Genomic DNA, 519072 nt, shown 5'->3' on the forward strand with positions numbered 1-519072 from the left:
TTTCATTTATTTATTTTTGTGGTGCTCGGGACTGAGCCCAGGGCTTTGTGCATGCTGGACAAATGTTACCACTGACCTTCATCCCCAACCTCATAATGCATTTCTCAGAATGTGTCCCTGTCATTAAGCAATGCATGACTGTTTTTGTTTATCCCTCTGTACCTGCTCCTGAATGGAGGGACACTTCAAGCCACCATGAGTCATTTTCTACGTAGCATAAATGAAGGCTCAGAAATGAGATTAGTTCAAGAATTCAGAGAAAGAGAGAGAGAGAAACAGGATATGTGGGTATGCATGTCCTCACCCACTCCAGGGTGAGGAGGGGAAGGCCATGGTAGAAAGAGTAAAGGAACGGAAATACCATGTGATTCCATTCATTCATTAAATAACACACACACACACACACACACGCACACACACACGAGAAAACTTACACGGCACTAACTGGAAACAAGGATAAAAGGCGCAACCCCGGATCCCCGAAGTCTTTGGGTTACTCTGTGCGTGCAGGGGCACAGGGGACAGAGACATGTGGGCAGATAGCTCTGAAACAATGGGACAATTGTTACAATGGAGGTAAAAACAGGATAATGGATGGTTTCTAAAAGGAACTGGGGATTGGGCAATGGTATTTGTCTCCATATTAAATATCCTCACTTTGACAACTGTACTGTGGTTTAGACAAGAATGTCCCCATTTTAGCAAATATACGCTGAACTATTTCAGGGTTTAAAAAGAGGTTATTATTATTATTGTCCTTGAAGGCATGTCTACAACATCTGGAGAGCACAGACAGGGGATAGACTGACCGCAAGGGAGTGAGGGAGGCTGGGTAAGCCAGGGAGGCTTCACGGAGGAGTTGACATTTGAGTTAAATACAAGAGACAGAGAAGGAGCTCGGAGAAGCAGGGTAGGGAGAAGGCAGAGTTCACCAGATGAGCCAAGGTCTGGCGGGAACCGAGGAATGGCCATGACCTGCCTTCCCAGAGCCTCCAGGGTGCGAGGACAAGTGTGTGAAAACAGCAATAGCAGAGAAGTCTGAAGGGACTTGGGGTCTGTGTAGGGCAGGCCTTGACATTCGAGAGTCAAAAGAAATGCCTCGGTACTCACAATTCTTATCTGCAAGCAACCGCTGCCTGTCTTGTGAGGCAGAGCATATGCGTGTCATGCGTGTAAAAAAAAAGCTCAAGAACATTTTGGAAAAGAATTTGAAAAATCAGTTTGACGGAGCCAAGAAGAGCTTAGAGTTGGGTTGCGCAAACTTGGTTCCACAGATGTTTCTGAACAGGGCCCTGGGCACAGCAAGACCAAAGAATGTGGTCGTCCTCAAGGTGGATCACAGGCTGGCAATTGTGAAGAGTTTCTTAGACAAAGCGGGTTTTGAGCAAGAGAGGAGAGATATGTATCAACCACCAGCCAGGCCTCCGGGGACTAGGTTTCTGCAGGCCTGCTGTTGACATCTAGGGGCTGTGTTGGGCCTCCATGAGCCTGGTACTCATGCATCAGGGCACTGATGTCAGAAAGGAAGGCCAGAACGGAAAGGCTATTTGGTGGCCATTTTGGTAGCTATGAGTGAGCAAGGACCTTCTACGTTAGAGATTACTGGCCTGCGCTTAGCATCAGTGCCATATCTGCTAGAGGAATATAAAGACATGAAATTGGTCAAGAAAATCAGAGACCAGTCTCATTCATACACATAGATGTAAAAACCCTGGAAATTGAATTAAGTCGTGTCTAAAAAAAGATAATACATCATGATCAAGCTGGGTTGAGCCCAGAAATGTCAGGGTGATTTAACAACAAAAAAGCTATTAATATAACTCACCACATTCATAGATAAAGGAGAAAAACATATTATTAAACGGCTGCAAAAAAAAAGGCATTGGCTTTTTCACCATCAATTCATAATGAAACTTCCTACCTGAGTTTATACCCCAAACACAGCAACCATCATTCTTCAAGGTCATATGTTAGACGCCTCCTTTTAAACACAGGAACAAGACAAAAAATATCCCCATCGACTCTTCTTTCCAGCATTGTGCTTGAGGACCTATCCAGTGCGATAAGAAAAGAAAATGTGTAAGTTTTAGAGAGGAAGATGTGAGACGGATACTATTACAGAGAAAATAAGTGTTTACGTAAAGCCTTTACAGATAAGACCTTGGAATTAATTTTTTGAAAGTTCAGCAAGGTGTGTAATAATAGAAATCAATTGCACTTCAATACTCCAGGAATAAACAGAAGGGATAATTTTAAAAGTTATCAATTATTAAAGGAACAAAAATCAAGGTACTTAAGAATAACATGAGGACTGGGGTCGTGCCTTAGCGGTAGAGCGCTCACCTAGCACGAGTGAGGCGCTGGGTTCAATCCCCAGCACCACATAAAAATAAATAAATAAAATAAAGGTATTGTGTCCATCTACAACTAAATAATAATAATAATAATAATAACAATAATAATAAAGAATTAAATGATGTAAAATGTAGAAGTCTTTATAAAGAAAAGAAATGAACTTTGTTGAAAAGCATGAAATAAGATTGAAGTTAATGCATAGAGGAGCCACATTTGTGGACAGAAAGTCATACTATGAACACCTTCCCTGGGGTGCTGTGGCACACGCCTATAATCCCAGGCTCGGGAGGCTGAGGCAGGAGGATGGGTTCAAAGCCAGACTCAGCAAAAGTGATGCACTGAGCAACTCAGTGACACCTGTTTGTAAATAAAATACAAAATACAGCTGGAGATGTGGCTCAGAGGTCGAGTGCCCCTGAGTTCAACCCCTGGTGGCCCTTCCCAAAAAAGAAAATGTTGTCAGTTCTCCTCAAATTTATCTATTGAGTCAATTCAGCTTTACTCATTTATCTCAAGAGGGATTTTCAGGTAACAAACAAGCTAATTCTAAAATTTAAGTGGAAGTATGGGGTCCTAAGAGTAACCAGTACATTATTGATAAAAAGGTAAAAGATCAATCAAAACTGCAATGAAACAGAACCTCCTCCTAAGGAAAACAGAACAAAAAAACAACCAATATTGGCTGTAAGAAAAGGCTCTTATACATTTTTTGGCGGGAATGTAAATTAATATAGCCATTATGGAGGACAGATGGAGGTTCCTTGAAAAATTAAAAGAAGGTGAAGCCATAAGCAACTTAGTGAGAACCTGAATCAAAATAAAAAAGTAAAAAGGACTAGAGATGGAGCTCTGTGATAAAGCATCCCTAGGATCAATTCCCAGGACCAAAAATTAAAGTAAAGTAAAAATAGACCTATCCTGTGATCCAGCTCTCCCACTCCTGGGTATATATCCAAAGAAAATGAAATCAGCATACCAAAGAGATACCTGTGTGCACACATTTATTCACAGTGGCTAGGATCTGGGATCAGCCTAGGTGCTGGATAGAAGATGCATAACAGATAAAGAAAATGTGGTATATATACACAGTGGAGTATTATTCAGCCACAAAAAGAATGAAATCCTGTCATCTATGGGAACATTTATGGAACTGGAGGACATAAAGTGAAATAAGCCAGACACAGAAAGACAAGTCCATGTTTTCTTTCATATGTTGAAACCAAGAGAAGTTGACCTGAAAGCAGATTAGTAATTCCTAGGGATTGGGAAGTTTGCAGGGGGGCAGGGTGGTGGAAAGGAGGCTGGGTTTGATCAGTGCACATGTATTTATGTATGGAAATATCACACTGAACCCATTAATGTGTACAATTAATAATGTAATAAAAGAAGGAAAAAGTGGTTTTATTTTTTTTTAATATTTATTTTTTAGTTTTAGGTGGACACAACGTCTTTATTTTTTTATTTTTACGTGGTGCTGAGAATCGAACCCAGTGCCTCACACATGCTAGGTGAGTACACTACCACTTGAGCCACGTCCCCAGCCCAAAAATAGTGGTTTTAGATTGAAAAAAAAAAAAGAATAAGGCAGAAGGACCTACTTTATTGTACATAAAAATAATATGAAGCCATAGTAATATAGTGTGATGTGGGTACAAGGACAGACAAATGGACCAATGGAACTAAACAAAATGCCCCAAAGCAGAACTACACACACACACACAGAAACCTGATTTATGATGGATGGCTTAGAAGACCTCAAGAAAAAGAACAGATTAGCCAATAAATGGTGCACACGATTTTTTATTCACTTGGGGGGAAAAGAAGATAGATCTCTATGTCACACTATATCCAAAAAAAGTAAATTCTGTGGGAATTAAAGAAAAACGTACAAGGAAAAACTTTAAAACTTTTTGGAAGAAAATATAAATGTTGTTTATGATGTCAAGAGAGAGGATTCCCAACAAGGTACAAAATGTGCTCATTACAAATTAATAGACCAATATGTTAGAACTTCTTTTATCAGAATGTATCTTCAAGAAAGAGAAAAGGCAAGGCCACAGAGTGGGAGAAGGTAACTGACAAATGAATATGTCAGGGACTTCTTGCCAGACACGGTGGCACACACCTGTAATGACAGCTACTCAGGAGGCAGAGGCAGGAGGATCACAAGTTCCAGGCCAGCCTGGGCAACTTAGCAAGGCCTCGTGTGTATGTGTGTGTGTGTGTGTGTGTGTGTGTGTGCGTGTGTGTGTCTGGTGCTGGGGATGGAGGCAAGCTCTCTACCAACTGAACTCTATCCCCAGCCCAAGGTCCTGTCTTGAAATTAAAAGTCTTAAAAAGGGCTGGGAACATAGATCAGTTGGAGAGCACTTGTCTAATGTGTTTGAGGCCCTGTGTTCAATCACCAGCACCACAGGGGGAAAAAAGAGTAAAAGAAAAGACTTCTACAAGCTCATTTCCTCGTCTCTTTCAGGACTTTGGCTCAAGTGCTATCTTTTTAGAAAACCTTCCCTGACCACTGTCTCAAAAAATTGTAAGCCTACCACTCTTCACCCCTATTATCTTTTCCCGTCTTATTTTTAGCCATAACATTTATGGTTACCATATATACTATCTATATCTACCTACATAAAACAATATATACATTTATAGTTACCATATGTCATATATTTTTTCTTTATATATATATATATATATATATATATATATATAAAGAAAAAAGTAGTTTTAGATAAAAATAGGACAATGTGGAAGAATCTACCCAAGTATATATGAAAACCATAATATAAAGCCATAGTAAATAGTGTAGTGTCATATAGGTACAGGAACATATAAATGGACCAATCTATCCATCTGGAAAGACCTTTAAATTCACCACAGCTAGTGTCAGAAACACCACCCTAGAGCAAGGACTTTCAAACTTCTCTAAGAACCATTGCAAGAAAAAACTCTCCATTCCATAAGCCAGACACATGAACACAACAGAAACAAGTTTCATGGAGCAACACTTGATCATTTCTATGTGACCATTTCTACTTGGTGTCTTTCTTTAAAAAAAGAAAAAAAAGAACAGGGTGCGGTGGCTGATACCTATGATCCCAGCAGCTCAGGAGGCTGAGGCAGGAGGATAGTGACTTCAAAGCCAGCCTCAGCAAAAGTGAGGCACTAAGCAACTCAGTGAGACCCTGTCTCTAAATAAAATACAAAAAAAAAAAAAAAGGTGGGGGGGGGGGGCTGGGGATGTGGTTCATGGTTAAGTGCCCCTGGTTTCAATCCACAGTACCAAAAAAAGAAAAAAGAAAAACATCCTGAACCAAATGTGCCTGTAGTCCCAGCTACTCTAGAGGCTGAGACAGGAGGATCACTTGAGTTCAAGACCAGCCTGGGCAACATAGCAAGAACTGTCCCCAAAAGCAAAGCAAAACAAATAAGCATAACAACTTTCAGAATCAATTAAATTGATTTTGTGACCTGCTCAAGATCATGATTCCAGTTGGAAAACCAGTGTGCTCTAGAAATTTTTGCACAGGTGTGTCAGGAGCCATGTAAAAGAATCGTTTCAGTCACATTATTTATGAAAGGAAAAACGAAACAACCCAAACACCACCAATAGGAGACTAAATAAGTGGTGCTATATTCACCTAATCGAATATCATGAGGAGCCAGTGAATGTTCCCTGAATGAATTAACACATAGTCATGAAAATGAAGTCCAGCCACACAGGACAATCTGGGTGAAACTTAGAAATGCAACACAAACTGCAAAAAAAGCAAGTCACAGTTGGCACCACAACGAATGGACCCATTTTTAATAAATCTAAAAGAGCAAACAAAAATAAACACTACGGGGTAAAAATGGGAGTACATAACCCACTTGAATCAAAGTGTGAAATATGATATATCAAGAACTATGTAATATTTTGAACAACCAACAATAAAAAAATAAAAAAAATTTCAATATACTGACAAAAACATGCAAATAAATTTAATAATGGAAAAATAAATAAATAAATAAAATAAAGGTATAAAAAAAATAAACACTATGGGTTGGGGCTGGGGCTCAGTGGTAGAGCACTCACCTAGCACGCATGAGGCACTGGGTTCGATCCTCAGCACCACATAAAAATAAATAAAGGTATTGTGCCCATCTACAACAAATATTTTTTAAAACCCACTATATTATTTAGGGGGCACATACATGGATAAAACTATCCCAAGAAGCAAGGGCATTAAATACACAAAATTCAGGCCAGTAGTTACCTTGGGGAGGTGGGCAGCAGGTGGGACGAGGCAGGAGTTCATGGGTTGCTAACAACGGGAAATGTCAAGCTTATAAATGTTCATTTTATTGTTATCCTCAGTATTTAGATATATTTTGTATATGTTCTTTTAACTATCCGGCACTTTTTTCTTTTCTTTCCTTTTTCTTTTTTCTTTTCTTGATACCAGGGATTGAACCCAGAGACACTTAACCCAGGGCCACATCCTCAGCCCATTTATTTATTTATTTATTTAAAATTTTGAGACAAGAGTCTTGCTAAGTTGCTTAGGACCACACTGAGTTGCTAAGGCTGGCCTTGAACTTGCCATCCTTGTGTGTCAGCCTCCTGAGTCGCTGGCATTACAGGTATGCACCTCTGCACCCAGATCGAGCACTTTTTTAAAGATAGAAATGAGACCAGGTGTAAGGGTGCATGCCTGTAATCCTAGCAACTCAGGAGGCTGAGGCAGGAGGATGGCAAGTTGGAGGCCAGCCTGGGAATTTTAGCAAGATCTTGTCTCAAAATAAAATAAAAAGAGCTGGAGGTTTAGCTCAGTGGGAGAATACCCCTGGGGTTTAATCCCCAATACCAGGAGAAAATGAAAGGAAAGAAGTTGGTGAAATCAAAAGAGAGAATTCTACACACATTAAGCAAGTTACTTAATTCTTTCATTGATACACCAAAATATCAATAAAATAAGACCCCTGAGCTTTTTCCAAGATGGCAAGAAAATAGCTGATAAGTGTTTGAAGGTCAGGTTGAGAAGAAAGGTGTGGAGACAAGATTTTAGGTTGGGAATCATTCTCTCTTACAGAATAACTGACCTGCTTCTCTCCCTATAAGGCTCTGGCAACCCCAGCCCCTCCCTACTGCTTCCGACATTGGGGAATATTCCTCTGATTCCCTGCTGTCAGCTGCTCTTAGAGGTTTAGGTTTGGGGACCTGGGGTAGGCAATAGAAGAAGTGACAAGAGATAAGGGAGAGAGTCCCTCAGATTACATGCCTCTCAAGACAGGGACCAAGTCTTTCTCATCTTTGTGTTCCCAGTTTTAGCCCAGTATCTGCCCAGAGTAGGGACTGGGTAGTTGTTCTTGTGTGGATAAATGACATACTCAAAAAAAGAATAAGTGACTATTGCCAAAGGCTAAAGATGCTGTAGCATTTCGGGCAATGTGGAGACAAGTGATTATTTCCAGCTGTTCTGAATGACAGCCAAACCTGGGAACCCGTGATGGGCTTGCCAAAAGGTATTTATGAATTGAAGATCTCCCAGAGAACATTGAGATCAGGTTAGGGGATAAAAGCGGGGAAGTAACCAAGCTTTAAAATAAAAATGAGGAGTCTCGGGAATTTGTAAAATTCCACTGGGCTTCAAGGAAGTTGGTGATTCTTATCTTTTGTGCCCCACCTCACTTTTTATCCTGGTTAATCCCAGCTTTTGGTGAGCAGAGCGCAGTGGTTAACAGTGTAGACTGTGGAAGCTCTGGGTTTGAACCCTGATTCCTTCATTTACTGGGTGTTGTGGACAGGATGTTTGTGTTCCCTCAAAATTCATGTTTTGAAACCTAACCTCCAATATGATGGTATTAGAAGGTGGGGCTTCAGTTATCCATCAGGGAGGACTCTGCGACGGGATTCTCATAGAAAATCAAGTCAATGGGGTAGGGACCCCAGAGACCTCTTTTGCTCTTTTTCTGCCATATAAGGCTACAACCAGAGGCCTGTCACCTACACAGCCCAGAAGAGGTCTCCCACCAGAACCTGACCCAGCTGGCATCCTGATTTGGAATCCGTAGCCTCCACAACTTAAGCTGTAAAATTCTGTTGTTGATAAGCCACTCATGCTATGGCTTCCATGGTTTGAATATGACATGTCCTTCCAAAGTTCAGGAGACAATGTAGCAATGTTCAGAAGTGAAATGATTAGATTGTGAGAGCTGTAACCTAATAACTGGATTCATTCATTTGATGGCTTTTAATTTGAAAGAACTACTGTATAGGGTAATGGTAGGCAGGTAAGTTGTGGCTGGAGGGAGAAGGTCATGGGGGCATGTCTTCAGGGTTTATATTTTGTCCTCATATGCAGGCATGCACGCTCCCCCTCCCCCTCCCCCTCCCCCTCCCCCTCCCCTCCCCCTCCCCCTCCCCTCCCCTCCCCTCCCCTCCCCCTCCCCCTTTCTTTCCTGGCTGTCATGAGCTGAGCAGTTTTCTTCTGCCAGCCCCTTCCGCGGTGATGTTGAGCAACAGGGCTAACTGACCATGCACTGAACCTCTGAAAATGTGAGCCCCAAACGAACTCTTCCTCCTCTAAGTTGTTTTTATCAGGTATTTTGGGGACAGCAATGAAAAGCTGACTTACCACAGCAGCCCAAGCTGACAAAGAGTCTGGATAGACTAAATTACTTCTCTGTATTACGGTTTTCCCATCTGTAAAATGGAGTTGGTAATAGCACCTATCTTGTAATAATGATCGAGCTGACATTCTTAGAGATGACAACTTTGGGAACAGAGCTAGTGCCACATCTGTGCTGTTAAATACAATTCTTACCAAAATGGGCCCCTATAGACTGTGCCCACGTGCTTTCCTGTCCTCATGGTGTAAGTTGTCTTGTGGGTACTCAGAAGCCCACTGTGGAGGGGCAACTGCTCTGCCTTCTCCATGGGAATCCCTCAAGAGCTTTCATCTTTAGGAAATTTGCTGTGTTGGCTCTTTGGTCTTAGCACACTTGAAGTCCTGTTGTCCCTTTTGGTATCTTCCGAGATGACTACTGACAATGTGGATGGATTCCTGACTTCCTCTTTCCTGATGTCTAACCCCTGGTTTTCCTTTTCCATTCTTAGGATCTCTGCCTACTTTACCCTCCTGGGCTTGCGGCAGCAGAGTTCCCTGCCCCAGGCTCAGCCTCTACCCCCTCACCCTTGCCCTGGAAACACATTAAATCTTTCTCAAGCCACCCTTTGGACATCCTTCCCACCTACCCCTCTGCTCAGAACCCCCTGTGCCTTGCCACTGTGTACAAAGCAGAGTTCACATTCCTGAGCCTCAGCTAAAGAACAGAGAAATAAGTAGAAGGAAGAGCATTAGAGGAGAGGAAGGGGACCAGGGGAGGGAGGAGGAGAGGGGAGAGGGTGTTACTAGAGACTGAAATGGAGAAAACAATGTTCTGTGCATCCCCACTATTATGTATAACTATAATGCACTAAAAAAATTAAAAATAAATTTTAAAATATGTCATTATAGTAAAAATTCCACAGAAACGTAAAACAACAACAACAACAATTCCTTGGCCTATTTAAGACCTCCAGGGGCTGGGCCTGTGGCTCAGTGGTAGAACGCATGCCTAGCATGTGTGAGGCACTAGGTTTGATTCTCAGCACTGCATAAAAATAAAATAAAAGTTAATCAACAACTAAAAAAAAGAAGAAGAAGACCCTTAGAGTTGACCTTGGCCTTGCTCTTCACTTGATCCTCCTCTACTTGTCTTTACAAACTTTTTTGTTTTTTAAATAAAATATTTTTAATTTACTTATTTATTTTTATATGGTGCTGAGGATCGAACCCAGAGCCTCACACTTGCTAGGCGAGTGCTCTACCACTGAGCCACAACCCCAGCCCACAAACTTGGTTATTTTTTAACAGCCAAAACAGTCTGTTCATTGCCTTAACACTGGTCATACCTACACCCACCCAGGAAATGGTCTTCTCCACTCCCAAGCCTGGAATGCTCTCCCAGTGCCTTCAAGGTCTGGGAAGGAGTCTCTACAAAGTGAGAAAAGGACACCAAAATTAAGACTGGCGAATATCAGAAACAGACTTTGCATTTCTAAATTGTTCTTGGACTTGGCCGAGATCCCAGGAATGGGGGAAGGATTCTCGGCCTCTTCCTCCTCCTCCTTCTGAAGAGGCATCAGAGTATGGCAGTTAGGAATCTGGGCTCTGGCCCTTCCTGTAAGTAACCTGAGGTGAGCTGTGAAAATGGTTGGCTACTCTCTTGACCCAGAACACTGCACAAAACCATGCAAATCAAGAAGTTCAAATGTTTGCGTTCGCCTTAAGAAAACCCATGAAACGGCCCTGGCCATGGAGGGTATGCATATCTGAAAAGACCAAGTATCTGAAAGATGTCACCTCAAAGAAGCAATGTGTGAGCTGGGCATCGTGGCGCATGCCTGTAACCGCAGCGACTCAGGAGGCTGGGGCAGGAGGGTCTCAAGTTCAAGGCCAGCCTTGGCAACCTAGCAAGACCTTCAGCAATTTAGTGAGAACCTCTCACCAAAATTAAAAATGAAAAAGGACTGAGGATGTTCATCCTTAAAGTGCCCCTGAGTTCAATCCCAAGTGCCAAAAAAGAAGAAGAAGAGGAAGGAGGAGGAGGAGAAGGAGGAGGATGAAGAAGAAGCATGTGTCATTCCTTCATTAAGATGGTGCCTAGGCCAAACAATGGGGCTTAACACAGACAGGGTCAATAGCCCAAAATGAGTGCTGAATTACTGCACATGATCATGAGAGCAAGGCTGAACTTAAGGGTCTAAGATGTAGTTTCTCTGGTCACTGAACATATCCAGATGACCAAAGCACTCAAGATGAGCCGCCATACTCACAGAGCTCATGGTCTGGTTAACCTGTACAATACTGTGTCCCTGATGCACTGAGATGATAGTCACTGAAAAGGAACAAAATTATCTCTAAACTGAAGAGAAAAGAAAGATAGCCCCAAAGAAATGAAAACTATGGCAAGAGAATAAATTTAGCATAAAATAAATACAAATAAAAGTAAAAAAAAAAAAATAGAATATGGGCTCTGGCTCTGTTAGTTCCTGGCTGAGAAAGTTCCTTATCTCCTCAGTGTCTCAGTTTTACTCTGTGAAAGGGGATTATAACACACTGGCGTGGGTGTGGAGGTATTCCACGCAGATCCCCTTTCGGGGCTGAAACCCTCCTGCCCCCAGCTTCCACGAGTGCTGGCTGCTGACTGCACACAGCAAGGCCCTTCCAGAACTGCCTTCTACCAACATGATGTCCCCTCCCTGGGCCAGCCTACTTCTAAGAGTGGGTCAATGCGGGGAGCATACTGGCCTCCTTGCCTTGATTGGACAGTCTACAGGGCCATCCCGGCTTCTGTCCTCCCTGTGAGCCCCCTTGGGTCTGTGTGGTGACTATTCAACTTCTCTCTCCTCCCAGCTCAGCTTTCTTTCCTTCCCCTCACAGGTATTGTTCCCCAAACAACTCCTCAATAGTCTGCCTGCATGCAAATCTCTGCCTTGAGTCTGTTTCCCAGGAAACCTGACCTACTGCCGTTGGGTGGCCTCAGAAAGCAGGCTCAAAAACGGAATTGGGGAGCTTTACCGCTCACTGGCCGCCTGGTTTTGAGAATCCCATTACTATGGTAGGTGGGACACTGAGAGCCCCTGGCCTGAGGTCAGGGTGTAATCGCTAAAACTTTTATTGGTGACGTTCGGGGATGGGACACGGGTGGATGCTGATGTACTTGGGGAGGCAGCCCATCCAGCATGTGCCTGGTTCAGCATTAGTAGTATTGTAGAGTGAGGTGGCTAAGGCTGGGGGACGGCAGGGCATTGATCCATTGGAGAATGACAATGAAAGGCCAAGAATGATTAATCACCAATGTAAGGCCAAGTGTATAAGCTTGAACTGGTGTATTTGGCAGCATATAAAGAGACTCTCGTTGGTACCAGAGGGCAGAGAAAACTAAGGACCAGAACTTAATTATAAGAGGAACTGGACTCCAGGGGAAGATTGGATTCTCAACTCCCGCAGTCTGCTATGCCGAGGTCAGGGACCTGGTGGAAAGAATGGGACCTTGAGACTCTCAGGAGACTTCAGCCAGGGTATCAGTCAGGTCAGCTGTCACCTCAAAGCTCAGCTAAGATCAGAGCATCCTCCTTCCAAGATCAGTCTCATGGCTGCTGCAGACCTTAGAAAATCTGCTTCCCAGCTCTTCGTGCAGATGTGGAGACCTTGGTGCCTCACCATGAGTGTCCTTGTAACATAGCAACTGGTTATGACAGAGAGGGAGAGAGAGTCCCAAGAGGGAAGCCACGGTCTTTCTGTACCCTATCGAAGCACCATCCCAGCACATTGGCAATTTCTGTTCATTAGAAACAAGTACCAGGCTCATCCAGGCCATGTTCAAGGGAAGCAGAAAACACAGGAAAGTGAGTGTCAGAAGCAGGGATCTTTGGGGACCACCTTAGAGCCTGCCTGGTGGATGTTTCCATGTTCAGGAGACACCAAGCTCAACACTTGAAGATATTTTTCCAACCTGTTTATATATATACTGATTTGTTAGTCAGATCATATTAATTGTAGACAGACACAATACCTTTATTTTATTTATTTATTTTTATGTGGTGCTGAGGATCGAACCCAGTGCCTCACACATGCTAGGCAAGTGCTCTACCACTGAGCCACAACCCCAGTGCCCAACCTGTTTTCTTAATGACAAGGAAGGTTTTCATCTCCCGTGGGTCTAGAGCAAGAAAGAGCCCTGCAGCAGATGTAGACTGTGGTACAATTGGCCTTGTGGTATTAGAGGTATCCAGGGTGGGAGAAGATATTGTAGAGCCAGAAAAAAAATCACAACATAGACCCCTATAGAGCCAGGTCATGCCATCTACAACCATTCAAAGAACAGCAGCCAGCGTTCCTAGGAGCCCTGATAGACGCAGAGTGCCTGATTATGGGACATCAAGTGACTGTACAGCCAGAGCTGCCTACCACAAGTTAGTTCGGTGAGACCTATTAGGTCCTAAAGCCATTTGGGCTCAAAGTACTGTATCATAAGAAGGAAGTGGTCGGGGCTGGGGATGTGGCTCAAACTATGTTCAGCAAATGGATCTGATTACAAGGGGTAGACAGTAGTGGACACTGTGGTGCGCTACACACATGCCCTTTCCCCCTTCAGAGCTGGGGCTTTCCAGAAGTGTCGATTGCTAACAATTCAGTTCACTTCCTCTCCAGGCATTGCTCTCAGCCCAAGGAAGCTGTCCTCTCCCTGAAGCCAGCCTGTATTAATGACCTGTCATTGAGGAGGTAAAAGAGCTCATACCTCAACTTTCTTGGGACATCTCTGAAGGAACATCCCAGATCCAGCCCTCCTCTTAGAATTGGCAGACCTCTGCTGTAACTGCTTAATCTCGGGTCCCTCACCCTTCACAGATGCTCCTGAGGGCACCCTCACTTCCTGCATGCAAATCTCTGCCTCATTATCTATCTCTAGTGGAATCCAATGCTTCCATATGGACTTGGTATAAAAATTAAATGAATGTGTATCTGGAAAACATTTGGAGCAGTACACACAGTAAGCATTGTGTAAGTGCTTCTTTGTATCTGTCCCTCTGCAGTACTGTGTGGTGTTCCACCCTCATTCCTGAAAACTATTACTGCCATACATTGGAATCTTCCACTGTGTAACACTGATGATCATTGAAGTGATTTTAGGTATTTTGGGAAGTGGGCTGAGGCTGACAAACATCTTTTATTTTAATTGTTCTAATTTCTTTAAACTTTTCATTTTGAAATAATTTAAGATTTGTAGGAGGTTGCAAAGAAATGTACTGGAGAGAGCCATGCACCCTACTCCAAGTCTCCCCAATATTAACATCTTGCACAATAATATCACATCAAAACCACTTAGATCGCTTTAATTTTATATGTACTTGTGTGTACATGTGTGAGTGCACGTGGGTGTGGTTCTATCCAACTTATGTGCAGCATTGCATGACTATCACCACCATCGAGATTCTCAACTGTACCATCAGCTCACAACTGCCTTATCTTGCCCTTTCATAGCCAGCTCATCCTCTCTCTGTCATCCTTAATCTATTCTCTATTTCTAAAATTTTTTGTTTTATAAAATGTATCCAGGATGGCTGGGGTTGTGGCTCAGTGGTAGAGTGCTCGCCTAGCAAGCACAAGGCACCCGGTTCCATCCTCAGCGCCACAAAAATGTAAAATAAAGATATTGTATCCACCTAAAGCTTGAGAATAAATATTTTTTTAAATGTATCAATTAAGTCATATACTATGTAACCTTTTGGAATTGCCTTTTTTCACTCAGCATAATTTGATTCAGAATCATTCAAGTTGTAGTGCATTATCAATAGTTACTTTCTTTTTATTACTGACTAATATTCCATGGTATGCATTAACTTATCCATTCACGTATTAAAGGACATTTGGGTAGTTTCCAGTTTTCTGGCTATTATGGATAATACTGCTATGAATATTCATGTATAAATTCCTGCAAGAAAATAGGGTCTTATTTTTTTCTGGAATAAATGCCCAAGAGTGTAATTGCTGAGTTGTACAGTAAGTATGTTTTTTGTTTTGCAAATGAACTGTTGAAACCATTTTCCAGAATAGTCATGCCATTTTACATTTCCAACAGCAACCCATGAGTGATCCAGTGATCCATGGTGAGCATCCTCACCAGCAATTGATGTTATCACTATTTTTCATTTGAGTTGAATTTACAGTTATGGCTATCTTATGTTTATGGCAAATGATACTGGTTTTGCTTTTATAGCAATGATATAAAACTTTATTTTAAAATAAAATTATTTAAGTGTTAAAAAGTAAGTTAAATCAAAGGAGAATATTAAATAACAGTTCCAGTGTATGTGTTGATGGCAAAAATTGTAAACTCAGTACATAAACATGTGACATTTAGGAAGCCTTATCATATGTTATCGAGATTATGGATTAAATAGGATTTTGTGACCCAACCACTTTGTTTATGTAAAAAATAGTCCAAACAATTGATCCACAGTGAAATTTTGGAAAATATAAACTGTATGATGGAATCTGCTTCCACTAACTTGTGTCGCTTCATTCTTTCAGAGTATGTTCTGTTATCCACTGTACTGGAACTGCCATAAAGACAGGGATCTGGTCTCATATCTCTTATAAGATGATATAAATGTTTCATGATCACACATATGTGTGGTCAGAGTCCCTGAGAATACATGAAATTGATTGTTACGATAGATTATCACATCAGTAGTCTCTAGTGAACTATGCACGCTGGTATGTAAGCCCTTGTGTGTGGAACCTTCCCACACTGACTTGACATTTACCCAGTCTTTGGACATTAGGAAGTGAGGCACAGGTGAGAGCATACTTCAGGAGAAAGACCACTTGGAGATGTACTAGAGACACTGCAGGAGACAGAGGCTCCATGGTGAAGAACCAAGGTGTCCCTCTCAAGTTCTCAGCTGAACACAAGCACATGTGCAACCCCAGCTGATGTGGAACAGAGCTCACCCGTCAGCCCATGGCATCATGAGAAAGAACTCATTTTGTTTTAAACCACAGGTAGGTGACATAGCAATAGATAACAGACACACTTAGGCCACCCAGGCTAGGACAAGAAGCTCCTTCAGCTACTGGATCAATTAGCCCATGATGATGGATTTTGAATAGGTGTCAAAAACTGAGAAGATCTAACCAGAGGAAGAGCAGAGAACCAGAAAGAATATAATATAATGAGGATGGGCTTCTTTGTTATTAAAAATTCAAGGTGTTTAAAATCAAGAGATCATGATACTTAAAGACATAAAATACTTCATGATCACAGGGATGGCTAATGCGTGGCCTTTCCTCACTTCCTGGCCCATGCAGACATCACTAAATGATGGCAGAACTCTTTCCTAACAAACCCAGCATAGCCTTCCAGATGGCCCCTGACAGATAATAGCACAGAACATGAAACCAATCTTCACCTCCAATCTCTGACATTATTCTTACCAATAAATGAACCCAGGATCTAAGAAGTTTATTTGCAGAGCTGATCTCAGTAGTAAGTAGCAAAGTTAGGGTTAAATCCCAGGACTCCCAAGGAGCTTTAGAGTGGGTCCAAGTTGGGTTCTTGGCCTGGTCCTGCCATCCGTCAGCTGTGTGATCCGGTTTAGACAAGTTATTTAACCTCTCAGGGGCTCGATTTCCTCATCTGGCAAACAGGGATACTACTGCTACCTCTCAAAGTCGCTGCGGAATTCAAAGGTCGTCCCATTCTACGGGAAAGTCTGTCCGCCACATCCAAGCGCAGGAGCTCCCCTCGCAGCACCCTGATTTCCTGACCAACAGCCAGGAGTGCCTGGAAGGGAGAGTGGGGCTTCAGGAGACACAGGAGAGGGAGCCGAGGGAGACCTGTGGTGCTTTGTCCCCGGCAGAGAACATGCGTGGTCAGCACTGCAGCCCTCAGGGACTGCGGGAAGTGGAGGCGGACCAAGTTAGGAGGGGGCACCTGGGAGAAAGACTCTGTTCTCTGTGTGTTGGAGTGGGGAGGTCGGCAATGAATGGCCCTTTAATCTGTCACTGCCGCTCCGCATTCCATTATAATCGTCTAATAATTTTGCCATTTGTCTAAAATATGAGAATTGAAGTCTGAGAACATGACATGAAAGCCCTGGCCTCCACAAAATGTTCTCTGCAGAGCAAAAGGTTGTCTTCCTAGTTTGGGTCTCATTCGTCCTGGCTGGGCCACTCCTACAGCCCTGAGTCTTCTTGTTGTCCCCTCCCCAAGTCCTTGAGGAACTCCCCCAAAGCCCCATTTCACTCCTGGCCCTTCTCAACTTGAACCTCTTTTGGACTGGCTCAAGTGTTTGCCAGCCACATGTCCATGCCAGGCCAGAAGGTCCCAGGGGAGAAGCCAGCAGGCTGGTACACTAACTCACCGGCCACCGAGGATACTCCAACACACTCACTGCAGCTGGTCTTGGCAGAAGAGGATCCCAATCTTGTCCAAGGAGACCAACCTTCTCCTGCCTTCTACTCCAAGCAGGGTTCTTTGGTTGCAAGCAACAGAAGTGAACCTTGGCTAACATAAGCAAGTGGATGGATTGGAAGGATGAACCCCAAATCAAGAGACAGTTGAGAATGAGGCTGGAAAAGTTGGACCAATGGCAATTAAGATGTCCTGGAACAGGAGCCAATCAGCCTTCCTTTTAGAATATTTCTTCTTACACATTTACTCATCCCTCCAGCACTCTAGTTGAGATCCTTCATCTCATTGTTTTCGTGTATTGGTACCAGGGATTGAACTCAGGGGCACTTAATCACTGAGCCACATCCCTAGCTCTTTTTCATATTTTATTTAGAGCCAGGGTCTCACTGAGTTGCTTAGGGCCTCGCTAAATTGCTGAGGCTGGCTTTGAACTCACAATCCTCCTGCCTCAGCCTCTGAGCCACTGGGATTACAGGCATGTGCCACTGTACCTGGCTATCTCATTGGTTTTGACTTGAGTGAAATGCCTTCTCCTTTGCCACCTTGACTGACATCCCAACCAATTCTGCAACCAATAGGGTGGAAGTAATTGTCCAAAACAGAAATTAGAGCTATTACCAAAAAGAAGAGAGCATGGATGTTGGGCAGCCAGAAACTACACAGAGTTAAAATGTACCTCATCTTTCCATACTTACACAATGCGTATTAATCATCAAGATTCAAGGTGATGCTGGATGTGGTGGCACACATCTGTAATCCCAGCGGCTCCGGAGGCTGAGACAGGAGGATCGCAAGTTCAAAGCCAGCCTCAGCAAAAGCAAGGTGCTAAGCAACTGAGTGAGACCCTGTCTCTAAAATAAAATACAAAACAAGGCTGGGGGTGTGGCTCAGTGGTCGAGTGCCCCAAGTTCAATCCCCAGTACCGCCTCCCCTCAAAAAGGTTCAAGGTAATGTGTCTGTATAAAAGTTGGTAAAACTATAAACTAAATTGGTAACAAACAGTACTGAAATCAGCGGACAGACTCAGTTTGAGGAGCAATTGGTCTTAGTTCTGAAGACCTGAGTTCTTCTAGTTCACCACTGCCACTGTGACCGCTGTTCATTTGTGTAAGCAATAGAGTAAGCAGCAACCTACCGGGCAGGTCATTACAAGCATCAAAGTAGAAAACATCCTTGGAGCATGCGAAAGTCTGTAAAACATGCAACTGGAGGAATATTATTGGTCTTTTGGGGTTTTGTAATTTTTTTAAAGATCACCTGTATTGACTACTTAACCTGACATTGAGTTTGGCCAGAAGCTGTGTAGTTCTGACTTTCGCTGGCAGACAGGCTGCAGTGAAGCTCAATGAAGGAGAGAGAGCCCTGCAGGTAATTCAGTGGGCAGCCTGATTCCAGCCTATTTTGCAATGCAATGATCTTGAGGAACTATTAGGATGCAGTTCATAGAGAGTTCTTCCTAACTCAGAAAAATCAACTCCAGCGAGAGCCAAGAAATAGAAAACTGCCAGCGAGGAGGAAATAGCCGTTTGGAAGAATGTATCAGAGATTCAATATTCCACGCGAAATTGAGCGGCAATGCAGCAGAGTCATTGCGAGCACGGGCTCTGAGTCAGGAAGGCCCGAGTTTGAACTGTAACCACATCCCTTGCTCATCTGTGTAAGTATGATCATCAGCCACTCAAGACACAGTCATCAAGGACTCGCCCTCCGCGCTGATGGTACCATAATACGCATTGACACTCCGGCCCTCGTGGGCCTTACATTCTGGTGGGGAAAGAAAGTGATTTTTTTTTTAAATGAAAATACATGATGTGTCAGATAGTGATAAGTTTTAGGAGAAAACAGAGCAGAAAAGGGAACCAGTGAGATGACTAGGGAAGAATCACTATAACCTATAGGGGTAGGGAAAGCTGAAAGAAGCAGAGGACCGGGCTGGGCCAAGGTCTGGGGCGAGGCTTCCAGGCAGAGGGGAGGGCCAGGGCAGAGGCCTTGTGGGAAGAGCAAACCCGGGAAGCTGAAGGAAGAAAAGAGCAGGCAAGGCTGGAGGGGACCTTGCCATCAGAGAAGCAACCAGGGCAGAGCGCTGGAGACGGGGCAGATACTGAGGACCCTGGCTTTTACTCTGAGGGACATGTGGAGCCCCCGGAAGATTCTGAGCAGAGAAGTAACAAAATCTAACTATTCAAAAGGTTTATTTGGGCTACTGTGTTGTGGACAAAGACAGAAGAGGGAAACAGAAGCTATAACAAGATCCAGGTGAGGCTTCCGATTTCTGCTCCAACCTGCAAGAAGTTTGGAAGTTGAAAATAAACTGGAAAATCAACAACTCTTCTTAGATCTGTTAAGAAAAGTGAGATATTGGGACAAATTGCTGTCCCTGAAATTTGCAGTGGCAAACAAGAGGGTACGGAGAGTCACAACTTACCAATGCAGACACCTAAAAAAAAAAAGAATAAAGAACTAAGTGTTCTATGGATAAAGTAGATAACATGCAAAAAGAGAGAATGTAATCAGAGAGAAATTCTAAGAAAGAATTATTAAAGAAATGCTAGAGACCAAAACACTAACATAAATGAAAAATGCATGATAGGCTCATTCAAGCCAAGGCATGGCCAGGTGTAGTGGTGCATGCCTATAATCCCAGCAGCTTGGGAGGCTGAGGCAGGAGGATCCCAAGTTGACGGTCAACCTCAGCAATTTAGTGAAGCCCTAAGCAACTTATCAAGACCCTGTCTCAAAAACAAACAAACAAACAAACAGCTGAGGGCTGGAGATGAAGCTCAGTTGTTAAGCGCCCCTGGGTTCAATCCCTGATGCCAAAAAAAAAAAAAAAAAAAGACTGGACATGGCTAAGGAAAGAATCACTAGGCTTGAGAATATCTCAGTAAAAATATCCAAGTTGAAAAGCACAGAGAGCAAGTGCTGAAACAGACAGAACAGATACTCAGGAACTGTGGGACAACTACAAAAGGTGGAACCTGGGAATAATGGAAATGCCAAAAGGAAAAGAAAGAGAAAAGGGAATAGAAGAAATATTAGAAGTGATAATGAACGAGGATTTCCTCCTGAATTTTTTTTTCCTAAAAATTAATGTCAGATGTCAAACCACAAATCCAGGAAGCTCCGAGAACACCAATAGGATGAATGTTAAAACAAAAAACAAACAACAAAAATATTGTGCATTGAGGCACATTATTTTCAAAATACAGAAAATTTTAAAATGTAGGGAAAAGCCCTCAAATGAAGTCAAAGGGGAAGCATCATAACATTAGAAAAGCAATGCTAAGAATTACATCTACCTTCTCCTCAGAGACTCTGCAGGCAAAAAATGGCTGGAGTGAAATATTTAGGTTTTTTTTTTTTTGAGAGAGAGAAAGAAAGGGAGAATTTTTAATATTTATTTTTTAATTTTTGGTGGACACAACATCTTTATTTTTATTTGTATGTGGTGCTGAGGATAGAACCCAGCGCCCTGAGCATGCCAGGCAAGAGTGTTAGCCACATCCCCAGCCAAATATTTAGTATTGAGAGAGAAAAAAACTATAAACTATAATTCTGTACCCTGCAAGATTATCCTTTAAAAGTGAAGAGGAGGGGCTGAAGATATAGCTCAGTCGGTAAAGTGCTTGTCTAGCACGCACAAGGTCCTGGGTTCAAAAAAAAAAGTAAAGAGGAAGCCAGGCACAAGGGCACACACCTGTAATCCCAGAGGCTCGGGAGGCTGAGGCAGGAGGATTGCAAGTTCAAAGCCAGCCTCAGCAAAATCGAGGTGCTAAGCAATTCAGTGAGACCCTGTCTCTAAATAAAGTACAAAATAGGGATGAGGATGAGGCTCAGTGGTTGAGTGTCCCTGAGTTCAATCCCTAGTACCCCCTGCCCCCAAAAAACTTAGATCTAAGTAAAGAAAGGAAGAACATCGAGAAACAATAGGTGAAAGTGAAATAAAAATAAAAACTACTGTTTTTCTCATTCTTAATTGATCTAAAAGATATCAGTTGACTCAAAATAATAATGCCAATAGTACCTTTGCTTATACCCTCATACTTATATATAAGTGAAGGGGATGATAGTAATGATACAAGGGATGGGAGGAAGGAACGAAGAATATTTTCTCATTTTGAGATACTTGCAATACCTCTGGAGTGAGGTAGTTTTATTTGAAAATGAACTTGGATGCTGAGCATGATGGTGCATGCCTGTAATCCCAGTGATTGAAGAGGCTGAGGCAGGAGGATCTTAAGTTTGAGGCCAGCTTGGGCAATTTAGTGAGACACTCAGCAATTTCGCAAGAACTTGTCTCAAATTTTTAAAGATTTTAAAAAGGACAGGGGATGTGGCTCTGTGGTAAAGTATTTCTGGGTCCAAACCTTAGTAGCCCTTCCCCCTGCCAAAAAAAAAAAAAAAGAAGATAAGAAATAAAGAAAAAGAAGATACGAAAATAAACAAATGAACTTGGATTAACTCTAAGTGTATACTGCAAACTCGAGGGAAACCACTAAAAAAGTTGAAAAAGAAGTCTGATATGCTAAGAAAGGAAATAAAATGGAATGACATAAATGCTCAATTAAAAGCACAAAAGGCAGAAAAGGGGTAAAGACAAAAATTTAAATAAATAAAAAAGTAACAAATATAGCAATATTATCCAACTATATCAATAATCACTTTATTTTTTAAAAGATTTTTAAATTTTTTTTAGTTATAATGGGCACAATACCTTTATTTTGTTTATTTATTTTTATGTGGTACTGAGGATCGAACCCAGGGTCTCACACGTGCGAGGCGGGTGCTTACCACTGAGCCACAACTCCAGCCCTCAATAATCACTTTAAACATCAATTGTCCAAATACATAATTAAAAGACAAATATTGTCAAAGCCAATCAAAAAAAAAATAGCCAACAACATGTCATCTACAACAAACCTAATTTATATGTGAAGGTACATTTATATTAAAGGGACATGGGTGGGAAAATGTAGACCATGGTAACACTAGTCAATAAATCAATAAAAGCAGGAATAGCTATATTAATTGCAAATAAAGACTTCAGAGCAAGAAAAATTATCAAGAATGAAGAGAGGCATTTATAATGATAAAAGGGTCAGTTTTCCAAGAAGACATATCAGTCCTTAATGTGTATGCACCTAATAACTGAATGACAAAATATGTAAAGCAAAAGTTGATAGAACTGAAGAAGAAATATATGAATCCACTATTATTGTGGGAGATTTCAATATCCTTCTATCAGAAATGGATGGACCCAGCAGCAGAATGTCAATAAGGACATCATTGAACTCAACAACACCATCAATAGACTGAACATTATTGGTATTATCAACTACTTCATCCAACAGCTGCAGCAAATACATTCTTTTCAAGGTCATATGGAACAGGAACTCAGATCACTTTCTTGGTCATAAAACATACTTCACCCAACTTAAATACATGGATTATAGATAGATACAGATATAGACATATCAATATAGGTATAGATATTATACATAAAAAACTATATATATAGAAAACCATACAATATCTATCTACTCTCAGAACTCAATGGAATTAATCCAGAAATCAAAACAGATTGCTGGAAAAATATCTCAATACTTGGATATTAAACAACATATTTCTAAGTAGCATATGGGTCAAAGGAATAGTCTCAAAATAAATTTTTGAAATTTTGTGAACTAAATAACAGTGAAAATTTAACTTGTCAAAATTTGTGGGATGCTGAGCTGGGGATATAGCTCAGTGGTAGAGTGTTTGCCTAGATGTATGAGGTTCTTTCTTCCCTTCCCAGTACTGAATAAGCAAATTGTGGGATGCAGTGAAAGTAGTAATTACAGAGAAATTTATAGCATTGGGTGTATATATTAGAAAAGAAAAAGATCTAAAATCAATCATCTAATCTTCCACCTTAGGAGACAAGAAAAAGAAGAAGAATTTAAATTGAAAGGAAGCAGAAGAAATGAAGTTATAAAAACTACAGCAGAAATTTAAAAATTGAAAAGGGGACAATCAATAGAGAAAATCAACAACAACAAAAACTGGTTCGTAGGAAACACAAACAAAATCAGTAAGTCTCTAGCTGGATGATGAAGAAACAGATGACACAGATTACTAGTAGCAAAAATAAAATAGGGGACCACATTACAGATCCCATGGTCATTAAAAGGATAATTAAAGTCATACTGGGCAATAAAGGTATTTTGAGCAAGTCTATGCCCATAACTTTGATAACCAAAGTGAAAATTACCAATTCCTTGAAAGACAACATCTGCTAAAACTCAAACAAGAAGAAATAAATCATCTGAATAGGTTTATATAATTAAATTGAATATATAATTAATAACTTTCCACTACAAAAAGCACCAGGCCTAGATGGTTTCACTGGTGAATTCTACCAAACATTTAAGGAAAAAAAAAAAAAAGACCAATTCTCTTTCAGAATTTAGAAGCATAGGGAATACTTCCTAACTCATTCTATGAGGCCACAATTGCCCCAATTACTAAAACCATTTAAGCTTAAAACAAAAACAAACAAACAAAACACCTATGGATCAATATCTCTATGAGCATAGATGCAAAAAAATCCTGAACAATATATTAGCAAGTTGGATCCAACAAAAGATAAAAAAGAGTAATACACCTGCCAAAGTGAGATTTTTGTCAGGTATGCTAGGCTGGTATAACATTTGCAAATTAATGTAATCTGTTACATCAACAGGCCAAAGAAAGATCACATGATCAAATAGATAAAGATAAACCACAAAGTCTGCAATGCACTTATTGTTTTTTAAAAAAAAAATCTTAGAAAACTGGAAATATAAGGAACTTCCTCAACTTGATAAAGAATATTTATAGGGGCTGGGGTTGTGGCTCCATGGTAGAGTGCTTGCCTAGCATGTGTGGGGCACTGGGTTCGATTCTCAGCACCACATATAAATAAATAAAGGTCCATCAACAACTAAAAAAATGTTGTTGTTTTTTAAAAAAGAACAGCTACAAAAAAATATACAACTAACATCATACTTAATGGTGAGAAACTAGAAACTCTTTTGCAAAGCCAGGAGCAAGGCAAGGATGACCCATCTCACCACTCTTTTTTAACATCGTGCTGAAGTCCTATCTAATGCAATAAGATGATAAAAGAAAATAAAAGGAATACATATTGGAAATGGAGAAATAAAACTCTATTTACAAATGACTTGCTCGTCTATGTAGAGAATTGTTATGGTTCAGATCTATAATGTTCCCTAAGTGTTCATGTCTTAAAGACTTTGTCCCCAGTGCAGCAATGTCCAGAGGTGAGGTTTTTGAGGAGGTGATTGGATGATGAGGGCTCTAACCTCATCAGTAGATTAATCCACATGATGGATTAATAATTCAAATGAGCTACTGGAAGGTGGTGGAAACGGTAGGCAGACAGGGCGTGGTGGAGGAAGTAGGTCACTGGGGCATACTCTTGGGGACTATATCTTGGTCCCTGGCCAACCTAAGAAGTTTTCTCCATCATGCCCTCCCACCTCAGTGTTCTATCTCACTTCAGGCTCAGAGCAATGGAGCTGGTCGACCTTGAACTGAAACCTCTGAAACTGTGAGCCAAAATAAAGCTGCATTAGTCAGTTTTTCATTGCTTGACCAAAATACTCAACAAGAATAACTTGGAGGAGGAAAAATTTATTTTGGCTCACTGTTTCAGAGGATTAGCCCATGGTGGACTGACTCCATTATGCTGGGCTCATGATGAGGCAGGATATCATGACAGAAAGGCATGGAAGAGGACTACTGCTCACCTCATGGCAGCCAGGAAGCAGAGAGAGAGAAAGAGAGAAAGAGAGAGAGAGAGAGAGAGAGAGAGAGAACATGCAGAAGGTCACTGGGCACACTCCCAGTGACCCACTTGTTCCAGCTATGCCCCATCTGCCTATAGTTAACATCCAACTGGTCCATTCAAACTAGGATGTACTGGGCTGGGGACATAGCTCAGTTGGTAGAGTGCTTGCCTTGCATGCACAAGGCCCTGGGTTCAATCCCCAGCACTAAAAAAAAAAAAAAAAACCTGCCAAACTAGGAGGTACTGATTAGGTGACAGCTCTCATAATCTTATCTTTTCACCTCTGAATATTCATGCACTAACACAGGAGTTTGAGGGGACACTTTATTTCCAAACCATAATAAAAGCCTTCCTCCTTTAAATCGTTATTATCAGATATTTTGGTCTCAGCAAAGAAAAACTAACACAAGATCCAAAATAACGAACAATAATCTCTCAGAATTAATAAGCAATCACAGCAAAGTTGTAGAATGCAAAGTTAATACACAAAAGTCAATCACTTTCTTATGTTCAAACAAAAAACTAGTAAAATCAGAAATAAAAATATAATTAGCATTTATAATAGCACCCCCCAAAAGGAAATACTCCGATACAAATCTAACAGAATATATTCAAGACTTATTTGAGAAAAGCTACAAAATACTGTTGAAAAAAATCAAAGAACTAAAATAAGTGGAGAGATAGTCCATGTTCATGAATAGGAAAACTCAATATTGTCAAGTTGTCAGTCTCCCCATCTTGATCTGTAGATTCAATGCAATCCAAATAAGTTATTTGGTGGATACCAACAAACTGATTCTGAGGCAAAATTCCCAGAATAGCCTACATAATATTAAAGGAGAATAACAAAGTTAGAGGACTGATATTACCAGACTTCAAGATCGAAGCTCTAGTGATACAGATCATGCAGTCCTGGCAAAAGAATAGATGATATATCAATGGAACAGAACCAGGGAGCTAGAAATAGACCCACATCTACACAGTCAACTGACCTCTGACCAAGGAACAAAAGCAATAGTTGAAGAAAAGCAAGTTTTCAACAAGTGATATCATAACTAGTGGACATCCATGTACAAAAATGTGAATGCAACACTGACCTTACAATCTTCACAAAAAATAACTCAAAGTGGATCATAGACCTAGATGTGAAAAGAGAAATGTAAACTCCATGGCTCAGAAGAAGACCTAGATGACCTAGATGTGACAACGCTTTTTATAGATACAACACTAAGAAAGAAATAATTGATAATCTGGGCTTCAATAAAACTAAAATACTTCCACTCTTCAAAATGCATTGTCAAGAGAATGAGAAGACAAGCCACAGATTGGGAGAAATTATTTGTAGACGGTATCTGATAAAGAGTTGTTATCCCAAATACACAAAGAATATATAAACCATATTAAAAAGCCCCCAATAAAAAAATAAACAACCCTATTTAAAAATGGATCAAAGACTTGAATAGACATCTCGCCAAAGACATACAGATAGCAAATAAGCCTATTTGCTCCCTATCCTATGTCATTAGGGTAATGAAAATTAAAACAATGGATACCACTACCCACTTATTGGAAGGGCCAAAGCTCAGAACACTGACAACACTCAGTCCTGGCCAAGAACTCTGATTCCTTCCTGGTAGGAATGAAAAATGGCAGCACCACACTGGAAGACAATTGGACCATTTCTTACCAAACCAAACATACTCTTACCATACAATCTAGCAGTTTCACCCCTGATATTTACCCAATGAGTTGAAAACATATTTACATAAAAACCTGCACAGAGGGCTGGGGCTGTAGCTCCATGGTAGCTAGCCCATGTGTGAGCCCTGGGTTTCGTTCATCAGCAATGCAAACCAACCAACCAACCAACCAACCAACCAACCAACAAAACAACCTACCCAGAGATGTTTGTAGCAACTTTATATATAATTGTCAAATCTTGGAAGCTACCAAGGTGTCCTTAAGTATGTGATAGCATAAATAAATTGTGGTCTATCCAGGCAATGGAATAGTATTCAATATTAAAGAGAAAGGCACCAACAAGCCATGAAAAAATATGGAGGAAACAAGTGTTATTACTAAATGAATGAAGCCAACGTGAAGGGGCTACATACAATATGATTCCAACTATATGACATTAAAAGAAGGCAATACTACAGTAAAATGACTAGTAGTTTCCAGGAAATAGCGGGTGGGAGGGATGAACAGGCAGAGCAGAGGATTTCTAGGGCAGTGAGATATTTCATACGATGCTATAATGGTGGTACGTGTTATTACACATTTGTCACACCCATAGAATGTAAGATATCAAGACTGACCTTAATGTAAACATGGCGTCTGGGGGATAATGATGTGTCAAGGTAGGTTCATGGGTTGTAACAAATGAACCACTCTGGAGGGGAATGTTAATAGTAAGGGAAGTCATGCATGCTCAGGAGGGTGGGGTTTGTGGGAAATCTCTGTATTTTCTGTCAAGTTTTGCCATGGAGCTGGCACAGTGGTGTGCACCTGAAATCCCAGCTACTCAGGAGGCTGAGGCAAGAGGATCACATAAGCCCAAGAGTTCAAGACCAACCTAGGCAACAAAGAGAGACTATGTCTCAAAATGCAAATATGTTGCTGTGTAGCTAATATTGTTTCCCCCAAATGATCTGTTTTTCAAAAAATCCAGGCAAGGCATGTTGGTGGCTTGGGCAAGGGTGGTTTTTGTGGAAGTAGGCAAAAGTGATTTCATTGTGGATATATTTTGAAGGAAGAGCCAAGAGAAAGGACTAGTGTATTGTATGCTGACTATAAGGACAAAAGAACATTCAGTTTAGAGCACAGATGATGTGAGATAAAGATTTTGCACAGTAGGATTGTAGGTGTAGCTCAGTGGTGGAGCTTCTGCCTAGCATGTACAAGGCCCTGGGTTTGATCCCAGCAAGACACACACACACACACACACAGCTTTACACAGTGCCAAGCACATAGTAGACATTCAGCAAACACCAAAATTTCATAAAATTTTAGAATAGTCAAGTCCATATGCAAATGAGACAACTCAGGGAACAAGAAGAGGGTGACCAAGCTCTAACCATTTCCTGTAAAGACCTCTTTTATCTGTTACATTCTCTCAGTGTCAGCAGCTCAGTTCTGGAAAGAGGAGATAAATTGGAGGAGGTACAGAGAAAAACAAGAATGATTCATTCCAGCACCGGTACATAATAATAAAGCCATAGGTAACACTTAGTAATCATGGCGGCAATATTGCTAGATATGTGGAATGTTGTCATTTTGGAAGCCCTTTGTTAGACCAGCCTCTTCATTACATTGCTTTCAGCTTGAGGGAAATGAGGAGATTTATGATATGATATGGGAAACAAACAACAAAAAAAAAGCAGAAGGATTAATTCTCTAAGCATTCATTTCCAGTTCCCAAAGGATGCAACTCTTCCCTGATTGGAGAATTCCTATCATTTTTGAGCCCCTACTGTACACAAGGCACATGTGTTTTTTTCTAGCGCTAAAAGATACATGTTTTCTTTACCTTGCTAAAGCAACACAGATAACAGATTATTAGCTAGTGATCATGAACCAAGGTTGTGTGTTTCCATAGTCAGGCCCCGTCTGCTCTACCAGCCTGCCTCACTGAGGAAGGAGGTTCATGAGTTTGAGGCCAGTGTCAGAAACTCCACAAGACCACAGCAACTTAGGGAGACCCTGTCTCAAAGAATAAAAAGGTCAGTGGTGTACCCCTGTAATCCTAGAGACTTGGGAGGCTCAGGAGGATTACAAGTTCAAAGCCAGCCTCAGCAACTTAGTGAGACTCTGACTCAAAAATAAAAAATAAAAGGGGCTGGGGATGAGGCTCAGTGGTCAAGCACCCCTGGATTCAATCCCCAGTAACCTCCCCCCCAAAAAAAAAGAATAAAAAGGGTTGGGGAAAACCAAAAGCCGAATGTTTTCTCTGATAAGTGGATGCTGATCCATAGTAGGGCGGGGAATAGGGAAAAATGAAGCAACTTTGGTTTGTGTAGAGGGGAGTGAGGGGAGGAGTGGGGTTGCAGGGGTGGAAAAGATGGTAGAAAGAAACAGATGTCATTACCCTGTATACATGTATGATTACACTGTTGGACTGACTCAGAACCATGGACAGCCAGAGGAATAAGAAGTTGTGCTCCATTTGTGTACATATGTCAAATTGCATTCTACTGTAAAATAAATAAATAAATTTTTAAAAGTCTGGTAGTTCATGGTGCCAATTATATTATTTTCTGTATATACAGAATGTTTCATAATTAAAAATATTTATTTTAAAAAAGGGTTGGAGTACAAGGGTAGAGCACCCCTGGGTTCAATCCCCAATAACTAAAAAAAAAAGTATTTTTTCACCCTAATAGTAATATGTGTTCATAGTAATAATTTCAGAAAAATACAACAAAGAAAAAATCATCTATAATCCCACTTTTTAAAAATAACCATGATTACCATTTTGGTGGGTAACCTTTAATATTTTCCTACACACACACATGCATGCATATACATTTTTTACAAAAATGAGATCATATTATATTTACTTTGCTTTTAACCTATCCTTCCCACTCTCTCATTTAATAATACGTTGTCAACATCTCTCTGCTCTGAATGTTTTCTACAACAGTGATTATTTTACTCTCTTGGATCATGTACCTACTTGAGAATTCATAAAAATCCTCCCTTCAGAAGTGTGCACACATAAACATACACAAATATGACTTTGCATATAATTTCAGAAATTTTCTGATCCGTGGGCCCTAAGTGAGGGCCCTGATTCTACAATACCATTTCTAATGCCTGAATAATATTCTATCATAGGAAGGAATGCTTGATAAGTTATTAGATCAACCTTAATCAGTCCCCTCTGGTTGGACATTTAGGTTATTTCCAATTTTTTACTACTGTAAACAATGTTGCAATGACTATTCCTATGGATAAATCTTTGAGTTTAGCTCTATTTATGTCCTTGGGATCAATTTCAAGAGTACGATCATTTTTAAGACTTTTGATAGTGTTAGCAAATTGCCCTCCAGAAAGAGATCAATCTCCGCTCCTGCCAGCAGCGGGTAGGAGAGCCCGTTTCTCCACATCATTGCGCACATCGGGTCTTAGAAAACGCTATATTTTGTACCTTTTTAACCCTGGCTCAGAACTTTGCTTGTTCTTTTCTGTTTTTGAAGGCAGTGATTTCTGGCTCAAAGAACTGGAAACAGCAGTCTTAAGGGAAGGGTCCAGACTGGGAATTGCTGTCTTCCCTGCTTCAGCAAAGCCCCCAAGGAACGGGTTTCCCATCTTCTCAGATCTCTTTGCCCTTGTAAGAAAAGCATCACTGGGTAAGAAGGAACAGACAGGCTGGCATATATATATATATTTGTTGATTTTTTTACATTTGTATTATGAAATGCTTTTCCCCAAAGGAATTGGAAGGTTTCTTTTTCTAGATCTTAGAATTCATAGACAAGTAATTCTATGATGTAAGTGCTCCTTCTCTCCCACTTTAGACAGCCAAGTCTGACTCCTGGTATGCAGAATTGACTGGGGGGAAACCCCTCAAGTTGGGTATGAGCACTCCATGAGATTGGTCGTAAGGAGGAATTTCCTGCATTCAGTAGGCGCTTCATAAATGGTGAATTGCCCCAGAAAACTTTTGGACACGCAGCCTGGAGTAAGAGAGGAGGTGGTGTGCATGCTTAACTACTGAAGCTTTCATTAACTGTGGCAGTGTTAAATACAATCGGCTCTAATGGGGGGGGGGGGTGACCTGAATACACCAAAACAGAGGGAAATCCCAGATCGACTCTATTTAGTCTTAAAATACAGTCCATGATTTTTTTTCTCTCTCTGTAACAGATGTATCTTTCCAATTCTGTTTGACTTAGGCAAATATGACCATGAGCTCATCTTCCACCAGCCCACGGGGAGAACCTGCCGGGCAAGGCAATCTCCTGGCTGGATTTAAAAGTCACCAAGGAAATTTGAATATGGACAAATGATGTGTGTGTGTGTGTGTGTGTGTGTGTGTTGCTGGGGACTGAACCCAGGGGCACCCTTTTACGTTTCTGAGACAGGGACTTTCTAAATTTTGCAATCCTCCTGCCTCAGCCTTTTGAGCTGCTGGCATTACAGGTGTGAGCCACTGCACCAGGCTTCAAAAATGCTCGATGATGTTAAGAAATTATTATTAATTGGTCTGGGGGTGTAGCTCAGTGGTAGAGTGTTTGCCTACCATGGGTGAGGGCCTAGGTTCAATCCCCAACACTGAAAAAAAGAAAAAAAGTAAGGAATTATTATTAATGATATTAAAAGAGACATTGATATTATCTTAGCCATATGGGAAGAGTTCTTTTTTTTTCTTTCAAATCTGCACACTGGAATGGATAAATTAATAAATAAAAGTTATTATGGTCCATCTGCAAAAGGGATATTAAATATTAGACTACATTGTAGCAATAACTACTATTTACTGAAAGTTTTTTGGGCAAACCAGTTCAGATACAACAGCTTGAACCTTTAGAAAAATCTCCATGTGGCAAGTACCATTCTGTCCATTTTACAGATGAATGAGCTGAGGCTCGGAGGTAGTCGTGAACCCCTGCTCCTTCACTGGGTACTGTCATGAAGAAACCTACAGTGACAGCATTCTGCCCTCCTCCCCAGAGGGCCATGTGTGGCCCAGGCCTCTGCTGTGAGTAATCATGAGACCAGCATTAGTGGGAGCTCTGAAGAGCTCATCTATCAGCTCCAGAGTCTGAGCTTCTCCCACCCAAGGCAGCACGGTTGGTTTCTGTTGTGCATAACCAGAGTGCTGGGTGAGGGAGCAGTGTTATCTGACATCCATACACAGTCAGGGCTGTCTGATAGCTAAGTCCCATGCCACTTCTCCAAGGACATGTATAAGGGGTCGGGTTCATGAGACTTCCAATTCCTGCCTTTCATTTTGCCTGCCTCCTTTTTCCCCTATGAAATTCTTCCAGAATTCCTTCCACGTCTCTCCACCCACAGGGCAGAGCAATTCATCAGTGTGCTAATGGAACTACACCTCCACTTTGGGAACCCAGCGTTTAATTCAATGATTGCTTTAATCCACATTTCCCCTGACTCACAAGCTATGGAGGATACAATTTACTGCTACTCACACCGTCTCTCGGTAAATAGGGGCATGAACAGGTCCAGCCTCCTGCCTCTACCAAAGGCCCCTCCATGATCAAGAGAGCTCAGTCATAAGACTGCAGTCACTTTTGCCATCGCTGTTATGACGAATCTACTAATGGATGTCAGCCTTGTGGAGCGCCATGTGCTGTTCTAATCTAGAACATGCTAAGTCCTAAAAAAGACAGGCTACAAGAGGAATCCTCAAGAGCCTCAGAGGACTGCGAAGGCCGCAAGATCTCCAGTCAGAGGCTTTGGACAGTTCCCTTCCTTGTCTCTGCCTCAGTTTCCTCACCTGAAAAATGGGGTTAACGGTGAGAACGGCAACCTCAGAGTCAACAGTTAGACAGCAGTTAAAGTGTCGACAGGAGCTAAAATGTCAGTGCTTCCCTTCCTAAATAATGTAGGACAGTTGAATGCTTCTGCCTATTTTTAAAGATCTCCAAGGAAGGAGAAACCATAGCATCCCTTGGTAGCTAGTGCCTGTGTTTAACAACCCACTTAGATGATGTGTGAATATAGCACAGAGGCCCACATCCAGGGAGGCTGACGAAGGCTGGGAGGCGTGCCAAGCAGCCTGCTGGACCGCCACCCATCCCATGCCTTCCCCCGCCATTGCCTCCTAAATATATAAATCAGCTTAGCCATCCTCACGGGCCAGCCTCCTCTTGGAAACCCTCTCTGACAGTCCCCTGGTTTGGAAGCTCTGTGATCATTTCACCACCCTAACACCTGTTGTCTGTAGCATTCTCCGGGCCTTCACCCCCAACGAGCTGGCACCATAACTAATTAGTTAATTGCTTGGTTAGTTCAGTAAATGTATATCGAATGACTTGCACATCGCCAGACAGTGTCCTGGGTACCGGGCACCCAGCAATGGACAAAACACACGAGGTCCCTGTCCTCGTGAAGTTCACATCCTAATGGGGGCGGGGGCAGTCAGAAAATAAATATATATTAAGTCGATAAAAATAAAATACTATGGGGAGAATTAGAGCCGGTTTAGAGAGGGTAGAGGGAGGGCCTTGCTGGTGAGGTGACACGTGAGCAGAGACTCCAGGGGAGAGAGGACCGCTGTGTGTTCTTGGCTCCTCTGGGATCTCTGGGCTCCCGGAGGGTCCAAGAAAGCAGGGTCAGAGAGAGGTTAAAGATGCAGCTCTGGAGCCAGAAAGATCTGGAGTACACCCCTGCCCCTCGCACCCTCGCTGCGTGATGAGTTCCCAGCCTCCAGGTTCTCAGCAATTCTCCTGGAGATGGGGAAGGAGCAGGATGTATCTCACAGGACGATTGTGAAGAGTCCACAGAATCATGAACGTACAGTGTTCAGCACCAAAGGTGGATTTGCCTGGAGTAGATACACACACACACACACACACACACACACAACAATCAGTGGAGGGTACCACCTCGCCCCACCTTGACTTCCCTCCCGCCCTCCATCTCACCTCAGAGGGCACTGGGAGGACTTGGGCTTTTCTTTTCAAAACTCTGTGATCTTCCTAAAGAGGGTCCTCCAAATCCTAGAAGCCTCAGGCCCTCAGAGAACTCAGTCTACTCCTCCCGGTGCCTGCAGCAGCTGCTGTGGTCATAACTGGGCATCTCGCCTCCCTCACAGTGTCCAACCAGGTGACCAGATCAGAGTAGGTGCCCAGTACTCACATGACGAGTAACGAAGGGTGGCGATCGATGGCCTCAGAGAGCCAGGGGCTTAAGATGCCAACCACCCCCTTTCACCCCCTTTGCTTCCGTTCCTTCCCCCCAAATTGTTGGAGAACTGTCAGGACGACTGAGAATTTTCTAGAAAGTACCCGTATTAGGCAAAAGAGCACAGTAAGCACTTGTCCAGAAGGCCAACTCCCACCTACCCTTTTGGGGTACAGTGGTCACTATTTACCATCTGAGAATTTTTTTTTTGGTGCTGGAGATTGAACCCAAGGACACTTTACCACTGAGCTATATTCCCTGTCTCCCCCATCTTTTTTTAAAAATTATTTTGATAAAAAGTCTTGATACATTGCTGAGAGTTGCTGAGGCTGGCCTTGAACTTGTGATCCTCCTGCCTCAGTCTCTCAAGTTACAGGGATTACAGGCGTGGGACGTCAGGTCCGGCCATCTGAAGATCTTGTTAGAATGCTGTGGGCCATTGGCAAGTGCTCCCCAAAAACTAGAGGAAGAGCTCTGTGGAGCAGGACGACACACCTCAGGTGTGATCCTCAACCCCAAAGTCTCGATCTCTACCTGAGAACACCTGGGCTTCCTGGGTCACGGAGAGAGCCAGCCTCGTGTGTGGTCAGGCAGGTTTGGTGTTTACGTTGAAAAGCTCTTGAAATCTCTACCCAGGGTGGACGGCTCTCCTCTTGTGAGGGTTCATGATGGTCTTCAGGAGGAAACCTTCTCCCCAGTTACAAAACCACCTAATCTCCGCCTTGTCCTCCCCGACCCCATGATGCCCATCACTAATCCCCAAGAGAAGAACAGGCCTCCTGGGGTCAGGAGTTCACTCAGCTTTCTCCTTTCTTATTCTTCTCCACACTCATGCCAGTCACCCCCCCTCACTGATTTTCTCCAGGAAAGTTCCAGAAAGACTCTCAAGGTCCACAAGTCCATTAGCAAGGTCACACCAAGTCCTTTTGCCCACATCCCTGCCAGACTCAGAGGAGGACTTGATTTAAATGTCCTTGTGTGTATACAGCACTTTTATTTCTCTCATCCATTAAACAGAGAATCCGTGGCTGCCCTTGAACTCCCGCTTCCTCCTGCCTTCCCAGGGGTGTGTTTCTCCTTTACATACCAGGTGGGTTCTCTGGCTCTTTCATCATTCAAAGGACACAACAGAAAACTGCGGATTAGCTGGGGATATCCTGCTAAAGGAACATTCTACTCAGAAAAAGCTGCCCCCAGGCCCTGGGCCCCCCCCAAATAGCAGCCTCAACCTCGCCCTGGGGCCTGGCCTCCTCCCCCATGCTCAAGTGCACTCACCCGAGTGTTGGAGGGAACAGAATGACTTTGCCTTTTAAATCATTGTTATAATATTGAACCTGTGGCCCAATAATGTTGGGACACGTATTCCTCCAAAAGGATGATGGGGTCTTGGTGCAGTGCTGCCTTTCAGAAATATCCGTTCCCTTATGTCCTAGGGCAGTCTCCACGGCTGGGCATGTTGTGTGGTCTTAACCAAGACCACTTGCTAAATGCATAACTAAATGAGAAGTTTTGTATGTACTAGGGGGGAAAAATCCTTTTTGTGACCATGTGACCTGGTTTCAGGATCCAGAAAACAGAATCCCTGTAACGGAGACATCGCATCTTCAAATTAGACAGATTTTGTTGGTGGATTCAAGAAACAGGCTGGCATGAAGGATGTGAAATACTTCTTCATACTCTACGATGAGAGCATTTATCATCATCACTAGCCGTAATAATTGCATGGGGGATTCTTACAAATGCAAATTGAGTCACACCCTGCCTTGTATCCAAGGCTCTGAGGCTCTTAGGGCGGAGGCTGTGGCCCTTCAAGCCCTGCAGGTCCTGGCTTCTGCCTCCCTTGAACCAGTTCCCTCTCCTCCCTGGTGCCCCTCTGCTGGCCTTCCCTCAGCTTGTCAAGTTCAACACAGTCCTCCCAGGCCCAGGACACACTCCTTGGGTCTGGAACACGGGTCCCTCTCCACCTCACCCAGTCAACCCCCTCTTTTTGTTCAGATATCTGCATCATCACTTCCTCTGGGGAACTTTCTCCGCCTCTGCTGACAGGGTAAATCTATTCCTGAGATGTTCTCACAGAATCATGAACAGTCATCCATTCTACAAGTTAACTACCACCCTTTGCTTTCTCATCCACTTTGGAAGTGGTTTAAAGAAGGACCCTAAAGTGATTTAAAGGACCCTTGTGACCTTGCCTGCAGTTCACTGCTCATTGCTACTACTACCTACCTTTCATCCTGACTCTGTGTCACCATGTGATGGACAGGATCTTGTAACCTGGGAATACAGGTGAACAAAAGAAAGCCCTGGGCCCAGCGAGCCTCCATTCAAACACAAGAAGAAACAAAAAAGTAAACACATGTTAGATAATAGAACGTCAGGCAGTGATAAGTGACGGGAAAACAAAGCTGGTATTCCACTTCCGGGTATATATCAAAAAGAAACAAAATCGCACACCAAAGAGACACCTGCACACCGAAGCGTACTGTAGCAGTACTCATAATAACTGAGACATGGAATCAGCCTAGGTGTCAGCAACAGATGAGTGGATAAAGAAAATGTGCTATATACACATACTGGAGTATTATTCAGTCATAAAAAAGAATAAAATCCTGTCATCTATACCAAAGTGGATGGAACCGGAGGACATGATGTTAAGTGAAATAAACCGGATGCATAAAAACAAGCACAGTATGTTTTTTTCTCACATGTGGAAGCCACACGAAGTTGACCTGAAAGTAGAATAGTGACTTGGGGTTGGGAAGGGTCAGGGAAGGTGGATTTGATTAGTGCCTGCTGTATGTATGTATGGAATGTGTGGAAACATCACACTGAATCCCATTAATTTTCTCATTATGTGTTTTTAAAAAGTCAAAAAGAAAAAGAAAGCTGGAGGAGGGTTAATATGGCATCAGGAGTGATGTCAGCAGTGACAGTTCTAGATAGGGGCAGCAAGAAAGTCCTACTGAGCAGGTGCCATTAAACAGAAACCTCAGTGAAATGGGAGAGCAAACATGCAATGATGTGTGGAAAGACTATTCCAGAAAAGTAACAGCAAGGGCAAAGTCCCTGGGGCAGGCATGAACTTGGCCAGGCAGGCGAATTGGGAAAGTATGCGGGTGAGGTCGGATGACATGGGGACAAGTCATCCGAGGAATTTTGCTACAAGGAGCAGAGAGATGGGGGAGGAGCCAAAAGAGCGTATAAACTCTACGGAGAGTGTCTCTGCTTTGTTCAGAGACAGGAAGTGTTCACTGCATGTCTGTACTCCACTGAGAGGCAATCTCCAGCAGAGAGGGAGGCACCAGTGAGTCATGGGAGATGATCTCAACGTGTCCATAGGAGACTGGGACCCCGCAGAGGGTGGGCACTATCCGTGCACAAGGGGTGGTTTTCCATCCGCCACAGAAGGGAGGATGGGGGCATCTGCGTTTGATGCTGCAGGTTGGTAGGTCCAGTGGCAGGTGATGAACCTTCTGATGGCCTCAGGGTCTTGGTGAATGGGAAGGTAAGAAGCAGGCAGGACCCTGGAGGGGGACAGAAGCGCAGGCGCAGCACAGCCTCAAGGCTGCAGGGTGCCCAGGGGCTGGAGTGGGGCTGTGGGCAGCTGGAGTGAGCACCTGAGTGTGCACCTGATTGTGCACCTGAGTGAACACCTGATTGTGCACCTGAGTGTGCACCTGAGTGAGCACCTGAGTGTGCACTGAGTGAGCACCTGAGTGAGCACCTGAGTGTGCACTGAGTGAGCACCTGAGTGTAAGCCGCCGGGGCAGCTGGGGTGTCCTCCACGCCTGGTCCTGAGCCCGGGTAGGTGCCACATGGGGCTCCACTGGGCTTACCCAGCTTGGGGCAGGGACGGGCAGTGAAGTGGAGCAAGGGTGTCAGGCAGTCACGACACTGTGCCATGGAGCTGGGCTGGGTGAGGAGGAAGGTCAGCGTCCGAGTCCAGGGCGGCAAGACACCCTCTGGAATGGAAGTCCTGGGCCGGCGAGTTGGGCAGGTATGTAGTGACCACGTGACTAGGACGGCTGAACAGGACCCGGAGGTGCTCTAGTCATGACATGTCTGTGTGTGACTCCATGGCCTGGGTGACATGGGGCGGAGGCTGGGGGTGGATGGGGCATCAAAGCATCCGAAAACTTGAGGCAGGGCCACATCTACCTGGACTTCAGAGTCATCGTGGACAATGGCAGGAACAGGGAAAGCAGTGAACCGGTGGCCAAATTGTCAATCAACCCTGCACAGGAGCTGGGGAGACGCCAGGCAGCGGGGCGACACGGGCTCACCGAGGGCCGTCCTAATGTCTATCTCACCATCTGCGCTCTCCACACCATTAAGGGCAGGGCCCGGTCTGCTTGATAAAAACGTGTTGGACAAATGAATGAATGCACACTCTTTTTTGAAACTGGAAGGAGCGGGCAGAAATTCAATCATTCATCCTACTGTCTTCCCGTTAACGTCCTTAGCATGTTCTTCAATTTTCAGAAATTCCGTCCATGGTCATTCAACTCACTCTCATGAAATGCCTCTTCAGGCCCCGTGCAGTGGCGTACACTGTAATCCCAACAGCTGGGGAGGCTGAGACAGGAGGATCTCAAGTTCAAAACCAGCCTCAGGGGACTGGGGCTATAACTTAGTTGGTAGAGTGCCTGCCTCCTACCTAAGGCCCTGGGTTCAATCCCCAGCACCAGGAAAAAGAAAGAAAGAAAGAAAAAAAAAACAGCCTCAGCAATTTATCAAGGCCCTAAGCAGCCCAGCAACACCCTGTCTCCAAATGAAAAATCTAAAAAGCTGAGGATGTGATTCAGTGGTTAAGTGCCTCTGGGTTCAATCCCCAGTACCAGAAAAGAAAAAAAAAAGCCAGAAATGAAACTAAAAAATGCCACCTGGTCCCTATATTTATAGTCAATTAGTTTGCAACAGGGTGTCAAGGTAACTCAGTGGGGAAAGAACAGCCTTTTAAACTAACGATTATTGTTTAGCAACTGAATATCCACAGGGGAAAAAATAAAGCTGGACCCCTACCTCACACCATACACAAAAATTAACTCAGGATGGACCAAAGACAAACATGAAAGCTAAACCTCACAAAACCCTTAGAAGAAATTATAGGTGTAAATCCTCATGACCTTGGATTAGGCGATGGTTTACTATGCGTGACACCAAGAGCACACACTAAAAAGAAAAAAAATAGGGGAATTGGATTTCATCACATTTAAACTTACATGCTTCAAAGGAGGCCATCAGGAACGTGAAAAAGAGCCAGGTGCTGCAGTGGTGCACCCTGTTATCCCAGCTACTCAGGAGGCTGAGGCAGGTGGATGGCAAGTTCAAGACCAGCCTGGGCAATTAGGGAGACCCTGTCTCCAAATGAAAAATAAAGGGATATAGCTAAGTGGTAGAGCCCTCCTAGGTTTAATCCCCAGTACAAAATAAATACATAAAATAAAATAAAAACCAACCAACCCAGGGCTTCACATATGCCAGGCAAGTGCTCTACCACTGAGCTAAAGCCCCAGCCCCATAATACATCCCTCAGATGTGTCTGTGCCATTAAGCCCTTGCCTACCATATGTGACCACCTGGGTTCAGTCCCCAGTTGCACACACACAAAAAAAAAAGAAAAGAAAAGAAAAGAAAAAGAAAAAGAGAAGAAGGAAGAGAGGGAGGGAGGAAAGGAAGGAAGAAACGAAGGAAAGAAAACACGATGCAGGGAGACTGCCATCCTCGTGCACTGCTGGTGGGAATGCAAAATTCTGTGGTTGCTTTGTAAAACCATCCCTCAAAAAGCTAAACCTAGAGTTCCCATATGACACATCAATTCACTCCTAAGTATACACCCAAGAGAAATGACAACAAATGTCTACACCAAAAATTTGGACACCAATGATCATAGAAGCATGGATCAAAATAGCCAAAAAATAGAAACAAACCCAACTGTCCATCGATTGATAAGTGAATAAACAAAATGTAACACATCCACACAATGGAATATTACTCAGCAATGAAGAACAGTGCATGCTATCACATGAATGGACCTTGAAAACATCATGCTAAGTGAAAGAAGCTAACATAAAACACCACTTATTGTATGATTCCATTTTATGAAAAGTTCAAAATAAGCAAATCCATAATAAATTGAAAGTAACTTAGTGACTAGCAAGCTGGGGAAAAAGAGGAAGGGGAAGTGACTGCTAATTAGTACCAGCTTTCTTTAGGGGGTGATGAAAATGTTCTAGACTTAGATAGTAGTGGTGGTTACACAACTTTGTGAATATACTAAACACTAGTGAGTTGTACCCATAGAAAGAGTGAAGTGTATCTCAAACTTTTTTTTTTGTACTGGGGATTGAACCCAGGGGTGCGTAACCACTGAGCCACATCCCCTAGGCCCTTTCTTTAATATCTTGTTTTGTGAGAGGGTCTTGCTGAGTTGCTTAGGGCCTCACTAAGTTGCTGAGGCTGGCTTTGAACTCATGATCCTCCTGCCTCAGCCTCCTGAGCCACTGGGATGACAGGTGTACGCCACTGTGCCTGGCTCAATTTTTTAAAGTGTCATCTGGGGGTCACTGTAGCATGCAAAGAGCTATGAATTAAATCATGGGAGCAATGGAAAATTTCTTAGTAGTGTGTGTGTGTGTGTGTGTGTCCACATTCTTCTTCCAATATAGTTGGAAAATCAGGAAAATGAAATTTAAAAGTTCCCCTTGGTGCCATCACATAGAGGAATTCACTATGAACAATCTGGTTTATTTACCCCACTGTTGTTTGTGTGTATATTGAGGTTATGTCGTATATACAATTTGTTAGACTGCTCTTTTTTTCCACTTTACCATGAACTTATTCTAAACATCACTTTGAAATGAATTTCTTATCTAATTACAATAGTAATTTGTGGTAGAAATTCTGGAAAATATAGGAAATTACAAAGAAGAAAATTAAAATCATCCATAATCCCACTAGTTAGAAGTGATCACTACGAACATTTTAGTGTGTTCTATTTGGCCTCTTTTTTCTATGGAAAAATATTTTTAATAGGCATACAGTATCATAGATCACTTCTATTGTAATGCAATTAGGTGATTTCCAATATTTCTCTATACCAATAATGATGTAATAAATAAACTTTTACATAAATATGAAGCTTTTTCATAGATGGCTTTTTTTCCCCCCTTAGCTTCTAAGAAATGAAACTACTGGGTCAAAAGCTGAATATATTTAAGTTCTTTCTATGTAACCTTAAACTGAATTCTAAAAGATTTCAACAAATTGTGCTCCCATTAGCAATAAAGGAAATTGTGTGTTTCACATCATCTTCATGAGCATCAAGGATTATACTTTTAAAATGCTCCTTGTTTTCATTTTCATTCTGGTGAAAATAAGGGGAGGGGCATAACTGGGTTTGTTTTGTGCAGGACAGAGGCCAACTGTAGAGGTTGAGTGATGGTTTGGAAAACCAATTAGGAGAATGTTGTACGAGGCCACAAATGAGATGCCGTAACCAGGCAGTGAAGGTGAAGGTAGGTGTAAGACATGGAGCTAATCCCAAGAAAGGGTGGGGCAAATCTGTGACTTCTTTGGAGGCAGGATGCAGGGTAATAGCGTTAACCGAGGCTAGGGTGGGGGGTGGACAGAGAGGGGATTTAGACAGAAAATAAAGCCTCTGTCTGTAGCACAGTACTTTGGATACCTCCTGGAGCTCCACATGGAGATGTCAAAACAACCATTCACAGCTAGGCCTCGTGGCACACCTGGAATCCCAGCCACTCAGGAGGCTGAGGCAGGAGGATCCCAAGTTCAAGGCCAGCCTCAGTCATTTAGCAAGACCCTGTCTCAAAATAAAAAATAAAAAGGACTGGGAATGTAAGTCAGTGGTAGAGCACAACAGGGTTCAATCCGCAGTGCCCAAATAAAAAACAGAAACAGACCAACCAACCAACCATCCATTATGGAGAGAAGAGGACACCGGGGACCACAGGGTGGGGATCTGCAGGCGATCATGAATGAGATGGTTGGAGGAACCGGTGAGGAGTCAGCCTGGGAGACAGCCGGGTCTGAGGACAGGAGGGGGGTGAAGGAAGGAGGCAGAGCCACCTCGGCCCAGCAGCAGGGAAACAGATCCTGACTCCAGAGCCCAGGGGGTAGGGAGGCTGGAGGAGGGGACCAGTCAACAGAGGTCAACCGAGGAGGGCAAAGGCCAGACTGGGCAGGGTCTCTTGAGGATCCCCCGGGAAGGGATCCCAGGGAGAGGCCGTGAAGGACGCAGAGGGGACACTAAACCCAGTGAGTGTTGGGAAGACACGGAGGACCCTGGCCTCGGGGGAGCAGTTGTGCTTAAGTTCTCCTCTTGCCTGTCTCCACACAGAGAAAGAACTAGCAGGGTCCTATTCACCGCTGTGACCAAAAGCTGAGAAAGACCCTGCTCGAGGCCGACACCTGTTTAGGCCGGCCTCCGAGCTCTTTGTGAGGTGAAGGGGCTGGGGAGGAAAACAGCCAGGTGTGGGCCATGTCTTGTGCTGGTCTGCACACGAGTGTCACATGACCGAAGTAAAATGTGAAAAGTAAGGTCCCAGTGGTGCCATTTCCATGAACGAAGTTGAATGTATGCAAATTAAATTCTGGCCCAGTGGCACACCCCTGTGATCCCAGTGACTTGGGAAGGAGGATCACAAGTTGGAGGCCAACCTGGGCAATTTACTGAGTTCATCACAAAATAAAAAAAAAAAATTAAAAAGGCTGGAGACACAGTCAATGTAAAGTGCTCCTGGGTTCAACCTCCAGTGCCAAATATTTTTTTTTTTTAATTTTAATTTTTAAGATTTTTCTTGGTTAAGTTGCTGAAGCTGGTCTCCAACTTGTGATCCTCCCCCATTAGCCTCCTGAATCGCTGGGATTACAGCCATGCATTGTAGCGAAATTTATGGATTTATAGTCTAAGATTACATATCCCCTACATTCTTAATGGTAAGGCCTGTGTGTGTGTGTGTGTGTGTGTGCGCGCGCAAAATGACGGTAGTTGGTAACCAAGGTTTTTTGCTGGAAGTTTCTTTTTCATATCTTCACATAGCAAATAAGAAGGTATTATCTCCGTTGACTCACTAAGTTGGTTCGGGCATGTTACTGACTTATGAATTGCAGAAGTGGAGGAACGAGTGGCCCAGATGTATTTTTAGGATCTTCACCTCTAAAACCCTAAACTCTCAGCCCTCTAAGAATTGTCCTCAGAAAGAGGATATCATGGGATGACTCAACCAGTGCAGGGTGAAGTGGGCGCCACTGACCCACCCCCAGGATGGGCTGGGCCCAGGGCTTTGAGTTTGGGGTTTTGCTGCATGGTGATGAGTTCCAGTTTCCCCCCCCCCAATCCTCTGTGTGCTCCGCCTGTCTGGCCACCTTGAACCCAAGCCTCTGTCACTCCTGCAACTTCCCAGCAGCTAGACTGTTCCAGCATTTTTAAAAAAGTTTTTTAGTTATCAATGGACCTTTATTTTATTTATTTGTTTGTTTATTTATATGCAGTGCTGAGAATTGAACCCAGTGCCTCACACATGCTATGCAAGTGCTCTACCACTGAGCCACAGCCCCAGCCCAGTCCCAGCATTTTATTCCAGCTTCATACCAGGCTCCTGCACAGAGTAGGTGCTCAGTAAATAACTACTGAATCAGTGAATAAATGAATGCCTAATTTATCAATGAGGAAACGAACTCACCTCCCTCTTTAAACTCCTCAGAGACATGGGGCTATATTCCTGGTGTCTAACATCACCCTGGTGGATGCCCAGGGAATATTTGAGATCTGTTATTTTCCTAACATGGCTTGGCTAATATGTGGCAGAAATGAAATTTGAACCTAAATCCTTTAACCCCAACCCATTGCGCTCTCTCCCCTCCGTTACTAATGAAGAGCAGGACATAGTCAATGGCAGGAGTTGGAGGCAGGACAACTTCCCAGGCCCCCAGATCCAACCCAGGGCGCTGTATTGGTGTGAGCCGGGTCTCAGTTCCCAGCAGTGGTTTTATTCTGGTTCAGGCTGACGGATGATGGCACGCTCCTGAACTGTCCATCATTTAGATGCAGTTTTTCCAACTTGGATTTTCTTTTTCTCAAAATGATGATTGCATTTAGTTTTAAAAAGTCAAGGAATACTCAATACACCTTGAATGAAAAACCTCCACACCTCATTCCACCTTCTCTTTCCCCAGAGATGACCACAATGGCTCTTCTGTATGTACTTCCTGGTACTTATCTTCATATGTCTAAGGACAGGATTAGACACGATCTCAGTCTGTTAGATTTATCCTTCATCTGTGAGCCAGCCTGATGAGGAGGAGTTGTCTTTATAAAAGAACCACCTAAGCCAGGTGCGTTGGCACAAGCCTGTAACCCCAGTGGCTCCGGAGGCTGAGGCAGGAGGATCACGAGTTCAAAGCCAGCCCATGCAAAAGTGAGGCGCTAAGCAACTCAGTGAGACCCTGTCTCTAAATAAAATACAAAATAGGGCTGGGGATGGGGCTCAGTGCTTGAGTGCCCCTGAGTTCAATCTCTGGTACCAAAAACAACAACAACAAAAGAACTACCTGCTTCCCCTTTCCACTCAATATGGTCAGAACTCGAATAAGTTGACACCAAATGTTTACCTTATGGTGACTCTGATTTTCACTCACTCAAGCCTGGGCAGCAAGACACATTTCTTCTTTCTTTTTTGCTGTGCTGGGCATTGAGCCCAGGGCCTCCTGCGTGACAAGCTAGTGCTCTACCCCTGGCCTCCACCCCTGGCCTTGTACAACTCTTTGCTTTTCCTGAAGTTAACCATTGGTCCTATTTTTTTTTCCCATTTGCTTACTATTCTAGATGCCAAACAAGAACTCTTCTTAGACCTTCTAACAGCTTTTTAATACTTCCACATACCAAGCTATTCGGATAACCTACCCATTCCTTTTTTTTTTCTTGAGAGATTTTCCTTCCAGAACCATCTGTCCTTCTCCTTCAATCTGGACGGGTTGCTTCCATTTCCCACTATCCCGGGAGTTCCCTTTGCCATCTCCTGCTTTTGAATCCCCAGGGTCCCATGTAGCCCTGTCTCTTGGTTTCTTCCAAAGAGTGGGAAGTGTGCCTTCTGAGAAACGGAACGGCTAAAAATGTCTTCAATACTTAATTGATAACTGAGCTGAACATACAATGATAGGCTGGGATCTTTTCCCTTGGGATCTTTGATACCTTGCTCTATTTCTCTATTTTCTTGTAGCTTCTGAGGTTTTCATTGAGCATTTCATTTCCAAGACAATTTTGATTGCTGATTCTTTTTTTTTTTAAGCCTACTATTCTATCTCTTAGGGAGCTTTTAGAATTTTTTTTAATCCCTGGGATCTGAGATCCCACAGTGATATAGATGCCTTGGTGGGGTCTTTTTTCCTCCATTGTGTCCGGTACTCAATGGACCCTTTCAAACTGGAAGCTCAGATCCTTCAGTTCTAGGGAAAGTCTTCTTATTATTTATTTTAATGGTTCTCTCCCCTCTGTTCCTCTGTTCTTTCTTTCTGAACTGAGGTGGAGTAATAAGAGAGACTATTTTAGATAGAGTGGCCAGGAGAAATCTTTCAGATGAAGTGACATTTGAGCAAAAAACCTGAATGAGTTTCTGCTCATCTCTGAGAAAAATTATTATACTTTTATTTTGTTTCCTTGCATGGTCTCCTTTTCTTATTTCTTTCTTTATTTTTTTAAAATTAATTAATTTATTTTTTACATCTTTTGGGGTCTCTTGGCTGAGCATTTAGGTGGAAAGGGAGATAATAGAGGCTGATGGAAACAGGCTTTGCAGGGCGTGGGGTGGGGGTTGTCCCCTGCTGGACTTTCCAGTTAGGTGACCTGGTGGCATGCTGACTTTCTTCACTGAAGAATTCCTTCCTATATGATTGCTTAGTTTCTCCAGAGAGGGACCGGCCATTCTCCTGCCAGGGGTGGTGAAGGAGAGAGGAAGCCTGGGGCAGGGGGACATCACATCGACTCATCTGGACTTTGCTTCATTGTGCTCACTTGGCCTTCAGAGATGCCCTGAAATTCTGGGGTCTTTCTGGGACTGGAGGAGGCTTGCTGGATTCTTCATCTGCCAGCCCCTCAGTCTCCACTCCTTCCATCTCTTTTCTGTGGATGGATGTCCCTTGCCCATGCTCTTTGTCCTCACCATTTAAATAGGATTTGCAGGTGAACATACGTTCAACCCACTGTTTAGCGGGCACATAAAATTCTCTGTAAACTGAGGGGGTGGGTACACCACTGTAATCCCAGTGACTAGGGAAGCCGAGAAGGGAGGACCTCAAGTTCGAGACCAGCCTCAGCAATTTAGGGAGAAGCTGAACCCTGTCTCAAAATAAGAAATAGAAAGGGCTGGGGATGTAGCTCGGTGATAAAGCACCCCTAGGTAAAAATACCAGTATTAAAAATGGGAGGGGGCTTTGTAGGATTTCGTCCTATAGTGAAACCCTGTACTTGACAATCACGGGATTGTAGGGATGAAGTGAACTCAAACAACATCCACGCCTACCACCTCATTTTGCAGAGAGAGAAACCGAAACCCAGATGGCAGAGGTAACTTGCTCAAGTAACTTGCTCAGGGAGCCAGAGAGCGGCAGAAACGCCAGGAGTCCCTTTCCCACTTGTAATCCTGTGCCTTTCCTGCGATCTCTCGGCCTTCCCACAAAAGCCCCTCAGGCAGGAAAAAGATTTTCCTCTTGACGGGGTTTCCAAAGCAAATGCTTTTTTGCCCTCTGGGCCAGTCTGACCCCGATTGGTCCCATCTGGAGAAGAACCGTGACAGTGAACTAGACGTAGTTTCTCAGCAAGACCAGGAGTGCTCACAGCACAGGAAGCAGAGATCATTTCTTAAAGGACACCTTCAAGAGAACCAACCCACCTCAAAATAAACCTCCAGTCAGATCACCAATTAACACCTAAATGTACTTAAGCAGAAATAAGTTTAATTGTCTAATTAATTTTTCACCAATTAAAGTCCATTTTTTTCCTTCATGTGGCGTTTTAAGCTGCCTTGGCAATGAAAGTAATTGGATCCCTTTATAACCGTTTTCCACTTCCTGGTTTGCTAAGTAGCTCGATGCCGTTGTCTATAGAAGATATAAATCGCCCCAAACCGGCCACATTGCAACTTTATGAAGTTCATAAAATACTTCTTCTAGGGGGAGTAGGAGGTGGAAAGAGGTGGCAGAGGTGGAAATGACAGGCAGGATGAGCCAGTAGAGAGGGTGCCTTGGTGAGGGTGCCATGCTGAGATGTTCCCCAAGGAACCTGCCTGCTGGCATGTAAAGTCCCCTCCCGTAGAGCGCAGGCTGCACCTAACGACTCGCTTCTAATGAGAAGACCGCGAAATTGATGGGCTAGTTCTTCCAAGACTAGGTCATAAAAAGACTTTCATCCCACTGCCTTTCTCCCTCTTCCTGTCTTCTCCCCTCCCCCACCCTCCCCCTCCCCCACCCCTTCCCCTCCCCCTCTATCCCTCCAATGGCTCTGTCTGGACAGAGTCCTGTCCTGAGCCCCTAAAAGGAACTGGAGCTTTCCCCCAAAAGCCTTCATTAAGTGCAGCCTAATAAGCATTTACTCATTTAAGCTGCTGCACTTGGGGACAGTTGATCATACAGCCACCGTGGAGGAACCTAGGTATGAGTCCTGAGTCTTTTACTTCCTTGCAAAATCTCTTCATATGTGTCCCGTAGCCTCTCAAATTATTCCCGTTTCTTCATCTGGATACAGGACCGTAGCTACCCCACAAGAGTTGCCATGGGGTTTAGGGAGATGGGAACTAAATTAAAGGATCATTAGGTATTAGGCCTTTTGAACTACCCTATCTCATTTTATCATGTTTCAAATGAAATACAGCAGTATATTCCAGTGAACTTATCCAATACATTGGAACCCCATGCTAGTATTATTAAAGTCAATTTATTTTATGATTTATTAAAAACATTGCTTAACTAAACATCGATCTTGGATCAACTTTAAACAAACCATATGTCTTTAAGAACCGATGGGTTTTAATTAGTTTCTTAATTAGCATGTGAGAAGTTTGCAAACCTGTTCGTTTTGCTATGGAAATCAGAAGAAGTTTTATATGATTCTCAGATGAGGAGCTGGGCTGAGACTGAGGTACTCTCAAGAGAGGTTAACGTGATCCAAGCCTGACGCTCCCAGCAACCTCTTCTCACCGAGCTGAGCCTGTCACTGAGACCCCCCTTCCTCCTGCTCCATCCACCTGGCACCTCCAAGCCTTCCCCCTGAATCCTCCTCTTCCCCTCTTCCCCCTCACTTCCTGTCTCCAAATCCTGCCATGCTAACTCAGAAACATTGCTTCACTTCTACGTGACACTAGTTCAGTTCAGATTCACCTCTTTCACATTTATTCATTCATCACCTACCTATGGACAGTGCACCATGCTCCCAAGGCGAGCTCTGTGCAGCAATGCAGGGGTTAATCAGGCCCAGGCCCCTCACTTCATGGATCTCACAGGCTGTTTTATTCAGCCTCGAAAAATTCAGCTAAGCCAGACTGGCGGTTAAAAGCAGGCTGTCTACGTCTAAATCTGGACTTTTCCATTTGCAGTGTACCCTTGGACAAGTTACACTCTATGCTTCTGTTTTCTCATAAAACCAGGTGAATTCCTACTTCCTAAGGATTAAGACAGTTAAAATGTTTTAAAATGTTTTAACTGGTATCTGGCAATTGAAAAATTTTAGCTATTGTTATATTTAGTCCTTGACCTGTTGTCTCCAACACTTATTTCTCTCTAGAGGCCAAATCATGTCTTTTCCAGAGCTTCCTGACTCTTCCTCAGGAACCACTTGGCCACACCATTCCCCTGACAGATGTCACTCACCTGTGCCTGAGCATGGCCCACCCATCTCCTGGCCACCTCTTTGTCTCTCACCCTCCATTCTTCCTCACTCTCTCCCCCATGCTCCCAATCCCCTGAAATCTCACTATTCTCACTACTCTGAGCCTAACTCCATGCCTCTGCCAAGACAAATGAGCTATAGCAGAGAGGGCCCAGGCTCCTTCACAAGGTGGCAAAAGACAGATCCAAGATGGCAGCAGGGTGCTCCTCTCTTCCTAGTGCTGTAAATAATGGCTATTGAAAGAGACAAACAGTGCTGGGACTCTCCTCTTCCTTGATGATGGCGGGTAGAAGAGGCCTTAATGTGGCTGACTGCCAAAGGGTTCATTACCAAGTCGTATCAGTCAAGAATAAAAAGAGTTAGACCTTGTTTTGCCTTCCCTACTGTTTTCAGAAAAAAAAAAAAAGAAGAAGAAGAAGAAGAAAAAGAGTTTGGAGGAAGAAAAAGAGAGTTCTGTGTCCAAATCCTAGCTCTACTTCTGGCTAAATAAGCTCTGTAACCTCAGTTTCTTTGACTGGAAAATGGAAATAAGAATGGTCACTCTGAACCGGGTGCAAGGGATGTGCTTGTAATCCAGCAGCTCAGGAAGCCGAGGCAGGAGAATCATGAGTTCAAAGCCAGCCTCAGCAACTTAGCAAAGTCCTATGCAACTTAGCAAAACCCTGTCATATATATATATTTTTTTAAGGTCTAGGGGTGTGGCTCAGTGGTTGAGTACCCTTGGGTTTGATCCTGGTGCCAAAGAATGGCTACTTTAAGGAGTTAGTGATGAGGATACGATGAGATCATTTCTATGAAGGTATCCAGCACACCACAGGCTTTAGATAAAATGCCACCTTTCCCGCTCACCCAACCCTCAAGAACTCCTACTCAATCCTCAGGAGCCAATTCAAAGTCAACTCCCAGAGGACTTTCCCTGGCTGCCTCAGGCAGAGCTCATCACACCTGCCTCTGTCTCCCGGCTGAGCTGGGAACTCCTCCAGAGCAGGAATCACAATCCACATACCTTCAGATCCTCAGAGCCTGGCATCATTCAGAAATAAATGTCTGTTGGGTACCACTCCATGATCTTGTGAAAGGGAAGCATTTGTAGGCACTTTTCATTGTGGTGTAATAGAGAAAAATTAGAAACAACATAAATGCTTAATATTAGGGGTTAAGTAAAATATGGTTTATCCTCGAACTGTGGTGGTATGCTGCCATTAAAATCATCTTGCAGAAATGTGCTGTTGACATTTTTTTTAAAGTTCTCGATATACATTCTGAAGAAAAAAAGCAGGTTTCAAAACAGTACTATGTACAGAATGATCCTGTTTTGTGATAAAAATATAAATGTTTATGTATGCATAAAAAGGTCTGGAAGGGCCCCGAGCTTGTCTCGGGTGGGTGGAATTTGCATGTTTCTTTTCCTTCCTTATGCTTATATGTATTTTGTGATTTTTCTATAATGAGCATAAATTACTTTTGTAGTAAGAAAAAAAAAATTTTTTTCTTTAACTACCAAAATTGTTTTTCTGATTGTCATGCATTTTCATTGTAGAAAATTTGCAAAGTCTGAAAACTATAAAAAAATAAAGGATAATTATGCATCTTGTTCTACCTAGAGAGTCTGTTAACATTTTCATGTAATCCTTTCTAGTCTTTTTTTTAAAATGCATTTTGATTTTTTTTTAAACTACTTGAGATTGAACTGATCTATAGTTGAGTATCCTGCAATTTTTTTTATCACACTGGGAATATTTTCAGAAGTTATTACAAATTCTGAATATTAGGTATCTCACAAAGAGCTAGGAAAATCAGTTGTCACTGGGAAAAAAAAATAGAAGAAACCAAAAGAAGGTTAACGGCCTCCCAACCACAGCACAAAGCATTTTAAAGACTTTCTAAGCCCTAGAGAGGCCTTATATTATGTAAAACACTTTTAAATATTCCATATTAACAATTTTAACTGTAAAATTTTTGAAAGGGCTCTTTATAATTTTGCTATTGAGTTTGGCTACACGCACTCATTTAATTTACAAGTGGCAAACAACTTACTTAATTTACAATTGGCTATAAATTTCTCTGTAATTATTGTGCATATCGGGGGACTTTTGCAAACGGAGAGAAATCCAACCTACAAATTGTTTTCAAATACAAAGAAAACACTAAATTTAACAATTAATGGAGTTAACCCAATGTCATATTTTATCGACTTTTCATTAAACATTTCTGAATTTTTACAATGTTCTTTCCATATTTTGGAGGCAACAAATTTTTTCAGATCTCAAACTTTGCCCTCAGCCCTTGGAAAATACGCAGGCCCTGGGCTCTGGGTCGACCCTGTCTGCTTCCTCCAGGAGGAAGAAAATGACCCACTTGAGCCCATTTGGCTACTTTGGCAGAAAACGCCACAAAATCCATCAAGGGCAGGAGCCACTGCAAAGGCCAGCGATGGGGGAAGCCAATTGATTCAGCAGAATTGATTTTTCTGTGCCAATCTCCCAAAAGAAAGTGGGAAGGTGTGGACAGGGAATTCTTACCCCAGGAAGTTTCTGCAGTAAGTAAAACTGGGAAGAAGAAGGGAAAGGAGGGAGAGGCAGAAGAGGAAGAAAATAAAGATGGAAGGAAGGAAGGGAGGGAGGAAGGAAGGAAGGAAGGAGGAAGGTGGGAGAGATGGAGAAGGTGGGAGGGAGGAAACTCCCATTCATTGATTGCTTCTTATATACCCTGTGCTGAGCTAAGGGCTTCCCAAGGCTTAATTAATTCAACATTCACAGCATCCTGACAAAGTGACTGTTGTCATGCCCATTTTACAGATGGCCGCAGGTCACACAGCTAGAAAGTGGCAGAGCTGTCCTAAGACCATCTGATCCCAGGGCCCATATTATATGGCCTCCCCAAACATACCTGCCCTGTCTCTCCCTCCTCCCAGTCCCAGGCAGAAATTGAAGCTGGAAGGGACCCTCAGGATCAGCTGGTGCTCAGGTTCCCAAGGTCAGTCTTTGCCCCCTGCTGAGAGGCACACCTGCCTCACATCTTCACCACAGTGCCGCCCTGGAAAACATGCTCAGAAGACTCTTGCTAAATTAATGAACTAAATACATCTTTCATTTTATATATTCGTGTATATATAGTATATTTATGATATTAATTATATATATAGTGTGTGTGTGTGTTTTACTTGTACATGGACATAATACCTTTATTTTTATTTATTTCTTTCTATGTGGTGCAGAGGATCAAACCCAGTGCCTCACACGTGCTTGACAAGTGCTCTACCACTGAGCTACAGCCTCAGCCCTACATCTCTCCTTTTACTAAAGAGGAAGGCCAGAGAAGAAAATTTGGGGGATCAAACCATGAGAGTAACTTGCCCATGGTCACCAACCAGGTAGTGATGACAGTCTAGATTAGAATCCTGGCCAAGAGTTCTTGCAGTGTTTCACCTGAATCTGTACCAGGCTCTTATAAGATTTCATTTTATTCTCCTAACAACCTTGTGATTATCACATGTCAACAAACCTAAGGCCAAGCTGGGTGTGGTGGCACACACCTGTAATCCCAGCAACTCAGGAGGCTGAGGCAGGAGGATCCCAAATTTAAGGCCAGCCTCAGTAATTTAGAAGGCCTGAAGCAACTTGGCAAGATTTTGTCTCAAAATAAAATGTAAAAAGGGCTGGGATGAGGCTCAGTGGTGAAACACCTCTAGGTTCAATCCCCAGTACCAGAAAAAAGAAGGAGAAGACCTAAAGCCATACTATTTTATGCAACAATAAAAAAAGAGAAAAACACAATCAAGTATCCTTGTGAGACATCATCAAATGTAAGATGCATCCCTATCATGTGGATCAAACGTGTGGCATTGTCCACATTTTATAGACACAGGGACAAAGGTTCAGAGGGACGAAGCAGTGTGTCCCAGGCTATGGCTGTTGAGGGTCAGATATGCATCATGCAAACTAGCCTTGGGCTCTCCACAACTGCACCTCCAGGCACTATGATTTGATGAGGGATTTTTTGTCATTCTGCTGTTTAAATGAGAATCTTAATTTAGCCTGTGAAATAGCTTCTTCCTCCTGGATTATAAACACTATGTCGAAGAGCCAGGCCTACGGTCCCTGCTTCACAGTTGCTATCTCAGTAGCCCCAAGGCTGCATTAGACACAACAGCAAGCCTCAAAAGATCATCAAATGGACCTAAGAGGTCACAAGGTCACAGGAGAAGGCACCTCAGAAGTCCAGAAACACAGACAGGAGTTAGAAGTCCACCAACTGGGCGGGGGATACAGCTCAGTTGGTAGAGTGCTTGCCTCGTAGGCACAAGGCCCTGGGTTCAATCCCCAGCACCACAAAAAAAGAAATTAAAAAGGAAGTCCACCAACTGAATCTGTATCTGTACCAGGCTGTGGATGCTTCTGGGTCGCGGACATCAGGGGAGGGCAGGGGGAGTGTGGGCAGGAAGGATGCTATGTACCTAGAAGGGCCCGAGGCAGGCAGACTGGTCCAGCTGGAATCTCCACTTCGCCGCTACCAGCTGTGTGACCCCCGGCAAGTGAGTTTAATTCTCTGAGTCTCTGCTTCCTCTTCAGTAAAACGTGGGCAGCGCAATGCCACCTACCTCCTGGGATCTTGTGAAGATGAAATGAGAGAATAAAAGTGAAGGGGTGGGCACGTGGTGAGCCATCACAGCTGAAGTCACTGCACAGTATAGGAGGAGAGTCACTCTTGTGTCATGGCAAACAAAACCCTCCTGGAAGGCCCTGGGGGACTCCAGCAGAAGACCACCGCCCACACAGCTTCTTAGATCAGATACAAAAATGAACTAAGAAGGGAGAGTTGGAAGATGACCACGTACACCCACGGCTCATTAGCACAGGCATTGGCCTCCGTCGACCTAGGCAGAAAGGGTTAAAACCTTGGAGAGGACAGCTTTCTAGGAAAATAGAAAATATTACAATTAATTCCAGAAGAGTTTTAAAAACACACACACACAGAGAAAAAAGAAGCATACTAACTACGGTAGAATAAATTGAGAATGTTTTTGAAGAGCTACACCCAAAAAAAGTGTCGGGTCCAGATGGTACCATGGGTGAATTCTACCTGCTATTTAAATTGTTCCAGAGCAATGAGAAAGCGGGAACACTTCCAAATTCTTTTTATGAAGCCAGAACAACATCATATGAGACCTGACAGAGAAGAGCACAGTAAAAAGGAAGACTCCAAAAGAGGCATGGGAAGCTGCCAGAGGCATTTCTCATACAGGCAAGAACACAGCAAGGACTTCCACTGACACCACTGAACATTGTTCTGGAAGCACTGGCCTGTGCAGTTACACCCCAGGAGGAAACAAGACATAAAAACAGGAAAGGAGGAAGTCAGAGGATCACCTCTAGATGATATCACCAGAAACCTCTAACTCAAAGATGATTGGCGGAGCAGTTATCAATAAAAGAATTCAATACCAATTGACAAGGAACTAGAACTCCTGGTTGGGTGGTTGATATACACAAGTGGGCAGTTATCTTCTATCCAATCAGCAATCAGTCAAAAAGTGGGAGATAAGACTCCATGCATCTGAACACCACCCCAAAACAGAACCGTTACAAACAGTGGAGTCTGTGATAAGGATCCTTCAGAATGAACTTGGTTGTCTGCATAAATGTAAAGACTTATCCCCGGTTTTGAATAGGAAGATGTACTGTTATAAAGATGTCAGTTTTCACAAATCATGATATTCGCAGCGATTCCAATTTTTAGAATTGCTTTTTGGACAGTTGGGCTGATTCTAAAGTTCACATGGAAAAATAAGCAGACAAGAAAAGAAATGGGTGGGGGAGGGGTGCGGGGTAGTGGGAATCAACTCTCTCCCAGACATTGAAACATAATGTAGTTTCCTAGCTGTGACATCGAAACCACAAACAAAAGAAAAAAATAGATAGTGGGCTTCATTAAAATTTTAAAAACTCTTGGGCTTCGAAGGACATCATCTAGAAAGTGAACGCAAACAGAGAGTACTGTTCAGAATATACAGAGACTGCTTGTAATTCAGCAATAAAGACAAGTAACTATTTTCAAAAATGGTCAAAGGGTTTGAACAGAGAACAATCCAAACAAGATGTACAAATGACCAATAAGCACCAGAAAAAATGCTGATCATCATTAATCATTGGGGAAATGCCAATCAAAACTAAAATGAGATACCTATAAGGATAACAAACAAACAAAAAAAAGGCAAACATTAACAAAGGTTGGGGAGGATATGAAGGAACTGAAACCCTGGTGTTTATGCTAAGAACATAGAACAGTGCGGCCACTTTGGAAAACGTGTGGCAGTTCTTTGAAATGTTTAGCCAGGTGCCACAGAACACGCCTGTCATCCCAGTGACTTGGGAAGCTGAGGCAGGAGGATCACAAGTTTGAGTCCAGCCTCAGCAACTTAGCAAAGCCCTCAGCAATTTAGTGAGAACCTGTCTCAAAGTAAAAACTAAAAAGGGCTGGGGATATGACTCAGTGGTAGAGCACTCCTGGGTTCAATCCCCAGTATAAAAAAAAATGGTTAAAATCATGAGCCAGCAATTCCACTTGAGAATGTGTGTGTGCACGCTTGTGCACAGGTTTATTCCCACAAGTACTGACTAGTAACATGGATTACGCAAAAACTTGTACATTAGTGTTCATAGTAGCATAAATTACAATGGCCAAAAGGCAAGAACAACCTAAATGTAATGGACAAGCGAATGTATACTTGTATCCAATATTTTATAGAGAAATAAAAATGTAATGCTATATATATATATATATATATATATATATATATATATATATATACACACACACACACACACACACACACATACATACACACTACCACATAGATGAAACTTGAAAATATTATACTGGAGAAGCCAGTTATAAAAGGCCACATATTGTATGATTCTATTTATATGAAATGTCCAGAATAGGCAAATCCATAGAAACCAAAAGTAGGTTAGTGATTTCCAGGGGCTGAGGACCAGGAATGAAGTACGGCTGCTGATGGTGACCAGGGTTCGTGGAGGGATGAAAATGTTGGGAAAGTCGACAGTAGTGATGGTCACACAGCTGTGATTATACTAAAAACACTGACTCATAGAACTTAAAGGTGTGAACTTTATAGTATGTGAATAATATCTCACTAAATCCATTATTTTCTAAAATACAACATGAAACTCTAGTAAACAAAACAACATAAAAAACCAGAATAAATACAGTTCTTGGGGCTGGGGTTGTGGCTCAGAGGTAGAGCACTCGCCCAGGATGCGTGAGGCGCCCGGTTCCATCCTCAGCACCACATAAATGTAAGATAAAGATATTGTGTCCACCTTTAACTAGAAAAATAAATACTTTAAAAAATTAAAAATAAATAAATACAGTTCTTGATCAGAATTTTGTATATAATGAGGGTGATATTTCAAATACAAAAAGAGATGGATTTTTCTGAAAATTATACTGATATATTCCTTGCTAGGGTAATAATGGGGGGGCGTGGCATGTGGAATCTCACCTCTCTCTTTTCACCTGAATGTATCCAGATGCATCAAAGACTTAAATGTAAAGGGTAAAAAATCAGAAAAATGCTAGGCTAAAACAGGAATTTTGTAAAATCTCAGAATGGAGAAAAAAAAAACATGGAGTCCCCAAGGGGGGAAAAAATATATATATATATATATATATATATATATATATATATAGAGAGAGAGAGAGAGAGAGAGAGAGAGAGAGAGAGAGAGACTTGACTGACAAATGTTTTCAATTTCTAAATTTCTATGTGGCAAAAAAAATCAAAAGACAAATAAACTAGATAAAATAAATGTGACTCAGATTTCCTGTTTTGTAAAAATATTATATGTATCACTAAGAAAGAGCAAACCAATAGAAAAATAAACATGAATAGACCATTTCCATCAATAAAAATATAAGTATGAAAGATATTCAACTTCACTCACAATTAAAGAAATGTATATTAAAATAACAGCTATAATCTGGGCATGGTGGTGCATGCCTGTAGTCCCAGAAGCATGGGAGGCTGAGGCAGGAGGATTGTAAGTTCAAAGCCAGCCTCAACAATTTAGTGAGCATTTAGCAACTCAGAAAGACCTTGTCTCTAAATAAAACGTTAAAAAGGGCTGATGATGTGGCTTGATGGTTAAGCACCCCTGGGTTCAATCCTCAGTACCAAAAAAATAACAGCTACATATCATTTTTCATCTTGTCAAATTACCAAGATGAAAAAGTTTGCTAAAATACTGCATGTTCAAAGGTGTGAAAAGAAAAGAAAAAATTGGCATAATTGGAAACTTAGGTCCACAAAAAACGGTTAAAATAGATGTTTTTAGTGATTGTGTACATAATTGCCAAATCGTGAAAGCAACCAAGATATCCTTAGTAGTTGACTAGACAAACAAACTGGTATATACCGCCTGTGGGATATTATTCAAATTTTAAAAACAAAGAACTGTCAAGCCACAGAAAGCCACGAGGGAAAGTTAACTGTAAGTGAAAGACTCCAATCTGAAGAAGCCACTCATCAGTATGAGTCCAGCTACCTGACTTTCTCAAAAAAGCAAAGAGTGACATTATTGGTGCTCACCAGGGGTCCATGTGGGGGGAGAGGGAGGGATACTGTTAGGGTGGACACGTACCACTACGTTGTCAAAACCCATAGGATGTACGATATGAAAGGTGACCCTCACTATAAGTTCTGAGTGTTAGTTAATGATGTGTAAACACTAGTTCATGAGTTGTAGCCAGGGTACCACTTTAATATGGAAATCATTGGGGAAACCTTAGTGGGGAGAGAGGACATATATGGGATCTCATTACACTTTCTGATCAATTTCTCTGTTACTAAGACTACTCTTAAAAAAATAAATAAATAAAGACTATGCAGGGTGTAGTGGTGCACACTGGAATCCCAGATCTCAGGAGACAAGTTCAAGGTTAACCTGGGCAACTTAGTGAAATCCTGTCTCAAAATAAAAAATAAAGGTCTAGGGATGTAGCAAAGTGGTAAAGTACCCCTAAGTTCAATCCTTAGTAAGAAAGAGAGAAAGAGAGAGGGAGGGAGGGAGGGAGGGAGGGAGGGAGAAAGGAAGACAGAAATTAAGTTTAAGGAGGTGAGATGTGCTCAGTCTTAAATGAGTTCTTAGTGTTAATAAGTTCCTAAGTATCGATGGAGCCTCTTCCATGTGTGACACACTGGCCCATTCCTTGTCTCCTTTAATCTTCCTGACAACCCAACAGGTCAGTGTTAGTATCCCTTCCCATAACAGAGGCACTGAGGCTCAGAGAGGTTTAGTGACCAGAGTGCACAGCAAGTAAGGTTTTTATTGTTTGTTTGGTTTGGTTTGCTTGTTTGGTTGGTGATTGGGTTTTTGTTGTTGTTGTTGTTTGTTTGTTTATTTTGTTTGTTTGTTTTTGTTTTTGTTTGGTACTGGGAAGGAACCCAGGGCCTTAGCACATGCTAGGCAAATACTCTACCACTGAGCTATATCCCCAGCCCCTTTTAAATTTTATTTTGAAACAGGGTCTCACTAAATTGCCCAGGCTGGCTTCCAATCTGTGATCCTCCTGCCTCAGCCTCTGGAGTAGTTGGGATTCCAGGTGTGGGCCACTAAACCCAGCCATATTTTGTGACTTTGGGGGAGTTATTAGTGTTGATTGGTTTGGTTTGTTTGTTTCGTGGTGCTGGGGATTGAACCCAGGGCCTCCTGCATGCTAAGCAGGTGCTTTACCACTGCAGTTGGATTTTAAAGTGTGATCTTCAGGCTCAAGGTCACTGTCCCCACCACACAGTGTGTCCGGTTCCCATGGCCACAGTGGGGGCCAGATCAATGCTAGGGTGCTGTGGCACAGGGTCATCAAGCTGCTTTTAAAGCCCCCCTCCTAGGCTCTTGGAGAAAGAAACTCAGCCTCCAGAAGGGCTTTCTGGGGTCTGCCACCTTCTCCAGCCAAGTTTCTTTCGGCCCTTTTGGCGAGAGCCGCTTCCAGCAGTGGCCATGCTAATTATTCTCTCTGGTGGACTCACATCACAGTGGGTCCCGAGGAGCCACCTGCTTCCCTCATGCAGAGATGAAACCCGGGAGACGACAGGCCTCTGCACAGGATTACATCTTGATCAAATAAGGCTGCCCTGAGAGTTATCATTCCTGCAAACACCGGGCCACAGAGGAAGGGGGTTTGTGCACCCAACAAGGACCGCCCTCCTGGGCTTTCCTCTTGTCTGATGGTAACTTACAACTCAAGGAACAGACTCACCTTCGGGGCCTCACTTTGGGCAACACAGAGATTGCATTCTCATGTTTGTGGGGACAGATGCTGCTGCAGGCCCATTTACCTTTGGGGAGCTCTGTCTAAATAAACTCAAACTGCCTTTCATGACAAGGATCTCAAAGCATTTTTAAATGAGTCATTAATGAATTTCAACCTCCAGAAAGAGCAAGAATTATTATCTTCATTTTATAAATAGATCAAAGGTCACACAATCAATGGCAGATGTGGGAAACAGATGTAAGTGTTCTGCTTTTGTCCCCGGCTGCTGGCGTCAAGCCGCCCCCACCCCCCAACTCTAGGATCACAAACAGACCTCCTTTTGCTCTCTGACTTCTGGCCAAAGATGTAGAATTGGCCTTTATATGTTTCCACTTAGAGGTTTGAAATCTATGTATGGTTCATATGCCTTTGATATGTCTGGAATTTATAAAAGAAAAGGAGAAGAATGATATTTGATGCTTTTCAGAGATTGCATTGGGACTGAGCCTTATATTGTGGGTCAAATGCCAATAAAAGGAAGAGAAAAAAAAACTCGGTCACCAGATCTTCAGGAGGTTCACTTTTATTCTCTCTTTGAAAGAACTTTCTGTTAAAATTAAGCAGAATGTATCTTTAGTGACCAAAATGATTACTGTGAGAACGCTGAAAGTCACCACTTATTGAGAGCCAGAGATGTGCTTACACATCTATCATGTTATGTGATTCTCACAGATACCTGAGGTTTTTAGTATTCATTTGCTTATAGGCAATCTTTTTTTTTTCTTTCTCTTAGTACCAGGGATTGAACGCAGGGGCATTTTATCACTGAGTCATGCCCGCCCTCCATCCTTTTTATCTTTTTATTTTGAGACAAGGTCTCACTAAGTTGCTAAGGATCTCACTAAGTTGCTGAGGTTGGCCTCAAACTTGCAATCCTTGCCTCCAGGGTTGCTAAAATTACAGGCCTGGGCCACCAGACAGGTCATCTTACAGGTAATCTAACTGAGCATGAAGATAGAAGATAGGTTGAGAAGGATTTGGGGTGGAGGGAGGGGCACAAAAAATTAATTAATTAGACTGATAGTATAATCCATGCCAAAGGCATTGTGTTGTGACAGGTGTTGGAGATACAAAGATGAGCAAAATTTGATCAGAGTCCCGCTCTCAAGGGGTTGATAGCTTTGTAGGATGCTGAGGGTGACAGTCAGGGAGGCAGACATGTTTAGAAAATGAATGATGTCAATTGTCAATACATTTCAGTCTGCAAGTATTTAATGAGTCCCTGGTATGGGTTAGACACTGCACTTGGTCCCAGGGGCAGGTCCCTCTCCTCATGGTGCTTAAAGAGTAGTAGAAAAGCCAGATATTAACTCAAATAATTACACCAGTTTAAAATTGCAATGGAGTGGAAGAAAAGACAGCAGACGGGCCACAGCCTGACAAAGGAGTAGTATCCAGAATGTATAAAGAACTCCTGCACATAGTAAGAGATGGTCCAATAGAAACACCGTCAAATAAGCCAATGGGCAACTTAAGAGGAGAGGCAAATGGCCAATAAACAAAGAAAGTATGATCTGTCTCTCTCACTTGTAAACAGGGAATTGCAAATTAAAACACTGAAATGTCATTTCACACCCATCAGCTTGGCAAAAAACTTGAGGTTTGACATTACCAAGTGTTGTTGAGGCTGCGGAGCACGGGAACTCTCATGTCTTGCTTTCGAACTGTGAATCAGTACAACCACTTTGAAAAACCATTTAGCCATGACTACAAAGCTGCCAGTTCCCAAGTCCTGAACCCAGCAATTGCACACCCAAGCACCTCCCCGGAAGACTCACTTTCACACACGGGGATAGGTATAAAAAATAGCAATAGTAGCATCAGTTTTAATAAAAAAAAATTATTTAAAGCAGAATATCTTCCAGAGGCAGCTGGTAAACACAGTATGCTGAACTTGTATAATGGAACCTAAAATGTATGTGAAAATGTATGTATTGAACTCATGTATCAATGTGGATACATTTAAAAATCCTACAGCTGAATAAAAAAAAGCAAGATGCACAATTATATATTCAGTATAATGCCATTTCTTCAAAGTTTAGAAACATGCCAAACAATTCCATAAAGTACTTACAGGCACAAAGATATATAGTAAAAAAACAAAAGCAAGCATTTGCCTAGCATACATAAGGCCCAGGGTTATATCCCTAGCACTGCAAGATGATGATGATGATGATGATGATGATAATAATAATAATAATAATAATAATAATAATAATAACAATGCCCACAAAAGCATACATAGGAATGATGAGCCCCAAATGCAGGAAACTGGTTACCATAGGAAACAGAAATGAATTCAGAGGACTCCACCTAGATCTGGAAGGTTTTATGACCTTTGAAAAAGACCTACATTTGCCAGGTGTGGTACCGTATGCTTGCCTGTAATCCCAGCTACTCAGGAGGCTGTTAAGGCAGGAAGGATGGCAAGGTCAAGGCCAGCCTGGGCAACTTGGCAAGACCTTGTCTGAAATTTAAAAAAAAAAAAAAAAAAAAAAGGATGGATGGATTGCTGAAGATGTAGCTCAGAGGCAAAATAAATAAATTTGAATTAAGCAGGGCAACTGTTAAACTTTGACAAAGGGAAAGGAGGAGAAGGCGAGAAGGATAAACAGATGTTTATATTACTCCCTGGAGGTTTAATGGTTTAATTTTTAAAATTTCCACTTTGAGCTACCAGAGGAGGATTTGATGAGTTGGGGATGGGCTGGAGCAGATGAATCGGAAAGAGTGGAATGAAAGAAGAGCAGATAGAAAGATCCTGTGTGGCCATGGCAGAGGGAGAAAGGGGCTGGATTTGACCCTGTACAGACCACAGGCCATCCTGAAGGATCAGGCCTCTCTCCCCAGAACCTGACAAATAACAGGAAGCCCAGAGACACTACACTCAGCCACAAGGCAGAACAGGAGGTGGGGGCGTCCTTGTAAAGGTGACTCACATCTTGAGTTCAGGAGTGAGTAAGAGGAAGCCCACTGGGGGAGGGAAGGAGATGTGAATTCCCTGGATATGACCTAACAACAACGAAGACACTGAAGATCTCAAATAGTGTGACGCTCCAGATCATAAAGTGTTAGAAAATGGCAGACGTAAGTGTCCGTGAAGACAAGGAGGATCGGAGTCCCAGGCTGGTCTGCCTTAAGAGAGTCGTGGCCAGAGATAGGTTACAGGTAGCGCACTCCGGCCCCGCCCCGCATGTGCGGTGGATGTGGAGGAGGCAGCAGTGCTGACACGGAAACCTTTGAGAAGCAAATGTTACCAGCCCACGGGGGAGGGACGCTTTACAAGGTCTGAATGAGGATAGCTGGAATGCGGCTGGAGGAAGCCTGGAGAGGGATTTAGGAGGGAATGCGAGGCGTCTAGGACGATGGGGAGGGTGGGAACGCCATCACTGAGGTGGACAATACTAGGGCAAGGCACAGAGAGTTGGAGGTGCGTGCGGGGCAAGCCAAGTGGAACTCTCCCGCAAGCAATGAGATGGGCGTTCCGGGGACCGCAGGCGCAGAGGAGTGGGAGGCGCCTCCTGTGGGTGGATACGAACCACTGACAGCAAAGGAGCTGGTCCACCGGGCCGAGGGAGAAGGAAATGAGCGGACCACCTGGGGACAAGGAAGAGTGGGATTGGGGCGGGTAGGGGAAGGAGAGGGCAGGGAGGAGAAGGACCATGCAGACTCCAAGCGGCCTCCGGGCGGTCTGCCCGCTGCGTGCTGGGAGGGCCCCGGGCTTCGGAGCCGGTGTTGTCACCTCGGGTCTCCAGGCGGGGTTGCAGGCGGAGCCCCGAGTGGCACCCGGCGCAGGCAGGCGCGGAAGAGCCCACCGAAGTAGGGCCTTCCGCCTACCCTCTAGCAGCATTGGAGAGCCCTGCACCCGCTCGGCTGGAGTATGGCCCCGGGCGCCTCCTGCGCGCGGCAGGACAGCCTGAGCCATCGTCACCACCCCAGGTTCCCCGCGCATCCAGGCCGCGCCTCCCCTCGCTGCGCCTCCCGGCCCGAGGGCCCGGCTACGTCACTGCGGCTCTGACGCGCGCTAATGGAGGCACGGGCGGAGGCGGCGGGGCGCGGGCTTCCTCCCGGGAGGTCCCGGTTCTTGCAACCCACCGCCGCGTCCTTGGCCCTCCTCCAGGGGAACCTCGATTTTCCAAATTCGGGAAGGCTGGCTGTCCTTCGACTACTGATAAGGACGCGAGCGCATGGTAAAAGATTTTAACAATGCCCGGAAAGAAATAGCTGGACCCGAAAAAGAGACTAATAATAGCCACAAGCTAGAGCTCTGCTCGTGTGCTCAGCGCCCTTAAGAACAATAATGACGACAACAACCATAATAGCTACCATTTATTGAGCGCTTACTCTGTGCCAGGCACTGGGTTAAGCGCTTTGCAAGCAACAACCCTCGGAGGTAAGTACCGTTATTATCCCTATTTTGCAGGAAACCGGGGCAGAGAGGTTAAATAACTTGCCCCAGGGCACACAGCTAGCTGATGCCAGTGCCAGAATTCCAACCCAGGTTGTCTGATCCCATGTAATTCTCATGTCCACCCATTATGGTCGGGATCATCCTCTCCATCTTAAAGATGAGGAAACTAAGGCACATGGGAATGTAAGTACCTTGCCCAAGGTCACCTAGCTGGAAAATGGATGAGGCAGAAAGCGAACCCAGGGCTCCTCTCTGTCCGCAGAACCCGCGGTCTTGGCCATAGGCGATGCCACTTCCAAACCACCTCCGATAGCCCAGCAGGCTTTGGCCCCTGGTCCCAAGAGGCGCAGCCCCTGATAGGTTTGGGTGAGTTCCTGTGGCCTCCGATCCCCTGGTGCATCGAGTGTTTCCGAGCATCGTCCCTGCTTGGCCCTCTGGTTTAGAAAAGGAACGCATCTGCGGGAATCTCGTCTTGGACCCGGCGCGCGGTCCTGGGAAGGGATGGAGCGGGGGCGGATGCAGAGGGAGGGATCCAGAGTCCCACTTGCGGAGCCGCGGAGCCTGGCCCAGGGTTTGCCCCGCGCAGCCGGCAGAGGGCGCTGCCGCACGCGCCTAGAGTCCCACGGTCACCAGACCTAGGGGCAGGCAGACCTCCACCTCCGGATGCCTGGACTCAACCCTGGATCAAGAAGCTTTCTTCCCGGGGGCTGGCACGCCTCAGAGCCCTCCCGACAGTACTGAATCTGCTTTACCTGACTTCGCTTCCCCATCTTTTGCGCTTTTGTCACCCCACCATCTGCCTCCAAGGCTTCCCCACGCCCTACACCACGGATTGATTCACCTCCTGCTGAGAGGCGAGATACTGATCCCATTCCATTAAAAGGCCCTGGAGTTCGCAAATCCAACTCGACCTTGTCTTCCCTTCCGGTGGGACCTTGGGTGATTTAAAATGGGGACGAATCGAATCATCCTCTTGGAATAGATAACGAATTTTCTTTCTTTCTCAAAAATTAGAGGGGTGGTGGTGGTTAAGAAGGAGTAGACAGATGAAAGGTTCTATTTTCATAATAGCTACCGCCTATTGAAGGCTTCTTTTGGGCCAAGCCCTTTATATGTCTTAACTCATTGATTCTCACTACAGCTCTGAGAGTTCTGGGTTTCGTTCCTACCTGATGGGTGACTGTGTCAGGAAACTGGTAAGTAGCAAAGCTGGGATTCCACCAGGAATATTTACATTTTAAGTCATGTCCCCGTCACCAGGATGTACAAGGAGACACACTGATCAAAAGAGGTAGGATATACAACCTTAAACTAACTAGAGTGCCCCATTGAACTGAGGACTGACTAGCTTTCTGGGCTCCACTTTGCGACTCAAATATCTGAAACAGAAAAACAAACCCTAAAGGTGCTATTAGAGACTAGGACCAAGGTTTTTCGCTTCTACTTGGAAGAGCACCCGAAGAGGCCCACTCACTTTCTATGTCTGGGCTCTAAGGAAATAAAGGTGGTTCTAGGAAAATCTGAAAAATATGGGAGGAAAAAAAAATCCCTTCTGTGGTTTTTGCTTTAACCAAGTCTCATTTTGCTATTTGCGTTTCATTTTAAAATTAATGTGGCTCTCCCCACCCTTTAAATTGGCACATAAATAGCAAAAACAGAAGGAAAGCCAGCTACAAACTTAAAATGTGGTGGGTTCTCAGGAAGGAGGGACATGACTTGAAGTGGAAATGAGGATTAAATGAGGTGCTTTAAACATTTCAAAGACAGATTTTCCACAAGGAATTTAGAGCATAAGCCCTTAGAATAAGAGCTCTGTCTGGGCCAGGCTGGGTATAGTGTCTAGAATTTGCACTTGCTGAATAGATGTGGGAGCACAATCGCACTTGTAGTGAATGCCTACACCCTCTAACCATCTGGGCCACCACTGTGCTTATGGTCTTAAAATGCAATCTAGGGGGATTTTCCTGTCCTCTGAGTCTGTCACTCTGTCAGACTCCTACTTTTCCAGATGTTTGGTCTGGAAATTCAGTCAAGGTAAGGCAACTGTTGATGATGTCACATTACTTGGTTACCATAGAATAATGCTTAGCTCTGAAATCACCAACTGGTGGCTTTTTCAGACAAAGAAATCAAGGCAGCAAGGACCTCATGAGACTTGTCACTTAATAGTTCTGGCTCTATTTCTCTGTTTTTAAACAAGAAGAATTTTCCTCATCACCCAATTCAAGAGAGCTTGGGCAGTCCCAGGCTGCTTCCTGCTAAATTCTTGGACTTTTTTTTGTCCTTCCTGACACCTTCTGCCATGTTTTCAGTGCCTTCACTCCACAAACACGTCTTGAGATCCCACTCTATAAAGGTACTGGGGGTATCCAGCAGTGAGGAACCCAACATGAATTCATCAGAGGTCACCTTCTCCCACTCTCACCTGGATCCTCACCTCCTGACTCCAACTTCCATACCAGGTCCTACAATAGTAAATGGCTTGCTTCTCCAGCCAGAGACCATTGCTCAGACACTTCTGACATCCTGGCAGCTCCTGACAGCTCCCTGACATCATGTCCTCGGACCCCAGATCCCTGTCCTGGTGATATCAATTTGACAGCAGTTCTGGGCCCTCGGAAGCAGGGCTTGGGAATGTTCTAGGTCCAACACTTGCATTCTTTCCTGTCCTTTCTAGTTGTCATTCCTTCAGCTCATAAGAGCGCTGCTAATGATGACTGAGCTAGCTAGGCCATACTTAGGAAGCATCTCTTACAATGAAAATCCCATAGTGACATAATTCTCCACTGTTCACAGGAAAATGCTGGATTAAACAAACGACAGTGACTGTCTGGCAACGGACCCACTGGATAATGCTTACCAGTTTTCCAGGTCATTTTTGTTTTTTAAATTGAATCTTGGGATCAAGTGATTCACAATAATGAGGGGAAGAAAGAACTCTGGGCTTGCTGTAGCTGTCAGGATTATCCAATTGGAAGGGACTTTCGCTCTTCACACCCCCAAAAAGACAAAATGTTTAAGGTAAATTGCCAGTTTTTGTTTATCTGGAAAATCCATTACTACTGGATAATGTTGGACTTGACCCATTCCCAAACAATAAAAAGAGGATTGAATGTTAAGATTCAGATTTTGTCCCTGAAAATCCCTTTAGAAAGGGATTTCCAAATCAGTATTCTTACAATTCTTGACTTTCTCACCCCCAAGTCTGTCCCATCCCTTCTAGATAAGAGCATTATTTTCTGTCCCTTTGAGGAAGGCAGTGGCCCAGAGGCTGGAGGAATAAGGGACAATAAGGAGGTCAGCTTTTGCGCCGACCTATTTGAATGAAGGGAAATTCTTTGCGCGCCGCCTGGGCAAGAGTCTGTGGTTGTGCATTCACTGGCTGAGGTCCAAAATCTCCCTAATATGGAAGACTGAAATATGCCAGAAGAAAGACCTGTCTGGGAAGGACCTGGGTCCTCCCACCAAGGGGTCAGGGATGGCCAAAGGGGTCTCCTAACGCAGCAGTCTACGTGTGCAGCTGCTGGGTTAAAGAGATTTGGAAACCGCTGAACATTCCTGCTGGGATCTTGCCAAGCCCTGTTGGGAACCGGCTACAGTGCTTGTCTGGGGAAATTAGTTTTGCACTTTCACAGAGTGTGAAATTCCTCAGGGGCATTCTTATACTCGGGAAGAGAAATCAAACCCAGCTCATTCCTTCAGGGTCTTTGCCATTAATAAAGCAGACGGAATCCAGTTCGCTGGGTCCAGCCTGGGGCCTGCGCTGGGCGGGGGCAGAAGCAGTCGAGTTTCACCTGTGGCAGAAGCCCTCCCCGAACCCGCGCAAGCTTGAGATTTTAGGGGATCCTGTTACCGGCTTATAAACACCGTGAGTGACAGCCAGCGCTCCCAAGCGACCATAGAGGAGCTCAAACCCTTCCTATCTTCCTAGAAACCCTGGCTGCCCTGCCGGCTGCTTGCTGTCTGATGCAACAGTTTGCAACGCAGCTCTGGGAGTCGAGCCCTGCCGTGGGGCGCCTGGCGCCGGACCGAAGCGCATGCGCGGGCTGCAGCCCTGCCCCCGCCTGGCTGATGGAGGTGGGGAAGCTTTTCTCCAGATGTGCTGGAGGCGGGGCCCGGAGGGCGGGGAGACCTTTGGCAGCTCGCGCCAGCGATCTGAGCTTAATTAAACTTCTCCCGAGGCATTGGCTGACTGATTGACCCAGTGATCCAAAAAAAATCAGAGAGGCCCGAATCGCCCCCAAACGCACTGGGAGAATGAAGTGGAGGAGTTGGCTTTTGGTTTCCAGAGCTGGGCCTTTGGATTCAACTTCCCTTCCCGAGCCTCCCAATCTCAGATGCAGTCGGGGTTCTAAAGCTCCTCAGTCAGGCCTCATTGGCCTGTGGTTTAATTTGAAGGAGGGAACATGGCATCATAGGTTGTTTTTCAAAATTATCAACCATTCAGGTATTGTCTTTATGATTTTCTCCTACCCACATTCCATCAATATTATATCTTTAATTTACTTTTTTATTTTATTAACTTTTTTTCTAAATTAACTTTAAATCGATTCCCCTTTTTTAATGTATTCTTGACCTAAGCAATAATATTAGCAAAACCACAGCTTGAAAAATAAATTCAGAATTTTTAAAAATGTATATATGTTAGCTAACATTGTCTTGAAACTCTGGAGGTAATAATAGCTATTGGGTTCTAAGCATTGAATGCATTCTAATTCCTCATGACCACCTTAGGAGGTGGATGTTGTCTATATCTCACAGGAAAAGAAAGTGAGGCACAGAGAGGTTAAGCAACTACCCTAAGATCACATAGCCAGGAGACAAATTCCACTACGTACATAGCTGTCCTAGGCAAGGAGGACCAGGAGTAGGATTATCCAAATCCTAGTCCTTTTTCCAGAGCAAGTCTCTGGAAAATGTCAGGGCCTGGATGAAGGCCGATAGGGAACTGGACAGCACAGGGATATTGGCATAAGGAGAGGGAGAATCACGACAAGCAGGGTTCAAATACCAGTTCTGCTGTCACTGTGGGACCTGAACCTTTTAGGTTCCTTATCTATCAATAAGGAAATAGTTTCTTCCCATACCTCCTGTCTGGCCAACTCAGGACTTCTCTCTCAATCTAGAAGTCTCTCCTCGGGGGATTCTTCCTTCCTACCAAGGCGGGATGGGTGTGGGCCCCTCCAGTGTGTCCTCTGGGCTTTTTTTCTTACCTGGATTGTGGCATTTACCACCACTGTGTGTAATAATTCCCTGCTTCCCCTCCCCTCGCTGAACCTGGAGATCCTTGAGCACTGAGCCTCGACCTTGCTGGCAGGTGTGTCTGCAGCGCCTAACTCAGTGCTGATGCACCGTGGGCACCCATTACAACTAGGCAGGCCCTCTCCTTCCAGCTCCACAGGGGTGGCGACGTCCACAGAGGAGGCAGAAGGACCCTCTGGCCTCCCCAGGTCACCTGCCCTGGGCACCATGGCTCTGAAAGGTCCCCATAGGGCAAACCCAACTGGTGACATATAATGGGCAGAAATAACTAGGGTAAGGAACAGGGCTCCAGAATCTGTCTCTTGCAGGATGGACCCACTCAGTCCCACCCAGCGTCCAGGCGTTCTTTCCAAGGGCAGCACCCCTGAGCTCCAGCCTGTTTAGTGTGTGTCAAATGCACGTGTGTCACCTCTGATCATCTCACAGTAGCCGCAGGCGGTAGGTTCTGTCCCTACTGCCATCTTAGCAGATGACAAAATAAAGGCTCAGAGAGCCTCAGCTGCTGCTGCTGGAGGTCCCTGGGGGTTAGTACTATCTGAAACTGAACCCAAGTCCAGTGACTCCATAGCTAAGCTTAGTTCCGCCTTTTGTTGAAGCCAAAAGGTGCTTCTAGATATTTCTCTCTTCACCCCTACATCCTGGGGAGGAGAAGGTTTCCTATTTCTGGTGTTTCATTTCTCTTCCCTAAAGTAACCCATATGGGTCTCTGGTGTCCCGGAGAATCCTGGTGCGAGTCCTATCTGCTCTTCTCCGCGGACCATGGAACTGCTCAGAAGTTCCACCTATCAGCATTGAAACTACATTTCCCAGAATGCCATTTTTTTCAGGACAGAGAACAAAATACCCTATGTGAAACCATGTGTCTCCTATTTTGGGGTTGGAAAATTTGGTCACTAGCTTGGATAAAGATTGGCATGCCCATAGGCTAATTCTTCTGGCCCCAGGCAGACATGAGTTTCCCAGGCTTCAAAGATGGGGGAGGGGTGGGGCTATTGCAGCCAACAAAACCTTCAATTAGAGGCGTACAGGAACCTGGCGTATGGCTTGACCCCTGCACAGTAGGTATATTTTCGCTCCGCAACAGCCCTCACCACCACCACCGCTTCCCTCTCATCACTTCCCTTCCTTTTCCCTTCTTCCAGATTCTTTTAATTGTACCACTGGGCCACTCCCTTGTTCCCACCCCCACCCCATGCCCACACCCACGGCTTTAACCGTTTCATATAAAATCCAGCCCACCAGACTGAGGTTTTCTTCGACCCAAATGTTATTTTCAGAAGGAGCCATTGAGGTTGGGGAGTAATTGCAGCGTTGGGCCTCTGCGAGCCGAGCTGAAAATAATCAGCGAGGCAGATGGGGCGGGAAGAGAGTGCGGTGCCCTTACACCAGAGAGCCAAGAAACCCAGGAGAGTGAGTCAGAGGGAGGCAAGCGCCAGGCTGGGCCTGCCGGGCTTATGGCTGGGAGTTCAGTTAAGGGGAAACCGCCCAAGGTGTTGGGGCCTTTCACTGAAGCCCAGTCCAAGGTGGTTCCTGGCTGGACATCACAAGTCCATATTTCTTGTGACAGCCGCTAAACTTCTCCTGCTCTTACTCAATTGGGCCATAGCAGCCACTGGGCCACATTGGAACTTGGCCTTGCCAGCTGGCTCCCTGATCTTCACAGCAGGGTTTCTCAGCTTAGGCACTATTGACAAGTTGGGCTGGATAGTTCTTTGTTGTGGGAAGCTGTCCTGTGCATTGTGGGATATTCAGCAGTGTGCCTGGTCTCTACCCTCTTGATGCCAGTAGCACACACACTCTGTCATGGTAGTCAAAAATGCCCCAGACCTACCACATGGGAAAGTCACCCCTGGTTGAGAGCTGCTGGCCTAGAGTAATCTACAGAGGGGTCACATCATCTATCCCCATGGAGGCCTCATGGGCTTCCGTCACATCTGAGTAGGTCCAGATCCAAAGTATTGACCAAATGTTATTGCCAGTGGCAGTTGTTGGATGCCAGGACAAGTGCCCACTGGGTACCAAGCACTGTACTCAGGATTAATAACAAAGCAGAGAATGAGGCAGATGTGGCTCTTGTCCTCATGGAATGACCAGCTTGTTGGGTATGTCAGGCATTCCAAAACCACCTGCGAGAGGCGTGGAAAGGGAACGATGTGGGACTACAGAATATAAAAGAGAATTTCTGACCCAGATTAGGTATTCAAAAAAGGCTCTTGGAATCCAGGCATGGCGGCATATGCCTCTAATCCATCAACTAGGGAGACTGCACGTTCAAGGCCCGCCTCAGCAGTTTAGCAAGGCCCTAAGCCACTTAGTGAGACTCTGCCTCAAAATAAAAAGAACTGGGATGTAGCTCAGTGGTTAAGGGCCTGTGGGTTCAATCCCCTGTTAGTGCCCCCCACCCAAAAAAAGAGGCTCTTGGAGGAAATGAGAAATTAGTCAATGGATACTCAAGGGTGGGGAGTGTTCTGCAGACCAGGGACAGTGTTCAGACACCTTGAATGAAGTGTGCCATATTTTAAGTATCCCAAAGAAGTTTGTTATGGACCAGGGTTAGGACAATGGAGAAGCATTTTCTCCCCTCATCCCCAAAATTTGCATTTCCTGTCCTCCTCCTCCGGTTCCTAGCACAGCATGTAAACTTAGGATCATATTTAACCATATTTAAACCACCAATCGCCTCGTCCTCACTCAACCCTCCTCCGTCAACCAGTTACCAAGTTCTGTCCTCCTTCCACGAAATCTCCTTGCAAACTGTCTCCTGGCCTTGGTTCCCACCACCAAAACCCTGATCTGATGCAGACTCTCTTCATTACTCAACCAAATTAGAGACATAACTTCCAAACGAGTCATTCTCCAGAGAAAGACATACATCTAACTGTGTCTCCCTTGGCTTAAAAATCCTGCACGGCTTCCAGAGGTCTGTCAGCCTATGTCCTGCGCTTGGCCTTCAGGTGCCCTTCATAAACTGAGCCCCGCCTACCTCCCAGAGTCCCACCCCTCCCCCACCATACCACCAGCCTCCCTGGGTGGGGGTGTGCACACCTCCATCCCTTTGCTGTTCTCTGTCGGAAGTGCTCTTCCCAACCAAAACCGTTAGGGAAAGTCCCACATGTCCCTTAAGGGGCCAAAGTGAACTCATTGTTCTCTTCTCCCTCTTCTTTTTTCCTCCCAGTACTGGGGATTGAACCCCCGGGGTACTGATGGGGTTTCATTAAGTCACCAAGCCTGGCCTCAAATTTGCAATCTTCCTGCCTCCTCCTTCCAGGTAGCTGGGGTTACAGGTACGTGCCAACTGTACCCCATCCTTACTGGCTCTAAGATGCTTATTCTTAATTCTTCCCTTTGTTTTATTTGGGCTTTATATAACACTGCTAGTTTACCAAATGTCACGTTGACCCATAATTATATGCTTAAATCTGTCATTCCCCTTAGAATCTGAGGACTTCATGGGCAGGTTAATGAAGTAGACCTTGCTGGTCGACTATCAAATATCCATTCTCTCCTTTCAGCTTCCTAAGAGAAGCCAAGGAAACACAAGGCACAGGGTATAATTAAATGTACCAGCTAAACTGTTATAGCAAGCAGATTCAGGATACAGAGGCTTATGCAAGCCTATGGGCCTTAGTGGGACCTGACCCCTTCTTAGGCCCCAAGGATGGGCCCACCACCCTTCCCAAGAATTGATTCTGGTCCTAAATTAGTCAGTGTGAAGCAAAGATGTTCCTGGTTCACTAATATCCACTCTCCTTTAAGAATGGAACTGATTTTCCACTGAGCCAATGGCTGCCTCCCTGAAGACTACATTTCCCAGCCTGCTTTGTGGCCATGTGTCCAAGTTCTCACCAATAGACCATGAGCAGAAATGACTGTACCATTTCCAAGCTGTGCCCTCAAAGGAATGTGCATGTGCTTCCCCAACCCTTCTCCTGTCCTTTTCCCTCTGGCTTGGAGATGATAGAAATTGAAGCAGTCTCCTTGCATCTAGAGAAGAAAAACATGTGAAGGATGGCCAAGCCTTCCCAGCAGTCTCGGACTGCTTTCCTCTTATGTGAAAGAGACATAAATTTCTTTCTTTCTTTCTTTCTTTCTTTTTAAACACATATATTTTCAGCTTTTACCTTTATTTATTTATTTATTTTTTTTTTGGTACCTGGGATTGAACCCAAGGACACTCAAACACTGAGCCATATCCCCATCCCTTTTTATATTTTATTTTGAGCCAGGGTCTCATTTAGTTGTTTAGGACTTCACTAAGTTGCTGAGGCTGGCCTTGAACTTTTGATCCTTCTGCCTCAGCCTCCAGAGCCGCTGGGATTATAGGCACGCATCACTATGTCCAGTGAGACATAAATTTCTATTATTTACAATTCAGTATTACAGCAACTTCTCCCACACTCTACAAAATGCATAGGGCCTGGCCTTTCCAGGTCTCAGGAATTGTTTCAGGACTGAGCATGTGACCTGCTTAGGGCAAAAGATAGAAGGAAAGTTGGATGAGAGATTTCCCGAAAAAGTGCTCCTGTTTTCATAAGAGAGTGTCGTGGAATAACCTCTTTTTTTGTCCTTCTGAACACTGCTGAGCTGCAGACCCCTTGCTACCAGCCTAGGGAGGCTATGCATAGAGAAGAGCAGGGTCAAGAGAACCACCCAGAAAGGAATCAGTTTCTAGACAGACCAATTTAGAAGCTCACAGCAGTCATCTGCTTGGGCTGCTGTGACAAAATTCCACCAAAGTTCAAGATCAGGGTGTCATCAGAAACAGTTCCTGGTGAGGCCTCGCTTCCTGGCTGGTACATGGCAGCCATCTTTCTCACTGTGGCCTCACATGATCTCTTCTCTGTGTGTGCATGCAGAAGGAGATCTCTGGAGTCTTATCCCCTTCTTATAAGGACACCGGTCCTATCTGATTAGGACTTCACCTTTATGACCTCATTTAACCTTAATCACCTCCTTAAAGGGCCCTTTCTCCAGCTATAGTCACACTGGGGATTAGGGCTTCAATATAAAAGAAAAAAAGTGGAGGATAATAATTCAGTCCATAAAATCCACCCTACCTCTTATCTTCCAGCTAAGTGAGCCAATGGACATCCTTTGGTTGAAGCCAGTTTGGGTTGGATTTTTGTTTCTGTTGTTTGGTTACTTTACAGGGTTTTACTCTGCTTCACAGCCCTGTGTGCCTAGCACAGAGCCCAAGTCACAGCTGTCAATAACTGTAGAGGGAACACACATTTGCCAATGTTCTTGTACTTGCAATGACAACCTCTCAGATGAGCTGCAAGCCTTCCTTTTTCCGTCTGCCCAACTTGAACTTCTAACGCCATCGCATGGAATTCATCTTCAGAAAATTCTCAGGCTCACCCCCCCAGCTTCCTACACATTTTGTGAGTCAGCTCTCCATCATGGTGAGAAAATTTCCTGAGAGGAAAGGTTTATTTGGGTTCGTGATTTCAGGGGTTTCGGTCCACGGTCACTTGGCCCTCTTGCTTTGGGCTGGTGGCAACCCAGCACATCGTGGTGGGAGTGTGTGAGGAGGAGATCTGTTCACTTTGCAGCAGCCAGGAAGCAAGCACAGATTGGGAGTGGGTGGATCCTAGTATGTCCTTCAAGGGCACACCCCCAGTGACCTAACCTCCCCACTCCAGGCCCTAACTCCTAAAGGGTCTACCACATCCTGATAGTGCTACAGGTGGGGGACCAAGCCTTTAACACTTGGCCTTTGGAGGCCTCTTATCCAAACCATAGCATTCAGGGAACTGAGGCTTCAGCTATAAAATAAGGGGATTGTTCTGGACACAGTCTGGCACACCTTCCAGCAAGAACAGCTAGGACCACCCAACTCCAAATCCCATGGCTCCATCTGAGGCCTCTTCCAAAGAAGCCCATCTGCCATTCAGAGTGAAGACCCCTCTAGAGCTAACCATGCACAGCCTCATGGGAGATCCCCCTGGGCTCCTCTTCTAAGTCCTGTGGCTCTGCAAAATCCCAAGATTCTATACTACTATGCTACATGAAAGGCTTTTTCTTGCGGCGGGGGTGGGGGGGTCTACTAGATCTCCTGCTTTAAGCACAGAGGAGAAAACCCTAGGAGAGCCTACACTGTCATGCTGTTGTTCTTCCAGATAAGACCAGAGGCTGGCCCTGCTGGGAAACAGACATACAGGGCCACTGTAAGGCTCAGACATCAGTCAGAGCCTACATCTGGGACACTCAGATTTCTGGTGCCCAGTGCTCAGCCATTCAGACTGCCATCACTAGGGACCAAGATGGCGGCATGCCAGTTCCACACACAATATTTCCTTCTTCTATCCATAAGGGCTCCACTTCCCTGCTCCCTTGTGCAGCCTGGGGAAGCATAGGAGGAAAGTCTGCCTCATCTTTTGAATGTGAAAGAATTAGCTCTCAAGGAGGCCACTAGTTAGTGGATGAGTTGCTCAGCCAGGGCTGCGGGAGTCCGGAGATGCTTCCTCTCGAGTCTGAATTGATTCCAAGCTCTCTTTTAGAGTTAATGCTTCCAGAAGAATTACTATGTGCTGAGCACTGTGCTCAGCACTCAACCTGTATTAGCTTATTTTATCTTCACAACACACTGTGGGTATGTATTATCACTGTTCCATTTTTTTTGTCGGGGAGGGTACCAGGGATTGAACTCAGGGGCACCCGATCACTGAGCCACATCTCAGCCCTATTTTGTATGTATTTAGAGTCAAGGTCTCACTGAGTTGCTTAGTGCCTTGCTTTTGCTGAGACTGGCTTTGAACTTGTGATCCTCCTGCCTCAGCCTTCCAAGCTGTTGGGATTACAGGCATGTGCCACTGTATCCTGCGCTATTCCCTTTTAAAGATGAGAAAATTGAGGCTTGGAGAAGTAAAACCGCTTGCTCAGAATTAGTGACAGAGCTGAACTGACCTCAGGCCTGAGAGCCACACCAGCCTGGATTCTTAACCAGAGCACTTGGTGTGAGGTCTTTGGAATTTGGTGGCTGCTCCTTGGGTTTTGTAACTTGGACAGGCATGGTGAGGCCCCAGCTCTGGGAAGTCAGTGCTGACAGGAAAAAGGACCAGAGAGAAACAGGCACTGAAGGACAAGGCCGGTGGAGACCAACAGGTAGTCCAGGTCAAGTTTATAAAGGGCAGTCAAGGTCTACTGAACCCAACCAGGGCTGGGTCAGGAAAGAGGCTTGGCCTAGGGCTAGGAGGAGGTCTTCTTCCTGAGGGAAGAGTGCTTTTCCACATTGGGAACCTTTTTACCTGCCCTCTACTCACCAGGAGCCCTGCAGCAGATGAGGGGTGGCCGTGGAAGCAGGAGGTGGCCTTGGGGAGGTGTGGGTCCCGATCGTTTGTCACTTCTGTTTCCTGCCTTTCTCTTTTCTGTTCGGCATTGTAGAGGGCAAATGACAAACGTCAGGCCCCCTTGCCAACTGGCTTTTGACTAGATTGACCCAGGAAGAGGTGCTAGAGGAAGATGGGGGCAGGAGAAAAGAGGTCTGGATATTTCTCCCCTTCCCCAGCCTTGGTGGCGTCTCTGGCTCTGGCTCCCACTGGGAAGCCCTACTCCAGAGCTTTTGACCCACCACCTCCTCCCTTTGTTTTTCCAGACATGGGGGTAGTGACAGTTTTCACTGCTGCGATCTCTGGATGCCAAGTGCCCAAGTGCCCTCTCAACATTCCCTCCATGGATCCTGGGCTCAGGTCTCCCAACGGCACCCTGCCTACCCCAGGCCAGCTGGGAATTGGGGCAGAGTCTCTCTGGGAAAGTGGCCTGAAACTCCCAAATGTGAGGGTGACCAGAAGCCCCATTCTAGTCACCAGTATGCGCCTAGGGTGCTAGGTTAGGTGACCATGAACAGAACTCTGCAGCCCAATGGATCTCAGACCAGGAGCCTTGGTGACAGGCAGGTCTGAGGCAGTAGAATGCCTTCCTGTCCGTCAGGATTCATCTGTCACTCACATTCTCCCAGCTTCCATAAGAATCCCGACTGGGCGGGGCACGGTGACACATGCCTGTAGTCCCAGCGGCTTGGGAGCCTGAGACAGGAGGATCTCAAATTCAAAGCCAAGCTCAGCAACTTAGCAAGGCCCTAAGTAACTCAAAGTAACCCGGTCTCTAAATACAATATAAAAAGGGCTAGGGACGTGGCTCGATGGCACCTCTGGGTTCAATCCCCGGTACCAAAAAAAGGATAAAAAGAATCCCAACTGAGCCACCACCTATCTATATGACCTCAGCAAGTTACTAAACCTTTCTGGATCTCAGTGTCCCCACCTGTGCTATAGGTAAAATAATGGTCACCCTCCCATGGTTGCTGGGTGGATGGAAGGAGACAGAGCTTGGCGCGTCCCCTGGAGAGCCAGTCAGTGGTGTCATTATTAACAACAATAGACTGGACAGCACCTGGGTCAAATGGTCTGCCTCTGAGGACCTTCAGAAAGCAGGGGCAGGGGACCAAAGGGGGTTCCCAGTGTGGGGCAGTCAAACTGGGATGTGCCAAGATTTGAGGGTCTGTGAATTGGGGGGCCATATGTTGGCTCCACTCCAAAGACTGGTGCCCATTTCCCTGGCACCTCAGACTCAGGTACATCCTCTTTTTGCTCAGTGTCAGCTGGGAGTCCCAGCTGCGAAATCTTCAGCCCCTGAGGAGGAGACGGAGGCTTTGCATCTCTCCTGCCATTTTAGTCTGAGACGGGGAGCAGGTGAAGGGGGCGGAGGAGCCCCACAAACCTCAGGCACTCTCCCAGGTGTTTCTATTTGTCAAGGGATCACTGTGTATTATTAGGCTTTGTCTTCCACCTGCTGAAGAGGTATGATATGTTGTCATCATCAATGATATCCCCATTTTATAAAGGCATTGAACCTCAGAGAGGTTAAAGAACCAGCCTAAGGTCACACAGCCAGAATGAGGAAGGGCCAGTATCCCAATCAGTTGTGGTGTCTCTGCCTAGGGCTTCTCACCAAGCAGGCACTGGGGCTGGCATTTGAGTGCAGGAGGGGACCGTCCTAGTCCCACACTTGGGATGTATGACAGATATTGAAAGCAAGGGGAAGGCTTGAAAAGGATGGTCTCCTAGGAGGCTGGCCTCTGCTGAGGCTGTGTGTGTGTGTGCGCATGCATGTGTGTGGCTGGCAGTATTTGCTGTCTGGGTGGGAAGGGCTGGGTGGTTGCCGCTCTCATCCATGTCTCGATTCCTAGGAAATGCTCAGCTGTTTTCCTGGAGAGTTGACTCTGGTCCCTTGTTCTCTACAAAGTCAAAACGAGAGGCTACCAGGGCACTCATCAATTCAGACTTGACCAACCTCTCTGAGACTCCAAGCCAGAAGGTGACTGGTACCTTGGTGGCCCACCAGGTGAGGATAGGCTGCTGCAGAATATCTCGTCCCTAGACCCACTACCCTCGGAGGTCAACCTCCAGTGACCTTCCAGCCATGCTCCAGTCCCTCACTTCAGCCCCACAGGGTACAGCCTGTGTGAATCAGGAGTGGGAGCCCGGGAGTCAGTCTGAATCTCAGCCTGGACTCACAGGAACTGTGACTCTTGGGCAAATGCCTTCATTACTCCTTCTGAGACTTGGTTTCCTCATCTGTTCATTGGGCATGATGCCTTTCCATGGGCAGGTGAATGTGACAGCTTCCGCCTCTTCCCTTCTTTCATCCTTCCTTCCGCATCCCCACCCTCTCCCCCGGCCACTTGGCCACCTAGCTGCTGGGCCCTCCTTTCCCAGAACCCTGCCAGCTGCGGCCTCTGGGCCTCGAAGGAGACAGTGGTTTCCCCATCCTTTCCTGTGGCTTGCCCCAGGGCCAGCTCCCCTGAGAGCAAAGGCCCCAGAGCGGGAGCCTCAGGCCCCACCCTTTACGTAAACACTAGTTGGGCACCAGCGGAGCTCAGGAGGGAAGCGCTCCCAGCTCCTCACCTCCTCCAGCCCCTGCCACTGTAGATTCCACGGGAAGCGCCAGGCAAATCTGGCGCCCTGGCACCCAGGCCGACTCGCTGCTGGAAACAGTCACTTGGAGCCAAACCTCAGGCTGAAGGTAGACGGGACTTAAAAGTCCCTGAGCTGGCCTGTTGGCCTCCCTGCACAGCACCCGGGGCTGCCCCAGAAAGGATGTTTAAATCTCTCATTCAAACACTTCCAATGGTCATGAGAGACATTCATAAGTGCGACCTGTTCGTTTCTTAAAAATAAAGGCAGGAATTCAGTATAACAAAGCAGTGTCAACTTTTGGGGCAGGAGAAATGTGTGTGTTTTATTATGCTTTGCAATGTGCTCTTCTGTATTATTAAAACACCGCTAAATGACACTTTTAAATAGATAAGACTAGGGTCTGGGGTGTAGCTTTGTGGTAGAATGCACGTTGGGCATAAGTGGGACCCTGAGTTCTATCCCCAGCACCAAAATAAAGCAAAATAAATAAGAATATCCTTGTTTCATTGGGAAATTTTAGCAAACACTCAATATAATGGAGAAAATAAGAATCACCAGAATCTCTCCTCTAGAACCAGATCATTGATATGTTGGTTTGTTTCCTTTCAGTTCTTTTTCTAGCATTTATTTTATCATTTTATTCTTTTTACAAAAAATGGAATCATATCGTTGAATAACTTTTCCCCCTTAGCAATATATTTGAACAGTTCTCGGGTCCTTATTTACATTAGCACACATCTTTTCAGGGCTTTTTTTTTTTCCATATAATCATGAAAAAGGTATTTCTAAAAAAACCTTTTTTGTAGTTGTAGAGGGACAGAATACCTTTATTTTATTTGTTTATTTTTATGTGGTGCTGAGGATGGAACCCAGTGCCTCACGAATGCTAGGCAAGCGCTCTGCCACTGGGCCACCACCCCAGACTCAAAAAAGGTATTTTTTAATGGTTAAGATCCATATCAATCTCACTAGGATCATTCCATTTATGTCTTAGTATTTTTTCTTACTTAAAAAGTAATACTGGGGCTGGGGCTGTAGCTCAGTGGTAAAGCACTGGGTTTGATCCTCAGCACCACATAGAAATAAATAAATAAAGATTAAAAAAAAGCAATACACTCTTGGAGAAAACAGATACACAAACAAAAGAACATGAAAAATCCCCGTAGCCTCCCCACTGTGAATTAATTCTGCTAATATTTTAGTTTTTAACATTCTGTCTGCTTTTTCTGTTTATATGTCAATGTGTAAAAATGTCTTGATTTAGAACTTCCAGGTCTACAGAACTGTGAGCGATGAATGTTGTTGTTCATAAATCACCCAGTCTAATTTAAAGTAAAATTGGAAACATACAGTTCATCCTTTTTAATTTAGTTTTCATTATTATTTTGAACCCCACTGGGTTCAATCCTAGTACCAAAAAGAAAAAAAAAATAGAGAGGGAAAGGGAGAGAGAGAGAGAGAGAATAAAGAAAGGAAAGGGGGGGGGGTGGAGCCTTGCCAGTGTATATAATTAATATCTTGTTTTTTTTCTCCTCTTATTTGTCAGTGAATATTTCTCATTAAATATTTTGGCAATTCTAAATTTTTAGTGACTGATATTCCATAATATACATTATAGATTCATCACCTTATAGATTCATTACCTTATTTGGGTATTTTGTTCTGATAAATAAGTCACCTTTAGCTGGGCACAATGGCACATGCCTGTAAATCTCAGTGGCTCTGGAGGCTGAGACAGGAGGATCGCAAGTTCAAAGCCAGCCTCGGCAACAGCAAGGCTGCTAAGCAACTCAGTGAGCCCCTGTCTCTAAATAAAATACAAAATAGGGCTGGGGATGGGGCTCAGTGGTCGAGTACCCCTGGGTTCAATCCCCAGTACCAAAAATAAAATCCACTTTTATGTTCAAAACTTGTCAGAGGAGGAGACCCCACGCTTTCCTCTCTAAGCTGTGGGTGCCACTGAAGCCACCATATTCAGGAGCCGGGATGGTCTGTAGCTTGAAAGCCAGCTCAGGGGCCGAGTTGGTTCTTGCTAACAGAATGCAGCTTTTGTTTTGGCAGCAGGTGTCCCCTGCTTCTCCCACTGTAGGGAAAGTCACAGGTGTGGGTGGGCAGTTCCGGGGGAGGAGTGAAGGTCCTGGTGGAGTGAAGGAAGTGCCGGAGGAGATGGCTAACCCTCAGGAGCCAAGGGAACGCTCGCCCTGGAGAGGCAGGGGCAACTTGTTGGGGCCCATTCATTCCTCCCTCAGGTTCAACCAATGCTTATGAGCCAAGCCACTACCCTGGGCCACATGGTGGGCCAGGCCCTGGCCATGTCTCAGTGTCAACGTGGTCCCTGTTTTTCCAGACCTAAGTCAGCTCTAAATTCTCAAATATCAAGCTTAACCCGGAAAGTTGCCGACAATGGATGATCCTGCAGCCCACACCCCCCAAGATCTCATGCAACAGATATTGAGAGCCTAGAACCCTTCAGTCTCTCCAGGGACTCTGATGAGAGTCCCCAGAGACCATTTGGGGAGGAGAAATATCAGCTGAGGCTCCTGGAGAATGTTTCCTAAGCCAGGCAAGCCTGGAGCCTCTGTCTGCTTAGCATGTGGCTTGAACCTCAGTTGAGACTTAGGCTATGATAATGGGGACACCCGTCAGGCAGACCTGAACCCAAATCTCAACTCCACCCTTCCATAAAGGAAATGAGCTAAACTCTTTTATCCTCAATTTCCTCATCTGTAAAATAGGGGTAATCATATGCTTTCTATATGAAATTAAGTTTTAAAAAATTTGTTCTTTTTAAATATACATGACCTTAGAATGTATTTTGATGTATTATGCATACATGGAGTATAACTTATTCTAAGTAGGAACCCATTCTTGTGGTTGTATGTGATGTGGAATGCCAAAGGCCGTGTATTTTCTATGTTCATATATGAACATAGGAAAGTTATGTCATGGCCGATTCATTCCACTGTCTTTCCTATTCCCATTCCCCCCGCTCCTCTTCATTCCCCTTTGTCTAATCCAATAAACTTCTATTCCACCCACCCTTATTGTGTGTCAGCATCCACATATCAGAACATTCGGTCTTTGGTTTCTTGGGACTGGCTTATTTCACTTCGCCTTATGTCCCCAGATCCATCTATTTACCAGCAAATTTTATAATTTCATTCTTCTTCATGGTCGACTAATATTCCACTGTGTATATATACCACATTTTATTAACCCATTTATCTATCTGAGAAATTAAGTTTTACAGAGCTTAGCAGACAGTTTAGCACTCAATAAATGGTAGATATTGTTATTAATTAAAATTTATTTATCCATTTACATTGCCTCCAGGTACATAATTCCAGCAAGAGACCCGAAACAAGATGTACAAAATGTCTCCCACTCCATGAGGCTCCTGGTGGTGAACGTCCAGTCCTGGTCATCCTCATGCTCGCCACCCTCACATGACTTGACTTCTGACTCATGAGCTCTGCATCTGCACCCTCCCACAACTTTAGAAGTACAATCATAGAATCCAGGGCTCCAAAGTGTGGACCCTTATCCACCCTTAGCACCTGCCCCCGCATGGGAGAGCTCTTCTCAGCTCCTTTGAGATGGAGATGCAGGTGGCATGCAGGTAAGATGAGGAGAAGGAGGACCTGAGGTCCCTACTTTCTGCTCCATGCTTCTGGGGGAGTCCAGGCCTGGCCATCCACCGTCTCCATGCTCAGGGCCAAGCAGCTGCAGAGGCTGCAGGTTGCTCTGAGGTGGGACAGACTATGCAGGGTCACTGTTGGTAATGATGTTTTCAAGTGCTCATGGATGGTGTGGTTGCCATGGTGATGCCCTTGGTTCTGAACAGGCAGTAGCCTCTCTTGAGTTGTGAGTCAGGTTCTGTTTTATTTTTTTAAAAACAAAACCAGGCGCCCTGACCTACGGGAGACAAAGCGGAGCTGCAGGTGGAGGCCACGGCGTCACTGCGGGGGTGTGAATCAGGGGTGCTATGTGCAGTCCTGGGGTCCCCTGATGTCAGCTGGCCCCGCTTGCTGTGGGCCTGGGAGCATCCACAGAGGTAAGCGGGGAGGCCAGACCTCAATCTGTGGCCCAGGAAGTGAACACAATCAGAACCCACTCTCCTGGTTGGAAGCCACTTACTAGAAGGCAGGTCCCATTCCTTAGCTGCAGTCCCAGGACCAAAATGGAACCTCCAGGGACTCTGCCCTGCTCCTCAGACACCGGAGTCTTCAGGGCCCACAGAGGTGGAGCATGCGCTGGCCAGCCTCAGCCAAATGAAGGACAGGGCCTGGCCCAGAGATGACCAGTGCTGAGCTGGCCCACCCACGAGTGTGACACACAGGAGCACCCGCCCCGACGTCCAGGCTGAACCCAGTCATCCCTTTGAGAGGGGCAGGGTCCTGGAAAGACCAGGGAGGCCACAAAAATGTTCTCCCAGGGCCTGAACTTCTGGGGTGGGGCTCCCTTTCCCAGCACTCCACAGGGGAGGGGTAAAGGCAGTAATGACTCGGGCCTCAATGCCGGGCCTTGTGTCACCCTCCAGGGGAATGATACAGGAACCCTCTTCCTTGGCTTGGACACTGTCCCAGCACCTTAGACCTATAGGTGTAGGGGCCAGGAAGCCTGCTCATGTGTCTGGGCTCCCAGAGATTGAGTAGGAGGGATTGATTCCTCCCTCTCCCACAGTCTGATGGCCAGAAGACTTGCCCCCTAACCAACCCTGGACTCCCAGTCCTGCTCCACGTCGGCCTTCGTTATTTCGCGTTATTGATTATAGTGGATAGGTCAGTAGGTGCCGAGCTCTATGTGACTGAGCTCCCACCCCCATCGTAGTGTGGGGTGTGATGTAGTCATAGCACCTTCTCCCAGGGCAGCTGGAGGGTGAAATGCAATCGTATTTGCAGATGTTTCACACAGAACCTGGCCGGCGCAGACAAGCAGAAGTGACTCTTACCAGTGCTGGCTTTTGTTCAGGCCCTTAGCCCATCTTGCCTGGCTAACGGCTACAGTCTCTTGACGTCACTGGTCAATTGCAGTCTTGCTCCTCTCCAATCCATTGTCCATGCCACAGCGGAGTGATTTATCTCAATGCAGTCCCAACCATGTGATTTTCCTCCGTAAAATCTACCGATGGCTCTCATTTGCCTTCAGGGTAACGCTTAGATGGTCAACAAGGTCCCTCAACGTCTAGCCATTGGCTGCCCTCTCCTGCCCCGTATTTCCTCACACGTTCCTGGCCAGAAGCAAGTGTGAGAAGTGTTCTCCAGACACTTCTGATTCTAGCCTCATCTGTACCTTCAGAATTTTTGCCGCATTCTTCCCTTGGTCCAGAGCACCCTTTCTCTTTCTGGGCACCTAGCAAACACCAGCCCCTCCCCTTCAAGAACACATCCTGAAAATTCCCACCATCCTGAAACCTCTCTTCAAGCACAGAGTCCACCACTTCCTCCTCTGAGCCACTTTGGTGCCTTCCATAAAGACAATTACCCATGACACTGCAATGATTGCTGTCCATGCCTGAGACCCTTTCCAGTTTCATGAGGAAGCATGGATTCTAATTTCCATATCCCTGGAACACACGGGATCATCACATCTAGAGATGAGCGTCCCTAGATGAATGAATGAAGACATAGAAGAGGCAACTGAGGCCCAGACAGGAGTAGTGACGTGGCTGACGTGGAGTCGGGAATCCTGGAACTCCAGCGGCTCTGACTCCAGGGACTCTGGACCATTCATTTGTTCCTCAGTCACTTCCAAAGCACCAGTGAGACTCCAGACACTGTGTTGTACCCTGATACAAAGATCCAGGAGCCACCTGGCCCTCAGGAGCCCACAGGCAGATGGAACAGAATGACCATGTCCTTGATTACAAACTGTGACGGAGGGTGTAGAAGGAGCTGCAGGAAATCCAGGGACATGGTGGTGAGAGGAAGCCACTAGCTCGGGCTGAATGTTTGTTTCCCCGTCAAAATTCGTACATTGAGGGGCTGGGATTGTGGTGCAGTGGTAGAGTGCTCGCCTTGTATGCGTGAGACACTGGGTTTGATCCTCAGCATCACATAAATATAAAATAAAGATATTGTGTCCATCTAAAACTAAAATAAATAAATATATATATTTTAAAAAAAATTCGTACATTGAGGTCGGGCACGGTGGCACATACCGTAATCCTAGCCGGCTTGGGAGGCTGAGGCAGGAGGATGGAGAGTTCAAAGCCAGCCTCAGAAATTTTGCAAGGCCCTAAGCAACTCAGTGAGATCCTATCTCTAAATAAAACATAAAAAAGGGCTGGGGATGTGGCTCCATGGTTAAGTACCCCTGGGTTCAAAGACCTGTATGTAAAAATATGTGTGTGTGTGTGCGTGTGTGTGTATCTCATATGTTGAAATCCTTGCCCTCAAGGTGAGGGTATCAAGCGTGGTCTTTGGGAGGTGAGTAGGTTCTGATGGTATTAGGAAGGGGTGGAGCCCTCATGAATGGGATTAGTGCTCTTATGAAAGAGGCTGGAGGGAGACTCCCTTACCCCCTTTGCATATGAAGGCACAGCAAAAATATGGCCATCTATGAACCAGAAAGCAGGCTGTCCTTAGACAGAAGCTGCTGGCACTTGATCTTGGACTTCCAGCCTCCAGAACAGTGAGAAATACCTCTCTGTTGTTTCTAAGCCATCCAGCCTCCAGTAGTTTGTTATAGCAGCTCAGATGGACTGTTCCTGTCTCCAGTCTCCCTCCCCAAGCCCTAGAGGTCAAGTTCCCAAAAGCCACCGAGCCAGGGCAGCGATGCTGTAGGTGCTGTCAACACAGGTGAACAGGGGCGCGCGCACATACACACACACACACACAACAGGTGACCTGAGTATGCTTTGCCCCGTGGAGCAGGGCAGGTGCCACATGACACTGCTGAGCCTCTAAGCAGTCAGGCATAAGGTTGTGAGAGCAGACAGCAGAGTCCTGGCCAACACCTATCCCACATAGGCCCTGCGCATAGTGGGTGTCTTGAGCCTCTCCAGGCAGGGCCCACAGACAAGGTGGATATGGTTTCCTTCCCCATTTTCAGATGGAAAAAAAAAATGACACCTAGATTTCAATGACTTTCCCAAACCCTCTGCCGGGTCAGGGGAGGTACCGGAAGCTGAGTCTGCCACTCCTGAGCGCAATCGGGCCTGGAGTCTGTGCCAGGCCTTCTGCTGAGCACCAGGGATGCCAAGGTCCCTGCCTCTCGTGGGAGACGGATGACTACCTAGGGACAAGAGCACAGTTTGGCCCTTCAGACTGAATCAGGATGGAGCCGCCATCCCCGTGGGCTCTAGAGCTGGCTCCTCAGTGCCACACCTTCTGTTGGATCCCAAACGTCAGCTATGTCAAGTCAGCCTCCCGCTCAGACCCTCCCAACACATCCACCCATCAAGTCCAGACCCTGCGCAGAACCCCAGGGACCACACCTCCTCCTTATCCAGCCCTTTCCTTATCTCCTTCCTCTGAGTCCCACCCTCCTCGGGCGGGCCTCCCTGCTATGCCTGGAGCGAGACAAGGTCCTCCAATGGCGACCTTTGCTCTTCCCTTCCCTCTCTCCAGGACACTATCTCCAGATGGGCCCATGGCCAACTCCCTCTCTCCGCTCAGGTCCTGCCTCTTCGTAGAGGCCATGTCTGTCCACGGTGCCCAAAGAGTGGCCCTGTCAGGCCTGGCGACATTGCTTCAAGGCGCTGTCTCTGTAGTAGGCCCGGCGACATCCAGCGCCTAGTTGACCACTCGCCCATGACCCACCCTCCTCCCAGCACCTACAAGTAGAAACCTGCCCAGTTGTTTCACGACTGCATCCTAGGAGCCAAGGGTAGTGCCTGGCGCACAGTAGGAACGCAGTCCTTTTTGGTGACATATTGGATGGATGACCCCTCCGTTTCCTCCCCTTTATAATGATCCTACAGCCAGGTGTTGAGAGTGGAAGCCGCTCAGCCTGGAGGCTTGGTTGGTGCATAACTAGATCCTGCTGTGGTTGTTGTCGCATGGTTGTTACTTTGTTTCCACTGTCCCATGGGGGAGACAAGGTGGGAATAAATCCCTCTGCTCCAGCCTGGGGCCCAGCAGCAGCCTTTCCACGAGCAGAGCCCACAGCTCTTGCGGGCCCCATCTGCCAAGGTCATCGTCAAAGTCTGGGTCTGATGGTCAGGAGCCCCCCAGTCCCCCCTGGGCTGAGGGCCTTGGGCAGAGCCCAGATCAGGCTACAGAAACCTGTGATTACCCCCAGCAGCAGGCCCCACATCAAAGCCAATCTCAGAGGGGCGAGGCCTCAAGATAAATGGAAGATTAAAGAAGGCTTGGTCCCCACAGGCCACAGGGAGCGGCGGCCGGCTGCCGGCCACAGACGGGAGGCCCCAACACAGCCCTGGCTGCCGCCATCTTGGGGGGCAAGATGAGGAGGTGTCCAAGCCCGAGCAAGGGGAGCGAGGAAGGGTACCCTTCGGGGACCCTGGTTGGGTCTGGGTTCCCATGACTATATTTTAGCCAGCCCTCCAATCCCTGCCTCCTTCTTAACCCTTTCCCCTCCAGGCGGCCTCCAAGAGGCTCAGCCCAGGAACCTGGGCCTCTCTTCAAGAGACTTTGTTTGGTCATTGGGTTTGGTCATTGGGGTTTGCTCCCCCCAGCAAGGGAGCCTGTAATGACGACCTCCTGGCCTCAGCCTTCCTCCCCAGGGAAGGTCTGTAATTAGTGCAGAAGGCGAGGTTGGTGAAGCTCAGACAATGTCATTTGAACCAGGATGAGACAGGGCTCAATTGCTAGTCTGCACATTTTTTTTTTCTGGTACCATTTCATATACAAAATTCTGGCAAGCTTAACCCTTTCCTGGTTGGGCCCTGAGCTGGGGCTTCAGCCTGGCATCCTATCTGCCCCTGGGCCCCATCTGCGTCATTCTTGATTCCCCCAAACCCCAATTCAGGTGAGTCATAGATTTGGACTTACCTAACATCTGCCAATCAATCATCCAGGGAGCTTTGGCTTGGTGCCAAGCACCAAAGGGAAGGGACCCAAGGGACTGTCTCCCTTCCTGTCAGCAAGAAGATTCCAGTCCTCTGGGCAGTGAAGGAATGCACACTAGACACAGGAGCAGGGCAGGAAGAATCAGATGATGAGGATCAGTGTAAGGCAGAGAAGGGAGCTAGGTGAGGATGGGCATGTGGAAGACTGGCATAAATGTGTCCAGGGAGCCATCTTTCTGGAGCAGGGTTTTTCTGTAGTCAGGGCTTGAGGCTGAACTCACAGGGAAAGGATAGGCAGGAAAAGCCAGCCCCAGGAGGGGACTGACATCAGAGCAATTGTGACAGGCAGAGGTTGTCCCTTTCTCCCTCATATTCTGAATCACTTATTCTGAATCCCAGAACTACTGTTCATCTCACACTGAGCTACAACCTGTTGGATAACAGAGCTGAGTTCCCCCACTGGGCTGGGTACAGCAGCCCTGAGCAGGTACACAAAAGATACTCAATAAATAAACAGTTGACCTGAAATGACAATATGGAAGGAATGGAGAATATACACAGACACACACACACACACACACACACACACACACAGAGTTTCCCAGAGGGATGCAAATTCTAACCCCAGATCCCTTGCAAATCATATCACAATCTCCCTAATATATAAAGAGTTTCTAGAAATCAACAACACCAACCACCAATTTTAAAAGGATCAAAGAATATGAATAGAGTCTACAGAAAAGGAAACATAAATTGTTTAGCTGTAAAAAGGTACTCACTCCTAATGAAGGAAAAAGCAAATTAAAAATACACTGGAGGCGCTGGGGCTATGGCTCAGTGATAGAGCGCTTCCCTTGTACGTGTGAGGCACTGGATTCGATCCTCGGCACCACATAAAAACAAATAAATAAAAAAATACACTGGAAACTATTTCTTATCCAGCAGAGTAGAAAAATGTAAAAGTTCAATAATATCCTCAGTTTGAGAGAGTACAGAATCCGCCCATTTCTGGTAGGGCTATAAATTGGTACAAGCTATTTGAGCATATTTTTTTATCATATATATATATATATATATATATATATATATATATATATATATATTTACTTGAGCATATCTTTCAGCATTACAAAAGCATGTTTCCTTTGGCTCAGCAGTCCTTCCTCTGAGAATTCATCCTACAGCTACACAGCATTTGGACAAGACCATCACTGTGGCATTGTTCTTCATAGTAAAGAACCAGAAACCATTCAAGTGTCCATCAACAGGAGACAGGTAAATAAATTACAGAGCATTCATACAATGGGTGGCTATGCAGGTATTGAGAAAAGAAAAAAAAAGAATGAGGAAGTTCTATATGTACTAATACCAGATGATCTCCAAGATAAATTAAGTGAAAACAAAACCATGCAGAACAGTGTGTATAATACCCTCCTTTTCAGTTAAAAAGAGAGAGAAGAAATATTACATGTTTAAATATTAAACGAGCGTGCACACACACACACACAGCAAAGAAGGATACCCAAGAAAGTAATAAAATTGATTATATGTTGGTGGAAGGGTGGGAGCTTAGTGGTTAGGATATAAGATGTAGAGAGGAAAGGATCACTTCTCATTATATTTCCTTGCTATTTTTTGAGTCAGTGAATGCATTATCTATTTTTAAAATATTTTAAAAAATAGACTACCTCTACTCAGGACTGGGAATACTGGGGTCTTCCCAAGTAGCTGGGTCAAGGTGATTCTACCTTGGTTCACTACCTCTCTGTCACTTTTCCTTCTTTTTCTTGTCAAGTTTTCCTGAGACCCTAGATTCCCATGAAGTACATACTTTTCCAAATCATGCCTGCAGAGTATGGACTAGGAAATCAGACCAATATGCTGTGTGACCTTGGGCAAGTTACTTCATCTTTCTGAGCCTTAGGTAAATGGTAATCTTAGTACCAGGATTGTGGTGAGGCATAACAGAAAACTCATAGAAAGTGCTTAACACAGATTCCACGACATGATAAGCGCCGCATTGAATAGATGCACCCGACTCACGGCTCATATTATTTACCACTGTTTTTATTGGATTGCTAGTTGTTGTCTTACTGATTTATTGGAGCTCTTTATAGATTCAGAGGATCGAGTTAAGCATTGCGAGCTGGCAACAGGGCCACAGTAAATGGCAGTTTGTGAAAGTCATTATGTTTCTTTGGTCATTTCCCTTCCACACCATGCATGCTGCTATCTGAAGGCACCTCACGTCCAACACCCCAGGGCTCACAGGGCGGCTCCAAGAATGGCTCCTTGTCTCCGCATCTTTCCCTATGTCTGCCCTGGATGGGAGATTGCCATTCTCCAAGGTACCTCCGGCGGCAGTTCCCAGAATAAAACTCCCTTCCAGCCCAGGTTAGGCTCATTCTTTTTTTTTTTTGGGGGGGGGGGTACAGGTACTGTGGATTGAACTCGGGGGCACTCAAGCCCTGAGCCCCATCCCCAGCCCTATTTTGTATTTTATTTAGAGACAGGGTCTCACTGAGTTGCTTAGCAGCCTCGCTGTTGCTGAGGCTGGCTTTGAACTTGCGATCCTCCTGCCTCAGCCTCCTGAGCTGCTGGGATCACAGGCGTGCACTACCATGCCTTCCCCAGGGGCCCCCATCTTGTGGAGCACCTATATGGTGTCAGCTCCTGTAAGAAATAAATTCATCCTCGAGGGTGTGGAAGGCCTTCCTGGGAAGCCCAGGTTGTCCTCCCAGGGGAGAGAGGCCCCTGGGGGTAGGCTGATGGGTGTGGGAGGCACAAGAACATCAAGAGGCCCCTTTCCTGGTCCCTGGACCTCCATGTTTGCTTGTCATCCTGTGTCTTCCTCTGGTGAATTGGTCCAGAGGCTCCAGAAACGCTCCTTGGAGCATCTGGAACATATATTTGCTGTAAGGGTGATTTCCAAGGCTGGGCCCGCTGGTTTTCTGTTTCTTCTGCTCAGCCATGGAGGCTGGGGCTGGTCCCTGGGGATGGAGATGCCCAGGGCTCCCAGGGCCCTCTCAAGGCCGGGGATGACATCCCCATCTGGACATGCTCCTCAGAGGAACCTTGGTGACAGGCAAAGGCTGAGTCTGCAAAGGCCTCCAACTTCTCGAGCTTTCCAGAAAGCCCCCTGATTACCATGCGATCTGTCCAAACCCAGAGTCTGGGGCAGCAGAAAGATCAAGTCAAATAGATACAAGATCAAATTTCTAACTCTCCTTATTGAATAACTGTGTGACCTTGGCCAAATAACACAACCTCTCTGGGCCTCACTTTCTTCAATCTGTCTCACTTCTAAGGTATTTGAGAAGCCCTAAGGACAATGGAATCTGATGGTTTTTAAAAGAGGAAAAAGAATATGGAGAAAGGGGATAAAAACATAAAATGAAGGCAGGTTGCAGTTAGTCTGTGACATGATCATGAGATCCTGTTGCAAGAGGGGGACCTCAGCCACTTCTTTTCTGTGCTTGCTCCCAGCCTGAGTAAAGAAGGAAATGCAAAGAGCTACAAAATTCAGAGTTAGGCTCAGGTGAAGGTCAGTGATAGAGTGTTAGAGTCTGTAAACAAGTCAAAAATAACACCTGGCATTTTGCCAGGGGAATGTTAGAGTTCGTAAACAAGTCTGAATGGTGCCTGGCAAAATGCCAGAGGGAGTGGTTTGAGAAGTAACAAAAGCGAGCTATTAAGTGTGGAGATTCCTTATTGGTTGACTGATGTATCTAGTTTATGCTAATTAGATAAGCTGTGTGGAATGTATAAATACTGCTCCTGTCCTGCAATAAACGGCTCCTACTCCTGCTGTATCAACGTACACAAGTTATTCGTCACCCCCCGGTTATTTTGCTGCAGCCAGACAGACTGCGGCAATAGAGCACTTGCCTGGCACTTTTGAGGCAATGGGCTCCATCCCAGTATTGCAAAAAAAGAAAAAAATCCAAAAGGTCTATTAGATTAATAATTGTCTCAAAAAAAAAAAGTCAGTTTGGGGCTCTTTTAAAAAGATATTTATTTATTTATTTTAGTTTTAAGTGGACACAATATCTTTATTTTACATTTATGTGGTGCTGAGGATTGAACTCAGTGCCTCAAGCATGCTAAGCGAGCACTCCACCACTGAGCCACAACTCCAGCCTCGGTTTTGGGCTCTTAAATCAAAGAAACTATTCTTCCCTGGGTCTCCCTAAAGTGGCAAGTTACAGGGTTGGGGTGATAAATGTGCAGTGGGCCTCTCTCCTAGATGGGAGTAATGCTACCTCCTAAGATCATTGTGAGTTTGAAATAGAATAAAATGCTTTAGTAGACAGACTTGGTGAAACAGACCTATAATCCCAGTGACTTGGGAGGATGAGGCATTGAGGATCAAAAGTTCAAGGCCAGCCTGGGCAATTTATCTAGACTCTGTCTCAAAATGATAAATAAAAAGGGCTGGAGAAGTCACTCAGTAGAGTTTGCCTAGCGTGTGCAAAGCCCTGGGCTCAATCCCCAGAAAAAAATATATATGCTATAAATAAATAAATAAATAAATATCTTGACAGTAACACGCAGAGTGGCTGGCACATGGTAGGTGCTTAATACATGCTCATTTCCTTCCTTCCTCTACTCTGCCTGCTCCCCAGAAGGGGATCTGTGAGATCCTGCGGGCGTTCAGCATTTATTGAATACCTACTACCTGCCAGATTCGGGGTGAGTCAAACCTGGCTGGGGTCTGCCTGGCTGTCCCCAGCTCCCTGCTCTCAAAAGAGAACACACCGACCCACACCGCTCACTGCCAGCAACCCCATTGGGTCTCGGGGCTCAGCCTCCTCCCCAGCGCAGCCATAAACCCCAGCAGCCATGCTGCTGTGGCTTCCCCTTCATTCCCCACATAGCTCCAGGCTGCTCCCTCCGACCACCACATTCATGGAGCCTGGCCACGTGCAAAAGCACAATTAATATTCCACTCAGTCTCCCCCAGCCCTGCTGCCTATTGGGAGAAGATGGAAACCAGATTTGCAGCTGCACGCGCTGGCATGGACGTGCAGAGGCGGCCCGCCCTTAGGTGTGAGCTGGCGGTTTCGCCACCCGAGGCGCGCACATGCGCAGATGGCGCAAGGCCCCAGTGGGGTCCACACCTTGTGTGCTGGTTATGTTGCGGGGTGCGCGCACAGGGTCACCGCTATGGGATGTATGCTCAGTTCCTGCTGAAAGCAGCCTGGAGGACTCCTGGGCGTATCACCCGGAGGGTCACATTTGCATTCTGGGCCCAGGGAAACCAAGTCCCACAGTTTGAGGTGGTAGGACAGAATCTGAGAGCCTGTCCTGCCTAGAATGCTCACTTGACAGGGGAAACTCTGAGACCCTGGCTTAACCTTGCCTATTAACATTCCCCACTGAACTGAATTGGGATTGTTGTGTTTTAGCAAAGTCTCTGATTTGGAGGCCCTATGCTGCTGCCTCTCAGTTTCTTGGTGTCAAGCCACCTCGGCCTCATAGCCTTGGAGGTTGGGGAAACCGAGGCCTGGGGAGACAGGAACATAGCACCAGACTAGGGCCTCCAATTTTCCATGCCCCTGCCCTTCCTCTTAGGTTCATAGTTTTTGCTTTGCCAGCCCTAGGTGGAGCAGGATTTGCAGGGAGTGTCCCCAACATGAGGACTTCTCAAGGCAGGAGGAAAAAAAAAAAAACTGGCTTTGTTGATTTTTCCCTCATTACTTTAGGCTGAACAAGCAAAGGAGATGGGGGACTCAAGAATCATGAGTGTATGTCTTTAAGGGATGGAGCCAGGTGGCCTGGGCTGTGGAAGCATCTAGAAGCAAAGTTGGTGCAGGTGATTCAAGCGGGAGGAGAGAAGGGTGAATTCAGAGCAGGAGAGCAAAGCAGGAAGCGGGTGGAGCTGTTCCCCAGGCAGCCGGCAGACAGAGGGCCAAGGGGCGGGCCTGCCTCCAGTCCAAAGATGGGACAGTAGAGCAGAAATTCAGGGAAAAAGACGCTAAACCAATTACCAGGAAAAGGAGCTGGAAAGGAGGCAAGTGTTTTCTTAGTCCTTAAGGAACTTCAGTCTTCAGAGAATTTAAAGAGGAAAAAAATCTATCTTTAAGGCCTTTCTCTAAGGCAGGGTGGCCAATGAATCACTCATTGCTGAGGAAGGTCCTGGAAGGCTCTCCCCTCAGCTCCTGCCTCTCCCCAGTGAGCAAACCCAGTTCATCTGGGGTGAGTGGAAAGGGCCCTTGGTTGGAAGCCTGGAGGCCCAGCTCTCAGTCCTAACTCTGTCTCATGCAGTGGGGACCCAGGATAAGCCAGCCATAGTCCCAGGCCTGGTTTCCTGTGGAAGAAAGGAGTGCAAGTTCCCTGAGCCTTAGTATTCTCATCTGCAGATTGGGGTTGCTAATGACATCATCTTCTCCTGAATCTTATATGTCATTAATGTATGGTGCATCCATTATTTTCTGTATATTAAGGGGAAAAAATCCACTAAACTGTGACATACCATCAATTATAAGACACAGTCTGACTTCAGAGATATTAAAATGTACAAAAAGTGCATCTCACAATTGATCACTATGATACTTATCTTACAAACTTGTTCCGAGAATTAAAAGAGATAATGTATTTAGTGCCTGGCACAAAGCAAGTTCTCGATAAATGTCATGTATTTTTATGGTTCAGGGTGGAGAGAGAAAAGAACACCAAGATGAGTGACAGCTGTGGTCTGAAGGTCCCCACCACCACCACCCTGCTGTTTCCTGGACTCCAACTGCAGCCCAGGCTGGGGGCACAGGGAGAGCAGTCATGCAGCCCATTTTAGGGAGCCACAAGAGAACAAAGAGCTCCGTCTGCACCCCGGAAGTCAGCCTAATCTCCAGGATGAATATGTTTTCATTTCTCAGAAGTTCCTGTTGGAGTGTGCCAAAGTGTTTTTCCTTTACGATCCAGGCAAACAAGGCAGGTTTACTTTGGGCGACCTTCTCACTACCACCCCAGGCCTGCCTTCCCCATGTAAACACCCACCTCGCACCCTCCTGGAGGCTCCAAGAAGACCTGGAAACCCAATGCCAGGCTTTTCCCCAGCTCCCCAGGCCCTGCTTGGTGAGGGAACATTTAGAAGATCCTTGGCAAGGCAGGACCCTAAGGGGCATGAGCACTTCCCCATCATATAGCTGTGAAAACTAAGACCCAGAGAAAGTCAGAGACTCCCCCAGGATGTAAGTGTGTGACAGTCCCCTGCCAAGAACCCAACTCCTCTAAACATGGACACACACACACACACCCACACGCACAGACACACACCATTCCTGCCGTTGCTCATAGATCAGCCTGGCAGGACCCTTTCTCTGCCCCCTCCTCCAGTGTGTGTGTCACTGATGTCACTGACAGTGTCAGGATGCCTTTATGCATGAGGCTTTTGCTTCACAACTGGAGCAGCTGCCAAGAGCATTAACCAGGTGTTCCTAAGTCCTTAACGGGAGGGGCTGCCACCCATGCTTTCCCTGCTCTGAAGTACCTGGGGATATGGAGGTGGTGTTCACAGACCCAAGCCTGGCCTGGGGGTGGGGGGATGGGGGTGGGACCAGGTCCAGGGACCAGGAGGGAGGAAACAAACCCTTTCTATTGGGTCAGAACTCAGACTTCAGACCCAGTGAGCCATGTCATTCTATCTCCTGGAAAATGTTGAAGAGATAAGATAGGGTGGGTGTGTTGCTCAGTGGGAGAGCACTTGCCTCCAATGCATAGGCCCTGGGTTCAATCCCCAGCTTAGGAGGAAAATGGAACAGATGCATTGCTGACCACACCCTACAGAGGGCTGCAGGGGCAGCTGGCACAATACTTGTCAGTGCTTGCCCAGAATAGAGCCTCAATGTGACCATCAGTACCTATTGTGTAGGGTGTTGGAGTTTCATAGGCCTCGTGTTACTCTTAGGTGCCGGCTGCCCTACTGTGCAAGCCTTTCCCTCTCCTCTACGTACTGTTCCCTCTGTCCAGAATGCCTTTCCTCCATTTTGCCCTACGGTGACCCCAGTTCATGATTCAGCTCTCAGCTTACCCGTGACTTGCCTTACCCACAGTCACATCACACTTTGTATTTCCTCACAGTCCTGACCACTATCGGAAATTATCATCTTTAAATTTTTTCCCATATTTTCTTCCACCCACCTCTGAAGTCCCTCATTCGCTTAGGGATATAAGTTCTGAGTCACAACACCTCCAGTGAGTGCCTGGTCTAGGGACCATTCATAGTAGATGCCCAATAATACGTAGAATGTATGAATCAGTCCTCCGGCATCCTCATCTCAGCCAGACTTTGCCATCCCCTTCATTCCAGGAAAGAAAATGATCACGTTCTTACTTTACGCCAGGCTCTGCCCTGCCTCTTCCCTCTCTGTCCCTGCCACCCTCCTCCCTGTCACCGGGATTTCTCTGGGGAGATCCTGTCTCTCAGACTCCAGGAGTGCCGGAACCAGAATGTCTCCCCAGGATTATTTTCAATGGTTTCCTGGGGTGTTCACCTGGGTAAGAAAAAGGAAAGACAGGACACTCTAATCCTACTTATCTAAAACTATATAATCTTCCCCAATCATTTAAATGGTACCTGTGTCTCTAATTACAGAGCAGGCTGGGGGGAACACTGGCACAACTTCCAGCCAGCCTCAGGCAGAGGGACTCCAGCTCAGGAGCCAGGACTCCAGACACCTGCTGCCACAAGCTCATCCACAATAGACTGGCTTGTCATCCAGCCAGTCACCGCTCCCCTTGCCCTGAGAAGGATCAGGCACATTCTCAGTATTTTAATGGGCCCCCGGTTAGCCAGATACAATGCATTTGGGGAAAATACCCATAGCCCCAGCACCCCAATTCTACTAGCCATTGTTTTTGTTTTTTACAGTGCTGGGGATTGAACCCGGGGCCTCCACACCCTACCCCTGTTCTGAAAGTGAACTGATGTCTTTTGGGCCCAGCCTAAACTTCTCAGAGTGCATTGCTGGAAAACCAATCCCCAGAGCATGGGCTGCAATCCCAACTTCTCAGGAGCAAACTCTGCAGGAGGCCTGGGAGTTAATAGTCATGTGACAGCCTGAAGGGTCAGAACTTCACTGTCCAGAACTGTGTCAACTGGGTCATGAGATGAAGGAAAAGCCACCTGCCCACCTGCCCGCCCCAGGCTAGCAAACAACTGCTGTCACAGGTCATTGTGAGCCCTTCTCCTGTTTTGGCACCGAGAGAATGATTTTTGTGATACCCAGTGGCTTAGCTGTGATGACATCTCTGCGTAAAAGCCTTTTGGTTCCTGAGTTCTTTACCCAAACAAGAAGGACACACTTAATCCTATTAATGACTTCTGGGCAGGAAACTGTATCCAGGCCTCCAAGGGAGCCCCTGTCTGAAATACTTCCATTTGTTCAGGTGCTTGGTGGTTGTTTATCAGCCCTTTCAAGAGATTAAGTTGTATGCAGGGGCAGGCCACTTAGGTAATGGATCCAAGGGGACCTGGGAATGTCAGGTGCCTGTGGAATGTGCGGCCAGCCAGCACCTCACCACACAGCAGCTGTTCCCCAACTTCCTGCCTTTCAGAACCACTGGTGATTGACAAGAGGGGCACTCACCTCATTTCTTGCTTTTCACGCATCCCTTCCACTCACAGGAAGTACAGTTCTTGCCCTAAGGAGTGTCCTATGTATGTTGGGGATCAGTGGTGGCAGGGTTCATAGACATGTGAGCAAACGACTTCTCTATCATGGAAACAAGGGGGTAAGTACATCCCGTCCTGAGTGCACAGGGGTGGTAATTGCTCCACCCTGAGACTTCAGGGAAGGCTTCCTGGAGGAGGAGAACTGAGAGCTAAGAAGCTGAACTCTTCCCCACTGAGGGAAGGTCTCTGGAGGAGCCTGTGAGATGGAGTTGCCTGACTTTGGGTTTGGTTCCGGCTTTAGCAAGAAGGCTGGGAGAATAAAAATAATAGCTTCCTCATCGAGTTACAGGAACACGGCTGGTAAAGCCTCCACAAGATGCTGGTGTTCCAGGAACGCCATTAACGGTTCTAGGACGCTGTTGCTCTAAGCCCCTTCCTTGAGCGGTCAGAGAACAGAGACTGGCCAAGAAGCCTGGCTCGCAGATGTCTCTTTAAAAGGGGAGGGACGGTTCCTCAAGCCACGCCCTCCTCTCATTAATATTGAGTTATCGTGAATATTGATGTGGGGGCGTGGCGCCTCGGCCAGCTGGGCTTACCAGCCAGGGGTTCCCGGTTTCACTGAGAGGAAAGTGACAGAAGCTGTGCAGAGGGAGACGCAGAGAAAGCGCAGCGGCCGGCAGCCACACAGTCTCGGGGGAGCGCTCAGCTCCCCCACCCCCGGCTCCCACCCGGTCCGGGGGGCTCCTCCAGTCGGCAGCCCCACCCCTGGGCTCCCCATGGAAGGCAGCTTTGCCCCGGGAGGAGCAGGAGGAGGAGTCGGCTAAATGCCCACGGTGCGCCCAGGGCCCCTGAGCCCAGCCCGCTCTGCGCCGCAGCCCTAAGGCCCCCGCGCCCCCGACCCGGGACTGCGCCGCCTCCGCCTGCCCCTCCCCCGGGGCTTCGCCCGGGACCTGCCCCCCGCCCGCTCGCCCGCGCTCAGGCAGGAGCTCGGTGCTGGGCTCGCCGCCGCCCTGGAGTGAGGGAGCCCCGCCAAGGGGGTCCCGGAGCCGGCCGCGATGGACGCTGTCTTGGAACCCTTCCCGGCCGACAGGCTGTTCCCCGGATCCAGCTTCCTGGACTTGGGGGATCTGAACGAATCGGATTTCCTCAACAATGCGGTAAGCGAAGGGTCTCCTTCCCCACTGCACAACTCGCGGCCCTCGTCGCGGCGCGCTTGGGCCCCCAGAAAGACCGGACTACACCTCATTTGGGCAGGAGCCGGGGAGGGGGCTGGGTGCAGGGTGTCCTGGAGGAACACGTGCTGAGAGCTCTGAGATTTGGCGAGTAGGTCCCTCGACACCTCCCTTAACCCGGATCCTGGACAGGAGGCTCGAGGCTTGGGCCAGGGCGCGCCGCTCCTGGGGGTTCAGTTCGTGCAAACATTGACCTCTGCCTTCTAAGAGAAGGAGATTTCGAGGAGCCGGGGCCACCGGATTCTGCGATATGAGCTTGAGAAACACCAATTCTGCCCCCACCCATGTCTCCTAGCTGTCCCTTACCCGCCCCAGGGTTCTGGGACCTGGTCCGGCGCAAAGTGGCGGCGCCCTTTCTTGCGCCCCCTTTAGGGCCTTGGTGGCTCGGCTTCTGTATCTCCGCTGGGGGGCGCAGAGGGGAGCTTCAGAGGCCCAGAGACCCGACGATGCTCTTAGCGGGTCGCAGCCAGACCCAGGTTCGAAACCAGGCCCAGAAACTTAGGGGTGATTCCTTGACTACCCCGGAGAGTCAGGACCAAGACCTCCCAGAGAGGGATCTGAGGCTCAGGGCAACACAGGATGATTGTTCTGCTGGAGGACTTCTCTCCATCTCTGTCTCTAGTACACCGTGCTGTGTCTCTTTCCTCATGTCTCTTCTGAGTTTCTCTCTGTCTCTGAGTCTCTGTCCCTCTCCCCCGCCCCTCCTCCCGTGATTTCATGACCGTTTCTGACTTGGGCTTGTCTTTCTCCTTTCTTTCTCTTTCCCTCCCTCCCTAAGGAAACGTGGCTCTCTCTTTTCTTTCCTCCCTCCCTCCCTCTCAGGCTCAGCCTTAGGCCTAGATGGGGGAGGGGCACGGGCTCAGTAAAGGAGGAAATATCTGGGTTCAGAAGGGCTTGCCCTGATCTCAAGAATCTGGGAGATTTGGGGAGTCTAATGAAGTACCCTCACACACACAGCAGTGACCACCAGTTGCACCAAATTCATAAATGCGCTCCTGCATTTATGCACACACACTCACACACACACTCAACCCCTGGTCAAACACATAAAGGCCTCTCTACCTGCTGGCTTCTACCTTCTTTAAGATAAACTTGGCCACACAAGAGTCAAGTCCTTGGCAGACTGGGCATCTTGCACTTCCTTCTAAACTCCCTGGTGAAGAGATTGATGGGGGCATACATTTCTAAGAGACAGGAACCTGAACTGGGGAGACATGGGGTCTGAGGTCTCTCTGGTTTCCCTTATATAGCACATCTGTGTTACCTGCTCTCTTAGGAAGGCCCCTGGTCCCAGTTAGACAAACAGGCTAAGAGGACAAAGAGAGCTTACACTGGGCAGAGAGGACTGGAATCTAGTCCTGGATCTGCTTCCTCTGTGAGCTTGAGCCATGTCTCCCACTTGCCCCCATCCAGGCCTCAGTTTCCTTGTCTGTAAAATGGGGAAAGGTTGGGTCAGGTCTTTCTAAGGATGGTTCTGGAATAGCTCCTAGGAATCAAGCAGTGGATTTCTGCAGCTCCACACACCCCCTTGGTACTGACAAAAAATCTGGTGAGAGAGAAGAGGGCTTGCTGGAACTCGGCCCATCTGATCCAGGGGTGCCCTTGAGCCCCCTGCGAGCTTCCCTCAGCCCTTGGCAGCGCTGGTGAGGTTTTGAATGGACTGTGCTCCACCCGCAGCTCCTCAGCTCAGCATCCCCAGCTGCTCCTTTGGTCCAGCACAGGGAAGGAGCTCTGATTGGATCAGACAGTGGTGACCAGCACAGGGACACGGGGGAGGGAAAGTCCTGCTGGGCACACTCCTGCCCTGATGCCTGGGAAAGGCCAGGTGAGACAGGAGAGAGGGAAAGGTATCTAAAGGCACCGAGAAAGATCTCCCCAGCTAGGAATCGGGAGATTGTGCCTGCTATGCTTCTGCCGCTGGCCAGCTGGGCGGTTCAGACAAGTGGTTTTTCTTTTGGGCCTTGGTTCCCTCATCCAAAAAATTAGGGTATCAGAACCTTCCCCATGACATAATTTATTGGTGCATGATAATTTTACATAATAATGGGACTCATTATGCCGTATTCATACATGCACATAATTTGCTCAACTCATGGCATTATGGTAAAGATTCAGTGAAAAAATCAATGTAGCCTAAATAAAGCCTGGCATATAAGAGTCCACAGCCGAATTGTTCCAGAGACTGGATGGGGTGGTAGTGGGAGCTACTCAGCCAGGGGTGCCTTCTCTGGGGCTTCCATTTCCATGCTAGGGTCCTTTCTGGCAGGGATCCCAAAGCAACACTGTCCTGACTCTCTCTTCATTGTGCAAGAGGACAGGAAAATGTTTCCAGGGGTGAGGACAAAAAAAAAAAAAAAGCAGTATATGTACAAAAGATGAAAAAAAGTGTTTTCAATCTCCCTAAAAATCCAGATCTAGGCCTTTAAGTCATGTGGAAAACCTAGAGCTCTGTTGCTCTAAAAATAAGAAGCCAAGTGTATGCTCACCTTGACTCAGTCCGTGAGAAACGCCAGCACACACACAGGAGCCTGAGGACACACAGTCAAGGCCTACGGGTTTGCAGGTGGCTAAGGTGCTTTTTCTTCTGTGAGACCTTCGTGTGGCTACAGTCCTGTTCTCGTGATTCTCAGAGACCGCCCTCCCAAGTGCTTCCTTCCTGCCAGATGTGGGGGCTTCTCCTCCCTGCCCAGTTTCTGATGTACTCCCCCTTCCATTGTACCCTGAGATCAACCCTTAGCCCCTGGGTATGCATAAAAAAAAGGTCTGGATTGAGAGTTGGAGCAGAGGACCGGAGGGAGAGCAGGCCGTGGCACCAGGAGGTGGAGACACTAAGTCTGTGCGTGTCTTACCCTCATCTTGCTAAGGGGAAGGAATGGCTGTTTCTCCAGAGGGAGCTGGCTATGGATCCCAGAGAGCACCAGCTGGGAGGGGGTGGGGATGTCGAGGAGGAAGAGGAGGAGGAAGAGTTCTGTTGTCTCAGAGGGGAGCAGCAGGAAGCTGCAGGGATGTTTGCCCAGTACACTCATTCACCTCGAGCAGCTGGGGAGGCCAGGTGTGGGAATGGCGGGGACCCAGGGACCAACCCCAGGAGAAGGCAGCTGGGGGAGCTGCGGCTGATTGCTGCTCCCCAGATCCCCAGCCTGGCTTCTCCTGAGAGAACTGGGGAAAGCAGAGAACCACCCCCATCCCCAGCCTTTGGAGGATTTAGGGAGATTAGAGAAGTATGCGTGTTTGGATGTGTCTGTGTGGGTGGGCCTTTTACGGTCCTCAAAGGGGGCGGCACAGAGCAGAGTAGAATCCACTAGAAAAGAATGGACGAAGAAAAGCTAATGGAGGAGCCCAAGTCTTAGGGCTTCTATTCAAAAAGCAAGACTTCCTCACACACCCTCTCACCCAGACCCTGAGTTTCAGGTAGGGTTTCTTCTGTTTTGTTTTTGCCTCCACTGTTGAGGGACCAAGTTCCTCAAAGGCAGGGGCCTTGCTCTCTGTCCCCAGGACCTAGCATGGTGCTTTGCACGGGGTAGGCCGCAACCAGCTGTTGATAGCTGGATGGCTGGATGAATGAATGAAGGAGGTCCAGGCCAGACTCCACATTTTTCAGGGATAAGAGAAAAGAGTGCTTAAGCCTATCTGCTCCCAGTCATCAGTGTCCAGCAGCTCCCACTGTCTCTGAGATTCAGGAAGTGCTCTTCATAGTTTCCAATGAGTTGTCATTGCTACACAGGCTTTTGCAGCCCCTGCTTAAGGACAGACTAGAACTGGCTGCCCCGTGAAGATTTGAAGTTGTGGCTCAGACCTTATCTTTGAATATGGCTCTGGGGAGTCTGTCTTCCTCAGTCTGGTCTTCTTTGACTTGCTCTAGGATTCTCAGATCAATGCTCACCCAGCTTAAAACTAAGCCTGGTCCAGCCCTGCCCCAGGGCCTTTGCATATGTGGTTCCTGCCATCTGAAATGTTTTCCCCCTCTGTCTACTCCATCGCAGCCTCCCAATCTCAACTCAAATATCACCTCTTTCACAGATACCTCCCCAACCACCTAAAGTGGGACCCCCCCAATTATTTTCTGTCAATTCTTTGATTTATTCATAGTTCTGATCCAAGTGTTTTCATTGACTTATTATCCTTTTCCTCCATGAGAAAGTAACTTTCAAACTTGTCAGTTTCACACATTGCCCAAAACCTAGCACAGTATCCTGATGCCAGATATAATAAAACTCACCGTAATGCAATAAGTCAAGTCTACAGTTTCCAAATCATGTAAAATATGGAGTTGTGTTCCTGTAGGATTAAAAGCAGTGTGTTTCAGCTGCTCTGCGCTGTCACTGAAAACACAAAAGTAAACACTGTAGCTTCCTGTGCACCACGGGCCAATCGGAGAGCTAGCCCCTCGGAGCAGGAGGAGGCCTGCCTTCCCAGGACCACAAAATAAGAGATTTGCCCACTTTTTTTTTTTTTTTTTTTTTTTTTGAGATGGGTCTGGGCACAGAGCAGGGACCAAGTTTCAGACACATTGTAGAGGACACTTCTCTTTATAAGGAATTACTGTATTTGTAGAGAAAATTACTCTAGGCTGGGTCAGCCCTGGTAGTGGAAGTAAAAACTGATAAAACTACAGCAGAAGAGGCCTGAGGGTTTAAGAAGTGCCCTGAAGTTCCAGAAGGGGCTGAGGGTCCTCAGGGTCTTGGCCTGGCCTACCCTGAGTGGTGGGGATGCGGGTCCCCACAGGATGCTGGCTGCTCCCCAATCTGTGTGAGCCCACCCCACCGCACCTCCACCTTCCTGGACCAGCCAGGATCCCTCGTTCATTCACTAAAACACATGGCCATCCCTTCAACAACTGGACACCAAAAGGACATTTTTGCAGGTGCCAGGGGTACATGGATGAAGAAGACACATCTGTCCCTCCAGACACTCACACCTGTATGAGAAAGACAGAGGGGGAAACAAAGACTATGGTCACCATGGGGGGTGCCATAATTGAGCAGACCCTGCTGGGGAGCCTGAGCCAAGAGAGGGGTCATGGGAAGACCCTCCCCAGTTACTCCTATCCTTGATGGCAAAGGAGTTATTGGTCTTTTTTGTTGTCATTGTTCCCGGGGATTGAACTCAGGGGCACTCCACCACTGAGCCGCATCCCAGCCCTATTTTGTACTTTATTTAGAGACAAGGTCTCACTGAGTTGCTTAGCGCCTCACTTTTGCTGAGGCTGGCTTTGAACTCGCGATCCTCCTGCCTCAGCCTCCCAAGCCGCTGGGAGTTGTGCATCACTGGCGTAAGGAAGTTATTGGAAGACATTTTAGCAGGAAGAATGGGGTTTGTGTCCTTTTCATGGAGGGTATACAGGCGTTACTGTCCCTTATGCAGATGAGAACACTGAGAGTTGGAGGGACACATGTTAACTCTAAGGGCAGAAGTCTTGTGGAGGGAGCAAAGGAAGAGAGAGAGAAAAAGCTAGAAGCTAGCTCTCCCCACTCTTGTTCTAGTGTGAGCTTTGCCATCTACGGCAAGGAAAACTTGGGATCCTGGATGTCAGAGAGTCCCAGCCTTCAGCCTCACCCACTCCGATTCTTAGGGCACGGTAGAAGCCTAGAACTTTAGGGACACAGCCAGGGTTCCTGGACAGACCCCCATCCCATCCCCCTCCCTCTTCACCTATCCACCTCAGGTGCTGCTCCCCAGTCCTTCTGGGAGTTTACACATTTGCCCTCCACAGCTCCCAAGATTCCCCAGGAAGGTCTTTAAGAGGCACCTCGGTGGCAAGCCCTCCCTCCCCATGAGGCATGCCTCTTGCAAGTGCTGGTACCCAGGCCCTCCCAGAGCATCTCTCTCTGGGACCTGGCTTGCCCTTGAACCTCCCCCAAGAAACCAGCTCCAGATGCTGGAGAACAGGCTGTTCTTCTGGAAGTCTCAGCGCTCCGGGGGGCAGGATAGAGGAGGAAGATTTGGGTGGAGTTTAGTCAAGACCATGAGCATTGCTCTGGCTGGAACTCTATGTCACCCCCTTGAACAAGCCAGGGAAAGCCAAAATAAGTGGCAGGACCCTGGACCAGGATTGGGGAAAGTGTGGAAGTGGGAATATCTAGTTCAGGAGAAGCTGGAAGAGGCAGGATATGGTCCAGAATTCTGACCCTCGAAGGAAAAATGTCAAAGGCATCGATTTCCTTGGAAAGTCAAAGATCCTGATCCCCATAGCCTGGATGCACCATGTCATAATGAGGTCAACTTAACTGCTAAGAGCATGAGTGAGCTCCCTGCTGCCAGCCCAGGGCGCCGCCTTCCCCAGCCTCCAAGGACAGCTGAGCCCTCACTGCTGCCTCCTGGGCCCTTGGCTCTTGGTCCAGAAACCATGTCACCCATCAGAGAGAGGCTGACACATCTGGGCTGGGATGTGTGGACCCACATAACAGCTGGACAGCAGCAGCCACTCCCTCCCTACCCCATCCAAAAGAAAAACAAAAAATGAAAGCAGGAAAGGAGTGAGCAGGCCCTTCAGGCCCTCATGGAGAGCCAGGACAGGACGCAGCTCCTGGGCGGTGGCTGGGGGCTCGCCCGTGCAGGTGGGCGGGACTGAGCCCAGCCCGCAGGTCCTGCTCTCTCTGCAACACCTCACTCCTCACCTCCTGGGTTCCCCAACTCACCGTGGGGGCTTGAATGGATCCCTTCCCCTCTCCAGGGCTTGGCTTCCCCATTGCTGAATGCTTCAAGGAACCCTTGAACATAGGGAGTGTCCGTCATTACCTGTGGCTATTCCCTTGCTATGGGGCTAGTGACTGAGAGCTGGAAACGCGTATTTATTGGCTGAGTGGGTAGAAGGAGGAGCGGGTGAGGAAAGGTGGATTGAAGAGGGATGGATGGACGCATGGGCAGCTAGAAGGATGGGTGGAAGGAAGGGTGGAGCGAGTGGGGATGGGGAGGGCTGGTAGGCGGGAGGGTGAACAGTGAAACAGAGAAAGGACATTTCCACGCTTTCAGTTCTGATGGCCCCTTTTTTTTTAATAGTTTTAATGGTAGATGGACACAATACTTTCCTTTATTTTATTTATTTATTTTTATGTGGTACTGAGGATCTAAACCAGTGCCTCATGTGTGCTAGGCAACCACTGAGCCACAACCCCAGCCCCGATGGTCCTTTTTTTAAAGATACATTTTATTCATTCATTCCCTCATTCATTCAAATGGTGAATCTTAACCTAAATCCCACCTCTACCTTGCACTTGATCCTGATGGCCTTCCCTACTATGAAATATATTGTGTGCTAAAAAAATACATATCATGCATATGTCTGATCTATAAGCTCTGATAAAATGGGTACCTGTGAACTCATTGCCCAGTTTAAGAAATAGAACCAACTCTGAATATCTTGGTCTTTCAAAGCCACTTGAATTTGGGCAAGAGGTAGTGGTACACCCTGAGTCTACCCATTCTGGGCAGATTTAGAACAAGAAAGTCCTGAGACTGGCTGCCCACTTCCAGGCCCAATCTGAGCAGACTGGCAAGTGTGAGGTCAAAGGGCAAACAGCTGGATAAGCAGTGACCAGAATGTACTGAGGTGGGGTGGGGTGAGGTGCTCAGTTCTGGTACTACACGGCCCCAGGAAGGAATCCTGGCTGTCACCACCTGTCATCTGGGTGAGCTTAGCAGGTGCTTTCCCCCCTTCAAACTTAATCTTCATGCCTAAAGTTGGGAAGACGGTGAAACAGAGTTCTTACAAGGAGTCTATTAGAAATCCCCATGAGGTCCAGGTGCGGTGGCACACGCCTGTAATCTCAGCAGCTTGGGAGGCAGAGGCAGGAGGATTGTGAGTTCAAAGCCAGCCTCAGCAAAAGCGAGGAGCTAAGCAACTCAGTGAAACCCTGTCTGTAAATAAAATTTAAAAAAGGTCTGGGGGGCTGGGGATGTGGCTCAAGCGGTAGCGCGCTCGCCTGGCATGCGTGCGGCCCAGGTTCGATCCTCAGCACCACATACAAACAAAGATGTTGTGTCCGCTGAAAACTAAAAAAAAAAAAAAAATCGATAAATATTAAAAAAGGTCTGGGGATGTGGCTCAGTGGTTGAGTGCCCCTGAGTTCAATCCCTGATATCAAAAAATAAAAAAAGAAAGAAATCCTCATGAGGGTTTAGCACAGTGCCTGGTGCACAGTAAGCCCTCTGTGGACAATAGCTGCTGTTGCTGCTGCTATTTTTATTCTAATTATCACTGTCACTACCTGAAAGGAAGATCTTCAGCACTGGACAGCCCTAGAGAATGTCCCGTCTTCTCCAGCCCTACACTGAGCCCTATCACAGGGATCTTATTTTCCTCTTGGTCTGACCTCTGCAGATGACCTTTTTTTAAAGACCAAAACCCTTGGGGTCCCTTCTCGGTGCTCTGTGTTCCTGGGCATCAGGAGAAGAATGTCCAGGGAGAAGCAAAATGGGGGCCCTGGGGCATGAACCCCACGCATGGACTTGAGGAGCCCATATTTTGTACCTGGCCTTTTACTGGGTGCTGCACTAGGTGCTGAGAGGGTGGCAGGACCATTTCTTCAGCACCAGGGTTGCAACGGCTCCATAATGACCGTGGGCCTCAGCTTCCTCATCCATGGAGCAAGGCACTCATAGTACCGACTTCATCTTGTGAAGCTGAAGTGAGATCCTGCATGTGAGGAACTAGAACAGTACCTAGCATCTAGATATTAGCTATTATTATTTTCATTATCATTACTAGTAGGCATGATATATGCTAGGCCCTGTGTGAGGCCCTGCAGAGAGTTCAAGGATAGAATCTGTCCTCGATCCTATCCTCAAGAAAGTTAAAGTTAGGGGCTGGGAATGTGGCTCAAGCGGTAGCGCGCTCGCCTGGCATGCGTGCGGCCCAGGTTTGATCCTCAGCACCACATACAAACAAAGATGTTGTGTCCGCCGAAAACTAAAAATAAATATATTTTTTTAAAAAAGTTAAAGTTAAACTGGACACGGTGGCACATGCCTATAATCCTAGTGATTCAGGAGACTGATGAAGGAAGATGGCAAGTTCAAAGCCACCCTGGGCTACTTAGTAAGACCTTGTCTCAAATTAAAAACTCAAAAGGGCTGGAGAAGTAGCTCAGTGGTAAAGCACTCGCTTAACATGTGTGAAGCCCTAGGTTCAACTCCAAGTACGGGAGGCTGCGGAGTGGGGGGTGGGGGGTGGTGTTTAAAGTTTGGGAGGATAAATGGGTCGCCTTGTGTATAGAATTCAGGACATAATATCAACAAGTAACAGCAGTCTGCAAATGCTATGGTATTAATAAGAGGAAGAGGACTCTTTAAGCTGTACAATCAGGACAGGCTTCTTAGAGGAAGCGGTGTGATCTGGACCCTAAAGGATGGGAGGAGTTGGGACAAGGAGATGGGGGCAAAGCATTCCCAGCGCTGGGATGCCCGAGGCAAAGCCCCTGCAGCAGAGAGGATCCCAGCAGGGTTAAGGAGTTGGGAGTGGTCAGTCCAGCTGGGCTGGAGGGAGGAGAAGGTGAGGGGCTCTAACTGCAGGGGCAAGTCAGGATCAGGTTGTGACAGGCCTTGAATCCATGCAAGGGAGCTGGGAGGTTTTTCAGGGACAAGAGGGAGCCAGTGATAGTTCTGGAATGGTTAAGGTGGTGGTGGACCTAGCTCCTCTGGCAGGTCTAGAGTCCCTTAGGGGAATGTCAGCTGTCCGCCTGTCTAGATAACCAGGGGCTCTCCCCAGGGGAGACAGCACTGTGGGCTTTCCCAGAGCCCTGGGCCACCCGAGGCAGCGGCCGGCCGGCCCGGGCCCCTTCTCTCCTCCACTCCCACCGCATGCCCTGATGTGACTCTCACACTGGGCCAGGAGCACCCTTCCCTGTGGCTCTTCCTAGCTCTCAGAGCCAGGCTGGCCTGGGGAGGCCAAGGCAACCCCGCCCTTGCAAAAGGATGGGCTGTGCCTCTTTGGGGCTGGGATCTCTAGCCTGAACCACGTCCTGCCCCCTGCCCAATCCTAGGACACTAATAGGGTTCCCCAAGCGCCTCTAATAGCTCAGGACCTCCACTATCAGACAAAGAATGTTCCGTTAACCCCAGGGCCTAGAAGGACCTGAACCTTCTGGGGCCCAGCCCAGCCTGGCACCCTACCTCCTTGGCCCCACTAGCCCTCAGCTGGGATAAGGTGCCCAGAGCCCCTCTCAATCCTCCCAGGGAAGAGGCCCAGCCCTGCCCTCTGCCGCCCCAAAGCCTTCACCCCTTTCTTTCCAGGGCTGCAAATCAGTTCCACATTTGGGATCTGGCCTGCTCTATCAGAAGGCTCCCCTCCCCGTCAGCTTCGGCTCCCATCTCCCTCCACCCCACACAGCATTCGGGGTCTGCAGAAGGGGAAGGGCTCCTGCCTCCGACAACCCCTTCAGAGGTCTGAGAGGGAGGTGGGCTGTGGCCAGGAGCCAGAGACATGGTGGACACCAATCCCCCTCCCATGGGCAGGGGAGATGAGAGGGGAAGGGCGGGCGGGAGGAGGAGCAGAGGCAGAGTCTGAGCAAAGCAGATGAGGGACGGGGCTGGGGGTGGTGAGGGAACTCGGAGGTAGTTCCCAGCTCAGCACATTCCTGAGACATCTGGACGTGCTGGAAGGGCCCCAGCTGGCCCACAGGGCTGTGGCTCAAGCTTCTCCAGTCTGTGATGTCAGGACCCAGCACTCCCTGCTCCTCTGAGTCCCCCTGGCCTGGGGTCCACCTTGGGGCCCCGTACCAGGTGGTCTCCCCAGAACCCTCACTCTCAGTGAGCAAGGCAGAGTCCCGAGGACCACAGGGGTGGGCCTGGGTAGTGTGACAGGAGGCCAACACAGAAGATGGGGGATTTGCCCAGCTGACTGACTCAAATTCTTCTCTGGGCTGACGCCAGCCCCTCCCTTCTCCTTGGAAAGGAGATAGAGACAAATGAACCCTCTGGAAAGAGCTGCTGACCGTGAGCTGTGTGATCCTGGGCAAGTCCGCTCCCATCCCTGGCCTTCAGTTTTCCTCATCTATAATAATAATAGTAACAGTTACGATGAATGAGAGCCTTCGACGTGCCCTGCATGGTTTAAAGCATTTTACAAATGTTCTCTCAATTCATCCTCATAGTAACGCGGTAGAATAAATGAAAGTACCTCCATTTCATAGCCTAGACTAAGGCTCAGAGAGGTTAAATAGCCTGCCCAAGGCTACACAGCATGTTAGCAGAGCCAGGTTAGAACCCAGGTCTGCCGCCTTTGCCATTGGAATATATTGCTCCTGCCAATAAGAGGAGGAGGATCTCATGCTGCGCTAAAATTATAATGATTTCTTTTGGCCATCGTGGGTCTCTTCAAGAAGGACAAGGCAGGCATTAGTCACACACTGGGAGGGGGAAGGAGGCAGGGGCAGCTAGCTTTGGAGCATCTGGTGGGTCAAGAGTCTTTGGAGGCCAGCGAGGTCCAGACCCTAGGGGCTACAGTCACAGCCTGATCCCCAGCCGAGCCCAGGGGCCCCACACCTTCCCCGAAGGACTGGAGTCAATAAGGGGAGAGAATAGCACTTCTTCCAAAAATAAAACCCCAGGACAACTCAGACAGGCCGGGTCCATGAGGAAGCCAGAGGCTGAGGAGAGGGAGGAGGCCAAGGGAATTCCAGCCCGAGCCAGGCGGCAGGCTCCAGCCCAGCAGGTCTTCCAGCTGGCCAAGGCCCCAGAGCAGCTCCGCCGCTGGCCACTGGGCCCCATTTACACCCCTGGAATGGCCTCAGCCTGGGGCTCGCTCCTCAGCACTGAGTGGGGTCTGTGCTCCTCAGGTAGCTCATCTGGCTGGGGCTAGAAACAAAGAGCCTTCCTTGGGCACGAACAACCTGGAGAATGGGTACAGCAGCCACACCAGGGAGGAGCTGAGGGAAGGAGGCCAAGCCAATGGAAACTCTGCCTGGAGCAGGAGCGAGCTGGCATGGGAACGCGATTCAGGACAGTAATTCCTGGAGGCTCTGCTGCAGAAGAAAGGGCCTCAGTCCCTTAGCTCACTGACATTCCTCCATTGACCCAGTCAATCAGTTAGTCAGTCATCAAACATCTGAGAGCTATCTGAGTACTCTAGGCTTTGGGGATAAGAACAAGATTTGAACACAATAAGATAGACGCAATGTAAGCGAATTGCTTCAAGCTACACTAGGGAACTTTGTCCCTATCCTAAGGGCAGTATGAAGTCATCGATGGATGTTGGGCAGGGGAATGACATGGTCATTTCAGGGTTTTAAAAGATCCCTCTTGATGCTGCTCTTCGAAACATGGATTCACCTCCATAAGTGGGGTAGTCTCACCATTAGTTAGGAAGTCTTTTGTGAGCAGGAAATCAGGCCTGTTCATTTCTGGGTACATAGTAGGTGCTCGGTAAATACCCTATGAATGATGGATACATGAATGCAACAGATTGCCCTTATTCTCCAGAGGCGCCCCCTGCCCAGCGCCAGCCCTGGCACTCTGTTTGCAGTGTCCTGAGCTGTCCCACAAAGATCCTCTGGCCACTGTGTATGGACCAACGTCTCCAGCAGCCAGACCCAGGGCTGCTGTGCTCTCGGTGGTGCCAGTCACAGCTAATCCCAACCCCGGGGCGGCAGCACTCACTGCCATGGCTTCCTCCTGCCCAGACAGTGCCTGGCGCCCACCCCAGGGTTGGGCCACAGCACATAGGCAGCCTGGTCAAAAGATGCCAGGGGTTGGCCGAGAACCTGAGGGACCTGTGGCCTGGCCAGGACAGGGTAACTGGTGTGAGGCTTAGACTACCAGGGCTGGGGGTGCAGAGCATACACAACCTTCCAGGACTCTCCCTCTGCACCCCCAGCACAGTGGGTGCCCGCATGCCCTTTACTAATTCCGTTCTTCTTCCCAACACACACTGGCATACACACACACTAACTCGGTCCCTATGCTGGCCCCTCCTCCAGTCCCAGCCCTCACTGTCCCAGTCCCAGGCAAGCCTGAGACTCCCAAATCTCCTTCGCTGGGTCTCACATGACACAGTCATCTCAGACCCGTGGCTTGGCACAGTCAGCATTTAGCTCTGTGATTATAAGAAATGTTGCCTGTGTTTGTGTGAAACTGTGACCATAACTGTGCCTGCGTGCGCCCATGTCTGGAGTGACTGCGTGTGTGTGTGTGTGTGTGTGTGAGTGTGCATCTCTATTGTGTTTGTTTTTGTGGTGCTGGGGATGGTTCTGGTGTCTCCTGCGAGCTCAGCAAGCTCTCTGCCACGGAGCCACACCCCCAGCCTGAGTGTGCCAATTTGAATCGGTGTTATTCTGATCACATCTGATGAGTGACTTGTCGGGTTTGTATGCTCCACAGTATGCAAGCCTGGGAGGGTGTGTGTATGTGTGACAGCACCCCTGTGAGGCCGTGCATGGAACTACCTGAATGTGGCAAAGGGTGTGTTTTGTCTTTCATTGTGTGGTGTCAGAGAAATGGAGATTCCCTGTGTAAAAGGAACCTCCCAGCCCATGTCTGTATAGACTGGGCACACGTGTGTGTGCATGCACACACAGAAGCATTCCTGCTTATTTGGATTTGGGCATGCGGTGAACAGTTCAGCGGGGAGAAAATGTGAAACCTCAGCATCTGCCCTCCCTGGGCCTGTGGGGAGTGGAGGGGGAGGGGAAGGGCAAGGTGGGAGGTTGGAACAATGGACTCTCCTACACCCCCATGTCCTGTCAGGATACACAGGGAGGGTTGGCTTCACCCCTTCTAGTTCATAAGAGGCCAGGGAAGAAAGAGCCCGCTCTCCAGGGACTAATTCTCTTCACCCTGGTCCTGCTGCCCCCTTCAGTAAGGTCATGGATGATAACTCATGAGGAAACTGGGACCCAGAGAGGCAGCACCACCTGACCCTGCCAGGTCTCAGAGCAAAGCTGGGTCTTGAACTGGGACCTCCAGGGTCTGATCCCAGTGCCTCTTCCCATCATGGGATAACCTTACATTCTAAGTGTGGGAAGACAAGTCCTCTGTCTCTTGGGACCCCTAAGTACTCTATGGCAATATGACATAGAGTACTTAGGCTTAAGAACCAAGAAGGGTCTGCGACAACTGGGAACCCAGGGGCCCACCCTCCTCTCCCTGCTCTCTCTTGACCCATTCCCCCCACACAAACTCACTCTGGGCACACAGTGACTCAGAATGGTGGCCCTTCAGCTTGAAATGGGGGCAATTTTCTAGTGACCACGAAGCAAGTAACCGTCCGGGAATGTATGGGTCAGTGTGTTTGGGGGAGGGGGGATGTCTGTGGGCCCAGCCTGCGGGGGAAGAAAGGGGGAAATGTGAGAGGACTCTCCTCCCATCTCTCCCCAGAGCTCACTTTCTCGGAAGGAATGTTCGGGCTTGGGATTCCCCCCCACCCCTTATCCCACAGCTCTGCCTGGACCCACTCCGGTCTCCCCGCCTCCCCCCACAAGCACAGATGGGAGTAGCCTGCGCGGATGGGAGGGGCAGAAGCCAGGGACAGGGGTGCAAGCGCCACGGAGCTGGCGGCCTGAAGGAAGGGGGATGCTCCAGGTCGGGAAAGGCCCTTCTCCCGCACACACGCACCCCAGCAAGCATCTGCGCCCCCAGAGCTTTGCCCAGCCTGCACTGACTCCAGTGGAAGGATTAAAGGCGCGGGAGGGAGTAGGGAGAGGAACCGCAGCCAGTACTAATACCGCCCCGAGAATGTCGCCTCTCCCCCACCAAGGTCAGAGACTCCACTGTCCCATCAGTGCGCCCACAATAGGATTAATCGAGGAGGAGAGGAAGGAGCTGATCCGGAAAAGCGGCGAAGGGACTTAAGAATTGGAGCCTGGCCCGCCCCTGAGCGCGGCGAGGAGACCCGCCCTCTCCACCAGCCCCTCCTCGCGCGACAGGGGCGGGGCTTTGCAACAGATAAGGGTTTTGGGACGCTGTGGGACCGCCGTTTCTACCGCTGCCCCAGACGCGGAAGGAAATAGGAGGGTCCCAGGCCACCCTTCTCCGCTCCAGTGCCCGGCGGGCAGCTCGGGCCGGACACCCTCCTCGGGGCCAGCCAGCGTTCCTCCCGCGCCCTCCCGGCCCCGCTAGCAGAGGCTCGCAGCCTCCTCCCATTGGCCAGGAGCTCTGCGGCCCTCGCCAATGAGCAGGCCGGATTCCCGCGGGGGTGCCCCGCCCCCCTCGAGCGCGCCGGAGTTAACCATTTGTGGGCCGCGCGCAATAGACAGATCGTTCTCTAAAATGCCTAGGGGACGTGCAGCTGAGCCCGGGCGCCCAGAGAAGGTGCAGCCGAGACGGGGGATAGGTGGATCTGCGAGACGGAGAGCTCCGGACCTCTCCTGCAAGAGTGTGTGGAGCCGACGCCGGCTCCGCGTGGCAGCCGAGGAGCTTATATTGGCACGACTGTAGGAAAAAGACTTTAATGAGGAGGGAAACAAATCATAATGTTTCCTTCTCTGGCTTCCCACCCCCGTTGCCTGGAAAGGCACCCCCGTAGAACGCTCACCCCGAGTAAAACCCTATCCCCTTCAGAACGTTGATGCACAACACTCTTCCCTTTCTGGACGCTTGGCCTCTGGCCTCTCTCTACCCCGTCTGCCCACCGCCCCCAATTTCCCTGAACAATCTAAACCTGAACTTTTTGTGTGTGAACACGGAAAAGGGCTGGATGGGGAGCAGGTACAGTGGCCGGGCTGGGGCTGGGGAGGTCTGAAGTCTCTCGAGTGGGCTTTCCAGGAATTGGGGAAGGTGGTTGCAGAAGTTAACACCACACCGCCCCCAGAACGATGCTGAACCCTACCCTCAACATTACCAACTTGCTCTTTGACCCTAGATAGATGGCTTTCCCCTCTCTGACCTATTTCTCATTAACAAATGCAAGGGATGGGTGCCAGGAGTGGTGGCACATGCCTGTAATCCCAGCTACTGGGGAGGCTGAGGCAGGATTGCAAGTTCGAGGCCAATCTCAGCAATTAAGTTAGATCCTGTCTCATAAAAGAGCAAGTGGGGAGGGGCTGGGGATGTTGGCTCAGTGGCTGTGCACCTCTGGGTTCAATTGCCAGTTCCAAAATAATAATAATAAGAGGAAGAAGAAGAAGAAGAAATGTGAGGAATGGGAGGAGATTTTTCAGGTCCCTTCTGTCTCTAAATCATAACTGCTGAGCTGCTAAGAGGTCAGGCACCATATGAAAGTAGGGCTACAAAACCCTCAAAGAGGAGACCCTGGCAGCAGTGCTCCCCTGAGAAGCAGGTGGGCCTGGGGGTAAAGGACTTGTCCACCATCCACCTAACACCTAAGGAAGCCCTAAACAAGGAGGACTAAAACTGCCTGGCCCTTGGCCGCCCTTCTCTTCACTTGGCACCCACTGCTCTGGAAGCTCCGTCCTGCTGGGCTTTGGCTGCTGTTCTAGCAGGTGGGGGTGGGGGCTCCTCACAAAAACAGAGTTCCCTCAGTAAATTCCAGTGGGCACTGCAAAAGGGGTCTCTGAAGGCCTGGAGCCAAGGCCTTCAGGGACCCGTGCCCAGACTGGAGGAAACTCTGTCTTCTCTCAGGCCCCCGGGAAGGGGCTTGGCAAACCCTTATCTGCTGAGAAGCAGCTGCTGGAGAAATACCTAAGCAGCTGACTCACACTCTCCCCCTCTCACAAACCCTTCTCTCTGCCCCCCTCCCCCCAAGGCCTGTGAGAGACCCTGAGGGGAGGGCTATGAGGAAGCACCCAGCTGGGCTGGTCCTGCCTTGCCTTGGATGTGACTTGTCCCTCTCTGGCTCTGACTGACTGGGTGGTTGGAGGGCAGAGGGTTTTATCCCATAAAGGGCTTCTGTCTGGGATCACAGTTACTCTTGTTCAGCAGACCTCTGACGTCCTGGTCCTGCTGCACTCCAGGAATTGATGGACAGTTGCTATCCTGCTCTTTGGGATTCCAGGCCCTGTTCCTCCACCAGGATGTAATGAGGGTCTAAGAGGTGAACAAGACAGAGACCTGTCCAACAGGCAGTTACCAAAGAGAGGAAGAAGGGTGGTGTTTGGGGAAGGGCTGGACAGTGAGGGACTGTGGACACTTCCCTGTTCTACTTAGCTCCCTGGGCCTCTGCTCCCTGTCTGTCAAATACAAAGATGCATCTTCCGTATCTCACTGGGTAATTGTGAGGATTAAATGAAATGATGCGTATGACAGCAGCTTGGAAGGTTAAAACCACAACAGCAATGCAGGATGATGATTATGATTATGATTTCCGGCAGACTGGAAGTGGGAGGTACCTACCATTGGGGTTACTGAACCCATTTTGTCCTGGATTCTCTTAACATGCTTGTTTACAGAGTAAGACCAAATCACCTCCCAGTTTGGGTTGTAAGCTCAGCCCAGATCCAGAGTTTAAGGGCTGTAGTTCTCATAATGATAACAAATCAAATACCTGCTACATATATACAAGTTTTCTGTATATATGTAGCAGGTATTTGATTTGTTATCATTATGAGAACTATCGCCCTTATCATTCATTATTTTAAGAGATGAGAACTGAGGGGCTGGGGTTGTGGCTCAAGTGGTAGAATGCTCGCCTAGCAGGCATGAGGCACTGGGTTCAATCCTCAGCACCACATAAATGTAAAATAAAGATATTGTGTCCACTTAAAACCTAAAATAAATATTTAAAAATAAAAAAAGAGATGAGAACTGAATATTTAACAAGTATTTGGTCCTCCTGACAATGCTGTGAGGCAGGAATTATTATTTTCCCTTTAGGGGTAAGGAAATTTCTTGGTTTTGTTTTTATCCCCCCCACACACAACCCGTTTGTTTGTTTTTTAACCAGGGATTGAACTGAGGGATGCTTAACCACTGAGCCACATCCCTATTTTATTTACAGACAGGGTCTTGCTGAATTGCTTAGGGTCTCACTAAGTTACTGAGGCTGGCTTTGAATCCAAGATCCTCCTGCCTCAGTCTTTGGGATCACAGGTGTGTGCCACTGCACCGGGCTGGTTAAGAAATTCAGGCACAGAGAAATTAGGACACTTAACAAATAGAAAGCAAGACTCCTCATCCCTTGTTCCTCCCCGATGGACTCAAGTGGCCTTGAACCTTCTTCTCAGACAGAAGCCTTCTCTGCTTATCCCTGCTGGATTGGAACAGGCTTCTTATAGTCCAGGCCACAAAAAGCCAATGACTCTGTACCTTAAGCCAATCCCTTGACACCAGCCATTAATCCAGGGCCTAAGCAACCAACACCCTGCCTCTTCCAACATACCAGCAAATATTTTCGTTCAATAAATAATGAATGAACAAAAAGTACTTTTTTTTTTCATGTAGTACTTGGGACTGAATCTGGGAGTGCCCTACCACTGAGCTACATCCCCAAACCTTTTTATTTTTATTTTGGTACAGGGTCGCCCTAAGTTCCCCAGGCTGTCCTCAAACTTGTGACCCTCCTGCCTCAGTCTCCCAAAGCTCTAGGAGAGTGGCATGTGCCACTGTGTCTAGCAATAGCAACAATTCTTTACACATTTATAGTTTTTCTTTTGAGTCAGGGGTCTTGCTATGTTGCTGGGGCTGGTCTCTAACCTCTAGGTTCAAGCAAACTTCCTGCCTTAGTCTCCCAAGTTGCTGGGACTATAGGCTCTGGCCAGTGTACTTGTACTTTCCTTAGAGAGAAAAAAAGCTTATAAGCCCCTATTGTGTGTCAGTCCCTGGAATGATTTATCAGTGACACTATTTAGCATTTGTTGAGCAATTACTATGTGCCAGGAGGCTATCCTAAGGCTTTACATGTATTAACTGTTTTTATCTTCATAACAATTTTAGTGGGTAAGAACTACTATGGACCCCTCTGTACCGATAAGGAAACAAAACAGAGAGGTTAATTAACTTTCCCCAGCTCATGGAAACCAAGATTTTGTCAGATATTTTTGTTTCTAAGGAATATATTTTACATCATTATCAAGCACACACACAGAGAGATACACACACATAAATGGAGATAAAGTTGTCAACAGGTATTTAATTGTTTTGTGTGCTATGTGCTCAGATATTTTTTACTCTTTTGTTCAGTTGTATTTTTTTTCTTAAATTCTGGTTAGAAATACTCAAGGTTCTCACTTTCATGTGAAAGTTTAAAAAGTTGGTCTCATAGAAATAATGAGTCGAATAGTAGGGCACCATGTGGAGAGGGTTTGGGGAAAGAGTGGTTACCGGCTACAGGGGTGCAGTTGGAAAGGACAAGTCACTCTAATGTCCTGCACCACAATAGGGTAAGGTGTGGTTGACCACAGTTAATTGTATATTTCAAAATAGAAAAAAAAAAAAAGAGGATTCTGAATGTTCCTAACACAAAGAAATGATAAATGTTTGAGGTGATAAAGATACCGATTACCCTGATCAAGTCATTACATGCAATGATACATGTACACCGTGTACATGTACTGAAATGTCACCCTGTACCCCATAAATATGGAAAATTATTATGTGTCAAGTAAAAATCTTTAAAAATATATTTTTAAAATTCTGGTCATGACCCACTAAGTTGATTTCATAACCTATTAATGAGTCATAGCTCTGAGTCATAGCTACAAGTACCCAGGGATTCGAACCTGAGCACCAGGGCTCCAGAGCCTCATCTCTTGGTATGAAGAGTGGCTTGGGAAAGGGAGACTCTGGAGGCATGAGGACAGATGGGGAGTATGCTGATGAAGGGACTGGAGGCCTCGAGAATCCCACCAGCCTGTGTCATCCTCTCCCGACATGCCTGCAAAACACAATGCAATGTCACTAGGTTGCCTTAGAGATGCACACTTGCTCAGTTCTCCTAGAAACAGACTCAGGCAGTTTAAGTGATGTGCCAAGGTCACAGCCCGGGGTCCTGTTGTCTGGACCCATGCAGAACTCCCCCTTCAGAATGAAGCTGGTGAGGACCCCGGTGACCCAGGTGACTGGTGACAGTGGTAATGACAGTGAGAAAAATGAAAAGACCCAGTCATGGTGTGGTCCTGGGGAGGTCGGTGGCAGCGGTGGTGGTTTTCATGGTGGGGGTAGAGCATAGGGAGGTGACCACACCACAGCAAGGCCTGCACTCGGTTCCCAAGCCAAGCTGAGTCCCCTCTCCTCTCCTCTCCTCTCCTCCCTCCCAGCACTTTCCGGAGCACCTGGACCACTTTGTGGAGAACATGGAGGACTTCTCCAATGACCTGTTCAGCAGCTTCTTTGATGACCCTGTGCTGGACGAGAAGAGCCCCCTGCTGGACATGGAACTGGACTCCCCGGCACCGGGCATCCAGGCTGAGCACAGCTACTCCCTGAGTGGGGACTCGGCACCTCAGAGCCCCCTCGTGCCCATTAAGATGGAGGACACCACTCAGGGTAAGAGGTGGAGGGCCCAGGGACAGGGCAGGTCTGCCAGGCCCAGGAGGGCGCAGCCTCTGAGCAACAGGAGGGAGTGGCTATGGCCTGAGACTCCAGAGGAGCCACCCACACACACCTCAGCAGGTGCACCTCCCTGCTTTTGGGGTCTTCCTTAATCAAACCTTTATGGGTGCTTCTCAAAAGGAATTTTGCTGACTTAGTTCAAAAACCAGTTCACAAAGCTTGGTTCCTAGACCTGCAACATCACCTGAGGACCTGTTAGGAGCAAATCCTTGGCTCCCAGCCCAGCCCTGCCCAGCCACGCCAGGGCCGGGCCCAGCTTCCCAGAGTTCTGTTGGGATTGAGAATCACTGACTTAGAACAACAGTGGAAGCAATTAAATAACTCATGTAGACAATAAGTTTCTAGAACTTTTTTCGCCTCCTCCTACTGAGATGTCCCTCTGAGCTGCTACCTGGGAGGCCCTGTACCCAGCTTTTAATCCTGAAGGTGGGCTCTCCAAACTCCCCTCTCTCCTGACTTCCTGTGTTAAAGCAAAGGGCTTTGGAGTCCTTCCACTCTGGTAGTCAGTGAAGACTCGCTCTGTGTCCATCTAGAAACACAGTCCTTCAATCATCCCCTCAAGTGCAAGTGGGCCTGGCTCTGTCCATTTTGGCTGAGTGATGGCGGATACCTCCCTTAACCTAGAAGCCTCAGTAGTTTCATTTAGCAGTGGGAATAACAGTGAACATTCTGAGAGCATCCTCCAGTATATAAAGTGCCTCCATGTTAATTATCTCTTTTAAGACTCACAACGGACAAGAATGAGGCAAGAATCACTTTTATCATCATCTCTATTTGACATGCAAGAAAGATGAGACTTCATAAAAATGGATTTTTTTTGTCTAGGTCATGCACACACTAAGATGCAAATGGAGACTTACAAGTCAGCCCCCCAATTCTATGTCTCACCCACTTCCACCACTACTGCCAGCCTCAAATGCAGCAAGAGCTAATGGGTTAGGAGCCCAACAGGATTTGCTGTGCATTCCAGTACATTCACTGGCTTCTGGGTGACCTCAAGCAACTTTTTTAACCTCTCTGGGCCCCTGTTTCCTCAATTGTAAAATGAAAATAATATGTACTTGAAAGTTCTGGACAAATTAAAAAACATGCACATAAAGTACCCACTCAGGGCTCAGCATATAATATATATTAGTAATCAGGGCTATTTTCCCTGTACCTATCAAAGTCCTGTTAATACCATGAGTGGCTAAATCAATGAAAAGTGTTCTTGCTCCTCTTCCCCTTCAGAGGACATTGGCCTTGAGTGAGTTTCTTAACTGTCTCCTCTGATTCATGTACTCAGCGGGAGAACAGCAGTGCCTGCCCTGTGGAGTTTGGGGAAGAGGAGTAAGGTCATGAGCTTAGAGCTGTGCTCTTTGCAAGAAGTTTGAGCTGTGCCCGAGGGTCTTGGAGCCCCCAGGAGCACATACAGGCCTCCGTATCCCTGCCATGAGGGCAGGAGCACTTTCTAGGGGTTTACGTGGCTCTAGGGCTCATGTTGCTGAGGTCCCAGCTGGCCACTGTGCCCTGGCCTTAGGCACATCTTGGAGCCTCCGTGAGGTCTCAGGCCCCCGCCTGGGGAAGGGCAGTGGTGTGGGGTGGACCCCCTCCCTCGACAGGTTCTCTGTCCACCCCTGCTGGTCCTGCCCAACACCTCCTTGGCCACCCCAAGTCTATTTTTAAAGCAATTTGTCTGTGGGCCCTTTACGGGGACAGCTTCCCGGAGCCCAGCAGCCTGGCCCTGTAATTTGGGAAGATTGTGGGTGTTCCTGGAGCCTAGGGGCAGCCTGTGGCCTAGAGATGGGGCTCTCAGGCTCCCAGCAGGGTGGGGCCTGGCCTCTGAGGTGGTCTCCAGGAGGTGCTGACCCCTCTCCCCACCCACAGTGGGCCACAAAGTCCAGAGTCCCCTCCAGCCCTTCCCTGCATGTGGCTCCCCATCCCCCTGCCTCACACTGCTTCTCTGGCTGCCAGGCACTGGGGCCACCATCAGCAGGGCTGACTTGGGGTGGAGGACTGTGGGAAAGGGTGATGGCCACCAGCCCCAGGGCCCAAGTGAGACCAGAAGACCCACTCGATGGGCAGGAGGTAGACTCTGCCCTTCGGGAAACCTGAGTATCTCCCCCTAGACCTGTGGATTCTTTCTCCTCGATGTGTTTCTAGTAGGTTCTTCCCTCTCCATTCTCACTGCCATTGCTTTTCTTTAGCCTTCCTCCTCTCTTGCCTGGGCGATATATTTCAGCAGCTTCCCATGGGTCTCCCTGCCTCCATCTGCCTGTAGCCAGTCCTGTCCCCACACGTGGGCAGAGCAGTCCTTTTTAACATCACCAATTCTAGCACGTTTGAAACGCTTCGGTGGCTTCCTATCACCTTTGGATAAAGTCACAGGTCTGGGCCCAGTCTCAAGGGCATGCCACCCGCGGACCTCCCTGCCTCCACATCCCTGGGTATGCCAGCTACACTAAGCTGCTTGAGGCTCTTGCTAGATCCCCCGCACCTGGCACAGTGCTCAGCAAATGTTTACTGGATAACAGTAATTATTTTAATACGAGCTTCCATTTACAGATCATTTTTTTCTCATCAGGTACTGTGTTATGTTTTTGATGTGCATTATATTATTTAATCCTCAAAACCTACCTGTTAGGTGTATCCTCTTCCTTTCCCCTTTTAAAGAGGAAGCTGAAACTCAGAGAGGGTAAGCAACTTGCCTAAGGTCACAGCACAGCCAGTCAGGAGGGATCCAGGCCCCCTGCCCAAGCCCTTTCTGTCAGCTGCCAAAGACATGCTCACCTTTTCTGGCCCTGGGCCATCCTGCCCTCTCACCTCACAAGGGCCCCCACTTTTCCTGCCCACCTTCTGGTGTCCCCTGTGTCACTCCTCAGTCCAGCCCTGTGCAGCTCCCAGCAGGCAGGAGGGGGCTGGGCTCTCTACTCTGGGAGTGGCCTGAGCCTGGATCCTGCCCTCTCCCCCAGATGTGGAACATGGAGCCTGGGCGCTGGGACACAAGCTGTGCTCCATCATGGTGAAGCAGGAGCAGAGCCCGGAGCTGCCCGTGGACCCCCTGGCTGCCTCCTCAGCCATGGCCGCTGCTGCCGCCATGGCCACCACCCCGCTGCTGGGCCTCAGCCCCCTGTCCAGGCTGCCCATCCCCCACCAGGTGAGCCCAGGGACAATGGTAAGGGCTGAGGGAGGGGGGGGCTGGTGAGTCTGTGGAAGAGGTGCCAAAGCGCTATGCCCCCACCCCAGGACTCTGAATAGGCCATAGTGGGAACCTCAGGCCTGAGGGTCAGAAGTCACAGGCCCGGCTCTGCCTCCCCCTCGGGCTGCTCCTTCGCCATCCTACAATGAGTACAAATGCTTGGAGGAAGCTGAGAACGTGCAGGGAACCAGACAGGGGCGGCCAGGGAACTAGGCAGTGGACCAGGGTCTCAGAGATGGGGTCAGCCCAGGCCCCACCTTTTCTCATTGCTTCAGGATTTTTTAAAAAGAAGGCAAAACCAAATGTAAATACAAAAATGTGCTGTGTTTCTATTTCAATAGCGTATATCTATGAGATTAATAAAGCACACTCTCACGCCAAACCCCACCTCCACTTCCCTGAATCTGTAGATAAGGGCCTCCCGCGGGAAATCCAAGACCCTCCCTGGAATGTGCGGCCCAGACCACTGGCTGCTGGGAGAGGCCCTGCCTGGGTCCCGCTCTGCTCCTGACTCCGTTCTGGGCACACTGCATTCCCTCTTTCTTCCTCAGCTTCTTTCTCTGTACAATGGGTGCATGAACCCCCCTAAAGTGCTCGTGAGCTACAGTATCATGACCAGTTTCTGCTGGCTGCTGACCCAGTGGGGAGAGGTGCTCCCCAAATCTAGCACCTAACACCACGCCTTCCTCAAAGAGACCACCGCTTGCGTGTGTGTGCTGGTAGTCACATGTGTGCTGCCACGTGTGTTCCTGAAGTCCTCTGTGGAACAAGTTTGTAATAGAAATGAATAGAAGTGCATGTTTGTTAAGAACGCAAATCTGGTTCCGTCAGTTCCCTGTGTGAACCCTGAGGGGCTCTCATTGCTTCCCTTAGGTGTCACTTGGCTTTTCCCAGCAGGAGAACCTGCCTGTTTCCTCTGGTCTGTGCCTGGAACCCCAAGCCCAGCCACTTCCTGGGCTGTGCAGGGGCGACCACCAGCCTCAGGGAGGGAGGGATGGCGGTGGACACAGGGTGGGAACCACCCCAGGGACAGCTCATGGACTGGACCTGCCTCTTTCTCAGGCCCCAGGAGAGATGCCTCAGCTGCCAGTGATCAAAGCAGAGCCCCAGGAGGCAAGCCAGTTCCTCAAAGTGACACCAGGTAAGTGTGTCCAGGGACGCTTTTCTCCTCCGGCCCACTCCTGCCCCTTGAGTCCCCACTTTACCTAAATACCCTCTCCTTCCCACCTTACCTACCCCGTCCATCCATGTTCCCTCCTCTCCTTCCGGCCCTCCCTGCTCAGTTAAGGACTGCCATCACCTTCCTGCTGATCCTGCTTTCATCCGCTCACTAACCAAAGCCACTCCACAGCCACCCATCACCCTCCAGCCGACTGTCCGTCTGTCCGTCCATTCATTCATGCAACAAGAGCCACTGGGCAGCGTCTCCCAGTCCCAGTACTGGAAGAGCAGAGACTGAGGACAGTCCCTGTACTCAAGTAAACCACCGAGTTCCCAGGGTCACAGACCCAGCACCCAGCAGTGACATTGGGTGAACACATGGCACATTCCCAGGGAGCTCTGAGCGTTCATCCCCAGACCAGAATGGGGAGAGGGGACCTAGAAAAAGAGTAATGGAATCTTCCCAATCCTAGCTTATTTACAGGCCACACACTGAATTAGTTAGAATCTACCATGTAGCAGACTAAGTACCACAAGGTCAAGAAGATAAATGGCGCCCTGGAGGTGCTCACTGCCTTGGAGAGGAGAATGCAGACAAGGTGGAAAGAGCCACCTACCTTGTGAAGTGCCTCCAAGTCCTAAAACACTTCCCATACAGGAGCTTATGGCATCTGCACGACTCTGAGCACAGTCTTTTCAGCCCATTCATCAGATGAGGGTGGTGAGGCCGAGAGGCTGGGGAAACATGTCTGAGGTCGCACGGTTAGGAAGCACTACAGTCAGGACTCTCCTGACGCCAAGTCCAGTGCTCTGAGCAGCATGGCATCCATGAAGAGCAAACAAGTGTTAAAGGAGGGGGAAATCTGGAGGAGCCAGGCCTGGGCCAAGCCCTGGGGACCGCAGGTGCCTCCTCCCGGGCCTGGCCCTTCACTGCAGGGTGGGCCAGGTCTCCACGCCTGGGATCGCCGGCATTTCAGGCTGTCCCAGGGGCTCTTCCAGCATCTATCTAGGCTCTTGGTCTTACGGCTGAGATCAAGGGCCTAGCACCCCACTTCTCTCAGTGTCAGGGCTGGACCAGCCCCTGCTAAAATGAACTCAGCATGTCAGAGCAGAGCTGGGCGCAGACTGCTAACCTGGCTCGCCCTGCTCTTTCCAGAGGACCTGGTTCAGATGCCGCCGACGCCCCCCAGCAGCCACGGCAGTGACAGCGATGGCTCCCAGAGTCCCCGCTCTTTGCCCCCCTCGAGTCCTATCCGGCCCATGGCCCGCTCCTCCACAGCCATCTCCACCTCCCCCCTCCTCACCGCCCCACACGTAAGGAGCTGGGCGTGGGCTGACCCTGGAGGCCAGGAACTGAGTCCATCCACCTGGCCAGTGGGGAGGGTTGGGGAGCCTCAAGTCTGATCCTACCCCATCAGAGTTCAGAGAGGTTCCTGCCTGGCAGAAGAGAAGGAGAACCTTCCAACCTGCCTCATGGTGAATAGGAAGCAGAGGCCAGGACTAGAATTTGACATTCCTGGGCTCCAGACGACGACCTAGCCTACCTCCAAGAAGCACAGTCTGGTGACAACATGGAGCCAGGCCCTGAGTGTGGAGATTCCCAAGTTGAGACTGTGTGGAGGGAGCCTGTTGGGGGTCCTTCGAGTGCCTTGCACAAGTGAGCTTTGATTCTATGAATTCTGGGGTGGCATTCAGGAAGGCCTCCCCCACTATGTCCTGAGGGCCTGACATGCTGGGCTCCTGGCCCCATCTTAGCGCTTGATACGTACAGCTGGATTTAACTCAGGTCCACCTCCTGTTCAGATGAGGAAACTGAGGTTCTGAGTGGTGAGCCTACAGATAGGACATGGCAGATCTTGAGTTTGGATGCAGGGTCGTTTGGTTCCTAATCACCGTGTTCTACTCCCTACAGAAGCTACAGGGGACATCGGGACCACTGCTCCTGACAGAAGAGGAGAAGCGTACCCTAATTGCTGAGGGCTATCCCATTCCCACGAAACTCCCCCTCACCAAAGCGGAGGAGAAGGCCTTGAAGAGGGTCCGGAGAAAAATCAAGAACAAGGTAAAGCCTGAGCCATCCTCTGGCCCTACCCTGGGGACTTAAAGGTCTTCCCAGTGGGTGGGTGGGTGGGTGAGGGCCTCTGCTCCCCTAGTGATGTCAGCCCCCAAATTGGGGGTCCCCCAGGAAATGGATATGCAGCATTGGTAACCCCTGTTTTGGGGCCTCCCCCTCCAGATCTCGGCCCAGGAGAGCCGCCGTAAGAAGAAGGAATACGTGGAGTGTCTAGAAAAGAAGTAAGCATCCTGAAGGGATAGGCTGGGGCCCCCTCCCCAGCCTGGCCTACTCTCCCCAGTCCTCCCTCATGGGGTGCAAGAGGCAGGTGGCACCGGAGTGGCATGGTGGTGGTCAAGGCTGGGATCACTAGTGAATCTGCAGCTGTCCTGAGCCATGCCTGCTTGGTCCCTCCAGGGTGGAGACATTTACATCAGAGAACAACGAACTGTGGAAGAAGGTGGAGACCCTGGAGAATGCCAACAGGTGAGTGTTGCCACCTGCACCCATGCGGCCCCCCGAAGCCCGTGCCTGGCTTTCCGCAGCCCTGGGAGACGTAGAGGGGAGAGATAAGGCGTGAAGCCCTCAAAACAGACCCTGCCACCTGGGACCCCACATCCTGCCCCTTCCTGTTTCCCAGGCTTCTTCATCCACATATAACTAGACACCAGAGGGGCTGAGGAGCCACTGAGTGAGACCTGTAGAGCAGAAGTTTTCCAAGCAGATCCTCAGACCAGCCCCATCAGTAGTCTCAAGAAATGTGTTAGAAGTGATTATTCTTGGGCCCCAAGTCAGTTTGAGAACCTTGCTACTCAAAGCCGTTTCCCTGGACGGGCCACACGGGCGTCGCTTGGGAACTTGTAAGAAAAGCAGAATTTCAGATCTCCCCAGACTTGCTGAGCCCAAATCTGCATTTGAACAAGAACTCTGGGTGCATCTTATACTTACTGGAGTTTGAGAAACATGAGTGTCCCAAGACTACCATAGTGCCTGGCACACAGCATGAAGCCACAGGTCTGGGTTCTTGCCCCACTCTGCCATTTATGTGACTCCAGGGAAATTCTGAGACCTCTCTGGGCTTCAGTTTTTTGTCTCCAGGAGGAAGGCAGAAGCACTGTCTCATAGGATTTATGTAAGGATCCTATGAAATAATGCAGTTCCTCCCTAGCGTGGTGCCTGGCATTTAAGGATGATTGATTGATTCATGTGACTTTTCTTCTTTTATTTTAATTATTCTGAATTCTTCATAGTGCCCTGCTGCAAGCACAGGGAGATCTTAAATTATTTGGTGGGAGTAATTACCATAACAGACAATGGCCTGGTATATAGTAGGAGCTCAATACAAGACTTTTACCTCCTTTCTTCCCTTTTTCTGTCCCAGCTTGTCCTGGGGGCCCAGCCAGTCCCCTTATTGGCCTGGAGAATCACCCTCTTCTCCCAATCCCATAAGTCAGGGAAGGGGCAGGCGCCCTCAACCTCACCTCTCCACCTTGGACCCCAAATAGGGACAGGCCCTTGGTGCTATTTCGCCACCTGCTGTTCACTCTGGGGACTGCACCAGGCTGGGGGGGAGGAAGATTAACCATTTGTTCACCCTCTGTGTGTACCTAGAGGACTCCAGCTGGGTGGGAGCCCACAGTAGTAATGAGGACAAAGTGTTACAGCTGTTGTGATAACAGCAAAAAAAAAGCAATAAGAGGAGCATGAACAATAGCCATCAGGTACTGGCCACCTTCATCCGGGCACTGTGCCAAACACGTCCTCATCAGCTCAGAGTGCTGTGGGGTGCGCAGGAGGGAAGGCCCGTGTGTCTGGGGCTGTAGTAGGGTAAGAAAAAGAAGGCTGGCCACCCTCCCACTCCCACCTTAGCCAAGAGTGGCCCAGGGTAGCCCTGAGCTTCCGTAGGGTGACCCACACCACGAGGCAGACCCCAGGTGCTCAAGCCACACTACAGAGGAGTCACACAGGAGGTGACCTCCTCGTCTTCACGGACATGGGCACCTGGTGTAGAAGCCAGGACTGGAGCCAGCCCTGGCCCCTAGGAGAGCTCCAGGGGGCAGAAACGGCTGCCAGGCCCAAGCCTGCCTGGTGACCACTGTGCCCTCCTCAGGACCCTGCTCCAGCAGCTGCAGAAACTCCAGACTCTGGTCACCAGCAAGATCTCCAGACCTTACAAGATGGCCGCCACCCAGACGGGGACCTGCCTCATGGTAGGTAGTGTTTCCCCAGCACAGGGCCACGGGAGGACAACTCTTCCCTGGGACGGCGTTCTAGGAGGGTGGGCAGAGTTTCGAAGAATTCGTGGCATTGTGGGTGATTGTCACTGGGGTAAAGTGCCTTGTGCCCTGTGGGCTGGCCCCCAGCAGGCCCTGGCTGGCTTCACTGAACCCACAGAGCCAGGTGCCACGGGGAGCTCCCCTGACCCGTTCTAGCGTGGCGTGGATGTGCAGGTGACATCCAACTGAACCCCGCCAGGGGCAGGCCCGTCGGGGAGGTGGCTTCTGCAGAACCCACACAGTGAAGGTGTTAGGGAGGCGCAGGGAGTATGAAGTGGTTCTTTCTGGAAGGGATGGTGAAGAGGCAGAGAAAATTCCTAGAAACCCGAAAGGGTACCAGAGAGTGGCCCCACCTCGGCTCACCCCCTTCTATCCACTCCTTGAAACATGCAGCCTGGGGCCACCCTACTCAGCACACCAACCCGTGACAACCTGGGGGCAGTGGTTAGCTGGGGTCCTGACTCAGCTCCTCCTGATGGCATATGTCCCCCTCCCCATAGATGGAGCCATGGAGCACAGCCAACCCCACCCACCTCCACTACCCCTTCTTCCTCTCCTGACTTCTCCCCGGCTTAGTGCTGATAACCACGTTGCCACCTCCAGTCTCTTTCTCTAGTGCTGCCAGCAGTGCACCCTGCGATGGCCTGGGGTGGCCTGAGCAGCCCCACCTGCTCCAGAGAGGGTGGGAGACCCCACACCTAGGGGTTGGTCAGCTCTGGGAGCTGCTTTTGTGGGAAAACTAGTTTGGGGGAGAAGCATCAGGGGTGGCCGGCCTTGCTGCCCACCCCCGCCCCAGTCCTGAGGGCTGCTCTCTGGGTCCCCAGGTGGCGGCCCTGTGCTTCGTTCTGGTGCTGGGCTCCCTCGTGCCCTGCCTTCCTGAGTTCTCCTCCAGCTCCCAGACTGTGAAGGAGGACCCTGTGGCCACTGAGAGCGCCTACACGGCCAGTCAAAGTGAGTACCTCCCGGAGCCGGGACACCCGCCCCAACTTCTGGGCACAAGCCAGATACAAGAGAAGAGCCGTGTTTGGGACTGGCACCATCTCCCCCTAGCTCCTCATTTTGCAGATGGGGAAACTGAGGCCTAAAGAGGGCCTATGATTTGTTCAATGTGAGCCGTAGAATTGGGAGCAGAGCACAGAGTTTCTGCTCAAGGGCCATTTATAACAAGGCAGTAATGGTTGCCGGAAGCCTTGTGTTAAGAAAGGTTCTGAGGCAGCACTCGGGACCAACAGGAAGGAGAGTCGTGCTCCATCAGCACCGTCCACCCTGGGCAGAGGAGGGGTGGTGATGGCGTGGGTGCGAATACTGCCCATCCAGTGGGGGACAGTGAGGTACAGTGGTTAAAAGCATGGAGCTTTAGAGTCTAGTTATAGGTGCCACTGCCACTTGCTCACTGAGTGACCCTGGGCATGTGGCTTCAGCTCTCTAAGCTTCCATCACTTCCTCCCGCAAGTGGGAGCTGTCACTGTGTGCTTGCTGAGCACCTCTGTGGGGCAGCCTCGGTGAGGAGGTGCATCTTAATGCTGGGGTGTCCTACAAGAGCACCCTCAGCCCCTTCCGGAAGACCCGGGTGAGGAGAGGAAAGACACTGCATGAGTGGCAGGGAGAGCCTGGGCAGCCAACAATGGTGTGGCTTCCAGAGGCAAAGGGTACTTCAGCGAGACCTGTGGAAGAACTTCCAGGCTATCCTTCATATATCTGGCATATATGAGAGGAGGAAGAGGAAACAGATGGGAGGTCAGAGAGAGGGGAGATCAGGGAGGAGTGAGTTTCAGGAAGGAGGGATACTGCAAGGAGCATGAGGGGAGGAAGCTGGCGGGGGAGGGTTAGGGGAAGAGGAAGCGGGGGTGGAGAGTGAGAGCCACTCCCTGGTCAGTGGGCCTGAGAGGGAGCGAACAGGGTGGCTGCTAAGGGCCGTGGGCAGTAGGGGACACACGGCCTGTTTTTCCACGGCCAGAGAAGCCAAGGGAGAGGAAAGAATGGACACTGGGGGCTGGGGTTAGACCAAGCCTGAGCAGGAGGGGAAGAGCGAGGGATGAGCCCCTGAGAGAAAGCGCAGTGGGTCAGCCGTATCAGGGCAGAGGGCACGTCTGGGGAAGGAGGTGGTGTGCAGCAGGCTGGTTCCCCGGAACCCATGTGTTGCTCAACACCAGAGGCCGCCTTTCTCATGGACTCTTAGGTCAGGGCTGGGGCATTAGAGGGCCGATGGCAGATCTGGGTTTGCAGCCTGCCTTCATTGAGGACTAGTGTGGGACAATTTACCTGGTGGCCTGGAACTCAACACCTGCTCTGGGAAGCAGAGCTAAAATAAAATCTCCTTCCTTGCCGGGTGGGTACAGTGGCACACGCTTGTGATCCCAGAGACTTGGGAGGCCAAGACAGGAGGTTGCAAATTCAAGGTCAGCCTCAGCAAATGAGTGAGACCCTGTCTCAAAATAAAAAAACGAAAAGAATCGTGATGTAGCTCAGTGGAAAAGTGCCCCTGGGTTCCATTCCCAGCACCAAAAGAAAAAAAGTGCCCAGCCTGGAACCCTTTCCTTAGGAAGAGCTTCTTCTCAACTGTTTCACTGAGCAGTTTCAATCGTGGGCTCTGTATTGCTCATTTAAACCTCACATCTACATGAGAATGGTCCTTATACCCCCATTTTACATAAGGGCAAACTGAGTCCCAGGAAGATTAAAGCAAAGTGCGAGACTAACTAGAGGTCACACAGCCGGAGAGTGTTAGGGCTGGAATCCAGATCCACTCCTGTAGGATTCCAGAGCTTGTGCCCTTAACGACTAGGCCATGAATGGGGCCAGACTGGAGGGAGTGGGCACCTGGGGTCACCTCTTCCACCCCCGCGCTTTCTCCCCAGTGCCCTCCCGGAGCCTCCTGTTCTACGATGAGGGGGCCAGCTCGTGGGAGGACAGCCGTGCCCTGCTGCCCGTGGAACCCCCAGAAGGCTGGGAGATCAAGCCAGGGGGGCCAGTGGAGCAGCGGCCCCAGGACCACCTGCAGCACGACCATCTGGACAGCACCCACGAGACCACCAAGTACCTGAGCGAGGCCTGGCCGGGGGACGTCAGTGGCAACGGCACCAGCCCCAACTTCTCCCACCCAAAGGAGTGGTTCCACGACAGGTAGGTGGGTGGCCCTTTCCCTTCCCGGTTCCAGGACCCACCTGCCCTCCGTCCACCTTAGCCGCACCCTCCCAGGGACCCACCCCTCCCTGTCCAGATCCCGCTGGCGGAGGGTGGAGGGCTTCCCTCTGGACAGACGGGACCAACGTATCACAGCTTCTCCTCTCTCCAGGGATCTGGGCCCCAACACCACCATCAAACTCTCCTAGGCCGACCCCAGAACCAGGACACAGGACGGACCCCCTGGCACCCAGAAGAGGAGTTCTCTTGCTCACCAGCTTGGATCCAGCTCGCACCCCCGCCCATCCCAGGAGAAGGGGTTCCACCTCTCCTGGCGCTCTCCGGCCACAGCCACGCCATGGCTGGGGCCTCTCTGCACCCCCTGACATTTGGACTACCCCCTTGGGCCAACCACTCTATTGTCACTTCTTCCTCACGCAAACATCCGTCCTTCTCAGATAAACCACTCACTGGGCCACACCTCCTCCCTCCTCCCTCCTCCCACAGGACCACTGCCTCCCTGTCCCCCTGCCTCCCTGTCCCCCTGCCTCCCTGTCCCCCTACACACACACCACACGCAGACCCCCCACGCCCCACCCCTCCTCCCACTGTACAGAGACCAAGAACAGAAATTGTTTGTAAATAATGAACCTTATTTTTTATTATTACCCGTCCCCTAAGATATTGTATTTTACAAATCTCCCTCCTCCCTTCTCCCTTCCCTTGTTTTATATTTTATGAAGTTAGTGCGGGCTTTGCTACTCCCTGGCCGGGGACAGAGGGACTCCCCCACCCTCCCCCGGCCTCCCCCCGCCGCTGCCCAAGCCGCTGGGCCTTTTTAACTGCCAAACTGCTCTCCCCACCAGCTCAGCACATGCTTGAAGAAGGCAAAATTAAAAAAATAAAAAAAGATGCAGCATCAATTCCGGACTTTGTGCCTTTCTTCCTGGGGGAAGGGGAGCAGGACGGAGGGATGGGGGTGACAGGGTGTGTCATTTTATATTCAGGTGGGGAGGGTGGAAGAAGCCATTTCTATGGGGCTGCTTCTCCCAGACAGGCACCAATTCAGATGAAACAGTCAAAGAATTCCCTGTAGTTCCCCTGCCTTGTTGCTCAGTATGAAAGCGGAGGGTCTGCAAGCCACCATTTTGGTCTTTGGCAACTCTAAGTATCAAGCGCCTGGCATGGGCCAAGGACTGTGCTTGGTACTCTATGTGCTGAACCAAGCTCCATCCTCTAAGACCTCCCCACTCTTAGCTCCTCTGCCTCAATTGGATTAAAGGCACCGCTGGAGCTCGTGTGGGGGGGTGCACCTGTAGTCCCAGCTAGTCCGGAGGCTGGGGGGCAGAAGGATCACCTAGGAGTTCAAGGACACCCTGGGCAACAGAGCTATGTCAAGAAGAAGGAAAAAAAAACAAAAACCACTAGATTGGAAGCGCCACGTGCTATCCCGGTGTGGTAGGCAGAATTCTATATAGTCTCAAAGATTCCTGCTCTTGGGCACGTGATGGCGCACACCTGGAATCTCAGGGATTTGTGAGGCTAAAACAGGAGGTTGGCAAGTTGGAAGCCAGTCTTGGCCATTTAACAAGAAAAAGAAAAAGAAAAAAGAAAAATGGCTGGGGATATAACTCAATGGTAAAGCACCCCTGGGTTCCATCACCAGTAAAAAAAAAAAAAAAAAAAAAGATTCCTGCCCCCTGGTGTCCACAACGTGTTTAATTCGCGTGAATAATTAGATTGCCCTTTATGGCAAAAGTGAAAAGATTTTACAGATGTAATGAAGGTTCCAAATCAACTGATTATGAGTTCATCATAAGGGAGATGCTCTTCGGTGGGCCTGGATTAGTCAGGTGAAAGCTGGAGGAACTGGGCCCTTCCTGAACAGAGAAGGGCTCTCCCTGCAGGCATGAGGCAAACAGCCATACTGGGAAGAGGGGCAGCTTCCGGGACCTGAGTGCTAAGGCATCAAGGTCCCGAATTCTGCCAACAACTTGAACACGCTCAGGAGAGGTTCCCAAGCTCCAGGTGGAATCATAGTCTAGTGACACCTGGGCTGCAGTCTCGTCATATCCAGGGCAGAGGACCCAGGTGAGCTGGGCCGGGACTTTGAGCATAAATGAGATCGCAAAGGGTGCGGTTTTAGGCTGTCATGTTGATGGTAACTTGTCACGCTGCACAGGAGACTGACAAGCCATTCCCTGAGCCTCCGTTTCTCCCTTGGAAAACGAGGACTTAACACCCATACACGAGGCTGTGGGGTCCACGAGGTAAGCTCCAGACAGTGCTTCGGACAGACAGGGCCCAGCCCATAGTGAGTGCCAAGCAACATTAGTGCACAATTAGAGGCCATATTGACACAGAGTGCTAAGGGACAAGCCAGGGGTGCTATGAGGGTGCACAGGTAAGCACCTCACCCAGACATGAGCAGCAAAGGCTTCCAGGAGGGGGTGACAGGAAACAGGGAAGGAAGTAGGCAGGAACGAGGAAAGGGGCATTCTAGAAAGAAGGGACAGCCCGGGCCAGACTCGGAGGTGGGAGAGCAGGGAAAGTTCAAGGCAATAAAAATAGCTCATAACAGCTGGAAGACAAAGGGCAGAGACGCTGAGGAGGCATCACAGAGAAGCAAGGGCATGGTGGCAGAATGGTCCCACAGCCGCCACCCACCAGGGGAGAAGCTAGGTGAGAACCTCAGGACTGGCCTTCAAGCCCTGACTTCCATGGTCTTCCTCCCCAGGGCCTTGGTGTGACCACCTCCAGTGGTGGAGCCCTCACTGCCAGCTACTGAGCAGTTTTACCTGCTAAAAAGCACAGGCTTCCATAGCAAGGCTGTTAGAGCCTGGGCTCTGGATCCCGAGCTATTAGTATTAGGTTATTAACAATAACTTGTGTGGGAGGGTACTGGGGATTGAACCCAGAGGCTCTCTACCACTAAGCCACACTCTCAGCCCTTTATTGTTTATTTTGAGAGGGGATCTCACTAAGTTGCAGAGGCTACCCTCCATTTGCCATCGTCCTGCCTCAGCCTCCTGAGTCACTGGGATTATAGGCATGTGCCACTACTCCCAGCCTAACAATAACTTTTAAGCCACATTCCCCAGTACTAGGAAGGAAGAAGGAGCAGTGGGAGGAGAAGGAGGAGGAGAAGAAGAAAAAGAATAAGGGGAAGGAGGAGGAAAAGAAGAAGGAAGAGGAGGGAGGAGAAGGAGAAATGCGCTAATTCCAGAGGGGACCAGAAGGAATGTTACCAGGTTCTGACGCCAAATTGGTTGTGGGGTGAAAGAGCAAGAAATGATGACATTTCGGTGTCTGAGAACTGATGGGATGATGAGGACATTTTCCATGACAGGGAATATAGGAGGAAGAACAAGTTTGGAGGGAAAGAGAATTCTTTTTAGCACATCTGGCATTTGAGTTGCAGTGCGACACTCCCCACCAGCCTTCAAGTCTAAGGCTTGGGAGAAGGGGATCCCGGACGGAGATGAGGAGATGGTCACCATGCAGGTGGTGTGCTAAAGACGGGGGTCTGCATAAAAGGAAGCAAGGTCAGAAAGCCAGGATGAGAGTCAGTAGGGATGGAGGAAGACTGAGAAGACATGGCAGGGAAGGGGGGAGAAGCCCGAACTGAGCGTCCAGAAGGTGATGGAGCAGACAGCTTCCTGGAGGGGTGGCCAGTGTCAGATGCCATGTGAGTGGATGGGGAAGATGAGAAGAAGGGATAGTGGGGAGTGGCCCTTGACTTTGGTAGGAGCTGTGTCAGGGAAGAGTTGGGGCAGGAGGGAGGGAAGCCAGGGGAAGAGGAGCGACAGAAGTGAAGGAAGGAGGGAAGCCCCTTAGGGGGACTCAGCTACGAAGGAATAGAGGGCGGCAGCTGGAGGGGGGAGATGGAGGGCAGTTCAGGACTGTTTTTCAGAAGGCAGAGCGTTGACTATGGTTACTTCCAGAAGACCAAGAGCCAACAGAGAGAATGATAAAGGTATCACAAAGAGGGAGAAAGAAGGATGGCGGGGTGGGGGGGGGGAAACAGGGAGCGGGCGGAAAGGTCCACTTGGACTGGAGAGGCCTGGGCAGAAGGGGGGGACATTTTGTGGGTACAGAATGTCAGGAGACAGGAAACAGGGAGTCCTCAAAAACTTCCATGTATGGGGTGGGGCAATATGGAGGGATGATGCGGGAGTCGAGTTGGGGAGAAAGGGGACAGTTTGAAAAGAGCACTTGGAAGAATGGTGGGGGAGATGGTCTGACCCCTCATAATTAATTCACTTGTTTAACAATATTTTCTGGGTAACCCTCAGGTACACAGGACTGTGCTAACATTGGAACTCAAATAAGACAGGGCGCCTGAGGTTAAAGGACTTGAAATCTGTCACTCTCCTGTTTTTGACTAGTTGCCACGTACCAGACATTGAATGGAGAATTTACACATCCCAGGTAGGAACCCAAATCATCCTAAAGGGAGGGTATCTATCATGCAGATATTAAGTCTCATGCTGGTATCTGAACCCCGTTCTGTTTGGTTTTAGAGTGTATGCTGCCCCCACCCCTCCCCTCAGCATCCCTCTCGGTCTCTAAACTTCCCTCCCCTTCAGCTTTATATTACAGCACAAGATCCATGAGCAACTAATCCAGACAGCCCATGCCAACGTGTGGTCATCCGGGATCCCCTCTCTCTGCCAGTCCGTCCCAGGCAGCCTTCCCAGCTTGTGTTGGGATGCAGGGTTAGTGCCCTCCCCAAAGCCACCCATTGATACACTGCCTCCCCAGGCGTGCATTACAACCTCTGAGGTTGTAATGTCCCCAGTGCATTCCAGCAAAGGAATTGCAGCCCCCTCACACTATTGTCAGTCCTGCAGCCTGCTTTGCCACAGCACATGCGGTGGCTTTTACAGTGCCAGTCACCCCGCAGAGATTGCCATTACAAACCCTTTTTTATACCTGGACACCAAAGCTCTGAAAGCAGGGAGGTGGTGGGGCATGCCTGCAGCAGGGATGTACAGTGCAACCTCTGGATCCCAGAGGAGTGGTCAGCTTATTTGGGCACCTGTCAGATGTAGGTGCCGTTTGGGTCTTTCCCATAGGTGGAGGGGACAGGCTGGGATCTGAGCTATGAAGGCATCAGAGTTGCTTGGTCATCAGAGTGGCAGTTAAGGGAAGGGCTCTGAGGTCCCTGTTGCCACTTGTGTGTGGTCTCGGCAAGTATCTTACCTCTCCAAATCTCAGTGTTCTGTCTGTAAAATGGTCGCCACCCTCACAGAGCTGCTAGGAGGGTAGATGAAAGCTCGGATGGAGACATGAGCACTTATTCTCTGAGCACAGGGATAATGAATGGGCTGGAGATCAGCCGTGGGCTGCAACTGGAAGAGATTGCAGAAGGTGGTGACGCTGGTTAAGGGAGGGGACCTGCACATTTCCTCTCTTCTTGGGAGGAGGGCAGAGCCACTGCCAAAAGATAATGCAGTCAGCAGCTGGTCCTAAGTGGGGAGGTGTGAGCATGGCGAATGAAGTCTCACTTTAAAAAGGACTGAGTGGGGAGAGCTCTGCGGGAAAGAACTAAACAAAAACCCAACCTGGAAACCCAGCAGCTAGGCAGCTGGTGAGTGAATGTCAAACCCAGCCAGAACTACTATAATTCATGGTGTAGGAGGCTACCATGGGCCAGGAAATGGGAGCCAAGAATCCAAGAAGTGCGGTCCCAAGGACAGCTGGGTGGGTGCTCTCAAGTGCCCAGCCCCCACCCAGACCCCTCACAGTAGTACATCTTTCAAACTTGGCTTGAGGGCGAAAATCCTCTGTGGCTAAGAAATTTAATTCAATCTTTTTCATCCAATAGAGGTTGCTGGACCAAGAGAAGGTGAGAGACAGCAGCCTGGTCCCTGCCCATTGGGAGCTCACAGATTAGAGGAAAGCAAACACCGAGGTGGTTGCTACTGTGTGGGCAGCAATATGGCAGAGTGGAAAAGGGCATTTGTTCGGATACCAGAGGACTTGGTTTTAAATCCTGGCCTCACCACTCGCTGCCTGAGCCATCTTGAACAAATAAATCTCTTGAATGACATTTTCTTGTCTTCCTCTGTAACATGGAGGAAATGATAATATCTACCACCCAGGGTTGTGGTAAGGATCAAATGAGACACAGCTATTGTTAGAGTGTGCAGGCATGACAGAGAGAGGCCCAGGAAGTCGGCAGCATCTATACTGGAATATTAGGGAGGGGTGTTTGGAGGAGGCGGCTCTGGAGGTGGCGGTGGAAGATGGACAGGCTTTCCACAGGCAGAACAGAGAAGGGGACATACTCCAAGCAATGGGAACAATCTGAGCAAAGGCACAGGAGAGTCAGGGAACCTCAGGGCAGCCCATTCTCCTTCTCCATGAGGCTGGTGCCTCTCACCTTCCCAGCTCTGGTCAGTGGGGAAAGGTGAGACACAGAATAGACTAATAGACATCTGGGGTAGAGGCCTGGGCCCTGGGAGGAAGCCATTCTGCAGGAACTACCCAGGGAGTCTTTCTGGGAAAAAAAGAGGCCTTTAAAGGAGAATCAGAATATAAACTCCATGAGCAGATTTCTGATGCAGGGCACAACCTGGACATGCCTTACAGACCTAATGTTAGCTCCCACAATAAGGAGCACAGATGCATGGAAGGAAAAGAATGGACAGGAATGGATGACAAGATGAGGAGAGATCAAGGCAGGTCTTGTATGCCAGGCTAGAGTACAGGCAAGGGGGAGCCATTAAATACTACAGGGGGGACAATACATGCTATGGTCAAAGGCTGATTTCAGAAAGATGAATCTGGGCCATGGATAGATCTGAGAAGTTAGACAGGGTGCCACCCCAGATGGTGAACCACTCAAGGACAAGAGGAGACCAGGGCGGAGGCACCATGGGACTTGGCCTAGGAAAAAGGAAGAGCAAACCAAGATAGACCCCAAGGAGGCCTCTAGCCCTTCCCTCTGGCAGTGACTTCTCCCCTCCCCATCAGCTTCTTCTGTCCCAAAAACCTGATGCTACTTTCTGGGACACTCTGATCTTCAGCCTGAAGGACTCCCAGCCAGGGACAAGCTGAGGGCTCCAGGTTTGGGAGCTACTGGCCTTGCACACATCTCCAGCTGGGTCCCTCTTCAGCCCTGGTGCAGAGAGCTCCAGGCCTAGATAAAGGGTAACTCGCAATCTGGTCCATCCCCAAATTTGAGGCGTCCCTGGGTATACTCCCCTTCTTTTGGCCCTTCCCCAAGTCCAAATGGATCTCTAAACTCCCATGGCGCAGACGGAGTTAAAGCTGGCTCGTGTCACGCCCCTGCCCCCCCTCCACCTGCCCGTCGCTGCCACAGCGAATGCAGAAGCCGGAAAACGCGGGACGGAGGGGGGGGTGTGCATCACAGCGGCTGAGTGACGGGCAGGGAGATGATTGGCAGCTGCCGAGCAGCCGGTACAGGCTTGCGGGCGGGGGCGCCGAGGTGGGCCCCGGTAGCGCCCTGCACCCGGGCCTCGCGCCCCGGCGAGGTTCGTGCCCGCGGCCGGCTACGCCGGGCTCGCTCCCCCAGTGCCCTGAGCCGGGCTGGCTGGGCGGGGCGGCGCCCTCCCTCCAGACCCCACGGGGTGCGGGTGTCTCTAAGGTGACACTCCGGTGCGCGGCAGCGGCGGCGGCGGGAGCACGCTCGCCGGCCGGGCTCCGGCTCCGCTCGCACCAGGCTCCGGCCGTCCGGGGGGCGCCCCGACCCTCTCCGAGGACTCCCCCCGGGGCGCGGGAGGATCCCCGCCGGCCTCTCCCAGGCTTAGCGCCGCGCGGTTCCTGTCGTCTGAGCGCCGGCGTCGCGGGGGACAAGCGGGACCCTGCGCTTCCCTCGCTCCCCGCCCCGCGCCCCCGGCCCAGGCGGACCCGAGACTCTGAACTTTAGCAAGGAACCCCGCAAGGCCGCGGGAGCCTCGGGGAGAAGGCGGCCGCAGGATGGCCGAGGGCCCGGGCGGCGGAGGGCCGCGCGGGGACGGGGCCGCCGGCGGCCGGGCGGCGGCGGAGGAGGTGGTGCGGAGGCGCTGCAGGCGGGGGGAGGAGGCCGAGGTCTCACAGCCCTGGCCCGAGGGCCCCCGGGGCATGGCCGCAGCGCCCCCGATGGAGGAGCGGTTCCGCCAGATGCACCTACGAAAGCAGGTGTCCTACAGGTAAGGAGGTGGGGGCCGAGGGAGCGCCGCGCTCGGGACCACCCCTCCTGGCCCTCAACCCTGAACTAGCGCTCTGCGAGCCCGCCGCTTGCCTGGCCCTGCTGTGGGAGCTGGGGATTCCGAAGGGGTGTCGCGACCACTTCTCTGCATGAACCGTGAAAGTCCTATTCATCCAACATGTAATCATTGAGTGCCAACTGCGTACCAAGCGCTGTGCCCCTGTGCTGAGAAAGATGGCACTGACATGACTCTTACAAACTTCTGTTTGTTGGGGAGAGCAAGGAGATGCCTTGCCCTTCTTCTTGGGGATAAAGGACCCCTGTTGGTTCAGCGGGCCTTCCCTGACTGAGCATGCCTGCGGGCTGCCTCTGTACTAGGCACTGGATGACAGAGGTGAGATGCTCTCAGCCACCAGGCTGAGCTCCTGCTGCTTAGAGATGGAGAAAGGAATCCCTGTCTGGCCCCTGCGATACAGCAGGCTGTAGCAAGGCAATGTCCCTGTGCCTACGGAACATCTTAATTAAGTCATCTCTGCCGCCTAAAATTCCCAGCCTCCCTTGCCCTGCCCTCTCTGCCCAGAGGGAGGGCTGCTCCTCAGAACAAGGGGGGTGCTGGGGTAGTGGGGCAAGGCAACCAGGACTGTCCTTACCTTCCTGATGCCTTCCCAGATCACAGTCTCAACTTGGATTTGTTACCCCTCTAAAGCCCCTCCACAGAATGAGCTCCTGTGGAGGGTTCAGCAGGCCAGCAGCCTGGTTGAAGAAGTCAAATTTCCTGCTGTTGACAACCATGGGGGTAGGTAGGGGCTGAGGTGTGTCTGAGGCTGCCCTGGCTCTCCCTGGGGCTTCTGGGATGATGTATCATAAAACTGACCCAGGGAGCTTAAAGGACCCTGATGTTCTTAATGGTTATGAGACCATCAAGCTTCCATTACTTGGAGGAATCCAGAGAAGGGATTTTTCCACCATCATGAAGTGGGATGCTCAGAGCAAATGGGAAATGGGTTAGGTTCCCTTGGGCTCTACCTTCACTCTCTGGGAATCATGGGTACACTGGGCTCCATTACCAGGCTCTTCCAGAACACCATGCCGAGAGGTCTATCATCCACCCTGTGACTCACGGAGCTAGAGAAGCCTCTGAAGGTCCCCCTAGGGGAGGAAGGAGTACAGAAAGACTGACAGGGCATGGGGTAGAGAATGCAGAATCCTTGAGGAAATAGCCTGACAGCCAGGAGACCTGGTTTGTATTCTCACTTCTGCCAGTGATTTGATGCATGTCCTTAAACTGGACAGTATCTCTCTGGGCCTCAGTTCTTCACCTGTAACACAAGGAGATGACCCCAAGATTTTTCTTGGCTGTGGGTCATATTAACAGCCACTGAAGTTAGAAAGAAGTCAGAGCAAGGAAAAGGCTTAGTGAGTAGGGACCAGAATTAAAGAGCTGACACGGAAGATGTTCTGTGCATGAGAAAACACACTCACACAGTCACCCACACATACACACAGGGCTGTGATTCTCCCAGGTGGTTCCAGATAGAGGCTCCTCCACAGCCTAGACTTGGCGCCTCTAGTCACCAAGGATGCACAGTAACTAAGTTGTAGGTTTTTCTCTGACTGTGAAGAGAACAACCTGGAGAGGTCACCTGCACGAGGTTTTTTGCAGAAGACAGAGCCAGGACACATTGGGCAGGGTGCCCCCTCACACACAGGGGTCACCCTGCAAGCCCAGTCTTAGACCAGAGCTGGACAAGGCATCAAGGCAAGGAGAGCCCCCTGCAGAGAGGACAGAAGAAACCTTGGGAAATAGGTAGCAGCCCTGAGCCCTCCAAATCTTCCAGGTCCCTAGGGACCCCAGGAACAAGCAGAGCTTTCAGGCTAATCCCTCACATGTGGCTGCTGTCCTGAGAGGCCTGATGACCCAGGCTGCTGTTCCTTGTACAGGCTGCCCTGGGGCTGGCAGGCACTCAGGCCCATGGTGGCCCTTTTCACATCCTCCGCCTGCCACAGTTCCATGTAGCTCTGGCTTGAAGCTAAACCTCCCACCCCGCTGTGAGGAGTTGCTAAGAAAAGCAGCTGAAAGCCCTTCACAGAGAGAAAAGGCTTTTAGGCAGAAATGCGGGGGCACAAAACTCTGAGGGCCAGGGGCGGAAGTGGAAGCAGGATTGAGGCTTGGCTGCTTCTGACGCAAGTGAGGACCATGGGGGCTTTCAGCAGGACAGGAGAAGCTTGTAGGGGCGTGGGGGTTCCTGAGAAATAGGTTCCCTTTCCTCCCAGAGCCAGTGTGGGCTGAAAGTAGCCCAGGAAGCTGCTTCAGGCCGATGGGGAGATGGCAAGTCTGTGCCAGGAAAAACTCAGACACCTGGAAGGGCAGGCACAGGAGGAAGGGGTAGGAGGAGGGAGCAAAAAGGAAAGAAAATGACTAGCACGTGCCTGTAATCCCAGTGACTCAGGAAGCTGAGGCAGGAAGATCCAAGTTCCAGGTCAGCCTCTACAACTAGCAAGGCCCTATTTCAAATTTAAAAAGAAAAAGGGGGCTGGGATATGGCTCAGTGGTAGAGTGACCCTGGATTCAATCCCCAGTACTACATGTATGCGCGCGCGCACACACACACACACACACACACACACACACACGTTCCGCCCCCCCCCCCCCAAATAAGAAGAAGGCAAGAAAATAGGCAAGGGGACATGAGTGGGGCAGGACTCCTTTATTTTTTTTCAAACAGGGCATGGTTTGCAATTATTGAAAAAAAGTGAGGGGCAGGCTGGTAGGTGGTCTGCACAGATCAATCAGAAGATGAGCAGAACTCAGACCTCTGGAGCTAAGCTAACTAGTTCTCAAAATGGATCATTTAGGGATGTCCTTTAAAATGGATGCTTAAGCCCTATCCTTGGAGATCCCACTATAGGTAGTGTGTTGAGCCTGGACAGCTCAAGTTGACAAATCTCTCCAAGGTATTTTTTTTTTTTATATTAGGATTGAACTCATGGGCACACAACCACTGAGCCACATCCCCAGCCCTATTTTGTATTTTATTTAGAGACAGGGTCTCACTGAGTTGCTTAGTGCCTCATTTTTGCTGAGGCTGGCTTTGAACTCGAGATCCTCCTGCCTCAGCCTCACGAGCCGCTGGGATTACAGGCGTGTACCACTGCACCCAGGTCCAGGGTAATTTTGATAGTTGAGTTTTGGAAACCACTGGCTTCTCCTGTGAAGAAGCCAAAGGAGAGAGAGAGAGACTGAGAGAGGAGAAAAATGGAAGATGACTCACTGGGATGTGGCTGGCAGGGGCTTCCCTGTGCTAAGTTCCAGAAGGGTCAGTCTCCAAGGAGAACCAGCACCTCCACCTGGAGATCTGGCCCTGGGCCAGGCACTGCCTGAGATGGAAGTTTGGGACATGATCCGTTCCCTTGACAAAAATATGATCCCATACAGGGCCAGACAGTAAATATTTTAGGCTTTGCAAGTCACGTGGTCCCTGTCACAGCTACTCTGCTGTGCCACGGTAGTGCAAAAGCAGTCACAGGCCATGTGTAAACGAGTGGGTGCGCCTGGGCTCCAGGGGAACTTTATTTATAGAGCCTGAACTTTACATTTCATCTCATTTCCACTGTCACAAAATATTATTCTTTTGTTTTTTCTCCAACCGCTTCAACACGTACAAACCATTCTTAATTCACAGGCCCTACAAAAACAGGTAGCAGTCCAGAGGCGGCTCAGGGGCTGTGGTTTACCAACTCTGACCTAGTGAAAGAGACGGGGCAGACACGTGGAAAATAAGCTGTTGGGGACACGGTGGCCCCTGCCTTCCACCAAGAGAGACACCTGCATTCCACGCACGCACGTGCACGCACGTTTCCAGGTCAGAGACCTGGGTTCCGAATTCCAGCCCTGCCACTTCCTAGAGTACAACTCTGACCCCGTTTCCTCGTGTGGAAAACGGGAACAACAATACCCACCGAAGAGCGAGGCTGGGACTGGTAAAGCAGATAAGAGAGCTAAGTGGGAGTGAAACACCGTTTAGGTGTTTGCCCTGGATAGCTGGACCCCCCTCGTGTGTCGCCGAGGAGACTATCCTGAGCAATGGATGAGTAACGGGACCTGGGGGTGGCAAAGCTTAAGGAGACAGCAAGGACGGAGCACGCATGCCCCTTCCATCCAGCCTGCGGTCCTCCCTCTGCCCCCTCCACCCACGCAGAGGGCTGGTGTTGGGGAGGGCGACTGGGAACCAGCTGGGGATGGAGCGCGTGCCCCCTGCTGCGGGGCCCTTGGTGACAGGGACATAGTTCCTCATGGGAGGGGCACCTGATCCTACTCTCCCTGCTGCTATTTACCAGAAGCTAAAAATAACCCCGAGAGTGACAGGGAGATGGGCCGATTTGTAATTTAAATAGCAACAGGATAAAGCAAGGAGCTGAAGAGATCACATTCTGTCCCGAATTAAAAATGCAAAAACCGGGGGCAGAGAGCTGAGCTGGAGCAGGGGGAGGGAGGGGGCCTCTGCCAAAGGAAGCCAGAAGCCTGGGGTCCGTCCATTTTCCTTCCTTTGCAAGGGCGGGGTCAGCCCCTGCCCGGAACTCCTTCCTCCCCTCTGACAGAGGTTCTTGCTGACCAGCAAGTCAAAGGCCCGGAGGGCAGTGCCCAGAGGTGGGGCGGGGCCATCCTGGAGGCCTATGTGCAGAGATGGGGACCCCGCTTCGGCACAAGAAGCTTGGGATGTGCCCCCAGCAGCCCAGTCCTTGTACCAGAGGCAGCTGTTGGGAGCCCTAGTTCTCTGGGCGGGACTGGGGCGGGGGTCTCTTCTTTGCTTCAGTTGACAAATTTTCACAGCAGTTGTTCAGAAAGATCCCAGACAAGGGTTAGTGTCACGCCTTTGGTGACACCTGAAGGGGGTGGGGGTGGCATTGGGACTACAGTGTTCTAGGCTCTGCGGTGTTTGACAGGTGCTCATGCTCGGGGAAGGACGGCTAAGCAGAACACAGAGAGTCAGCCAGGACTGGGAGGCCACGGGGCACCAACTTAGAGATAAGGGACACCTTGGAGAAGTTAAGCAATTTGTTAAGAGGGCACTACCAGAAATCAGTAGGGCCGGATCCCTACTCAGATCTGTGTCACTCCAAAGCCCTTTTGCCCTGTCAGGCTTCCAAGGGTCCGGGCCCTCCTCCAGGAGGATCTTTTCTTTGGGCTTTGTACTAAGTGACCCTATCCTGGGAGGGGTGAAGGGACTGGTGGCAGGCGGGGGATGAGGGGACTGAAGCATGCCTGGGTCATCAGGGCTTATGAACCTGCAGTGGGGTGGGAGCTTTGAAGGGTAGGGAGCCTGATGATCCTGCCCTGGGTGCTTGGCACAGCCCAAACTGGGGACAGAAGGCAGTTCCCTACAGAAGAGTAGGTCCTTGCTGGTCCACAGTGAGAGGAGATCCACCAGGCATCTCTCACCTCCAGCCCAAGCACCTGGGAGGTGCCAAGGGAAACACCCATGGTTAGAAGGGCCACCTTTGATGACTGAGCTTCCCGTGCTGTACCCAGGGTCCTCCTGCCCCGGTGGGAGAGGGTCCCCTTGTCCCTCTTCCAGACTTCCTTTTGCTCATGATTTTGATGAGGCTGCCCAGAAGAGCCTTAATCCAGTTCCCATCTGTCACTAGCCTGCAGCATCTGCAGCTCCAACTCGGGTACCTCTGCTTCCTCCAGCAGGGGGCAGAGGCCCAGCACCTGGGCAGGGACCAGTGATCAGCAGGTTCTCTGGATTGCTCCCAAGGGCTAAAGCAGATATCTGGACCACAGGCTTAGCTTCTGGGGGAGGACTTAGACTTTCAAAACCCTCCACGACTCCCCAGAGCCACTCATCAAACCAGAAGCCAGCTTCTCTCCCTCCCTCAGCTTTTGGACATTTATAGTCAAAACCATTTCAACTTCTGTAGAAAGTCACTGAGCACATAATTTTGTACCCAGCACAGAGTGAGGAGTAACACAGGGTTCTAGACTCTTGTAAGGTGGGCTGGGGTTGTGGCTCAGGGGCAGAGCACTTGCCTGGCACATGTGGGGCAATGGGTTCTAACCTCAGCACCACATAAAAATAAATAAACAAAATAAATATATTGCATCCATCTATAACTAAAAAATATTAAAAAAAATAATCTTGTAAGGTGACAAGAATAATGTGTACAATACCAATTATACAGTATTATTGGGAACAAAAGTGAGGGTCAGAGATAAGTCAGTGAGATGGGAATGCTGACTCAGGAACAGTGTATGACACTTAGTTGATATTTATAAAATGTTTGTTATTTGAATGAATGAAAACTTGGAGATCAGGGAAGAAGATAAAAATAGATCTAGAGGAAATCTTAGAAACTATCTGGTACAACCCAAAGAGGTTAATGACTAGCCCAGAGTCACACAGCAAGGGCTATAATGTGAACTAATGAACTCTGTCTGGGGCTCTTTCTACCTTTCCAGATCTGTGGCTTGGATTGGGGTTTTAAGAATGGAGATTTTTAATCGGCCAAATATCAAAGGCACAGGCCAGCAGAGCTACATAGGCAGAATAGAACAGCAGGGGTCAGGACCACATGTTGAAGCTAATATGAAAAGAGAGGGAAGAAAGAACTGTTTATTGAGCACCTACTATGAATCATGCACAGGCACAGTGTGAGTTGAGAGAACATCTCTTTAGGGAAAGCCTGGACAAAGAAGCAAGAAAGTAAGAGGCTCGAGAGCCCAAGGAGGCCTGAAGGTCAGGCCAAGGAGGCTGGCTTGGCAGGTTTTGAGAGCAGAGGATGTCCAGGTCGTGGTTTGAGTGTGTGGTGGCCTGGTACATTTCTTTTCCCCAGCTCCCACTTGCTCATCCAGGCCACAGAAAGTAGAACACCTCACCCTCTGGGGCCTCGATAAAGCCCAGAATAATTTTCTTACCCAGATTCCTCTTCCTGTGTGTACCTGGGTGTATTCTGAGGGGTCCCCAGCTGCCCAGTGCTGGCACGTCCTAGGAACTGCCAAGGGCATCCTCCCCAGCCCTGTGCACCTGGGCCTTCAAGCCTTTCCCTCCCCAACCCACCCAGAGAGCAAAGCTGCTGTCGACCGCTTCGAGGGGTACAAGCCCAAGGTGGCCCTAGTCCCAGGGTCAGTACCACTCTGCTCCGCGGCTCAGAGCCTCCAGCCTGCCTGGCTTCCCCTCCAGGAGCCCCATTTCCTGCCTTCTGCTTCTTCAGGGCTGCCAGAGCCTCAAATGGAAAACAAGCCCAGCCCCATTTCCTCTGTTTAACTACTGGAGCTCTTTGCAGAATGCCTGGGAGAGGAAGACTGGGCCCTGCAACAGTCTCCTTCCAGAATAGACGTTGGCCTGGAGGGCAGAGTCTCTGATGGGCCCCAGCATACAGGTCCCACCTGGAGAGACTCAGAGATGATGGGCTGGAGGGAGAACCGTTGGGGAAAGAGGCTTCGAACCTGGCATTTCCCCCAAACTTAGAAGAGCAATAGGAGTCTTATTAAAGAGTCTGGGCTTAGAGTCTTAATTTCACCACTTACTAGCTGGGTGACCTTGGACTTAGTGACTCTGTGCCTCAGTTTCCCTGTGCAAGAGGAAGACAATAACAAAGTGAACCTCTTGGGTCATTAAAGGATGCAATGAGCTAATTATATATTCCGTACAGCTCCTGGCACAGAAGTATGCAAGCAATACTATTGTTTCTTATGACTATTAGTGATCCATTGCATTAAGTGCATCGGGTAAACAAGTTATTGAAAAACATTATGCTCCAGTCATGAGGGACTCGCTGATTCCAGCACCAGGCAGGGGCTTCTAAGGGTCGAGGTGGCATCGTGTGCATCCTGTGTCCACAGGTTTTGTAGTGTAAGTGTCTGCTGAACTGAGCTGACACTGTTTCTGTCCTCTAGAAATTCACAGCCTTGCTGGAGTAACACACACATGTACAATTAAAGAACTAATTATAGAGCAGTGTGATTAAAGAATGCTTGAGGAAAGCACGATTTCCTCCCCAGAACAAGCCCTAAGGATAAAGAGTAAGACGGACCACAGGTGCCAAGGCACACTCCTGTAATCCTAGCAACTCAGGATGCTGAGGCAGGAGGATCCCAGGTTGGAGACCAGCCTCAGCAACTTAGGGAGGCCCTAAGCAACTTAGGGAGACCACTTCTCAAAAAAATAAAAAGGGCTGGGGATGTAGCTCAGTGGTTAAGCACCTCTGGGTTCTATCCTGGTACCCCAGTCCCCCCCCCAAAAAATGAAGGAATAACAAGTAAGTGTACACATTACTATTTATTTGCCAAATCTTCATGATGGCTTCAAACTCCAGCACAGCCTAAGCTCGTGATCTTTCCAGTCCCTGGTCACATTCCTCTGGCTCCTGTTCTCCCAGGTCAGCACGTGAGGCACTCTCTTGATTCATTTAGGGCCGTTCTCAAATGTTGCTTCAGAGGAGTGAGGTGTTGCGTGCCCCCCTCCCCCCTCCCCCTTCATTTTAGCTCCCTTCTTTATAGCACATGTCAATACCTGACATTGTATTAGGCATGGATGGTCAGTTTCCTGGTCAATCTCCCCTGCCCCCAACCTCTGAGCCCTGTGAGGACAGAGCCCAGCTTCCTTGCTTACCATGATACTTTCCAATACAGAGCCGGGTGCTTGGAAGACAGCCAAGATGTTTTTATCAAATAAATTAATTTGCAAACCTTTTCACCTCCTAATTAACACGTCTATACTCTATGAGTCTGAGTTATTATTCCATTTTACAGATGAGAAAATTGAGGCCCATTAGTTTACCTGTTCATATCTTACCTTATTTCAAACATCTTCATTGCTGCTTTTACTACCATCACTGTCCCTGTGTTGGATGGTGTGATGTACACAGAGAGCTGCTGTGGGCTGGATGTCCCCAGCCAGGGTACCAGGGGGCATCGAGAACTGAGAGACCTCAGCAGGAGCAGGGGGTAAAAATCAGACAAGTGAAGAAGAAAGCCAGGTTGGGTCGAGATGCAGAGTCGAGTCCGGACAGGCCTGGTGATTCTGGAGTCTCCTCCTGGCTGTGGGCTGGACTTGTCCCCACCTGCCCCTTGCCCTCCCATGCAGCTCTTTGCCCAGCCAGCGTCCTGCCCCAGCCAGCGGAAGGCGCCTAAGAGCCCTGTGGTCCTCTGCTTGGGCGGCCAGCGGCCTCTAGCAGGGCCCCCCCGGTCAGGAAGTGCTGAAAGAGGAAGAGAGTCGCCGGGCAGGATGAGCGCGCTGGGGGCTGGCCACAGTGCCGGGGGAGGCTGCAATGTGGCCGCAGCTCTGGGCCCCGCTGAGGCGCTGGGGACAGAAGAAAGGGAGCTGCCGGGGACACTGAGGCAGATGTGGCGCTACCGCTCCTGGGACGTGCCACAGATCCCAGCAGAGGCCCCCCAGGCACAGTAGGTACAAGGGTGGCCTGAGAGTGGGCATGGGGACCTCCGTCTCCCGGAGGGTGGCAGGGTGGCAGAAACAAGGTGAGCTGTCTATCACCCAGCAGCTCTGTGGAGCCCAGCAGAGGGCAAAGAGGTTCTTGGCAGGGTGTTGGGAGCTCTGATGTCAAGACTGCTGGGTGGCAGCTTGGTGAGGGCCTGAGCTGCCTGGAGGCTAGGAGCTGAGGGAGCAAGGCAAGGCTGGGGAGAGGAGCGTCCACAGGGGTGTGGCATTTGGTGCTGGTGCTAAAGGTTTCTGAACAGGCTGCAGGGCTTTGTGCAGGCTCAGTGGGGTCCCCAGCTGCCCCAGGGTCTTCCCTTGGAGCTTGGTGTCAGTACCATTGGAAAACTTCCCCAAAGAAAGCACATGTACCCCAGGAGGCCAGCGTCAGGCCACTTGGGGACTTTTCTGCCAGCCTGGCACCAGTTGCTTACAGGAGGGCTGGGGCCCCACCACCCTGCTCAGAGCTTCTCCAGGCCCACAGGAAACTTGAAGGGAGCAAGGACAGGGTTTGGGTTTCAGGGTGCTGGCTATTTCTCAAAATCCCAGACTTGCTCACAGGTCACAGTACCCCCAGCCTTAGCTATTTGTGGTCGTCTCAGGCTGGAAAATGCCAGAACCCCAGAGGAACGGGTGAAAGTGAGGGTGACACAGGATGTGGCTTTGAAGAGTGAAGTGCAAACTGAAACAGTGAGCAGCTGGTGTGGGCACCAGGGTGGCAGGGTTAAAGGGGGTGGAAGGCCGGGCTCCAGCCTCCCTGTGGGGCCATCAGACACCGCCAGAGCTGTGGATCAACAAGCATGTGTGATGGTTGTGTCCCCACAGGCGACTGTTCTGGTTCCAATTGCTCATTTCTGGAGGACAAATTCTGCTGCCTTTGGGGGTGTTTGTGTGTGCCCATGAGGTCTATTTTTGGGGTTGTGTGAAGAGAGAGGGATGAAGTTCTGTAACAGTTGTCCTGGGCGGGTCATTTGTGTGTAGGAGATAAATGTGTATCTCTACTTGGGTGTGTAAGTGGATGAGCTTGTAGGCTGTAACTGTTGTCCTGATGTGTGATATTGGATGGAGAGTGTAAGAGGTGTGCAGGTGACCCTGCAGTGTAAGAGATCAAGAGGAGCCACTGGACATTGTGTGTGTGTGTGGGGGGGGGGAATTCGTGTTAGACAGAGTACAGGATTGGAGGCCACTGTGAAGAGCCGTGGAAGGATGACCTTGAGAGAAGTGGAAGTTCTTTGTTGGTGTGCAGGAGGGTCATTAAGTAACTCCCAGCTGCCCAGTGTGAGGCTGGGGTGGGAAGTCTGAGTTTGAATAATGAGTGAGCTGAATTGTGTGTGAGAGGCCTGTCTGCTCTGTGTCCATGGGGATCGTTGTGTGACTTTCATTCCGTGGGTGCGATTTGGGAGAGCCAAGGGGGTCAGGGTGGAGATCGTAGGAGTGGCTGGGTGAGCACAGAGTGTGTGAGTGTGCGAGAAAGCAATGTATTCCTTGTGGATGTGGGAAGGGAGGTGGTGACGACCGCCCTCGCGGGTGTACACTTGAGCGTGTGGGTGTTTGGGTGCGGGAGAGCTACAGGCAGAAGACGCCCGGGTGCACACAGTGCGCGCGGTGTGTCAAGCCAGGAGCTTCTGTTGAATCCAGGCTGACCGGCCCCGGGGCCGAGGAGGCGGGGCTTCTGTTGCCCCGCCCCTCAGGGCCTCCTCGCGGGCTGCGGCGCGGGCTGCGGCCAGCAGAGGGCGCCGTGGGCCCGGTGCCGCTGCGCGGCCGGGGGGGCGTGCTCGGCGGCGGGCAGGCAGCGGCCCGGCCAGCTATGCGGGGTCCTGCGGCCGCGGCTGGCGGCACTTCCTGGAGCGGCAGCGGCGGCCGCTTCCCGGGCACCTGGGCGTGGGGCGCGGGGGCGCGCGGCACGGGGCGGGCGGAGCGAGCGCGCGCCATGGCTGCGGCGGGCGGCGCGGAGCGGGCGTGCTGAGCCCCGGCCGCCGGCCCGGCATGGGCGTCTCCCGCAGGCCCGCCGCCGGCCGGGGCTAGGGCCGGATGGAGCCGCGGGACGGCAGCCCCGAGGCCCGGAGCAGCGACTCCGAGTCGGCCTCCGCCTCGTCCAGCGGCTCCGAGCGCGACGCCTGTCCTGAGCCGGACAAGGCGCCACGGCGCCACAGCAAGCGGCGCTTCCCAGGGCTGCGACTCTTCGGGCACAGGTGAGCGGGGCGGCCGCGGGACGGGCACCACGGCACTTTGCTCGGCCACTGGCGGGGCGGGCCACGTCGGAACTAACTCCCAGGGGTGTCTCCCACTGGCACGTCTGCCTTAGCGCTGGCACGGCATGGGGGTCATCCCCCAGCACCCGGCGCGGGCGGTCCGGGTCGTCCCGGCACTGGCACCTGCAGCGTGAGCCTCATCTGTAGCACCGGGCGGACTCACTCCCAAACCTCCAGCGGGGAGAAAGAATCTCCCCAGCCCCTGGGCATCAACAGGCAGGGTACCCATGACCGGTCACCCACCCCTTCTGGACACTGATAGAACAGGGCCTCCCCGAGCCTCTTGGCACAAGTGAGGCGGGGATCACACTGCCCTTTGCGCGTCCGTGGGACCCATTTGCCTGCCACCTCTGTTTGGCATCTGCTGAATGTGGCCCCGCTGATACTGTCACCACACATGGCTGTGCCCAGAGCACTGGCCACTGACTTAGTTGCTCAACATTTTTAGCTTCTCTCTGGGTTTCGGGATATCTGGCCACCTGCTCTACCTCCGCTCTTAATTAGCAGGGAAACCCCAGCGGCTTCTGGTGGGCAGTCATCTCTTCCCCTACCAGTTCCAGTCCTTGCTGGAAAAGGGATGAAGTGGGCTGTAGTCTGGAGTCTGTGCTTGCTGTTCAAGCTCTCTTAGGCTCCCTCCCCCCAGCGCACTCCAAATGTCACCATATTGTGCCTGTGACAGAGCTTTGACCAGGACGCCGGTGGGGAACTGGGGGAGGGTATGGAAAGATTGAGTGCAGGCAGTTAGTGGCTGTGTGCTGGTCCTGCCTACCCTCTGCTGCCTGCCCTGGCAGCTCTAGGGTAAGTGAGGGAAGGTGCTGCCCCTGGGGTACCCCACCTGGCTCTCTGAGTTTTTATTGTCTGACCCTGGCCCTACCCTACTGGCCAGAGAGCTTGTAGCCAATCAGCTAAGGACCCCAGTGCTACCTCAGAATGGACTCTGACCACTTGGACTCTGCCCAAACCCTACCTCTCTCTTTTCTGCAATTGCCAGGCTTCATGGTATTCAGCACCTCCTGGGCTTTGCCCTGTCTCTTCCAAGGGTAGACTATCTACCAATAACCTGGGCAGTTTTCTGTTGTGTGGGTTGGTGTAACTATGATGCTGACCAGTGCCCTCTGCCAGCTTTACTCTAGCCAAGGGCCCTGCTCTTTGCACCTAACACTTTGTCACTGAGCACACACTATGCACAGAAATCTGGATCCTTACACTGGCAGATGGAGCTCCCTGGGCTCTCCTAAAGCCATGTGGGCTTCAATGTCATGTAAAACAGGGCAAGCAGTGAGACTTCCAGTACTTCTGTTTTGTCACCCACAGCCCTGCAAGATGGAACAGTTTACACCCAGCTCTGCAGGATGTAGCCTCTAATGTTCACAGGCTCCGGAGGGGGAGGGAGGGGCTCCACCAGAGGCTTCCTGTCACTGCCCACAGGGCACCAAGTGTTAGGTGCTTCTGACCTGTAGCTGTACCCCTTTTGAAGGGCACAGGTTTGTGCATGTAGAGATGAGCCTCAGGCACATTCTGGAGGAAGAACAAGAAACCAAAGAACTGACAGGTGCCTTTATATAATTGCCTAAAATAAGCAGGATAGGTGTTATTTCTTCATTTTTTTTTAATAGATGAAAAAAACAGGGTCAGAGAGAGAGGTGCTTTGCCCAGAATCACACAGCAAGAAGAGGCAGAGACAGTGTTTGAACTCAAGTTGGTTTGATTCCAAAATCTACATCTCTCTGTGTATACCAGGATTCCAAACAGAACATCACAGGGGGATGGGGAGCTTTAAGAAATACTCGGATTCCTAGATCTTGCCCCTGGCATGTCTGGCTCATTGGATATGCAGGTAGGGCTTGGGCATTTTATTTTTTAAGAGCTTCCCAGGTGTGTTTCTCAAACTTGCTCCCAAGTTTGAGAAACACAGGTTTACATCACTCCGGGCATGGTAAGCCAGGGTACTTAATGAGAAGAAAATCAAAAAGCACCTTTGGAAGCTTGGAAGGAGTATCCATTGCTTGATAGCACTTTGCTGGGGGCAGCAGGGCCTTCAGAGACCAGAGGGATGAGGCTTTCCCCTGGGAGGCCTGGAAGCTAAGAATCAGTGCCTACAAGGGCTGACCTCCCTCCTTTCACTTGATTTGATGCAGGGGAGTGACATTTAGAATAGTGCCCCTGCTCTGGGGTCTGCCCTCTTTAATTCTTTCTGGGCCAGTTACCATTGTTGGCTGATGGATGGCCACCAGTAAAAATCCTCAGAAACCTTCCTTCCATCTTCTCCCAGGCTCCATGCTCATTCATAACGTCGTTCTTGCTTCTTAGACACCATCCTCTTTAGATTCCTATTCTGCTTCCCCATCCCACCCACATTCACATCTCAAAACCTTGGGGCTGAGGGGTCTGATAAATGAATGGGCAGCAGCTAGGAGGGGGTTCACGGGTAACAGACCCGTGGTGGCTCTTGAGCTGTGTTGGGAGCATTGTATTGGTATCTTGGCTCACCTGGGAGTTCCAGGAACAATTATTGCCTATTATGAGTTTGGCAGGGGGCTGTGATGGCACATGGGCCACAGGTTTGCCATCTCTGGTCCATTCAGAAGGAGCAGTCTTTGTGGCATCTTTCTTAAAGAGCCTTTTCCTTAAAGCCAATCTCTGTCCCCTACATGGCATCATTTTCTGGGAATCTGGGGAGCAGTTTGCCATCTCCCTTTTTTTAGCCCAGTGAGACACAAAACTGAGCTGTGATCCTCCCCAACTTATGGATTCTTCCCGCCCCCAGCTCCATCCTGCCTCACTTCTCCTTGCTGGGAACCATCAGCCCCCTCCCTGAGGAGGAGAGTGAAGAGGAGGTGTAGGCCGGTTCTAATCCCAAGGCTTCCGGTTTTCTTCTACCCTGAGTTAGGAGGGCAGGACCTTTGCATTCAGGTTCCAAGGGCCTAGAGGGTTGGTCAGTCACAAGTGGGAGGGAGGTTGACTCCTCCTCCTGCTCTAGGACCCACTGGGAGAGAGGGAAGACTTGCTTATCCTCTGGCTTGATCCCAGCAGCCTGATCCTGGGCAGGTCGCACGGTTTGTGGATTAGCTGGTTTTGCACCCCAGGGGCATCAGAAATTACCTAGCACTTTGCACATCTAGACAGAAGGAGCTTTGGCCGACAGAGCCCCTGGGAGCCTGAGCATCTGCTCTACCATCTCCTGCCCTTCATTAAGCTCAAAGTCATAAGCTCTCAGAGGGCAGGAAACACACCTGTCGAACAAGTTTGAGACAATAGGTCTCATTTATAGACAATGCCACATGGCCCCAGTGAAGACCGTCCTGAAGTCAGAGGGTGCCCGCCAGGCAGCCTAAGCAGAAGCAGACCTTGTTTGGGTTGGTTTGCAATGAATGGGGAGGGACATGTTGAGGGAGGCCTCTCATTCAGAGAGAGAACCCTGTCTGTGGTGCCAGGATGTCTGGGAGCAAAAGGGAGCCTCTGAGGGTTGTCTCAATTAGGCCAATGCTGGGAACAGCACAGGTGGCTGTGGGAGGCAGGCCCTGGAGTCCTTGGGTTCCAGCCAATTTGGGGAAGAAAATGGGGCCTCAGTGACCAAGCTGAGTCCATCTCACTGTTCACTCCCCACACAAGGCCATGTGCTGGAATATGGAGCTTGTGCAGGTGGGGAAATGAGGATAAGAATCTCCTGGTCCCCATCTGCTGCCACCTGGCCAGAGCCTCTGGCCTGATGATTGAGGGAGGAGATAGGTGATTCCTGTCTTTTTTGTCTATGCGCCATAGTCCAGAAAGGTTAAATCCCAGGAGGTGGAGCCACCAGGATTTGTAAATGGCACAAGAAAGCACAAGAGTGAGTGTCCTCTCAGGCAAGGACAGAGGAAGGACTAATGACCCCTGGTAAGAGAAAGCCTAGGTCCTGGATAGCTGGGACTGGGAGAGAGTGACAGGCCTGCCCTCCTCATCTTCCTGGAGGCCTCTCCAGAATTCTTCAATATCTTCACGGACTAGCCAAGCAGAGGAGGGGGTCAGTCAGGTTATCTGGCCTTGAGACTTGGGCTGAGCTGGTCCCTAAAGGAATCAGGAACCTGAGTCCCTTCTGCCCCCACAAAGGCAAGAGAGTTTGGAGCTGCTCTGCAGAGTTTCTGCTCTGCAGTATCACTGGAGGGACACAAGGGGGCAACAGCTGCCACTGGGGGAGGACAAGGGGTGAGGAGATTCAGTTCACTTGCTCTTGCTGTGAGTGGACTCACGGACATCTCCTGATGGTGAGTATCTGATATTCTGGCTGCCAGGGTGGAGCCAATCAGAGTGAGGCAGAAGGTGTGTGCTTCCATCGCTGACCCCATCCCTCCTGTCCCTGAAGATCAAGGCCCAGACAGGTAGCCTTGACTCAGCTGAGGTCTCACGGCTGGGTAGGGGTTGTCTGGAATCTAGCGCTGGTCTTGGGTACTGGGGGTTGAACCCCAGGCCTTGTGCATTAGGCAAAGCTCCACCCTGAGCCACACCCCCCAGCCTCCAGCATGGGTCTCTTAGCTCCCAGGGCCATGTTTATTTGTGCCACATCACAGGACGCCAGAACCTTGCCTGTCTTCTGAGAAATCCTCATCTGGCCCTTTCCAGCCTGTCTTCTGCCTCTTTTGACTGTCCTGGAGGCTGCCGCTGCTCCTGAGCAGCCCTCTTAAGTCAGCACAGGGAGGGGCTGTGTGTGTGTGTGTGTGAGGAGGGGGAGCAGCTGCACCTGCTTCCAGACCCACGCCCCCCTCCTTCCTGGAACTCTTCTGGGTGCTGCCAAGCACTTGTTTCTTGCTCTTCTCAGCCGCCTCCTCTGTTCCATCTGGGGTCCCCTGATGCCCTCAGGGTATCAGGCTGTGGTGCTGTTCCCCTATCCCCTGTGCACTCAGCATGGTGGGAGAAGGGTAGCCTGGAGCAGGGACCACATGGCTTGTGGAGCTACCATTCTCCCACCTTTCCTCTTTTCCCTTGCCTAGGCTGACAGTGTAGATAGGGGGTGGGAGAGTGGGTCTGAGTGAGGCCAAGGGTTCTTCCTGAGCAGGGAAGTTGGGAGTTGAGGGAGGAGCACCCCACACACACAGGTGAGTTCTGTCAGCTCATCTCTTTCTGGCCACTAACAGGTGCCAGAAGCTTGTAAACCCATCAGTTTCTTGAAATCTTCACAATGTACAACAGTTGGTCTTAATTCCCGTTTTACAGATGAGGAAACCAAGGCTTGGAGAGGTCAGGGGCTAGCCCAGGATCTTTTTGGGTGTGTATGCTGGGCGATGGAACCCAGAGGTGCTTGATCACTGAGCCACATCCCCAGCATCCTCAGCCCTTTTGTTTTTTATTTTGAGACAGGGTCTCTCTAAATTGTCCAATCTGGCCAGGAACTTGAAATTGTCCAGTCTCAGCCTCCTAAATCACTGGGATTACAGGCGGGCACCAATGTGCCCAGCTCTGGCCCAGGATCTTGAAGCTCACACTGGAGCCAGCCTTAGGGTCTTCCACAACACTCGGCTGCCCTACTTATTAACACTCTTCTCTTGTGTTTTCCATCCCTCAATTGGTAGAGCCTAAGAAGGAGTTTGAGTGCTTCATGGGGTTTAGTGAGAAGTAATTTGCCTCACGTGGAAGCAGTGTGAGACCCTGAGTTGATCTGTTCCTGGATTCCAGGGCAGGACTGCCACCAAGATCCCTAGCTTCAGGAGGCGGAGGATGGGCTGTAGAGATCCTAGGTAGGAGCTTGGGGCTGGAAGCCGGTTGTCCCTGGCTGGATCTGAAGTGGAGGGGCACATCTGTGACCTTTTATCCTGTTTGGTAGGTACAGAGGGCAGAAGGCCCAAAGGGTAAGTTCAGAGGCACCCCTGAAAACACCCCTGGGTCAGTGGGTGGCCAATGGTGGGGAGACACTGGGCAACATTTATACCCAGCACCTTCTCCCTCTGCTGCACCCGCTCCCCGTTGCTCCTGGCAGACACTAGTGCAAAGCTCCCCTGGAGAGGCCTCTCCTCTGCCAGGGCTGAGCCCCAGCAGCACAAGCCAAAATAGCTGTCTGGGAGCCTGGGCCTGCACCACCCACGCCCCAGCATCTTGCGGGTTAACAGCTTGCTGTCTCTCCGCCCCCCTTCCCCAACTTGCTGACATTTTACAGAGAGAGGCGGGGGTGGTTGTGAAAGGGGGCAAGCTGGTTCCTGCTCCCCCACCCACACAGACGCCCCACTGACACAACCTGCCACTGCCCACCCACCTCTGGAAGGCATCCCTTAGGGGGAGACCTGCCTTCCTGTCTGCCTGTTATGAGACAGTGACACACCATTGAAACTAGCTGGTGGGGGAGACCAAGGGCAACCCAGGGAGCTGATCTCCCTCTGAGAGTCCTTTTAAGAAATTATTTAAGAACCTTTTTTAAAGCATTAGATGTTTTGCAGTTAGAATACTGTACAGAATAATGAACTGCCCACCACTTATCTTGGTCAAATCTAACCATTCCACCCTATTAGCTTTAGGTAGAGATAGAGGCCAAGAGTCTTCCCCAGAGGAAACCAGAAGCCTCATTTGGGTGTTTGTTGTTCTGTTCCTGTTCTTAAAGTGTGACTAGTCAGTGTGCATCTCTACCAACATATAGTACTGTTTGTAATTATCAAGGTTTTCACCTTGATTTAAATAATTTCCTGGACATATTCTAAATTTGTTTCTCCCTGGCCATTGTTTTAGAGATTTGCCCATCTAAGACCCAAGCTCAAGGGAACCGGGCTTACCCTGCCGCTTACTTCCCTTGTCTTCTTCTGTTGGACATTCAGGAGGTTTGCAGTAGGCACCCCTGCGGGTAATCCTCCAGAGGCCATTCTGGCACCCTGCTCCTTATGTAGTCCGCCCACAGTGCTCGGTTACTGGTATGTGTGTCTTTAGCTTAGACAGATGTTGTCAAAGTGAGTTCCAAAGTGGTGGTCCTATGTATAGGCCTCTGGGGGCATTTAGTTCCTTTAAACTTCTGGTAAACTGAGGAAACGGTTACCATGACAACACTTTCTCTTTCAAGCATACAGCAATCCTGTGAGGAGAACAAGGTAGGCATTCACCTGGTTTATCAGAGGAGAGTGAGGCCCACACAGATGAAGAGGCTTAGCCTGAGGTGGTGCTGGTTAGCCTCAGAACCCCTCTGGATCTGTTTCCAAATCCACGTTAAAGACCTGAGTTGCCTGTGGCTCGGCGTTTAGGCACAGTTCCTAATCCAAACTCTGTGGATTGCGTGGACTCCTGGAGAGAAGGTGGACTCTGGGTGCTGATAGCTGAGCTACAATCTTCCAGGTAGTGAGGGAGGCCCCTTTGGGATGGGAGCCACTGCCCACTCCGATTCTCCACGGCTTTCTTTATGAGACCCAAACAGCAGGATTGGGTGACAGAAAGTCACAAAGCGGGGACAGCAGGGGCTGCCTTGGGTGCCTAGGGCTGGGCCTGAGGTTTCAGAAGGTTGGGGGGATGTTAAATCTTGAATGAGGGGTGAGGGGGGATGTTTTGCCTAGCAGATGGGGAATGGAGCTTGCTGCAGACACAGGAGAAGGTGAGGCGAGGGAACTAGTCACCAGAGACAGGGCGCTGTAACAAAGGGGCCCAGTTGGGAGACTCAGAGGGAGACATACTGGCCTTCCCTTGAGGGATCACTTTCAGTGCTGTCTTCAGGACACAGGACTCCACCCAGACCAGCAGCCTGTCTACCTAGTGCTAGCAGGAACACCTCAGGAGGAGGCCCTCAAGCCCTGATCCACGAGGCTGTGGGGACCGTTCACTTTCCCTCACTTCACTCTCAGGCCACACCCGGCACTTCTACACCCTGGGGATGCAATTACTAGCAGTACGATATCTCTGGGGCTCACGGTCTTGTGGGGGTGCAGACTCCCAAACCAGGACTGCTGGCCCAGAATAACTGAGAGAGGGCGTGGGAGCAGCTAACCCCCTGGGAGAGGGGGCTGGGGAGAACTTTCTGGCAGATCCAATATCTGAGCCAGCTCTTACAAGATGAGAGGGAAAGAGGCAAAGTTCAGTAAGCAGAAGAGCAGACTCATATTCCAGTATAGAGATTTCAGGTGCTAAGCGCAGAGGCATGTACCGTGTGACAAAAGCGTTTAGAGGTAGAGGTCTGGACCTTGGAGCACACTGTAGGGTTCACACCCCAGCTCTGCTGCCTCTAGCTGCGTGGCCTCTAGCAGGTCACTTAACCACCGTGTGCCTGTGCCTCAGTTTTCTTACCCATAATCGGAGGACACAGGTAATAGGGATAACCATTAATTTTATAGGATGAATAGATCAATATTTGTAGAAAATTTAGAGGCATGTAGTGACTGAGTGAGGTATGCTTTTGTCAAATAAAATAGACAACATAGGAAATAGCTGGGGGGCTATTGGCAGTGGGGAGCCAGCGATACTAATGAGTGCCTTCAAATGAGTTCTGGGGGCAGCAGGAGGACGGCTGGAGAAGAGGTGCTAAAAGGATGAGTCAGTTTCTCCTGCTCATTCCACATGCCTCTGTCCCAGACCTGGCAGGGGCCAGGCCCTGAGACAAGGCCCCAGGACATGAAGGAGAAGAGACTGGGGACATTTCCTTAAGGAGCTCAGTTAGAATCCTGGCCCAGCCCCCAAGCATCTGAGGCAGCCAGCCCTTCTTCTCCCCTCCTTGCTCACCCCCACCTTGTGACTTTGTGTCACCCAATCCTGCTGTCCAGGTTTCATAAGGGAAACCATGGAGAACATGGAGTGGGCGATGGCTCCCAGCCCAGAAAGGGGCCTTCAGCTGTCGTTCCGATCTCCTGGAAAGGCGAGGAAGGTAGCCTCGAAAACAAAGGCTGTTACCATCCCCTTGTACCCAACAAAGAGAAGTGGCCTGGGCCTGTGGCCAGCCCTTGGGTGCGGTACCCAGGGGAGGAAGCCCTTCTCTTCCCTGAAGGCTGTGGCCCCTCCTCCACGGAATTCCCTGTTCCTTCCTCCTGAGCTGAAGAGCAGTAAACACCGACTGTCCGGCCTGTGCTGGTGTGCCCAGTGGGCCAAGGCCCAGCCCCTAGGAACTTGTGGTCTGATGGAGGAAGGAGGTGTGGGCCTGGAAGAAGCAGGCTTTCCGGGGCTCCGGTGGCACAGCAGCCAAATGGCTGATGTGAAGGCCTGGGCGTGCCTCGGCTGGTGGCTGGAGCAGCTGCAAGCAGTGGAGCTTTTGAGAGCCTGTGGGGAGGGAGGCCCGGATTCAGAAAGAAGGTGTGCCGGGTATGGGGCACCATTTTTATTTGAGCACCTGACAGACAAGCTAGTCAAACTTGGGTATCTGGCAGACATTTTCTCAAAAATGAATGAAGAGAGCCTGTCACTTGGAAAATAGTGAGCCGGACAGCCAGACTGGACAGAAGATGGTTGGCTTGGTTAGAACCAAGGGCTTGTGTCATGGCCAAGGAGACTGAGTTAGTACCACATCGCACAAGCCACTTTGGCCAGGCTGGAGGATTTAGAACCCACTGTGAATCAGCAGGTAGTAAAGTATGGTCCTCGAGTGTTTTGGGGGTTGATGAGGGAACAAGGTGTACAGAACTGTTCTGGTTCGCAATTGGCTGTCCTAGGTGCACCTGACCTGATGTTGCGGAAGCCGTGGGGGTGCAGCTGCTGGAGTCTTCACACCCATCCCAACTCCCCCCCCACACACACACACACACATATCACTGCACCCACTCCATACTCTCAGGTTTTGTTTTTTTTTTAAAGTAGTAAAAATCGCCGGGTGCAATGGCACATACCTGTAATCTCAGCAACTTGGGAGGTTGAGGCAGGACAGTTGCAAATTCGAGGCCAGCCTCAGCCACTCAGTGAGACCCCGTTTCAAAATACAAGTGGCCGGGACGAAGCTCAGTGGTAAAGTACCCCTGGACTCAATCCCCAGTGCCACATAACAAAGAAGTTAAAATTACTAGCTTTATTAAGTCAAGACCCTGAGCGTTTGTCTTTTTAATATCCTGGGTGAGGAACTATGGAGCAAGCAAGACGAGGCACTTTTGCTGCTGCCGAGCCTTGGTGAGGAGGAGCGCTAGGCCGCCACGTCGCAAGCTGCACCCATCACTTTTTTTTAAGGAGCACCATTTTTACTTGAGCACCTGACAGACAAGCTAGTCAAACTTGGGTATGTGGCAGACATTTTCTCAAAAATGAATGAAGTGAGCCTGTCACTTGGAAAATAGTATCAGTATTTGTTGCCAGTGAGAAAATTTGAGCTTTTGAACAGAGATGAGGTTTTTGGAAACCTTGTATCCACCTTCTAGATACAGATAACTTCCCAGGACTTAAAACTTTATGATGAGATCAGTAGTGATAGCAAATGTGATCTTTTGATATTGTCTGATGAAATGTGTCAACATCTGGAAGACCTGCATAGCCCAGGAAATTAATATTCTCCAGTGACCACGCTTGATGTTACAAAGTTCACATTGCAAGATAGCCCAGGCCTGGTGGTGTGACCCATAGCCCCAGCCACTCTGGAGGAAGAGGCTGGAGGATAGCTTGAGCTCAGGAGTTCAAGACCAGCCTGGGCAACATTGTCTCAAACAAACAACCTGCAAGATAGTCCCAGAAAAAGTTCATTAATATGCTCTCAGATTCTACCCTTCAACAAACCTTTAGCAAACTATTACTTGTCATATTTGGTGTAGAAGCTAAGAAAAATGTTTGTAGCTACTGAAAAGGCTGGTAAACTATTCCTTCCTTTTCTAATTACACGTCAGTGTGAGTTCTCCTCTTGTGCTTCAACCAGAGCAACCTGTGGTAATAGACAGCTGCAGGAGTAGATGTTGCCCGAGAACCCAGCTGCCTTCTGGTAAGCCGACATGAGAAGAGGTTTGCAAAAACATGTAACAGTGCCACTCTTTTAGCTAATATTTTTGTTTTAGAAAGTATAGTTTATTTTCATAAGCATGTTATCAAGGTTAACATGTGATGAGATTCTTGTTTTGAAATGAGTTAATAAAATTTAAAACATTTCTCAGTTTTAACTCTGGATATGGTAAATTTTAATAGCTGCCCCCCCCCCCATCCCCGGCCCCCACAGGAAAAAAAAATTTTTTTAGAATCTTCAGTAATTTAAGAGTGGAAAGGGATCCAGAATCAGGACGTTTGCTGCCACTCTAGATCCTAGGGAGCCATAGCAGGACTGTGAACTAGAGGATGGCAGTCCAGGTAGGGTACGTGTGACACACCTGCCCTGTCCTGGGTGTTCTTTAGCTTGGCACAAGCAGGGGCGGTTCTGAAAGGCTTTCTTTGCAGTGCCAGAGGACACATGCTCTGGAATCCCCAGTCAGCCACCAGCACTTCTGGCCCCATATGTTCCTCAGGGACAGTAGGCCACCTGCAGGGAAACTGCTGTCTCCTGCATGATAATGCTGGTGAAGGAAGCTTTCCTAAGGCGTGAAACACTTCTCAGATATTTATTTTTGTGGTTGTTTTGTCTAGAGCTTAACTGCCTCGGACCCCAGAAAACCTGTGCATGGGACCCAGCACTGTTTTCTTGAAGGGGACTCTTGTTGGATCCCCACCTCTCCCTCCTTAGTTAGACCTTGTGCCTGAGCAGGCTGAGGCATGGCCTGGGCTCTGCAGGGAGGAGAGGCTATTGATGGGGCTGTCACGCAGCCTGGCTTCCAGACTTGTGGAAGAGGAGCCAGGAGGCAAGGCTCGTGCGCCTTTTGTGCCACCGGGTGCCACCCGCCTACCCACCGCCTGCCTGCTGCAGGGCCTGGAGCCGCCGCTGGGAGAGGAAGTGCAGTCGGTTACCAATTGGGCTATTTTCATAACGGCTGTCACAGGCTAGGGGGAGGAGGGTGGCGAGGGGGAGGGGGCAGAGAAGCAGCCACTGCAGCCCGAGCTCCAAACTAGGACTTGCTCAGCGGAGGCCGGTGGCCCAGAGCCGGAGCCGGAGCCAAAGCCGCCCGGAGACCCCAGCCCCCACCTGCTTGCCCACCTCCCGCCTGCCACCCTGCCTTCCAGATCAGGTCAACGGGGCTCCTCTGACCCTTCCTTGCCTTCTGATCCCTCCCTTCTGTATTATCTGGGTGGGTCTGGAAGGGGTGGATCCGCACAGGCCCAGGCACCACTGTTCCTAGAGGAGGGACTTACCCTGTCAGGTCCCCAAAGCTGATGGAGAAGGAGAAGGTCTGGTCAAGCTCACACTCCTGCCCAAGCCAGGGTGGGCCCTGGAAGGTAAACGTCCTACTGGCCTGGGCCTCTCTTACTGTCCAGCCCTGGCCCCCTGGATCCCCGTGTGCGTTTGTGTTCCTTGTTTTGTTTTCTGCAGGGTCCTTTTAGTGAATGGAGGCCTGGGGAAGTCAGGACCCTGCCTCTCCCACTCCTGGGGATGTGCGGGCTCCCTTCCAGCTCTCCCACCTCCTCCGCTCCTACCAGGGCTATGGGAGCCGAGCAGCCAGATGTGGCTTCTGGCCAGCAGCCCCCTGGGGAGGCAGCTGCAGGCCCTTTCTCTGGGGCTGCTGGAATAGGAGCATCATGCTCCATGCCTGGCTTCACTGAGCAGGGGACTAGGGGCCCTGGCCACAGCATGGAATGGCCACTTTAGCTGGATCCCACCGAGTTCCTGTGCCAGTTCCTCTGGAGGCAGAGGAGGCCCCAGGGATCAGCCTGATGCCAGAGCCAAGGGCACTCTTCACAGCACGAGCAGACGCCCAGGTGGCACAGGCTGCCAGGTTCTGTTCCTCATGTGGTGAGTGGTAGCCACCCAGGCATGCCTGCTTCCCATTCTGGGATTCCACCCCCGCTGTGGACAGGAGACCTATGAGGTGGCACAACCACAGGCTCTTGGTCTGTTTGGATGTGGGCCCCGCCATGCCCCTGCTCTGCCAGGTATCGTCTGGTACCTTATGTTCACCATTGCTTCAGAGCCACCCTGGGCCAACCTTGGGAACTAGGTGGCATGATCTCCATTTTACAGATGAGAAAATGGAGAATCAGACTAGTCAGCCACTCTAGGGTAGCAGTGGCAGATGCAGGGTTCCAATGTGCTTGGTCCTTCTCACTTGCTGCTGGCGTTAGGAGGTGGCGTTAGGAGGCCGGGATCCTCCCTGGCTGGAAGCTGAAGCACTGGGCCCCCCACCCCCGGCCCCACTGCGCCTGCCTCAGCCCCACCGTTGCAGCCTCAGTCATCTTGAGCGCATGGTCAGACACCACCGCACCTGTCCCCAGGCGTCCTTGTGTTCCCACTGGCCTCCCATCGTCAGGGCAGGGCTGGAGGTGGACAGGGGGCCCCATGAACCCTTTCCCTTCTTGTCTCCTTGGATGTGGCAGGTTTCTTCCAGGGTCCGGCAGGAAGCCAAGGGGCAGTCACTTTGCTGTGCTCTCAGTGTCAGAACCCTGTGGGGCTTCCTGCAGTGACCTTTATGTGTCCTGTGTGGTGTGTCTGAGGTGAGAAGAAGCTGCTGCTGGGGGCTGCGCCATGGGAGAGGCTCAGGCCCAGGCAGGGTTTCCAACAGGTCCAGGCTGGGCTTCTGGTGAGACCCAGAAGAAGCCTCTGCAGAGATAGGAAGTAAGGAGTCAGGCGACTGCTGACCAGAGGACAGAGGTTTCTATGGAGACCAGAGGAACAGGAAGCATGGGACCTGGGGGAGGGGAGAGTGGGAGCCCAGAGGTGTGGGTGCCTAGCAGGAGAGCTTGTCATAAACCCTGAGCCAGTCTCATGGTCTCCTCGGACAGACAGGGAAACTGAGGCTTGTGGCACGTGGTCGCGCAGTGCCGGCGCTGCCTGGCCTGCCTGGAGCCCCTCTTAGGCCTGCACCACTGGGTAGCTGAGGACTCTGCACACATGGGACCTGGCCTCCTGGCAGCATGTGGGGCTGGGTTCTTTAGGAGCACCTGTAAACTGTCTCCATGTTGTGATGGGGGTTCAGGCCACCTCTGCCTCCTGGCCCCTGTCATTAGTACAGGTCTGGGACAGCGAGCAGGGCTGGCCCTTACCACCACCCAGGGAGCACAGCAGCACCTCCCCCACCCACACTGTGGCCTTTTGTTTTCTGGGTGACACTAGCATCAGGCGGTGTGTCCGGGTGACTAATCTGCTCCAGGCTGGGCAGCTGTCACAGGGCAGCCTGGGCAGACGGGTGGGGAAAGCTGACACCCTGGGGAGTGCCGGCAAGCCAGTGTCCTGGCAGCGGTGGTGGCTAGGCCTTCAGGAGCCTTCCCAGGACACAAAGCAGACCCCAGATCAGGCAGACCTGGGCACAGGTCCCAGCTCTGCCGCTGGCTGACTGGGTGACCGTGGGCATGTTACTGCACCTCTTCAAGCCATTTCCCTCATCTTGCGAAGGAGCTGCTGGTCCTGCTTCCTTCCCGGGGCTGCAGTAGGAATCAGATGAGGCAAGGGCTTACCCAGAGCCTGTCACTGTCACAGGACCAGAGCACATAGAATAGCTAGTATATCATTCCCTTCCTAACCCCTGAGTCCCCACCTCAGGGGCCAAGAGGAAAGACCCGATGCTTGTCCATCTGGGGTGCAGGGCTCACCACCGGGTAGCGTAGGTTCCCACACTGGTGGCACGGGGATTGGCTGTGGACTTCGGGCGGCACCTCTCTGCACCTAGTTTCCTCGGCAGGAATATAGCACACAGTACCATTCCTCAGGGTTGCTGTGGTTTATAACATACGTGTGTCGAGGGCTCAGCACAGTGGGCAAGTGAGAGTTAGCTGAGATGATGCCAGTTTTAGGAAATCAGGGACACTGTGCCCAGGCCTGCTCTCCTATCCCTGGGCTCACCTCCTGCTCGGTCCATCTGGTTTGAGGGGACCGCCTTTGGGGGTGAGAGCTCTGTTTTGCACCCGCCTGTCTTGAACACTGCTTCTTCAGGCACAGCAGCCTCGCTCTCTGATGGCGCCGGAGCTCAGAGCCTTCTGCCCACTGGCCCTCTGCTATCACCCTGCATAGGTCGTGAAGCTGCCTGCGAGACCACAGGGCAGCAACAGGGCAAGGACCGGGAGGCACTAGGGGTGCAGCCATCCTCTCTGGCCCTGCTCCCTCCTGCCCACCGCTGGTCTAGGGCACACCCCCATATCCGACTTCAGCCAGACCCTCGGTGGGCAGAAGTCTTTTCTCCTGTCAGCCTAGGCAACATCATTTCATGGCTGTGACTTGCACTCTGTGGCTACTGGGGACTAGGCTGTCCTACCCCCATGGACTTCTCCCCAGGCTCAGGGCACAGGGCCCAGAAGATAGGGGTGCTCTGGAAGCATCACCACCCTGAGCTGTACCAACTTCACACCCTCCTCAAAAGTTAGGAGGCTGGGTATGGTGGTGCACACCTGTAATACAGCACCTGAGGAGGCTGAAGCAGGAGGATCACAAGTTCAAAGCTAGCCTTAGCAACTTAGGTGGACCCTGTCCCAAAATAGAAAATAAAAAGGCTGGGGATGTGGCTCTGTGGTTAAATACCCCTAGATTCAATCCTTGGTGCCCTCCCCCCCAAAAAAAAAAGAAGTGTGGGCACAAGAACCGGCTGCCAGTGGCCTGTGGAGGAGGGAAGGGCGGAGAGGAGGAGGGCTGGCAAAAGGAGCCCAGCTCAGAACAGCATGAGTGTGGCCGTGGGCTGCAGGATTGTGTCAGGAGCCTCTGCCTCCTTGCAGGAGGGAGCTCTGGGAAGCTGGTGCTTGGAATTGTGGGTCGTGGGGCTTCTAGAGCAGGCTTCCTCGGCAGCAGTACTGGCAGGGTTTCCAGGCATGGCGCATGGAGTGTCGTATCTGCCCCTTCAGAAAGGTGGAGATAGAGTCATTGGGAACAAGAAAGTTCTTAGAGACAAAGGTGTGCACACATGTTGGTCCAGGAGGCTTTTCTTTTGGCCCAAGCCTCTTACTTCCAACCCCTGAGTGAAGACAGTGTGGCTTTCCCTGAGGGGCTGACATTCCTGTTTTCTAAGGCCTCATTTCCCCAGGGTCTCTGATTCCTGAACCAGAGTCATAGGTCTGTGTTCCTAGGTGCCACCCTCACTTGGGCTGACCCCAGGGCTGGGGTTAAGAGTTCTGGGGTCTTATCAGGACTGAATTCCTTTGCGGGGTGCCTTGTGTTATAATCATTGCTTGATTTGGGCCCTGTTCCAGCAGGGGACACAGCCTGTTCCACATTCAGGGCAAAGCAAAGGCTGGCTGTGTGTGGTGGTGCGTACCTGTAGCTTCCCCAGTTCAGGAAGCTGAGGCAGGAGGATGGCAAGTTTGAGGCCAATGTGGACAACTCAGCAAGACCCTGTCTCAAAAAACGTAAAGGGCTGGGGATGTGGCTCAGTGGTCGAGCACCTCTGGTTCCGTCCCCAGTACTGGAAAAAACAGATAGAAAAGGCCAAAAAAGGCTGCTCAAGAAGGAAAGGCCCCGGGCCCCACAGCCTGCCTGTGCCCGCTCAGACTCCCAGTTTTTCTTTTCTTTTCCACCACCTTCTGGCAAAGGGATGAGGCCCTTTAGGTCCTGGGCTTTATGGATTCTGGTGCCTGGGCAGTGGAAGCCCCTTTTCCCTAGGACTTCAGAGACAGTCTGGGGTACAGCTGGGGAGAACGTCCTTGCCCCAGTAGCTGTAAACGTGGGTTCCTCTGTTACCCTCCCTGTACCCTCAAACACTCCACTCATGGAAGCCAAAGGCCAAGGTTATCCTTACCCTTAACTCCAGTGTCCCTTCTCTGTTCATGGGGCATGGGCTGTGAAAGGGCTCCTGGGCACAGACTGGCCACAGCCTGGCTGAGTTCCTGATGTTCCTGGTCTCTGTGCTCAACAGCCACCAGCCTGCCCCTCGCATGGAGACCTTCTTTAGGAGACATTTCCAGCGGAAGGCACCAGGCCCTGGAGCAGGGCAGCGGCGGCCCAGCGGTGTGGGGCTGCTCACGGGCAAGGCCCGGCGTCGCTCCCCTGCAGGGCAGGCCTCCTCCATGCTGGCCCAGCGGAGGCGCTCCAGTGCACAGCCCCAGGGCTGCCTCCTGGGCTGCGGGGTGGGCACCCAGGGAACCAGCCGCCGTCGCTCCAGCACCGCGCCCCCTGCCTGCAATCCCCGCTTTGTTGTGGAATCCGTGCCCACCCCTCCGCCTGCCACCGTTGGGGCTCAGCTTCTGGGTGCACCTCTGCTCTTGGCTGGGCTTGTGGGCATGAAAGAGGAGGAGGAGGGTGTCCAGGAGGAGAATGTGACTGCCAGGGCATCAAGTGCCACCCAGCCGGGCACCAGGACACCTCCCAACACTGCAGGCACCCGGCTGCTGCCAACCCTGCCCCGATGCCTGCGTCGAGCCTCCTCCCACCTGCTCCCTGCTGATGTGGTGTATGATCATGCCCTCTGGGGCCTGCATGGCCACTATCGTCGCCTCAGCCAACAGCGGCCCTCTGGCCAGCACCCTGGCCCTGGGGGCCGAAGAGCCTCAGGCACCATGGTGGGCGCCATGATCCCTGCCCGGGTGCGCCCGCTGACCCGCAGGCGCCAGGTAGCCCTGCGGCGCAAGTCGGCAGGACCCCAGGCCTGGAGCACCCTGCTTGTGTAGGTATAGCTGCAGCAGGGGGGCCGTGCTGCAGCCTCTGAGGGGCTGGCTAGGGGTGCAGGCCTCAGAGCTCTGCCTGGCCCCTCTGGGCAGTGCCTGAAGCCAGCTCACCCAACAAAGCTATGAAAAGGGCTGAGATGCCCACAGGGAGCCTCAGTGCCTGGGCTGCTATGGGATCCTCTCCTTTCCCTCCTGTCCCAGTCTTGGCCTTGGTGGAGGCCACATGAGGGCAGAGATCCCAGGTGGCGGGAAGGAAGTAGAATCAGCAAGTGCACAACTGGCCCTAGAGCCTCAGCTGTCCCCCTTTTTGTAGGAAAGCTATCACCAAGTCGGGCCTCCAACACCTGGCACCCCCTCCCCCAACTCCTGGGGCCCTGTGTGGCGAGGCCGAGAGGCAGATCCGGAGCACTGTGGACTGGAGTGTGAGTAGCTGGGTACTGGGAGAGGCGTGTACCTGAACACCACAGGCATCGGTCCCCCTGGGCTCTGGGACCTGGGAGCAGCCCAGGCCTAGAGATCCTCTGAGCAACTGAGAGAGGAGCCCTGGGCCAGTGGAGTTTGGCAGACTTCCTGGGGGTGGCTTCCCTTGAGCCAGACCTAAGTAGTAGTGAGTGGGAAAAACAGGAAAATAGATTGTGGTAACTGGAACAGGTTTGTCTTGTGAGATGGTGCTGCTGGTGGGCAGGGGAAGCTGCAGGTATGCACTGAGCATGTTCATCCCGTGGTCTAGGAGTCAGCAACATATGGGGAACACATCTGGTTTGAGACCAACGTGTCGGGGGACTTCTGCTATGTTGGGGAGCAGTACTGCGTAGCCAAGATGCTGGTGAGTGAGCACTGCAGGGCTTGCTGCCCCCTGGCGGTGAGGCAGGGTCTAGACGCCTGCCGGCCAACCTCTGCAGGTTCCCAAAGGTGAACACAAGCTCTCACCTGAGCAATCCTGCTTGGGCTGCCCAGGAGCGGGAGAAATGGGCTTTGCCCTGAGGCTGGATGCTGGGGCTTGAGATCCTGAAGCACAGAGAGCTGTGCTGGGGCAGGTGCAGAAAACTGCTTGCCCTGAGGCAGTGTCTGGGATGGAGTTACCTGGTGCCTCAGGGGCCCTCTCTTTCTGTCTTGCAGCAGAAATCTGTATCCAGGAGAAAATGTGCAGCCTGCAAGATTGTGGTGCACACCCCCTGCATTGAGCAGCTGGAGAAGGTGAGTGTGGCCGCTCAGCCTCCCTTTTGGGTGTGGAAGCACATACACTTGTATATCTGCATACAGATGTGTGCATTACACAAACATCACCTGGGTTACACAGCTTGTGTGGTAGTGAAGACTCAAGGACCCTGGAGCCAAAAATGCCTGTATTTGAATCCTGCCTCCCCCCATTTATTAGCTGTTGTACCCAGTGCCTTGAATACCTGGCATACAGTGGGGTTTGTTGTATATGACTCAACAGCATGAAGTGACAACGGTATTGTACCGTTCTATCTTGTCCCAGCTAACAAATAGAAGAGGCCATGGAATGTGCTAAAGCCTGCCCCTGTCCTCTACATTCTGCTTATTCAGAGACCTTTCTCCCAAGGACCATTGGACACCATGTGTCTGCCGCTGGGGGCATGTCTGGGCAGTGGTGGGGGGAAGGGAACACTGGCGAGTGGGCCCATCAAGGTAGGTGGGGTGGATGAGGCTCCCCAGCCTGCAGAAGCCAGGCCAGCATTCGGGAGAGTGTGTAGGACTAGGAGCGGCATGAGCAAGGCCCACGCGGCTGCTTCCCTTGGCCCAGGAATCGCAGAGCCTCCCTAGAGCCTCCCAAGAATTGCAGAGACTCTTCTGAGGCTGCAGCAGGGACAGTTAGGAAAAGAGGAATAGAAACAGCCCTAGGCACTGCAGCCCCATTGACAAAGGTGGAAATTGAACCTGGGTTCACCCCATTAGCTAAGGGTCTCCAGGGGCTGCTCAACAGAGCTGTGAGCAGCAGGATGGGGTTCCTGCATTCACCTAGGTCTGGAGTGCCAGAGGGTGGGAAGAGTAGAAAAATGAGTAAACCATGGTCCCAGTTTAGTAGGAGAGGGCATGAAATGCTCAGCCTCTTCATCCCAGAATCCTGGGCAGAGGAAGGAAAGATCCCTTCTGGTCAGTGGGCATGTTCCAAGGGTTACTGGGGTAATCTGGGGCTCCCGCTACCTTTGATGGTGACTCTGGATGACCATGTCGAAAGGAGATTCTGACATTTTGGTGGTCATTGCAATGTCTCACAGATAAATTTCCGCTGTAAGCCATCCTTCCGGGAATCTGGTTCCAGGAATGTCCGTGAGGTATGTGTGCACTGTGCTTAGGGTCAGGGAGGCCCCAGGTTCCTGAGGGATTTCTCTGCAGTGCTTCCAGAGTGCCACTAGGGGGCTCAGCTCCTTCTAGGCAGCTTGGGGTCTGGGCAGGTCCTGGGATGAGGCTCTGAGTCTCCCAAGGCCAGGCCTGACTGGCGCTGCCTGAGAGAGCTGGGCATCGTGTGCCTCTCTGTGCCTCCCAGCTCTCTCTTTCCCTCCTAAGAATCTCAGTCTTCCCTCCAGGCCACAGACAGAAGTCTTCACATGCAAGACTGCAGAGAGCCCCGTAGCCCCCAGCCCTCACCATGAGACATTGAGGGGCCTAGGCCGTGCTCAGGGTCAGCCCTAATGCACCCCTCCAGTGATATTTTTCTCCCCCCTCCTCCCCCAGCCAACCTTCGTACGGCACCACTGGGTGCACAGGCGACGCCAGGATGGCAAGTGTCGGCACTGTGGGAAGGTGAGGGTCCTGCCTAAGATTGCTATCTGCCTACTGCCCATGGACCCTGTGTGTTCAGCATGGCCTGGCCCCACCAGCTGTGGCCCCAGAGTGCAGACTCCCCAGCTGGCTCTAAGCCTGGCTGTGGCCACTTAGTCTGCAAACACCCTTGCCACACTCTTGGTCTCTGGGCTAAGGAAAGTTTCCTTCTAATGTGGTAGGTCTAGCCTGTTTTGAACTTGGGGGAGGGAATTCTTTGAGAACCATGTAGACTTTTTCATTCATTAACTCAGCAGATATTTATTGTGTAAATATTGCACGCCAAGCCCTGAGCTGGGCATCGGGTTCCTGCCCCCGAGGGGAACATGGCTGAAGACGGACTGCAGAGCATCTTCCCCAGCACAGCCCGCAGTTGTTTTGTTCACTTACTTTTTGCCTCTTGTCTGTCTCCTTCAGCAAGTGCAGGCTCTCAGAGGTGTAGGGGCTCGTTCCTCCATTTAGGCTTTGTTAATGTTTTGTGGAGGGGAGAGGGAGTGAATGCCGTGGGTACCGCAGGAGGCTGTGCAGCACTTCGGGGGCCCAGCCAGCTCTGGAGGCAGGAAGGAGGGGAACCCAGAGTTGGGCAGTGGTTGGCCCTTAGATCCCTAAGAACACATGTGCACCCAGACTTTGCAGTTAGCTCTAGTCATGGGCCCCTAGCTAAGCATCCCTGCCCTTGAGGCTTATTGTGTATTTGGGGCTTTTTTCTTCTGCGCTAAGTTTCCCTGTGTGGAAAGAGGTTGGCAGCAGAAGTGGGTCAGGGGCTATGCTTTAGGTCACCCTGTGCCCCAGCCTCCTTGTCCACCCTCAGGGCTTCCAGCAGAAGTTTACCTTTCACAGCAAGGAGATCGTGGCCATCAGCTGCTCCTGGTGCAAGCAAGCGGTAAGAGGTGACCCCACCCCATGGGCCTATGCCACACAGTGCTGAGCTTGGGTCCCAGGACTCAGCCTGGCCCAGCTCAGCCTGGCCCGTCACTCCCCTCCAGTACCACAGCAAGGTCTCCTGCTTCATGCTGCAACAGATCGAGGAGCCCTGCTCCCTGGGGGTCCACGCAGCCGTGGTCATCCCACCCACCTGGATCCTCCGTGCTCGGAGGCCCCAGGTGAGTCCTTCCCACACCCTTGGCATCTCCCACACTCTTGCCAGACAAGCCAACTCGCCCTCCTGGTCACCAACACCCCATTTTCCTTGCAGAATACCCTCAAGGCCAGCAAGAAGAAAAAGAGAGCATCCTTTAAGAGGAAGTCCAGCAAGAAAGGGCCTGAGGTTAGATAAGGGGCTGGTGGGAGGGACGAGTTGGGGGCCAGAAAAGGGGAGTCTGTTTCTTGGGATCTGGAGCCCCTGAGCCTGATGTTGCCAGCTCAGCCTTCAGCAGGTCAGTTAGGGCCTACAGCCTGATGAGGGCAGAAGATGGCTCCAGTTTTCCCCATGGCCAGGTTCCCCATGAAGTCTGACCTAGTTGGTACCTGAGGGTGTGGTGTGGGACGGGGTGTCATCCAGGGATCTGCTGAGGATGAGGGTAGGGTCTCCAGGGCAGGAAAGAGCCTCAGGAACTGTGTGTCTCCAAGGAGGGCCGCTGGAGACCCTTCATCATCAGGCCGACCCCTTCACCCCTCATGAAGCCCCTGCTGGTGTTTGTGAACCCCAAGAGTGGGGGCAACCAGGTGAGCACAGCTTTCCTCTAGAGAGATTTCCATGAGGGTTGGGGTCGCTCCCATCTACCAGTTGTTCCAGCGTCCATTTCAGGCTTCCAACCCTGGCCCTCTACCTCAGGGATCCTAAGAAAAGCCATCTCTGTCCCTCAGCCCTGCTGAGCCTGGTTCCACAGTCACATCCTTTTCCCTGTGCTTCTTTTCCCCACTTCACCCCGACTGCTTCCTCCTGTCCCCCTCATCCCTTCTACAACACTTGGCTCCCTGTCCCCCCAGGGCGCTAAGATCATCCAGTCCTTCCTCTGGTATCTCAATCCTCGACAAGTCTTTGACCTGAGCCAGGGAGGGCCCAAGGAGGCGTAAGTCCTTGCCCAGGTTCCATGGGGAATGGCAGGGGGCTTGCCTGGCTCTGGGGCGTGGCACATATCCTGACTCCATTCTGTCTTCCCCCGGCCCAGACTGGAAATGTACCGCAAAGTGCACAACCTGCGGATCCTGGCGTGCGGGGGCGATGGCACGGTGGGTTCAGTGTGGTGGGTTCTCCCAGGGCCTGGATGGGGCCTGCAGTGCTGTCCCCTGCCAAGCCCAGACTTTTGGTACTTTGCCCTCTCCAGGTTGGCTGGATTCTCTCCACCCTGGACCAGCTGCGCTTAAAACCTCCACCCCCTGTTGCCATCTTGCCTCTGGGTACTGGCAACGACTTGGCCCGCACCCTCAACTGGGGCGGGGTAAGCAACTCTGGGAGTGGGGAGTGGTCACGGGGGTCTCTAGCCACAGGAGAGGCTCAGTCCTTGCTTCCCTCCACCAGGGTTACACAGATGAGCCGGTATCAAAGATCCTCTCCCACGTAGAGGAGGGGAATGTGGTGCAGCTGGACCGCTGGGACCTCCGTGCAGAGCCCAACCCCGAGGCAGGGCCTGAGGAGAGAGATGAGGGGGCCACAGACCGGGTGAGTCAGCCAGGGCGGGACAGGGTCTGTGGTGTCTGAGATTCTCAGCAGATGGGGGCTGGGCCCCACTCTTCCACTTTTGCCTCTGAAAACTTAAACGAGTCTCTTCAGTTCTCCCAACTTCAACTTCTGTCTCTGTCCCAGGGGAATAATGGTCCTCAGCTCACGAGATAGCTTTTGTATTCATCCACCTGGCAAATATTTCTCAAGGCCTTGTTACGTGCCCAGCACTGTTCTAAGCAGACAAGACAGAGGCCCATGCCTGGAGCTCATGCTCTGTATGGTGTGTGGGGAGGTAGTGCTGTGGCATCCAGCAGGCGCTCATGGAAGCCTCCCGGGATCTGGGAGGGCAGGGCATGCCTTGTGACACAGTGCCAGGTGGGAAGCACTCAGAGAGGTTTCCCTGGACAGACAGCCTTTAGGAGCAGACAGAATGCTGAGCAAGTGTGAAGGCGGGACCAGGCTCGGGAAGGGGAGGCATCGGAGAGGCCCAGGTCTCTTTATGGTCCCTTGACCTTTTTCCAGCTGCCCCTGGATGTCTTCAACAACTACTTCAGCCTGGGTTTTGATGCCCACGTCACCCTGGAATTTCATGAGTCTCGAGGTTGGCAAAATTCTGAGGGCAACATGGGAGGTGGGAGCAGGGTGGGCAACAGGAGCATCTGGCTCCCCAGTAAAGCACACTCGCCCAGCCTCTCCCCACTTTAGCACCAGCAGGTTAACTGCCTGTCCCCCAATTTGTCTCTATCCAGAGGCCAATCCAGAAAAATTCAACAGTCGCTTTCGGAACAAGATGTTCTATGCCGGGGTGAGTCCAAGGTTGGCCAGCCCCCTACCTGCAATGCCCATCAGTGTCTGCCAGGCCACGGGAGCCCTGCTGCACGGAGGCAAGGGTGTTCCTTTCAGGAGATGGTGATACCCTCTGTCTCCCACAGACAGCTTTCTCTGACTTCCTGATGGGCAGCTCCAAGGACTTGGCCAAGCACATCCGAGTAGTGGTGAGCAGGGCTGAACCAGCAGGTGGAGTAGAGGGCCAAGCAGGGGAGGAGACCACCTGGGCACTCACATCCCCTGACGTTCCCCCCTGCCTCTCTACAGTGTGATGGAGTGGACCTGACCCCCAAGATCCAGGACCTGAAGCCCCAGTGCATTGTTTTCCTAAACATCCCCAGGTGAGGAGGTTGGGCTCTGGGTGGACCCTGCTCTCCTGTCCTGCAAAGACTGTGCCGAAGCCAGTCCATTGCCCTCCCTCAGGTACTGTGCTGGCACCATGCCCTGGGGCCACCCTGGGGAGCACCATGACTTCGAGCCCCAGCGGCATGACGACGGCTACCTCGAGGTCATTGGCTTCACCATGACATCACTGGTGAGTGGGCCTGGCTCTACCTGAACACTTCTCTGCCCACAGTTCCTGGGAGCATGGCCTGAAACTGGGGGTCACCCATGCTTCCCATGATTGGCCAGGGTTGAGGAGTTCACCTCACTTCCCTTACTCTGGCCCAGGGCTCACTGTCCCTTCTTCTCTCTGACTTGAGATGACTCTGAGCCTCTGTCCTCTTTCTGTCACTTGTCCTGATTGGGAAGTCACTCTCATTGCCTCCATCTCCTCCCTTCCCCTCTATTCTGCACTCTGTCTGGGGTCCCTGTCTCCTCTCTGCTCTCGTCAGAGCCTCTCTGGAAGGAGCAGAGCTCACCCCCTGCCTCCATCCCATCCTGGCACCACCTGACTGGAGCTTCCTGTACCCACAGGCAGCACTGCAGGTGGGTGGGCATGGCGAGCGGCTGACGCAGTGCCGAGAGGTGCTCCTCACCACGGCCAAGGCCATCCCGGTGCAGGTGGATGGCGAGCCCTGCAAGCTCGCAGCCTCACGCATTCGCATTGCCCTGCGCAACCAAGCCACCATGGTGCAGAAAGCCAAGCGGCGGAGTGCCACCCCTCTGCACAGCGAGTATGTCCCTGCCCTGCCACCATGCAACATGGGTCCTGAAGCCAGGCACAGGTCTTCTTTTTTTTTTTTTGTAGTTGGACACAATATGTTTATTTTATTTGCTTTTATGTGGTGCTGAGGATCGAACCCAGGGCCTCTTATGTGCTAGGCGAGTGCTCTACCGCTGGGCCACACCCCCATCCCAATGGGCCCTCTTTTGATCTTTGGTTTCCCCACCTGTAAAAGGAGCTGGGAATGAGGCTCAGTGGTGGGATGTTTGCCTACCATGTACCAGGCCCTGGGTTTGATTTCCCAAAACCCACAAAAGGGGAGATCTAATAGTCCTTCTGCCCCAGGGAGCTGGGCAGGACATCTCTCCCAGCGCTTGGTTTGGTGCCTGGACCAGGGCTGGTACCCTGGGCAGGGCCCTTGCCGAGTCCCCTCTCACCAGCCCTGCCCCACAGCCAGCAGCCAGTACCAGAACAGCTGCGGATCCAGGTGAGCAGGGTCAGCATGCATGACTACGAGGCCCTGCACTACGACAAGGAACAGCTCAAGGAGGCCTGTGAGTGCCAGCAGGGCTGGGGACAGGGAGGGGTGAGGAGCTGCCAGGTCCCCTGGGGATGGACAGTGGGGACAGCCAACTGTTGATGGGCTGTTCTGTCCTCCAGCTGTGCCACTGGGCACCGTAGTGGTCCCTGGAGACAGTGACCTAGAGCTCTGCCGTGCCCACATTGAGAGGCTCCAGCAGGTAAGGAGGTACCATCTGCCCTGCGCTCCCCTCCCTCCCTACCCCAGCTCTGTTCCACCTTGACACTTGCTTCTTTCTCAACAGGAGCCTGATGGTGCTGGAGCCAAGTCCCCAACGTGCCAGAAACTGTCCTCCAAGTGGTGTTTCCTGGATGGTGAGTATGCCCTGAAGGGTCAGCTCCTAGCAGTACCACATTTGCTCTTATCTCTTGCCTGAGGGAGCCTGGGTTGGGGCCAGAAGACCTGGAGAAGGACCTCCCTTATCCTCAACATCTGTCTCTCCACAGCCACCACTGCCAGCCGCTTCTACAGGATCGATCGGGCCCAGGTGAGCCCTGCAGGCCTGCTCCGCTGCAGCTGGTCTCTGTACCACACGCCCCTCTCTCCAGGGAAGCCTTTCCTGTCAGTTCCACAGGCATACTGGCCTCTGTTCTCATGTCCCCTAGTCCACTTTCATGAGGCCATGACCAGGTGTGGGTGGCCCTATCCTCTAGGCTAGCGTGCATTGGAATGGTGCCAACAGAGAAGGGAGCTGGTGCACACAGGAAAGGTTTGCTGACTGGCCTTGGAGCACAGAGCAGTCCAAAGAGATGGAAGAGAGTGGCCAGGGCCGGGCTACCTGGCTAGAGGATTGGCTGTGGGAAGTGGCTGTGGGCCTAGTGGGACTAGGTTTGGACGGCAGGGATGGAAAGGAGGCAGGGGGGAGATTGGCCGTCCCCAGCCTCCCTTTGCTGTTTATGCTTATATCAGAGGCTTCTCCAGGTTTGCTGCCCCTCAGCCTCCACCATCAGGTACCTGGAAGGCTAGGTGCCTTGGCCCTGACCCTGAGCTTTGACCTTCCCACCCACAGGAGCACCTCAACTATGTGACTGAGATCGCACAGGACGAGATTTATATCCTGGACCCTGAGCTGCTGGGGGCATCGGCCCGGCCTGACCTCCCAACCCCTACTTCCCCTCTCCCCAATTCCCCCTGCTCCCCTACGCCCCGGTGAGTGGCAAGGCCCCATCGCCTCCATTTCCCTTGCTTCGAATCTGTCTTCAGGCTGGCAGCTTCCAAATTCTTGCCTTCAGCCCCAGCTCCTCCAAGAGCAAGCACCAGTGCATACACCAGCTAGCTGCCTGCCCAGCCCCCTACCTGGTGACAAAATGGCATCAATCTGAACTTGGCCAGAGCCCAACTTGGAGCCCTCAGCCTCACAATTGTGGCCTCTCCCAGAGAGCAGCCTCATATCTACCCTGCTGCTCAGGCTCCCTCCTTGCTGCCTCAGCCCCTACCCATACCTGGCCTTCAGCAGGTCCCACAGTGCTCCCCCGCCACGGGAGCACTCCTTCTCGCCTCAGTGCCTGGCCCCCAGCTCTATGCCCCATGCCCTCTGGTGGCCCAGTCTCATCTCGGGCTAAGATGCAGATCGCTACAAGCACTCCCCAGCCTAGAACCTTTCTTAGCATCCCCCAGTCATGGACCCTCCTGGGCCCCACTGCCTGGCTGCCCAGCAGCCTCCCCTGTCCCCCACCACAGTCCAGCCGCACTTGCTTCTTAGTGGCCTGAGGCTGGCCCAGCTTTGGACTTTTGTCCTTGCTGCCACACACTTGCTTTCTTCCCAGAACACCTGCCCCAATTTCAGTGTCAGCTTGGCTCTTGCCCCTCAGAGAGGTCTTTCCCAGGAATGCCATCTAAAGGCACCACTGTCCCTAAGGTGCTGCGGTCCCCCTGGCCACTCAGTCACATGACCCTGTCTGTATCGTAGCACTTCAAATTTCTTATTTATTGCTCGACTCGTGTGTGTCCCTACACTAGAATGTGAGCTCCGTGAGGGCAAGTTCTCCATCTGTCTTATTCCCTGCTGTATCCCTTGTGCCCAGACTAGCGCATGACATGCAGTAGGCACTCAATAAACTGTTGAAAGAATAAAGGACGCCACCCACTGGGCTAGGGAGGGCAGCCAGTTGGGCCTGGCTGAGCTGGGTCACATTTCATCCTGCTCTGTTTGTAGGTCACTGCAAGGGGACTCTGCACCCCCTCAAGGTGAGGCCTTTTCTCCCAGGGTCCCTCCCCTCTCCCCGGTCATAAGTGTGAGGCTCTGTGGGGGTGAGGCCCATAGCACCACACAAGGACAGCCTGAGCCCTACATGGTGACGTTTTTCCACAAGCCCAGCCCTCAGCAGCCTGGTCCTAGCAGGAGTGCCATTCTGTACAGTGATGCACACACGTGTACACAGTGATGAAACACGAGTGCAGCACCAACACGAGCCTGAGCCTCAGACCTTAGAGTTTAACTGGCAGTGTTTTGTGCAGGTGAGGAGTTAATTGAGGCCGCCAAGAGGAACGACTTCTGTAAGGTACTAGCTCCGGGAAGCAGCCTATCCCCTGCAGGCCCTAGGGAGTGGGGCATCTGGATTGGGGCCAGAGCTGACCTGTTCAGGAACTGACACCTGTGACATCTGGCTTTGGTGGGTCTCTGCAGCAATTGTCCCATCCCGTCTTTCCCCATGTGTCTAGACCACAATAGATGTCTCCCAATACGGGCTTCCTTGCCCAGTCCTCCAGTCCCTGGTGCTTAGGGGCAAGTTTTAGGGGAGCAACAGGCTCCAAGGCTTGGTGGTTAATATTCCTGAGGTGAGAGAAGCCCACTGAATCTCCCCTTAACACTCCAGAGACCCCCAGGGATGCCTAGGGAGTAATGCATGTGAGCCAGTTCTGGCTTACGAACCTGTGGGCCTGTGTGAGACTGGGAGAGAAGGCCCCCAGGAGCCCCAGACCTGCTCTGCCTCCTGCCCTCAGCTGCAGGAGCTGCATCGAGCAGGAGGCGACCTCATGCACCGGGACGAGCGGAGTCGCACGCTCCTGCACCACGCGGTCAGCACTGGCAGCAAGGAAGTGGTCCGCTACCTGCTGGACCACGGTGAGCTGTGCTCCTGGGGCCAGGTGGGAGGAGGGGAGGATGCCAAGCCTCTGACCATACCCTTCCCCCTGCAGCACCTCCAGACATCCTTGATGCTGTGGAGGAGAAGTAAGTACCTGGGAGCTCAGGTCCCTGGCTGGCCTTGGAAACCAGCCTTCTCCATACCTTCCCATTTGGTCAGTCAGAGCCCATGAACCTTTGCTGACCAGCCTGTTGTCCTCTGGGCTGCCCCTTCCCTCTGGTCCCCAAACTTCCTGCCCTTTCTGATGGCACTTGGGAGAAGGCCTGAAAAAGGACTGGAGGAGGTCCACAGCCAGCCTCTGCTCCCCCAGCGGGGAGACCTGTCTGCACCAGGCAGCGGCTCTGGGCCAGCGCACCATTTGCCACTACATCGTGGAAGCTGGTGCCTCACTCATGAAGACGGACCAGCAGGTGAGCAGACCAGCAGGGCACAAAACCAGCCATCCCCAGATGTGGGGGTGGGGACTGCCCTTGTGAATTTGAAGCTGTCCTTCCCCTGACAAAGTCCAGATCCTGAGAAACCCGAGCCAGCAGGGGAGGAGGCAAGGCAGAGGAAAAGACTCTGCCCTTTCCTAAACGGGTGGGGACCTTAGCCTGTGGCCCCTGCACTGATTGCAGCTACCCCAAATCCAGGGTGACACTCCCCGGCAGCGGGCTGAGAAGGCTCAGGACACAGAGCTGGCTGCCTACCTGGAGAACCGACAGCACTACCAGATGATCCAGCGGGAGGACCAGGAGACGGCTGTGTAGTTGGGGCAGCTCGAGGGACTGTAGCCAAAGGATGAGCTCCTGCCCTGCCCACCTCACTGCCACATTCCAGTCAGATGGCCACGGGGGGACCCATGACCCAGGGAAGGAGCCCTGTGCCATCCTTGAGAAGCCACCCAGACCTAGGGCTGGACTCTGAGGAGCTGGGGCTCTTACCTGTCCCCCTGAGGTCCCCAGTCTGACCCCTAGGCTCACAGGGGATCAGGAAACCGGCTGGGCTGGACAGGCCTTTGGGAGACTGGAGCTGGGCGGCTTCACGGCAGCCCCAGCCTCACTGCAACAGATGTGCTCCGCAGCGGCTGGACAAGGGCCGGGCAGAGTGGCCGAGGCACAGTCAGGGAGGCCTTCAGGAAGAGGCTTCGCAAACCACCTGGACTTTAGGACCCGCCCCAGGTTCCTGGGAGCTTAGACCCTCTCCTGCCCTGACACCCCTCCTGGCTCGACCCGGAAACCCAGGAGCCGGCTGCACTCGCCTGCCCGCTGCCCTGCTTGGCACCTACCCCGTGACCCTCCCGTGCACCAGTCATTTCATCGAGGGCTGTGTGGCCTGGGGGGTGGGGGGTTCTCTCGGTGACATGTTTACAGCTGGGTGTGAGTAAAGTGGATTTTTTTTTCCCTTTTATGTTTTTCTCTCTTTGCTGGGGAGGCCTTCCGGAAGCCGCAGCGCCTGCTGAGTTACCCTCGGGGTGGGGGACTGGACACTGTCGACCCGGACCCTCCCTGGAGGCCCGGGCTCCCCCGGGGGTGGGCCTGCCCGGCTCCTGACCTCTGCCCGGCCTCGCTCGTCGGGCCGGGGGCGGAGTCGGTTTCTTCGGCTTCCCGCTTCCAGCTGGGGCGACAACAATGAAAGTGAAAGGGGGGGAGCTGGCCGGGGTCCGCCGGCCCGTCGCCCCGCGGCCTTGGGCTAGCACCCTCCCCAGGCCTGTTTCGGGGGTCGGGTGAGGTGAGCCCCGCGGCCCCGGCTGGAGGGGGTGGGCGTCTCCCGCCGCCGCCACGGTCTGTCTGGAACTTCTCAGACGGCTCTTGTCAGCTCCAAGTGCCACCAGACCGAGCCTGCGGGCTCCTCCGCCCGCCCCCTCCAACCAGCAACCCGGGGAGGCGCCGGCGCCCTCCGCGCCCTCCGCGCCCCAGCCCGTGCGCCCTCTCGTCCCGGCTCCGGGCTCTCCGCCGCAGGGCCGTTACCTGCCCCGGGGGTGGCGGCGCGCCCTCCCCAGGAACACGCGGGAAACCCGGGGGCTGCCTGCGGGAGGTGGAGTGCGACCTCGACGGGCTCAGCAGAGCCCGGGGCTTGTGACACACGGGTTCCGTGACCCTCCTGGGACCACGTCTAAGGCTCCAGGCGGCCCAGGTCCCGGGCGACCGGCGGGGAAGGGGGACGGGCCTCTGAGGGAGGCAGAGGGCCGGGAGGAGAGATGGGGCCAGGGGCTGGGAGTGCGAGGCCGGGACCGCGACCCAGGGCCCGGGGTGGGGGCGCGGGCGGGGAGAGGCGAGGGTGCGGGGACCCAGGCCGCGAGGCCGGGCAGGGGCGCGGGGCGGGAACGGAGGCGGGGACGCCGGGGTCGGGGGCGGCGCGGGGTTGAGGGGAGGGGGCGGGGCGGGTCCTTTCTCGGTTGGGGGGAGGCGGGGAGGGGGCGGGGGCCCATGTGACCGGCTCAGACCGGTTCTGGAGACAAAAGGGGCCGCAGCGGCCGGAGCGGGACGGGCCCGGCGCGGGAGGGAGCGAAGCAGCGCAGGCAGCGAGCGAGTGAGCGCGCGGGGCGCGGAGGGCGCGCGGCGGCCGTGGCCCGTCTCCGGCTCGGTCGCTGCCACCCCGGGGGCTGAGGCGGGATTGGGGGTCCGAGCCGCGTCCCGGGCTCTCGGCGACGCCAGGGGACAGACACATTCGGAGACGCGACCTGGCCAACGGGAGGGGCCCGCTCCAAGTCCTCCCTCTGCAGCCCTGTTAGCGGCCCGGAGAACCGAACACATGGGGTGGGAGGTCCCTGCACGCGGCCCCCAGTAGTGGGGAAGGGGACCGGCGAGGGACTCTGACCCCTGCTCTTCCACCAGGATGCAGCACCGTGGCTTCCTCCTCCTCGCCCTTCTCGCGCTGCTGGCGCTCACCTCCGCGGTGGCCAAAAAGAAAGGTGATGGCGGGGGCGGGCAGGTGAAGCCGGGACCGGCCGCCGGGTTTCCGAGCTCGGAAACCTCCGAGGAAGTCTCCGGTGACCCGCGTCCTGAACTCTGTCCCCTGCGCGTTGTAGATAAAGTGAAGAAGGGCGTCCCAGGGAGCGAGTGCGCAGAGTGGACCTGGGGACCCTGCACCCCCAGCAGCAAGGACTGCGGCGTGGGTTTCCGCGAGGGCACCTGCGGGGCCCAGACCCAGCGCATCCGGTGCAGGGTGCCTTGCAACTGGAAGAAGGAGTTTGGAGGTGAGGTGGGGCGCAGGCGGAGGGCAGGAAAGGGGGGCACAGTTTCACTGAACCCTGGGTAGGGCCGTGGAGAGAGGCCACCAGCCGCCCCAGCTCTAACCCGGGCCACTCTCGCGCCAGCCGACTGCAAATACAAGTTTGAGAGCTGGGGGGCGTGTGATGGGGGCACAGGCACCAAAGCCCGCCAAGGCACCTTGAAGAAGGCTCGGTACAATGCCCAGTGCCAGGAGACCATCCGCGTGACCAAGCCCTGTACTCCCAAGACCAAAGCCAAGGCCAAAGGTCAGTGAAGGGAGTTCGGTGAGGCTGTCGTGGGGGCTACCCTCCACCTGAAATTTTGGGCCCTGGCGCGTAGGGACAAGAGGGAGGGCCACTGAGCTGCTCAGGAGATACTAAGTGATCTCTGGCTGGAGGAGGGACCAACTCATTGTTCTGTTGAAACATTTAGTTTAGGACCCAGGGAACACTTGTCTTTGTTATCTCTCCAGCCAGAGGGATTCTTTGGTCCCCTCTGCCCCTTTCTGGTTGAGGAAGGACTTTTCAGTGGAAAGGTCTGTCTGTCTTAGCTCATTCCTGACTCACAACAGTCCAGACAGGCCAATGGGCAGAAGTAAAGCTGCGCTTCCCAGGTGAGGAGGCTGAAGCTGTTACTCAGGGCTTCTAAGACCCGGCCTGGGACAAGGGACTTGAAAGTTTTTTGTTTTTTTTTTAATATTTATTTTTAATTTTTCGGTGGACACATCTTTGTTTTATTTGTAAAACAAAGGTGCTGAGGATCGAACCCAGCGCCCCGCGCATGCCAGGCGCCGCGGGACTTGGAAGTTTTTTGATCCTGGTGAAAATATAAAGTTGAGGGAGTAGGGAACATCTGGCATCATAATGGCTGCCGTGTCCCACCTACTTCCAGGTCAGCTGGTGGAAGACCACTAGGGGGCAGGATTTTCTCTCTGATGTGGGGCGGGGGGTCTCTCCTGAGCACTGTAACTGGGCTAATGTGTTTCTTTCTTGTTTTACAGCCAAGAAAGGGAAAGGAAAAGACTGAGGCCAGGTCGGGAAGCCAAGGAGCCCCTGGCCTTACCCAGGGCCAGGCCTGCACCCTTCCCTCCCACAGGCCCAGGATGTAACCTACCAGTGCCTTTGTCTGCTTATTAGCTTTATCAATCATGCCCTGCTTTTGTCTTTGACTCCCCACCCGACTCCAAGTGCCCCAAGTGGGGAGGGACAAGATTCTGGGAAGCTTGAGCCTCTCCCCAAAGGGATTTGATTCCCAATACCCGCTTTGTTCTTCCCCACCACGATACCTGTTACTGAGAAATAAATAAAATGAATCGACTTCTTTTTTTCCCGAATAAAAGCTTTTTTTTTTTTTTTTAATATATAAAAGCCCCTTCCCAGGGAGTTTGCTGTGCAGCTTTGTTTGTGGGTGGAAAAGTGGGCGAAGACAGGCGGTAGGGATTGATGGACTGAAGGGAACTGGTGGCTTGGTGGTGAGTACTCCCCAGAGCCCATGGAAACAGCATGAAAGGGTCCCCCATCAAACCCAGTCCTCATTTGTTCCAATAACCACACCAGGGCTGGGGAAGAAAACCAGGATGACTCACTAGAAGGAAGCCTCACCAGGTCAAAGGTCTTTTGGTCCAGCCCACTACCCATCAAAGGGCTCTGCCCATTGGTCCAGCCCACTACCCATCAAAGGGGAAGGTAGAGATGGAGGGTGCTTGCCTGCTTCACCCTGCACTGACATTGAAGCCTGCGTGGGTCACCAACTATACCCCCTTTCTGTCTCCCTTGGGCCCACATCTCCTTCAAGGCAGAGGCAGAGTGGAGAAGATGGTAGGGCACTGCCCACTGCAGCCCCCCCCCCCTTTTGGTGTGTGACCCAGGATGGGCCCTCTCCTGGGGGAGGGAAGTCCATCAGCTTTAGGCTAACCTGGGGTCAACGCTGGACCACAGAAGCCTAGACTTCAGTTCCTGAGTGAATCCCTGACCTCCCAGCTGCCCTACCCTGAAGTGACAAGGACAGTGCTACAGGGGAAAGGGAGGTGCCTCAGAGCACTCAGCCTAGCCTGGCCTGCTCCCCCATGCACGTAGCCACCCAGAGCCCTGGTTGAGCAGCTGCAGGAGGGAAAATTCTGCCCCTGGAGTGGGGTTTTGGGGGGAGGAGCTGAGCCTACATGCAGGGTGCAGGGAGGCGGAAAGCACCAATTACAGCAGAATGGGGGACCCCACCCTTCTACCCTTCCAAGACTGGCCCCTTTGCACCTCTGGAGACACTCCTGGCCTCTGCCCCCTTCCGGGTGTCCATTCTCTTGTGATGCTCCTACGAGGGGGCAGCTGCTCACCCGGGCCAGTGCCCCCCAGCTCCCTGAGGAGGGCGACAGACATGGGCCAGGTGGTCCCAGTTCAGAGGCTGAGCCCCCTCGGCCTGAGCCGGGATCTGGTCTCTGAATCCAAACAGAGCCTCTTCCTCGCAGTGTGGCGGAGAGCTCAGTTCTCCTCTTCAGCAAATGCGAGCACGGAATGGGGCCTCCTAGTCTCTTCCCCACAGCAGGTGAGCCATGTGGTCCCCCAGCACACGTGCCATACCAGCACCTCCTAGGGCACGCCTACCTGCCTACCTGGCAGTTCCGATGTTCCGGTACTGGCAGAGCAACAGGTGCCGGAAGGTCTTTTTAAAGGTGGCGTTGCAGAGCGCGTAGCAGGCGGGGTTGATGGTGCTGTTGACGTAGCAGAGCCAGTAGCCGATGGACCACACTGTGTCAGGGATGCAGCTCTGGCAGAAGGTGTTCACCAGGACCATGACATTGTAGGGTGTCCAGGTGAGGATGAAGGCCAGCAGGATGGCAAAGATGGTCCTCGTCACTTTGCGCTCCCGGGCTGCCATCTGCCGCTTCTTGCGCACCTGGTTGCGAGCGATGCTGGCAAACTTGCGGGCCACGTTGGCTGCCGGACGCATGCCAGCTGGAGTGGCAGGTACAATCTCGATTGCTGTCACACACTCATTGCCTGTCTGCTTCGTCACAATCTGGATTTTGGACCATTTGGAGGTGGGGTTGAGGGTCCGTGCCTGCAGGTTAGGGGCAGGCATGGCAGGCGTGGTGGCCTCTGTGGTAGACAGCTCTGTGGGTGGTCGTTCCTTGGTGTTCTGGGTAGCACTGCCTGAGCTAGACTCATTGGAGGTGTCCTTGTCAGCCATGGGGCGTGGTGGCGGTGGCAGGGCTGGCGGAGGGGCCTCCTCTAGCTTCCCGTTTCTCAGCTCCTCCCGAGCTGCTCCTCCTGGTGGGGGTTTCTTAACACTCTGCTTCATCAGGGGGCTCTTGAGGAAGGCCAGAGTCTTGGCCTTCTTCTCCTTGGGGCCTTCAGGCCGGTGCTTGTGAACTCGGCTGCGACTGGCCAGAGAGATGTGGATGTAGAGCACCGTCATGATGACCACGGGCAGGTAGAAGGCAGCAATGGCTGTGCCAAAGGTCACTGCTGGGTTGGACAGGAACTGGATGAAGCACTGGTTGTCCGGCACTGTCCTCTTGCCCACCACGAACTGCCAGAACAAGATGGCAGGGGCCCAGAGAACGAAGGACAGGACCCAGGCAGCAGCAATCATGAGGCCCGCCATCTTGGTGGTACGACGGGCGGGGTAGGTGAGGGGCTTGGTGACGCAGAAGTATCGGTCAAAGCTGATGATGAGAAGGTTCATGACAGACGCATTGCTCACTACGTAGTCCAGAGCCAGCCACAGGTCACAGACCACAGCCCCCAGGGGCCAGTAGCCCTTGATGATGTACACGGTGTAGAGGTTCATGGAGAAGGCGCCTATGATGAGGTCGGCGCAGGCCAGGCTGAACAGGAAGTAGTTGTTGACGGTCTGCAGCTGCCTGTTGACCTTGATGGACAGCATCACCAGGATGTTGCCCACAACAGTCACCAGGCTCAGTGAGCCTGTCACTGTGGCGATGAATACCATCTCCACGGTCTCATAGCGGTTATTAGTTGATGTGACCAGGCGCACAGACTGGTTGCCCGAGCTGCCATTGACTGGTGTGAAGTTCGCCATGTTGGTTAGTAGCAGTGGGGTGGCTGGGGAAGGAAGGAAAGATAAGGGATGAACTGTTGAAGAGGCTGGGGGTGGAATGAAGAGAGAAACTGGTGTCAAGGTGATGGAGGAAAAACACCTGGCAGAACATAAGTGAGCTCTGCCATTCCTCGTGTGCTCATTCACTCAACATTTATTGTGGGCCTTCTTGGCGCCAAGCGCCATTCCAGGTGCATGACACACACGGTCCCCATCTCAGCCTGTGTAATCTATTGGGGGCAGGGAGACGTGGGCAACAGCAACAAATGCTAGAAAGGAAACAAGGCAGGGTGTCCCAGAGTGAGGGACAGGGATGGTTCCTTGCTAAGTGACCAGGAGAGGCCTCCCTCAGGAGATGAAGAGGGTGCTGACAGCCTGCAGCTACAGAAGGCGCTGTAGAGGCCAATCCTGCCAAGGACTATGGCCTGAGCACAGGCTAGAGGCAGGTGGTGAGCACAGACGGCGCCAGTGCGGCTGGTGCCCAGGGAAACCAGGGGGAGGGAGAGGATGTCCAATGAGTGGCACTAGAGGCTGTGCGTGTGGTCTGCTGAGAGGTGCTCATTCATACACGTGGTCATTTTCTTTTCATTTTTTGTTTGTGCTGGGGGTCAAACCCGGGGCCTTGGCACATTCTACACTGGAGACCAAAGCACTAATACGAGGAGAGTATACATCACCTCCCCAACCAATATTTATTGTCTACCAAACACTTTTAATAATAAAAGTATTAACTCACGACATTCTCACAATAAATGTAGGAGGCAGTTATTTTTCACTATCTACACATGGGGAAACTGGCACGGAGATGTCAAATAACCTAACCAAGACTTGGAAACCCCTTGATGTCCTGTTGTTGGAGACGTGCCTGTGAGATGAGCTGAGAGCTGTCCCATAACTCAGGATTCTAGCAGAGGGAAGCCAGAGTCACCAGAGCCGGTGATTCCAAGGGAGTGTGTGTGCGGGGTAGGGGGGATCCCAGAGGACGAGAGGAGATGAGGAGGAGCCGGGCACTTCCAGGAGGAGGAGCAGCAGCTGTGCAGAAGAGCCTCAGTATTCACTCCCTGACCCTCACCTCCAGCCCAAGGCACGGGGAGCTAGCGCAGGGGTAGCTGGCGCTCAAAGCCCCAGGAGTCAGAAGCCTAAAGGATCCATCAGCCCAGGATCAACACATGACTTCCCCAGGGCCAAGGCCAGCCCTAAGGCTGGGCCGGAAAGGCAAAATAGAAAAGGATTATCTCAGGGAGCCCCTCCCACACCCAATGCAGAGGCTGCCCCAGCTGGGGTCTCCCAAGCCCCAGGCCCCCGCCCTGAGCCTGCGCTCCCTCCCACCAGCCTCTCCTCAGCTCTCCTCCTCCTCTTCCTCTTCCATACATGTGAGGGAGGCCCACGCCCAGCTTGCTGTGCCAGGGCAGCCGCTCAGCCCAGCCTCCTTAACACCCGCCAACACACACACCATTCCACATACGCACACGGCCCCATCTCAGCCACACGCAGGTCGTATACGCAGTTCTGTGCGTCTGTGTGTGTGAAAGAGGAAGAGCGGGCGTGGCAGCCGGGTGTGGAGGAAGACGCACTCACCCTGCAGCCTGCTTGCTAGAAGCCCAGCGGGGTAGGTAGAGGGCAGCCAGAGGGATGCCACCTCGCCTTCCTGCACCTCCTTTCTCATTTGCTGAACAGGATCCTGCCCTGAGACAACCTCCTGAACAGCTTTGGGACTGGCCCCTCAACTTCCTCTCCAGCCTGGAAATGGCACTGAGGGCTGGAGCCCAGCACCAGGGTGTCCCCCAAGCCTGGCCCCAGTGCCCTACTTCACCATCACAGACACAGACCCAGCCTCATGGCCTCAGACTTCAAGTCCTCCAGTTCCAAATCCTTGGTTGACAAGAGGAAAGGCTGAGGGAGGTAATGCCACCCCCAAGGTCACTCAAGGAATCAAGGGCAAAGGGCAAAGAGGGCCTTGGCCCAAGAGTCTGACAGCTTCGTTCAGCTCTGAGAGCCTCTGAACTAGATCCTCAGGTGTCACCCTCTGAATTGGAAGGGCAGTAGCACCCAGCACATTGAGGCTGCCCAACCCAGGCACATGCCCATGAGAACAGGGTGGGCAAGAATGATCCAGTCAGCCTCCAGGAAATCCTCACACTGGCATCATAGGGTCAGGACACGGGCCAGCAGGGCGTAAGGAGTAAGGGGGCTAGATGTGCCAAATATGAAATGAAAACAGCTCTTGTTTATTGAGTGTCAACGTGACACAGGAACCCCTCTGAGCTTTTTACATAGATTATCTGGTTTATGCTTCTTACAACAGCCCAATATATCCAGGTATATTAGTAGTCTAATCTTATGGATATAAATATCCTCTTAGAGAAGGATAATAGTAAATAGCTTGCCTAAGTCACTCAATTTGTAAAGCAGGGCAGGGGCAGAATTAGAACCGAGAGCCACCTTCTCAACTCGGGGTACAAGTGCACAGTCCTCCCGTTCAAAGCCACACAACTGGGGGACCCATTAGGTCCTTGGTCCCTTCCCATTTCTGCCCTCTCCCGTACTTAACTTTCTTGGACAGGAGACCTCTTGTCCTGGTTGGGGTTAGGCTGAGCCTGAACAAATAAGTGGCAGGTGATTTAGTTTCCTTCTGGGGCCTGCCAATTGCAGACAGGGCAAACTCTGTCTCCACAACTTGATCCAAGCTGTCTTTCTGGACCCCTCTGGGTCATCCGCAGACAATCTGACCGCAGCTCCTTTCCCTGGAATCCAGGACCGCCCAGGATCTGAGGAGGCGAGCCAGATGCCGGCCGCCCGGGGCTTGCGCACCGCTAGATGGCAATGTCGGACCCTGGGTTCCAGCTCGGGGACCCCAAGCAGGCAGCCGCTCGCCACCGCCCCTAACTTCAACCCGACCTCAAACCCCGAGGAACCCCTAGGCAAGGCTTCTTAGGGAAGGGGCATAGGGTCCCATTGCTAGACCCTACTTGAGGTCGCCCACAAAACTGCCCTCAACTCTGCCAGGGGTCCAAGGGTGAGAAAGTTTAGGGCGCCCGGATTCCACCCGGCACCGGGAGAGGAACGTGTGGGCGGGAACGCGAGTGCGAGCTCTGTTTGTGTGTGATTACCAAGGAGCGAGAGTAGACGCTAGTAGCTGTCTGCATGTGCGTGTGTGCGCACAGCCACGCCTGGATACCAATGCGCCGGTAAGCGCGTGAGCATGCCCGCGCCATGTGGACACGTGCATGTACATGCATGTGCTTCCTGGAGCAGGCACACACACGGTGCAAGTGGCTGTGCTTGCGAACTTGTGTTCACGAGCAAATGCAGGGCCGACCCATTCCAACCGAGGCCGGGGGACTCAGTCTAGATTTAGCTGTCTTCCTGAAGGCCGAGAGGGTCCGCCAGGACCCAGCGCCCGGATGGTGCCTGGCTTGTAGATGGGGAAGGGCTGAGGCCAGACTACACTACGGAAAGCGACGGACCCCAGACTTTGAGACATTATTTAGTCGGACGCTTGGGGTTGTCCGCGTCCTCAAGGATGAGGCGTGGAGTCCCAGCCTTGCAATTGACTTCTGTCGAGGGCTGCAATAGTCGCCCAACTTGGCCTTGAGGGACCCCAGGCTCAGCTCAGCGTGCCCAATGGTGAGAAGGCAAGGGCAGCAGAATTACATGGAGAGACCCGGCTTGGGCTTGGGTCAGACAAGTTTCAGAGTCTTTCTCTCCTTCATTCTTCACCCCCATCCCTGCTCCCTGCTAGAGAGGCCCTGCCTAGCCCTTGGGGCCAAAGTAGGCACCGTTTTCCCAAGCCCTGGGCTCAGGGGAGACGCGAGGATCAGCTTGAGGATTACTCCTGGGCCCATCTGGGGGCTCCTCCACAGCTGGGTGGTGGTCCGTGAAGCCCTCGCTCTCCGGTGCCCCGCCCTCCGGCCAACCCTCTAGCACGCAGTTGCAACAGCCTCTGGGCGTGGGCACCAGGCTTTCCCGGGTCCTCGAGACCCCAACCCTTCCCCGTGCAAAGCAGATGGATGCTCTGGCATCCTGTGTGGTGGTTTGGGACATACGTCCTCGGTTTTGAAGCTGCCATTCCAGGGCTCTGGAAAGCTGTGGCCCCTGGATTTGTCCCTGGGGCCAGAGAGGAGACTGGAGTTCAGGGGAGGGAGAAGGGTGTAGGGGATTCGGAATGGACAAGGAACCCCACACTTCCGCTGCGAGTCCGGAGGGTGGGGTGGTGGTGGATGAGGCTGGATTTCCTCGGCTCAGAGCCTGGGCAACAGCGGGGGTTAGTCCTGGGGAGGGGGAGGGGCACTGGGAGAGGGCAGGGGTGTTTTCCGTCGGGGTTCAAGGTCGCTGATAGAGGACTCCATGGGCTGGAGTGGGCTGGCAGCTCCCGGGCAGTCAAGGGAGGAGGGGAGGGCGGGGAGACGAGCGGGAAAAAGGCTCTATTGGGCTCCAGAGCCCGGAACCCTGCAGAGCTGCCAGTAGGAGGGATGGAGTGCAGGGTCCCGACCCGACGGCTGTCGCTGGCTTGGGGGGCTGCTGTAGGCGGGCACTCCTCTGCCCCGGACCTGCTGAATGGCCATCTTTCCCTAGAGGCGCACCTGGAACAGCCTCCGAGAGACCCCGGGCCTTTCTTCCAGAGGGGTGGCCCACCCTCGGGGCCCTCTGCCGCTCCCAGCACCGCGCCAGCCTGAAGAGGTCTGGGGCCCTGTGCCAGTGGAACCCACCTCTGGAAACCCTCAGAGGGTCCCGAAGCCCTGCCACCTTCTCTTCCAACCGAGCCCCCCGCCCCCGCGCAGCAGCGGAGTCACTCACCCGCCGCCGCTGTCCCGCTTCCTTCGCGTCGGACAGACGGCGGGACAGACGGGAGGCCCCGCGGGCCGGAGGGGCGGGCGGCCTGGCCGTGGGCCGGGGGCGGGGACGGGGTGCCGAGGGGCGGCCCCTGCTCCGCCTGCAGCTCCCGGCGCTGTGGCTCCGACTCGCGCTCACGCTCGCACTTTTCCCCGAGCCGCGTGATGTCACGGGGAAGCAGCCAATCGTGGTGGGGCCGCGCCGCCCTCCCCGGGCCGGTCACCCAGCGGCGACGCGCGGGGGTCACCACTCGGGGCGTCGGGGACCCCAGGGGCTTGCGCCTTCCCTGAAGCCGGCGGGGACTCCCAGCTCGGGCACTGTGGGTACACCGCCCACAGTCGCCAGTGCGGGTTAGCAGGGGGCGCTGCCCTTCGGGGGGGTGGGGGGGTGTTAGCGTTGTCATGGGGACGCGGCGCCCCCTCGCGGGATGGGAAGGAAGCGGGCTCTGGGGTCTGACTACGCTCCCCGCCTCCGCCCTGACCACGCATCCGGGACCCCGAAGTGTTTTCGCGCCTCTCCGGGACCTCACCCGGCTACACTATCCCGCTGGCGGTTCCACCGCGGGCGCGAGTATTTGACCCCAACAGGAGGTTATGGGTGGGTGAAGTGGATTCGACCACCACGGTTCCGTCGGGGCAGAGGCCGGGAGTTTCCAGCCTTGGGGCTGCGCGTCGGCAGCCAGGCAGCCGACAGGAGGGGCGCCGTCGGGGCCTGGGAAAGAGCAGGACAGAGATGAGAGAGGGTCTGACAGGGAGAGAAGAGCGCGCCCACCGCAGGCAATGCGCCCCCAGCCCCGCCCGGTTCCCCGATTTGCGCTCCGAGCGGTGGAAGAGGCTCCTACCCGCTCTGCCAGCCCTAGGATGGGACGCACCGCCCATCCAGCCGCGGCTCCTTTACCGCTGCTTGTGAGGTAAAAAGCCAGGTGCTCAAGGTCACCTGGGACGGAGCCCGGGAAAAGACCCCAAGGGCAAGTCGCCAGTGTCCCAGATCTCCCGGGACAGCGCTGGCTGCAGCCTCAGGTCGGCGGGCCTTGCCTGCGCAGGGCCGAAAGTGGGCGCCTTCAGCACCTCGGAGAGCACCACCTCGGCCTCGGCCACGGCCACGAGGCCTCGACTCCGCCGCACCGGCCACCGCTCTTGGGTCTCCCTCTTAGCCCTTTCTGAGGCCAGGCAGGGTCGAACGCGCCCCTCCGCGTCCGGGTCCTGGGACCTGCCACCCCAACACTGAGCTTAAACAACCGGTTAACCTTAAGGCGGTTGGTTCCTTCTCTTGGATAAACAGCCCAAGTCCCGCCCTCCCGGGCCTGCGGGGGGCCGTTGGGGGAAGGAGGAGGCGCGGACGGCAGTGGAGGAGAGGCTGAGGCGGCAGGAACTTCTCCGCAGAAAAGCGGGGAGCTGAGCAAGAGCCAGTGCTGTGGGCCCTGGGTGTGAGATTCTCCATGCTACACAGGAAGTGGAGGTCGGGTCCCCTGTGCGATGGCTTGTCAGAGTTGGGAACTTCAGGGCTGGACTTGAGTTTAGGGCTAGTGTGGGAAGCCATATTCCTTCACCTGGGGGATCTGATCTCCGGCTATCCTCTTAACAGGGTGAAAGGAGCACTATTGTTCTTGCTCCACTTCACAGAAGAGGCTCAGTTGGTGACAGTCCTGCGCTTGTTCCACTTTGCTATATTCCTCCTAGGGGCGGGGGTGGGAGTGCGGGATGCTCTTAGGAGACTGGAAATGTGTGTGTGGATGGGGAGGGCAGAATCTTAGATGGGGAAACCACCAAGGCCAAGGACTGGAAGCCCCAGAAACGAGAAACGAACGTCCCAAATTGTCTTGAGCTCTTCCAGAAACTGTCAGGCAAAGCCATGCTGGTTTCCCCACAATCCCTGCTATGGGCTGGGACTTTATCCTCCCCCACCCCCTAATCCCAGAACCCATAGTGGAACCCTGGAGGGCTAATTTGGGAACCAGAGAACATGGTTTAGTCTCTCTGCTCTCCCTTTGATCCAACTGGCCCGGTAGACAGGTCACACATTTCTCCGAACGTGCCCTCACCTCCAAAGGGATTTATTGCTGATCTTTGTCCTGCTGATCCAGCAGCCTTGTGTTGTGTGAGGGGTCCTGCAAAGGTCCTCCTTGCTATCAAGGAGGCTACCGCTAGGTGAGAGCCAAGGGAAAGGGATGGTGTGGAGGCAGGCAGGTGTTGACAATAGCCTCCAACAGGGAGCATGTGGATTCATTCTTGGCCAGAGCTCACAGAGGTGGATGACGCAGGGCCAAAATTGGACCACCTCATCCACAAGGCCTCCTCATACCTTTGTTCCAAAAGCAACAGTGCAACTCCAGGTCCCATTCTGTTTTTCCTAAGCTGTCTTCCTTCTGTAGGAATTAGTGGCCAAGATGTGTGCTCTGGAATCATACACTACCGAAGTCCAAACCCATGCTCTCCGACTTAGTTATGTGGTCTGGGGCGATGGCAGTAACCATTTTAGAGAGTTTTTGCATGTGGATATAATACACACGGAGTCCTTGTCCTGTGGTTTACACTAAACAAATCCTTCAATATTTATTTCAAATCCTACTTTTTAAGGTAGGCCTGCCCTCACTATGTTCTCTGAGCAGGAATGACTCAAGATTATAAAGATAAAACTAACTTTTTAAGACTTTGCTTACGGGGCTGGGGCTGGGGCTCAGTGGTGGAGCACTTGCCTAGCTGTGTGAGGCTTTGGGTTCGGTCCTCAGCACCACATTAAGCATATAAATAAATAAATAAACAAAAAAAGAGGTTGCTTGCCCAAGGCCTCACGGCTTCTGATGGATCTTTTAGTTCAGCCTACTGATATAATTTTCTAGAAAATTTGAGAGTTTCTAACTATTTAACTTCGCATTGTTCTGGAAGTACTTGCTGCCCACGAAACACCCAGCGTTTATCATATTTTGTTACACCTCTCTTAAGTTGGGGCAAATATCCTTCTCCCACTTTCTAAAATGGCTTGGAACTTGGAAGTGGCCAAGTCCCAAGGACGATGCAGGCTTTTCAGTCACTGTCTGGGAGACACACATGAAAAAGGCAGACCTGGAGCAGAAGGCATGGCACCCTCATGGTACCTGCAAACAAGAGCAGCTCTCTGCTCACTGCAGAGACACCAAGGCAGATGGTCTCCCTGGATTGAAGGGGATCTATTGCTTTTGCCATTTACATCTTCAGGTCCATAATCCTGGGTAGGAAGCGACAAGGATGAGCAACCACTCCTTCCTGCCCACCCACCACTGAGAAGCTGCCCCAATCCACAGCAGGCACCTGAGAAGCAAGGGGTAATGGTCTAGAAAAGCTGTGTGAAGCAGAGGTGGTAGCCCTTAACCCACTGGCTCAGTCAGGGCTTTTCCACTAGAACAGCAATACCACTGAAGTACCTGGGGAACACCGGAGGCTGGCTCAGTTCCACGTGCCCCCCCACCTCCCAATTCCCACCCCTCCTCCATTTTCCATAGAATCAAACAGAGGAGCCTGGCGAGGGGCATGTCATCATTTTAATGATGTAGATCTTTGGTGTTTCCCTCATTAGCAGTAGACTATCCCCTCTCCTCCCACCACAATGTTTCTATGATGAGTGACAAACAGAAAGGAAATCACATTTTCATACTAAAAACAAAATGATCAGAGCCTTGATTTCTCCACTAGAAACTACACATACAGTTCAAGATTCCACATGCAACACCTTAAACCACAGACCAAGACCTCACATTCTGACCCGGAGTCTCATCCCCTCCCCCGCCTTGGGCGGGCTTTGGCCTAGGCTCAGATAATACTGACACCCACAGGTGCTACTCTGGGGGCCTTGGAGGAGGGAGGAGCTTGGTGGACAAGCCTGGGGGTGGGCCAGCCTACATCCCCCACTCCTGAATGAGGACCTGCCCACCGTCCCATGACCCCATTCTGTATCAGGAAAGCAGGCTGTCCCCTTCACCCCACAATTATTCCATACCAGGTGTGGAAAGTCCCTGCCCTCAGGAACCTGGGAGCCCAGCCTGACCCCTGACTGTGTCTCTGGATGGGATAAGATGATGGAGAGAGGCTGGAGCTCTGGAAGGCTCAGAGATGATGGTTTCTGGGGACAATGCCATTCCTCCTGTTTCTGGGCTCCTGGTGGCTCTGCCCACCTCACAGGTGGGCTGGGCAAAGCTGCCCCACTGGCCTCTGTCCAGGATGGTGTGGGCCAGGTCTGGAAGACTATTCATTCTTCTTGGGCTCCTGTCCAGGGCTGAGTCCCCTGAGCCCATGATCCTAGGAGAAAGGGGGGTTCATGGCAAAGACACCCACTTGCTCCTCCATTCACACTAGGCCCAGCAGCTTGGCTCTCCTGGACTCCAGATTCTGGAAGCTTCTAGTCCCCTGGCGCGAGCCTTGCCCACTACACTGCCTCTGACCCACTGACTAACTCCTCCTCATCCCCACCCTCTTGCTCCTCCTGTTCCCTGGTGCAGCCAGCAGTGCTTCTGTGTGTACAGTTCCCAGTCAGCTGTGAGGTCCGGCTTCTGCTCAGTGGCTAGAGGGAGGCACCAGTGCACACCATTGTCTCTACCTGTTCCGTGGCTCCCCGCTGGGGCCTGTAGCCTCCCCCCTGCTGCCACCACCTCCATCAGGAAGGTGGTTATTATTGGTCAGGTTGTAGTGCAGGCTTGGTCCCTCAGTGCTGGGAAGGGGGACAGGAATAGAGACAGGGGAGGAAGGGGGCAGGGTTGGCTGGGGTGGCTCCCGCCCAGAGGTACCAGGCTGGTCCCAGGAGGCTGTCCGGGGGCTTAGGCCTCGCTCTGTCAGTTGCCCAGGTTCTGGGAGCAGTCCCCGAGAGGTGGAGGGCTGGGGTGAGGAGGTGCGGGCGGCCCCAGACTCAGTGCCTGTCTGGGAGCTGCGGTGAATGCGGTGGCTGACGATGATGTTGTTGCCAAAGCCACCCATGGAGGCCATGGTGGTGCTCTGCTCCCGCTGCACCACAGCCGTCATGCCCCCCTCGGCCATCAGTCTCTGAATCCTGCTGAGGGCATCTTCCCCACTGGCACCGTACTCTGAGCCCTCACCTGGAAGGTACGAAGCAGAGGAGAGAGGGAATTAGCTGCTGGCCTGGGCCATTGAGTCAGCTGGCAACTGCTGGCAGGAGCTGGCGGGGTTCTGGGCAAAAGCAGGAATAATAGGCCCAACTCTGTTACCATGAAAACCAGACCCCTGAACATGAAACAAAAACCCCCAAATGATCACAATTCAAGACTCTGCATTACTGGTAGAGAAACTGAGGCCTAGGTGGTCAAGGATACTCAGCTGTTAAGAGACAGGACAGGAGCTGGGCATGGTGGCAGATACCTGTAATCTATCTCAGTGACTAGGGAGGCTGAAGCAGAAGGATCCCAAGTTTGAGGTCAGCCTCTGCAACTCAGCAAGGACCTAGGCAATTTAGCAAGACCCTGTCTCAAAATGAAAAATAAAAAGGGCTGGGGATGTGGCTCAGTGGTTAAGAGTCCTGGGTTCAATCCCCAGTACCAAAAAATGAAATATAAACAAACAAACAAATAAATAGAGGCAGGGCTGGACCCATGGTAAGTGTTTGCCTTTGATCAAATCTATCCTTTCAGCACTAGAGGCAGGGTAGTCTGAAAGAAGGCTGAGCAGGTGGGCCCACAGCTTGCTCTGTCTGCTCTTGGGTGATTTAGAACCAGGGGATGGGATGGGGAGAGCTGCCTGGTCTTTGGAGAAAAGAGATACCTTACAGGGTACAACCACAGGCAAACAGCCTGCTTTGCTTTATTTCAGCACTGTTTTCCTGTCCTTTAGTGTTGTTTTGTTTATGTTACTTTCTAAAAGCCCAGGAGGAAGCTTGGGGTTTTAACTGCTCCCTAGGAAGAGTGCTGCCGCCTCCCTCCCTCATCTCTTCTTCTAGTCTTCACAAGTTCCTAAGTTACTGTTCTCCTGGGGTTAAATGTCTCCTGATACCATCTATTCACAGAGAACCAACTGTTCAGCCCAGGTATGAGGCCCCAACCTGCAGCTCTAGGGAGAGAGAAAGGGATTCTGTTTCCTTTCAAGGCTTTCCCCTGTGGGGAAACAAACAAGCTTTGCTCAAATCTCAGCTCTGCCACTTATTGACCAGCTGGTCTTGGTCAAGGCCCTTATTATTCACCTTGTATAGCGCTGGTTAGAGGAAATGAGATCATACACACCAGGAACTTGGGATCTGCAGCAAGATTCCATCCTCATCCCCCAGCCCAGTTCCCAATCAGCCCTCAGTAGGGTAAGAACCAGGTCAACCCATGTACAACTATGACCAAGGCTCTCAGACTGCCAGAAATGGCTCTAGTGAACAACGAGGCTACTCACTGGACAGGTTGGGTTTTGAAGGCCTTGAGCATGAGTTTTCTTTCCTTTTTTTTTTTTTAAGGGTACTGTCAGCAACTACTTTTATTTAAGTTAATTAGCTAACTAATTTATTTATTCTGGGGTACTATGCACTGGACCCAGGGTCTGGCACATGCTAGACAAGCACTGTATCACCAAGCAATATCTTTTTTTTTTTTTTTTTAAAGAGAGAGTGTGAGAGAGAGGAGAGAGAGAGAGGGAGAGAGAATTTTTTAATATTTATTTTTTAGTTTTCAGTGGACAAAATATCATTGTTTGTATGTGGTGCTGAGGATCGAACCCGGGCCGCACGCACGCCAGGCGAGCGTGCTACCGCTTGAGCCACATCCCCAGCACCCAAGCAATATCCTTTTTAAAAATTCGTTTTTATTTAGTGAGACAGGGTCTCACTAAATCGAAGAGGCTGGCCTCAAACTTGCAGTAGACTCTTGCGATGCTGGGAGCCATTAGCCAAGTAAGTATGACAATTTCCTTGCCAGCGTACCCCATGTTGCAGTGACATTGAATGTACTTAACCTTGCTCAAGGACCAAGGCAGATTAGGGTGTTCCCGGTTTTAAGATAATCTTGTTTAGGGCGTTCCCAGTTTAGGTTCCAGGTTTAAGGTTTAAGATTATTCCTGCTGGGAATAGGGCGTATCCTGCTGCCTGAGTTCCCCTTGAGTTCTCACGGGATTCAGACAGTATATTTTGGAGATAGAAGCCCAGTGGAGGTGGATTTGGGAAGAGAACGTGGATTTCCCCAGAACGTGATTGTAGACGGCTGGTGTGAGTTCGGGAATAAAGAGTTGCTGTTTGAATCTACAAGCTGTGTGGTGGCTCGTGACTGTGTGCCCAGCCAGACTGCGGCTTTTGTGCCCAGCCAGACTGCGGCATTTGGTGGCCCGTACGGGGAACTTCTGAAGCTTGGAGGTAAGTGAAATTGCTTGCCCCTGAGGAAGAGCGAAAGAATGGGTGACCAATTCAAAAAACAATGTGTTATTGTTTTGATTTATCTTGTTTTTGTTTCAAGCTGCCTATCCCTAGAAATTTCTCAGGCAAACTGGAAAAAATGGTTGACTAAAGGTTTGAAGTTTGTCGGCCCTGAGGAAGAGAAAATTGATACAACGATTTTTTATTCCGTTTTTGTTTCATTCAGTTTCGGCTTTGTTTTGTGCTATCTTATTGGGTTGCGTTATCTTTATAGTAGATTAGAAATTAGTAAAAAACAAACCGAAAAGATGTTAAGTAAATTGTTAGAGGTTCAGACCATGGAGAAAGACATTTTAGATCAAGCAAAAGAGAAGGTCTCTCGAGCTAGTCAGACAGAGGAAGAAAATTTAAAGGAAAAGGGGTTGTTAGGAAAAAGGCCACAACAGGAGGCTGTTACTAACTCCATTTTATCACAAGAGGGCGTAATTCAACCAACAGCCCCACCGATGGAGACAGCTGAGTGGCCCTCAAACCCCGTAGTTGATAAATGGGATCCTGAGACAGGACCTCAAAGATTAGCATGCCCTGTACTTGAACAGGCAGGAGGGCAGCGAATTCACCGTGCTTTAGATTTTAAAACAGTGAAGCAGTTAAAGGAGGCTGTAACAACCTATGGCCCCCAAGCTCCCTTCACGGTAAGCATGGTTGAGTCCATTACTAACTTGGACATGACGCCAGCAGATTGGGCTAGCATGTGTAAATCTGTACTAAATGGAGGACAGTATTTGTTATGGAAGGTTGCCAATGAGGAATTTTGCGCGGAGACAGCTAGGCGAAATGCAGCAGCCGGTTACCCTCAAAGAAATCTAGATATGTTGTTAGGAAAAGGACCTTATGAGGGTCAACGGCAACAAATTGAATATGATCCTGCTATATATGCACAAATTGCTGCAGACGCAGTTAGGGCATGGAAGACTTTACAAGGACATGGAGATTTACAAGGTCAGCTATCTAAGGTAATACAGAGAGCTAATGAACCTTACGCTGACTTTATAGATAGGCTAATTCAAACGGCTGCCAAAATTTTTGGGGATACAGAACAAGCAATGCCATTAATAAAACAACTGGCTTATGACCAAGCAAATCGTTGCTGCAGAGAGGTTATTAGACCATGGAGACATGAAGATTTAAACACATATATTAAATTATGTAGAGATATTAATGAACAAGGGCAAGTCTTGGCAGCTGCAGTACAACAGGCTTTAGATGCCAGGCCAAAAACATGCTATGATTGTGAACAAACAGGACATTTTAAAAGGAATTGCCCCATAGGAGGAGGGTTTAACAAAAGTAGGTATCAAAAGAATAGAATACCAGGTATTTGCCCACGATGCCGTAGAGGGAGACATTGGGCTAATGAATGCCGTTCTCAAACCACCATAGAAGGTACTCCCTTATCAAAAAACGGACAAAGACCAGGTATTTATCCAAGATATCGTGGAGAAAGGCATCAGGCTCCATTGCCAAAAAACGGACAGGGGGGCCCAATGCTCCGGGGCCCACAACCACAAATATACGGGGCAGTGGAGGAACCCAGCAACACCATCAGGCTAGTGCCCAGGACACATTGTCCATTAAATCCCTCATCAGACAAACCCGAGGGAGCGCAGGGTTGGACATCTGCGCCTCTGCCAGAGCAGTATTAACTCCAGAGATGGGAGTTCAAATCATTCCCACAGGAGTAAAAGGACCTCTTCCCCAAGGAACAGTAGGCTTATTATTGGGACGTAGTTCATCTACATTAAAAGGACTTATGATAAGTCCTGGGGTAATTGATCCCGATTATGTAGGTGAAATAAAAATTATAGCTAGTTCTCCAAGAGGTATATCAGTAATTTCACCTGGAGATAGAATAGCACAGTTGTTAATAATACCCAGCCTACATAATAAATTTCCTAGTCATAGTGTAGAAAGAGGTTCCAGGGGATTAGGCTCCACAGGTGTAGATTGGGCTATGTTGTCTTTAAATTTAGATTCTCGCCCAATGCTAAAACTAAATATTCAAGGTCATGAGTTCAATGGGCTACTGGACACAGGAGCTGACCTTAGCATCATATCTCGTCAAGAATGGCCAAAACATTGGCCATTACAACAAGCCACTCAAACGCTTCGAGGCCTAGGAGTGGCGACTAATCCCCATAGAAGTTCTATGATATTAGATTGGAAGGATCCTGAAGGATGTGAAGGAACTATACAGCCATATGTATTGGATCATCTTCCTATAAATTTATGGGGACGAGATGTCCTAGATCAATTAGGTTTGACGTTAACAAATAATATCAATCCTAATGTGCCCACTACTAGAGCTAGACAAGGCTTTAGGAAAGAAAAAAGATTAGGAAAACAAGGGCAAGGTATAGCAGCACCAGTACAAATAGATCAAGGAACAGACAGACATGGGTTGGATTTTCAGAAAGGGCCACTGAGACAATCAAAATTACTTGGAAATCAGAAAGACCAGTGTGGGTTCCTCAGTGGCCCCTGACTAAAGAAAAGATACAAGTAGCCCATGATCTGGTCAAACAACAATTAGCGGAAGGACATATACAACCTTCCATATCTCCCCATAATACTCCCATTTTTGTCATCAAAAAGAAATCTGGTAAATGGAGATTATTGCAAGATTTAAGAGCCATTAATAATGAGATGGTTATTATGGGACCTGCTCAATCAGGGATTCCTCAATTGTCTGCTTTGCCAAAAACCTGGCATGTTTTAGCTATAGATATTAAAGATTGTTTTTTTTCAATTCCAATTCATCCCGAGGATAGTCCACGTTTTGCATTTACTATCCCTGCATTAAATCATGAAGGTCCTGATCAGAGATATGAATGGAAAGTACTCCCTCAAGGGATGGCTAACAGTCCAACTATGTGTCAAATATATGTTAACAAAGCAATCCAGCCACTTAGAAATCAAAATCCTGAACTACAAATATTTCACTATATGGATGATGTATTATTGGCACATAAAGATAAAAACATATTGCTGGAATGTTATGCCACACTTACAAACTTATTAAAAAATTATAATCTAGAGATAGCAATAGATAAAGTACAATTAAATTTTCCAATTAATTATTTAGGAGTTCTATTATCCTCAACCATGGTCCGTCCACCAAAAATTCAAATACGAGTAGATCAACTCAAATCACTTAACGACTTTCAAAAGTTATTGGGAGACATAAATTGGATAAGGCCTTATCTAGGTATACCAACAGGAGAGTTGGGACCTTTATTTGATATTCTAAAAGGTCCATCAGATCCAAATTCACCCCGCATGTTAACTCCTAAAGCAAGAAAGGCATTAAAAATTATTGAAACATATATGGAAAACATACATTTGGATAGAATTGATATAAGTTTGCCTTTATTATTTATTGTACTACCAACAAAAAATATTCCTACAGGAGTATTTTGGCAAGAAGGTTCATTATTGTGGATACATTTACCTTATTCTCCTAACACTATTCTTACTAGGTATCCTGAGGCTGTAGGACAATTAATACTCAAAGGAATAAAAGCAGCGAAGGGAGTGTTTGGAATTTCTCCCAATAAAATTATTACTCCATATACTATGGATCAAATTGATGAGTTAGCTAATGAGTTAAATACTTGGGCAATAATCATGTGTAAATCTAATGTTTCATTTGATAATCATTTACCATCTAATCCTTTGTTGTCTTTTAGGTCTAAGCATCCTGTAGTTTTTCCTAAAATGACAAGAAAAACACCTATCATGAATGCTCCAAATATATTCACTGATGGGTCAAATAATGGTACAGCAGCAGTAGTTACCCCTGATCAAACTTTTACATTTTTAGTACCCAAACAATCAGCTCAAAAGGTAGAGCTTAATGCAGTTTTACAAGCTTTTGTGATGTTTAAAGATTCTGTATTTAATTTATTTTCTGATAGTCAGTATGTAGTTAATGCTATAGTATCTCTTGAAGATGCTACTGAATGGCTGGGATTACAGGTGGGTGTCGCCAGGTTTCATTTTTTTCTTTTTGGCAGCAGTGGCGGGGAGAGGAGTGCTATCATGGGGTACTAGGAATTGAACCCAGGGGTATTTTACCACTGAGCTACATCCCTAGCCCTTTTAAAAATTATTATTTTAAAAAATTGAGACAAGAGTCTTGCTCATGGTTCTCCCTCTGGCTCTGAAACCATTCTCCCCAAAACCATTCTTCTCTGCTTGGGTTTTAAGTGATGTTCAGCTTGCTTTTCTCAAGGCCTCCTGAGAACTGCCCCCATCCCTCAAGATGGCAGCTCTCATTCACTGTCTCCTGAGCAGTCCAACTCCAGCTTCCTGGACTGAGAAAAACCCCTAAGGGCTCTCGAGTGTCTCTAGGCAAAGCATTCTAGCAATGGGGCAGAGAGTAAGGAGAAAGGCTAACCTAAGGCCTCAGTGCTAATACAGCCTCTACCATGTGAGCTGCCCACGAGGACCTCCCAGGGCTTGCAAGAGCCCCCGCTGCACTGCTTGACAAGTCGTCTCTGAAGATCTCAGCCTGGGCTGGGATGTGCAGTGGGCTGGCCTGAGGCCTGCTGGTGCTGGAGTTCACCATGCTGGGCTCTGTGCCTGCTGAACTACCAGCTCTTTTCACAAGCTCATTTCTAGGCACATGAAAGGCTGCCTTGGGACCGTAAAAGAGCTGCAGCAGGCATTCAAGTTGGGGCCCTCTACCATCTCCCACAGTTTGCCTGAAGCTCTGGCCCTGGTCATCTCTCTAGAATCGTAGTAGCTAGCGGTATTTCCTAATGATCTTCTTGCTTCCGAGCTCCTTTTTCAGCTGGTGTCTGTATATGCTGCTGCCATTAACATTCTAATTCAGCTCTAATTGGGATCCAGTTAAGTACAAATGCTGTGTGAAGCCCAGTAGCTCCATGAGCCCTCAGAGTAGTTAAAAATCTCTTAGCTTGACAGCTGAGGGCCCTGAGGTCCTCACCACTTTTTGGACCACACTCTTCTGCCCACCATCTTCATGGAACCCAAAGGTACTCTACCACTGAGCTACACCCCCAGCCCTTTTTATTTTTTAATTTTGAGACAGTTGCCTAGGCTGACTTCAAACTTGTGATCCTCCTGCCTCAGCCTCCCGAGTCACTGGGATTACAGGTGCGCAACACCACGCTCAGCTCTATCATTCTCTTTTGAGTACTTTGTACCTGGTGTTAAATCAGGTAATAACATTTACCCAACAGCTTTTACTCTACTAGAACCGGTCCTGCTTCCTGCCTATGCATGCTGGGACACAATATGCAAGTTCTATCTCCTTGGCTCTTGCCTCATCTCCTTGGTCACAATTCTTCTCAGATTCAAGTGCAAGTGGCCACACTCTTTGACCCAGATGGAAGGGATGCTCCCCTCAAAGTTGTGACAGTGCTCCACATCTCTATTAGTTATTGGTGGCTGTGGTGTTTCTCTCTGAGGCTATAAATTCCTGAAGATCTTGGACTGAGTTTTATTAGGTTCTGGGGATCATGTGTAACACACAGTCTGACATACAGCATATATTCGTTAAATACATGTACAAATGACTAAAAGGGCTCTCAGGCTACACATGGGGCTTCAGATTCATAGCAATTTTGAAAACTGGTTTGAAAGTTGGTTACTCTGCTGCTGAGGCATTTGTATGTCTGCTTCCTCCTGGGCTTGCTCTTTAAGGGCTTCCTTTCTGAGTGTGATTCCCTTTCTAACACCTTTGGGTTCACAGTACCTGATATAACACCAGATACAAAGTGTTCAAAAGGGAAAGATGGAGCTGGGTGTGGTGGTGCGCACTGTAATCCCAGTGACTCAGGAGGCTGAGGCAGGAGGATTGCAAGTTTGAAGCCAGCCTAGGCAACTGTCTCAAAGTAAAAAAGTGGGGTGGCGGGGGCTGGTACAGTACCCTTGAGTTCCATCCCCAATACCACAAGCGGGGTGAGGAGAAATAAATGTTTTTTTTTTTGGGGGGGGGTACCAGGTATTGAACCCAGGGGTGCTTAACCACCAAGTCACTTCCTCAGCCCTGGATGAGAGATTTAAAAATGTGCACAAAAGGGGTTCTTGGGGCTTGGGTGTGGACAGCTTCAGTGAGGAGCCATGAGTTGTGCTTCTCTCCTGGGAATGCTAAGCTGAGGCTAAGAGCCACTGAAGGCAGCTGGGATATTCTTCAAGAGGAAAATACACTGAGGATCAGGGAAATGGTTCCAGGAGCAATGGTGGCCATAGGGATTAATTATGATGTCTTCTTCCTTGTTGCAAAAGTATTTCTTTTATCTTTGAAAAATGGGAAATTATTTAGTTTTGATGTGAGATCATTTTCTTGGCAAGTTCTAAGGTAGATTATTTTTTGTTTTTGTTTTTAGCTGAGGACTGAACCCAGGGTCTTCCCACATGCTAGGCAAATGCTCTACCACTGAGCTACGTCCCCAGCCTCCTGAGGTACATTTCTGATAGAGAGGTGAGGGTAAGGATCAGCAACTTCCCATGATGCCCTGCAACTGCATTTAATTCTAAGTGGTTTCACTGCCTAGAAGAAAAAAGGAGGGAACCAAGATTCAGAGAGTCCAGAGAGGGGTTGCCCATCCTGATCTGAGGGATACTATCTTCCAGCTTCTCCCTTTTCACACTTGCTTTTTTCTGGCCCAGGGCTCAAGGTGCTGCAGCTGGTCTGGCCACCATCTTTATCAGTCAAGAAATAGGCCCAAGGCTCAGAGACAAAGCCTCTCTCAGCTCCATCCATTCCTCCTGCATGCCTAGTGCATGCCAGCCAGGCAATGGACCAGTACTGGGAGTGAACAGTGAGCCCAGCCAGAGAACCTTCCCTTCCTTTCTAAACTGCCTCCTACCCAGTAAGAGGGAAAACTGCTGCAGGGGCAAGTTCAAGTTCTAGAGGAATTCAAGCGCTTTTGTTAAAGCTGGACCAGTAAAAAAGCCAACACCAGTCAATGGCCCTGTAAAGAGTTCTTTCTGAAGTTCTGGGAAAAGCTTTTTATGGTTTGGATCTGGAGTGTCCCCCAAAGGCTCATATGTTGAAGGCTTGGTCCCAGCTAGTGGCTCTACTGGGAGGTAGTAAAAACTTCAGGAAGTGGGGCCTAGTTGGAGAAAGATGTCTCCCTTGAAGGGTATACCTTATTCCTGGCCCCCTCTTTCTCTCTCTCCGCTACCCAGTTGTGAAGAGGTGAGCCTCTTTCCTCTGCCATGTCCTACACCATGATGTCTTGTCTCACTACGGGCTCAGAAACAATGAAGCCTAGTGACCACAGACTGAAACTTCTCAAACTGGGAGCCAAAATAAACCTTCCTTCCTTCCTTTCCTTCCTTCCTTCCTTTCTTTCCTCTTTTTAAGTTGATTTTTCTTAGGAATTTTGTCACAATGATGGACAACTAACCCAGAACTGAATGGATTTGAGAAAAATTCTTTTTTTTTTAATATATATATATTTATTTTATACTTATAGGTGGATACAATCTCTTTATTGTTTATATTTATGTGGTGCTGAGGATCGAACCCAGTGCCTCACACATGCTAGGCAAGCGCTCTGCCACTGAGCCACAACCCCAGCCCTGAGAAAAAATCTTTTTTTTTTGAGAGAGAGAGAGAGAGAGAGAGAATTTTAATATTTATTTTTTAGTTTTCGGCGGACACATCTTTGTATGTGGTGCTGAGGATCGAACCCGGGCCGCACGCACGCCAGGCAAGCGCGCTACCGCTTGAGCCACATCCCCAGCCCCTGAGAAAAATTCTTATGAAGAAGAAGTGAGAAGTAGCCACGAACCCTTTGCAGCTGATGGAATGGGGCTAAAAGAGGCACAGGCACAGGACAGCAATTACTGCAAGCAGATAGGGGTCCCCACACTAAAGACTGGCCACTGTGGGGTGTGTGTGTGATGGCATTCCCCTTCTACCCAGTACCAGCAGGGTTCACCTCCTTGACCAGGGTTTTCCTATCCATGTTACTGTAGACCTGGCTACCAGTTTAGTTAAAATGAGGAGAGGAGTCAGGTGTGATAACACTCAGGAGGCTGAGGCAGGAGAATAGCAAGTTTGATGCCAGCCTGGGTGACTCAGCGAGACCCTGTCTCAAAATATAAAACAGGCTGTGGTGTAGCTTATTGGTAAAGTGCCTCTGTGATTGATTCCTGGTCTCCACTGCAATGAATCTGGTTTATCAGCTGTGGGGAAAGCACCTCAGCACAAGGCTCCTGGCTTTGGGAGAGAGACAGCAGGACAGACACACCCACCAGCCAATTCCTCACCCTACCTGTAATCTACACTTCCCTCCTATATCTGAAAGAGACTAGTATGTGCTGAAGACTTCGGAGTCCACAGCTCTCGGCAAAGCTTGCAGGGCCACACACAGAAGTAGCAAGCCATCCTAATTTGCCTTCTGACCAGCGTCTGGGCCCAGGCTCCCTTTACTACCTGTTCTGCTTTATGAGGGGCACAGAAAGATAAGGAATGAGGTTCTGGTCTCTTGAGACTGGGAAAGACAGCTTCCTCTCTCCTGCCTGCCCTTGGTCCCTACTACTCAAAAAAGAAAGGAACTTAAAACTGACTGCAGGTCAAAAACAGCAAGACAAAAAACCAGAGGATTCTCTGGAAGGTGAGACACCAGGGGATGTGCTTCTTGCGTTGGCAGCTCCTGCTCCCAGAGCTTCTGCTGCACTTCACCATCAGGTCAGAGTGCCCTCTAACCAATGCCCTCTGATGTGGGCCCACCCCCTCACCCACCCTCAGTTCTCAATGTGTACGAGATGTGCCACGAACATAAACCTGTTACTGAGCCTCATCGCACTGAAGTAATCATCTGCTTAGGTGTCTGTTTCCTTCTCTAAACTGCAAGCTTCTTGGGGAAGGAGAAGCTCATTCTCCATCCCCCTCATGGGTAACCCTCAGGCTCTCTGGGTTCATCACAGGCTCCCATGGATGCCTGTCCAGTGAGGAGGGTTGGGCACTGTTGTCCCCCATGAGCCTGGCTCTCTGGTTTCCTGGAAGAGGCCTACTGGACTCCAAGGCAGCTCAGCATCCACAGAAATCTGTAGAAGTGGGCCTGGAGGATGGCTGGTCTCCTCCTCATTGAGGCCCAAAGATGCAGCTGGCTGCTTCATCCAGCACTGCCAGCTGCTCATGTCCCTAGCAAGGGGGTTGCCAACCCACAAAGAGCCAAAGGCAAGAGATGGGCTGGGCCACAGACCAAAAAAGGAGTTTGGAAATTTTCAGTTCATGGCAGAGAGAGGGAGAGTGCCCTGTGGGGGACTGCAGTGTAGAAAGCCATTCCCTGGGGGTAACACAGGCAAATTTGTTACTCTCTGCCTGATCCACACCAGGGTTTCTCTTCCCATGGTCTCTTTAAAGCAAATGGCTCCACCAGACCTAGAAATGTCTGTTTGGAGGCTGCCTTGTTTGAAGCTGGGAGCAGCAAGGGGGCTAGGGACAGGGGGTAGGGAGAGTGGAGAGTGAGAACAGTCTGTTTAACACAGCTGCTGATGGCTCCAAAGTGGCCTGAGCTGACTGCTGGGAAGTGCTAATTGGTTCTTAAAAGTGTGAGGCCAGCACATAGAGCCAGCATTTTGGAGGTTGGCTGGGCCACACCTGAGCTCAGTGAGAGGAAGTGGCTGACAGCATGCCTGGCTGCAGCCGAAAGAACAGCACGCCATGGTGCAACAGGAGCGGCAGCTCCCTGCCTGTGGTAGCACCACCTCGCCACACCAGCTGTGGAAGACACACTGGCCCTGGAAGCCTGAGCCCTGGGTACATGCCTCTGGGAGGAGAGCTGGCAGCAGCCTCACTTGCAGTCAAGACTGTGCCCTGTGTGCTCGCTTTGGAAAACCAGCCTGGGATCTTCCAGTTTTGGAGAAGAGGGTCAGATTACTTGGGGGAAGCTGAGCAAAGCTGACAGAGTAGTTCAATTTACTGGAGAGAGTGATCTAGCTCAAGAAATAATGTCCTTGTTCCTGTTTGAGGTGCCTCCAACTGCCACCAGGTAGGCATTACCCAAATCTATGGAGTCCCCTTCCTTACTGGGGAGTAGCATTCATGCAGCACCCTCAAGCCATGCAGAGGGCCAGGGGTCTTAGGGTACTTTCCCGGGGGGGCGGGGCTGGCTAATGATGCTCCCAGCAGGCCACCCCCTAGACACATTTCCCCTTTTAGCAGCATATATATCCTACCTTCACCAGGACCCGAGGCCACCATCCCTGGCTCCTGTTCTTCCCTTTCAGTCTGTGTTTCGGCATTCTGCAACTGAAGGGCCAGAGTCTGGGTGCCCTGAGATGTCACGGAGGTGGTGGGGTTCCGGGGCTGCAGTCCAATCGCATTCATCAGACCCATGTCTCTGTCTGTCCTCCAAGTGGCTCTGCTGGTTCTAGGGAGAGACAGACAGACTGAGGTCAGACTTGGGATAGCAACCTTCACACAACTCTGAGGCATCTGCCAATTCGCAGGATATGGCATGAGCCAGGACTGCAGGCTGAGAAGAAAGCCCTATGCTTCCACAGCTACTCCTGATGGTGGCTAACTGTGTCCACTCTTCTCCAAGACCAGCCCCTGATCTGTGACAATGAAAGAAGGCCATGGAATCACCAGATCCTGCACACCTAGCTGGTTTAGCCACTCCTTAAACAACAGGCTAAAGGAGGGTTGATCTCAAAAGACCTGTAATCAGATTAAGGAAGCTACCAAGAAGGTCTGTGAGACAAAGAGTAAGGAAGTCCATTCTTCTTCTTCCTCTTCTTTTTTTTTTCTTTAAAAAAGATGGACACAATATCTTTATTTATTTTATTTATTTATTTTTTATGTGGTGCTGAGGATTGAACCCAGTACCTCACAAGTGTGAGGCAAGTGCTCTCCCGCTGAGCTATAACCCAGCCCTAGGAAGTCCATTCTTAATTTTACCTTCCTTCTAACTACACATGATAGGACTCCAATTTAAATCCTTGGACTTTCCAAGTGAACTCTACTTTGGAGGAAAGCATAGGACCTCTAAGGAGGATTCCAGAGAATCCTCCTTCCAGGGCCTTCTGAAAACAGCCTCTATTAGTTAGGTGGCAAAACCAGTTGCCCTGCAAGGAAGGCCCAGGCCCAAGGCAAGTACCTCCTTTCCTTAGCCATTTCCCAGGCAATGACCTTTGGTACTGCTGGAGCTGGCACCAAAGGAAACCCAACAGTTTTGACACTGTCCAGAGATACTTTTGGGACTTGCCTCCAGCTGTGCTGAGCAACTCCTATAGGAAGCAGGAACTGTACCCAACTTTCGTTTTTCTCAAAACATTCTAGTCTTCAAGCATGAATTAAGTGAAAAGAGGAGAGAGTAGTACCAGATTCCTACTCTCTCACTGGTGCCTGGAGCACCTATTTCTGGGCTGCAGCCCTGGCCAGCTTGGTCCCGGGAGCATGGTCATTTGAGACACACCCCCCAACACACACACACACACACACACACACACACTCACACACTCCCCCTGGCTCAAGGAACAGAACTCATGGGATAGCAATTTTCTCCAGTGTCCTGTCTACTGTCCTCACCGTTAAGTGTGCCTAGACACCACAGCCAGGATGAGGCGAAAGGGTAGGCAGGGCATTCTAAAGTAAGACTCTGAAAGGATAGGTTTTGTTCTCTTTCTTGCCATGGAACACTTTCTCAAATGAAACTTCATGTAAAAGCTCAAAACATGAAATGGATAAAGAGGAGCTTGGCTGTGGAGGAACCTGGAGACTTGAGGAACAGTCTGAGGGCACTGCTCCAGAATTCATCAAAGGCAGGAGGAAGGGAAAGGCCTTTAGCCAGTTTCTGCCCTCAGTTTCAACTTACCCAGGCCGCTCGCTGCTCCTGCTGTTGGAATGAACAGTGAAGACGGTCTCATTCAGCTGGTCCCAGTAGTACTCAACACCAGAGTTTAAGGCCCTGAAAATCAGTTGGGAAGAGTGGGAAAAGGTGGGAGGTATTAGTAAAGGGTGATAAGAACTCCTTAAAGTTCCTGGGCTTTGGGGACTGTGGCCTGCTGGCCCATCCTGCCTCTCCTGGACAGGCTGAGACCAGGACTAGAGATGCTCCCTCATCCGGACACTCAGTGCTAGAGCACTTCAGACAGATCTCGAATGGCACAAATGTCTGCAACAGTGCTTCAGTCTCTTCCTTCCTCCGGACAAAGCCTGAGCAACTCCTCGCTGGGGCCAAGAGGCAGCTAACACAGCAATAGCAGACGTAGGCAGTGTGTTCCTGATGTTCTCCAACACCAAGAAAGGAGCTGATGACAAATGAGAGGCTGAAACAAGACCCACTGGAGAAACACAGTGCCATGGACAAGTGACAAAGGGCATGCTCAGTCCTCAGAAGCAGGGGCTCTTTAAAAAAGACAGTTCAGGGTCACACCCCTAATTCCTTCCCTAATGCCATGGGCTGGAAGAAGAAGAAAGGTACCTTAACATTTTTAATTTGCCTGGAGCTCAGAAGTCTAAACAGGAGGTGACACGGTGGTACACACCTGTAACCCAGCTACTCCTTAGGAGGCTGACATAGGAGGACTGCAAGTTCAATGCCAGCCTAAGCAACTTAATAAGACCATGTCTAAAAATAAAACCAAATTATGGCATAGCTCAGTGGCAGAGCACTTGCCTAGAATGTGCAAGGCCCTGTGTTCAATCCCTACTACTAATCCACCCTGCCCCCCCAAAAATTAAAAAAAAAAAATGTCTAAGTGGAAAAAAGCCCTCACTGAATGAGAATGATCCACTCTTTTTTTTTTTTTTGAGTTAGAGTCTCCTTGGCCAGGTCAATGGGACAAACAAATGGGAAAGGTGCTCAGTTCATGCAGACCCTAGAGGCATGTGCCAAGTTCCTAATGGAGTGGGGGAGAGAGACCCTCACATGGTGGTAGGCTGTGCTGTTCATGGCAGAAGAGACAGTTTATATCTGCTGAGTTCTCCAGGCTGCCCACCTCTCCCTGCATGGATGACCAGGCAGTTTCTTCTGATCTCACGCCAGCTTCCAAAAGGGAAGCAGTGGCCTCTCATCTTTCATACTGACAGTTGTCAGTGCCAAAACACTGAACTACTTTGCTTTAAAGATTCCTCCCCAAAGAGGAGTTGCCTAGTACCAGTTACTGTGGTGAAGAGAAGGGTACCAGTGGTGGCTGTGAAGTATGGGAACAGAAGAGGAGTTTTTGAGTTCACTGATTAGATCTCTGGTGTCGAGGTAGAGATCTTAAGAGATACTCAAAACATCACACTGATTCTAAATAGGGTGGGACGCACACACACATTCTTGAAAAGCGCTGCTAAGGACTGTATGCTGGTTTCCCAAATTCACGTTGCAGCCTTAACCCCCAATGTGTGTGAATCTGAGGGTCTTCAGGAGGTAAATAAGGTTAAGTAAGTTCAGAAGGGTGGACCCCAATCTGAGAGGAGGGCAGAGGAGAGATATGCCTTTCTCTCCCCAGCAATGAGAAATGGCCACGCAGCTAGGAGTGGTTACACACAAATATAATTCCAGCTACTGGGGCAGCTGAGGCTGGAGGATTGTGAGTTTGAGGCCAGCCTGGGCAACTCAGTGATATATCATCTTTTTTTTTTTTTTTTTAAGGTAGAAGAAAGCTGTTATTTATAAGCTCGGAAGACAGCCTTCACCAGAAACCAGCTCTAATGGTACCCCTGATCTTGGGCTTCCAGCCTCCAGAAATGTGAGAAAATAAATGTGTTATTTAAAGCTATTTGTTATAGCAGGGTAAGAGGACTGTGGCAAATTCTAGCAAAAGCTAGCTTTTAACCTAGAGGCTTGGGTCACCCTCCTTAAAAAAAGAACTTACTCCACAGAGAGTAAACAGATCGAAGTCAGGGGGTTTAAGTATAATCCAGAAGAAGGTAAGTTTGGGGAGACAAGTGAAGGGCTTTCTTTCTAAACAGGAGTAAATAGGAAAGGCCTGACAGACCTAGATGAGAGGGGACTGCACAAGGAGGCTGTGCCACCTCAGACAAAAGGCAGAAGGACCAGGCCCCAAGGCCCCAGATCTGAATGGCTTTAGGGGGAGGGGAGACCTAACATTATGGGCACAGGTACATTTCTTTGCAGGGAGAGACCACAGCAAAACAGAGGAGCTCTTCCTTTCCTGCTCTGCACTAACCCCTTTTCCAGCTCCTGTTGGAGGCCTGCTGGGCTGCAGACCTGCTGTGATATTGAGACCATTCCTTTTAATGGTCGTTCAGTGGGGGAAAATGTGTGTGTGCAAAAAAAATAAAAAGCAGTGTTTCCTTCCTCCTCCAAACACTCAGCTACTTCTTTGAGACTGAGGCTTTCTGAGAACAAGACTAGCACTTGAGGGCAAAGGTGAGAACAGGTGACCTTATGTTAGGAATTAGGCAAACAGCCAGAAGTCAATCGCCAAGGCCTCCCAAAACAGTCATCACTGCTTTTTTGGTGAGCGAACCCTGGCTGCATTAGGCATTATGTGAAGCCAGCTGCCAGGAAGCCTCTCATTTACAAACTTGTCAAGGTTTTATTGACGGGTCGAAATACCATGTAGGCCCCTGCAAAATCTCTCCTCTGTAATTCTTGCTAGCCAGGGCTGGTTAGTGACAATAAACTGTTTGCACCAAAATGACAACAAACAATTATGTATTGACCAGGAAACTTCCTCCTGATCTCATAAAGGAAGCTGTGAGAAGGTCTAGGAGTTAAAAGGGGCTGTCCGTCCACATGATAGTTACCCCCTCAAATGTGTTCCACTCAGGCAGCATGTACCATCAGCTAGAAGCACTGGGCTGGACTGACTATCTATCTATCTATCTATCTATCTATCTATCTATCTATCTATCTATCTATCTATTGTGGTATTGGAGACTGAACCCAGCAGTTGGCCATGCTAGACAAGTTCTCTACTACAGAGCTACAACCCCAGTCTTTTTCATTTTTACTTATTTGTTTATTTTTGGTACTAGGGACTGAACTCAGGGGTGTTTCACCACTGAACTGTATGTCTAGCCTTTTTTATTTTTTATTTTGAGGCAGGGTCTCACTAAATTGCAGAGGTTGACCTCTTCCTTGGTGTCCCAAGTTGCCAGGGTTACAGGTGTGTTCCACCATGCTTGGCTTTATTTTGAGACAGGATCTCAGTGAGTTGCCCAGAGAGGCTGGGATTATAGGTGTGCCCAGGTTTGGCTACTCAATGAAGAAGTCAACCAGCAAAGAGAACAGGAGCTCCGGCCACTGTAGCAATGTGCTGTTCCACTCGCTTTCTACCTCAGGTCACTCTCCACAAACAGGTCTGACCCTAACCAGATCTTCTCTACATCTATAGTCAGCACCTGTTGACTGATTTCAATTCCCAGCACTGTAACAAGGAACAGAGGTGAAGATAACGCCTCTGGCTACTGAGTCTTAGCGTTCAGTGTCCAATGTCACTGATTTCTGTCTTTAAGGTAAAGAATGACCATAACCAACATCTTCCTTCTTGGTTCTTGGTGAAAAATGAGTCACCAGGGCTGGGGATGTGGCTCAAGCGGTAGCGCGCTCGCCTGGCATGCGTGCAGCCCGGGTTCGATCCTCAGCACCACATACAAACAAAGATGTTGTGTCCGCCAAACACTAAAAAATAAATATTAAAAAAATTCTCTCTCTCTCTCCCTCTCTCTTTAAAAAAAGAAAGAAAGAAAGAAAAATGAGTCACCGTTTGCTCTAGATTCTTTCTGGGAGTTAAGACAAACAAAAGGGATGAAGAAGAATGGGAAGGCCAGTCAGGAGCAGTCTGTTCAAGTGGACTTCCATTTAACACTTCGCCTCCTGCAGCAGCACCTGTGAGCTGGGATGGGCTCAACGACTTCTTTACTGCTGGGAACTTCTTGGGCTTCTTAAATATGAACAGCCAGCCTGGCTTCCTCGGAGGTCCCATACTTTCTCTACACAACTTGTGACTCTTGAACTTTCCAATGTCTGGGGAATACTCCCTTCGAGAACACTCTTCTTTAGGCCTAGATGTAAATGTCTCCTTGGAAAGAAGGACTGATCCCAAGAGACCAGCATTAGAGTGGTTTCCATGGGTCAGCTTCGGAGGATGGACTCTCTGTAACCATTCTGGATCCCCCTTTCATTCAGAAGTGGGCCTTTCCCCTCCTTGGGCCATAATGCTTGATTATAATTACTATTTACAGTGGTAGCTCACTCTAAAGGGATAGAATTGGGGCTCTGTCAGAAGTCCCACACTTGGCCCACAAGCCACACACCCCTTCTCAGTCTACTTCCCTTCTGCCACTAGTGCCTCCATCTGTCTTCTGAACTGACTCTGAAAAGCAGTGGTCTTCCTATCAACACCTCCCTTCCACCCCCATTTATAGGACCAATCTATGAAGCTCTAAGTGAGCAAGCATCTCCATCTCTATGGCAGTCAGCCCCAGGCCCAACAGCAGCAGCCTGGGACTTCTCCCAGAGCAGGTGGGGGAGCAAACCAAGAAGGGCACGCCTCACTGCTGGCAAGGGCAGGGTGGTGGGCTACCAGCCACTTTGAAGGCTGGGGACAGAGGCTGGAGGGCCAGTTGTTTGTATTCTCCTATGTCCTAAGAATTCTTTCCCCGGTGAGAGGGAATATTCTCTAATGCCTTTGTCTACTGTCAAGTGGGGCTTTAGTACCACCAAGAGATGTCCAGAGCTCGTTGCCTGCCTCTGTGCTTGGCAACAGTGCTGAGGCTAAGACAATGGGAGAGAATCAGGAGCAGAACTGAGAGAGCACAGAATGAGGTGCAGCTGCCTGGGCCTGGACAAAGGCAGACAACCACCTGTTTCGGAGGGGGGGGGCTGCAATCTTGGCCCAGATGGTTGGTTGGATCCTGTGCCCTTGGGAATGGGTGTGCCAGGGACCTGCATTACCCAGGGACAGGCAGTGAGCCTAGGCAGCTGCCTATGAAAAGACAACCACCTTGAGCTCCTGCTTCCCTGTTTAGGCCAGAGACCTACCATATACTGTTCAAAAGATGTCTGCATTCCCGCTCATCCTCTCATTTCTCATCACACCAACCACACTTCTACACACACTCCAGAGTTTCCTTCTTTACCCAGAGCTTGACAGAATCACAAAATTATGTGTGTTCCTATGGTATGTTTTTCTATAGAAGACTACCCTGCTTTCTTTACTCTTTTTTTTTCAGTACTGGGTATCAAACCTAGGACCTTACCTGTGCCAGACAAGCATTCTACAACTGAGACACATCTCCAAGAGTACAGACAGATTCCATCAGAATTTTAAATGGGTTTTTAATATAAAAAAAGGTTAAGAATCAACTATAGAAAAGAGCTATGTATTGGAAAGTTAGGAAGCCGAATTCTGTCCCTGATCTGTCGGGAGGCCTAAGGTGAGTCTTAACTTCCTCACCTGTACATTGTTCATAGTTTTCCTTGCCTAAGCAAAAATGACAGATATGAAGTTGACTGAGAACTGGGGAAGATTTGAAGAACTGAGGACAACATCATGTCCATGTCAAATTTAAATAGTACCCTAACTTTCCAGTTCTGAGGTTTTGGGAACCCAAGAAACAGCAACACTATCTTTTTTAGATGGGTTAAATTAGTTTCTTCCCATTCCAAAACAAATTGGTCTGTGATGGGGCACTGCTCCATGTGCCATTTTACTACAGGAAGAGTTCCAGTGGGCATGAGTTCCCCATAGCCAAAGAAGTCTGGGGCTTGCTGAGACTCTGAGACACTGAAAACAACATCTGAGTAGAAAAGAGAACACAGAGGCAAAGCAGCTTCATGTTTGGCTGAGGAGCCTGTGACACATCCCAAGTATGTGGGCTGGGGTTTTAGACACAGAACCTTAAGAGCAAATGACTGACAGGACAAAGCACCCCCTGTCTTCAAGACAGGCCCGATTAAATCAGGTGTAGACAATAGGCTCTCTTTGAGAGAGACTCCAAACATTCAAGACTGAATGTAACACCTCTTAGAACCAGGTTTTCTCAATCTGGAGACACCCACCCAACTTAGCTGACAAGGTCAACCACTAGTCATCTACCCAAGAATTGATCCAAATATACAATCTAGGAAAAACCACCATGGGGCCCCACAGAAAGACAGTGTGACTGAGCCAGGTGTGGTAGCGCATGCCTATAATCCCAGCAACTCAGGAGGCTGAGGCAGGAGGATCTCAAATTCGAGGCCAGCCTCAGCAACTTAGTGAGACTCTGTCTCAAAATAAAAAAATAAATAAAAAGGGCTGGGGATATATCTTAATGATTAAATCCCCACTACCCACCCCCCAAACACAAAATAAAGGCAATGTGGATGCTCCCAGTAGCCAGAGACCGCACCAGACCAGTTGTGCCACACTCTGATCTGCAGAACACCCTGGGAGAAGACCACACCAAGTAGCATTAGGACAGCATTTAGGCAGAAGTGGCATTTAGTCGGCTGGAACCCTGCAGTGTCCCGCACAGCAATCAGCCTGATCTGCAATGAAGCAAAGGGCTTCCTGCTCCCCACCTGACTGGGTATGGAAATTGATGACAAACCTGGCCAATTCCCAGAGTCTTGAGTAAAGGAAGGCCTGGATATAGTCCTTTACCCTCCAATAAGCCAGAGAAAGGGAAAGGAGTATCATCAGGACAGAAATGTTTTGGTTCCCTATCCCTTCTTACTCCCTACTTCAAGACCACATAATAATCACTTTGACTTTATCTTAAAAAGTGTTTGATCCTTCTACTTCAGCCTCCCAAGTCACTGGGACTACAGATGTGTGCCACCATACCAGGTTTCACTTTGACTTTAAATTGAGCTTTTCTTTCTTTTTTTGTTTTTTAATTTATTTTTTAATTGTAGTTCGACACAATACTTTATTTATTTTTATGTGGTGCTGAAGATTGAACCCAAAGCCTCCAATGTGCTAGGCTCAACCGCTGAGCCACACCCCCAGCCCTAAATTAAGCTTTTCAATCTGCTTTTGCTATTATGAGCTAAAGCTTCAAGCAGAAAAGAAAAGAGGCTGGACATGGAACATTCTGTTAGAGATCAGTGGCTTGACAATTTAGGGTTTTAACAATAGTCTATTTCCAATTTTACTTCTTAAGTTAATGTCTATGACATTTACATAAATCCAAGCCCACCTGTTGAATTTAAAAAAAAAAAAAAAAGAACATTTGATGTCTATCCTTTTGCCTTCAGGGACTTTACTATCACCAGGAAGCCAGAGAACAAAAGGCAACAAAGGAAAAAAAAATTACTGCCTTAGAGTCCAGAGAACACTATTACTAAAGCAGTAACCCTCACCCCCTGGGGCTGAGGCCTGAACCCAGGTCTTTGTGCACACTGAGATAAATCCTGCCCTTTTTATAGATTCTGAGACAGGGTCTTGCTAATTTGCCTAGGCTGGCCTCAAACTTAAGATCCTCCTGCCTCAGATTCCTGAGTAGTTTTTTTAAAAATACATACATTTTTTAGATGTATGGACCTTTATTTCATTCATTTATTTATATGTGGTGCTAAGAATCGAACCCAATGCCTCATACATGATAGTCAAGTGTTCTACCACTGAGCCACAGCCTCAGCTCCAGATTTCTGAGTATTTTTTTTTAATATTTATTTTTTAGTTTTAGGTGGACACAATCTTTATTTTTACGTGGTGCTGAGAATCAAACCCAGTGCCTCATGCATGCTAGGTGAGCAAGCTACCACTTGAGCCACATCCCCAGTCCCAGAGATTCCCGAGTATTAAAATAGTCATTTGACAAAAAGGAATCTGAGAATACAGTAGGCTCTAGCAGGATTTTTTTTTTTTTTTTTTTTTAAACTGGGAATAAAAAAACCCAACGGTGCTCTACCCCTGAACTGCATTCCCAGTCCTTTTTTCTATTATTATTTTTTGGTAATGGGGAATTGAACCCGGGGTGCTCAACTACTAAGTCACATCCCCCAGCCCATTTTTTTTTTTTTCAATTTTGAGACAGGGTCTCCCTAAGTTGCATAGGGCCTTGCTAAATTGCTGAGGCTAACCTTGAACTTGTGATTCTCCTGCCTCAGCCTCCAGAACCACAGGGATTACAGGGTATGAATCACTCTGTCCAGATTTTTTAAAGAATTTTGAGAGTTTCACTGTGTTGCAAAGGCTGGCCTCAAACCTGTGAGCCTCCCAAGTTGCTGGGATTATACACCTGTACCACCATGCCCAGCTCTAGCAGGATTTTGATTTAAAAGCCTTCCCTTCCCCCCACAGCTGGCCAGGCCCACTGTTGACTGCTACTTACTTCAGGTCTAGACCCAGATACTCTCCACCCCTCACCCCTTAGCAACTCACTCTGGTCGGCAGATCACCAGGTCTCCTTTGTTTGTGCCATAGGCCAGGCCGAGCCCTGGCTCAGGCAGCCAACGGGCAGAGTTGATGCTGACATGTCTCCGCTGATCAGCAGGCATGGGGTAAAGTACATTGAAAACTCTCTGGGTAGGGGAGAAAGAAGGAAGAAAAGAGAATAGGAGGAGAAACAATTTGTTACTGTTAGATTAACAAAATCCAGGGAGAAACAAATTAAGCATAGGGAGGAGAGGAGCCACTAGGCTGGAAATAGGCTGACTTGCAGCTCATGTCTGAAAACTCAGGGAATCTATGAGTTCTCTGAACTCTGGGAGAGGAGGACCTCTTACTTTTGGTGAGAGCTAGGTTTCTTTTAATAAATACCAGGGGTATACTTGCTGTGATTTCAGAGCCACTTTGAACCTCATTGCTTAGATGCTAATCTAGGGAAGGCCCCTCCAGAGCACAACACACTGGGAAAGACTGTCCATAACTTTCCCCTGACCAAAACAACCAGTGAGAGGCAACTTGGGCTGGTAGTCCTATTACCATGGAAACCACAGCACTCTCACAGTAATGGGGAACTGGAGGTGACAGGGGGGCGGGAGGGGGTGATAACATCAGAGAACAGTCTTAATTCATCTAATTAAAAGCACTGTTAAAATTGGCATTGTTAAGGAAATCTAAAGTGTATTCAGATGGAGGAAGCAGCACAGAGGGGAATCTTGAACATGCAGGTACATAACTTCCTTCTAGCTTATATAAATCATCATTAAATCTATCTCCCTTTCTCAAAGGGAGAGATTCTCCTTTCAACATCTTCCCAAGCTAGTGTTTTCTCAGGGGAAGTCTGGCTGTGATAAGGGTTTGGGATGAAGCAAAAACTTCGTGGTCTCTTTTGCTGCTCACCTGCAAGATGTTTCAGAAGCACCCTTAGGCAGAGATAGGGTCAGGACAGGAGAGGGATGCACTTTCACTTAGAATGCCTTGGTCTTGAGCCTTAATGTGATTGTGTAATAATTTCTCTAGATCTGGGCTTAAAAAGAGCACCTACATTTAACTATTTAGGGAGATTAAAAGAGATGATGGGAGTTGGGGTGTAGCTCAGTGCTAAAATGGCTTATAGTATGCATAAGGCCTGGGTCCCATTCCCAGCACTGCAAATAAATATATGAATAAATAAACAAATTTAAAAATTGCATAAGCAAGATGGACACAAAAACACTCAACACAGTGCAAGCTTATAAATGTTAACTGCTGCTGCTGTTACCAGGAACCAGCATCTGGAATGTCAAAAAGGGCCTATGAGAAGGACATAGCTGGGCATGCTTGTAATTCCAGTTACTGAGGAGGCTAAAGCACAAGAGTTGAAAGTTTAAGGCCAGCCTGGGCTAATCAGCAAGACCCTGACCCTATCTCGAAATTAAAAGGGCTGAGAATGGAGATAAATGGTAGAGCTTGTGCACAAGGCCCTTGGTTCAATCCCCAGCAATGAAGAAAAAAGAGATTCAGAAAGCAATATTCATAAAATGAATTAGGGTGTCTTATATACATACACACACATGTATTTTTTCTTAGAAAGGGTTTCTCTATGTTCCTAGACAATTCTGATTAATGAGCTCAAGTGATTTTCTTGTCTCAGCCTCTCAGGTGCATACCTGGGATTACCATCATGTACAACCATGCCCAGCTTAATAAATTCTGATAAAATTCCAAAAAGGGGAGAAAAGTAAAGAAGAAATAACTGAGCTAAGGATTCACTCCATAATTTATACAAAACAAGTGACAAACAGTCCTAGATTTGAGAACATGGGCAGATGTGCCTTGGGTACCTACCTACCTAAAAGGCCAGGACTACCTCCAGAATAGAGAAGACACAGTGTCTAACACACACACACACACACACACACACACACACTTCTGTAATGAGTAATTTTCCAGGTGCTAAGAAATGTGCCTGGTAGCTAATGGCACCCTTCCAAAATGTCCTTGCTATATGGTCCTGACATTGATATAGATATATGTAGATATGGAATTGGATTTGGCATGAGACTTAAACTGACTTCCCTGTGGGTGCTACATAAGACCATCTTATGCCTTCCCTGTATGAGTCAATTCTAGTTGTAACAATTAGCAGGGATCCTTAAATCCTTGGTCTAGCAGAGGAGACTATTTAAAAATAGAGTTCAACAGAATTTATAAACTTCTATACCAATTTTTGAGAATTAGTATAGCTCCTCAACCTGTGTATAATCTCCTCCTTGTACATACATATTGACAGTAGCTCTGAGCAAATTCATGGACTGCTCTCCTCCTGACCTCATTGCTGATGACCCACTCAGATGGCAATACAATTCCTTTCCATTTGCACCCAACAGATCATGGACCTTTAAATCCAGAATTGGGTGTGTTGGCTTTATTGTTTCTTTGCCCAGAAGATAATCAATGGTCTTTATCCAGTGTATAGTTTACATAGTTAAATACAATGTGGCGAATACACTAAAAGGATAATGTGCCCATGATCAAAAAACTGTGGCTGGGATTACTTAATCTGTTTAATTTTCCTCTCTCAAATGGTATGTGTGCATATACACCCAGAGTTAGGGAGGGATGACTACTGACTTCAAAGGGTTCAATTAGGGGAGCTATGGTTTGAGGCCTGTCTCACAACAGAATTCCCCTAAAACCAAATCGACTTATTACAGGGAATGGGGCAGAAGGACTAGAAAAATGACTTTGCAAGAGGGAAAAACAAAACAGTAAAGTGCTAGTAAATCAGATGCTTACAGGTTGTGCTGAGTGTTTTGATGGGAGTCAAAAAATAACACACACGCACACCCTCTTTTCTAAAAATTTTCCAGACCAAGAAAGAAGTAAACAAGTCTTTCATATGTCACAAAGTTACCTTTCATTGTCTGTTGCTGCAGAGTGAGTAACAGACAAATACTACCAATTTGCTTCTTATTTTAGGAACTTGCTTTGGGGACATAACTCCCAAAAGGTCAATAAGACAGATGAACCCAGCTTAGGAGACAAGATTGCAGAGGAATTGGAAAGAAGTAATTTAGGGTTGAGATACACCTTTGCTACACGCCCCACCCCGCCACTTGCTAGCCACTTGACAATTTCTGAGGCTACAGGAGTCATAGGGAACATCAGATTTGTTGTCCTTGGGCTATGCCTCACCCCACCCCCTACCAATTAAAGTCCTTAAACAGTACTGAAAGGGCAACTCCCAAGGGCCCACCTCTTGCAATGTTTGGGTATTAGGCTAAATCCTGCTTTGTGGCAGTAAGCCAGAAAATGTCCTGTGAAGATCAGCTGCCTCCAGAATTCCTGATAAGCTCTTGCTTGTACACTCTCCTCCAGTGTGGGCAGGACAGAGGGAGATGAGGGTAAAACACACAGAGGGAATGGGAGCCCAGAGAGTGCAGGATAGGTAGCAATTATGATTCTTAGGTTCTAGAGGCCAGCTAGACCCGGTGTCTTTATTCCATACATGTCTGCAACATAAGGGCCCTACAGCATTAAGAATCTGGCTCATTCAGAAAAGCACCCAGAAGTGTGGTTTCAATCCTTTCCCTGGTTAGAGTTGAACGTTCTCAATACATCTCACCAAGGGGAAATAGATCTCACAATTAGTCAGTCCGGGAGATGAGACACTATCCTGGCAACACCTTTGCTGATACAGATTGTTAAGTAGCCCCAGCTACTCCGAACCATTTATGGTTTCACCTACTAGTCTTTCCAGACCACAGATAGAGTGAACTGTGAGTTTCCTCCCAGAGTTCAATGGGGACTGGCTCTGTAAATTCAAAGTTCATCAGTACTAACAAGAAAGAAGATCCAAGATAGTGTTAAGGATTACCCTGACCTTCACCTAAAGGCTCCCAAAATACAGCTTAAGTAAAGGTTTCCTTAACATAAGTCAGGTGCCCTGAAGCTCCCCAGATGATATTAAGGACAAAAGTGTCTTGACAAATTTGACATCCCATGAGGTACAACACCAAGTTCTGTTACTCTAGAGGAGGATTATCAGGACCTGGGGACCCTCTGTGGGGCTGGATACAAAACAGAGCTGCAGATTCATGTTAGAAGAGTTCTGATTTCACCTGTCTCAGCTTCAGATTTACCCTGGTATATGACAGATGCTGACAGCCACCTCCTTCCTGTCCCAAGAAGACTGTTCTAATTTCTGTCTAACATCTATGAAGGAAATTAGAATCAATATGCTGGAAGGAACAGATTTTTTAGAGTCAGTGCAGTCTCAGCACATCAATAGGGAATGAGTCAGGTCACCAATCTTTATGGTTCTGAGGAAGAGAAGAAAGATAATGATCCCTCCTCTTCTGGGGTCCAACACAATCTCTTGTATCACTTGCCTCTCATCCCTAAACTTTAACTAATAGGAAGTAGGAGCAAAAGAAGACATTTCAAAAAGAAAGATAAAAAAAAAAAAAAAAAAAGGTCTGTTTCTTGTTCAAAGACAGGCTGGAAAAGAAAGAGAAGTTAGTGGGAAATCTTTCTCTCTATCCCTTTACAACTCAGAGGAAAAATGTATTTCAGCTCTCAATGAGATGCCTTCTCTTCTACTGCATGCCAATAAAACTCAGACCATTAGTCCAAGCAGCAAACTGCACTGCTCAGATTAGATCAGAGAAGAAAACATTGTGTGGTTGTTTAATTTACATTTATGAATCCCATCATTTGAAAAGGTAAAACCTTACAGGGATAGAAAGAGGTCTATGGCAAATGGCATATCTCATTTATAAGACAATGGAAACTGGTTGGAGGAAGGTGACTAGAAATGGAGGTTGCAAGGGCCATGGGAGAAGGTGAAAGTCGGGGGCTATGAGTAAGAAAGGAACTAGGAACTGTGAAGAGGTAAAATGTTTCTTGGGTAATGCTGGGAATTATTGGAAGCTTTAAGTTTTCAAGACGGGATACCTAGAAGAGAATCAGCTGTCCTGGAAGAGGGGTTAAAAAGAAAAATCAGAGACAGCTAACCTTTCTAGTGGAAATGGATTGATACTCACAGGCTAAGAAATATAAATATCCCATTGGAAGCTGGGGAGAGACACTAAGGTCATTGTTTCTTCCTTTTGAACTGTTGATTTGTTTAGCTTCATAAATGCTTGGAGTTTCTTCATCCCCAGGAAAACCTGATTTTCTAAAAAGTTTTTCAGAAAGTAATTTCATTTATTATCTCAAAGTCTTCCTTTTTTGTGTAGTGCTGGGGATTGAACCCAGGAGCACTTTATCATTGAGCTACATTCCCAGACAGGACCTTGCTAAATTGCTGAGGCGGGCCTTGAACTTGTGATCCTCCTGCCTCAGCCTCCTGAGTCACTGGGATTAAGAGGTACATGCCAACACACTCAGCAAGCCTTCCTTATATTCTATTTGGGGTTTATAACTTGCAGAATGTTAATCCAAATTTTTTTGCTTATTTTTGTTTTTTGGTGTTGCTGGGGATGGAACCCAGGGCCTCCCACTTGCTAGGCAGGCAATCTACCAATTAACTATACTCCAGTCTGGTCTGGCTTTTAAAGTGGTTATTTGAAAACAAATCACTTAATTCTCCCCCTTTCATTCATTTGAAACAGGAACAAATCTGCTTAGATCACACTTGTAAAACCAAAGCTATCCCAACAGAATAGTAGAGCAAATGTCACTTTTTCTTAATTCTTTGTACTTTGTTGCTATGTATAATTAATTGCCTTAAAGTAATTTCTAGCCAATCAAATCAGGAGATTTGTTGAGACCTCTAAGCTTTGTCTTAGTTCATCTGTTCCTCATAGAGATTCCAAAGACAAAGATCCTCCTTCTTCCCTCCCTCCCTTTTGTTCAATATTGGGGATAGAAACCAATGGTGCTCTACCACTGAACTACATCCTGAGCCCTTTGTATTTTGTATCCGGAGACAGAGACAGGTCCCATTAAGTTGCCCCAAGTGGGCCTTGAACTTGTGATTCTTCTCCTGCCTAGCCTTCTGAGTCACTGGGATTACAGGTGTGTGTGCCTGCCTTGGTATAACAATACTCGGCTTTAGATCTCACGGTCATTTTTCAAACTGCTATCTAGCCTGGTTGCTGGTAGTGGCAGGAACTTGTCCCAGGACCTGGTTCTTTTTCTGGGTACCACCTATAATGGCTCAATAAACAAATGCTTTTATTTCAGAGCTTCCTAGGTCTCAAGAGTGTTGGCCTAACATCCATGGTAGGGGTGAAATAACATTTTCTTAAGTAAAATGCAGTATAGACTCCACTCTATTAAGAGGACACAGGAAAAAGAAATTGTCAGAGCTATATGAATCTGTCATGGAAAAATTCGCCTAAAACTAATGGCTTTGACTGCAGTTGGAATGTTATTTTTAATTTTGTATCTTACCCTCTCCCTTCCCTGACAAATTGCATCCCAGACACCTCTTACGTCTCCCATTCCCCTCCCCCTTTCTCTACAACGTTCTGAAGAAAGGAACTTTTTGAGGATAGATGCTTTGTACCACATCTCAGAAGTCAACTTTAAGATAATTGCAGCGGAAGCAGCTTTTAATCAACTGACAGGCAGCTTTAAGAAAATTAACGAGGACAGACTCTTAGGAAGGAGTAAATCACTTCTGATAACAAAACTGTCTCTCTTTTATCCCAATCTCCCCTTGAAGAAATAGTACCCTTCCAGGATGCAAAAATAAAACATCTTTATTTTTGGTATTTGCCTCCCTCAAGGCCAGACAATTTTAAAAGGCAGCTCAGTTCCTTTAGATTTCTGACTACTCTGGATTCAACTAGAGTTCTGGGTCACTTTTGAAAATTAAACTCTTAAAATCTAGGGATGGGGGCTGGGGATGTGGCTCAAGTGGTAGCGCGCTTGTCTGGCATGCGTGCGGCCCGGGTTCAATCCTCAGCACCACATACAAAAACGAAGATGTTGTGTCCACCGAGAACTAAAAAATAAATATTAAAAAATTCTCTCACTCTCTCTCTCACTCTTTCTTTAAAAAAAAAAAAAAAAAGACTAAAATCTAGGGATGATTAGGATTATATCACAAGCTAAATTCAAGGGCAGGGAGGGAAGGAGTCATAGTTAAGATGAGATATTGAAGAGTAAAGACAGGATAGGTCAAAAGAGTTTATAAATATGAAGTTATATAAACACTGGTCAGGGCTGATGGCACCAGGCTACCATCCTGCCTCAGGATCTATAGTTGTGGTAATTTGAGTACTCTGGATGCCAACACTTTTCTATGGTTCATTTTAATGAACTTTTAATAATCTGCATAACGAGGCTATGTGATGTGATGATTGATGGCTGTGAAACAGTAAAATTAAAAGCAAGCCAATGCATGTTTCCTTATGGCCAGATTGACACTAAAATACTCATTAATAGGTATCTGATACGATATCCCATCCAAGGATAGTAGTGAATTGAAAAGGGACTCAAGAAATAATCCTTCTAGAAGCCAGGTGTGCCAGGTGTGGTGCTACATGCCTATAATCCCAGCAGCTTACAGGAGGATCACAAGTTCGAGGATAGTCTTAGCAACCTAGCGAGACCCCTGTCTCAAAATAAAAAATAAAAAGGGCTAGGGATGTAGTTCAGTGGTAAAGCACCCAAGGATTTAATCCTTGGTACTTTTTTAAAAACTTGTATTAAAAAAGAAAATACTTCTTCAGACAGGGAAGGGACTGAAGAGAGATGAAGATAATACTGCTTACACTTTGGGCAAAAAGAGTTCCACATTCCTGCATGGAAACAAACAGATATGGGCTTCCAGTTCAGAGTATGAGTAAAGTCAATTGTGGGCAGGTAAGAATGCTAACCAGAACTGGGAGAAGGCCTCATGGCACTAGTCCTTATGCTCCTCAAGGTCCCATCAATGAAATGCTAGCATAAAAAGCTCAGGAGCAGGAGATACCCCTACATTTCATAATTGTTTAGAAATCTAAAAGATCTGGTGAGTTGGACCCAGGGAAGTAAACCAGACGATAGTCTATTGCTGAAGAGCAGAACTCTTAAGGGCAAAAAGGGAGGAGGAGAAAGGAAGGGAAAGGGAGAGGGGAAGGGAAATGGAGTCTTTAACACCCCCTCCCAACTATAGATCTGTTTGGGCATTACTCAGCCCTTGAATACATTTTTATCGCAGAGCAACAAAGTTTCCAATAAAATTGAACCTATGTATGTGAAGCTTTGCCTTTAAGAACACAATGCTGTTCCACGGAGAAGGGGGAATTAGACTGCTTTTTGTCCTAGAGCTTCTCCCAACAAAGTCAAATGATGGTGTCCGTTTTCAACAATTAGGCCAACAAAATGACCAGAGAGAAAAGTAAACCAGAACCTGTGAGTTGAGTTCCTAGTACCTCTAGGATCTGCAGGGTTTATGCAATGAGGATCCTTTTCCAATTTTTTTTGTTTCTTTTTTTTTTAATAATAATTTTATTTTATTTATTATGTGGTGCTGAGGGTCCAACCCAGTGCCTCACGCATGCTAGGCAAACGCTCTACTACTGAGCTACAACCCCAATTTTTTTTTAATATTTATTTTTTAGTTTTAGGTGGACACAATATCTTTATTGTTTTTATGTGGTGCTGAGAATTGAACCCAGTGCCTCACGCATACTAGGCAAGCGCACTACCACTTGAGCCAACATCTCCAGCCCCCTCAATTCTTAATAAACCATTTTTATGCCCACAATCCCCACCTGCTGGGGAGGGGATGGTACATATATCTGGAACAAAGAGTACCTACCTGTTGATTCCTGTGACGAAAGCACTAATCCTTATTCTTGCTTTCTAGCTCAAAATGTGCTTACACTGCCCACCTTACCTGCCCCTGATGATGACTTTTGGCCCATCCCTAAGTAACATAGAACTTATTGCAATACAAACTGAATAGTCGGGTATATAACTATTTCTGGCTTCATTAGTAATTTTGTATTTTTATTATGCTTTCACTTGGTTACAACCAAAGTTATTATAATGTGCAAGTTGCCACTATTTTAGAAAATTAATTGCAGTTTTCTGTTACAATATTGTGCCTGTTCCAATTAGAAAATGAAAGCCGTGAGGAACACAGGCAGTTTAATGTTTTGAGAATTCAGCAAAACTTCAGCTCAGCAGTCTCTAAAGCCTAACTTGAAACAAAACAGAAATTAACAAAAAGCCCTCACTGGCTCAAGTGAAAGGGAGTCAAACAGAAGACTCTGAGTCACAGAAAGCAGCGTATCTAGACTAGAGGAATTGTTGTCAAAGGACAGGGAGAAGGGAGACAGAAAATAAATGTTGCGTTGATTTTTCATGGTTCGCCAATATTATTTGCCAATAAGGCTGGTCTGTCTCAGTAAAGAGAAGGGGAAGACTAAAAGGACCCTGGCTTGTAGAAATAAGGATAAAAATTAAAATGAAAAAACACGGGAAAGAAAAGACTCCTGCACATATGGACAGATGAGAGAGAAACCTGGAGAGCAGCAACAACTGGGAAAAGATGGGGACACAAGGTGCAGACAATCCAAAGGCTGAATCTGGTAGGAAAGAGAACACAACACTATGCCTGCAATAAAATCAGCAGAGGATTAAAGCATGACATGCAAAAAAACCCCAAGCTAAGTAACTCTGAGACCCTGGTTATCTCTACCTTGCTGATAAGGCTGAGGGCAAAAAACTAAAACAAAGGAAAGAAGATATTAAGAAAACTAGCTCTCAGACTTAAATGTGTACCAGAATCATCTAGAAAAGTTGTTTTAATAATACAAATACTGCTCCCATTTTTTTATGACTTGAGGTCTGAGGTGGATCTATATTTTAACAAGGACCCCAGTTTGAGAAGCACTGATCCAGAAGCCTGAAGAAATGCTTAGAATAAGTGCACCAAGGTTAATTAACTGCAATTAGTAATTCATTTTGGAAGAGTTTCACATGGGATTGTGTAAGAGATACTCTCTTAGGGAGACATTCACTTAGTGGGAATTAGAATAAATCAATACCCTGGAGGATGTTCTCCTGGGAATGGATATTGGCCCAACAGGTTTGCCTCTCTGAACATTACCACAGTGACTTCCAAGAGGTAACACCAAAGAGAAGGGAATACTGGGAAGAGAAGCGCTAGAACAAGTCTCTTACCCACACAAGTATTCCCTCAAGGTCAGAGTTGCCATTAGGGATGCAGACACCACCAACCCTTAGCTGTGCAGAGGGAGACACTCTGCAGTCCATTAAATCCTCACTCTCTGTTCTAAACAAAAGTTCACTGGTGCCTTAAGCAGTGGTGTAGCATAGATATGCACACAAGCTGCTGTCTTCCTGATCATCAAAGAGTAAATTCAGGAACATTTGTTGGTGCTTTGGTGCTCCTGGGCATGAGAGCAGCCAGGACCTGGAAAACCAAAAGCCCTTTCTGTGACATGGGTTTAGTCAGACTGGGCAAGAAGTCAAGAAGGCAAGAAGGTTTGCCTTCTTGAGATGCCTTGATCCTGTCTTTCATGAGAGAAACATTTCTCAAACAGAAACTTTTTCTAGCTACTTTAGCTCCCTTGCTTAGTGGCAGATGGTACCTACTGAGAATCAAATATTCTCACTGGGAAGTCTCAGAAATAGCTCTTTTCATGAGGCATACAGCTGGCTGGTTGCCATGAGCCCCTTAGCAGGACAGCAACGGACTGAGTGGTTTACCACCTTTCCTCAGCAGAGTCCTCCAACAGCATTCCCTTAGTTGCAAGCCAGTATATGACAAAAGATCCCACCATCTTAGCTTCTACTTTATAGCTGTTGCCCTTAGCCAGATGTTTTTGGCTCCTTATGAAAAAGAGAAACCTTGCTAGGATGAAGGACTAGAAGGCTGTGCCTAGTAGTTGGGCAAGATACCGGGCTTTCAGGAAAGGCTGGAGATGTCCAATAGCATTACTGAAATCAAATCCATAAATAACTTTTTCACAATTGGGCAGGAAGGGGTAGAAGAGCAGCTGCCAGGGCCAGGATTCTAGGTGGTGAAGGGCAGATATCAGGCGCTTTTTTACTTTTCACAACTGCTAACAATAAGCCAAGACATAATTAACTAAAACTCAACTTCCATCCCCTAATATTCAGAGAAGAAAAAATCTTGATAAACTTCTCTCCTTTACCCAATGCCAAGTATTTTCAGAGTCATATGGAATTCAAGAATCAGAACTTCCCTATTGTATGACTGTAAGGGCAGTGACGGCCTTGTTTCTGCCCCTTTCAGAGGCTTGCAGAGATAGGGTGTCACTTGTCACTCGTTTTACTAGTTACCACCTAGAAATGTTAATGAGGATGATTTCCTTGAGATTCTCTTTTCATTCATTCAGTTGCTACTAAATGTCAGGTTCTCTATCAGGCATTTAGACTTCAAAAAGAGAAAACAGACTTGGTCTCTGCTCTTGAGATAAATCCAAGTTAACAGACCAAAATGAAAACTGGTAAATGCAGTTTGGTGTGATGAGTATTAACCTAAGAACGTGTGTAGGGACAGTGGTTGCACAAGGAGTGATTAGTTTTATATAAAGGAAGGTGCCTGAGAAGGGGAGGAGCTCATGGGCAGTTGTAGATGCCTGAGACAAGGACATTCAAGGTTAAAGTGCCCTGGAAAGAAAATGCCTTATCAAATTTAAGGAGCTTGAAAAGCAGTTCAGCATAATCAGCTAGAATATATTAAAAGGAGTCAGGGAGAAGAGGCTAGAGAAGCAAGGACCACACCAGGCTACCACTATCTGTAGAATTTTCTTAAAAACAAAACAAACCAAAAAACCTTTCCATTCGAGGCATTCAACAAGCATCTATACACAGAGCACTAAGTAGGGATCCTGAGGGATATGCCCCTAAAGAGCTTATACTACACCAAATTGGGCAGATTAAACATACACAGCACACGACTGAAGAAAACAAAAAATACACCAACATGTGCATCAAACTACAAATAACACAAACTACACAAGTACTAAGGGATTAATTCACAGGTTTTTAAGACTGAAGCAGAGCTTAAATACTATCTAATTAGAGAACAGTTCAAATGCTTGACTCCCCTTCACAAAATCCTAGCCAAATGAGCTCCCATGGGATATGGGAAGCTCAACCAGGCACATTAATTTGGCTGACTGCAAAGGCCACTAACCACACAATTTGCCCAGAAAGCTTTTATGGCAATACAAGAGAGGTATACCTTAGACAAGGGAGGGCCCTAAGCAGGGCCTTTTCTGGTGAAATGCATGGTACAATTAAGCACAGAAACTGACTACAGTCCTTACCCTCCATCACAGTTATGATTTCAGGGTATATGATCACATTTTATAGTGTGCGTTCTCAAAAATTTTTTTTCATTTAATAAGCATAAATATCACATTGAGTCCTTTATGGATCTCCATACTTAAAGTTCCAAGTTGAGGTAAGAATGTCTTTTAAATTTATTCTTTCTCTGAAGATACTCTCAGGCCTCTGGGGGACTAGCTCACTATCTAGGGTGTAAGAAAACCCATGTCTCTCAACAGTCCAGAGCTCCCCAAAGTGAGGCCTGCTAGTCCTGAATGGACTAGACCGGGGCCCTTCTTTACTGCTTCAGACCATGACATTTCCACTTCCAGTTGGGAGATCACAGCATGTGTGTCCTTCACTACCCTGCCTAGCCTAGGGAAGCTGTATATAATGCAGACATATACAATGGCACTCACCCTCATGGAGGTCTCGCCACCATGGGCCTGTTGCAGCCTGAAGACCTGGGCCACCATGTGCTCTGTGGAGGGGTGCAGCAGGATTCTTCGGGAGGCCAAGCCCACCATTACGTACCGGCCCATCGGGGACAGACTCACTGAAATGGCATTGGGACCTGAGGGCCAACAGAACAGAGAAACATTTCCCAGAGTTCTTGCCATTTCAAGGAAATACACTCCTAGTCTTTTTTCCAATCTTCATAATGGTTTGCTCATAGGGTTGTAGTGAATAGTAAAATGAGAAGGCATACATGTATTGAGTACTGTCTGATATATAGAAAGTTCTTAATAAATGTTAACCATTGTTACCATGTAACCACATTAAAATATTGGTATCAGTCTATAAATATTGTTTTGAAATCTACTTTTTCACTTAATATATTATGAATGTTTCTTTATTATTAAATATTCTTCTGAGAGCACTTTTTTGTTTACCTTGGCACTGGTGATTAAACCCAGGGACATTTTACCACTGAGCCACATCCACAGCCATTTAATTTGAGACAGGGTTTTGCTAAGTTGCTGAAGCTAGCCTTGAACTTGCAATCCTCCTGTTTCAGCCTCTGAGAGGTTTGTTTGCTTTTTTTTTTTTTTTTGGTTACTGTGGATTTAACCTGGGAGCATTTAATCACTGAGTCACATCCATAGCCCTATTTATTTAGAGAAAGGTCTAAGTTGCTTAGGGCTTTGCTAAATTGCTGAGGCTAGCCTAGAACTTGCAATCCTCCTGCCTCAGCCTTGCAATTATTGGCATGTGTCACTGAGCCTGGCCTCTGAGAGCATTTTTAAGGCTAATTGTATTCTGTCCTATTATTGCATCATCATTTGTTTAAGCAACTCTAAAAGAACTCTTAAAGCAAAAATCTTACATTTTTCTATATGATAAAAAATAATGCTGTGAACATCCTTGTATGTAAATCTTTGCACAGGATTTTAATTCCTTGGAAGTAGGATTTCTGGATCAAAAAGCACACATATTTGGGGTTGGGGCATTTTTTGGGTACCAGGATTTAAACCCAGGGGTGCTTAACCAGTGAGCCACATCCTCAGCCATTTTTAATATTTTATTTAGAGACAGGGTCTCACTGGGTTGCTTTAGGACCTTGCTAATTTGCTGAAGCTTTGAACTCACAATTCTCCTGCCTCAGCCTCCTGAACCTGGGATTATAGGTGCGCACCACCATGCCCAACCTTTGGGGGTGCTTTCAAAGTCAAACTGCCTTGCTATATGTGTGCTCAGTTCCCCACACCATGACCAAAGCACTCCTTTCTTGCTCCCAGCACCATAACAGGAGCATGCTTGTGATGCTACTGTGGTAGAGAGGACTCTTATTATTATTCTTCAATGCTACTAGACAAGATTCTTGCAAAACAAGCTTTCTCTGGCTTGTGCCCTAGTGAAGGTAGGGGCAGTGCGTGACCATTACTTTCACCCAAGCCATGCCTCACCTAGGAATTCCCATGCCAAGGCACCAACGTCCCTCTGTCATTAGGTTGGGCTTCCTATCCCTTACCAAATCGCTTGGTGTAGAGCATTTCACCCAGGTTGTGGGGGGCCAGAGAGTACACTGCCAGGATGCCTTCATCAGGAAAGCCCCTCTGGCTGCTAGGAATGAAAGCTGCCAGGAGCTGGCCATCTGCAGAAATGTCACAACTGGCATCATTGTAGATCTTGCAGTTCTGCACCAGCACATTCACGGAAGCTGCATCACAGAAAGAAAGAAAAGAGGAAAAGAAACTCTGAGTGTATGCTGTGAAAAATTCTGAGACAAAGAAAATTTGGGGCCTTCCCAAGAGCCTGAACCTTATCTATAAAAATGCTATACAGGATGCCTTATTATTCAAACTGTCAGGGAACAGGATACATGAGAGGCAATAAAGACGTCTTTCCTACCACTTCAGTAGACACTACAGGATGCCCACAATCACAGTCATCTACTGAGTCGTAGCTGCATTATATACAGCTTCCCTAGGCTAGGCAGGGTAGTGAAGGACACACATGCTGTGATCTCCCACTTAGGAAACATCACTTGAAGATCAACTAAGGAAAACTTACTAAAAACTTTACCAGAGAACTTTCCCAAACTGTTATTGTCCAAAAGATCAAAACCAAGACAAATGAAAACACAAACCCAGTGACTCCAAGGAAAAGCAGAAACAGGTAGAGTTTTTGAGGATGGGAATCCTACTCAACACCTGCTCTGTGATCTCGGGCAGGGAAGTGGTCTCACCAATTTGTGCTGTATTTTCTTTTTTAAAAAATTGTATGTGTGTATATACACACACAGTTGTTGATGGATCTTTATTTTATTCATTTATTCATATGCAGTACTGAGAATCAAACCCAGTGCCTCACACATGCTAGGCAAGCACTCTACCACTGAGCCACAACTCCAACTCTTGTTTCATATTTTTCTTTGCACTAATCCCTAACTTCACAAAGTGGGGATAAAGAGAAACAAAGCCCAGTCCTGGCTGAATGGCTGGGGCTCCTTTTGTTTCTCACTAGGCTCTGTCTTTTTCCATATTGTGAACCAATGTACACAGGAAGAACTAGTCTGCACTTCGCAGTTACTCTGACTAAAGCATAGCACTGGCCAGAGAGCAGGCTCAGGCTGTTAAGATAGCAGGATGGGGGCTGAGGGCTTGTCTGTCTGTGAAAATCCATTCCACATGATAGGACACCGAGATGTTAGCCAGCATGGGGAATGTACCTGCATGCCTGGTACTGGTTTGCATTTGAACCCCTCTGCAAGTCCTACTGTGTGATTTCCTGCCAGGATGAAGTTTCTTATCCTTGATGTGAGATGGAACATGATACTTCATGGGTATTGGCAGAACAGAACAACAAGCTTCTCTGGGCTTTCTCTCACTTAGATCTAATGCATGCAAAGTGACTTTCTATTCTGTCTCCTATTTGAAGGAGATATTCATTGTCAGAGGCATTATGGTTAAAAAAAAAAAACAAAAAACAAAACAAAAAAAAAAACCGGCCAAGCTTAGCTGCCCTCACCAGGTTCTAGGTGATTTGCTCCAGTAAGCAGACAGATATGGGAAGTCAAGAGCAAGTTTCCCTAGGAAATCAGCCCAAGGAAAACAAAGAATTGATTTTCCAGGGTGCATGGGATCAGAGACTCAAAATAATCGCAAAACTCTGCATTTGTTCCTCTTTCCCTGTGTGTTGCTTATGAAGCTACAGAGATGACAGTAAATCAAAAAACACATGAGAACACATTGACTCGCTGTTGTGCCAACTCTCGGGGGCTGACACCTACAGCACAATTACACATAAAACTGAGGAGGGACCACAAGGATGGTTCTGTTTGCTAACTAATAAAATAATGACATCCAAATACTCATGCTATCACCATTAGGCCTCTACTGCTCAACTCCCAACCCACCATCTGCTCTAGCCTGTACGGCTAGATTTATCTAGTTAGCACTAGGACCGTCTGCTCCTGACACAGGGTCCCAAGCCTTTTGCCAAAAACATGACAATCTCCTTTTCCTCCTCTGTACTAACACATGTTGCCAGTTGGGGACACAGAATCAAAATGACTGTGGGAAGCTTCAGGAGTGAGTTCATTTTGGTTTTTTAATCTTGAGGTTGGTGTAACCCTCAAAAACATTTAAAAAAAATTAACAATTTAGAATTGTACTAACAAAGGCAGGGGGAAAGAGAAAAGTACCAAAAATATTAATCAGGACATAACAATAAATAGGGAAGAAGGGACCCTATGGATTCTAAGACAGCTTTGCAGCTACCATTTTATCTACCCTTAATGTAGATAATGTTCAGTGGGTATTTTTTGCTCTTTTACCCTGCTGTTACATAGATCTATCTCACTGGGTGTTAACATGTATTTTGGTCAAACACAGAAGCGTACACGGACCCTCAAAGTTCTCCACCAACACACACAAACACACACAAAAGTTTCCAACTGTTTACAGGGATGAAAGGTGAAGAGAAAAGTGTATGTGAGGTTTTCCTTCTTCTGGAAAGTTTGGCTTGAAACTCCTAAAAAATGGGAGGATGAACAAAAGCATTTTGTCAGCCTCAATTTCAGGAACCGTGCTTGTATTTCTATTACCTAAAATTTGCCCCTTCCTTCAATGCTACCTATTTTCACGTATGTTCCAGGTTGTTATGGTGAGCTGAGAGACATGCAAATGATAAATAAAAAGAGAATGCTGAAAATTATAACAGACTCTCTAGTGGCATATTTGGTTTCACGAATTTTGCAGCTAGTGATCCAGCTGTACTTCTACAATAATGAAAAAAAAAGTGATTTGGTAGCTGTATTACAGCAAGTGCGGGGCTGTGTATTTACAGTTTCATTTTTATTTCAAAGCCCCAAATAGCAACTTAACTGACTGATTATTGTCTATTAATTTCCCACATGGAAATGGTCAGTTACAAAGGTGAATGGTCACTGCTTTACCACGTGTGCAGCTTCCTCTCATAAAGCTGAAATTGTGATGAGTTAATTTATTCAGGAAGTGATTTTTTGATTTCTATTATTTGATTTTTATTACAAAAAAGTAATATCCTAATGATAATGGACAACTCATCCTTTTTGGATTCATCAATAATATATGCTGGTAGAAAAAAGTAAAGCAGTCCAAATGTCACTGGAAATATTTTTGTGCTCCATGCCTTACTTGGCAGTCGTGGTTCATAACTAGAGCAGGCACCACAGTCACCTGGAGGCGATATCAAAATACTGACTGCTGGAGCGGGGCCTGAGAATTTACATTTCCAACAAATTCTTAGGTGTCCCTGATGCTGCTGGTCTGGGACCACACTTGAGAACTCAGCAAATGGCTTTCACTTCCACGCAAAATCATACTGGAATAGATGATGAGGCAGTTAGCTAGGTAGCTAAGAATGAAATAAAGGCTAGGAAAGAAAACATATCTCAAATCAAAAGTGCTGAAGAGCTTCAGGGGGCAGGTCCAAAGGGAGAAAAAAGGATGTAGGAGACAGCAGGAAGCCATGTTCCAGACTCTGCAATGTAATCTCCTCCCAATTAGAAATGATTTCCAAGTGAAAATGCCCTAGCAGGGAATGGGAGGGGTTAGAAATACTGATGCCTGGAGGAGCAGATGGCTCTGCCTTCCTATCAGCACCATAAATTATAAAAAAAATACCTTGTACAAAGATCAATGGGTAGCCTGTTGCTGGCTGGTCAGATGAGGCCATGGGAGTGATTAGCCGTTGCAGTGCCTTTGCAAATGCATTATATACTGATTTGGAAAACCCAAGGGGGTTGAAATCAGCAGGAAATTTTCCTCTTGGCTATCTTTGAACCTCTCTGATTTCAACAGAAGACCAGAGTTCTACATGACACCAAGCATCCCCAAAGGCACCAATCACTACATCCCTTGTGGTACTACCCCACACTACTTATCCACTGGATTTCTTAAGGCCTATTTCACCAGGAACCCTAGTGACCTAAGCCATTCACCTAATAAAAGATTACTCTTGCCAGGTGCAGTGGTGCATGCTTGTAACTCCAGCAATTAGGAAAGCTGAGGCAGGAGGATTCCAAGTTCAAAGCCTCAGAAACTTAGTGAGACCCTGTCTCAAAACAAAAGATAAAAAGGGCTGGGTATGTGGTTCAGTGGTTAAGTGTCACTATGTTCAATCCTTGGTATATGTGTGTGTGTGTGTGCGTGCACACACACACACACACACTCTACTTTTAAAAATTACACTGAGTCAAACTGTGGCACATGCCTATAACTGCAGACTTGGAAGGCTGAGGAGAAGGATTACAAGTTTGAGGCTAGCCTCAGGAGTGGGGAAAAGCACCCCTGCGTTCAATCCTCATGAAAGAAGGAAAAAAAGAAAGAAAGAAATTAGAAAGAAAGGAAGGAAGGAAGGAGGGGGGAGGGGGGGGAGAAAGAATTAATTTAATTGTGCTATTTTTTTCCTGCAAAAGCAGTTTCAAAATTATCTATGCATATGAGGCCTTATTCATAAACTTCTGAACTCTTTGCAGATTCATAACCCCCCTAATGTTAAGTGAGAGAATGGTAGGAATTTTTAGCCTAACTCCAAAAAAGGGTGAAATGCAATTCAGATTATGTCAGATGACCAGCAACGTGGTGGCTGCTGAACCCATAAGTAAAATTCAGAATCACAGTTCCTAGGTCCAGGCTGTTCCAAAGTTAAAGGCTACCCTCTATTGGGAAGCAGGTGACTTTGAGAAATGAATTCTACAGTAAAAGTAATTCCCAACTTATGCTACTAATCATCGAATCTATCAAGAGTGAAAGGCTCAACTGTAAATATGCCTTATTTGGACCAACAAGGAAACAGTTAAGAGTGAGCTGGGCATAGTGATGGACACTTATAATTCTAGCAACTTGGGAGGGCCTAAGCAATTTAGCAAGACCCTGTCTCAAAAAAAAAAAAAAAAAAAAGGGGCTGGGGATGGACCTCGGTGGTAAAGCATCCTTGCGTTCAATCCCCAGTATCAAAAGAGAGAAAAAGTGAATGATACAAACCTCAGTTAAAAGTGACTTCATCTAAAGGATAATACCATGGAAAAGAACATTGGCTATTATGAGATATATGTGTCCTGACTCCTAGAGTTCAGGATTTTCTCAAGAATCAAACTCTTAAAAAAAAAAAAAAAAAGGTACTGAAATTGAACTGAGGGGTGCTTAACCATTAAGCCACATCCCTAGCCCTTTTTATTTTTTATTTTAAGACCGGACTCACTAAGTTGCTTGGGGCCTCAAAGTTGCTGAGGCTGGCTTTGAACTTGTGATCTTCCAGATTCAGCCTCCCAACCCTCTGGGATTACAAGCTTGCAGCCACCACCCCTGCCAAATACAACACTTTTAAAATGCTAAATTCTAACAATTCAAGTGATTTAAATAAGAGAAAGGAGAATCATAACTACATAAGCCGATTTGGTTGTTCATGATGCTCTATGATCAGCTCAGGTTTTACAAGTCATATTCAAAGATGGAAGAGGAAACACAGAATCAATGACAAATAAAGAAGAAAATGATAGGAAGCTGTAGTGTGAATGAACTGAAGCTTGCAAAAATTTTACTTATTTATTTATAGCACCAGGGATTGAACAGAGGGCTACTCTGTCATTGATCCACATCCCAAGCTCTGTCGCTTTTAACCCAGGGTTGCATGGATGATTTAACATACACAAATCAACAAATGATTTACCACATAAATAAAATTAGGGACAAAAATCACATAGTGATTTCAATAGCTGCAGAGGAAAGCCTTCAACAAAATCCAGCACCCATTCATGATAAAAACACTAAAGAAACCAGGGACAGTAGAAACTTACTTCAACATCATAAGGGCTATATATGACAAACCCAAAACTAACATCATAGAGAACAGGGAAAAACTAAAAGCATTTACACTAAAATCCAGGACAAGACAAGGATGTCCATTCTCACCGCTGCTAGAAATTCTAGCCTGAGCAATTAGGCAAGAGAAGTAAATGAAAGGGATAAAAATAGGAAAGGAAGAAGTCAAATCATCACCGCAGATGATCTGATCCTATACTTAGAAGATGCGAAAAGCTCTACTGGAATACTGCTAGAGCTAATAAACTCAGCAGAGATTACCAAATCAATATACAAAAATCAATAGCTTTACTATATACCAATAATGATATTGATATCATTATTAAATGGTGGTATTCATTTAAATAATAAACCTGCTAAGAAAGAAATCAGAAAAACAATCCCATCCATTATACCCTCAAAAAACAAAACCTAACAATAAATCTAACCAAGGAGGTAAAGGACATCTACAGTGAAAACTCTATAGAACAGTGAAGAAAGAAACTAAAGAAGACACGAGTAGGTGGGAAAGACCTTCCATGTTCATGTATTGGCAGAATTAATATTGTTAAAATGACAAAGCTACCAAAAACAATATACAGATTCAATGCAAAACCCATCAAAATACCAATAATGTTCTTCACAGAATTAGAAAAAAACAAAAATAGTCCTAAAATTTGTTTGGAAGAATAATAGGCCCAGAAAAGTGAAAGCAATTTAAGCCCAAAAAGCAATGCTGACTTCAAATTACACTATAGAGCTGTAATAACAAAAACTGTATGGTACTGTCATAAAAATTCACAGACTCATGGTACAGAATAGAAGACTCAGAGACAAACCCACACATATAGTCATCTGATTCTTGACAAATGTGTCAAAAAACATACACTAGAGAAAAGACAATGTTTATAATAAATACTGCCAGGAAAAAATGGTTATCCATATGTAAAAGAATAAAACTAGATCCTTATCTCTCATCCTGCACAAAAGTCAGCTCAAAATGGATTAAAGACCTAGAAATTAGACCAGAAACTAAGACCAACACTCCAACAAAGATAATAACTTTTTCAATAGGACTCCTAAAGCTCAGGAAATAATACTAAGTAGATTAATCAATGAGATGGTATCATATTAAAACGCTTCTACATAGCAAGGAAAATAATAAAGAATGTGAAGACAAAACCTACAAACAAGAGAAAAATTTTGCTAGCTACTGTTCTGACAGAGATTAAAATCCAAAATTTTTAAAGAACTCAAAAAACTTAACATGAGGGGCTGGGGATGTAGCTTAATCGGTAGAATGCCTTTCTCCTATGCACAAAGTCCTTGGTTCAATCCCCTGCACTGCAAAAATAAATAAATTTTTAAAAAGGACTTAATTATAACTGGGCAAGCTGGGTGTGGTGGCACATGCCTATAATCCCAGTGGCTTGGGAGGCTGAGGCAGGAGGATTACAAATTCAAAACCAGCTTTAGCAATTTAGCGAGACCCTGTCTCTAAATAAAAAATATAAAAAGGGTTGGGGATATGGTTCAGAGGTAAAGCACCCCTGGGTTTAATTCCTAATACCAAATAAATAAATAAACAAAATTTTTAAATGGGCAAAAGAACTAAACACTCCTCAAAGGAAAAAACGCAAATAGTCAACAAACATATGAAAAACTTTTTAACATCTTTAAAAATTAGAGAAATGCAAATTAAAACTACACTGAGATTTCACCTTATTCCAGTAAGAATGGCAAACATCAAGAATACAAACAATAGTAAATGCTGGACAAGATGAGGAGAAAAAGGAAGACTTTCATACTGTTGGTGGAATTGTAGATTTATTATAACCACTATGAAAATCAATATGGAGGCTCCTCAAAACACTAGGAATAGACCACCAGATGACCCAGGTATCAATCCTAAAGAATTAAATTATCACCCAAAATTTAAAAAAAATTAAAACCAGCATACTATACAATGTATGAATACCCATATATACAGCAGCAAAATTCACAATAGCCAAACTGTGGGAATAACCTAGGTATATGTAAATGAATGAATAGATTAAAAAAATTAAGCATATATGCACAATGGAGTTTCATGTAGTCATAAAGAATAAAATCATGTCATTTGTAAGACATTATATTAAGTGAAATAAGCCAAACTCAGAAAGTCAAGGGTCATATCTTTTCTCTCATATGTGGAAAATGGGGGTGGGGGGGGAAGAAAGGTGGTAGTGGAGGGAATCTCATGAAAATTGAAGGAAGATTAGTGTAAAGAAAAAGGACCAAGGGGAGAAAGGAAGGGAGAAAAAAGGAAAAAGGGAAATACTGGGGAATGATATGAGCCAAATTATATTGTTATATCACATGCATATACAAATATGTAACACAGATTCCATTATGTATAATTAGAATGTACCAATAAAAATATGGAAAAATAGGGCCAGGGTTGTGACTCAGTGGTAGAGCGCTTTTCTAACATGCATGAGGCACTGGATTTGATCCCTGGTATCACATAAAAATAAAAACAAATAAAATAAAGGTATTGTGTCCATCTACAACTAAAAAATATTTTAATAGTATTTAATAGTACTTGATACATGTTAATTCTTTTGATTTTCATAACAATCCTATGAAGTTTGCATTATTACAATCTTTATTTATAGAAAAGGAAAATTAAGTATAGAGAGATTAAACTACCCAAAGTCATACTGCTAGATGGTACTTGAGCTGAGATTTGAACTAGTGTAGTTTAAGAATTATGTACTTGGGGCTGCTTGCTGGGCATGCATAAGATCCTGGATTCAATCCCCAGCACCTAACTCTCTCTCTCTCTCTCTCTCTCTCTCTCTCTCTCTCTCTCTCTCTCTCACACACACACACACACACACACACACACATATATACAATTATGTAATTATGTACTTAAGCCAGGAGGAATGGCTCATGCCTATAATCACAGTGACTCAGTAGGTTGAAGCAAGAGAATCACAAATTCTAGGATAGCTTTGGTAACTTCTTGAGACCCAGTATCAAAATAAATATCTCAAATAATGTCAAATAAAGTTGACAGAAGGTTATCAAAGCATTCACTTCTCTTTATGTTTTAGCTGTGGGAGAGAATCAGACCCAGATCTTTAAGCGCAAAGAAGGGTAAATAAGGGTTTCCTTGGGCAGCACATATACTAAAATTGGAACAATACAGAAGATTAGCTTGGCCCTTGCATAAGGATGACATGCAAATTCATGAAGTGGTCCATATTAAAAAAAAAGGTAAGTAACTCCAATACTGCTCTGAAGTTCTTCCAGTTATTCTTTAAACAGCTACAGACAAAATAAGGAAAGAGAAGTTATATTTGTAACACAAACAATACCAACACCATACCTATAAAAATCTCATTAAAAAACAGAACCACCAAGATCCATTTTGCTTATGAATATCAATGAAAAAATACATTAAAACCAGGTAGGGCTTAACCAACTAATATAAGAATAGGTGAAATGTTATATGACTTATTTTTTTTGTACTGGGGATTGAACCCAGGGGAGCTTATCCACTGAGCTACCCCCAGCCCTTTTTATTTTTTTAAATTTATTTTTTTAAATATTTATTTTTCAGTTATAGGTGGACACAATATCTTTATTTCATTTTTATGTGGTGCTGAGGTTTAAACCCAGTACCTCATGTGTGCTAGACAAGCACTCTACCACTGAGCCACAACCTCAGCCCCTTATTTTTTATTTTGAGACAGGGTCTCACTAAGTTACTTAGAGCCTTGCTAAGTTATTGAAGCTGGCTTTGAACTTGTGATTCTCCTGCTTCAGTTTCTGGAGTCACTGGAATTACAAGTGTGTGCCACCAAACATAGCTATATAACTAACATAATTGATTACATTAGACCTAAGCAAAGAAAATTATAAACTCATAATTACAAAAATTATAAATTATAAAATCATAAATACTGAAAGGGCATAAATAAGTTCAATACTATTCTTGATAAAAATGACTAGTAAAAGAGGAATATCTGGATAATTTTTAAAATAATAAAAGTAGTTCTAGTTCAACCCTATAGCTAGGAATACACTTAATGGGGGAGGGTATATACAATATCACTATTATTAGGGTTAACACTAATGTACTTAGAGAAAAGAAATCACAAGCTGAGCACCATGGCACACACCCACCTATAATCCCAGTGATTTAGGAGGCTGAGTCAGAAAGTGTATAAGTTCAAGGCCAGCCTCAGCAACTAGGCAAGACCCAAGCAACTTAGTGAGACCCTGTCTCAAAACAAAAAATAAAAAGGGCTGGGAATGTGGCCTTGTGGTAAAGTACCCCTGGTTCAATTCCTAGTATCAATGAATTAATCAATCAATCAATGTGATGTGGCTCAATGGTAGTATGTCCCTGGGTTAACCCCCAGTATTGCAATAACAAAATCACAAATGTAAAAAACTGGAATGGAGAGGGTAAAATTATTATCTCCAGGAAGCATACTTAGATAACTCCATGAGATTTAATAAAGTAAATACTATAACCAGTAAACAAAGGCAGTATGACAGTTAAAATTTTTTAAGAATAGGATTTATATGAAGACGACTTTAAAACATTCCTATGAATACAAGAGAAATTTGGATAAACTGAAAATCATATTGTAAGATAAGATAAAGATATTTAATCTCCTTAAGTATTTATATAAATTAAATGTGATTATAAAAATTATACTGCCAGATTCTATTTTTAAATTTTTTTAAAATTATTTATTTATTTTATGTATGTATGTATGTATGTATGTATGTATGTATGTATATATATCAGGGACTAAACCTTGGGGTGCTTTACCACTGAGCCACATCCTCAGCCCTATTTTGTATTTTATTTAGAGACAGTATCTCACTGAGTTGCTTAGTGCCTTGCTGTTGCAGAGGCTGACTTTGAACTCACAATCCTGCTGCTTCAACCTCCCAAGTTATATTTGTAACACAAATGTGCCACCGTGCCAGGCTAAAAAGTAGTTTTAATGTTCCTATCAAGAGAAAAAATTAAAATATAGTTAAAAAATACAAAAGTAGACAGGAAAACTTAAAAAACAAAACAGTAAACTAGTTCTACCAGATTCTAAATCTTCTAAAATGAAACCCACACTGGAAAAAGTGGCACATGCTTATATACTTGCAGCAACATGAGAGGCTGAGGCAGGAGGATCATAAGTTCCAAGCTAGCCTCTGCAACCTAGCAAGTCCCTGTCTCAAAATAAAAAATTAAAAAAGGGTCTGGGAAGGCAGCTCAGTGGTTCTACTCCTGGGTTCTACTCCCAGTACCACAAAACACAAAAAACAACAAAATCCATGTGAACTCTCATCTGAACAATCAGCTCACTATAATAGAAGTGCAAAAAAATATGTCTGGATACACACAGAAAATTAATAGTATGATGAAAAATGACATTTCAAATCAGTGGAAACAAATGGAATATTAATGGGCTGGGACAAATAATGAGCCATCATGGGGAGAAAGTTGGATCAGTCTTCTTATGGGGGATTAAGTTTCCTAAAGAATCAAGAATTTTAAATACAAAAAATTAAAATATAAAGTACTAAATGATCTTAATGATGACACAAAAAACTAGGAACCATAAAAGGAAAGTTGTATAATTTTGATTTAAAATAAGTTCTATGACAAAAATAACCTTCAGCAAAGTCAAAAGATAAATGACAGGTAGGAAACTCTTATTATAAGTTAATTTTCTGATTTATAAAGAGCTTCTGTAGAGTTGCTGAGGAAAAGACCATTAACACAATAGAGAAAGAGGTAAAGCATGTAGGCAGGTCAAGACAGAGCAGCAAATGGTCAAGTATACAAAGAGACACACAACCTGTTTGGGACCAATTTAAAATGTGCACATACTACTTTTTATCTATCATATTTGCAAATATATAAGAATTCAATAAAAGTTATCAGAAAGAGTTTAGGGAATCAAGTATTCTCATGAATTGCAGGTAGGAATTTAAAGTGGCACAATATGCACAAAGGGCAATATGGTAAGATCTACCAAAATTACCAATGTACATACTCTTTTCCTCCCTGAAATTTCAAATTCTAGGTATTTATCTTATCAATATGCTTATACATGTGCAAGATGACAAACTGTAATATAGTTTGTATAGCAGAAGGTTGAAAACAACCTAATAGAACACAAGGTTAAAAAATAAAATTTATTCAAGGCAGCCATAAAAAATGAGTAAACTCACTTGACTGACTGACTGAATGTAGTATTGGGGATTGAACCTATGGCCTCCTGCATGGTATGCAAAAGTTCTACTACTGAGCTACACATCCTCAGCTTTGAATAAATTCTTTCTATATTGATATGTAAAGATCACTAAGATATACTGTTAAAGAAAAAAACACAAGAAAAATAGATACAGTGTGCTGCCATTCAGAATACATAAAAGGTGGGAAAATATTACTTTGCATTTGTTTTTATACATACATAATATCCTTGAAAAGACAGACAAGAAACTCTTAACAGTGGTTGCCTGTGGTAAGAAATGGTAGGTGGCAGGGAACAGGATTGGAAGGCTTCATATTGTACATCTTTTTATATTTCTAAAATTTTTGAACAGTGACTGTATTACCTAATTCATATTATATCAATAGAAAGTGACAAATTAAGGAAACAAATTAACTGTAAAAAAAATTACAGCCAGTAAGATTTGGGCCAGAAAAGTAGAGATGAACAAACACATTTTGGTTTTCTTTCTTCTTTCTTTGGGGGTGGGTGGTTGGGTAGGTACTGAGGATTGAATTCAGGGGCATTCAACCACTGAGCCACATCCCCAGCCCTATTTTGTATTTTATTTAGAGACAGGGTCTCACTGAGTTGATTAGCGCCTTACTGTTGCAGAGGTTGGCTTTGAACTTGAGATCCTCCTGCCTCAGCCTCCCAAGCCAATGGGATTATAGGCGTGTGCCACCAAACCCAGCACATTTGGTTTTTGATAAGGGAAAGTAAACTGCTATGGATTCCTAGTAGGATTAAAGAACAGATTATTGGACATACCTGGATTATAAGCATTTAGAAAGAAATGGATGAGATTTCACTAAGGAACAGAACATGAAAAACCAACCTCATTTCCTCTGATAAAAGTATCAAGAGTGTTATACAGCTGGGGGCAGAGGCCTGTAATCTCAGTGGCTCAGGAGGCTGAGACAGGAGGATCATCAGTTCAGAGTCAGCCTCAGAAATTTAGCAAGGCACTAATCAACTCAGTGAGACCCTGTATCTAAATAAAATACAAAAAGGGCTGGGGATATGGTTCAGTGGTTAAATGCCCCAGGATCAATCCCCGATAACCACCTCCCCACCCCTCCCGCCAAAAGAAGAAAACACTGGCATACAGGGAAATGCCACAAATAGACAACATCTTAATTATTTTAAGGTATCCAACAAATCCTTTCTACAGATAAGACAGGAAACATATACTTCAGATGTGAATAACTAAGCCCTAAAATGTAATTTATGAACCAAAATCAACAGACAAAACCCACAATACAACAAAGCTTGGTGCAGTGTCCTGATTTACCGATTTTTCCTTCCCTTTCCTTTTTTTTTTTTTTTTAAAAGAGGGAGAGAGAGAGAGAGAGAATTTTAATATTTATTTTTTAGTATTTGGCGGACACAACATCTTTGTCTGTATGTGGTGCTGAGGATCGAACCCGGGCCGCACGCATGCGAGCGCGCTACCGCTTGAGCCACATCCCCAGCCCATCCCTTTTCTTTTCTAACTAGGGATTGAACCCAGAGGTGCTTTACTACTGAGCTACATTCCCAGCCCTTTTTATTTTTTATTTTGAGACAAGATCATGTTAAGTTACTCAGGGCTTCCCTAAATTGCTGAAACTGGTCTTGAACTTGCAATCCTCCTGCCTCAGCCTCCCAAATCACTGGGATTACAGGCCTGTGACACCATACTTTGCTCTGATTTATCAGTTTTGCTAATAATCTGAAGGAAGAAAGGGGAAGGGTGTTTATCAAATTAGTAGATGATATAAGAATGAGAGAAGACTAATCAAAGTTCAATAAGATATTGAGAGGCAAGAGCTAGGAATCAATGATGCCATGATAAAATTTCATGAAAACAAATACAAACCTGCTTTGGTTTTTAAAAGATTCCAGCCACACAAGTACAGAGCATTTGAGTTTTGGCTTAATAATAATAAATCAAGAAATTTTAAGTGACTGCAAACTCAATAGTGGCTTCAGAAAAAGCTGCTGAAATCTTAGGTAAGATGAATACTGTCCAAAGTACTAGGTACAAGCTCATGTCAAGACTCTTCTATTCTGTTCTGTGTTACCTCCCCTCCCACCTCCACACCCTGCCAAAGTTAAAATGGAAGATGAGCAGAACTGCCAAGGATTTGGAAGTGACACAAGATAAAGCAATCTAAGGCAGTAAGGCCTGAAAAGAAAGATTTAAAGGGAAAGGGCAATTTACCTTCAAATAGCTAGAGGAATATTACTTGGAAGGCATCATTAGGCTTGTTCTTACTTTTTCTTTCTTTCTTCTTCTTTTTTTTTTTTTTAAGATTTTTTTAGTTGTAAATGGATTGATTGATTATTTACTTATTTATTTATTTATTTATTTATTTGCAGTGCTAAGGATCGAACCCAGGGTCTCACACATGCAAGTGCTGTACCACTGAGCCACAACTCCAGCCCCTTATTAGGCTTATTCTATGGAAATTCAGTGGTAAAACCGAACAGGAGGAAGGGGAACAGGGGCTCACAGTACAATAAAGAACAGTTTAACAGAAATTTTACAGTGATGGTTAGAATCTCTAGTCAGATGAGGCCTACCATCAGAAGAATACAAGCAAGGTCTGAACTACCACTTTTCAGGAATGTGAGAAGGTCCTTCCTTAGACACCAAATGAAATGAAATGTCTACAAAGTTGTGATTCCAAGTGAATAATGGGAACATGAAACTACGAACTTCTCCAGAAGCAAGGAAAAAAGAAGTTTTAGACAGATATATCTGTAAAAAAAGAAATAAACCATACCACTCACTTCAGTCCAATCAAGTCTGGATTATAAATGAGCTTAACATCACTATATTCTTCTTCAAGGGTCACAAGGTGTAGCCTTCAGTCCTGATACTACCTTCTATTTCTGATCCTTTTAGTTCCATCAAACTTTTAAACTTTGGCCAGTGAACTACTAGACCATAAATTCTTCAGGGCTCAAGACATGTTAGCTGGAGTGCTGAGGTGAGCAGAAGAGCTGTAGAATGGCCTGTGTCCATCAACTACCCAATGAAACGATTGAAAATCCAGTGCTACGTGAGGCTTTGAGTTCTGGCTCACCAGAAATGTATCCCCTTCCACCAGGACCCCAGGTTGATATTGGCTTACCATTACTTATCTCTGGAAGGTCAAACTTAGTGAAGTCCCACCACTGGAGCCGGTAGGTGGTATTAGCAATGTTACTGGCCACAGCAGACTGTCCATCACCAATCACTGCCCCTGATGGAGGAGAAAACAAAGACAGAACAATACATCATTTATTTGCATGTTTCCATTGTAGAACAGAAAATAATAGTGAGATTAGTAGAAGGGAGAAAAGAGAAAGAACCACAATTAAAGTTGGGAAAAAAAAAAAAAACAACCTGTGGAATCTCATATGGCAAAGTTTTTACCTCAAAGAGGAAACATATTATATCCTAAGGAACAATTCTATGTGGAAATACAATTCCATTCATCAGCCCTTCCGTTATCACTTAACATTTATTTATTTTGTGCCAACACTGTGGTAGGTCCTGTACGTATACCATCTAGCAGAAGGCTCATGATCTAAAGAGACAGATGTGTTTTCATAAAAATGTGGAGAAAGGAAAGTAAAAAGTGGGAGGACACCATGAACATGGAAAAGCCAAAAGCATTTTAGTCCTTGGATGTTTTGATAGTAAGCAGCACTGTTTTGGAGAAAGCATCTCCTTTGTAGATGACCTTCTTCCTCATAATACATCTCAAAAGAAGGCTCCCTTCAGGGAAGAGGCAGCTAGCACACAGCTGACTGGATAGAGAGACGGTAGAGAACAAATGAGAAAATATTTGTTAATCTCTTTCAGAATCCTGGCATGTAACAGGGCAGAAATTCATGAGCTAGTTTTGCAGCATCAGAATATTTTTATTAAGACAATTTTTTATAATTCCCCCCCAAGAACTTCCTTGAATCCAGATTTGCTTGTAATATTTCACAGTTTAACTTTCCCTGATATATACTTCTGTATGACATTTTTCCCTTGGTAACCAATTAAATAAAAATGGATTTTTTTTAACAGGGTGACACTTTAATTTGCAGTTGTATTTCATTTACATGAACATGTCATTTCCTCCTCCTCCTTCCGAGGTGCATTTCATACACAACCACCCTTGTGATCAGACAGAGCCAAACCCTCTTGGGAGAATAGAACATTCTTAGATGCCAGATAAGCTAAATGGTATTCTCTGCTACAAATCAACTCCTATTTTCAGAAACTGAACTTGTTAGAGCATACTAGCTTTGGAGCGATGGACAATTTTATACCTGGATTCTTCAATATTAACCTACTCTTTCCCCTCCGCATATCATTGCAAAAGCATCTTGTGATCTGTGATTTCTTTTTCCTTTTAGAGAGCTGCATTTATTGCTCTGCTAATCCTAATGTTTGCCTATTCTTTCCTCAAATGATCAAGGTGTTGTTCAGAGAGAAAATGTCTTCCATACAAGGCATAAGATAAAGAAACACATTTTTTTTACTCTTATAACTGCTGCAGGCCATCAGAAGACACTTTTCAACATTAATTTATTAACAGTCCTTGTCCCAGTTTTAATTTGTAAGGAAAGGTACAAGTAACAGTTCATTTCCAAGGATAATGATATATCTCTAGATTTCTGAGGTCTCAGCATGGGTGATATTGCCTTCATGGGGGTTAAAACTGGTGCATGAGGGCCAGGGGAAGTGAGGTAACCATTCCCAAAAGACACTGTAATCATTTGTTCCCCTCCCAAATGCCAGAGTATATAAATAATTTTATCTATGACATTAAAATTTCATGGAATGATGACTGGGGAAATAAATGTCTAAAAAGGTTTCTCAGGAGGATAATAATGAAATAAAGGTTGAAAAATAACTGTTCTAGAAAAACCAATACCCTTAATTTTTGAATCTTACAAATTCACAGATAGTCCCAAACTATCATGATCTACATGAAAACCTGAGAAAGATAGCATTTAGGAGTGTTGTCAACATACCCACTGACCTCAAACCCTTATTGAGGACCCTATGTCATACTGTTCAGATGAGGTTAAAGCATGTCCCTTCCTTTAACCTTAACAGAAAAATGTTTCTTCAATAATCACATGTGATGTGAGAATATGGGAAACCTTTGGTCATAAAGAAGGTCAGATACCAGCCAGACTTTCTTTTTGAATATTTTAATCAGCTTTATATTTTTTTTATGATTCTGGAATCTGGTAACACCTCATTCCATAAAACAATGAGTTTGCAGAATTTTCTTAAAATGCACTTTCTTGTTTTTCCTAAACTATATAATAATACAAATAATTTTTAGTTTGAAGTTCTACCATTTTCTTTTAAAGACTTAAGTTTCATTCTGACCCACTGAGCTTCTTAACTGTTCCCCATGCTTGCTTATCTATAATCTAGATGGCTGATATCTATCTCCCTTTGACTACCAGTCTCACAAATTACTTTAGATCCTTACAATTTCCTCCAACTTTACTAGAAGAGCATATTACACAAAAGGAAAGAAGGTAAATTACTTTTTTAGTCTGTGATGAATGAAATGCTAGTTGCTAAGAGAGGAAGGAAAATAAATGAAGGAAACAAACTTCATATTCTGGGAGCTTATTCTGGGGGAGGAGATGGTAGCTACAAACAGGAAAACAGTTCAGGAATAACCAGATGCTTTCCAAGTGCTGTGGATCTGCAACTGGGAACACAAATGATAAAGACTCCAACCCCCGTCTCCAAAGGCATCCTGTATGATCTATGCCTCAAGAAACATTTTCTGGAGAACAGCTGTGCAATAAAATAAACGAGTAGGGTAGCACTGTGAAGAGACTAGGGAGGTGTTTTCTGCCAATGGTGCCAGAGTGCTGAGGAGGAACAGAGCCTGGCACCAGGGAGAATTGATTTTCAGTGCCATGTAAACACAGATTAGGGAGCTAAAGATGCCAGCAACAGATTAGAATATTATCACCAGGTTCTGTTCTGTAAGAAATGCAGGCCAACTGAGCCTGTCTCTTGGAAACATCAGGAAGAATATAAGTACTACTCTGTTAAAAATAAAAAAAAAAATTTAGTAGGCCTCTGGCTGCTAAGTTCAAGGTATAGGAAATGTGCCAGAGCAAGTTAATGGACCAAACCACAAAGTATTTACAGAGGAGGCACTTAGCCTCAGAAAACAAATCCTGAGAGACTGCCCAGGGATTTCTAAGGCTTCAAGGTTCTCCATGTAACAACAGAATGTAACAAGCTAGACTCAGGATTTCTCAAGCATCACTCTGCTCGTGTTTTGGGCCACAGAATTCTTTTTGGGGGTAGGGCGGACTCTCATGAATTGTAGGACATTTAATGGCATCTCTAAACTTCATCTACTAGATGCCAATAATACCCATCTTCATCTAGTTGTGACAACCAAAAATGTCTCCAGACATTGCCAAATATTCCCTTGGGATAAAAACCATTCTTGTTTGAGAAACTCGACCCCAGATGAATACAGCCTACATTTTACCTCCAAAAATGGTACTCGTGAAAGCACCACTTCTGGAATGCCTGCTGCCAAAGGCACCAAAATTGTTAGTAACACTGATCATAGAAACTAATCAAAGGCAGAGAATTATACAAATGGTATTCTGCTTCTCATTAAAAGAAGACATTTCAAGAGAAACTTTAAAATATTATGAATTAGGACTAGGTAGGTCAATAGAAGAGCACCTGCTTAACATGCTCAAAGCATTGAGTCTGACTCCCAGCACTGCCAAATTAATTAATTAATTAATTTAAAAACTAAATTGAATTAAATAAAAATATAGCTTATCAAAATTTGTGGGATGCAGTAAAAACAGTGCATAGAAAGAAATTCACAGAATTGAATACTAAAAACCAAATGATATAACTATGTAGACAATCCCAAGGAATCAAAAACAAAAAACCTGGAACTATTAAGTGATTATAGCAAGCTGCAGAGTAAAAGTCTTGTATACAAAAGTCAACTGCTTTCCAATATACCAGCAGTGAACAAAGAAATGGTTTGAACTCCAACACCATTTACGTTAGCACACACATATATACATGAGAGAGAGAGAGAGAGAGAGAGAGAGAGAGAGGGAGGGAGGGAGGGAGGGAGGGAGGGAAGGGGAGGGGAGGGGAGAGGGAGGGGAGGGGAGAGGGGGGAGGAGGAGGAGGGTATATGGATCTAAAAAAGTACATAGAAGACTTACATGCAGAAAGCTGTAAATCTGGTGAAAGAAATTACAAAAAATACAAATAAGTTGGAGAGATATCCTATGTTCATGGACAGCAAGACTTAATACTGTTATGTCGATTCTTCCCAAACTAGATCTATAGATTCAATGCAATTCTAATAAAAATGCCAACAAATTATTTTGTGATTATTAAGAAAATTATTGGAGAGTTTATATGGAAATGCAAGAAACTCAAAACAATATAGAAGGAAATTTAAAAGTTGGAGAACTGACACTGACATTACTTAACTTCAACACTTCCTATAAAGCTATGATAATCAAGACAGAATGGCTTTAAGGGCTGGAGACATGGCTCAGTGGTAGAGTGCTTTCCTAGTGAGGCCCTGGGTTTGATCCCCAGCATCACAAAGCAAACAAACAAGACAGAATGGCACTGGCAAAAGAATAGACCCAAAGATGAATGAAACAGAAAGCCCAGAAATAGATCTGTATAAATCTAGTCTGCTGATCTTTGACAAAGAATCAAAAGCAATTCGATGGAGAAAATATAAGTCTTTTCAACAAATGGTGCTTATATAACAACTGGATATCCATATGCAAAAAATGAAAACAGAAAAAAAGCATCCAGACACAAATCTTACACTTTTCACAAAAATCAACTCTAACTGGATCACAGACCCTAGGGTAAAACACTAGAAGATCTAATCCCTAGAAGACTTAAGAGAAAATCGAAGTGACCTTGGGTTTACTGACGACCTTTGAGATATAACACCAAAAGCACAACCCATGAAATAAAAAATTAAATTGGACCTTATTAAAATTAATTTCTGCTATGAAAGTGATTGTTAAGAGAATAAAAAGATGAGCCAGACTGACAGAAATATCTGTCCAAAACATTTATTTAATAAAGGATTGGTATCTAAAATGTAATTTAAAAAAAAAACCTCTTAAAACTAACCAAAAACAAATGAACAGCCTTATTTTTGAAATGGGTAAAGGACCTGAACAGAGAGCTCACCAAAGAAGACACACAGATAGCAAATATGTTTATGAAAAGATTTTCAACACCACATTCATTAGAAAATTTCAAATTTAATTAAAATAAGAAACAACTACCCACATATCAGAATGGCTAAAATCCAAAACACTGATAACACCAAATGCTGACAAGATATGGAGTAACATTCATTGCTGGTAGGAACGCAAAATGGCATATCTACTTGGAAGAGGGTACGGCAGTCCTTGCAAAACTGAACATACTCTTACCATATGATCCAGCAATCCTGCTCCTTGATATTCATCCAAATGAGTTGCAAACTTATCTCCACATAAAAACCTACACATTGATGTTTATAGTAGCTTTATTCACAACTGTTGAACCTTGGAGGCAACCATGATATCCTTCAATAGGAGAATGAATAAACTGTGGTTACAATGGAACATTGTTTACTTCTTTAAAAACACATTATCAAACTATGAAAAGACAAGGAAGAATCTTAAATGCATATTAACTAAGTGAGAGAAGCCAAAAGACTATATACTATATGATTCCAACTACAGGTGGGACATTTCTAATCTGAAACCCAGAAACCCAAAACCTGAAATACAAAACTTTAAGTCTATGCAAATATTCCAGAATCTGAAATACTTCTCGTCCCAAGCATTTCAAATAAGGGTCCCAATCTGTATATGACAATATGAAATATGAAAAGGCAAAACTCTGGAGACAGAAAAAGGTTGGTGGCTGGTAGCAAGGGTTTGGAGGGAGGGAGAGATGAATAGGTGGAGCCCAAAGAGATTGGGGGCGGGCAATAAAGTTATTTTGTATGATACTACAGTGGTAGATATATATCATCATGCATTTGGCAAAATCCATAGAAGTTAAATCATCAAGAGTGAACACTAACATGTACTTTGGATAATAAAAGCTATGTTGGTCCTTCCATTGCAGCAAATGTACCACTGTGGTTTAGGATACTAATGATGGGGGAGGCTGTGAGTGTGGGAGAAGGGGTATATGGGAACTTTCTGGGCTTTCCATTCAATTTTTCTATAAATCCAAAAGCCTTTTATTAGGGACTGGCAGTGTAGATCGGTGGTAGAACTCAAACTTAAGTTTGGTTCAAGGCCTTGGGTTCCATCCCCAGGACCATAAAAAAGGGGGATGTGGGCAGGGAGAGAATTTTTTAAAAAAATCTATTCAGAAAAAAAAGAAGAAAAAAGAGCCCAACACTTTTATTAAGTTCCAGGAATCTTTTTTTTTTTTTTAAATAGGCTTCTAATTTTTATTTAATTACTTCACTTATTCTTTGTAGGTACTGGGGATTCAACCCGGGGCCTGACACATGCTAGACAAGTGCTCTACCACTGAGATACAAACCCAGTCCTCAGAGTCAGGTCTTTAATTAATTGGCTGGAAGCTTCAGAAATGTGTCTTGTGGGGTTGAGGATGTAGTTCAGCGGTAAAGAGCTTACCTATTGTATGAGGTCCTGGGTTCAATCCTCAGCACCACAAAAAAAAAAAAAAAAAGAAAGAAAGAAAGAAATATCTAGGGATAAAAATCATAATAGTCATTTGAGAGTCACCTGATTGGTCTACCAAGTCTGATTGCCTGCATGCATCTCTGTGCCTCTGTTTGTCTCAGATTCTCTCTTCTGTAGCTTGGGAAAAAGAACTGGGAACCTTTTGTCAAAACAGTTTCTTAGCCTCTCTCTAAGATCTGTTCTAGAAGCAGGGAAATGATGAGTATGATTCAACAGTTCAGTGAGAATACAGAACAATGGGAATCATTAGCAAATCTATCAGAAAAGCTAATTTGGGGAGGGTAAAAAAGGGCAAATTGCATAGAAGGAAATAATTAAATTACATTTCAGTCCTATAAAATCAGTTTCATTTCAGGCTGCATAATTCAAAATGGCCATGTCTGTTCTTTTTGCTGCTGGGAAGATGAAATAAGAATGGGGCTGGGGGTACAAGCACTCATTGACCTAAAATAAAAAATGGCAATCTTTCTGCTTGGTAAACTGAGGTAAGAATCAGCTTGTTAACTGGTCAGCAGAGTTGAGCCTAGAAATCCCAGGGCAGTTCCAAGTGAATAACTTTTCAAAATTCTTCTCAGAAAGCCACATGGTGCATGATTCCATTTATATAAAATGTCTAGAAAAGGCAAAGCTGCAGCTATGAAATGTAGATTAGTGGTGGCCTAGGGCCAGAGGGAGGAGGGAAAGGAAAATGATTACTAAAGCCTTACGGGGATTTTTAGACGGTAATAAAAATGTTCTGAAATATGCTGGGTGAAGTGTGGCAGGAGGCTGAGGGAGGATCCCAAGTTCAAGGCCAGCCTTGGCAACTTAGCGAGACTGTCTCAAAAATTTTTTTAAAAAAGGCGCGGGGGGGGGGGGGGGGGGGGCTGAGGATGTAGTATGCCCCTGAGTTCACTCCCCTCCCTCTGAAAAAAAAAGTTCTAAAATATACTGATAATAGTGATGGTTGTACAACTCTGTCTATACTAAAAACCACTGAACTGCAAACCAGCAAATAGGTGGAACATATGGTGGGTGAATTAATAAGGCTGTTTATTAAACACTCTTTAATATAAATTTTGGTCAATTTGTTAAGTAAAAAAATGATACTTCTAATTTTGGTATCCATTTGCACTTCTTAATAACTTAGAATACTGGTGAGCATATTTTCATTTGTGTATCGGAGCTTGATGTAGTTCTTTTAATGTGCACAGCCTACCCAAATCTTATGCATATTTTTATGTTTGTTATTTTGGCTTTTTCTATGGATTTGTCCAAGCCCTTTTTAAGTGAACAAACTGGCTTCTGATAATGAAAGGTAATTCTTCTTAGAGCAGTATAACACAGAAATATTTAGCCATGAAAACCATCTTTCCTAAGTGTATAACTGAATGTAATCCTAGGAAGAACCACTTAATATTTTCAGAAAGTTTTATTCCAATACAGTCTTTAAATGTGTCCTAAGAACAAGGCATAATTAAGCACTCAGTCCCACTCACTTTGTCACCACTTAACAATCTCATCTAAAATTCATAGTCAAGTATTCTGTAGTCAGGGGGCCTGGAAAGGGTGCCTGATGGCAAATAACAAGATTTCCTCAAATGAGACAAGTGCCCCCAAATTTCTCTTAGTTACCATTTATGGTTCTCATTGAGTAAAAGGGTCAAACATGTATATTTCTTTAAAATTTACAGCTTTATCAAGATATACCTCATCATACCTTACAGTCTGCCTATTTAAAGAATTTGATTCAAAGGTGGTTAGTATAGTCACATAGTTGTGTAACCACCACATCATCAATTGTACAATCATCACTATTGTGTAATCATAGAACATTTTCATCATAATCTGTCAGAATCCTTTACTCTGTCATACTCTCTCCCTGTCTCTTCACAATCACTATACTTTCTTTCACAGTTTTGTTTCTCAGGAACATTCATGCAATAATCATATAGTAAACCTACTAAACTGTATGATTCTTTAATTAGCATAGTGTTTTTAAGGTTCAGATATGCTATACAATGTCTCACTACTTCCTTCTTTTTATGGGTAAATAATATTCCATTGTACATTTGTAACTGAGGCATAGGTTTACATGAGATACTAGTATTAGATATTAGTATTTTTTTTTAATTTGATAGAAAACATACTGCAAGGAAACACATAAAAATACTCAATGCTCTGGGTTTGATCCCCAAAACCACATCTCCCCCAACAAAAAATTTTTCAAGGGAAACAATTATTTCCTTTGGAAGGAAAAGGTAGGGTACCAAAGACCAATTCTCTATAGTTGCAACTGATTCTTTGCTTGAGGCCAAAATTAAAGATAAGAGTAATATAAGAGGGAATATAATTTTCTGTCAACACACACACACACCCCAAAACAAACAAACAAAAAACCCAAAATGCAAAAAGACACCATGTAGGTATCAATGATTCTGGCACAGGAAGTAGTCTATTTAAGGCATTTCATCTGTCATTGGATTTAGGCTGTCAAATAGCTGCTTTAGTGGTCACTTCACCTAGTGCTGAGCTTTCTTTCTTTCTTTGGTACTGGGAATTAAACTCAGGGGTGCTTAACCACTGAGCCACATCCCCAGCCCTTTTTTATTCAGAGACATGGTCTTGCTGAGTTGCTTAGGGTCTTGATAAGTTGCTGAGGCTGGCTTTGAACTTGTGATCCTCCTGCCTCAGCCTCCCTAGCTGCTGGGATTACAGGCGTGCACCACTGTGCCTAACTCTGATGCTGAACTTTCTTTTTTGAACCTAGGGCCTTGTGCGTGCTAGGTAAGCACTCTACCACTGAACTACATCCTCAGCCCTAATCTGATATTGAGGTCAATTATCATATAAGTCTGAAATATGTAAATTTAATGTGAATTAAAAGGTGAATATTTTGTTAATATAGACTTCAATAATTACATGTGTTCTTTGCAGAAGTGAGGCCCATAAACCAACAAAATTTTAATTTTTCAATTGCTAAAGGATCCAAAGCCCCTGCTCTGAATAACAAGAGTAATATTAGTCCCCAGACAAATCATGAGCTTTAGGGGCAGAATCAAGAAAGATATTATTCAGAAGGCCAACAAAATAAATGATAGTCGAAGAGCTCAACATAGAAATTACTAAAGCCTAGAATATGGGTAGTAAACAAGAAAAGAAATAGCCATCAAATATTTCTATACATCACAAGTTTCATAAAATTTTTTTCTCAGTTCAAACTAGGATTGTTTGGCTACAGCAAAGTTTACAACAGGCCAAGAGAAGCACGACAAAACAGTCTGATGCTCATTGTAACCACAACAGTGATTAGAGCCTTCCTATTCAAAGTAAGTGTAAGCAATATGAAGAATCTGCTATTGTTTTTTTTTTTTTCTAATTGTGGTAAAAAGCACATAACATAAAATTTACCATTTTAGTCATATTTAATTGTATATTTGCCAGAGTTAAGTGTATTTACACTGTCATGAAACAGATCTCCAGAACTTTTTCATCTTGCAAATCTGAAACTCTATGTACATTAAACAATTCACATTCCCCACTCACCAAACTCCTGTAACTACCAATTTATTTTCTGTTTCTGTGAATTTGACTACTTTAGATATCAAGTAGAATTACATGGAATTGATGCTTTGGTGTTGGCATTTAACATATGCCTTGAAAGAAGAGATGCCTAAATAGGGCAGCATGCACACAAAGTCATTCACAGTCATGGCATGAATTCAGAGCAATACTAAAATCTAGAAGAAAGTAGTTAGGTCTAATTAGAGAATGGAACTTCTAGACTAGCACAACCATTCTCCTTAAAAAAAGTAAGTAAAAAGGTCAAACAGAGGACAGAGCCCATGCTCTGGACAGACTGGGGGTGGCAGACTGCCATCAGTCTACTTTGATTCCTAATTCAGCAAACCCCAATGATTCAGTCACATTGCCTTAAATGCACCGGTGTTATCTGGAGTTCTACAATGTGTTACCACCTTCCCCCCAAAAGGAGTAAGATCTCCTTACCGAGTCCTTCCTCCTTCTTCCCATGGTATCAAAGCCAGGATTAATCCTGGCTACTATCAAGGCAAATGAGCTTTAGGGGCAGAATCAAGAAAGATCTAGATCTTGACCTAGATCTCTGAGGTCAAGCTAAGAGGCTCCTGTGTGGGTAGATGAAAAGGCTGAAGCCCATTTTCATCACCACTGTGGAGTCCTGCCCTTCTTCAATACATATGTCCTAATGAAGCAATTACCTGCACTTATACTAATGATGTAATTGGGACAAGTAATTATGAAAGCAGAACATCCATTTTCAAAGAAATGAATATCATTACCTTTCTTCCACCCACAAACATTATTTAAGACAAAAACAAATAAGCTCATAAGACCACATGTACTGAAAGATTCTTAGGAACAGCATTCCAAAAATCATAGCATTTAGGTAAGCGGGGGAGCAGAACCTCACAAAAATTCCCAAACAAAAAACACCTAGCATTCATTCCCACCAGACAGGGATTTCCTCAAAGCCTCTACCTGTGACAGAAGACATGCAGATAAATGAAATTATTCTAGGGGCTGGGTTTATAGCTCATGAGACCCTGGGTTCAATCCCCAGAACCACATAAAAAAATAAAATTAACAAATAAAAATAAAGATATCATGCCTACCTACAACTAAAAAAATATTTTTTTAAAAAAAGAATTATCCTCCACTTATACATCCTGGCATTTCCTATATTTAGATCCTAAAAACCTGGTTTGGCTGGAAGCATGCTGGCTTAGCCAGATCCCTTGGTGAAGCCAGGGAAGCCAGATCCTCCAGTGCCTCAGCAATATAAGGACAGGCAGAGAGGGGAGGGTGGGAGGAGGACTGAGGGGGAAAGGTGAGAGAGAGCCACTGACTGACTCAAGCACTGAATAGCTCTCACCAATCACTTGTCTTAAATTGCTGTGACTCCTGTGGTTTTTATTGTTTGGTGAAAGCACAAGTGAGTGAAATTGGACCAGAGGGTCTTGGGCTTGTCAGCAGCAGGAGGGAAACGACCTTTATTGCTGCAAAAAGGATGCAGATTTCAAAAGCCTAAAATCTGCAATGAAGGGAAATGGAAATGTGCTGAACGTGGGTTTGACTGGCAGCTTTCCTCATCTGTCGATCACAGGGTAATAAACACTGGGAGATGGCAGAAATGAAGATAAATGCTTTCAGCAGCACCATTCCCCACCCTCCCCTCCTCTTCCGCCCCCACTCAGCACATGACAAGAGAGTTAAAGCAAGAAAATAAATCAGCTTCTTAACCAACTCTTTTGTTAAAACTTTCCTTACAGGCCACCTACACGTGAATTACTGCTCTATGAGCCTACATTCTCATTAGGGGGCCCAGCTTCTAAAGGGTGAAAAGCTCCTGTCAAAAGAGCACCTGTACATTTCAGGGTACAGCATCACACATTAATGTCAGCTGGGGCCAACAAGAAAGAATCCAGGCCTGGCCTCGGAGAGAGAAAAGGCATAGAATCCTCAATTCTGTCCAAGGCCTGGCACACTCAGGCTCCATAGACAACACCGCGGTGTCACTTCACTTGTTACCATTTACGCAGGGACAGAAAGATTAAGCTCCAAAGGCTAAGAAAGAAGCCTCCAGACACTCAAGGGAATAAAAAAAGGTGATGTTAGATCAGAAAACAGACTCTAGAATCCAACTGCCCACCAATTTCACATTCACACTGGAATGAAGGAAAAATTTAACAGGCCAATGATTTTAAGGGTTCAAGGGAAGTATTTATTTTGGGATGTGAGATAAAGGATTTAGAAGGGACTGGTTTTTGTTTTGAGACAGCGTCTGGTTATGTTACCCAGGCTGGCCTTGAACTTGCAATTCTCCTGCCTCAGCTGCCTGAGTGTCTGGGATTACAGGCCTATGCCAATGTATTCAGCAGGTTTTTTTTAGGTACTGGGGATTGAGCCACAGATTCACCCATGCCAGGCAAGCACTCTACTACTGAGCTACATCCCCAGGCTAGGACTACAGTTATTTGAGTATGGGCAAAAGATTAGCTATTTCTAATCCAAGTGGTAACAGCTGCTTCTAAGATGGCTGGGAATTTTGTAAAAACTAGATCCTGATTCTGCTAAAAGTAGGCCTGACAAAAAATGTTAGTATGTAGATGCTTTAAAAGAAATTCTGCACTGGTGGGCCAGACACACTGTTTTCCCTTAGATTTTTGAGGGGAAAAAAAATTCCAAACCTTTATTTTCAAGTACAGGAATCCAATGGAAAACTGGTAGCAAAAATAAAAGGGAAGAGCATGGTGAATGAGCCTGTTACACTACAACCTACTCAGATACTTTAGTCTCCAGAATGAGGCACATGCTGTGGAATCCTGGGAAGCATTGCACTTACCATATAGATAGCTAATGTGGAATCATTTCTAATTAAAATCCAGTGTTCAAACATTAATACCAGGCACACAACAGAAAAATAATATTAACAAGCCATTTTTGAGATTCTGCTAAAAAGATGCAACTGGAAGACAAGACGACAATCCAGATTAGCCGTTCTAGTCTTAAGACCAAATAAAATCTTACCTCCTCCCAGAAGCTTTCCTCAATCACAGAGAAATTCCTGCCCACACAATATTAGCTATTTTCATAACACAAAACACTTGTCATCTGTCGAGTTACCTGACTACCAATACATAAAGTTTGTTCTGAACTCAAATGTTTCTGTTTCTGCATGCAGCCATCGATTTTTAGTTGGTACTGCATGGTTTTTCCTTCTGGTGAGCTACATGAAAGAAGGATCTGCTTTCCCCTTTAATTTTAAATATTGTACCATCATGGAACTTAAGAATGCTGCTATTCATACAGTAAATATGAAATACACAAGGATGAGAAAAACTGATGTTTTTTTAAACTACTTCTCCTACAAGGGAGATGATATGTCCTAGACAGCCTTTACAACTGGTATTAGCATATTTTCTATTGCCAATAACACGATCAAAAGAGTGAGTGAGTTATAAGGAAAGAGATTTATTTTGGCTCAGTCTTAAGATACAAGGTTGAGGGACTACATCTGGTGATGGCCTTGTTGGCAGAGTACCAAGGTGGTGTAGGTCATCACATGGCAAGAAACAGGAAGCACACTGCTAGTCTCTCTCTCTCTTACTAAGTCACTAGCATTCAATCATGGGAGCTCAACCCTAATAACTTTAATTCCAATCACTTCCCAATGGCCCCATCTATAAACCTCTGGCAGAAAGGAAGACATTAAAACATATCTTAATCTTTTACTTTCCTTTGTAAAACTGATAAATTTCTTAGAAATGTATCTAACCTCACATTAAAAATAAGCTCTTGGGGTTGGGGTCGTGGCTCAGTGGTAGAGCGTTTGCCTAGCACTTGTGAGGCACTTGGTTTGATCCTCAGCACCACATAAAACAAATAAAATAAAGGCATTGTGTCCATATACCACTTAAAAAAAAAACTTTTTTTTTTTTTGTACTGGGGATTGAACTCAGAGGCACTCGACCATGGAACCACATCCCCAGCCCTGTTTTGTATTTTATTTCAAGACAGGGTCTCACTGAGTTGCTTGGTACCTTGCTGTTGCTGAGACTGGCTTTGAACTCAGGATCCTCCTGACTCAGCCTCCCAAGCTGCTGGGATTACAGGCACGTGCCACTGCGCCCAGCACTAATTTTTTTTTTTTTTTAATAAGCTTGTTGGGGCTGGGATTGTGGCTCAGCAGTAGAGCACTTGCCTCGCACGGGCAGGACCCGGGTTGTCTTGTCTTCAAGGTAAAATGGTACATGGCATCAGAGAGCACTGATGAGAAAACATGGGGACTGGCATGTGTGAGTGTTTCATCTGTGCAGATTACTGTTCCTAGTTTGAACACAGAAGCCTGCAAGTCTCCATGATGATGGGATACAAAGTTTGTGTGGCTTTATGTCATTCATAGCATACCAATGCAGTAGCACAAGCTTCAACTTGATTCTTCAACATTCAGGACATGTTTCTGTGGGTGTAATCATTAATGTCAGGAATTCCAAGCAAACAGAATGTAGCTTCCCTACCCACTTTAGAATTTAGTGGGACTCAAAAATCCAAAACTATTTCATGATAGCCAATTACTACTCCCCCATCCATACCTTAATGGACAAGGCTTAAGTTACGGAAAAGCATATAAATGTTCTTCTTTCCTTTGTATTTCCAGTCGCTTGTTTTTCTGTTTGTTTCTTCCTTACTTCTTATTGTGAGAAATTTTTTAAATACCAGAAAGTAGCCAGGCACACTGGTGCACACCTATAAGCACAGAGACTTGGGAGGCCGAAGTGGGAGGATTACAAATTCAAGGCCAACCTGGGCAATTAAACTAGACCATTTAAAATTTTTACAAATAATAGCAAAAGGAGATTAAGATGTTAAGTTTTGGCATCTTCCTTTTTGCCAGAGCTATTTGCCTGCACCTCTTAGAAATACTGAACCTGGGCTGGGGATGTGGCTCAAGCGGTAGCGCGCTCGCCTGGCATGCGTGCGGCCTGGGTTCGATCCTCAGCACCACATACAAACAAAGATGTTGTATCCGCCCAAAACTAAAAAATAAATATTAAAAAAATTCTCTAAAAAAAAAAAAAAGAAATACTGAACCTGCTATCAAATCTCAAGGATACCTGTGAAACAACTAGCATGTTATGTGCAGCACACACCTTTTAAAGACCAACTCTGTTGCTAGTCATCACAAAGACTGCATAAAGACCTGCAAACTTCTCTAAACACCCCTTAGAGTATGGAAAACATCATGAAGTCACCTAGCAGTTAACCCTAAACAACTGGTCCCCTTCCCTTACAAAACCATCTCTTGTCCTCTTTATTCTTCTCACTACATCTTTCAATGCCAGACTGACTGTTTTTAAAAGCAGACTCTTGATTGTATCACCTACTTAGAAAGCTTTAATGACTCTACAATGCCTAAATTAAGGTAGACTCCTTAGTCTGCTATTCAAGGCCCTTAACAATTTGCCTATGCTCTACATTTCTGTGCTTATCTTCTACTGCTGGTCATTCACATCATTTTGTAAATGCGTTTTTAAAAAATATTTTTATAGTAGATGGACAGAATACCTTTATTTTATTTTTATGTGGTGCTGAGGATTGAACTCAGTGCCTCACATGTCACTGAGCTACAACCCCAGTACTGTAAATGTGTTTTAAACATATCCTCATATTTATATTTTTGTTCATATTGCCTGCTACCAAGACTCCTCCCTCCCTCTCCCCTAGTAAATGCTTACTAAAATTCCCTGATCCCTTAGCTTCTGTTCCAGACCAATTTTAATTTTTTTTCTGATTTCACAAACCTGATATGATGTCCTCTTGGTAGCCCCATAGCATTTTCTCTCTCATTCTGTCACTTTCTTTCCACTTAATTTCCTACCCTTCTGTTCAGGCAGTATGCTCTATTGTCATTCACTCTGCCTGAGGACAGGTCTAAAACTTCGACCACCAAGGGCCAATCAAAATCTACAAGCCAAGTGTACTTACTTGTACCCCTGCAACACTATCCCCACACCTGCATCCCCTTAGAAATATGTTCTTTTGTTAGCAAGGGCACACACACACTTTCGTCATCTTTGAATGAAATATCTTAATGCTCTGACACAGAAAGTATGTAATAACTCCACACTAAATACAAAACAAAGGATCACTTGAGTATGTCTGACTCTTACTACCAGCCTGTCAGCTCCTTAAGAGTAAGAAAAATCTTAAATTGCCCTGAAAGATGTAAGTACCTCCAAGTCCTTGCACCCAACTAAAGAGCACCCTGTACAATGCAGAGTTGCAACTCAATTTGTTGACTTGACTCAGATAATGTCTGGCTTTGAGAAATACTCAACCAGCAGAAGAATGCTTCCAGAATTCCTAAAAACACTTTTGTTTGATTTCTGCAGCTCCACGAAAGCACCCAACCTCTGAAAACATATCTAGCGCAGTTCTCGGGGCACTAAGAAATTGATGGTTTCATACAGGAAAATAGTCCAAGATTTTACTTCTTTCATAACTGCAGCCAAAACAAAGCGGGGGTGGGCAGGTTTCCCACAGCAAGTTGGTAAAATGTAAAAAAGTTTTCCCCTCTGGCCTGTGGAGGATCCAAGCTGGGAGCAGGCCTTCTCCTTTGTTGGCCTCTGCAAGGCTTTTGCCTTGAGGCCAAGAGGATTAGCACAGCCATTTCATGCTCTGAAAAGTCAGAAAAGGGAGATGCTGGAGCTTTTTACTTTAGGAAATGCCTACCAGTCAGAGACTGGTTCTGTTTCTGTTCAAAAGATAAGCAGGGATGCTGAGGTTAAAAAGCAAAATTTGCAACAATGGTTAATGAAAGGTTTGGAAACAATGTACAGAATTAGGCATGGGATAAACTCCAAGAGGAGAGGAGCAGGTGCCAGAGCAAAAATGCAGCAGATAATCAGCACTAGACATTTTCATGCATTCAAAAATTTCCATGTATTTAAAATGTCATCAGGACGCCCTGTGAACAGAGATTTGATGCAGCAATTAGGGAATACAGGCTTATCCTCTTGGCACAAATACCCACAAATAAGCTTCTGGTATAAAAGTCAAAAGAAAGTAGAAAGAAAAGCTTTACCATAAAGTCGAGCAGTTGCTACATTTTCCAGCTTTAATAGTTGATTAGCTAGAAACCCTCAAACACTGTATTAAAAAGACACAGTGGTTGCAGGACCCAAGCTGGGTTTTGAACTTTGGGGTCTGGACTTCAGAAGGCTCAAGAAACACTGTAATAGCAAATAATCTTGTGCATGAGTGCACAGGTATGTGTTATTATATTAATCATGTTTTTAAATTGTCTGCATTTTATGATGCACTGACATCTTGTAGGCTCTGCAAAGGACTGCCTTTCCCAAGGTTAGTTAATTTCTAAAGGTAGCAAATAACTTGCAAACCAATTAATTCAGAGCCCATAACCCAACAATCCCCTCTATTAGACTGGTACACACCAAGCCCTAAATTCCCAGGGCAAGGCATAGACAACTAGCAACTACTCCTACAGCCCAGAGATCTGAGACAAAATTATTCAAACTAGTCTCATTCTAAACTTCTTCAGCATACCGACTCCTACTTTACCCAATCTATCCCCTGAAAGCTCCAATAAAGACCGTGGCCCATGCTTCCCCCTCACCCCATTCTGCCTCCTGACTTCCTGGTACTTTTTCATGTGACTTTGTGTTACTTGGTGTGATATGGTGTGATACCCTGTCCAGTGACAATCATCTCCTTATCCACTGCCCTTACCATACCCGAATAAAATCAAAATCCAATGTATACATAATGCATTTTTTCTAGCGTAGGGCCCAAGCTTTGACTCCAATATTTCAGAAAGTTCACTGTCCAGTAAAAGATTAAGAACTAGTGAGCTACATGTTTCAGGTCACATTGGGGCTTCATCTTAGTGGGTAAGGACACATCTCAGATGAAGCTCCTCTAGGATACATGCAAAGGCAGGTGATTGTTCTCAGAACAAAGAGAAACAGTGGAGGTTGAAGAGGGCTTTGTTTACTTTTGGCATTTCTTGGTTCTTTGCAGCACAGGAGATCATGAGACAAAGGAGTATAAAGGAAGGTTCATAAATATCTAGTGATAGTAACAACAGATTAGCATTTCTCCCAAACAATAGAAAACCTCTGAAATATATAGATATGATTTTGTTTAAACAGTCACAGAGTTTGAAAGATAGGAATTGTCCATGTTATGTTCTGTAAAAACAACTGAGGCAACCAATGACAAATCGCCTGCGAAGAGATAAAGACTTGGCCTTCAGCCTCAGAAGGCTAACAAAGATACAGATTCCTGATGTAGACCAAAGTACAGAGTCTTGAGACATGCCCAGAATAGAGAGGACTGATCTCAAAACAGAAAGCTTTTTGATGGCTGAGTGGGACCTGAATATTAAACAGATATTTATCAAACATAGCACTGTGGAAGATGTATATAAAATGGTAATAAGATGTGCTTCTTGCTTGGTTGGAGCCCACAATCCAGTTGGGAAGATAAGACTTTCATCAAAAATATTATAAACAAGAAAAGGGAATGTGAGTGTCTAATGAGGGGACAGATAACTAGAGCCTTCTAGGAGGGAGTCACTAAGAACAGGCAGGCACGTGAGAAAGATCAGGAAAGAGGAGCTAGGGCTTGAAGGAAAAGTGACAGTTTAGAAAACATCTCAGAAAAAAAAAAGAGGCTACTGCTCAAGGCGTTCAGGGTTGAAGTGCTAATATTAGTTTGGTGAAGAAAAGGCTCACATAAAGAAGAATAAAAAAAAATCAGATTGAAAAAAGACATAAAATTTGTCATCTGTGTGGCAAGAAATAAATACTTTGAGATTTTTAAAATAAGGGAATAACATAGTGGAAAGCTTTTGTTTTTGCTTTAAAATCAAAGTACTACATACACTTTAATTTTAAAAGGTAAGGAGTATTACAAGGTTAATAACGTTAAAGACCCATGATCCATTCTCTTAATTTTTGCTCCCTAGAGGCAATTTCTTTTCATATCTTTTTGCTGCTTTTCTTCTGACAATTAACCATCATAGTTCTATTACTGATTTTTCTATTTGAGCTGTTGTCTATAGGCTTCCTCTGATGGGAAATGACTTTTTCCTATCCTCATTCCTCCCCCACTCATCAAAATAGTTACATCAGTTTTTTTTGTTACTTACGGTATTACTGCTATCTCAAAATATAAATGCACACATTTCCCATTCTCTTGGGAAATGTAAATAATAAATTATCTTTCAGTAGCAGTGGTCTCTTTATCTGCTGCCCTTACCATAGTATGTTTATATTTCCTTTCACATGCAACTTTATTTCCTCTTAAGGAGAAATGCTCTAAAAGCTAAAAAACTATTTAAAACACTCAGTTTAAACCAGATGTGGTAGCATACACCTGCACTCTCATCCACTCCAGAGTCTGAGGCAAATTCAAAGCCAGACTGGGCAACTTATTGAGACACTGTTTCAAAACAAAATAAAAAAAGGGCTTAAGCTATGGCTTAATAGTGGACTACTTGCTAAGCATGTGCAAGGCCCAAGATTTAATTCCCAGTACCAAAATATTAAAAAAAAAAAAAAAAAAAGAACCACTCAGACTAACTATGTGTTTTTCAACTGTCTCTCCCAAGTGTTTGAATAAGTTCTGAAATCACATAAAAAGGGAATGGAGAAAAGGTTTTATCAGCTTTTTTTTTTTTTTTTCAGTTTTCGGCGGACACAACATCTCTGTTTGTATGTGGTGCTGAGGATCGAACCTGGGCCGCACGCATGCCAGGCGAGCGCGCTACCGCTTGAGCCACATCCCCAGCCCTTTATCAGCTTTTGATTAATAATCCAATAAATATGCAGAGTGATTAAAGTGCATGAGCACAGGAACTTATCCAAAATGCAAATTTTTATTACGCAAATTGGATCTCAATTAGGGAACAGCAATGTGAACATTCATATCTAATATATTTTAATAGAAATTGCCTTAGGTAAAATGTGGCGTTGTTGTATGCTGAACTCTCTAGCTCCTAACCTTTTTCCACCTCTAAAAATGAAATTATTGTTTTTATTATTTTTTAAAAATTTCTCTCAATGTCTTAGGAACCTTGGTAAAATAGGCTGTAACAGAAACATTGGGGACCAGAAATATGAAAAAAGACAAGGTTCTTTACTGGAGAAAACTAACATTCTAGAAAAGAGAAAAAATAAGTACACAAGTATCAGAATACAAGAAATAGTAAACATAATTTGAATATAAATTTTTTAAATAAAAAACTGACACATAACAATTGTACACATTTATGGAGTACAGTGTGATAATTTGACACATTTATATAATGTATAATGATCAAATCAGAGTATTTAGCATTTCTTTTTGCTAGAAAACTTTGAATTCCTCTCTTCTAGTTATTTTAAGATATATAATAAATCATTAAAAACTACAATCACCTTATTATGCTATAAAACATTAGAACTTATTCTTCCTCTAAATATATTTTGTGTTATAACTAAAATGAACCTAAGAATTAGATAGCAATATCTATCTGTCTGTCTGTCCATCCATCCACCCATTCATCTACCTACCTACCTGTTTTTAGGTACTACCTGTTTTTATGGTACTAGGGACTGAATCCAGGGGCTCTCAATGACCGAACAATATCCCCAGCCCTTTTTATTTGAGACTGGTTCTCCCTATATTACTGAGGCTGGCCTGAAACTTGCAATCCTCCTGCCTCAGCCTCCCAAGTCCTAGGGATTACAACGATAAGTATTACAATACCCAACTCATTATTTAAAATTATAATCATCTCATATCCATATATTGCATTCTGATGTAATTGAGCATTATGTTTTATGATCAGTTTTTAATGTATGTAGGCAGGATATTTTAAACATTATACAAACAGTTATACAAACAAGAACTGCATTATGTTTCTTAGAGCCAAGTAAAATTTACCATTTACTACCATTTTTTAAATGTCTATGAAGTGCCAAGTGGCATGGCAAATTTTTTAAAGCTCTCAACCTTTACCCTAAATGAAGTCTCATTAGGCAAATGATTTAATGACTGCCTATTTATTACATGTAATATATAAGCAAAACAGACAAAAATTCCTATCCTCATGGAAGTTACATTCTAGGGGAAAGAGATCAAAGATTAATATGTTTGCCACATAACATTAAAAAGTATCATGAGAATTATGAAACAGGGAAAAGGAATGAAAAGTGGAGGACAATTTTAGATGGGATAGTTTTTGCAAGGTTTTTGCTGAATCCCGATTTTACAGACGACGGGGAATTGAGAACCAGACCAGTTAAACAAATTGCCTGTGGTCACCCAGTTAGTAAGAGGTAAGGTAAACTCTGAATTCAGCTGCCCTTATTATTAAACTCTCTTAATTGGGTCTCCAAGTAAGTAATAAATTCAGAAACGAAGATATGCTTTACTGGATATTTCCTTAAGTCTATGTTGGCATTTTTAATCCCCCAAAGAATTAAGAAATAACTTTCTATTTCAGTATTTGATGTTTCATTTCACTAATTAACTTTTTCAAAGAAGTCATGAGTGGCCTAAGATCTTTGGTTGATATTATGTTCTTGTAAAAGCTGAGAAGAGATCAAAATAACAATTAGCCAGGGATAGTCAAAAAATATTTCTTGAGCTACATTCAGCCTATGAGATTATGAACAAATCCTGGACAAGTCCTACCTCCTCCTCATTGCTGCTGTGGCCACCTCTATTCAGTTCAAAAAGAAGTTTCTATTTAATGTCCCAAGGGTGCCTAGCACAATTCAGATGTTTCTTAGAAACTCCTTTTATTAAACTGAGATGGAACCTTTTCAGCCACCTGAGCCTGCTTCTTAGTATTAAGGTGTTCCTGTCACTGAAATATCAATAGTTGGCAGTCCCAACTTGTCTCAAATAGCTCATGTACTGCAAATAATGTAGATGCTAAGGCATACATCTATTTTGATTCCTTTTGACTTTAGATAATAGCTTTTTCAAAGGAAGGTAGAGAGCTTTAACAATTTTTCCTTCTTAATGCTGGAAAAAACATGGAGGTAGGCACCACCCCTTTACCTGCCAAGTGGACCGAGATTAAGTGACTCACTCAAATTATTTGGCAAACTAATGAATGAACCAGAATGAGAACATGTCGGCTGTCAACTACGTCATTTTCTAAAACACGAGATCAGTAGTTCTCAACGTTTTTGTGTTTGTGACATATATATTTGGATAACTGACATTTTTGGTAGTTCAACTGAAGTCAGGAAGCTCAAAACAACAAAAAAATCAACAATAATAATAACACGATCACTATTATAATGAGGCAGTATCTAAGAGTCTCTATCTGGTGGCCTTTAGCAGTGTGTCATTGGGCAGAACTGTTCTCTGTGTACTGTATTCAGTCATCTGCTCACGAGGCAAACTTCTCTCAGCTCCAGTAAACACAAGCTCACTCTTTGGCACGAGATTCTCACTCTTAACAATCTATACCTCACTCTAGTACACAGTATGTGACTTCTGACCTCAACATCAACATGACATTGCATTAAGGGTTTTAGTAAAAGTGCATTGATCAAAGAGTTCGTGGCATACCAATGTGCTATGTCATACAATAAAAGTCAGTCTACCTTAAGGATAGAACAGCTTCATCAGATAAGAGGCCAACTCAAATTTAGTAGTTTATTAATATTTCAATGCAGCATCACTAGGAAATAAGCAACTGACAAATGATTCCAAAGGTACTCATTAAGGACTACATCCTCCTGTACTATATCAGAATGACAGCCAGGTAGAGACAACTGTCATTCAGAATGATAGCCAGGAAGAGACAACTGACCTTGTCTCAGGAAGCCAAAACTGCAAAGACATTGCAATTCCCCCAAAATGCTTGTTGAGGTAAAGACAGCTGTATAAGTATGGTTTTAGTGGTAGGAACTTTAGGGAGACAGGGAAAACAAAGAGGTGACTTGAAGTGATAATTTATATTTTTGTGACATTTCTCTGATAAGTAAAGCCCTATAATAGAACAAAGTTAGGAACTGGGGTTGCTAGTTCAGTGGTAAAGTGCATCCCTTGTATAGGCAAGGCCCTGGGTTCAACTACCAGCAACAAAGAAAAGGAGGGGAAAAAAGGACAAGAACAAAGTGTTACTATTACTTGGTAAAACTGTGACAGAATGATATAATGATAGAGGGTAATAAATTATATAAAAGTCAGAATTTTATATATATATATATATATATATATATATTTTAGTTGTCAATGGACCTTTATTTTATTTATTTATATGTGGTGCTGAGAATTGAACCCAGTGCCTCATACATTCTAGGCAAGTGTTCTACCACTGAGCCTCAACCCCAGCCCCCAAATACAGGATTTTTGAGTGTAGAATGACAATAGTAATTAAGGGACTGAAAAGGAGGAGAATAATTATCAAATCTGGGACACTTTCTAGTGAAGTTAACAATTTTCATCGTTAAAAATTTCATATAGGGGCCAGGGTTGTAGATCAGTGGTAAAGTGCCTGCCTAGCACATATGTGGCACTGGGTTTGATACTTGGCACCACATAAAAATAAACAAATGAAATAAAGGCATTGTGTCCATCTATAACTAAAAAAAAAATATTTTAAAAAAGTGCATGTAGCCAGGTGCAGCAGTGTGCATCAATAGCCCTAGCTATTCAGGAGGCTCAGGAAGAGGATCACGTGAGCCCAAGAGTCTGAGGACAGCCTGAGCAATACAGTGAAAGCCCTAACTCTTAAAAAAAAAAAAAAAAAAAAAGGCGGGGGTGGGGGTGGGGGTGGGGCCTGGGAACATGGCTCAGTGATATAGTGCTTGCCTAGCAATGTACAAGGCCCTGTACAGCACCTCAAAAATTTTTTCAATTTTTTAAAAGGGGAGAGGAGAGGGGCTGGGGATGTGGCTCAAGAGGTAGCACGCTCGCCTGCAATGCATGTGGCCAGGGTTCGATCCTCAGCGACACATACAAAGATTTTGTGTCCACCAAGAACTGAAAGATAAATACTAAAAAATTCTCTCTCTCTCTCTCTCTCTCTCTAAAAAAAAAGGGGGGGGGGAAACCAGGGACAGTGGAGCACACCTGTAATTCCAGCAACTTGGGAGTCTGAGGCAGGAAGATTGCAAGTTCAAGACCAACCTCAGCAACTTATTGATGCCCTCAGCTAAGAGACCCTGTCTCAGAATAAAAATGGAAATGACTGGGAATGTAGCTTAGTAGTAAAGCAACCCTGGGTTCAATCCCCAGTCCCCAAAAAAGAAAAGTGGGGGCAGTGAGGGCACACAGTAGCACTCAAGAAGAACCATCCAATGAATAAAGTTGAAAAGAGGACTATTATTATCCATTTGGATAGCAATGAATGCAATAGCAAAATCTATCAGTTTTGTTATTTTTCTTGGTTGCATAATTTTATGATGAAGTTACTAAACATTAGCACCATTGGTGGGAAACACTTTCAAAGGAATAAGGGGAAAAATGAACAAGTAATTGTATATGATCAATAGGTACTTCTCAAATAAAAGATATACATCATTCTAGTCTTGTTGTTTTATTTTTTATTTTTTTTGTAGATGGATACAATAACTTTATTTTGTTTACTTATTTTTTTATGTGGTGCTGAGGATTGTACCCAATGCCTCACACATATTAGGCAAGTGTTCTACCACTGAGCCACAACTCCAGCTCTCTGTTCTTTTTTTCTAAAGCACTTACATCACCTGATGGACAAAAGAGGGGAAATCCATAAAGGGCCAAGACTCTAAGATTTTCCCCTGGTTCACAGATTAAGATTAGGCTCAAGGACAAAAATATAGTACTGGTTCACCGAAAATGTCTAATCTGTATAAACATCTTCCAAAAAGAGACACACAACATGGTGTTTAAAGACAGAAAAGTGGAAAATGCAAAGATCAAGAAAGTCAAAAGACAAGGAGTAAAGTGTACAGTTAAGAAATGAAAATTTTAAGGTTTAGGTTGAGAAGGTTCACAGCTTTCTTATACCATAAGGAGCTGACCACATGAAGTTCCTACAGGATCAACCTGAGCACTTGGAGAGATGAGAAAAGAAAATGAGTGGGGTAGATCTGGGTATATTAAATGGTTTAAAAAAAAAAAAAAAGCCAAGGAGAAGAGGGAAGGAGGGGAGGGGAAAAAAAAAGAGAAACAGGGAGGAAGGAAAGATGGATGGATTGATTTTAGGTCCCTTGGCAAAGCAGAAAAACAACTGAACTAACTTCAAACCCTAGCCAACCTATCTGGTAGGCAGCTTCCAAGGCCTAATGCTATGAATAATTTGGAATATAAAATATTAATCACAATTAAGAGAAAACTTAATCTTTGGTCTCATAAAGAAGGCAGGTATGATGTGTTTCCCTGACATTTTCTAGTGTTCTTTAAGAACATCAAAGCCAAAGTGAAATATTCAGTAAGTTAATGTGCAGGTCCTTACTTAAAAAAGTGAACAGGGGCTGGGGTTGTGGCTCAGCACATGCAAGGCACTGGGTTCAATCCTCAGCACCACATAAAAAATAAGTAAATAAAATAAAGGTCTTAAAAAAAAAAGTGAACAGACAGACTTGCATATCTTTGGGGAGTAGACTGGCCCTTAATCCCACATGCATTAGTTTGCAATATTCTTTGATTGAATCCATTCTTCTGAACACAAAGTACTCCTCACATCAGAAACTACTCAACCAAGAAAGGAAAAGATCTAAGAGAAACTTTGAGTATAATTTAATTTGTCAAAATTAGAAGGCTTAAGGACTCAAAATTCCAACCTTTTCCTTTAGTAACAGGGCCCCTGACACCATTCCCAGTTTGATAATTTATTTCAGCGATGCTCCCAATACAAAAGTTATAAGTCATATAAAATTGTAAAATGTCACATAGTCAAGTTGCAACCAATGCTGCTTAAATCTTTATAAAAGAGAATCCTATAACCTCTATTCCTTCCTTCCTTTCTTTTTTGATGGTACTGGGGACTGAAGTAGGAGTGCTCTACAACTAAGCTAAACCTCTAGCCTTTAAAAATTTTTTTATTTAGAGGCAGGATCTCACTGAGTTGCTGAGACTGGCTTGGAACTTGTGATCCTCTTGCCTCAGCCTATTAAGTGGCTGGATTACAGGCGCTCATCACTACAACATAATTTCTTCCTTATTAGATAAACTAATTAAAGTTAAATAAATTGTTTTAAATATCCAGTTTCTTCATTCCTATGTTGTAGTTGGAGAGACCACAGGGACAGATTAGGAGCAACTTCTGTGAAGAACTTTCCCTCATTCTAATCTTTTCTTAGCTAGAAAGAATTTTAAGGGTGCAGTGGCACCCTTATATAATCCTATATATAATCCAGCAGACTATAATCCCAGCAGATCGGGAGGCTGAGGCAAGAAGATCAAAGCCAGTCTCAGGAACAGCCAGGCGCTTGGCAACTCAGTGAGACCCTGTCTCTAAATAAAATTCAAAATAGAGCTATGGATGTGGCTCAGTGGTTGACTGCCCGAGTTCAATCCTTGGTACCAAAAAAAAAAAAAAAAAGCCTGATGATACAAGTATCGGTGAGGTTATAGAACTATGGGAACTCTCAAAACTATGAATGGGGGCTGGGGTTGTGGATCAGCGGTAGAGGGCTTGCCTAGCACGTTCGAGGCTCTGGATTCGATCCTCAGCACCACATAAAATAAACGAAATAAAACTATTGTATCCAACTAAAAAATAAATATTTTTTAAAGAAAACTATGAATGGGAGTGTAAATTAGTATGCTCACTTTGAGACAATTTGGGAAAATCTAAAAAAGTTCAAGAGGTGCACCAGGGTATAAGGAAATGTGCAGCATTGTTTCTAATAGCTCCCACTGGAACAACTGTGTGTCTCTACAGAAAGAAAGGAGGTGTGGGGTCCTCACACTCACTCGTGGAATTCTATTCAGAGTTAATCAATAGATTAACTCTCTCTCCTTCTCTCTCCCTCTCCCTCTCTCTCTTTCTCCCTCTCCATCTCATCAATATTGATAAATCTTAAAATCTGAAGTTACAAAATAACACACAGAGTTTGAAAACAAGCAAAGCAAAACTATATAATGTTTTAAGAATTTAGGCTGGGGTTGTGGCTCAGTGATAGAGTGCCCACCTAGCATGCATGAAGGACTGGGTTCAATCCCCAACAGCACAAAAAAATAAAATAAATATATTGTATCCACCTAAAACTAAAAAATAAATATTAAAAAAAAAGAATATATGGCTGGGTGCAGTGTCATATGCTTGTAATCCCAGTGGCTGTGGAGACTGAGGCAGGAGGATTGCAAGTTCAAAGCCAGCCTCAGCAACTTACTGAAGCCCCAAGCAACTCAGCGAGACCTCGTCTCTAAATAAAATATTAGAAAGGGCTAGGGATGTGGCTCTTGGTAAAGCGCCCCTGGGTTCAATCCCTGGTACCACCAAAAAAAAAAAATAAATAAGAATACAGACATTTGTATGAGTTACTATAGTATAAAAACATGCAGAAGAATGCTAAACACCCAAGTCCAAAAATCCTGCTGGTCCTGGAAAAGAATTGGGATGAGGTATGCAGGTATGAATGGTGGTGAATGGCATCTTTAATATTTTACAAAATTTTTAAAAATTGAAGCAAGGATGGCAAAATCTTAGGTTTAGTAGAACTGGCTACTGGCAATACAGGTGTTATGCTTTTCTCTATAATCTTCTGAGATTTTAAATACTTCACGTAAACCAAAAAGGGTGGGTAGGACTGAGGTGGAGAGCATTGAGAGGAATAGCATTCTGGAGAAAGTGAGTATCATGATGGAAAAGCACCGGACTTTCACCAATGATGCCTTCAAGGAACTGGGAGGCCAGTAGGCCTGGATTTAGAGGCCCTCAGGGGCAGAAGGAAGAAGGGAGGGCCTTCCAGGCTACACCTTGGTCTAGGTCTTTATCCGGCCAAGACCTGCTTAGCAATTGCCCAGCTATCAGTTTTCTTGGGAGGCTCCAGAACAATGAGGCCTGTCTGCAGGGAAGCTGCAGCATGAGGCCTTGAATCTCCAGCCCTTCTTCAAAAACGGAGGGCAGGAGCAGGTACGGAGATCCAGGCAGGAAGGTTTATCACCGCCTGGGATCTCAGAGCCCATTTTTTCTTACTAGGTGCAGCTCCAAGTGGTCTGGGACCTGTGGTCAGAGGCACAGAGGCCTGAATTTGAATTACAGCTCTCTTGCTTCTAGGTTATAATGTTAGTCAAATTTCTTTGCCCCGCTGGGCTGCTCTTTCTAGCAAAGACAGTCACTGAGCTTATCTCACAGGATTAATGAGATGAAAATGAACTTGGGAATATGTAGTGCCGACAGAGTAAACCCCTAATGAATATTAACCATCATTGTCATCATTAATGATGATGCCCTAGGCAAAGGGCATCATTGCATTGTTAGTTCTTTAGAGTCCCATGGAATAGGAACTAGAATTATCTCCTCTTTACAGATGAGGAAACTGTGGCACAAAAAGAAAAGGTAATTTCACAGGTGAGTGGTGGAACTAGGACTTGATCTCAGGTTCAGCTAACCTAAAACTTCAGAAAAAAAGGTGCAGCTCATGCCACTAGACCAGGGAGGCTGACCCTTAGGGGTGAAGAGGAAGTTGGCAAATCAGTAGGTTCCGGGTGGAAGCTATTGCTTCCTTGGCACCCACTTACCTCCCAGCCGGCCAGTGCATCCCAGCTGTTGGAAGTCAGCAAGGGAGGGAGAGAGTGGCCAGACCCCTTGGGACTAGCTCGGACCCTGCCAAGAGCTCTTTCTTCATTCCAGTTGCCTGCCCTGGACTCCACCCTACACATGGTTCTGCTTAGAGCCAGCCTGAACCCAAATGCCTTTATTACTCCCCCAGAGGCCCTCTCTTGAGCCCTGGGGCATGGCCTGCAAGGAGCCCTCCATGATCCAATAGATTTGTACAGACTCTTGTTGGCAGCAGCTCCCTGCTGGCGCCACTTCAAAGCAGGGGCGTCAGGCTCCTCCAGGTGTCAGAGGCAGCTGGCATGTTAGCAAAAGGCCTCTGGCAGGAAGGGTTATTGAGCCAACTGCCATCCACTGGAAAACAGCACATGTGGATGACCTGTCTCTGAGAAGATTCCTTCTTGAGCCCCCTGAGGGTGGTGGTGTGGGTAATGAGGAGTTTTGAGTTCAGCCTGAAAGAGCTGTCTGTGGAGATGGACAACCTTTGACCTGAGGTTGTCCCTGTTACAGAAGACAAGGATGCACCAGTAGCTTCCTGCCTGCATTTCCCCACAATTTGGCTGGGATTTCCAAGCAAGAGGCAGATGCCCAGAACTTCCATGGGTCAGAGCATTCGTTTGGAGATGGAGTGAAGCAAATGGTGTTTTTTAAAAACACCTTTATGTAAGTCTTTCAGCATCTGCTGCAGTCACAGCCTCTGAACAGCCAACTTCCCCCCACCTGAACCAGCACTGGCGGTTCTGGTCCACTCTGCCAGGACTGGAGCAAATGATCTGGGATATATGAGCCTTTCAGCTTCTGCATGAACTTCTCCAGCAACAAGCAGCTCACTCTTCACAAAGCAGCCACAATCCTGAACCTGGGAAGCTTGAAAAAGTCTTCTAGAACCAAACTCAATATCCCTGTGATATCTTCCTCAGAGGGGCCCTCCAAGAATTGGGTTAGAGGGCACAATGGTGCATGCCTGTAATCCCAGCCACTCAGGAGGCTGAGGCAGGAGGCTAGCAAGTTCAAGACCAGCCTCCACAACTTAGTGAGACCCTTAGCCACTTAACAAGACCTTGTCTAGAAAGAAAAAAGGATTGTGGATGTAGCTCAGCAGTAGAACCCTCCTGGGTTTAATCCCCAGTACCAAAAACAAAACAAAAAAAAGAGTTGGGTCTCAGCCCTCACTTCCTCTGAGCCTTCTCTGCTAAGCCAAAGGATCTAAAACACAGCCATTTGTCTGATGTCATAGTTTTTAGACTCTGTACCACTCTGACCCCCTTTTCCATGACTCTAGTTTATCCTCCTAAATGGACTGTCCAGAACTGAATGTAGTGTCAGGGTGTCATCTAGCCAGGGGAAAATAAAAGGGTAGCAGTAGTGTAAACTTTCTTACTTGTTCATGAATTTTACAGATATTTACCGAGTGCTTGTTCTGTGCCAGGCAACGTGCTGGACCCCGGAGTCAAGCAATGAGCAGGGAGACAGAGTTGTCACTTGGTGGAACTTACAGTCCTGGGACAAAGGCAGGTAATGAGGAGTTTTGAGTTCAGCCTGAAAGAGCTGTCTGTGGAGAACTGCGGAAAGAAGAGAGAACTGCGGAAAGAAGCCGGCAGTAGGGAGGCCTGCCGCAGTCTGGCAGGTGCTTTCTTCTCTCACTTCAGGCTGTGCAGGCAGCAGTAAGGTGGGGCAGGGGTGCAGCATTGTAGGAGAGGAACGGCTGGTGCAGGACCTGGGGAAGGAGGCCTAGAGAGGACTGCAGGATGAGCGCGGCTAAAGCGGCTGACATTTGATGAAGGATGCTCCCAGGGGCCCCCAAGTCGTGAGAGCTAAGGGGAGATGGTGGATCAGGTAAGCTTATAAACCAGGGCAAGAATGGGGGACTCTGTGCTGAGGACAGCCTGTGAAGGATTTTAGGCAGCAATGGTAAAATGGTCAAGTTTGCATTGAGTACCAACCACAGTGTGGATCCCCAACTAGAAGGCAAGTAACTGCAGGGAAACTGGGGAGGAAGCTGCGTCATCAGCAGGAAGAAAGAGGTGGAGGCTGACTGGGAGGTGGTGGCTACAGAAGTGGAGAGCTGACTGAAAAGAACTTTGAGCCACAGGATTGACAGGATTTGGCGATTAATTGATTGATTGACTGGGGGGGAGAGGGGGAGTTTCCAGGATGTCTAGGGTGCCTCCCAGGTTTCTGGCTGAGCAGAACTAGTAGGTGTTGTTGCTGTAGGAAAACCAAGAATCCCATTGGCTTTGTGACACCCAGTATCACTGTTGGCAGTGGAGAAAACTCCTCAGACCTTTTCACACAAATCCCAGCCACATGACCCTTAGAAAGAAGGCCCCTGCTTCTGTCTGTTTCCCTTGACATGCCCACTGTCCCTGCCAACCCATAGAAGTTTCAGACAAGCAAACAGCCAGCAGAGGAGCAGCGCACACCAGGGCCACCCTGGCCCCACCAAGCCTCGCCTTATCATAGGGCCCATCTTCAAAGAGGGGCTAGTCTCTCTTTCTTGTCACTGCCTCCAGAGGTGGCAGCCATAATGGCCACCCCTCAGACCTTTTTGTGAAACCCAAAAGACCAAGAAGTTCATCTGGCACAAGTCTGACCAATATGTCAAAATTAAGTGTAACTCCCAGGCGCCGTGGCGCACGCCTGTAATCCCAGCAGCTCGGGAGGCTGAGGCAGAAGGATCGTGATTTCAAAGCCCGCCTAAGCAAAAAGCAAGGCACTAAGCAACTCAGTGAGACCCTGTCTCTAAGTAAAATACAAAATATGGCTGGAGATGTGGCTCAGTGGTTGAGTGCCCCTGAATTCAATCCCTGGAAACCACCATCCTGCCCTCCCACCCGCAAAAGAACATTGCCTCTCTCTATAGCTAGTTAGCTGTTTAGAAAAAAAGTCCTTCTCCCACACCAGAAAGACAATAACACCACAAAACAAAGAATGCGTGGTAGGGGAATGGGCTCCACTTGGAGCCTGAAAACACAGGATTGATAAATCCACATTAATGAAACCTAAAACACGGGAGTAACTAGAAATAATGGTGGACAGTTTCAAAAAGCATGCAGTTGAGGGAGGAAAACAGCCAGTCAGCCTTTCCTTCAATACTATAATCTCCAATTCTATAGCCAACTTCTCTGTTACTTCCACCCAATGGCAACTTGAGAAATTTTATAAATGAGTCTTGTGGTTGGCAGCTGAGTGGCTAGGGTGGAAACAGGTTAGGTGATTTCTCTTGAAGCTTCCAATAGAGCAAGCACACCACTTTTCACTATTTTGAGGGGTGGCTTTGGTGTTGATGATAGTGCTGGGGAGGTATCTAAAGTATCCCACAGCAAACCTTAATGCTAAGGCTGCTTCTAATCCATAGGACCTTGAAATTCTTCCTAGCTAAGCCAAATATTAGAATAGCCAGAAACTTCTTAGCAATAAGAGCTCTTAAGTTGTCCCTGAGGTCTCTCTACCTACCACATGTGTGTGAAGCAACTGGACATCAAACAACTTACTAGAGCTTTGCATTGATATTTTCAGGTTAAATTGGTTTACCTAAGAAGTAACATACCATTTTACCACTTTTCCCCAGTCACCTAACTTTAGCAGAATCGATGAAAGTATTTTTTTAGTTGTAGATGGACACAGTATATTTATTAATTTTTATATGGTACTCTGAGGATCAAACCCAGTGACTCACATATGTGAGGCAGGCTCTCTACTGCTGAGCTACAGCCCCAGCCGTCAATGAAAATATTTAGATCAAGAAACTTTGTGGCTTTTACTAGCTCTCTATTAGTTCCTATGGTAGCTGTATTAATTCTAATTTAAAGAAAATAAAATTCTGTTTAAATACTGAAACCCACGAGAGAGAAAGAGAAAGGGAGGAGGAGAAAAGAGAGCCACAGAGCAAAGGCAGAAGAGGACACTGGCTGAATCTCATCTCCCACTCTTTATCAGGCAGGAGGAGATAAGGTGGTCTATTTTCTTTGGGGAGAGTCTCTGCCTCTTTAGATTACAGTCTGTACATTTCCATTCTCAGCACTGCTGTTCCTTTCCGGAGTGCATCATTGCTCCATCTCCTCTTGGGAGTGGAATCTACATTTGCCACTTACCCAGCTAAATGGCAATGTCACTTCACTTCCCTTTCTGGGAGCATACATGGCCACACACACATTTCTAGCTGTGACAGTGGCCCCCTTTGTGCCTCACAATCATTTTATGAGCCTTGGTTAAGTTCTGAGGCAAGGCAATGAGATGTTTAACAAACAAGCTAACCCACAGGATGCCCTGCCGAGCTCCATGAAGCTCTTGTCACAGGCAGCTTAAATATTCAAAGAGACAATTTTTCTTATACAGAGTCTATACTATTTAAAATGCAACTGCAAGTGCAAAAGCCAGGGCTTACAACAGCAGAGCCTCCATCCCACCTCATGGGATGGCTCTGAAGAAACAAAGATATCTGAAAAGGATGACCGGTGATACTGAATCTGTCTATATGTGACCTGAGGCTCAATTCAAGTATTCACATTTGGAAACCATAAAGTAGTGTTTAACTAATGTCTCAAAAAACAAAAATTTCATACTTGAGAAGAATTTAGTTCCACCTCCTCCCAACAATCACTCCAAGAAAGCATCACGTGCCACAGTGATTGGACGCACAAAGATCCCTTGCCTTAGTTTTCAGGAACTTTTCTTCCAAGTTGCTTCTGTTAAAGGAGCTGTGGATTATAAATGATACCATGGGTACAGGTTCACTTACAGCCAATTTAGTAAGTGCTCACACAGTTAATTCTGTCAGTCTTCCTCCTACACAGAAATACACGTGGCCCCAAGGGGTCTAACCACCCACAGAGCTCTTTTGCTCATCTCTTTACCCTCCAGCACACAGAAATAGAGGGCTACAGCCCAGTGAACACCCAGGGAAAGAGAAAAGGTAGTTTCTCTGAAATGTGACATCTAGAAAACTAGAGCTCAGATTCTTATTTGGATGTCATTTATAAATTCATTTCCCCTCCAAATAACCCAAATAATGATCCAACATATGCTTAAAAGTTCCAAATCTGTACACCAACATCCCTTGGCATGCTGAATGTGTTCTCAACATATATGTAATGACACTTTTTTTTTTTTTTTAATTTGTTTGGAGTAAGCTACTAGAACTACCTTGGATCTACTCAGGGCAGAATGTATATACAGTAATGGTCCCTAATTATTTAACCTTTCCAAGGAGGACCCTTGCCTTTAAAGTCCCTCCCTAATCTGGGTTTAGCCACAAGGTTTAAGCTTTAGCTATGGGACAATAACAAAAAAGGCCCAAAGACTTGCAAAGCCCCCAGGACTTGCTTGGGGCCTGATATCTCTTTCTTCTTTTTAGACCCCTGAGATACCTTGTAAACAAATATGGGTTAATTTATTGGTGAAGAGAAAAGTGACAAGACATCCTGGTTAAAGCCAACACTCCTGCCCAATGTCAGATATGTATATAAGGTCATCTGTGTTAGTTTTCTATGGTTATCAAAACAAATTACCAGAAATTTAGTGCCTTAAACAACACAAATTTTATCACATTTCAGTTCTGTGGGTCTGAAGGTTTCATTGGGCTAGACCCAAGGTATTGAGACAAGGCTTTGTTCCTTTCTAGAAGGTCAAGGGGAGGATCTGTTGTTTTCAGGCTCATTTGAGTTGCTGGTACAGTTCTATTCCCTGTACAACTGAGGTCCCCATTTCCTTGCTGGCTGCAACTCAAACTATTCTCATCTTCTAAGGCTGCACCTCTCTGACCATTCTACCTTCCTTTTCTACATGAGTAGAATACATTGGGTCTACACAGATAATTCAGGACAATCACTAAATTTCAAGATCTGTAACCCTCATGGCATCTGCAAAGGCCTTTTGCCATAGAGAGTAATATATTCACAGGTCCTGGGTATTAGGACATATACCTCTTTGGCAGACTATTATTCTACCTATTACACCATCTAACAATACCCATATCGAGTCAAGAGAAGTCAAGTGGCCCAGATCAGATAACAGCACCCAAAGAATTGTAAGAACAATAAATGTTGTTTTAAGTCACTTAATGTTGGGGTGGTTTCTTGGGCAGCAAAAGCTAACTGATACAATAACCAATGCTATACACCACTCTTGATGTCTATGCAACCCTTTAGAGCAGTAACTTTCCTTCTATGCACTAGTTTAACAAGCATCGATTAGGAGGTCACTGGCAATCTTGTTTTCTGAATCCTAAAATTTCTTTTTCTATTTCTTCTACTCTAGCCAGATCTGAATATTACTGTTGAAATTAAACTAAAGTTGGCCTTACTATCTCAATAGAGCCTTAAGAGGGGCTTTTTGATGTACAACTAGAAGACATATACATGAAAAATACACAGGCTGGAAGTCTTTGAGAAAGAACTGCAGGAAGGACCACCTTTTGACAGTGTGAAAGCTGCTGATGGAACAGGTAAATTTCACTGTCACCCAACCATCACTGCTCTCTGTATAAACAGCAAGGAGGACTTTGCAGCAGTCTCATAACAGGGGTCTCTAACCTTTCATTAAGCAAATACATTTTCTCAAACAGGCTCCCTCTCAAGTTTGCTGATGCTTGAAGGTCTGGAAAGCTTCAGCAGAAGGAAAATGCCAATAGCAAGTTAATGTCCCCTTGGCTCTTTTGGCTGACTTCCCTGTGACTGGGTCTTGACTATTAATTGAATGCTATTCAGATTCCATCTCAAAAACAAATGAGGATGGAGACCAGAGGCCTGCCTTCCCCAGACTGATAAGAGCAGCACAGTGCAATTATACCAAAACAGCTTTGTTTTGGAATGTAATCACCGCCCCAGCCTTCTTCCCAATGGGATGGCAACAGTGTAATTACCTCTTCAGGATCCATTGTTAGGGAATGTAATTCTGCTACAGGGCCTTCTTTCTAGCCAAAAGGAGCTACAAGAAGAATATAAGAATATGTAGCCTCGTGGCCCTTAGCACTCTTGCAAGCTGAACAAATTATTTTTCTTTTTTTTTAAACCAAGTTCAAATTTCAGCCTGTTTTCCACCAATGAAGACTCACCTACACCTCTCAATGGTTCCAGGTGAAAAATCCCAATCTAAAGCTAGATGGGCAGAGTTCCAATTCTAACTTTTTCAAGTACTACCTCTGGTCTTTGGCAAATTACTTCATCTCTCTTTAGCCTCAGTTTCCTCATCTGTAAAAATCAGTAACAAGAGTATATCATAGAAATATGTGAAGATCAAGTAAATTAAAATGTGAGAAGTACTTAGAATAGTACTTGAGTAGCATAAATGCTCTTTGTTTTGTTTCTATACATTTTGGTGCACTATATTCCATAATCACCACATTTTAGAAGTATGGCTTAATAATAGCTCATGGCCAAATCTAAGATGCAGTTACTAAATTCTGCCTTTTCACAATCCCTTTGCCAGTTTAGTACAATGGGCAATGTTTTGGATAATTTCAAAGGTTGCTACAGAACTGTCACAGTATCAGAATTATCTGCATGAGTGAAACTTCATTCTAAAAAAGGGTGATTGTGGATATTTCCATGTCATTGTTTTCATATATGTTGCTGCTTCAAGAGAAACTACAATAAGGGCAGTGTTGTGAAATCTTGCTATTGGGAAAAATAAAAAAATTACAAAAAGCAGTCAATGGCGATATATCAATATGGCAGATCCTAGAAACAATTCACCTTTCTAATAATTTCCATTTATGAAAATACTATATTTTATTCATGGGTCTACTATGCATCCCACTTCTCTTTAAATTCCCAGATTGTGCAGCTTTCCTTCTTTTCCTTTGGCCTAAACCAGTAAAGGAACATTTTGGATTCTGTTTTACCAGCCACAAGCCACAAAAGAAAGAATTATGAGTTGACAGGCAGCCCAGAAGAAAACAGCCCCATAGCTCAAGACTGGGCAGTGAAGCTGGGTCCTTCCTGCATGGCACACAGCTGCAGTAGGCTTGGTTAAAATAAATGCAGGCACTCATTTCGACACCCCTGTAAGATGAGAGAGTGTCTTTACAGGATAAAGTGGTAAAGGGACGACTACCTGGTTCTGGAGTGACACGCAATAGATACCCCACCAAAAAAACATGGCTCCCACATTGCAGTCTAGGATCCTGAGGCAGTCAGATCACAAGTTCTTGGCAACTTAGTGTGAGACCCTTTCCCAAAATAAAACACAGCTCAGTGGTAGGGCTCATGGGTTCAATCCCCAATACCAAAGTCGGGGAGGAATACCCCCAGGATTCCAAAGGCCCCCATTCACCCACCTGCAGTTCATGGCTTAAACCAAGACATCCAATGATGTTGTTACAGTTGACAGACACAAGGACTTTGGGGACAAGCTGGCCTTGTGGATCAGCAGGCATTAAAGAGAGGAAATTAACACCCGCAGGTTGGCTCTACTTTGGTAGAGAGGGTGAGAGGTGCTGTCTGCAGCTCCCATGGCATTTCCAGCCAGTTTGGAATAAATGAGGCTGCTTGGGAACATGAAAAGGAAAAGAGAAAGAAAAAACTAATGTGAGCTCAGAGCCTTAAAAAGAAGTGGATCAGAAGTCAGCTTGGGTTATTAGCTTCCAGCACTCATGCTGATCACTTAGGGAAAAACTGATGGAATACTAGGGACAATCAAAAGGGTTGTTCCAAGTCTTTCCAGGACTAATCCTAACCAAGTTTTACACTTGAGAAATTTCTAAAGAAAGCTGCTGTTGCATCCACTGGAAAATATGGACTTTGACCTCACGTTTGGCTTTTTCTTCCCTTACATCTTCTCTGCACATTTCTAGATCATCCTATCATTTGCCTTGGGATTGTAAACATCTCAAAGTACATACCAATCATCACCTAAACAGAGAAGTTTAGGATTCTGGCATTACAGGTTAGAGAGCATCTTTAGCCAGCATCTTCAAAATGAGCAGTAATCTAGAGTACACAACCTTGAGATTTAATAAGTTTTAAGATCACACAAGATTCACAGAGGCCTCAGAGGACAGAGAACTTAAAATACAAGTAAACGGTTGGGGAGGAGAGGGTACCCAATCCAGACATAGTATAACATTTCCTTTTTTGAAAGAGGAAAGGAACAAGTGCAAAGTTAAGCTATAAAGTTGGAAGAAAGGTTGTAAGGTAATCTCTCCTAGGAATGAAATGCCAAACAGACATGATGAGAACCTGTTGTCCCAGCACATAAGCTAAATGATCTTTTATTTTCTGCCGCAGAAATGTTGTAAGGTTCCCTGAGCTCTCACAGCTAGCCTTCTGTTTATACTTTATTTTACCATTTAGCATAACATTCTCTATCCTATAGCTCTTTATGAGCACAATATTCAGTAGGAATATGCCTATAGAAGACAGAGATAGTATCTTGTTCATCTGAATACCATCAAATACTTAACACTATACTATAAAATAGTTAAATAAATGATTATTGGGTAAAAATGGCTAATATACTAGCTAAACACTCTGCAGGCTATAAATTAATTCATTTCCTCACATTATCAATAGCTCCAGACTAAGAGTTACGCCTCAGGAGCTCACCAGCATGAACACATCTTGTGTTCCTGGTGTGCATCCCCCTTTAAATGTGGTACCAAGTCATCTCTTCCCATGCCTCTGCCTTTGTTTTTTGGCTTGAAGAATTAATCTAGGCAGTGGTTCTCAAATTTTAAAGTGCACCAGAATCACTGAGAAGACATTTTAAAACACAAATTCCTGAGCCCTAAAACCAGAGTTTCTGACTCAGAGGTTTGGGGTACAGAACAAGAATTTGCATTTGCAACAAATTCCCATGTGATTCTGATGCTAACTATCCAGGAACTACATTTTCCGGAATCCCATGTTGCCATGACTACGTAACAGCAAGTACTTGATCTACAGAGTAGATGTTTATTTCATCAGCAAAGAAAAGAGTTTTTTAGGGGCTGGGGTTGTAGCTCAACAGTAGAGTGCTTGTCTGGCATGTGCAAGGCTCTGGGTTTGATCCTCGCACCACATAATAAATAATTAAATAAAGGTATAAAAAAAAAAAAAGAAAAGGGTTTTTCAAATGCAAACTTTGTGATTACTATTTACTCTTTGGGTAACATAGCCGTAGGCAACAGTGGATACATAGATTGTCAAACTGTCAAAACACAGACCTTCAGTTACCGTATGTTGGTACCCTGGAGCCCAAGCTCCCAGTCTTTTCAACTCATTATAGCAAAGGGGACAAAGCCCTGCTCGGGACCCAGGAAATGCACTTCTGGAGAAAAGGCTAAAGCTATGAGAGATTAGTATAGTTCTATCAGTGAGGGAACTGCCATAATTCTAATTCATATTGGCTCTAAAACTTATAATAATGATAATAACTAACATCTATTAAACACTCATTGCATGCCATACAATATTACTCTTAAGTATTTCAAATATACGAATTGAGGAGTTGAGTATCCCATATTCAAAATGCTTGGGTCTAGAAGTAATAGTATTTCAGACCCACCCATTTTGGAACATTTGCATAGAAATAAGGAACTTTTTGAGGGATGGAATTAATTTTCTGCTAATCACACAACACGGAATTCATTTATGTTTCACATACATATAACCTGAAGGTAATTTTAAATACTCTTGTACATGAAACAAAGCTCCATGGTATGGAATTTTCCACTTGTGGTGTCATGTTTTCGCTCAAACAGTTTTGGATCTTGAAGCATTTTAGATTTTGGAATTAGGAATGTTCAACCTATTTTATTTTATCCTTTCAACAATCCTATGTGCTAAGTATTATTCTTAAGACCATTATACAGATGAAGAAACGGAGTCCCAAAAGGTAAAATAAATCACCAAACATTAGAATGCTAGAGGTTGGGCAACGTAGCATACACCTTAATTCCAGCTAATTTAGATGCTAAAGCAGGAGGAATGCAAGTTGAAGGCCAGCCTTAGCAACTTAACAAGATCCCAAATCAAAATAAAAAGAACAAAGACTGGTGATGTAGCTTACTGGAAGAGTACCCCTGGGTTCAATCCCCAGTAAAACACACACACACACACACACACACTCTCTCTCTCTCTCTCTCTCTGCTAGGAAGTACCAGAATGAATATTTGAACTTAAACAGTTTAGCTCCAAAGCCCAAACTCTCTCTTAAACATTTTGCTATGTTGCCTCACAGGTAAATGGTAGCTATCTTTCCTGTGCCTCACTCAAAAGATGAATGGGGACACAAAGAATTTTATGAACCATATTCGAATACAGATAGTATTGATCAAGCCTACATTTGAGCTACAGATCCCTTAATAAAACTCTCAGGATTGGTAGTTAAAATCATAGGGGAAAGTATTAAATTTTTAGTGGCAAGGTCAAAACCAAAACAAACAAAAAACCAAGCTGGGCTCTGTGGCATATGCTTGAAATTTGACTGACTGGGGAAGCTGAGGCAGAGTAACTGGCAACTTTAGTAAGTAACAACTTTAATAAGACCCTCTTTCAGAACAGAATAAGAGAGATACCCTGTAACACACATATACACACACTCCAACACAAAAACACAAATTCATACTAGGCTTGATTATAAACTCCATGAGGGCATTTAATTCTCTTGTAATACCCAAAGTGCCCTGGAAAAGGTTAAACACTTAGAAAGTGCTGTGTACATTCCAAAATGACAATACAGAAAGGGCACAAAAAGAAGTAAGTGGGGAAAGCAGCACAGAAAGCAGCAGTGGGAAAAGATCAAGAGGAAATTTCCTGGGGAGAGACAAAAGCACAGGAAAACTGAATCAGACATAGGAGGAGAAAAATTCACTGACAAGGCCCAATATTTTCCCTAGAAAAGCATAAAGAAATACAAGCAATTCAACATAGAAACTGGAAGCCAGGTTCCCAATAAGCACGCCCCTCACTAGTGGTATAAGATGTGGTAAAGGGCTGGATAGAAAGCACATGAGTGTTCCAGGATCAGTGCACACCAAATAAGTAAAAGGCCCTGGGTGCTATCAGGCAGCTGGAAAGGCTGTGTTCTCTGGGAGGAGTGCTACATTTACTTCTGTTTCCCAGGCAACCAAGCCAACCCCTTATCGCTTCACTTCTATCACTGGAGCAGAAGGAAAGGTTAATTATTAAAGCAGCACTAGTTAGTACCACCACCACTAATTGTCCATTTATCTAGGGTTTATAAACAGCCATCCTAATTGATGTTGAGTTGGAATGTGCCACTCACTTTATTTGCCTGGCTACTGGGCACCAGAGGGGTATGGAGCAGAGAGAGAAAGAGTTCAGCCGAGGAGATAAAGGGTCCAACACCAGGATCATTATTCATTTCTACTCATACTCACTTCAATAATAACATGAAGGCACTTGGCTGCATTAACTATAACCCATCTTTTCCAGTTTTGTGACTTCTAGTGAAGATTTGATAGTGAGGGATCAAGCAATTTGCTGTACTGGACAACTGTGCTATCAGGTTGTGAAATCAGGCTAATTCCTAAAAGTCAATAAGCCCTAGGCTCCAGATGCCCATTAAGTAGCCAAATTAAACTAGAAGCCCCCCTGAAAGCTTCCCTAAGGAACCAAGCAAGTGGGGACCAACTAAGAGAGAGCAATAGGAGGGGAAATGACAATCAAAAATAAAGTTAACAAGGGAAAGATAAGTAAATTATTGTCAATACCAGTCACCAAACTGAAGGATGCCTGGGCATAAGGTTACATAAAGCAATATAATTATTGGGTATGTAATATATATTTGTAATATACATGACAACAGTAGCCCAAAGGAGGGGAAAGGGAATGGAGCCATAATGGAGAATATTTGTTTCTTACCATTATCAAGCCTTATAAATCTGAAGTAGAGCCCAATAAAATATACTTCAAAATTCAATAAAGTGCTAGGCACAGTGACACGTGCCTATAATCCCAGCTTTTCAGGAGGCTAAGGAAGGAGGACTGCAAATTCAAGGCCAGCTTGGGGAATGTAATAAGGCTCTGTCTCAAAAGTAAAAACAATTTTAGCCTATAATCCCAGTGTCTTGGGAGACTGAGCCAGGAGGATCATAAGTTTGAGGCCAGTCCTTGGCAACTAAGCAAGATCCTATCAGAAAACTAAAATTTTAAAAGGGCAAGGGGGGATGTAGCAAAGTTATAAAATGCCCTTGGATTGAATCCCTAGTACTAGGGGAAAAAATTTTTTTTCTTTTCTTTTCTTTTTTTTTAATGTCTGGGGACATAGCTCAGCAATAAGGATTGGTTTCAATCCCCAGTATCTCCCACTAAAAAAATCAGGACTGGAGTTGTGGCTCTGTGGTAGAGTGCTTGCCTAGCTTGTGTGAGGCCCTGGATTTGATCCTCAGCACTACATAAAAATAAAATAAATAAATTAAATAAAGGTACTGATTCCAACTACAACTAAAAATAAAAATCAATAAATGAATTAAAATGGTATATTAGAGGATATTCATTTAATACAGAGTCAGTATAGGAAAAACTGAGGAATAAAGAAGACATTAAAAATATGGAAAACAAAATGGTAGACAAAAATCCACAACAGCGTTAATAACATCATTAAAAGTGAGAGGACTAAGTAATCCAAAGGTTGAGACTGTCTGGCAGAATAAAAAAAAACAAGAGATGAGCATGGTGATGCACGCCTATAATCTCAGTGACTAAAGAGGCTGAGACAGGAGGACTGCAACTTCCAGGCCAGCCTCAGCAACTTAGCAAGACTCTGTGTCAAAATAAAAAATAAAGAGGACTGGGGATATAGCTCAGTGGTAGAGAACACAGTGAAATTAAATAAGAAATAAAAAACAGAAGAAAACTGCTGAAATTCACAAATATTGAAATACTGAAAAACACATTCCTAAACAGTTAATGGGTCAAAGAAGAAATTAAAACAGATATTAGGATGACTGGGCAGAAAGCCATCTCTAGCCTAAGATATTTGACCAGGCTCCAATGACCTGTGGGAAAAAGCAGGAAAATCCTGACAATTCCCATTGATTTTAATCAAAATAGTAAATTAAGTACATCAGGATCACATCTGCCAGGAACAGATGCTCATTAGGATGAAAGTCAAAAAAATTATGCAGGACAGATAACTAATATCCTAAATTACCCAGGTCGCTATCCCTCAGAAGATTTTTGTTCTTTCAGTAATTATAAGGAGGCTGTCAAATGTCAGGACTTCTCATTTCACTTTTATGAAGCCTCAAACATGCAGAAAAATATTATAAGATTAAGAACCTTTTGGCAGTTACTCCCTACTTGAATAAGTGAAGCAGCACAGAAGATAGAATAAGAGGTTTTATGAGTCAGGCAGACATGGTTTAAGTTCCAAGTCTGAGACAGACATGTAGCACAGTGGTAGACACTTGCCTGGCACAAGGTTCTCTGTTCAATCCCTAAGATTGGAGAGAACAAGGAAGGAATGAAGGAATGTAAGACAGCCTCTCACAGTAATATAATGGGCAAGTGACATAATTTCTGTGAACCTGTTTTCTTCCCAGTAAAATGGAAACACCACCACCTGCCTCATAAGGTTGATACAATGATTAAAGGAGAGCACTTAGGACAGTACCTGGTCCATTGTTGGAAGTCCTTGGCATCACTACACAGAACTAGACTTATCTGCTAAAAAGTCAGCAGGGGGAGCTCCCTAGACTTCTGCCTGTTTCCCCAAAATCTACCTGGCAGAGTGGCAGTAGCATTAGATGTATTTACACCTCTTTAAGTATGGATTAAGCCTGAACCTGGGTTCATAAGCAGCTAGAGGCCACCAGAAATCCACACAACTGTGGGGAAGGCACCACAATAAGGCAGAAGGGATGGAGATTAACACACTATCAGAATTCCTGTGCAGTAGCTTCTGTTCTCTGTTATCATTCCAAGGCTCTTGAGGGAGAAAGTAGACTGAAAGGATCTTAATTTTCTGCACATCCATTTTTGTTGATGTTTCTGAATAGCTTTGGTTAGGGTCCACAGGAGACTCATTAGCTACCAAAGTAATGGTCAGACCTCCTAAAACTGCATGCGAATGTCTGCTTTGTCCCTCCAGACAGGCCAAATTTCCATGCTTCACCCCTGCAAAAAGCCTCTCACCATACAAAGGTTCTACTAACATCTGGAGCCAAGAACTAAACAGCAAAATTAAGGGATGGCCTGCCAAAGAGACTTGGAGCTACAGAGGACAGGGATCACGTCCATCTTATTTACCCTACTAGCCCAGAACAGAGTCTGGCACATAACAGCTGCAGAATAAATACCTGCTGAATGTAATTATTCTGGGACCATTACAACCTCATTCCAATCATACAAGAGAAAGTGCCTTTCCAGGAAAATTGGGAGTGCTTACTGCTAAAAGGCCAATTTCTCTATCACTCTGAAAGCCATTATTACAACAGCTCAAATACATGATCACAAGTAAGTTTAATAAAAAGCAAAACTTCTATATTCAGGAGGGTAAGAAAGCTAGAGGAAAGGGCTGTTATAGTACAAAATTTTCTTCAGTAAGCACCGTTGGGTTGTAAAAAGTCATGTCTAGGAACCACATAAAATGAAGGAATTAAATAACAAAAACTCTAAAGATCAGATAAGTTCCCTGGAACTAACCCACCCACCCTTCCTTCCTTCCTCCCTCCCTCCCTCCCTCCCTTCCGTCCTTCCTTAATACCTTTATTTTATTTTTATGTGGTGCTGAGGATCGAACCCAGCGCCCCACACATGCTAGGTGAGCACTCTACCGCTGAGCCACAACCCCAGGCCCTCTTTCTTTGTTTTAATAAAGGTCCTGGAAAAGGAATTCTACTTTGATGCTTTCTTCTTTAAAATAACAGTGGTCAGGCAGACCAAGAAAGTGGGCAGACTGCCAAGCCCTGAAGTCTACTGCAGGGCCCATTTCCGACTCCTCTACTTCCTAGCAGCATCACTGTGGGCAAGTTAATCAGGAAACAGCACTCCTTTCATAGAAATGAAATATGTGAGCTGGATGTGGTAGCATATTCCTATAATCTATTCTGGAGGTTAAGGCAGGAGAATAGCAAGTTCTAGACAAGCTGGGGTAATGTGGTGAGATTATTCCCCCAACATAAAAAAAACAATTTTTAAGATAAACCGAAAAGAAATATGTGTAATGCACTTAAAACACTCCTAAGTACAAAGCCAAGTACTCAAAAAATATTAGGTCCAAATATTTACAAATGATGGTAGCTTTAAAGGAAGACCAATACTCTAACACATACCTTAAGAAAATAAGAGAAACCCATCTAATTGTAAATAAAAATCATTTGTAATTTAACTCAAGAATGAGTTCCTTTTGCTAGTGGCATTTAGCATCATTTAATAGAGAATTGTTCTTAGTAAACTCCACATCTATAAACAATTGCTGCTAGAACACAGCCCATAGTTTGAAAGAAATCCATAAGTGCAATTAGGCCACTTGGGGTCAGACCACTGGTCATAAAGCAAGGAATAGGAAATAGAGGTAAGAGTTACTGGAGGCGAGGAGGAAAAAACAACATACAGCTGTTCCAAAAAAGCTAAATGCCAAGAAAACAGAGATTTGCCGGCAGTAGAGGAGCAGGAGGTGCTGCAGGGGGGTGGTGGAGGCAGATGTCTGAAATAAAGAAGGGTGGAGAAGATCTCTGTAGTATTACTGTCTGGCAGCAAGTGATTATCTGCCAGTGAGGAGCTTCCACATGCCTTCAGCCAAGCCACAAAGCAGTGCCAGGCAAGGAGAGGCACAAGGCCACAGGGTCTATTTAACAACTAGGGCAAGAGCCCTCCTCAGACAAGGCTGTCAGGAGATTGCAGCATAATCTGTTCCCCTGCTGGAACTGATGTTCAGCTGAGAAGCCCCTAAGGTTTCTGGGATTTCTTGGCCTTGATGTTGGGTCACGGATACTACTTTGGGGAGTCCAGATCCCATGGCTGCCTGCCTGCTATCACAGCAGCTTGGTAGAAATCCCTATTTTTTAAAAAAAAAAAAGTCTGCAACATTTTCCCAGCCTGACAGTACCACTGTCTTTCTTTGCTTTTAAACCACCACATGGCCTAGGTTTCCACACCAGAATGGCATTTCAAAACTTCTAATAAAGATGCTTATTAAAGATATTCCAAAATGGGGCTTGAGTTTTATTCCTTTTTTGGCTTTGCATACATAAACGTATAAGCTGGTAGTGAAGATGGGAGTGGGGGTAAAGAATGTGATGGGGAAACAACCTTTGTCACACACAAAAATTAGAATTCTGCTTTATTTCCTTCTCTGGAGACTCTCAAAAGCTGATGCTCTCACCGTATCTCAGAGCCTGGTCACATAATACCCCAGAGCTAAAAACAGAGGTCCCTAAGCAATTCAGTCATCATAAAACTGCCTCTTTGGGGTTTACCCAGCCCATTTTTTATTCTGTGAAGAGTTCTGAGTCAGCTTCATGAGTCTGTTCCCTCCTCCTTCCTCAGAAGATTCCACAGTACCTGGAAACTCCATGCGCTGGCAATAGCAAAGGGTTGGAGAGGTGTACATTAGGCTCCTAATTAAATCACAGGTCTGGATCATGAGAATCTCACAAACCAAAACATGAACAAGATATCTTCATGATTCAATTAAAAGAAGAGCCAGGATTTAATTGCTAGATTAAAAACCAAGTGGTTTCAACAATTTCTTTCTTTCTTTATTTTCTTCTTTTCATAACAAAAAGGTCTGAATGAGATAGGAGTAGACCAGAGAAATGGTTTTTCCTCAACACTGTCTCCTGCCTGAAAGTAAAGAACTGAGTCTAGGACCCAAAACAGAGTTTTTAGCCAGATGCCAAGATACTATCATACCAACACAGGTAAAAGATAGAGAAGTTTCATCTGGCTTCCTGACCCTTCACAATTTTATAAAATCCAAAGACACATTTCCTTACCTGCCAGGACCCTGTTAACAGAAGAGTGAGTAGCCAAACCAGGCTGTCCACGTTCATGAAAAATCCCAGCATAAGGCAGGTACTCAGGCAACAAAAAACGCCTATAAGAAGAAATCATGTGTGAAAAGCCAATTAAAGACTAGAATAAAACAAAGGCAATACTATCTACCCTCAAAAATCTAGGCTAAGGGCTGGGGTTGTGGCTCAGTGGTAGGGCACTTGCCCTGCATGTGAGAGGCCCACTGGGTTGGACTCTCAGCACTGCATAAAAATAAATAAATAAATAATTTGAAAAAATCTAGGCTAAGGGATATACTGATGCTAAGGATTCCACTGAAGTCCAGAAACGTATAAGAATTCCAAGAATCATTAGGTGTGGTGGTGCATGCCTATAATCCTAGAGACAGAAAAGGCTTAAGCTGGAGGATCACACATTCAAGGTCAGCCTGGGCAACTTAGTGAGATACTGTCTCAAAAATTTTTCAAAATGGGATGGGGATGTTTGTCAGTGGTAGAGTGCTTGCCTAGCAGGAGTAAGACCCTGAGCTCAATCCTCAGTACTACAAAAAAATAAGACAAAAGTCCCAGGATCTGTCCTTGGACAAATTACATTTCCTTCCTGCTCCTCTAAAGTAAAGCCACCCGCCAGGCTTCTATCTTTGAAGAGAACACTCCCAGTGCCTTTTTTCTTCTTCTTCTTTTGTGGTACTGGAGAATGAACCCAGGGACTTTCTATCACATCAACAGTCCTTTTTACTTTTTATTTTGCAACAGGGTCTCACTAAGTTTCACAGACTGGCCTTGAATGGGGTCTTCTTGCCTTCGCCTGCTTAGTAGTTGAGATTACAAGGTGTGCACCACTGTGCCCAACTTCAATGCTATTTTTCTATCTATTTTCATTGCAGCTAATAATGTATCAAGTCTTTAGGAGACAGGGCTAGAGTATAGGCTCACTAGGAAATAATTAAAGTTAGAGATAATCCAAAGACCCCAAAGTAGGTTTAAAACTAAATCCTTGGGCTGGGGATATGGTTCAAGCGGTAGCGCGCTCGCCTGGCATGCGTGCGGCCCGGGTTCAATCCTCAGCACCACATACAAACAAAGATGTTGTATCCACCGAAAACTAAAAAAAAAAAAAAAAATATTAAAAAGTTCTCTTTCTTTCTCTCTCTCTTTCTCTCTCTCTTTAAAAAAAAACTAAATCCTAGACTCTCATAAAGGCTCCCTCTATTCCCGACAACCTAGTTCTTACCGTGGGACAAAGCGTCCAAGTGAAGGTGCAGACATCCGGGCATTTCGGGGAGCTCGGTGCCTGGATCTGTCACCATTATCCCTGGAGAAAACAAAAAGACTACACATAAGAGAGTCACTAAGGCAGAATTTATCCACCAGCCTAAAAGACAAGAATCCCCCAAATTAAATTCCTATTCTTAGAGGAGATGAGCCTACAGAAATCAGTGATCTGGTGGCTCATTGATTTGGATGGCACATTACTATACTGCATTTCTGGACTACCTCAATAAAGGTTCTATACGAATTTACCAACACTTCAGGAAGAAGAGAATTTTTCATGAGTTAATGAGATCCCTGAACACGGCAGCATTTGAAATTAAAGCCAAGTTTAGGTTTTGGGAACTGAAATATATATATATATACATACACACACACACACACACACAGAGTGTGTGTGTGTGTGTGTGTGTAAACTTGTTTTTCTGAATTGAAAAACTGGCTTTTGAGGATCCTGAAGGAAGAAAAATTCCTTCTACCAATATCATTTGGCAAATGGTCATCTTCAAATAAATCTGTTCAGATCCCTGTGTAGAAAAATCAATGACAAGTGAAAGGAAAACAAGAGCACAATAACAAAACTAGTTAGTTAGTTCTTGGAAAGACTGAAAAATATGATAATAATGGAGACTATCAGAAAATATAATCCTAGGGCCCGGGCTGTAGCTCATCAGCAGAACACTTACCTAGCACGCATGAGGCAGAATTCTGTTCAACCCTCAGCACCACATAAAAATAAATAAAAAACTAAAGGCATTCTGTCCATCTACAACTACAAAAAGAAAAAGAAAAAAAAAATCCTAAGCTAAGTCCTTTGAGTAAATACAATCTGTTTTCTTTACGGACTATTAAAATGATAATAATAACCACCATTTACTGTCTACTAAATTCCTATACTACGTCATTAACATGTTATTCCACTTAATCTTTCTAGCTATCCCATGAGGTATCATTAGTTTTGTTTTACAGATAAGAAAACTAAGAACCAGACAAATACCCAAGTACACACAGATACTAAGAGGGTAAGGCAAGATTCAAGGAAGATCTGAATCTTTCTGCTACTTTTCACTGCTTCTTACAAGAAAAGAGAGGAAAGGAACTTCACATGGTTTAGTTTCCAATGCATCAAAGGAACAATAAGCCAAAGGGCACTGGCTGGACAGAGTAGTTAATTAGCTGCTTAAACAACTCTACAAAATAACTGACCCTCTGACAGCTTGATCTGGAACTCTTTTTTTTTTAATTCTCCCTTTGGATTATCTTCAAATCAATGAGATAATCTTCAAATTGGCCCTGGAACCAAAGTGAAGGCAACACTTCGACTTTTAAGTGGACCACTGGGAGATATACAAGCCAGAAACAAACGCCTAGGAAGGTTTTTACATCTTGATAGAATTGGCTGCTGAGCATTAAGAGGAATCAATACCAAGGATATTGGAATCTGAACCATTAAAAGGATTTGGTTTTTATTTTCCCCAAAGAAAAAGCACACTATTATTTTTCTTTTCTTTTTTGTCATATTCCTTTGACTTGAAAGTCTATAAAGAAAAGGAGATAAGACTACATAGAAAGTAAAAAGGACATATAAAAATAATGAGATCAGAAGTCTCTGACCAACAGAATGCAATTATTCTATAGCCCCCAAAGTATTACACATGTACACAATGAAGTATCCAAATATCAAATAAGATAGCTCCCAAATTAAACATACTATTACTTTTCAAAGATATGCAGAATCCAGTTGTGATGAGTTAAAACACCAATTCATTTAAAAGTGCAACTGAATTCATGATGGCTTTTTATTATTGTATATTTAACTTAACAATGGGTACAACCAATTATCATGAGAGGAATTAGGAAATATTTTGAAGTTAAAAAGTGTCCTAAGAAATGCAAATCAAAACTACACTGAAGGCAGGTGTAACGGCACATGCCTATAATCCCACCTGCTCAGGAACCTGAGGCCCTAAGTATTTTACAAGACCTTGTTTCTAAATAAAATAATAATAATAATAAAAGGGCTGGGGATGTGGCTCAGTGGTTAAGCGCCCCTGGTTTCACTCCCCAGTACAAAAAGAAAAAATAAAAACTACACTGAGATTTTTATCTCATACCAATCAGAATGGCAGCCATCAAGAATATAAACAACAGCCAGGTACATGCCTGTAATCCCACAGGCTCCGGAGGCTCAGCAAAAGTGAAGCCCTAAGCACCTCAGTGAGACCCTGTCTCTAAATAAAATAGGAAACAGGGCGGGGGATGTGACTCAGTGGTCAAGTGTCCCTGAGTTCAATCCCTGCTGCGCCCCTGCAAAAAGAGTACAAATAATAATAAATGCTGTAAATGATGTGGAGAAAAAGAACCACTTTTACACTGTTGGTAGGATTGTAAATTAGTACAATCACTATGGAAATTAGTATGGAGGTTCCTCAAAAAACTAGGCATGGAACCACCACATGATCTAGCTATACCACTCCTTGAATTTATTCGAAAGAACTGAAGTCATCATGCTATAGTGATACATGCATACCCGTGCTTATAGCCACACAATTCACAACAGCAAACTATGAAACCAGCCTAGGTATCCAAGAATAAATAAAGAAGCTGTGCTATATATTTACAAAACAATGGCGTTTTATTCAGCCTAAAGAAAAATGGAATGGAATTATGTCATTTGTAGGAAAATGGATGGCACTAGAGACCATTATATTAAGCAAAATAAGTCAAATTCGGGTCAAAGATCATTATGTTTTGTCTCATATGTGGAAGCCAGAGATGAAAAAGAAAGGCTGGAGGGGATAGAATCTCATGAAAATCAAAGGGAGATTTATAGAGAAAGGGACCAGGGGAGGGAGGGAAGAAGTATAGGTTTTTGATATTGACCAAATTATATTGTTATATTGTGTGCATGTATGAATATGTAACAACAAATCCCATCATTATGTACAGCTATAAAGCATCAATTAAAAAAATGTGGGGGGGAGGGGTCCTAAGAAGGAAAAAAGGCAGAGACCCCTAAGCTTCAAGAAGATAAAAAACTAAACTAGAAAGAAGCACCATGGGGCAAATCCAATTACTCTATGGCTCTGGGAGAGAGCTGGCCTCCAGAATCACATTAAGGAGCTGACAATTTGCTCTTGCAAGTCCAAGTTCTAACTCCTTCTGGGCAAGAAAGAACACTCTATCTGGTATTAGTAGACATGAAAGGCAAACAAGGAAGGAGATGCAGTGTGTAGGACAGGGCTGACGAGTTTCCTGCATCCAAAGAGCTTGGTGAGAGGACTCGGGAAGACAACTTAAAACAATGTACAAACACCAGGACTAGGAGAAAATGTAAACACCTGTAACGTGCATCACAAATCTCTTTTTGTTGTTATTAAAACCTAAAAATAGTCAACTTCTTTCTGATTCATTTCCTTCCTCCATTTATTGGCGGTGGGGAGGTAGCAGGGGAGATGCAATACTAGATTGAACCAGGTGAACTCTTCCACTGAACTACATCCCCAACTCCCCTCCCCCCTTTTCTTTGAGACAAGCTCTAAGTTGCCCAGGCTGGCCTGAAACTTGTATTCCTCCTGCCTCAGTCTCCCAAATCACTGGGCTTACTGGGGTATTCCACTGTGCTGGCTTCTTTGTCCATTTTTTTTTTAAAAAGCAGAGAGGATTAAAATAATATTTGTATTGTATTTATTTTACCACAATAAAAAATTAAAATTGGACAAAAGAGAAAGGAGACTGGGCTGGGGATGTGGCTCAAGCGGTAGCGCCCTTGCCTGGCATGCGTGCGGCCCGGGTTCGATCCTCAGCACCACATACAAACAAAGATGTTGTGTCCGCCGAGAACTAAAATATAAATATTAAAAATCTCAATCTCTCTCTCTCTCTCTCTAAAAAAAAAAAAGAGAGAGAGAGAGAGAAAGGAGACTGAAATCTGTCTAGAGGTAATGACTTTAAAGTGTTCATAATTACCAGAGGATATAATACAAAAGAAAGAAAGATCAGCTAGCTCTGGCTCCAATGCAACCAAATTCTCAGATGAAAAAACAATATAACATAGTAGAGGCTAAAGATGTAGCTCAGTGCTGGAGCACTTGCTCAGCATATGTGAGGCCCTGGGTTTCATCGTCAGCACTGCAAGAAATCTTTAAAAATAATTTTTTTTAAAAGTACAAAACACTGAGTAGCAGTGCCTTTGCTGGTACACAGCTTAACATCTTGGCTAAGGATAGGAAAGTAAGGGTTAAGTGGCATCGAAGTAATATACAGAAGTCTTGAAATTAAAGTGTTAAGACTCTAGCAAAGAAGGAGAAATGACATTACAGGAACCAGACTTATTAGGAAGATAGGAAATGCTGCAAACACACAAATGAGATGCTGCCTGGGGCAGAAGGAAACAGCTTCTGGAGAAAACAGCGCATCAAACAGCTAGCTCCCTCACTCCCTGCCCGGGAAAACCTTATAAACAATAGGGTATGGTGGCAAAGGTCAGAATGCTCAACCAAAGGACAAGGCAGAAAGAAAACAAGAAATAAAAAGTAGGGCTTGAAAATCCCAGGCTAAAGGTATGGCTCCTAATAACCTAGAAGTGAAAAGGTAACTAAAGACTCTTCAGATTCTAACTGTCTACAAGAAAAAGAAGAATCAAAGATAAGAAGACTGGGAAACAAATTTCAACAAACAGGAGATTTGGGAAGAGAGCTAAAGAGAGAGGAGAAGGATAATGTTTAAGAGTCTCAAGAAAAGACCAAATGAATTAAAAGTTCTTAAAATAATGATGTAGTCAGAAAACTAAGAGTCTGCCATGCACTTCAGTGCTGATACAAGGTCAACATAAGGCAAGGCTCCACAGGCAGAATGACACAAAATAAATCAGGTAGAGACTGAATGTGAATAGAAGGGAAGGTGTTTGCCAGATGAGGAATGAGGGAAAGGTAAACCCTGAGAGAGTTTATCTTAGAAATAGTGGAAGTCCCAAATACTGGGCTCCAACAATATAGCCAATACCCCTTTTTATGTGGGAAAGTGGGGGGCTTTAAAAAGTGAAGAACAGATTGTGCAAAGCTCGTCCAACACAAGAGGAATACTTTCAGGGAAACACCAGAGAAATCCATCCGCATCAATTTTAACAGCCAGAAACTGCCTTAAAGTCAGCAGGATAGAAGCTGGCTGGGTTATTAATGGCTTTCCCAGTTGTTGAACTCTGTACATCTCTGATTAATCTCAGAGGGGTATTTGGGAAAGAGAGGAGAAAAAAACTAAAATCTTTTTGTAAATGATTTTACAAGGAAAAAACACGCTTCAAACAATCAAGTTTCCAAGACAAGTGATGAATAAAAGAAGCAGCATCTTCAGAACAAGGGAGAAACACAACAGCACCTCTTTGCTAAATGACCAGGATTAATTGCCTCAGAGAGAGGCTGTTAATTTAAAGGAATGAAAAATACACCTACAGACTACTGTCTGAGTCCTGACCAGACAGTCAAGTTGTCATTGCTCCTCGGTGACAAATAGCTCTGACTTGAGCTTTTATAAATGAATCTCTTCCGCCAAGAAGCTCAAAAGGCCATTCTCTTCTTGACAGCACACAGTTGATGTTGCTGAAAAGTAGAGCATTTTAAGAGCATTTGTTTTTCCTCTGCTTCTCTGTTTCTACTCAATATCTAGGCAGTATTCCTGCACCTAGAGGGCACACAATGATCTCAGTGATCTCGGTCAAGTCCCTTCCTTATTTGGTGCTGTAAGAAAGTGAGGCCCCGGCCCAAGTCTGTCCAAGGACTGTACACTTAAGCAAGAGCTTTGATTTCTGGGAGAAAGGCAGATTCCCAGTGGAAATTATTCACAGAGGATACTTAACAACAGACCTGGAACTGTGGAGTCTTCATTTTCCTCCAAGGAATAGTAATATAAGAGATAATTATCACTTACAAATTCCTCTCCTCCCTTATTCTTTCTACCTTTTAATTTCATCGCCTACGTTATGCTAATTCATATTCATATTATGCATTTTATGATAAAAAACATATAAATCTAAGTGGTTATGTATTCTTTCCCATATCTCCTGGCTGTTTAATTCTTTCTTTCTGTATTTTCCCATTTTAAGCCTGGGAACAACCCAGACGTATTCCACTTTCTTCTGCTCCTCTTTTTCTATTTGTTTCTCTTTTTCTATTTGTTTCCCACAAACAAATATTTATATATATTTTATTTGTTCAGAAAGAGTACCAATTTAAAGCTGTTAAGTAATATTATACATTTCTAATCAATAGGTCAAAATCCTATAATAACATTCAATTAGGTACTTTTTTTGGGGGGGGGTACTAGAGATTAAACCTAGGGGCTCTTTGTCATTGAGCTATCCTTAGTCCTTTTTATTTTTTATTTTGAGGATAGCCTCAATTTGTGATCCTCCTGCCTCAGCCTTCCAAACCTTGCCAGGATTGATAGGAGTGCACCACTGCACTGGCCTGGGTACATATTTTAGAGACACTGAGGCATGAAAAGGATTAATAGCCTATTTCCTAATCCTTAGAATATCTCACTTTCCTGAGTCTTTTCATTTTTATCCATCTTTCTGAGTATAAGGGAAAATAGTAGTTAACACCAACAAAGATCCAAGAATCTTTGGACCGACAGAAACCTAGACAATATTTCATCTCATTTAACAGATTTAACAGACCAGACAATGAGGCCTGTGTGGGAAAGAGACTTGCTCAAAATCCAGTGAGAAGATACAGGCTCAGCCAAGACTAGAACCCAGACAATAAGGCCAGCAGATCTTACATCCAATCTGCTGCTCTGGGAGTCAGTGAATTTACAAACTTAGTTCAAAACTGGCTCCAGTAAGAGTGAAAAAGGATTTGGGTACAATTTCATTTGGAGAAGTAGGAAGTGAGATGGCTGAGCTCTCAGAACATCCACAAACAGGCTCCACTCAGAGAAAACACAAGGACTCTTGGACCCAATACTTAAAATTCAACCCTCAAATGTCCTATGGCACTTGCTCTCTTTCTGGCTTTCCTGCATCACTACACTTGCCTCAATAGGCCATCTAAACCAGAGCTATCAGAGTCAGTGCCTAAATTACAATGGCCTCCCCTACCCTACTCCATGCAGTAAACAGAAAGACCAAACCTCCCACCCAGGCATTTCGTGCCCTCTGATCTCTCTCCTACCACCAATATTCCCAGTTCTAGTCACAGATTTATTTAGGGTCCCTGAATAAATCCTATAAAACTCCAGTCTCTGGGCTTTTTCTTGAGTTGCTCCCTTTATCTAGAAACTCTTTGCCTACAACTATTCTCCTCATGCCTCCATCTTCCAAAGTCCTATAGTCTTCAATGTCCAGTTCAAATCCATGAAGCCTTCTCACATTTCTCCAAATTCTCTCCTCCTCATACAAAGATATCCAGTGTTTCAGTGGTAATTTATTACAGTCTATCTTTTCAGATATTTATGACCATGTTATTTCACAATTTAAACACTTCAATAACTCCCTGTATCCTACAGGATAAAGTTCACCTTCTTTGCAAGTTACATCAGACTTGTTAAGATCTTTGCCATGTCAACTCTCAGGGCTCGCCTCCTGGGAAGATCTTAGCCTTTACTCTAGCCATACCATCAAAAAATTTCCAAAACACTCACTCCATTCTGTTACACTATACATCTAGTTGCCCTTCTCCTAAGTACAGGTACAGAAAGGGTCTATTTTAAGACTTACACCTTTCTATTTAATAAGCCTCTTTACAAAAATTAATCAACCACTGTAAAACTTAAGTGAAATTATTTAAAATTTCTAGTAAATAGGAAAAGATTTTTCTTTTAATCTCATCTCACATTAAGAATTAATTTGCTGGGGTTGTGGCTCAGTGGTAGAGTGCTTGCCTTGTACGTGCTAGCCCTGGGTTAGATCCTCAGAACCACATAAAAATAAATATATTACATAAATATTTTTTTTAAATCTTTTTTTTTCAGGGTTTTTTAATATTTATTTTTTAGTTTTCGGCAGACACAACATTTTTGTTTGTATGTGGTGCTGAGGATCGAACCCGGGCCGCACGCATGCCAGGCGAGCGCGCTACCGCTTGAGCCATATCCCCAGCCCTTACATAAATATTTTTTTAAAAATTAATTCTGGGGCTGAGGATACAGTTCAGCTGGTAGAGTGCTTGCCTCATATGCACAAGGCCCTGGGTTCAATCCCCAGCACCACACACACACAAACAAAAATTAATTCTGGGCAGGAGTTGTGGCTCAATGGTAGACAGCTTGACTAGCATGTGTGAGGCACTGGGTTTGATCCTCAGCACCACATTAAAAATAAATAAATAAAATAAAGGTATTGTATCCATCTATAACTAAAAATATTTTTTAAAAAAAAGAATAATTTGAGTACAACCACAAGACTGGGTTCCTAGTTAGATAAGATATACTCCATGTTTGAATAAATATGTCAAAATATACTCTACTGTTATGTATAACTAAAAAGAATTTTTTATGAAGTATTCTGAAGCTGGGTGTGGTGGCACATATCTATAATCCCAGCTACTCGGGAGGTTGAGGCTGGAGAATCACAGGCCAGCCTAGGCAACTCAGCAAGACCCTGTCTCAAAATAAAAATTGAAAAGAACTGGGGGTGAAGCTCAGTGGTGGAGCATGTTGAGAAGCCCTGGGTTGCATCTCAGCACAGTTACAACAACAACAAAAACAAAGTATTAAAACCACCACTCAACAAATGTAAATAATTGGTAGATCTCTGGCTGATTGTAGTTCCAGTCTACAAAGAGCAAGTAGTTCAAGTCTACAAAGAGAATAATAATTTTACAGTGTTGAGTTTCTCTTAAACTTCTAATTTCAGAGTCTGTAGTTTACAAGTCAAAGGAAGAGACAAAAACAACACTATTTCAAAATGAAATAAATGAAATCCCTCTGAAGATCAGATGCCAAAAGTTACCCTTCCATTTCATGGCTATAAGTTATGTATTTATTAAAGACTAGTCACTGACTCCTACAGAAGTCCTGGAAATCCCAGGCTCAGAACAGAGGGTATGAGCAAGTACTAAGAAGGACATGTGGGTTCGCTCTGCTGAATTTCTAGCCAGAAGAACATGAAGTAAATATATGAATCTCACATAGCCATCAGGATTATCGCCTGATTATAAGAGGAGTGTTATCTGGTTTCTAACATATTTTCTTTGCCATGGCTGAACTAAATTTCAGTTATACCAAAAGGAAGATGAAAAATATTAATAAATTAAAAGAAGCAACTTCCCCTATGCCACATACAATCAGATATCAAAGCTGACAGTCTTCAGAGCTCCCCTCAGTGACATCATGTACCAAAAGCAGACCTGTTAAGGACTTCCTTGCAAGAACATGTCTAGCGAGGGTCAGCTAGGCAATGTGGCACAAACCTGTAGTGCAAGCTATCAGGAGGCTGAGGTGGGTAGATCACTTGAGCCATGAGTTCCAGACAAGATCAGGCACATTCAGGTTGGTGTGACTGTTGACAAGCCAATGAATTTCAGAACAGCCTTAGCAACAGTGCGAGACCCCACCTCAAAAACAAAAAGAACGAGAAAGAAGCTCCCAATATAGGAGGTTCCTCTGTACATTCGTATTACTGCCAGAACATATTATGCCAAATGAAGAGACCAGAATTCATCTCTGGCACCCAGAGAAACTGCATACTCAACACTATACATCATTGTGTATTTGATGAATATATGGATTTCTAGGTAAAGCAGACCCACATGAAACGAGATAAATTTATAAAGTGAAGAAAATAAATTAAATTAACCTAAAGAGACTTCATCTTAGAGCCAAAAGACTAGGATTCTCATGAGATGTTTTTCCTAGGCCAAAGTCCAAAGTATATTCCAGTGTCACAACTAGGAATGAAGGGTTTGTTCTCTTCTGTGCTAGCCACAATTTTAAAGAAGCTGGATATAGGTTGGGGATGTGGCTCAAGCGGTAGCACCCTCGCCTGGCATGTATGCGGCCTGGGTTCGATCCTCAGCACCACATACAAAGATGTTGTGTCCGCCAAAAACTAAAAAATAAATATTAAAATATTAAAAAAAAAAGAAGCTGGATATAATTACCCAGTGCCTGGTATGTATGGTGAAAATAACTGTGGTTGATCTTATCTGAAGCATCTCTAGTACTGGCTATCATTAGCAAGGACTTTGCTTAGGGTACCCTTTGCCTTAGAAGGTAAGATAGCTCTAGAAAGAGGTAGGAAGGGCAAGGATATGAGCTGGGATGATTCTGGGACTATAATTAGATTCAGAATTACAGATAAAAAAGAAAGGTACAATGCTAACTGGAACAATAGTCATAAAGGCACACATACCACCTCTTTTGCAGGCTTACCAACTACTTGGAACACAGCACTTAACCTGGGATTTATAAGAGTTATCTACCCTATTCTCTTTCCAAAGGATAATGAAAATTAAAACAGAAGTTTTCCTTATGTTTATGTGCCATTGACATTTTAGTAGTGGTCTGGGTTTGTGGTCTAGGTCTAGGCAGACAACATCACAAACAGGCAAACAACAATATCACAGGCAGCCACACCTTTCGTCTCTTATGAATATCTTTATGTAAAGACAACTGCTGAGGGCTTCAGGAGAGACTTGCTGACAGCAGGTTTCTGAATGCTGTTTGTGCATTCTGATAAACACAGGATCCTGCCATCTCAATCTTCACCACAGACAGAGATGAATGGCAGAAGACACCTGCCTGGGAAGATGGTCATTAACCCAAACCATAATAGAAATTTTAACCTAATGCTGACCAATCTCCAAGGCTATTTTCCCTACAGATAAATCTTAATAGCCTTATTCTACAGCAAGCTTATGAATAAGCTCAAATATGATAGTATATAATTTTTAAAAGATTTTAGATCTGCAGGACAATCAAAGTATAGGATATTAAATATGCTTGTTTCTGTTCTTTCTCATCTGAAACATCTGATTTGGTCAAGTCTCAGTATCCTCATTTAGAAAAGTACAATAGAGTAAATAACTAGCTCATTTGGTTACTGTAAGGATTGAACAAGGTGTGTATGTGTGTGATGTTTTGTTTGTTTTTTGATTTGGTGGTTGTGGGTGATTTAACCCAGGGATACATACCCACCCCGTTTTATTTTTAATCTGAAACAGGATCTTAATAAGTTGCCAAATATTTGCCTTGAATTTGTGATCCTTCTGCCTCTGCCTCCTAAGTAGTTGAGATTATAGGCACAAGCTACCTTGCCCAGCTAAACAAGGTTTTCAACTCTGTATCTTTATCTAGATATAGATATATAATTATATTAAATGGATACATTAGTGTATATGACACAACTATTTTATAAGTTATCAATTAGTATACATATAAAACAATATTATAGCTGACACTTTTCATTCAGTAGATGATGGAAGGAAACCAAAGATAGGATCTGAGAAATGGCTCCCTTAGTTTTCTGAGAACTCACTGCACTTTGATGGGAAGAGCTCAACAATGCCAAAACAATCTATGACTTAGCAAATGAAAGAAGAATAGAGAAGTCAATCATGGGCATAATATGACATGCAGGTGAGGAACCCAACAAAAGAATAGTGACTCTTAATGGTGTCCCATGTGTTAGGAGGATTCAAAACTGTATGTATCTTATTTTTTTTTTTTAATTTATTTTTTAGTTTTTGGTGGACACAACATCTTTGTTTGTATGTGGTGCTGAGGATCGAACCCGGGCCGCACGCATGCCAGGCGAGTGCGCTACCGCTTGAGCCACATTCCCAGCCCCGAAACTGTATGTATCTTACCTGCTTCTCTGTACCTGAAAGAACTATGAATTGTGACTGTATAATCCTCTAAACCAGTTACCAAAGCTAAGGAAGATAACTAGGGTATAAAAATTAAAATAGGCTAGTACATTCCTTAATTTCTCACTCTCTCCCTCCTCAGCACTAGAAATGAAGAGAAGAGAAGCAAGTTTTCAATAGGGAAGGAGATAGAAAAAGAATGGTCAGACAGTACAACAGTATCAACCAGCCAGCAATACCTTTTACTAGAAGACCTGGACTACTAATGTTGAGGTGACTAATCCACAGCTGCTATTAAAAACAAGATTAAAGTGTGCATCAGCCCCCAGAAGAAAGGCAAACAGGCAGGGGAGGGACTTTCAGAGGGGCATCAGAGAAATTAGCCCATTGTTATAAACCAGAGAACGATACAAGATCTCTAGGGAAAAAACAATGGTGAGCCAGTGCATGAAAGGTGAAGAGAATGTGAAATCAGGTCGTGCTGAAGCCAGGGGGGAGGTGAGAGCACAGGTGGGCTGGGGGAGCTCAGGAAGGAGGCAGTCTGACACAGTAAAATCGAGGGGGAAGGAAAGGGAGAGGGAGGAGGTGGTAGCAGAAGAAAGGGAAGGTAAGATGAGAACAGAACATTTTAAACTAACCCAGAACTCCATTGTGAAGGACAAGTCACGAGGCAGGATACAGCTCAAAGGTATGAGCCCCACATTTCAATACTGCTAAGAGATAACATAGCTTTCCAAGCATGCATGGAAAGGGGGCTAGACGATCCACAGCACTGACTCCCAGGATCCACAGGATTATCAGCAGAAAGACATTTTCAGCAGCACTAAGTGCCAGTAGCCTAGCATAAATGGTTTTGGGGGATTTGTTTGTTTGTTTTGATTTGGTGTAGTTTCCATTGTTGTTTGCTGTGTTGAGGATCACCAGGGCCTCATATGTGCTAAGCAGGCATTATACCCCACCCCCTTGGCATGTATGTTTAAACAGCTTTTCTGAATGGACCCTGGTGCTGAAAATATCTATGGAGAACATATGTCACTACAGGTGTCTGCCTGGCTAAGGGAATGGAGTTTGTTCACTTCACTGCCGGCATATGCATCCAAACTTGCCCCTAAGTGGACAGAGGGAGAAGCATTTCCACTGTTCATGCAAAAGGGAAATACACAAGTTGCCTGGCAAACCCCAGCCATCCTTTCCCAGTCTGGCCTGAGGCCCAATCTCTTCCCACAGGCTCCAGTGAATCAGCAAACTGTCAGAGGTGGGAGTGCTTTGGGGCATCTGAGCCCTCTGTTCTTTACCCCAACCTATTACTCATAAATAATAACTTAAGGGTTGGAAGCAAAATGTTCACCATTGTTGGTCAGACAGTGGCCAACTTGGAAGCACTCACAGCTTGGGAGGAGGAGAAGAAATCAAGCTGAGTATGTACTTACTCAAAATCCTCAAATTCCAAGTCGGTTCCCTCTACTGATGGACCCTGGTTGTCTGAGGAAGAGGAGGTGGAAGAACGGAGACGGTTCTGTTGGTAGCGCATAGAGCGCTGGCGAATACTGTCTCTCCGTGAGAGATACTGGATCATCCTCTGGGCGTAGTATGCAGCAGGAGATAATCTGAGTGAGACAGAGATGGACAAACACAAACTAGCACTAATGTGGGGAATACTGTGAGAGACAGTAAATTCAGCTCTCCCATGGTATCTCCCTGCTGAGGCAAACTCCAGATACATGAAAAATAAAGGGCATTTAACTCACTAGGAGGTTTGTTCTGTACAATGTTTATCAGACTATCGCAGTATTTCTGTTCTGAGATAAGGCCAATAGGCAGTTTAATCAGTCATATTCTAATCAAAGCTGCCCATTCCCAAGAGGATTAATAATGGGCCTTTCTTTTAAACTTCTCAAGGGACCTGTCTTAGCTTCTCAGAGTGCCCTTAAATAGATTCACAGCTTTTCCTTGATCACTACCCATATGCAAAATGTAAGAAATGAAAGATATCTTAGCAATCATCTTCTCTTTCATTTAATAGATGAGAAAATAGGTCAGGAGATGGTAACCCTTAGACGCTTAAAAAAGGCATTCATGGGCATTATTTCACTAGGACTTTGTTCTTCTCCAACAAACACACAGAGCGCCAGATTTGACCTAGCTCCTTAAAATGATCTCTCTGCACCTCTTATCATTTCCTTACACATTAATCATAGATATTTGTAACCTGGAGAAAATATTCAAGAAGGGGCTGGGAGTAATATATACTTGGGAGAACAAAAGAGAAATTTTTCTGTTCTTACAAATCAGCACATTAGAGGCTACTGCAGCATCTCCCACACTACCCACACTAAGGCTATTCCAATAAATAATCAGACTTACATTCTTCAAACCAAGGCTTAAATAATATCTTGATACTCCCTGACAATTTCTAGTGTACCATACAATTCCCCACATTGCATTCCCTCCTTTCCTACATCTTTTACAACATTGTTATATAATTTGAGGCTATGAACTAAGACTATGAGGAACAATAACTAAAATGTTTTATATGATATTATTAAGTGGATTGCTAAGCAATTTCAAGACTTAAAACCTGAGGCACACACTATGACTCAATAATGCCACTAGAAATATTATCCTACAGAAAAACATAAGATACACACCAGGAAATTCATTTGAAACATTGTCATCCTTAGTAAAAAGAAAAGAAAAAAAAAAAAAAAACAGGAAATAATCCAAATACCCAACAACAAAATAAATAAATTATATCCACAAAAAGAAATACTATGGAGCTATAAATAAGCATGTTATATGCTCACAAGGAAAGATATGTAAAATAAAATTTTAAGTAGGGAAGAAGTCTGAAGAATGATATGTATTTACTAATATGTATACAAAAATATATATTTTTCCAATTAGGAAAAAAAAACTAAAAAGAAACATGAGGATTCTTGGGGACTTTTACATTTCATATACTTATATAATGTTTCAATATAAAAGGAAAACAAAGTGTCTGTTTTTCCATTTTTTGTTTCTTTAAATGGGAATTTGATAGGAAATAAAAAGTTGTTTCCAAATGATACAAAAAAACTTTGTTACCAGGTACAGTAGTTTGTACCTATAATCCCAGCTACTCAAGAGGCTGAGGCAGGAACATTGTAAATTAGAGGCCAGCCTAGGCAATTTAGAGTGAGATTCCCCCATATCAAAAACAAAACAAAACAGGCTGGGTGCAGTGCTACACCCCTGTAATCCCAGCAGCTCGGGAGGCTGAGATAAGAGAATCCCAAGTTCAAAGCCAGCCTCAACAATTTAGTGAGATCCTATCTCTAAATAAAATACAAAAAAGGGGACTGGGGATGTGGCTCAGTGGTTAAGCGCCCCTGGGTTCAATCCCAGGTACAAAAAAAAAAAACTGCAAACATCCTACAGCCTGACTTTTTAGTACTCTTGAGACTTTGTCCTCAATAAGTCTACCAGCCCAGGCCAAAGGAGATCCTGCAGTCAGCTGCTATAGGAACTGAAGCTGTCTCTGAAATGCCTGTCATCAGAGGTAGTGTCCTTCTGGCCAACCATCAAATGGAATTCCCAAGGAGGTGGCTCACAATTTCTGGAACTGAAAAATGTATGATACAGAATAACAGGCTACACTGAGCAACACTGAATACAATTTATGTTTGAATAATAAGTAGGCATGAGATGCACAAATGCTTTGGCCAAGATAACCAGAGCACAAGAATTATTCCCTAAAAGCCTCAACTGATGGAATTTATCATCCATTGGGTCCCTCATCCCATCCATTTCACAAGGATGAATCACGGAACATGAAAATTTCAACAGACAGAAGTCAATTCTCTTGAGTTGTTCTTATATTTACCAAATAATTGGTGATGATGGTAAAAAGAATACTGATAGTGATAATAATAAATAAGGACTGCTCTATTATGTGGGGACACAATCATTCAGCACTAGGTAATCCTAGTTGTTTAATTCCACTCTAGGACAGAAGTTCCCTAAAACTATGAGTTATGTATCAATGGTAAGAAAGGAAAGGAAGGAAAACTGATTCCTGACATCCTGACCTTTGTTCTTTTATTATACAAAGGGAAGTTGAGTTTCATGCTAAGGAGATATCTCACAAAGGCTTTGACCTATACACAGAATATAGGGTGTAGCCTAAGAAGAAAAAGAAATTAAACAACAGGTGATGAGGTAATGACAAGCATCCTCTTATGGAAGAGCTGGAAAACCATCAAACAACCCTAAAGTGCTCCAAGTGAAATTTTAAGAGTTTAAATAAATCCTCAAGTTTTCTTCCAAGAAAAAACAATTTTCCCTCAAAAAAAAAAAATCTATTTTGTGTTCTAAAAGAAAAAGCAAAAATACAACACCACAAAGTATGACACTGTTGGTAATTCAGAAATCAGAGTAGAAATAAATAACAGATCACATGAAAGGAGGACAAATAACGGTCTTTAAGAACTACAGTCAAATTCTGCCAGGCTAAAATTTCTAGGGATAAGACTTCCACTGCTGTCCTCAAAGAAACTGCTGTACAGCAAGAAGGTGTCCACCTCTGTTTCAAAGTATTTGATTCACAAAAAAAATAAATAAAATTTCCTTCCTTTGTCAAGAGCTTATAACTATAACTTGCAAACATAATTAGAGGCTAACATAAACTTCCTGGCTTCAGTCATCTTCTAAGTCTAATCTATTTTTTTTTGTTTTCCAGTACTGGGGATGGAACCCAGAAGTGCTCTACTACAGAGCTACAACCCTGATCCTTTTTTTAATTTATTAATTTTGAGACATGCTCTTGCTAAGTTACTGAGACTGGCCTAAACTTGTGACCCTCTCTTCCCTCAACCTTCCAAATAGCTGGGATTAAATGTGTGCACCACCATGCCCAGCTCTGCCTACCTGTTTTAAAAGTCATCCATTCCTATGTTCCCTGATTCTTAAGATTTGCCATTTCTGGGGTGTGGAAACAAAAGTAAGAGGATAACAGAGAACCCTTTCACTGGTATCTCAAAAAGAATGTGCAGTTGTCACGACATAACTGCCCCAATGACAAAATCATTTAGTATCCCTGAAATCAACTTGGTCTAACAATGCTTCCAAGTGGACTTAAAAGTCTTAATTTTGAGCAAAACTAATTTACCTTTATTTGACCTATATTGCTAATTTGCCAACCCCACCATTATAAACATTATAAGTTATGCTTTTCTTTTGGCAAAGCCTCACAATGTACTCTGCTCCAATAATGTGCAGGTTACCCCTTTTTAGATGATTAAAAGAATCAGTACATTCTGCTATGAGCACCCCAAGGCACTGCTCTCTACAAATAAACATTATAAAAGAGTTCAATGTTTCATTCTTGGTTCACAAAAAGGGGCCCTGAGCTAATCTAAATTTTTCTTCTCCTTAAGAATTTTTCAAACATCTTCTAAAAAATATAAACCAAGCACTTGTTTCATTCATTTTATCTCTTCCTTTATCTCTTCTTCAGTTAGTCTCCAAATATTCAGTAACTAAAGAAACTTGGCTTCTGCTCTTTGATATTCTAATTATAGCAAATAGGGTTTTTGTTTAACTGGTAAGTATTTTCCCTATTATTGTAATAAACTCCTCTTTCTCTTTTGGTTGTCCATCTGACATGAAACAGCTTCGTGGGCCAGCAGGAAAGAATATCCTCTGATGGCCTGTGGCCTTCACAGGTCTCTTTTCTAGTGCCCCAATGACAGAAGTGAGCCACAAAGGACAAGAGCTCAGTCTCCAGAGGTGCTATTCACTTACCTGCAACACTTCCCAATCACCTGAACCACCTGTCTCAAAAACTTTAACTGAAGAATAAAAGAGCACCAGGACCAGAGAGGCACAAGGACGGGGCTTCCAACAGCTTGGCAACCCCAAGGGCCGCCCCTCCCCCCCACCTAGTGCCATTTCTCACTTTGGCCTTACCTCGCTGGGTCTGGGTAAATTGGGTGCTCTCTGGATCCTGCTCCATCATAACGGGATAATGAAATGAGGGAAGACTCCAGCAGCCTCCTAGCAGAGATTAAAAAAATGGCAATAATCCCTGTCAATTACCAACTCAGAGGTCATTCATTAGGGAAAATGGGGGAGAGATATATAACTTCCCCCATTGTTGCCTGCTAACACCTGTTATCTGGGAGCACACACTTCCAACAAGCTAAGTATGTAGAAACATAAATAAAAAAAGAGCTATAGCGCTCCCACACTGGATGCAGCCACTGTATTATGCTGAATATTGTTCTTCAGTGAGTAATGAACAAGTGCCTCAGAAACATGATCATATTTCTATTTGCAGTACCACCAATAGACAAACAGAAGGCTGGGATCAACACAGGAGGGAAAAATTAGGTGCACTTGGAGATTACTACATAGTGCCAACATTTTTCTTGGCGTTCAGTTCCTTTGTACCATTATAATCCACATTCCCTTATCTTCTTCTCATTCTGCTCTGCCCATATTCTTTTTGTGAGTAAGAGTATTTGTAGGATTCCCTTTACAACTAACAAAGACCTTATATGATCTAGCCTAACCAAAAGTACAACTGACCATGTGTGATACACACTTTATGGAGCACTTTTTGAGTACCAAGTGGTATACTAAGAACTTCACATGTATTTAGTTAGAGACCCAGAGACAGATATTACTAAATACATGAGAACACTGGGCCTAGAAGTTAAAGTATGTCGCCCTGTGGCACACAGCTGTTAAGAGACAGTATCAGAACTCCAGTGAAGGCCTATATTAAATCCAAAATACTTCAAGTCTCTATGCTGTACTGCAGGACCTTCCAGGGCCCACCCGGGAAACAAGTACATAAGGGACACAAGTGCCTATTGTATGCATTCCTCATGAGCAAGGGATACTGGTAAACAGGAAGGTATGTATCCCATCACTCAACACCAGCAAACAAGTTACAACGTGCACTCAGTATTGCTGGCTCTTCCCATTCTTTGAGTAAAGCCAAAACTTTGGACTTTTACATGAAATCTTCTGATTATTAAGAACATATACTTTTTATTTCTCTTCATACAATAAGAGCCAGTTAATATGGCCCAGGGGCTCCTTGGTCTACCATAGCTGCCACACTACTTCTTAATTCATATAAGCCTTGGCATCCAGTAAAGCTCCTGACATAGAAGACATTCTTAAGAAAAGTGGTCTCAGAGCTGAGCTCAGTGGTGCAATTGTCGGGCGCCTTGAACAGGAGCAGAGCACACCCCCTTAGCCTTGAGTAATGAGGGTGTGGAACTGGCACATGCAATGCGAAGTAAGTGGGCCTTAACTTCCCTCAGCAAGGAACTGCAGCTCTGGGATTGGGCGTCACCCAACAGGACTGAGCTACACCTCCCTGTTTGTTGTAACACATTCTCTTGCTTTGTTTGGATGGAATATTCTATCGAATGTCTTCCCCTAATAAATACTAGGGTTGAGTGTGCTCGCTCTCTTGCCTCTTGTCTCCCTTGCCCTCCAGCGTGGGAGTTGACACCTGAGGTCTTAGAGCTGTCCCTGGCCCTGGAAAAAGGTATTTCTGTGTTTGGGTGGTCTTTTAGTTGCCGGCCAGTCAGGTGATGACACCCAAAAGACTTGGAAGGCTGACGCAGGAAGATCCCAACTTTAAGGTTGGGAGATACAACTCAGTGGTACAGCACCCCTGGGCTAAATCTCAAGTACCACTACACAAAAAGAAGAAAAAAAAACAAAAAGTAGTCTCAGAAGTAAGTGCATATTGTTCCTCTCCAGCAGCATTTTGCTTGAGACTCCCAGAGTCTACAGTTCCCTGCCAGATTCTTCTTTAAAGCAGATCTGCAGGATAAGGACAGCAGCTACCAATCTTTTCCAATTGATTTAATTCAATTCAGTGTTATTAAAACCAGCTGGCTTTAGGTATAGTCATGTGCAGTAACTTTACTCCAGCAACTGGCCTACTGCAACATTTCCCATAACAGCCCGGGGAAAAGATAAAAGCAAGGCCCCATCAACCTGGCTTACAACCATTTCTGCTCCTGAAAACCACCTGTCAAAGATGTTTTTTATCTAGAAAAGGACTATATGCCCACAATTTAACGCCACTGAATGTGGAAAACACAATACAACCAGTGAGAAAAAGAGGAAAGCAATAAAATACAACTCTCTGGTTGAACACCCAAATCCTCAGTGATATCACAATGTTCACAGAAATGGTGTGCTCTTCATCAATTCCAAAACACTTTTTTTCCCTTGCGTTCTAAGGTGTCAAAATATTTTTTCCAATCGGGACACATAAAAATTGGCATATCCAAAGTTTTTTGTTTTTTTTTTTTTTTTCGCGCACACACACACACACTTTTTTTTTTTAGTTGTTGATGGACCTTTATTTTATTTACATATTATGTGGTGCTGAAAATCAAACCCAGTGTCTCACACATGCTAGGCAAGCACTCTACCACTGAGCCACAACCCCAACCCCTTGTCTTTGAGTTTTTGAAATACAAAACTGCTTGTGTGCAGTAGGTAAGTGAGAGGTGCATAGATTGGAGAAAAAAAGAAAAGCAAAATTTTGAGAAGAGTATCAACCTAGGACATTTAAGTCCTCCTTCCAAAGGCTTATTTTTTAAGTGATACATAAAACATAAAATTGTAGGTATTAGTAGGGTACTAGGTAATGCTTTAATACATGGACACAGTATATAATGTGTAAGTCAGGTTAAACGTCTATTTCTTCAAATATTCTTCATTCTTTATGGTGAAAACTGTCAAAATCTTTCTTCTAATTTTTGAAATGTATAGAACATTATTTTTACCTATAGTCACTCTACTGTGCAATAGCACATCAAAACATCCTGTTTCTATCTTAACTGTAACTTAGTACTTATTGATCAAAATGTTACCTTATAATAGTAGTATTATATTAACTAAAACTAGTTCTTTAGGATCAAAGAATGAGTCAAAGAATGAAAGCAAGATCCGGGAGCAGCTGCCTGCCCTAGAAAACCGAGACAATTGTTCCACTCTTAAATGCTTTGGAGTTAGTCCTGAGTCCCTCCCAGCCCTGTTGTACCATCCTTGAAACAGCCACTTAGAAAAGCAGAAGAGCTTTGGTGAGGAGCATCCTCCAGTGTGACCAAAATATATCTAGTAGTTAGGCCTGGAAAATTAACCTGGTAAGTTATGAGGCAAATATTGCCCCCTACTGTGTCAAGGCAACAACAGTACTCAAAGAAAAAAGATAACATATCAGGGATGATATAAAGGAGATTCCTGAACTGGAAGAAAAAAAAGCAAAGAAAATTTGATTAAAAATTTTGATTTTAATGATTCTACTTGAGAATCCTACAGTCCTACTTCCCACTCTTCCTATCTTAATTAGGAAGACTTCTTTAAATCAGAGTAGAATCAAAATGTTAAGCTTTGTCCCTGTGGAGTCTCTGATGAGATTCTTTTGGAACATACATCCCTTGTGCCTACTTACTACAGAATCTTCTGGCACTAACTGCTACCCAGACAACATAGAAGGACCAGCAAAAAAAAAAAAAAAAAAAAAAGTATTATGTATATATGTGTATGTGTGTGTATATGTACATACACACACACATATGTGACATTTTAGCTGCTAATACTCAAAATCCAGAGAGCAAATAAGAATGAATAGTACTTCCATACATATACAAATCAGTGATAAAACATAAATTCTCCCCAAGTAAAAATAGAGCTCTCCAATCAGTTTGGAATAAAGAAACAGAGCGACTAGATAGGTACCACCACCACTCCTAGAAATCTCAAAGAAAGATCTCTCATATTGTTAGCTTCTTTTAAAGAGCCATCAACTGGAAATGGCATGAGAAAATGGAATGGGATAGTAGCTGTGTACCTTCTGCTCTGGCCCCCACAAATCTGACTTAATATCATGCAATTTGATAATGCAAAATCAGGAAGGAATGAGGGAGGGGTCAGTTAGGGTTGTTAAGGCTTGAAGCAGCTATTTCATGATGACCTACAACCTCAGTTTAAAAATATTTGGGGTGGGGTACAGGGAACTGAACTCAGGGGCACTTGAACACTGAGCCACATCCCTAGCCCTATTTTGTATTTTCTTTAGAGACAGGGTCTCACTTGGTTGCTTAGCGCCTCGCTTTTGAATCTCGATCCTCCTATCTCAGCCTCCATAGCCATTGGGATTACAGGAATGCACCATAGTACCAGGCTAGAAATATTTTAAAGAGTCAATGGAGGGCTGGGGATGTGGCTCAAGCGATAGCGCGCTTGCCTGGCGTGTGTGCGGCCCAGGTTCGATCCTCAGCACCACATACAAACAAAGATGTTGTGTCCGCCGACAACTAAAAAATAAATATTAAAATTCTCTCTCTCTCTCTCTCTAAGAAATTCTTTAAAAAAAAAAAAAAGAGTCAATGGAGTGTGGTGGCACACGCCTGTAATCTCAGCAGCATGGGAGGCTGAGGCAGGAGAATCGTGAGTTCAAAGCCAGCCTCAGCAACTTAGTGAGGCCCTAAGCAACTCAGTGAGACCCTTTCTCTAAATAAAAAAATAAAAAAGGGCTGGATATGTGGCTCAGTAGTAGGTGCCCCTGGGTTCAATCCCTGGTACAAAAAAAGGTCACTGAATTGGGGCACGATGGTACCAGCAACTCATGAGGCTAAGACAGGAGGATCTCAAGTTTGAGGCGAGCCTTAGTAATTTAAGAAGACTCTGTCCCAAAATAAAAAGGGCAGGGGATATAGTTAAGTGGTAAAATGTCCTTGAGTTCAGTCCCCCACTACCACCAAAAAACCGGGGGTGGGCTGTCACTGAGGCCTTCAGAACAAAACAAAAACCCTTTAAAACTCCTTTCTTTTATCCCTCAAGTGCCTGGTTCATCTGTGGGTTATTTATATGTTTTTGTTGGGGGGTGGGGAGAGGTACAGGGATGACTGAAGTCTTTGCAATTTTTCTGCAAGTCTGAAATTACATCAAAATAAGAAAATAAAAGCATCCAATGTACAAAAAATATAAAAGTGAAATACTGAAGTCAAAGAGGTAGTCATTCATTTTCACAATTACTCACTTCTAAAAAAGATTCCTTCACATCATGTACTACCAGAAGAATGAGACGTTATACTCCATTTATGTATGATGTGTCAAAATGCATTCTACTATCATGCATAACCAACTAAAACAAACAAACAAAAAATAAATAAACAGTCCTTCAAATAGCAATTTTCTCTAATGCTCTATAATCAGTTTGGTAAACTATAACCCTGTGTGAGACAGCTTTTTTTGTAAATAAATTTGTCTGAACACAGTCACATCCATTCATTTACATATTTCCCTTGGCTGCTTTGGAGCTAGCAAAGCAAAGTTAAGAGACAAAGCCACTTAGCCCTTTACAGAAAATGTATGCCCACTTCTGCTCTAAAATATTTGCTTATGTAAAATTCCTTGAAAAACAAGGTACAATTATTAAGAAACAGAACAACAATAACAATAAAACTATAAATTAAAGTTTTGTGCATTAGTGAATGTTATCAAAAATTATTACTGGAATGTATGATATATCAAAAGTACATAAATGCATTCTATGGTCATATATAACAAATTAAAACTTTTTAAAAAATGATTGGGCTAGGAGTGTTAGCTAAGTGGTAGAATGCTCGCCTAGCATGAGAGAGGCCATCCCTAGCACAAGAAACAGAAAGAAAAAGAGGAAGGAGAGAGAGAAACAAGGAGGAAGTAAGGAAAAAAGGGAGGGAGAGAGGGAGAGAAGAAGGATATTAAGCCCTGCTGAAGCCCTCAAGAGGCACACAATTCAAGCTGTAAAAGTCCTAACACTGTAAATGAACATGACTATCTGTTTCCTTCAATTAATATTTTAAATACTTGGAAAGGCGTTATTTATATCAGCTCTATCTTTTGATGACTACTGATGTCTAGGAAGACAATAAAAATAGCGGAAGAAAACTCTTGAACAGAAAAAGTGATCAGGGTAGATGAGATGAACCATCTTTTTTTTTTTTTTTAAAGGTTTCCTTTCAGATTCAATAGACATCAGTTCGAGAAGCAGAAAGTCTGGGAACTGGTCTAGACAGAATGAACAAGTCAGTGACAACTCCTCCCGGTTAAACAATTATACCCTGAAGTCATTCTTTTAGCTGGTTGTCAGATCTCAGAGGAAATCAATATTCTAAAGCAAACAAACATGTTCAGACTTTCTCCAGACATTGGAAACAATCAATCGCCAGAATTGTGGCCTCTTCAGTTAAGGAAAGCCTGCTACCAGACGCTAAGATGCCACTGGTGCCCCATGCTTAAGGAGTTATTTCCTTGCCTGGTTTCAAAGTCAGGGTGGCATCTGCTATTTCAATTCAGCAGAGCCAAACCCAAACTAACAGCTCCCTTCTGCCCAGGAAATAAAATACAAATTCCTCAGCCTGGCATCCAAAGCTTTGCAACAGAACTTCTCATTCCTTTTGGATATACTATATGCTCTAGCCCAGTGTTTTTCTTTCTTTTTCTATGTTTTTTGTTTTGTTGTGTTTTGCAGTACTAGGGAATTAACCCAGGGGAGGTCTATACCACTGGGCTACATCCCCAGACCTTTTAAATTTTATTTTGGACACGGTCTCACTAAATTGCCCAGGCTAGTCTTGAACTTATGATTCTCTTAACTCCCAAAGAGCTGGGATTATTGGCATGTACTACTGTACCCAGCAGAACTGAGGAATTAATACACAAGCCTACGTTCAATTAGCCATTAGAATGACATCATTACACATCATGTAACCTCACTGCATACCTATGAAAGGATGACAGTGAAAAACACAAAGAACATTTTTGCATAATTATAAAAATAGCTTGACTTTGGGGATCCCAGACTACACTTTGAAAAACATTGCTCTAGCTGAATTATACAAACCCTTACTATCCTGATCCTGTACTTATCTTGACTGTTTCTTCTTCCTGGAAAGTTCTTCTCCCTCATCAATGCCTGTAAAAATCTTTCAAAGTTTAAATGCCTTACTCCTACAACCAGAAATTCACCCTCCTCCTTGATACCCCATAGCATTTTGTACCTTTCTTAAGAGACCTTCTCCCAAGCCACCTTATTTTGCAGTCACTTAGAAATATATATAGTCTCTGCTACTGGACTATAAGCTACATGAATGAAAGCAAGTACTGGTTCCAAGACATCTTTTTATCCCCACCAAAACTCACATCCTAACTCACATGTAACAGAGACCAACAAATATTGAAGTGAATCAATCAGCAGCCCTAACTAGAATAGGAAGAAGTAGTAAGACAATTTATCTCTTTGTCCCTCAGTGACCTGGTGACTCTCAGACAAGGTTGCCAGGTGTCAAAAAACTCACACCAAAATTTCTATAGGAACAAAATTTTCAAAAACTGCTTACATCACTCTTCATCATTCTGGTCACTTAAGCCACTCAGGTTAAAGTGCTGACACAGTTGTCCTGATAAATGCAATGCTGCCTGATCCCTGGGAGACTCATTAAATCACACAGTCAGAGGCTGGCTATTTGCCTAGGAAACTATCACCGATGCTCCTAGACTGTATATTGCCAAAAGAGACCTTAGAGAGGAAAGAGGGCAATGAAAGGGGGAATGAAAAGGCAGGAGGTCAAAGAAACTCAGTTGCACTACTGCTTTCATTTCTGAATCTTGCTCTGCAAGCCCAAATCTGTGCCTTAGGCGCATGCTTAGGCTGGGAGATGACAAGCCCTTATTCTTTGTAAAAAATAATTGTGTGTTCTGAAACGACACCTCTATTATGATTTCTGAATTGACATCTCTGCTTTAAAGCAGAGGCTTCCAAGCCTCCCCATTTCACACACTAGCAATTATCGTTTAAGTTATCCAATGATAGGCACTCATCTGATAACTGCAGGGCCCCCTAGATCTAGGAATGCACTTATAGCACGTGGTGCAGTTGCCAGCAGAGCCTGGCAGACAATTCCTGCTCCTGCTGTGGGGTGGACCAAGGCAAGGCGGCATTGCTAAAAGACTAACCTCAAGGAAAAAAACAGACATAGTACAGAAAGGGCTCATACTGCCTATGGTATAGCTCAGCTTGATTTTACTATCATCAAGCATAAACAATTCATAAGGCTCAAAACAATGCTTTCTAACAGAAAACCTCAAAAATGTCTATACCAAACATTAAAGTACTTCACAATGCCTCTGAGCAGTGAGCAATAGATGGTAAAACATCAGAACACAACATAATCACATAGACACCAAAAGGGAAGAGGCTGGCAACAGAAATTATATATGGTGCACAATCATGTATCCAGCTATATAAAAGTCTTGCTTGAAAAGTCAGCCATGCTCCTCTGGGAACAAATGACCCTCTGCTGTTTGGTGAGTGGTTATTTTTCATACATTCGTCAAAATAATTGCTCAGCATTACAATTAGCTCTTACACACTCTCAACATATTACAATATGGTTATGAAACTTTATTTATTTAAAAAAATTCACTTTTGTCTACATATAACTCAAAGGCCCAAAATGATCTACAAGGATGTGTACATTCAAATCCATTTTTGCCAGCAGGCTTGGAAAGTCTATTCACAGACCTGACTTGTTTTCAAATCAAGAATTTAGATCAGAGGCTTTTCACTAGAAGATGAGTAAGAGCAGGTCTATGAATAAAAAGTTCCACAGCTAGCTCTGATACTCGTATGCACACATGTTCCACAAGCAAGAGCTGGTATATACAGGTTCAAACCTTAATTAAGAGGCAGTGCATCCTAATCGACTGATTAAAAAAAAAAATCAAGGAGAAACTTACAGAATTCCATAACCATGACTTCTCAGTGAACTTTTTTTTTTGGGGGGGGGGTACTAAGGATTGAACCCAGAGGTATTCAACCACTGAGCCACATACATCCCTGCTCCCCACCCCTTTTTGTATTTTATTTAGAGACAGGGTCTCACTGAGTTGCTTAGGGCCTCACTAAGTTGCTGAGGCTGGCTTTGAACTTGCAATCCTCGTGCCACAGCCTTCCAAGCTCCTAAGATTATAGGCGTGTATCACCACCCCACCATCTGTTAACTTTATTCAAAAGAACATAAATCCTAAAAAGTATAACTCTGGGTCTACTAATTCTACAAAGAGTATGTTGACAGAATCCTCTGCTCTTAAAACAAACCAGTGTAGTCCTCTAAGATGATTTTTTCACATTCCTGACCTTAAGTGTTAAAAATCCTTGACTAAGACCATTTATTAAAAAGTGACCTGACATATTACAGACAGTGCTCTATAATTGAAAGTAAAATCTTTTTTTGAAGTGGAAGATACTGGAGATTAAACCCAGGGATACTCTACCACTAAGCTGCATCTCCAGCCTTGTTTATTTATTTATTTATTTGAGACACTGTCTTGCCCATACTGGCCTAAAACCTGAAATTCTCCTGCCTCAGCCTACTGAGTGACAGGAATTGCAGGCATGCACCACTGTGCCAGGTTTACAAAGTAAAAACTTAGGGCCAGCATCAGGAAGGCAGTGAGAGTAATTATGAAGCCTTACTAGAGAATATGGAAAAAGGAAAGTACAGTGAGTGAGCTGGGGCCCTCATTAACCAGAAGCAAAGAGGCAGCTTTCCTAGCTCAAATCTATTCATATAATGAGGTTTGGGTACTCTAAAGAAACAGACAGGAGGGCAAAGACTCCAGCTTGGCCCTCAAACAATCTACTGGTAGCTCTTGAGCTAACTCAAAGTTCAGAGTACATTCACTTTCCTTATAACCAAGGTTCATTCGGGACTGCTTTCCTTAGTAACATTTGATCTGTACTAATTTACATCTGGGGATATACTACTTGCCTTTCCACTGATCCTGACTTCAACAACCACCTTCATTCCTCTTGGACTCAGGATCTGAGACTCCACTGGAATAATTTCTCCATCATTTCCCTCTGTCTAGACAACATGAAATTGTCATAAATGACACCTAAAGTACAATTAGTAGAGAAACTGCAATTTCCACTCTCCTCCCCCGTTCCCCAAAAGAATCGCACATTATCATCCTCCAGCATGTCAATCAATACTACCCTGATGAAGATTAACTCTGTGGAGTCTGGAAGCCATTTAATTCCCAGCTTGCTAAAAACTGTGCATTTCTCCCCTCTACTATAATTAGAAAACATGTAAATTGCCTTCTTTTACCAGCACTAATGGCTATAATCGCAGAGATCTGAATGCCTACTGAATCGATACCTGTGTAAAAAGTCCTTGCAAATACCACTTTACCCAGCTGCATATTATTTAGGAGAATCACAGACAAAAGGGGAAAAAAAGGCAAAGAAGGGGAGAGTCAATGAAAGGCATGACTCAAGGCCATCAGAACCAGGCAATACTAGTATAACTATTATAAGAATAATGATTTGTAGTTGCTGCCAGTTCCTTATAAGATATATTAAAACAACAGAAAGATCAAAGGACAACACTAATCATCAAATGATTTATCAGAGGTTTTTAATGGGAGGAGGGTTTCCATGGGGGATATTTGATAATTTCTAGAGACAGTTTTGCTTATTGTAACTGGTGGGGAGTGCTACTACTGTCTATTAAGTACGGCAGGACTACTACTAAAGTCCTATGATGCATGGGACAGCCTCCCACAATAAGAAATTACCTATCTGAAAATGACAAAAGTGCTATTGTTGAGAAGCCTTCTGATATGTCTTAAGTGTCTGAGTCAATTCATTAGAAACGAAATAACTAAAATACGAAATAATTTGGTATTTGAGCTTTAGAATCAGGCAGATTGCCATTTAAATTCCACCCTGTATCATTTATTAGCTATATGACCTCAGACATGTTCACTATCTTCAGCTTCCACATTTTGAGGGGAAATCCCTATGTCATAAGATTTTTATCATTAACAGTTCTGTGTGGTGGCGTGTGCCAATAATTCCAGTGACCCAGGAGGCTGAGGCAGGAGGACCACAAGATCCAGGCCAGCCTTGGCAACTTAGTGAGACCCTGTCTCTAAATAAAAAATAAAAGGGGAATGGGGATGTAGCTCAGTGGTAAAGTACATTTCGTTTCATTCCTCAGTACCACAACAATTAAAAAAAAAAAAAAAGTTCACAATTAAGTGAAGTACAGTAGTCATATATTACAATAAGTAGCCCACTAGTTTTTTTCTTCCTTGGATTACAACCTCCAAAATATACAGAGGGAATATGATGTACCATGACCACTCAAATCACTATGCCTAAAAAGAAGACATGTGTTGAAGAAGAAAGAATACTGTAAAGGCATAAATGAAAATCACATGAAACCTATTGTTGTAGGGACAAACGAGGCAAGGCACTGAAGACAGCAAGAAACAATTTTATTTGGCTGCAGCCAGGTTTAGAGGGCACAGCTTTTGCTGTAATCAATCAATCCCCTGAACCCCGAGTTCAGGTAGTTTCAGAGTTTTATTACCCAGCATGTAAGGGGAGGGGCTCAGAAGTTCAGAGTCTGCAGAAGTTCACATAAAAGCAGCTTTTTCTTTCACTGTTCTGGGCAAGTTAACCCTTCAAGAACAACACCTGAGAAGGGGAGAGCTTCTTCTCCCCTTCTTTCCTCCCCCTGCCAGCTGTTACCATGGCGCCCAATTGTAACTTATCTTAAAAATATAGACATCTCTGTGAAGCCCAGCTCAAGGCCAGAGGCCTTGTTTGCAAATTTCTTCCAAGTACTATACTGGATACGTTTGTGAAAAACTAGTAAGGGGGAGTCCAGCACCTAGAGTGCTGGTATCTTCTCTGCCAGTGGCCAAGTAAAACAGGGAGATACAAAAATAGGAAGTTTATCTACATTGAACTCTTTTGCAGAGACTCTTTAGCTGACAGTCCTAAAATCAGCCATGGTGAAGATTTCTGGAGAAGCTCAGTTATGACTTTTCTGTGGAGAAAGGGGGTGCCACTTCACTATCAAGTAAACCAAAAGGAGCAGTAAGACTGCCATCCACTAATCTATACAATCTTTGATACAAACTACAAATACTAACTGCCCACTATTGGTTATCTATTAATATAGATGAGTACTTCTTACCCAAAATCAATCAATTAATCAATCAATCAATAAAAGCATTCCCTTATCCCAAAAATGCTCATGGGTGCTCAAAAAGTTCCAGTTGGGGGCCTTTTGGGTTTGGGATTAGAGATATGTGATCTGTATATAAATAGATATGGTTGTGCTCACTTGGCAGCACATGCATTAAACTGTAACAATACAAAGAAGGTTAGCATGGCTCCTGCATGAGAATAACACACAAACTCATGTTCCATATTTTTAAGATGCAAAAGATCACCAAGAAAGAGAACAAGAAATAAAGTTCCCCTTGTGTGCATATATTTAGTGCCCTTGGTGATTATATAGATCAGCCATTGAAATAAAATAAGCCTTTATCTTTGCAGGAAAAAAAATAGAAATATATATGGTCCCTGTAGAAGTTCCTAAGATGGAACCCACTTTCTGGCATTCTCGTCCTGTGTAGTCCCTTCCCACACTGAACCTAGACTGGTATACGGCTTGCTTTAACCAAAAGAATGTAGTAGCAATGCTAGTTATGGACATACTTTTTTAAGATAATTGGCAGCTTCCATTTCCTTTTTCTTAAAATGACCACTTCTGGAAGTCTTAAGTTGCTGTGTGAGAAGAGGCCATGTAAGAGGCCACGTACAGAGACAAGTCCCTGAGACGACATGGAAGGGAGAGGGACCCAGTTGTCCCAAGAGAGCACTCAGTTGGCTCTAGAGAGAACCAAGGAAGACCAGGAGAAGAACTTACCCTCTAAGCCAAGTCTAGCCAAAGAAACATGAAATATAATAAAATGGTTGCTTTACGTCACTAAATTTTGGTCTGTGTCTTGTTATGCATTAATTTATTAAAAAATACATATATTTTTTTATTTTGTAGAGCTTTCAATCTAGTCACAATAGCAGCATTAGAACTAAGTCCTTTAAGTTAGATTACAGCCCTAAAGAAACTACATCTGAACTCAAAGAAACCAAAGGAAGAAAAGAAAGGATGGAGGGAAGGGGAGAAAAGAGATGATAACAATAAGACTATAAATTTGCTCACCATGTGTGTAAAGCATGAAGCCCTGATATTGGTCAGAGAGACAAACTAAAGTGAGAATGAAAGACTCATTGCTCTTTCCTACCTACCACTATAAGGTTCCCAATATGAAGAAACACTTCAGCCCTGGATAGCTACTTCTCTATGTCTATAAGGTAGTTTTAGACTTTGGGAAATTAAGGCTTTCTGTGCTTCCTCACTTACCAAGAGACAGGACAAATCACTAAAAGAAAGTACAGGAAGCAAGATAAGGTTGTGTACATTCAATCCCAGCCACTTGGGAGATTAAAGCAGGAGGATGGCCCCAGAGTTCAAGGTCAGTAGCATGGACTACATAGAAAGATACTGTTTGACTGATTGAGTGTGGTGCTGGGGATTGAACCCAGTACCCTGCACATGCTAGTGAGGTAGGGGAAATAGGCAGTCAGAGCAGAAAAGAACAGTGAGGATCAATAAGGAGGACAGATGTCAGGACCACCATTTGAGGTGTGCTCCAGCTTGTCAACATCTGTTTCCCAAAAGGGACAAAAGACTCCATTCTAACAAAAGATACTTATGCAATTAAAATCTCAAGGACAGGTTATAGGGGGTTAGTCAACTTCCTCCCCACAGTATGCCTTTAAAAGAAGGAATGCGAAGAGACCCTGGCTATACTCTTGCTTATCCCAAACTGTCCTTTGGGAAATTTCTTACAAACCTTAACTTCCTCTATAATAAATTTCTTCTACTCACTTGTTTACCTTGGTGTTCAGCGTGTTCATTCTTCAACTCCATGGAATACGGCGGACCCAATCCCAATTTCTACAGATAACACTAGGGCAAGTGCTTCACCACTGAGCCATTTCTCCAATTTTTTTTTAAAATATTTTATTAGTAGGTGATGGACCTTTATTTATTTATATATGGTGCTGAGGATCGAACTCAGTGCCTCACACATGCTAGGCAAGCGCTCTACCACTGAGCGACAACCCCAAATGTTTTTAAATTTTTATCTTGAGACGAGATCTCACTAAACTTAGTGTTCGGGCTGGCCTTGAACATGTGACCCTTGCCTCAGCCTCCTGAGCACCTGGGATTACAGGCGGGCATGACTGCACCCAGCTGCCTTAAAAAAAAAAAAGAAGAAGAAGAAAAAAAAAAAAAAAGGCGAGGGGCCAAGGGCAGGAGAAATTAGGATAATATCCCATTCCCTTGCTGAACTAAACTATGTTCTGTATTATGGCACTGTCTAAAATAGATCCATTTTGTGTATCCTGCAAGTAATTAACGACAGTAACCAGCCTCAGCCCTATCACAACAGCCATGCCTTATGCTCCCTTTATAAGGGAACCTCACTTTCCACTCAGCTTACTCCAACTTTAAATAGTGGGTATGTTAGTCAGCTTTTAGTTGCTGTGACCAAAATACTTGATGAGAACAACTTAACAGGAAAAGTTTATTTTGGGATCATAGTTTCAGAAGTCTCAGCCTAGGGTCAGCTGACTCCATTGCTCTGGGCCCAAGGTGAGGCAGAACACCATGGCAGAAGGGCATGAAGGAGGAAAGTTGCTCAGCTCATAGCAGCCAGGAAACAAGAGAGAGAAAGGAAAGGCCAGGGGACAAACACAGTGTAGGCCATGCCCCATAGTGACCTACTTGCCCTGGCCATGCCCCAAATGCCACCTAGTAGTCCATTCAAATTATCAATCCATCAAATGGATTAATCCACTGATGAGGTTACAGCTCTCATGATTTGACATTTCACCACTGAACATTCCTACACTGACACATGAGCTTTTGAGGAGACACAAAAGATCCAAACCATAATGGTGGGATCTCATACAGGAAGCCTTTGCTTCATAAATTGATACAAGTGGACAGAAAAGAATGATATAGCACATACTTATAATCCCCACAACTCAGGAGGCTGAGGCAGGAAGATCACAAGTTTGAGGCCAACCTCAGCAACTTAGCAAAGCCCTGACTCAAAATAAAAACTAAAAAAAGGTTGAGGATATAGCTCAATATATATATTTATGAACCAGGTTATATTTATGAACCAGGCATAGTGAAACACAACTGTAATCCCAGGTGTAGAATGTGTGTATGTGTGTGTGTGTGTGTGTATGTGAGAGAGAGAGAGAGAATATATATAAATTTTTAAAAAATAAATTTAAGGGACTGGGAATATAGCTCAGTTGATAGAGTGCTTGCCTTGCATGTACAAGGCCATGGGTTCAATCCCTAGCACCACAATTAATAAATAAACAAACAAACATAAGACCAAAAACTAGAAAACTTCTGGAGAAAACAATGGAGGAACGCTTCCTGACACTGGAATAGACAATGATTTCTCACATATAACATCAAAAGCATAAGCAACAAATGGGATATCAAACTTTAAAACTTCAGTGTAGCAAAGGAAATAATCAATAGACTAAAAAGGCACCCTATGGAATGGGTGAATATACTTGCTAACCAAATATCAAATGAGGGTTTAATATCCAAAATACATTAAAAACTCAATAACAAAAAAAAAACACAACCATTTTAAGACCTAGAAGACACTCTTCCAACAATATTACACAAAAAACCAATGTTCTTATTAAGAAAAGATACTCAATATACTAACCATCAGGGAATTTAAATTTGAAAAACTATTAGCTGGGTGTGATGGTGCACATCTGTAATCCCAGCAGCTTGGAAGGCTAAGAAAGGAGGATCACAAGTTCAAAGTAGGCCTCAGCAACCTAGCAAGACTCTGTCTCAAAAATAAATAAATTAATTAATTAAATAAAAAAGGGCTGGGGATGTGGCTCTGTGGTTAAGTGCCCCTAGGTTCCATTTCTGGTACCAAAAAAATAAAAACACAACTATTACCAGGTGTGATGGTACATGCCTGTAATCCCAACTACTCAGGGAGGATAATAAATTCTAGGCCTGCCTGGAAAACATAGTCAGACCTTGTTTCGAAATAAAAAACAAGACAATTTGGGGATATAGTTCAGTGTTAGAGTGCCCTTGGGTTCAATTCTCAATGTGGGGGAAAAAATTACCTAATATAGTCAAACTCACAGATACACAAGTAGAATGGTGGTTGCCCGGGGCTTATTAAGTTGTTCAATGGATGTAGAGTTTCAACCATGTGGGCAATATGAAAAACTTCTCAAGATTTATTGCACAACAATATGAAGACAGTTAACAATATTGTTAACCATCGTGAATATTTGAAAAATTATTGAGGGCAAATCTATGTTACAGATACCAAAAAGTGGGGGGTGTTACATCTGTACCTAGAACAAAGAAAGAAAATTATAAAAGCCATCTCACCAAGGTGAAGTGATCTAAGAGGGCAGCAGGAAGAAATAAGCCAAAGAAGCTGATAACCACATAAACATATGTAGGAGAGGGAAAAAGTAGGAGAAACAAAAAATTCACACGTATACCCTCTAATACAGCAAAGGAAAGGGGCACAAAGTCAACAAGCTGCAATTCTCTATGACAGGTCACACTATCTGCCTCTGATTTCTTTATTATTACAATTTTCTACTTCTGCTCATAACTAAATTTTTAATTTCCTAGCAGGTGACACCCAAGTCAAGCACCCCTTTCGCTGTAATACACCCCTTTCTCCAATGTGCTCTGTTTACAGGGACAAGAAGGTTTTTAAGTGCTCCATTTCCATATTCCAAAAGACAGTTGTTCTCGTGCTAGGTAACCTGACATAACAGAGATCTACTCTCTAAAGTGAGCCTCATGCAACAAATTAGCTGAGAACACCATTTTTCCCCCTTTGGAAACAGAAGAGGAGTTTGTTAATTGTTGCTATTTTTAAAAAATCAGGCTCTTTCTCAGGTGAAGGGGCTGTCAGCATGTCAGCCTAAGCCAGGAGAGGAATTTCTATGAGTAAACTAAACAGGATAGGTGGGATGGAGAGGAGGGCCCTGAAATATCCAGTGCCTCCAGGGTGAAGCTCAATGGAAGGTCACTTGGGAAATATTCTATATCTAACCATCAATGTATTTCACTTGAGCTAAAGCAATGGTCACATACAGAAAAATCAGTTTTCAGTTGGAAATATGTCAGCCCTAGTATAAAGTAAGGCATCAAGGAGGTCCATGCCTAGACTCCAGAGACAACAACTATTCAACTCCTGCTGTCATGTGGAAATACAAATCAGTGTTGCCTGATTTTTGTGATTTTTTTTTTCAATCAAGCCCAAAAAGCTGAATTTATGTTGGAAACTTTTAAATTTTTTAAACATTATGAGAGCCAAACATACAATGAAGATATTTTGCAATCTCTGGGTAATTACCAGGCCTACTCACTAAAGCAGAATTTGCTCACACAAACATGTTGTCAAGAGTACTCTCAAGAAGGAGCAAGCTGGGTGTGCTGGCACACATCTGTATTCCCAGCAACTTTGGAGGCTGAGACAGGGAGATCACAAGTTTGAGACTAGCCTCAGCAATTTTGAGAAGTCCTAAGCAACTTTACTGAGAACCTGTCTCAAAATAAAAAGGGCTGGGGATGTGGCTCAGTGGTAAAGTGCCTCAGGGTGCAATCCCCAATAACAGAAAGAAAGAAGGGGAGGGGAAAAGGATGGGGGGGAGGGAGGGAAGGAAGGAAGGAAGGAAGGAAGGAAGGAAGGAAGGAAGGGAGGGAAAAGAAATAAGATGTACTGGAAGGAAGGAAGGAAGGAAGGAAGGAAGGAAGGAAGGGAGGGAGGGAGGGAGGGAGGGAGGGAGGGAGGGAGGGAAAAGAAAAGAAATAAGATGTACTGGACCTTCCCCACAACCCTACAAATATATAAGAAACTCAGGAGGCAGAGGGGAAGCTACTGCTTAGCTCTATTGGGCTGGTACTGATTACAATAAGCAAAATATATTATGCAAATGGAACCCCCACACCTGGGGTTATTGTCTGAAAAAACCTTCAATGCCCCCTTTAGAGCACTACTCTGATAGACACAGGAAAGAAAGGGACCCAAAGTGAGAAAGATGAGTACATGGGAAATTGCTCTCAATATATTTGCAGCAAACATATAGATTTCACTACAGTCCCTGTGGTGCTCCAACCCACTGAGCTGACAGAAGTGATTACATTTTTCAGGTTTCAGTTTGTATACAAAGCACACCCCTCCAGAGAGGGATAATTTAGTTCAGCCTAACAGGTGTTAATTTGACCTGCACTGGGAAAAGGGCTGCCTGAGGACCTGGGGGGTCATACCGTCCCAGCCAAGGTAGCTGCCTCACTTATACGCAATTCTCAAGATACACTTAAAGTGAGGATGAAGAACCTTGCTTCAAGGCAGACAGTACAGGAAACAAATTCTTTAAGCACTTATGCCTGCATCTTGTCCAAATTACAAAGAAAGAGAACAAGAAAAAGTAGAGGAGCCCCCTACTGACCTCTTCTGGACCTACACTGTCATGAAGTCTTTTATTACTCTAGGACCTGACTCTTCCAAATCACTTTCATATAAAACAGGGATCGACAAACTGAAACTCGTACGTCAATTCAGGCCCACTGTCTTTTTGTACAGCACACAAGAATGGTTTTGATACTTTTAAATGATTGAAAAACATCAAAGATTTTTATGACTTGTGGAAATTATAAAAATCAAATTCGTTTCCATACCCAAAGTTTTACTGGAACATAGCCACTCTCGTTTACATATTAGTCTATGGCTACTTTGGAGCAGTTGCAACAGAAACCATACTGCCTGCAAAGCCTGCAAATATTTAATTGCAAATATTTATCCTTGTATATCCATAAAGCACCTATTTTTAAAAACTATAATAGAAGGAAGACCAGAAGAGTAGAGGAAGGAGAATAAGGGGAGGAAGGAGAAAGAAGTACTAGGGACTGAAGTGAAGCAAATTATATTCCATGCATGTGATTATGTCAAAATGAATTCCAATATCATGTTTGACTATAAAGCCCTAATAAAAACATTTTTAAAAGAATAAGAAAAAATTAAGTTTAAAACAATGTATCTTGTCCTGTAAATTTACAGAAAACGTGTTCCAATCCCTAATATAGAAAGTACAGCAAACACCAGACTCAGAATTCAAAAAGGCTCAAACAAGTGAATGGGGGCTGAAGATGTAGCTCAGTGGTAGACACCTGCTTAACATTAGTAAGGCCTTGGCTCTGACACCCAGCAGGCATGTGTGTTCACACACACACCCACAAACACACACAAAGAAGTGAGCAGCAAAGGTGAGAAAGATTAACAGCAATCGTACCTCTCCTCCACTCTATCCTCATCTCCATGTTGCCAAAGAGAGAAATGGGTTGCCTAACCACCCAGGATGACAAATATACAAGTGTTACTGCCTTATGATGAGCAATGAGCCAACTGGATTCTTCCAGTCATTTAACAAAACACGTAAGACCAAGTGGTTCAAAGCCTATGTATAAGTGAATGTCAGAGATGGGGGGGGACTATGTTTTACTTATACAAGCATGTTGGAGAAGAAAAGTACAGTAACACCTCCAAGTGGCAGATATTTGGAATTAATAAAAAAGTCTTTCTCAGCCTTGAAGAGGGGGTTCCTGAAAACCAAATGATGAGACGACGTTACTACTGAGAAACTTAAGACATATTTATGGGGCAAAAAACCAAACAAACAGGATTAGAAGTCCCAATCTCTGAAATTATGACATCTATGAAATAATGTCACAAAACAGGATATAGGAAATATTTTGTGCACTTATTTAAAGATAATAATAAATACTCTTTCATTTACTGTTAACACTCATCTCTTTGGCCCTAACAACTCCACTTCTAGAAATTAATCCTCTAGAAACACCAAATATAAAAAGTTACTATGGCACTGTGAGACAAAAAAAAAATCCAGATTCTACCAGCGAGGGACTGCTTAAATTAATTATGATGCATTCAATTGTTGGAATACTGTGCCATTATAAAAAAGAATATTAAACATGAAAAAATGACCATGATATACAAATCAAGGAAAGAAATTTTTTTATTTGCATAGAAAAAATTCTGGAGTAAACACAAATTGTTAACAGTGGTTATCTCTAAGCAGTGGCTGTGCAGAGGACATTTAGTTACTAATATCACACATTTCTGAAATGTTTAAATTTTTATAAATAAATTTGCATTAGTTTTGTAAGAAGCAAAACCTAGGATTTTAATTTCTATTTTTAATCCCTGTTCAGTATAAATTTTTCAGGTTCTCCCTTCCTCACGGTTTTACTAACACATTTCCTGACTTGAGGGTTGTAGGGGAGTGGAGGGGTATTGTTGTAGGTAATACGCCTAATAAAGGGAATGATTGATTCATTCATTGATTCTGCAGCTCTTTATCCACATATTTAAGGTTCTTCTTATTCTGACACATAGTGACTCTTGCCACTTAGTTTTCACCATAGTTAAAACACAAAATTAATCTAAAAGTATGTGAGGTAGGTATAACTTTAATTTACCCCATTTAGCAGAGCCTCCTCAGTCTATTCTTAACCAGCAGCCACAGTGATCTTTTTAAATCACAGAAGATCTTTAATATAAAATATCATGCCAATCTGATGGCATCTCAGATCACTCAGAAGAACAGGCAAAACCCCTTAAATGGCATAAAAGACCCTACCTAATCAATTCATTCCTTCTTGTGCTCAAGCTACACAACTGACTGTGGCAAGCACCTCTAGGATGTTGCATTCGCTCTTCTCTGTGTGGAATGCTCTTGCCCTCGATATGGGCAGGGTTTGCTCACATAATTCCATGAGGTCTCTGCTTCAATGTCACTTATCAAACCTCATCTAATCATCTTATTTCAAACTGCAAACTTTTACCCCAGCGCACCCTACTATTTTTAATACATTTTTCTTTTTCTAAATATAATTTGTTATCACCTACTATTCTAGATATTTCATGTATTTACTTATTGTCATTCTCCCACTAGAATAAGAGATTAAGGCTAATATTTAAATGGTTCCTAGTACACAGCAGGTGCTTAATAAATATCTGTTAACTGAGTAAATGAATACATTAATCAGACTATTCATTTTCCAAGCCCAAGTCTTGGGGTTACATTAAAAGCCAAGCTCACATTTGGGGCAGCCCTATACATACTCCACAGCTCTTTCCTCAGAGGCCTTAGCTTACCTTTCCCCCGCTTCCATTACCTCTTATAAACCAAGTTGTTTAATTCCACCATAAGCTTTGTCCCCTTTTTGACTTCCCAATACCTGGTTCTCTCTTTTCCCAGAAAGAACATGATTTGCTCATATCACAAATAAAATTCTCTTGATTGGGATTCTTCCCTATTGTCCCTAAATACCAAACTTCTGAGTAAGAACTCAAAACGTTATATAAGAGTTCACTGTATCCTGAATACAAAGACAATAATTCCACCAGGCTTTTTAGGGACAACTATTCATATTCTACATAATTAGAGCTGGGCATGGAAGCACATGCCTCTAACTCAAGCTATCTGGGAGGCTGAGGCAGAAGGATCAAAAGTTCAAAACCAGCCTCAGCAACTTAGAACTTTTCTTTAAAAAACAAACTAACAAACAAACAAAAAACCTTATTTAAAAATAAACCAGGGCTATGGATATAGCTCAGTTGGTAGAGTACTTGCCTCACATGCACACAGGCCCTAGGTTCAATCCCCAGTACCAAAAAAAAAAAGACATCTGTTCATATAGAAGAGGATTCTGTCCTGCCAGGCAACTGCACTGCACATGCCTATAATTCCAGTGGCTCAGGAGCCTGAGGAAGGAGGATCACACATTGCTTCAGCAACTTTGCAAGGCCCTAAGCAACTCAGTGAGACCCTGTTTTTAAATAAGATACCAAATACACTCACCCACCCACCCACACCCCCACACAAAAGGGCTAGGGATGTGGCTCAGTGGTTAAGCACTCCTGGGTTCAATACCAGATACTAAAAAACAAAACAAACATTCATTCTAATGATAATCAGACCTCTCTCTCAAAAGGGGATGAAGCATACACTTTCTTAAGTACTGATCAGCCTAATTCTAAGCAAATTCAGTGAAAAGCCTTTCACAGAAACATAAATAAATAAATAAATCATCGATGGGAAACAGAACCTTCACATTTACTTTCAATTATTCACATTTAATTTGGACTATATCAAAATTAAGTGCCAGGACTGCTAGCGCACACCTATAATCCCAGTGACTTGAGAGGTTGAGAAGGGAGGATCACAAATTTGAGGCTAGCCTGGGCAACACAGTGAGATCTTGACTGAAAATTAAAAATAAAAGTGGGTGGATAAGCAGTTTAATGGTAGATCATCTACCTAGCATGTGTGAGGCCCTGGGATAATCCCTTGCACTGAAGGAAAAAAAAAATCAAGAATACCTTCATCAAAACTGCTGGCATATCTTTAAGAAGAAAAAAATGTCAATAGCTTTGACCAACAGAGATAATAAAATTACTGAGATGCCAAGCACATGACCCACCAGATTTTATTTCATCACCAGAAAGAGTTAGCTATTGCTGCAAGCAGTGCCACACAACTGCAATCCCAAAAGACTTGGGAGACTGAGGCAAGAAGATCTCAAGTTTGAGGCCAGCCTGGGTAAATTCTGAGACCCTGTCTCAAAACAAAAAAGGGTGAGGGTGTAACAGTGGTAAAGAGAGACACATTTGGGCTAGGTGTGTAGTTCAATGGTAGAGAGCTTTACCTAGCATGAATTCCCAAGAGCGATCCCGAGCATTGAAAGAGTGTGAAACTGGACTAAATAAGCTCTAGGTTGCCTCCAGTTTTAAGATGCCATTTCAATACTTTTCTGTTTCTTAGTAGCCTTTAAAATCCAAGGTACTCCTACTGCAAGAAGCCAAATTATCCTGATCTCTTCTTTCATAAGTCTGTGTCCTCACACCAAAAAGGAAGTTTCTGGTACTGAAACAAAGGGCCTGACACCCAACATGTAAAGTGGAGTCAAACTACAGAAAGTGTGCCCTCTATTGCCCATAGGCAAAAGGAGACAAACTGTGTAGCGATTTTTACCATGCAGCAACAAAGGGTTATACTGAAAATACACACTGTGTACTTATTAATACTGTTGGTATTTGAATGCACTATTAACTATCCCTGCAGAGCCAAGAATCATAACACACCCCCTTAGCATATCTTCCACTACAAGTCCAAAGAACAAGACCCTTTCCCTTCACATACAATCACCTTTACGGAACTCTGCTCACTTAATAACAAGAGCACCTACAAAAAAACTGCTTTGTTATAGCCGGGTGCAGTGGTGCACACCTGTAATACCAGTGGCTCCAGAGGCTGAGACAGGAGGATCATGGGTTCAAAGCCAGCCTCAGCAATGGCAAGGCGCTGAGCAACTCAGTGAGACCCTATCTCTAAATAAAAAACAAAATAGGATAGGACTGGGGATGTGGCTCAGTGGTCAAGTGTCCCTAACTTCAATCCCTGGTACAAAAAAAAAAAAAAGGCCTATTATAAGATCCAACCTCCTACACAAACAGTAAGGATACCTCTTCTTTTCTGCCATCCTAGCCCAGCAGCAGAAGCAGCAGCAACAGTGGTGACCCAACAGTGACACCTGCTGGAGAAATATAAGCAAGGGCTGACCCATCTGCCCTTTAGAAAGCGAAAGATGCTGATTAGCACCTGTTTAGACTAGTGATTTACACCAGAATATAGCCATCCAATATATGAGGAAGCAATGGCCCTTATTTAACATGTATGCACTTAGAATATTTTACAACAGACCTCATTTTTGAGCCAGTCATCTCATGGTATACTATAACCTAGCTCATTTAAAAGTGACTCCATAAATAATGGAACTACTGTATTAATTCACTATTTTCCAATGAGAAATATGCATTATTATTAAAAAGAAAAACAAATATAAAATTTTTATAACAGGATAACAAGGGGACTTTTCTACAACATACAATTTTATTTATTTATTTATTTTTTAAAAAGAGAGAGAGAGAGAGAATTTTAATATTTATTTTTTAGTTATCGGCGGGCACAACATCTTTGTTTGTATGTGGTGCTGAGGATCGAACCTGGGCCGCATACATGCCAGGCGAGCGCGCTACTGCTTGAGCCACATCCCCAGCCCATACAACATACAATTTTAAATGTTTAAATTTTATTTAAACCTCAACATAAACTATTTTCATCACCAGAAAAAAATATATGTTAACAAAACTTCTGATAAATCCTTAATAGCTTCTAGGTTTTAAATGACCTACTTTATGATGATCAATATTTTAGGCGTAGAAAGTAGCCACTAGTCACAGGTGGCTATTTATATTTAAATTAATAAAATTTTTAAAAATGTAGTTCCGGGCTGGGGATGTGGCTCAAGCGGTAGCGCGCTCGCCTGGCACGCGTGCAGCCAGGGTTCAATCCTCAGCACCACATACAAACAAAGATGTTGTGTCTGCTGAAAAAAAACTAAAAGTACATGGTAGTTCATTTAGTACACTTTTCTCTTTATTTTTATGTTTGAAGAGTTCCATAATAAAAAGTTACAAGGAAGGAAAAACAAAAGGGTCACTTAACAATGAGGTTATCATCTGGGGCTGGGGTTGTAGCATAGTGGTAGAGTGCTTACCTTCATGCATGAGGCGCTGGGTTCAATCCTCAGCACCACATAAAAATAAATAAATAAAATAAAGATATTGTGTCCATAAAAAGAAAAAAAATGAGGTTATCATAGTAAGGAATGTTAGGTGGCAGTTTGGTCAAAGTCCTGTCATGTAGACCAGAGTTCAAATCCTCAGAGACCTACTATATAAGTTTTTACGAGAAATTCTGACTCTGCTAAGAGTCTTGCTTTTCTATAGCAAAATAGGAAACATAACACCTGCCTTGAACAGAGTTATAGAAATTAGAAATAATGACTTCACCTCATTAATCTCCCCAAAATTACTTCAAAGAAAGATCAGTTCCTGCCAAGTGCAGTAGTACATGCCTGTAATCCCAGTGGCTCTAGAGGCTGAGACAGGAGGATCGCAAGTTCAAAGCTAGCCTCAGCATCTTAGCAAGACTGTCTATAAAAATTGCCGAGGATGTGGCTCAGTGGTTAAGCACCCCTGGGCTTAATCCCCAGTACAAAAGAAAAGAAAAAGAAAGATCAGTTCCTAACACATAGTAGGCACTCAGTAATTGGTATCTGAAATTATCATCATGCAGTAGAGTTTATTTTAACTACTTGAGGATTGCTCACAAGAATACCACAAGAAGAAGGACTATCAGAACAGAATGAACAAAAACTGACCAGAAGCCCAATGCTACCATGGAGGCAAGAACTGCTAGAACAATAACAAGACAGTTCTTTTATGGCTGCCTTTACTAAACTTCAAAAGTCTACTACATGTCAGCGCTATGCTGGATCCTTCTCATCGTTCTTGACAAAGAGAACAGAATCCTAAACTTTTGATAAGGGCCATTATGCAAGACAAAATATTCCAAAACCAGGAACTGAGCTGTTTGTTCATCCAGGACTGGTCTTACTCATTTGGACACAGTGACAATTCTCCATTAGTTTGGCCTACCCTTCATATCCAGCCAAGCTTCCCTCGGTCCCCTTAGTAACTGCTTACATACACCATACACTTGAGTCCTTTAGTATTGCTGAGCCCCTAATACAAAGGTCTTTGTCTAAATCCTACCATTTTTCAAGATGCATTTTGTTAATTCTTGCTTGATGTCACCGCACCACTTTCTCTAAAATGATTACCTTTTTTATTATTGTTGTTTGTTTAGGCTACATTTAATCTCAGTACCACACAAGGAAGCACTTGGTCACCTATACTTTTTCTTTTTTTGGTGGAACTGTGGATTGAACACAGGACCACATAGATTGACCTACATCCACAGTCTTTTTAAATTGTGAAACAGAGTCTCACTAAATTTACCTGGTCTGCACTGGAATTTGTGATCCTCTTGCCTCAGCCTCCTGAGTGGTGAGAATTATGGGCCTGTGCTACCACACCTGGCTGATCATCTAAATTTTTGATAAATTTCATATAAATAAGTCTTGCATTATAATAACACTGTATACTCCAGTGGGCACAGTACCTCTAAGTGTCTAACACAGTGCTGGAAAAATCATAACCATTCAACTAATGCTTATTGTCTGTCTAAAGTAACCTCCCAAAATAACAAGTACATTATGTGCATAATCCATATTCCTCCCCTTGTTAGAAGCTTATGGCAGAGAAATTTCAGTTGCTTCAGCAGAGGTATAATGCAGAATAATATGCTGTTTGGATCCAACAGGCATATTCTGGGAGCTAGTGATTATGCTAGATTTGACCTTTATAAAATTACAGAAAGAAGTCCCTAATAAATCAAGATAGATGCGTACGTAGCCATTCATGGAACACGTAGTGGGCGATCAACTACACCCACTCTTGTTTCTTTCATCAAAGAGTTGGCCAGGATGCCAATCCATGTATAGAGAAGCCTTCCTTCCATGAATTCCTTTTTCCCACGCCAGGGTGAATGTCCATCTGAAAGGTCCAGTCAAAGAATCCTGGGGCTTTGGATGTAGCTAAGTGGTAGAGTGTGTGCTGAGCATAGAGGAGGCCCTAAATTCAATCCCCAGCACCAAGAAAAGGAGGGTGTCACACACCTATCATCTCAGTTTTCCAGGATGCTGATGTGGGAGGATCACTTGAGTCCAGAATTCAAGACCAGCCTGAACAACACAGGGAAACCCCATCTTAAAATAAATAAATAAAAATTCTCAGAAACAAACAAAAATACCACAACAAAAAATTTTAGTTGAGCAACTTGGGTGCTATCTAAAGACATACATCTGGCCAGGTACGGTGGCACCTGCCTGTAATCCCAGCAACTGAGAAGGCCAAGGCAAGAAGATCACAAATTCAAAGCCAGACTCAGCAATTTAGCAAGACCCTGTCTCAAAATAAAACATAAAAAAGGACCAGGGATATAGTTCAGTGGTAAAGCATCCTTGGGTTCAAACCCCAGTACCAAACACACACACACACACACACACACACACACCCCTGGAAAATGTTTTTGAATTTTACTTACTTTACATAAATATCTGTGTGTGTGTGTGTGAGTGTGTGTGTGTCTTTGCCCTTTGTCAAGCTGCAGTATTCCAAAAGGTAATGAGAACAACATACAGAGCCAGTACAATATACTAATCTAAACCAAGAGGAGTTCTTTTTTGCCACTTATTCCCAGACACTCTAAGACATTTTCTTACCTCATAGTAACTACTCATACATATACAATCCTTAAGAAGGTCAAAAAGCAGGGCAGAGGTCAATAGTTCTATCTCCTCATGCCTCTCTAACCTATCTACACTCTTTTCAAGGCCAAAACCAGGGCCTTGGATTTAGCCAGAAATAGATCTAGTACTGCCAACTGACTCATCCTAGACCCAATCATATCTCTGCCACCAGAGAAAAATTTCCTAAGATGATGCAATGAGGAGATCAGAACCAGATGCGTGGGTCCAAGACACTTCAGCTAGAGCCACACCATCTATAGGACTGAAGGAAAAGATATGAGGAGAAAAGGCAGGGATGCAGAGGAAAGCAACGGCTTACCTCCTGAGGGAATCTTCCTCTGAGCTTTCCTCAGGCATGTCCTGATGTAAGGCTTCCTGTGATACAGTTCCAGATCTGCTGGACTGGGTGTAAATTCTTTCCCAGTGGCCTGTCTCCTGGTTAAAGGCCACCCCCACAGTCCTCTCCTCCTGTGGACTAGCGGAGTTGCTCAACTCCAGCCTGCTGGAGCTGGGCGTCTGGCCTTCAGTCCGCTCAAGAGGTGGTAACTGGTTGCCACTTGATGGCATGCCCTCAAAGGAGGTGGGGACCTGCCAAGAGGAGCTAGCCTCACTAGATGAGTAGTTAGGTGTGGTTCTTTCCCAACGCAAGGTATCATTGTTGAAGGTCAGGAGATTATGGCAAGCTCGGCAGCGATTCAGGTGGCCACGGGACAGGTTAGAGTTGTTCTCACTGCTGTGTGGAGTGGGCTGGTGGGAAGGGCCTGGCCTCTCAGATTCAATGTTATTGTTGAGCATTTCCTGGGCCTGTTGGGCCTGAGGAGCTTCCCCACTGAGGCTCTGGTCCAGCTCCTGCAGCCGGTCATATTCCAAAAAGAAGCGTCTCAGGTCACACTGAAGCTCGTGGCGAATGCTGCCTGAGTTGTTTTGGCTGGAGCCATTCCCTCCATCTGACTCAGTTGCCAACCCTGACACTGGAAAACCCCTCCCTTCTGTGGCTGAAGTATACACAGACGCCTGAGAGCCACCTTCCTGCTGTCTCAACACAGACAGCAAACTCACTGAGGAGGCACTGGTTCTGGGTGGGGGCATGGATTCCGCCTCAGAGCGTGAGTTCAGACTGAGTACTGTCCGGGTCCACTCAGATCCTGTCAGCCCAGGGGCTATTTCTCGGTGATACCTAGAAGGGTGGCTAGACAGAGGGCCTCCCAAAGAGCGACGGGTGGGACCCAGACTGAGGTTGCGGAGCGTGTTGCCAGCAGTGCTGCTCTGGACCGTACTGAAGGCAGACGGCCGGTTCAGGAGGCCCTGGTCCTGTTGCGTTGACGAGGCCTGCTCCGGGGGATGGAAGGGCTCGGTCTGTACAAAAGAAAAGGAAGGGGTAGTAGCTCTGGCAGAAGCAGGGGGGACACTGTCCTGGTGTGGCAAGTGGGAAGGAACTCGAGTGCCAGAGCAGCGGCTGCAAAGGCACAAGATCCCAGGGTGCTGGCAGCACTCAACTGTGTTGGGGTAACTGACCCGCTGTCGGAGCCTGATGTAAGCGGAAGTCCTGGGGCGCTCCGTGGAGGGCTGAGGGGGAGGCGGTGGGGGTGAGGGGGTAGCAGAATCTTGCACTGTGCTTTGCTCTCCCACCTGGATGCCAGAGGAGCGGGAGGACAGCATGTGCAGGAAATTATGGAGGAGAGGCGTCCGACGAACTGGCTGTGATTGCAGGAGAGCACGTTGACGGTAGTGGGATAATTCTGTTCCATCTATAGGAATTTCTGGTTCATCATCACCCTGCAACATGAACCAGTGTGGGGCAAGGGTAGAGAAAGGCAGTTAGGTAGAAATTCCAAGTAAATCAAGAAAAACAACCACTAATCTCCAAAGAGAACCACCTTCTTAGATGAGCAACAACTTTCTACTCTTGAAGTACTAAGTACTAATAGACTTCAGATTCAGAATCATCATTATGTTCAATTACTCACTTGCAATTAGCAACATATTTGAATGAGTACAGATAGCAAACCAATTCTCTTATGAAAGGCATCTCCATGACATAAAAGTAGTGAGGGGAAACTCAATGTAAAGCAGCCAGAGACACACGAGTGATAAGCTATTCAACACTCCATATTGACGACAAGTGTTACTTTTAATGAGGCAATCACTTGGAGGGGATGTTAAGAATTGACTCTACTGTGTTCGTTTCAGCAGCACATATACTAAAATCAGAACAATACAGAAATTAGCATGGCCCCTGCGCAAGGATGACATGCAAATTCGTGAAGCGTTCCATATTTTTTGGAATACCATTTGACCCAGCTATCCCCTCTCCTTGGTCTATACCCAAAGGACTTAAAAACAGTGTACTACAGGAACACAGCCACATAAATGTTTATAGCAGCACAATTCACAATAGCTAAACTGTGGATCCAATCTAGATGCCCTTCAGAAGATAATGGATAAAAAAAAAACGTGGCATATATACACAATGGAATATTACTCAGCAATAAAAGAGAATAAAATCACGGCATTTGGAGGTAAATGGATGGCGTTGGAGAAGATAATGCTAAGTGAAGTTAGCCAATCCCAAAAAAAACAAATGCCAAATGTTTTCTCTGATATAAGGAGTCTGATTCATAGTGGGGTAGGGAGAGGGAGCAGGAGGGTAGGAGGGGAAAGGAGGGGTCAGGGAGTTAGAAATGATGGTGGAATGTGATGAACATCATTATCCAAAGTACATGTATAAAGACATGAATTGGTGTGAATATACTTTATATACAACCAGAGATATGAAAAAATGTGCTCTATAAGTGTAATATGAATCGTAATGCATTCGACTGATACATATATAAAATATATATATATATATAAAATATTTTATTTATTTTATATATATGTATATATATATAAAATAAATAAAAATAAAAGAATTGACTCTACTGTCGAGATTATGGCTGTAACTCTAACTATATAATCCGAAATAAAGTTCTGACTAGAAAAAAAGATCCAGATTCTGAGAACTGAAATCCAATCCAATCAGAATTAAAGTTCTCATTTAGAAAGTAACTCAGAGTTCAGATGGAATTGAAACTGCTGGACTCTTACCTGCTGATTAGAGGGGTTAACAATTGCTGTGAGTAAATAGTGTCCAAGTGGATCAAATCTCACCAGACTGGAATTACAGAAGAAAGAAATAAAGACATACATAGAGAGATTATGTTAACTGAGAAGAGAAACTATCTTCTAATTCACAACAATTGTGGGATTACCTAGGTATACACTTCATGCTTTCAAAATATTAAGAGACTTAAACAATAAGGCTAAATATTTCGTGCCAAAGTAAAGGAATGCATATTACAAAAATAACAATTTCACTTCTGAAAAACACCTGGTTTGCATCTGAGAAGGCAGCATTATTAAGTACACATCTGTTCATATCTAAGAGCCACTTCATAGTAAATCACAGAATGCTCCTGTTTTCTACCGAAGGTTCAGTTCTTCTTCCCTTATATAGCAGCTACACTGGCAAGAAGTATGTGCTCTTGTGGCAATGAACAATACCAGTATCAAGCAACATAGTTGAAACCAGAAAATCAGAACATATCCAACTCAATAGCAAAAGGATCAAAAGAAAACAATATATCAAAATAAGTAGGATTTTCTGTTTTATTTCTATGTCTTTTCTTTCTTTTTTTTTTTTTTTTTCTCCTTTTTCTTTTTGCAGTGCTGGGAATTGAATACAGGGCCTTATGCATGCTAGGCAAGCACTCTGCTACTGAGCTACATCTTTGGCCTACCATGTGTAGGTTTTGTTTTTGTTTTTTTAGTTGTAGATGGACACAATACCTTTATTTTTATTTATTTATTTTTATGTGGTGCTGAGGATAGAACCCTGTGCCTCACACATGCCAGGCGAGTGCTCTACCACTAATCCACAATCTCAGTCTCCCATGAGTGTTTTGATCCTGAAGGCTCAATAAATAACACTTAGCAAATTGAAATCTCTATTGTCCAGTTCCAAAGACAACAAAGGGTGAGAAATCACCCACCAAGCTATCTAAAAGACCACCCAAATCTCTTTCAGGTTCCCCTGAGGAGAACAATATCAAATATAGCTTTGAATCTAAAAATAGTTTCTAATGACCCTGGGTCTACAAAGACCAGAAAATGAAGCTAATAAAATTATGATGGCTAGAATGAAAAAAAATGAACTGTTTCCTAGCTGATTAACCAGCTGTTTAAAAGCAGGAACAACGCTGGCACGGTGGTGCACATCTGTAATCCCAGCTATTTTGGTGGCTGAGGTAAGAGGATAACAAATTTGGGGCCAGTTTCAGCAACTGAATGAGATCCTGTTTCAAAATAAACATTTTAAAAAGGACTGGAGATATAGCTCAGAGATACAGCATTCATAAGCCCCAGTCAGGTTCAATCCCCAGTACCACTAAAAAAATAAATAATAAAAATAGTAGAAGGAGCTGTGGGGATAATAACCTGCCTTGAATAGAGATAACAATTGCCCTAAGCAGGGATAATAACCTGTCTCCCAAAGTGTAAATGTTCTCTGCCCTGTCAATCCTGTGCCAGACATTGCCAGTGGGGCGGAGCACTCACCGGACCCGTTCCATCTCACTAGCTGTTTTCACCACAGCAAAGGGCTCCCGTCGGCTCCAATCCCAGAAGTGGATCTCGTTGGCAGTAGCGATCAGCAGGAGCTGAGCCGTAGGGTGAAAAGCCAGGGAGGCAATGGCATTGTTGCTATCTGTGAACCAGCTTTCACTACCACCCTGCAAATGAACCAAGCCCAAATATTTTCAGATTATAAACTGCTAATAGACTGGGAAGTTAATTTCAAGATCAGTCCATGTGGGGCTGGGGTGTAGCTCAGTTGTACAACACTTGCCCAGCATGTGCAAGGCAATGGGATCAACCCCCAGCACTGCCAAAAGAAAAACAAAAACAAATGAGCAACCCATTTAAGATAAAATGATTACTTAATAGGACAGACTTTAAATATGTCCTTCATACAATAATGTTCAAGATCAGTGATCTGACAGTGACACTAATGTATCAAATAATACTGTCAGGTCAGTTCTTCAAGTTGTTTGCAATCTATAAGCAACAAGAGTTCCCCCCAGTTCCTGTTTCTGAAGCCCGAAAAAACTCTAGTGAGGTGCGTGACATGGTACAGAACAACCAACCCACTGGCCAGTCAACAGGACAAGGAACATCCTGCTTTGACAATCATGATCTGAGTACAGTACAATCCTGCTCTTAGCTCTAAGGCATTAGAAATCCAGCATGAACACATCTAAAAACCTTCTCTTCTATCTCACAATATGCAGGTAGAAGGATAGTCTAATAGTTTTTCATCTCAGAATGGAAAACTATGAATTAGATTGCCTATCCATTAAGTGGGAAATGATTACACACACTCAGATGAAGTCCTTGAGACCATGGCTAGCTCTTCCAGACTTAAGAACCCAATGGCAAATAAGAATACCAAAGAAAAGGGCAGCCTAAGAAAATACTTACATGTAAATCCCAAATCCTAACCTCCCCATCTAGGCAGCCAGAAGCAATAAGGCCTGAGATGGTAGGATGAAAAGTAACACACCATGGAGTGCGGCGGTGTCCAATCAGAGAATGAACACACTTGCCAGTCTTCACCTCCGTAATATAGATATTATGGTTCACGTGGGTGGAGGCCAAGAGAGTCCTAGGGAATCAAAGAGTAGGAATGAAATTAAGAAGCATGTGGGAGGATAATAAACTTTTTCAGTTTTGGGCAACAGAGAAAATTGACACTATTCCCATCCCAGCATGAAAGAAACTAAGACTTGTGCATTAGGCAGCATATTTATGTACAACAGAAACGCTCTAATCTTTAAAAGCTTTGGTTTTTCCACACTGTTCCCAAGTGACACTTATTATCTCATAAAATATTTTTTGGCAGCTGATAAGGCCATCATGCCACCGGTGTCCAATATCACCCAGGCAAAGGATTTGTTACTGAGAAACTTTCCAAGTTTTAATGTTCACAATTTCCTTTAATATTCCCATTATTTTTCTGGTTAGCACTGCTCATCTACTTTCTTTTCTTTTATGTTAAGCTGGCAAAGTTCCACTTACACAGTGTTTCAGAAAACCTCTAAGGATTAACTCGGAAGATCAAGCTAGCCCAAACATACAAAAAGTGATGCTATCACAAATCTTAAGGTGAAATTACAGATAAGGACTAGGTACCTGTCCGGGCTGAAGGCCAGTAAAAAAGTAGAGCGTGGACTATCAGGAAGTTCTACTCTCTAGGAGACAAAAAAAAAAAAAAATTAAAATATTTATAAACTATGGCTTAACCTATCTCAAAAGCACATGGACCATTCTATATTAGAATTCATTATAAGTATAGGTTAAAAAAAAAGCTGGAGACAATAATCAAGTTACAAACTGAGAGAGATAAGTCTAAATTACCATCAGAAAAAATGTCTAAACAACAACAATATTTCTAGTCTTTACATTCTTTCAAAATTTGTAAACTATCTCCCCAAATCATATATTCCCATTGTTCCATACAAGATAAATTATATTTCAATTCTCTATCATTAACCCATTCTAAAGTCCCATTCTACTGTCATCCCTACAAATCTATGTCAAAAATAACTGTTTGCCTACCTTGCCCTCCCATTTCATCCACCGGGTTTTATCTTCCACCAACTCCTGCAGAAGCCGCTGAGCTCCCATGGCCCGAGTGCCCCGTTCCCGGCCCCAGAGTATCCGGACAGCATTCTTCTCTGGGACAACCTTCATGGTGCTCAGTAGCCACTGTCACACCAGGTGCAAGAAACAAAGGAGCAAGTAATGGCTCCACACACTGAAGCAGCTAAAATGAGTCCATTCAGGTGCTTGTCAGTTGTCCTCATGGAAATCTAAGGAATGGAGAATAATATCAAAGTAACACCCATCCTGCAATTACGGAAGTTTCCCACTACAAATACAATCCTAGCTCAAAGGGAAAATATTCCTTTCCTATTTAATCATACCTTCCCCAAAAAGACACTTCTCCCCAGAATTTTTCTTTTATCCTGTCCTATTCTCCATATCATTACTTTATATCTAAAGAACAGGTCATTCTCTAAAATAGCTAATCCGTAATTTTTCTTTCATCATGCAGGGAAAAACTTTTGCTCCTAATAAAAAGGCCTAAAACCCAGCTTTTAAAAAGAAAAAAAATCACTGAGCATGGTAGTACATGCCCATAACCCCAGCAACTGAGGAGGCTGAGGTACAAGGATCACAAGTTCAATTCCAGCCTCAGCAACTTAGAAAAACCCTGACTCAAAATAAAAAATAAAAAGGGTTGGGGATATAGTTTAATGGTAAAGCATCCCTAGTCTCAAACTCCAGGACCAAAAAAGAAAAATAAAAGTAATAATTATGTATTATAAAATGTCAAACAATATTTGGTTCCTTACATTTCTCAACAGGCTGCAATCTAAAAAGTACACAACCAGATGCATACAAATACAAACAGAAAGCCGATGAAGTGGCACAAGTCTGTTATTTGGAAGGTTGAGGCAGGAAAGAAGGGCAAGTTCAAAGCGCCAGCAACTTATCACCTGTCTCAAAATTAAAAGAACTGGGGCCGACTGGTTGCGAACACCTATAATCCCAGCGGTTCAGGAGGTGGAAGGCACCATGATCATGAATTCAAAGCTAGCCTCAGCCAAAGCGGGGCTAACTAACTAACTCAGTGAGACCCTGTCTTGGCTTAGTGGTCCAACGCCCCCGAATTCAATCCCCAGCACCAAAATATAAATGAATGAATGAATAAATAAATAAATAAATAAATGGACTGGGGGTGAAGCTCAATGTTTAGGGGTCCCTGGCTCAATCCCCAGTACCTAATAATGATAGTGATGATGATAAAAGAAAGTAATGGGCTAAGGATGTGGCTCAAGCGGTAACACACTCGCCTGGCATGTGTGGGGCGCTGGGTTCAATCCTCAACACCACATAAAAATAAAAAATAAAAGATGTTGTGTTTACCGAAAACTAAAAAATAAATATTAAAAAAATTCTCTCTCTCTCTTTAAAAAAAAAAAAGTAAGTAGTAATTTCAGGCTGGGATTGTGGCTCAGTGGTACAGTGCTTACCTAGCATGCGTGAGACGCTGGGTTTGATACCCAGCACCCCATACATACATACATACACAAATAAATAAATAAATAAATAGTGATTATAGTAATAGTAGTAGTCATATTCCACAGTAAGAAGACTCCAAAGTTCCTAGCCCTCTACAGCACACAGCTCCCTAGAAAGTGCCAAGGGAACAAACTTTAGACTCTATCCTCAGGATATCCCCCCATCATTCTTTGTTTTGTGCTAGGGATTAAACCCAGGCCCTCTCCTATGCTAAGCACGCACACTACCACTGAGCCACACCTCTAGGCCCTTCATCAATCATTACTAAATAATATAAATATGCACATAATAAAAAAATCAAAGAGCTGCAGGCTAACCTCCTATATAGGTTAAGAATAAATTATCAAAGGAAATAATCTTGGTGACCCTGACAACTCACAAATTAGGACAAAAATTCTACATGTAAACCTGACCCAAGCTGCCCTTTGATCAAACTGCTACATAAGTGAATAATTACTAACCAGACAGGTGCCACCTTAATGGTCCCCTGAGTCTGTAACTTTTTTTTTTTTTTTACCTAATATAGAGACATTCAGAAGACACACTTTGAAGATTCTTTATTCTAATAGTGCAATATAAAAGTACTTTCAAGAAACACATCTAAGCCATTTATAATTTTACAGTGAATGGTGAAAACAGTAGCAGTCCAATTAAAAAAAAAAAAAAAAAAAAAAAAACCTGACCTTCTGACCTCCTGAAACTCAAAAGGAAGAAGAAAATATAGGTCATGAGCATTCATGATTCAGAAACTGTGATGTAACCTTAAGTTCCTAAAGGAATCAGAAGGAAGAGGAAAGAGCAGCTATAAATATCAATATCGAGACAACTAAAAAACTAAAGTTCAGGATTATCAAAGAGCATGTCTTACCAATTTCCAGGGACCTAAACACACCAAAAGTTCAAAGGAGAGAAATTCTGCCTAATTAGAACTGAGAGGGACTAAAACAATTGCATTTTTTTTTTTAATGAAGACAGCTATTTGCTTTTGCTTTTAAAAAGGACAAGGAACTTCTCTGATATGCTCTTAATAGTTACCTGAGAAGAGATTTTACTGCATTCCCTATAAAACAAAAGGAGCTAAATCAAACTGAAGTCAGAAAGGCCTGTGGCTCAGGAAGAAATGCCAGTCAAGGGTGTTTTTCATTTCTCTTTTTTGAAAGGAAGAAAGAAGTTTCCCAATCTGTCCCTTAAAGTAAAAGTAGACTTAGACAAAGGGTGCCAAGAATAGTCTGTGATGCCACTAGAGTTCCCAAATCAATTTTCAATCACAAGGCATTATGCACATAGAAGCAAAAGGATGACTGGAATATCTACAAAAGATAAATGCCAAGTTTCTGCCCCATTTCCAAACACACACCACCACCCAATAACATGAACGGACCCTGACAAATTTTTTTCTGCTTAATTATAAGACATACTTATTATTTATTCACGAGTCATAAAAATCACCTAGAGTATGCTACAACACAGTGGAAACTAAGTTTATTCAGGTTCCCCTTGCAATTTGATCATTTGCTGGCTTATTACTCCACCCTCTAGCTATATGACTTTGGATAAGTTACTTAACCTATTTTTTTCCTCCTTCCTTTTTTTTTTTTTTAGTTGTAAATGGACACAATATCTCTTTATGTATTCATTTTTATGTGGTTCTGAGGATTGAACCCAGTGCCTCACAGGTATGAGGGAAGCACTCTACCACTGAGCTACAGCCCCAGCCCCTACTTAACCTCTTTGATACTTAGTTTCCTCCTCTCTAAAACCAGAATTGCAATATCTATTTCACAGACTTGTGGTAAGGCTCCAAAAAGATCAGAGATATAAAAGTGTTAACATCATTACTGCTACTGTTGTCATTATAACTGAATCCTCTTCAGGGTTCATTAAGGATTCCCTCACCAAATAGTAGCAACTAAAACCAGAGTCCAGAATGACACAAGTTCCCCCAAAGTAGCAGATTTTGTTTTTCCTCTGGTACTAAGGATTGAACCCAAGGGCCACTCATCTGCATTCTCATTCCTTTTAATTTTGAGACAGGATCTCACTAAATTGCCAAAGATGGCCTCAAATTTGAGGTCCTTCTGCCTCAGTCTCCTGAGTCACAGGGATTATAGGTGTGTACCACTGAGCCAGAGAAGTAGCAGATTTTTTGGGGGGTGGAGGGCGGGTGTTACTGGGTATTGAGCTCAAGGGTACTCAGGACCACTGAGCCACATCCCCAGCCCTATATTGAATTTTATTTAGAGACAGGGTCTCACTGAGTTGCTTAGGCCCTTCCTAAATTGCTAAGACTGAATTTGAACTCCCGATTCTCCTGCCTCAGCCTCCCGAGCTGCTGGGATTACAGGCATAAACCACCAGCAGAAGTAGCAGATTTTTAAGAAACATTACAAACAAAGTAAAAAGTATGGGGTGGAGTGGGGGGAATAAAATACCTTTGTCTGGCAACAGTAATTAAATGTGATTTGGGATACCGCTACGTAGGTAAACTAAAAACCAGAACCAAGGCTGAGGTATAGCTCAATAGTAGAGTATATGCTTAGCACACAGAGAAACTCTAGATTAGAGCCCAGCAGCAAGAACAAAAACACCAAAACAAACAACTTAGGGCTGTATTTGCAAACTAATAATTCAGATCCTAAACTTTCCTTTGAAAAACCTCTGGGAACAGTAATTCAGTAAACTATAAGACCTACAAGGTTTTGTTAAAATGGAGTCCAATGCTCTCATTTATTTGAGTAACTGCATCTCTCCTCTACTTCAACATGTCTACGAAGGCAAAGTCTAAGGATCAAATCAGCTACATACTAACAAATATTCTATAACACACAGAAATTAGACAAGGATTTAATTCTTAAAAAAAAAAAAAAAAACTGGGGCAGAGTGGTGGAGATCAATGGTAATGTGTGATTATCATGTACAAGGCCCTGGGTTCAATCCCTAGAACTGGGGGGAAAAATTTTTTCTAACATACTAAATATAAAATTGCAATCCTCCTGACTCAGGCTCCTAAATCACTGAGATTACAAGAGTGTTTGTTTTTATTATTAAAATCTTCCAATAGGGCACTGCAGGATACTTCAAATGGCACTGTACAGAACCCCAAGTCCAAAATCCAAGTACCACCAACCATAATGCATCTTCACACAGCCTTGGCCTGACTCTTAAGAATAGACAGAACTTACAAAAGGACACAGAATTTTGGGCCACGCATCACAAATCAGAACTGTAAACAAGTAACACATTCTGAAGACAAACACACCCAGAAACAGAAAAACTCCAACTATTACACAAACTGTTTTTCTACTAATGTATAGACCACTAAAGCATATTTTAGTATATGCCAACACGCGTGGTTAACTCTAGATGGAGAAGTTAAAAGTAGTGTTTATTTTATTTTTCTTATTCATAATTTCTAAATTAGAGACAGTATAGTAAATATAGTCATACCTGATAATAAGATTGGCTGATCAAATTGCAGCTCAGGGTAGGGATGGAAGTGAGTGATAGAGTACTTGCCTACCATGTATAATGTCCTGGGCTGGGTCCCCAGCACCTAAAATCAAACAAACAAAAAGCTTTGTGTGTGTGTGTGTGTTTCATTTTTTGTTTGTTTGTTTCTTTTAACAGTCATTTAACCTCCCTGAACCTTAGCTTCCTCATCCATAAAATATGACTACTGATAGTATGTACATTAGGCTTACCCTGAGGATTAATTAAAAGATTTACCATGTGAACCAGGCATGGTGGCACACACCTATAATCTCAGCTTATTGGGAGGCTGAGACAGAAGGATCACAATGTCTAGGTCAACCTCTACAATTTAGCCAGACCTTGTCTCAAAATATAAAAAAGGGAAGGGGATGTGTCTCAGTGGTTAATCAGAATCAAATCAGCTACATACTAACATATATTCTATAATACACACCTGTGGGTTCAATCCCCAACACCAAAAATAAAAATAAATTCACTCATCTGGAATCCTCATAAATCAGTCAGTCAGCAGTAGATTCAAAATTCAAACAGTCTGGTTCCAGAGTCTAAATACATACTTATCTTACTACAGAAAGATAAAAATCTCCAACTGTCTCTCTCAATATTTCATGTACAAGGCCCACATGTATGAGGGCCTCAATCATGTTCCAATGTATCAACTGAAAGGTGGCTTTCTATTTTTGATGTTCATTTCCTCAGAGGAGGTCAAGACCACTATCCAATGCTGTGGTACACACCAGTAATCCCAAAGATTCAGGAGCAAGTTAGTAACTGAGCCATGTAGTAAAACCCTGGTTGAAAATTAAAAAATTTAAAAAGCTGTGGATGTGGTTCAGTGTAGAGCATCACAGGGCTCAATCCCTAGTACAGTAATAAAAAATAAATAAAAGTAGACTGCTAAACAATAAATAAAGGAATGATGCTGAGGAAAAATGAAAATCATTCTTTCACTCTCTCCTTTCTAACAATACATTTACATAGCTTTTAAGAGACAAAAAGGACTTCAGTCCTCTGACACGAAATAACTCTGAAATCAATGAAGTACAAGAATATATACATCATAAAATTCAGCTACTCTGTATTCACTCCTTCAAAAAAAATAAGAAAAATTACCTATCAGGCTATAGAGACAGATGCCATAGTAAATATACTTTTGTCTGGCACCTGGAATAAGCCATTCATTTCAAAAAATAAAATCAGCCAAAAATGTAATTGCAGAGTCTATCAAATCTGTGTATATCTTTTTGTCAAACATGAAACACAGAGTATAGATCAGAGGTAGAGTGCTTCCCTGGCCTCAGGGTAAAGCCCCGAGAATCTGTCCCCAACACCACAAACACACACACACACACACACACACACACACGTTATATAAACATGAAAAACATAAGTACACTATGAACAGAAAAAAGGAAGTTTTCAGCAATACTCTCATGCCATCTTTTTCCCACCCACATGAAAGACGCATGTGGCTAGTGACTCTTGCAATTTCAGAGTTGGACCCAAATAAGGATTCTCTTTAACTACCCTCAGTTTATCTGCCTGTGAATTCTACCCAAAATAGTCCCCACAAACTCCTTATGAATGTTAAAAACATGTTCTACCAACAAGCAAGACCCCCCCCCCAATTCTTTACGACTCTTGCTCTTATGCTATCCTACACCTATAAAGAACCAAGAACAACAGGATACAGTGGGGCACTCTTGTAATCCAAGTGACTCAGGAGGCTAAGGCAGAAGGATCACAAGTTCAAGGTCAACCTCAGCAACTTAATGAGCAAGACCCTATCTCAGAATATTTATTTAAAAAAAAAAAAAGGCTTGATGAAAAAGCACCCCTGGGTTCAAACCCAGTACCAAAAATAAATAAATAAAAATAGAAGTGAGAACCTATTCTTCCTTCCTTGAATATGAGCTGAACTTTTATCTTGCTTTGACTACAGAATGCAGCAAAGGAATGATATGCTAAAGAAATGCAGGATGCCCTGGAGAGAAAAACCAGAGAGAAAGGTCCTGGATATTAAGACACCACAGGGAAAGAGGGAGGCCACAAGGAAGACTGTCAAGGTCTGACACAAATGGACCTACTAGCCCAGCCCAATCACCAGCTGAAAAGCAAACAAATGAATGATCCTCAACTGATGCCATATAGGACAGAAAAACCATCCAGACCAGCCCTATCTGAATCCTAATCCACAGAATTCTGAAAAATAATCATCGCTATTGTTTTTGGCCACAAATTTTGAGGTAATTTGTGTACGGCAACATAGAACTAAAACATCACCTAATATCCAGTGCTGACAAATTATTAAGAATTTTCTACAGAAAATCTATTATCATGTGCATGAGGTAGCTCATACCTATAATCCCACCTGCTCAAGAGGGTAAGGCAAGAATACCACAAGTTTGAGCCTCAGCAACTTGGAGAGACCCTTTCTCAAAATTTAGAAAAATAAAACAAAAAGGACTGGGGATATAGCACAGTGATAGAATGCCCCCTGGATTTAATCCTTAGTACCATTAAAAAGAAAAAAGAAAGAAAAAACCTCTCAATGTTCTGAAATGTATCAAAAATATAAAAATTAAATAAATTTAGGTAACCACAGGTATCTCAAAATTATTTTTGATTTTGTCACATTTGAAATCCCTTGTTAAAACTCTTTCTTTCTTACTAAACTGCAAACTCTACGAGGACAAAACAATTTCTGCAGTAGTCCCAATACCTAACATAGTGCCTAGCATAGAACAGACTGAATATGTGTATATATTTATATTCAAAGTTATGGGGGGGCAGAGGAGAGAGAAACCAGAAATTCTCAAAAACAGCAACACTGAGGAAAAAATGTGGTCAGCTATGGGATGATACAAATGGATTCAAGGTCATAAATTCAGTTTCTACCAAATACCTTTAAAAAAGAGAAAAATCTGTACCATTACCAACTTATTCTCTACCATCATTATACACCTGTTAGACTTTGTCATTAATCACATGAGAGCCAGGCAACAGAGTATAAAAGAATAAATCCATCAACTCCCATTACCATGGGAAGGAAACATTAAATATATATATTTAACACTCACACACACACATACACATACAGACCTCAAAGATGGACAGGTACTTTGGTGCACTCAAGTAACCTTAGTAACTCAGAAGGCTGAGGCAAGAGGGTTGCAAGTTCAAGGCCAGACTCAGCAACTTGGTGAGGCCCTAAGCAACACAGCAAGACCCTATCTCAAAAAATAAAAAAAGGCTAGGGATGTGGATCAATGGTTAACTGCCTCTAAGTTCAAATCTCGGGTACAAAAAGAGAAAAAGAGATGGCAGCAACACTTTTAATATCCTTGTATTTGAAACACAGTATATTTAGAAAAGAGAGGCAATAGATAGTCTGAGAACACAAACTTGAGAATGTTTGATATAAACTTGAAGGCTGGGGTTGTGGCTCAGTGGTAGAGCGCTCGTCTAGCACATGCGAGGCCCCTGGGTTCAATCCTCAGCACCACATAAAAAATAAATAAATAAAGGTATTGCGTCCAACTATAACAAAAAAATAAATATTTTTTAAAAAATTTCAAACCTGAGAATGCTAGATATAAAAATTTCATCCTAATTTATTCCCTGAAAAAGTTGATCCTGCAGTGGGCAAAGTAGGGGGGGGTAGGTCAATACAACACCAATGTGATTTAATGGGTAAAGATAAGATTAAGAGGTAAGAAGCCTTGATGGTTGATTTTTATTGGGGGGGGGGGGGTTCCAGGGATTGAACTCAGGGGCACACAACCACTGAGCCACATCTCAGTGGTCTCAATGAATTGCTTAGCACCTAGCCATTGCTGAGGCTGGTTTTGAACTTGCAGTCCTCCCACCCCACCCTCCCAAGTCACTAGGATTATTAGAAGTGTGCATCCCCACTTGTGAGTATGAAGTTCTTAAGAAAGTCTCAAGTTTGGGTCTTATGGTTTTCTATTTTTCTTATGGTTTCCAGTTTTAATCACACTTTGTTTTGAGCATAAGCTTTTCTGTGTTTCTTGCATTAGGCGGCATCATTGTGAGTTACTTTAGGAAGCTCTAGTAACCAATCTAGCTGAAAACCTGGTGCTTCACCCCCCCACCCCTCCAGTCAAAGCTGCCTGGCATGGTGGCAACTCTTATAATCCCAGCAACTCAGGAGGCTGAGGCAAAAAGATGCCATGTTCAAGGCCATCCTCTGCAACTTAGTAAAATCCTAACTCAAAATTTAAAAAAAAAAAAAATTTAAGTGGACTGGATGTTTTTTAGATATATTTTTTATAACTTTATTTACTTATTTGTTTATTTATTTATTTAATGTGATGCTGAGGAGCAAACCCAGTACCTCACCCATGCTATGTGAGTGCTCTACCACTGAGCCCCAGCACCTCAAAATTTAAAAAAAAAAAATTTAAAGGGGGCTGAGGATATAGCTCAGTGGGTAGAGTGCTTGCCTCCTATGCACAAGGCCTTGGGTTCAATACCCAGCACCACAAAAACAAAACAACAACAACAACAACAAAAATTTTTAAAGAATTTTAAAAGGACTAGGGATGTTGCTCAGTGGTAAAGCACCCCTGGGCTCCATTTTCAACACAAAAAGAAAAGAAAGAAACTAAAGCCCCGTGCCCCATTATAAACAGTTAATAGAACCTGGATCTCAAGTAACAACATTTATGTTCAGAATTACAAACACTCCAATGTAACTGTTCTGCATCCAAAAACTCACACTAACAGGTAATGCTGAACCAATTACCTGGTAGAGAAGTTGCCAACCTAAACACACCAAAATGATAAACAAGCAACGTAACCTATTTCTGTTCTCAAATTCACCTTCTCCCCCAGTGATTTTTATATACAAACTCATTATAAGGCAGACATCTGTAGGAATATCACAAATAGGCTAACAACTTCATAAAACACTTTGTAGATACATAATAATTCTAATTGCTGTTATTAGAATAAAGCTGGGGGTGGGGGGTGAAGCACCAGGATTTCAGCTAGACTGCTTACTAGAGCTTCCTAAAGTAACTCACAGTGATGCCACCTAATGCCTGAAACACAGAAAAGCTTATGCTCAAAACAAAGTGTGATCAAAACTCTAAATAGAAAACCATAAGACCCAAACTTGAGACTGACGATTTTCTTTACTCCCACTTACCTCAGAATGAAAAAGAAAAAAGAAATGAAGTTTCATCTGGAAATTATTCTGGGGAAAACAGTGCAATGAAAACACAAATCTCCTAAAAACTCAAGGAAGAACAAAGAGGAAGTCAGTGAACCAAGAAGAAATTAAAGCAAACTTTTTGGCCTGTAGCTATCTATAAAGAATCAATAAGACCAGGAAGTCTATCCTTAAGAAATCAAAAATAGCAAGAGATTTTTCTATTTGCAAGCAAAGAAAAAATAGTAGCTTTTGATGGAAGAATTTCACAGCGATATAAACAGCTTAACCCCAGAAATGGGGACTGAAACCAGCTGCCTCAGACAAACAGGCCTAACGACTTTGGCAACAACATATTCTCATCTACCAACAATACTAGGAGGCTGAAGTAGAGCTAATTTCAAATCATGAAGGATCATACCTTTCTGTCTTCTGCATAATTTTTGGCAAAGAGTATCTCTTCCCTGGAGCACCACATTGCCCCCAGTTCTTCTTAGAAATCCCTGGAGCTACAGCAACAATGTTATAAAAAGCTTGACACCAGCAAGCCTGTAATCCCACTGACTCCAGAGGCTGAGTCAGGAGGATCACAAGTTCAAGGCTAGCCTCAGCAACTTGGCCAGACTCTGTCTCAAAAAAATAAAAGAGCCAGGTGTGGTAGCACACACCAGTAATCTCAGGGACTCAGGAGTCTGAGGCAGGAGGATCATAAATTCAAGACCAGCTTCAGCAATTTAGCAAGGCCAAAATCAATTTAGTGGGACCCTGTCTCAAAATTCAAAATGAGCAGGACCTGGTGGCGCATGCCTATAATCCCAGTGGCTGAGGAATGAGGATCCTAAGTTCCAAACCAGCTTCAGCAACGACAAGGCAGTAAGCAACTCAGTGAGACCCTGTCTCTAAATGAAACACAAAATAGGGATGGGGATGTGACTCAATGGTCACATGCCCCTGAGTTCAATCCCTGGCACCCCCCCCAAAAAAAAAAAATTAAAAATGGAAAGGGGTAGGAATGTGGTTCAGTAGTTAAGTTCCCCTGGGTTTAATTCCTGGTACCAAAAATAAATACATAAATAAAATAAAAAGGGCTGGGGATACAATGCTAAAGCTCCCCTGGGTTAGATCCTCAGCACCAACTAAAAAACAACAACAAAAAACTTGACAACATAAACCTAGACTAGGCAGCTCACAAACTTCAGGACAGATGGGATTACTCACTGGCCAAATAAGAAAAACAAAGTTTAGAAGAGGTTAAGAAATCCACCTAGGTTCACTGGATGAGTCAGTAATCAAGGCAGGATTTGAATACAGTTTTGCCTTCAGATCGTCTCAGAGCTCCAGTGTTCAGTGTCTCCAGTCCTAAGAGTCAGCCCAGGTCAGGATCTTGGCTGACTATAACAGGGAAAGGAAAAATTTCCCTCAAGGATTCAGGAAAAGGAGAAGTCAAATTTTTAAATGCAGAATTATGCTAAAAGGTTCACATGCCCCTCTACTCTGCCAATCACATTTCTCAGCCAGTCAAAATAAAACACTGAATTTAAGAACCTAGATTCCATTTCCCCAACTTTCCACATAAGAATACTAAAAAAATAAAAAATAATAAAAACACTCAGGGGCTGGGGTTGTGGCTCAGTGATAGAGCACTTGCCTGACATGTGTGAGGCACTGAGTTCTATCCTCAGCACCACATATAAATAAATTTAAAAAATAAAGGTTCGGGCTGGGGATGTGGCTCAAGTGGTAGCGCACTCGCCTGTCATGTATGGGGCACTGTGTTGGATCCTCAGCACCACAAAAAAGTAAAATAAAGATATTGTGTCCACCTAAAACTAAAAAATAAATATTAAAAAAAAAGGTTCACTAACAACTACATTCATATATGTACGTATATATGTGTGTGTACGAATATATATGTATATATATGTATATATACACACACACACACACACACATTTATTATTTATTAAAAATAAAAAACTCAGGAGGGGAACTATACAAAACACAAGAGTAATGACAGACAGCCAATGGATGTTTACTGAATACATATTATGAACTCAAATTGTTCTGGGCACTGAGGGAATAACAAAATTCCTGCCCTCAGAAGCTTATTGATCTGTAACAATAAATTATAATAAATATTGCTATATTGCTGTATAACAATAAATATTAACAATACTTTCAAATATTTATACATGCTAGGAAGGAAAAAGAAAATACAAAAAAAAAAATCAACCTAGGGTGAGCAGAAAAAGTCTCTCTGACATATCTGAATTGAAACATCCTGTCTCAAGATGAAATTTAAAAAAAGTTTAGCAGTAGATTGCTTGCTGAGCATGTGGAAGCCCCTGGGATTGAACCCAGGTTCAGAGAACCCAAAAGTCCTTTTTAACACCCTCCCTTAGTAACTAGCCAAAGGAACTCAAAATGCTCTGTGATGTTCTAGAGGAGATACACTTGCTGGCTGACAAAGGCCCCACTCAGACTGCAGCCTCAAGGCCACATTCCCACCCCACAAAAACCCTCCCATCCCTTGATCTAAAAGGACAGAGCTTTGAGAGTTAGACCCTTTATTATTTTTTTAATATTTGTTTTAGTTGTAGGTGGACACAATAAATTTTATTTTATTTTTTTAATGTGGTACTGAGAATCGAACCCAGTGCCTCATGCATGCCAGGTAAGCGCTCTACCGCTGAGCCTGAGCCCCAGCCCCAGCCCCCCCTTTACCTACTTTTGACCTGGCCATAAATAAACCTGATTCCTTCCTACCAACATTCCTCTCCCAAATACTGGTACTCATACTGGAGCAGTAGACAACCAGGACATTTGGTTCCAGTGACATTATTATTTTGATGCTAATGAAAAACATAGAAATCAAGGTAAATAAGTTAAGTGCACCAAGAATATAGAGAATGAACACTCCAAAAAGGAACTATTTTTTGCCTTTAATTTAATTATTTTAATTGGAAAAAGTAACACCTACCACATGACCCAACAATTGCACTCATAAGATTCATCTCAGAAAAATGAAAACTAATGTTCACACAAAAACTTAGATACAATGCTGGTGCATCCCCATAATCCTGGTGACTCAGAGATTTAGGCAGGAGGATTGCAAATTCCAGACCAGCTTCAACAACTTAGACCCTGTCTCAAAAAATTATCAATGGCTGGGGATATAGCTCAGTGATAAAGCACCCCTGGATTCCATCTCCCAAAACAAACAAACAAAACCTCAAAATAGAATCACAATAAACACATATTACCCTGTTGCCTACTTTTTTTATTTATTTTTTCTTCCTTTATTGGTACTGGGAATTGAGCCCAGGAGGGCTTTAACACTGAGCTACATCCTCAGCCCTTTTTATTATTTATTTTGACACAGAGACTTATGTTGCTAAGGGTGGCCTGGAACTTTTGATCCTCCTGCCTCAGCCTCCAGAGCCACTGGGATCACATGTGTGTGCCCCTGTGCTCAGCTCCTTTTTCACTAATTATAACTAAATCATAGCTTCAAAAAAATTTTTTTAACCTTTTCTAAGCACCAGACAAGAGGCTAGTACAGGATTCTTCAGGCTGGAGCAAACCTAGCAAATGTTTACCAAGCTGATGTAGGACAGCTGAGTCAGTCAGAAAAAGACAGTGTGTGCAACATGGAAGTAGCACTGTAAAGAGATCTGCAAAAATGGAAAGTCTCCCGAAGGAGCCTTTCCCCACTCTATGCCATAGAACTAGCCTGTAGAACCACAAAGGAATTAATCTTAAATGATTTCAGCATTAAATTACAAGCGGGGGCTGGAGATGTAGCAGTTTCATGGTAGAGCGCTTTCGTAACATATGCAGGACCCTTGCCAAAAAAAAAAAAAAAAAAATCCTAAGAGGGCACTTTACCCCAGATTTTTTTTATTTTGAGACAGGGTCTCACTAACTTGTGGAGGCTTACCTCAAACTTGGGATTCTCCTGCTGTAGCCTTTGGCATCTTTGAGATTACAGGTAGTGTTACCCTTATGGAAGTACAATATTATAGTTAAAAATCAATCTATAGGGCTAGGGTTGTGGCTCAGTAGTAGAGCACTCACATAGCACAGGCGAGGCCCTGGGTTTGATCCCCAACACCACATAAAAATAAACAAAGATATTGTGTCCAACTACAACTAAAAAATAAATATTAAAAAAAAAATCAATCTATCCTCCCAAAAGCAAATCTCTCACATTAGTTTCCTTACAATTATTCTAGTTTCAATTCTGCTGATAGTTTAAGTTTATAAATAACAAATTTCCCCTCTTGATTCCAGGGCATGAGGTTCCCAAGATCCTTTTACACAAAACACTGCTCTAGACATACTCAATAAGTATGCACATAGGCCTACCAGTCAAGTCAGCATAAACTCCCTTCCCCAAAAACAATGCTGTAATTTTTTGAAACTCTGGCAACGAAAATTCTTTAACTTTTTTGGTTATATCATGAATATGCTAGAATTAAATGTGACTTAGACATCATTTAAACACAAAATCTTGAAATCACTTGCCTAATAATTACAAGACTAACTAAGGACAGCTCTGAGACAAAAGAAAAAAGAAAAACAGGTCCTTTCCAGGGCTGCTTCTTCTTTTAAGTCCAATAAAAATGAAATTCAAGTTTTCTCATTCATCAATAAAAGCTGCATCCATGGGGGGAAAAAAAAAAAATTCATTCCCTCTATGGTGGCTCAAGTCTGTAGTCCCAAATCAAGAGATTCAGTCAGGAGGACAGGAAGTTTGAGGCCAGCCTCTGTGAGTTTAGCATACCCTGTCTCAAAATAAAAAACTGAAAAGGGCTGGGGAAGTAGCTGAGTCACAAAGCACCCCTGGGTTCCCAGTATTTGAAAAAATAAAAATAAAAATAGCAATTTAAAGATAATCTGAAGCTGGATACAGTACAACACCCCTGTAACCCCAGCTATTCAGAAGGTAAGCCTTAGCAATTTAGCAAGACCCTCAGCAACTCAGCACAACCCTGTTTCAAAATAAAAGAAATTTAAGGGGCTGGGGTTGTGGTTCAGCAGTAGAGAGCTAGCCTAGCATGTGCAAGGTGCTGGGTTCAATCCTCAGCACCGCATAAAAATAAATTAAAGGTATGTGTTCAACAAAAACTTTAAAAAAAAAAGAAAGAAAAGAAATTTAAGAGAACGGGCAATGTATCTCAGTGGTAGAGCCAGTGGTAGAGCTCCCCTGGGTTCAATCACCAGTACCAAAAAAATTTTAAATGAAGAGACCCAGTGGCATACACTTAAGAACTCAACTAGTTGAGATCCTGAAGCAGGAGGATCACAGGTTGGATCACAGAAAAAGCTGATCAATTTAGCAAGATTCTGTCTCAAATAAATAAAAAGTTAACTATCAATCTGGGCATGGTGGCGCATGCTTGTGGCTCAGGAGGCTGAGACAAGAGGATCACGAGTTCAAAACCAGCCTCAGCAAAAACGAGGTGCTAAGCAACTCAGTGAGACCCTATCTCTAAATAAAATACAAAATAGGGCTAGGGATGTAGCTCAGTGGTTGAATATCCCTGAGTTCAATCTCCAGTATAAAAAAAAAATTAACTATCAAAAAACAAACACATTAGGCACCACCCATAAGGTATATATAGTAGGTAAAGACCTGCATTTTGTTGTTGATATACTGGGGACCGAACCCAGGGACTTGCACATGCTAGAAAAGTACTCTATCTTTGACTTGCCCCCTTTTTTTTAATTGTTTTTTTGTTTGTTTGTTTTGGTACACAATACCTCTATTTTATTTATTTATTTTTATGTGGTGCTGAGGATCCAACCCAGAGCCCTGAACATGCTAGGCGAGCGCTCTATAGCTGAGCCACAACCTCAGCCCCTGACTCGCCCTTTTTTTTTTTTTTAATGCTGAGACAGGGTCTCCCTAGGCTGGTCTTAAACTTGCAATCCTCCTGCCTCTCAGCCTCCCACCAAGAAACCAGGATTACAGGCACACACCACCATGCTCAGCAAGGACTTTCTACTCTTGGTACGTATGGTAGAAGCTTGTAGGCATTTGAAAGGGAATTGTTGATATACCTTTAAAAATTGCCAGCAATAACATTATCAACATTTTACCAATAGCTGGTACCGGAGGTGATTACTCTGAACCAGGAACCTGTTATTTCTGACCCTTACAACCATTCCTGAAAGGTGGGTTTATCACCAGACACAGTAATCCCAACAGCTCAGGAAGCTGAGGTAGAAGAATCACAAGTTCAATATCACCTTGGGAAACTTAGCAAGACAGTGCTTCAAAAGAAAAAAGAAATGGGGTGGAGGATGTAGTTCAGTGGGAACAGGGCCCCTGGGTTCAATCCCCAATACCAAGGGGGAAAAAAAAATTTTAAAGGTGGGTATATCCCCATTATACATTTATTTTTGGCCTCCAAGTTTAGACAAGTATTCCCAGATCACACAGCCACCCCAGGGCTAGGCTAGAATTCAATCTATTCCCATAATACCAAATTTCCTAAGAACAGCACTGAATAGTATGGCCGTGAAATCATGTCACTTCAAACTTTGACTCAATCTGGCCATCTTTTCAAACTCTAAATTGTAATTTAGCCTGGTAGTTACATAATTTAGACAGCTTTTCAATGTTCATATTGTTTATTTTATGATTCCCTAGATTAATGGTCGTCCATGTTTCCTTTTAAAAACAGAAGCAAAATTCTTTTTCCAAATAAAATATTATGTAAAAAAACGCTAAAATATAAAACAGGTCAAAGATGAGATACTCAAAATTTTAAACAGAGTGGGAGATCCAAAGCTTTTCCTTAACTCTCATAGCCATTTCCTTAACCTTCTTGGGTACCTCCAAGGAATAATTTGCAGAAACACTGGGTCAAACAGAAGACTGTGCTTTCTCCATCTCTATTCTTCCATTCTCTAGTTGTAGTCTAATTTTTGACAATAAAGAATATTTCACTTTTTCTTATCCTTTACAATACAGATATCACTATTTACTTGGTAAGCTTGTGTCAGTACATGGAGAATAAAATCTTATACATAGTAAGTATTCAAAAATTATTCCCCACCATGGTAGAACTGTAATCTCACCTACTCCAGAGATTGGGGCAGGAAAATAACAAGTTAAAGGCCAGTCTGGGCAACTTAGCAAGACCACCTCAAAATTAAAAATAAGAACATTTTTTTAAAAGGGCTGGGGATGCTAGGCATGGGAGCCCACACTTGTAATCATAGTGACTCAGAAGACTGAGACAAGAGGATAACAAGTTCAAAACCAGCCTCAGCAACTTCAGGCCCTACGTAATTTAGCAAGACACTGTCTCAAAACAAAAAACAAAAAGGGCTGGGGATGCAGCACAGTGATAAGTCACCCTGGGTTCAATGCTCCATCCCATGACCTAATAACCTCCCAAAGGCCACACGTCCTAATACCACCACCTTCTGGGCCAGGATATCAACATGAATTCTGACCCAACAACGTAAACATTCAGACCATAGCACCCTCCCAGGTCACCCACCCACAGACCCCAAAGCATGATTTTGATAACAGACAAGAGTTGTTCTATGAAATACCTTACTATAGGTATTAAGTGTGAGGTAGATAAGTTATGTTATTCTGAGTACCCTAACACTGGCATTTCCTGAACTGAGTATTTAAACAGGCGATTTAATTCTGTATTTAAAAAGTATTTTTATGTTCACGTTCTATAACAGAAACTAATGTTCATTTGCCTATCGTCTGGGCCTTTCTTTCACTAAAGAGCACAAATCAAAAACACATCTATGGGGCTGGGGATGTGGCTCAAGCGGTAGCGCGCTCGCCTGGCATGCGTGCAGCCCGGGTTCGATCCTCAGCACCACATACAAAGATGTTGTGTCCGCCGAAAACTAAAATAAATAAATAAATAAATATTTAAAAAAAAAAAAAAAAAAAAAAAAAAACACATCTATATTATTTGCACCTTCACCTAAGCAATTTTAAACTGGCATTTGTCTAAACTAGTCATAAAGAATCCATTACTGGACAGGATGCAGCAACACCTGTAATCCCAGATACTTGAGAGGATGAGGCAAAAGGATTGCAAAATTTGAGGTCAGCCTAGATGATTTAGTGAGAGCCTGTCTCAATATTTAAAAATAAATAAATAAATAAAGAGGGCTGAGGGTAGAGCACTTGCTTAGCAGGGACAAAGCCCTGGGTTCAATCCCTATTCCACAAAAATTAAAAATATAAAGAATCTGGGCTGGGGATGTGGCTCAAGCGGTAGCGCACTCGCCTGGCATGCGTGCGGCCCGGGTTCGATCCTCGGCACATACAAACATACAAACAAAGATGTTGTGTCCGCCAAAAACTAAAAAATAAATATTAAAAAAATTCTCTCTCTTTCTCTCCCTCTCTTTAAAAAAAAAAAAAAAAGAATCTATTTCCTTGGTCTATTACTGCTAATGTGTTACTGTTTCTGCATGTATAATCAGAGACCAAAGCAACTTTTTAGGAAAGATATTCTCTATCCCCATCTAAACTCAGTCAGTAATCAAAGCAAATACTCTATGGAAGATGCAGGCTTTGGCTTTGATTCCTGTGGTTTAGAATAAACAACAACACATCACACAACCAAGAAAAGTCTCATTTAAGATTAATAAAAATAAGTCTGGGGTTGTGGCTCAGTTGTAGAGCACTTGCCTAGCATGTGTGAGGCCCTGGGTTCAATTCTCAGCACCGCATATAAATAAATGAATAAAATAAAGGTCCATCAACATCTAAAAAAAAAATATTTAAAAGGAGGGAGGGGCTAGAGATGTGGTTCAGTGATTAAGTGCCCCTGGGTTCAATCATCAGTACCAAAATATAAATATAAAATAAAATTCCAGGGATGTTGTTTTGGTTAACCGTCAATTACGTCCTGGGGCTACCAGCGACCTTAGTCATCTTTGTCATCTCCATCACTTCTAAACAAGCTCACACCTACATCATACCAAAAAGATGGTTACTAAGTCTTTAGGGAAGATATATCATAATCACCCTTGGTAACATTCCAGTATCTTGTAGTCAGAAAGTTCTTTTTTTTTTTTTTTAATTTATTTTTATGTGGTGCTGAGGATCGAACCCAGGGCTTTGCACATGTGAGGCGAGCGCTCTACCCTGAGCCACAACCCCAGCCCCAGGCATGCAATCTATATTCCTTCTGTTGCAATTAAAATATATTCCCTCTTGTCCTGTTCTTTGTAGAAGAACATCTGCTTAACACCACCTGAACAATACCCTTTCAAGAGATTATAAAATATAGGAAGCCCATTTCAAACAGCTTCATATAAATGCAACATGGCTTTATATGGGTCACCTTAAACAAAGAACATGATTAAGAGTTTAAATTCCTAATTCCATCACTGGCTTACTCTGAAGATGATAGGAAGTTAAAACCATGCAGATGCAATGCTTCAATTATCCCATCAGTAAAATGCAAATAATAAAATCCAATGTTAGAACTTAGTTCCTTAAAAAGTTAAAAAATGAGATTCTGAGTCCCAGTCTAAGTTCACCCAACAATTCTCAAATCACACACTCTATGGAAGCTGCAGATATTAGCTTTGATCTCCAATTTAGGAAGAATCTTAGCAATAACATCAGTAACATATATTACCATAGAACTTTGTAGTTCCACTCCAATATATACCCAAAATAATTGAATATAAGTCCATGTACATGCATGTTCAGAACAACATAACTTATAAGAGATGTGAAAAAAATCCAAATGTCCATTAACAGGTATGTGGATAAACAAATTATGACATATACACTAAATGGAATATTATTCAGCCATCAAAAGTAACAAAATACTAATATATACTCCAATGTGGATAAATACACCTCCAAAACATTATGCTAAGTCAAAGTTCCAAACACAAATATCATAATATTATGATTTCACATATAAGAAATATCCAGAACAGGTAAATCCACAGAGACAAAATGAAGGCTGGTAATTGTCAGGGACTAGTGGAAGAGGGCAATAAAGAGAAACTGCTCTATTTCAAAGGTTTTTACTTTGCAGTGATGGAAATGTCTTCAAACAATAGGGAGTGACTGTAAAACATTTAGAATTAAACAAATGCCCCTGAATGGTTCACTTTAAAATGGTTAATTTTGTGTGAAGTATTATTAATAGCACCTCAATATGCTATTTAAAAAAAAATACTAGGGAGGTGAGGCTGTAGCTCAGTGGTAGAGTGCTTACCTAGCATGTGTGAAGCACTGGGATGGATTTTCAGCACCACATAAAAATAAATAAATAAAATAAGGGTATTTTTAAAAATGCTAGAACTAATGGGGTTTATATCCACAAAATGCTTAGCACTCCACAGGAAAGTTTTATAAAATTTTAGAAGCTAGGCATTGTGGTGAACAACTATAATCCCGCCTACTCAGGAGGATTAGAAGTTTGAGGTAAGGGCTGAGTTGTGGCTCAGCAGTAGAGCGCTTGCCTACCACATGCGAGGTGCTGGGTTCAATCCTCAGCACCACATAAAAATAAAAACAAGTAAAAATAAAGGTATTGTGTCCAACGACAACTAAAAAAAATATTTAAAAAAAAAGTTTGAGGTAAGCTTCAGAATTTTAGCAAAGCTCTAAGTAACTTACTGAGATCCTGTTTCAAAAAATTTTGTTTTTAATTAACCTTTAATTTATTTATTCGTTTTGTGTGATGCTGAGGATCGAACCCAGGCCTCACCTGTCCTAGGAAAATGCTCTAAAACTGAGGCCCCAACCCCTACCATGTCTCAAAATTATTAAAAAAGTTTTTTAAAAAGGGATATTGGGAATGTTGTTCAATGGTTAAGCAGCCCTGAGTTCAATCCCAAGTGCCAAAAAAAATTTTTTTTTTTAGATAGGACTGAAGACCAAATGTTTAATATTATCTTAATAAAGCCAATCAGAAAAAATAAATAAATAAAAATAAAGCTAATCAGACTCTAAGCAATAAATGGAAAACAAAATAGAACCAAACATAAAGCTGGGTGCAGTGGCGCACAACTGTAATCCCAGCAACTCAGGGTCTGAGACAGGAGGATTTCAAATTCAAGGTCAGCTTCAATAATGTAACAAAGCCCTGTCTCAAAATAAAAAATAAAAAGGGCTGGGATATAGTGCAGCAGTAAAATGCTCATGGGTACAATCCTTAGCCCCCCCCCAAAATATAAGGAAATAAAATAAAATATAGAGCATTGTCACAGTTATATAGTTTATTAAATGGAATAAGGAGCTAATAAATGAGTGAATGAATAAAGAGGTTAACTAAGGACCTCAGCTAATTAAATACACCAACAATGACCACAGAAAAGCAATAAGAAATAATAAAGACACGGACGGAAAAATAAAAGCCAATAAACCAAGATACAAAGATTTTTTCAGTAGGGAAGTGAAAAAAGAAAAACTGATGATAGCAAAGTTTAAAAGCATGCTAGGCTGTGCATGCCAGTAATCCCAGCAACTCGGAAGACCAAAGCAGGAGGACTGCAAGCTTGAGACCAGCATGAGCAATTTAGAGAAACCCTTTATCAAAATAAAACATGCTGGGCATGGTGGAGCATACCTTTAATCCCAATGGCTTGGGAGGCTGAGGCAGGAGGATCATAGGTTCAAAGCCAGCCTCAGCAAAAGCAAGGTGCTAAGCAACTCAGTGAGACCCTGTCTCTAAATAAAATACAAAATAGGGCTGGCAATGTGGCTCAGTGGTTGAGTGCCCCCGAGTTCAATCCCGGATACCTAAATAAATAAACAAACAAACAAACATAAGAAAGGACTGGGGATGTAGTTCAGTGGCATAGAGTACAGCACCCCTGGGTTATATTCTTAGTACCCTGAAGGTCCTTAGTTAACCTTAAAAAAAAGTCGGTGCCATTGTACCCCATGTTCAGGGAGCACTTCCTTTTTTTGGGTGGGGGGGGTTCTGGGGATTGAACACAGAGACACATTAACACTGAGCCGTATGATAGCCCTTTTTATTTTTTATTTTGAGACAGGGTCTCATTAATTTGCTTAGAGCCTCTAAGTTGTTAAAGCTGGCCTCAAATTTGTGACCCTTCTGCCTCAGCGCCTCAGACTCCCTGGTCTGGGATTACAGGTGTGTGCCACCACGATCGGCAATCACTTCCTTCTTAAGAGAAACATACACCTGTTTCTGTAACACAATCTCTCAGATTGTTCTCTTAAATTCCTCTCTTAAATTCCTTAGAACTTGTTCTGGGGCACTCTCCTCATCCTACTATATGAGACATGCATTTTCTTTAGTTGTAAATACCATCTATATACCAAAACCACCCAGACTTCTCTCCAGCGCAACTTCCGAGCATCAGCCAAAAGACTGCTTCCTTGAAGTCTCCACTTGTATTGAGGTATTCATTCCACTCCCCAACTCTAATCAAAATCTGCTATTCCTCCAATGGTTTCCATCTCAGAAATAGCACTGTCGTCTATCCAGATGCTCATGCTAGAAATATGGAATCATACTTTGACACTACCCTCCTCCCACATGACCAATCAATCATTAAGTCTGTCCTAATTCTAAAATATCTACTGAATCTTGTCTCTCTCTCCATCTTGCTGGCCTACAACCTAATCCAGACTATCATTATCTTTTGCCTGGACAACTGAAATGCATACTAACTATACTTCCCCCATTTCTTCTCTTTCTAAAACACTCCCCACAATGAAGTCAGGGTAATTTTTTTTGTGTGTAGGGGAGTTGTTTATTTATATTTTTATGTGATGCTGAGGATCAAACCCAGTGCCTCCTCTTCCGGGGACTGGGTTTAGAGGCACTCAGAATGGTTCAGCGTTTGACATACCGTCGTAGGCTTTCCTACAACACAGCCTCTAACAAAACCAGGCTGTCTCGAACCCCTGGTAATAGAATTGTTTATCTTTATACAAAGAAGGTTGGGAAAGCACCAAAATCTGCATGTGGTGTGTGCCCAGGCAGACTTAGAGGGGTTCGTGCTGTGAGACCTAAAGTTCTTATGAGATTGTCTAAAACAAAAAAACATGTCAGCAGGGCCTATGGTGGTTCCATGTGTGCTAAATGTGTTCGTGATAGGATCAAGCGTGCTTTCCTTATTGAGGAACAGAAAATCGTTGTGAAAGTGTTGAAGGCACAAGCACAGAGTCAGAAAGCTAAATAAAAAAAAATGAAGCTTTGAATAATAAAAAGTCAAAAGGCAAAAAAAAAAAAAAAAACCCAGTGCCTCATGCATGCTAGGCAAACACTCTGCCACTGAGCTACAGTCCCAGCCCCCAGAGTAATGTTTTAAAAGCATAAATTAGCCTGGGAATGGAGGCATATACCTGTAATTCAGCTAACTACTTGGAAGCCTGAGGAAGGAGGAATACTTGACCCCAAGAGTTCAAGGCTAGCCTGGGCAATCTAGCAAGACCCCCATCTCAAAATAAATTTTTTCTTTTTAAATACTGGGGATCTGGGCTGGGAATGTGGCTCAAGCGGTAGCGCATTCGCCTGGCATGCGTGCGGCCCGGGTTCGATCCTCAGCACCACATACAAACAAAGATGTTGTGTCCGCCGAAAACAAAAAACTACATATTAAAAAAAAATTCTCTCTCTCTCTCTCTCTGTGTGTCTCTCGCTCTTTAAAAAAAAAATTAAAAATTAAAATAAATAAATAAACACTGGGGATCTAACCCAGAGGCCACTGAACTACAATCCCATTCCTTTTAATTTGAAGGTCTCACTATGTTGCTGAGGGTCCCCATAATTTATTGAGCTTGTCCTTGAATTTGCAATCTTCCTGTCTCAGCCCCCAGTGTCATTGGGATTTCAGGCATGGGCAACCATGCCCAATTCAAAATTAATTTTTTTGATGTTTTATTTTATTTTTTTTTAAAGAGAGAGAAAGAGAGAAAGAGAGAGAGAGAGAGAGAGAGAGAGAGAGAATTTTAATATTTATTTTTTAGTTCTCGGCAGACACAACATCTTTGTTTGTACGTGGTGCTGAGGATCGAACCCAGGCCGCAGGCATGCCAGGCGAGTGCACTACCGCTTGAGCCACATCCCCAGCCCCTTGATGTTTTATTTTGAGACAGGGTCTCACTGAGTTGCTTAGGGCTTTGATAAATTGCTGAGGCTGGCTCTGAACTCATGATCCTAATGCCTCAGCCTTCCAAATCGTGGGATTACAGGTGTGCGTCACTTTACCGGGCCAAAATTAGAATTTTTAAAAGGGCTGGGTTTTAACTCAGTGGCAGAGAGCTGACCCACTTTGCGTAAGGTTCTGGGTTCAATCCTCAGTATGAGAGGGAAAAAAAAGCATAAATTAAGTCACGACATTCAAAATCTATAAAAACCTGGGTATGGTGGCATATACCCATGACCCTGCTACTCTAGCTGAGGCAGGAAGATTCCACATTTAAGGCCATTCTGGGCAAACCTAGCAAGACGCTATCTAAAAAATAAAATGAATTACGGATCTAACTCAGCTGTAGATCATCCCCGGGTTCAAACCTCAATACTGCAAACAATAAAATAATTAAAAAATAAACCAGGCATGGTGGCACATACCTGTAATCCCAGAATCAGAAAACTGAGGAAAAAGGATCCCAAGTTCAAGTCCAGCCTCAGCACCTTAGCAAGGCATAAGCAACTTTATGAGACCCTGTCTCAAAATTAAAAAAAAAAAATTAAAGGGATTGGGGGTTTAGCTCAGTGGTAAAGCGCACTGGATTCAATTCCCACTCCAATTTAAACAAACAAGCAAACTGGGCATGGTGGCACATGCCTGTAAAAAAATCCCAGTGATTTAGAAGGCTGAGACAGGAAGATCACAAGTTCGAGACCAGCCTCACTAATTTAGTGAGGCCCTCAGCAACTTAGTGAGAACCTGTCTCAAAATTATAAATTAAAAAAGGCTGAGGATATAGCACAGTGGTAAAGCACCCCAAGGTTAAACCCCTAGTACAAAAAAGAAAAAGAAAAAACAAACTTGTGATCCTCCTGTCTCAGCCTCCCAAGTAGCTGGATTAGCCATGCCTTAGCAACTTTGGGACTGAAACAAGAGGATCACAAGTTTGAAGTCAGCTTTGGCAACCTAATGAGACAGTCTCAAAATAAAAAATGAAAAGGACTAGGAATGTAGCTCAGTGGTAAACTGACCCTGGACTCAGTCCTCAATGGGGGAAGGGGGCAGGGGAGCAGCAACTGAGATTACTTGTTTGTGCCACAATGCCCAATTGCTTATTTTTCCAGAATTTTACCCAAGGAGATTTGTTAGCCTTGACTTTTTCCCTAAATATCATGTTTTTCCATTCATTTAGTCAACTTCCAAATCTCTTAAACACCAATCAGTTCAAAAAGATGGCAAAATCAGATGGTTAGCTATTTTATACCTGTTTTGCAAAGAAATGTTCTTCTAATCCTAAAATGACTCTGGCCTGTTTTGCTAAAATATCTTACAAAAATGTGTTATCTATCTTATATTTGGAACTCTGTTTCAGTCACTGTTGTTTTCAGGGCTTCTTACACCAGTAAAGACTCATCCTTCTGGTGGGTACAGTGGCACATGCCTGTCATCCCAGCAACTCACGAGGCTGAGGCTGGAGCATCGCAAGTTCAAGGCCAGCCTCTGCAAGTTAGCAAGACTTGTTTAAAAATAAAAAAAATAAAAAACTCAAACTTTTAATGTAAAGGGCACTAAGGGAAAGGAGGGATAACTATTTTGTTTTACCTTCCTCTTCCCTATTAAAGTTTTCTCAAAAGCACCTATATTTCAATCCAAGTATCAATATTATTTCTTCTTTTGAAGAACGCATCTTTACTTTGTTATACTAATAACAGTAATGATAATAAAAGCTGGCATGGGGCTGGGGTTGTGGCTCCGTGGTAGAGCGTGCTCGCAAAGCATACATGAGGCACTGGGTTTGATCCTCAATACTATATAAAAATAAAATAAAGGTATTGTGTCCACCTACAACTAAAAATATACATCATTTTTAAAAATAAAAAATGAAAAACAGCTGGCATATATAGTGCTATTCTAAAGGTTCTACATGTATTAATTCATTTAATTCTCACAACCGTATGATATTTAACAGCTGAAGAGAAAGACAGGTTAAGTAACTCACAGAAGTTGCAGAGCCAGTAAGTAGTGGTACTGGGATTGGAACCCACCCATACTATTTGGTCCCAGATTCAGTGCTGCTATGCTATTTATTATTCTAGAGTTAGGAAACAGACATTTTTCTGCCCTATTTTCACTGATCAGTAAGACTGAAATAGTCAATTTCACTCCCCAAACCAAACAAGCGTATTAATCCTCTCCAATTCAGCAAAATTAGGGGACATGGTAGTGCACACCTGAAAACCCAGCAATTCAGGAGTCTGAGGAAGAATTGTTACAAGTTTCAGGCCAGCTTCAGAAATTTAGTGTGCCCCTTCTCAAAAAAAAAAAAAAAAAAAAAAAAAAAAAAAATTTTTTTTTTTTTTTTTGATAGTGCTGGAGATTGAACCCAGGGCCCTGTGCATGCAAGCCAAGCCAAGCACTCTACCAACTGAGCTATATTGTATTCCCAGGCCCCTGTCTCAAAATTAAAATTTAAAAAGAATAGGGATATAATTCAGTGGTAAAGCACCCGAAGCTAATGTTGTGGTTCAGTGGTAGAGTGCTTGCCTAGCACCTGTGAGGATTGAGCTTGATCCTCAGCACTACATAATAAATAAAAAATAAGCACCCCTGGATTCATCCCCCCCCAAAAAATTAGATACTTTATTATATCACATAAGCACATACGCACATATAAACATCTAACACAGTAATTTTGGTTCATGATAGAATACATGTTCTATGCTGGGGGCAGTAATAAAGAAATGATTAAAACATAAAATGTTAAACTTGCCTCAGTTCATTCTACAGATAAAAGCACAATTCCAATAAGGAGTAGTAAAAATTGTTCGCAAGACACTTTTTAATTTCTTAAAAGAAAGGTACCAAACAAAATAGTAGGTATCATTTTATATACACTCAACAATGGCCCACACTTTTCCTTCTCTCAATTTCACAATTCTCCTAAGTCAGTCCCCTAAATATAAGGCTCATAAGTACTCCAGCTTATTTATTCCCTGCTGCAGATGCACCTGAAGGCAAATATCTAATATCCAAATATGTTGAACTCAACTTTCAAAGAAATTTAATTTGGAAAAAATTAATAAATGAAAACTAATTAAATTAACATTAAAGTGAAAGTTAAAAACCAGCCAGGTGCAGTGGCGCACATCGGTAATCCCAGCGGCTTAGAAAGCGGAGGCAGGAGGATCACAAATTCAAAGCCAGACTCAGCAACCTCAAGGTACTAAAACAACTCAGTGAGACCCTATAACTAAATGAAATACAAAAAAAAAAAAAAAAGGGGGGCTGGGGATGTGGCTCAGTGGTCGAGTGCCCCTGAGTCCAATCCCCAGTACTCCTCCCACACCCCAAAAGAATAAAAAATTAGTTAAGCATACTGAATATTTATATCATATATATCCTTTAAAATGCTAAATTCAATGTCATCTTATAATAAGGACCAGACAAATACTACATGTACCAATCTTAAATGAAGATTTTCATGTTGATGGCAGCAGAGGAACTTTAATTTACAGAATCATGATGTCATGATTGTAACTTTTCAGGAGGATTATGGATCCATGACTGGAGGCTCCAACCCCCGTGAACACCTAGTACCTGCCTCTTTCCCTTAATCCTCTGTTAGTCCTTATTTGTTGTCTTCAGAGCAGTTGCTTCTGCCTACATATCAGTATTTACCTGATTCCTGGCCAACTATATTCCCTACTAGAATAAACTCCATAAGTGTAATAACACCCATATGTACCTTGTATCCCAGAATCTAATTGAGCCTTCAATAAACATTTCTAGATAAAAAACAAGTCTGAAAACATATCCAAAACAATTCAAGTTAAGGCTGGGACATGGCTCAGTGATACAGCACCTGCCTAGAATGCGTGAGGCCCTAAGTTAAATCTCTAGTACCACCAAAAAAATAATTTTAAAAATTCAGGTCAGCTTACATGAATACATGCATACTCATATTTATTACAGTGCAACTCACAATAGCCAAGTTATAGAACCAGACATGGAACCAGCCTAGATGTCCATCAACAGATGAACAGATAAAGAAAATGTGATAAATACACACAATACAGTTTTTTTTATTTTTTTTATTGTGACACAGGGTCTCTCGTAAGTTGCTTAGAGTTTTGCTAAATTGCTGAAGCTGGCCTCGAACTTGCAATCCTTCTGTATCAGCCTCCTGAGCCACTGGAATTATAGATGTGACCGACCACACCTGTCTACAATGGAGTTTTATTCAGCCATAAAGAATGACATTAATGTTTCTGCAGAAAAATGGATGGAACTTGAGAGCTTTATATTAAGTGAAAAAAGCCAGACTAGACTCCTATGTTTTTTCTCATATGTAGAAGCCAGAGAGGAAAAAAAAAAAAGAGAGAGAGAAAAATAAAGGATAGGGAAAGACCTCATGAAATTTGAAAGGAGATCAGTAGAGAAAGGGGATCAGAGCGGAGGAGGAAAAAGGGAAGGCAATGTTACTAGATAATGAAACAGACCGAATTATGTGTATTTATGAAAATGAAACAATGTATCCTAATTTATAATTATAATGCACTAATATAAAAAGTTAATTTTAAAAAAAAATTAAAAAAGAAAAGGTAGCCAAGTGCAGTGTTGCACACCTGTAATCCCAGCAACTCTAGAGGCTGAAGCAAGAGGATCACAAATTCAAAGTCAGCCTCAGCAACTTAGTGAGAGCTTGTCTCAAAATTAAAAATAAAAAGGGCTGGGATGTGGCTCAGTAGTTAAGCATTCTTGGGCTCAATCCCCAGTACCAAAAAAGAAAAAAAAAAAAAAAAAAACTTGAAAAGGCAAGGGCTGAAACAATCATAATCAAGCAACAGTTCCACAAAGCAAGTGGGGTGGAGCATGCCTATAATCCCAGGAACTCCGGAAACTAAGGCAGGAGGATCACAAATTCAAGGCCAGCTTCAGCAGCTTAGCAAGGCCCAAGCAACTTAGTGAGACCCTGACTCAAAATAAAAAATAAAAAGGGTGGGGGTGCATAGTTCAGTGTTAAAGCGCCCCTGGTATGTGAGCCCCCAGTACCAAAAAAAGAAAACAAACAGCACCACAAGCTCTGGAAGTAGCTCAGTAAGAGTACTTCCCTATCATACGTGAGGCCATGGGATCAATCTCCAGCACAGTGAAAAAAAGAAAAAGAAGCAGAAGCCAAAGGCTGAATGTGGTGGTGCATGCCTGTGATTCCAGTAACTCAGGAGGCTGAAGCAGAAAGATTGGGAGTTCAAAGCCAGAGCCTCAATGAGGCTCTAACAATTTAGCAACATCCTGTCCCAAAATAAAAAATAAAAAGGGCTGGGGGATGTCCCTCAGTGGCTAAGTACCCCTGGGTTCAATCCTGAGTACCAAAAAAAAAAAAAGAAAGTTCCAAAAGTATAAAAGGGAATACTAGAAAGAAACCTCAACAGGGCAAAAAAAAAACAATACAAGAACAATACACAATGAAAAAAGGCAAAACTTAAAGTAAAAAAGCAGAAATTAACGAACCTTAAAGCAGAGGAAGAGACAGAACAAGTCAGAGAGTTAGAGTTAACACTTACATTCATCTATAGACACATAAGTCAAGACTTACTAAAAGAGAATGTGTAAATATCCTGAGTCTCATCCTAAGTAAACATGCAGCATCTAAAACTCCTGCCTTTCACTAATATTTACAAGCACTACTCCTCTCCACAGACATGTAGTAAACACATCCAGGGCTGGGTTTTTTCTTTTTTTTTAGTTGTAGTTGGACACAATACTTATTTATTTATTTATTTTTATGTGGTGCTGAGGATGGAACCCAGCACCTCCCACATGCTAGGTGAGCTCTACTACTGAGCCACAACCCCAGCACCCCCAGGGCTGGTTTTAACCTTTGTTCACCTCTATCCTCAAGACTGTCTGACACAAGGCTGCCTTGAAAGTAGAAAGCTGCCTAAGAACCTCCATAACAAGCTGATAGCTGCTCTAAGATAGCTAATATCTGAAGAACATTTTTAGATTTTGGTGTTTGTTTTGTTTTTGTGTGCTAGGGATTGAATCCAGGGCATTGTGCTTGCTAAGCAAGTACTCTACCTTGCACTTCATCTTTTTAAAGAAACTTTCCCCAGTGTTTTTCTTTTTTTTTTAATTTTAATATTTATTTAATATTTAATATTTATTTATTTTTTTTTTAAAGAAAGAGTGAGAGAGAGTGAGAAAGAGGGAGAGAGAGAGAGAATTTTAATATTTATTTTTAAGTATTTGGCAGACACAACATCTTTGTCTGTATGTGGTGCTGAGGATCGAACCCGGGCCGCACGCATGCCAGGCAAGCGCGCTACCGCTTGAGCCACATCCCCAGCCCCTTAATATTTATATTTAATATTTATTTTTTTAGTTTTCAGCAGACACAACATCTTTGTTTGTATGTGGTGCTGAGGATCGAACCCGGGCCGCATGCATGCCAGGCGAGCGCTCTACCGCTTGAGCCACATCCCCAGCCCTCCCCAGTGTTTTTCAACAGAAGCTTAATGATAGATATATTCTCCTTCCCATTCTTCTAATATAAACTCTAATCCTTAGCACCAAAAAAAAAAAGTCTTAGATATGAATCTGCTATGTACCCTTGGGATATGACCAGAACTAGTCTCTTGGTCAAATTATTCACTTTCCCTAAGCTTCAGTATAGAGGAAGAGAAAATAGTATCTCCATGGGGAAAATAATATCTATCCTAAAGGGCTTTGTAGTATTAAATAAGTATAACACATGTAAAGAATATGACACAATAAATGCCCCATCAAGGGCAGTAACCTTCCCTACAGCCTCCTTAAATAATTTGTACAAGATCTCTCAACTAGTAAGCTGGTAAGCTCAGGGCTTAAACTCAGGTCTCCTGATTCCCTAATCTATTTTCTTCTCACCACACTACATTGGCAGATTGCCACACACTACTGGGCACATAAATATAATTCTAACAATAACTGATCCCAAAATTCTTACCTGTTAGTAACTAATCTTAACTTCTTGAAAAGAAAAAAATAGCTCTTTAAATTAGCTTGGAGAGAAAGGACTTAAAACGATCAAACATAAATTACTCCCAAACAGTAAGACAGGCTATATCATAATAATAATGTAAAAACAGAAATAATGACAAGAAACTGAAAGCTCTCTCTGGATTTATGAGGAACAATTGGAGAAAGAAGCAAAAATGACCAAGATTAATGAAACTTAAATTTGTTCTATTTGGAGGATGGGGGGGTTGGTAAACCAAATCACTGGACAAAAAAATGTACATCTCATTCCAAAATAACTCTATCAAGGCTTAGCAAAAATGTGTTAAAAACAAAACTTTTAAGAGTGAGATAAACTGTTGACCTAAACTGTCAACATTCAAGAAGAAACTGAAGATAATAAATATTTGGATTCAATATTCACAAACTGCACAAAGGAACGTGATCAAACGTGATCAAAAGAATAAAAATAAGCTTCCTAAAACACACTGAGCTGGGTGTGGTGGCACAGGCCTGTAATGCCAGTGGCTCCAGGAGGCTGAGGCAGGAGGATTGAGAGTTCAAAGCCAGCCTCAGCAAAAAAAGCGAGGCGTTAAGCAACTCAGTGAGACTCTGTCTCTAAATAAAATTCAAAATAGGGGGCTGGGCTGTAGCACAGTGGCAGAGCACTTGTCTAGCATGTGTAAGGCACTGGGTCTGATCCTCAGCACCACAGAAAAATAAATAAATAAACAAATAAAATAAAGGCATTCTGTCCATTACAACTACAAAAAAAAAAAAATTAAATACAAAATAGAGCTAGCGAGGTGGCTCAGTGGTCGAGTGCCCCTAAGTTCAATGCCCAGTACCCGCCCCCCGCAAAAAAACACATTGAAAATTATATAATGTTGAAATGTAAGTTATTAGCCTGTAATCCCAGTTCAGGAGGGAGATGCAGAAAAATCAAAAGTTCAAGGCCAACCTCAGCCATTTAAGGAGACTCTGTCTCAAATAAGAAATAAAAAGGACTGAGGATGAACAGCTCATTGGTAAAATGCCCCTGGTTCAATCCCCAATACAAAAAAAAAAAAAAGTAGTTATTGATGGTTATTGCTCTAGTAATAAAAAAAAAAAAACAGCCTAATACACAGAATTCAAGATACTCAGGAAGCTGAGGCAGGAGGATTGTAAATTCTAAGGCAGACTGGGAAATTTTGACAGACCCTGTCTCAAAGTAGAAAATAAAAAGGGCTGGAGTGGGGCTTGGTGGCCTGTGCCTGTAATCCCAGCAGCTCTGAAGGCTGAGGCACTAAAACAACTCAGTGAGACCCTGTCTCTAAATAAAATACAAAATAGGGCTGGGATGTGGTTCAGTGATCACATGCCCAAGTTCAATCCTGGGTACCCAAAAAAAAAAAAAAAAGGGCTGGGGTGTATAGAGAGTATAGCTCAATGGTAAAGCAAATCTCAGTTCAATCCCCAGTACCATAAAAACAGTTTTTTCATCAACTCTGTTCCAGGCTAAATTCTAGAATACATTCAAAGAAGTTCACACGTTTAATAATCCCCAAGAACTCTGTTACCACAATCTGAACCTAAACATTTCTGGAAAACAAAACCAAAAAAAAAAAAAAGCCCAGTATGAATTTTATAGAACCACACAAGATTCAACCAAGTACTGGAATCCCAGTGAATGGGGAGACTGACCTGAGGCAAGAGGATCACAAGTTGAGGCCAGTCTTAGTAACTTAGTGAGATCTTTGGCGATTTAGTGAGACTATGTCTCAAATTCAAAATTAAAAGGAATAGGGGGCGCTGGGGATGTGGCTCAAGTGGTAGCGCACTCCCACCTGGCATGCCTGAGGCACTGGGTTCAATCCTCCTCACCACATAAAAATAAAATAGATATTGTATCAACCTAAAACTAAAAAATAAATATGTAAAAAAAGGACTGGAGATATAGCTCAATGATAAAGCACCCCTGGGTTAAATCCCCCCTTCAAAAAAATATAATATATATCAACCAAGCAAAATTTGTGTAATCTTCTATTTCAAAGCAAAGAAGCTGATAAGAAGCTCTATCCCTATCTATTAACCTCCCACTCCACCTCCACTGAATTTCTACTCTACTCCAAGTCAACTTAAACCTCTGCCAATTATTTCCTACAAAAACAAAACAAAATGTTCCTAACATTTCTAAGTGTCATTCAATAGTAATCTCCATTTATTATTTAGCATTCATTAGGAGCCTCTGAGATACTACTTATAACTCTAAATTCTATGCAGAATCTATCAATCCCCAGCAGACAATGACAGTTCTTTCTCTAAATTCTTTCCTCTGATATACATTCTTTTCTACCATAAAAATACTTTTTCAGAGAATTCACGTTCTTAGCTTAATTTCCCAATCGAGATTCTCCTTAAAGATAGTCTGGTGGATGCTGGGCATAGTGGTGCACACCTATAATCCTAGCAACTCACAAGGCTGAGGCAGGAGGATTGAAAATTCAAGGAAGCCTTAGCAACTCAGCGAGGCCCTAAGCACCTTAGCAAGACGTTGTCTCAAAAAATAAAAAGGCCTGGGGATGTAGCTCAGTGGTTAAGCATCCATGGGTTCAACTCCTCCTCCATGCCACCCCCATACCAAAAAAAAGGGGGTGTCTGATGGCTCTTCATTAACCTTTTATTGGGAACACTGCAGTTCTGGTAACTAGGAAATTGCTTATGATCAAAGGCCCTTCATTTAAATCTCACTGATCGGGCTGGAGTTGTGGCTCAGTGGTAGAGAGCTACCATGGCATATGTGAGACACTGGGTTTGATTCTCAGCGTCACATATAAATAAATAAAAGTCCATTGACAACTAAGAACATATTTTAAATAAATAAATAAAATCCCACTGATCCCAGGGCTAGGGGTATAGTAGCTCAGTGATAGAGTCCTTGCCTAGCATATGTGAGACATGAGGCCTGGAACACAAAACATAATAGATCTTATTGAAAAAAAAAAAAAAAAACCACACACACAAACAAAGTTAGAGAAACAGTAGTCTTTCCAAAACACAGAAGAGAATCCTAGAACTTCAAAGAAACACAGACCTATATAGTTTCTATCCAAAAACTAGGAATTTATTCCATACTCTAATCTTAAAGTCATTCTCCACCAGATGCTAAATATTATGGAAACTTATCCAACGTAGGACCTCTAGGCTGATTTTTTTTTCAATAAATAAGTAATACAGATTAGGATCGTGGTACTAAGTCCAGTGAAAATTAAATAAGAACACTTAGTCCCTAAAGTTTCCAAGTTGGGGGAAAAAGGGAATAATGGTATTCACAGCACGTTAAACTTCAACTTACGTATCTCAATATTGAAATTATTTTTATACACGGTCTTTTCAACTCAGGTATACACAGGAAACTAAACCACTGATCAAATGTGACAAAACTGTTCCGAAAGAAACCCTTTGGGATTCTTTTGGATACTTCCTAGAAAGCAGACCCCAACAAGACAAGTTGCCTACGAAATGTTTGAACTCTAAGACTTAAGCATCCTCTGTAGGACACTAACCATAGCTGAAATTTTTCCGGACAACAGGTTAAAGAGAAGAAATCAGTAATAACCAGTTAGCAAACTGGAGGGGGCAAACAAAATTATTTATCAAGAAACAGAAAGAAACTATCATCGCTACTCCCGCTAAAATGATACAGACGTTGAAAACACAAAACCAGCCAAAAGATCACATAGTCCCCTTAACTTCGGAAGCCTCCAGTGACAGAATCTATATTCCTAGTAAAAAGTGGTCACAGGCAGACAAATCACTATGAGCCAAAAGTGACTGTTAAAATGGGAAGATGAAAAAAAGAAAACGGGTAAATGACAAAAAGTGAATTACTGAGCATTTAATGACCCGTCGGGGATACAGGGAAAAAAAAAAAATCAGGTCTCAGACCTCAGCCTCAGTTTCCCTGCGCAAAAAAAAAAAAAAAAGCAGACGGGGAATAACTTGACATTAGGTTCAGAAGAGCCCGAAGGCCTAGTTTCACCAGCCGCTAACCTACTCCAAGGTCCCTTCAAAGGCTAGACTCAGTGGGGGTCCCCAGTGCAATTGAGTCATGACACCCGGAGCTTTAGGTGGGAGAGAAGGAGGCGGGTCAAAACACACACAGCTCTACCGGTTCCTGGAAAGCTATTTTTCCCCAACACTCTACGAGTGCCGACACCCGCCCTAGACCCAACATCCCCTGCCGGGCAGCCCCAGCACCTCTCCCTCCTTCCGCCTTCTCCCTCAAGTCTGAACAGCCCTCCGGTCGCGCCCCCGAACACAGCCTGGCAGCCTCTCCTCAGGTAGTGTCTCGGAGGCCGGCCGGCTCGCCCACCCGCCAGCACCAAGGTCTTCTCAACCCCGCGGCGGAAGGATGCCGGGCCAGGCCTCCCAGGCTCCTCCCGGGCCTACCTGCAAGACGGGCGAGGGCTCGGCTTGCAGCCCAGCGGGCGGACTGAGCCACAGAAAGAAGGGCTGAAGAGGCAGGAAGGAAGGAAGCAAGGGGTCCGCTCTACCGACCGGCGGGAGAAAGCGGCCCGAGCCCAGGGCCTCGAGGGTAACTCAGCCCTCGACCTGGCGCCACCGCCGCCGCCGCTGCTCAGGAGACATCAAGCAAGAAGACGGCGCAAAAGATCACCGAATGCACGAACACCCCAGACATCAAAGGAAGAGACCCGAGCAATCGTTCAAGGAGCTATAGTAGAGTGTCGAAAAGCTTCGCAACCCTTGCTCAAGGTCCGGCTCCTGTCCAAGGCATAAGTAAACAAACCCAGATCATAAACTTTAGCGTAGTCGGCGCTTCTGCCATTTCCTAGTGGCTGCCTGCTATTTAAGTTGTTTTGAGAATGGAGTTTTGTGTGAGCGTGCCTTAAGATCAACTCATAGCACAATAACATTGTTGTCTAGTTCAGCGACTACCTTATGGACTTCGCTACTTGTCCCAACTGAGAAAACCACTTCACCTCTTTTAACGTAAGTTTCCTAACAGTGAGGTGAATGAAATATGAGACTGAGGAACAAAGTCAACAGTCGCTATTAAAGTTCCAATTTAGCTCTTACAAGCAAAGCCAAGAGAACATGGGAAAACCCAGGGTTATGTATTCTGACCTTAAGGCAGGGGGAAAAGGGTACACGGTGTGCATATTTTCTTCCAAAGGCCTACAACTGTGTGTTTCTTAGATGATGATCACAAGTTCAAAACCTGATTCGCATTTTCTTCACTACACTGGCTTTTCATTTTTCCTGTCTTTTTTTTTTTTTCCTTTTTGGGTGGGGGGTGCTAGTGATGCAAGCTAGGCCAGTGGAACAAATGAATATGCTCAGCACAAGTATGAATTGTATGCCCATTCCAGATAAAATCCAATAAAACACAAGTATTGTATGGGTTACCAAGTATAAGCAATAAGCATCTAAACCTACCTCCTCCTAACTAGGGAGGAGACTCACAGAAGTAGGGTAAAAAGAAGGAAAAAAAGATAATCCAAGCCTTTAGTTTTTTTTAATCCAAGCCTTTTAATAATTTATATTCTAAGTCAAAGAGTGCTTCTTAAAATATTAACCTCATTCAGAATTTACTGTGACTTTTTAAAAATCTCCTTCTAAGGCTGGGGAGGTAGCTCTGTAGCAAGTTACTTACCTCGCATGCACAAGGCCTGGGTTCTATCCCATGCACCACAAAATAAGTAAATATATAAACTTCCTTTAAGTCAGTGAAAATGTTTAAAAAACAACCCATGTTATAAGATCAACCATCCATAGATGGACATAGTGGCACACACCTGTAATCCCAGTGACTAAGGAGACTGAGGCAAAAGGATCACAAGTTCAAAGCCAACCTCAGGCTCTCAACGAGGCCCTGAGCAATTTAATGAGACCCTATTCCAAAAAAAAAAAAAAGAAGAAGAAAAGGACTAGAGTTGTGGCTCAGTAGTTAAGTGCCCAGTTTAAAAAAAAAGGGCTGGGGATGTGGCTCAAGCGGTAGCGCGCTCGCCTGGCAAGTGTGTGGCCCGGGTTTGATCCTTGGCACCACATACAAACAAAGATGTTGTGTCCGCCGATAACTAAAAAATAAATATTAAAAAAATTTAAAAATCCACAATATGCCATTCATGTGGACAAGAAACCAAGCTTTTCCTTTTTTTATTAATTAATTTATTTTAATTAAGTATATATGACAGCAGAATGCATTTTGATTCATTGTACACAATTGCAACACAACTTTTCATTTCTCTGGTTGTACACGATGTAGTGTCGCACCGTATGTGCAGTCATACATGTACCTAGGGTAATGATGTACATCTCATTCCATCATCTTTCCTGCCCCCATCGCTCCTTTGCCCAAAGCTTCTCCATTTTTCCTATGTCCTCCCCCCATTATGGATTAGCATCCACTCAAGCTTTTATTTTCTGTCATAGTTTTAAAAGTTTTTAAAATAAACATTATAGCAACATTTTAAAAAATCTAAAGAAAAGAAAGATCTTGAAAACATGCTTCCAACACACAAAATTTTGGTCAGCATGGTGGTGCCTGTAATCCCAAACACTCCAGAGGAGGAGTTGCAAACTCGAGACCAGCTTTAACAATTTAGCAAGACCCTCTCTCAAAATAATATAAAGAACTGGAGTTGTAGTACCAAATTTGGTACTTGGGATTGAACCCATGGGCACTTTTACCACTTAGTTATATCCCAATCCTATTTTTTTTTTTTTTTTGAGACAGGGAGGGTCTCACTGAATTGGCTGGCCTTGAGTTTACAATCCTCCTTGGTTTACCCACCCCCATCACTGGGAGAGGTATTTGCCACCGCACCCACCTGGTTTCTACACCAAATTTTTAAAAGCTTAATTCAAGCAGAGATACAACTGTATGTTTTGCATCATATAATTTCCCTATTAAAGGTTTTAAAAAGGGGCTGAGGTTGTGGCTCAGTGGTAGAATGCTTGCCTGGCACACAGGATGCACTGGGTTCGATCCTCAGCACCACGTAAAAATGAAATAAAGGTATTGTGTTCACCTACAACTAAATATATTTATTTATTTATTTTTAAGAGAGAGAGTCATTTCCTTACAGTATGGTTTTGGCACACTTGTCAAAAGTCATTATAGCTCGGCTGGGGATATAGCTCATTTGGTAGGGTGCTTGTCTTCCATGCATAGGGCCCTGGGTTCAATCCCCAGCACCACAAAAAGTCATTACCCCAAGGGCTGGGATTGTAGCTCAGAGGTAGAGTACTTGCCTAGAATGTATGAGGTACTGGTTTGATTCTCAGTACCACACATAAATAAAATAAAGGTTTAAAAAAAAAAAAAAAGATAAGAAAGCCTTTAATAGGCTGGGCATAGCAGCATATGCTTGTAATCCCAGCCACTCAGGAGGCTGAGGCAGGAGGATGGTAAATTTGAGGCCAGCCTGGGCAATTTAGCCAGTTCCTGTCTCAAAATAAAATTTTAAATGGGCTAGGCATGTAGCTCAGTGGCAGGGTACATGTGAGGCACTGGACTTAAGAAGGAAATAAAAATAAAGGCTGTAGTAATTGTTTTCAGTGATTGCACAACATTCCATTGAGAGGATATACTGACCATGCTCCCCATTGTTGAATCTATGTGTTGCTTCTAAATATTTCCTGTGTAATAGGTATTGCTGCTGTTGAAAAGAGGCAGTTATAACCTTATTATTTATGATAAGATCTTATTTTGGAGGGGGAAGTTACTGGAGATTTAACCCAGGGGCACTTTACCACTTACCCACATCTCCAGCACTTTTTATTTTTTATTTTGGGACAGGGTCTTGCTAAATTGCTTAGGGCCTTGCCAAGTTGCTGATGTTGGCTTTGAATTTGTGTACCTCCTGCTTCAGCCTCCCAAATCTGTGGGATTACAGGCCTATGTGACCACACCTGGCTCAGTCTCCTTTAGGGAACTCTTTCAAGTGTGGATTTAAGCTTCAGTGTAACAATAAACTACTGCAGACACACTGAGGAACCCCCATGAAAAACAGGACCTCCCCCACCCCACCCCGATTTAAGATGGGGATGAACACCTTTCAGGGGAAATAAGCAAGCCAAGCTAGCTCTCATTTTCATGGAGTTGACATCATACTAGAAAAGTAAGAGTCAAAAGGTCCGCTGATGCCAGATGATGGCGCACACCTGTAATCCCAGCAATTTAGTAGACTGAAGCAGGTGGATCACAAGTTCAAGGCCAACTTCAACAATTTAGTGAGGCTTTAAGCAACTTAGAGAGACCTTGCCTTAAAATTTAATAAATAAATAAATTGGGCTGCAGATGTAGCTCAGTGGTAGAGCATGTCCGGGATCAATTCCCAGAATGAATGAATAGATAGATTAGATAGATAGATAGATAAGTGTACCTTGCCAGTCAGGTGTGATGGAGTGTACCCGTAATTCCAGTGATTTAGGAGGTTGAGGCAGAAGGATCTCAAGTTTGAGACCTGACTGGGCAACTTAGTGAGACCCAGTTTCAAAATAAAAAATATAAAGGGCTGGGGATGAACTCAGTGGTAGAGTGCCCTTGGTTTTAATTCCCAGTACCACCATCACCACCACCAAAAAAAAAAAAAAAAAAAAGTTACTTGCTACTGTCAATCACATGGAATGAATTTGTAAAATCTATATGAGGAAAAGAGGATTGAAGGATGTTGGCTTGGAAAATTGTCTAAATTAAGGATTAAGGAGGAGACTCTGTTCCTTATCTTGGCTCCGTATTCTGAGAAACTACCTCTATAATGGTAAAACCAGGCTTGAACCTAGGGTGAAACAACTCTGTAACAGTTCTTGAGTCATCCTACTAAAGAGGTACAGGAAGAGGGGGTAGGCCTTGAGCGGGAAAAACAAGCCAATTGTAGATTAACAAAAAAAAAAAAAAAAGATTTTTAGCTGTAGATGGACACAATACCTCCATTCCATTCATTCATTTCTGTTTGATGGGGAGGATGGAACCCAGTGTCCCACTCATGCCAGGAAAGCACTCCAGCACGAAGCCACAACCCCAGCCCCAATTATAGATTTTATCTTTGCAATTCAAATGGGTTCTTTTGTAGCCTATTCTCCTCATGCTATGTGGGGGGTAATGTATGCACTTGGGGCTGGAATGATAAAAGTAGAAGGAAAGAGGAGAGATCCCAGAATGGCAGGAAACTACTGGCTTAAGAATAATATGAGCGGAGCCAGGTGCAGTGGCGCACGCCACACCTGTAATCCCATAATCCCAGTGGTTTGGGAGGCTGAGACAGGAGAATCTCCAGTTCAAAGCCAGCCTCAGCAAAAGTGTGGTGCTAAGCAACTCAGTGAGACCCTGTCTCTAAATGAAATACAAAAGGGCTGGGGATGTGGCTCAGTGGTTGAGTGCCCCTGAATTCAATCCCCAGTACCAAAAAAAAGAAAGAAAGAAAGAAATGAATGAGGCGCTTCCTTCTTTGTGATTATTTATATAGGATAAGTTTGTAGTGATGGAATTTATCAATACAGCTAGAAATGCATGGACTTTTTTTATATTTATTTTTTTAGTTATAGGTGGACACAATATCTTTGTTTTATTTTTATGTGGTACTGAGGATCAAATCCAGTGCCTCATGCATACTAGGTGAATGCTCTACCTCTAAGCCACAACCCCAGCCTGAAATATATGGACAGTTTAAGGCTCTAGAATGACAAAGGGGGCCGGAGATATAGCTCAGTTGGTACCGTCAATGTGGTAGCTCAGTTACTATGATTTCCGAGGTCTACTTTTCTATTTACTACTGAGAGATCTCATCACTCAAATTTGATGATCCTAAGGGAGTCTTAGGGCATAGTCATGAAAAATAGAACTGTGAATTTTATGTGTTAGGATCGAGGTCCCCCAGCTTTCAGGTAAGGTAGAATTTTGGACCTTTTTTCCCACATTTTTTTATTGGTACATTATTGTTGCGACACATGACTAAATCAATTAGGGTCACTACAAATGAATTTGGGCTAACTAAATAAAGACACAGACACAGAAAGTACCTTTTCTTTGGGTTCAGTGACCGCTGCTCCTCAGCCACAGCTCCCACAAGGGGGGCAAGGCAGGCAAGAAAGAGAGCAGCACGCCTTTTATCCTTTTATTGGGGAGAAGCCATTCAAATGAGGGTAGGGTTACAACAAACAAGTGGGTGTAATCCAACCCCATCAGGTGACGCCCACTCCTGGAGCTGCACACCTCTCTTATCCCAGTGGAGGTAAGGTCCAGTTGCGTTGCAATGGGTTCAATACCAGTTCTGTACCTCTTTACTCAGGACTTAAAAGTGTGTACATAGCTCCTGTCCAGAGCAGCTCCTGACAGAACATAGTGATGGGATTTGTTGTTTCATATTCCTACATGCATACAATATACAATATAACAATATAATTCCACCAATACCACTCCCCAGTACTACCCCCTCTCTCCACACCTCCCATCCCTTGGCTCCTTTTCTCTACTGATCTCCCTTTGATTTTCATGAGATCTGCTTCCACCTTTCCTTTCTTTTTCCTCTCAGCTTCTACATATGAGAGAAAACATAGGGACTTAATCTTCTGAGTTTGATTTATCTAGATATTTAGCTTAACATAGTGGTCTCTAGTTCCATCTATTTTCCTGCAAATGATGTAATTTCATTTTTCTCTCTGCCTGAATAAGACTCCATTGTGTATATACCGCATTTTCTTTATCCATTCATCTGTTGACGGACACCTAGTCTGGTTCTCTAGTGTGGCTATTGTGAATTGTGCTGCTATAAACAATTTCTATCATTGTAGTATGATGACTTCAGTTCTTTAGGATAAATACTGAGAAGCCTAGTCTTCCATACTGATTTCCATAGAGGTTGTACTAATTCCTACAATTTTTGAATACAAACTTATTTTTACTTAATTATTTGCATTACTGGGTGTTGAACCCAAGGGCACTCTACCACTGAGCTAATATCCACCCCTTTTAATTTTTTACTTTGAGATAGGGTCTCACTAAGTTGCTGAAGCTGGTCTCAAACTTGTCATCTCCCTGCCTCAGTCTCCATGGTAGATGGGATTACTGGTATGCCCATCACTACCCAGCTGTACTACCATTCTTATAATGAATGAAGTCAATTCTGAGTCCATTATCTCTCATAACTACAATTTGTAAAATCTTGATGTGACCTAGAGAGCAAAATGAGCCATGAGGACACATACATACTCATTGTAAGATTTTTTTTTTTTTTTTTGTACCAGGGATTGAACTCAGGGCACTCAACCACTAAGCCACATCTCCTTTTTTGTATTTTATTTAGAGTCAGGGTCTCACTGAGTTGCTTAGCGCTGTGGCTGAAGCTGGCTTTCAACTCATGATCCTCCTGTCTCAGCCTCCCAAGCTGCTAGGATTACATGTGTGCGAAATCACATCCAGCTCAATGTAAGATCTTTTATTATTATTATTATTATTATTATTATTATTTTTAATGTCTTTATGTTACTTTATGTGGTGCTGAGGATCAAACCCAGTGCCTCACGCATGCTAGGCGAGTGCTCAACCCCAGCCCAATGTAAGATCTTTTGATGTCTTATTTTCTTGTCCTCCTATTTATACCATTGCCAGGGACAGTGACACTAAGCCCAGTGTTTGAGTTATTTTCAGTTTGTGTAAGATAGGGATAAAAATCTTACTATGTGGCCCAGTGTAGAGTGCATGCTAAACATGCATGAGACCCTTTGCTCAATACTTTGCCCCAGAGGAAAGCAACACCAAAAACAAATAGAAACATATTATTAAGTGTCTATTACTTGTTTAGCCTCTGTTATTTGGTACTGGGGATTGAACCCAAGAGTTCCTTTCCACTAAGCTAGATTCCCAATCCTTTTCCAAATTTAATTTTTTTTTAAATATTTATTTTTTAATTCTCGGCAGACTCATCTTTGTTTGTATGTGGTGCTGAGGCTCGAACCCGGGCCGCACGCATGCCAGGCGAGCGTGCTACCGCTTGAGCCACATCCCCAGCCCCTAAATTTAATTTTTTTGAGACAGGGTCTCACTAAGTTGCCAAAGCTGGCCTGGAACTTATGGTCCTCCTGCCTCAGTCTCCCCAGCCACTGAGATCACAAGGCATGCACCACCATGTCTGGCTCATTTTCCCCCCCGCAAATTTTGAGACAGAGTCTTGCTAAACTGCTGAAGCTAGTCTCAAAATCAACTCTTGTTCTGTTCATTTAAACCAAGAATATGTCTATGGTCCCTCACTTTTATAGTTTAGAATTGGTAAACTAGTGAGGCTCCAATCATGTGTTAGTTCCCCTTGATATATGTAGAACCTTGTGGTCTTGAAACATTTAAGGACAAATCTGAAAAAATCCTATGCTAGCCAGACAGAGTTTTCTATGGAAAAATGAGGCTGGCATAAGATAGGCAAAATCCTGGATACTTTCCTAAAACCATGCCAGGAAGAGGATAAAAATCCACACAAAGGAACTCAAGGGGAGAAGCCTTCTCAATCAATTATAAAAAAACCCCTATTTTCCTTTGTACATATATGTATACACCACAGTGAAACTCCATATCATGTACACAAGACAGGGATCCTAATTAGAATGTTATACTCCAGAGTGTATATCAAAATACACTCTGCTGTTATGTATTTCTAAAAAATGATAAATAAACTGGGGCTGGGGCCATAGCTCAGTGGTAGAGCGCTTGCCTCGCATGCATGAGGCCCTGGGTACAGTTCCCAGCACCACATAAAAATAAACAAATAAAAAATATATAAAATAATAATAATAATAAATAAACTTAAAAAAATAAGACCACCTATGGACCTGGAACCTGTAAACCAGTGGCTCTGGAGGCTGAAGCAAGAGGATCATAAGTTTGAGGTCAGCTTGGGCAACTTAGTGAAATCCTGTCTCAGAATGAAAAATAAAAAAGGACTGGGAATATAACTCAGTGGTAGAGTAGTAGAGTGATCCTGGTTTCAATCCCCAGTACAACAAACAAACAAAAACAACAACACAAGGCCCAATCCCTCCCCTAGATCATTTTAGGGACAGTATAACTATGGACTGAAAAAAATTTCTAACCTATAAAAATCCAGGTTGAGCAGGGCATGGTAGCGCACATCTGTAATCCCAGAAGTTTGGGAGGCTGAGGCAAGAGGAGTTCAAAGTGAGCCTTAGCAAAAGCCAGGCGCTAAGCAACTCAACGAAACCCTGTCTCTAAATAAAATACAAAATAGGGCTGAGGATGTGGCTTGGTGGTCAAGTGCCCCTGAGTTCAATCCCCAGTACCAAATAAATAAATAAATAAATAAAGTCCAGGTTGAACTGATATTAAAAGTGGACATTTGTCGGGGCGCGGAGTACCAAGGATTGAATCCAGGGGTGCTTAACCACTGATCCACATCTCCACCCTAGGCCTTGTAAAATTGCTTAGGCTTCATGCCACTATGGCTCCCACTCAGGCTTCATGCCACCATCTAGTGAGTTAACCTGTGAAAAACTGCAGTATTTCTCTGTAGGGTGTGTGTGTGTGTGTGTGTGTGTGTGTATTTTTAGTTGTAGGTGGACATAATACCTTTTAGTTTTATGTGGTGCTGAGGATCGAACTCAGTACCTCACATGTGCCAGGCTAGTGTTCTACCACTGAGCCTCAGCCCCAGCCCAAACCCCAGTATTTCTTACACATAGTTATGTAAGGTTAAAATGCAGGGCATTTTCCTTGATCACACTCCATCTTGCTGATTTTAATATGTGGTTGGCAGTAACCCTTTCCTAGATGTCATATGCATAATAGAACAAAAACTTTATGGTAAAAACATCCTTGCTAAGTTGCTGAGGTTGGCTTTGCATTTGCCATCCTCTGTCTCATCCTCCCAAGCTGTTGGGATTATAGCATGCACCCCCACGCCCAGCTAAAGGTGTACATTTGAGGAGTTATCTTGTGGAATCATTAGGAAATAAAATGATTCCTGGGGAAAAAAAGTGCCAGCCAAGTTCAGTCAGTTCAGTGCATAGAGATTGTCTTTGGTGTGCAAGAAAATAGACTTGAAATTGCTTTTGAAATCTCTCCAAGACTGTCCCTCCCACTCAGGCTTCATGCCACCATCTAGTGAGTTGTGAAAAACCCCAGTATTTCTTCCATTTAGTTTTGTAAGGTTAAAATGTGGGGCATTTTCTTTGATCACACTCCACCTTGCTGATTATAATATGTGGTTGGCAGTAACCCTTTCCTAGATTCCACATGCGTAATAGAACAAAAGCTTTATGGCAAAAACACCCATTTCCAGAGACTAAGGAAAGACTGTGAGTCAAAACACTGCCTTATTAGAAAGACAAAGCAAGCTGGGGGGTGGGGTCACAATTTTTTTTTTTTTTTTTAAGTACTAGGGATTGAACCAGGTCCTTCTGCATGTTAGATAAGTGTTCTACCACTGAGCTAAATGGCTAGCCCATTTTTTCTTTTTCTTTTTGCAGTTCATTAGAAAATGAACTCTGGGATACTATACAACTAAGCCACATCCACAGTGTTTTATTTTTTAGAGCTGAATTGCCCAAGCTGGCCTTAAATTTGTTATTCTCCTGCCTGGTTTTCTGAGTTACTAGGATTTAGGATTACAGGCCTCTGCTACTGCACCCGGCTTACAAGTAAATTTTACAAAGAAAAAATATATAACAGGGCACCTCTATTGTACAATAAATAGAACTAGTTTCCATTACCTCTTCATTGTTTACTCCCACCTCAATGATATCCCTGTATATATGAAGTACAACCTGCTGCCAAATGGACCCACTCTACATAGAGAAGGATAATGATGGGAAAGAACATTTGGAGTGGAAATAAACAGCAGATAATAATCCATCATTGTTTTTAATCTTGAGGATGAGTCATCTTCAATTTATTTCCAAATTTCTTCTGTCATCAGCTGTTCATTTCTTTACTTCAAAAATCACAGATTAACACTGCCAAAGGCAGGTAGGAAAGGATCCAAGAGGACAATTCAGAAGTATCACATGGTGAGTGACTGAGGAACTGGGAACAAGACAATCCTCAGAAAAATCTTTTTGTCCCAGCAAAGGCACCAATGTGTGAATCTAGTTCACACTTTCATTATTCCAATCAGGTTATTTTTATGTCAGTGTAATTTTAGAATGACTTGCTAAGGGATTGTTTCCTCAGAAATTCCGTCCATTATTCTCCATACAAAATATCTAAGGTCTAACTCCAGAATTTATTTCAAACCAAGTAACTCTTTCCTTTTAATCTCCCTTTTAAGATGTTCTACCGCCCTCTTTATTCCCTAAATCTTTTTTTCTGGATGAGAAATTTCAAAATGGAATGACCAAATAGATATGGTCATAAGAAACATAGAGCCTGGTGCATGGTGCACACATGTAATCCCAGTAACCTGAGAAGCTGAGGCAGAGGATCCCAAGTTCAAGACAAGCCTTATCAGCTTAAAGAAACCCTGTCTTGAAATAAAAAAATAAAGAAGATTCAGGATAGGGGCTGGGGATGTGGCTCAAATGGTAGCGTGCTCACCTGGTATGCGTGCGGCTCAGGTTCGATCCTCAGCATCACATACAAACAAAGATGTTGTGTCCGCCGAAAACTAAAAAATAAATATTAAAAAAAATTCTCTCTCTCTCTTTAAAAAAAAAAAAAAAGAAGGTTCAGGGTATAGTTCAATACTAAGCACCCCTGGGTTCAATCTCTAGTACCATGCACACACAAATGATAATAATAAAATAAACAGACTGGGGGGACTGGGGTTGTGGCTCACTAGTAGAGCACTCACTTAGCATGTGTGAGGCACTGGGTTTGATTCTCAGCACCAAATAAATAAATAAATAAAATAAAGGTAAAAAAAAAATAGACTGGGTTTTTAAACCCATTTAGCATCTAACTCTGACTCAGGGGTAAATAAGAGATTGGAGTTTAGATGTCTCCCCTAGGAACCACATTCAAAGTGTAGTCCAATTACCGCAAACATGCTAAAGATAGGAGCTTCAAATAGTCTTTAATGTCCTCTTAAAAATACAAAGCTACTTGGGAGGCTGAGGCAGGAGTATTGCAAGTTCAAGGACAGCCTAGACAATACAGCAAGACTTATCTTGAAATAAAAATTTTTAAAAAGAGCTGAGGCTGGGCATGGTGGTGCACACCTGTAATCCTAGCAGCTCAGGAGACTGAGGCAGGATGATTCTAAGTTCAAGACCAGCCCCAGCAATTTAGCAAGGCCCTAACCAACTAAGTGAGACTTTTCTCCAAATAAACAATAAATTTGGTTGGAAGCCAGTGCAGTGGTGTACACCTATAATCCCAGTAGCTTGGGAAGCTGAGGTAGGAGGATCATGAGTTCAAAGCCAGCCTCAGCAAAAGCAAGGCACTAAGCAACTCAGTAAGATCCTGTCTCTAAATAAAATACAAAACAGGGCTGGAGATGTGGCTTGCTTGCCTAGTACCCCAGAGTTCAATCCTCCATATCCAATAAAAACCAACCAACCAGCCAAGGCTAAAGATGTAGTTCAGTGGTAAAGCACCCTTAGGTTCAATCCCTGGTACAACACATACATACACACACACACACACACACACACACACACACACACACATATATATATAAAGGGTTGGGGTTATAGCTCAGTGACAGAGTGCTTGCCTAGCATTTGTGAGGCCCTGGGTTTAATCCACAGTACTAACAAATAAAACACAAAGCCACGAACTCAGATCAGTTGCCATTTACTTATATTAGAAGACCATTCCCTCAAATGGTCAACTCACTATTCACATTTGCCTACATAGGCAACAAAGAAGAAAAACTAAAGTATCACCCATATAATTTGGGACAACTATTTATTATTTTCATTTGAAATACCAATAATTAAAAATAAAAAAAAAATGTTTTTGCTGTGTAGTTCCCCACTTTAGTATAACTTTGTAGGAATAATCATAAATGCTTGCAACCACTGCACTTTCAAATGAGTGGTGCTTAACCTGGAGTTCTCTGGATAGTAGGAAACCCTTGACTTGGCTTCTGTTTGGTTGACACATTTTCAAATGAATCAAGATATTCTGGCATAGCTCCGACCCTTCTAAAACAAACAGATTAAATGTCAATTTTTGACAAGTGTCTGCACACTCAGTCATGCTGGATGATAGAACTGTGTAGGGGGTGGTGAGGGGGAACATTTGTCACAATTCCTTCTGGAAAGTCTCCTCCCTGTCTTCTACATTAGCTAAAATGAGTAAGCATCAGCTCCTGACGGATACGGTCAGCCTCTAAGTCCAGAGACTCCATGTGCTCATACTCTTCCTCAGGGGGCTGTTCCATGGGTCTCGTCATTGGAGAGGACCAAATATCCATTCCATGCTCCAAAGAGATGTTGTGGAGGACGCAACAAGCCAAGATTATGTGGCTGGACTTCTCTGGTGAGTACTGCAGTGCCCCCTTGGATCCATCCAGGCAGCGGAAACGGGAGCAGAGGGTTCGAAAAGTCTTCTCAATCACACTGTGAGTTGCAGAATGGGCCATGTTATACCGATTTTCAGCTGGAGTTTCAGGAATGGAAAGTGGGGTCATAAGCCAAGTGCGGAGAAAGAAGGAACTGTCACCTGTGTGGAAGGCCCAAAGAAATCATAAGTGATTATAAGGGTATTACAAGTAAGAAGTAAAATTCTGAAAGATATTGAGGATGGACAAGAAAATATAATGAACCAGGTACAGTGGTGCACTGCTGTAATCCCAGCTACTCAGGAGGCTAAGGCAGGAAGATGACAAGTTCAAGACCAGACTGGGAAACATAGCAAGACTGTCCAAAAAAAAAAAAAGTCTGGGAATGTCGCTTAGTGTTTGAGAGCACCTGGGTTCAATCCCCATTCACAATCTCTCTCTCTCTCTCTCTCACACACACACACACACACACACACACAGCCTTTGGAACCAAGCACACCAGAAACAACAAGAGAAAAATGTTGTGGTAAAAAGAAAGCTTGCCAAAGTCACGAGCTTAAGACACGAGTCTTGGCTGGGAATATCCTTGGTTAAAACCAACAGAAAAAAAAAAAAAAGCTGAGAGCTAACAAAAGCCAAATCTGAAAAAAATACAGGAAAAAGGTGGAGGAACTGAAGGAAATAAAATTCCAGGGTTTTTGTAGTTTTTGAGGGCTGGGGATTAAACCCAGGGCCTTGTGCAAATCAAGCATTCTACCTTTGAGTTACACCCCAAACCCATGGATTTTTCTTTCTTTTTCTTTTTTTTAAATATTTATTTCTTACTTACAGGTGGACACAATATCTTTATTTTTTATTTTATGTGGTGCTGAGGATCGAACCCAGTGCCTCACATGTTAGGCGAGCGCTCTACCACTGAGCCACAACCCTAACCCACCCATGGATTTTTCAAATTCAGAGATATTGTTTCTTAATAAAAGACTAAATATCCTTCTATCAAATAGCATCAGTCCCAGTGGTGCATGCCTGTAATCTCAGCAACTCAGGAGGCTGCAGCAGGAGGAGCACATGTTTGAGGTCAGCCTCAGCAATTTAGCGAGACCCTAAACAACTTAGCATGACCCTGTCTCAAAACAAACCAAATAATTTTTAAATTAAAAAAGGACTGAGGATGTAACTCAGTGATTAAGTGCCCCTGGGTTCAATCTCCAGTAACAACAATAACAATAACAACAAAAGGGTTGGGGATATAGCTCAGTGATAGAGACCCCCAGAGTTCAATGCCCAATACCATAAAAAACAATCAAAAGCATGCCAATCTTCAAAATCTCTAAAGAGCAAGAAAAATACAAAACAGAAAAAAAGAGTATTTCCAGCATGCTGGCATGTGCCCATAATCCCAGCTACAAGGAAGTCAAGAAAGGAGGATCCCAAGTTTGATGCAGCAACTACGGATACCCTGTCTCAAAATAAAAAGTACTGGGAATGTAGCTCTGTGATAAAACAACTTTGGATTTAATCCCCAGTACTGAATAAAGGGGGGAGAAGGGTGGGAGAGGGAGGGAGGGGAAAAGAAAAGAAAGAAAAAGAGAATTCTACCAGAAGATCCCAAAACAATTGGGATTACTTTATCACTAAGCTTTCAGATCTGAAAATTCCTGAAAAATAGGAATTTCAAAGTATTCCATGGCACAACAATAATGCATCCTTCTAGAGCTGAGGAGGATAAAAGTCCCAGTATGTGTGGTAGTGATCAGAACTCAGGTGTTCTGCCTTCCTAGCTATTGCAATAGAACTGGAACATGGTTTTGTCACAGAGGAACTGGAAGAATTTTACATTAATAGGGAGAACATAAATATAATGATGTATAAATAGTGAGGAGGAAATGTAATCAGAAGTCAATTAAAATAACACACATAAGGGCTGGGGCTGTAGTTCAGTGGCAGAGCGCTTGCCTTGCACATGTGAGGCACTGGGTTAGATCCTCAGCACCACATTAAAATAAACAAATAAAATAAAGACATGCTGTGCATCTACAACTACAAAAAAAAAATGCTAAAATAACACACACAAGGCATTCCCCTTAAGTGACTTCCTTATCAAATGATCCTGGGAAGTGCTAACAAAAACAAACAAAACTGGGGTGCAATGTCCTAACAGCATAATGATTCTATAATGTTTAATTGTCCTGACTCACTGTGTCTGGCAGATGAAGTGTCTCACACAGAGCCACATCCTGTTAGAAATCTGAGACAGACAATAGGCCCTGGAGTACCAACTTGCACAATCACTGTGCTTCTGACCCACCATCAATTACAGTAAATAATATGGATTGTTTAGTGCTGGGTACTGTTCCAAAAATAGAGGACTAGTTTCTTTTAGGAACTAATATTTCTAACTGGATTAACTGCAAATAACTAGAAAGCCACACAAAATTTTAAAATTTTATACTTAATTGACTTTTTTCCTTCTTAGTATGACCTATTCTTTCAATTGACCTCATCCCTATTAAAACACCAAATTTAAGAAACTGATATTGTTGTGTTGAGTGTGGTGGCACACACCTATAAAGAAATCACAGTAACTGCAGAGGCTGAGGTGAGAGGAACACAAGTTCCAGGTCAGCCTCCACAATTTATGGAGATCTTGTCTCAAAACAAACAATAAAAAGGACTGGGCATAGAGCTCAGTGGTAGAGTGCCCCTGGGTTCAATCCCCAGTACCACAAATGTTGTTGTTTCCCTCCCTGCTTCCTTCCTCTTTCCACCTCTCCTTCCCTATCTCCCCTCCCCTGCTTTCTGTGTGGTTCTAGGTATTGAACCCAGGGCTACTCTACTACTGAGCTACATCCTCGGCCCTTTTCAGTTTTTATTTTGAAACAGGGTCTTGCTAAATTGCCCAGGCTGGCCTTGAATTTGTCATCCTCCTGCTTCAGCCTCCCAAGTAGCTGGGATTACAGGTATGTGTCAGGTTGTGCTAGACACTTTTTAAATATTATTTCTTATTATCCAATCCCAACTCTACCAGGTTCGACATTAAATTCATTTTACAAACAAGAAGATCAAAATATATGTCATCCATCCTTTGATATCTCAGGCAAGGGGAAGAGCTTAGTCACTAAATGCTAATTTCAGATTCAGAATCACTAAAATAATGGTAAATGCCATAAAAGGAACTAAGATAAACATCTATGATGAATGCCTAAAAGCAGAGATGTTAAATAATATTTGTTATGATTTCTCTAAGAAATAGTATGGTCCTCAAATGGAGGGAGATATATAGGCCACCCAATTAATTTCCTAAAATGTTCCACCATCATCAACTGGTTATACTGTGAACATCACTGTAAAACAAACACTTAAGAGGGGATTAGGATCAAAATTGTTAAACAGATTATAATTGCTTATATGATCAGTCATCCACAAGACATTCTGGCAGATTTTACCCAAAGCTGCTTAACAGGACTAGGCCAAGAACTGACAAAATAAGAACTCAGGCTGAATCATTTCCAGGAGTGGGTATATTTAGAGGAGGAGAATTTAGGTAATGCACCCAGAAGGGATAGATGAGAATGAGGACAGGAAGGGATACACTCTTAAGTGAATATATGCTAAAGAAACAAAGGGAAATAAAATCTTGTTCTAAGTTTGATATATCTAGAATATTTCACAAATCTGATGGTGTGAAGATACAATCAGCTTTCTAATGTTTGTTACTCTCATTAAAATACCTCTTTTGAGCAGCTTGTCATTCCTCATACTCTTATGAACCTTGTTTATTCCACTGTCCTCACATCCTCTAGAGACCACTATCTTCCAATCATAAAAATCATTCAACACACTTGTTAAAAATGGATGTCTATGATGTATCCTTGAAAATTCTCATTCCTGAGTTTTGTTTTTTGTGGTTCTGGAAATTGAATTCAGGGGTGCTCTATTACTGAGCCACATCCCCAACTGTCTTCATTTTTTACTTTGAGACAGGGTCTTGCTAAGTTCCTTAGGGCCTTGCTAAATTGCTGAGGCTGGCATTGAACCTGTAATCCTCTTGCCTCAGCCTCCAGATGCTTTACAGATGTAAGCCAAGGTACCTGGCTTTTTTTTTTTTCCCCCAGCATGGGAATTGAACCCAGGTTCTCCCACTAGAGTAGGCAAGTGCTCTACCACTGAGCTATATATGTATTCCCAGCCATACGATTTATTTACTTATTTTAGTAATGAGGATTGAACCCAGGGATGACACTTTACCACTGAGCTGTATTCTCCAGTCCTTTTCTTTTTTTTTTTTTTTTGAGAAAGGGTTTCTTTAAATTACTGAGGGTCTCAGTAAGTTGCTGAGGCTAGCCCCTCAAACTTGCCTCTGCCTCTCAAGTCAGTGGGATCAAAGGTGAACACCACTTCTCTGAATTATATGAGTCTTTTTATCTTGAAAATCTGTGAAACATTATACAAATCAGGGGTTCTCAAACTAGTTTTCCTGTTTAGAGCTCATGGAGACTTTCTAAGGGTATTTCTAAGGTAGTCAGTTTCCACTTTTTCAAATTCCATGGGTATATTTTCCTAGGTTTCTTCCTGCTTAGCATGTGGCCTGGGACCAAATTGCAACCTTAAATGTTGCAATATCCATCTCTCCCACCTCTACCCTAAACTAAAAACTAAAAACTAAGCTGTCAGGCTCAAGGATTTGGGATTTCTGTTTTGTTTGGTATTGGGGTTTTGGGGATCACACCCAGGGGTGCTTTACCACTGAGCTGTTACATCCCCAGCCCTTTTTAGTTTTTGAGATAGGGTCTCACTAAGTTGCTTCAGGCCTCAGTAAATTGCTGAGGTTGGACTTGAACTTGCAATCCTCTTGCTTTAGCCTCCAGAGCTGCTGGGATTACAAGCTTATGGCACTCAGCCTGGCTTATTTTTTATTGGGACACAGGGTCTCCCTAAAATTTCCCAGACTGGCTTTGAATTTACAAATCTTCTGCCTCAGCCTCCTGAGTATCTAGGATTACAGGTGCATGCTGTCATGCCTAGTGGGCAGTGCAAAGTTTTATATACAACATATATATATATATAATTTAGTTTTTCATACTTATGAACATGAATATCTAAAATAAATCCTTGGAAGTGGAAGACCTGGGTCAAATAATGTTTTTAAATTTAAGTAAATGTCTTTTTTTATTGTTGTTCCTGTAATAGAGATTGAAACCAGAGGTGCTATACTACTGAGCTATGGCCCCAGTCCTTTGTTTTATTTTTTGAGATAGGGTCTTACTAAATTGCCTAGGTTACCCTCAAACTTTTGATCCTCTTGCCTCAGCCTTCTGAGTCACTGAGGTTATAGACATGTGCCATCACACCCAGCCTTAGTAAGTGTCTTTTAAATGTTCATTATTTTAAACTATTAAGGATCAGGGGCTCAGGGTGTAGATCAATGGTAGAGTACTTGCCTGGCATGCAGGCCCTGGATTTGAGCTTCAGCATATCTCTCTTTCTTTTTCTCTCTCTCTCTCATTCTCTGTCTCTCTCTCTCTCACACACACACACACATACACACATGCAAAAAAGAAGGAGGAGGAGGAGGAGGAGGAGGAGGAGGAGGAGGAGGAGGAGGAGGAGGAGAATGAGAATAAAAATTAAAGCTCAGAGCATTTTCACCTGAGATCTTAAAAAAATTTCAAAGGACTCAGATTCAGGTCTGTAGACTCTATTGTAGAATACTTCATTCTACTCTACTACATAATTTTTCTATGACAAAGATTTATACCTTCAGACTTACCAAGAAGCCAGCTCTCTTTGTGCATCCCAGCTTCAAATTGACTGCTTAGAGAAGACTGCTGCAGCACAGCAAAGTCCTGTAGGCTACCTGGCCAGTTTGTCTCCACAGTCATTAGTGCTCCTCTGATGTCACACACCATCAGGCAGTTTAAAGAATGCAGACCCTTGCGGTTCACATAGGAGAGGTCTTCAGCATTTGGTGCCTTGATTGCCACATGGATACAGTCAACCACGCCTATCACCCCTGGCATCCCTGCCAACCCATAGAATTCATCTTTCAGAGCCTGTGTGGATGCTTCATCAGTTGGAAAGTGAATGAACTGTGAGGCCCTTTCCACAAGTGCTTCTGTGACATTGGCAACACAACGACTCATAGAGGCCTGACTAATTCCAATAGCATCTCCCATTCGAGTCTGGAAGGAACCTGAGGTATAAAAGCCCAATGCTGCGAGGATTTGTGTCTCTGGGCTAATAGCCCTGGATCTTTGTGTAGGTCTAGAAAGACTCGCCCCCAAGAGCTCCACCAAATAATAAATGAATTGACGAGGAAACCCATACACAGACATCAAGTAGTCATCAGTTACATCGTCCAGTTTAAAACGGTCCAATGTCCGGTGACCTCGGCCATATAGCAAGAGATCACAATCAAGAACAGTTATGGGTATAGCCATACCAAATGTGAATGTTGTCTCTCCTTCTATCTGCTACTTTTTATGAACTCTTCCCAATGAGGATGTTGGTACAGGAAGGTATTTAAGGAAGTGTCAGAATTCAACAGCTAACCACCAGTTAAATGGTTCTGGCATTTATAATCTTCTGTCTGTAAAGGTTAAAAGAAAAAAAATTAGAAACCTACCAAAGACATTAAAGTGGCTCAAACGCTACAACAGCACATTTTGAGACCATCCATTTTTGTTGAGGCAAAAGGGGTTGTATCTACAAGTTCATGGCTGCACAACAAACTTGGTCTGGTTTGAAGGATAATGGGAGTTAAGTTCGATGGTTCATTTAACACCTGGCATTTCAACTGAGAACAGCAAAAGATTAGTGGGGGTGATGGCACAATTATGGCAAGATAAAAGAAGGATGCTCCTATCTATACAAGCCACAAAACAGATGAGAAGTCATAACGACCTTGGTTAAGAATTAGTCATAGGTTTGTTATCCAGAATCCCATGGGTCTACACGATAAATACCAGACAGATATCGGGGTGTCAAACCAGTTTCACGAGGGTGCGGAAGGGCGCGGGAGGAGAGAGGGGAAAAAAAAGTTTAGCAATGCACTACCCAGTCTGGGGGACGCGCACTGCTATAAAATTAGGCTGTGCTCTCACCAAAAGAAATCCAAACGGAAAGGCTAAAGGCTGGGAAGGAAGTCCAGTCGGTTTGAAAGGAAGGCGCCAAGGGAGAGGCGGAGAGAGCCATGTTAGGAGGCGACTCCGCCACTTTTACAAAGGCGCGTTAACAAGGGGTACCGAGTCCCGGCGCCGTGGCTCACGTCTGTCATCCTAGCGGCTCGGGAGGCTGAGACAGGAGGATCTCTAGTTCAAAACCAACTTCTGCAAGGCCAGGCGCTAAGCAACTCAGTGAGACCCTGTCTCTAAATAAAATACAAAGTAGGACTGGGGATGTGGCTCAGTGGTCGAGTGCCCCGGAGTTCAAAACCCACTACCAAAAAAAAAAAAGGCAGGGGGATACCGAAGTCTGATGGCGACCGCCAAAACGTCCCAAGGCTAGTCACCCACCTCGCTGTGGCTGCCAGGTTACCAGGCGGATACTCCACCCACCCAGAGCAGGCCGGCCCTCCTCCGGAACCAGCGGCCGCACACAGGCTGCCACGGGGCGCAACAGCGGCACCACCCCCTTGGCGTCAGCGCCCGCCCCACGCAGCGTCCTCACTGCCGCTGCCGCCGCGGCCCACGCTTCGTCTCCGCACATTCCACACAGCTCTCCAACGGTCTCGATGTTTCAAAAACACCTCTCATTCGGTATTTTTTTGCTCCTGAGGGGCATGAAAAATTTTCCTAGGAAGACTTCTATAGAGAATATATACTTTTTTGTGGAGATTTTGGGTATCCAAAGGACTAAGTGTGCTATTTTTGGTGTAGCGAAAGTGCGGACGAGGTTGGATAGGTGGATTTCCGCTAACTCTCTCCCTCCCCACCGCCAGCACTGAAGCGGATGAAAACAAACACTAATGATGGCGGCGCCGGGGAGCGACCGGCTGCTGGGTTAAGGCAGGAGTGATCGTTTGACCGGTAAGGGGAGTCCTGAAAAGGACCAGTCGAAGTTATTGAGACAACTTGCTCAGTGCTGCGAGCGAAACGCCTGGGGGGCTGCGATCCCGGAGCTTCCTCAGGCACAAGGTATCTGCGACCTGGGCTGTCACTGCAGCCCCGGAGCGCGGAACACTCAGCCAGGTGGCGCGGCTGGCGGGTCCCAGGCCCCGGCCTCCGGAATGAGAACTCCGAGCCGCTCTCTGTGCCGCAGCTTTCCAGGTACTAACTTTGGGGGAGGGTACCCCCAGATCTCTCAGCGCCCCCGGGTGGGAGGCTATGGATCTGCGGCCCGTCGGCCACCTTGTGGAAGCCGAAGCCTATTAGCTGAGGTTGCGTCCCTTGAGCCCCTAAGTTCTGTTGGGAAAATTGAGTTGGTGTAGGCCCCGTTGGTTTGAGAGGGGGGCGGTGCTGGGGATTGAACTCAGAAGCACTTAACTACTGAGCCACATCCCCAGACCTTTTTGTATTTTATTTAGAGACAGGTTTTCGCTAAGTTGTTAGAGCCTCGCAAAGTTACTTGAGGCTTTGAACTCTAGATCCTCCTACCTCAGCCTCCCGTGCTTCTGGGATTACAGGCGTGCGCCCCCGCGCCCAGCCCCATTGGCTTTTAATTGTTCCCAGTCTTTACGGAGACCCGCAGAGCTTCCTTCTCTACTTTCTCAACTCTTTGGGTTAGGTCGTTAGGCTTTTTGTTGTAATTTTTGGGGCCATTAACTCCGGGGTTGGGTACCAATATGAATGAGGTAGGTTTTCATCCAGTCAAGATTTGTTGATATGTACCCCACGTGTAGGTGAGGGTGACTGTTGACTAGTGAAAAAAGGGACCCAAGGTTCACGACTATCTTACTGGCAGTGGAACGACCTCTGGAAGCCTGCGATCCATTCACATTAATTAAATCTCTGGGTAAGTGGTTAAGTACCTTCTTTAGTTCATCACTAATACATAACGGTTTTCACTTACCCAGTCAATTATCTTCCAGTTGGTATTTCATCCTCCGCTGGCCATCCCATACCTAAAAGAAAAAAAGAAAAAAAAAAAAAAGAAAAGAAAAGAAAAAAAGAAAAATCAAAAGTAAAGCATTTGAAAGTACCCTGGTACTGGTACTGCAAATCCATCCCCCTTTTCTTTTTTGAGACAGAGTCACTAAATTGTCTAGGCTGGCCTCGAACTGCCTCAGCCTCCAGCATTGCTGGGAATACAGATGGACCATACTGCACCCAGCCTAAAAGTACCTGTTATCTCATTCCATTTACTTTATAACTCTTCTATCATGGAAGAATGTTTTGAATACCGTCACTAGGAGATGTACATAATAAGAAAAAACAGATCTTTTTTTCCCCCCTTTGGTGTTGGGGATTGGATACAGGGGTGCATTACTACTGAGTTATATCTGGAGCCCTTTTTGTTTTTTATTTTTAGACAGGGACTTTTTAGGTTTCTGAGGCTGGGCATCCTTCTGCCTTAGCCTTCCAAGTCATTGTTGGGATGATAGACCTGCACCACTGCACCCAGAATACAACAGACCCTTTCTTTAAACTCTATCAACTTTGAAGTTTTTTTTTTGTGTGTGTGTTTTATGAGTATTAGCCCTTGTGTGGATACTGTATTCTTATCATTGGATATTATAACTCTAAATTATAAGGTTTGTTTTCAACTTTCTATTTTATGGCTCAGGAGAAGTATTATCAGTGTTTATTTATTTATTTTTATTTTTTTATAGTTCTGGATGTTGATCCCAGGCCTTGTGTATGTTGAGTGTTGAGAAAGGGCTTAACCAATGAGCTACGTCGTAGTCATTTTTACTTTTATTTTGAGACAGGGTCTTGCTAAATTGCTCGGTTTAGCCAGTAACTTTCCATCCCCCTGCATTAGCCTCTCTAGTAGGTGGGATTATAGGCTTGTACCACTTTGCCCAGCTAAGAATTTTTTTTTTTTCTCTTTACCACTGAGCTTCACTCCAGCCCTTTTATTTTTTTAAATTTTGAGATAGGGTCTCACTAAGTTGCTTAGGGCCTCACTAAGTTACTGAGCTTGGCCTTGAACTTGCAATCAATCCTCCTCTCAGCCTCCTGAGTTGCTGGGATTACAGGTGTTCACCTCTGTGACTGGCTTCCCCCAACGCTTTTTATATTTTACTGTTTATTTACTTTCTTTTTTTTTTTTTTTTTTTGGCACCAGGGATTAAACCTAGGGGCACTCAACCACTGAGCACATCCCCAGCCATTTTATGTTTTATATTGAGACCAGGAACTCACTAAGTTGCTTAGGACCTCACTAAGTTGTTGAAGCTGGCTTTGAATTTTCAATCCTCCTGCTTGAGCCTCCTGAGTCCTGGGATTACAGGCGTGTGCTACCAAGATAGGCTTAAAACTATTTAAAAATAATTAGCTGTTTTAAACTTTCTCTGAAGGCCAGTGTAGATTGTACAGGTAGTTTGTTTTATCCTAATGGTGTCCCTCATATGCCCTTGGTTACAAGAGAAGGGATAAGAATGTAAATCACCACTACTTAGAATAACAACTCAATTGTACTGTTGTACTGTTGTTTATTTGTTATCTCCTTAGTGAAAATAAAGTGAATCAAGAATTATTGGAAGTGATAATTTAGTGCTACTATGTTGTAAAATACTACTTTCCTTTTTTGTTTATATACATGTGAAAGAAATAGAGTTAAAAATCATTTTTTGTTTTTAGTAATCTTATCATGTTCCCATCTCCTTTATCCTAATTTCCTTTGTATTGGAACAGTTACTAGGTCATTTGGAGATAATTCTAGATGCTTACTTAGATTAGATACCCTCATTGAAATAGAGGCTTAAAGTTTTTTGTTTTTTGTTTTTGGTACTGGGTATTTAACCCTGGAGCCCTTAAACATTGAGCTACATGCCCAACACTTTTAATGTTTATGTTGAGGTAGTATCTCACTAAATTGCTTAAGGCTTGACTGAGTTACTGAGGCTCAGTAACTTGACTGAGTTACTGAGGCTGCTTCCCCTTTCACTGGGATTACCTGTGTGCACCACCCTGCCTGGCTTAAGGATGTTTTCACTACTAATTTATGTGTCTTGGAATTTTAAAAAAAACAGAGGTTGACCTTATTATTTGGATTGTTTTTTAAATTACTTCTAGTTAATTAAGCATAGACTTTATTCCCTCTTTCAATTTATTTTGGATTTATTTTGCTTTCTTTCTGGTTTCCAGAGATTAATATTTGAGTATTAATTATAAAGGTATTTATTTAAGTATATAAATTTACCTCTGAATTCTCATTTTATTGTATCATTTGTTTTGATGCCAAATATTCTGCATTTTGTTAATTTCTAGATAATTTGTAATATTGGTTTTTATTTCAGTGCTTATTATTGAAAGGTTCTTAATTTACACATGGTTAACTTTTCATTGTTTATTTCTAGTTATTTGGATATAGGCAATATTACGTTAGAATTTTTCCTTTTTATTTATTTTGGTTTTATGGCAGTGTGGGATTGAACCCAGGACAGGATATCCAGCACGCTAAGCAAATGCTCTGTCATTGAGATATTCCCCAGCCAGTATTGGAAATTTTCCTGTAGCCAAGTGCACAATCAATCTATTCACTTTTATTTAATTATTATTATTATTATTTTTTATTTTTTGCAATACTGGGGATTAAACCCAGAGGTGCTTTACCACTAATCTACATCCCTGGCCCTTTTTATTTTGACACAGGGTCTTGCTAAATTACCCAGGCTGACCTTGAATTTGCCATCTTCTAGCTCTAGTCTTTGGAATTATAGGCCTGTACCACCTTGCCTGGAGCATGAGCTGTTTATGTAATATTCCTTGGACCTGAGGTAAGAATGTGAAAGGTAATGGGATGCAGTTCCTCACACATTTAATCCCAATGGTTGGGGAGGCTGAGACAGAATTGCAAGTTCAGGGCCAACCAGCAATTTTGGGAGGCCTTAAGCCACAGACTGAGACCTGTCTCAAAATAAAAACATAAAAAAAGGCTTGGGATAAGAGCTGGGGTTGTGGCTCAGTGGTAGAGCACTTGCCTAGCATGTGTAAGGCACTGGGTTCGATTCTCAGCATCGGATATAAACAAATGAACAAAGTAAAGACCCATCAATGTCTAAAAAATATATTAAAAAAAAGACTTGGGATATAGCCCAGTGGTCAAGTGCCCCTGATTCAATCTTCAGTACTAAAAACAAAAAAAGAAAATCCCTAGCTGCTGGGATTACAGGCATATGCCACCATGCCCTGCGATTTTTTATTTTTGAGACAGGGTCTTGCTAAATTGCTTAGGGGCTTGCTAAATTATGCTTAAAGCCTTGATAAATTGCTGAGGCTGGCCTCAACCTTGGGATCCTCCTGCCTTAACCTATTAAATCAGTGGGATTATAGGCATATACACTGTGCTCGGCTCCAGCCATTTTATATTTTTTGAGAAAGGGAATCAATAAATCATTTTTAGTTTGTCTCCGTGAATACCTTTTTTTAAAATTGACTTTTAATTTTTAATTATTTTTTTTTCATGGTGCCTGGGATTGAACTCAAGGTTTTGTGCATGGAAGGCAAGTACTCTACCAACTGAGTTATATTCCCAGTCCTCTATGAATACCTTTTGTTTGTTTGTTTGTTTTTCTTTGCTGAGTGTTAAAACCCAGGGTCTTAAGCATGCCAGGCAAGTGTTCCATTCTGATCCAAATCCCCAGCTGTGCCTAGTTTGTTTTAAATATGTGCCCAACATTTTATATGAAAAAATTGTACCAAGAATTTGTGAGCTAGGATGACCTTATCCCACATTTTAATTTTTTTATTTTTGGGGGTACCAGGAATTGAACCCAGGGGTACTGACCACTGAGCCACATCCACAGCCCTATTTTGTATTTTATTTAGAGACAGGGTCTCACTAAGTTGCTTAGTGCCTCACTTTTGCTGAGGGTGGCATTGAACTTGCAATCCTCCTGCTTCAGCCTCCCGAGCCACTGGGATAACAGGCCTGGGCCACCATGCCTGGCTCCTTATCCCATATTATTAAAACTGAATCGTAAGTGCTGGGTTTTCACCTACATATTTTTTGTTGCCCAACCTGCTAGTGAACTTCTGGGCCCAAGCAATACTCCTATCTCAGCCTCCCAAGTAACTGACTAAAAGTGTGTTTTACCTTACCATGTTTCACTTACATTTTTAACCAATCAACTACAGATTTCCCTCAGTTCCTTCTTTGGGTTCAGTAATTTGTGGAAATTCTCACAGAATTCATCAAAAACGTTTTTTTTTGTTTTTTTTTTTTATAAGTATTGAAGATTGAACCCAGGGGTACTTTGCCCAGCACAGTGGCCCATGTCTATAATCCCAGGGACTCAGGAGGCTGAGTGAGACAAGATTGCCAAATTCAAGGCCAACCTCAAAAACTTAGCAAGACCCTTTGTCAAAATGAAAAGGGCTGGGGATATAGCTCAGTGGTAAAGTGCCCCTGGGTTCAATCCACAGTACCAGAGCTACAAAAAGCAAAACAAACAAACAAAAACTAGAGTACTCTACAATTGAGCTACATCCCAACCCTTTTTTTGTTTTTATCATTTTGTTTGGGTACTGGGGATTGAACCCAGGGTCACTTTACCACTGAGCTACATCCCGAACCCTTTTTATGTTTTTATTTTGAGACAGGGTCTTACTAAGTTGCTGAGGGTCTGGCAGAATTGCTGGGGCTGGCAATGAATTTGAGCTCCTCCTGCTTTAGCCTACCCAGTCCTAGTCCTTGGGATTAGGTATGCATGACCATGCCCAGCTACCGAGCACTTTTTTAAAAAATAAATATTTTTTTAGTTGTAGATGGACACAATACCTTTATTTATTTTGGTACTGGGGATTCAACTCAGGGGTACTCAATCACTGAGCAAGATCCCCAGCCCTATTTTATATTTCATTTAGAGACAGGGTCTTAACTGACTTGCTTAGCGCCTCGCCATTGCCGAGGCTGACTTTGAACTTACGATCCTCCTGTGTCAGCCTCCTGAGCTGCTGGGATTACAGGTGTGTGCTACTGCGCCCGGCTATTTATTTATTTTTTATGTGGTGCTGAGGATCTAGCCCAGTGCCTCACATATGCCAGACAAGCGCTATACTACTGAGTCACAACCCCAGCCCCTTTTTAATTTTTTTTTACATTTGATAATAATAGAAAAAAGGAAAATTGTTTTTGAGTTTTTAAATGTTACTTTTTTTCCTCTTTTCTTGCCCCTGTGGTACTGAGAATAAAACCCAGGGCCTCATACATGTTATGCAGGCACTCTACTAGCCCTTGAAATTTTATTTTTGAGATCGTCTCAGTTGTTCAGGTGGCTTTGAATTTGCCATCCTTCTGCCTCAGCCTCACAGGTCACTGGGATTACAAGCATGTACCTCCATGCTCAGTTGGACGCACTTTTCGCCAGTTTATTGAAAAGGATATTATAAAGGATACAGATGACATACCAGAAGAGATCGAAAGGCCAAAGTATGGGGTGGGGCCGTCAGGTGTATGGAGCTTCCATGCCCTCTATGGGTGTGCCACGGTTTGGTGTTAACATTGGTGTTCAGCAACTTGGAAAGCATTACATCTGGTTATTCAAGAGTTTTTATGGAGCTTATCCTCCAGCCACCCTGCTTCCTCCCATGGGCAGGGCTAAACATTACAACCCTGTAATCCACTTAATCTTTTTTGGTGACTAGTCCCATATTGAAGCTTTCTAATGTCCCCACCCTAAATTAACTCATTAACATCAACTCCGGTATTATGGAAGGCCAAAAACTCTTATCACTCAATTTCCAAGTTTTTTGGAGCCCTTTGACAGGAACTGGGGATAAAGACTGAGTCTTATTTTATATCTTCACTCCCATTAAGGTGGCCACTATTAAAAAAAAAAAAAAAGGAGGGGGGCAGGAGAAAATAGCAGAAATTGGGTGAGGATAGAGAAATTGAAGTCCTTTTTAGTTTTGGTGGGAATGTAAAATGAGGACAGTTGATTTGGAAAATAGTATAGTGGTTTCTCAAAAACTTAAACATAGGATTACTATATGAACGAGCATTTCACTTTTGGGTATATACTCAGAGAATTTGTAAACTGGGTGGGGGTGTGTACCGCACCTATAATCTCAGCATCTTGAGGTTGAGGCAGGAGGATCTCAAGTTCAAAGCCAGTCTTAGCAACTTAGCAATACTCTGAAAACTTAGAGAGACCCTGTCTCAAAATAAAAAAATAATAGGGGCTGGAGTTGTGGTTCAGTGGTTAAGCACCCCTGTGTTTAGTTTCTGGCACCAAACAAACAAACAAACAAACAAACAAAAATAACCAGAGAGATGAGAGAAAATTTGTCACAGAAGGATAGGGAACTGAAGCTCCAAACCTCAATTCTTTTGTTGCAGTGAAAGAAAATTTTAAAATCGGACAGCAAAAGTTACGCAAGAAAACTTTATTTTAGGAGAAAGTAAAGTCAAGCAGAGAGCTTTCTCAAGGGAGAGAGTAGGTTGTCTCCCAGCAGAGAATGACAAAGGAAATAGTGTCATTTCCAAATACATTGCTGTTTAATGTTTGCCTTGAGAAGTGAAGGTCCATCCACTATACTGTTCGCCAATCAGGTGTTCAACTCATTCACTTTTTCTTGAGGATTGAACCCAGGGATTCTTAACCACTGAGCCACATCCTCAGCTTCCCCCACCCCTTTTTTTTGAAGTATAGTTGGACACAGTACCTTTATTTTATTTAGTTTTATGTGGAGCTGAGGATCAAACCCAGGGCCTCACAAATGCTAGACGAGTACTCTACCGCTGAGCCACAACCCTAGCCCCAATCCTTGGCCCTTTTTTTATATTATATTTAGAGATGGGGGTCTCACTGAGTTGCTAAGTGCCTCACTAAGTTGCTGAGGCTGGCTTTGAACTTGTGATTCTCCTGCCTCAGCCTCCCAAGCTGCTGGGATTATAGGCATGCGCTATCACACCAGCCAGCTCCTTCACTTTGAACAGTGACATTTTGACCCTAGTTGGTCCTCTCTGGAACTGTCATGCTTTACAACTAAGCCATATCTCCAAACCTTTTTGTTCTTTATTTTGAAACAGGGTCTCACTCAGTTGCTGAGGGTCTCAACAAGTTGCTAAGGCTGTTTTGAACTTGTAATCCTCCTGCCTCAGCCTCCTAAATTGCTGGGATTACAGGCTTGTGTTACTGGCCAGGCTTTTTTTTCTATTTTAAAGTTTTGAGACAGGTTCTTGCCGTATTGCCCACGCTGGCCTGGAATTTGCCATCCTCTTGCCTTGGCCTCCTGGGATTATAGGCATGCTCCCCACACCTGGCTATTTAATTGTTTTATAAAAGAAAAAAATTCATCTTTCTTGTAAATAAAATATAGCAGTAGCACATCTATCTGGATTGTATATTATGGAATCATAGAATGAAAGAACAGAGAGGGACTGAAAAATAGGAAATTACTTGGAAATGAAGGAAGAAACCTATATATAGTCTGAGATCTCTGCCTCTTTTGTTCTTATTTTATATCTAGATCTTCAAATTCAGCCCACTACTCAATGTAAAATGGTACATCTGCACTGGAAAACAGTTTTGTAGTTCCTCAAAAAGTTAAATGTTGAATTACCATATGATCCAGGAATTTAGCTTCTAGTTATATACCCAAGAGAATTGAAAACATATGTTAACCTAAAAACTGTACACAGATGTTTTTAGCAGTATTATTTATACTAGCCAAAAAGTCGCAATAACTCAGGCCTTCAAGTGATGAAAGGAAACACAAATGTGGTATGTGTGTGTATACGCATGTATGGATATGGCTATATGTGTATCCATATCCACATAGTAGAATATTATTCAGCCATAAAAATGAATGGTGTCCTACAACACAGATTGAACCTTTTAAACATATGCTGTGTGAAAAAGCCAGTCATAAAAGGTCACATGTTGGGACTGGGGCTGTGGGTCAATGGTAGAGCGTTTGCCTGGCATGCATGAGGCACTGGGTTAGATCCTCATACCATATAAAAAAAAATAAAAGTATTGTGTCCACCTACAACTAAAAAAAATACATAATTTTTAAAAAGTCACATGTTATATGATTTCATTTATATTAATTTTCCAGAATAAAGAAATCCATAGAGACAGAAAGAACGTTAGTGACTGATAATTCAGATTTGAGATTTCCTTTTGGTATGATGAAACTTTTCTACCAAGTTGGTGGTGATGATCTTCATATCTTTGTGACTAATAAAACCTTAAGTCGTACATTTTATTTATTTATTTTTTTTTTTAAATATTTATTTATTTATTTTAGTTTTTTGGCGGACACAACATTTTTGTTTGTATGTGGTGCTGAGGATCGAACCCGGGCCGCAGGCACACCAGGCGAGCACGCTACCGCTTGAGCCACATCCCCAGCCCCTTAAGTCGTACATTTTAAATGTGCCTTTTTTTTTTTTTTTAGTACAGGGATTGAACCGAGAGGCCCTCTACTACTGAGCTACATCCCCAGCCTTTTTTGTTTTATTTTTTAAAATTGAGACAGGCCAGGCACAGTGGCACATGCTTGTAATCCCAGTGGGTTAAGAGGCTGAGGCAGGAGGATCATGAGTTCAAAGCCACCCTCAGCAAAAGTGAGGCACTAAGCATCTCAGTGAGACCCTATCTCTAAATAAAATAGAAAATAGGGCTGGGAGTGTGGCTCAGTGGTCAGGTGCCCTGAGTTCAATCCCCAGTACCTGTCCCCCAAAAAATTTTTTTTGAGACAGGGTCTTGCCAAGTTGCCTAGCCTCTTGCTCGAGGCTGGCCTTCTACTTTAGCCCTCTGAGTTGCTGGGATTACAGGCATGTACCAAGGCTCCTGGCTGTTGTAGGTCTTTTTTTTTTTTTAAGTTGGTCTATTTTATTTGTATATGATAAGATTTATTGTTACATATTTGTACACAATAATTTGGACACAATGATTTAGCCAGTATCATTCCCCCTCCCTCCTCTGTTGTAGAATATTTAAAAAAAAATTTTTTTTATTGTAGTTGGACACAATACCTCCATCTTATTTGTTTATTTTTATGTGGTACTGAGGATCAGACTCAGCACCCCATGTGTGCCAGGTGAGCACTCCACTGCTGAGCCACAACCCCAGCCCCGTTGTAGAATACTTGGTGCCAAATTTTTTGTTAACTTGATTTTCTCTTGAAGAATTTTAGCTCTCCAGAGAAACTGTAAGAAAATTACAATGAATTTTCATCTAGCCTTCACCTAGATTCACACATTGCTTTTTCTCTTCTTTATTTTCTTTTTTCTGTACTAAGGATTGAACTCAGGGTAACCTACCATTGTGCTACATCTCCAGCTCTTTTTATTTATTTTTTATTTTTTTAATATTTATTTTTTAGTTTTTGGTGGACACAACATCTTTGTTTGTATGTGGTGCTGAGGATCGAACCCGGGCCTCACGCATGCCAGGTGAGCGCGCTACCGCTTGAGCCACATCCCCAGCCCCCTTTTTATTTTTGATATAGCATTTCTGATATGTTGTACAGGCTGGCCTTGAACTTATCATCAACCTGCTGCAGTCCCCCTAGTAGCTGGAATTGCAGATGTGTACACTATGTATGGCACTTCTTTCTCTCTTATATATCCTATTTGATAATATGTTCCTTGTTTGTTTGTTTGTTTTTTCCTCCTTGCACCCTTGAGAAGTTACAGTTGTATCTCCTGAAAATAAGAATGTTAACCAGAGTGTGTCAGGTGTGGTGACAAAGGCCTGTAATCCCAACAATTTGTGAGGATAGGAGCAGGAGGAAGCTAAGTTTAAGGCCAGCCTGGGCAATTAAGCAAGATCACTTTTCAAAATAAAAAAAATAAATAAGGCTAGGGATGTAGTTCAGTGATAGAGCATACCTTTAGTGCACATGAGATGCTGGGTTCCACTCCCAGTGCCACAGAGGTGTCGGGTGCTGGGCTGGTACATATACACAATGAAATATTACTCAACCATAAAGAAGAATGAAATTATGGCATTTGCTGGTAAATGGATGGAATTGGAGACTATCGTGCTGAGTGAAATAAGCCAGTCACCAAAAAACCAAAGGCTGAATGTTCTGATATGTGGATGCCGACTCACAATAGGTGGGGGGAAGGGAGTAGTGGAGGTTCACCAGATTGGACAGGGTGTTTGCAGGGAAGGGAGGGAGGATGGGAATGGGAAAGACAATAGTAGAATGAATTGGACATGACTTTCCTATGTTCATATATGAATACACAACCAGTGTAACTCCACATCACGTATAACCACAAGAATGGGAAGTTATACTCCATGAATTTATTTATTCATTTTTAAATTTTATTTTATTTTTATATTCCATGAATTTATGATGTGTCAGAATATATTCTACTATCACGTATAACTAAAAAGAACAACAACAACAAAAAGAGCTGGGCATATGAGTGTCCCAACAATGAAGGGGATTGAATATAACCAAAGTATAATTGTGTCAAATTAAATTGTATCAAATATAGGAAATTTAACATTTATGCATGTTGTTACCTAGAGAAAAGCAGTGTTCAAATGTTGCCAATTGTTACAATACTTTAGAGCAATTGGTGGGGGGCAGGTACTGGGGATTAAATCCAGGAGTACCTTACCAGTGAGCTTCATTCCTAGCTTTTTATTTTGAGACAGGGTCTGGCTAAGTTGAGAGGCTCCCTTAATTGCTGAGACTGGCTTCAAACTTTTCATTCCTCTTACCTCAGCTTCCCAAATTGCTGGACTTATAAGGAGTGTGCTACTGCCCCCCTTGCCTGGTGGTAGCAGCATTTTTAAAAATCCAGGAACTGGACTGGGGTCAAGGGTTTATTTTGTTTTTGTTTTTTGCTTCTGGGGAGTGAACCCGGAGCGCTTAACTGTTGAGCCACATCCCCAGACCTTTTTTATAGTTTTTACTTATTTAGAAACAGGATTTTGCTGAGTTGCTTCAGGCCTCTTTAAATTGCTGAGGCTAGTGTTGAACTTGCAGTCTTCCTGCCTGAGCCTCCTGAGTTGCTGGGATCGCAGACATGCACCACCATGCAGCTCAAAGAGTTGCATTTAGTCATCGTACCTCTTCATTTCTCCTTTATTCTAAAACAATTCTTGAGCCTTGTTTTTGTTGTTTTGCTAGTGATGGGGACTGAACTTATGGCAGCTCTACCACTGAGCTATATCCCCAGCCTTTTTAAAATTTCAAGGCAGGTTCTTACTACATTTTTGAGGCTGGCCTTGAATTTGTAATCCTCCTACCTTAGCCTCCAGAGTTGCTGGGATTACAGGCAAACACCACCTTGCCTGGGTCATTTTTATTTTTTGAATTTTTTGGATTTCATTTTTTAAAAATTTTTGAATATTTCCAAATTTATAAGGAGATATCTTGGGAGTGGGACTCACGTCCTAACATAAAATTCACTTATATTTCATATACACTTTATACACTTAGCTCAAAGGTAATTTCTTTTTTTGTGTGTTTTTTAAATTAAATTATTTATTTATTCTAATTTGTTATATATGATGGCAGAATGCAATTCATTTCATATTACATATAGAGTATAATTTTTCAAGTCACTGGTTGCACACAAAGTATTTTCACATCATTTGTGTCTTCATACATGTATTTAGGGTAATGATGTCTAGCTATAAACATTGATGTGACTGTGTCCCTGTAGTTTGCTGTTTGTAAGTCCTTTGGGTATAGACTTTGGGTCAAATGGTGGTTCCATTCCCAGATTTCCAAGGAATCTCCATACTGCTTTCCATATTGGTTGCACCAATTTGCAGTCCCACCAGCAATGTATGAGTGTACCTTTTCCCCACATCCTCGCCAACACTAATTGTAAAGTCGTCTAACCCATTCTACTGTCTTTCCTACTCCTCTGCCTCCTCCTTTCTCCTCCCCCACTTAGTTCTATCTAAAGTGTCCCGCCCCCATTATGAGTCAGCATCCTCATATCAAAGAAAACATTCAGCCTTTGGTTTTTTTGGGATAGGCTTACCTCACTTAGCATTATATTCTCCAACTCCATCCATTTACCTGCAGATGCCATGATTTTATTCTCTTTTAATGCTGAGTAATATTCCATTGTGTATATATACCAAAGTTTCCCTATCCATTCATCTACTGAAGGGCCGCTGGGTTGGTTCTGCAATTTAGCTGTTGTGAATTGCGCTGCTATAAACATTGATGTGGCTGTGTCCCTGTAATATGCTGTTTTTAAGTCCTTTGGGTATAAACCAAGGAGTGGGATACCTGGGTCAAATGGTGGTTCCATTCCAAGTTTTCCAAGGAACCTCCATACTGCTTTCCAGATTGGCTGCACCAATTTGCAGTCCCACCAGCAATGTATGAGTGTGCCTTTTTCCTTACATCCTCTCCAACACTTATTGTTGTTTGTATTCTTGATAGCTGCCGTCCTGACTGGAATGAGATGAAATCTTAGAGTAGTTTTGATTTGCATTTCTCTAATTGCTAGAGATGTTGAACATTTTTTATATATTTGTTGATTGATTGTATATCCTCTCCTGAGAAATGTATGTTCTGTTCCTTGGCCCATTTATTGATTGGGTTATTTGGTTTTTTGTTTTTTTTTTTGGTGGCCATTTTTATTTTGATACAGGGACTTGGTAAATTGCCTAGGTTGACCTTAAAGTTTCTATCCTTCAGCCTTAGCCTAGTTGGATTATAGGCCTGTGCCACCACACCTGGCTTTTGAAATAGTTTTGAGATTATTGCTTTTAAAGTTTCTGCACTTAAAAAGTTTCTTGACTAGAAGTAGTCATTATGCAAATGTGAAAGTTAATGTGCAATTATTACTCAAAACAACTGAATGGGATTTATAACATTCATCCTTCAAATAAGTCAATGAGGACTGGAGTTGTGGCTCAGCAGTAGAGTGCTCCCCTAGCATGCATGAGGCACTGGGTTCAGACCTCAGCATCACATAAAAATAAAGTCTCACATATAATTTTGCTTTTCAAAAACCCTAAGATTAGCTGCATTTGGCTATTACTATTTTAAATCTGTATTTTAAAAACATTGCTATTACATTATAATTGTCACCTTAGTTGATATCTTTGCTTCTAGTTTTGCCCTTCTGGCAGTTCTCTATACAGCAGCTGAAGCAATCGTTTATTTTCTTTCCCTGTAGTAATGACTGAACCCAGGCATGCTCTACCCCTGAGCAACATGTCCAACACCTTTTATTTTTGAGACAGGGTTTCACTAAGTCACTAAAGCTGGCCTGGAGCTTGGGATCATCCTGCCTTAGCCTCCCCTGTTATAGGATTACAAGCATGTGCCATGAGACCCAGCAGGGGTGTCCTTTTATAAAATCAACTTTATTGAGGTATGATGGACATAAGATATATACATACATTTTAAATTTACCACTTGATCAATTTTGGCAACACTTAGCTCTTATAATTACCACTACACTGAAAATGCGGAAATTCCTATCCTCTGTACCTTCTTCCCCTTCCCTTTTCTTCCATCCCCACCTCCCCTGTCGCACCAGTCTGCTTTCTATCACTAAAGATGATATTTTCCTTTTCTAGAGTATCCTATAGCTGCAAGTCTCCTGTGTTTTTTGTGCCTTCTTTCACTTATTACGTGAGATTCCGTTGTATTTTTTTTAAGAGAGGAGAGAGAGAATTTTTAAAAATTTAATTTATTTTTTTTTTTAGTTTTTGGTGGACACAACATCTTTATTATTATTATTATTATTTTTAGTGTGATGCTGAGGATCAAACCCAGCGCCCCACGCATGCCAGGTGAGCGTGCTACCTACCACTTGAGCCACATCCCCAGCCCCTCCGTTGTATTTTTCAGGAAGAGTTTTTGTCTGTATTCAGTGGGTTGCTGAATTGCATTATGTAATTATACCATATATATATGTATGTATGTGTGCATGTTGGTTGTTTTTTTGATACTGGTGATTTAATCCAGGGCCTCATGCACGCTATGCATATGCTCTACAACTGAGCTGTACTCCCAGTCCTATAATTCATTAATATATTTTCCCCTTATTAGATGTTTGAGTTGTTTTCCATTTGGAGTTACTGTGAATAAAGCTGTTATAAAATGTGTGTACAAATTTTTATGAGGACATCTTTTTCATTCATCTTGTATGACTACCTAGGGATAGAACTGTTTGGTTATTTGGTAAATAGTATTTTCTTTTTTTTTTTTTTTTTGTTAAAGAGAGAGGGAGAGAGAGAGAGAGAATTTTTTTTTTTTTTTTTTGGTGGTGCTGGGGATTGAACCCAGGGCCTTGTGCATGCAAGGCAAGCACTCTACCAACTGAGCTATATCCCCAGCCCCCGAGAGAGAATTTTTAATATTTATTTTTTCAGTTTTTGGCAGACACAAGATCTTTGTTTGTATGTGGTGCTGAGGATTGAACCCGGGCCGCACACATGCCAGGCGAGCGCACTACCACTTAAACCACATACCCAGCCCATTATTTTCTAATTTTATAAGAAACCGACAGACTTTTTCAGAAGTGGTCTTAGCATTTTACATTCTGAGCTGCATGCTCATCCTTGTCCTCCAGCACACCAAGCTTTTTCTCATCCCTGAGGCTTTCTGTCTTTCCTTTCTTCAGATATTCTCCTTGCTCAGAGGTTACCTCGATGCAAGGTCTTCCCTAATACCTTCCCTGCTTAATCTTTCTCTACAGCACTTATTTTTTCAAACATGTGTTTTAATTATTCTTTTTGTTGTCTCTTTCTCCCATGTTAAAATATAAGCTCCTATAGATCAGTATTATTTGGGTTTTGTTTTTTGTTTTTAGAGGTACTGGGGATTGAACCCAGGGGCACTTAAGCACTAAGCCACATCCCCAGCCCTTTATATTATTATCACTATTTTTTTCTCAGTTATTCCTGACAGTAGAATGTATTTTGACATCATACATACATGGAGTATAACTTCCCATTCTTTCATTGGTACACGATGTGGAGTTCACACTAGTCATGTATTCATATATGAACCTAGGAAAGTAATGTCCGATTAATTCTATTATCTTTCCTATTCCTATCCCCTGCTTTTTATTAGTTTTTATTTTGAGATAGGGTCTCACTAAGTTGCATAGGGCCTCACTAAATTGATGAGGATGGTTTTGAACTTGTCATCCTCCTGCCTTAGCCTCCTGAGTTGCTGGGATTACAGAAATGTGTCACCACACCTGACTAGTGGTATTTGATGTTGGTTGTGTGTTTTGTGTGTATGTGTGCGCACACATGTGAATGTGTGTGCATGCATGAGCATTCCTGGGGACTGAACACAGGGCCTTCCTTGCACAAGGTTAGCAAGTGCTCTACCAATGAGGTACATCCCTAGCCCAGATCAATGACACTTAAATTGAGTATGTATATCCATCTACCTTTTCTTCTGAAACTCTACAAAAATTACATTAATGGAATAAAAGGGATATAGATATGCAAGGACAAAGGATGGGACCCATGGAAAAGGAGATATTTCTCTTCAATTTTGGAAGTCAGAAAGTTAGAAAAGGGGTTGTAAATTATTTGGTGGTGCAGAAGAAGCCACAATCTGAGTGCCTAAGAGAGAACAGGAAGTGAAATAGTTTGTACCACAGACTCCTGTGAGGATTAAAGAAGTGAAGGTACTACGAATCTACAGTTCCAATATCAAAGTAAGAATGTGCCTTGTGGGGCACCATGGCACACAGCTGTAATCCCAATGTTTTCAGAGGCTGAAGTAGGACCATCTCAAATTGGGGGTGAGCCTTAACGATTTAGTGAGGTCCTCAGCAACTTAGCAAGACCCTCTCTCAGAAAAAAAAAAAAAAAAATTAAAAATGCCCTTGGATTCAATTCCCATTACCAAGAAACAAGACATGTACTAGGAATAGTACAAAGTTTGTGTTTGGGGTTGAGTAGACCAGTTAGCAAAAGACACATAGAGATAGATAAAGTGAAAATCAGCTTACTGATTTCTGCTACATGCTGCTTCCAGAAAACTGATAGGTAGACTCCTCCTCATGCCCAGCAGTAGAGCAGAGACATCTGGAGACTTTCAGTAGTCCTAGATGATATATGCTGACACTGGGTTTATCTTATTTGGGGGTGGGGGAAGAGCAGCACTGGTTTCGTTTTCTTTTTATAAGTTTTTTTTTTAGTCATAGATGGACACAATATCTTTATTTTATTTATTTATTTTTATGTGGTGCTGAGGATCGAACCGTATGCCGCATTTGTGCTAGACAAGTGCTCTACCACTGAGCCACAATCCCAGCCCTGGTAACTTATTTCTGATGACCCCATTGTGAAGCCCACCAGTCTACCAGCCTCATCCAAACATCCTGGACTTAGTATGTTGGTGCCCCATGCTCAGGTGTGAATGGAGCAACCAAGGGTTACCAGTCACTTGAAGAAAGACTCCCTGTTTTTAAGCCAAATGAAGAAGGAGTCCTGGGATAATGGTGTCCTGGAGGTTATATGTAGAGAGTTTGATATCCAAAGACCAGTGTCATCCTTCTGACTTAATGTCTCCAAAAGTTAACATCCAGTCTTCTAACAGCACGGAGAAAGGACATTTCTGGCCAGAGTACCATTAAGGATGGTGTGGAGCTGGGGGTGGCAGTGTAACTGCTTCTATGGACTTTCAGACAATACTGTTGTCGGCCCCATCCTCTACCAGGTTTCTTGGGTTCTGGGGTTTGGTGAGCTTACTTGGTTGAGTGTTTCCCTCATGGCTGGTTTGAATGTCACTTCTCTTTGTAGTCAGTTAGCCATCTTTATATTTTCCATGATGCTTTTATCTCTGTGCCTGTTCTTTTTGTCCATGTGGGTTTGTCCTTTGTACTTGCCTCCTTGCCATTTTAGTGATATTTTACGAAGCAAAAATAAAACATAAACATTGATAATTTCATGGTTAAACAGGCTGTTTGCTTTTTGTTTGCCAATATTTTGTTCACACCTTTCATCTGCTATTTCCTCATCTGTTCTCTGTCTTTGAGCTTTATATATACAGTATTTCCCCCTTACCCAAGGGGGATATATTCTAATATCCCAGTGAATACACACCCGGTTTGAAGTCAAAATAATAGCGAACCCTATACTTTGTTCTTCTTAAGCTGAGAACTTTCACATTTTAACTTAAGATGAAAGAACTTTATGGCTTCTCTTTTGCATTGCAAAATCACCAACATCATTATTTTTTCTCTTTGGGGTCGTTATTAAGTAAAATAAGGGTTACTTGAATACAAGCACTGTCATACTATGACAGTCAATCTGATAACCTAGGAGGATGCTAAGTGACTAATGGGCAGGTGAAACAGGAATGTTTCAGTAAGGAGTGCAAATTAAAACTTCTGGATTATTGGCTGAGATGTATCTAATTCAACAAAGCTACACATTTAGCATGGTTTTATCCCTAGTACTGCAAAAACCAAAACCAAAAATCTTATGGATTTTCTCCTTCCTTTCTTCCTTCTTTTACAGTGCTAAAGATGGATCCCAGGGCCTTCTGCAGGCTAGGCAGGTGCTCTACAACTAAGCTATATACTAGCCCTTAAATTTTTCTGTTGAATATTTTCAGACAGTGACTGAACACAGGTACCTAAAACTATGCAAAACTTCTTGAATATGGGGAGGACTAATGGAGCATAAATATTTATATACTTTTTTTTAAAGAGAAGAATTTTATTTAAATTTTTAAAATTTTTACTTGTAGATGGACGTAATACCTTTATTTTATTTATTTATGTGTTGCTGAGGATCGAACCCAGTGCCTCAATGTGAGGCCAGTGCTCTACCACTGAGCTACAATCCCAGCCCTGAAATATTTATATACTTTTAATTGAAGGTCTAAAAGATAGTTGAGATAATTTTTTTTTTTTATAGTTTTGAGGATTGAGCCCAGAGGTGCCCTACTACAGACCTATATCCCCAGCCTTTTTTCTATTTTATTTAGAGACACAGTCTTGCTAAGTAGCCAAGGTTGGCCTTGAACTTGAGATCTTTCTGCCTCAACTTTCTGAGTAGTGGGATGTGCCCAGTGAGATTATTTTTTTCCTACTTACATGTAAAAATGTTCAAATTAATTTTTTCAGTTAAAAATAAAAGTTCATGGTTTAGCGTGGTAGAGCACTTGCCTACCATGTGCAAGGCCCTGAGTTCAGTTTGTAGCACTGAAAAAAAAATAGCATTTCAATACAAAGCTGAAATCTGGAAAACCTATATCCCTACCCAGTTATATGTTCTTCTCTCTGTTTGTCATTGTCATTTGCACTGAAGCATTGTCATAGAATCTTCTTTCTGGCCTTTGGATGTTGCTGATTACTATGTAGAATCATGAGACAAAAATGGGAGAATTAATTTTTTCAGATAAACTTTCAAACATTTTGTCTGCTACAAGTCTATGCCTGTTCTTTAACACTCTGTGGGGCTGGGGTTGTGTCATTTGTTCTGAAGTTCTATTTGTGAAAGTGACATGCAGAGAATGTTGCTAAATTGAAATTGCTACTTAAGGCAATAATTTTATTTGTTTCTGCCTTAAGTCTTAAAGAAAAGTTTAATTAAAAGATGTTAGTGGGCTGGGGTTGAAGCTCAGTGGTAGAGGCACTTGCCTGGCACTTGTGAGGCACTGGGTTCGATCTTCAGCACCACATAAAATAAAATAAAATAAAATAAAGCTATTGTGTTCATCTACAACTAAAAATATATTTTTAAATGATGTTCTCAGGGCTGGGGTTGTGGCTCAGTGGTAGAGTGCTCGCCTAGCACCTATGAGGTTCTGGGTTTGATCCTCAACACCACATAAAAATAAATAAAATAAAGATATTGTGTCTGTCTACAACTAAAAAAAAAAAAACTTTTTAAAAAATGTTTTCAGACAAGAAATCTATAAATAAAGAGTCTACGGAAAATAGATGTAAATGAAGTTTGAAGGGACAGCAATATTTGGGGCAGCATTGTGATGTATAGATTGTATGAATATATTTTTTTACCTAATTAAGCCATTTTATAAAAGGTGACTGTTGATAATTTAATCAGATATGAATGGCTGAGTGCTGTGGCACACCCTTATAATCCCAGCTATTTGGTAGGCCTTTATTTATTTTTATGTGGTGCTGAGAATCCAATCCAGTGCCTCACACATGCTAGGCCAGCACTCTGCCACTGTGCCACAACCCCAATGCCCTCAGTGACTTAGAGAGACCCTATCTACAAATGAAAATTAAAAGGGCTGGGGATGTGGCTCAGTGATTACATGCCCTTGGGTTAAATCCCCTAGTGCCAAAAAAAAAAAAAAAAAAAAATCACTGATCTAGTAACCTTGTCTGATAATAGATAATAAGAATCCCATCTCAAAATGGTTCCTGGCTGAGGCAGGAGGATTGCATATTTAAAGCCAGCCTCAGCATCTTAGCAAGGCCCTAAGCAACTTAGACATTGTCTCAAAATAAAAGATGCACTGGGGATGTGGCTTAGTGGCTAAATACCCCTGGGTTCAATCCCTAGGACCAAAAAATAATAACACTTATAGAAGAAAGTGTAGGAGTAAAATGGCTTTACGACTTTGAGATCAGCAAAGATTTCTTTAATACAGACGACAAAGTGCTCAACATTAGAGGACAGGAGGACAGGATGAAACTGGTCATCAGAAGGTTCCCTGAGATAGAAAATTATTGGGCAATAAAAAGAAATGGACTGGGCTGGGGATGTGGCTCAAGCGGTAGTGCGCTTGCCTGGCATGGGTGCGGCCCAGGTTCGATCCTCAGCACCACATACAAACAAAGACGTTGTGTCTGCCGAAAACTAAAAAAAATAAATAAATATTAAAAAAAAAAAAGAAATGGACTGCTGAGACACAACACAATATGGATAATCTCAAAAAAGAATGCTGAGGGCCGGGGATGTGGCTCAAGCGGTAGCACGCTCGCCTGGCATGTGCACAGCGCTGGGTTCAATCCTCAGCACCGCATACAAATAACGATGTTGTGTCTGCCGAAAACTAAACAATAAATATTAAAAAATTCTCTCTTTCTCTTTAAAAAAAAAAAAAGAATGCTGAGTGAAAGATGTCAGACAGAGGGTACAAACTATATGATTTAATTGATATAAAATTCTGCAAAATACACTTAGGGATAGGGAGTGTGTCCATTAAGGCAGGACCAGAGGGAGGAACTCCAGAGGGGCCTGAGGTAACTTTGGGGGAAGTTTGTTCACTATTTTGTTTATGGTGATTTTTTTTTTGACGGGAGTTTATTTATTTATTCATCCATTCATACACTGATATCCATCTTTTCACAGGTATTATTGGTTTCCAAGTTCATTTTCTTTTATTAAAATATTTTTTTTTAGTTGTAGTTGGACACAATACCCTCATTTCACTTATTTATTTTTATGTAGTACTGAGGATTGAACCTAGATCTCGCACGTGCAAAGCGATCGTTCTACCACTGAGCCACAACCCCAGCCCTAAAATATCTTTATATTTTGAGTAGAAAGACATTATTTGGAAGATTCACCTGCATTAGGGAAACTTAATTTTTAGCCATATAAAAAATATCAGATGAATTGGATAATTGAATGAGGGGGATATGTCCAAGGAGCATCCATTATAACTCTGCTGAGATGGGACCTGGCCTGCCCATTGGCCTGGCAGAAGCCCTGACTGGGATGTGGGATACACTGCCAGTGTCTGTGGTGATTTTAAAGTTACATATATATGTGACACAAATTTTACATTTGCTATATCCTGCCTACATCCAGTTTTACTTCAGTAAAGCTATTTTTATTTATTTTTTTTTTTATTAATTTTTTTTTATGGTGCTGGGGATTGAATCCAGGGCCTTGTGCATGTGAAGCAAACACTTTACCAACTGAGCTATATCCCCAGCCCCCCGTAAAGCTATTTTTATTGTGGAAATAAACAAGGACTTCCCAGATGAGAATAGGCAAAGGCCATTTGGAGCAAGAGAATCACCTGCCATCACTTGTATTTGGGTAGACAGAGGAACAGGAAAGGTTCATAGTAGAAAAGAGGGAAGGCTTTAGGTGTGCCTTGCCTGAAGGCATTTGGCATGGGGAAGCTGCAAGGGGGTCAACTAGAAGTAAGGCATCCTGTGTCACTGGTTAGGGGTGCACATTTGGCTTTCTCTGGTTAGTCCTAAATTGGAAATGGGACAAAAATTAGGGCATTAATCTAGTCCTGGCTGTTTGGGGGCTAATTGTAATAGTGGTTATTATTAGGCTACCTTAATGTATTGTGAGAGATAATCTGATTTCTAGATTGGTTACTGCAGATAGTAGGCTGACTTTCTGGCCTAGCTACTGAAGTTATTAGGCTGGTTTAATGGTCTGGTTGCTGCAGGTGTGGACCGAGTTTTTACATTTATAGACCAGCTTTTGTAAATTGGTATATCCATCAGAAACATACCAACCATCAGATTCCATAACAATGGCAAGCCACATCTGGGGAAGATATGTATCCAACAAAATACTTATATCTAGAATATATTTTTGAAACTCCACTAAGAAAAATCCAATATAAAATGGGCAACAAGCTTGAACTAGCCCTTCAAAAAAGATGGTGTCTAAACAGCTCATCAGCATGTAAAAGAATACTAATAATTTTGAGACAGGGTCTAGCTAATTAGGGAAATGCAGATTAGGTGGGGTAATACTGTAGCCTTGTTACAATGGCTAAAGTTTAAAATTTAGCAGTACTGAGTGGTGGTGTAGATTTGAAGCAAATGGAACTGTCATACCCTTCTGGTATGATTTAAATTTGTATAGATGCAGCATAAGTGTTTGGCAGTGTCTATTAAAACTGAACATAGAGAGGCTGGGAATGGAGCTCAGTAGTAGAGCTCTTGTTTAGCATTTGCAATGTCCTGGATTTAGATTATCAGCACCACAAGAAAAACAAAACAAAAAACTAAATATAGATACTCTCGGTGGCCCAGCATTAACACCCTTGGCTTCACCTCTGATAGCAATGAATGTTTAGACACACACAAGAATAAAATAATTAAAAATAGGAAACAATCCAAGTGTTTATCAAAAGTAGAATGCTATTTATTTATTTTGGTTCCAGGGATTGAACTCAGGGTCTCTTTACCACTGAGCTACATCCCTAGTACTTTTTGGTTTTTATTTTGAGACAGGGTCTGGCTAAGTTGCTGAGGGGCTCACCAAATTGCTGCACTAACCTGTAATTTGTGATCTTTCCAAATCCAAACTAGCCTCAGCAATTTAATGGATCTATTCCTTGTCCTCCCATATCACTAGGAATACTGGTGTGGACCACCACACCCGGCTCCAGTTTACTTTATTTTTTCTTGGGGGATTGAATCTAGGATCTCTTGCTTGCTGAGTATGTACTCTATCACTGAGCTAGACTCCCAGCTCCAGTAGAATTTATCTTAGAACTCGTGCTGTATTTATTTATTTATTATTTATTGATGGACCTTTATTTATTTATTTATTTATTTTTTTTTTGGTGGTGGTGGGGATTGAACTCAGGGACCTTTATTTATTTATATTCGGTACTGAGAATCGAACCCAGTGCCTCACACATGCTAGGCAAGCGCTCTACCACTGAGCCACAATCCCAGCCCCCACTTGTGCTGTATTTATGAAATAAAGTATTATATAGCAAGGAAAAGGAATAAAGTACTGCTATATGTAGCAATACAGATGAGTCTTTTGGACATAATATTGAGTAAAAGACACTTGATATTATTTAATTATAAGAAATTTAACAGGATTGTTTGTTGATTTGGCTCAGTAGTAAGGTGCTTGCTCATTATACACAAGGCTTGGAGTTCAATCCCCAGCACTGCAAGGGAAAACAAAATTAAACAGACAGAATTAGCTTATGGTACAGTAAAGGTCAGAGTAATGATTACCTTTTGTTGTCTTTATTATCTGGGGTGGAGGTGGGTACAAGGAAGCCTTCTGGAATATCGACCTGTAACTTGATCTGGATTGTGGTTATGCAGGCATAACATGTAAAGATGCTTATTAAGGGCTGGGCTATAGCTCATTGGTGGAGCATTTGCCTAGCACGTGTGAGGCACTAGGTTCAGTTTTCAGCACCATATAAGAATAAATAAGATAAAGGTAATGTGTCCATTTACAACTAAAACTATTTTAAAAAGGTATTTGTGGGGCTGGGGATGTGGCTCAAGCGGTAGCGCGCTCGCCTGGCATTCGTGCGGCCCGGGTTCGATCCTCAGCACCACATACAAACAAAGATGTTGTGTCCGCCGAAAACTAAAAAATAAATATTAAAAAAAAAATTCTCTCTCTCTACCTCTATCTCTCTCACTCTCTCTTTAAAAAAAAAAAAAAAGGTATTTGTTAAGTTTTCGATCCAAGATTTGTGCAATTCACTACTGTAAGTTGTTTCTCAATACATTTCTTTCTTCCTTTCTTTTTTTTTTTTTTTTTTTTGTACTGGGAATTGAACCCACAGGAGGGGCATTTAACCACTAAGCCACATCCCTAGCCCTTTTTTTTTTTTAAAAAAAATATACTTTAGGGCTGGGGATGTGGCTCAAGCGGTAGCGCGCTCGCCTGGCATGCGTGCGGCCCGGGTTCGATCCTCAGCACCACATACAAACAAAGATGTTGTGTCTGCCGAAAAACTAAAAATAAATAAATAAATAAATATTTAAAAAAAAAAAAAAAAAATATACTTTAGTTTGAAATAGGGTCTCACTGAGTTGCTTAGGGCCTTGCTAAATTGCTGAGGCTGGCTTTGAACTCGATCCTCCTGCCTCAGCCTCCTGAGCCATGGGATTACAGGTGTATGCCAGAGCGCCTGGCTAATACGCTACTTTTTAACTCGTACTCATTATTTTCTGTTTCATCTCTCTCCTTTTGTTTACTCCTTCCCTTCAATCCCATTCCCCTCTGGCTTTCCTATTCTGTTGTTAAATGAAACTTATTATCTCACTTTTAAGTTATTCTTGTTTAAAACCCTGGCACTGGGCTGCAGTTGTGGCTCAGTTGCCTCAGCATGTGTGAGGCACGAGGCTTGATCCTCAGCACCACATAAGAATACATAAATAAAGGCAACTACAACTAAAAAAATAAATATTTAAAAATAAATTTAAAAAATAAACAAAGTAAAGTTATTGAAATAAATAAATAAATAAACCTTGGCACCCCATGTCCCCTTTTTGCAATCAGTCTTTAAATCCTATCAGCACTTACTTCAAAATCACTCCTATCTCTACTGTTTTCAAAGCTTGCTTGTACTAGAATTTTAACTGTGACAGTCCTGAATTATTGCTCAGGGCCTGCCTTTCTACAGTGCTGTTCTGTGGAGATGACCACACCTCTCACAGCCTTGAGTGGGATTCATCTCTAGCCTTCTAGATGTAGACCAGACTCCAGCATCACATTCAGGACTCTGGTGTGGTGCCAACAACTGTATCACTTCCTCAGACACTGGCAGTCTTTGGAAAATTGGAGCACTTAGTACTTCAAAACCCATTTGGCTTTCTGTTACTTTGACCTCTTTTGTTCATGTTCTTCGTTCCCTAAGTGCCTTCTTCCTCATCATTACCTCATTACCATTATAACCAGGGGGTTGTTTATAATGTGCTTCGTGAAATCCAGGAATCCCCATTAAATTATCTATAAGTATTCCCATATGTGCATTTTCTGGAGCAAGGGCTTTTTTGGCCATCATATTCTCAGAAAGGGTCTGTAACCCCAAAAAGTTAGTTTGATTTAATGGCCTTCTAAAGTGAAGTAAATTTAATTCATTTTGTGTTGCTTTAGCAAAGTTTTTATCTCATTAAAACTTAGTCCTAAAACCAAGGTGGTGGCTGCACACCTGAAATCCTAGCAACTCAGGAAGCTGAAGTAAGAGATTAACAAATTCCAGGCCAGCCTGGGCAGCATAGCGAGACCCTGTGACACCAAGGACCAGGGATGTAGTTCAATAGTAGAGCATTTGCAAAGTACACACAAGATTCTGGGTTTAATCCCCAGTGCCATCAAACAAGCAACTTAGTTATGAATACACTGAGTAATAAAGCATTTTAGAAAAGTTATGTTAAGTGCAGAGTTTCAAAATCAGGTAAAATGTCCTTATTATTTTATGTTCCTCAATATATTTCTTTGTGTGGAATTTAGTTTCTCAAGAGACAGTATCTTAATATTTTCCATTGTGGATCTTAGTTAAAGGAAATTTTCCCCTCCCAATTCCACATGACTGTTGTACAGAGAATAGACTACTATATCTGTGTTCGTTGATGTAACAATCCCTTTTTAAAGGTATTGGTCATGTTTTCATCACTTCTTTTTTTCTTTTTCTTCTCTTATAGATTTCTATAGGCAATGGAAACTGATCTCAATTCCCAGGACAGAAAGGACCTGGACAAGTTCATTAAATTTTTTGCCCTCAAGGTAATACGTCTATACTCTAGAGCTGAGAACTGTTAGAAATAACTTCCATGCTCCTCCCTTTAGAGAATCCTCTTTAGAAATATAGCATAACAGCTTGCAGCTTGCCCATTTTAAGGGATACTTCTGTCTGTTGTAAACCAAACTGTGAAGTATGGGGGTGGTATTGGGGGTGTAACCAAAAAGTAGCTTCCAATTTTCCACAGCTACTTGTTCAAAAAAATTTTTTTGCGAAGCTGTTTGAAGAAATGTCAAACTGTTATGCCAGGTTATTGGCACAATATGTTCCCTTGGGATGGGAACAAAGGCTAAACTGGAATGGGCAGCATTTGGGACGTCTTTCCCTAAGTTTCACTAATACAGAAGTGTCCAACTTTATTTATTGATCCCTGCTTGATAAATAGAGAATCAGAAATGGATTTTGAATGCTATATTTTTCCTGAATCCAAAAAATCACTTCCACCTGTATCACCCCTTCCTTACAACAATAGCCATGCCAGAAAAATCCATGCTGTCGATTTTGGATGTAAAATTATACGGAAGATGTATGCCATATGGGCTAAGTGATATGAATAATTGTGGAATTCTTGTTTTAAATCTACTATGATGACATAAGTTTGGTACCGTGAATATTTAAATCCCCAGTTGGACTTATTTATGAATATGAACGTCATAGCTACCACATGTAGCACTTCTTCTGCCATGTGAGATGTTACATAGATCAAGCCTCGAGCTCTAATGCCTATTATTGGTTGGCACTCTTTCCTCAGGAATGTTTATAATATTGTTTTTGTGTTTATTTTTATTTCTGCTGTTAGGATTCTATTTTTTCCTGAAGTATATAGTTATCAATTGCTGATTAATAGGCATCTCTTTATCTGTGCATTGGTAGGGTTTTAACCCTGATTAAGGAACCAGTCCGTTTAATACTCTTCCTTTTTTGTTTGTTTTTCTTTTCAGACAGTTCAAGTGATTGTCCAGGCACGACTTGGTGAAAAGATTTGCACTCGTTCATCTTCTTCCCCAACGGGTTCAGATTGGGTAAAATTTCTTCTTTGGGGGAATTTATACTATGGTTTTTGTCAGAAGGAATGAATGTAAACTTCTCAAGTACAGTAATAAGGCATGCTGTTTATAGTATTACTAAACCATACCATTAAAATATCTAGTTCCATTTGATGTATTCACATGGAAGGTATATTCCTTATTGAAATTAGTCCTGAATTTATTTGGTTCTTGACTTTCTGCTTTCGGAGATGAAAGGCTTAGTCCTTAGAAGATAAAAATTATGGCTGTTACCTAATCCTTGTAATAGGTAACTAACCTTTTCAACCTGAGATCTGGGGCTTTGATGCCAGCTGTGCCTTATGGGGAAGGGAGAAGTGCATGTATGTTTCCCATAATCAGCCCAAGCAATATCTGCATGACCGGCACGCTGCTTTGTATTCCTGCAGTGCTCCTCCATAGTGCTTCACACAATATAGTCCCTTTTGTCTTCTAGTTCAATTTAGCAATCAAAGACATCCCGGAGGTTACACATGAGGCCAAGAAGGCACTGGCAGGGCAGCTGCCCGCCGTGGGGCGGTCCATGTGTGTGGAGATCTCACTCAAGACTTCTGAGGTAAGTAAGGCAGTGGCTGCGATGGGGTCTTCACGCCGCACTCAAGGCTCCCCACCCTCTGGTTCCAATTCATTTCTCAACTTATTCCTGTACCTTTCCTCTCTGAACTTCTCATCATTTTCCTAAGGGGCCTTATTGGAGACTCGTTTGTTTTGCAGTGCTGGGGACAGAGCCCAGGGCCTCACATATGTTAGCCAAGTGCTCTACCATGGAACTACACCCTCAGTCCAAGGGTTGTGATTTTTGTACTTATTATTCCAGCAATATGGAGCAGACTCTTTGTTGCCCTCTTCTTCATATGACATTTCTACTCATCCTTCAACTGACATGCTCTAGAAAATTTCCCTTTTGAGGGCTGGGGTTGTGGCTCAGTGGTAGAGAGTTTGCCTAGCATGCACGAGGCATTGGATTTGATCCTCAGCACCACATAATTGTAAGATAGGGATATTGTGTCCACCTAAAACTAAAGAATGAATATTAAAAAAAAATTTAAAAAAGAAAAGAAAATCTCCCTTTTGGGGGAGAGGTAACTGCTCTCCTTAGACTTCCTATGGTACTTTGTTTATATTTGGTTCCAATATAATTTGCTATATTGTGAGTTTTAAAAATTGTCTTTGTTGGGCTAGGGTTGTGACTCAAAGTAGAGCGCTCGCCCAACACGTGTGAGGCCCTGGGTTCGATCTCAGCACTACATAAAAATAAATAAAATAAAGATATTGTGCCCAACTACAACTAAAAAAATAAATATTTAAAAAAAATTGTCTTTGTTCACCCTAATCCATTATAGGATTGAGGCAAATATCGTTTTCATGAGTGTTTTTTGCTTTTGTTTGTTTGGTGGTGCTGGGGATTGAACCCAGGGCCTCATGCACGTGAGGCAAGTGCTCTACCACAGAGCCACATCCCCAGCTCTTTTTGAGACAGAGTTTTGCCAAGTTGCGATCCTCCTGCCTCAGCCTTCCTACTTGCTAGAATTATAGGCATGCGTCATCTTGCCTGGCTATTCTAGCATGTTTATTAATGTATTTCCACTAGTAGATTATGAAGCTTTATGATATAATAAAAGGCAAATGGAGTTTGGAGCTGTTCATAGATAAGTTTAGTTCCCAGCTGAGCGAATTTTGCTAGTTTACTTAACCCTGCCCTCATAAACACCACCAAAGTGACACTGCACTTCACAGTCTTGCAGGGCTATAATATTTTTTTCATTGAATCCTTAGTTTTAAACTGTTTCCCTTGACATATAATAGGAATCAACACATGTTCCTGTTGCTCATGTTCTAACCACTCTTATTCTTAAGATCAATAGCTATGTCATTCATATATCCTTATGTTTTTGAGATTTTTATGAAATGAGGCAGAATATAAATAATCACTTGTGTCCTCAGGACCAAGCATAGTGTCTGGGACAGCATGTAGTCAGCTTTCAAGATTTGTGGTGGTGGGGGGGTACTGGGGACTGAACACAGGGCCTTAGGTATGATAATCAAATATTCTAACACTGGGCTGCTACCCCAGCCCTAAGAACTTTTTTTTCCCTTACTTTTGGTACCAGGATTGAACCCAGGGGCACTTAACCACCAAGTCACATTCCCAGTCCTTTTTACTTTTATTTTGAGATAAGATCTCACCAAGTTAGTTAGGGCTTCGCTAAATTGCTGAGGCTGGCCTCAAACTTGTGATCCTCTTGCCCAAGCCTCCTCAGTTGCTGGGACTACAGGGGTGTGTCAACACGCTGTGTGTTAGTTTTTCTGAAGGGTGGTTTGGAAATACATCAAAAGTCTTAACTAAGGGTAGTAGCACTCTCCTGATAACCCAGGAGAGTGAGGCAGGATGAAGCTGAGCAGGATGATGGCAAATTTGAGACCAGCCTCAGCATTTTAGTAAGACCCTGTCTGAAAATAAAAAAAATAAATAAATGGGGCTGGGATAGTAGCTCAGGACTGGTACTGAGTTTAATGCCCAGTACCCCCCCCCAAAAAAAAAAAATACAAGTGATAAAATAGTGTGTATAGGGCTGGGGTTATGGCTCAGTGGTGGAGCGCTTGCCTAGCACATGTGAGGCACTGGGTTTGATCCTCAGTACCTCATAAAAAATAAATAAATAAAAATAAAGTTATTATGTCCAACTATGACTAAATTTAAAAAAAAAATAGTATACATAAATGTGATCCAACTTTTTAGAAAAGCAACTGGTTAAATAGGTTGACATTTGTTTTTATTTTCCTTTTTGCTTCTGTCTACCTTCCAGTATTTTTATTGGGCTATGTTGTGCTTTATAATTTAAAAATGAAATAATTTTTTTAAAACTGAAATGTTTTTTAATTGTCCCATCCACAGGGAGATTCTATGGAGCTGGAAATTTGGTGTCTTGAAATGAATGAAAAGTAAGTACTCTGTCTCAGGATCCGCGGCTGATAGCTGAGAATAGAGCAGATGATGACATCATGTGAAAGCAGGCCTTTGTGTTCAGAGGCACGGGGCCCATTTTGACCACTGAGCAGAGCCAATGGGTCTTTGCTACAATTTGCTTCATGCTTGGCTTCCAGCCTAGGCACAGAGATGACCTTCAGAGGAAGTGTCAGTTCAGAGAGCCTCACACACCACAGAGAAGGGAGCAGCAGAGAAACTGAAAAGGATTTTTTGTTTTCCCAGAGTACAGCAAGTTCTCTGATTAAATCCCTTGCGAGCTCGTGGAACATGACTGCTCTGTTTTGTCCGTTTTCTGTGTGGCAGTTGTCCAGGAAGGTCTCCCTGCACTGCTCTTTCATACACTGTGTTGGTCATGGATTGGAAATGCATGTTATCTCCTTCCCCCGATTTCTTTCTTTTAAGGCAAATTAGTTTACCTCCTGCCTGAGGCTTCAGTTTTCAAGAAGTGTATACAGGAAGTCTTGAGGAAATATCAACCCATCAAAAGAAAAATCTCAGTGATAAGCATGTGTGGCAGGGGCATCATTATTATTATTTTTAACAGAAGGCAGTTCAGTTGCCATGTTATGGTCCAAAATTTTAGCGCCAGACTGACTTCTTCATATTTTTTTTGTATAGTTAGACAGCTCAAGTGTGCTGCTTTATTTCTTAGATAGCCGCTTCCAAACTAGAAAAAACATATAAAGTATTTTTTGGTGCTCATCTGCTGTGTCTCATATTAAAGAAAGTCAACCTGGCTGACTTAGACAATCTGCTGATCAAGAACTCAAATCAGACCTTTAGTGAAGAACATGTTTAATAATGAATTGGCACGGTTCCAGCATTTAATAAATGTCTGTATGCTCCTCAGGTGTGATAAAGAAATCAAAGTTTCCTACACAGTGTACAACAGGCTGTCACTGCTGCTGAAGTCCCTTCTTGCTATAACTAGGGTGACACCCGCTTACAGACTCTCCCGAAAACAAGGGCATGAGTATGTCATATTGTACAGGTAAGCAGCATGGAAGCTCATCCTGATTTGGAGAAGGTGGTTGGTTGGATTATTGATAGTGTAACTTCTGTGTGATCACTCTTCAGCCTTCCTTAAGAACCTCAGTGTTCCAGAAACACCAGATTCACTGCCCTTTTGTTTCTGCATAGTCATCATTTTGCCTCAAAGCTGGGAAAGAAGCTGAAGACTGAAAAACAGGCTAGGCTCTCCTGGGAAGATGCCACAGCCGCCTTGATTCCAGAGCTGACTTCAGACATGTGGTCTAAGGAGCTGCTAATTTAACTGAAGTGTTCAAACTAGTTGTCTATGGAAGTAATGCTATGGTATTTTCCTTGCAGGATTTCACCTCCACACTGCATCGAGGGCCATTTTAGTCCTGGCATTATGCAACTGTATCTTGGCCTTGCACTCGTGTTTCTAATCAAATGGGGAAAGTTTGATATGTATTTTTATAATTAAAAACCAGTATTTGCAAACTGCATTGCAGTATTGGGGAAAGTACTAGGAGAACACAGAGGAAGAGAAAGATTGATGTTGGGGGGAGAAAGAGGACAGGCCTCATGGAGGAAGCTGGCATTCATGGTGAACTGTGAGGCAAAGAAAATTCAGCTGGTAGAAGTGAGGGAGAATAATCATCCCAGATGGATGTATAACAGCTAGCAAGGCATGAGAGCCATATTCAGATTGTCCAAAAGACTGGAGTGGAGGATATGAGGCTATATAGAAAAATGTGAGCAAACAGGGAAAGCCAGAGCTCCAGAATCACCCAGGACTCTTTCCTTTGTATTAGTGTTGAGCCATTGGTTTAGCTTTCAGATTACATATGTAGAGCTGAATTTTAGAATTTGTGTAATAGGATGGAGGGAGTAAGGGGTGTTATTTGTTTTGTCTATTGTCTTTGTAGTACTGGGGATTGAACTCAGGCCCTTGCAGTTGCTTTACCACTGAGCTACCTCCCCTGCCTTTGTATTTCAACTTTTAAATTTTGGGACAGGGTGTTGCCAAGATGCCCAGGCTGATCCTCCTCCCTCAGCCTCCTGAGGAGCTGGAAATATAATCATGTACCACCTTGTGCCTAGCCCAAGGTGGTTCTTTTCTTTTTTGGTAGTACTGAAGCCCAGGACCTCACACATGCTAAAAGCAAGTGCTTTACCACTGAAATACACCCCAAAACAATAATTCTTATATTTTTAATTTTTCGGAACAGTCTTACTAGTTAATTTTTGTATGGTGGACAAGATTTTCTATGGTTTTAACCGATTTTTTATTTTATTTTATTTATTTTTTATTTTTTTAGAGAGAGAGAGAGAAAGAATTTTTTAATATTTATTTTTTAGTTTTTGGCGGACACAACATCTTTGTTTGTATGTGGTGCTGAGGATCGAACCCGGGCTGCACGCATGCCAGGCGAGCGCGCTACCGCTTGAGCCATCCCCAGCCCCTTTAACCGATTTAAAAAAAATATTTTGTTTTAATTGTAGTTGGACACAATCCCTTTATTTAATTTATTTATTTTTATGTGGTGCTGAGGATCCAACCCAGCACCCCACATGTGTTGGGTGAGCATTCTACCGCTGAGCCACCCATTTACTTTTGAATGGCTCGTGACAAGCAAGTAGAGTGGCCTGTAATTGAAAGCTACTTGTCAAAACCTAGGACCTTCTCGTAGCAGTATTATCTGTTTGTCAACTCTATTTATATACTTTATTTCCTAGTAGGTATACTTTAAAAAAAAATATATATATATATATATACATATATATATATATATATTTTGTCAATGGACCTTTATTTTATTTATTTGAATATGGTGCTGAGAATTGAACCCAGTGTCTTGCATACGTAAGGCAGGCACTCTACCACTGAACCACCACCCCATCCCCCTAGTAGGTATACTTTTAAAACATCTCAGGGACATAGAGAAAAAACATAAATAGCAGTTTCTACTTAAATATTATTCATTTCTTAACCAGCAATCTCCATATATATATATACTCTATTTGATTTATTTGGTTTCCTGTTGTTTTGACCAGAGAGGTCCTGAGAGTAAAGAATCAGGTAACATTTCTTTTTCTTTCTTCCCTACAGGATATATTTTGGGGAAGTCCAACTGAATGGCTTAGGAGAAGGTGTGTATCATGGTCGGGAAACATTTGTAGTGTTAAGAGTGTTTCTAACTTCAAAGATGGGCTTGGTTGCTATCTGTTATAATACATGGCCCTTCATCTCCATACATGTCATACAAGTAAAGCAAAGATAGGAAGGCAGTAAGTAGTCTACGCAGCTCCTAGGGAGGACCTAATAATTTTCCCAAAAGCACCTGAAACTCAGTATTTTTTATTTCTTTAAAGGTAGTTTTACCTGAGAATAGACTGCTTTTTCCTTTGCCAATATGGGGTCAAAATTGGATAAATTGGTAGGGGGAATAAACACACATAACACACACACACACATCCAAACACACACAAGAGAGTGAGGTTGTTGCACCCAAGATGCTAAGTGAATAATTCTAGAGACTGTACAACAGGCTGAATAATTAGGGAAAGACAAACTAGGGTCCCTATTGGCATTCTCTGGACAAAAGCTAATCACTTCTCTCTTTTCCTAGGCTTCCAGACTGTTCGTGTTGGGACAGTGGGCACCCCTGTGGGCACCATCACTCTTTCTTGTGCTTACAGAATTAACTTGGCATTCATGTCCACCAGGTGAGAGAAGCATCAGAATCCAAAAGAACCATCCCAGGGAGGTTAAGCCTCCTACCGTTCCCAAAACTGCAAGGCTAAGCCTACAGGTCAGCTTGCTGTTGCTGAAAGCATCCCCTTCAGAAGAATAAAATCAAGCCAAGAGTGTGCTCACAGTTGTCAAATTGGAGAATTTGAATGTCCCAGACTCAACTTATCCAGAACATAGAGGTTGTGGTTTATATTTAGAGATTGCAATACTTAAGGCCAGTATCAGCCAATAGATATGAAGTGAGGGGCCCTCTAAGGACTTCAAGGGTCTGGGAAGACATTCTAACAAATACTGCAATTTGCATATTGCATTACAGGCAATTTGAGAGGACCCCACCTATCATGGGGATTATCATTGATCACTTTGTGGACCGTCCCTATTCCAGCTCCTCTCCCATGCACCCCTGCAATTACAGGTGAGGAATGTGAAAGGTGCTTTCCCAAACTGCAGCTAGGTGAAAGCAGCCACTTGCCTCATGGACAGAAATCAAGGAGCTAGTTTCCCTTTCTGCTGTCTGTTAGGTACACTGTGACTTGGGATATGTAGAGTGTCCCAGAAAATTATTGGACATTTTGGATCTTGATGGTAATGATATGACTTTTCTCTATATGTCACAAGTTACTTGGAGAATGCAAGAATGCCATTCATTTTTGGGGTGTGGTGGTTGCATACCTGCAATCCCCGCTACCCAGGAGGCTGAGGCAGGAGTATCTCAAGTTCCAGGCCAGCCTGGGCAACTTAGTAAGACCCTGTATCAAAATCAAATAAAAAGGGCTGGGGATGTGAATCAGTGGGAGAGCACTTGCCTAGCATGAGCCAGGCCCTGGGTTCAATCCCCAGTACCACATACACAAACAAACTAACAAATAAATAAAATAAGTCAGTAATTCATGGAATATCCTGGAAAAATTAAAATTGTCTTCATGTCGTCATCTGGTATTATGGACTCTACCTGAAAAAGGTCTAATAACAACTCCCATCCTTATTTAACTACTCTTTCTCTACTTTCTGACATTGACTGCCATCACCACCACAGAATACATTCTCTCTTCTCTCCTCACTTTAGAACTGCTGGGGAGGATGCTGGAGTGACATACCCATCAGTGGAAGACTCTCAAGAAGTGTGTACGACCTCTTTTTCCACCTCCCCTCCATCCCAGGTAGGGGGAAACAGGCTCTGGGCTGGTGGTGGTTACTTGGTGCGTGAGTTTGTATGTGTCCGCACACCTTATGGAATGGTATCCAAATTTAGTAACAGTCCCTTTTTGTGGTGCTCGCGATTGTTCAAGGGGGTTATTTTGAGGAGTGACCGTGTTATGCAGCACATAGTATTGCAGTGTTTCTCACCTGTAACCATTCTTAACCCACAGTATTACACATCCTTTCCCTTCCTGGTAAGGTCTTCAAATTCCCTAGAAAATCAGTCACTGAATTCCAAGTGCCTTCAGACACCAGAGAGATACTCCAGCCTACACTTGTTAATTTAGTAGGCTATTGCTCTTTTTAAGTGGTTTCTAATAATGGAAGCAGTCCAATAATTACTTAGTATAAAATGCCAGTAAGAAAGCAGTAATGTAGCTTTTCTTAATACTTGACAGATTGTCTGCCTGTCTGTATTCTTTTCCCAAACATTCTAACCATTAAATTTTCCACTGGAGTCAATCTTCAGGGACAAACCCAGTTTCAGTGAAACACTGGCTTGAAATGACATTGTCAGCTTACCCCAGGGAAGCATCTCTTCAGTCCTGCATGGATAAGGGGCTGAGATGACATTGGCCAGGAAGTAGTTTTTAACCAGTGGACTGAATTTCAGGGAACATTTCTTCCCTTCCACCCCAACTTCCTCCTCATTGCCTCCAGCTCCCTGTACTCCTTGCCCATCATCTCCATGATCTTCTTCTTTTGTGACTCTTACATTAACTAGTTTGTTCTAGCCCTACCCATTTCTACGTTCCTTTAGCCCCAGATTATCCCCTTTCACCTTCTTATTTAGTAGCGCTACATTAATTAGCTCTCTATAAAACTTTTGTTTTCTGTATTATTTTAATTATGAATATTTAAAAATTTCTCCCATCCTGGGTTGTTTGGGAGAAACTAGATTAAAATTGTGGTTCTCAGCTATTTCAGAAATATGATTTAATGTCTGGGAATGACACTGCAGAATTCATGGGTCACTCTTATTTTTTTTTTTTTTTTTTTTTAATCTATTTTTTTTTTTAAGAGAGACAGAGAACTTTTAATATTTTTTTTTTTTTTTTTTTTTTTTTAAAAGGCCAATGCTCTGAGGCTGGGAGGCTATTTTTTTTTTTTTTTTTTTTTTTTTAAGAGAGAGTGGGGGAGAGAGAGAGAGAGAGAATTTTTTAATATTTATTTTTTAGTTCTCGGCTGACACAACATCTTTGTTTGTACGTGGTGCTGAGGATCGAACCCGGGCCGCACGCATGCCAGGCGAGCGCGCTACAGCTTGAGCCACATCCCCAGCCCGAGAACTTTTAATATTTACTTTTTAGTTTTCGGCGGACACAACATCTTTGTTTGTATGTGGTACTGAGGATCGAACCCGAGCCGCACGCATGCCAGGCGAGCGCGCCTACCGCTTGAGCCACATCCCCAGCCGGTCACTCTTATTTTTACTGAAAGATTTTTGCTCTAGGGCTAGAGGTGTAGCTCAGTAGTAAAGCATGTGCTTAACTTTCACAAAGCCATGGGTCCAATCCCTAGCACCAGAAAGGAAAAGATTTCTAAAGTGGTCAAGATAGTTTGGTTTCGGGCGTAGGAATGATTCCTTTCCTATAAGTCTATGTGGGGCAGGAGTGTCAGCATTATTCTGGCCATGGAGGGGCTGATGGTTTGCTTCCTGATGAGCAAAGTTGACACAAACAGAGAAACATACATGTTCTTATCTGGCATACATGATCTAATCAGGGCATTCATGGGAGTAGATGATGATGAATGATGATGATGATGATGATTTTTCGTACCAGGGATTGAACCCGGGGTGCTTAGCCACTGAGCCACATCCCTAGCCCTTTTTTGCTTTTTATTTTGAGGCAAGCACTCTACCAACTGAGCTGTATCCCCAGCCCTTTTGCTTTTTATTTTGAGATAGATATAGTATAAAACTAGTTTGCGTACAGCCTTGCTACATTGCTAAGGCCAGCTTCAAACTTTCGATCTTTTTGCCTCAGACTTGTGAACTGAGGCATGTGCCACCATGCCCAGCTGGGAGTAGCTGATAAGAATATGGGTATGTCACCTTAAACAGTCTAATTTTGTTTTATAACTGACAGATTCATGAACAGTAAATAAAGTTATGAGTCAGGGGATATGAGAGTGATTCTGGACATAACACACCACTTTCTTTGATCCACTGGAAATGTGATCCTACAAGTTGTTTGTTGACCTGTGTAAAAAGAGGCTGCCTTTTTTACGATATTTGCGACTGATGGTGTCTTGTCATTATTTTATCAATGATGTGCACTTCTTAGTGACCCCCGAGTACCTCTAATCAAGGTTGGTACAGTTTGGTGCAGAAATACTTATTTTGAATGGATGATACAGAAAAAAATGAGTTACTGTGAATTTTCTTCATTCCTGTTGATAGTTAATTCCTGTTGGGTGCCATGGTGCACGTCTATAATCCCAAAGACTTGGGAGGCTGAAGCAGGAGGATCACAAGTTTGGGGCCAGCCTCAGCAATTTAATGAGACCCTAAGCAATTTAGACCCTGTCTCAATATAAAATAAAAAGGGGGATGGGGCTGGAGCTCAGTGGTAAAGCTCCTTCCTTGTATGTGTGAGACACTGGGTTCGGCCCTCAGCACCACATAAAAATAAATAAAGATACTGTGTGTTTATAAAAAAAAAATTAGAAAAATAATATAGAAAGGGCTGGGATGTGGCCCAGTGGTAAAACCCCTCTAGGTTCAATCCCTGGTACCAAAAAAATTAAAATAAAATAAAAAGGTCTAGGAATGTGGCTCAGTTGTTAAGTGCCCCTGGGTTCAATCCTTGATAACATCAATTAATTAATTAATTTTCAATAGTTAATTCCTTGGTTTAATCCAGGTATTTTCATTGTTTTAAAACTTTTATTGGAACTTTTGCTTGAGTCTAATAAATACATGTTAATGTGGTGTTTATTTTTCCAGTAAAATAAGGATCATTGTGTTACCTGGGCATGGACTTTAGGCATTAAATAGTTGTCATTCAGAACCTGCTACTGTGTCCTAAAGTCCTCCATCTCATTCTAAGCATTGATTAGCTAGTTGGACAGATTTGAAGATGGAGCAGCAAGACCCCAAATAATCATTATACCCTAAATAGCTTTGAAGTCCTAAGAGTTTTGAGAGGGCCCTGACTTTTACTCTATCAAGTTGTCCCACACTGTCAGGGACTACAGGCGTGCACATGTGTGCGCGCGCGCACACACACACACACACACACACACACCTACCTCTGCATACCTCCTCGTCTTCCCCAGGACAACATAGGAAAGTATACACCTGAGGTTTTTGAAGTTCTAGCCAATTATCCAGGTGTGGTGGCAAACAGCTGCATCCCAGCAACTCAGGAGGCTGAGGCAAGAGGATTTCAAGTTGGAGGCCAACCTCAGCAATTTAGCGGTAGCTTGTCTCAAATTAAAAAGTAGGGTGGGGTGTGGCTCAGTGGTAGAATTCTTCTGGGTTCACTTCCTGGTATTGGGGCGGGGAGAAATTCTGGCCAACAAATGTCTGCTGTTTGAACCCATCTCTGAAGACTGTGGTTCCTTGAAAACGGCTGCCAGTGTGACATTACACGCCCAGCATCCTTGTCCATCTGCTCCCTTTGCACCTCCTCTCAGGCCCTTCCTATTAGAATTGTTCTCTGGCTTCCTCCCACCTTTTTCTGACTAACAAAGACTAATGCTTGGTTCAGGTTTCTCTGTTTGGCCGAGTCAGCTATTTGAGTCAGCTTCACTCCTGTCAGGGAGACAGGCACGCAGGGTGCACCCTGGGGAAAGCGTTCTTTCTAGGGACCCTTGAGGTTGTCGCTTTGGGAAGCCAGAGCGTTCTAGTGCAGTCCTGAGTCCCTCCATCCCTCCAGCCTCTCACCGCCTCCCCCTCCAGAGGTGTTTCCACTTCTTTCTCAAGTCCCTTTTCTTTTTTCTTCTCTTGTTTCTCCTGTCTCTATGTGTGTCTGTGCACAGTGTGTGTTTACTGTCACAAAGGCACATTTTCAGACCCCTACTCCTGTGGTGACGGACACTCTGAGGGTCCCCATGGCAGGACTGGCCTTTTCCCATCAAGTGAGTTCATAATGGGAAGAAGGGGTTATGACCAGATGGCTTCTTTCTATTTGAAAAGTGCAAATACAGTACAGTGTGTAGTTCCTTAAACGTTTCCCTCACTGGTCTGTGGGATTCTTTTGAGTCTTGGTAATTGATTTTAACAGGACACAGCCACAGCCCAGCAGCCCAAAATAGGGATTTTCATTTGCCCCACCTCCTTCTGTTGTGTGAAAAATACACGGAGTTATTTATATCAAATTCCAAATAAACAATTCAAGACTGGTATTTTTTTCAATAAAAATAGGAACCTTCCCATACCCAGGGGTAATGGAGGGTGTTATTAGAGAAGATGGCCTTCTGTTTCAAAGGGACCTTAAGGACAAAGGAGAAAATAGAGTGACTTTGGAAAAACTGATGCCTTTGGCTGCAAGTTTTGCTCTGGGTTGCGCCCCACAGATGTGCCAGGCTGGGACGGAAGCAGTTAGCTGAGCACTTGGGAAAGGGGAGCCAGGAGCTCATTGGAGGTCTTCAGGAGGCTCCAGAGCCAGGGATCCCAATCTCAGTTTATACAAGCCTCTGAATTTTCTTACCTAAAAAGTGGTCTAAAAACGCCTATCTGTCCTTAACCCACACTGCACCAGGCCTGCAGGTGCCCATGTGGCTGGGACCATTCCTTCCCCCTGCTGAGCCCGGTCATTGCTCACGCTCTAGGGCGCCTGTTTCTCCTGCCTCTCCTCTGCCCCTCTGTTTTTCTCTTGCTCAGCTCTCAAGCTCTCGCCTTTCCTATCAGCCTGCTGTCCTGGGCCTTGGATCAGCTGACCTGGCTTATCCAGTAGTGTTCGCTGCTGGCTTAAATGCTCAACACCCTCACCAGGTATCTTAAAAGCTGGGTGGACCGTGGGCTCCCCAGGGCTGTGTTTCCTTCCCGGGGCAGTGGAGGAACTCTTACAGCGAAAACATTGAACTGAGGGTTTGGAAGCAGAGCTCTTTGGTAACTGGAGGGCTGAAAGACTCTGAGAGAAGGGAACCTCTTAGACTCCAGAACAGAAAGACAACTTTCCCAGGTTCCTTCCCCCTCTCTTTCCTTCTTTCTCTGTAGTCATTACCATGCATGTCTTCCAGTAGCCAAGTCCCAGCAAGGATAAAGATCCTTGGGTGCCTGTCTACCTGGTTACAGATCTAGAGATGGGAAAGCCCAAAAGCAGACACCACTAAGTTAGGGTGCGCTGTTCACTCATGCCCGACACTGCCAAAGTTCACTGTCTCTATTTTCCCCCAAAGCTAATGGTTCCTGGGAAGGAAGGTGGGGTGCCCCTTGCTCCCAACCAGCCAGTCCATGGTGCCCAGGCCGACCAGGAGAAACTGGCGATCCACACTCCTGCAGATGTGGCCCACTGTGCTGCCACACCTTCCAGCAGGTGAGTCCCTGGCATGGTTCTGCCGCTGCTAAGGCCAGCCAAGGGCCTGCATGCCCTGATACACACAGACTTGGGCATGGCATTTGTGCCCCAAATGGAAATCCTTGAATTTCTCAGATAAGAATCTTGGCATGAAGTTGGTATGTAAGGAGACTGGCCCAGGGCTTTGCTACTGACTAGAAAATAGCAGGAATGGGCTGGGGCTGGGGCTGGGGCTGGTGGTAGAGCGCTCGCCTGGCACACGTGAGGCACTGGGATCGATCCTCAGCAACTCATAAAAATAAAATAAAGGTATTGTGTTCACCTACAACTAAAAATACATATATATTAAAAAAAATAGTATGGTCATTTCCTACAGTGTGGTTTTGACACACTTGTCCAAAGTCATTATACCAAGGGCTGAGATGTGGCTCAGTGGCTAAGCGCTTGCCTAGAACATGTGAAGCACTGGGTTTGATTCTCAGCACCGCATATAAATAAATAAAATAAAGGTCTTTAAGGGGAAAAAAAAGCTCTAATAGGCTGGGCATGGCAGCTCATGAAGAAAAAAAAGAAAAAGAAAATAGCGGGAGCTTGGTTCTGGTCACCCTCATCCTGTAGAGAGGTGGTCGGGTGTTTTTTTCCTCCCCCCAACATTCATTCTTTTGGCATTGCCAGCGTTTGCTCAGGATAGAACAGGTGCTCACCATGGCCTGCCATCATGGCACCACGCTGCATCTGCCATCACAGGCTTTAGAGCCTCATGGAGATCCTTTATTTAAAAAAAGAAATTAAATCTTCTGTCTTTTCTGAATACCAAAGTGACACATTTGATGAGATTAAAACCGTGAAGACAAGGATTAGGTAGGAAGTGAAAGTTCTTATATTTCAACCCTGCAAAAATGCCACTGTCGCTTCTTTTATGAGGAAGAGAGGGCTGGGGTGTGGCTCGGTGGCAGAGTGCCTGCCTGGCACATGTGAGTCCTGGGTTCCATACCCCAGCACTGAGGAAAAAGAGAAAAAGTAAAATGATGACAGAACGTCAGGACCAAGGGATTGGCCTAAAATCTCTTAGCTTGCCCTACACTGGGGCACAGGCTACTCCTCTCCCGGGCCATGGCTCCCCAGTACCCTCGGAGCTCTCCCGGGAAGCTGCCCTTGGAGCGGCCCTGCCCCGCCTGCCCTTGATTTGGAAGGCCCTGGAGATAATGAGATTGCATTGCCCCACCACATCCTCCATGAACTTTCTCATCGTTGAAATTCCTGATATATTTTTCTTCATTCCCACAGTGGTGTAGTGGGCGGGGAATTGTTTGGGAAGATTATTTTTTGTGACATTTGTCAGGAAAAATAATTGACTCCTTCCTGGCTTTTCAAACTTACTTTTTTCCCCCCTCATCCTCCTGTGGGATGATAGAGGAGATCTGCTTGTCACCTTATTCTCCAGTTTTCTGGTCCTCAGCTCCTGGGGCATGGCCAAGAGCAGCTATAGACAGAGGACCCTGGGGGAGCTGTTGGGTGCAGGTCCTCAGAGCTTAGAACCCTTCCTCAGGGCCAGTCCTTGGGGCTCAGAGGCCACCTGCCACTGTCCTCCTGCCTTCCTTAAGACCCTACTTTTGTCCAAAAGACCTTTCTTGTCCCCTGCCACTCAAAACGCTGCGACTGTTGGTCTGGCAGCCACTGTCTAGGCCCTGTTTCTATTGTTTAGAGTCCCCCTGGGATCCAGGACCCAGCATCAGTCCAGAGGGCTTTGGGGGATTGGGAGCCACAGGAGTAGTTGAATTAAATGTTTCAGTAATGGAGGGATGGTCGAGGGTGAAGAGAGGGGCAGATACGTGGTAGGGAGCACAGAGAATCCGGCCCTAGCCATCAAGAGTGGAGAGAGCTCTGGCTGGCTAAGGCCTCAAATGTGGGACTCTTGTGAGCAGCATCCCTTGTGAGGCAGGGCTTGAAGTGCTGTAAACTATAAAGTTTTAGGTATTTTTAGATTTAATAACAACAAAAATAAGATGCAAAAAATGAAGAAGCTAAAATTTGGGGTCTGGCTATGTAATTGGTTAGTAATAACATCACGGTGGTTGGGCTGGGGTTGTGGCTCAATGGTAGTGCGCTTGCCTAGCATGTGTGAGGCACTGGGTTCGATTCTCAGCACCACATAAAAATAAATAAATAAAGGTTCATCCACAACTAAATATATATCAAATTAAAAAGAAATCTTGGTGGTTTTTGAGAGTGGCTTGCCTGGTTGATGGTCACTGTGTGCAAGGTAACTGATGCTTGTCATTGGGATTTCAGATCAAATTTATGTAAAGCTTTATGTAAGCTTTACTCAATTATGTATAAATTTTAGTTGTTTAGGAAGTACAGCTCATGAGGCAGGGGGACAGCAGCAGTAGCCAGACCATGTAGTGTTGTGTCCACATGAACAGGCTGAGGTGCCAACTCCTGCCCAGGCTGCAGCCCCCCAGGAGGGTGGGCTTAGGGGACCTGTCTCGTTCTGCTGTGGCTTAAGAATGAGCACCAACTTCACTTTCTTCTCTAGTGAGGATACTGAAACCGTGTCCAATAGCAGCGAGGGACGGGCCTCTCCCCACGATGTCCTAGAGACCATCTTTGTCCGGAAAGTGGGGGCTTTTGTCAACAAACCCATCAACCAGGTGATCCTTCTGCCACTGCCACTGTGAGAATGTCTGGATCCTTAGAGTGAGGCCCTGTGGGCAGTATTTTGTGGAATTACTTACATTGTTTGCAAAAGTGTGTGTGTATTTAAGTTTTTCTGTGTAGAGGATTTATAACTTGTGACCCCTTTCCAGAAAAAGTTAAGAATTATTGTTCTAGCTGGGCATGGTGGTGCATGCCTGTAATCCCAGCAACTTGGGAGGCTAAGGCAGGAGGATCGCAAATTGGAGGCCAGCTTCTATAATTTAGCAAGGCCCTTAGCAACTTAGCAAGACCCTGTCTCAAAAAATAAAAGGGCTAAATGGTAAAGTGCCCCTGGATTCAGCCCCCAGTATCAACACACATACACACACACACACACACACACACAAACACTCTCTCACACTCTCTCTCTCTCTCTCTCTCTCTCTCTCTCTCTCTCTCTCTCTCTCTCATCTGAGGCTCTTAAGTCTCTCACAGGAAAGAGACAAGATACCACTTAGTTCCCAGACAGTGTGCTGTGCTGTCACCTCAGACTTCACATAAAACAGGAAGTTCGTCCTTGGGGGAGGGGGGCAGCAAAGCACTTTCTTCCTGTGGTCCTGTGGCTCAGGCTTCCTCAGCTGAATTCCCAGGGTCCTTGGGAACCCAGTCTTTATTTATGCTGTGGGCCCATGTGATGGGGGACAGGGAACCTGGGAGAGCAGTGTGGGCAGCCTAGATGTGCAGACTTTCTGGCAGCCTGTAAGGAAGGAAGCCCAGGAGCTGGGGGGAGGACAGGAACGAATGCCTTTCTCCTGTGTTTCTTTAGGTGACTCTGACAAGTCTGGACATACCCTTTGCCATGTTTGCTCCCAAGAATTTGGAGCTGGAGGATACTGATCCTATGGTGAGCCCACTGGTGACTACCAGTTTCCAGTAGATGTCGCAGTAGTCATCCCTCAGAGGCCACAGTCACTGCGTCCTCCACAGGCCTTAAGCCATGCCCCTTGGCTTATGAATTCGTAGCCAGCACTCACTGCCTAACCAGCTCCTCAGATATTAGGAGGGACATGCGTCCAGTTCACAGAATAGCCCTGACTCTGCCTTATTCTGAACCAGGTGAATCCTCCAGAGTCCCCAGAGCCTGTGTCTCCTCTCCATGGCAGCCTGCACTCGGATGGCTCCAGCGGGGGCAGCAGTGGCAATGCCCACGATGACTTCGTTATGATTGACTTCGTAAGTTGCCCTCACCTCCCTTGACCTTTGCTGTCCCAGGGAAAATAAACCCAGAAGCATCTGTTCCCTTACAGAGACAACATAGGCCGCTGCAGATAGAACGAAGGGTTTTGGGGCCCTGCCCTGACACCCTGTCTTGGGAGACATTTGGAGGCCTATGAATCGCAAACCATTGTGTTCCAAGTCTCTGGTTGAAATTCATAATGAAAGTCAACCCTAAACGAGGGTTTTGCAGTGGTGTCAGCTCGGGTCTGGCTCATGCCTGAATGGATGGCCCTTTACTTAAGAATGGAGTGAGCAGGAAGAGGTCATGGCCCTGAGAGGAGCGTCATCCCCAGGGTTATAAGTTAGCAGCCCATAAGAATACGGTGTAGAGATTCTGCTTCCTAAGATGAGCCTGGAAGAACGTTTCTTTGGTTATTTCTAAAAGGGTAAATTTCCTCTGTGATTATCCTTTGTGGCCCAAGGAAAGCTAAAGTGATTGTCTTATTTTTTAAGAAACCAGCTTTTTCTAAAGATGACATTCTTCCGATGGACTTGGGGACCTTCTATCGTGAATTTCAGAACCCCCCTCAGCTGAGCAGCCTCTCCATAGATATCGGGGCACAATCCATGGCTGAAGACTTGGTATGGAAACTCCTTCCACACAGCTCATCCCTTGGCCTCCCATCCTCATTGATGGTCATCCCTGACCACAGGCCTAGAACATTCTTCCTGTCACTCCACCCACCTGTGCTTCCCATCTTCCGTGTAACAGGAAAGGGAGGTTTTTAGATTGTTGTTTTCACTTGGTCACATGTGTGATTGGCGCGGCACCTAGCAGCCAGCACCTAGACTTTGCTTGAGCGTAGCTCCCTTTCTTTGCACGTTCTCAGCAGCACTTCCTTACGCCCACTCTGCTCCTGCTGTCCCCATAGGCTGCTCCAGCAGCCCCTCTGTTCAGCTCTACAGTGGCCAACAGATGCCCGTGGGGCAGGGGCAGAGGAGCACAGCAGTCCCAGGGGTCAGTGTTCTTACGCTTCCCTCAGAGAGCTCCTTTCCTCCTGTAGCTGTTCTCTGACCGTAATTGCCACATCTCTGCTTAGGGCATTTCCTATTTCCTGCCTCAGAAGAGTACCGCGTGCAAGCCACAAACTCGGGCCGTCCTACACCACTAAATCCCAAGGTCTCATGGTCTGAGGTGGGACTCTCCTTTCTATAGAAACTAGGGACCCTAGGAATAGCTGCCCTTGATTTGCATTAAACAGAAAGCCATGCTCGGCGACAATATAGGAATAATAATAATTACTATTATTATTTTTTATTAAAGCTTAACAGTTCTACATAACAGTTGGGCTAATAAGTACTATTATGAACATTTATTGGGGCTTTCTGAGTTTTCTTTTTTCTGTGGTGCTGGGGATGACCCAGTGCCTAATGCATGCAAGACAAGGGCTCTGCCACTGAGCAACACCCACACCCCCTGCCAGGTGTTTTTAAAGTACTTTAACATGAACCACCAGCCCTAAAAGGTAAGTCGTCTTATGCCAGTTTACAAAAGAGCCAGCAGGCGCAGTGCACACACAGGTAATCTCAGTGGCTAGGGAGTCTGAGGCAGGAGGATCATGAGTTCAAAGCCAGCCTCAGCAAAAGCAAGGAGCTAAGCAACTCAGTGAGACCCTGTCTCTAAATTAAATACAAAATAGGGCTGGGGATGGGGCTCACTAGTCAAGTTCAATCCCCAGTATCAGAGAGAGAGAGAGAGAGAGAGAGAAAGCCAGCACTGTGATTGAGTAACTTGCTGTGGTAACACAGCCAGACAAAGCCAGGTTGGCTCCTGCATTAGCCTCCTGCCGCCCTCTCCCCTGCCTCTCCTTTGACATGAGCTCAGAAGAAGGAGGGTCCCAGAGCTCTTGTCATGATCCCAGTGGTGCTAACCAGTTCCCAGGTCTTCTTCCACCTGGGCAGCTACACCCAGACCTGCCTCATTGTCAGGGTGTCCAGGCCACTGTCTGGGTTTCAGGCAGGAGAGTCTCTGACCTCTTGCCAGACCCTTATGCTTAACCCCATCAGTGAAGGCAGGCCACTGCAGGCCTGCTCTCTATGTTTGTTTATTTATTTATTTAATTTTTAAAAAAATAAGCTATCATTTTTCTTTTTTTAAGGAGAGAGAGAGAATTTTAATATTTATTTTTTAGTTTTCGGCGGACACAACATCTTTGTTTGTATGTGGTGCTGAGGATTGAAGCCGGGCCGCACGCCTTCCAGGCGAGCGTGCTACCGCTTGCGCCCCATCCCCAGCCCCTGACTATGTTTATTTGTACTAGAGACTGAACCCACAGTGCCTTACCTCAGAAGTATATCCCCAGCACTTTTTAAAAATTTTGAGACAGGGTCTCACTAAGTTGTTTAGGGCTTCACTAAGTTGCTGAGACGGGCCTTGAACTTGTGATCCTCCAAAGTTGCTGGATTACAGGTTGTGCCACTGTGCCCAGCTTCTCTTATATTAACGGTTGGTATTGTAGGGAGGTACAGCTAGCTGGTCACAGATCTGCTTTTCTGCTTCTCTTTTTTATTGTCCCTCTCTGCCCCTTGGCTGGTGTGAAGATGCAGATGCTCACGCTTCCCTCAACCTGCAGGTGACTCTTGATAGTGTAGCAAGGCTGCCTGGCTCCCTCCCATCCTGCAGGGCATCCCCGAAAACGGCATCAAAGCCACTTCTCATATGGGCTGGGGCTGAGACTCAGTGGCAGAGCGCTTGCCTAGCACATGTTAGGCCCTGGGTTCAATCCTCAGCACCACATAAAATAAATCAATAAATTATAAAGGTTACAAAATCTATTATTTAAAAAAAACACCTTTTCATAAACTCTACTGAATTCATAGAGCTCTAAACTTGCAGTTTTATTCTGGGGTCGCTGTCATCAGCCAGGGATCGTTCATGTTTAATTTCTGGACCACCCTGTTCTCTGGCATGGTCCACGATCCTCTCTCATTGAGGGTGTTGCCCACTTGAATTCCTATGGCTGTTGTGCAGTGCCACAGCCCCCACAGAGCCCCAACGGACATGTCCCTCCCCTGACCAGCGCTCTCTCAGCTGCTCTGCCTCCTGCTTGCCCAGCTCGGCACTGCTCCGCTGAGCTCTTTGTCTCTACCTCACCCCCTTCCTCCACTCCAGTGGCAGGGCTGGCAGCCTCCCAAGGCCTGCCCAGTAAGCAGCTCTTCTCCTCCCTGAACAGGACTCGTTACCAGAGAAGCTGGCTGTTCATGAGAAGAACGTCCGAGAATTTGATGCCTTTGTAGAAACCCTGCAGTAAAGTGTCCTCCAGTACCAGCAACATCCCTTTTCTGTGGTCCCAGGGGACAGAGAGCCTCCCACTCCTCAGCTGCTCCCATCCCTCATGCTGCTCCCAGCCAGCTGGAAGGGAAGATGGTCCTTCCTTGGGGACCCAGAAATCCCTGCTCTTGGACCTCCTGGAGACTCCATGGTGGCAGTTAGGCCCAGTGACTGCATCTGTGAGGACCTGCCCTCTGCCTTTGGAGATGGAGGAGCCTTTGTAACCAAAGGGCCTCTGTAGGGCCATCTGTGTACCCCACCTATTGCCAGCTGCTTCACACAGGGTGTCATCAGTTCCTCCTGCTGCCAGCCTCCTGCCTGGTCTATCCTGCAGCTGGCCCCCTGCCTGTCTGTCCTTCCTATCAACCTCTTGACATTCCAGCTGGTGGCCCCGTGAGGCAGAAAGAGGAAGGAAACAGTGCTGGGCGGAGGTAGGAGGGTCCTGTTCTGTCTCCTCTAGTTCTAGGGTCATCTCCCTCTTGCCCTCTCTCTGTCCCTACCCCTGTGCCCGTACTTTTTGGCAATACGACAGGCCTGCTCACCTGTGAGGGTGAGCGCTCCTGGGCCCATCATCCTCACTGGGAGGGTTATCTGGCTCTTACCAGAGGTCTGTGCAGCCCTGGTGGCTGCCTATGCCCAGCTCCCCAGCTCTGCAGAGGAAAAATAAAAGCAAATCCTACGTCACTATGACATATTCTGTCATCGAGGATCACAGCAAAGGGCCTTCTCTTTTTCTCCCTCCCGTTTCTGCTTCTTGTTATAGGACATGGAAAATATTTATTACTTTCAGAGAAATCAGATATTTTATAGAAGAAATGTTTGCAGTAAGAGGTTTCACTTGGGGAAGGTGAGGGCGTCCATTCCTGAGATGTAGGCCTCCTCCTGAGAGGCTCCTCAGAATCTGGGTTGCTCAGACCATTCTCCTTCCCAGTATGTGTACGGTGGGATCTAAGAATGGGGTTGACCAAGGGCAAGTGGCCTCCAGGCTTTGAACTGACAGTGGGCTTTCCCTTGTACCTCTGTGTTCTGGGTGGGAGCCTCCAGACTCGCAGTTTCTGCAGAGTCTTGGGTGCTAAATGTGATGACTCCCCAGAGTTATGCCACACGTAATGCCCAGGGGGCATTGTGTGTGCTCCCTACTTCTGGGGTACCTGATCCTGATCCTCAGGACTGGACTATGGAGCTTTTCCTCCTCCTGCTTTGGCCTGACCACCACCTCCCTTTAATCCCAGGGTCTCTACACTGCCCTGGGTTTACAAGCTGGATTGGTTCCCTGTTCAGAAACCAAAGCTGGGTGGATGATTGATTTAATCCTTCAGGTGTTGCTTGAGTAAGTCAAGTGCCTAGCCATCTGTCCTCCCCAGTCTGACCGGTGGCCTGGCTAAGGAGAACCAGTCTGCCCTGTTCCTCCTGTCTCTTGGGGTACTCATTGGCAGCAGCTGTTCTTAGGTGCAGATGGCTCTCAACTGCTTGTTAGTAAACTGCATGTGACACTGTTCTCACCTACAAGGCTAACTTCTGGGCATCATAGTGGGCTCTGGGGGGGAGCCCTGCCCCTGTGCATGTTTCTGCTGCCATCAAGAAATGCTCCAGCAGTGCTGGCCAACTGGCTGTCCTGTCTGGGGCCAGGGCACATCCATGGCCTGCTGAACCAATCAGATTCTCCCCCAGGGCCTGGCACGCACAAACGGGGGTGTCTCTGGTAAGCCCCATCTCAGCTGCTGCCCTCTTTGCCTAGCATGGAAAGGCCTGGTAGCCGTCGTCCGCCACAGTACTGACTTCCTAATTGTGGACTCCCAGGCAGCAGCCTTTCTCCAGGGCCCCATCTTTAGGGAGGCCAGGGAGGCTAATCCCTGACTGAGCTGAGTTTGGGAGGAGCCAAGCAACCAGCAAGGCCACCTCTGGCCTCTCAGCCCTGTGTCATAGAAGTGAGGAGGCCAGACCAACAACTCCTGCAGCACCCCGGGCTCCTGTGGGGACCAGTCATCTCTCCAGGTGACAGGGTCCCTCCTCTTCCAGCCTATTTGTTTGGAAATGACTGAGGGATACTTCCATATGTACTCGAGATTTCCAATAAAATCTTTTCTGTACTTTATAGCTTCCAGTTGTGCAAGTTGTCTCCCACCTCTTTGTAGCTCCTGGTCATCAGCTGGCTCTGTGGCCTTGTGAAGGGCAGAAAGGCTTTGGAATAGGGCAGGGCTGTTTTAAATCCTGGCCTTGGCCACAGATAGCTGGACTTCATTGGGTTGGTCAGGAAGCTTTCTAGAGCCTCATTTTCCTCATGCTATTCCCCTGACATGTTGTGTATTTGAATATTCACTAAGAAAATGTATATGAAGTCCACCCATGGTAAAGTTGCCACAAAAGAAAGGCCACTGTCATCAGCTCTTTATGCCCCTTGGCCTGGAGCTGGTCTTGGCTTGGAGGGAGGATAAGTGTAGGTACTGCCACGTTCCCGGAAGACAGGACAGGATGCTTGCTGGTGTAGTGAGTTGTGGCTGAGTGAACTGGAGGAGAGGGAAGGAATTGAGTTGAGTAGCAGGAAGTTGAGGGCCCAAGCAAATTTGTGTTGATGCCCTGATCTCAAATGACTCCAGGAAGGGCACTGGGCTCTGAGGAACCATGAGGAATTGGAGAGATCTGCAGAGGTCAGTCCTTTCTGGCCCCTGGGGTTCCAGCTGTAGGCATCTCAACCCTGGCAAAGCCAGCCCCTTCCTCTTAGCTGTGCCTCTAGTGGTGCAGGTGAGAGATGGTTCTAGATTCAAGATAACTGCCAGATCAGAACTGGGCAACTGCTGTCTGGGTTGCACCCTATCCTCCTTCGGGTTGAAGTCAGGCCCCAGGACAAAATAAAAGGGGGATGATCAAAAAAATTCTAAATTCAGTTCAATCCCAGGTCTTAAGAGAATGGAGCCAGCCCACTCTTGCTGGTAAGGGCCTGGGAGCCCTTGCTTGTTACTGAACTGCAGGTGACACTGACCCAGACCATGGAACCAGGCAGGGCAGTTGTCCAATCCCTGGGTCAGAAATGGAAAGCCTGTCCTGTGACTCCCTCTTCAATTGGGATCTCCAGAAAGTGAAGTGCCCAGTGTCCCATGACCAGCAATTGTGTCCTACTCCTTTAAAACATCTCCCCGTGCTCCACCCAGAGACCGGTTGTTGCTAAGGCCTTGGTAAATTGGCACTTGAAAAACTCGGCAGAGGCCTGCCAGGAGCCCAACCCAAGAACACAGCTCTCCCTGTGTATCTCATTCTCCTCTTCTTCCCTGGGTCACTGCCTCCATGTTCCAGTCACTAGCTTAGAGCTAAAGAGAGCCAGCGAGAGGAGGGCGCTAGGTCCTCCTGCCTGGAGGTTCCTGGAGGAAGGCCACAATTGTGCAATGAGACTACTTTCCTGGAGCTCAGGCCCGTGTTTAACCACCATCCTAACTGTCCTATCCTGCAGCTCTGGCCAGGCTGCCCTGCCTGAGCAAGCAAGAAAGAAGAATTAGGCAGGCCCACCTGGGCCACCACAGCCTCCTGATGCAGCAGCCAAGCCCTCAGCAACACCTGGAGCAGAATTCCGTCCTACCTTCACAGTGACAAACCTTTTTTAAAGATTGGCACCAGGTGTGGTGGTGCAGGCCTATAGTTCCAGCTGGGGTAGGATTACAAATTCCTAGCTTCAGCAATTTAGCAAGACCCCATCACAACAAAAAGGGCTGGGGAAGTAGCTCAGTGATAAAGTGCCTCTGGGTTCAATCCCCAGTACTTTGGGGGGTGGGGCGCAGAACACATAAATATCTGCATCGTTTTCGAGCACATTTTCCACCGCAGAGCCACATCCCAGCCCGCATTCACCATCGTAATCTGTAAAGCAAGGCAAAATGTGCTCAGAAGAGGAAATGGTGCCAGGTCTTCCACAGCCTCTGTGGCCCCGTGGCAGGTGGAGAAGCCCAGCTTCCCAGGCTGAGGCTGGGGTGGAAAGAAAGGGAGGTCAGGAAGTGGGGGTTTCAGTTCCCGCTGCCACATCAAGCTGGAAGTGTCACTTCACTCATTGTTAAGTACCACACACGTCACAGAAACCATTTTCTGGTGAAAATAATCTCAGGTGAGATCAATTCTTTTTCATGAGTTAGAGCTGATCAGTGATTAGAATAAAAATTCAAACCCTAGTGTGATTTCAAAGCTAATCCCAGTGTCCACCACAACCCCTCTAGTTTTCTGCCTTGCTTGCCTTAGATAAATCTAAGTTCACCTCAAGCTTCTGGCACCTTCCAAATGGGAGTAGAAGAGCTTAGGATGCAGCACGTGGAGACCAGCTGGAACGCCGAGGTGCAGGAGTGGAAGGTGACTACAGATACCTCCCAGCCCAGAAGATGGTCAGAAAGCTGGTCTCCCGAGTCAGATGGAGAAGGGGGCAGGCGGGCTGGGAAGGGGCTACCTGACCGTCCCCCCCTTCTACCACATTTACTCTGCCTCCAGGCCTCACTTCCCCAATAGCCAGGTGGGCAGTTTTTCATCTCCATTTTTATTGAAGTATAAAAAGTGCAAACGGTGAAATACATGATTGGTGCCACAGAAGTCATCAGGTGTGAATGTGAACACTTGATTCACAGTACAAGTGCCCCCCAGGAACAGCCCAGCGGGGCAGGGGATGAAGAATGTCCAGACAGATCCAAAAGGCTCCCCAGTAAGTGGGGCTGTGAGCAAGGCTTGATATACAAAGGAGGGCAGAAAGCAGGAGGGCCCAACCTGGGCCAGGCTGTAGACACAGGGGCTGACAGAACCAGCAGCAGGTCCACGCCCTGGGTCTGGTGTGCCAGAGGCCTGGGGACAGAGCAGTGAGATTGGCCCTGCAGCCGCTGGCTTACAGAAGGAGCTGCCCTGCCTGGCCATGGCTGTGGGGGAGGGTCACTGCAAAGATTCCCTGCCACTGGGGGACAAAGCTGTAGGAATGAGGTCCCCAGGTTCATTAGGAAGAAGTGGAATAAGGGATACCAGCCATCGCTGGGGGCCAGGTTTTCTGAAGGACAAAAGGACCCCAGGGCCCCACACTCCCTCAGAAGGTTGCTAGATCCCACCTGGCAGGGGCTCAACTATTAGTAAAATCTCTGCCCCTCCTGTGGGCACTGAGCCTCCACCAGACTCCCTCCAAGAGTCTCCAGTGGACAAGGCAGCTACCATATATTCTGAGGCACCAAGTCACTTCTGGCCAGAGCAGGGACATGACTCCACAATATACAGGTCCACAAGAGCCTATGGCCTCGAATCTGTGCATGTGGGACACAGGCAAGGCCTGAGTCACTGATACCCCCTGACACTAGGACTCGGGGGGTGGGGGGCACTATTTAAAATGGATGTCAGGACTCTGTCCTGTCATCCAACCTGCCATTCCTGGCATGTCAAGACATCCTGGGGCAGTACCACTTGGGGAAGGCGGACCCAGGAGGCAGAAATCGGAAGCGGACTCCGGCCTGGTCATTCCTCAGCTGTGGAATTACCCAAGGCTGAGCCTGTGGAGGGAGGGTGGATGCAGGGTGCCTGTGTCCAGCTAGTGTACAGTGGGACTTCTAAAAGCAGAGCAACTGCACCCAGACAGGGAGGCACCAGGGCAAACCATGGGCTCAGCTGCTCCTCCTCCAGCAATCAGGAAGGCAGAACCAGCCCCAGCTACCAGCCCAGCCGGCAGTGATTTTGTCATCCACTGTTGCCAAGGAAACAGAGGCAGGAAGGGTTACAGGGCTCAGGCCTTCTCCAGCTGGAAGAGCCAAGCCGGGCTCTGGAGCGCCTGGCAGGACCCAGGCACCCCAAGAGGCAGTGAGAAGTATAAGGCGAAGAAAAACGTCCCAGGGTAACAGCCCCCAGGCCTGTGAGGAGGAGGGCCAGACAGAGGGGAGAACCAGCCACCCAGCTAGCTAGCTCCAGCTTCCATTTCCTGGGCTTTCACCCCCTTCCTGGGCAGGAGCCCCAGGATCTGTGAGGCTGAAGCCTGGAAGAGGAGTCCAAACTGGGGGTACCAGAGAAGGGGCTTGGACGGTGGAGCTGGGCTCAGGGTCCCTTGCAATCAGGGTTGGGGAACAACTCCCCTTGATGGTCCAGGAGGAACTTGGTGAAAGTGTTGATGGGATTAATAGCCTTGAGGGTGATGGCGGCATCCTTGGCCCACAGCAGGTTAGGGCCAAAGACAACAGCAAGGTTAGTGTTGGTCATCTTGTTCTGGTCAGAGTGGGCAGAAATCTGTGGAGGGAATCGGGGACTGCATCAGGAAGCCACAGTCCTGCCTCCTGGTTCCAGCCACAGTGCAGCTCCCCCTCCTCCCTCCCTGTACCCCAAGTGAGCAGTGGAGGCTGAGGTGAGTCTCACCTGCACCAGGAAGGCAGTCAGGAATCGAAGCACCTGGTAGTTCTCCTCAGGCAGCGTCTGGAGGACCTGCTGTGTCACTTCCACTCTCTGACTCTCATCGATATCTATAAGAAATCGGGTCACAGGGGAGCCGGGCTGGCTCAGGAAGCCCTGACACAAGGCAATGAGGAGAGCCCACCAGACTTCCTGGGAGATGCCCAGGCCCACAAGCCTGCTGGCTGAGATGGTGGGTAGACAGTCAAACACACCTGCCCCCAGTTTAACCCCAGACCAGGCAGAAGACGTGCAGACTAAGAGGGCAACTCACTGAGGAAACCCACAACGTGGGGGTAGAGGTCAAAGGTTAGCAGGGGCTCTGGAAGCTCCCGAAGGAAGGTCTTGAGGATGACGGCTGGCAGGTGCAGCTCATTGTACTGGTCAAAATCCACTGGCAGCCCTGGGTGGGAGAGGCAGGCTGGAGATCACGTGGCCCAGCCCAAGGCCAGCAGCCACGTGGAGGCCAGGTGGGCCCCTTGAGGCCCCAGCCAGGACACAAGCCCCCTCCTCTCAGGAGCCACCTCTTACACCTGCCTCCTTTCCTCCTCTGTGACAAGGGGATGCAGGTTCAGACCATGTGGGGGGAGTGAGCCCCCACCCCTCTGAATAAGCCTGAGCCCAGGGGACCCAGAGTCTGACAGCTGGCCTGGAAACAGGCAGGCACAGAGGGACCTATGTAGTGATACCAAATGCCACATAAACCTCTGACAGGAAGAGACTCTGGGAGCCTTGTTTACAGGGTGGCAGAAAGCAGAGAACTCTTCTAAGTCACATGTGTGCCCTGTCCTCCCACACTCACACCCTCGGGGTCCACACCGACTCAGGGGCTGTACATCCCAGGGCCACTCACCCATGTTATACTTCTGCTGCACCTCCCGCACGACCTGGGTGTTGGCTGACCTCCGGAAGATGCCCTCGGTGGTGAGAGCTAGGACAGTGGGGCCTGGTGAGTCTCAGAGCTCTGGGCAGCGGGTAGCTTCCCAGCCCCCTCTCTGTCCTCAGGTTCCAGGTAGAGTCAGTGGGGGGTGGACCTCAGCCCTGCCCAGCAGCCTCCCAAGGGCAACTGGGGGTAGGTGACTTTGGAAGTTGGTGGCCCCATGACTGGGTGGCAAGGGCCCTGGCACTTACCATGGGCCTGCAGGTAGGCAACGGTCTCTCTGAGCACAAGTGGGATGGGATCCTGCTCAGGGTTCTTCTCCTGGAGGCTGTGGGGACAAGGGTGTTGAGAGGGTCTGCAGCCCAGCCTGGCCCCAGCAGCCCTCAGCCCTGGTACTCACTGCTGCAATGTGACCCCAAATTGCTGGTTGGGGAGGGGTGGTCGCGGTGGCATGGGCTTGGGGGCTGTTGCAGGACTCTTCTGGGTGGATTTGAGGAAGTCGTCATACCTGGGGGGCAGATGGGACAGGGATCAGGCCCTCTGGCTTTGTAGTCTCCACAGCCAACTTCCTCAGGCCTTTATCGCGCAGTTTTACATGGATTATTTTATTTAATCCTCACAACCCGACTTCATGCTACCCATGGCAAAGCAAACATTTAAAGAGATTGTCACACCCTGTGACAGAAATGGGGCTTGATTCTACTCTGACTCTGTCTGCTGTCCCCGAATCACGACACTCGCTTCTTCTCATTACCCTGGGTTCTCCAGCTCCCTGCCCAGGGCCAGCTTGTCCTCCCCGCCCCCCGCCCCGTCTCACTTGAGCACTTGGCGAGGGATCCCCAACTGCTCCAGCTTCACGTGCTCGCTCAGCTCGCTCAGGTAATTCACGTAGAAAATTTTCCGCCCAAACTTGAAGCTGCCAATGGAAGGAAGGGCCTGAGTCGGGGCTGTGCCACCCCGGCTCTGCCCACCCAGCTCAGACAAAGGTCTGGCCCCAAGCGGTCTGCCGAAGGTGCTTGGGCCCCGAGACGTGCTGGAGGTGCAAAGGACACGTGTGGAGGCCACCTGCTCACCTAATGAGGGGTTTGAAGAGGATGAGCAGGGTTTTGATGAACATGGTTGGGTGCACAATGTACAGGGCCTTGATGTTCTTCTTGTATCTGTGGGAGAATGGGAAACTCAGGAGTGGACAGGGGTTCTTTGGTTATTTCTTTCTTTATTTTTTGGTTTCAGGGATTGAACTCAGGGGTGCTAATCCACTGAGCCTCATCCCCAAACATTATTTTTTTTTTTTTCTTATTCTGAGTCAGGGGCTCACTAAATTGCTTAGGGCCTTGCTAAACTGTTGTTGACCTTGAATTTGTAATCCTCCTGCCTCAGTCTCCTAAATCACTGGGATTACAGGCATGCGCCACCACGCCTGGCCAGATAGGGTTATTTTTGTGTGTGTGTGTGTGTGTGTGGTGCTGGGTTCGAATCCAGGACCTTGTGCATGCAGGGCAAGCACTCTACCAACTGTGCTACATCCCCAGTCAAGATAGGGTTCTTAATGGACAGTTTCTGATCTGACTACTCATGGTAGGCACTTGAGATAAGTGTCATTGTTGCCCCATTTTGCAGATTACAAAACAAGAGGCTCAGAGAGATTAAGTAACATGAAAGGTCACAGAATGAGGAAGTAGAGGAACTGGGATTTTAGCAGTGGCCCTCCTGATTCAGACTCTGTTTACCCAGGGCGGGGCTCCACCTCCCCCTGGCACAGCGTAAGCTCCTGCCCGCTGGAGGGCAGCCAGAGCCTGCAGAGCTGCTGGTTCCCCAACCCACTTTCGGTCAAATTCTCGGTAGGCGTCCCGCAGCCAGCTGAGGGAGGGCTTGTTGTCACTGGTCAGCCCGTGGTGCAGGTACAGCAGCGTGTAGTCACTCTCCACATACTGGTCCAGTGTGTGCTTCAGGTACCTTCAAGGGAAAAATGGCTCAGACATGACCTGCGTACAAGTGTGGCCCAGTCCAGGTGAAGACAGAAACCGGTGTCCTGGGAGTCTGCTGCTTGCACCACACACCCCCCACACCCCCCAGCCAAGGTCTGTCTATTCTGGCTGCATAATCAGTCACCAGCTTCCTGTTGGGGAGGCAGAGGGTGGTGGCTGGGCCAAGCAGGAAAATAATGATAACAGCACTCATTTTCTTTTCCTTGGGTGCTGGGATTGAACACAGGGCCTCGTGCATGCTGGGCAAGTGCTCTACCACTGAGCTACATCCCCAGCCCAATAGCTCTCAATTTGAGCACTGACTAGAAGTCAGAAAACCTGGACTCTAAGCTGGGACGTCTTGCCTACCTGCAGTAAAAAGGGAATGACATTTCCCTCAGAGAGCCTCTGTTTAGCAAGGTAAGCTTTTAGGGTACGCCAAACACTTTCCATACATCATCTCATTCCTTCCTTATAACAATGGGAACTGATATTATCCCTATCTACAAATGAAGGCAAGGAACAGAGAGGTCAAGTGCTTATCCAAAGTTACACAGCTTGTGGAGGTGACATGTGCAATTCCAAAGCCTGCATTCTTTTTTTTTTTTAATTTATATTTTTTGTAGTTATAGATGGATAGCATGCCTTTATTTTATTTGTTTCATTTTTATGTGGGGCTGAGGATCAAACCATGTGCCTCACACATTGCAAGGCAAGCACTCTGCCACTGAGCTACAGCCGCAGCCCAAAGCCTGCATTCTTGACTTTGGGACAGCATTGCCTTTCACATGTGAGTGCCTCCAGCACAGGCTGTAAAACACTGTGCCTGTGAGAGGCAACCAAGATGGCCAGAAGATCCTCAGCTTCAGTTATTAGGCTGTTATTAGACCAAAGAGCCACGCTTCAAATTCCTTATGCTCACAACATAGTACCCACCACCCCAACACACGCACATACACACGTGCTCTTAAGCATGCAGAGAACGAATGGAATGAAAAGAAAGGATGGAATAATTCAAGAAAGGGAGGGAAGTCCAGTGTAAAGTCCTCTTTCTGGCTGGCCAACCAGCCCCAAGGCTCCAGGAGGGACGCCACTCCAGACTGGGCAGGCCCAGTGCTAACAACATCAAAGAGGCGGAGAGGAGGGAAAATGCCTGGGGAAGTGCCCAAGGATTTGACCAAGTGCCAGACAGGACATGGTCGACCCGGAGAGGGCAACCTAAATACTGTTCCTGGCACTGGCCTGAAGCAGCACAGGCAAGCATGAAATGCGGCTAATGCTGGATTATTACTGATTCCAATCATTAACTACACAATAATTCACCCTTTACCCACAATGAGCATACTGCAGTTTACAAAGAGCTGTCGCGTAAAAGGACGGCATTTGCCACTATGAAAATAGCAGAGACTGCAGTGAAAATGCACATTCTCATCTGCCGAGATGTCATTACCCTTTGGATAAATAACGAAATGATGTTTATCAGAAGCTATAAAATGTTCAAACTCTTTGAACCTGTAAAAGTATGTCCAGGATTTAAGGATAAATGTGTTTCTGTTCCGAGTTGAACAGAAACTTTTTTGTAGGAGGCTTTCATCCCAGACTTTTATAATGGGGGGAAAAAAGAAAACAACAAAAATAGCCAGCCGTCCAACATTAGGGAATTGGTTAAAGAAATCATGTGACTTCTACAAATAGAATATCTCACAGGATGTTTCTTCAGAAAGCACTAATCTGTGAAGTCAGAATGTCAGAACAGAGGTTACTGTTTGAGGTGGAGACGAAGGGACAAAAGGTCTCTGGGGTGTGGGTGACATGGGTGTGTTCAGTTTCTAAAAGTCAGGTATGGTGGCATCTGCCTGTGCTACTTGAGAGGCTGGGCCAGGAGGATCATTTGAGCCCAGGAGTCTGAGGGCAGCCTGAGCAACACATTGAGATCCTGTAACGACAACAAAAATTCAGGTAGCACATTTTACAATCTGTTCTCTTTTCTGTATGCATGTTAAATGTCAATAAGTGTTTTTAGAAGGATACCTTTGAGGAATGTTTAGTGCCCAGAAGAGAAAAACATCATGTAAGGTACAAAACTAACGGAAGGGTTCCTCATGTTATAGAAAAAAAGTAGGAAGTGAATCATAAAATATTAACCATGGTTTTCTCTTTGGGTGGTAGGTTTATGGGAATCTTTATTTTTTCATAGTTATCTTTTTTTTCTTTATATCTACTTACATTTTCCCAGCCTCTCAAAATAGTAACACTATGCAAACATACACAATGACATTTCATGTCTATTATCCTACCCACTGCTCACACAACCCTGTAAGGTGGGCACATTCTTTTTTTTGTTTTGTTTTGTTTTGTTCTTACCGGGGATGGAGCCCAGGGCCCTGCACATGCTAGGCAACTGCTGTACCACTGAGCTATAACCCCATAATTCTCATTTTTATAGGGCTTGGAAGAAACTTGTCCCAAAGCACATAGCTACTAAGAGCCAACTGAAGTTTAACTGGCCTTCTGACTCTAAGTTTCAGGCATTTTCCATTTCAACCCGCAGAGCTGGCTGGGGAACTGGGAAAAGCCAAGTCTGAGGTAATCTGACTGAAAACAGGACAGCCTGATCCACGGTCAAAGAGCCTCTGCCGTCAGCACTGTGACCAGGCTGTGTGTGTGTGTGTGTGTGTGTGTGTGTACGCATGTACGCGTGCGCCTGCCTGCCCGGGAAGGATGGAGGGCCCAGAGCAGGGGTTGATGGAGGGGTTCTTGAACCTGGAGGAAGACCCAGAGCGGGTGCACCTCCCTCAACAAGCTGTCTCCAGAGGACTGGGTCTTTTCCATCCCCATCCTCTGACTTCCTCCCACGTGGACGATTATCGGCCAGCAGTCTATCACCTGGTACACCAGAGATGGTGAAAAAGCTAGAGGGGAGGGCAGGTGACTCAGCCACCCTCAGGCTGAGCTCCTTGGCTATTCCTGGCTGACCACGTGGTAGGCCCGGACAAGATTCTGCCTGCCTCCCCTGAGGAACAGCGGGAGGAAGTCAGAAGGCCAGAGAGAAAGAATTCACAGACACTGGAGGGATCCGGCCTCCAGCCCTGGCTCACCAGGGCCTAGGTGAGACTCCAAACTCAGGCCGTTGCCCTTCCGCTGTGGCACTCTGGCCTTGTCCCCAAGCCCAGCCCATTCCATCCCCACACACAACCACCCGGGACCTCAATGAGCTCTAACTGCTATGGGCAGTACAGAAATGTTACATTTAGGGAGTGCTTTAAACTGGCCAGGAAAGAAGTACAAGATGGTCGCTCTGCACAGAGAAAAGGTGGAAGGAGGTCAGGTACTGCTCTGCTTGGATGCCCACACACCCTGACTGTGCTGGTCCCCAACGTGTGCCCAGTGCTGGTTGGAGAGTGAATGGTTATCAGAACAGGATCTGCCACATGTCACCTTCAACTAGCCTATGAACTTGAATTCAGAGATGTCTCTATTACATGTATCTGGCTAAAAGAACCCACATAGGTACAGAAAGCACAGGCACCAAATTTGGCACAAAATAATATCACACTAATTATGAATATAGATGAGCAACTATCACGACCACATAATACACCATATGATAATTTGGATGGTATTTTATTTCTTGACACATTTTCACGTGCAGTATCTCACCCCATAAGGAAGGAGGACTGGATGACTGTCCCCCCTGGAGAGTGAGAAAATGAGACTCAAAGACACTTGCCAAGGTCACAGTTTCTGTGACTAGAAACTAGGTTTAAATCTTAGTCTCCCACAAATATAAAACAGCTCCTCATGGGAGGAAGTGAGGCATTAAGGGAGGTGGCCTGGTCCCCTAGCAGGGAAGGACAGTAAGGAAAATGGCTATGGGCTACCTGGGGTCTGGGCAAAGGTCCCACGCCCCTTCTCCATAGGTACTCACCCCAGGAGCTTGCTGTGGTCCAACTGGTGGCTAGGGGGCATCCGACAGGCACTAAACACAATGATCTTCCTCCCATACTTGTCATCTCCTAGGTATGAAGAAAGATGGAGCCCAGTGGATTGAATGAACCAAAAGAATGGGGGAGGGGACGGGGTGTAGCTCAATGGTGGAGCACTCGCCTGGCACGTCTTAGGCACTGGGTTCAATCCTGAGCACCACATAAAAATAAATAAATAATAAAGGTTAAAAAAAAAAAAAAGAATGGGGGTGAGGAACACAGAGGTGCCAGTCTGGAGACCTGTGTCAGTGAGCAACAGGCCTGAGCAGCCCATGGACACTTCCTTCAGGCAGTGCTTGCACTCAAGAGCATGCCACTTAAGAAAGAGGGACTGATTGCTTTCAGGCCAGTGAGCCAGGGTACAAAAACCAACATCACTTTTTTAAAAAATAATGCCTGATATGGGCTGGGGTTGTGGCTCAGAGGTAGAATGCTTGCCTAGCACATGTGAGACCTTGGGTTCCATCCTCAGCACCACATAAAAATAAATAAGTAAAATAAAGGTATGGTGTCCAACTGCAACTAAAAAAAAAAAAATTAGAAAAAAAAGTAATGCCTGGTAGAAACAACCCAAATGCCCCCCAGTGGGTGAGTGGGTAGAGAAAATGTAGTATATCCGTGCAACAGAACACTGTTTGGCCATTAAAAAAAAACAAAAAAACAAAAAAACGGTTCTGATATGTGCTAATATGAATGAACCCTGAAAACACACTAAGTGAAAGCAGCCAGATTCAAACAGGCACCTACTGTATGATTTTATTTATCAGGTGATTCCCTAGAGACAGAAAGCAAATCAGTCGTTTTGAGGTGCCGGGAGAAGAGGGACTGCTTAACAGGCACAGGGTTGGTACGGGCACAGGAGATGAAAATGTTCTGGAATCAGCTGCACACACTGTCCATATACTAAACACCACCAACTGTACACTTTAAAATGAAAGACACTTTAAAAAAAACTGTGTTAGGTTTTTTTTTTTTTTTTTTTTAATTTTTTGATACTGGGAATTGAATCCAGGGGTGCTTAGCAACTGAGCCACATCCCCAGGACTTTTTTTTTTTTTTTTTTTACATTTTATTCAGAGACAGGGTCTTGCTAAGTTGCTTAGGGCCTTGCTAAATTGCAATCTTCCTGCCTCAACCTCCAGAGCTGCACCATCAAGGCCAGCGAAATGATTGATTTTGTTATATAAATTTTACCTCAATTTAAAAAACTCACATTCACCAAAGCACTTATTATCTTGCCAGTCATCTTAAAATGTGTCTGCACTTACGCACCCACTCTGAGGCACAAGTATCTGGAAAACCTCTTAAAGCTACCTTCTCAGAGAGTCTGAAGCCACAGAGGAAATGAGCCTGGATACTTAATGGTCATGTCTTACTTTTAACCATTGACGACACATTCTGATTATACTACTGGAATGGCCGATCACACTTGGCCCGACTGACCTCTGCACACTTCTAAAAATCATATACTTTCATATTAAAGAATCTAAAGAACATGGAATTCAAAGAGTGTGTAAACCTCTGGCAATAGGCTCACACAGGTGTGATCACCAGGGATGTCTGCCAACAGTTTAATGGTCTGACCAGCTGGCTCCATCACAAAGCCGGGAAGTTCCTGAGACATATGCTACTGTCCCCAAAGTGAGATGCTCCTCAGGGTCAGCATGGGTCAGAGGCCGCCCGCACAGTTCAATGGGGCCAGGCCTAGTCCCTACATCACCATGTCCCAGGGACTTTCCCTTCACCTCTCCAGAGATACCAAACTACACTTGCTAATTCCTGCAGCCTCAGAGGCAAATAAAAACCACATAACTGATCCAGGAATTGCAGGGACACTCTGCCCTTCCACATCTGCCTCTGAGGATGGCTGAGTGTCTCCCCATATTTAACAAGCCATGGTCCTGCTGACCCTGCCTGGTCCATGATGGAGGCCGGAGTCAGAGCTGCTCCAGAACGGGCAACACCCTCCCGCTTTGCTCTAGGGCTGAGACAGGGCGCGCTGCAGGGTGGAAGGAGGCTTCTGGCAGGGCAGCCCTGTCCATGGTAGCTGTGCAACCTGGTACTTTGGCCTCACTCCTAGCAGTCTGTCTGTCACAGCCAACCTCTCTATCAGTCCCTGACCCCTCCTGTTTCCACCCAAAGTACAGCCTGGCTTTGTGGGCCCTGAAAGTCCCAGCCAGGGCCCTCTAAGTATTTCCTGTGTCAGTTCTGAGGCCCAGCCCACCAAGCCCTGAAACATGCTCCCAACCTGCCCAACATCTAGCCAGGGGGTTTATAAACACCTATCTGCCCCTACACACAGCATTGAATCCTCTTTTCCTCCTGAATCCCACTCCAGATATACTCCGTGGCCCTGGTTCTATAAATGTCCCTGAAAATCGCTCACAGGACTCTGGGCTCCAGAGTCACACCATGCACACCTCCAACACATAGGCACTAAGCTTGTCTATGCCAGGCTGGGTTTAGCTTTCATACCAGACAGATCTTTCCTGAAGTTAACTCCAATGAAGGCTGGACGCTCAACCTAATCTCCTCCCTGAAGCCTACATCCTCCCCTCCTTCCCTCAGAGAGGTGAGCTGCCCCTTTTCATGGCTCCCAGCATAACCTGTCATGACACTGACTCTCTCACGTAACTGTTCATACAACCCCTGTCTCCTCCTGACACCTGAAAGGTAGAAGACAAGAACTCTGTCTGGTCTGGCCTTAGATCTATAGTGCTAATCCAGCATGTGGCAGGTATCCAGCAGGTGTTGGAAGCCTGAAGTCACAGGTCACCAGAACATGGTACACACAGTTTCATTTTTGAAACCTGCTGATGTTTAGGTTACGAGTTAGACTGTGTTAGTGAGTTTCCCAAAGCCTGGGACAGAATTTCTTCTGACTGACAGAGAATCCTCAGTGTGCCAGTGTGAAAAGGAAGTGCAGCTCCTTCCAGAAGCACATCTACTCTGAAGGTCCAGATGCCACCTGCTCTCTTCTGCACCTAGCCTAGATGCTCATGTGCTGGGTGCCTTCCAGGCCAGCTGTGGGTGGTTCTGGGCCTCTGTGCTGGCTCCAATTTACTTCTCACAGCTCTAGCAAGAGGAAGAACAGAGTGGCAGGGGACAGGGATAAGGGTTAGACTAACAGCCTGCTCACATAATCTGGTCTTCAGGAAGCTCAGGTCTCCCACCAGGAGCCTGTGAAGACAAAGCACTCTGTCTGCATACTCTAAGCAGAGGAAATTCCCAGGATGAGGGGTTTCCAAGATTGTTCCTCCTGCTACCCTAACAATAAGATAGCCCTCATTGCCTGGCAGATCTGAGGAGTTGGGGCAGAAAGTTGTGAGCTCTCATGGCTCTGGAATGTGAAGAGTTAGTAAGTGGCTAAGGAAGCAGTTGGGGTGAGCCCCAAGGCCCTGTGGTTCCCTCTCTCAGCTGGCCATAGCACCTGAAATGGGAGGCTTTGTGTTCTCAACAGGGCTCTGCCAATGCGCTCAGCAGATCCATCAACTCCCTGTTATATGAAAAATATTATAAGCACATGCACACTTTTTCTAGAGAGTTACCTACACTGCGGATACCTTTAGAGGTCTCGAAGAGGCCTCTGACAGTTTTAAGAATTACTTCACTTGGGGCTGGGATTGTGGCTCAGCAGTAGAGTGCTCGCCTAGCATATGTGAGGCACTGGGTTCGATCCTCAGCACCACGAAAAAAAAAAAAAATATATTGGTATTGTGTCCATCTACAACTAAAAAAAAAAATTTTTTTTTAAATAAAAAAGAACCGCTTCACTAAAGTATAAACTTTTTTTGGCTGGGGATCAAACCCAGGCCTCACACATGCAGGGCAAATGCTCTATCATTGAGTTACACTCTCAGCCCTAGACTGTAAGTGGGTTTTTCCTCACTGGGCACTCAATACTGGCTTGTTCCAGAGTTCCGTGATATCGTTCTATGAACTCACACTAAATGAAGCAAGGACAGGGATGGAGATGGAGGACAGCTAGGGTACAGTGAGGGATCAGATGACAAAACTCCCAGACAGGGAAGGAATGAGAGTAGGGGCAACCTTAGGGTCTAGCCCCTGCCCTCTCATCTCTGGGTTCAGCTTTCATACCAGACAGATCTTTCCTGAAGTTAACTCCAATGAACGCTGGACACACTAAAGTGGAGTCCATTACCCAAGTCTTTGGGTGGCCTGGTGCTTGGCAGCAGACAGGGCAGCTGCTGTAGCTGCTGCAAGAAGCCATGAAGAGGCACAGAACACTCCCACCTGGCCCAGAAGGGAACCAGCTTCTGCTCTGGAGACTTAAGGGAGAGGCTAAGCTGGCAGCTTTGCTGTCTCCAGAGGACCAGGGGAGAGAGCGCAATAAGGAGGGGCCTGAATGTGTGGAAAGCCAGACGGGGCCCAAGAGTGAGGTCTCTGCATTCCCCAGATACCAATCAGGACTCTCCCAGGGTGGCCTGGGTGTTAATCAGCAACAGGACAGCTCCTCCAGCAGGCATTCTAGGCACTGCCAGACCAGCCCCAGCACTTACAACCTGCAGAGAAGGCTAAGGACACTCAAGAGGCTAGGACTGGCAGCCTACAGTGTGCTAGAGACACACATCTGTTAAACTGTCAGGAATTTTGTGAGCCACTTGACATCATGTTGGTAGCTTGAAACCAGCTGTGACAGAAATTGCAAATGCTTCAAATAATGGTCTTTTTTTTTTCTTTTCTAGAGAGCCTCCTGTTAAACATTTACCAGCACACCACTGGAAAGAACCCACTGGCACTGAGTCAAGTTTGACTGAGGAGCATGACAGCCACTGCTATCAGGTATAACAGAGGCTGCAGAGGAGTTGGGGACACAGCCCACTCACCCTTCCTGCATGGGCTCTTTCTCTGTTTCTAGTGTCAGGAACATCACTGTGGGCTCATCAAACCAGCCTCATTTGGACAATACCAATCCAAATTACTCATCAACCAGAGAGGCATGCACATGGGGACACCATCACCCAGGGGTCTCTGAGCCAGCCTAGTGGCCAGACCTGATATGGATGAGGCCCCTCTGTCCCCTGGAGCTCCTTCTCTTTGGGCTCTGGGTGTGTCCCCACACAGCCTCCACCCTATCATGCCTCCCATAAACTGCTATTTCCGGCTCCCAGGCACCATGAGCTCCCAGGTTCCCAGAGTAGGGCTGCAATTAAGCTAGCCCCACTGGCCTCCACCAAGAGCCCTTCCTGATCAACAGCCCCAGAGGCCAGAGCCCAGAGAAGCCAAGCACAGAGAACTAGGACTAACACCTACCTGACTGGGTCCCCTCAGGCTCGTCACACCCTGGGGAAACAGAAAAATGCTACAGCTCTGCTGGCTGGGGAACAAGGGGACACGTATGGAGGTGGGATGGGCAGCCTCCTCCAGCTGCCTTGTGACTTAATCACATAGGCTAAGAGGCTGTCTGGTAGACTCCTTTACATCAGACATCCCCACATTCTACCCAAGTTCACAGGGGGACTCTCCTGAGCCCAGGTCAGGACCAGGCCAGGAAGAAACTCTCAGCCTTGCTTCTGTAAGGGTGAGAGAGGTCAGGGTCAAGGCCCCCAACAAAGGCAGAAAACAGAAACACTTTGGACATTAGGGGCAACCTATTCAACTGCCCCAACACCCATCAGCCCAGCATTTAGAGGGCTGGAGCTCCTTGCTGCTTCCCCAGGCCAGATGCCTCCAGGCATGTGGCTTCTCCCAGCCTCAGTACCACCCTGGGCTCCAGGGGTTGCAATCTACTTGGCTCTCCTTGCCTCAGAGCAAGGAGAGGCTGTCACCCTTGCTTGTAGCTGCCTAGCCTCAGGGTTGCCTCTTCTGGCGGTGGAATCCTGAGGACAGGGGCCAGTTTAGCTATGGCTCACTACCTCCTGCTCCAGGTTTCTTCTGGGTCCTCCTTATGAGCAGGAAGGAGGAAGGTTCCTGAGGCAGAGACCCAAAGGGGGCTCTCCACCCATTCAAGACAGGGTACACATCTGCCAGGAACTTGATACTCCAGGAGCTATGTTACTCTGAACTTCTGGAAGGAAGCTCTGTCCATTCCAGACATCCTTAGAGGTATGGTTTCCCAAGAAGGATTGACACGCCCCCTCAGCTCCCATAACTGATTGGGTAGAAAAGTTGACCTCAGGGCCAAGGGGAAGGAAGGGGAAAAATGGGGAATGGAATGAATGGAATAAGGGGAAAGGCAAGGCTACTCACTCAGGGCCCACTATGCTCTTGCTCAGCACTAAGCCCTGACATACATTCATGATTTCATGACCCAGTGAGGAAGAGCTCAGAGAGCAGAGCTGGAGATCAAACCCAGCACTTTCTGACTTCAAAGTTACTAGGCCATATTGCCTCCCATGTATCATCTCAAATGGAAACAACAAGACCATAGATCAGGAAGCAGTGAGGGGTGAAAGTATCAAGAGGCAATCACAATCAAGCCTGTGCTTTTTAAAGAAAGGTACATGTGCTGAGGAGCTCCAAGATCTTAGGTCAAACCATAGGTAGACACCAGCATGCCCCCCAGACCTCTCCCCTATGGTGTGAGGGGTGAGCTTCTTTAAACCAGGAGCACAGACCATGAGGAAAAAGGTGCAGAGCTGGGTGTGCTCACCTGCCACCTCCACAATCTGGTGCCGGGCAATGTCATAGTAAGGGTCATCCCACTTCAAGTGTGTGACTGGTTCCGGGGAGCTGCTTTTGGAGTCATCTGAGAAAAGGACAAAATCAGGGTATAAATCCAGGTGGCTGATACAGTGCTTTCCCTGATACACCCTTGCTGGCCCTCCCCTCAGGAAGGCTTGTTTTCCTGGCCCAATCCTGGGGCTGTCTGCTTGCTCCCAGGTTGCTCCCCTGGGCTCTCCCTTCAGCAGGAAGTAGGTCTCCCCTCCAACATGCCTACAGCTGCCTAAGACCTGGTGGTGCCCACCTGACTTGGGAAAGTCTGGCATTTCATCTGAGGGCCAGTTCTTCTCATCAATGGAGGCCAACTTCAGTTGGTTCAGAGCCTGGCTGGTGTCATCGAGGGTCAGGTCATCCTGCAGCTCTGAGAGCGGATCCATGGCAAAATCTGTCCTTTGTGGCAGAACCTGAAGGCAGAGCTGGGAGAGTTAAAAAGGTGGAGGGTCAGTAACCCCCTCTTTTCACCTTTCGTAATTTTTTTGCAAGCCCTCCTGGCCCCTCTTCCCTCTCCTGGCTCCCTTGTCCCTATTCCTCAACACTTCTCATCTTGCCAAGAGTTCCATGGAGCTTGTTGCCAGGAAAGGCAGTTGGGGCAGAGGATGGCACAGCTTGGTACCTTCCCTCAGGTCCTCAGCTAGATAGGAAGATCTGTGCCACGTCCTGAGCTGCCTACCACCCAACAGGCCGGGGGGTGCAGTCCCAGCTGCAAAGGGCAGAGGTCCATGTCCCTGGAGTACAAAAGCCTCGTGGGTCCCAGCAGTTACACAGTGGATGTTATAAGAATCTAAGGAATCTAAGGATTTCCAAAGGCCTTGCATGGCTGTGATCCTATCTTCTCCACCCCTCCCCACTGGCCTGAGAAGAGGAGGTAGCCAGAGATGACAGGGTCCCAGGAAAAAGGTCATGGTTGAGCAGCCCAGCTAGGTTTGCCCCAGGACAGGAACCAGCAACAGGAATGGAATCTGCTGGCTAGTCCCAAAAGACAAATCTGCAGGTCTCCATGTTAAGACCTGTGGGAAGGTTCGCATACCACTTTCAAGGTGGAAAGGTGGATAGACTACTCTAAGGATTGGATGGCACAGATAGAAAAGGGAGTGGTTAGTGATATCTGGAGTGCTAAAGTAAGGTCAGTGACAGACAAGTAGGAAGCAGGGAGAAGAGCTGACACTGAACCAGGTTTCCTCGTCTGGGACCTGGCCATATAGTGGTGACACCCTCTGTCCTCAGTCGTGCGGGATTCACCTCCTGCTCTCACCAGATGGGTGAGGGAGGGGGTATTAATTCAATCCATTTTTCCAACCCTAGAAGAGACTGCTCTCAGGGCTGCTGCATTCCTGGAGCCCAGAAAATGACATATATGGTCAGAGAATCAGCAGGGCAGATAAGGAGAGCAGATAGGACTTGGGGGTGGGTAGGAAGAAGGAGAGAGCTGTCATCTGAGATCCACAAGCTGGGCTCTAAGGCGACATGACAACCTCCCGCAAATTTCACAGCCAAGGACTCTGTATGGTGAGCCTGCTCCCTGAGCATAGCAACAACCACCCCGTTACCAGGACAACCACTGAGTCAGTGGAAAAAGCTGTTTCAAGCTCCCGAATCAAAGGGTCAGAAAGTCCTCTTCTTCCTTTCTCTCTCCCTCTCCCCTGGCCTTATCCATATCCTCTCAGTGAGTACTAAGAACCCTCACTCTAATGCCTAACTCCTTACTTCTCTGCAACCCTCAGCCCTCCAAAGTAGGCCATCTTCTGTCTTGAAGAGATTCACCCCATCCTTCTACATGCTCCTCCCCCATTCAACCAGGAGACTGTGGGTTGCTTCCCAACAGTGGCCTACAGCTGAATAAGAGGGACAGAATCTAATCCAAAGCAAAACCCTCTAGGCCTGAGCATTTTCTCCATCCTTTCTGTCTTGTCACTGCCCAGGCACCAGGGGGTCCATCATCACTAATAGATATCCCAGAGAAATCCTTCTGCATACAGTAGGTGCTTCATGTGATGGAAAAAGCATGGGGTCAAGTACATGGAATTCAGGGTTATGGTCCTGTCTAAGCCAACGAGTTGCAAAAATCCTGGGCCTCAATGTCCTCATCTGTCGAAGCTAAGGCTCCTCCCAGGAAAATAATTCGGCAGTGCTAAGAAATAACTTGTGCCGAAGTGAACAGAAGGATTAGAAGCAGCAGTTAGGGACTGAGCTATGTGTGAAGGAGAGAGAAGGACACATCTAACAGGGGGCTGAACTTGAACTCCACTTCTTTTCCATATACTCCTCCTCTGTCAAGTTTTTCTAAACTTGACCTCCCTCAATTCCCCACATAATCTCCTTTTTCAAAGGTAATCACAATGGTCCCACCTCCCTGCCATACCAACCTCCCTAGTCCCCCTATAACACACAGCTGTCGCCTTCTTTGAGCCCAGAAGTTTAGCTACAATCAGCAAGAGAGTGAAGAAAGCCAGTGAGTGAAAGAAAATTCTAAGATAAAGTAGTGGAAATCATGTATGCTGGCTGCCTAAGATACCCACCAATGGCAAGTCCTGTTCCATTCCATTCCATACTTCCCACTCTTTTTTTTTTTAAAAGAATTTTAATATTTATTTTTTAGTTTTCGGTGGACACAACATCTTTGTTTGTATGTGGTGCTGAGGATCGAACCCGGGCCGCACGCATGCCAGGTGAGCACGCTACCGCTTGAGCCACATCCCCAGCCCCCATACTTCCCACTCTTGAGATCAATTTTTCCTTTTCAGCAGATCAACCATATAACTTTCCCCAAATCTTTGAGAATCACTTTAGGTACCAGTTTTAACTTTTGGGAAACGGTTGTCCAAAATGATGTCATTTGTGGACTTTTTCCCTAAAAAAAATAGTCAACAGGTATATGTAGACTTACGTGAAAATTCAAGGGGTCCACAAACCCCCTGAGAATCACTATTTAAGAACTCACTCAAAAGCTGGGATGCAGCTCAGTGGTACAGCATCTGCCTAGCATGCACAAGGCCCTGGTTTTCATTCCCAGTACCACAGAAACAAAAAAACCTATTCATAATAATGCCTGGCACATGGTAGGTGCTCAATCATTAGGTGAATTACAGAATAAGTGAATTCTTTTCCTAAGTGGAGAAGGGAACTAATACAGTTGAGGGACATGAATTGGACACAAGCAATTAACTTCAAAACAGCACTGGTCCAGCATGTACTACCAAGCCTGTTTACTGGGCCCATTTTACAGTTTGAGGAAGTGAGAAGCAAATTGCAAAAAAGTCATACAACTTACAGAGGCAAGATTTTTAAATTTTTTTTAGTTTTTAGTTTTTAGGTGGACCCAATATCTTTATTTTACATTTATGTGGTGCTGAGGGTGGAACCCAGGGCCTCGTGCATGCTAGGCAAGCGCTCTACCTCTGAGCCACAATCCCAGCCCAAGAGGCAAGATTTTTAATTGTTCTCTGAGATAGACTCTTGGTGAAAGGCAATCCCTCAACAATTCATTTATGCGATTCTCAAGGTTCAAAAGAACAACTTCTCGATTAATCTTTCCTTTATGCAGACCAGAGATAGACTCTTGAAATCGTTTTTTTTTCTGGTGCTGCATTGGCCTATTAGCTGTGGCTCTAGAATTACAAAAACACATATCCCACACCATTACAATAACAAGACTCTAAACTACAATCACATTTGCGCTGAGTTTTTTAAAACCAGGATTGAGTGTAATTAATCTCATTTCACAAATTAAGAAAGTGATCTAAAAGCCTGGCCGAATAAGTGGCAGGGTGGAACACTTCTCCCCAAATTTCTCATCCTTAATGCTTCGCTAGATGGTATCTGGGAGACTTCTCCCTCCCACGGGCTTGTTCAAAGCTATCTGGCCTGGCCTCTGCCCTGGGTAGGGCAAGAAGTCAGCGAAAGAGACTATTTTCTCCCGGCAGGCGCCAAAGTGAGGGCAATCCCCGCAGCAGAAAGCCCAGGGCCCCAGGCGCAATTCCACCCCCGCTCCCCTTCCTTAGATTTGCTAGCGTCTCCCCTACCTGGATCCCATTCCTTCAGATGACCAGGTCTTTCCCTTCCCGTACCCCACCCGGAGGGACCCCAAGCCCTGGAGCTTACCGCGCTCGGGCACTACTCCCTCGGCCACGCCTGTCAACGCTCGGCAAACATCCGGCTCCGCCGTGGAACGGGAACCGCCCCCTTCGGGTAGCCTCACTCCCCAACCACTTCCGCCACACCTCCAACCAGCTTCCGGTTCGCTGCCCGGTCTAAACATGGCCTTCCCTGGAGCCCCGTCCACTTCCCCGCACTGCCCGCCGAAATCCCTGCCTCGGGGAGGGACAACGTAACTGTCCGACTCGTGGCTCCCCGTTTCCGCAAGGAGGGTGATAGAACGCATTAGTTCCGCTTATCCAGATACTCGAATCCCTGGTGGGCCTCCAGAAACCTAGGTTCGTATTGTTCTCGGACAGAGTTTTTCCTTCCAACTACTCCCAAATTCCCGGTCCTGTGCACCAAAGAGGTCTGACTCTGGATTCTTTCCTAAGAGGAAATTTGGAAGTCCCTGACTGTTTCCGGGAGGAGTTGAAATGAGGACGCTCACTTCCGGCGGAGGGAGGTATTTTCATCTGGGATGGAGGAGGAGGAAGCGCCTTACTTGAATGGGGAGACTCTGCTGCCGGGTGAGTAACTTGCCATGCCTGCGGCCTTCAGCCCTGGCCTAAATGGCTCCAGCATTCTATACTCGTCTCTTTCCTCGCCAGTCCAGTCCTCTGGAGCCTGAGATCTTCCTCCGGCTTCCTCAGGGGCTCTCGGAGCTTCTTAAGAGTCTTCGAACCCCTTCAAACCTCTCAGGGGCCACCTTAGAGCCCTTGTTTCTCCCTCCCGACTCCTGAGGCCTCGCTGAGCATGCAGTTTCCTCCCGCATGGTTCCCAACGCCTGCATGGGCCGCTTCCTCATTGCTTTCCCGACTCTCTGCAGCCCCGGAACCGCGCCTGGACCCGGAGTCGGGATGGAGCCCATTGGAAGATTGTGCTCAGTGCCTCAAAGACCGCCCGCCTTGGGGGAGCCGGGCCATTCTCGCTCTAAAGAGCCTTCCCCGGGGCTTGGCCGTGGGTCCCTCACTCGCTCAGGAACAGCGTTTGGGGGTCTGGTGTGTCGGGGAACCCCTACAGCCAGGACTGCACTGGGACCCTCTGGAAGAAAAGGCTGTCTCCGAGAAGGGCGAGGAAGTGAAACGACAGCAGAAGGTAATGAGGGATGAGGCGACTCTGAAAATTGGGGGAAGATTTAGACATTTCCCGACGACCCTCCGGTTTGTTAGAAGCGAGTATTTTAAGCGGTTGGAGATGGTTTTGTGCCTTCTCAGCAAGGCTCTCCCTCCATAGTAGTTAAGGAATCAAGGTGTGTGTAAAGTTGTTAAAAGCTAAATTAGTGTTAGTGTCACCAGGGAACCAAGGTCAAGAGCTAAGGTTATTAGAATTTATCCCAACCTTGTCACCTAGCTAGCCAAATTATATACATCCTTTAACTCATCTGTAAAATAAAGCAGTGGCTTTCTTCAGGATCATTTGGAAGACTAGATGAAATAATGCAGTGCAGTAAATTGTTTAAGTCCATAAGTACTATTAAAAAATTATGTTCCTCTATTAATGTGTTCACTTTACTAATTTTTCATACCCTTGGGAGGGAAATACTCTTTGGTCTTTATTAACTGAATCAGCCCTTAGATGCAGAGGCAGCACCAGAATCTGCTAACCTTACAGAAACTTCATCTTAGATTTGTCCCAGGAGAGGTTTCATCCAGTTTGGGTCCTCCTCTTCCCAAACTGGCTTCCTTAAATACATGTGAGAATGACTTTTATTGGTTTATTTTAGGACCTGTCACTAGACCCATGGGGGGCAGTGTGTGCCTGTGAGCAGAGTTCAGGCTGGACCAGGTAAGTACAGAAGCATACATTCTTTTTTTTTTTTTTTTTTTTTTTTGAGAGAGAATTTTTATGTTTTTAGTTTTCGGCGGACACAACGTCTTTGTTTGTGGTGCTGAGGATCGAACCAGGGCCACACGCATGCCAGGCGAGCGCGCTACCGCTTGAGCCACCTCCCCAGCCCCAGAAGCATACATTCTGAATGTGCTCCTTTGAGGCTTTTTTTAAAGGCTTGGGATGGAATCTGAAGCTGACTATAATCCCCTACCCAAGGATGTTTTCCTGTGTGTTTTCCAAGGGCATGTCCTCTGGGATTCACCCTTCCTGAGAGCTGGGGCTGTCAAGGAAGTTCACTTGAAAAGAATCTGCTGAGCTAGCTCTTGATCTGCTTTGCAGTTTGGTGCAGCGGGGCAGGCTGGAGAGTGAGGGAAACGTGGCCCCAGTTCAGATCAACGAGAGGCTTCACCTGCAGGTGTACCGGGTTGTGCTGCCAGGCTTTGAACTGCTACTGTGGCCCTGGCCTCCCTCAGATGGCCAAAGCCCCACACAGCCCAGGCTAGAGGAGGAGGCAGCTGTGGAGGTGGTGGCAGAAGAAGAGTCTGATTTACAACAACAAGTGGCCTCCCCTGGAGAGGATGCAGCAGACCCTTGCACAGGTATGGGTCACGTAAATGCCTGCTTCCACATTCTCATCAAAACAACCTGTGATAAGACAAAACAGAATTTATAGCTCAGTGTAGTAAGGAGAATACTAGAGTTGTGGTAGTCTTAAAATATGGTTTAAAGCAGGCCCACTAGTGCCTATGATCCCAGCGACTTGGGAGGCTGAGGCAGGAGGATTGCAAATTCAAGGCCAGCCTCAGCAATTTAGTAAGGCCCTAAGTAACTTACAAGACCCTAGCTCAAAATAAAAAGGGCTGGGGATGTGGCTCATTGGTAAAGCAGGGAGGAAAAATATGGTTTAAAGTGGATCTTGCAGTGTGGAATGAGAAGGTGGAGCTTGATTAGGATTGGGAATTTTCAGATACTTCTGTTGGAGTGTGACAGGTCTTTCCTTGTAATGAACAGTAAAGATATTTATAACTTTTATCTTTCTTAAGAATTTCCTGGAATAATAAGGACATATTGATGAAAACAGTAAGCTGTATACAAAGTTTACAGTTTCATAAGTTTCTTCTCTCTGGGGTGCAGGCAGGGATTCCTTTTGTTTTACAGAAGAACTCGGGTGGGGAGGTTGGGGGCTTGGATCACAGTCTAAGTGTATGTCCCCAGGGGAACAGGAGGACCATACTCTGATGGCTTCCTCTAGGGATTAACTATATAGGTAGGGTGCTGTGGTTTCTAGGAGTACTTCCCCAGAGGCACTTGAGACTGGATAGGAAAAGAGTGTACATAGAGCTCATGTTTCAGGGAAGAGATTGGTGTGATTGAACCCACTGAGGTTCGAGGGCTGGGAGAAAATACATATCCTGTAATTACCTGTCAATATCACCTTCTACCAAGTTCAATTAACTCCAGCACTCCATCTCTTGTTTTATAGATCTTGGTCACCAGTCACAGCACAGCATCCAGACAGAGAATGTGGTGAACTCTGAGCCTAAGTCCGAAGCCCAGGATCAGCCTTCCAAGAATACCCAGCCTCTTGGCCCGTTGCTTCAGGATGGCAGTGTGGATAGTGTGGATGAGGAGTGCCTGCTCCAGGCACAGATGCCACCTGAAACTCAGAGCAGCTTGGCCACCCAGCAGGGCACAGAGAGCAGTGAACCTGAATCTCAGAGAGGCTCCACTGCCCAGGTAGACTCAGAGGACTGTGAAGCCAGTTCATTACCTTCTGCCAGGGGCACCCAGCTGCATGCCTGCCTGGCCAAGAAGTTATGTGGCCCCAATGATCAGTGCCCCCCCAGAGCAAAGACCTCAGAGCCCGGGGCCCAGCATTTCCCTGTACTCTTATGGAGCCCTGCTGGAAATGCCCCAAAGCAGGGGCGACGGTACCGGTGTGGGGAGTGTGGAAAGGCATTCCTGCAACTGTGCCATCTAAAGAAGCACGCCTTCGTGCACACAGGCCACAAGCCCTTCCTGTGTACCGAGTGTGGCAAGAGCTACAGTTCAGAGGAAAGCTTCAAAGCCCACGTGCTGGGCCACCGTGGGGTGCGACCCTTCCCCTGTCCACAGTGTGACAAGGCCTATGGCACCCGGCGAGACCTCAGAGAACACCAGGTGGTACATTCTGGTGCACGGCCCTTTGCATGTGACCAGTGTGGCAAAGCCTTCGCCCGCCGGCCCTCCCTGCGACTGCATCGCAAGACCCACCAGGTGCCAGCTGCCCCTGCCCCATGCCCGTGCCCTGTTTGTGGGCGGCTCCTGGCCAATCAGGGTTCTCTGCGGAACCACATGAGGCTCCACACAGGGGAAAAGCCCTTCCTGTGCCCACACTGTGGCCGGGCGTTCCGACAGCGGGGCAACCTGCATGGGCACTTGCGGCTGCACACCGGGGAGCGCCCCTATCGCTGCCCTCACTGTGCGGATGCCTTCCCCCAGCTGCCTGAACTGCGGCGCCACCTCATCTCCCACACTGGGGAGGCACACCTCTGCCCCGTGTGCGGAAAGGCCCTCCGAGACCCGCATACCCTTCGTGCCCATGAGCGCCTGCACTCAGGGGAGAGGCCCTTCCCATGTCCCCAATGTGGCCGTGCTTACACACTGGCCACCAAGCTGCGGCGCCACCTCAAATCCCACCTGGCAGACAAACCCTACCGCTGTCCCACCTGTGGCATGGGCTACACCCTCCCCCAAAGCCTCAAGCGGCACCAGCTTAGTCATCAGCCTGGGCCACCCTCCAATCCCCCCTCTGTGCCTCCTGCTGCTTCTGAGCCCACCATGGTGCTCCTGCAGACTGAGCCAGAGCTCCTGGACACGCGCAGCCCAAGTGAAGCATCTCCAACCAGGGATGTTGTTGAGGTCACCATTTCAGAGAGCCAGGACCCTAGCCCCAACCTGGTGCTAATCCATAAGGACATGGGCTTTAGTGCCTGGGCAGAGGTAGTGGAGGTAGAGACAGGCACCTGACACGTGGGCCTTCTCACAGCTCTCCATAAAGTCTGTAGCTCTACGCATCTGCATCTTCTTTCTTTTTGAGTTACCTGGTAGGAACAGAAGTCTAGGATGGTCCTCCTGCTTATGAACCATTGAACTGTCCCAGGACTGCCAGGTCAAACCTCTCCTGGGTACAGATCCTTTTTGACTCCCAGGAGAACTTGCCCCTACCTCCTCCCCCTGGAACACCATGGATGCTTGTTCTGTGAGCCTCACTGAAGTGACCTCATCTCCATCCAGTGGGACAGCCAGTAGTTGGCAGTGCTCCTAAACCACTGGCTGTTTGCCAGGGTAGTACACCCATCAAACTCTCTTGGGGATAAGCACTTCCATTTGGAACCAATTTGACTTCTGAGAGTTGGAAGAGCTCAGCTTGCAGCCCACATCACACATCTCTGTAGTTCAGTCTTTAGGTAATTTTTTTGACAGCTTTTCATACCACCTAAGCCCTAAGTTATCAATCTGTGCTGAAAGACAGCAAATTCCTTGGGAGGCAGCCGGGGCCAGATCTGTGCCCTTCTGTGTACCTAACAGCCCAGTTCAGAGAAGGAGTAAGGAAGTAATGTGTTTTCATCTGCTCTGGGCTTGGACTGCCCTAGGTGCTGGGGGTCCAGCTATAAACAAGACAGAGGAAATGCCCTTTAGAACCACCAGGTCAGGAATGGGGGCCAGCAATCATAGGGTAAGAGTTCAGTGGGGGCACCACTAGGTGCTGTGGTGTGTTAATGGGACTGACTGTTTTAGCCCAGCCTGGGGCACCAGGGTGGGCCTCCTAGTGATAACAAGGAACACTTTGGCCTTACTGTGAACCAGTGCTTTATGTGAGTATTTAACCCATGAAGCAACCCTGACAGGTAGGTAGCATTATTAATCCTTGTTTTATAGATGAGGAAACAAGTACAAAACCCCTTAAGGATTGTGTCCAGGATCACAAAGCTACTAGTGTTTGAGATTCAAATCCACCTAGTCCTGCCAGCACTGGAGTTAGGCTCTTAACCTCTGCACTCCAGGGTCCCTTGTTCACTTGTGACCTGGATGAGTAGGTATTTGGAAAAGTATAATAATGGGGTGAGGGGTGAAAGCTGAGGTGCAGTCCTACAGTGGGTGGTCTTAGAAGACAACTTGAGCAGAGACCTCAGCAAGCCAGGGGAGTGAGCCGAGTGGGCATTGGGGAGCAGCTTGAATCCTAGCAGATAACACAGTGGAGTGAGGACTGAGGGGCCATGTCTGCGGGGGTAGTTACTTGGGGAGATCTGTTCACTGGGAGGTCCAAGTGACTGAATTCAAGGAACAGGTGGATAAGGAGAGCTGATCCTCAAAGCTTGGGTGTGCTGTCTCCTGGGGGTGGGCCCAAGTAAACAGTTGGAAACAGGTACAAACCTGAGAAGAAAAACCTTGGAGAGGTTGGAGAGGGAGAGGCAAATAGAAGACGTGGGAGTGGAAGATTCAGGGAGAGGGGAGGAGATGCAGGCCCAGGGTCAACATGGCCCAGCCCTTTAGGTTGAGGAGAAAGGCTCATGAGGGGAGTCTGAAATAAGCAACCAGTATAAGAGACACATTTGCAAAATGTGTCACTGCAGCTAAGGACACAGCATTTCAAAAAGGGGGAGGTGGTCAGCAATGCTGCTGTTGAGAGGACTGAGGTTCATGGAAATCACTGGGGAGCTGAGAGTAGTTGAAAGCCACATTGAATTGCTTGGCTTTGAGGAAGAGTGGGAAGACAAGACAGGAAGCATAAACATTCTTTTTGCATGTGTTACTAGGGTTTGAACCCAGAGGCCCTTTTTGAAAATCTTTTAAGACCTATCCTTGCTAAGTTGCTGAGGCTGGCCTTGAACTGGGAATCTTCCTCCTGTCTCAGCTTCCTGAGTAGCTGAGATTACAGGTGTAAACTACTGCCCACCCCATGGAGAAGCACATAAATTCTTTCATCTCTCCATTGTCCTACAAAATAGGTGATTCACAGATAATGAAACTGAAAAACAGTTTTTAGGCTGGGTGTGGTGGTGCATGCCTGTAATCCCAGCTGCTGGGGAGGCTGAGGCAGGAGGATTTTGAGTTCAAACCAGTCTCAGCTGAAGCCCTAAGCAACTCAGTTAGACCCTGTCTCTAAATATAATATAAAAAGGGGGGGGGGGGGCTGGGGATGTGGCTCAAGCAGTAGCATACCCGCCTGGCATGTGCGGGGTGCTGGGTTCAATCCTCAGCACCACATAAAATAAAGATGTTGTGTCCACCAAAAACTAATAAATAAATAAGTAAATAAAAATTATAAAAAAGGGCTAATTGGGCTGGGGTTATAGCTCAGCGGTAGAGTGCTTGCCTCATACTTGTGAAGTACTGGGTTCAATTCTCAGCACCACATAAAAAATAAATAAAGATATTGTGTCCATCTGTTTAAAAGGGGGTGGGCTAGAGATGTGGCTCAGTGGTGAATCACCCCTGTTGAATCCCTGGTACAAAAAAAAAATTAGTTTTTAGTCTTTCAACCTTGTTTCTTGGGGCTTGCCAAGTTTTTTTTTTTTTTAACATTTTTAGTTATGGATGGACACAATATCTTTTTTAAAATATTTTTTAGTTGTAGGTGGACACAATATTTATTTTTAAGGGGTGCTGAGGATCAAACCTAGTGTCACACATGCTAGGCAAGCGCTCTACCACTGAGCCACAACCCCAGTCCCCCCACATTCTTTTCTAGCATCATTCATTGTTAGGTTCAGCAGAGTGCACCTGTAATCCCAGAAACTCAAGAGGCTACAACAGAAGAATCGCAAGTTCAAAGCCAGCCCTGGCAACAATGCAAAACCCTGTCTTAAAGTAAAATTTTAAAAGGGCTGGGGATGTAGCTTAGTATTAGAGCATCCCTGAGTTCAGTCCCCAGTTCTGGAGGAAAAAAAAAAAAAGAATCACAATGAACTCCACTATTATGTATAATTTTAAAAGTTTTTAAAAATATGAATATAATCACATGTCATATAACACATCAAATTAACAAATATTTAATATAATCAAATATATAATCTACATTGAAATGTTATTCTTTTTTTTTTATTTTGGTGTTGAGATGGGGTGTCACCATGTTGCACAGGCAGGGCTCAAATGATCCCCTCAGCCTAAGTAGCCAAGACTACATGTGCACACAGTCACAACCAGATATTTAAACATTCTTGTTTATCAAAAAAAAAATGTCTTTTTATAGTTTTTGTTAAAAAATCTAAACCAATCATAGTAATTCTATTTGCTTTTGACGTTTGATTGTTAGGTCTCATAGACTCCTGTTATTCTGAATAGTCTTCCTTACCCCACCCCTTTATTTGCATGTCATGAGTTTGTCAGAGAAATGGGTCATTTGTCCTGTTGAATGTCCCTCATATGTTGAAGTCCCTAACATATTTAGGATTATGTTGGTCTCTAATTTATTCCTTTACCTTCTGTATTGCCTGTAAACTTGTGATTAAAGCTAGAGTTTTTATTAGCTTGTGTTCATGATTTTAGGACAAACCTTTACAGCTATTTCATTATATCATATCATGTAATAATGCTGCTTATTGGCTGGGAATGTAGCTCAGTGGTAGAGTGCTTGCCTAGCATGCACAAGGCCCTGGGTGCAATCCCTAATACTGCGAGAAACAAAAACAAATAAATAATGCTGTCTATGGAGTGCTTATTATGTGGCAGGCATGGCGATACTTAACATGTACTGGAGGGGTTGGTTTTTATTTCATACCATAAAGTTAATTCTGTAATCCAGCTAGACTTCAAGAGAGATAAAGGATATATGGAATCCAATTTTGTCTCCTTAGAGACAAAATAATAGCTGGGGATAAGATGAAACACAAAATTAAATTTATGAGAATGGCCTAGAGTCTTCTCCTGATCTTGTCATTCTTGGATCCAAGGCACCCCACAACTTCCACAGGATTCATGCCATCTTTCACCTTGCTAAAGAGTACGTCATCAGTCCTAGCTGTGCAGGAGACAACTTGGGAACTATTTGGTTGAGCCAAATAGTGGACAAGAAGTCAGGATCCATATTCTTCAGAATGAAGTTTCCATCAGCCAACTTCTCCCTCTAGATTTACTGCCAGTGCTATAATGATGTGTAACTTCATCAGCCTGACACACAAGCCCAGGAATAAATCTGGGAAAGCAGGAACCTTATAAGCAGATCTCATTTTTCCAGTGGTCAGAGAACTGAAGTTTTAATGTACATTCTCTGTTGATAGATGACATTAAACCTTTTCTATAAATTTAGTGGGTGAAAAGATGTCACAGCACTAATTTATTTTAAAATTACATATTAGTAAGGGAAGTGAGTAGGACTCCTGAGAAGTAGAGAGATCACCTTGAAGTAGGTGATCCCAGATGGCCTCCTTCTTCCCAGGACCAGCATGGGCCAGGCCTGGAAGGGAGAAGACACAGGAGGACAAAAAACAAGGAGAGGCAAAGAGGGAGGTGGAGCTGATGACTGCTCCTTGTTCTCTTGCTATCAGAACTTCACAAGCCTGACAGCCATTCCAGCTTCAAAGAGAGCACTGGTTTGGAAGTTCATGCTCTGATTTTATCATCTGACAAATCGGAACTATAACAATATCCACCTCGGAAGGCTGCTGTTGAGATACTTCAGTAGGACCTATTGGCCTCTTTGCAGACTCTTATTTGGAGTTACAAGTTTGGTGAGTATGTGGCACGCTCAGGCTGCCTTAACGAATTACCATAGACTGGTGGCTTAAGCAACAAGTGTTGATTTCTCACAGTTCTGGAGGCTAGAAGTCAAGGCCAAGGAGCCCCAGATTCAGTGTCTAGTGAGGATTCACAGATGGCTATCCTGTCATTGTGTCCTCACATGATGGAGGACAGAGAGGATCCCTCTCTTGCCTTTTCTTATCAAGGTGCTAATCCCATTCAGAGGTCTCCACCCTCATGACCTAACCACATCCCAAGTCCTCCCCTCCTCACACTAGGATGAGGGTTTTTTTTTTTTTTTTTGTACCAGGGATTGAACTCATGGGCACTCAACCACTGAGCCACATCCCCAGCCCTATTTTGTGTTTTATTTAGAGACAGGATCTTACTGAGTTGCTTAGCACCTCAGTTTTGCTGAGGCTGGCTTTGAACTTGAGATCCTCCTGCCTCAGCCTCCATAGCTGCAAGGATTATAGGCATGCGCTATCACGCCTGGCTGATGGGTAAGTTCTTGGCCCATATCTTCAGCAAGCTGTTTGAAGACAATGTTCCCAAGCAGAAAACTTCAGTTCTCTAACTACTAGAAAAATGAGATCTGGTTATAAGGATTTCTGCTTTCCCAGATTTATTCCTGGGTTTGTGTGTCAGGCTGATGAATTTATATATCATAATAGCACTGGCAGCAAATTTAGAGGGAGAAGTTGGCTGATGGAAACTTCATTCTGAAGAATACAGGTCCTGGCATCTTGTCCATGACAACTGTTGGCTCAACCAAATAGTGCCCAGGTTGTCATCTGCACAGCTAAGACTGATGGTGTCGCCCCCACCCCCGACAGTCTTTTGTCCTAGAGACTTAAGTAAATCATATGCCTACCTTATGACCCAGCAAACACCTCCTGGGCATATACCCAGTAAAACTAAAGTTCATTTACACCAAAAGACATGTTTAAGAATATTCATAGGAGTGTGGTTCATAGTAGCCCCAAACTAGAAATTCACTGAAATGCTTATCAGCAGGTGAAGAAATAAACCAAATGTGCCACACTCATGCAATGAGAGACCACAGAGCAACAAAGGGAACCAGCCTGTGATGCACACATCATGGGGGAATCTCAAGACAGGTGGAAGTAGAAAAGGCAGACATAAACAAATACATGCTGAGTTTCCATGTATATCAAGGTCAAGAACAGGCAAAACTGATCTCTGCTGATTGCAGTTAGAACAGTTGTTATCTTAGGAGGGACAGCTGTGTGGTGACATGAAAGAGCCAACTGGGAACTGGTTACACAAGTTTGTACATGATTTTTTTATTGTCAGTACTGGGATTGAACCCAGGGCTTTGCACATGTTAGGAAAGTGTTCTACCACTGAGCCACATCCCTAGCTTGTATATATAATTTTGGGCCAGACACAGTGGCTCAAAAATTTAAAAATACATAAAATAAAACTACATATAATTTGAAATTTATATATATGTTTGTGTGTGTGTGTGAGAGAGACATTTTTTTGTACTGGGTATTGAACCCAGGGTCACTTTACCTCTGAGTTACATCCCCAGCTCTTTTTATGTTTTTATTTTGAGACAGGATCTCACTAAGTTGTTTAGGACCTTGCAAAGTTGCTGAGACTGGCCTCAAACTTGTGATCCTCCTGCCTCAGCCTCTTGCCCAGTTTTTTTGGTTTTTTATTTTGTTTTGTTTGAGATGATATCTTGCTACGTTGCCTAGGCTGGTCTGGAGCTTGTAAACTCAAGTTATCCTTCCAAGTAGCTGATACTATAGGCATGCAACACTATTTTGAAATTTGTAAATTCATATGTATTAGAAATTTACATAAATTTATGTAAATGTATATATAAATTTATATATGTAAATTTCAAATACATATGAATTTACAAATTTACAAATATATATGAAAATATATAGGAAGAAGTCTACTGAGGAATTAAGCTGGTTTGTGGGAGTCCTGGTCCCCAGGTCTCTTTCTTCCCAGGCTGTATATGACCCTGAACAGCCAGGCCTGGAGACAGGCAAGGCAGGTCAAGCACCTGGGCTTCTCTGTGTTCCTGCTCTTTGTCCCTCTGTTCTACTTAGACCCAGGACTAATATTTACTTTGCAAATAGGAAATGGGGGAGGGACAGGCACAGGCTGGGCCCAGAAGCCTCCCTAGCCTGGCACAGGGCAGACAGGTGGAAGAGAAGGGTCCTGCCCTGAAGACCCAGGGATTTGGACTGGCTCGTCCTAAGGCAGGAGATGGGAGAAGATGATACATGGAAGGCCCAAGAGGCCCTGGGCACAGCTCCTCCTCCCAGACAGGCAACTGTCCCACACAAACACTCCTCCACAGCACCCTAGCCAGGAAAAAGGAGAAATGGGCTGGGGCCAATGTTAGCTGTCCCTACCCCAGGTCATCCAAGGGCAAGGGGCCAGCTTCCATCCTGCCACACCCCTGTCTCCATTCCTTATACCTGCGCACTATGATTACATAGCCTCCTCGTTGATTTGCATGTGTAGACCTACAGATTATTAAGCACTTTCTGTATTTCATGGGCTTACATTCATAATCTCCCTTAGTTCTGACAACAAAAGTATGATTCCCATTGTACAGATAGGGAAACTCAGCCCACAGAGGCCGAAGTGCCCGTCACTATTTGTTAGGATAGGAAGGAACCTCAGGAAGGTCTGGTGGCCCCACTGACACTTTCACCCATGTCTCAGGGAGGGAGGAGGGGCATGGGCTATAAACTTACCTTTGTGACTTCCTCTCAGAAACCTGTCCCTGGCCCCAGGAAGACCTGTCCTCCCCAGTGGTGGGGGTGGACCAGAGGACTATCTGTCTGCTTGTCCCCATGGCCCTGACCCGCGGACCTCTCCCTTTCCACACATTTCTTCATGTTGGTTCAACATTAACCGAGGGGTCAGGGCAGTCCCTCAGAGTCCCAGGAGCTGACGCACTATGGCGCACGTCCGAGGCCTGGGGCTACCTGGCTGCCTGGCCCTGGCTGCCGTGGTTGCCCTTGTGCACAGCCAGGATGGTAGGGGGCACCGGGAAGCTGGGGCAGGGTAGGGGCTGGGGTGTGGGTCCCCGGGCTCAGCAGAGAGCCCAGGCCGGCCTGGGGTGGGTCTCAGGTAGAGTGTCCCGCTTAGGGAAGCGGGCAGGTGCTCGGGGCTGGCAGGCCGGCCACTGCTTCTCCCAGCCGTGGTGGGGGAGTGGGCAAGGGGCACCAGTTAGAGGAGGGGAGCTGGGAAGCTGTGTCAGCAGCCTGCAGGGACTCAGCATCCCAGAAACCCCCTCTTGGAAGCCAGCGGGGCAGGCCAGGCTTGCTTCCTGCCCCCACAAAAATGGCCAGGACAGCCGAGCTCTTTGAGGCCACCGTCCCACGACCCTCCTACTGCAGTGTTCCTGGCCCCTCAGCAAGCACTGTCGCTGCTCCAGCGGGTCCGGCGGGCCAACAGTGGCTTCCTGGAGGAGCTGCGCAAGGGCAACCTGGAGCGGGAGTGCGTGGAGGAGCGGTGCAGCTACGAGGAGGCCTTCGAGGCCCTGGAGTCCACCAGCGCCACGGTGAGCCTGGGCTGCTCCCAGGAGGGCGGCCGGCCGGCTCTGTGCCGCAGCAGGGGAGCAGGTCAGCCCTCCTCGTTGAGAGCTGCAAGATGGGTAGCCTCAGTGGCTCTTGGGAGGCCCCTCCACCGGGGATGTGTCACGGTCAAGTCCTGCTGAGGCTCCCTGACATCCAGGGCCTCCTATGTGCCTACGCTGGGCTCTTGGGGGTGCCTGATCCTGGTGGAAGCTCTTCTGCCCTCTGCGCCACCCTTGGCCGGGAACTGGTGAGGCCAGGAGCCCGGGCTGGGGTCTCGTGCACCTGGAGCCCTGGGCAGCCCTTCCCAACCGGGGGCCCTGCGTGTCCCTCTCCCCCAGCCCACGGTGGGGTGTGTGCCGGGGACTCCTCTCTCCTCACACACTCTTCTCCTTTTGGAAGCAAAAGTAGGAGACTTGGCCCCGCACCTCCCGCCCCTGTGTGACAGGCTGAGGGAGACAAACTCCATCCTGCCAGAGTCTCATCCCAGCCCTTGTTTTTCAGGATGTGTTCTGGGCCAAGTACACAGGTGAGTGCAGGAAGGGAGGCGGGGGCTCCGGCCAGAGAACGCCCTGCCCCTAGAACCTCCTGGAGCATGCCACCACCCCCCATCCCTCTCTTAGTCGGCTGCTGTCCCTGTCATCCCCTGCTTTCACTCCAGCCCGTCCTGTCCCTGCCCCGATCCCAAAGGTGTTCCTGATCTTTTCCAGCTTGTGAGCCAGTGAGGAAACCTAGAGCCAACTTCATGGAGTGTATGGAAGGTGAGGAGCGACAGGGTGGGGGCAGGATCTGCCAGGGCCACCTGGAAGAGGAGGAGAGCAGGTGGGGAGTGTGGCCCTGACATTGAAGTCCCTGTCGTCAAGGATGTGTATTTGCATGTGGATCTCTAAGAGTCAGCAGGTGATTCATGTTGGAGGGACAAAGGAGTGAATGGATAATTAATTTTTAGACCCTTATTCTTGTTTGCCTGACTGGACCTTCTGTCTACCTGAGTCACAGCTCTGATAATGTCACATACTCTCTACAACCTTCAGTGGCTCCCCATTACCCTCACAGAAAAAAACACAGGTGTCTTAGCCTGGCAAACTTTGCAGGCTCTGCCCTTAACTTCCCTTTCTAGACTTCCTGCTGTACCAAATGTGAACCCAAACCCCTGCTACTCTGACTACAAGCACTTCTGGAAGCATGTCAGGATGTTCCTACTTCTTGGTCCTTAATTATAGTGTCACCGTTCACAGCCCACTGAAAGCCCCTATTTCAATACTAGTTCAAAGGCCTCCACCTTCTCTGAGCCTTCAGGGACCCTCCCTGCTCCTCAAGTGTTCCAAACACATCTTCATTGTGACAATAGGCCCCATGACATGGAACTCCTATCACTAGCCATAGTTTCAATTGTTAAATAACTTAATAAACATTTTGGTAGGCTCCAGGCAGTGTGTCAGGTGCTGGGAATTTTAAGAAAATTGAATACAGTCCCTGTCTTCAAGGACCTCCCGATCTTATAGAAAAACAAAATACAAAACATGAACATGATCTCTAGAAAAGTTCTACTCCAGGTACCAAGAAAACACATGAGAAACTGGCAGCAGTGGTACACGCCTGTTATCCCAGCAGCTCAGGGGGCTGAGGTAGGAGGATCGTGAGTTCAAAGCCAGCCTCAGCAATTTAGCAAGGCCCTAAGCAACTTAGCCGAGGCCCTGTCTCAAAAAATAAAGAGCACTGGGGATGTGGATCAGTGGTTGAGTGCTCCTGGGTTCAATCCCTGGTACAACACACACACACACACACACACACACACACACACGAGAAGCACATCTGGTTTGATAGCAGAATCAGGGACTGCTTCCGAGAAGAAGTAGGGTTTATCTGACCTAGAGGGATGCCCTGGTGAAACCAGGAAACATGCCCTCAGAGGAGGTATCATGTGCAAAGGCCCTGAAGCATGAGCAACTAAGATGACAGGGGGAGAGACCGGAGCCCAATTAGAAGGACCTTGTTCACTTTTTCGTTTTACTGGCCACAAGGAGCCAATGAACAGAAGCTCCATGGAGACAGGCACCTACCTTGACTGTGACTGTCTTACTTATTGCTAGGTCCTCAGTACCTGGCATGGTACCTGTCACATGGTTCTCATGTAGTGAGCACTCAGTGACTATCTGGTGACAGCTGTTAAATGGGATAGAGAACTGTTGTGTGCACAGGAGTTGCTGAGCAGGGATGTTGTGGGCTAAGAAGAGTGGGCCAGAGGGAGCTTGGGGAGGGTGGACAGACAGAGTTTTGCCAGGAGAGAAGGGGACAAATCCTCTGGATTCAGCTGACCCAGGCTGGGGTCTCCTTGCAGGTAACTGTGCCAAGGATCTGGGCATGAACTACCGAGGACATGTGAACGTCACCCGGTCAGGCATTGAGTGTCAGCTGTGGAAGAGTCGCTACCCACATAAACCTGAGTGAGTGGTGGGCTGAGAACGGGGAGTGAGGACGAGGGGCAGGCATGGCTCCTGCTGAGCAATCTCCTATTCCAGCATCAACTCCACCACCCATCCTGGGGCTGAACTGCAGGAGAATTTCTGCCGCAACCCGGACGGCAGCACCACAGGGCCCTGGTGCTACACCACAGACCCCACGGTGCGGAGGGAAGAGTGCAGCGTCCCCGTTTGTGGTAAGCTGGGGCAATCAGGCGGTCGGTGACCAAGGCCCAGGGATCGTCCAGGGGTCTGACAGCCCGGAATGGGCAAAAAGACCCTGGCTACCTTTACCACTGAAGTTAGTCATTCAAAACTGAATGTGCCTGTCAGTCAGGAGGTGGGGAGACCTGGGCGAGCCGACTTCTCTCTCAGGTGTTGGCTGCCTTCTCATCCAGGCTCTGGCACATTCGGAACCTGCTTTCTCTCCCGCAAGGCATTCTCTTCCAGGAAGCCCTCCCTGACCATTTCAGTCCCCAAACCCTTTGCTGAGCAACACAGAGCAAGCCTTAGACAGCTCAGGCCTGCAAGAGTCTGTTGTTCTCTCTTCCCATGGTGTGTGGCTTAGCTATAGCCACAGTAACGCTGCAAAACAGCAGCTGCAGTAGCTCAGGGGCACGCACAACCAGCATGTCCTTCTTACGTGACCAGGCTGGGCTGGGGTGGCTCTGCTGGTCTCAGCTGCACTCGCTAGTGTGTCTGATGTCAATGGATGTAGGCTGGGCTTGGCTCTGCTCCAAATGATGGGTCCAGCTGAGCCTGGCTCCCAGCTGCTCTGGCCCCAGAGCTGCTCCCTCATGCTCATGCTGGGGCTGAGGCTGCGTGCCAGCAATTCCCTGGGGCAGCTCTTCCCCCCAGTGACGGCAGAATGTTTTTAATGTCTTAAGGCCTAGGCCAGAATGGGCAGTCAGTCCCACCCAAGTTCTACTGGCTGAAGCAAGTCACATGATCAAGGGCAACTCAAGGCGTAAAATACTGGCTACCTCTAAAATCACAGGGAAATGATGTGGCCGCAGGCAGGGATAAAGAATTCAGAACAGCGATTCAATCCAGGGAACGTGGGTTTCTGGGTTTTGTTCTTTCTGAATCCCTCTTGGACTCATAGCTTCCTTCTGGGTCTGGTCTTAAAGCAAGATACCAATCACCTTAACCAAAAACAACTACTCTTATCCACCTTCCCCCATACACACTGATGAGAAATGGGTTGCAGGCACGCCGAAACCACACAGGCATTCCTAGTAGACTCCACCAATCTTTCCTGCCATGCCCTATAAGAATACAGAACCCAAGCTGGGTGTGGTGGTGCAGGCCTGTAATCCTAGTGGTTTGGGAGGTTGAGGCAGGAGGATAGTTAGTTCAAAGCCAGCTTCAGCAATTTAGCGAAGCCCTAAGCAACTTAGCAAGACCCAGTATCAAAATAAAAACTAAAAAGGGCTGGGGATATGGCTAAGTGGTTAAGCATCCCTGGGTTTAATCCCTGGTACCAAGCAGTGGTGCACCCCTGTAATCCCAGGGAGAGTTGCAAGTTCCATCTCAGCCTGGGAAAATTAGTGAGGTCCTATCTCAAAATCAAAAAATAGAAAAAGGGCAGAGTGGCCCTGGTTCAATCCCTAGTGCCACTAGAAAAAAAAAAGGGGGGGGGACTCCATGAAGTCACTACCAATAAATTACAGATATTCAAGCCAGGTACAGTGTCAGTGTCACATAGCCTATAATCCTACTGACTGTGGAGAGACCAAGGCAGGAAAAGCCAGTCTGTTCAAAGCAGCCTGAGCAATTTAGCAAGACTCTGTCTCAAAGTAAAAAATAAAAAGAACTGGGGATGTGACTCCATGGTGGAACACCCTCCGGTTCAGTCCCCAGTGCTGCAAAATAAAAAAATTAGAAAATCACAACACGCCCTGTACGATGAAGCTGGTTACAGATCTCCGGCTTGTCTGATGCTTATGCTGGACATTTTGTTTAATCCTCTCAACAACCCTGCAAAAGCACTAGTACTGGGGGAAAGCAGGGAACTGAAGCTGAAGAGGCCAGCTGAGGTCAGACAGACAGACGTCAGCTAACCCTAGCCTGCCGGGCTCCATGTATGGTCCACCCACTCTGCACCTGTCTCCTTCCCACCAGGTGAGGAGCGCTTCACTGTGGAGATGACTCCCCGCTCTGGAGGCTCCAGGGGGAACCTGTCACCCTCATCGGAGCAGTGTGTCCCTGAGCGAGGCCGGCAGTACGAAGGGAAACTGGCAGTGACAACGCACGGGTCTCCCTGCCTGTCCTGGTCCAGCCCGCAGGCCAAGGCCCTGAGCAAGGACCAGGATTTTAGCCCAGAGGTGAAGCTGGTGGAAAACTTCTGCCGCAACCCAGATGGGGATGAGGAAGGTGCCTGGTGCTACGTGGCTGGGCAGGCTGGTGACTTTGAGTACTGCGACCTCAACTATTGTGGTGAGCAGGCAGGGTAGGGGTCTTGAGATGCAGAGGACAAAGCTGGGGGAGACTAACAAGAACAGGCGCTGCCCCTTAGCCACACCAGAGTCTTCATCATAGCCTCACAGAAACCCAGGGTGTAGGTCCTATTCCCATTTCACAGACCAGCACATTGAGGCACTGAGGCAGTTGCCTAGTGACCCAGGTGTGTGTGTGTGCTCTTAACCTCAGCACCAATGTCTTCCACGGTTGGCTGGGGTATGTGGGGATCTAGGGCATGGGTGAGGAGTGCCCTACCCCAGCCCTAGCCAGTGCTGGGGTCCCTACAGAGGAGGCCGTGGAAGAGGGGCCAGGGGATGCACTGAGCGAGGATGGGGACGGGACCATAGGAGGACGCACCACCAAGGAGGAGTTCCAGACCTTCTTTGATGAGAAGACCTTTGGCAGCGGGGAGGCAGGTGAGGCATCCATGGGTGTCTGTGTCGCGCTGGGGCTGGTACCCACAATTAGCCCCTCACCACCTGGTTTGCTCTGCAGACTGCGGGCTGCGGCCTCTGTTCGAGAAGAAGACAGTGAAGGACAAAACTGAAGATGAGCTTTTGGATTCTTACATTGATGGGCGTATCGTAGAGGGCTGGGACGCTGAAGTTGGCATCGCACCTTGGTGAGTCCTGGAGCCATGCACTATCAGTCACTCCAGCGGGTGGGCTGCTGCTGGTCCCCACCCCTCAGTCTTTGCAGGATCCCTCTGCCCAGAGGCTTGGGCTTCCCAGATGACATTAGCACCCGTGATCTCTTATCCACACAGCAACGTATGAGATTGGGTCTATTAATTGTCCAAAGCAGATGGCGGAGCTGAGGCCCAGAGAGCCCAAATGCCCCACCCCAGGCTCGCTGCAGCACTCGACTCCAGTTCTCCTGGCTCCAGAGCTGTGCTAAGCGGTGCAGACTCTGCCCTGAAGGAGGCTGGGAAGGGTTGCAAAAAGCAGGAAGCAGCCCTAGCATCACGTGGGGACTCTAGTCCCTCCAGTCCCCCAGGTCAAGTTGGGAGCCTAGCCCAGGAGGCAGCTCTGTCCAGCTAGGTTTCAGTTGGGACTTCTTTCTACTTTTAGGGCTGGTGAAGGGCAGTGCCCCGGGTCCTAATGCCTCCTGCTCCCCTTACCAGGCAGGTGATGCTCTTCCGGAAGAGTCCCCAGGAGCTGTTGTGTGGGGCCAGCCTCATCAGTGACCGCTGGGTCCTCACAGCTGCTCACTGCCTTCTGTACCCACCCTGGGACAAGAATTTCACTGAGAATGACCTTCTGGTGCGCATTGGCAAGCACTCCCGCACCAGGTACAGAGCCAGTGACCTATGTGTGTCTGGCAGTGGTCTGTGTCCTCCAGGATGCCTGTGAGGACCCTGGTAGCTCCGGGGTATGTGGGAAATGTGTTCCTTCCCACAATATGACATCCTAGCTGTCCCCACCGGAAAGGCCCAATTGGCCATGTCCTGATGGAGGCTTGGAGCTGGGGTCAAAGAGTGAAACCCTGGTCTGTCCCCCACTCTATTCCAGACACCAGGACATGGCCCTGGTTGGAGTCTCTTCAGATAGTGACTGTGTGAACAGGGTGCATGGCCTGTGCTTCTGTCCTTGGCTCCTGGCCTGCCTGACCCCAGAGCCCTGTGTGGGTTTAGGGCTGGGAGGAAGCTTCCAGGAGGCTATCAAGACAGGAACTAGCTCTGTCCCCTCCCTGGTGGCCCTGTGATCACCCTGCCTCCCAGACCCTGAGGACAGGCAGTTTACTTTTTGGGGGAACTGCTGCCTCTCACTTGGGTGAGTCCATGGTCTCTCCGGGTCTCTGTTGGCGCGTGTGCAGGTACGAGCGGAACGTTGAAAAGATATCCATGCTGGAGAAGATCTACATCCACCCCAGGTACAACTGGCGGGAGAACCTGGACCGGGACATCGCCCTGCTGAAGCTCAAGAAGCCCATCACCTTCAGCGACCACATTCACCCCGTATGCTTGCCCGACAAGCAGACGGCAGCCAGGTGGGGCAGCCAGACCTGCGGGGGCATTGGCTGGATTTCTGGTGGGCTGATGAGGTGTGGCCTGGCTGCTGTTCCTTCCTCCTTGCCAGGCCTCAGTCTCAGGGAGGAAATGCAAGTTCTTTCCTGTGCTGGAGGTTTAGATTCTGGTCTCTAGGAGTGGGGTTGGGTTCCAGAGGCTGCTGGAGGGTTGGTCTTACCAGGTCCTTTTCTCTTTCCCCAAGCTTGCTCCAGGCTGGATATAAAGGGCGGGTCACAGGCTGGGGCAATCTGAAGGAGACATGGACGACCACCGTCAGTGAGGTGCAGCCCAGTGTCCTGCAGGTGGTCAATCTGCCCATCGTGGAGCGGCCCATCTGCAAGGCCTCCACTCGGATCCGCATTACGGACAACATGTTCTGCGCTGGCAAGTTTGTGCTTCACAGGCCTGGGGACAGCAGGGACTCACACTGGTAGCTTGAGACAAGTTATGGACACATACTTGGGGTTCTGGCTCCAGTCACTTATAAGCCAAGAGCCGAACCTCTTGGAGGCTCAGTTTCTTTCTCTGTAAAATGGAGATAAAATGTTCATGCCATAAGGTTGTGAGAGGGCCAAATGAAAGAGTGTACATAAAGCATCTGACATGGGGACAGCCACCAGTTCAGTGTTCAGTACACACGAGCTCAGCAACGAGAGGTCATGAGTGGGGAAAAGCCATTCATTCAATCATTCAGCAAATATTTATCGAGCGCCTGCTCTGCTCCAGGGGGTGCTCAAGGGTACACAACAGGGACCCACACAGAGGATACCTGTTTCCTGAGACAGCTTCCTTCCTAGGAGAGAATGTCGATGAACAGATCTAGAACATCAGTCCCTGTAAGTGCTATGAAGAAAAATAAGGCAGATTAAGGGAGCAAGTGAGGATGACAAGGGTAATCGTGCTTGTAAATAGAGTGGGCAGAGAGGGTTGGAGAAAGCCTTAGAAGATGATGTTTGCAGAAACAGGAAGAAGCAGAGGAGTAACCGAGGCATGTTGAGGGGAAAGCACATGTCAGGCTGAGGGGGCAGCAGGTGCAAAGGCCCTGAGTTGGGAGAATGCATGGCAAGTCTGAGGAGTGCCAAGGAGGTCTGTGGGCTGGAGTATAGTAAACCCAGCAAAGCATCAGGAGATGAGGTGGGAGAGGAGTGCAGGAAGAGGGTGGGCACTTTCCTTAGTGCCTTAGTTCTTCTCTCTCCTCCTGCAGTATTAGAGATTGAAACCAAGGAACTACACCTCCAGCTCTTTTGCTTCTTTGTAAATTTGAGACAAGTTGTTGAGGGTGGCCTTGAACTTGCTATCCTCTTGCCTCAGCCTTCCAAATTGCTGGGATTATAGGAATGGATCACTTTGTCCTGCTTCCTGTCATTCTTTTTTTTTTTTTTTTAAATGTTTTTATTAGTTGTTGATTAATTTTTTAATTTTTTAAATTTATTTATTGGTATGTGGTGCTGAGAATTGAACCCAGTGCCTCACACATGCTAGGCAAGTGCTCTACCACTGAGCCACAACCCCAGCCCTGCTTCCTGTCATTCTTTGAGTACTTCCTTACTTTATGGCACAACAAGATGTACAGAAGAATGACTGCATTCTTGAATCACAGTCATTTCTCCAAGTAACCCTTCCAATAGAGAGTGGTATTTAGAAACCAAGATGCAGGGGCTATTGTGCACATTGCTACTGGGGTGTCATGCTTCTAGGCACCTTTCTACATGGAGAGAGCTGAATAATCATATGTGCACAACACCTGTAACAACATCCATATCCATTTTTATAGCTGTCTAATCAGAAATCAAGAATTCATACTGTGACCTCCAATTCCAAAGTAATACCACAAGATGCATTTTAGCTTCTCCCTTTCCATATTTGTAATTCTTGACAGTGAAATACCTGACTCCCATTATTCATGATGTGTTTATTTATTTGATCAATACCAGAGCACACTGAGACTCCCTCAAGTGTGACCCTGTGAAAATCCTGTTAACAGAATTCAATATTTCTTTTTTTTTTTAAATTTTTTTTTAATATTTATTTTTTAGTTTTCGGCGGACACAACATCTTTGCTTGTATGTGGTGCTGAGGATCGAACCCGGGCCGCACGCATGCCAGGCGAGCGCGCTACCGCTTGAGCCACATCTCCAGCCCCAATTCAATATTTCTTAACCATTGCTTCCCTAAGAGTACACAGTGAAAATACTCAGTCCAAAAGTAACTGAGTTGGGTTGATTCTTCCCCACATTTCTCTGTATTATTTATTTTAAATACCATTAGACTTATTCATTTCTGGTTGTGTTCAATATTACCTCCTCCATCTTTGTTGTATTTACTTTTAAAGTACGTGAAATGTTCAAGTGATCATAAAAGAGACAGGTACTGTACACTTTAGAGGTGACACTTCTGCTTCCTTCTATTCTCTCCCCATCCCCCTGCCTTCCAACCACATTTCCATCCTCTTCCTGTAATTAACCAATCTCATTTGTTTGTGGCTTGTTGTTTCTGTATTTCTTTTTGCACCAATGAACAGACACATTTTCTTATTTCCTCTTATATTACACACAGCATAACACAATATAGAAAATCTTTGTATTTCACTTTTTCCATATAATGAGTGTATCCTGGAAAAGCATTCCATATTGGTTAAAGAATTACATAGTACTCCATTATATGGGTATGCCATGGATTATTCAACAGTTTCCCAGGAATGGACATTTAGAGTATTTCCAGTAGTTTGCAGTTACAAACAATGCTATGGTGAATAATCTTGTACACATCTATTTTTGGATCCTTGGAGGTGTGTCTTCCAGTATTTCTAGAAGTGGTGATGTTAGGTCAAGAGGTGAACTCATGTTAGGTATTTTAGGTATTGTTAGGTATTTCCAAATTTCTTTCCACATGGGCTGTACCAACTTGCATTGCCATCTACGGTGTATGAAAATGCCCATTCCCCACAGCGTTGCCAACAGAATGCCATACTTTCTCATTTTCACAAACCTGAGAGGTGAGAGAGAACATCTCCTCATAGTTTTAATTTGCCTTTTCTAATTGAAAAAGAAGTCAAACACCTTTTCATATGCTTAATGATCATTTTCAGATAATTTTTGTGAATTGTTTTTTCTTGATTTTTAGCCCATTTTTTGGTATTTTCCCATCAATTTTTAAGACTTCTGTGGGCACAGTGGTGCATGCCTGTAATTCCAGCAGCTCGGAAAGCTGATGTAGGAGGATCGCAAGTTCAAAGCCAGCAGCAAAACCAAGGCTAAGCAACGCAGTGAGACCCTGTCTCTAAATAAAATACAAAATAGGGCTGGGGATGGGGCTCAGTGGTTGAGTTCACCTGAGTTCAATCTCTGATACCCTCGCCTCTCCCCACACACAAAAAAAGACTTCTTCATGAACTTGTGATAGTAGGCCTTTATTTGTGATATATATCACAAATATTTTCTGCAGCTTTTCAGTTTTTTAAAAATTATTTATAATCATTTGCCATGCAATTAAAAAAATAAATCTTATGTAGCTAAACATGGGGGCACATGCCTGTAATCCCAGCAATTTGGGAGACTGAGGCAAGTGGATTGCAATAAAGGTCAAACTGGGCAATGTAGGGAGCCTCTGCCTCAAAATAAAAACTAAAAAGGACTGGGGATGTAGCTCAATGGCAAAGTGCCTCTGGGTTCAATCCCAGTACCAAAAGAAAAGAAATTGAATCTGGATTTTGGTGCTAGGGATTGAACCCAGGTGCATTTTACCACTGAGTTACATATCCCGTCCTTTTCTTTTTTAAAATTTTAAATGATTTTTTAAAAAATAAGTGACATGAAATGCATTACAATACTTATTACACATATGCAGCACAGTTTTTTCATATCTCTGGTTGTATATAAAGTATGTTTCCAGTCCTTTTTTAAAAAAATGTTTTAATGTTGAGACAGTATCTTGCTAAGATACCAACTAGCTATCCCTACACCATTCATTCAAAATTCCATTTTTGCCCCTTTCATCACATTCTAGGTTTTTATGTGTACTTGAGTATGTTTTTGGACACATTGTTCAGTTGTCTATTTTTTGAGCCAGTAACACATTTGGGGGACACTGCTGAGGATAGAACCCTGGGCCTCACCCATGTGAGGCAAATAAATGCTCTACTACTGAGCTTTGCTTTAGCCTCCAGGTTATTATAACTGGAGAGGCTTTAGAATATGTTGGGTGTCTAGTAGGGCTCATCTCTCTTGCTTATTCTTTTCCAGTGTTTTCCTGGCAATTCTTTCAGGTTTGGTTTTCCACATGAATTTAGTATCAACTTCTCTAGTTCCATTAAAAAAGCATATTGACATATGTTACATTTATAAACTAATTTAGGGCAAACTGACATCCTTTTGATCTTCAGTCATATCTATCCAAGGGTAAGAAATGTCTTTCCATTTGTTCAAGTCTGCTATTGTCTTTCTTGAGTGCTGCAGTGCATTCCCTTGTGTTTTTTTTCCCTCCTTGGTAACTTTTACATATTTGTGTTTTCTCCCTTATTTTTCTTGAGTAAATTAGCTAGTGGTTTGCTAGTTTTGCAAAAACAAATAAATAACACCTAGGAATTTGACTCGTTCCATAATTAGGCCTATTGTTTTTCTTTTCTTTTCCATATGAGTCTATCATTTGTCTATTCAGTAATATTTTTTAAAGATTATTTTAAAAAAATATTAAAAAATTTTTTAGATGTATGGACCTTTGTTTTACTCATTTATTTGTAAGTAGTGCTGAGAATTGAACCCAGTGCTTCACACATGCTAGGCAAGCCCTGTACCACTGAGCCACAGCCTCAGCCCCTTTAAAGAGTATTTAAAAAAAATTTTTTTTTGGTTATTGAAGGACCTTTATTTTCTTATTTATATGTGGTGCTGGGAATTGAACGCAATGCCTCACACACACAAGGCAAGCACTCTATGGCCAAGCTACAATTCTAGCCCCTATTTGGTAATATTTTAAATTTTTTATCTCCTGTGCTTTCTTCTGGTTTACTTTGTTGTTTTCTTTCTGACTTTTTGAACTGACAATTTGGTTTATAAATTTTTGTTTCTTATTTGGTCACTAGGGATTTAACCCAAGGGTGCTTTACTATGGAGTATACTCCTACCTCACCCCTCTTTTTTAAATTTTGAGAAAGGGTTTTGCTAAATTGTTGAGATTGGCTGAAATTTCTGATCCTCCTGCCTCAGCCACCTGAGTAGCTGATTCCTGGCATATGCCACCATGCCTGGCTGGTTTATTTATTTTTTATCTTCCATATCTATTGATTAGGGCCACTCATTTTCTTCTAGTTGTTACCATTGTTGTAAAAAATTCAGTAAATTGTTTGTATTCCCTTTTCACCCAAGAGTTGTTTAAAGGTGGTTTTTAAATTTCAGGACGGGACCCAGATGTGGTGGCATAGGATTATAATCCTAGTGGCTTGGGAGGCTGAGGCAGAATTTCCTGAGACCATATCTCAAAAAGTAAAAAAGAACTGGGAGATAGATAGCTCAGTGGTGGACACACCTGGGTTCAATCCTCAGAACAGTAAAATAAAATAAACATAAATTTCAAGATGAGAAGATCCTTCTGTATTTTGATTTTGCTAATAAGTTTTAGTTTTACTTCATTGTGGTAAGAGAGTATTGTTTGTAATAATTCTACTTTTTGGAACTTAATTTTTGAGAGAATGATGTTTGATCCATTTCTGTATATGATACATATGTGCTTGAGAAGTGTGTCCTCTATTATCCATGTGTAGGTTTGATATAATATCCACTAATGTATCTTACTTCTTTAAAAAATGGGGATTAAACCCAGGGGCACTTAACCACAGCCCTTTTTATATTTTATTTAGAGACAGGGTCTCACTGAATGCTTAGGGCCTCACTAAATTGCTAAGGTTAACCTTGAACTCACAATCCTCCTGCCTCAGCCTCCCAAGCTACTGTCTTTTTTTGTTGTTGTTGTAAATGGACACAATACCTTCATTTTATTTATTTATTTTTATGAGGTACTGAGAATCGAACCTAGGGCCTCACCCATGGTAGCAAGCTCTTTACCATTGAGCCACAACCCCAGCCCTTATTACTTCTTATTAGGTAATTTATGGCCTTACTTAAATTCACTCAATCTCTTTTGTACCATTTGCTGTATTAAAATCCCTTATTGTAGCTGGGGTTGTAGATCAGTGGTTGACTGTGAGTTTAACATAACCAAGACTCTGGGTTTGATCCCTAGCACCATAGAAAATTTATTTGCTATTATTATTATTATAATTATTATTTTATATACATTATTTATTTATTTATATTTGAGAGAGAGAGAGAGAGAGAGAGAGAGAGAGAGAGAATTTTTCAATATTTATTTTTTAGTTTTCGGCAGACACAACATCTTTGTTTTTGTATGTGGTGCTGAGGATCGAACCTGGGCTGCACACATGCCAGGCGATCGCGCTACCACTTGAGCCACATCCCCAGCCCCTATATACATTTTTTAGTTGTCAATGGATCTTTATTTTTTTTTATTTATATGTGGTGCTGAGAATTGAACCCAGTGCCTCACACATGCTCAGCAAGTGATCTCTACCACTGAGCCACAACCCCAGCCCCCCAAATTTATTTATTTATTTAATTTTTTGAAAATTTTTTTAGTTATACATGGACACAATATCTTTATTTTGTTTATTTTTATGTGGTGCTGAGGATTGAACCCAAGGTCTCTCACATGCAAGGCGAGTGCGGTACCACTGAGCCATAACCCCAGCCCCCAAAATCTATTACTAATGTATTTCTGTCTGCCTCTTTTACATACGCTATAGTTTTTATTTTATAAATGTGGTTTCTTTATGATTTGGTGCAGATATATATAACTGTTACTTATTCATTTTGATTGTAGCTTTTAACATTATTCTTTAAATTATTTTCAGTGGGCTGGGGATGTGGCTCAATCGGTAGCGTGCTTGCCTGGCATGCGTGTGGCCCGGGTTCGATTCTCAGCACCACATACAAACAAAGATGTTGTGTTCGCCGGAAACTAAAAAAAGTAAATAAATATTAAAAAATTCAAAAAAATATATTTAAAAAAAAATAAATTATTTTCAGTTTCAGGATCACTGTTCCTGCTTTTCTTTTTAAAGAATTTAACCTTTATTTTATTTGTTTTTTTGTGGTGCTGAGAATCAAACCCAAGGCCTCACCCATGCTAGGCAAGCTCTTTACCACTGAGCTACGACCCCAGCCCACTTGCTTTTTTTTGATAACTCTTTGCTAACCCTTTACTTTTAACCTCTATGAATTGTTTTAGATGTCTCATAAATAGCAGATTCTTACTTTATGAGTCAAATTAAAACTTTAATAGATGAGTTAAGCCCATTCATATTTGTTGATGTGATTGATAGGGTTAGTATTAATTCATTATTTTAGAATTATTATGTATATTTCATGTGATGTGTTTTTAAAAAATATTTATATTTTAGTTGTAGTTGGACACAATACCTTTATTTATTTTTATGTAGTACTGAGGATCGAACCCAGGGCCTCGCACTTGCTAGGCAAGTGCTCTACCACTGAGCCACAACCCCAGGTCATGATGTGTGAGCTTTGCATTTGAAAGTTTTATATATTTAGGAAAGTTTAAGCTGGGTGCAGTGGCACATGCCTGTAATCCCAGCAGTTTCTGGAGGCTGAGGCAGGAGGATCTCAAGTTCAAAGCCAGCCTCAGCAAATGGTGCTAAGCAACTCAGTGATACCCTGTCTCTAAATAAAATACAACATAGGTCTGGGGATGTGGCTCAGTGCCTCCAAGTTCAATCCCTGGTACAAAAAAAAAAAAAAAAAAAAAAAATTACATTTTGCTCTGGTGATAGTCTTTGGGATCCCACTTCAAACTGCCCTAATTCCTTGTTTTTCTTTTCTTTTGGTTGTGGTTATTGAACTCAGAAGGTGCTCTTCTACTGAGCTACATCCCAGCCCTTTTTATTTTTCATTTTGAGCCAGGGTCTTGCTAAGTTGCTGAGGCTGGCCTTGAGCTTGGGGTCCTTCTGCCTCAACTTCCCCAGTCACTGGGATTACAGGTGTATGCCACCATGTCTGACCTTTTTTTTTTTTTTTTTGGATGGGATGTTGCTCTGTTATCCAGGCTGGGCTCAAGACATCCTTTCTTGCTTCCTCCTCGTGAAGCTCCTGAGAGGCTGGGAGTACAGGTGTACAATACCATGCCTGGCTTTTTTTTCTTAAATTTTCAATTACGCCTTTAAATTCCATCTGCCGGCTGTACGGAAATCAATGAGCTTATTTTCCTTTCCTCTCATATTTTTAGTTGTACTATTTCTACTTGTTAGAACAGTTAATTAATCCTCCTATTGAAGAATCCCACTCAGATCTTTTTCTTTTTAATTTTATATGGACACAGTATCTTTGTTTTATTTATTCATTTTTTATGTGGTGCTGAGTATCGAACCCAGTCCTCTCGAATGCAAGGCAAGCACTCTACCACTAAGCTACAGCCCCAACCCATCCCACTCAGCTCTTGGTTGGAGGAAGCTTAGCCATCAGAAGATTCTTCAAGAAGGGTTATGGGTGTGGAGTTTCCTGAGTCGTAAGCTTACAATCATTTTTTTTTTTTCATAGTCCTGGCATTAAAGGACAACTTTATTGTAACTAAAACCCAAAGTTAATATTCTTTGAATTTTTTGGTACTGGGAATTGAACCCAGGGGTACTTAACCACTGAGCCACATCTCCAGCTCTTATGTTTTTAAAATTTTTTAAATTTTAATTTTTTTACATATTACAGTAGAATGCATTACAATTCCTATTCCAGCCCTTTTTATTTTGAGACAAGACCTTGCTAAGTTACTGAGGCTGGCTTTGAGCTCACAATCCTTCTGTCTCAGCCTTCTGAGTCACTGGGATTACAGGTGTGCATCACTGAGCCCAATTGCATGTTGTTTTTGAAAAGTCTAATGCCAGTGTAATTCTTTCACCCTTGTAAAATTTTCAATCTTTTTGCTTGGAGGCCTTGAGGATTTTTACTTCATCTCTGAAGCGTTGCAGTTTTGTTTGGATGTTTCAGAGTTGATTATTTTGGGTCAATTTTGCCAGGTACCCATTGGATCCTTTTGCTATGTACATTCAATTTGTTCTTCATTTCTGTGAAATTTTCTTGGATTATTAATGAAATACTGTTTCTGTTCCATTGTTTTATTGTTCTCCCTTAGGAACTCAAATGCCTTCTTTTGGCTTGAGTTCCATTTCAATTACTTTCTGCTTTTTATTTCTTCTCATTGTTTTGTCCATTTAGATTTTTTGGATTTCTGATTCAAGATTCTTTTCACATGCACAAGTTTGAGGATATTTTATTCAGCTACAGTTTTGGAGTTGTATTCTGGGGAGAATTCTGTTGGCTCAGGTCTTTTTATTCATTTTTTTTTAGGTACCAGGGATTTAACTCAGGGGCACTCAACCACTGAGCTACATCCCTAGCCCTATTTTGTATTTTTATTAGAGACAGGGTCTTACTGAGTTGCTTAGCAAGCCTTACTAAATTGCTGAGGCTGGCTTTGATCCTCCTTGCCTTGGCCTCCTGAGCTGCTGGGATTACAGGCGTGCGCCACCGTGCCTGTCAGGTCTTTGTATTGTTTTCACATAGCCTCTTTCTATGGTTCTATTTAGTTTTCATCCAGTTATTTGTAGATTAAGGGTTATTTATAAAATTCCCCATTTGATTCCATCTATCAAGCAGCTATTTTCCATCTCATTCCTACATAATTTTCAGTATTTAGATATACAACTCAATATACTGAATTAATTTGAAATTTGGATGAGTGTTCTATTTATGTTGAAGGTGTGGTTTGTGTGTGTAGGCTGTGTCGTGGTTGTTCATCTCATTCTGTGTTGTTTGTTGAGGATAGTGGGCAGTTTTGGATAAAGGGAACAGCTATAATCCTCAGCTACCTATAAGTCTAACTTCCTTTAAAAAAAAATCATTCTCAGTTTGGTGTGTGTAGAGGAAGAATGGATTATAGGTGGGCAGAGTAGAACTGGGAAAACTGGTATGGTTCAGGGGAGAGGTCCAGGAGTGGAAGTGGTGAGACATAGTTGGATTTGGGATATATGCTGAAGGTAGAGCCAGTGAGATTTGCTAAAGGACTGGATGTGTGCGGTAAGGAATTGAAGAGGTCAAGGATGAGTGCTGGAAGGGGACAAGGGATCCTCACAGGCTATAGCCCTTGAATGGGAGTGGCTCCTGAGCCCTGCTGTTCTCTCTCTAGGTTATAAACCAGATGAAGGGAAGCGAGGAGATGCTTGTGAGGGTGACAGTGGGGGACCCTTTGTCATGAAGGTAAGCTTCTCTGAGGCCAGGGCTGGTGGGTAGATTTCAAAGGAAGCGGGAGGGTTGGGTGAGGAGGGACACTACCTTGGATTTGACTATTGGAAACTTCGTCTTTCTTTCTCAGAGCCCCTTTAACAATCGCTGGTATCAAACGGGCATCGTCTCATGGGGTGAAGGCTGTGACCGGAATGGGAAATATGGCTTCTACACACACGTGTTCCGTCTGAAAAAGTGGATACAGAAGGTCATTGATAGGTTTGGATAAGGGGCCACTCACATTCTGGGCTCCTCACTGCAAAGTGACAGAAACCAATCCAGTGAAAGAATTATTTTTTTGGTTTGTTTCTAAAAGGATAGTTCTCAATAAAAGTGACTCTGTCAATGAGTCTCAATGCTCCCAGTGCCGTTCATGGGCAGCTTCCTGGACTTGGCTCAGAACAACCAGTAATACTACTGGTTACACAGGAAAACTTCAAAGAATCCACCATCTCCAGGACACAGCCAGCTGAGAGGGGAGGTGGTAGGGTGAATATATAAGATTTTACAACATTCCACACCCAGAGCTTTAACAGATTGTCTTGATAATACTCATAGAACGTGGGTACTATCCAAACAAGAGGTAGGCAAGTGAACAGATTTGGAGAAGTAGCTTGTCCAGAGTTCCACATCTAAGAAAAATCAAAGTAGGAATTGAAACAAAGGTTGGTGAGGCCTGTGCTTTTGGTTGCTCTGCTCTAAAGAGCTTGTCCTAACCCCAGAGGAGAGGCTGGGGGACGGGGACACACGTAGATGCATCTTTGTCTTTACCTCAGACTTATCCTAGTAAGACCCTACATTCTTCCTCATGTCATTAAAATGGCAGATTTTTGCCAAGAGACTTGGTATTTAAAATGCCTTCATTTGATAGCAGTGCACCTAGCATGACCTCTGGGTCAGATTTTGGCTCCAGCCTTGGATGGTACAACCATGGTTTAGTCCCTTGATCTCTCTGAGAAAATTTCTCAAATTTTAAAGGATGTACTTCTGTTCCCACTATTGCCTGGCAACTAGGGGTAGACATCCAGCCTGGCATGTTTGAAGTTTCTCTGCTGCTTACCTCCTCCCTTCTTTGATCCCCACAAATAGCCTATCAGGGGGACTGTTGCTTCCTGAAATTCACACACAGCAGTTAACAGATTAGACCAATTTGTTTTCCCAGGAAATAGGGCCTAGGGGTTAAGTGGATTTGTAAAAGGTTTGGATAAATTTAAAAATCACGAATGATAGACTTTATTGTTTTTATTTTTATTTATTTATTTTTGGTAGCAGGGATTAAAACTAGGGGTATTAACCACTGAGTCACATCTCCAGCCCTTTTTACTTTTTATTTAGAGTCAGGGCTTCACTAAATTACTCAGAGCCTCACTAAGTTGCTGAGGCTGGCTTTGAATTTGCAATCCTCCTGCCTCAACCTCCAGAGCCGCTGGGATTACAGGTGTGCACCACTGTGCGCAGCTGTGAAAGGACTTAAGATGCCCTTTCATAGCACATTCTTCAAGGTTATTGTTCATCCATTGATATTAGCTGAAGGGCTGTGTTGAGAGGTCACATCCCTGAGTTATAGGGAGTAAAACTTAATATCTATCTGCTTCAGGTCTAGGATAGGGGAGTAGAATATGGATGCCATGTGGTTCTCATTTTTGGCTTGGAATTTTCACTAACATGCATGGTTTTAAAGCAAGAAAGACTCTGAAGTAGTATCTTTAACTACAACCCCACATCCTTTTTCATTTTTCCATACATAAGGGAACAGAGAATTAGGACAGAGTTCCTTTCTCTCATTCTTTGGTTCTTGTTGACCAGAAAGCAGGGTAAACTGGGCACAGTGGTGCACACTTGTGCACTAGCTACTCAGGAGGCTAAGGTTGGGGGATTGAGAGTTTGAGGCCAACATGGGCAACCCAAAACCTGCTTTTTTAAACAAAGACACATCTCACCAACATCACTGTCTGTTGTAAGCTCTGGGCACCTGGGGTTTCAAATTAGTTGTGCTAATTCCAGACCAAAGTGCAGGCACTTTCCAATTATGCTCTTTTACAATAGCAATGAACTCCATTTACCCTGCTGTGAACACTTACCCACTTCAATGCTTGCTGTATAAGGGAGAAAAACAAGGTTAATTTCAGGCAGTCTAGGGACCACTTGTAGATGATGACTGGAAGTAACAGGGAATTCATTTAATAGAATAATCGAGAGTGGATTCAGTTTCCATCAGCTTTTTTTTTTTTTTTTCTACTGGGAATTAAACCCAGGGGTGCTTTACCCCTGAGTTACATCAGTTACATTTCCAACCCTTTTAATTTTTTGAGACAGGTTCTTACAAAGTTGCTGAGGCTGGCTTTGAACTTGCAATCCTTGTATCTCAGCCTCCCGAGTTGCTGGGATTATAGACTTGTGCGGCCACACCTGGCTAGTCTTTCAGTTTTTGAATACCAGATGTGTAGAAGGTGGGCTAGGAGAGCTTCCCAATTGCTTTAAATCTCCCCCTGATCAAGAATCTTAGTCCTGAAGTCTTTGTCACCATGGAGGGAGGTTCTGTGGAATTTATTCCAGACTTGACTCCTGAGTTTACATCTTATTCCTCACTCATACTCATTGCAAAGCAACTGTTGGTCTGAACCAAGAGCTCAGATAACAGGAAATGACCAAGCTCTCCCCAACTCCATTAGTCCAATGAACCTAAATCCAGTTGTGGAGTTGGAATCACTATAGTCCAGCCAATACCTGAGCACAGTCTCATCTGTATTTGGGCAGCAAAGAAAGTGGTGGGATGGAAAAGCTCCTTGGAACTACTGGAGATGACTGAAGAAAAGTCATCACCAAGACCTCAAGATAGGGAAGGATGGAGATTTCTCTGCTCCCCTATGTGGAAAGAAGGAAAGGCAAGTCCTCCTGCCCACAGGAGTAACAGACAGCCCCAGTATGAGCTCAACAGGCAGCAATGAACCTTTTTCCAACTGGCTATTTACCCAGCTGACCCCCAAAAGGTGACAGAGCTGCCCTGCACTCCCAGATATGGAGCATCTTGGGAGACAGGTATAGTTAATGCAAACTTTATTTATAAAAGACTCTTAAATTAGTTGTTGTCTCATGCCATGCATTCATACAGAATACAGTGACCCTTCAGGGCTACAGGGAGAAGAGCTCACAAACTCAAAACTATTAAAGAAGTTCTAATAGTTAAAAGCTAGGAAAGATTAGGACAATTTTACAAATGAGCAATTAAAAATAAAACAAAAGAAAAAGGATATGGAATCTAGTCTGAGCTGAGTGGGGCAGCTGTTTACAAGTCTGTACACTAACCTAATCCACAGACAGTCTTCTAGAGGCGGGTGTCGATGGAGAGAAGCGGGGCACGTACAGACTTGTGCAACAGCTATTCCTGCCCCCCACCTGCTGCGGTCTGATACATACAACCAGTTTGTGTACACTAGGCCTGCCAAGGCCACTTCACACTATGAGGACTTCTAGTTTAGTAAACTAAAGCTGCAGGGTGCAGGGGGATGGGCAGCTTCATTTGCGACTGCTCTTTATTCTCTCCAGTCTTTTTTTCAAGTCATCAATGTTAGTTGTGGAGGACGAGGAGGAGGTCAAAGTTCCTGCAGAGTGGGTCTGGTTAGAATCCAGGTCTGAATGCTGGTGCTGCTCCCGTGATTCCCGCAGCTGAGAGAGCTTGCTGTGGAGCATGTCTGTGGAAGAGGCGACTGGAGGAATTGCTGGTTTGGAAAGCAAAGAGGTCAGTGGAGGTCTGTCATCTTGCTGTTGAGAGAAGAAGAGACACTGTTTAAAACTGGGGAAAGCACGACAAAGGAAAAGATGCAGCTCTGGAACCACATACACCAGGACGGAGCCACTTCTCTGTGGGGCAGCCTATCCCCAAACCATGTAACTGTTCTCCCTGACCCACATAGTAGGAAAGGAGCAGTACCTTTGTGTTGTCCAGACCACATCGCTGTCGGAGGATTTTTAGCCTTTCCAGGTAGACAGATGGACCCACTTCTTCTCCATTTGTGTTACCTATGGAGGACACTGTGCTTGTGGGAGTGGGCACACATGTGACCTCCATCTGAGGGGAGATGCCTAAAGAGGAAAATGTAGAAGGAACATTCAAATATATACATACACTGCTTGGAGACTACTTTGGTCAATCTGTCACCAAAGAGAACAATTAAGAGTTTCTAGGGTTGGGGGTGTAGCTCATTGGTGGAATTTGTGTTAGCATGCACAAGGTTCTAGGTTTGGTCCCTAGTACCTAAAAGCAAATACCAAAAATTTCCATGGGTTTGAATTTTGCCACTGTACTTGAAAACTAAAAAATCCACAAGGATTCACCTGGATGAACTGGGTTCAATCCACAGCACCACATAAAAATAGATACATAAATAAAGTGTCCATCTACAACTAAAAAAATAATTTTATATATATATATATTTGATAAGCATCAGGCAAACTTCAAGGTTTTCAGATACAGAAAGGAAAAACGTACGTAAGTTGGATTGTCTGTCTACAACCTGGTTATGCAAGCAGTTGCTATTCTAGTAATCCCAGGGCTAACTTGGACAATCCAAATAAAACAAAGTATTCCTGAGTATACTGTAATTACCCAACTGAAAAACCTGAGGACCTTCAAATGTGTGGAAGAATCAGATTAGGTTTTGGCCAGGTGAGAAAACAAGAGAAAGCTCTTCTTCAAACCTGTAAAGGCCAGCAAGGAGCTCAAGGCTATGGGGTATTAAGGAAGAAGAGAGGAAGAAGCTGAAGTGTCCAACAAACATCTTTTAAAGCAGGACAGGCACCAGAGTATCTGTAACCTCATCATTAAGATCAATATTCTAACAATACAGGGGAAAACCAAAAATTAAACAAAAAATATAACCAAAAAGATCTATCTTAGTTCCAGGAGACTGAAGCAGAAAGATTGCCAGTTTGAGGCCAGTCTCAGCAATTAGGGAGACCCTGTCACAATATAAAATGAAAAGTGCTGGGGATATAGCTCAGTGTTAAAGTAACCTTGGGTTTAATCCCTAGTTAATGGTAAAAAAACAAAACAAAGCATCTAATTGTGGCTGGGCTTGTAGCTCAGTTGTAGAGCACTTGCCCAGCATGTGCAAGGCCCTGGTTTCCATGCCCAGCACAGAAAATCAACAAAATAAAGACTCCTAATTTGATTTCAATGAAAATGCATTATGTTTCCTAAGATAAGATACTGGGAGGAAAAACTGCTTTATGATAAATAGAAAAGTAAAATGGGTATGTGCAGGGGTTTGCACGCCTGTTAATTCTAGCAACTTGGGAGGCTGAGACAGAAGGATTATAAGTTTGAGGCCAGCCTTAGCAATTTAGCAAGACTTTCAGCAACTTAGTGAGATTCTGTCTCAAAAAGAAAAAAATAAAAAGGATTGAGGATGTCATTCAGAGGTAAAGCACCCTTTGGTACAATCTATAGTACCAAATAAAAAATGAATTCCTCCTCAGGCAAGAGGAATTCTTTAATGTAAAGACAGAGAATGGGCTGGGGCTGTAGCTCAGTGGTAGAGCGCTTGCCTAGCACATTCGATCCTCAGCACCACATAAAGATAAACAAATAAAATAAAGGCATGCTGTCCTTCTACAACTACAAAAAAATTAAAAAAAAAAAAAAGATAAAAGAGATTATGTTGAGAGGGTGAGAAATGAATGAGGAATAATGTAAAAGCCAGTGAGATAAGAGATGTCTGAATAAATGAAACCAATTCAACAGTCAATGGGATCACAGGCTGGTGTTGCAAATGTAGTGTTTAGGTCAATTAATTATAATTTTCAAAAATTTTTTTTAAGAGAGAGAGAGAGAGAATTTTTTTTTTTAATATTTATTTTTTAGTTTTTGGTGGACACAACATCTTTGTATGTGGTGCTGAGGATCGAACCCGGGCTGCACACATGCCAGGCAAGCGTGCCACCGCTTAAGCCACATCCCTAGCCCAATTAATTATTAATCAATATTAAAAACTTTGGAAAAGGAGGCCCTAACCTGATCAACTGATCAACCAAACCATGGTATGTCCATATGTGTACACTGTTTGACATTCTGCTCACTACCCTTCAAGAAAAAGACTCTGGAGGTTGGGGTTGTGGCTCAGTGGTAGAGTGCTCGCTCAGCATGTGCAAGGCCCTGTCTGGGTTTGATCCTCAGCACCAAATAAAAATAAATAAATAGAATAAAGATATGTGTCCAACTACAACTAAAAAATAAATATTAAGAAAAAAAAAGAAAAAGATTCAGAAGGTTTTGGAGAAAGGGAATTTAAGGTGTCAAAAACAAGGAAAACCAATTATTTAAGAGAATAACTGGAGCTTTACCACATGCAAGATACATGCTGAGAAAGAAAGCTGATTTGAGTCTGAAAACCACAGAGGAATTATGCTTTTATAGGTAAACAGCTTTGGAATGAAAGAGTAGATGAACTTTACTAAACTTGGAAAAAATTTAACAATGGACAAATATGAGAGCTGAAGTCAGTTGGCCCTGATGAGAGGAACTTTTGCAATTGGGTCTGTGTTTCACTGGTTAAGGTTGTGACAACTATTTTCTGTAAATGAAATCTTCTAAGTCTTCCTTTTGTCTCTAGATCCTGTGAGCACTGATTCTCAAAAAATGGCTTATTCACTGTGGGAACAGTAATATTTCAGCTTAAACTTAGGATATACGTTCATCATTCATACCATTCAACAAATACCTAGTATGTGCCTGGCAGCAAAACAGATAAAAATCTTTCCCCTGTGGATTTTAAATTCTATCAGAGAGACAGACACTGGACAATGAACCTAATAGATACTATATCATATGTTATGTTAGAGGTGGTTAAGTGCTATGGCAAGGTGAGGGTTAGGTTGCAAGTTTTAAATAAGGTCTCATTGAGATCGCAATATCTGAACACAGATGTGAAAAGAAGAAAGGAAGCTAGTGAATAAGGAAAAGCACTGTACATAAAAGACACAGCCAATGCAGGGGCTGGGTGGGGACCTGGGTTCAGTTCCCAGCAGTGGGAAGAAGCAATCCAAAGAACCTAAGGTACATGCCTGTGTGTTCTGGAAACAACAAGGGGGCTAGTGGGGCTGGAGCGTAGTAGATGAGGTCCCAGAGGTATGAGGGGGTCAGACAATGCAGGGTCTCTAAGACCTTTATAAGGGCTTGCTTTTGTTTCTGCTGAGTGAAGGCTTCTGGAGAATGTTTGAGAAGACTCATTCTGATGCAATGTGTGGTTATGAATATTGGAAAGCAAGGGTGGAAACAGGAAGATCAAGCAGAAGGGCAGTGCTACTCTAGTCCAGGTGAGAGGTAATGATGTATCTGACCAAGTAAGAGTACAGGTGAGTGACTCTGGAGGCTGAAGCAAGAGGTTCACAAGTTGAAGGCCAGCTTCAGCAACTGAGGAAGACCCTGTCTCAAAATAAAGCATAAAAAGGGCTGGGGATGTAGCCCAGTAGTAAAGTACACCTGGGTTTAATCCCCAGTGGGAAAAAAAAAAAAAAAGACCAAAAAAGAAAGAAAGAAGGAAGGAAGAAAGGAAGGGAGGGAGGGGGTAGGGAGGGAAAAGATTTCCATGCATATATGAGTTTTTCAGGATGAACCCAACTACTATGTATAACTAACAAAGCTTTAATTTAAAACAAACAAAAAAAAACAGAGCCGGGCGTGGTGGTACATGCCTGTAATTCCAGCACCTTGGGAGGCCAAGGCAGGAGGCTAAAAGCCAGCCTCAGTAAATTAGTGAGTCCTTAAACAACTTAGTAAGACTCTGTCTCTAAATAAAATATAAAATAGGGCTGGGGGGACTGGGGCTGTGGCTCAGTGATAGAGCGCTCGCCTAGCATGTGCAAGGGTTTGATCTTTAGCACCACATAAAAATAAATGTATTAAAAAAAAAAATAGGGCTGGGGATGTGGCTCAGTGGTTGAATGCCCTTGGGTTCAATCCCCAATACTAAAAAAAAATATATATATATATATATATATATGGGTGAGGAGAAGTGTGAATGGATCCTGAAAACATGATTTGCAGATAGAGCCAAAAAGATTTCCTGACAGAGGAATTCCAAAAGCTCAGGTTCTAACCAAAATAGAAGAAATAAGTTTTCTTCAATTAAAATGGAAAAGAGTACAAATGGAGGAGGTTTGATTGGAATATATGAGCTTAGTTTCTGACGTGTTGAATTTGTGAACCGTGAGCTATATTGAGCTTACTCTTGAAGTTATGAAAGGAAACCATACCTGTTGAAGTGGGAATACGGCCTTTGCCCTCCCTCTCCATCTCAATCACCCGAAGGCCTCTTTCAACATAGCTCTGGAAGAACTGAGAGGAATTTTTCAGAAATGGTTCAATGTCAGCATCTGAATATTTCTTCTTATATTCATATAACTCTGCTAGGCCCTATAAACAAGAGGTGGGGATGGATACCAATTAGTGCCCCTTTTCCACAAAGCAGATCCTCATTTGGTTTAATATTTCCATTCTCACCTCTTTAGTGTTTTCTTTAGATCCAATCTTCTTAAAAATCTCAGCTAAGAAATCATTCACTTTGGCCTTTGATGCTTTTTCATCCTGAAAAATTGGAAAGATATAAGAAAGGTCGGGTTAGACTTATTAATTAGGAGCCAATGGTTGGATATGAACAGAAAATATCTCAAAGTCTGGACCTTAATGGTATGTTCCTGCAGTTAACGGAGACACCAGCACTGCAGAGTCTGCAGCAGAACACCACTCTGGGTTATGGATGGCTCCATTCCCTGGTTTCTACCTCAACTTGATGAAAGTGGATATCAATTAAATAGAGCTCACAGTGTATTATCAGTACCACTGCTTTGGGCAGAGGCACACACACACACACACAAAAACAAAAACCTTCCTTGAGGACTAAAACACCACATGATTATTAGTAGTTTATATTTTAAAATTTCAAGGTGGAAATGGTTACAGCATCACAACAGGAGACTAATTAGATCAATCCCTCACCTTGAACCTTCAGTCTCTGGCTGACCTAAATTTTAGACCAGATCTTTTCCAGTAAAACCTCATTCCCTCAATCTTTCCTATCAGGCCACTCACTATTCGAGATGCTCCCTTTTCTGTCTCCTTATCAGACTTGCTCCCAGACTGGTCCATACTATGCTTCATCATCCGGCAGAGGTGGGCCTCCAGTTCAGACTCATTCTTGTTGTCAATCATCGTGAGGTGGTCTAAGATCTTAGGGAGAAACAAACATATTCAAATAGAAGCCATGTCCTTTCCATGATGTTCTTTCACGCACCCTTAGAGATTAGTTGTTATTCTCTCACTCACCTTGGGTCCTTTTAATTTGCATAAGGTGTGTAGCAAGGTTTTTAGGGTCCTTATGGGAAATTCACTTTTGCATTGCTTCAGTTTCTCTTTGGGGAAGACCTTCATGAAAATGTGAATGTCCAGAAGAATTCTGTCCAGGTTAATGCTATTGATAGTGTCAGGCAATAGTCTAACCATTCTCCAGAGACACTATTGAAAAAAGAAGTTAGGAGTGACTAAAGAATGAGGACAATTTTTCATTATTCATCTTTCTCAAGCTCAGGGGTCATATTTAAAAGATGGTCAGGGATATAAATGTGATCATATCCTTCCAGTTCAGCTGCTACAACATGAAAAATTTTAGTCATTTCATCAAGTCATGGAATCAAGTGTGACAAGTCATCCATCTTCTCATCTACCTTCACTTCTCCCTCCCACTCCCCAGAGACAGGGGACATCATTTAATACTATGAAAATGTGGACCTTAGTACCTGAAAATAATTTAAACTCCTTAACTAAATCTAACCCAAGGAGACAAAATATTTTATACTACTGCAGTACAATAATAATATTATAATTTTATAGATATGATCATTTGGAGTCTTTTGTGAAAGAGACCAAAATATTATAGGGCTACACACATATTATTCCCCCTCAAAGAAATGAAAATTTGTCTCATTAAACTTCTTGCCTTTTGATTCTAGGAAAACTGGTAAAATAGCTATAAAGTAGCTCTTCCTTTTAACTCAGGCCAAGAAATTTTTGGCCTGAGCTTAGTGTATAAATTGGAAGATCAACTATATTTTTTATTGGTTTTGGTTGACTCAGCCAATGTCTTAGCTCAAACTTCCTTTCCCCATATGTTAACAAAGTGATTGTGTCTTTTGAAAGAAATCAAATGATTTCAACTTTACCTTCATAACAAGCTCTGAGAATTTGGGAGAACTGGCTGTTGCTAGTAGGCTGTCTTGGAGCAAAACGAGTAGCGCACTAAAAAAACCACCAACACAATAGCATTAGTTAAGTTTCAAAATTCATTCTAATTAAAGTCATTAATCAAAAGGCAATATGTGAATATACTCAGGAACTCTCTTTTATTACTTGACATTCAATTTTTTTTTTTTTTTTTTGGTACCAGGGATTGAACTCAGGGGCACTCAACCACTGAGTCACATCCCCAGCCCTATATTGTATTTTTTAAGTATCAGGGTCTCACTGAGCTGCTCAGCACCTCGCCATTACTGAGGCTGGCTTTGAACTCGTGATCCTTCTGCCTCAGCCTCCTGAGCTGCTGGGATTACAAGCGTGTACCACTGCGCCTGGCTTGACATCCAATTATTAAAAAAAAAAAAAAAAAAGTCATCATTTAAGCTTTCAGCACTCAGTAAAGAGATAATGCTTATCATTCTATTTTTCATGTCATTGGTAGCTGAGAGATATCTACTTGAAATGTACACATTAGCAGATGTAACTGACATATTTTATAGTCCTCTTCTAGAAAACTCATGGTTATTACTTGGCTTACTGATTTGATATTAGTTTTAGGGGTTATCCCTGGCTAGAATACCTTTGGTCCACGTGGAAGAAGAGTATTAAAAAAAAAAACAAACAACTTATTAAGCAAACCTCAAATTACAACTGATCCAGTGACTTTCTTATTTCTTTCTTTCACTGAGCTATATATCTCCAGCCATTTTTTATTTTGAGATAGGGTATTGCTAAATTGCTCAAGGTATTGCCAAGTTGACTTTCTGATTTCTAAGTGTAGACTAAAGAGAGGCTGTTTCTAGAATCTACTGCTAAAAGTATAAATATACCTCAGGATGTTGGTCTGGTCTGACTTCTCCAGAACCTTTACCACCAAGAGGTTCACAGAGCGGATCACCTGTTGTCCTTCTTCTAGATCTTCAATACGAGAATCCAGCATTAAGGTGATCAGGCCATGCATCAGGTCTTTCAGTACTCCAGTGGAGGCTTCCCGGGCCAGGCTCTCTATCTGAAATAGCTATCCAGTCCTAACTGTGTTAGGGAGGTTAAAACTCAATATTTGGAGCAAAGATGATAAGTGTGGTGGCATATCCTAACAAACATTCAATTATATTATAGTTTCAAAGCTCAGTCTTGAACCATTATATGGAAGTATTTGATAATAGCCAAAATTCTTTTTGTGTGTGTACTAGAGAGTTAACCTAGGGGTGCTCAAACATG

General features: G+C 45.1%; 12 protein-coding genes, 1 long non-coding RNA gene, 4 other non-coding genes and 1 pseudogene across 67 annotated transcripts in view; 11 read left to right on the forward strand and 7 right to left on the reverse strand.

Moving 5' to 3' along the window:
- Positions 1-63286: 63286 nt before the first annotated feature.
- Positions 63287-84975, forward strand: LOC124101157 (uncharacterized). Of its 4 annotated transcripts, none has more exons than XR_009228096.1 (6): positions 63287-63696; positions 64856-64910; positions 66511-66735; positions 78167-78321; positions 82230-82950; positions 83798-84975. It is a non-coding gene; the product is annotated as an uncharacterized LOC124101157 (long non-coding RNA). The 4 variants fall into 4 exon arrangements; XR_006854548.2 differs by having other exon boundaries at positions 63291-63696; positions 82230-82515; positions 82802-84975; XR_009228094.1 differs by having other exon boundaries at positions 63289-63696; positions 82230-84975.
- A 13125-nt stretch (positions 84976-98100) lies between these two features.
- Positions 98101-131730, forward strand: Creb3l1 (cAMP responsive element binding protein 3 like 1). 3 transcript variants are annotated; one of them, XM_046456958.2, is made up of 12 exons: positions 98101-98640; positions 118800-119028; positions 122046-122230; positions 123335-123413; positions 124590-124747; positions 125346-125495; positions 125670-125728; positions 125904-125972; positions 127597-127696; positions 128587-128713; positions 130621-130885; positions 131042-131730. In XM_046456958.2, the coding sequence occupies exons 1-12, from the start codon at positions 98539-98541 to the stop codon at positions 131529-131531; spliced, it is 2013 nt and encodes a 670-aa protein (XP_046312914.1). In that variant the 5' UTR covers positions 98101-98538; the 3' UTR covers positions 131532-131730. The 3 variants fall into 3 exon arrangements, with proteins under 3 accessions (XP_046312914.1, XP_046312922.1, XP_046312932.1); XM_046456966.2 differs by having other exon boundaries at positions 131095-131482; XM_046456976.2 differs by having other exon boundaries at positions 131058-131234.
- Positions 131731-138817: 7087 nt separating this feature from the next.
- Positions 138818-180608, forward strand: Dgkz (diacylglycerol kinase zeta). Of its 9 annotated transcripts, none has more exons than XM_046457040.1 (31): positions 138818-139044; positions 168539-168647; positions 168956-169051; positions 169345-169422; positions 170469-170525; positions 170926-170994; positions 171824-171895; positions 171999-172115; positions 172208-172279; positions 172582-172677; positions 172942-173024; positions 173124-173184; positions 173280-173393; positions 173474-173614; positions 174140-174218; positions 174367-174422; positions 174550-174612; positions 174713-174786; positions 174869-174980; positions 175364-175563; positions 176007-176107; positions 176214-176293; positions 176378-176447; positions 176580-176620; positions 177143-177282; positions 178289-178320; positions 178591-178634; positions 179077-179197; positions 179272-179305; positions 179530-179629; positions 179852-180608. In XM_046457040.1, the coding sequence occupies exons 1-31, from the start codon at positions 138833-138835 to the stop codon at positions 179966-179968; spliced, it is 2841 nt and encodes a 946-aa protein (XP_046312996.1). In that variant the 5' UTR covers positions 138818-138832; the 3' UTR covers positions 179969-180608. The 9 variants fall into 9 exon arrangements, with proteins under 9 accessions (XP_046312996.1, XP_046313005.1, XP_046312986.1 ...); XM_046457049.1 differs by having other exon boundaries at positions 169348-169422; XM_046457030.1 differs by lacking the exon at positions 138818-139044 and adding an exon at positions 148256-148446.
- A 271-nt stretch (positions 180609-180879) lies between these two features.
- On the forward strand, positions 180880-183729 carry Mdk (midkine). 4 transcript variants are annotated; one of them, XM_046454955.2, is made up of 6 exons: positions 180880-180929; positions 182036-182112; positions 182230-182397; positions 182518-182679; positions 183164-183304; positions 183414-183729. In XM_046454955.2, the coding sequence occupies exons 2-5, from the start codon at positions 182037-182039 to the stop codon at positions 183256-183258; spliced, it is 501 nt and encodes a 166-aa protein (XP_046310911.1). In that variant the 5' UTR covers positions 180880-180929; position 182036; the 3' UTR covers positions 183259-183304; positions 183414-183729. The 4 variants fall into 4 exon arrangements, with proteins under 4 accessions (XP_046310911.1, XP_046310902.1, XP_046310892.1 ...); XM_046454946.2 differs by lacking the exon at positions 180880-180929 and adding an exon at positions 181109-181334; XM_046454936.2 differs by lacking the exon at positions 180880-180929 and adding an exon at positions 181643-181730.
- A 16-nt stretch (positions 183730-183745) lies between these two features.
- Positions 183746-191346, reverse strand: Chrm4 (cholinergic receptor muscarinic 4). The gene is made up of 2 exons (XM_046454971.2): positions 191264-191346; positions 183746-186471 (listed from the first exon to the last, which is right to left on the reverse strand). Exon 2 carries the CDS (start codon positions 186446-186448, stop codon positions 185012-185014), a length of 1437 nt encoding a protein of 478 aa, XP_046310927.1. The 5' UTR covers positions 186449-186471; positions 191264-191346; the 3' UTR covers positions 183746-185011.
- Positions 191347-194798: 3452 nt separating this feature from the next.
- On the reverse strand, positions 194799-384189 carry Ambra1 (autophagy and beclin 1 regulator 1). Of its 9 annotated transcripts, none has more exons than XM_046457092.2 (19): positions 383977-384189; positions 353193-353298; positions 348216-348469; positions 347790-347848; positions 347079-347262; positions 346158-346330; positions 344649-344715; positions 341881-343337; positions 314182-314268; positions 309666-309842; positions 296391-296471; positions 295139-295239; positions 248372-248482; positions 233151-233339; positions 231598-231752; positions 218927-219066; positions 210466-210558; positions 208826-209019; positions 194799-196361 (listed from the first exon to the last, which is right to left on the reverse strand). In XM_046457092.2, the coding sequence occupies exons 3-19, from the start codon at positions 348348-348350 to the stop codon at positions 195865-195867; spliced, it is 3900 nt and encodes a 1299-aa protein (XP_046313048.1). In that variant the 5' UTR covers positions 348351-348469; positions 353193-353298; positions 383977-384189; the 3' UTR covers positions 194799-195864. The 9 variants fall into 9 exon arrangements, with proteins under 9 accessions (XP_046313048.1, XP_046313082.1, XP_046313065.1 ...); XM_046457126.2 differs by lacking the exon at positions 353193-353298 and having other exon boundaries at positions 341881-342917; positions 343191-343337; positions 383977-384188; XM_046457109.2 differs by lacking the exon at positions 353193-353298 and having other exon boundaries at positions 341881-342917; positions 343077-343337; positions 383977-384188.
- On the forward strand, positions 242120-242222 carry LOC124102076 (U6 spliceosomal RNA). Its single transcript, XR_006854799.1, has one exon. It is a non-coding gene; the product is annotated as a U6 spliceosomal RNA (small nuclear RNA).
- On the forward strand, positions 326437-326536 carry LOC124102083 (U6 spliceosomal RNA; annotated as a pseudogene).
- LOC124102042 (U6 spliceosomal RNA) lies at positions 343739-343842 on the forward strand. The gene has a single exon (XR_006854785.1). It is a non-coding gene; the product is annotated as a U6 spliceosomal RNA (small nuclear RNA).
- Positions 371210-371627, forward strand: LOC124101268 (large ribosomal subunit protein eL34). Its single transcript, XM_046457145.2, has one exon. The coding sequence runs from the start codon at positions 371239-371241 to the stop codon at positions 371590-371592; it is 354 nt and encodes a 117-aa protein (XP_046313101.1). The 5' UTR covers positions 371210-371238; the 3' UTR covers positions 371593-371627.
- Positions 384190-396273: 12084 nt separating the features above from the next.
- Harbi1 (harbinger transposase derived 1) lies at positions 396274-404638 on the reverse strand. 3 transcript variants are annotated; one of them, XM_046457160.2, is made up of 3 exons: positions 404516-404638; positions 402772-403590; positions 396274-397162 (listed from the first exon to the last, which is right to left on the reverse strand). In XM_046457160.2, exons 2-3 carry the CDS (start codon positions 403439-403441, stop codon positions 396783-396785), a joined length of 1050 nt encoding a protein of 349 aa, XP_046313116.1. In that variant the 5' UTR covers positions 403442-403590; positions 404516-404638; the 3' UTR covers positions 396274-396782. The 3 variants fall into 3 exon arrangements, with proteins under 3 accessions (XP_046313116.1, XP_046313125.1, XP_046313128.1); XM_046457169.1 differs by having other exon boundaries at positions 404469-404551; XM_046457172.2 differs by lacking the exon at positions 404516-404638 and adding an exon at positions 404105-404432.
- A 295-nt stretch (positions 404639-404933) lies between these two features.
- Positions 404934-455202, forward strand: Atg13 (autophagy related 13). Of its 16 annotated transcripts, XM_046457234.2 has the most exons (21): positions 404934-405268; positions 405841-405953; positions 408758-408882; positions 415442-415511; positions 431394-431475; positions 432433-432513; positions 432974-433093; positions 435434-435480; positions 436377-436517; positions 438606-438646; positions 439126-439222; positions 439567-439665; positions 440317-440410; positions 444438-444536; positions 445282-445392; positions 445800-445936; positions 448458-448572; positions 449385-449462; positions 449675-449791; positions 450290-450418; positions 453010-455202. In XM_046457234.2, the coding sequence occupies exons 5-21, from the start codon at positions 431407-431409 to the stop codon at positions 453085-453087; spliced, it is 1653 nt and encodes a 550-aa protein (XP_046313190.1). In that variant the 5' UTR covers positions 404934-405268; positions 405841-405953; positions 408758-408882; positions 415442-415511; positions 431394-431406; the 3' UTR covers positions 453088-455202. The 16 variants fall into 16 exon arrangements, with proteins under 16 accessions (XP_046313190.1, XP_046313172.1, XP_058439684.1 ...); XM_046457216.2 differs by lacking the exon at positions 415442-415511; XM_058583701.1 differs by lacking the exon at positions 405841-405953.
- On the reverse strand, positions 420319-420391 carry Trnaa-ugc (transfer RNA alanine (anticodon UGC)). The gene has a single exon. It is a non-coding gene; the product is annotated as a tRNA-Ala (tRNA).
- On the reverse strand, positions 433929-434000 carry Trnav-cac (transfer RNA valine (anticodon CAC)). The gene has a single exon. It is a non-coding gene; the product is annotated as a tRNA-Val (tRNA).
- A 2396-nt stretch (positions 455203-457598) lies between the features above and the next one.
- Positions 457599-477253, reverse strand: Arhgap1 (Rho GTPase activating protein 1). 5 transcript variants are annotated; one of them, XM_046457319.2, is made up of 14 exons: positions 477101-477253; positions 473247-473406; positions 472932-473027; positions 471593-471622; positions 466261-466348; positions 462190-462321; positions 461439-461525; positions 461183-461281; positions 460766-460873; positions 460617-460693; positions 460339-460416; positions 459760-459888; positions 459453-459556; positions 457599-459326 (listed from the first exon to the last, which is right to left on the reverse strand). In XM_046457319.2, exons 2-14 carry the CDS (start codon positions 473377-473379, stop codon positions 459138-459140), a joined length of 1350 nt encoding a protein of 449 aa, XP_046313275.1. In that variant the 5' UTR covers positions 473380-473406; positions 477101-477253; the 3' UTR covers positions 457599-459137. The 5 variants fall into 5 exon arrangements, with proteins under 5 accessions (XP_046313275.1, XP_046313264.1, XP_046313284.1 ...); XM_046457308.2 differs by having other exon boundaries at positions 473247-473418; positions 477101-477239; XM_046457328.2 differs by lacking the exon at positions 477101-477253 and adding an exon at positions 477022-477041 and having other exon boundaries at positions 473247-473418.
- Znf408 (zinc finger protein 408) lies at positions 477216-485658 on the forward strand. Its single transcript, XM_046457179.2, has 6 exons — positions 477216-477432; positions 477529-477663; positions 477963-478231; positions 478860-478921; positions 479306-479565; positions 480450-485658. Exons 2-6 carry the CDS (start codon positions 477615-477617, stop codon positions 481973-481975), a joined length of 2166 nt encoding a protein of 721 aa, XP_046313135.1. The 5' UTR covers positions 477216-477432; positions 477529-477614; the 3' UTR covers positions 481976-485658.
- A 3929-nt stretch (positions 485659-489587) lies between these two features.
- On the forward strand, positions 489588-507913 carry F2 (coagulation factor II, thrombin). Of its 2 annotated transcripts, none has more exons than XM_046457188.2 (14): positions 489588-489723; positions 490087-490250; positions 490768-490792; positions 490974-491024; positions 492605-492710; positions 492786-492922; positions 494850-495164; positions 495476-495604; positions 495684-495810; positions 496312-496479; positions 497004-497231; positions 497399-497580; positions 507466-507536; positions 507652-507913. In XM_046457188.2, exons 1-14 carry the CDS (start codon positions 489645-489647, stop codon positions 507790-507792), a joined length of 1923 nt encoding a protein of 640 aa, XP_046313144.1. In that variant the 5' UTR covers positions 489588-489644; the 3' UTR covers positions 507793-507913. The 2 variants fall into 2 exon arrangements, with proteins under 2 accessions (XP_046313144.1, XP_046313154.1); XM_046457198.2 differs by having other exon boundaries at positions 497004-497177.
- A 2690-nt stretch (positions 507914-510603) lies between these two features.
- Ckap5 (cytoskeleton associated protein 5) overlaps positions 510604-519072 on the reverse strand; it is a 102837-nt gene continuing 94368 nt past the window's right edge. For all 5 annotated transcript variants that reach the window (XM_046457368.1, XM_046457360.2, XM_046457383.2 and 2 more), the window contains 8 exons: positions 518682-518869; positions 517779-517854; positions 516886-517074; positions 516652-516789; positions 516064-516147; positions 515817-515976; positions 511495-511646; positions 510604-511325 (listed from right to left, as the gene is read on the reverse strand). In XM_046457368.1, the coding sequence (XP_046313324.1) occupies positions 511080-511325; positions 511495-511646; positions 515817-515976; positions 516064-516147; positions 516652-516789; positions 516886-517074; positions 517779-517854; positions 518682-518869 (1233 nt within the window). In that variant the 3' untranslated portion in view covers positions 510604-511079. The remainder of the gene's footprint in view (positions 511326-511494; positions 511647-515816; positions 515977-516063; positions 516148-516651; positions 516790-516885; positions 517075-517778; positions 517855-518681; positions 518870-519072) is intronic.

The sequence above is a fragment of the Marmota monax genome, unplaced genomic scaffold (assembly GCF_021218885.2).
Source record: "Marmota monax isolate L192 unplaced genomic scaffold, Marmota_monax_Labrador192_F-V1.1 WCK01_AAM20220418_F8-fsc00047, whole genome shotgun sequence".
In the NCBI taxonomy this organism is placed as follows: Eukaryota; Metazoa; Chordata; class Mammalia; order Rodentia; family Sciuridae; genus Marmota; species Marmota monax.

Coding starts and splice junctions, on each gene's coding strand:
- Ambra1 (XM_046457082.2), bottom strand. CDS start 348,350: ATGAAGGTTGTCCCAGAGAAGAATGCTGTCCGGATACTCTGGGGCCGG. Junction 309,843..314,181: donor ATTTACCCAGACCCAGCGAG/GTAAGGCCAAAG, acceptor TGTCTCACTCAG/ATTATCTCCTGCTGCATACT. Junction 210,559..218,926: donor CTGGTGATCTGCCGACCAGA/GTGAGTTGCTAA, acceptor ACTGATTTTCAG/GGCCTTAAACTCTGGTGTTG.
- Atg13 (XM_046457234.2), top strand. CDS start 431,407: ATGGAAACTGATCTCAATTCCCAGGACAGAAAGGACCTGGACAAGTTC. Junction 432,514..432,973: donor CCCCAACGGGTTCAGATTGG/GTAAAATTTCTT, acceptor TTTGTCTTCTAG/TTCAATTTAGCAATCAAAGA. Junction 433,094..435,433: donor TCTCACTCAAGACTTCTGAG/GTAAGTAAGGCA, acceptor TCCCATCCACAG/GGAGATTCTATGGAGCTGGA.
- Harbi1 (XM_046457160.2), bottom strand. CDS start 403,441: ATGGCTATACCCATAACTGTTCTTGATTGTGATCTCTTGCTATATGGC. Junction 397,163..402,771: donor CAAAGAGAGCTGGCTTCTTG/GTAAGTCTGAAG, acceptor CCTTCCACACAG/GTGACAGTTCCTTCTTTCTC.
- Chrm4 (XM_046454971.2), bottom strand. CDS start 186,448: ATGGCGAACTTCACACCAGTCAATGGCAGCTCGGGCAACCAGTCTGTG.
- Mdk (XM_046454955.2), top strand. CDS start 182,037: ATGCAGCACCGTGGCTTCCTCCTCCTCGCCCTTCTCGCGCTGCTGGCG. Junction 182,113..182,229: donor CGCGGTGGCCAAAAAGAAAG/GTGATGGCGGGG, acceptor TGCGCGTTGTAG/ATAAAGTGAAGAAGGGCGTC. Junction 182,398..182,517: donor CTGGAAGAAGGAGTTTGGAG/GTGAGGTGGGGC, acceptor CTCTCGCGCCAG/CCGACTGCAAATACAAGTTT.
- Znf408 (XM_046457179.2), top strand. CDS start 477,615: ATGGAGGAGGAGGAAGCGCCTTACTTGAATGGGGAGACTCTGCTGCCG. Junction 477,664..477,962: donor TGGGGAGACTCTGCTGCCGG/GTGAGTAACTTG, acceptor GACTCTCTGCAG/CCCCGGAACCGCGCCTGGAC. Junction 479,566..480,449: donor TGCAGCAGACCCTTGCACAG/GTATGGGTCACG, acceptor CTTGTTTTATAG/ATCTTGGTCACCAGTCACAG.
- Creb3l1 (XM_046456958.2), top strand. CDS start 98,539: ATGGACGCTGTCTTGGAACCCTTCCCGGCCGACAGGCTGTTCCCCGGA. Junction 127,697..128,586: donor AGACGGGGACCTGCCTCATG/GTAGGTAGTGTT, acceptor CTGGGTCCCCAG/GTGGCGGCCCTGTGCTTCGT. Junction 130,886..131,041: donor AAGGAGTGGTTCCACGACAG/GTAGGTGGGTGG, acceptor AACGTATCACAG/CTTCTCCTCTCTCCAGGGAT.
- Dgkz (XM_046456992.2), top strand. CDS start 167,452: ATGTTCCTGGTCTCTGTGCTCAACAGCCACCAGCCTGCCCCTCGCATG. Junction 175,564..176,006: donor GCCACCCCTCTGCACAGCGA/GTATGTCCCTGC, acceptor CCTGCCCCACAG/CCAGCAGCCAGTACCAGAAC. Junction 176,621..177,142: donor ACAGGATCGATCGGGCCCAG/GTGAGCCCTGCA, acceptor TCCCACCCACAG/GAGCACCTCAACTATGTGAC.
- F2 (XM_046457188.2), top strand. CDS start 489,645: ATGGCGCACGTCCGAGGCCTGGGGCTACCTGGCTGCCTGGCCCTGGCT. Junction 490,793..490,973: donor GTTCTGGGCCAAGTACACAG/GTGAGTGCAGGA, acceptor GATCTTTTCCAG/CTTGTGAGCCAGTGAGGAAA. Junction 507,537..507,651: donor GGGGACCCTTTGTCATGAAG/GTAAGCTTCTCT, acceptor TTTCTTTCTCAG/AGCCCCTTTAACAATCGCTG.
- LOC124101268 (XM_046457145.2), top strand. CDS start 371,239: ATGGTTCAGCGTTTGACATACCGTCGTAGGCTTTCCTACAACACAGCC.
- Arhgap1 (XM_046457319.2), bottom strand. CDS start 473,379: ATGGATCCGCTCTCAGAGCTGCAGGATGACCTGACCCTCGATGACACC. Junction 460,694..460,765: donor TTTGGGGTCACATTGCAGCA/GTGAGTACCAGG, acceptor TTGTCCCCACAG/CCTCCAGGAGAAGAACCCTG. Junction 459,327..459,452: donor TGACTGCCTTCCTGGTGCAG/GTGAGACTCACC, acceptor TTCCCTCCACAG/ATTTCTGCCCACTCTGACCA.